The sequence below is a fragment of the Cnephaeus nilssonii genome (genome assembly GCF_951640355.1).
Source record: "Cnephaeus nilssonii genome assembly, chromosome: 4".
NCBI lineage: Eukaryota > Metazoa > Chordata > Mammalia > Chiroptera > Vespertilionidae > Cnephaeus > Cnephaeus nilssonii.
In genome coordinates this window covers 83,846,110-84,422,825 of record NC_137075.1, presented here as the reverse complement: position 1 = coordinate 84,422,825, position 576,716 = coordinate 83,846,110, and the positions used below count along the sequence as shown (strand labels likewise).

Sequence of the window (576,716 nt, the reverse complement as noted above, 5' to 3'; positions counted from 1 at the left end):
AGTGAGATGACCTCCCCCCATTTTTGCTTCCATTTGATCCTTGCCTGCTAGTCTTCCACAAGGGGATGGGGGGGTGGGGAGGGGAAGTACAGGGAATGGAACACCAGAGAGCCAGTGCCTTTCTCTTCTGCCTCTTGCCTGCACTGTCGAAGGAAGTGAATAAAGTGGTTTGTCTGTTACTTTCATGTTGGCTTATCCCAGTGGTCGGCAAACTCATTAGCCAACAGAGCCAAATATCAACAGTACAACGATTGCAATTTCTTTTGAGAGCCAAAAACCGACTTCTGCGCATGGGCCACGAAGTTTCAATTGCATTGTACGTGCGTGCCCGCATGTGGTATTTTGTGCAAGAGCCACGCTCAAGGGGCCAAAGAGCCGCATGTGGCTCATGAGCCGCAGTTTGCCGACCACTGGCTTATCCTAATTGACCACCTCCACACCTGGCAGCTCAGCACACATCTGCTTGGTTTCCTTGTCCTTGAAAAGGGTGTAAGACTATTCCATCCTAACCCCCTTCTATTAAGGGCCTTGGGCTCTTGAAACAAGAGCTTTTTTATGATATATGCCATACATAGATTCTACTTTTTCTTTTTACTCCAGCAAGATTCAAATATTTTGAGGAAAGGAGACTGGATAATCCAGATGCACATTAGACTACACTGGATAGAATATTAAAACCTCTAAAGCAAAACAAATAGTGTTGCTGGGCCTACAGAATAATGTGACTAATTTTGGCCAGATGGAGCCTGATTATGAATTAGCTACATGTAGACTAGATTTGAAACACTAGACAACAACCCACTGCATAGCTTTAAATTGTACAGATGAAGCTCTTTGCCCATGGTGGTTCAGTTATTTTCTTGGAAGACAATATACTTCTTCCTTCAGCAAGCCTAATGAATTTTATAATTACCCTTTCCTCTGAAGTCCACAGTGATGATTCCCCATCTGAATTGGTAAAGAAGAACCCACAGCGGGAAACATTACTGATGTGTGAAAAAACCGAGGACCACACTCCTTTGCTGGCATTACCGTTTGTGCACATATCCAATAGCCAATGAAGGCTGTGGGCCTGAGGGAGGAGGAGAGTAAATTTCTTTTATTCCTTCAAGGTCTATATTGCTATTCATTTGATAGCTCCTGCCTTAGTTTTGCATATCATCACCTCTCGTCAGGATTGCTAGGACCTATTGCTTAGTATGTATCTTAATTCACCCTCTACACTGACATCTGAGTTCCCATGATCAAATGTAAGCCTCTATTGATTAGCCAGTGCCTTTAGGATCAAGTCAACCTCCTAACCAAATAAGATCTGAAACAAGCAGGGCTCAGGTGTCACTTCCATCTCGTCCTCCAGCTTCATCACATTGTATGCTCAAGGCACAATATGCTTGCTGTCCTTTGAACAAAATTCCTCCGCTTCTGTGACTTTTCACCAGCTATTCCTCTAGTCAGAGCAAAGCGCCCATCTTCTGTCCCTCTCTTAGGAAAAAAAAATCATACTCGTTTTTTGGATACTAGTTCAGGTTTCATTTGTTGTGTTCCATATGTTAAAGGAAGAACAGCAAAATGGGAGAGTAAAGGTAATGGGGATGTGGGCTTCCCCATTGCTCAGTGTAAGTTTGAGTGCTTGTTTAACTTCCCTAAGCTTCTGTTCCCTCATGTGTACGTTAGCGACTTTTTCCTTCCAGCTTTATTGAAGTATGATCGACAAATAAAAATAATCTAATAATCTATTTTTAAAAATATTTATGTTGTAAACTGTGGTGATTTTATATGGGTATACATTATGAATGCACCAGAACAATTTAATTTACTCTCGTAACAAATTTCAAGAATATAAGTCAGTATCCTATCTAATAAAACAGTAATATGCAAATTGACCGCACCTTCGCTACACCTATAAGCCACGCCCACCAGCCACGCCCACCAGCCACGCCCACCAGCCAACCAGGAGCAAATATACACGTTAAACCAGCAAAGATGGCCGGGGAAAGGGCAGCACCCATGCCAGTGAGATCCAAGCCATGATGGTGGACTGGGGCAGGCGGTTAGCTCCGGCTGCCCAGGTCCGCCATCACCTATCGCGGACCCGGGCAGGCGGCTGCAGGGGTTAAGGCCCGCAGCCGGCTGCCCGGGTCGCCATCACCGATCGGGGACGAGGACCCGGGCAGGCGGCTGCAGGGCCTTAACCCCTGCAGCCGCCTGCCTGGGTCCGCCATCACCAATCGGGGACGCGGACCCGGGTTAAGGCCCTGCAGGGGTTAAGGCCCTGCAGCTGCCTGCCCGGGTCCGCCATCACCGGGGACGCGGACTCGGGCAGGCGGCTGCAGGGCCTTAACCCCTGCAGCCTCCTGCCCGGTCCGCCATCACCGATCGCGGACGCGGACCCGGGCAGGCGGCTGCATGGCCTTAACCCCTGCAGCCGCCTGCCCGGGTCCGCCATCACCGATCGCGGACGCGGACCCGGGTTAAGGCCCTGCAGGGGGTTAACCCCTGCAGCCGCCTGCCCGGGTCCGCCATCATCGATCGCGGACGCGGACCCGGGTTAAGGCCCTGCAGGGGTTAAGGCCCTGCAGCCGCCTGCCCGGGTCCGCCATCACTGATGGGGGACGCGGACCCGGGCAGGCGGCTGCAGGGCCTTAACCCCTGCAGCCGCCTGCCCGGGTCCGCCATCACCGATCGCGGACCTGGGCAGGCGCCATCACCGATCACGAACCTGGGCAGGCGGCGTGGGTTAAGGCCCGCTGCTGGCTGCCCAGGTCCACGATCATAGATCACGGAGCTGGGCAGGCGGCGTGGGTTAACGCCCGCAGCCGGCTGCCCAGGTCCACGATCTCAGATCACGGACCAAGACAGCTGCCTGCCCAGGTCCATCACTGATCTCAGAGCTGGGCAGGCGGCGTGGGTTAAGGCCTGCAGCCGCCTGCCCAGGTCCACGATCAGGGATCACGGACCAGGGCAGGCGGCGTGGGTTAACGCCCGCAGCCGGCTGCCCAGGTCCACAATCTCAGATCACGGACCAGGACAGCTGCCTGCCCAGGTCCATCACTGATCTCAGAGCTGGGCAGGCTGCGTGGGTTAAGGCCCACTGCCGGCTGCCCAGGTCCACGATCACCGATCATGGACCAGGGCAGGCGGTGTGGGTTAAGGCCTGCAGCCGCCTGCCCAGGTCCGCCATCACCGATCATGGACCAGGGCTGGCGGTGTGGGTTAAGGCCTGCAGCCACCTGCCCAGGTCCACGATCAGGGATCACGGACCAGGGCAGGCAGCGTGGGTTAACGCCCGCAGCCGGCTGCCCAGGTCCGCCATCACCGATCATGGACCAGGGCAGGCGGCGTGGGTTAAGGCCCGCAGCCGGCTGCCCAGGTCCACGATCACCAATTATGGACCAGGGCAGGCAGTGTGGGTTAAGGCCTGCAGCCGCCTGCCCAGGTCCACGATCAGGGATCACGGACCAGGGAAGGCGGCGTGGGTTAGCGCCCGTAGCTGCCTGCCCAGGTCCACCATCACCGATCTCGGACGAGGGCAGGCAGCGTGGGTTAGCGCCCACAGCCGCCTGACCAGGTCCTGGATAAGGGCTTCGAGTCAGCCATCGCCAGTGGCAGCTGACTCAAAGCCCCTATCAGGGATCATGGACCAGGTCAGGCAGCGTGGGTTAAAGCCCACAGCCGGCTGCCCAGGTCCGTGATCATCGATCTCAGAGCAGGGCAGGCGGCGTGGGTTAATGCCTGCAGCAGGCTGCCCAGGTCCACGATCATGGATCACGGACCATGGCAGGCGGCATGGGTTAGCACCCGCAGACGCCTGCCCAGGTCCCGGATCACGGATCCAGGTGGCGTGGGTTAGCACCCACAGCCGCCTGACCAAGTCCCCGATAGGGACTTGGAGTCTAGCATAAGGAAAAGAATAGTCAGCAAAAGCAGGAGACAAGGTTTCATAAGTTCTCCCCCAGGTCACCACTGTTCTCTTATACATTTTAATTATCCCAGACTTTGCCTGATGGGATTTGATTTGAATTATGCCTGATAGAGATTACATGACATGAATTGTAGGCTCATTCTTTCTTTTTGTGGTTGCCTGACTGAGAAAGGCCTTGGAATGAGAGAAGGCACTTTTATTTTCCTTTTTCATTCTTTAGAGGCTGAGGAATTACAGTTATATGAAGAACTTAGTGAGAGAATGAAAGTCTCATGCTGTATTATTCTGTAAGTTTTATCATGTGGACTATCAAAAACTTGGTGGGATCCTTTTCAAGAGGTGTTACAAAAATTATGTTGAAATTAACATTCAAGAGTAAAAGGAGAGAAGTGAGTGGTGGGTAAAGGAAAGAACTTTGTCCTAGAAACCAAATAGAAGCCACATAAACCTTCAGATTCTTACTCATTGTGCTTTGGAGGTATCCTATCTAATAAAAGAGTAATATACAGATTGATCATCACTGCAACACACAATATAGCTGTCCCCATGTGGTCAAAGATCCTGCCCCCATGTGGACACAGATGGCCACCACAAGATGGCCAGCAGGAGAGGGCAGTTGGGAGGCACCCAGCCTGCAAGGGAGGGCAGTTGAGAAGGACCAGGCCTGCAAGGGAGGGCAGTTGGAAGTGATCAACCCTGCAGGAGAGGGCAGTTAGGGGTGACCAGGCCGGCAGAGGAGGGAAGTTGGGGGCAAACAGGCTGGCAGCAGAGTGGTTAGGGGCAATCAGGAAGGCAGGCAGGCAAGCAGTTGGGAGCCAGCAGTCCTGGATTGTGAGAGGGATGTTCGACTGCCCGTTTAGGCCCGATCCCATCAGGCCTAAACGGGCAGTCGGACATCCCTTGAGGGGTCCCATATTGGAGAGGGTACAGGCTGGGCTGAGGGACAACCCCCCTCCGTGCACGAATTTCGTGCACCGGGCCTCTAGTTATTAACTATAATCACCACGCTGCACATTAGGTCCCCAGAACGTAGGCATCTTATAACTGAAAGTTTACACCCTTTGACCAACATCTCCCCATTTACCCCAGCTCCTGTCAACCCTGTTTTAGTTTCTGGTTCTGTGAGTTGGAAATTTAATAGTAACTAATGCTTGCAGAACAGTCACACGGATGTAAAAGTACAATATAGGGAATATAGTCAATGATATTGCAATAACTGTGTATGGAGCCAGGTGGGTACTGGAAATATCAGGGGAACACTTTGTAAAGTATATTATTGTCTAATCATTATGCTGTGCACCTAAAACCAATGCAAAATAATATTGAACATAAACTGTAATTGAAAAAATTTTTAAATGAAAAAATGAGGTTGTTGGTAGAATTAAATGCAGTAATCTTTTCAAAGTGTTTAGCACTGTGCCTGGCATAGCAGAAGTACTTAATGTGTAAAATGTTTATTTCTATTTTTGCTGACATTTTCTCCAACTCTGTTATATTTGAACTTTGTTCTGTTTTAGCTTTTATGCCTAGAATTATATTAGCTTGGGTGAGTTGAATGACCACGCTAACAGTCATTACCAACTCTAGTTTGCTTAGTCCTTAATATTTATCACAGCTCTAGCTCATGGAGTATGGTTGAATAAGTTATATTGAACTGCCATGTGACAGTGATACTTAGAAGTGCAATTCCATCAACAACTACTGAGCCAGGATTAAGCTTTTGTATTTTGGGGATTCTTAGAGTCCAGTCAGGTATTTTTAGAGGTTTGCTTTAATAATAAACAACATTAGCAAAAAATAATTTAAAGATTCACCTTTGTCAAATCTTTCTACCTATGTTCACTATGTCTGTATGGAGGAAAATGGTTTTGTTTAATTTATACACACAAGCATTATTTTGTTATTGTTGTTATTAACCCTCACCCGAGGATATTTTTTCATTGATTTTTAGAGAGAGTGGAAGGGAGGGGGAGAGACAGAGAGAAACATCCTTGTGAGAGAAACACATTAATTGGTTGCCTCCTGCACGCACCTTGGCCAGGGCCGAGGATTGAGCCTGCAATCGAGGTACATACCCTTGACCGGGATATCAAACCTAGAAACCCTTCAGTCCACAGGCTGACATGCTCTCCACTGAGCCAAACTGGCTAGGGCACAAATGTGAGTTTTTAATATAACTTTAAACTTATTTCAAATTTGATTAATTTCCATTTTAATTACACATCAAAGTCAAATTTATTTCCATTCTATATAAAAATGTCTCAGAAGTCATTTTTTTAGAAATCTAGCTTTAAAATATATATATGCATATATATATTTTATTTATTTGAGAGAGGAAAGGAGAGGGAGAGAGAGATAGAAACATCAATAATGAGAGAGAATCATTGATGGGCTGCATCCTGCACCCTCATACTGGGGATCAAGCCCACAACCCAGGCATGTGCCCTGACCGGGAATCGAACCATGACCTCCTGGTTCACAGGTCAATGCTCAACCACTAAGCCACAACAGCCGGGCTCTAATCTAGCTTTTGAGATCTGATACGCTTATATGTAAAAACAGTTTTCTGATAAGAGAGGTAATAGAATTTGCAATAAAAATTAATTATGTATTACTTGTTTCACCTTTGAGTGTATACATGTGTACAACTATGTCTTACTCATCTAAAAATACAAATTTAACCATGTTAAGAACAGAAGTCTTCCCCCATTATTCCATAGTTCCTCAAGAACTTTACAGTGACTTGTCTTCTATAAATCTTTAACATCTATTATATCACTTTTTACTTTGTATTACAATATTGGTTCACGTGACCATTCTGTACCCACCCACAATTGACAGCTGAGTAGACAAATACAAATGAATAGATGAGTGAATACTGAGGAGACAAATTATTTTTCTGAGTGATGTGTCCATGAAGCAGACAGATGTTCTCAGGTTTGTAGATGTATATTAAAAAACAGAGTCCTGGATGCTACCACAGATACAATATGGTCTTACATTTTACATGGGTGCACTGTATATCCAAGTAATATATGCAGTGATAGTCTTCATTTGCATATGACTTGGGAATAACGTATGGCATGGCCTGGTGACAGGAGAAAAGATGCTGTATTACAAAGTCTATCATTTCAAACCTTGTTTCTGTTTTTAATTTTACTAGTACTTGGCTGTTTTTAATCTTTTAATCTGGGTCTGTGAAATGACTTTGCATCTTACACTTCAATACCCACAAGAAAGTAAAGAATTAGCTCAGATTATATGTCAGGTTCACAGAAAGCCATATTCACAAGATCAGAGATCTGTGAAGAAAAGGGTCACTTTATCTAGCAGGAAATGAAACATAAACCCAGGAATTGTCTTCTTACCAACAAATATTTGGTGAATATTCTCATATATATTCTACACATGGCCCTAAGAAAATAAAATTATTTCCTTATGTTCACATATTTTATATTTAGAAATAAATAAAATGTAAACTGCGGGGAAACTCAGCAGAAGATAATTATTGGCGAATACAAAGAGCATAATTACTAGGAAGGCAAGCCTGGTATCAGAGTTACCAGGCAACCAATCCCAAGAGAACATAACATGAAAGTGGATTGAGAGATAGACTCATCCAATCATCCAAATGCCTGGGCAATCAGGTGTCTGAAAGAAGGGATGTGAACATGTTATGACTTCATGGAGGCGTAAGAAAATTTCTTAACGAGTCATCAGAGAGAAGATGAAGAAAGGGGAACGATTTGCTAACTCAGATGCTATTAACCATTTCCTAATCTACTTCCCTCCAACTAAAATCACATTAATTATTAATTGGCAGCATCTACACAACAATAAACTTTTTTTAAAAAAAAAGGTTTTTCCCCCCCATTCAAATCTTGCTTATACATGAGTAGATTTTTGTGTGTTTGTGTCAATGTGTGTGTTCGCATGTGTACACATACACATTTGCTCTCCTGTGTATTGTGCTGAGGATGTGAGTGAGGGAAGGGAGAGAAGGGCATTCAAAGTTTCTAGGTAGAACCAATTTCAAGGGTTCAAAGATATAAGCATTTTATGCAGTTCTGGAATCCGTGAGAAACTCAATGCTGTGGGGTTTCAGTTTGTGGGGTGGTGGTTTGGGGTTGGGAGGCAAAGCTGAAAAGCAAGTTGGGATATTTCATCCTGTGGGTAGAAAATAGGGAGTCCGTGGATATTGTAGAACAGGAAAGCACTTTTTATTTTTAATTATTGTTTTTAATATATTTTAAATTGATTTTAGAGAGGAAGGGAGAGGAAGAGAGAGAGAGAAACATCAGTGATGAGAGAATCATTGATCGATCATCTGCCTCCTGCTCATCCCATACTGGGGATCAAGCCTGCAACCCAGGCATGTACCCTGACTGGGAATCGAACCATGACCTCCTGGTTCATAGGTCGACCATTGAGCCACTCTGGCTGGGTGGGAAAGCACTTTTTGAAGAGAAGTTTCCCCTAGGGACAATAATCAGATAAGACAGAATAGTGGGGATTAAAAGAGCAGCAGCGGAGATGCAGAGAAGGAGGCTGATAAATAAGAGGGGCATGTGGAGAATGGACAAGATTTTGTGCTACATTGCATGTGGTCAGTAAGGAAGAGGAGATACCAGGTTTCTTAGCTAAGATCAAGAATCCAGGCAGGAGTGAAAAATAATCCAGCCTGGGACACAAAACAGCAGGTTAGAGCTGTCCAGTAAGCAATGACAAATATGTTCCTGGAGCTCAGGAGAGAGGTCTGGGTTGCAAACCATGGTGACATAGATGGAGAATGAAGCCACAGGGTGAGTTAGATAGTCTAGAAAGGAGAGTAAAATACAGGAAGATGGAAAAGATGAGGCATGGAACTAAGGATTAGAGAAGTTGTGGAATCCTAATTCTAATAAAAGAAAGAAAAAGCAATATAAGAGATAAATTAAAAGGAATGGTCTGAGAGGCAGCAGAAATACTAGAGGAGTGTACAGCCATTGAGACCAGGAAAAGACAGTTTTGAGAAGTTGCCCTTTTCGTATCCAACACTTAAAGGATGTATTTCCTTCTTAAGCATAGGATCATATAAGCCTAAAGCAAATCTAAACAAATATAAAAGAACTAGAGGCCCGGTGCATGAATTCGGGCACGGGTGGGGTCCGGCCAGCCAGTGGGAGGGGATGTGGGAGGTTGGCTGGCTGGCCCCACCCCCTGGTTCCCAGTCAAGGGGACAATTTGCATATTAGCCTTTTATTATATAGGATAGGTATTGCATAGAATATGTTCTCTGAGAACAGTACACTTAAGTTAGAAGTTATTAACAGAACGATTTTAAAATTTCATATATTTGGATGTTAAAAACCATATTTATAAGTAATCCAAATGTCAAAGAATAAATGGAATTAACCTTAATGAATACTCAGTAAATTATCATAAAAACACTACATCAAGCCGAAACCGGTTTGGCTCAGTGGATAGAGCGTCAGCCTGCGGACTGAAAGGTCCCAGGTTCGATTCCGGTCAAGGGCATGTACATTGGTTGCGGGCACATCCCCAGTAGGGGTTGTGCAAGAGGCAGCTGATCGATGTTTCTCTCTCATCGATGTTTCTAACTCTCTATCCCTCTCTCTTCCTCTCTGTAAAAAAATCAATAAAATATAAAAAACAAACAAACAAAAAAAAAACACTACATCAAATCTTGAGGTACAATGAAAATGTTTCTTCAAGGAAAATGTATAGCCTTGCATGCATATTTAAGAAATGAATAGAGGCTAAAAGCTAAATGTTCATCTCAATAAATTAGGTAAAGAACAACAGAATAGAGCCAACAAAAGTAGAAGGAAGAAAAGAATAAAAATAAAAGCATAAATATTAGTAAGTAGCAAAATTACCGTAGAGTTAATAAACTTAAAAGTTGTTCTTTATAAAAAATACAAATTAGATAAATCTATGATGACATTAATTATGAAAAGAGAAGAAAAGTGATGACTTAAAATGGGACATATGTGCATATATAGTCTATATTTAAAAGATAATATGAGAATATGTACCATGAATAGTTTTATTACTAATAAGTCTAAGAATTACTACTTTTTCCCTGTGATCTCATTTAGGAAACTACTTAACTCTCCATTTGAAGTCCATAAGAGTAAAGTAAGACTTACCAGCAGATTTCCAAAGTATTACCACAGTCACCCCTCTTCCCAAGGTTTGTTGGGATTATGACTTTAGAACAGTCTGAATTCAGGCCCTGAAATCATACAGGTATTCCTATAAGGACGGGCACACATTTCTGTGTGTAAAGAAGTGGGACAGTGCCTGGCTGGTGTGGCTCAGTGGTTGCGCATCAACCCATGAATCAGGAGGTCAGGGTTCAATTCCCAGTTAGGGCACATGCCTGGGTTGCAGGCTCCATCCCCAGTGTGGGGTAAGCAGGAGGCAGCTTATCAATGATTCTCTCTCATCATTGATGTTTCTATCTCTCCCTCTCCCTTCCTCTTTCTGAAATCAATAAAAAAAATGTTATATATACCTATATGAAGTGGGATGGCATGACATGTGTAAATTTAGATATGAGAGAGAATGTTGAGAAACTGAAACATAGTGATGAAGAGCAGTGTGTCAAGTACTTAAAAAAATGACGGCCTGACTGGTGTGGCTCAGGGGTTGAGCATTGACCGAGGAAACAAAAGGTCACTAGTTTGATTCCCGGTTAGAGCACATGCCCAGGTTGTGGGCTCATCCCCATTGGGGACCATGCAGTGAAGTATGGTAGCAATCATCTCAGTTAGAAACTGCAGTTTAACTTTAACCCTGCTGTTTTGGCTTCTGTACTTATTTGCTTGCTAAAACAATAGAAAGGTTACTTTGATTTTCTGAACTTATGCATGCTATCCCAATTGATTGAATACTCCATTGGTGGTGGTTTGAATATCCCATTGATTGTGATCTTACTTGTTATCGAAGCACATTCTTCTGTACCTGGAGACCAGGACAGCACAATTACCCTAAATTGCCTCACTGGCTCCATATAATGCGTTCCGGTTGACTCAGTGATCCGAAGACCAAAAACTATAATTAATCTTTATAGATAACTAACTTGCTCAATTTCGTTTCTGTAACTACTTTGTTCAAACCAGGTTCCTCATTCCAAACCCAAAGATGTAATCGATACCTTTGTGATATTCTGCCTGTATAAGCCTGATGTAGCCAGCATTTCGGGGTTGCAAGATTTGGAGTGCTATTGCCCCCTCATAACCGCCGGCTTTTGAATAAATGACTCCATAACTCGACTTCTTGACTGAGGCATCCTTTGTGAGATTTGGGGTTACACTACAACAGCAGGAGGCAGCCGATCGATGACTTCCTCTCCCATCGATGTTTCTATCTCCCTACCCCTCTCCCTTCCTCTCTCTAAAAATCAAATATATTTAAAAAAATTACTTGAAGCCGAAACCGGTTTGGCTCAGTGGATAGAGCATCGGTCTGCGGACTGAAGGGTCCCGGGTTTGATTCCGGTCAAGGGCATGTACATTGGTTGCGGGCACATCCCCAGTAGGGAGCGTGCAGGAGGCAGCTGGTCGATGTTTCTCTCTCATCGATGTTTCTAGCTCTTTATCCCTCTCCCTTCCTCTCTGTAAAAAAAAATCAATAAAATATATTTTTAAAAAATTACTTGAAGAAAAGCTGTTTATCTGGATAGTGACCACAGGGAGGAAGATGACTATAGTGCATTATCGACCATCCAGGAGCATCATTTCCTTTAACGAATCAGAAGTCATTCCCACCCTTTTATTGAAGAGCTTCTTATTTTTCTCTTTCACTTGGATTCTTCACACTTTTATATCAAATGATATAAGTCCCCAAATCACAAAGCACCCAATGTACATAGGGGAGGCAGGTACAAAATTTTAGCATATCTATGGAGAAGGCAGTAGATTAACCAGCATTACTGATTTTTATAGAAGAGATAGTACTTAGTAAACATTTTGTTCTGTGTGTTTGTGTGTATGGTTTAACACAATAAAACCTTTTTTCCTGCTTTTGTCAAGGGCCAATGTAGGGTGGCTCACCACCTGTGGCCATCCATTCAGAGACCCCAGCTAGTAAGATCTGGCTGGTGGTTGAAGAAAAGAGAAGAGAGAGAGAGAGAGAGAGAGAGAGAGAGAGAGAGAGAGAGAGACCAGTGTTTTTAACCACCTTGGCCTGGAGATGAAACTCCTCACTTCCATTCATATTTCATTGATGAGAACTAGCTATTTGGCTCCATCTAGATGTAAGGGGAATGGAAAATGTAGATTGTACTCAAGTAGATAAGTTTGAGAGCAGCTAGCTCATCTGCCACAATCTCATTTGCAAAATGACAGTAATAGCTTCTGCCCCATAAAATTGTGAGAGAATATTTAGATGATTCATCAAAGTGCTTACTTAGCACAGTGCCTCCTGAGGCATAGCAAATGGTTCAATAAACAGCAAATATTTTTGACATTTATAAACAATTTTTTTCTTAGAACTAATACCTTTGTGGCATTCTATTCCTTAAAATCTCTAATAGCTTCTCATTTTTTAAAAAATAAAAAATAAATTATTTATAAAGCCCTCTATCATCTGGCCCCTGCCTACATTCCCAGTCTCTTCTCTCCATTTCTCCTTTGCCGGAAGCTAATTCCAGCAGGTCATAAATGCAAGAAGTTTCATCAAAAGGTTGATGGAACTTGGGGCTTATTCAGCAGGGCTGAATACATGTTATTACCTACTGGAATGGCTGAAGGGCATTTCCCCACACCTAAAGATTTGCATATATTATTGCCTGTTACCAGACAGCTGAGGGCATTTTAATCTTCATGTTAATGCCTCCTGCTGGCCAAACACCTGAACAGCCCGAAGGCAGTTCCCCCAAAACTGACAATGCCTCTGTATACTAAACCTTTGCTATGTGTATCTGCCTTGCCTTAGGATAATTTGTGTTAATAAAGAGCAAGGGGTCCTGAGACAGACAGAACTTGGTTCCTACAGCTAAACTCCTCTGACTCCCCCCCATGGATTACAAATTTATATTATATTTCTAGTCTCTTTATTAATTATAGCAGCCCCTTCTCCAGATATTTTGAACCCTAACAGTAGCAGAGAAAGACCAAGACTGCGATACTCTTTTACTTACATGATCTAGTTTCTTTACATTGGCCTTTTTTCTGGTTCTCAGACCAACCTTTTTCCACCACAGTTCCCTCTGCTTGGAAAGCTTGTACCCCAGCTCTTTATGTGGCTGGTTCATTCTCATCTTTCAGGTCTCAGCTCAGATATATCACCTCCTCAGAGAGGTCTGTCCTGACCATCCTACCCAAAGTAGCTTCCTTTAGTTATTTCCTATCTCATCCTCCCCCCATTTTTGTCATCACAATCTGTCTTGCTCATCTTTGTTTACTTGTTTATTATCTGTCTGTCCCATCAGACCTGTCGGCTGCTTCAGGCCAGAGGCTTGGCTTGTTTATAACTTTATCCTCTGCAACTAGAGCTAAGCAAAACATCTAGTAGGTTTGAAATAATTGATGACCAACTGAATGAAGGAATGAACTAATTGAAGACAACTAGATCTTCTCAGCTGGGTCTTTCACCTTAGCCTATCAACATGTTCATGTTTCCCTATCATTATTTCTGTACAACGTCCAGGTAGTGGCTCTAACTCTGTCTAGCCTTCCCTCTCAGCCAAGCTTCCTGAAAGCACAGTCTGAGAAAATCCATCAGGAGCTGAAAACCAGGACTACAGGCTTTATTAGGGGAAAGAGACCTGCCGTGCTGTCTCGCAAGGGGAGAGCAGCAACATGTGCAGAGGTGAACACGCCTTTTGAGGGGAGGAATGGGAAGGAATGGGGGCATAGTGTACTCGGCACATGCTGATTAGTGGCTTAATGTATGGTCCATATAAGGTACATAGTTACTCAGGTACTTAGGGACAAGGGCTTAGGGTGTTTGGCAGGTGTTGATGGGTGGTTCAATGTATAGTCCATATAAGGTGCCTGGTTAGGTACTCTGGTATGTCCAGGCCAAAGGTTATGTCATACTCAGCCCACCAGTTGGGGGAAGGGAGGATCTATCACAGTCTATACTCAATGCCATTTCCCTTTACTCCTGAACATATACTCTCCTCTAGCTTCTGCCCAACCATTCCACAGAAACTGTTCTTGTTTGAGGCCTTCTACTTACCAAATCCAATGCCTGCATCCTAGCCCCTACTCCACTTGTCTATTTGACACTGTTGAGTACTCCTCTCTTCCTGACACTCTTCTGCTTTGATTGCATACTCCTGTAGATACCTGTGTACAGTAGTGGTTATGAAACTGAGGGTAGTTTTGCTCCCACTGCCCAGGGTAGGGGGTATTTAGCAATGTCTAGAGATAATTTCTGGTTGTCAGAACTGAGAGGAGGGCTGCTAATGGCATCTAGTGGATAGAAGCCAGGGATGCTGCTAAACATCCTATAATGCAAAGGACAGTTTCCCATACCTCCAGGAAAGAATTATCTGGTACAGCTCTAGCGGGTTTGGCATAGTGGATAGAGCATCCGCCTGTGGACTGAAAGGTCCAGGTTCCATTCCAGTGAAGGGCACATGCCTCGGTTGCAGGCTCAATCCCCAATAGGGGACATGCAGGAGGCAGCTGATCAATGATTCTCTCTCATCATTGATGCTTCTATCTCTCTCCCCCTCTCCCTTCCTCTCTGAAATCAATAAAAATATATTAAATAAAGAGAATTATCTGGCCCAAAATGTCAATAGTGCAAAGGCTGAGAAATCCTAGTGTACAGAGTGTCCTGTAGATACTTCATGCACAACATGGACATGTTTAAAGTAAATCATTACCAGCTGAATCCTAAGAAGATTTGGGAGCAGATCCAGCCTGATCTTTACACCAATGATGAGTGTGTGGCTACATACAAAGGAGCTCCCTTTGAGGTGAAAGGGAAGGGAGTATGTAGGGCTCAAACTATGACCAACAGTGGAATAAAATAAAATTACATCAAAATACTTCAGTTACTGAAATGCATTGGAAAAAACTTTGATGCCAATAAAAAGAAATACATTTGTCACTTATGCCTAAAATAAATAAATAAATAAAAAAATTTTTTAAAAAGTAAATCATTACCTTTTTTCCCCCTCACTTACGAGTTATTCCTAATCTGGTTAATAACAGTTTTATAAATCAGTATCTTGGGAATCATGTTTTATTTCCATTCTCTCCCTCCTTAGGCTCATCTATTAGTCACTAATTCCCTTTTGATGCTATCTGCTAAATGTCTGTAATCTTTTCTCTTCCCTCAGTTATCACTGCCTTTGCATGAGTATAGACATCATTTAGTTTGCAACAGTCTCCTAAACTGACTCCCTGCTCTGAGTTGTGTAAATGCCTCTAATTCATTCTCCTTGAATAATCTTTCTAAAATGGAGGGCCAATCACATTTCTCCCACTGCCTGTAAGTTAAAGGCTGCGCTTCCAAGTCTGGCTTCAATGTTTACCATGTATTTTATTATCTATAAATCCTTGTTCTATTGTTTTTCTTCCTAATCTCCTTTTCTCCTAATAAAAACACAAGAAAAGAAAAGAAAACAAAACCCAAAAAGCTTGATGTTTTACACTTCTGTTTATTGGACATGATGTTCCCCCTTTTTGGAATGTCCTCTGAACCTCCCCTCCCCCCCAAGGTCCTTGAAAATTTCCTCCATACTTTCTTGGGGCATTCATTATATACATCCCATACCATCTCAGCTATAAAATTCCAGTTCAAAAATTGTAGTGCAACAAAGCAACTTATTTTACCTAGATTTTAAAAATTTGGATTTCCAGTCTATGAGTTGGGAAATCCCAATAAATTCATGATGCTCTCCTCTTGCCCCTGGGTTGTGGTTAAATTCTGGAGAAGCCTTCATAGTACCTAAATTTTGGAGATGTAGGCACCCGCTTCTCATATCTTCAGATTTTGGGGTTCTCTTCTAAGTATTTGTTTTGCTTGTAGATATATCATTTTGCTTTTTATGGGGCCACGCTGGAGCTTGAGAATCTTTCTATGGCTTCCCCATACCACAGAATTATTCCCTCTCTGGCATCTTGAGACCTACCCCAGATTACCTGACATGTAGATACTAACTAGGTCTTTACATAGAGCCAGGGTTATTCCCTTTCTTTTACTTTTGTTAATATTTTACTTCTGAAACATTTCCTGTCTTGTGAAAGTTTTGCCTCAGAGGCATCTAATACATTTACTTAACGGGTTGAGACTTCTAATGGATTTAAGTGACAATAAAAGCTAAAGACTTTCAAATTCTTTCTGCTTAGTTCTTTCCCATCCCTACCCTTAGGGGAGGGTAGAGAATAAAATGGCCAGTAGCTCCTAATCTAACAGCTCATTGGATGCACCTGAGGGCGCTTTTTAACTTGAAGATGTTCCCACCCCTAACTCTGCATAATCAAAATGTTTTTTAAAACGATCATAGGAAAGCAAGCTCGAATATTTGAGTCTCTCAATCGTGGGCCTGGGCAGGACTCGCTCAGTTTCCAACATTTTTTTTCACTAAGTATGCCCGGCCTCCTTCCTCGCTTGCTGCGGCGCGGCATTCCCCTTCCCGCAGGGTTCCTCTTCTAGCTCTCCCTCTCCCCGCCGCGCTCCACCTCCCAGCCCCGCCCCTCTCTGCTGAGCTCCACTTCCCAGCCCCGCCCCTCTCTGCTGCGCTCCACCTCCCAGCCCCGCCCCTCTCTGCTGCGCTCACTTCCCAGCCCCGCCCCTCTGCTGCGCTCCACCTCCCAGCCCCGCCCCTTTCCCTGCTGTGCTCCACCTCCCAGCCCCGCCCCTTTCCCTGCTGTGCTCCACCTCACAGCCCCGCCCCTCTCTGCTGCGCTCCACTTCCCAGCCCCGCCCCACTCTGCTGCGCTCCACTTCCCAGCCCCGCCCCTCTGCTGCGCTCCACCTCCAAGCCCCGCCCCTCTCTGCTGCGCTCCACTTCCCAGCCCCGCCCCTCTCTGCTGCGCTCCACCTCCCAGCCCCGCCCCTCTCCCCGCTGAGCTCCACTTCCCAGCCCCGCCCCTCTCTGCTGCGCTCAACCTCCCAGCCCCGCCCCTCTCCCTGCTGAGCTCCACCTCCCAGCCCCGCCCCTCTCCCCGCTGAGCTCCACCTCCCAGCCCCGCCCCTCTCCCCGCTGAGCTCCACCTCCCAGCCCCGCCCCTCTCTGCTGCGCTCCACTTCCCAGCCCCGCCCCTCTCTGCTGCGCTCCACTTCCCAGCCCCGCCCCTCTGCTGCGCTCCACCTCCCAGCCCCGCCCCTCTCTGCTGCGCTCCACCTCCCAGCCCCGCCCCTCTCTGCTGCGCTCCACTTCCCAGCCCCGCCCCTCTGCTGCGCTCCACCTCCCAGCCCCGCCCCTTTCCCTGCTGTGCTCCACCTCCAAGCCCCGCCCCTGTCCATCTCCCAGCCCCGCCCCTTCCCTTCCCGCCCAGTCCAGCCACTCACCTCCCGCCCAGCTCCACCTCCAAGCCCCGCCCCTCCACTTCCCAACCCCACCCCCGTTCCCACCTCCTAGCCGCTTCCCTCTCCTCTCCGGCCCCTCCACCTCCCTGCAGCTCCCCTGTGCTCCTGGCCTCCTCTCCTTCCCTGCCCTCTTGTAGGTCCCGCTCTGTCCTCCCCTCTGCGTGTCTCCTCAGGGTCCGGAGGATCTGCTACCCGCTGCTTCCGTCGTCACAGCTGTTACGTTATCTCTGCGCCGGAAGGAGAACCCGCGCACATTTTTGGAATTATGGCGGCGGTGGATATCCGAGGTAACCTGTGCTGTCAGCCTTCGTTTCTTGCTGGTCTGGGGTCTGGTCTGGGGCTTTCTAGCTTGCGGGGCAGGGTTCAGGCTCCTTTGCGATGTCTCCAAGCGCGTTCTGTGGACGACTCAAAGCTGCAGTCTGGCGAAAAGGAGCCTAGTTTTTTCCGTTTCGCGGGGTCTCTTTACAAGTGTGAAACCAAGGAATTGGAAAGAGCTGTGTTTCGAGCCCTCAAACCTGCAGTGTTGTTTTACACACGTATTTCTACAGTAAATGTTGGGGCTGCCCGGGTGAAGGAATGGCAGAGTGGGAGGTGGGGTGATGAGCCGACGCGACTTGGTTCATGTCTTGGGACTTGGCGTCGTGGCTGCTTTATTTCTGACATCGCGTCCCTGAGCCTGAACCCCTAAGATTTTCTTGTTTTATTTTTGAGTCTACCGTACCTCCCGTCAAACACCCAACGATGACTGAGGGGTCGCTTCTTTTATTTTTTTAAAAATATATTTTATTGATTTTTTACAGAGAGGAAGGGAGAGGGATAGAGAGCTAGAAACATCGATGAGAGAGAAACATCTACCAGCTGCCTCCTGCACACCCCCTACTGGGGATGTGCCCGCAACCAAGGTACATGCCCTTGACCAGAATCGAACCTGGGACCCTTCAGTCCGCAGGCCGTCGCTCTATCCACTGAGCCAAACCGGTTTCGGTGAGGGGTCGTTTCTTTTTGACAGCTGAGCTGCTAAGGCACTAAAATATTTGTCGAGCCAGTGAATAACTATATGGAGGCGCATTACCTTCATCGCTGCTTGATCTCGGGAGGCGTTAAGCTATACACCCTCTTCTCAGCCCACCTACACACATCCGTTTCAGTGCATTTGAAAACCGAACCAAACCAACCAAACAAACAAAAAAGCCTAGAAGTTGTGCTCTGGTATTCCAAGGAGGGAACCAACCTGAAGGGCGATTAAAAAAATAGCTGAGGCGTGAGAACCTACTTCTCCACAGACCAGGTTCCTCCAGGTTGGGAGGAGGGATCATGGAAATTCCCAGGAAAAAACGCAGCGGAGAGAGCGCCCGCGATTATCTTTATCTCCCACAAAACTCCCTACACTTGCATGAAACTCTCAAGATGGGTTTATTTCCACTTGAAACTTCGCGGTACTTTCTCTTAAAGGAAGTGTGAATTTTTGTACCTTGGTGCAAGCTGAGATTCAAACCCCCCCCCCCCATCAGATTAAAGAAAAAGGGCTTTTCCTCAAATAATGTTTTAACTATAGCCCTGGCCGGTGTGGTTCAGTGGTTGGAGTATCCGCCGGTGCACGGAAGGGTCGCAGGTTCCATTCTGGTCAAGGGCACATACCTGGGTTGTAGATCCGATCCCCGGCTTGGGGATCGGGGACGGTGGGGGAAGCAGCCAAAATTGATGCCTCTCTCTCACATTGATGTTTCTCCCCACACCCCTTCCCCCTTCTACTCATCTCTGAAAATCAATGGGAAAAAGTATCCTCTGGTGAGGATGAACAAAAACAGAAACCACTCAAGATGCTTAACTATAATATGCTTCAAATCATTTCCATGTAGGTTGTTTTTATATATACTTGATTTTTATTGATTTAAGAGAGTTTGAGATTTGTTGTGCCACTTATTTATGCATTCATTGGTTGATTCTTGTATGTGCCCTGACCAGTGGTCTAATTTGCAACCTTAGTGTATGGGGACAACACTCGAATCAACTGAGCTACCTGGCCAGGGCTATATATACTTGATTTTTAATGGGAGATGCTTGAGATTCCTTTTTCTATATTAACCAAAGTGGATGGAGTCTAGCATGCTTATTGCAGATATATTCTCATTTTATAGTTATTCAAAATGTCCAGTGATCTTCAGCATTTCTGAAAAATACTTTTACGTATTTGACTTTCATATAAGTTAAGTTTCCAGTGCCTAATTTTAACACTTGCTGATTGTTAGAGAGCTGTTTGGGGGCCATGTCACCATGCACCCTTGCTACTAAATAAAAAGAGAAATAGTTTAGACTATTTGAAAATAGTTTAGACTATTTTCAAATATTTAGCTTTCATAATGTTTTACTTTTTATTTGGATTTGTTAGAGTCTTTGCAAAGGCTCTAACATGGGAGCATGCCTGGTGTGTTAGAGGACCAGCATAGAGGTAGGTATGGCTGAAAGGGAATCAGAAAGGAGGCGGGAAGGAGATGAGGCCAGAGAGATAATTGGAGGATTGCTCCTTATCTTCCTACTAGAGGCCCAGTGCATGAAATTCATACATGGAGGGGGAGGGTTCCCCTCAGCCCAGCCTGCACCCTCTCCAATCTGGGACATCCCTCTCACAATCTGGACCACTGGCTCCTAATTGCTCACTTCTAACTGCCCCCCATTTGCCAGCCTGATCGCCCCTCATTGCCTCTGCGTGCCAGCCTGATTGCCCCCAACTGCCCCCCCCCCCACCGGCCTAGTCGCCCCTCACAACACCCCCCCCCCCCCCGCCAGCCTGGTCACCTCTTACTGCCCCCCCTGCCAGCCTGGTTGTCCCCAACTGCCCCCCTCTGCCGGCCTGGTTGCCCCTAACTGTCCTCCCCCCCCACCGGCCTGATTGCCCCCAACTGCCACCCATGCTGGCCTGGTTGCCCCCAACTGCCCCCACCCTGCCGGCCTGGTCACCCCACGCAGCCTGCTTGTTCAGTCTTTTGGTTGTCCCTCACTAACCCCTCTGCCGGCTTGGTCGCCCCACGCTGCCTGCTTGTTCGGTCGTTTGGTTGTCCCTCACTAACCCCCCTGCTGGCCTGGTCGTAGGCAGCCATCTTGTGAAGGTGTGATGGTCAATTTGCATATTACCTCTTTATTATATAGGAGGATGCATTGCCATTGCCTTCCACTAGGTTCTCATCACCTTATGCCCATATGTATTGACTATCTGTAATTGTTGGTAGATAGGATCTTCATTAAACATTTATTTGTTTCTGCAGATTATTTTCTTTCTGGAAATGATCTGTAATACTTTAACAATTTATTGTCAATACTTATCATGGTACCAGATATACATAGTTTCCGCTATGTAAGTGATAAAGAAACCTACAATTTTCCTCTACAAATGCCCTTGACCGGAATCAAACCTGGGACCCTTCGTTCCACAGGCCAACACTCTACTTAGTTGCTTTTCATTAGGAAATCTTTTTATTTCCTGGCTTGTTATATATTTGGTTATGGCATGATCCATTTATGATGAACCATCTTAATAGTCTCTACTGATTATTTGATCATTAATATACTTCACCTGTTTATTTCCTTGGTTTTATAATGCACACAGCACATTTTACCTTTATACACTTACTTTTTTTTCTCTCGCTTGCTTCATTTTGCTTGGAACTGCTTGTCACCTTAGGTTAGGTCTGACTTCTTCAAAGATGCCAGAAGTATAGGAGAGGTTGAGATTTTAATACTTCCTTCTTCAACCAATATTATATAGGCATTTTGATGTTCATGACTCACACCTAGTGGAATTTAGTATAGTTAGTGGTGTGAAACATCATTGCAGCCAGTAGCTAATAAAAGCTCATTAATTAAAGGTGTCTAGCTCTATTTTACCATGTCTTTTTTTTCTTGGTGCATTTGGAAAATTTTCAAATTTAATTCTGTTCTAAAATATGAAATTGTATGACTTGTAATTAAGGGCATTGTACTTCTCATTTGCCCTTTAACTTTTGCATCATCTCATCTATAATAATAACTTCCTAATTTATTTCTTGGACCCTAATTGGGAGGTTGCAAACTGGTGGCTCTGGATGTGTTTTCTTTGGCATGCATGTTGTTTGAAAACTTTTGAATTAGTTGCCAACATATAAAAACTTAGGATTTCCAATTTTTTGAGAGATCTCTAAATTTCAAGTCTTATACTTCTCTATCTAACCAAATTATCCTTGAAACATAATATACTTTTATATTTTCTCACCTTTGTATATGCATTCTCTCTGCTTAGAATTGCTTTGCTCCTCTTTTTCCAGCTTGACCCTCTATTTATTCTTTAACATACTAGGGGCTCAGTGCACGAATTTGTGCACCTTGAAAGTAACTGTGGGCCTCGAAGCTGCAGTGGGCATAGGGGTGGGTCTCAGCCTATCCTCCGTGCACCCACTTGGCCCCTCCCGCGATGGACCCCAGTCCCCTGTCTGCTGGCAGCCCCGCTCCCACTGCCGTGGCTCCCACATGCTGATGCTGCCGGCCCCGCTCGCACCTGCTGACGGCGTGGAGTGATTGGGGCTGGCGCCAGCAGGGTGCAAGCAGGGCCGGTGCCGTCAGCGGGTGCAAGCTGCGGCTGCTGCCCCGATTGCCCCTTAGGAGCAAGGGAAGGTGGAGAAGCCCACAGGGGCGATCGGGGCCGGCAGCCGCCACTCACACCCACTGACGGCGTCGAGTGATCACGACTAGTGCCAGGTGCCGGTAGTGGGTGCGAGCGGTAGCACCAGCGCTGGCAGCAGGTACAAGTGGGGCCGGCACCGGCAGCAGACGTGAGCATTGGATGGGACCATGGGACTGCAGCGCACAGGAGCAAAGAATTTTCAGTAACCACCAGAGGCTCTCCCTGATGACAGCAACTGGCGCCCCTCCTTGATCTTGTGCACCCGCTCACCTGCTCTACCATCCTGCTGTGGCTGACGCCTACCATGTTCCGCTCTCTGCTTCTTGCTACTGATGCCCACCATGTTCCGCATGCACCACCTGGTGGTCAGCATATGCCATAGTGACCGGTTGTTCGGTTGTTCCACCATTCGGTCTATTTGCACATTAGCCTTTTATTATATAGGATAGGATAGTGCTAAAACCCTTACCCCATAAAAAATCATTCCAGTTTCCTCAGGTAAGGTATTTTGCTCCCTCTACTGTGCTCTCATAACACATTTATTCATACTTTTATTATAGCACTTGAGTTGTTATTGCTTTCTTGTGTACTTGTCTCTTCTGTTAGACTATGAGAGTATGTAAGTTAGGATCTATGTCTTCCTTCTATTTATAGTGCCTACAACATGAGATACATAATATTTGTAAGATTAGATTTTTTTCTCTTTTCTTATCTTTTATTGTTTTGTTTCTTTCTTGTAGATAATCTACTGGGAATCTCTTGGGTTGACAGTACATGGATCCCCATTTTGAACAGTGGAAGTGTCCTAGATTACTTTTCAGAAAGAAGTAATCCTTTTTATGACAGAACGTGTAATAATGAAGTGGTCAAAATGCAGAGACTAACATTAGAACACTTAAAGTAAGTTATTGTAAGAAAGTACCATCTTTGCCAACTAGAGATTCTGCAGTGAACAGTTCTTTCAAGCTGTGGATCATGAAGTACAGAGTAGAAGTTTTGAAAGAACTGGATTTTTGTTTGGGTTCATAACAAACTTTGATTGGCAAAGGAATTATTAGTAGTCATTTGCTGCTTAGGAAGTCTTTTCTGTAATAACTTTATATACGGTATTTCTGTCCAATTAAAATATAGCTATGAGGTTTAAATGTAAATCTGAGCAATGCAACTGTTATTCTCAACCTAGTAATTATACTTATTGTCTCCTCTACATGTCTTTAGTAGGTTTATAGCAGATTTATCTTTGTATGACAAAGAAAAAATTTTAGCCAAACTTAACAAGATTTTTGAGACTTAGGACGTTAAGAATTTATTACTGTTATAAAAGTTTCTGAAACAACTGTGTAATAAAGTTTTTTGTGTTTTTTTTTTTTTAATCTGTCAGCTAAATATTAGGGGGAATTCATGAAATTAAATTTCTGTGGTATTTTAAATAACTTTTGTTATGAGACAAATATTTATAACTATTAAGACAACTCATTGTTTTAAACATAATCTGCCAGATAAAAAAATGCAGTGGGGCAAGAATAAGGTTTTTGATATTTTCTAGTTGGGTAGAATATATAGTTGACATATACAGTCAAGACATGAATAGTCTTCATCATGTATACTTTTGTATTTTACATATATTTATAAATCTCCCAGGTCAAGAAGCATCATGTTATTTTGGTTGCTTTTAAAAAAAACACATTTTTAAAAAATTGATTTCAGAGAGGAAGGGAGAGGGAGAGGGAGCTAGAAACATCAATGATGAGAGAGAACCATTGATCATCTGCCTCCTGCACACTCCACACTGGGGATTGAGTTTGCAACCTGGGCATGTGCCCTGACCGGGAATCGAATCATGACCTCCTGGTTCATAGGTCGACGCTCAACCACTGAGTCATGCGGCTGGACTTGGTTGCCTTTTTTGAAACATGCTCTTCAGTATACTACATGATGAATATTTAAGTTCATCATGAAATTTTATAAATAAATTTTGTTGTTTAAAAAACCAAATCTTTATCTGTATTTGACTACCTCGGAAAATAGCCAGTTTTATTAAACAGCCAGGTTTTCATATCAAACACAGGCAGTTTTAATTCTACTTACAGTGTTGTTATACTTTTATATAATAATTTGAATGTTCTACAGAATTGTTTATAGGGCATTCATAGGTCTCTGGATGTCTGTGTTCTATTTTCATTCAGTCAGATGGTTGGAGTGGAATACATCCTTTTACATGCTCAAGAGCCCATTCTTTTTATCATTCGGAAGCAACAGCGGCAGTCCCCTACCCAAGGTAAAATGTGTAAACTTCAGGCATTTTTTTCTTAAAATACCATGATTTATTTACTTTCTGAGCTATCCATTTGGTTTCGTTTTTTGTTTGTTTGTTTGTTTTCTTGGGTTCTTTTTGGGCATCCCCAAGCCAACATATATGTTCAATGCTTTACTAGGGGGACTCAGCAGACTCAGCATATAGTTAGTCATGCGTAAGTTTTGTTAGGGCAACACAGTAAGACTACCCAGCCAGATCAATAAGGAAAAAAGCCATATAAGTGGGATCTGTAGGGATCTGTCCAGGTGTAAGCTTTCTATACTTCCCCTCTGTGAGGGGCCACACCAAGTATACCCTCCAGCAGTGAAATGCAGTTCCATGTGTGTATGTCTGCTCAGGAAACTCCATTTGAGACTCTGAGGTCAGATTTTTAGTGAGGGCTAATCATGTAGACCTCTTATGTCTGCTAAAACTCCAGAGCCTTAGAGGGAAATCATGTTTCCACTATAATCATATTGTTCGTACAAATTGTCTAGGCAGGCTGGTATAGCAGACGTAGCTTTATCACTTAGGAAACATTTCAGAAGGAGTTCCATTAGTCACATGCTTGGACACCAGGAGTCTCCCAGCATGCCCAGGGACAGCTCTGCAAGCACTAATAGAGCAACTCGCTATATTGAAACCACGTCTTCTTGTGAGCACAGTGTTGGGATTCCAACTGAACCTCGAGCATTCCAAGTAACTTCCTTTTCATCTCAGACCACTGAGTCTAATTCTGTTAGAAAATACATGGTAGGTGCAGTTTTACCAAATTCTTAGAAGATCAGTTGAAAATCCTCATTGACACATTCAACCACAAGTCTTACCTGGTTTATCTAACCAAACAAAAACTTGCCTTAGAAATCACACTGAAGAGTACAGAATGCAGATTTGATTTTGAATCACAGTATTAGTCACTTACTTCCAAAGGTGACCAGCTACATCTCTTAATTTTAAAATCCCTCATCAAGACATTTAGTAACAACTTTGGTATTAATTCCAGACAGTGACTTGTTAAAGAAGTTCTAGAATCAAGAACTTAAATTTAGTTAAAAAATCTAGAGTTTTTGTCCAGAGAAAAAGAGAACCTTAGCCCTGGCCAGTGTGACTCAGTGGGTTGGGACATCATTCTAAACACTGATAGGTTGTGGGTTCGATTTCTGGTCAGGGCACATACCTAGGTTGTGGGTTTGATCCTGGTTGGGATGTGTATAGGAGGCAACCAATTGCTGTTTCTCTTTCCTTTCCCCTTTCTAAAATCAATGAAAAGATCCTCAGGTGAGGATTTTTAAAAAAGAGAACCTTAGAACAAAGGCAAGACCATGGGTAAAAGTTCCTGGTGAGAGGGTTCAAGGTATAGAAGCTATACAAGGTGGCACCAGCCTTGCTAGCAGCTGTTTTATTCTTTCGGACTCAGGACGGGAGCACAGAGGCAAGCTCAGCACATCTGTTACCTTCACCCTAGGCGGTAAATCTCTTGCTGTAAGGTCTTATTCCCCAAAGTGTGGTTGACTGACAGCAGCATTGGATCACTTGGGAACTTGTTAGAAATGCACTATGCCTGCTGATTAAGAATCTGATTTTAACAGGATACTCAGGTGATTTACTGCTCTAGGGCAAGAATTGACAAAATTTTTTCTGCGAAGGTCCACAGAGTAAATATTTTAGACTTTGTGGGGCTCATGGTCTCTGTGACAACTACTCAGCTAGCAGCTGTAGATAATAATGTAAATGAATGGGTGTGGCTGTTTGATAATAAAACTTTATTTATGAAAACAGGACATTTTTTTAAAATATATTTTTTATTGATTTCAGAGAGGGAGAGGGAGAGATAGAAACATCAGTGATGAGAGAAAAATCACTGATCAGCTGCCTCTTGCATGCCAGGCCCTAACTTAAGTTTTAATATGAGAAAATGTCAAATTTTAGTTGTTCTTTTTATGGAAATCTATATAGTAGTTTGTGTACATAGCTCTATTCATAATATTTTTTTCTCCTTCTACTGCTTTAGTTATCCCACTAGCTGATTACTATATCATTGCTGGAGTGATCTACCAGGCACCAGACTTGGGATCAGTTATAAACTCTAGAGTGGTAAGTGTCTTCACATTATTTAAACACTAAAAACATTTACTTGAGCCACCTTGCTTTCAAGAATCAAACAGAGCTCTTTGTGTAAGTTAGTATGAAGTGTTGGGTATTAAAATGTCTTGAGCATTATTAATGAGAAATTGGGAATTCATTTTCTTTTTACAAGCTCACTGCGGTACATGGCATTCAGTCAGCTTTTGATGAAGCTATGTCATACTGTCGATATCATCCTTCCAAAGGGTATTGGTGGCACTTCAAAGATCATGAAGAGCAAGGTAGGTAGGACACCTGGACCTTCTGAAAACATTTTTTGGTATCTGAGAATGAATCTGTTTTCTTTAGGTAAACAGCTATTGATGATTTCTAGGTGTGTTTTATTTCCCCTTAGGAAGATTCTTCATAGGATTATGACATTGTCACAGCTACTATTTATATAAATAGATCCTGTCTGTTAAAAGAGTAATATGCAAATTGACCATACCTCTGCTACACCCACCAGCCATGCCCACCAGCCAATCAGGAGCGAGTGTGCAAATTAACCCAACCAAGATGGCTTCGGCCACAGAGAGAGCAGGAGGGAGGCTTTGGTTTCCCCAGCAATGGAGGAAGCCAAGCTTTCTGCACACCCTGGCCAGCCGAGGCCTCCACTCCAGCCTACAAAGTTTCAATTATAGAAGATAAATAAATGCCAACAAAAAAGGCAGCAGCCACGGAGCTGGAGAGAGCAGGAGGCTAGGGTTGCCCCCGGCGATGGAGGAAGCCAAGCTTTCAGCACACCCTGGCCTGCCTGGCTTGGCCTCTGCTTAAGGCTACAAAGTTTCAATTATAGAAGATCCCCAAAGGAACCCCCACCCTGATCCGGGACACCCTTCAGGGCAAACCAGCTGGTCCCCACCCATGCACCAGGCCTCTATCCTATCTAATAAAAGAGTAATATGCAAATTGACTCATTCCAAAACACAAGAAGGCTGCCCCCATATGGTCAAAGATCCTGCCCCCATGTGGACACAAGAGGGCCACAACAAGATGGCCAGCAGGGGAGGGCAGTTGTGGGCGATCAGGCCAGCAAGGGAGGGTAGCTGGGAGGGACCAGGCCTTCAAAGGAGGGCAGTTGGGGGCGATCAAGCCAGCAGAGGAGGGAAGTTGGGGGTGACTGGGCCTGCAGGGAAGGGCGGTTGGGGAGTACCCAGGCCTGCAGGGGAGAGCAGTTGGGGGGGACCAGGTCTGCAGGGGAGGGCAGTTAAGGGTGACCAGGCCTTCAGGGGAGGGCAGTTAGGGGCAAACAGGCTGGCAGGGGAGCAGTTAGGGATCAATCAGGCTGGCAGGGGACTGGTTAGGGGGTGATCAGGCTGGCAGGCAGAAGCGGTTAGGGGCAATGAGGAAGGCAGGCAGGCGAACTGTTGGGAGCCAGCAGTTCTGGATTGTGAGAGGGATGTTAGGTAAATGGTAATCTTTGATAATTGGATTCAAGTTTTTTAAATATTTGGAGCATGCAGAGAAAATCAGTGATGAGGACTGAGTAATGATGATATTTCTTGCTTACCTAACTGTAGAGTCATCTTGAAGTCAGGAACTGGAATCTCCCAGTCTTAAAACTAGGGGAGATGTTCTTAGAGCCTTATTCCCAGGTGACCAGTCTTTTTTTTTTTACTTTTCCATGTTATCACCTGTTGTAATGCCAGGTTCCCCAGTTTCCGTAGCTGTTCATCTGCTACTCTTGCTATACCATATTTTACCAATAAGTATTGGAAGTGTGCCTATAGCAGAAAACTTATAGTCTGTATTTCCTTCTCTGAGAAATAGCAATTCAGCATTAATTACTAACAGAAAAGTAGCCTTTAAATAGAATTCAGGCTTGTGGCATGAATGGTCTCTCAGATACAGTTATATTTATTCTTAATAGTAGTTGCAGGTTGCAATATCAGATGTAGGAAAGTTTACATTAGTTAAATAAACTTCTCCTAAGAGCTCTCTGCCCCTACCCTAATGAAATGTTTGGAATGAAACTTATCTGGAACCCTTCATTTAGAGACCGTCCTCAATATATATCTCGCCCCAGGGAAATTCTATGTCATTAATTTCAGAATTTCTCTTATAAGTTCTTCCTTGTCTTGAGGACCTTCTGTTTGGTTTGTCCTGTTTTTTTTTGTTTGTTTTGTTTTTTTAGTGATTTATAGTCTTCATAATTGAGAATGGTAACTTGGGGAATTTTTGAAAGTTGCATTTTTCATTTGTACTTATTAGGATTCATGGGAAAAGACCATTTAATACACTTAAAATATACACAAGGTAATTTCAAACAATCTGGATTGTAATTTTGGTAATTATGGAAAACTTTAGCTTTAAAATTCTTTTTTCTATCCCTGCTTATATACTAAATTTTTTTTCCATTATAATTTACATTCAATACTATTTTGTATTACTTTCAGGTGTATAGTAGTTAGACAATCATATACTTGACAAAGTTAAAATTAAGTATCTTTAAAAGACATCAGCTTTTTATTTTTTATTTATTTATTTTTAAAATACTTTTATTGATTTTTAGAGAGAGAGGAAAGGAGAGGGAGAGAGAGAGAGAGAGAAAGAGAGAGAGAGAGAGAGAGACATCATGTGAGAGGGAAATATCAATCAGCTGTCTCCTGCACGTCCCTGCCAAGGGATCAAACCCGCAACCTGAGCATGTGCCCTGACCGGGAATTGAACCAGTGCACTGGTCAATGTTCCATCCAACTGAGCCACACCAGCCAGGGTGACATCAGCTTTTTAAATGCTAGAATGTTAAGTTCATTTAAGAGGGAGAGTTAGAATACTTCTGTGTATATGCTCAATTTAACTTATTTGGGAGATTATGTTTTAACTAGCAGCCATAAAAAATAATGAAACTTGAGTATATTCATGGCGGATAAAAATTTGTAAAATATAAAACACCAAACTAGGCAGTATTTTGATTTGGACTTCATATTTTAACAGAAAAAGTTAAACCTAAAACCAAAAGGAAAGAAGAACCAAGCTCTATTTTCCAGAGGCAACGTGTGGATGCTTTACTCCTAGACCTCAGACAAAAATTTCCACCCAAATTTGTGCAGGTAATGAGAACATGTGTGGTAAATTTGATACTGTTTCCTGGCATTTTTATTTTTAAGTTATTTGTATTGATTTTTAGAGAGAGGGGGGGGGGCGGAGAGAGAAATATCAATTTGCTGTTCCACTTATTTATGCATTCATTGGCTGCTTCCTATATGTGCCCGGATCAGATATCGAACCCTAAACCTTGGCATGTCGGGATGACGCTCTATTCAACTGTGTCGCCTGGTATATTTGTTTTTAATTGAGAACTGTTTCAGATGTGACCTAAAAGTATTGATTTTCCTCATTAGTTAAAAAATGATCTCTGAATCAAAAGAGAGGTTTTCAAAGACTTAATGGAGAAAGTGGGTAAAGGAATAGAAATAACACTGTTCTGTGCTCTTAAGTTTTAATTTCTCATTGAATTTTAACAAACTATAAGGCCTACATATAGACAATATTTTCATTCAAAAGGTTGCCGAAAATGTCATCGATTATAACAAAACTATAATCTGAAACTCATGCTGTTTTACTCTTAAGTGCTCACTTCCAGCCTGATATGACAAAATGGTTAAAACTTAAATGACAGAATGGTTAAAACTTTAGTAACAAAAAAAACCCCACAGAACATTTGAGGCAAAAGGTTTGCCATGATAAATGGAGGAGGCAGGAGTAATAGTAAGAGTTACATCATGTTGGTGTTTAAGATACATGAATTCCATTAGTTCCAACAATATTAGCAAATCTACCTGCCATTCTACTAAATGAGCTTTTGAAGTGAAGTAGGCATGAGATGGAATATGTGAACATATTACTTTCCTGGTTAGTCTCAGTCCTTAATGGATCCTTTGCAGGGCTGTGCATACACAAGGTCATATATACTGTTTTTCCTGTGGGGAGCCTAATGAAGAGATTTTTAAAGGGTAATCTTAGGTTAAATGAGATCTTTGACACCATGAGATGACTTTAGAACAGCCTCCTGTTCCCCCTTTCCTGACTTCACTCTGAGAGAGATGTGTGCTGTTGGAATGGTGATGTGGAGGTGAAGGGAACAGAGGACACAGATAGAGCTCAGGACAGGAAAGCCAGTTTAGAGAAATGTCATGATTACACTTGAAGATGAAGTCTAATGAATAAATGAATTACAGCTGTTTGTAGGGTGATTCGTAACCACTGCAGAGTATAAGCGGGTAGGTATGGTTGACCATTTATTCAGTGAGTGCTGCATAGTATATAATGGGGTGGGGCGAAGAACACCTAGACTTGCACAGTACAGAAGCCATTAGGTACATGTGACTAATGAGCATTTGAAGCACAGCTAGTCCAAATTGAATTGTGACATATGAAACCCCCATATACCCATTATCCTGCTTCAACAATTATCAAACATACACCCACCCATTCTAATTTTATCTGTTCTTCCCCCACTTACTCCCAATTATTTTGAAGCAGGTTGATGACTGTATATCATTTCAGTGAGCTTTTTACATTTTTCTTTGAAAGGTTTAGCCGTAGTCACACATAAAGTTGTCATTTTTCAGAACCCCTCCTTTCTTTTAACTTTCCAAGGGCCAAAAACCAACTCCCAAAGAGAAAGCATGTCTGACTCTCTTTATGTAATAAAAGTAGGGAAAAGATGGCTCCTTCTAGAACTGTTAATAATCCTTTTGCTCCTCCTACCTAAAACCTTTCTCCTCAGATCTAGAGAAGAAAATAGATCCTTGGTGTATGTGAAGTCTCCTATGAACTCCTGTTTACCCATTGTATCTCCCAGAACCATTGGTAGCTCAGGACTTAGTCCTACTAATCCATTGTATTGCACAGTTAAACTTCTAGATCCTAGGAATGTTGCCCATTAGGGGGATGCTCAGGAGAATATTGAAGAAGTCCTAAAACTTATTTTTCCATATTTTAATTCTTGTTACCACCGAAGGTTACATGGATAATGATTTGATGGAAGTTGAGGCCCTCAGAGCTTTCTGTGATGAATGTCTTTTCAGTGCTGTTTTCAGAAGCTGCTAGAACACCATAGGCTAGGTTTATCCCAAGGTCACATGATTACATTTTATCAGAAAGGCACCCCCATTCTATTTTCTCATCTCAAGCCACATCCTACTAGTTTGTCTGACAATTTTCACTAGAAAAGATTAGACAATGTGGGTTAGATAGATAATGACATTATTCCAATAACCAGGTAATATAGCTCAATATAGTGTCCAGTATAGTTCATATAGTTTGATGCTAGTAGTATAAGAATATCCCTTCTCAGTTTCTCACTCCCTCAGTGTACGCCATATATTTCCTTTACTGTTTTAAATTGGAAAAGACGTGTTGACATGTTTAAATCCCAATATGTTCATAAGATATGTGATGATGTAGCTGTGTTGGGGGTTTCTGTGACCTCTCCCATGTTTGGTGATTTGTTTAAAGGACTCAACAGAATTTATTACAGTGACATAAGGATATACAACCATTTATAAGGTTAAAAACATAAGTGGAGTCTGAAGGAATCCATGTGCAGGCCTCCTTATACTCTCTCCCTCCCACGAGGGATCACACAGAGTGTACTCCTTTCAACAGTGGAAATCCAGCAACATGTATGTGTTATTTCTGTCCAAGAAAGTCCATTAGAGACTTGGTGCCTGTGGTTTTTAGGTGGCGGGAGGTGGGCTGGAGGGTTGTCATGTATGTGCTCTATCTAGCATGTACCAAATACTACATTCCCTGCAGGAAAGCAGGTATTCAGCATAAAGAACATTGTATGTACAAACAGTCTGGCTGCAGTAGCCACCATTATTAGGGAATGGTGAGAATCCTCCAGAAATCCAAGTTCCTAGTCCCCAGCCAAGGTCCAGCCTCACAAGCTGGCCTTTCTAAGGCTAGCAGCCTTAGGCCTTCTGTGTTAACCTTTCTGCACAATGGATAATCATATGAGCTCAGTTTTAGTCTTACTAATACTTGCAGTTGGCGTGGGCTGGTAGGCAGTTGGCTGCATGAACCTGGCACATGTGATATTGGAAAATGTAGTCTTTAGTCAAAGGAATAAGTTACAAAGCTTAGGGAGGGCATGTAAATTCAGAAAGAAATTCAGAAAACAAATGGAGGCAGTCACTTTGAAATGAAGAGAACACTTTTCTGAGATGATAGGGAAGTGTATGAGGTATTTTATATACAGGGTGGGGCAAAATTAGGTTTACAGTTGTTCAATAATAAATAATAATCCAAGAATAAACTCTTTTTTGGGTGCTCACTACTGTAGACCTACTTTTGCCCCACCCTGTATGTGTGTGTGTATTAAAGGTGTAATAAGTTTAAGGTCAATAGATGGAAGGGAACTTGGGGCATTGATTTTTTTCTTTTTTCAATCCTCACCTGAGAATATGCTTTCATTGATTTCTAGGAAGAGAGAGAGCAACATTGATGTGAGAGAGAAAGATTGATCGGTTGCCTCCTATATGTGCCCTCACTTGGAATCAAACCTGCAACTTAGGTGTGTGCCCTGACTGAAAATCGAACCTGCAAGCTTTTGATGCTCCCAATAAAGTGAGCCACCTGGTCAGGGCCACTTTTTTTGTTTAACATAAGAGGTAGAGTAATTGGCTGAGAGTGAGGGGTAGGTTGTGAGCTTTGTGGAGGAAGGAAGAGGAGGAAAGTATTTTAAAGCATTTAACTTGAGTAATAGGAAAAGGGACTCAATAGGACTCAACCAAGTAAAAGAACTGCTGTACAGCATGAAGGATCTGACCTTGTTTCTAACTTCTAGTGTCCCCAACATTTTTCCCCCCTGCAGTTTGCTTTTTATTTTTAACTTGGAAGTTTTTTGTTTTTTTAATATATATTTTTATTTATTTCAGAGAGGAAGGGAGAGGGAGAGAGAGAGAGAAACATCAGTGATGAGAGAGAATCATTGATTGGCTACCTCCTGCATGCCCCCACTGGGGACTGAGCCTGCAATCCAGGCATATGCCCTTGACCGGGATCAAACCTGGGACCCTTCAGTCCACAGGCCAACACTCCATCCACTGAGCCAAACCAGCTAGGGCTGCAGTTTGCTTTTTAATAGTAACTCATCATAAACCTTATGTTCATAGAAAAATACCTCTTTTCCCTCTGTACTTCCTATACCTGCCATCTTTAAAAGTCAGATGGTTCATCCAAACTTCATTCTACTTTTTTTATAGTTCATATCCCCTAAGCAAATTAGTCTCCAAAGTCTTAAAAGGCTTCATTTTCCCTTCCATTGGAGTCTGTTTAGCTGATATTTGTAAATCATGTAGCCTGGATGCAGAGACAGAGGGTTTTGTAGGTGTTCAGGGGTTATTTATGTTTGACTCTCTTGTTCTAGTTTTAGATTTGTCTTTTTTGAAACGGTGAATAAGAATTAGAAAATGATAAATTTATTTTTTATGATACATACAATGGTTCCTCTTCATGAAGTCATTTATAAACCTACTCATCAGGGCACATGCCCGAATGAAGGTGTAATTTTAATAAGAATTATGAAATTTAAAAAAAAACAACTTTGCTAACTTGCCCTGTTTTCTTCTACTTCTCCCCACTCTTTTGTTTTCTCTGTTTTTCATTATAGCAAAAGTCTGGAGAAAAGCCTGTCCCAGGTATGGTTCGTCTGATATTCTTGTTAAACTTCAAATAAGACAAAACAGCCTGTTTAACTCAGTAACAACTTAGCATATGAGATGAGCTACTATCATTTGTCCTATATCAGGAATGAGGAACCTTTTTTCTGCCAAGGGTCATTTGGATATTTATAACATCATCCGAGTGCTATACAAAATATCAGCTTAAAAATTAGCCTGCTATATTTGGTCAAACATTTAACTCACCCCTAATGCCTAATGACCAAATGATTTCTTGGGACTTACATGGCCAGGGGCTGTACATTCTCCACCCCTTTCCTAGATTCTCTCATTGTAGTTTGTTGCTCCTAACCTTGGGATTTGCTGAACTGCCAAAAGACAGTGCTTTTTGTTTTTGTTTTTGTTTTTGTTTTTTGTTTAATATATATGTTTATTGATTTCAGAGAGGAAGGGAGTGGGAGAGAGAGATAGAAACTTTAATGATGAGAGAGAATCATTGATCGGCTGCCTCCTGCACACCCTACGCTGGGGACCGAGCCTGAAACTCGGGCATGTGCCCTGACCGGGAATGGAGCCGTGACCTTCTGGTTTATAGGTGGATACTCAGCCACTGAGCCAGGCTGGCTGGGCAAGATGATGCTTTTGTGGTAGTGATGTTAGTATTTAAAAGGTGAATCAGAGTGGGAAGAATAGGAATTGAGGAGGTGTGGAAAAGCTGAGGTGATTTGAGGTTTGGGGTTCAAATTGTTCAAATTTCAGTGTGGAAAAAGGTCTTCTGGTTCATCATTGAAAAGAGATATTGACCTAACCATTGAACCGGGATGGAATAATCATGTATACTATCTTATTTAAATGCCATGTGTTTTTATCTAGTATCACAAATTTGCTTGGGTTATCAGGTTTTTAGACTTGTAAATGGATTCTTATACATCTGCCTAATGAAACAGCTAAATTTAGAACTTGAGATAAGCAGGTCTAAAATGAATTGGTAAGAGTTTGAACCATTCATATTAACTGTTATCTAATTTGATCTCATTCCTTTATCCTTCTCCTCCAAAAAATAACTCCTTTTGATGGGTAGTGGATCAGACAAAGAAAGAGGCAGAACCTACACCAGAAACTGTGAAGTCTGATGAGAAGGAGACCACAAAGAACATCCAACAGACAGTGAGCACTAAAGGTCCCCCTGAAAAACGAATGAGACTTCAGTGAGTATTGGACAAGAGAAGCTTGTAAGATTTCTTGTCCATTATTATACCTCATTACTGTGACAGGCTTTTGAACTTTAAAATTCTTTGTCACAACTCTGATTTGTATAGAATGTGCTTGCTCTTTATGCTCTTTAAAAAAGGATATAAGGGCCCTCATGCTTTTGAGATGGATATTTGTATGTATTTTTTGTAACCTTCCCCTACAGGACTTGAGCAGCCTCCTCACTCACATGTGTACTGCTTATGTATGTTTGAAACCAAATTAAAGTATTTGTCTAAATTACTTTATCATGACTTTTCCCCCTTATTTCTCTCTCTGAAGTATTTCCAGATGCATTTTGTAAACACAAAGGATTAAAGTAGTAAATATAAGTTTAGTTTCTTTTTTAGTGGCATATTTCTCAGGATTAAAATAATTCAATTACTTAACAATTTGAATGATAAAGAAATGGAAAAAAACTCACTTGCCTATACCATCACCCTACAAATCCTTTAACAGTTTTGTGAATTTTCTTTGTCTTTATTTTCTGTGCATATTTTAGAAACCAAAACTTGTAATTATTCTGTTCATATAATTTTACTTTATCACATTATTATGTCTGTTGTAAGCACTTTTTCATGTTTACTTAGTTTTTTATATTATTTATTTTAATGATTGAATAATTCCTGTGAGTGATTATACATTTTCTTAAACTCTTCTTGTGTTCTACTTAGGTTTTTCCCAATTTGCATTATTTTAAATGAAGCTGTTGTGATTACATTTGTCTACAATGACTTTCCAATATTTAGTATTTATTTCCTTAGGATAGAGTCCCAGTGGTAGAATCACCAGACTCTTTACTTTACTCCTAGTCCATATTGCCAAGTTATTTTTTTCTCAAAAGGTTTGAACCAGTTGTCAGTAAAATATAAAAATACCAACCCCTCCAGAATTTACTACAAAAAATATTTTTTTATTATTTTAGGTGGTTAAATAATTATTTGTTTGACTTTATTGTATAAGATTTTTCTTTTAGCTTTATATTTTGACATAATTTCAGGCTTATAGAAAAGTGTAAAAATAGTACAAAGGATTCCTACATATGTATACCTTTTACCAAAACTCATATATTAACATTTTTCCATATTTGTTTTTATTCTTCAATCTTTTTCTGTCCTCTCCCCCATCTCAAACTCTCGCTGACAATTGCTATTTTCCTCTGTGTGTGTGTGTGTGTGTGTGTGTGTGTGTGTGTGTGTTACACATATATACACACCTTTTACTTTTGGACTCATAATCATTTGTAGACATGATCATGCCCATTTCCCTTAAGTACTTTTGTGTGTATTTCCTAAAATCAAGGACATTCTCTTACAAAGCTATATTACAGTTATCAGAATTAAACTGGTATGATACCATTACCTAATCTGTAGATCTCATTCATATCTTATCAGAGTCCCAAGAATGTCATTTACAGCAAAAGAATATCCTGAATTATGCATTGGATTTAGTTGTACTGTCTCTTCTAGTCTGTTTTAATCTGGAATAGTTCTTTGTTTTTCATGGCTTGATATTTAGAGGTGTAGGCAAGTTATTTTGTTGAATGTCTCGCAGTTTGCTTTTCTTTGATATATTTTCACGATTAAATTAACCTCTTGTGCTTTTATCAGGAATAACATGGAAAAGATGCTTGTGGAGACACATGCTATTAATTTGCCTCATTTCTGGTGATGTCAACTTTACTTGGTTAAAGGTACTGTCTGTCAGGTTACTCTACTGTAAAGTTACTATTTTTTCTTTTGTAATTTAGAGCTATCTTGTGGGGGAAATAGAGGTTTTGTAAATAGCATGGTATTCCTCAAACTTTTTCCCACAAGTGAGCATCCATTGATAATTCTTGCCTAAATATGATGGTTGCCAAATGGTGAATTTCTAATTCCAGAATTCCTCTATGACTATTAGTTGGCTTTTTGCTATAAAGATGAGAGTTTTCCTTTCTCCCCTTCATACTTATTTATATCATTTTGAACTTCTATATTCCTATTTTATTTGATAAGTTTTATTTCTTTACTATTATTTATATTGATGCTCAAATTGTCCCAAATTGGGCCATGAGAGCTGCTTCACGCTGATTCCTGTGTCCTTTTGATATGACCCTCTCATTCATTGAGCATTTTCTTTACATTTTGGCACAGTAGAATATTCCACGTTCTTCCCAACCTTGGCCTGGAATCAGCCATGTTTCTAAGGTCCCTAGTTCCTTTTGGTGGAGAATGCATTTGGAAATCAAGATCTTTGCGCTAGGTGTGTTCATTTGCTCATGTGTCATTGCTTCTAGGCCCTTTCAGCTGACACAGTTAAGAACTAGATATATACTTACATATGAGTGAATATACATACGTATCCATACATACTATCTAATAAAAGAATAGTATGCAAATTGACTGTACCTCTGCTATACCACAAGCCACACGAGTCAATCAGGAGCGAGTATGCAAATTAACCCAGCCAAGATGGCTGCAGCCACAGAGCAGGAGGCTTGGGTTTCCCCGGCAATGGAGAAAGCCAAGCTTTCTGCCTGCCCTGGCCTGCCTTGGCCTCTGCTTAAGGCTACAAAGTTTCAATTATAGAAGATAAATAAATGCCAACAAAAATGGTGGCAGCCATGGAGCTAGAGAGAGAAGGAAGCTTAACCCTTTGCACTCGCTTGCTTTTTTCTCGATTCCTTTATTCTAATGCTAACCATGTCGAGTCACACTCGACATCCGAGTGAAAAAGGTTAAGTTGCCCCCAGTGATGGAGGAAGCCAAGTTTCCGCACACCCTGGCCTGCCTTGGCCTCTGCTTAAGGCTACAAAGTTTCAATTATAGAAGATAAATAAATGCCAACAAAAATGGTGGCAGCCATGGAGCTAGAGAGAGAAGGAAGCTTAACCCTTTGCACTCGCTTGCTTTTTTCTCGATTCCTTTATTCTAATGCTAACCATGTCGAGTCACACTCGACATCCGAGTGAAAAAGGTTAAGTTGCCCCCAGTGATGGAGGAAGCCAAGTTTCCGCACACCCTGGCCTGCCTTGGCCTCTGCTTAACCTTTTGCACTCGGATGTTGAGTGTGACTCGACACGGTTAGCATCGGTAGCAGCTCGTATGTCGAATTGTATTGAATGTATCAATAATTTGAAATATAAAAAAATCCAAATAAATAAGTTTGTATGAAAAGAAACTCCAGTTTTTTATTCTACTGCCGCACTTTGTAAAATCTGGGGTATTTAAAAAATTAAATCCCGAGTAGAATAAAGGAATCGAGAAAACAAGCAAGCAAGTGCAAAGAGTTAAGGCTACAAAGTTTCAATTATAGAAGATAAATAAATCCCAACAAAAATGGCTGTGGCACGGAGCGAGCTGGAGGCTTGGCTCTGCTCAAGGCTACAAAGTTTCAATTATAGAAGATAAATAAATCCCAAATACCAGGGCCTCCGCTTGGGTCGCAAACCACCACAGGCCCCTCACCCAGGCTGCCCCATGCTCCAAGGGAACCTCCATCCTGATCCGGGATACCCTTCAGGGAAAACCAGCTGGCCCCCACCAGTGCACCAGGCCTCTATCCTTCCTATCTAATAAAAGAGTAATATGTAAATTGACCATCACTCCAACACAAGATGGCTGCCACAGGATGGCCTGCAAGGGAGGAGAGTTGGGGGCGATCAGGCCAGCAGGGGATGGCGGTTGGGAAGGACCAGGCCTGCAAGGGAGGGCAGTTGTGGGTGATCAAGCCTGCAGGGCAGGACAGTTAGGGGTGACCAGGCCAACAGAGGAGGGAAGTTGGGGGAGACCTGGCCTGTAGCAAAGGGCAGTGGCGGGGGGACCCAGGCCTGCAGGGGAGAGCAGTTGGGGGGGCAATAGGCCTGCAGGGGAGGGCAGTTAGGGGCAAACAGGCTGGCAGGGGAGCAGTTAGGCATCAATCAGGCTGGCAGGGGAGTGGTTAGTGGGTGATCAGGCTGGCAGGCAGAAGCAGTTAGGGGCAATCATGAAGGCAGGCAGGCGAGCAGTTGGGAGCCAGCAGTCCTGGATTTTGAGAGTGATGTCCGACTGCCTGTTACGTTGGTGAGAATGCTGGTTCCTGTTAGCCACAGTATTTTTACTTGCTTAATCCTATAATAACAAAGTAGTTTTAGAATTGCTAACCTGTACCTCTGCCAAAAAGCGACCTCCTAATTAGAGTTCAGAGTTTGCTTATTTCTTTTAAGGTTTAGCTTGAAGCTATTTAGTTTAGATATTGTGTTTTAAAATTACTTTCGTTCAGACCAGCTGGTGTGGCTCGGTTCGTTGAGCGTTGACCCATGAACCTGGAGGTCTCAGTTCAATTCCGGTCAGGGCATATGTTAGGTTGTGGGCTTAAGCCCCAATAGGTGGCGTGCAGGAGGCAGCCGGTCAATTATTCTCTCTCATCATTGATGTTTCTATACCTCTCCCTCTCTCTTTCTCTCTCTGATTTAAAATATTTTAAAATGCTAATTACTTAGAAGTAATTCTTACCTTAAGTGTAAATTGCAACAAAAGAAGTAAAGCTGAGCCCTTGCTGGTGTGGTTCAGTTGGTTGGAGAGTCATTCTGTACACAGAAAGGTTGTGGATTTGATTCTTGGTCAAGGCACATAGCCAGATTTTAGGCTCAATCCCTAGTAGGGGGCTTTCAGGAGGCAGCCAATCGATTCTCTCTCATCGTTGATGTTCCTAGCTCTCTCTCCGTCTCCCTTCGTCTCTCTGAAATCAATAAAAACTATATTAGCCCTAGTGGGTTTGGCTCAGTGAATAGTCTTGGCCTGCGGACTGAAGGGTCCCGGGTTCGGTTCCACTCAAGGATACATGCCCAGGTTGCTAGATCCTCAGTGAGGGGCATGCAGGAGGCAGCCTATCAATATCAATGATTTTCTCTCATCATTGATGGTTCTTTCTCTCTCCTTCTCCCTGTCTGAAATCAATAAAATATATTAAAAAAAATAAAAACTATATTAAAAAATTACATTGACTCACTTTTTTTTCTTCTCTTCAGTGTGGTTACATTTTTTATTTATTAGGTTGTTTGGTTGATTTTATTCTGTTCTGAATTTAATATTAGTTCCCCCCCACCACCCCCCATATTAATTTCTGTTTTGTTGTATTGTTTGAGGCCTGTGAGATGTTAACTTGGTTATAAATGTCAGAACTGTCAAAAAAGATTCTAAGTGTTACGCCCTTTTCATCCTCTGGCCCACTCATTTCTTCTGTCTTCCACCTCATTCCCTACCCATCCCCTCAAAAGTAAGCAACTTAAATATTCTCTAGTTTACCTGTACTATATTTATTTTACTAAAATATATAGGTATATTCTTATTTTCCCTCTTACACAAAGGGCAACATATTATATAAACTTTTGCACTTTGCTTATTTTCCACTTATTTAAGCATGAACTTTTGACATAAAGGTATTAACTCTGTCATTCTTCCTTCAAGTATTTTTCCAGCAAAGCTCCTTTTTTTATAACTACATTATTGCAAAATATCACTTAGTAGAAAAGCACACAAAATATTAGAGTACAACTCATTGTACCTCTGTAACTCAATATGCAGGTAAATAAATTGAACATTGCCAGTACCTCAGAAACTACATTATGTTCCCTTCTATTTACACTGCTTGTCCTTCTGATCAGAGGGCATCCTTATCCCTAATTTTTTTTGGATAATATTTGTCTTCTTTACATTTTTACTATGTAACAATGTATCCATAAATAAATGTTTGATTTCCTATTTTTCTTGTCAACCTTTTATTTTAGTTGTACTCATAATAATTTCAAAATACACAAATATATAAACCAAAATGTGAGCGTAAAAGAGAATTATTATTTCTATTTCAACTAAGTCTAATGTGTTAAAAAGATTTGCTAAGGGCTAGATCTTTAGAAAAACTGCAGTAAATAAAGAGTGGGTAAGGCAATTGCAAAAGATTGAGGAAAAATATAAATCTAGATAGAGTGTGCACCTGGATTGCTTTGCGAATGTTTTTAAGTCCTCACTGCATTTTAAAGAAACTGAAACCAGAAATCTTAATATTTAAGGGTATGATTTACAAAGAAAGAACAGTTGGGCCCATAGTTAAAGAAAAGTCCTTGGTGCTATATCCAAAGATTGTATAATGAATGTACATATTTTTTAAACTAAAATGAAGTACTTTAACCCTTTGCACTTGCTTGCTTTTTTCTTGATTCCTTTATTCTAATGCTAACTGTGTCGAGTCACACTAGACATCCGAGTGCAAAAGGTTAAGTATCTTTCCTTATGCTTTAACCTTTTTCTCATTAACCAACCAATGGACCTGGTTGAGTCAGTTAACAGGCTTAGACTATATAATAATTTTTAATAAAAATGAGTTCATCTATATATATACAAAGACAGTGACCATAAGGACCGAAGGCTTGACCGAACACCAGAAGTCAGTCTTGCAGTCAGTGTTGGGTTGCCGTGGCGACCCAGCACTGACTGCCGCTGCTGCGGGCATGGCAACCCAGCACTGACTGCTGAGGGGGCTGCGGATCAGGCCCAGAGAGGCCTGGAGAGAGAAGCAGGGTCTGATCCGTAGCCTCCGTGGCAGCTGTTGATCAGCCCTTGCCTCTCTTTCTGGGCCTGGCCAGCAGTGCGCCTCTCTTTCTCTCTGGGCCTCTGCGGGGGCCGCTGATCAACCCCGCCTCTCTGATCAGGACCAGAGATAGGCCCGGAGACACTGACCGGCATAGAAACCAACTAATCAGAACCAAATCTGGGTGAACTGCAAGGAGCCAATGGCTGCCTAGGAGGCGGAGCTTTTGACGCTGACTGGCATAGAAACCAACCAATCAGGACCTAATCTGGGTGAACTGCGAAGGCAGAGCCTAAGTTGGGGGCTGAGGAGGGGTTTTAAGGCAGTTGGGGGCGAGATCACGGCAGCAGGGAAGGGCCATTGGGGGTGAGATCAGACTGACAGGGGAGGGCAGTTGGGGGCAGCCAGCCTGGCAGGGGAGGGTAATGGGGGGTGAGATCAGACCAGCAGGGGAGGACAGTTAGGGGTGATTAGGCAGGCAGAGGCAGTTGGGGGCAAGATCAGGCCAGCAGGAGAGGGCAGTTAGGGGCGATTAGGCAGGCATAGAGGTTAGGGGTGATTGGGCAAGCCAGCAGAGGGGTTAGGGGCAATCAGGCAGGCAGGCAGGCAGGCAGATGAGCGGTTAGGAGCCAGCGGTCCCAGATTGCAAGAGGGATGTCCGACTGCCGGTTTAGGCTTGATCCTATGGATCGGGCCTAAATCGGCAGTCGGACATCCCCTAAGGAGTTCCCGATTGGAGAGGGTGCAGGCTGGGCTGAGGGAACCCCCTGACCCCTCCCCACCCCACCCCCCATGCACAAATTTCACGCACCAGGCCACTAGTAATATATAAAATATCAGACTTTATATGTTAGTCTTTATGGTTCACCTTCATTCTTTTCCCCCCATTTTTCCCTTTAATTCTTTATTGTTTAAAGTATTACGTATATCTCCTTTTTCCCCCATTGACCTCTTCTAGCCACTCCCACCCCCAGCACATGCCCTCACCCCCCTAGTATCTGTGTCCATTGGTTATGCTTATATGCATGCATACAAGTCCTTTAGTTGATCTCTTGCTCCCCACCCCCACCCCCCGCCTCCCCTCTGAAGCTTGACGACTGTATTCGATGCTTCTCTGTGTCTGGATCTATTTTTGTTCATCAGTTTATGTTGTTCAAATTTGTATTCCATAAATGAGTGAGATCATGTGATACTTATCTTTTTCCAGTTGGCTTATTTCGCTTAGCATAAGCTCTCCAGGTCCATCCATACTGTTGTGAATGGTAAGAATTTCTTTTTTTCTTTTCTTTTTTTTTTTTTTTTTTTTTACAGCAGTGTAGTATTCCATTGTGTAGATGTTCCAGTTTTTTAATCCACTCATCCGCTGATGGGCACTTAGGCTGTTTCCAAATCTTAGCTATTGTAAATTGTGCTGCTGTGAACATAGGGGTGCATATATCCTTTCTGATTGGTGTTTCTGATTTCTTGGGCTATATACCTATAAGTGGGATTCCTGGGTCAAATGGGCATTCCATTTTTAATTTCTTTAGGAAACTCCATACTGTTTTTCACAGTGGCTGTGCCAGTCTGCATTCCCACCAGCAGTGCACGAGGGTTCCTTTTTCTCTACATCCTCGCCAGCACTTGTCGTTTATTGATTTGTTGATGATAGCCATTCTGACAGGTGTGAGATGGTACCTCATTGTTATGATTTGCATCTCTCGGATGAATTGTGACTTTGAGCATGTTTTCATATGTCTCTTGGCTTTCTGTATGTCCACTTTCAAAAAGTGTCTATTTAGGTCCTTTGCCCATTTTTTTTTGATTGGATTGTTTATCTTCTTTTGTTAAGATGTATGAGTTCCCTATAAATTTTGGAGATTAGACCCTTACTGGATATAACATTGGCAAATATGTTCTCCCATGCAGTGGGCTTTCTTGTTGTTTTTTATTTCCTATTTAAGTATAGTTGCCATACAATCTTATATTGGCTATATTAATTTCAGGTGTACAATATAGTTACTCAACTTTTTTATACCTTACAGTGTGATCACCCCACTAATTCTGGTAATCATCTGTCACCGAGTAAACTTAACACAGTGTTATTCGACTATTTTTCCCTTCCCCTTTTCACCTATTCTCCCACCCCCTCCCTCGTATAATCATCCCTTTGGTCTCTATTTCTATGAGTCTGTTTTTAGAGTCCACATATCAGTGAAACCATGCAGTATTTGTCTTCCTCTGTCTGACTTATTTAACTTAGCATAATACCCTTGAGATCCATCCATGTTGTCACATTCTTTTTTATTGCATAATAATCTATTATATGTGTGTATAATCTTTATTTTTTATTTTTAATATAAATGAATTCAGTGTGTGTATGTGTGTGTGTGTGTGTGTTTCATATATGCCTTCTTTTGTTCAATATAAAGTTTGTGAGGTTCATCAAAGTTGTTTCATGTTATTGCAGTTTATTTGTTTTCATTGCTGTGCAGTATTCCATTAAATAAATATATTATGACTTTTAAAAATCCATCCTAATGGTGGTGGACATTTGGATTGTTTGTAGTTTTTTGCTATTACAAAAACTTGCTTTTATGAATATTCTTGTACATGGTTTTTGGTGTATATTATAAGCTGAATTGTGCCCTCCCCGATCCTGCCCCCAACAAGATATGTTGAAGTCCTAACTCCCATACCTCAGAATGCGACCTTATTTGGAAATAGGGTCATTGCAGATGTAATTAAGATGAGGTCATGCTAGAGTCGGCTGGGCCTTTAGTATGACTGGTGTCCTTATGAAAAGAAGTCCAAGTAAAGAGACAAACGAAGACTGTTAAGTGAAGATGGAGGATTGGAGTGATGCATCTGCAAGCCAGGGAATGCCAAAGATTGCAGCAAATCACCAGAAGCGAGGAAGATGTAAGGAAAGATTCCCCTGCAGGTTTCAGGGCCGTGTGGCCCTGCTGACACCTTGATTTTGGACTTCTAGCTTTCAGAACTTCGAGGCAATAAATGTCTGTTGTTTTAAGCCTCCAGTTTGTGGTACTAGTTACGGCTGCCCTAGGAAACTAGCAGGAGTGTACATGTGCTCATGTTCCTGTTTTACTCAGATTGCTGGGTCATAAGTATGTCTTTATTCAACTTTAGTTGATAATGCTAAAACATTTTCCAAAGTGATTGTACTAGGTTATACTTTGGCCAGTAGGGTTTGAGTTCATGTTGTTCTATTCTTTTGTTAATCTTTGATATTGTCAAGTTAAAGAAAAAAATCAGTGATTCTGATGGTGTACAATGGAATCTTGTTGAAGCTGAAATTTGTGTTTCCTGTCAATTGATGATGTTAAGCATCCTTTTGCACATTAAAATTTTTTTTTCATCTGTCTTTGTCTTACAGCATTGGAAAAATTCTTCCTATGTTTTGGATAGGAGTCCCTTGTCAGTTACATGTATTGTGTTTAAATGTATCTTGACTCTGGCTTGCCTTTTTACTTTATTAATGGTGCCTAAAATTTTAATGTAGTTTACTTTATCAGTCTTTTCCTTTATTTTTAATGCTTTCCTGTGTCTTGTTTGAGGTATTTCTCCACATTGAGGTTATAAAGATGTTTATAAGCTTCATTATTTTACATTTGGGAGTATAGCCATTTGTTTGGGATTGACCTATAGGTCAATTTGGGGAGAACTGATGTTTTAGCACTATCTTCAGGGCCACAGACATGCTATATTTCTCTATTAAGTTTTCTTTAATTTCTGTCAACAAAGTTTTGCTTTCCCAGCATATATATATATATATTTTTATTTTATTTTATTTTTATTTATTTTTTTTTTTAATTTCTTTATTGATTAAGGTGTCACATATTTGTCCTCATCCCCCCATTCCCATCCCACACCCCTCCCCTTGGATGCCCCAACCCTCTGTTGAACTTAAGCATTGGTTAGGCTCATATGCATGCACACAAGACCTTTGGTTGATCTCTCCCCCGTCCCCCCACCCTCCCCTATCCTCCCTCTGAGGCCCGATAGTCCGATCGATGCCTCCTTGTTTCTGGTTCTGTTCTTGTTCATCAGTCTATGTTGTTCATCATTTCCCCTAGATGAGCGAAATCATGTGTCACTATAGATATACTTATAAGAATTGAATGTGCGACGAGCAATAATAGTTATGCTGACAGGCAAATGAATCAGTCTGTAGTGAGTTTCTTTCTGGACCAACAGTTCTTTTGAGACCCAATATCAATGTCCACCGGTTCCCTATGAGTACATGTCGGCACTGACCCCTCAGCTCTGGATGGTGGACAAATGGTGGTAATGCAGGTCCGACTCCCTCTGGTTTGGTCTCGGCTGGACCCAGGGGCACTGCTTCACCCGGATCCAGGGGCCCACGGCCTCACCTGGACCCAGGGGCACTGCTTCACCCGGATCCAGGGGCCCACGGCCTCGCCCGGACCCGGGGCCAGGCTCACCCGGATCCAGGGGCCCGCGGCCTCGCCCGGACCCGGGGCCCAGGGCTCACCCGGCTCCAGGGGCCCGCGGCCTCGCCCGGACCCGGGGCCCAGGGCTCACCCGGCTCCAGGGGCCCGCGGCCTCGCCCGGACCCGGGGCCCAGGGCTCACCCGGCTCCAGGGGCCCGCGGCCTCGCCCGGACCCGGGGCCCAGGGCTCACCCGGCTCCAGGGGCCCGCGGCCTCGCCCGGACCCGGGGCCCAGGGCTCACCCGGCTCCAGGGGCCCGCGGCCTCGCCCGGACCCGGGGCCCAGGGCTCACCCGGCTCCAGGGGCCCGCGGCCTCGCCCGGACCCGGGGCCCAGGGCTCACCCGGCTCCAGGGGCCCGCGGCCTCGCCCGGACCCGGGGCCCAGGGCTCACCCGGCTCCAGGGGCCCGCGGCCTCGCCCGGACCCGGGGCCCAGGGCACACCCGGCTCCAGGGGCCCGCGGCCTCGCCCGGACCCGGGGCCAGCATATATATTTTTTAAATAATGTAAATGGAGCCACTTTTATTATAATAGAGTCAGGGCTACCACCCCAGAGGAACTGTCTTAGCACATCTTATGTCTCAAACCTTTGGAATGTTAAAACAGGGCAGAATAACTTTGAACTGGCTCTGAACCAACAGTGTATTTCAAACAATTGTTTGCAGAGATAACAAGAAAACATATCATGACTACTGGATTAAAAATTAAAAATATTGTTTAGAATTAGCATCACTAAGTTAGCCTATCTGCACTTATAGAAATTGTAAAAAAATATTTTTTTAATTTATTAATTTTATAGAGACACGGGAAAGGGGGAGTTGTTCACCTGTTTAGCCATTCATTGGTTGATACTTGTATGTGCCCTGACTGGGGATCAAACCCACAACCTTGATGTATCAGGTCATCGCTCCAACCAACTGAACTACCCAGCCACAGCCCCAAATAGCTATTGTTTTATCTCAAATAAATGCTTGTTGCCTCTCACTTTGGCCTTTTATTTTTAGGTTAATAGTGTATACACATTCACATTCTTTTATTCATTCACAGTCAATGGACATTTGAGTTGTTTCCACCCTTTGGCTACTTTAATAATGCTGCTGTGATCATTGATGTACAAATATCTGTTCGAGTCCCCGCTTTCAATTCTTTTTGTGAAACTACCCAGAAATGGTAATTCTATTTTTAATATTTTTGAGAAACCAATGTATTGGATTCCATGGCAGCTGCATCATTTTATATTATAACCAGCAATGCACAAGGGTTTCAGTTTGTCCACAGCCTCACCAACACTTGTGATTTTCTGTGTGGTTGTGGTTGTGTGTGTGTGTGTGTGTGTGTGTGTGTGTGTGTTTTATAATAGCCATCATCATAATGGGTGTAAAGTGGTATCTCATTATTGATTTTGATTTGCATTTATCTAATGCAGTTCTGACACCAATTCTAATGTTTGTTTTTTCCATACCACCAAGCAATTCTCTAAGGCACCAGCTGGGTGTCCTGCAACTCAATTCTGATATTGTCTACCTGGTGATAGCACAGTCTCAGGGGCTCAGTCTCAGGGACTGCCCAACTAAAGATGCAAATTGCAAATCCAGGTTTGTCAACCTGGGCTTTGACTATTATAAATGAGGAGGTTGCCGTGATCTCTGGTGATTTGGGGGTTGACAGGATCTGTAAGTAGGAGATCTTCTGGGTATGGTGGTTTCCCATCCCTCCTGATAGTTATACGTTACCTGAGGCACTGATTACCTTCTAGTCACTAGTCACTCCCTAGAAACATTTTCTATTCTTGCCTTCTTCAGCATTATAATTTCTTTCAATCTTTTTCTCCTCCTTGCTTGCTCTCTGCTTACTTCATTTCTGTTGCCTTTGTGAGCTATCCTTTATCAGTGTGTCTTAATCTTGGGCCCTTTCCTTTTCTCTGCTCCCTCTACTCTCAAATCCTCAAGCCTGCTTATGACTTCACTGATCTACACCAGGGGTCCTCAAACTTTTTAAACAGGGGGCCAGTTCACTGTCCCTCAGACCGTTGCAGGGCCGGACTATAGTTTTTAAAAAAACTATGAACAAATTCCTATGCACACTGCACATATCTTACTTTGAAGTAAAAAAACAAAATGGCAAAAACACCCACATGTGGCCCGGGGGCCGTAGTTTGAGGACGCCTGCTCTAGATCTTTAGAAGCAATCAAGTCCAGCTGGAATTCTCCTTTGCAAATATCAAGGTGTTTTTTTTTCCCTTCTCAGTATCCTAACTTTCCCACTCAAATCTTGGCAAATCTATGTATTCAACTTACATTGTGGTTCTGAAACTCCACAGTTAAAATTTGATTTTCTATGAGGTAGGCCTGTGTCTAAAACAAATGAGACATTCGTTTAGGTCCACCATTCTCAGCTTTAGCTGAGAATTTAGAACCTTGAACCTCATTGTGCAGTTCTGCAGTAGAATTCAGTATGGCCAACCTGCCCCTCAGTCCTTGAGCTACTTACAATCATCATCACAGCTTGGTCCCCTGCACACTTGCTTCAATAGGGCATTTCATCACAATCCATATTTGGTGGTAATTTGTGATGCTACTACATGCCCATTACCCATTGGACAGGAGTTCAGTCATGTGTTGAAGCCATGGATATGCCCAAACCAATCCCAGAGTCCCATTTTGTCTCTCTCTTGGCAGCACTCTTGGTACCAAATTCTGTATCTATCAGGATCTAGTTCAGAAAAGAGAAAAATCCAAGCATAATTAATATAAGAAAAAATTTAAAAGGCACTAAAAACCTGACTAGATAAAAAGGAAACAACACTGGGGTGTACTGAGGTATGAGTTGCCAGTAGGAGATCCACCCTAAGAAAGGGGGAACAAAGGGAAGATGTTGAGGTTATCATAAGGTAGAAACTCTCATAAGGGCCTCATAGATCTAGACCTGGACTATAGAAGATTGGGCATTTCCCAGGTGATCCTGGTAATTTAGGAACTCAGAAAAGGAGCATCGTGGAGCCGATAGCTGTACCTCTTATAAGGTAATGCTGAGTTTGTGCCGGTTTCTTAGGGACGTGGAAGAAGTTCCACCAAAACTGGGACTCGGATCTCGGAGAGAGGTGCCATATACGTGGGGCTTGCATCAAGGCATTTTGGGCGTGGCCTGGAACATCAGAGAGGGACCCTGGCTGACTGGTGTGGGCTGCCTAGGGCACTGGAGCATGGCTCTGTAAATCCAGTCCGCACAAGGGCACCCTGTCCCGCCGCCGTACTCGTACCCTTGACAGGGCTTGATGGAACTGGTTCTGGGTCTCTGTGGTAACCAACCCTCACCAGTAGAGCAAGGCACCATTGCTGGGGATTCACAGAAAGTCACAGCAGGCAAATAGGTAGTAACAAGTCCCTTAGCCTCTGCTTTTGCCTTTTATTCCCCCTCTAGTGCCCTTCTTGGTAAAACTTCAGGAAGCCAAATAGCAATGGAGAAAGGCACCATGCAGAGCCTCAGCTCCAGCTTCATAGACAAGGTATAAGTTTTAGTTTTGGAGTTTAGAAAATAGTTGAAATAGCATAAGAAGGGACAGCAGAATGCTGCTCTAGCTTCTATGGTGACAGGTAATAATAGCAGGTGACATGATCATGATCTCTATGAAGCTGTCTGATATCTGTGTTGTTTTTTTTTGGGTTTCATTTAGCTGTGGCTCACTAAATCCAATTCATAACCCTGGATGGTTTCTGACCCAAGTTTGAGAAACACTGAATTAGGCCATGACTGAGAATGAGTGGAGACATGGTAAGGAAAGGGTTTTGAGGCGTTTGTTATAGCTGCTGGAAATATAGGGTGTCCCAAAGAATGTATACACATTTTGAATGATTGTAAAGTCAGTGTTTATTAACATACAATTCATTTTTAAAATTTAAAAGCATCTACATAAATGAATAATATTTTTTGTCAACACCTGTTTTCAAACTGATGACCTTTCTGGTCCCGGCACTGCTGATAACGCGAAGCAATGGAATCGCAAACATCAAGAATCATTTTGCCTGGCTGTTGTGGCTCAGAGGGTGATTGTCAACCCCTGAACCAAGAAATCACCAGTTTGATTCCCAGGTCAGATACTCAGTCACCAGTAGGGGGCGTGCAGGAGGAAGCATTTCAATGATGTTTCTTTCTCATTGATGTTTCTATCTCTATCCCTCTCCCTCCCTCTCGCTCTAAAAGTCATTAAAAGAGTATTTTTTAAAAAAGAATAATTTCATTTGGTATCTGTGTGCCCTCAATTTGTCAACTGTTGCAGGTTTCGCACCACAAACTTTATCTTTTATGTGTCCCCATAAAAAAGTCTAGTGGATAAATTTTCTTTGTTCAAAGCTTAGTCTGGCTTCACTCATTATTTCAAATCAGTTAAACCTGAAAAGGAGTGAAAATTAAGTGAGTTATCAGCTGTTAAAATAATTATACAAGCAGTGTTTGTACTTCAACTGCATTTTCAAACTCCCAGTAGCATTTTAGGATGAATTTTCTGTGTTCAAAACTTAGTCTGGCTGAAAAGAAAGAAATGTCAGTTGAGCTGTCAACTGTTAAAGTGTGTATACATGCTTTTGGGATATCCTGTAAGAGAAAGAATTCATAATCGATACAGAGGATGCACTACTTGAAATGCTGATAATGCTGGAAAGGGAGGGCTTTGGAGTGACACCAGTTCACATAATTAATGGTAAGGTGATATTCTTTCAGAGCTTATCTTTGGAGTCATGCAGCAATGACAAAGACTGGTATGTCTCAAAGATTCTCGGCAATAAACTTTCTTATTACCACATCATATTTCTGATAAAATTTGGTATGGGTTATTTTCTTTATAACATTTTATTGTTAACTAGAGGCCCGAAACACGAAATTCATGCAAGAGTAGGCCTTCTTTCCCCCAGCTGCCAGCACCAGCTTCCCTCTGGCACCTGGGACCCGGGCTTCCCTCCAGCCACCAGCAGGCACCCGGGACCCAGGCTTCCCTCGCAGCTCCAGTTTCATCCGGAAGGTCATCTGGAAGGACGTCCGGTCTAATTAGCATATCATGCTTTTATTATTATAGAAGATAATCCTCTTCTAACAATTCATACGCATCTTAATATCTCCAGATCTGTAGCAAATACCAAGGATATCATGGAGAGAGACCTGAAAGGACATCTGGTAATTAGGATTTTACCTCTATCAGAGATGCTTTCTTAAAGAGGTTTCATCTAATATTCTTGGTTTTTGGCCCTAGCCAGCTCAGTGGATAGAATGGCAGCCTGTGGACTGAAGGGTCCCGGGTTCCATTCTAGTCAGGGCACATGCCCAAGTTGCTGGCTCAATCCCCAGTAGGGGGCATTCAGGAAGCAGCCGATCAAGGATTCTCCCTCATCATTGATGCTTCTATCTCTCCCCCTCTCTCTCTTCCTCTCTAAAATCATTAAAAATATTTTTTAAAAAGTAATAATATTCTTGGTTTTCAGTAGCCATCCATTAGTTCTGAAAAATTACCCACGTGTATGCAGGTGTTCTTTAAAAAAAATGGTTTTATTGATTTTAAGGAGAGAGAAACATGGATGTGAGAGAGAATTATTAATCAGCTGCCTCCTACATGCCCCCTACTGGGGATAAAACTCACAGCCCATGCATCTGCCCTGACCAGCAATCGAACCATGACCTTCTGGTTTATAGGTCGATGCTCAACCACTGAGCCACTTCAGCCAGGCAAATTACCGATACTTTTAACTGAAAGTCAGTGAATGAGAAAAATTAGTTTTTGCCTGAGCTAAAATTTATATTTGTAACAGGAGTGATGTCAGTTCACTCAAATTGTGGTTTTTGAACAATTGAACAAACTAATTCTAGGTTTAAACTCCTCAGTCCAACTTTCTCTAGAGAATTCAGCTAACTCACCAGTCATGTAAAAACATAGAATAGAATCTGTATTTGTGCAACCAAGGTAAGTGTCTTATGATTGAGAACATAATGCCCTGGGCTGAGTAGAGAGAAGGCTGCTGCCTTCACGTTGTGAGAGAGGCAATTGGGCTGTTTGCCTTGCCCCCAACTAGCAGCCCCACCCCATATCACTCCATCAGCATGGCTGCCTCTTTGGACATTCGACTGGTCCTTTCTGCAGATAAGCATGCATTATAAAATTAAGAATTGTCTTCATTGGAGGAGGTCTCAAAACTAATGAGTCCCTTAAGTGGGGCTTACTTTGATAGCTAACTTCAAAAAGAATGGGGAATAGATAAGATGTCTGCATGAGAAAAGGGGAGATGAAACAAACTGTTTGAATAAAGGGACCCAAAATGGTGGATTTGGATGAGGGGGGTCCACATAGTTGTTGAAGATAGCAGGGTATCAGTTGATTTGGAGTAGAGGAAAAATGTGGGAGTTACAGGTCAGTGTTTTTAATATGGAAATGTTTGTGCCAATTTACATGTTTAGAAAATAGTATGTAATAAATCTTTATGTATCTACTATCCAGGTTCAACCATAATTCACCTATGATAAGTCTCATCTGTTTTTCTGGAAACCTACCCTTTTGCCCGCGCCCCCCCTCCCCCCGCTTTCCCCTTACATATAAATAAGAGCAATTTCAGGTAATTTATTGATTCAAATCTTGTCCCAATTGAAGAATCACTTTTACCTCACTTTCTTCTTTCTCCCTCTCTCTCCCACTCTCCCTCCCCTCCCCACCCTATTTTAGCTCTATTTTCAACTTTCAGCACTGCAGCTCTGAGGGTCCAACTTTTCCAAGACACACATCTCTAAAGGTCAGCCCTGCACCCTGAGCAGCTCAAGGGAGGAACTGTACCAGCAGTGCCTCATGCCTCAGCCTTTCTCTGTCCTGGACCGATGGCTCCATAATGGCAGTGGGTGAGGCCCTGGTGCACATCAAGGTCACTCTTCTGCTGCTTTGGTTTGGGGTGTCTCTGTCCATTTCTGGCCACTCTCAGGCCAGGCGCTCTCAGCGCTTCTCCAAAGAAGTTGTGATCCCCTTGAAGGTGACCAGCAGGGACCGAGATGCTAAGGCTCTGGGCTGGCTCTCCTACAGCCTGCGGTTCGGGGGCCAGAGACACATTGTCCACATGAGGGTCAAGAAGTTCCTGGTTTCCAGACACCTACCAGTGTTCACCTACACAGACCAGCATGCCCTCCAAGAGGATCAGCCTTTTGTTCCTGATGATTGCTACTACCATGGTTATGTGCAGGGGGTCCCAGGGTCCCTGGTTGCCCTCAGTACCTGTTCTGGAGGTTTTCGAGGAATACTACAGATAAATGACCTTGCTTATGAAATTGAGCCCATCAGGCACTCTACCACATTTGAACACCTGGTGTATAAGATAGATAGTGATGATGTACAGTTCCCCCCTATGAGATGTGGCTTGACAGAAGAGAAAATAGCACGCCAATTGGAGTTGCAAGAGTTGCCTAAGTCCACTCTGATGCAAAGTTCTTATGTGAACTGGTGGACTCACTTGCGATTTCTTGAGTTGGCAATAGTTGTGGACCACTTTCGATACGTTTTCTCTGGAAGTAATGTGTCATTAGTGCAGCGTGAACTACTTAATGTTGTCAGTGTGATAGATATCTTCTATACCCCTTTCAAGCTTAATGTAGTTTTGATCGGAGTTGAGATCTGGAATCAAGGAAACCTAGTTTCCACTGATGACATAGATCAGCTTCTGGAAGACTTTTCTCTCTGGAAGTTTACCCATCTTGATGGCCGACTGCAACATGATGATGTCCATCTTGTCATAAAAAAATCATTTGGTAGTAAGCTTGGTGTTGCCTACATTGGAGGACTATGCCGGAAGCCTTTTAATAGTGGAGTTGTTGTTTTCCAGGACCACAATGTGTACTCTTTTGCACTTACTGTGACCCATGAGCTTGGTCATACTCTGGGTATGCAGCATGACACTGTATGGTGTGTGTGTGGTTACAAGTGGTGCATAATGTCAGCCGTGAAACAGCTAACAATTAAATTCAGCAACTGCAGTTATGCCCAGTATTGGGACTATACAATCCGATCTGGTTCATGTATTTACCCTCCTCCATATGCAGGGAATATTTTTAGGTTACAGTATTGTGGGAACCAAGTTGTTGAAGGAGGAGAGGAGTGTGACTGTGGATCTCTAAAGCAGTGTGAAAAAGATCCCTGTTGTCTGTTGAACTGCACTCTGAGCCCTGGTTCTGCTTGTGCTTTTGGGCTGTGTTGCAAAGACTGCAAGTTCATGCCATCAGGGGCTTTGTGCAGACCACAGATCAGTGAATGTGACCTTCCAGAGTGGTGCAATGGGACATCCCACCAGTGCCCAGAAGATGGATATGTGCAGGATGGGATTCCCTGTGGTGACAATGCCTACTGCTATAAAAAGAGTTGTAATAGCCGTGACAAACAGTGCAGGGAGATTTTTGGTGAAGATGCAAAGAGTGCATCTCAGGAGTGCTACAAAGAAATCAACTCCCAGGGAAGCCGTTTTGGCCACTGTGGTCTAATTGACAAGGGATACTTAAAATGTAATACCACCGATATCTTCTGTGGGAGAGTTCAGTGTAAAGACGTGTCAGTTATTCCTAACCTGACAGAACATACTACAGTACATCAGTTTCAGATCAATCTCACCAGTTGCTGGGGCACTGATTACCATTTAGGGATAACCACACCTGATATTGGTCAAGTGAAAGATGGCTCAGTGTGTGGTCCAGGAAATATATGCATCCACCAGAAATGTGTCAGTATGCCTCTTGTATCACAAGACTGTCAGACTAATACCTGCCACACGAGGGGAGTCTGCAATAATAAACAGCATTGCCACTGCAGCCAAGGGTGGGCACCTCCCAACTGCACGCAAAAAGGCAATGGAGGTAGTATTGATAGCGGCCCACCTCCTTCTAAGAAAGAAGAACCACAGGCCAAGTTGTCTTACCTTTTTTTATTGTGGCTTATTCCTTTGATTGCTTTATTTTTATGTTTCTTCCTTCTGCTTTGTATGAAAAAGAAAAGAAAAAAGGGAGAAGAGATAGAGAAAGAAAAAGAAACAGAAAAAGGAAAGGAAGAAGAGGTAGAGAAAGAAAAAGGGAAAGAAAAGGAAGAGGTAGAGAAAGAAGAAGAAGAAGAAGAGGAACCTGAGAACGAAGAGGAGCAATAAGGCTCCTGCTTCATTTAAAAAATCTCTAGTTTTTTTAATAGTAGAGAAACATGTCTACTATTTAAAGAAAAAATTTAAGGATCTCTCATGTCTGGATCATATTATACTGAAGGATTCCTAGCACGTTCTTACTTCCTCTTCAGTGTTTCAAGCCATATTAAAAGTTCATTCCCCCCCTCCCCCCGCCCTGGAAGTCGTCTCTTATTTTTTTTAAACAGAATTTTATAAGAATTTATTTGAGCCCTGGCTGGTGTGACTCAGTTGGTTGGGTGTCATCCCGTACACTGAGAGGTCACCTTTTTGATTCCTGGTCAGGGCACATGTACGGGTTGGAGGCTCGATCCCCAGTAGGGGGCATGCAGGAGGCAGCCAGTCAATGTTTTTCTCTCACATAGATGTTTCTCTCTTTCTCTCCCTCTCCTCTCCTCTCTCTGTAATATCAATAAAAACATATTTTTTTAGAAAGAATGTATTTGAGCCAGATTGACAACATACTGGGGAGCAAGATCTCAAATGCTCCATGGAAGTCGTCTCTTTCTGTATCCTGAATGAAGGGACACAGGTCTAAACCTTCCCCCGCCTTTGCATTGTAAGATGTACTATCTGGGAAGGGCCACTATATACCCCATTTCTGTTTTGCCAGCTCTCTTCCAGGTAGCTATGCCAAAGGTGGGCAGTAGAAGTAGCCTGGAATGAAGGATGAGGGGAGAAGGAGTTGACTTTCCTGTGTGCCTAAAGTTACACTTAGTGTCATTTTGGCTGGAGCCATTCACTCTGGTTGTCCTGTTCGGTTTGGGATTCCAGTTTTGTTGGCTGTGTTACAACCACCCTCATCCTTGCTTAGAAGCACCGGCACCAGTTGGCCACAGACACCCTCAGAGTTGTGATTTCAGTGCTGGGGTTAGCAGGGTGATCCTCCTCTGAGTTCCTGAAGCGTGAGCGCTCGCTGGTCACTTGCCCTCCTTTTTTTTTTTTAAATATATTTTTATTGATTTTTACAGGGAGGAAGGGAGAGGGATAGAGAGCTAGAAACGTCGATGAGAGAGAAACATCGACCAGCTGCCTCCTGCACACCCCCTACTGGGGATGTGCCCGCAACCAAGGTACATGCCCTTGACGGAATCGAACCTGGGACCTTCCAGTCCACAGGCCGACGCTCTATCCACTGAGCCAAACCAGTTTCGGCTCACTTGCCCTCCTTAAAGGGTCTTGGTCCCTGCTCTGCAGAGGAGCTCCTTTAATCCGCTCAGCTTTTCTTTGTTCCCCTGGCCCCATTGCTTCATCGGTAATTACTTCCTTGTGAGAGTTGGAGTTCTCCAGAAGCAGACCCCGAATTGGAGTTCAGAATGCAAGATGTTTCTGAGGGCTGAACACCTGGAGAGGAAAGCGCGGTGGGATGAAACCAGTTTTGCAGACAGAGAAACCGAATTATTCTGTAGGCCTGAATAAGCCTTGGCCAACCTGGATGAGCACTAGGGACCAAATATTTCCTGTCAGATTTTTCTTGCTTTGGGCTGCATTGGCAGGGCCTTCATCCCCAGATATATGAAATGTAGATGCTGGGGGTTCTGGACCTCGTTTACACTGCCCATTCGCTATGATCGTTTCCTTGAAGGCATGAATAAGGTTTAATGAGGGTAAGACCTCTGATTCCTGACAATCCAGTACTTTTGTTTTCTCAAAAATATTTGAAAGAATTAACTGTTGAAATCCTTTGTGAATCTAGGATTTCAGATTCAATCCCTTTAACAGAGGTAGAACTATTTCGTTTTTTAAATCTTGTGTCAATTTTGGTGAATTATGTTTTTCATAATTTTCCCAAGTTTATTAGCATAAAGTGTTCATAATACTTTATCTTTTTCCTTTTTATATTTATATGAACTCTAATAATGTCTCCTTATTCCTTTTTTCCTGATACTGACAATTTTTCAATTTTGTTCTTGATCAATTTTCTATATGCCTGTGTTCCTATACAGTTAGGATTATTAGGTTTTCTTTCTTTTTTAAAAAAAATATTGTTTAAAGTGTTACATATGTCTCCTTTTTCCCCATTGACCTCTCCCCGGCCACTCTCACCCCCCGCACATGCCCTTACCCACCTAGTGTCTGTGTCCATTGGTTATGCTTATATGCATACATACAAGTCCTTTGGTTGAACACTTACCCCACCCCCTCTCTTGCCTTCCCTCTGAGGTTTGATGGTCTTAGATGCTTCTCTGTGTCTGGATCTATTTTTGTTCATCAGTTTATGTTGTTCATTATATTCCACACATAAGTGAGATCATGTGATATTTATCTTTCTCCGACTAGCTTATTTCACTTAGCATAATGCTCTCCAGGTCCATCCATGCTGTTGCAAATGGTAAGAATTCCTTCTTTTTTAAAGCAGCATAGTATTCCATTGTGTAGATGTACCAGTTTTTTAATCCCCTCATCTTCTGATGGGCACTTGGGCTGTTTCCAAATCTTAGCTATTGTAAATTGTGCTGCTATGAATATAGGGGTGCATATATCCTTTCTGATTGGTGTTTCTGATTTCTTGGCTGTATACCTAGAAGTGGGATTCCTGGGTCAAATAGGCATTCCATTTTTAATTTTTTTAGGAAACTCCATACTGTTTTTCACAGTTGTTGCACCAGTCTGCATTCCCATCAGCAGTGCACAAGGGTTCCTTTTTCTCCACATCCTCGCCATCACTTGTTTATTGATTTGTTGATGATAGCCATTCTGACAGGTGTGAGATGGTACCTCATTGTTGTTTTGATTTGCATCTCTTGGATGATTAGTGACTTTGAGCATGTTTTCATATGTCTCTTGGCTTTCTGTATGTCCACTTTCAAAAAGTGTCTATTTAGGTCCTTTGCCCATTTTTTTTAATTGGATTGTTTATCTTCTTTTGTTAAGATGTATGAGTTCCCTATAAATTTTGGAGATTAGACCCTTATTGGATATATTGGTAACATTGGCAAATATGTTCTCCCATGCAGTGGGCTTTCTTGTTGTTTTTCTGATGGTTTCTTTTGCTATGCAGAAGCTTTTTATTTTGATGTAGTCCCATTTGTTTATTTTCTCCTTAGTTTCCATTGCCCTAGGAGTTGTGTTGGTAAAGATATTGCTACGACATATGTCTGATATTTTGGGATTGTTAGGTTTTCTTGATGGTCTCTTCTAGTGAAGTTACTATATCTAGCAGAGTGCACATGACTGGAGTTTCTACTTATGTAAGTTGATGATAATTCACTATCACTCACAAAGACCCATTTGATTCTTTGTTGTAGAAATACTATTGAATTAAATGGGAATAGGATGTGGATCGCCACCTGCAACCATTAAGTGGTGGCATTAATCTCTGCTGCTTCATTCATGATATGTTAGTGTTTCTGTTTTACTAGAGAGATAGGTGGGTATGGAGGAAATATTTAGGGTTTCTCACTTGGTCTTTGCTATCATAACTTACTTCACAGATCAAAGAACCATGATGAGGGCCCTGTCATCTTCTGAATTTATTTACTTGGAAGCCAGGGAAGTTACCAAAGTGTGGGTACACAGACCTATTGGACCCATGTGAGATGCCCTGGGATCAGGATTTTCTTTATTAACATGGTCTCCTTCATGGGGCATTTTGTGGTGTCTCTGTCAGGTCAGACCTTGTATCCAATAGTCTTCAAAAGATCTGAGTATTCCCCCTTCTCCCATTGTGTGGTTACTCTCGTACATGTATATCCATTTGGGGAACAAGTACCTTTGGGGAACAAGAACCAGTTGGGGGAAACAAGGTAAGGGTTATTTATTGCATATATTTGTGGTGACATTTTATGGTGTTTCCTGAAAGGTACCTGGTTTTTCCTTCCATTGGAAATGGTTCATTCATTGATCTGACTCAGGATTTGAAAACTGGACAAGAGATGCCCACTGCAGAAGTTGGCATCAGTATGTTGATCACCAGCTCTTGATCTTTTTTTATTGTATAATGCAACAAATGCCCTCATTGTCTGCCCCTCCTATATCACCCCTAGGAGAACCAAAATCTATTATACATGGCCTCAGATATACTTAGGTCAGGGCCCAGAGTTCGTCATTATAGTCTTATTGCCCATTACAGTAATGATACCACTTTGTTTCTAATAGTTAAGGACTAACACTTTTTTTTTTTTTACTATTCTGTAATCTATGATCTTCACTGGCACTACAGAGCCCAGTGCTATAGCACCCAGTCCTGTTATCAACCCAGGCCTACAGAGACAGCCGCCATTGAGGTCCCAATGCTGACTGCTTTCCTCTGACTGGCATGTGCATTTCTTACTGCTTGAGTCAAGACGTTCCTCTGGGACCTCCAGAGAAATGGTGTCAGTGGTGGTTTCTCTAGCCTTTTGTAAGAAATTCATTCTAACACACCTTCTTCCCTAAATATTCTGACCCCCATATGCACTTCTCTGCCAAAGTAGTTCTAGCATCTCTACCTCAATTATTATAGTCCACCAACATTTCCAAGCCTCAAAGATACAATTCCAGCACGGCCGGCATGGCTCAGTTGTTGAACATCAATCTATGAACCAGAAGGTCATTGATGTTTCTTTCTCTCTCTCCCTCTCCCTTCCTCTCTGAAATCAATATATATATATATATATATATATATATATATATATATATATATATATATATTTAAAAAAAGAAAGAAAGAACAACTTCTACAGAGACTTCACTGTTTCTGACTCCGTGACACAGCCTTGAAACAGGTCTTCACAGAAAGTGAATTTGTTTTAAAAAATGAATAAAAATAAAATAAGGGGGTGCTCAGGATTTAACATTCTTGCAAAGATACCCAGAGCTGATTCTAACGTGCTGCTGGAATTATTGCATTTAAAAATATTATTTTATTTACTCCAGAGAGGAAGGGAGAGGGAAAGAGATATAGAAACATGATGAGAGAGAATCATTGATTGGCTGCCTGCTGCACACCCCCTGTGCCCTGACCAGGAATCGAACCTGGGACCTTCAGTCTGCAGGCCAACGCTCTATCCCCTGAGCCAAACCAGCTAGGGCTGAGGCCCACCCCCCCACCCCTATTTAAAAGCTTTCCCTTGTATAATCTTATATTCTATTTCTCCTGAAATAATATCCTCAGCATCTGTTCCTATATATTCCTGGTTCCCAAAGCTTTATTGACCGGTGATCTACTTCTTCTCATATTAAGAACTATACTGACCCTAGTTATTGGTCTGGGTGCAATGAGAAAAAGTTAAGAACAGAAATTTAGGAGGATAAGCATGATCTCTGGTGGAACATGGTCTCCAGGCATGAGATGCTGTGCTCTTGCAGCAAAGGGTAAGGAGTGAGTTCTGCTGGCCCAGGGTGTTCATGAGAATCTCAGGATTCAAATTTTCAGACGCATCCACTCAAATGTCACCCTAAACCTCAGGATGGAATTTCTTCCTTAATAGGATTTTTACAGAGGAAACATACCAGAGTTCTAAATTCAGTAAACCTTATAAGTCTGCATATTTATGACAAATCTTGGGTATCATTTTCAACACAGTCTATAGAAGGAGATTCTCTTCAAACATTGTCATAGAGGTCTTAGGACTTTCACACCATATCTGAGTTATTTGAACTAAGCCTGTCATTTTCGTTCCTCATGTTACTAACTTCACAATCTTCATATTTCTAGTTCAAACATGAGAGTTATTGTAGAAGTTAGGGCACCACTTCCATCTGTACCTCATCTTAACATACCACAAGTGAGAGTCTTGGTTCCTGGTGTTCCGGCACACCAGTTGCTACAAATCCACTGGCTGCAACTGTGAGTCCTAGTGGCCTTCTGACAAATAAGCAATCCAGTTCTAGAATCTCACATCCTATGGATCTGCCTTTTAAAGAACAACACTTCTGATACTAGCTATCCCTGACCCTGAGTCCACGAGATAAACATTTGAGTGTGAGTAGTTTATTTGAGATACAGTCCCAAGATGTGAGTGCATGGGGAAGGAGTGGAAAACAGAGACAGGAAAGGATTAAAAGCAATTCAAGCATACATGGGTGACCATGTGAGCAACCAGGACAGAATTCTACTGCGGCCTGTCTGAGAGACATCGTCAGACACCTCACAATTATCCCATGAGGTTTGGGAGGGCTGTGAGGTATATTTACAAAATATCTCTTATTGGTTAACAGTTACTTCCAGATGTATTAACTTCCTCTTGCTCCCAGCCTGCTCCTGAATGGGCCAAGCACACTCCTGTAAAGTAAAAAGGTATTAGTGTATATAGGAATTGTCGCCAGTACAACAGAAGATAGATTTGCATTTAATCCTTGACTTGGAATCTGTTTTCTAGGGAATCTGAATACAGTAGATGTTTATGGTCCACCCTACACTCCCTGGCAGCTACAGTAGACAATGTCCACCTCTGACAGTTTCCTACTTTAAGTGTTGTATCTCATTTCTTTTCCTGATAGCTTTCTCCTGCACCATGGAGGAGTATTCTGAGGTGTATTTCACATGGCTTCTTATTGAGTCCGCAGGAGGATAGCCCCAGTAGCTCACAGTGGGAACTTGCTCATTAATATGTTCTTTTTGTGCTTCCAAATAAACTAGCTCAACCTAAATCCTGGTCTTAGCATTTGCTTTTTGGGGAATCCAAATAAAATAAAAGCAGGTAAGACTCTGTGTTTGCAATAGGAGGTTAATTCTACAAAATTATAAAAATACTAGAGGCCCAGTGCATGAAATTCGTGCATGAGGTGGTGGTGGTGGGGGAGGGATCCCCTCAGCCTGGCCTGCCCGCTCTTGCAATCTGGGATCCCTTGGGGGATGTCTGACTGCGGTTTAGGTGCGATCCCAGCAGTCAGACATCCCTCTCGCAATTTGGGACCGCTGGTTCCTAACCGCTCACCCTCCTGCCTGATCGCCCCTAACCCCTCTGCCTGCCTGCCTGATCTCCCCTAACAACACTGCCTGTCTGTCTGATTGCTCCTAACCACTCTGCCTGCCTGCCTCGTTGCCCCTTACTGCTTGCCTGCCTGCTTGATTGCCCCTATCCGCCTCTGCCTCAGCTCCCGCCACTGTGGCTTCGTCTGGAAGGACGTCCGGAATGAGGTCCGGAAGGTTGTTCAGCTGTCAGGTCTAATTAGCATATTATGCTTTTATTATTATAGATTTTTAAAATATATAAATCCTAGTAAATTTAAAATAATTAATTGATAAATTTGACTATCATCAAATGTAACTTTTTTTTTTAATAAAAATAAAACAACTTCAAAAGAGAAGTAAACTGGAACAGCTGCCTTTTGTCTCCAGATGGCCATATATACTTAAAACATGAGGGTCTTCTCTAGGTTTAATCAGATTATATTATTGCTTCATGCTTCCCTATTTCTATGGCTCTACTACATGTCCCTTTCTTCTTTCTGTCCCTGGCTGGTAGGTTGCTAGACATTCTCCTTGTATATTCCTAGAGTGCATCAAAGGGATGACCACAAAGTGACAGAAGCACATAAGTAGAACACACAACATTTCACAAGGAAATGCCTTTCCAAAGGTATGATGTTTAACCTCTATTGAGAGAAAAAATGGAGTTTTCCAGGCCTGGGTAGGGATGGTGGGTGAGGGAGGGTGGTAAACAGCATTTTTGGAATGAGAATTGCATGTACAGATGTGCAGACACACAACACAGCCAAGTATATTCAGAACAGAAAATAGTCAGAGGGTGCAAAGTGTGGAAAGTGATATCAAAAAGATCATTTGACTCAATTTACAAAGACTATCATTTAGAAGTTATCTAGATCATATATAGGGGGTACCTGATTAGATATGTATTTTCAAGAGAATATTTCCAAAAGCATTGAAAATAGAATGGGGACAAGACAAATAGGGGACAAAGAGACTGGTGAAGGGTAAGAACTAAAGGCAGCATTATAAATACACACTATTTTAAATATTCAATGTCCAGTTTTGAGCAGAACCTTCAGTGGTTTTAAAAACAGGAGCAAGGCCCTAGCCAGTTTGGCTCAGTGGATAGATCGTCGGCCTGCAGACTGAAGGGTTCCAGGTTCGATTCAGGTCAAGGGCATGTACCTTGGTTGCAGGCACATCCCCAGTAGGAGGTATGCAGGAGGCAGCTGATTGATGCTTCTCTCTCATCGATGTTTCTAACTCTCTATCCCTCTCCCTTCCTCTCTGTAAAAAATCAATAAAATATATTTAAAAAAAATAAAAACAGGAGCAAGTTTTAATTTTCCTAATTAGTATAATTGATAATCCATTTATAATATTTCTTTCAAATATTTATTGTATATAAGGCACTGTTCTATATATTGGGATAAAACCGTGTGCAAAAACAGATATAAACAACCCTGCCCTCCCAGAGAGCATGTTCTGGTATTCAAAGAAAATACTCCAAGAAGATACCAAACCACCAAATGAAGGCAAAGAAAGCAGACAGACTTGGTTAGAAAACACAGAAGGTGCAGGGCCAGGAGTTTTATTAAACAGCAATTTGTTTATACTTTAACAGGAATTTCTTTTGGTTACCAAATAGACCCAAGAGTTTGGGTGGGACAAGCAATAGTATCCTCTTCCTTTTCAGATTTTGGAGCAGAATGTTAGAAATTTTAAGTAATTTTCCCAACTTCATTACATCTCTTTTTATAACAGGAGGCACTGTCACCACAGGGAATCCAGGCCTGGGCATTTCCATCTTCTGGGCATTGATGGGATGTTCCATCGCACCACTCTGGAAGGTCATATTCATTGACCTGGTTTCTACAGAATTCTGTTGATGGCATGAACTTGCAGTCTCAACTTGTTTTATGCTTATCATTGGGAAAACACTTCCAAGATTCCAAATTTCAATCCCAATCAAAATCACATAAGTACCCAATTGCTGATAAATGGCATTCACTATGCTGACAATAAGAAATGTATCCTCTTTACCCTTGAGAAATTACTTTGGGAATAAATGGAGAGGCAAGACTCACCCATGGGTCTTTAGATGTCTGTCTCCTGGCTTTCCCATGAGTCATATGTGCACTCTAAGAAACACGAAGAGTGCCAACTCAGAGGGAAACTGGAGCTTGATTTGCTCTTTACACAATGAATAGTAGTCAGATGTTGGGAATTACCTTTTCTTGATGGCAATGTTTCTGATATTGACCTATTATAAAGGAAGGTCTCTTCATTTTTTATTTTTTTGGTGAACTGTCAGAAATGTGCTTCAGGCACGTAACATTTCTACCTCCAAGAAACTAAAACTTTATAATGCATAAGATGTTAAATTAGAGGCATTTTCTTAATCTGAAGGGTGAGCCTTGGTCTTCTAGGGACCCAAACGTTTTTGGAGATATATAAATACAATAATCAACAGTAGGAGCAAAACAGACAAACTAAGAATCATAACCAGAAAGAATACTTTTCTGGCAGATGCTGGGCCACTGTCAACACTACCTCCATAGCCTCTGTGCAGGCAGTAGGGCGGAGACCACCCATAGCCACAGTGGCAGTGATGTTTATTATTGCAGATTCCCTTCATGTTGCAGGTCTCAGGCAGGCAGACTTGTGATAGGAGAGGGAGACTGACACACTTCTTCTGTATGCAGATCTTTCTTGAACCACACATGGTGCCATCTTTCACTTGACCAATATCAGGTGTGTTTATCCCTAAATGATGACCGACACCCCAGCAGGTGACACCATTGATAAGAGTGTGCTGCAAAGCCGAGTGATCTCTTAGATGGGGAATGTTTCTTACATTCTCACATTGAACTCTCCCACAGAAGATATCTGAGGTATTACATTTTAGGTATGTAGTACTATTTAGACCACAGTGGCCAAAACGGCTTCCCTGGGAGTTGATTTCTTTGTAGCACTCCTGAGATGCACTCTTTGCATCTTCACCAAAAATCTCCCTGCACTGTTTGTCACGGCTATTACAACTCTTTTTATAGCAGTAGGCATTGTCACCACAGGGAATCCCATCCTGCACATATCCATCTTCTGGGCACTGGTGGGATGTCCCATTGCACCACTCTGGAAGGTCACATTCACTGATCTGTGGTCTGCACGAAGCCCCTGATGGCATGAACTTGCAGTCTTTGCAACACAGCCCAAAAGCACAAGCAGAACCAGGGCTCAGAGTGCAGTTCAACAGACAACAGGGATCTTGTTCACACTGCTTTAGAGACCCACAGTCACACTCCTCTCCTTCTTCAATCACATCATTTCCACAGCGCTTCAGCATAAGCGTTTCCCCTGTACTTGGAAGATTGTGCAGACATGATCCCTGGGTTAAAGTGGTCTTTGTAAAAGCTGCATAACTACAGTTGGTGAATCTCTCTGCTGGCATTCTAATAGCACTCATGATGCAACCACTTTGCCCACACCAGCAGAATTCTTGATCATGCTGCATACCCAAAGTATGGCCTAACTCATGGGCCACGGTGAGGGCAAAAAGATACCAGGGGTCTTCTTGGAAATTATTAACTGCACAGTCAATAGGAGGACGACATATTCCTGCAACATAGGCTATACCAAGTGTACTTATAAGTGAATTTTTAATGAAAATATGAGCAGCATCATACTGTAGCCTCGAAAGACTGATTTGTTTCCACTGAGCAAAATCCTCCAGAACCTGTTCTATGCTTATCATTGAGAAAACATTTTCATGATTCCAAATCTCAATCGCAATTAAAATCACATAGGTATCCAACTGCTGATAAATGGAATCCACTATGTTGATAACAAGATATACATCCTCCTGCACCTTTGAGAAGTTACTTTGGGAGTAAATGAAGAAATTTCGATCTACCACCACAACCAGCTCCAGAAACCATGAGTGGGCCCACCAGTTATCAGTTGAATTTTGTTTCAGAATTGTTTTCTCAGCCTCTTCTAATCCCAGTTGTTGGTGTGCTACATCCTTCTTTGTCAAGCCACATCTCATAGGTGGGAACTGTACATCATCACTATCTATCTTATACACCAGGTGTTCAAATGTGGTAGAGTGCCTGATGGGCTCGATTTCATAAGCAAGGTCATTTATCTGTAGTATTCCTCGAAAACCTCCAGAACAGGTACTGAGGGCAACCAGGGACCCTGGGACCCCCTGCACATAACCATGGTAGTAGCAGTCATCAGGAACAAAAGGCTGATCCTCTTGGAGGGCATGCTGGTCTGTGTAGGTGAACACTGGTAGGTGTCTGGAAACCAGGAACTTCTTGACCCTCATGTGGACAATGTGTCTCTGGCCCCCGAACCGCAGGCTGTAGGAGAGCCAGCCCGGAACCTGTGAACCTCTGCCCTTGCTTGTCACCTTCAGGGGGACCACCACTTCTGGGGAGCTGAGGTGTTGAGAAAGCCTAGCCTGGGAGAGGCAAGAAGGGGATAGAAACACCCCAAGCCAGAGCAGCAGGATAACAATTCTCATGGACACCCTGGCCTCACCAGCCTTCATTATGGAGCTGCCATTACGGAGTCATCTATCCAGGCAAAAAGAGTTTGAGGCACTGTTGGTCTGGCTCATGCCTCTGAGCTGGTCGTTGTGTAGAGCTGCCCTTTAAGGATCTGATTCCTGGCAGAGCTTCAGTGCTGAAATTGAAAATAAAAGGAAGGAAAGTGGGAGAGAGAAAGAATTGAATGGTGAAAAGTGATTGATGAATCATGAAAATGCTTTAGATTTGCTTCCAATAAATGGGGGTGGGAAATTGAGGATTATAGATAACACAGAATTGGCCCTATGTTGATAGTTGTTGCAGTTGGATGATAGGTACTTGGGTTTTAATTTAATCTGACTAGTCTTGTGTTTGAGAAATGGAAATGAAGATGCCTGACCCACTACCAATAATCTGCTGGACTTGGAATTAATCCCTAGTCAATACTTCTTTTACTCTGATTCAAATCCTTCTATGTCATCTGTCCATACAGCTTCCCTTATGACTTCTGCTGTATTTTTTTGATGACAAAGAAAGAGGGGGAAAGAGAACCAAAATGAATCCTAAACCTCTTCACAGAGCTCCTCTCTCTATACTTATATATTAAACTTGAGCTTTCCCTAAAGCTAACTTTAGAGAAATCCAATTCTCAGAAGCCCTATATACCTCATGGTCCAGAGCCTGCGTTCCTATTCTCCCCATGAAGTCATTTCCAAACTATTCATCCTGCTACATTTGACTACATTAATTTTTAACTTTTCTTTCTCACTCTTCCATTAACCACTCCCTATCATTCTTATACAAACTTCAATACGGTCTTATGCTCCATAAAAAAATCATGAACAATGATAGCAAGTATATAGACAACTCATCTGAAAACCAGAAGGGTTTTTCAACATTTTTCAACCTCTCCAATTCAGCTTCAGTGTACTTCAGTTTACCCACCCATAGTCATAATCTATACCTCGTCATCACCAAATGAAGCAAAACCAAACCATTTCTTATACACCAAGCCATTTACCAATAATTTTAATCATTCCAGCTCTCCTTACTCCTGCTGTACCTATTCCTCAAACTCAGAGAGAACCCACATATTTTTGTCTTTCATTATCTCCCATTTCTCTCAACCTCATGCCTCTGTCTTCAGTTCCATTCCATTTGAGCCTAGTTGGTCAATTCTGTCACTTCAACAACTTTCTGACAAAACCCTTAATTCCCAACAGCTCTACAGTAATTCTAATTTGCAAAAGAAAGAAAACTGGTTTAATTCTGCCATATACTTTTTCCATTTCATACACCACGGCGGTGGGGGCGGGGGGCGGATCTCAAAACAATTTGTTTGTGAAAATCTTTTAAAAATATATATATTTTATTGATTTTTTTTACAGAGAGGAAGGGAGAGGGATAGAGAGCTAGAAACATCGATGAGAGAGAAACATCGACCAGCTGCCTCCTGCACACCCCCTACCGGGGATGTGCCCGCAACCAATGCACATGCCCTTGACCAGAATCCAACCTGGGACCCCCCAGTCTGCAGTCCGACGCTCTATCCACTGAGCCAAACCGGTTTCGGCTGTTTGTGAAAATCTTACAAGGGGAATGCATAATCAGAATGAGAAAAGTTTGTGCTAGCTCCCCACCCTAAGGGATGGAGATGATAACTCAGCTGATATTTCAAACCCTCCTATGCCATATTGCTCCTTTCTTCATTTATTCTCCTGGACATTACATTTACACATCCCGAATATTCTGAGTTCCTCATTTATGTATAGTGCCAGTGGTCAATACATTCTGATTACCTTTCAATCACAATTAAATAGGTAACCTACAGTATTTAAGATTATAATTTATCCTAGACTTGCTTTTATCTTGATGCTGGTAGGTAGGAAGGACTTGCTTCAGTCTGAACAATATCCTTAACATTAACCTGCCTAGAGAGCTTGGAGCCCTATGAGCACATTCCATTGCTAATGGATAGGCACTTTATTCCAAGTGCAAGTACTTCACAAGAGAAAAACAAAATTTATAGGTAAATTCAACTATATAAAAAATTCCAACGGCAAAGCTCTCTAAATTGGGTGGTACTCTCTTGATATGCTTGTTACTTATTATGGAGTGGAAGTTGTGGCTGGAAGTGCTAATAAAAATATAGTGTGGTGAAGAAGGCTGATAACCTATAACTATATAAACCATGTCATATTATTTTTCTTAGCGCTCATCTTGAGAGCAGGCAATAATAGGAAAATGCTTCAGAGAATCTTTGGGCCATACTCTTTGCCCTTATTATATTATTCCAGGACCCCAGAGACTCAAACTCCTAAAGGAACATCATCCTACCACCAATGTAAAGTGGTGCCATTAAAAATCCATATGCTCACTCAGCCTGTGTGACTGACTCGGTTGGTTGTGGATCATCCCGTGCACCAGGAGGTCACCCATTTGATTTCCAGTCAGGACACATGTTGGGATTGTGGGCTCAATCCCCAGTAGGGGGCGTGCAGGAGGCAGCCAATCCCTGCTTCTATCTCATTCATGTTTCTATTTCTCCCTCTCTCCTCCTCTCTCTCTGAAATCAATGAAAACATTTTTTAAAAATCATACGCTCTAACATTGTTGGAATCTCAAAGTAAAGAATAGTCTTCCTCCACATGTTTCCTTTCCCCACAGCTATTTCAAATTCCTCAAGACCTACCCATCTCTCCTCTTATTCTATCATGCTCAAATGCACTGTTTTCCCATCTGTCTGTCACTAATGTTGACTCATGAGTGAGTCGTGAAATCAGGTTCATTGGGCTCAAGCTGCAGTTTTTTCTTTAAGAAAATTGAATATTAGAACACATTCCTAGAAATTCCTTAGCAACTTTTAGGCCAAAATTTGGGGGGGGGGGGGTGTTTGTGGCCACTGGGGCACAATATGAAATGGATTTATTACTCTGGAACACAGTAAAAATGCATATTTATAATGATGCCAAATTCAAAGATAAAATGGCTTCTAAAATTTTCACCAGTACAAACTAATCTGAATTCATGCCCATTTCTACTTTTCCTTTACCCCACTCCATATCCCAGTCCAAGATCACATCTCCTATGTACTTGAGGACTGATCCTGTCCGTTTTTCCTACTTTCAACTCTATTTTGTGTTATTTTATCAGTTTTTTAAATGTGTTTTTATTGATTTCAGGGGGATAGGGAAAGGGAGAAGGGGAGATAGGAACATCAATGATGAGAGAGAATCATCAATTGGCTACCTAATATAATAAGGGCAATCATGCCCCCAACCTGGGATTAAGCCCACAACCCAGTCATGTGCCCTGACTGTGATCTCCTGGTTCATAGGTCAATGCTCAACCACTGAGCCACACTAGTCAGGTTATTTTACCAGTTTTTAACTGATAATTAGGGTAAGCAATTCATTCTGGGTTGCCGACTGTCTTGGTTCCTTGTTTTTAAACCACAAGTCCTGTATCCTAGCAACCCCTTCAGTCCTAGGTAAACTGGAATGGTTAGTCAACCTATCCACAATACCTTACCCCACCCATGCTCAAGTCTCTCTCATCTTTAAACAGGAAAACAAAACAAAAATTAAACTTCACATTATCCTATATAATAAGGAGCTAATATGCTAATTAGATCAAACAGCAGAATAACTGTCCAGATGACTTTCCTGATGAAGAGGGGGAAGCGAGGGCCAGCCGAGGCAGGCAGGGCTGAAAGGGCTGAGCCCCTTGCATGAATTTCATGTATCGGACTTCTAGTACAACATAATATTCTGGATATCAACTTGTACATAGAGCCAAATTTGATGAATGACTTACCAGCAGAAGAAACAGTAGTTTGCATGATCTTTTCTTCCTAGACTGTTAGTACTATACTCATCAATGAACAAAGATTGGTAGTTGAGACCTCACATAACAAAGGGAAACATTAGCCCACCCCCTTTTGTCTCTCAGGTGACTAAATTCTATATTTAGCTGCTTAGCAACAAGAATCTTTCACTTCCCCAGAAACAATTGACTCTAAAGAATATCTTGCTCTGGTTCCACAATTTCTATACACATTTATGTCTGACTTTAATATAAATGGAATTGGGTAGCCTCCTCAACTCCATTCTATATCCTCCTACAGTGCAGATGCATTTCTGCTCCATAATTTTGCTCATCCAATTGCACTGGCCTAGACTTGTCAATCACTTTTCACTATTGGACTAAATTATAATAACTTTCTAGGTTAAGATCAAATTCTACATCCAGCATCATATCTTCTGTAAATAATCAAGACAACATTGATATTCTATAATACCCTTTTAAATGACCATATTCAATGTATTTTAAATTAGACAATTTATAACCTTGCTATTTTGTTTTATAAAGAAGTTTTTAAAATTGCATCTCCTATTAAACTATAATGTTTTTAAGAAAAATATGCTCAAAATGGTTTGTGAGAGAATTTATGGTATAGTATTTGCCAAAATATATCATCTATAAGATTTTGACTGTGTAAATATTGCATAGGATAAAAACTAATTCAATAAAATATTAACTCTAACTCTGGGTAGATTCTTTTTTAAAGGGATATAAAATCATGATCTCAGTTCATTTCCTGGAACAAAGTCAATTTTCAGATCCAGAATCTGTTGATTAGAGAGACTGGTGGATTCCTAAGAGGAAGGACAAATCAACATTATGACAAACATCAGTGTCCCATGTTTTGTGCACATTGAAAGGAAATGAATTAGAAGAAATATTTTAATATCGCTATTCACCCTTTCTCTATAATAGAAGTGTCAACCAAATTCATGATCGACAATGACACACGCATGCAATTGGTGCCTGTGAGAGCTTTGTATGAATCACGCATCCCTGAGTCAACTTAGCCTTTTATATATGTACTAGGGCTCAGTACACGAATTTGTGCACCTTGAAAGGAACTGTGGGCCGAGAGGCTATGGTAAGTACAGGGGCGGGTCTCAGCCCATCCTCTGTGCCCCCGCCTGGCCCCTCCTGCCGCGTCCCCCAGACCCCCATCTGCTGGCAGCTCTGCTCCTGCCACTCCCACACACTGACGGTGCCAGCCCCGCTTGCACCCACTGATGGTGGGGAGCGATGGGGGCTGGCGCCAGCAGCGGGTGCGAGCGGCAGCTGCTGCCCTGATTGCCCCTCAGGAGCAGGGGGAGGTGGAGAAGCCCTCAGGGGCGATCAGGTTGGCAGCTGCCACTCACACCCGCTGCTGGCACCAAGTGATCGGGACTGGCGCTGGGCACTGGAAGTGAGTACGAGTGGCATCTCAGGCATCAGCTGCAGGTGAGAGCAGGGCTGGCGCTGGCAGTGGGTGTGAATGGCAGTTCTGGCATCATTAGCGGGTGTGAGTAGGGCCGGCACTGGGAGCAGGTGCGAGTGCGGGCTGGACTATGGCACACGGGAGCAAAGAATTTTCAGTAACCACCAGAGGCTCGCCCTGATGACAGCAACCATCTCCCTGCCTTAGTCTGGCGCCCCTGCTCACCTGCTCCACCATCCCATCTCAGCCAATGCCCACTAGGTTCCGCACACGCCCCCTGGTGGTCAGCGCATGTCATAGCGACCGGTTGTTCCATTGTCCAGTTGTTCTGCCATTCAGTCTATTTGCATATTAGCCTTTTATTACATAGGATAGATAAACTTGCTTAATTAGACCTGCTTTCTGATTTACCTAAACTTTTTCCAGCCCAGTGAAGCACCCCAACTTCTCTTTCAGGTAATTGTCAGCAACACAGCAGTAAATGTCAACACAGCAGATTATTATTCTAGATCACAGGGAGAAAAAAGGGTAAAATATTGAACTGTAGCAGTGTTTGACTATATTCTGCGCAGTGAGAAAACCTGAAGTCATTTTCAAGTTCCACCATTTCTTACTTCTTTTTAGTCAGGTCAAGTGTCTAAACTTTCTAAATCTCCATTGTCTTTCTACTGAGTCTCCTTTCTACTTACTCCAGGACTTCTGTGAGGATCAAATGAGATGAGGCATGGGAAAATGCTTCACAAACATTTGGTTGAACTGTAAAATGTTTTCACCTGGCTATAAAGCAAGTCAGGTTCCTGGACTGAAGAAACTCCAAGGAGACTAGTCGCTAGGAAGAAGAAGCTGAGCGTTGCTACGTGATATCATTACCCAGCACCCACAGCAACTGTTTCCAGGCTCGGCAGGGCTGTGGGCCACATTTTGTGCCATGGGGTCTTGGCAGCATTGGCTGTGATTTGGTGGGGTGTTGCTCTGGGGTGGTGGCGGGGCCTGTATTCCACTTGGGGGAAGCCGATGTTGATTTGTCAGTGCCACGTTTGTGGTGCTGTTTATTTTTAAATGGCCAGTGCGAGTCATGGCAACTCCTGCATTGAGCATCTGCCCCCTGGTGGTCAGTGAGCATCATAGCTACTGGTCAGAGCATCTGCCCCCTGGTGGTCAGTTCACAGAGGCCCAGTGCACGAATTCCTGCATGGGTAGGGTCTGGCTGGCCCAGACACAATCAGGGCGGATAGGGGCCGGGCCTGTTAGGCAGACGAGATGGCAGGAGGTTGTCTGGCCAGCCCCACCCCAGATTGGGAGGGTTATCTGGCCTCAGTAGGTGTCATAGTGACTGGTCGTTCAGTTGTTATGGCGTCACAGTCACTGGCTTTTTATATATATATAGATATGATGTAATGATTATCCCAGTTTTTTCCTCAAGAAACCTATAGCCATTTTCTTGGGAGTCTGTATGCCAACCATATAAATATTTAGAGTTGAGAGGATCATTGGATATAGTGTCTGCATTGATATGGATACCCAGAGCTACAAAACATCATCATGGACATTGTTATAGTGTCAGCTTTTGGACATCAGTCAACAAGTGGAGTCCTAGCTGGCGTAGAGATTACAGTGGGTTCAGTGGTCTTCAGGCCAAACCAGGTAGGTAATTGGGATTGACAGCTTCAGCAGTTAGAATAACATTCTCATAGGGTCCTTAGTGTCATCACACTGCAGGTAGAAGTTCTTAAATGTTCCTCTAACCCTGGCCAGCACAATAAATCAAAAACAATCTTGTGTTCTGGGTGGGAAGGGGGATATATGTGCCACCATTAAAGGCTAAAACATGGGAGCCTGGACTCCAGCACCTTCTGCCTCATCCAATTTGGAGCTGGCTCAGGGGTCATCGTCTCCATACCCACAGGCCTGTGCCTGCTGCCTATTTGGATGCAAGGTTTCCCTGCAATTATCATATGCTGCCACTAGGTGGTAGTAGATATAGCAGTATTTTGAGAGGTGCTCTTTTTTTTTTTTGCCCAGGTCCCAGGTCTCAAATAATTTGGATTCCAGATTTGTACCCTCTTATTTCTGAGCAGAGCGCCTGGCAGGATGTCCCTGCAATGTGTGGAGGAAAGAGCGGAGAGCTTTGATCCTAGAAACTGCATACAAGTTCTGGCCACCACATCCCAGCGTGTGCCCTGGAGGGACCTCTCAGTACTATTCACAACGGCCCAAAGGTGGGGGCCACACAGGTGTCCATGGACCTATGATGGATAAACAGTGGAGGTCTAGTTGTAGGAAGGAATATTACTCAGCTTTAAACATGAGGGAGATTCTGACACGTGCTACAACCTGGAGGAGCCTTGAGGATGTCCTGAGTGAGGGTAATACAGTACATAGCCACAGTGACAAATGCACAGAGGGCCCTGGAGCCTCCTGGGTTCGTGAAAATGGGGACCACACACATCAGCAGCAGAGACTGTCCTGATTCCCAATCCAGCTCTGCTCCATCCCAGCTGAGGGAGTGCCCAGGCCTGGCTGGTATCTGTGAAATGAGAATGATGTGCTGGGCTGGCTCCCAGTGGGCACTGGTTGGGCTGCAGAGATGACTCAATGTTCCTGTTTCTTTAGGCCAGTCTGTAGTCATCAGAGCAGCAGCCCCAGGAAATAGACCCCTCCTTTGGGGGCTTTGACCAGGTTCTGGGAACAGCTGAGCCCTGTGCCCCGGCACTCTCATCCTCTATACCTCTCACTGTAGGGGCTCCCAGGGAGATTCATCCCTGTGCCTGAGCCTCTTCCCTGTTTCTCGCCCCCTAGGGGGCTCCTCGGCAGTGACAGTGCAGTGGGCACACCAGGGCAGCTGCAGGAGGATGATTCAGGGCACTCCCCAGCCCCGCCCTTATCTACCAGGCCTTCCCCCTAATGAGTCCATCCTGGGCCTCCACTTCCTAGAGCATCTGGGCTGACAGGAGCCAGCAACTGGGTTGTCGTGCCCATATTCTAGATGCCAAAACTGAGGCTCAGAGATGGGGAGCAGAGGTCCCTACCCCAGCCCTCCTCCCCCTCAACTTAGCCCAGCTCACAGGCGGCTCCCCCAGCTGCCACCTGGTTGCCATGATGTCAGAGGAGGAGGAGGAGGAGGAGGAGGAGGAGGAGGAGGAGGAGGAGGAGGAGGAGGAGGAGGAGGAGATTTCTGAGAAGCAATCCAAAAATACACACCAGCTGGCCCCTCCTTCCTCACTCCCTCTGCCAGCTTCAAAACCTCCTTTTGTGCAGGTAGCCAGGGGCCTCTTCCTGGAGGCAAAGGAGGTCAAGGAGGCAGAGGGTCAGGTAGTGGGTTCTGGGACCCCAACCTCACCCAGCAGATTTCCTGGACCTGGGCTCCATCGTCCTCCCACAGTTCCCAGACCAGGCCTATTGTTTCCTGCCTCCCTGCCTCCACCTTGAATGTCCTTCCTTGTCCTTCAAATCCCAGCTCGGCTTTAACTCCACTGGAGAACCTTCCCTGAGTCACTTGGGGCTCCCCCTGCATCCTGCACCCACCCCAGTCACAGCTGCTTTCTTGATGTTCTCAGGGGGCTGTGAGGTCTTGGGGATGCTAGCTTTGCCTTTGAACCCCAGCCCCTGGCACAGACAGGTGCTCAGTAAATCTGGAAGGAAGGGAAAGAGGGAGGAAGGGAAGGGAGCAAAGAAACATCTCTCCTAGGATTGGAGAGAATCTGGATTGTGAGCACCTGGCACAGGGCTGAGCACTGAGCAAAGCCCACTCCCTTCCTGCCGCCTCCACTTGAGCCTGGGCTCCAGCACCTTCCACCTCATCTGATTTGGAGCCAGCTCAGGGGCCGTCTCCATACCCGCAGGCCTGTGTCTGTCGCCCATTTGGATGCAAGGTAATTACACCAGGATGCAGCCATGCAACCGTGCACTTGACTTCATAAGGAGCTAGTGTGTTTGGGAGAAAGGCCTCCATTCTCCGAAATCCCGGACTGTGCAAACTTGCAAGGGCCTGAGCAGGGGTTTTCACACTGAGTACTTTCTGCAAACAAAGCCTTACCTGAGGCCATTATATAAAACAGATGGAAACTAAGCTGCTTGGGGAGAAGTGGTGGGTGTTTAAGGCTACTGGGAGACGGGACCAGAGTCCCCTTTCCCCTGGAGCTCCGGGTCCCGGGGAGATGGGGGTTGGGTTGGCCCCGGCAGTGGAAAGGGGCAGCCAGGAGAGAGGGAGAGGCCTGGGGAGAGTCCAGTGGCTGACATTTACTAACAGGTACAGAAGGGCTCCAGCATCTTCAGAACTGCGTGTCCATGCCCGCGTGGCTGGGCCAACGAACTCATCTTTCACAGCAAGAAGTCAGTCTACACACACAAAAATGAAAATGCGTCCTTGGGAAAAATCATAATGACTTCAACCTTTAATGTTCTCACAGTTTCTTTTTTTTCGATCTTTAGGGGAAGTAACTCTTGTCTAGAGGAAATATATAAATTCAGCAATTCCATCAAATTATCTTTCTTTTTCTTTTGTGAAATTCAAGTAAAAGTAAATTTAAGATTGTATAAAACACACACACACACACACACACACACACACACACACACACAACAGACTAAAACATGCAGCAGTGGTTGTCTCTATTAGATCCCACTCAAATCACCAATCAGGCCCCTACAAAAAACTGTATTGATCCTGAAGAATGACTGTAAATTACATCAAACTCTACCCAGCAGAATCTCTTATTGTAGCTGCTGCATCATATGTGCTGTCATTGCTAGAGGAAACTAAGGTGGCCTCAAGTGCATGACATGCAGCCATTGATTTAGCCATAGTGCTAATTGCTGTTATGATCAGAAAAAGAGTATCATAAACAAGTAGGCTCCATGTGGCAAGGATAAATGTCCTTATTGATAGCTTTGCCAGCAAGGGCTATATTCACCCATCCCCCTTACTTTTGTCTTATATCTTTGCCCTTTCTTGATATACCAAAGCCGTAGTTATAGGATTTAAAAAATTTAAGGCTAACCCTGAGCATTTCTGCCCTTGCACTAACTGGGAAAAGTCCAGCTGTAATGAATCTGTCTCGGATATCTGGCCCCAATTAGAAACCACTTTTAAGGAATACACACGGTAGGCCTTAGCACGACACAGCCACCTTTTAGAAGTTATGGCCTACATCCCGAATTGCCAATGCTGTTTAGAGACAGTTTAGAGGGGCAGACTACACCCACCCTTGGGTTAAAATCTTATTTCACCTTTCTGGAGAGAGCATGATTACCAAAGACAAAACTGCACACACTCAAAGTTATTGTAGTAGAAATTAAACAGCCCCCGGGAAACAAAAGGTCCTTAACAAATGCAAAACAGATTAGTAAGGATATGAACCAATATTCAAAAAGTGGGGGCGGGATGCAGGGGGTTGGGAAAGAGGGAAAATCTTGCTGAGTGTGCTCAACAGGCTGCTGAAACTGAAACAGAATTGCTCCCCTCCTAGGAAGAGAGTCTGGTTTCAACACTTGCCCATGCATCTGCAAGAAATAACCCTGTAAATCAGTGGTCATCCAACCTCGATTTTAGGAGATCCGGTTGACAACTGCAAATGCAGCACCCCTGTTTGATAGGAGTATAGGAAGCAGGGACTCAGACCCATCATGGATGAAGGTCCAAATCACTCGACCACATACTACTAAGCCACCTGACATGTGCTGGCCATGAGAGCTCTATACAAGATGGACAAATTGCAGTGTGACAGACTGATTCTCTCCTGCTGCATCCCTCCTCTACCATCGGGTGGCTGCCCTCATCTGGACTCTGTATTTTCACAAAGAAACTTGATCTGAAGCCTGAGGCGTCTAAATGGCACAAATACAACACACTACTTATCAGACTGTGTCCTAGTGCACTATTTCTGAAGTGATTGCTTCCTGTTTCCTTTGACCTAAATTTGTGTCTTTTACACACATCAGACAATCAGTTCTATTCTGTAATTTATAGGCAGGCTGTGATTAGTCAGTTCCTTAGATTTTAATTCTGAGATACTATGACTTTAATAACCACATGCCTAAGTGATATAGGCTGCAAATAAAGAAAGCTTGATCAGGTGCATGTAACTGAGAAGGATCAAAACTCACAAGAAGGTTGTAAACATCTTGCCCACGCCCTTACTTTGCCTCGTGGCATCTGGTTATAAAATAAAGACATGGCTTGTAGTCCGTGGCTCTGTCACTAGCTCTCCATCAGAGAGGCTCTGCATTAAGGCGGACAGTGTCCCACCGAGCCCCAGTTCTCATTCTCTTGTCTGTCTTTTCTCAATCCTTCACCAGCCCCACTCAGGTTCACTCTTGGCCATGCTGGTGTGGCACAAGATACTATGACTTCAGTAACCAGAGGCCTTATGAAATGATGTATCAGGATCAATGGCTCCTCATGTGTAGTTTTGCAATAAAGATGCAAGGCTGAAACCATTATATTTGCAACTAGAGGCCTGGTGCACGAAATTCATGCATGGGGGGAGGGCGGGGGGGGGGGGGGCTGTGTGTCCCTTAGCCCAGCCTGCAATCTGGGACCACTTGAGGGATGTCTGACTGCCCTCTCACAATCCAGGACTGCTGGCTCCCAACCACTTGCCTGCTTGCCTAATTGCCCCAACCGCTTCTGCCTGTCAGCCTGATCACCCCCTAACCTCTCTCCTGCCAGCCTGATAAATGCCTAACTGCTCTTCTGCCAGCCCGATTGCCCCTAACTGCCCTCTCCTGCTGGCCTGGTCTCCTAATTGCCCTCTCCTGCCAGCCGGGTCATCTGTAACTGCTCTCCCCTTCCAGCCTGGTCTCCCTTAACTGCACCCCTGCTGTCCTGGTCACCCCCAACTGCCCTCCCCTGCAGGCCTGGTCCCACCCAACTATGCTCCCATGCTGGCCTGGTCACCCTCAACTGCCCTACTCTGCTGGCCCAGTTACCCCTAACTGCCCTCCCCTGCAGGCCTGATCGCCCACAACTGACCTCCCATGCAGGCCTGGGTCCCCCTCAACTGTCTTTCCTTGCAGGCCTGTGGCCCCCAAATGCCCTCCTCTGACGGCCCAGTCACCCCTAACTTCCCTGCCTTATCAGCCTGGCCACCCCTAACTGCCCTCCCCTGCTGGCCTTGTTTCCCCTAACTGTGCTCCCCTGCTGGCCTGTTCACCCCTGACTGCCCTACCTTGCCATCCTGGTAACCCCTAACTGCCCTCCCCTGCCAGGCCGGTTGCCCCAACTCCCCTCCCCACAGGCCTGCTCCCCTCCAACTGCCCTCCCCTGCGGGCCTGGTCTCCCTTAAGTGCTCTCCCCTTCTGAGCTGATTACCCACAACTGACCTCCCCTGCAGGCCTGGTTGCCACCAACTGCCGTCCTCTGGAGGCCTGATCCCACCAACAACCCTCCCATGCAGGCCTGGGTCCCCCCAAGTGTCCTCCCCATTTGGCTCGGTCACCCCTAACTGCCCTCCCTTGCCAGCCTGGTCACCCCTAACTGCCCTTCACTGCTTGCCTGGTCGCCCCCAAATGCCCTCCCCTGCAAGCGTGTTCCCCCCCCCCCTCAACTGCCCTCCCCTCTCAACCTTGTCTCCCCTAAGTGCTCTCCCCTGCTGGCCTGATCGCCCATAACTGATTTCCCCAGTAGGCGTGGGTCCCCCCACAACTGTCCTCCCCTATATGCCTTATCACCCGCAACTGCCCTCCCCTGCTGGCCATCTTGTGGCAGCCATCTTATGTCCACATGGGGGTGGCCATTTTTGACAACATGAGGGTGGCCATCTTGTGTGTTGGAGTGATGGTCAATTTGCATATTACCTCTTTATTATAGAGGATACCCCAGGTTTAGCACAACTGAAGAAGAATAATGACAATTAGGAAAATGACAGTTAGCATAGTAAGTGCTTAAAACCTACTAGCTCTTCTTAGATGCTTTCTTTGATCATAATATAACCTTAGAAATTATATATATATATATATATATATATATATATATATATATATATATATATATATATATATATAGTTTCTACATGTAATTGTGGATCATGAAAACATAAAATTCTAAGACTTCATGAAGGATCACAATCTGAGCAGGTGGCAGCAGTACTGTTGACACCACGGGCCTATGCCACAGTAGTTTTTGATCTTCCCAGTTTTTCTGACGAGGGATTCCTCTTATGCTTACTTTACACTCGCAATAAAGTCAACAAATAACAAAAATTTAGCACATAAGCAGTTACGGAAAACTTATAAAAATCGTGCACACTACTGTACACAAGGTTTTCTACAGGCACATCTATAAGACGTAAGGACCAACATCTTAAGTAAGTACAGGTCCTCTTGCTAGTGAATCTAAGAGTTCCTACTGTCATCTACAGGAATATTAACAATATGGCCACATAAGACGTGTTAAATGAGTTGAAACACACTGGGCTTTTTGAAATCTCCAAGTCATTTTATTTCAAGATGACAACCTTGGAATAGCTGTAGGATGATGTCATTATCAGAGTGAGTATTGACTATTTCTCCCAGTAAGTGCAATGTGATTTTACCCATTGTGTAGGTTCCAGTTAGCATTTAGTAAAGTTGTGGGGATTCTGTTTCTGTACGAGTTTAATTTTTAGTCCTCTTCATCCTCATCTGAACCTAAGTATGAAATGCAGCCAACAATGAATGCACACAGTAAAAGGGCTGAACGAACCATCAGTAGAACTAGAGCCTGGTTTACATTCACACCTATTTTGCCGCGGGTAGATGGTTCTCTGTCAGGTGGAGGGCCACTGTCTATACTGCCCCCTGGTCCTCGCGTGTCACACAGGGGTGGATTCCATCCCTGCTGACAGTGACAATTTTTCTTATTGTTGCACACCCCTCGGAAATTGCATTTCTTGACATCACAGTCAAAAGCCATGTCTTGATGAAAAGTACAATTCATATTCAAACAGTAGCTTCCTGGCGCACAGGTTGCACCATCTATTACATACCCAAGTGGTGGCAGGTCTATCCCAAAGTGTGAATCGAATCCAAAGCATTTTTCTTGGTTAGCTAAAAGCTGATGAAATGTAGTGTGCTCACCTCCACCAGGTACTTCTTTGACATCACGACAGTGCAAAATTCCACAAAGAACATCATCTACTTCACATGGTTTATGTCTTTCTCCCCCTTTGTAGTAGTTCCGCCCACAGTTTCCAAATCGGTCACCCCTTACATTCAAGATATCATAGCACACTTGTGGGGCATCTCTTACTCGGTAGCCAAATAGAGCTTGACACTGCATGTCACGGTCACTACAGTTTCCTCTCACACAAACGGATAATGCTGAACACGGGGTTCCATCCTGGATATAAAAGTCATTTGGACAAGTAGCCTTTTTCCCGTCACAGTATTCCGATAGGTCACAAATGCCACCCTTCTCTCTACAAATCCATCCAGGATTAGCATGTTTACAGTTAACACAGCACTCGCCTGTACTGCATTCACTACCGAGGGAGAGGGCACAAGTGGTCTCACAACATTTATTTTCAGCACAGTCTTTCAAGGAGCCACAGTCACATTCTTCCCAATTATCTACGATCTTGTCACCACAACGAGGCGCTACATAAGGAAAATTATTGTATGGTGCCTGTGTGTAAGCCAAACATTCATCATAGGCGTGCAATCGATAGTGGATACTCATATAAGAACAATTGCTGAACATATCGTTAAGACCTGGTTGAGGAGCCATGACACAGAAAGTTCTTCGAAAACATTTACAACCAGCTACATCATGTCTCATGGCAAAAATATGACCCAGTGAATGTGCGGCGACACCGGCACCTAAAAATAGATGAAAATATGGTACATATACAAACATTACGCCCCAGTTGGGGTTGCATATTCCATTTTGGAAGCCAAAATATGTTTTACCAGCGATTTTATGTCCTGTAAGAAGTACTGAACTATCATGAGGAATGTTTTTATACCATCCCCAATATTTCCACAAGCCATAACTCTCCATAGCACTACCTGCATTTTGAAAATTTGTTACTTCCGTTTGATCCCTATTCTCCCATATGAACAGGACACGTATGTGGACAATCAGACGATGATGATGATAAATGCTGTGTAATATGCTGTTTATCATCACCACTCTCTCTATTATATCTGTCTTATTAGGCCTGATCCTGTATAATGAGTTACTAATTGTGTAGTGAAGTTTTAAGTCTCTCCTATGGGGCCACCATAAATACACGGGCGCTGCTCTCGGGGTTTCAGCAAACGTTGCCTCTTCAAATGCTAGATCTGCATCTTCTTTTTCAATCGTACAGCTTTCGTCCTCTGTTGATTGTTCTTTCACAAGCAGAGAAATCACATGCTCAAACTTGGAAGAAGCCTCCATTGGCTTGATTTCATAAGTCGAGTCATCCACCTGCAGCATGCCACGCAGACCCCCGTAGCAAGTGTCCAGTGTGCCCATGGACCCAGGAACCTCCTCCAAGTAGCTAAAGTAGTAGCAGTCTCGAGGGATAAAGGGGTAGTCCTCCTGCATGGCACCTTGGTCGTTATCGGTGATAACCGGAAAATGTCTGGGCAGCAAGTCCTTCTTGACCTTCATGTGAACCACATGTCTTCGACCACTGAAGTGAATCCTGTAGGAGAGCTGGTCTTGTACCCCAGCTCCACCCAGCCTGTGGGACACCTTCCTGGGAATCACAATTTCAGAGGAAGTGAAACGCCATCCTGGTAGGGCATGGGAACAACTGACCAAGGACAGGAGTAGCCAGAGGAGAGGCAGCCAGAGAGGCCCTGTCAGGTGGGCCTTGGCCCAGGCAGGAGCCATGAGCGAGGGAACCTGTGACCATAGAAAGTGCAGGCAAGACTAAAGCTGCAGTAGCAACTTTTCCAGCAGGAGGAGAGCAGAGAGAGGCTGGATGTTTGGCACCCCCAGAGCCTGGGAGGGGGAAGGGGTAGCTATTACATAACAATGGTGCATTCTTTGTGGGGGGCTGTGCTCAGTGATGTAGGGAGCCTGGGCTGAAAGGCCCCCTGGTCTCTTAGAGAAGACTCAGGGGGAGGCTAAGTGGATTTGGTAGGAATTTTAAGACACTTGGTGGCTTTTTTCCTCAAGCTATAACATAATAGGTCAACATGACATTAAAATGGAGAATGGTGAGGAGAGTGGAAGCTTCTCTGTATAAAACTTTTGAGGAGAGAATTAGATTCTCTCACACTTTATAAAACTTAAATGTAGTTGGACTGAGTGATGGAAAGGAAGTGTAACTAGATGTCACGAATAGAAAAATCAGGGTGTATATTCATAGTTTCTTGTAGAGTGAAACACACACCTACTGATGTCCCCAAGATTGTAGTGCTAGGAAATTACCACTAAGACGTGCTCATGAATAATCATAGCGGCATTATTCCGGAATTTATCCCATCAAATGGAAACAAACAACCAGTACTCAATAGACCAATGGATAAACAAAAGGGTATATTTGTCCGATGGAATATTCTCAGTAAATCAGAAGAGACTCCTGATACGCGTAAGAACATGCATGTGTCTCACAGATATGATGATGATGACGATTATGATAATGATAGAAAAACAGGAGACCAAAGCAACTTAATATATGATTTAAATTTTATGAGGTTCTAGAACACTCCAAAGCCAGTTCTGGGAATAGAATTTAAATCAGTAGTTTCCTGACTTGGGAATGGAGGAGTGGATAGAACTTTCTAGTGATGGAAAACTTGTGTATATTGACTGGGGTGTGCTGTAGATTAAGTGTTTGTGTCCCTCCCAAATTCACATGTTGAAATTGTAAGTGTGTCTGGGTTTTGTGAAATTTGAGTAAAATTAAATATAAAATTGTATCAGAAAAGAAGAAAAGACTAAAACATGCAGCAGTGGTTGTCTCTATTAGATCCCACTCAAATCACCAATCAGGCCCCTACAAAAAACTGTATTGATCCTGAAGAATGACTGTAAATTACATCAAACTCTACCCAGCAGAATCTCTTATTGTAGCTGTTGCATCAGATGTGCTGTCATTGCTAGAGGAAACTAAGGTGGCCTCAAGTGCATGACATGCAGCCATTGATTTAGCCATAGTGCTAATTGCTGTTATGATCAGAAAAAGAGTATCATAAACAAGTAGGCTCCATGTGGCCAGGATAAATGTCCTTATTGATAGCTTTGCCAGCAAGGGCTATATTCACCCATCCCCCTTACTTTTGTCTTATAACTTTGCCCTTTCTTGATATACCAAAGCCGTAGTTATAGGATTTAAAAAATTTAAGGCTAACCCTGAGCATTTCTGCCCTTGCGCTAACTGGGAAAAGTCCAGCTGTAATGAATCTGTCTCGGATATCTGGCCCCAATTAGAAACCACTTTTAAGGAATACACACGGTAGGCCTTAGCACGACACAGCCACCTTTAAGAAGTTATCGCCTACATGCTGAATTGTCAATGCTGTTTAGAGACAGTTTAGAGGGGCAGACTATACCCACCCTTGGGTTAAAATCTTATTTCACCTTTCTGGAGAGAGCATGATTACCAAAGACAAAACCGCACACACTCAAAGTTATGGTAGTAGAAATTAAACAGCCCCAGGGAAACAAAAGGTCCTTAACAAATGCAAAACAGATTAGTAAGGATATGAACCAATATTCAAAAAGTGGGGGCTGGAGGCGGGAGGGGGGGAGGAAAGAGGGAAAATCTTGCTGGGTCCGCAATTAACATGCTCTGCTCAACAGGCTGCTGAAACTGAAACAGAATTGCTCCCCTCCTAGAAAGAGAGTCTGGTTTCAACAGTTGCCCATGCATCTGCAAGAAATAACCCTGTAAATCAGTGGTCATCCAACCTCGATTTTAGGAGATCCGGTTGACAACTGCAAATGCAGCACCCCTGTTTGATAGGAGTATAGGAAGCAGGGACTCAGACCCATCATGGATGAAGGTCCAAATCACTCGACCACATACTACTAAGCCACCTGACATGTGCTGGCCATGAGAGCTCTATACAAGATGGACAATTTGCAGTGTGACAGACTGATTCTCTCCTGCTGCATCCCTCCTCCACCATTGGGTGGCTGCCCTCATCTGGACTCTGTATTTTCACAAAGAAACTTGAGCTGAAGCCTGAGGCGTCTAAATGGCACAAATACAACACACTACTTATCAGACTGTGTCCTAGTGCACTATTTCTGAAGTGATTGCTTCCTGTTTTTGTGACCTAAATTTGTGTTTTTATACACACATCAGACAATCAGTTCTATTCTATAATTTATAGGCAGGCTGTGATTAGTTAAATTCTTAGATTTTAATTGTGAGATACTATGACTTTAATAACCACATGCCTAAGTGATATAGGCTGCAAATAAAGAAAGCTTGATCAGGTGCATGTAATTGAGTAGGATCAAAACTCACGAGAAGGTTGTAAACATGTTGAACATGCCCTTACTTTGCCTCGTGGCATCTGGTTATAAAATAAAGACATGGCTTGTAGTCCGTGGCTCTGTCACTAGCTCTCCATCAGAGAGGCTCTGCATTAAGGCGGACAGTGTCCCACCGAGCCCCAGTTCTCATTCTCTTGTCTGTCTTTTCTCAATCCTTCACCAGCCCCACTCAGGTTCACTCTTGGCCATGCTGGTGTGGCACAAGATACTATGACTTCAGTAACCAGAGGCCTTATGAAATGATGTATCAGGATCAATGGCTCCTCATGTGTAGTTTTGCAATAAAGATGCAAAGCTGAGTCATTATATTTGCAACTAGAGGCCCAGTGCATGAAATTTGTGCATGGGGGGGTGGGAGGCTGTGTATCCCTGTTGGAGACCAGGTATAAACTGACACCGTCCTTGCACCTGAAGGGGCTAGCAAGGCTGGGACCCTTATCCACACAGCTTTCCTAGACATGTTTGGATGGCGGTTATCAGTAGAATAAGAGAAAGCATTCATGGCTCGCCAAGAAGTCTGTAACTATTTTCTGAGATTTGCTGTACTAAGAATCTGCCTGATTTACTGTACCGAGAATTTGTCCTTCTACTCTATCCCTCCTTTAGAGATTAAGAGGAACAAAGAATACATTCCTCTACACAGACCTCCTATTCAGTATTTGTGTATAAAAGGCATCGCGTAGTTAATAAAGCTGCTGCAATCTCTCGAAGATTCGCTGCCCTCCCGATTCCCGCTGTCCTGTCTTTCTTTTCTCAGTCCCACCTCCCTACCTCAGCCTGGTTCAACCCGTCAGGCTGGGCCTGACAAATTGGCGCCCTAACAGGTAACTGAGGACTTGGGAAGCAGAAGGTGAGGACCTCCTCCAAATAAAGAGTGCACTCGATAAGGTAAGGGAGGAGCAAGTTATTGATAATCGGGAGTAAAGCATGGGACAAGTAGAGTTTAGAGAAAATGCCCTTTAGAGGCAAATGTTGAAGTCTATGTGATCACAGAATAATGTTGTTACTTGTTCAAATTAGAATCTTAGTGTGTCTATGGAATTTAAAATCTGTAATAAGTGAAACTCCACTGCTGAAGCCGCCTCTGGTGCGGAGAGATTCAGGAGTGGCAGAAGAGGGCAGGGCTATCTGCTCTCCCACAATAAGATTACTTGCAATAAGATTACTTAAGGTTACGTTTAAAAATTATAAGAGAACTCGGAGGGAAATGCTAATCTTGGCCAAATTAGATGTGAGTTATTACTTCAGAAAGCGAAAAAGAAAGAAAAAATTTGAGATCTATCTATCTTTTAAGCATGAAAAGAAATTCGGCCAGATCTGTTGCTGAAACTTCCCCTGAAGTAAGCAGGATGTGGGGGACGAGAGGGACACGTGATGATCCAATAGGGATGCCCACTCTCCCAGTATGCTAATTTAAAGTTTCCTTTCTCACCATGAAAAGTTTTTAAAAATTTAGAAATACATCTGGGATATCTGTACACGTGTAAAGAGAAAGCTGGTATAAGGCAAAATGCTCACACGGCCCAATTTCAGATATTAGATAAGTCTTAAACTAGACTTAACTCTTTACAAGGGCTACAGAAATGAAAAACCCAGAGCTGGTTCTTTTTCCTAAGAAAAATGGCGAAAAAGTCTTCTTGAAAGAAATTCAAGCTAATTCCAGCAACAAGACTCGAATTTCCATAATAAAGAGTTGTTTTTAAAATACTAATTAAGGGTGTTAACAAGTTAACTTTTAAAGCCTTCGAGAATATAAGTAAATTTGTCTCTGTGATAGAATTTATCCAAAGTAAATACTTTAAAATAATTATAATTGACTGTAGAATCTCAAATAAATTGTTAAAATATAGATAAATAGCCGAAACTGGTTTGGCTCAGTGGATAGAGTAAGGGTCCCAGGTTCAATTCCGGTCAAGGGCATGTACCTTGGTTGCGGGCACATCCCCAGTAGGGGGTGTGCAAGAGGCAGCTGATCAATGTTTCTCTCTCATCGATGTTTCTAACTCTCTATCCCTCTCTCTTCCTCTCTGTAAAAAATCAATAAAATATATTAAAAATAAATAAATAAATAAAATATAGATAAATAACATATTAATTATAAATATCTAAGTAGCCCAGATAACTGGCTACGTCCTTTGTTAATAGAGGAAGGGGTAGATACCCTTCCCCCAGCAGAGCTACTAACAAATAAAAAATAAAGTTTAAATTTGCCTCATGAGAAAAATCTAGAGGACAGAATTAAAGCTATTAATTGATTATATCTTGTATTTTTCTTAGAAATATAAAGTATTATTAATCTAAAAACTACTAAAAATATTTTTACTTACAAGCTCTGAAAGTTCAAAGTACAGATTAAATTAGGAGAAATTATATAAATATAGTAGTTATATTACCTAATATATAAAAAATATATTTTTTGAGAAAATAAAATGTTATATTTTCTCTAATAATTAAGTATTCAAAATATATTAGTTATTGGTCTGATTTTAAAAAAGAGGATTAATTCTATAATTCAGTTTAAATATAATTGATATTCTTTAAGATAATTTAGGTATATAATTTTTAAAGCATATATATATATATATATATATATTATATATATATATATATATATATATATAATATATATATATATATAAAGATAATATATATATATATATATATTATCTTTCCAAGTTATTTCAAGACTGAGAGTGATTTTTGAACATTTCAATGGGCCCCGAAATGTTCAAAAGTCTGTTCTCTCTTAAAAGAAATATATTTTTTTTAATTAAACCAATTGATACTTAAAATCACATGGAAAGCTTTATCAAATAAAAATTAATATATTTTAATGATACATATATATTAAATGTTATACATGTTTTCACCTGTAAGAAGGACAAAAACAATATATTTCTTAAATATAGCCATACTTTTAGATCAGACCAATAAAGTATCAAACCTATAGGTTTTACTAAATAAGTTTCTTTACTTTTTAAATAAAGATACCTACTTTAATTACTTAAATAAATTAGCTTATTAAATTATAATCAAGGTTTTCAGCTTAAAGAAAAGCCAATGTCTTTGTAAGCAATTTAATTAAGTATTCTAATAAAGTTACTAAGGCCTTGTCTATACAAAAAGAAATTAACAGCCAGTTTAAAATTAAATTACCATACCTAGAGCAAAAAATATCCTTACATAATATAATTCTACAATGTCATTGTAATTTTTGATATTTTACAACAGCATATTTTACATTTATCCCAAACAAACTTACAAACTAATTCTTTGAATATTTAGCAGCAATTTAAAAGGACATAAAATGATTTAATCCCTTCCACTATGTGGAAGGCCCCCTGAGAGGGCACTTGAGCTTTCTATATTGGCCTCTCTTGCCCTTTTTGCCAAGAGGGACCCTCTTCTCACAATCCAATTGCCCACAGCTGTTGCCTGAGTTTTCTGTTCATGCTGAGGTTGAAGCCTCATGGTGGCTGGTACCATGGGTCTGTCTCTTGCCCAATAGCATGAGCTGGGCTCTCCCTGGAGAAGAAACCTGGGTTCCCCAAGATATATGATCAATGCCAGGGCCCCGCCAGCAGGCGAGGGGATCCCAAGGCAGGTATTAGGCGTGGAGGCCACAGGGACATAGGCTACCAAGGAGACAGAACTGAACCTCGCATCGCCCTGCTTGGCCCCGGAGGATGGCTGGTTAGTCAAAGATGGGTAAGATTCCTTAAGGGAGGAACAACCTAAGACAGGCACAGTCACAGAGGGGCCATCAGGAGAGAGCTTGGGGCTCAAAAGAGGTGGGGCACAGAACCTCACCCCCACAACATTACAGGGGCCTGAACTCTAGCCCCTTCTGAGGGAGGTCTCCTGCCCCATGGCTGCTTCGTGCTTCCCACGCCCAGCCCGGATTGGTACCCAGGTAACAGACAGAGACTTAGCCCAGCTCCCAGCTCAGAGCAGGACCCAGATAACAGAGACGTGGCTAACAGCAGCTGCCCTATATCTAAATCCAGCCTAACACCAGGAATGCTCAGGGCTTTCTCAGGGATACAAATAATCCTTTCCATTAATATTTACAGGGTAAATTAAGATTGTTATTAAAATATTAAATTTAGTCCAGGTGAAGCCGCACGCCCCCGGGTCTGAATGAGGCCGCGCGCCCCTGGGTCCAGGTGAGGCCACGCGCCCCTGGGTCCGGGTGAGGCCACGCGCCCCTGGGTCCGGGTGAGGCTGGGTCCTGGGTCTGGGTGAGGCCGCGCCCCTGGGTCCGGGTGAGGCCGCACGCCCCTGGGTCCAGGTGAGGCCGCGTGCCCCTGGGTCCAGGTGAGGCTGGGTCCTGGGTCTGGGTGAGGCCGCGCCCCTGGGTCCGGGTGAGGCCACGTGCCCCTGGGTCTGGGTGTAGCTGGATCCCGGGTCCGGGTGAGGCTGTGTGTCCCTGGATCTGGGTGAGGCTGGGTCCCGGGTCCGGGTGAGGCCGCGCGCCCCCGGGTCCAGGCAAGGCCGCGCGCCCCTGGGTCCGGGTGAAGCTGGATCCTGGGTCCGGGTGAGGCCGTGCGCCCCTGGATCCAGGTGAGGCTGGGTCCCGGGTCTGGGTGAGGCCACCCCCCTGGGTCCGGGTGAGGTCACATGCCCCTGGGTCCGGGTGAGGCCACGCGCCCCTGAGTCCAGGTGAAGCCGTGCCCCTGGGTCCGGGCGAGACCAAACCAGAGGGAGTCGGACCTGCATTACCACCATTTGTGCACCATCCAGAGCTGAAAAGTCAGTGCCGACATGTACACATAAGGAACTGGTGGGCATTGAAATTAGGTCTCAAAAGAACTGTTGGTCCAGAAAGAAACTCACTACAGACTGATTCATTTGCCTGTCAGCATAACTATAATTGCTCGTCTCACATTCAGTTCTTATAAGTATATTTCTAGTAACACATGATCTCACTCATCTAGGGGAAATGATAAACAACATAGACTGATGAACAAGAACAGACCCAGAAACAAGGATGCCTCGATCGGACTGTCAGGCCTCAGAGGAAGGGTAGGGGAGGGTGGGGGTAGGGGGGAGAGATCAACCAAAGGACTTGTGTGCATGCATATAAGCCTAACCAATGGTTAAGGACAACAGGGGGGTGGGGGCATCCATGGGGAGGGGTGTGGGATGGGAATGGAGGGATGAGGACAAATATGTGACACCTTAATCAATAAAGAAATTTTAAAATAAATAAATAAATAAATAAATAAATAAATAAATAAAAATAAAATAAAATATTAAATTTAAAAGTAAATTAATAGTCAGCCTTACTATAAAAGTAGTTATAATATAGCTAGCTAGTAACCTATAGGTTTAACCTTCAAGTTACAGCCCTACAGGTTACATGTTATAAAAGGAAAGACAAAGTTTCTTAAATAAAAATAAAGAGGTTTCCTTCAAATATTATAAAAATTAAAATTAAAAGCCTATATATTTAGCCCTTTAAACTAAGGTAAATAATTTACATTTTTCCTCTCTAATAAGTTTTATATAAAATTAAAAATTAATAGCAGAAACTTAATATCATTTATTGTCCATAATTTAGGACAAATAAAGTTAATAAATAAATTAAGCTTTATTTCAGATTAATTTAAATTAGCTAATGAAAGTAAGTATAAAAACTTAATTATATAAAATAACATTTATACTAGACAAAAAACTGTTTCTAAAGTATTAACAAAACTTTATTAATAGTTCATCTCATAGTAAAATTACTTAACATACAATAAATCCAAAGCAATCATATTTCTATACAAAAATTAAAAATAAAAGGTTATCAAAACTACATTAAAAATTTTTATAAAAGCTTCATAATACAAAAAGAAGAGATTAATAGAATAATATCTTAAAAGAAATATCCTATAAGTAAATTATATCAAACCTTAATTACTTTAAAATTTTTACTCAAATATTAATTTTCATTCATAATACTAAAAATAGGACACCCATAAAATCTTATGGTGTCAAAATAAGCCAAAGGAAAATCATTTGGACAAAAATCTAAAGGATCCCAAGTCTAATTTATAGAAAAGAGTTCTTTATTAACCTTTGGTCGAGAATATGTTTATATTTCCAGAAAACTCCAAAGCCCATATAGATTCCTGCAACAACAGATCCCAGGGAAGACCTGATAGGACTGTTTCCAGCCACAGAATAAGTAGTGGCCCCCGAGAACAGAGGAGAAATAATCCAGAAATAAAAATAGTGAGGATGCCTTGCCATGCTAGCAGTCAGCACCTGTGCATTACTGCAGGTTTCCCAGGACCAAGAGCAAGGAAGGTCGGTGTGCATGCGCTTCCAGACCATGTGTGCACACCCTTCTGCATAGAAGTCAAAATGTTTGATTTTTGTGTCCTACTAGGACCCCTGACTTGAGGGTCTTACTTTATTTCTAACACAGGGAATAGTGTTAACTGCCACATTAAAAGAAATGTTATACCTCAGGCATTAACCATTTTAACAGATGGATCCAGTTCTGGAAAGGCTGGATCTACAGCAGCAGGAGAGCAAAGGTCCTTCAAACCCCTTATATTTCAGTAGAAATATAAGCTCCTATTTATGCCTTAATAGATCTTGCTATGGAGCCCATTCAACCTATAGTAATAGTGCTTATGTGGTAAGTATGGCAACAATTATTGATACAGCTACTATAGGGCACACAATTCAGAGGAACTTTTCATTTAATTTTCAGCCTTTAAAATGTTATTAAAGAAAGACAATATCCATGTTTTATTGGAAGCAATGTCCTCAGTCTGTTATCCACCTTTCTGTACAAACTTTAGGGGTAAATCCCCAAGGACTTAAACCTAATCAAATCTGACAAAATGGATGTCACTCAATAGTGGAAACAGCCAATCGTACTCTTAAAATCATTTATTAAAACAAAAGGGGGGAGACAGGTGTTATGTGTCACCTCAAAAGAGGCTCAGTCATGCTTTTTATACTTTAAAAATTTTGAATTATAATGCAAAGGATCGTACAACAGGTGAAAGGCATCAGGCCTCCTGTACAATAGCTTCCACTGAGTCAGCTAGGTGAAAGGAAGCATAAACCAGACAAGAGTTTTATCAGATTCAGTAATAATGTGGGAAAGAGGTTGTGTTTTATATCTTTCCAGAAGGAGCAATACAGCCAATTTGGGTACCAGAGCGTTACGTGTGTCACCACAATAGACTCCGACAAGCTCCTGTGTCCCTTCACTCAAAAGGACTAAGGACTGCCCTAATGTAACTTTTAGTTTTCTTCTTCCTCTGCTTAATGATAGCAAAGCGGGAAAAGAAGAAAACTAAAAACTACGCAAGGGACTAAGGTACCAACATAGAGTCATCTGAAGAAGTTAATGACTCAAGTGCAGCAGATTATGGAAAAGCAAGAAGTTGAAGCTACTTCTTCAACCATGTTCCTACTCATGCTAGCATGTGTTAGCTGCCAGTCTTCTGCAAAGTCTTACGCAGCCAAGTGCAAGGACACCAGCAGCACAAGAGACTTTCTTTCATTTAGTAGCTAAAAATGTTAATATGTCCATAGTTTTGATTTCTCTCTTATTGTTTTATTATTATTTAATAGCCATAGTTTTGCTCTTAACATTCAAGTTTTGAAAATGATAACATGTATATAATTTAATTTTACATTGGCATTGTTTTAATATTAGAGCTTTATTATTAATATTTAAATTTTACTTTTATTATTAGTATCTTAAAATTAAATAGAAAAGGGGGATCTGTTGGAGACCAGGTATAAACTGACGCCGTCCTTCCACCTGAAGGGGCTAGCAAGGCTGGGACCCTTACCCACACAGCTTTCCTAGACTTGTTTGGATGGCGGTTATCAGTAGAATAAGAGCAAGCATTCATGGCTTGCCAAGAAGTCTGTAACTATTTTCTGAGATTTGCTGTACTAAGAATCTGCCTGATTTACTGTACCAAGAATTTGTCCTTCTACTCTATCCCTCCTTTAGAGATTAAGAGGAACAAAGAATACATTCCTCTACACAGACCTCCTATTCAGTATTTGTGTATAAAAGGCATCGCGTAGTTAATAAAGCTGCTGCAATCTCTCGAAGATTCGCTGCCATCCCGATTCCTGCTGTCCTGTCTTTCTTTCTTTTCTCAGTCCCACCTCCCTACCTCAGCCTGGTTCAACCCGTCAGGCTGGACCTGACATGTCCCTTAGCCCAGCCTGCAATCTGGGACCCCTTGAGGGATGTCCAACTGCCCTCTCACAATCCAGGACTGCTGGCTCCCAAATGCTTGCCTGACTCCCTGCCTGATTGCCCCTAACCACTTCTGCCTGCCAGCCTGATCACCCCCTAACATCTCTCCTGCCAGCCTGATAAATGCCTAACTGCTCCCCTGCAGGCCCAATTGCCCCTAACTGCCTTCTCCTGCTGGCCTGGTCCCTCCTAATTGCCCTCCCCTGCCAGCTGGGTCACCCATATCTGCCCTCCCCTGCTGGCCTGGTCTCCCCTAACTGCTTTCCCCCTGACAGCCTGGTCTTGCCTAACTGCTCACCCCTGCTGTCCTGGTCCCCACCCCCAACTACCCTCCCCTGCAGGCCTGATTGCCCACAACTGACCTCCCCTGCAGGCCTGGGTCTCCCCCCAACTATCTTTCCCTGCAGGCCTGGTGACCCCAAATGCCCTCCTTTGATGGCCCACTCACCCCTAACTTCCCTCCCTTACCAGCCTGGCTGACCCTAACTGCTCTCCCCTGCTGGCCTGGTCAACCCTAACGTCCCTCCCCTGCCGGCCTGCTCACCCCTAACTGCCCTCCCTACAGGCCAGGTCCCCCAAACTGCCCTCCCCTGCAGGCCTGGTCCCCCCGAAATGCCCTACCCTGCAGGCCTGGTCCCCCGAACTGCCCTCCCCTGCCAGCCTCATCTCCCCTTAGTTCTCTCTCCTGCTGTCCTGATCGCCAACAACTGACTTCCCCAGGAGGCCTGGGTCCCCCTCTACTGTCCTCTCCTTTATGTCTGGTCACCCCCAACTACTCTCCTGCTGACCATCTTGTGGCAGCCATCTTGTGTTCACATGGGGGCTACCATCTTTGACGACATGAGGGTGACCTTCTTGTGTGTTGGAATGATGGTCAATTTGCATATTACCTCTTTATTATAGAGGATACCCCAGGTTTAGCACAACAAAACAAGAATAATAACAATTAGGAAAATGACAGTTAGCATAGTAAGTACTTAAAACCTGCGGGCTTTTCTGAGATGCTTTCTTTGATCATGATATAACCATAGAAATACATATATATAAATTTCTGTATGAAATTGTGGATCTTGAAAACATAAAATTCTAAGACTTCATGAAGGATCACAATCTGAGCAGGTGGTAGCAGTACTGTTGACATCACGGGCCTATGCCACAGAAGTTTTTGATCTTCCCAGTTTTTCTGACGAGGGATTCCTTTTATGCTTACTTTACACTTGCAATAAAGTCAACAAATAACAAAAATTTAGCACATAAGCAGTTACAGAAAACTGTTATAAAAATCATGCACACTATTGTACACAAGGCTTTCTACAGGCGCATCTATAAGACATAAGGACCAACATCTTAAGTAAGTACAGGTCCTCTTGCTAGTGAATCTAAGAGTTCCTACTGTCATCTACAGGAATATTAACAATATGGCCACATAAGACGTGTTAAATGAGTTGAAACACACTGGGCTTTTTGAAATCTCCAAGTCATTTTATTTCAAGATGACAACCTTGGAATAGCTGTAGGATGATGTCATTATCAGAGTGAGTATTATTTCTCCCAGTAAGTGCAATGTGATTTTACCCATTGCGTAGGTTCCAGTTAGCATTTAGTAAAGTTGTGGGGATTCTGTTTCTGCACCAGGTTAATTTTTAGTCTTCTTCATCCTCATCTGAACTTAAGTATGAACAGCAGCCAACAATGCATGAACACAGTAAAAGGGCTGAACGAACCATCAGTAGAACTACAGCCTGGTTTACATTCACACCTATTTTGCCGCGGGTAGATGGTTCTCTGTCAGGTGGAGGGCCACTGTCTATACTGCCCCCTGGTCCTCGCGTGTCACACAGGGGTGGATTCCATCCCTGCTGACAGTGACAATTTTTCTTATTGTTGCACACCCCTCTGAAATTGCATTTCTTGACATCACAGTCAAAATCCATGTCTTGATGAAAAGTACAATTCATATTAAAACAGTAACTTCCTGGCGCACAGGTTGCACCATCTATTACATACCCAAGTGGTGGCAGGTCTATCCCAAAGTGTGAATCGAATCCAAAGCATTTTTCTTGGTTAGCTAAAAGCTGATGAAATGTAGTGTGCTCACCTCCACCAGGTACTTCTTTGACATCACGACAGTGCAAAATTCCACAAAGAACATCATCTACTTCACATGGTTTATGTCTTTCTCCCCCTTTGTAGTAGTTCCGCCCACAGTTTCCAAATCGGTCACCCCTTACATTCAAGATATCATAGCACACTTGCGGGGCATCTCTTACTCGGTAGCCAAATAGAGCTTGACACTGCATGTCACGGTCACTACAGTTTCCTCTCACACAAACGGATAATGCTGAACACGGGGTTCCATCCTGGATATAAAAGTCATTTGGACAAGTAGCCTTTTTCCCGTCACAGTATTCCGATAGGTCACAAATGCCACCCTTCTCTCTACAAATCCATCCAGGATTAGCATGTTTACAGTTAACACAGCACTCGCCAGTACTGCATTCACTACCGAGGGAGAGGGCACAAGTGGTCTCACAACATTTATTTTCAGCACAGTCTTTCAAGGAGCCACAGTCACATTCTTCCCAATTATCTACGATCTTGTCACCACAACGAGGCGCTACATAAGGAAAATTATTGTATGGTGCCTGTGTGTAAGCCAAACATTCATCATAGGCGTGCAATCGATAGTGGATACTCATATAAGAACAATTGCTGAACATATCGTTAAGACCTGGTTGAGGAGCCATGACACAGAAAGTTCTTCGAAAACATTTACAACCAGCTACATCATGTCTCATGGCAAAAATATGACCCAGTGAATGTGCGGCAACACCGGCACCTAAAAATAGATGAAAATATGGTACATATACAAACATTACGCCCCAGTTGGGGTTGCATATTCCATTTTGGAAGCCAAAATATGTTTTACCAGCGATTTTATGTCCTGTAAGAAGTACTGAACTATCATGAGGAATGGCTTCAAACCATTTCCAATATTTCCACACACCATAATTTTCCATAGCTTTACCTTCATTATTATAATTTGATATGTCAATTCGATCCCATTTGTCCCATATGAACAGGACACGTATGTGGACAATCAGACGATGATGATGATAAATGCTGTGTAATATGCTGTTTATCATCACCACTCTCTCTATTATATCTGTCTTATTAGGCCTGATCTTGTATAATGAGTTACTAATTGTGTAGTGAAGTTTTAAGTCTCTCCTATGGGGCCACCATAAATACACGGGCGCTGCTCTCGGGGTTTCAGCAAACGTTGCCTCTTCAAATGCTAGATCTGCATCTTCTTTTTCAATCGTACAGCTTTCGTCCTCTGTTGATCGTTCTTTCACAAGCAGAGAAATCACATGCTCAAACTTGGAAGAAGCCTCCATTGGCTTGATTTCATAAGTCGAGTCATCCACCTGCAGCATGCCACGCAGACCCCCGTAGCAAGTGTCCAGTGTGCCCATGGACCCAGGAACCTCCTCCAAGTAGCTAAAGTAGTAGCAGTCTCGAGGGATAAAGGGGTAGTCCTCCTGCATGGCACCTTGGTCGTTATCGGTGATAACCGGAAAATGTCTGGGCAGCAAGTCCTTCTTGACCTTCATGTGAACCACATGTCTTCGACCACTGAAGTGAATCCTGTAGGAGAGCTGGTCTTGTACCCCAGCTCCACCCAGCCTGTGGGACACCTTCCTGGGAATCACAATTTCAGAGGAAGTGAAACGCCATCCTGGTAGGGCATGGGAACAACTGACCAAGGACAGGAGTAGCCAGAGGAGAGGCAGCCAGAGAGGCCCTGTCAGGTGGGCCTTGGCCCAGGCAGGAGCCATGAGCGAGGGAACCTGTGACCATAGAAAGTGCAGGCAAGACTAAAGCTGCAGTAGCAACTTTTCCAGCAGGAGGAGAGCAGAGAGAGGCTGGATGTTTGGCACCCCCAGAGCCTGGGAGGGGGAGGGGGTAGCTATTACATAACAATGGTGCATTCTTTGTGGGGGGCTGTGCTCAGTGATGTAGGGAGCCTGGGCTGAAAGGTCCCCTGGTCTCTTAGAGAAGACTCAGGGGGAGGCTAAGTGGATTTGGTGGCAATTTTAAGACACTTGGTGGCTTTTTTCCTCAAGCTATAACATAATAGGTCAACATGACATTAAAATGGAGAATGGTGAGGAGAGTGGAAGCTTCTCTGTATAAAACTTTTGAGGAGAGAATTAGATTCTCTCACACTTTATAAAAATTAAATGTAGTTGGACTGAGTGATGGAAAGGAAGTGTAACTAGATGTCACGAATAGAAAAATCAGGGTGTATATTCATAGTTTCTTGTAGAGTGAAACACACACCTACTGATGTCCCCAAGATTGTAGTGCTAGGAAATTACCACTAAGACGTGCTCATGAATAATCATAGCGGCATTATTCCGGAATTTATCCCATCAAATGGAAACAAACAACCAGTACTCAATAGACCAATGGATAAAAAAAAGGGTATTTTGTCCAATGGAATATTGTCAGTAAATCAGAAGAGATTCCTGATACGCGTAAGAACATGCATGTGTCTCACAGATATGATGATGATGACGATTATGATAATGATAGAAAAACAGGAGACCAAAGCAACTTAATATATGATTTAAATTTTATGAGGTTCTAGAACACTCCAAAGCCAGTTCTGGGAATAGAATTTAAATCAGTAGTTTCCTGACTTGGGAATGGAGGAGTGGATAGAACTTTCTAGTGATGGAAAACTTGTGTATATTGACTGGGGTGTGCTGTAGATTAAGTGTTTGTGTCCCTCCCAAATTCACATGTTGAAATTGTAAGTGTGTCTGGGTTTTGTGAAATTTGAGTAAAATTAAATATAAAATTGTATCAGAAAAGAAGAAAAGACTAAAACATGCAGCAGTGGTTGTCTCTATTAGATCCCACTCAAATCACCAATCAGGCCCCTACAAAAATCATATTGATCCTGAAGAATGACTGTAAATTACATCAAGCTCTACCCAGCAGAATCTCTTATTGTAGCTGTTGCATCAGATGTGCTGTCATTGCTAGAGGAAACTAAGGTGGCCTCAAGTGCATGACATGCAGCCATTGATTTAGCCATAGTGCTAATTGCTGTTATGATCAGAAAAAGAGTATCATAAACAAGTAGGCTCCATGTGGCCAGGATAAATGTCCTTATTGATAGCTTTGCCAGCAAGGGCTATATTCACCCATCCCCCTTACTTTTGTCTTATAACTTTGCCCTTTCTTGATATACCAAAGCCGTAGTTATAAGATTTAAAAAATTTAAGGCTAACCCTGAGCATTTCTGCCCTTGCACTAACTGGGAAAAGTCCAGCTGTAATGAATCTGTCTCGGATATCTGGCCCCAATTAGAAACCACTTTTAAGGAATACACACGGTAGGCCTTAGCACGACACAGCCACCTTTAAGAAGTTATCGCCTACATGCTGAATTGTCAATGCTGTTTAGAGACAGTTTAGAGGGGCAGACTATACCCACCCTTGGGTTAAAATCTTATTTCACCTTTCTGGAGAGAGCATGATTACCAAAGACAAAACCGCACACACTCAAAGTTATGGTAGTAGAAATTAAACAGCCCCAGGGAAACAAAAGGTCCTTAACAAATGCAAAACAGATTAGTAAGGATATGAACCAATATTCAAAAAGTGGGGGCTGGAGGCGGGAGGGGGGGAGGAAAGAGGGAAAATCTTGCTGGGTCCGCAATTAACATGCTCTGCTCAACAGGCTGCTGAAACTGAAACAGAATTGCTCCCCTCCTAGAAAGAGAGTCTGGTTTCAACAGTTGCCCATGCATCTGCAAGAAATAACCCTGTAAATCAGTGGTCATCCAACCTCGATTTTAGGAGATCCGGTTGACAACTGCAAATGCAGCACCCCTGTTTGATAGGAATATAGGAAGCAGGGACTCAGACCCATCATGGATGAAGGTCCAAATCACTCGACCACATACTACTAAGCCACCTGACATGTGCTGGCCATGAGAGCTCTATACAAGATGGACAATTTGCAGTGTGACAGACTGATTCTCTCCTGCTGCATCCCTCCTCCACCATTGGGTGGCTGCCCTCATCTGGACTCTGTATTTTCAGAAAGAAACTTGAGCTGAAGCCTGAGGCGTCTAAATGGCACAAATACAACACACTACTTATCAGACTGTGTCCTAGTGCACTATTTCTGAAGTGATTGCTTCCTGTTTTTGTGACCTAAATTTGTGTTTTTATACACACATCAGACAATCAGTTCTATTCTATAATTTATAGGCAGGCTGTGATTAGTTAAATTCTTAGATTTTAATTGTGAGATACTATGACTTTAATAACCACATGCCTAAGTGATATAGGCTGCAAATAAAGAAAGCTTGATCAGGTGCATGTAATTGAGTAGGATCAAAACTCACGAGAAGGTTGTAAACATGTTGAACATGCCCTTACTTTGCCTCGTGGCATCTGGTTATAAAATAAAGACATGGCTTGTAGTCCGTGGCTCTGTCACTAGCTCTCCATCAGAGAGGCTCTGCATTAAGGCGGACAGTGTCCCACCGAGCCCCAGTTCTCATTCTCTTGTCTGTCTTTTCTCAATCCTTCACCAGCCCCACTCAGGTTCACTCTTGGCCATGCTGGTGTGGCACAAGATACTATGACTTCAGTAACCAGAGGCCTTATGAAATGATGTATCAGGATCAATGGCTCCTCATGTGTAGTTTTGCAATAAAGATGCAAAGCTGAGTCATTATATTTGCAACTAGAGGCCCAGTGCATGAAATTTGTGCATGGGGGGGTGGGAGGCTGTGTATCCCTGTTGGAGACCAGGTATAAACTGACACCGTCCTTGCACCTGAAGGGGCTAGCAAGGCTGGGACCCTTATCCACACAGCTTTCCTAGACATGTTTGGATGGCGGTTATCAGTAGAATAAGAGAAAGCATTCATGGCTCGCCAAGAAGTCTGTAACTATTTTCTGAGATTTGCTGTACTAAGAATCTGCCTGATTTACTGTACCGAGAATTTGTCCTTCTACTCTATCCCTCCTTTAGAGATTAAGAGGAACAAAGAATACATTCCTCTACACAGACCTCCTATTCAGTATTTGTGTATAAAAGGCATCGCGTAGTTAATAAAGCTGCTGCAATCTCTCGAAGATTCGCTGCCCTCCCGATTCCCGCTGTCCTGTCTTTCTTTTCTCAGTCCCACCTCCCTACCTCAGCCTGGTTCAACCCGTCAGGCTGGGCCTGACAAATTGGCGCCCTAACAGGTAACTGAGGACTTGGGAAGCAGAAGGTGAGGACCTCCTCCAAATAAAGAGTGCACTCGATAAGGTAAGGGAGGAGCAAGTTATTGATAATCGGGAGTAAAGCATGGGACAAGTAGAGTTTAGAGAAAATGCCCTTTAGAGGCAAATGTTGAAGTCTATGTGATCACAGAATAATGTTGTTACTTGTTCAAATTAGAATCTTAGTGTGTCTATGGAATTTAAAATCTGTAATAAGTGAAACTCCACTGCTGAAGCCGCCTCTGGTGCGGAGAGATTCAGGAGTGGCAGAAGAGGGCAGGGCTATCTGCTCTCCCACAATAAGATTACTTGCAATAAGATTACTTAAGGTTACGTTTAAAAATTATAAGAGAACTCGGAGGGAAATGCTAATCTTGGCCAAATTAGATGTGAGTTATTACTTCAGAAAGCGAAAAAGAAAGAAAAAATTTGAGATCTATCTATCTTTTAAGCATGAAAAGAAATTCGGCCAGATCTGTTGCTGAAACTTCCCCTGAAGTAAGCAGGATGTGGGGGACGAGAGGGACACGTGATGATCCAATAGGGATGCCCACTCTCCCAGTATGCTAATTTAAAGTTTCCTTTCTCACCATGAAAAGTTTTTAAAAATTTAGAAATACATCTGGGATATCTGTACACGTGTAAAGAGAAAGCTGGTATAAGGCAAAATGCTCACACGGCCCAATTTCAGATATTAGATAAGTCTTAAACTAGACTTAACTCTTTACAAGGGCTACAGAAATGAAAAACCCAGAGCTGGTTCTTTTTCCTAAGAAAAATGGCGAAAAAGTCTTCTTGAAAGAAATTCAAGCTAATTCCAGCAACAAGACTCGAATTTCCATAATAAAGAGTTGTTTTTAAAATACTAATTAAGGGTGTTAACAAGTTAACTTTTAAAGCCTTCGAGAATATAAGTAAATTTGTCTCTGTGATAGAATTTATCCAAAGTAAATACTTTAAAATAATTATAATTGACTGTAGAATCTCAAATAAATTGTTAAAATATAGATAAATAGCCGAAACTGGTTTGGCTCAGTGGATAGAGTAAGGGTCCCAGGTTCAATTCCGGTCAAGGGCATGTACCTTGGTTGCGGGCACATCCCCAGTAGGGGGTGTGCAAGAGGCAGCTGATCAATGTTTCTCTCTCATCGATGTTTCTAACTCTCTATCCCTCTCTCTTCCTCTCTGTAAAAAATCAATAAAATATATTAAAAATAAATAAATAAATAAAATATAGATAAATAACATATTAATTATAAATATCTAAGTAGCCCAGATAACTGGCTACGTCCTTTGTTAATAGAGGAAGGGGTAGATACCCTTCCCCCAGCAGAGCTACTAACAAATAAAAAATAAAGTTTAAATTTGCCTCATGAGAAAAATCTAGAGGACAGAATTAAAGCTATTAATTGATTATATCTTGTATTTTTCTTAGAAATATAAAGTATTATTAATCTAAAAACTACTAAAAATATTTTTACTTACAAGCTCTGAAAGTTCAAAGTACAGATTAAATTAGGAGAAATTATATAAATATAGTAGTTATATTACCTAATATATAAAAAATATATTTTTTGAGAAAATAAAATGTTATATTTTCTCTAATAATTAAGTATTCAAAATATATTAGTTATTGGTCTGATTTTAAAAAAGAGGATTAATTCTATAATTCAGTTTAAATATAATTGATATTCTTTAAGATAATTTAGGTATATAATTTTTAAAGCATATATATATATATATATATATATATATATATATATATATATATTATCTTTCCAAGTTATTTCAAGACTGAGAGTGATTTTTGAACATTTCAATGGGCCCCGAAATGTTCAAAAGTCTGTTCTCTCTTAAAAGAAATATATTTTTTTAAATTAAACCAATTGATACTTAAAATCACATGGAAAGCTTTATCAAATAAAAATTAATATATTTTAATGATACATATATATTAAATGTTATACATGTTTTCACCTGTAAGAAGGACAAAAACAATATATTTCTTAAATATAGCCATACTTTTAGATCAGACCAATAAAGTATCAAACCTATAGGTTTTACTAAATAAGTTTCTTTACTTTTTAAATAAAGATACCTACTTTAATTACTTAAATAAATTAGCTTATTAAATTATAATCAAGGTTTTCAGCTTAAAGAAAAGCCAATGTCTTTGTAAGCAATTTAATTAAGTATTCTAATAAAGTTACTAAGGCCTTGTCTATACAAAAAGAAATTAACAGCCAGTTTAAAATTAAATTACCATACCTAGAGCAAAAAATATCCTTACATAATATAATTCTACAATGTCATTGTAATTTTTGATATTTTACAACAGCATATTTTACATTTATCCCAAACAAACTTACAAACTAATTCTTTGAATATTTAGCAGCAATTTAAAAGGACATAAAATGATTTAATCCCTTCCACTATGTGGAAGGCCCCCTGAGAGGGCACTTGAGCTTTCTATATTGGCCTCTCTTGCCCTTTTTGCCAAGAGGGACCCTCTTCTCACAATCCAATTGCCCACAGCTGTTGCCTGAGTTTTCTGTTCATGCTGAGGTTGAAGCCTCATGGTGGCTGGTACCATGGGTCTGTCTCTTGCCCAATAGCATGAGCTGGGCTCTCCCTGGAGAAGAAACCTGGGTTCCCCAAGATATATGATCAATGCCAGGGCCCCGCCAGCAGGCGAGGGGATCCCAAGGCAGGTATTAGGCGTGGAGGCCACAGGGACATAGGCTACCAAGGAGACAGAACTGAACCTCGCATCGCCCTGCTTGGCCCCGGAGGATGGCTGGTTAGTCAAAGACGGGTAAGATTCCTTAAGGGAGGAACAACCTAAGACAGGCACAGTCACAGAGGGGCCATCAGGAGAGAGCTTGGGGCTCAAAAGAGGTGGGGCACAGAACCTCACCCCCACAACATTACAGGGGCCTGAACTCTAGCCCCTTCTGAGGGAGGTCTCCTGCCCCATGGCTGCTTCGTGCTTCCCACGCCCAGCCCGGATTGGTACCCAGGTAACAGACAGAGACTTAGCCCAGCTCCCAGCTCAGAGCAGGACCCAGATAACAGAGACGTGGCTAACAGCAGCTGCCCTATATCTAAATCCAGCCTAACACCAGGAATGCTCAGGGCTTTCTCAGGGATACAAATAATCCTTTCCATTAATATTTACAGGGTAAATTAAGATTGTTATTAAAATATTAAATTTAGTCCAGGTGAAGCCGCACGCCCCCGGGTCTGAATGAGGCCGCGCGCCCCTGGGTCCAGGTGAGGCCACGCGCCCCTGGGTCCGGGTGAGGCCACGCGCCCCTGGGTCCGGGTGAGGCTGGGTCCTGGGTCTGGGTGAGGCCGCGCCCCTGGGTCCGGGTGAGGCCGCACGCCCCTGGGTCCAGGTGAGGCCGCGTGCCCCTGGGTCCAGGTGAGGCTGGGTCCTGGGTCTGGGTGAGGCCGCGCCCCTGGGTCCGGGTGAGGCCACGTGCCCCTGGGTCTGGGTGTAGCTGGATCCCGGGTCCGGGTGAGGCTGTGTGTCCCTGGATCTGGGTGAGGCTGGGTCCCGGGTCCGGGTGAGGCCGCGCGCCCCCGGGTCCAGGCAAGGCCGCGCGCCCCTGGGTCCGGGTGAAGCTGGATCCTGGGTCCGGGTGAGGCCGTGCGCCCCTGGATCCAGGTGAGGCTGGGTCCCGGGTCTGGGTGAGGCCACCCCCCTGGGTCCGGGTGAGGTCACATGCCCCTGGGTCCGGGTGAGGCCACGCGCCCCTGAGTCCAGGTGAAGCCGTGCCCCTGGGTCCGGGCGAGACCAAACCAGAGGGAGTCGGACCTGCATTACCACCATTTGTGCACCATCCAGAGCTGAAAAGTCAGTGCCGACATGTACACATAAGGAACTGGTGGGCATTGAAATTAGGTCTCAAAAGAACTGTTGGTCCAGAAAGAAACTCACTACAGACTGATTCATTTGCCTGTCAGCATAACTATAATTGCTCGTCTCACATTCAGTTCTTATAAGTATATTTCTAGTAACACATGATCTCACTCATCTAGGGGAAATGATAAACAACATAGACTGATGAACAAGAACAGACCCAGAAACAAGGATGCCTCGATCGGACTGTCAGGCCTCAGAGGAAGGGTAGGGGAGGGTGGGGGTAGGGGGGAGAGATCAACCAAAGGACTTGTGTGCATGCATATAAGCCTAACCAATGGTTAAGGACAACAGGGGGGTGGGGGCATCCATGGGGAGGGGTGTGGGATGGGAATGGAGGGATGAGGACAAATATGTGACACCTTAATCAATAAAGAAATTTTAAAATAAATAAATAAATAAATAAATAAATAAATAAATAAATAAATAAAAATAAAATAAAATATTAAATTTAAAAGTAAATTAATAGTCAGCCTTACTATAAAAGTAGTTATAATATAGCTAGCTAGTAACCTATAGGTTTAACCTTCAAGTTACAGCCCTACAGGTTACATGTTATAAAAGGAAAGACAAAGTTTCTTAAATAAAAATAAAGAGGTTTCCTTCAAATATTATAAAAATTAAAATTAAAAGCCTATATATTTAGCCCTTTAAACTAAGGTAAATAATTTACATTTTTCCTCTCTAATAAGTTTTATATAAAATTAAAAATTAATAGCAGAAACTTAATATCATTTATTGTCCATAATTTAGGACAAATAAAGTTAATAAATAAATTAAGCTTTATTTCAGATTAATTTAAATTAGCTAATGAAAGTAAGTATAAAAACTTAATTATATAAAATAACATTTATACTAGACAAAAAACTGTTTCTAAAGTATTAACAAAACTTTATTAATAGTTCATCTCATAGTAAAATTACTTAACATACAATAAATCCAAAGCAATCATATTTCTATACAAAAATTAAAAATAAAAGGTTATCAAAACTACATTAAAAATTTTTATAAAAGCTTCATAATACAAAAAGAAGAGATTAATAGAATAATATCTTAAAAGAAATATCCTATAAGTAAATTATATCAAACCTTAATTACTTTAAAATTTTTACTCAAATATTAATTTTCATTCATAATACTAAAAATAGGACACCCATAAAATCTTATGGTGTCAAAATAAGCCAAAGGAAAATCATTTGGACAAAAATCTAAAGGATCCCAAGTCTAATTTATAGAAAAGAGTTCTTTATTAACCTTTGGTCGAGAATATGTTTATATTTCCAGAAAACTCCAAAGCCCATATAGATTCCTGCAACAACAGATCCCAGGGAAGACCTGATAGGACTGTTTCCAGCCACAGAATAAGTAGTGGCCCCCGAGAACAGAGGAGAAATAATCCAGAAATAAAAATAGTGAGGATGCCTTGCCATGCTAGCAGTCAGCACCTGTGCATTACTGCAGGTTTCCCAGGACCAAGAGCAAGGAAGGTCGGTGTGCATGCGCTTCCAGACCATGTGTGCACACCCTTCTGCATAGAAGTCAAAATGTTTGATTTTTGTGTCCTACTAGGACCCCTGACTTGAGGGTCTTACTTTATTTCTAACACAGGGAATAGTGTTAACTGCCACATTAAAAGAAATGTTATACCTCAGGCATTAACCATTTTAACAGATGGATCCAGTTCTGGAAAGGCTGGATCTACAGCAGCAGGAGAGCAAAGGTCCTTCAAACCCCTTATATTTCAGTAGAAATATAAGCTCCTATTTATGCCTTAATAGATCTTGCTATGGAGCCCATTCAACCTATAGTAATAGTGCTTATGTGGTAAGTATGGCAACAATTATTGATACAGCTACTATAGGGCACACAATTCAGAGGAACTTTTCATTTAATTTTCAGCCTTTAAAATGTTATTAAAGAAAGACAATATCCATGTTTTATTGGAAGCAATGTCCTCAGTCTGTTATCCACCTTTCTGTACAAACTTTAGGGGTAAATCCCCAAGGACTTAAACCTAATCAAATCTGACAAAATGGATGTCACTCAATAGTGGAAACAGCCAATCGTACTCTTAAAATCATTTATTAAAACAAAAGGGGGGAGACAGGTGTTATGTGTCACCTCAAAAGAGGCTCAGTCATGCTTTTTATACTTTAAAAATTTTGAATTATAATGCAAAGGATCGTACAACAGGTGAAAGGCATCAGGCCTCCTGTACAATAGCTTCCACTGAGTCAGCTAGGTGAAAGGAAGCATAAACCAGACAAGAGTTTTATCAGATTCAGTAATAATGTGGGAAAGAGGTTGTGTTTTATATCTTTCCAGAAGGAGCAATACAGCCAATTTGGGTACCAGAGCGTTACGTGTGTCACCACAATAGACTCCGACAAGCTCCTGTGTCCCTTCACTCAAAAGGACTAAGGACTGCCCTAATGTAACTTTTAGTTTTCTTCTTCCTCTGCTTAATGATAGCAAAGCGGGAAAAGAAGAAAACTAAAAACTACGCAAGGGACTAAGGTACCAACATAGAGTCATCTGAAGAAGTTAATGACTCAAGTGCAGCAGATTATGGAAAAGCAAGAAGTTGAAGCTACTTCTTCAACCATGTTCCTACTCATGCTAGCATGTGTTAGCTGCCAGTCTTCTGCAAAGTCTTACGCAGCCAAGTGCAAGGACACCAGCAGCACAAGAGACTTTCTTTCATTTAGTAGCTAAAAATGTTAATATGTCCATAGTTTTGATTTCTCTCTTATTGTTTTATTATTATTTAATAGCCATAGTTTTGCTCTTAACATTCAAGTTTTGAAAATGATAACATGTATATAATTTAATTTTACATTGGCATTGTTTTAATATTAGAGCTTTATTATTAATATTTAAATTTTACTTTTATTATTAGTATCTTAAAATTAAATAGAAAAGGGGGATCTGTTGGAGACCAGGTATAAACTGACGCCGTCCTTCCACCTGAAGGGGCTAGCAAGGCTGGGACCCTTACCCACACAGCTTTCCTAGACTTGTTTGGATGGCGGTTATCAGTAGAATAAGAGCAAGCATTCATGGCTTGCCAAGAAGTCTGTAACTATTTTCTGAGATTTGCTGTACTAAGAATCTGCCTGATTTACTGTACCAAGAATTTGTCCTTCTACTCTATCCCTCCTTTAGAGATTAAGAGGAACAAAGAATACATTCCTCTACACAGACCTCCTATTCAGTATTTGTGTATAAAAGGCATCGCGTAGTTAATAAAGCTGCTGCAATCTCTCGAAGATTCGCTGCCATCCCGATTCCTGCTGTCCTGTCTTTCTTTCTTTTCTCAGTCCCACCTCCCTACCTCAGCCTGGTTCAACCCGTCAGGCTGGACCTGACATGTCCCTTAGCCCAGCCTGCAATCTGGGACCCCTTGAGGGATGTCCAACTGCCCTCTCACAATCCAGGACTGCTGGCTCCCAAATGCTTGCCTGACTCCCTGCCTGATTGCCCCTAACCACTTCTGCCTGCCAGCCTGATCACCCCCTAACATCTCTCCTGCCAGCCTGATAAATGCCTAACTGCTCCCCTGCAGGCCCAATTGCCCCTAACTGCCTTCTCCTGCTGGCCTGGTCCCTCCTAATTGCCCTCCCCTGCCAGCTGGGTCACCCATATCTGCCCTCCCCTGCTGGCCTGGTCTCCCCTAACTGCTTTCCCCCTGACAGCCTGGTCTTGCCTAACTGCTCACCCCTGCTGTCCTGGTCCCCACCCCCAACTACCCTCCCCTGCAGGCCTGATTGCCCACAACTGACCTCCCCTGCAGGCCTGGGTCTCCCCCCAACTGTCTTACCCTGCAGGCCTGGTGACCCCAAATGCCCTCCTTTGATGGCCCACTCACCCCTAACTTCCCTCCCTTACCAGCCTGGCTGACCCTAACTGCTCTCCCCTGCTGGCCTGGTCAACCCTAACGTCCCTCCCCTGCCGGCCTGCTCACCCCTAACTGCCCTCCCTACAGGCCAGGTCCCCCAAACTGCCCTCCCCTGCAGGCCTGGTCCCCCCGAAATGCCCTACCCTGCAGGCCTGGTCCCCCGAACTGCCCTCCCCTGCCAGCCTCATCTCCCCTTAGTTCTCTCTCCTGCTGTCCTGATCGCCAACAACTGACTTCCCCAGGAGGCCTGGGTCCCCCTCTACTGTCCTCTCCTTTATGTCTGGTCACCCCCAACTACTCTCCTGCTGACCATCTTGTGGCAGCCATCTTGTGTTCACATGGGGGCTACCATCTTTGACGACATGAGGGTGACCTTCTTGTGTGTTGGAATGATGGTCAATTTGCATATTACCTCTTTATTATAGAGGATACCCCAGGTTTAGCACAACAAAACAAGAATAATAACAATTAGGAAAATGACAGTTAGCATAGTAAGTACTTAAAACCTGCGGGCTTTTCTGAGATGCTTTCTTTGATCATGATATAACCATAGAAATACATATATATAAATTTCTGTATGAAATTGTGGATCTTGAAAACATAAAATTCTAAGACTTCATGAAGGATCACAATCTGAGCAGGTGGTAGCAGTACTGTTGACATCACGGGCCTATGCCACAGAAGTTTTTGATCTTCCCAGTTTTTCTGACGAGGGATTCCTTTTATGCTTACTTTACACTTGCAATAAAGTCAACAAATAACAAAAATTTAGCACATAAGCAGTTACGGAAAACTGTTATAAAAATCATGCACACTATTGTACACAAGGCTTTCTACAGGCGCATCTATAAGACATAAGGACCAACATCTTAAGTAAGTACAGGTCCTCTTGCTAGTGAATCTAAGAGTTCCTACTGTCATCGACAGGAATATTAACAATATGGCCACATAAGACGTGTTAAATGAGTTGAAACACACTGGGCTTTTTGAAATCTCCAAGTCATTTTATTTCAAGATGACAACCTTGGAATAGCTGTAGGATGATGTCATTATCAGAGTGAGTATTATTTCTCCCAGTAAGTGCAATGTGATTTTACCCATTGCGTAGGTTCCAGTTAGCATTTAGTAAAGTTGTGGGGATTCTGTTTCTGCACCAGGTTAATTTTTAGTCTTCTTCATCCTCATCTGAACTTAAGTATGAACAGCAGCCAACAATGCATGAACACAGTAAAAGGGCTGAACGAACCATCAGTAGAACTACAGCCTGGTTTACATTCACACCTATTTTGCCGCGGGTAGATGGTTCTCTGTCAGGTGGAGGGCCACTGTCTATACTGCCCCCTGGTCCTCGCGTGTCACACAGGGGTGGATTCCATCCCTGCTGACAGTGACAATTTTTCTTATTGTTGCACACCCCTCTGAAATTGCATTTCTTGACATCACAGTCAAAATCCATGTCTTGATGAAAAGTACAATTCATATTAAAACAGTAACTTCCTGGCGCACAGGTTGCACCATCTATTACATACCCAAGTGGTGGCAGGTCTATCCCAAAGTGTGAATCGAATCCAAAGCATTTTTCTTGGTTAGCTAAAAGCTGATGAAATGTAGTGTGCTCACCTCCACCAGGTACTTCTTTGACATCACGACAGTGCAAAATTCCACAAAGAACATCATCTACTTCACATGGTTTATGTCTTTCTCCCCCTTTGTAGTAGTTCCGCCCACAGTTTCCAAATCGGTCACCCCTTACATTCAAGATATCATAGCACACTTGCGGGGCATCTCTTACTCGGTAGCCAAATAGAGCTTGACACTGCATGTCACGGTCACTACAGTTTCCTCTCACACAAACGGATAATGCTGAACACGGGGTTCCATCCTGGATATAAAAGTCATTTGGACAAGTAGCCTTTTTCCCGTCACAGTATTCCGATAGGTCACAAATGCCACCCTTCTCTCTACAAATCCATCCAGGATTAGCATGTTTACAGTTAACACAGCACTCGCCTGTACTGCATTCACTACCGAGGGAGAGGGCACAAGTGGTCTCACAACATTTATTTTCAGCACAGTCTTTCAAGGAGCCACAGTCACATTCTTCCCAATTATCTACGATCTTGTCACCACAACGAGGCGCTACATAAGGAAAATTATTGTATGGTGCCTGTGTGTAAGCCAAACATTCATCATAGGCGTGCAATCGATAGTGGATACTCATATAAGAACAATTGCTGAACATATCGTTAAGACCTGGTTGAGGAGCCATGACACAGAAAGTTCTTCGAAAACATTTACAACCAGCTACATCATGTCTCATGGCAAAAATATGACCCAGTGAATGTGCGGCGACACCGGCACCTAAAAATAGATGAAAATATGGTACATATACAAACATTACGCCCCAGTTGGGGTTGCATATTCCATTTTGGAAGCCAAAATATGTTTTACCAGCGATTTTATGTCCTGTAAGAAGTACTGAACTATCATGAGGAATGGCTTCAAACCATTTCCAATATTTCCACACACCATAATTTTCCATAGCTTTACCTTCATTATTATAATTTGATATGTCAATTCGATCCCATTTGTCCCATATGAACAGGACACGTATGTGGACAATCAGACGATGATGATGATAAATGCTGTGTAATATGCTGTTTATCATCACCACTCTCTCTATTATATCTGTCTTATTAGGCCTGATCTTGTATAATGAGTTACTAATTGTGTAGTGAAGTTTTAAGTCTCTCCTATGGGGCCACCATAAATACACGGGCGCTGCTCTCGGGGTTTCAGCAAACGTTGCCTCTTCAAATGCTAGATCTGCATCTTCTTTTTCAATCGTACAGCTTTCGTCCTCTGTTGATCGTTCTTTCACAAGCAGAGAAATCACATGCTCAAACTTGGAAGAAGCCTCCATTGGCTTGATTTCATAAGTCGAGTCATCCACCTGCAGCATGCCACGCAGACCCCCGTAGCAAGTGTCCAGTGTGCCCATGGACCCAGGAACCTCCTCCAAGTAGCTAAAGTAGTAGCAGTCTCGAGGGATAAAGGGGTAGTCCTCCTGCATGGCACCTTGGTCGTTATCGGTGATAACCGGAAAATGTCTGGGCAGCAAGTCCTTCTTGACCTTCATGTGAACCACATGTCTTCGACCACTGAAGTGAATCCTGTAGGAGAGCTGGTCTTGTACCCCAGCTCCACCCAGCCTGTGGGACACCTTCCTGGGAATCACAATTTCAGAGGAAGTGAAACGCCATCCTGGTAGGGCATGGGAACAACTGACCAAGGACAGGAGTAGCCAGAGGAGAGGCAGCCAGAGAGGCCCTGTCAGGTGGGCCTTGGCCCAGGCAGGAGCCATGAGCGAGGGAACCTGTGACCATAGAAAGTGCAGGCAAGACTAAAGCTGCAGTAGCAACTTTTCCAGCAGGAGGAGAGCAGAGAGAGGCTGGATGTTTGGCACCCCCAGAGCCTGGGAGGGGGAAGGGGTAGCTATTACATAACAATGGTGCATTCTTTGTGGGGGGCTGTGCTCAGTGATGTAGGGAGCCTGGGCTGAAAGGCCCCCTGGTCTCTTAGAGAAGACTCAGGGGGAGGCTAAGTGGATTTGGTAGCAATTTTAAGACACTTGGTGGCTTTTTTCCTCAAGCTATAACATAATAGGTCAACATGACATTAAAATGGAGAATGGTGAGGAGAGTGGAAGCTTCTCTGTATAAGACTTTTGAGGAGAGAATTAGATTCTCTCACACTTTATAAAACTTAAATGTAGTTGGACTGAGTGATGGAAAGGAAGTGTAACTAGATGTCACGAATAGAAAAATCAGGGTGTATATTCATAGTTTCTTGTAGAGTGAAACTCACACCTACTGATGTCCCCGAGATTGTAGTGCTGGGAAATTACCACCAAGACGTGCTCATGAATAATCATAGCGGCATTATTCCGGAATTTATCCCATCAAATGGAAACAAACAACCAGTACTCAATAGACCAATGGATAAAAAAAAGGGTATTTTGTCCAATGGAATATTCTCAGTAAATCAGAAGAGACTCCTGATACGCGTAAGAACATGCATGTGTCTCACAGATATGATGATGATGTGATGATGATAGGAAGACATGAGACCAAAGCAACTTAATATATGATTTAAATTTTATGAGGTTCTAGAACACTCCAAAGCCAGTTCTGGGAATAGAATTTAAATCAGTAGTTTCCTGACTTGGGAATGGAGGAGTGGAGAGAACTTTCTAGTGATGGAAAACTTGTGTATATTGACTGGGGTGTGCTGTAGATTAAGTGTGTCCTTCCAAAATTCACATGTTGAAATTGTAAGTGTGTCTGGGTTTTGTGAAATTTGAGTAAAATTAAATATAAAATTGTATCAGAAAAGAAGAAAAGACTAAAATATGCAGCAGTGGTTGTCTCTATCTGATCCCCCTCAAACCGTATTGATCCTGAAGAATGACTGTAAATTACATCAAACTCTACCCAGCAGAATCTCTTATTGTAGCTGCTGCATCAGATGTGCTGTCATTGCTAGAGGAAACTAAGGTGGCCTCAAGTGCATGACATGCAGCCATTGATTTAGCCATAGTGCTAATTGCTGTTATGATCAGAAAAAGAGTATCATAAACAAGTAGGCTCCATGTGGCAAGGATAAATGTTCTTATTGATAGCTTTGCCAGCAAGGGCTATATTCACCCATCCCCCTTACTTTTGTCTTATAACTTTGCCCTTTCTTGATATACCAAAGCCGTAGTTATAGGATTTAAAAAATTTAAGGCTAACCCTGAGCATTTCTGCCCTTGCGCTAACTGGGAAAAGTCCAGCTGTAATGAATCTGTCTCGGATATCTGGCCCCAATTAGAAACCACTTTTAAGGAATACACACGGTAGACCTTAGCACGACACAGCCACCTTTTAGAAGTTATGGCCTACATCCTGAATTGCCAATGCTATTTAGAGACAGTTTAGAGGGGCAGACTACACCCACCCTTGGGTTAAAATCTTATTTCACCTTTCTGGAGAGAGCATGATTACCAAAGACAAAACTGCACACACTCAAAGTTATTGTAGTAGAAATTAAACAGCCCCCAGGAAACAAAAGGTCCTTAACAAATGCAAAACAGATTAGTAAGGATATGAACCAATATTCAAAAAGTGGGGGCTGGAGGCGGGGCGAGGAAAGACAAAAAATCTTGCTGGGTCCACAATTAACATGCTGTGCTCAACAGGCTGCTGAAACTGAAACAGAATTGCTCCCCTCCTAGAAAGCGAGTCTGGTTTCAACAGTTGCCCATGCATCTGCAAGAAATAACCTTGTAAGTCAGTGGTCATCCAACCTCGATTTTAGGAGATCCGGTTGACAACTGCAAATGCAGCACCCCTGTTTGATAGGAGTATAGGAATCAGGGACTCAGACCCATCATGGATGAAGGTCCAAATCACTCGACCACATACTACTAAGCCACCTGACATGTGCTGGCCATGAGAGCTCTATACAAGATGGACAAATTGCAGTGTGACAGACTAATTCTCTCCTGCTGCATCCCTCCTCCACCATCGGGTGGCTGCCCTCATCTGGACTCTGTATTTTCACAAAAAAACTTGATCTGAAGCCTGGGGTGTCTAAATGGCACAAATACAACACACTACTTATTAGACTCTGTCCTAGTGCACTCTTCTTGAAGTGATTGCTTCCTGTTTCCTTTGTCCTAAATGTGTATATTTGTACACACATCAGACAATCAGTTCTATTCTGTAATTTATCGGCAGGCTGTTATTAGTTAATTCCTTAGATTTTAATTGTGAGATACTATGACTTCAATAACCAGAGGCCTTATGAAATGATGTATTGGTGATCAATGGCTCCTTAAGTGTAGTTTTACAATAAAGATGCAAGGCTGAAGTCATTATATTTGCAATATCCCAGGTTTAGCACAACCGAAGAAGAATAATGACAATTAGGAAAATGACAGAGTTAGCATATTAAGTGCTTAAAACCTGTGGGCTCTCCTTAGATGCTTTCTTTGATCATGATATTATCTTAGAAACATACTAGAGGCCCGGTGCACGAAATTCGTGTACAAAGGGGGGTTGTCCCTCAGCCCAGCCTGTACCCTCTCCAATCTGGGACCCCTCGAGGGATGTCCGACTGCCCGTTTAGGCCCGATAGATCAGGCCTAAACGGGCAGTCGGACATCCCTCTCACAATCCAGGACTGCTGGCTCCCAACTGCTTGCCTGCCTGCCTTCCTGATTGCCCCTAACCGCTTCTGCCTGCCAGCCTGATCACCCCTAACCACTCTGCTGCCAGCCTGTTTGCCCCCAACTTCCCTCCTCTGCCGGCCTGGTTACCCCTAACTGCCCTCTCCTGCAGGGCTGATCACCTCCAACTGCCCTCCCTTGCAGGCCTGGTCCTTCTCAACTGCCCTCCCTTGCAGGCCGGGTGCCTCCCAACTGCCCTCTCCTGCTGGCCATCTTGTGGTGGCCATCTTGTGTCCACATGGGGACAGGATCTTTGACCACATGGGGGCAGCTATATTGTGTGTTGCAGGGATGATCAATCTGCATAGTACTCTTTTATTAGATAGGATAGAGGCCTGGTACAGGGGTGGGGGCCAGCTGGTTTGCCCTGAAGGGCGTCCCGGATCAGGTGGGGGTTCCCTTGGGGTGTGGGGCGGCCTGAGCGAGGGGCCTGTGGTGGTTTGCAGGCTGGCCACGCCCCCTGGCAACGCAAGCGGAGGCCCTGGTATCTGGAATTTATTTTCCTTCTACAATTGAAACTTTGTAGCCTGGAGCGGAGCCAAGCCTGGGGCTCCCTCTGAGGCCGGTAGCCATTTGTGTTGGGGTTATAATTGAAACTTTGTTGCCTTAAGCGGGTGGGCCCTGCCAGGGTGTGCAGAAAGCTTTGCTTCCCCTGTTGCCGGTGGCAACCCTGGCCTGCTCTCTCAAGCTCCATTCTGCCGCCATTTGTTTGAATTTGTTTACCTTCTATAATTGAAACTTTGTAGCTTGAGTGGAGGCTTAGGCCTGGCAATGGCAGGCGGAAAGCTTGGCTTCCTCCGTTACCTAGGAAACCTTGCTCTCTGTGGCTGTAGCCATCTTGGTTTGGGTTAATTTGCATACTCCCTCTGATTGGATGGTGGGCATGGCTTGTGGGCGTGGCTTGTGGGTGTGTCGGAGGTATGGTCAATTTGCATATTTGTCTATTATTAGATAGGATATATGCACTGAGTGGCCAGATTATTAATCTCTGAACACATAACAATCTGGCCACTCAGTGTAGACTGACCACAGAGTTGGGATTTTTAAATAAGGTTTTTCCATGTATAAGAACTGCATTGTGGGTAGTTAGAAAGAAGCAGAGGACTTACTAGCCAGAGGCTGGGGGCCACTCTCTCCTGGTCCCTTGATATATCAAGATTTGCAATATTTTTCTTATACATCAATACACTGAGTAGCCAGATTATTATGCATTCAGAGATCATAATAAGCTGGCCACTCAGTGTATATATATTCTATTTATATAAAAACCCTGGGTGTAACACATCACGACAGAAGTTGGACCAACCGGAAGGAAGTCAGTCTTGCAGGGGTCGCCTTGGCAATGGCTGGGCCCTCCCCGATCTGTTCCCGCGGAGGGCAAGGTTTGAGGCAGGAACTGGCCGTCGGAGCATGGAGGCACTGAGTCCTGGGTCACATTGGCAACAGCTGCGCCCTCCCGGAGCTGTTTCCCTCAAGGCCTGAGAGAAGAACCCACCTTCAGAGTGCCAGGAGCGCCCAGCGGCAGTCAGTCCTGGGTTGCCAAGGCAGAAGCCACTGAGTGGTAGAACTCTGGGTCTGGCCCAACAGGGGGCATGGGAAGCCTTCAAACCAGACCCTGACAGGAGGGAGGAGGGAGCCCCATTCTTCATGGATTCGACAGGTGGCCAGCTTGCTGTCAGGGGCCTGCTAGCTAGGAATCCTATTCACCTGCATATCTTTATGTGCCTCGCTGGCACGGCCAAGTGTGACCTGAGTGAGGGTGGTGAAAAGCTTAGAAAAGACAGACAAGAGCATGAAAGCTGGGTCTCGGTGGGATGCTGCTTCTCTGAGAGACAGTGACTGCGTCCACAAGCCGTGTCTTTATTTTATAGCAGATGCCATGAGGCAAAGTAAGGGCCTGATCAAGATGTTTACAACATTCTTGTGGGTTTCAATCCTACTCAACTACATGCATCTGAACTCTATATCCAGTAGTTTGCTTTCTTCCATTTCTTTAATCTGTTACATGTTTCTTTGTCTCCACATTTTGGCTGCTACCCTGTGTTTGTTTCTGTGTATTGGGTAGCTGCTAAGTCTCCTTGAGTTGATAGAGTGGCCTTGTGTACTAGGTGTCCTATAGGACCCAGTGGCTCAGCCTCCCCAATCACCTGAGGTGGACACTCTTGGTGCACCCCTTTGGAAGCTGTGTGCACAGTCTTGTGGTAGTTGAGCCTTGATTACTGTTGGTATCAGTGGGAGGAATTAATCTCCAGGCCAATTGGCTGTGAGGACCAGCTTTGTCTACAATGAAAGAGCTGCTGTGCAGGAGACACCCTTATGGGGCAGGACTTGCTTCAGTGAGGCTTTGGTGCTCACTGAGTCTGTTCCTTGAGTGTGTCACTTATGGATATGAAGAGTTGTAATCTGGTATGATCTCGCACTGACCACTGGGTACACTGGCTCTTGGATCTCCAAGGAGGTGCAAAGTCAGCCACTGCCTGGGCCATCCAACAGGAACTATAAAGAGATCTGCAGATTCTTCCTCTTTGTATGGGGTTTGGAAGTGCCCAGACAAGGCCCAGATTGTTTGACAGGATTTAGGCTGAGAAAGGACAGGCCATTCATATGCAAAAGCCACTGTGCACAGCTTGGGTGGGGTTGTAAATTGTGAAGGGCAAGGTCTCAGGTAATCTCCAGGGTAGAGCAAATAGCAATGGCTGCCAGTCAGCCCTGCACCAGGGAGGTCCTAGGACAGAACAATGATCATTGCAAGCACCCTTGTCTGGAAGAAAGCCATCCCTACATTCCTGCCCTGTTGTCAAACCGTCCATTTTCTCCCCGTATGTGTCTGGGTCTCCCAAAGTCTCGCCTGGCACTGGAGTTCAGAGCAAGCAGGAGCTTGTATCTCCCTCCAGATTAAAAAGTATCACGGGTGCCAGACTGTTCCATGCCTCCGCACCTCTTACCAGTCTCAATGCGCTTTCTTCTTTACCTCTCTAGTTGTAGTACTTCCACTCAGCCAGCTTTCCCACAGTTCTGGATGATAGTTGTTATATATTTTAGTTGTAATTTTGATGTGGTTGTGGGAGGCAGCAAGTACAGGTGTTTACTTATGCTGCCATCTTGGTTCTTTTCTTCGTTGTTGTTTTTTTAATGTATTTATTTTTTGTTTTTTACTAACACATACTAGTAATTAACATCACATTCTACAGTTTTAGATGTAGGATTAGTGTCCTTATAAGACACTCAAGCTCTCTATCTATCTATCTATCTATCTATCTATCTATCTATCTATCATCTATTTATCTCCCTTCTCCTTCCTCACCGTCCCCCCTCGCCTCCATTAACCCACTCCCCATGCACACTCAACCACTGAGGAAGGTCATATGAGGACACAATGAGAAGGCAGTAATCTGAAAGCCAGGAAGAGAGTGCTCACCATTAACTAAATCAGCAGCAACTTTGATCTTGGACTTCTCACCTCCAGAACTGTGAGAAAATTAATTTCTGTTGTTTAAACCACTAAGTCTCTGATACTTTGTTATAGCAGCCTGAGCAAACTAATAAATATTTTTGTACTGAGAAGTGAGGTGTTGCTATATTCAATACATAAAAATGTTCAAATAGATTTGGAACTGGGTGATGTGTAAAAGCCAGAAGTTTCCAGTCATGTGCTTTAAAAAAAGCCTAGTTTGCCTTGAAGGGACTGTTGGTAGAACTACAAAGTTAAAAGTGAGGATGTAGAGAAAAGGAAACCCTCATGCACTGTTGATGGGATTATAAATTGGTTCAGCCACTATGGAAAAGAGTATGAAGGTTCCTCAAAAAATTAAAAATAGAACATATGATCCAGCAATTTCACTTCTGGGTATTTATCCGAAGAAATAAAAAACACAAATTCAAAAATGTATATGTAGCCCTATGTTCATTGCAGTATTAGTTACAATTGCCAAGATATGGAAGCCACCTAAGTGTCCATCAATAGACAAATGTATAAAGAAGATGTGGTCTAGGCCTGGTTGGTGTGGCTCAGTGGTTTAGCATTTACCAGGCACTAGGAGGCTGCAGGTTCAATTCTTAGTCCTGGCACATGCCTGAGTTGAAGGATCAAGTCCCAGTAGGGGCATGCAGGAGGCAGCTGATCAATTTTGATGTTTCTCTTGCTCTCTCTCACTCCCTTCCTCTCTCTCTCTCAAGCCAATGAAAACATGTTTTTCTTAAAAAAGAAAATGTGATATATCTATATATAATGGAATATTACTCAACCATAAAAGAGAATGAAATCTTACCACTTGTGAAGTGAATGAGACTATAGGGTATTGTGCTAAGTGAAATAAGTCAGACAGAGAAATACCATATGATTTCACTCATATATCAAATCTAAAAAACAAAATAAACAAGCAAAGCAGAAACAAACTCATAGAGAACAAACTGATGGTGACCAGATGGGAGGGGGGAATGGGAGATGGGTGAAACAGGTGAAGGAATTAAAGAAGTACAAATTGTCAGTATGTAGAGTCAAAGGGATGTAAAGTACAACGTAGGGAATATAGTCAATAACATTATAATCACTATGTACGGTGTCAAGTGGGTACTACCTTATCTGGGTGATCACTTTGTAAGCTGTATAAATGTCTAATCACTAAGTTGTACACCTGAAACTAATATAATATTGTAGGTAAACTGTAATTGAAAAAGAAAAAAACATGTGACACTTGAAGGCTATTGATCAGCCATGCTCCATGCAGTGGGTTCACCCAAAGGGTAACCTGAGCAGTGCATCTCTGTGGCTCACAGAACAACCAACCGCTGTAATCAGGAAGGTTTATTTCAGGAGCCACACAAAGATCTTAAATGAGGACAAGATATGGATCACCATTCTTAAGTCCTTGAGGTAAACATTACTTCTGCAACTGCCTTCATTACATATTGCTTCTATGTTGGTGGAGGAGGAAGTTGAAGGAACTTTCTCTTGGACTTTGCTGCTATAATGACCCTTTCTCCATTTATCAGGAAACCCACGAGAGCATCTTGCAAGCTGCTAAGTGTGTCCATCGATTTTTCAGTGTAGGACTAGGAAAAGGAAATGCCTGTCAATCCTTTCCATAGATTATGAGAAGGACTTGTGCCAGCAATCTACCTCCATATGCTCCCACATTAATGGATAATTATGATTGCATTTTGTTTCCCTTGTTATCAATGTCAGCTCAGACCCTGCATCTGACAACACTAGTAAGTTCTGAAAATCTCCCTTTCTCTAAGATCTGAGTATCATTTGAGGAAGGTGTGGGGGAACAGGTTCTATAAGTACATTTATTATTCCTTTCAGAGTCTTCCCTTGAAGTGATTCCCTTGAGATGATCCTGCTTCTACTTCAATCATGGGTCTGGGTCTGAGAATCAGCTTAGGTCTGGCAATTGGGTGAGAAATCATGATTTTTCACTGTGGCTACTAACATCGTCCCTGAGAACTTTTTGCATGCATAAGTCATTCTATGCATTGACTCCCCATCTCTCTCTCTCATAGGAATATCATTTCTATTAGACATCATAGACCCCTGTGGGTCAAAGGCTAGTGGGTTGACATTCCAACCTTATTAATGTTACATTAATTATACAATTTTTGCCCTCAATGGTTAAATGTCATATCTAGCCTTTGCCATTCTGGAATCCTGTCATTTGTAGTGAGACTAGGAAGTCCAGTTCCATAGTGGCATCAAGCCAGCTCTACAGAATTCAGGCATCACTGAGCTACTTAGAAGTAACTGCTCCCCTTTCTAGCTCATTCCTTATAGATTTTAGTGAAGGGATGCCCTCAGAACCCTCTCATGCAACATATCCAGCTGGTGGATTTTCTAGTCTTATACTCTAAATTCATTCTAGCATGCCCACCTCTGAGTGTTAGGTCTGATTTCCATCACAATTTGCCTACTTTCAGCTACAGAAGAAGAGTGCCTCTTTCTTTAAAATTTTTTTTAAACCTTTATTGTTGAGAGTATTACAGATGTCCCTCTTCTTCCCCCCAGTACTCTCCTCAACCCACTTTCCACCCTGCCCCACACCTTCACCACCCTATTGTCTGTATCTATAGGTAATGCATATATTCATGTAAGTTGTTTGGTTAATTTCTTCCTGGCCCCTCCCCCCCTCCCCCGCTTCCCTCTGAGATTCATCAGTATATTCAATGTTTCCATGCCTCTGGTTCTATTTTATTAATCAGTTTATTTTGTTTATTAGATTCCTTGTTAGTTTATTTTGATTTTCAAATTCAATTGTTGATAGATATGTATTTATTGCCACTTCATTGTTCATATTTTTCTCCTTTTCCTTCTTCTGCTTCTTCTAGAATATCCTTCAACATTTCATGTAATATTGGTCTGGTGGTGATGAACTCCTTTAGTTTTTTCTTGTCTGTGAAGTTCTTTATCTGATCTTCAATTCTAAATTATAGCTTTGTTGGGTAGAGTAATCTTGGTTGTACGTCCTTTGAATATTTCTTGCCACTCCCTGCTGGCCTGCAAATTTTCTGTTGAGAAATCAGATGATAATCCTGTAGGTGCTCTCTTGTAGGTAACTAACTGCTTTTTTCTTGATGCTTTTAAGATTCTCTCTTTGTCTTTAACCTTTGACATTTTAATTATGATGTGTCTTGGTGTGGTCCTCTTTGGGTTTCTCTTGTTTGGGAATCTCTGTGCTTCCTGGACTTGTAAGTCTATTTCTTTCACCAGGTAGGGGAAGTTTTCTGTTATTATTTCTTCAAATGGTTTTCAATACCTTGCTCGCTCTCTCCTCCTTCTGGCATCCCCATAATATGAATGTTGGTACACTTGAAGTTGTCCCAGAGGCTCCTTACATTATCTTCATATTTTGGGGTTCTTTTTTCTTTTTGCTGTTCTGATTGGGTGTTTTTTGCTTCCTCATAATCCAAATCACTGATTTGATTCTCTGCATCCTCCACTCTACTGTTGAAACCCTGTAAATTATTTTTTTTTGTTCCCTGTAAATTATTCTTTATCTCATTTAATGTATGCTTAATTTCTGTCTTTTTCATGTCTTTGATATTCTTACTTATTTTAAGATCCTTAAAATTCTCACTAAGTCCCTTGAAGCTCCCATTAAGATCCTTGAGCATGCTTTTAAAATTGTTTTTAACTCTGTATCCAATAGTTTGTTTGCTTCTATTTCATTTTATTCTTTTTCTGGAGATTTCTTCTGTTCTTTCATTTGTGACATGTTTCTTTGTCTCTGCATTTTTGCTACTTTCCTGTGTTTGTTTCTATGCATAGGCAGTCCTTGGGTTACGTCAGACTTGATGTATGTCATTTCATGGTTACATCGCTATCTCCCATTTATTTATTAAAAAAAAAGTTCCATCATTTTGACATATGTACATATGTGCTGTATTTTTTTTTTATTTACTGTATTTACCACAAGTAAAGGTCAAGAATTGTTATCTTTCTTTAAAATATTTTTTTTTTACTGTTTCACTTCATTACTGCTGTGTATGTGCTCCATGTGAGTGACATAGGTGCTTATGTAGGTGGGTTCCGACTTTGGCGAAATTCACGTTATGTCACCCACATAATCCAAGGACCTAATGTATTAGGTAGAGCTGCTATGTCTCCTGGAATTGGTAAAGTGGCCTTGTGTAGTCAGTGTCCTATAGGGCCTAGTGGCTCAGCATCCCCAGTCACCTGAGCTGGGCACTCTAATTGCACCTCTGTGAGGGTGTGTACAGTCTTGTTGTAGTTGAGCCTTGATTGCTTTTGGTGTCACTGGGAGGAATTGACCTCCAGGCCGATTGGCTATGAGGACCTGCTGGGACTACAATGGAAGAGCTGTTGTGCAGGAGACACCCCTATGAAGCAGGACTTGCTTCAGTGGAGCTTTGGTGCTCACCAAGTCTGCCCCTTGAGTGTGTCACTCGTGGATGTGTAGAGTTATAATCTCATGTGGTCTGAAGCTGTCCACCAGGTACACTTGTTCTGAGCCCTCCCAGGAGGTGCAAAGTCAGCCACTGCCTGGGGCCACTTGGCAGGAGCTACAGATGGCTGCTACTTGTTGGGCTTGGAAGTGCCCAAGTGAGGCCAAGCTGTGAAGAAAGGCAGGCTGGTGCTAGTGCTGGGTCTTGGGCCTCTTATTGATAGATATAGGGCATGCTGATGCCAGCTGCTTTTGTCTGAGAGATTTTAGGAAAGTCTAAAGCCTGAGCCAGGATGGGCAATACATATGGAAAAGCTGCTGCAAACAGCTTGGGTGGGGCTGCAAATTAAATGGAGCGGGGTTTCAGGAAATCACCAGGGTGGCAGTGTGAGCCAGGCTGATGGAAACTCAGATATGGCTGCCAGTCAGCTCTGCGACAGGGTGTGGGGAGTCTCAGGATAGGAACAATGAATCTGGTGAGCACCCCTGTCTGGGAGAAAGCTGCCCCCGAGTTCTTGCCCTGATGCCATACAATCCAGTTCCTCTCGGTATATCCCTGTATCCCCACAAGCCACTACTCTAGTGAGTGAGTCCAAGTAAGTCCATGCCCTGGCCCTTTAAGAGGAACTGCCTGGGATTCCAGCAGTCTCCTTGTCACTCAGCCCCAATCCCCGCTGGTTTTTACCGCCTGAAGTTATGGGGACTTCTTTTACTGGCACTGGAATCCTGGGCTGAGGGGTCTGATGTGAGGCTGAGACCCCTTGCTTTTTATGGGAGGCCTCTGCAGCTGAGATATCCCTCACAATTAAAAAAATGCCACACATGGGTGTTGGACCAGCCTATTCCACACCTCCACCCCTCCTACCAGTCTCAATGTGCTTTCTTCTTTACTTCTGTAATTGTAGGACTTCCATTGAGCCAAATTTCAGGTGGTTCTGAATGATGGTTGTTCTGTATTTTAGTTGTAATTTTGATGTGGTTGTGGGAGGCAGTTAGTGCCAGCATTTACCTATGCCACCATCTTGATTCTTTGTCATGAGTTCCTCTTTAAATGGAGATTTTCTGGGTTTTATAAGATATTCCAACTTGATAACTGGCTGATCTGAGCCACCAAACAGAAATTCTATAGCAATTAAAATAGGCATAAAATTTCACAATTATTATAGTTACCATTGCTCCAGGACTTTTAATAACTAGAGATCTTACCTAAGCCATTGTATCTCCTTCCACCTGAATCTATCATAAGTGATCATCTTAGTTAATACAATGGCACAAGTATTATCATTACCCCCACTTTCTGCCATAAAAATGGTCCTGTTGTCAAAGACTATTGAGTGACCCAATTTCAAAATCCCATTCACTGCCTAGGATCACTTACAGTACCAACTATCTTAGTAGGTTTTCTCTTGATGCAAACTCAGAGAAAAAGACTTGATCGAGTTCAAGTACTTCATTTAAGAGGTGCCTCCAGGAAATACAAGTATAGGAGTGGAAATATAAAAAAAGGGAAGAGAAACAGCCATACAATGTCTGTTAATGAGAAGGCTATTGCTATGAGCATCTGGGTCTCATTCATGATGCGGATCTCTGAGAAACTGTAAAACATGCACCAGAATTGATTAATATTAGGAGTGAGAAACCTGGTTTATCCATAAACTCCTATCTTTTAGTGGTTGCAGACTGCTACTGGGAACACTTATTTCAAAGCACTTTCTAGCCTTTCATGTACACTGAGCAATTTTCAGCAGCTATAAACTAAATAAAAGTAAACAAACAAACAAAAACCTCTCAGCAATAGTCACAGTTAAGATGCCTGCATGTACTGGAAAAATAAGAGGCTAAGAATGTAGCATAGACCTGATTTCAGATACCACAATTATCATCTATCACATTTCCTTATGAAGTTGATTTCTGAATTTTGTATATTACTCCACTGATTATGTTTCTACTCACTTACTATGCTGTTCTAATTACAGATGCTTTATTTAGACTATGTGTTAATAACAGATAGGGCTACCCTGCCCCTAATTCTCTTCTTCTTCAGGAATTTTCTAGCTGGTTTATATTAAATTTTATATGGACTTTATAATCTAATTTAATTATTAAATTAGTTGTTAATTTTTCTGTTGAGATCATGTTGAATTAATATGTTATCTTTGGAAAAACTGGCATTTTTATGGACTCAGGAAATGCTGTCTAAGAACAACAGATGTTTGTCTAGAACAAGTCAAGTTTTTGTTTTTCAGGATTTAAATTTCAATGCATATATGTTGAAATTTCTTATTAAAAGTACTCCTAATCTTTCATATTTAGTGTTGCTATTCTAAGTGGAAATGTCTCTTCCATTAAATCCTATAAATATTAATAGCTCATATATATGAAAGCCAGGGTTTGGGGTTAATTTTTCTTATGTGAAATAATTGCACTCATTGCTATTTGTGTTTAATTTAATGTAATTATTTATTTATTTATTTTTAAATATATTTCTTTATTGATTTCAGAGAGGAAGGGAGAGGGAGAGAGAGATAGAAACATCAATGATGAGAGAGAATCATTGACCGGCTGCCTCCTGCACATCCCCTACTGGGGATTGAGCCTGCAACCCAGGCACGTGTCCTTGGCTGGAACTGAACCCGGGACCCTTCAGTCCGCAGGCTGATGCTCCAACCACTGAGCAAAACCAGCCAGGGCTATTTGTGTTTAATTTTAATCATTGATTCCCTTGGGGTTTCTATGTATACTTTGATATCAATTGTCAATAAGGATCTTTTCACGTCTCACTTCATAGTTCTTTTGCTTCTTACTATATTATCTTGCCTGATTACTTTAGAAAATGATTTTTTTAATGTTAAATTATTTTGGAGATAATGAGCATCTAAGACTTTTTCCTGTATTTAATGGGATGCTTCTACTCTTTCCAACGTTGCTAACATACTGGCTTTAGAGCCAAAAAAATATATTGACTGTATCCTATTAAGAAAGCATAAATCAATTGCAATTATGCTGAGGAATTTCACTTTTAAATTAGGAATGGGTATTGAATATTGTCAAAAACATTTCCAACGTCCCTGAAAGTAATTGTATATTCTTACTTTGAAATATTTTAATATATTTTAACTAATGTTTTTCATAATAACTAACCATCTTTACATATTCAGAATGAAATCTACTTGATCATTCTGTATTACATTTTAATAAGCAATTGGTTTCAGATTGCTCACTTGTGGTTTTTGCATCAGTATTCTGAATATCCTTTTGTGAAAATGTTGTGTCTACTTCAGTGTTTTGAAAAAAATGTAGCCTGGCCAGCATGGCTCGGTGGTTGAGATTCAACTTTGAACCAAGAGGTTACTGGTTCAATTCCTGGTCAGGGCACATGCCCAGGTTTCGGGCTTAGTCCCCAGTAGGGGGCATGCAGGAGGCAGCTGATCAATGATTCCCTCTCATCATTGATATTTCTCTCTCACTTTTCCTTTTCCTTCCTCTCTGAAATCAATAAAAATATATTTAAAACAAAACAAAACAGAAGACTGCCAAGTCTTTCCAAAGTGATTGTATCATAATACACAAAATTCGTGCATGGGGGTGTGTGTCCCTCAGCCCAGCCTGCACCCTCTCCAATCTGGGTCCCCTCGAGGGATGTCCGATTGCCCATTTAGGCCTGATTCTCCTGAAGGATTGGACATCCCTCTCACAATCCAGCAATGCTGGTTCCCAATTGCTCGCCTGCCTGCCTTCCTGATTGCCCCTAACTGCTTCTGCCTGCCAGCCTGATCACCCCTTACCCACTCTCCTGCCAGCCTGATGGATGCCTAACTGTTCCCCTGCCAGCCTGATTGCCCCTAACTGCCCTTCCCTGCAGGTCCAGTCACCCCCAACTTCCCTCCTCTGCCGGCCTGGTCCCTCCCAACTGCCCTCCCCTGCTGGCCATCTTGTGGCGGCCATCCTGTGTCCACATGAGGGCAGTCATCTTTGACACATGGGGGCAGCCATCTTGTGTGTTGGAGTGATGGTCAATTTGCATATTACTCTTTTATTAGGTAGGATAGTTCCACCAGAAATGTATGTGAGTTTCAGTTGCTCCACATCTTCACCCAAACCTAATTAATCTTAGGCATGCTAGGGGATGGCAAACAGTACCTTATTCTAGTTGTAATGTAATGTGCATTTCCCTGTAACTAATGACATTATGTGTCATAATTATATTTGTTGAATAGTTCCATATTTTTTTATGAAGTGACAGTTCAAGTTGTTGTTGTTTTTTGCCTATTTTCGTTTGGGCTATTTGTCTTAGTGTTAACTTATAAGCATTCTTTATACATTTTGGATACACAATTCTTTGTTCATACTTGTTTTACAAACGTTTCCTCCTAATTTCTGGATTGCCTATTCATTTTGTGAATGGCATTATTTTAATCCTCTCCCAAGGATATGTTTATTGATTTGAGAGAGAGAGAGAGAGAGAGAGAGAGAGAGAGAGAGAGAGAGAGGAACATTAATGTCAGAGATAAACATAGATCGGTTGCCTCCCAAATGTGCTCCAACTGGTGATTGAACCCACAACCTAGGTATGTGCCCTGACTGGGAATTGAACTCAGCTTTCAGTGGATGGGATGATGCTCCAGCCAACTGAGCCACCCACCCCAGAATGTGAATGGTATCTTCTTAAGAGATGACATTTTTCATTTTGTGGAATCCCAATTTATCATTTTTTGTTCTCATTAATGTCTGTTGTGTCCTATGAAATCTTTGTCTATTCCAAGTTAACAAGAATATTTCCTTATTATTTTTCTAAAAATGTAAATATTTTATGCTCTGGCTGGTGTGGCTCAATTTAGTTGGAGCGCCATCCCATGCACCGAAATGTCATGGGTTCCATTCCCAGTCAGGGCACATGCCTAGGTTGTGAGTTCCATCTCAGGTCAGAGTACATGCAGGAGGCAACTGATCAATGTTTCTCTCTCATACCCATGTTTCTCTCTCTCTCTCTCTCCCTCTCTCTTTTCCTCTCTCTCTAAAATAAAAACATATCCTTGGGTGATGATTAAAGAAAAAATTCAAATCAAAATGTAAGCATTTTAGCTTTTACTTTTAATTGTAAGATCCTCCCACATTAATTTTTGTATATAGTAGAAGTACAAGTCAAGGTTAATTTTTTTTCCCACATAAATATCCAGTTTTTTTCACCACCATTTGTTATGGAATATGCTTTTTCATTTGTATATAAATGGGAACATGAGCCTCTTCCCATGTCCAACCCCCCGCCTCCCACCTCTGGGATATAGTGAAGACCATCTGTAAGTAGACTGTGAGACCTTGAGAGCCTGGCCAGCTCTTCTGTCTAAGAAAGGCCAACAAAAACTGCCTCTCAACATGAACCTGGAGTGTAAACTGCTAGTGTTTAGATCTTATACAGCTTGTATGTGGGCACAAACCCTGCATGCCCTGTTTTGCTTTGTTTTCTATACTTTATAAAACCCTGTATTGGGAAAGTCTGGGTTTCAGTAAAACAATGGCACCAGCTGGCAGCCACTGGTATGGCCAGTCTGCAGGCCAGATAGGACTTGATGGAAAAACCTCACCAATGGTGGCCACTACTAATGCACATGTAAGTCCTAATAAACCTGTGTCTTTCATAGCCAGTCCTTTGGGTTATTTCTTTGAAGAGCACAAACAATATGCTGAGGTTTTCTCAGACCTCCCTCAGCACTTTGCATAACAATTATTAAATTATCTTGGTACCTGTTTTTATTTGCTACGAGAGGCCCGGTGCATGAATTTGTGCATGGGTGGGGTCTGGCTAGCCCGCACAATCAGGCCTGCTGGAGGGAGGGGCCGCGGGGGATTGGCCAGCCAGCCCTGTCCCCTGGCCCTGGTCGAACTCCAGATCGAACTCCCAGTCGAGGGGACAATTGGCATATTAGCCTTTTATTATATAGGATTGTAAAAAATTATCATGTAATTAATGGTTGGAACAATGGAAATGTATTATCTTAACAGTTTTATAGGCTGTGTTCATTTCTGGAAGCACGAGGTGGGATCTCTTTCCTTATCGTATCCAACTCCTGGAGATGACCCACTTTCCTCGACTTGTGGCCCCCTTCCTCCATCATCAAAGCCAGCAACACTGCATCTCTCTATTTCTTTGTAGTCAGCCTCTGACCAAGACCTCGAAAGGCTCTACTCTTTTAAGAACTCATATGTTTAGATTGTGTTCACCTGGATAATCACCCCTCTCAAAGGCTCTTAACCATATCTGTAAACTCCCTTTTGCCATGATAGGTTAGATATTCACAGGTTCCTGAAATTAGGACAATGATATCTTGCAGGAGAAGGGGGGATTATTGTCTATCTTTTCAAAAATCAATAAATGTTTCTGGTCTTTTTTTGGTCTATCTGTTTATTGCTGGGCACCATTTTTTCAATTGACCTATTCGGCCATTGTTTTGACAATGTACATTATCTTTTTTTTTTTAATTGGTTTCAGAGAGGAAGGGAGAAGTAGAGAGAACAATGTACATTATCTTGATTACTATGACTTCATAGTAAGTCTTGATATCAGCAATATGTACATAAGAGATTACTGTGAGCATCTTTACAAACAATCTACCACAGTGAGATATAAAAAATATTGTGTTTTTAACATTTTTTAGAGAGAGGAAGGAAGAACACGAGAGAGAGAGAGAGAGAGAGAGAGAGAGAGAGAGAGAGAGAGACATTGATTTGTTGTTCACTTATTTATGCATTCATTGGTTGCTTCTTTTATGTGCTCATAACCTTGGTGTGTTGAGACAATGCTCTAACCCAGTGGTCAGCAAACTGCAGCTCGCGAGCCACTTGCAGCTCTCGAGCCGCGGTTTGCCGCTCTGTTGACTAATGAGTTTGCTGACCACTGGACTAGACTAAATGTTACCGTGTAGTTGGAAGCTGTGAGGATTAGGCAATTGTGGCATATTGTGTGCAAAGAGGTAAAGGTTAGTATATGACAGTGGTTGGCAAACTCGTTAGTCAACAGAGCAGCAAACCGCAAGCAGTTTGCCGACCACTGCTCTAACCAACTGAACTACCTCGCCAGGGCTATAAAAGGTATTACTTGGCTCAGTGGATAGAGTGTCGGCCTGCAGACCAAAAGGTCCCAGGTTCAATTCTGGCCAAGGGCACGTACCTTGGTTGCAGGCTCCTCCCCAGCTCAGGCCCTGGTTGGGGCTCATGCAGGAGGCAACCAATTGATGTGTTTCTCTCACATAGATATTTCTTTCTGTTTTTCCCTCTTTCTTCCACTCTCTCTAAAAATCAATGGAGCCCTAGCCAATTTGGCTTAGCGGACAGAGCATTGGCCTGCAGACTGAAGAGCCTGGGTTTGATTCTGATCAAAGGCACCTGCCTGGGTTGCTGGCTCGATCCCCTGTAGGGGACATGCAGGAGGCAGCCAATTAATGATTTTCTCTCATCATTGATGTTTCTATCTCTCCCTCTCCCTTTCTCTCTGAAATCAATAAAAATATATATTTTTAAAATCAATAAAAAATATCCTTGGGTGAGGATTACAAAAAAAAAGGTATTGTTTCTTAAATTTAAATTTTCAAATGTTTATTATAAGAATGTGGAAATGTGTTAGACATTTATATTATATTCATAATCTGTGCAAAATTTACTTATCAGTTCAATAAATTTTGCATAGATTTCTTAGGGTTTCCTAACTAAACAATCATGTTGTCAGTGAACAATAATAGCAACAATAATTTTACGTCTTCTTTCCAATCTTCACATTATTTTTATTTATTTTTCTTGCCTATTTATACTGGTAATTTTCCCAGTAAAAGTTCAACAGATATAGTCAGAGATGACATCCTTTATTGTTCCAGTCTTAGAGAGGAAGCATTCAATATATTACCATTCAGTATGAATATCACTGTTCTTGATACTCTTCATCAAATTGAGAAAGCTCTCTTCTAGTCCTAGTTTGTCAAGTCCTCTTTAAATCATGACAAGTGCTGAAATTTATCATTTTTTAATGCCATGGTCAGAAGGACCACTTTTCCCCACCATATTTACTGAGGTATATTCTATCCTATCTAATAATAGAGTAATATGCAAATAACCATCACTCTGCTACACCCACGATTGGGCCAGCGGGAGGCTGGGGGGCGGGACTCGGGGTGGCCTCTCAACGGCCAGATCGGCCGCCACTGAGGGGAGACCCCTCAGCGTTCGCGGGTCGGAGCGGCGGCAGCGGCAGGGCCCAGACCCGCCTCCATGCACCTGCACTGGGGGAGGGCCTGGTCAGCAGCTGCCGAGGCTGCTTCAAGGGCCAAAGAAGGAGGCAGGGCCAGACCCCAGCGGCCGCAGCTGCTGCGGGGCCCAGGGAGCCAGGCAGGGCTGGACAGGCAACCTCAGGGTGGGCCTGGGGGTGGGTCCAGCGGTGCAGCTTGACAGCAGACAGCAGGGCCTGCTTGGCCGTAGCTGCCGGCGACCCACAACAGGCAAGTGGGCCTGCAGGCAGCACCCAGCAGGGCCTGCTTGGCTGTTGCCGTGGCAACCCGGGAGCAGTCAAGCGCAGCTGCAGGCAGCACCCAGCAGGGCTTGCTTGCCCATCTCCGTGGTGTGGAGCAGGCAAGCCCCTCAGAGAGCAGAGAACCACAGGGAGCGGGCCTAAGCCGTCAGCAGGACATGCCCTGAGGGCTCTCGGATTGGAGAGGGTACAGGTCGGGCTGAGGGACCCCCCGTGCATGAATTCCATGCACCGGGCCTCTAGTATATATATAAAAGCCCAGCGACCATTACGGCGGAACGAGCAAAACGACCCGTTGCTATGATGCACACTGACCACCCAGGGGAGATGCTCAATGCAGGAGCTGCCCCCTGTTGGTCAGTGCTCTCCCACAGCGGGAGTGCTGCTCAGCCAGAAGCCAAGCTCATGGCTGGCGAGTGCAGTGGCGGTGACGGGAGCCTCTCCTGCCTCCACGGCAGCACTAAGGAGCGGTGAGCCAAGCGGTAAGGAGCGAGCAGGCGGGCAGTTAGGAGCGAGGGGTCCTGGATTGCAAGAGGGTGCAGGCCAGGCTGAGGGACACCCTCTTGACTCCAATGCATGAATTTTGTGCATCGGGCCCCTAGTTTACAAATAAAATTGTATATGTATAAGCATATATATGAAGCATATAACGTGATGATCTGATATCTGTATATATTGTGATTTGATTACCACAATCAATTAATTGACATATCCATACCCTACACCAAGCATGTCAAACTCAAAGGCTAACATAGGCCAAATAAACAAGGTTTAAGGTTATGTGAGCCACAAAAAAACAAAAGCTTCAATTTTCTTAGAAACATAGGTTTATTTCAATAGAGTCATGCTGAATACAAAGGGCTGAAATAAATGAGTAATCCTATCTAATAATAGACAAATATGCAAATTGACCGCACCTTCGCTACGCCCAAGCCACGCCCACCAGCCAAGCCACGCCCACCAACCAATCAGTATGAATATGCAAATTACCCCAACAAAGATGGCGGCTAATTTGCATATCAAGACAGCGTAGAAAGAAGCCAAGAGCTGCAGAAGGGAGCAAAACTGCAGAGAAGCAAGCAAGCCGGGGGGGGGGGGGAGGAGAAGGGAGGAGCGGAGGCGGGGCTGGGGGAGAAGGAAGTTGAGCAGGCGGGGCCGGTGGAGAAGGGAGGAGCAGAGGCGGGGCCAGGGGAGAAGGGAAAAGCAGGCGGGCTGGCAGAGAAGGCGGGCCGGGGGAGAAGGGAGGAGCGGAGGCGGGGCCGGGGGAGAAGGGAGGAGAGTGGGCTGGCAGAGAAGTTAGAAAAGCAGGCGGGCTGGAGGAGAACGCGGGGCGGGGGACAAGGGAGGAGAGCAGGCAGGGTGGGGTAGAGTGCAGCAGGAAACCCTATTGCAGGATTTTTCCTGCAATGGGAACGCTAGTTGTTAACATAAAATAATAGAACATTTTGATAAAAATTAATATTTTTTTTGGATATTAACTTACCAGACACTGAATAACTGCACAAATTAATAGGCGTAATGCAAATAAACCTATTTTTCTTGTCCTCCAAAAGTGAAATATTTCCTGTTGTGCACACCAAACAAGTCAGTCCAAAACTAATGACATGGCAATTGGCTGCTAAAATATTCGCTGCTAGTATTAGTGGAGAGAAATGGCACGTAAGGGAAATGAATGCAACATGATTATAGTAATCAGTCATTAGCGAACATTGTAGTTCATTATTAATAAGTATGTATAACAGGATATTATAAAAATCAAGTTATGAAATTTTTATTAAAACGTTTCTTACATATTGTTATAATGGCTGGGCCACAAAAATATTCATCGTGGGCCACATGTGGCCCGTGGGCCATGAGTTTGACATGCTTGCCCTACACAGTTACTTTTGTGTGTGTGTGTGTGTGCGTGTGTGTGTGTGTGTGTGTCTGTGTGGTGGGGGTGAGAACACTTAAAATCTAGTCTGGTAGCAAATTTCAAGTATACAATATAGTATTGTTAACTATAGTCACCATCTTATGCATTAGACCCCCAGAACTTATTCATACTATATTCAAAGTATACCCTTTGACCAACATCTTTCTATTTACCCACCCCTCAGCTATGGCAACCACCATTCTATTCTGGGTTTTTGTGAGTTTGACTTAAAAATAAATAAATAAATACACACACACACACACACACACACACACACACACACACACTAGAGGCCTGGTGCACAAAATTCATGCACTGGGGGGGGGGTCCCTCAGCCTGGCCTGTGCCCTCTTGCAATCTGGGACCCCTCAGGGGATGTCTGACTGCTGGTTTAGGCTAGGTCTGCAGGGATCGGGCCTAAACCGGCAGTCGGACATCTCCTGAGGGATGTAGCAGTGCGCCAAGCAGCAGGTGGCCAGGGATGAGCCAGAACTTGAGCTGGGTGCCATGCCACTCACGCTCATCCTGGTCCACCGCACCTGCTGCCACTGCTCTGTAGTGTTGCCTCAGAGTTGGGAGAGGCTTCCGCTGCTGCAGCTGTGCTTGCTGGCCATGAGCCCGGCTTCTGGCTGAGCGGCGCTCCCCCTGTGGAAGTGCACTGACCACCAGGGGGCATCTCCTGCGTTGAGCATCTGCATCCTGGTGGTTAGTGTGCATCATAGCAACTGGTCAACCAGTTGTTCCGGTCGTTCAGCCGTTTTAGTCACTTAAGCTTTTATATATATAGACTAGAAGCCCGGTGCACGAAATTCGTGCATGGCAGGGGGTTGTCCCTCAGCCCAGCCTGTACCCTCTCCAATCTGGGACTCCTGGAGGGATTTCCGACTGCCCGTTTAGGCCCAATCCTAGTGGGATCGGGCCTAAACGGGCAGTCGGACATCCCTCTCACAATCCAGGACTGCTGGCTCCCAACTGCTTGCCTGCCTGCCTTCCTGATTGCCCCTAACCGCTTCTGCCTGCCAGCCTGATCACCCCCTAACCACTCTGCTGCCAGCCTGGTTGATGCTTAACTGCTCCCCTGCCAGCCTGTTTGTCCCCAACTTCCCTCCTCTGCCAGCCTGGTCACCCCTAACTGCCCTCTCCTGCAGGGTTGATCACCTCCAACTGCCCTCCCTTGCAAGCCTGGTCCATCTCAACTGCCCTCCCTTGCAGGCCTGGTCCCTCACAACTGCCCTCTCCTGCTGGCCATCTTGTAGTGGCCATCTTGTGTCCACATGGGGGCAGGATCTTTGACCACATGCGGGCAGCTATATTGTGTGTTGCAGTGATGATCAATCTGTATATTACTCTTTTATTAGATAGGATAGAGGCCTGGTGCACGGGTGGGGGCCAGCTGGTTTGCCCTGAAGGGTGTCCCGGATCAGGGTGGGGGTTTCCTTGGGGTGTGGAGCGGCCTGAGCGAGGGGCCTGTGGTGGTTTGCAGGCCGGCCACGCCCCCTGGCAACCCAAGGGGAGGCCCTGGTATCTGGAATTTATTTTCCTTCTACAATTGAAACTTTGTAGCCTGGAGCGGAGCCAAGCCTGGGGCTCTGGCAGCCATTTCTGTGGCAGTTAATTCACCTTCTACAATTGAAACTTTGTAGCCTTAAGCGGGTGAGCCTGGCCAGGGTGTGCAGAAAGCTTTGCTTCCCCTGTTGTCACCAGCAACCCTGGCCTGCTCTCTCAAGCTCCATTCTGCCGCCATTTGTTTGAATTTGTTTACCTTCTATAATTGAAACTTTGTAGCTTGAGTGGAGGCTTAGGCCTGCAACGGCTATGGAAAGCTTGGCTTCCTCTGTTACCTGGGAAACCTTGCTCTCTGTGGCTGTAGCCATCTTGGATTGGGGTTAATTTGCATACTCGCCCTGATTGGCTGGTGGGTGTGGCTTGGCTGGTGGGCGTGGCTTATGTAGCGGAGTGATGGTTAATTTGCATATTACCATTTTATTAGAGAGGATTTTTATTGATTCATAAAGGAAGAGAGAGGGAGAGAGAGATAGAAACATCAATAATGAGAGAGAATCATTGATTAGCTGCCTCCTGCAGTGCCTGCCACACACACACACACACACACACACACACACACACATTGGGGATCAAGCCCACAACCTGGGCATGTGCCCTGACTGTGAATCAAACCATGACTTCCTGGTTCATAGGTTGATGCTCAACCACTGAGACACACTGGCCGGGCTTTTTTTTTTTTTTTTTTTTTAAGATTCCAATTATGAGTGAGAGAATGAGATAATTCAGTTTTTGTCATTTTCTATCTGGCTTATTTTACTTAGCATAATGTTCTCCAGGCTCATCCATGGTGTCATAAATTGCAGAAAACAGCATACTTAAGAAGCAAGAGATAGTACACCTGCATCTAATATTGGAATAATAAGGTTTCATCCCCCAACAGCAGTGTCTGATAAATCCAATTACCATTCTATATAATAAAAAGCTAATATGCAAATTATCACCTAGACCAGAAGTTTGCCCAGGAGTTCGAACAGGGGGCGGGGCTGGCTGGCCAACCACACATGGCCCCGTCCCGCAGCTGGCCAATTGGCTCTGATCGGGATGGTCCAGCTGGACCCCACTCATGCACGAATTCATGAACCAGGCCTCTAGTGAAAGCATAAAATGGTATCAGTAGAGCCCAGAAGCAGCAAATTCTAATTTTTATTTCTTTGGTTAATCCTCATATGAGGATATTTTTTTCCATTGATTTTGTTTAAATGACAGTAACTGGATCTTTTTTAAAAGAAAGAGAGAGAGAGGGGGGGAGAGGGAGAGAGGGATCCAAACATCAATGAGAGAGAAACATCTACATTGATTGTTTGGCTGCCTCCAGCACACTGCCCCCCTTCTGTGCACTGAGCCTGCAACCTGGGCATGTGCCCTGACAGGGAATTGATCTGGTGACCTCTCCACACTGAACCACTGAACCACACCAGCTGAATTTTTTAGAGAGAATGGAAGGGAGAGAGGGACACTGTGCGGGGGGAGGGGGTAAGAAGTGGTGTGTTCAGGTGAGAAGGGTAATATTCCCAGGTACAAGCTAGTGATTTCCCCTTCAATAGTCCACAAGAAACTTTTCTTTTTCTTCTCCAAATGTCTTCATTGATAACTTTCTTGATTTTATCTTCCTATTTTCACTTGATCTTTTTTCTCTTGGTATTCCAATATCTCTTACTTATTCCTTAGTTTTTTCACTTTTCATACTCTGCTTTTTATTATGATCATTTTATTCATCCAACCTACATATGTTGATGAGGGTTGGAAGTGAGGGTGGTAGGAATCTGAGTTTGAAGTTGAGAAGTAATCTTTAAAATTTAATCTCACTTAATCCTTTCGACAACCTTTTAAAGACCTATGATTATGCCCTTTTTCAGATGGGGGAAACATGGGAGATGATTATGTTACCTGCTCAAAGCTAGACAACTGGAAGAAGATAAAATCAAAACTTGAGGTCAAGCCTTCTAACATTATCTCCTGTGTTCTTTCCACTATTCCATATTCACTTCTCTCTGGATTGGCTAATAAAAGGCCTTCCTGAGGAATACACCTCTTTCTTGTTTTGCTTGGTAAGTACTGTAGCTTCTGTTTTAATGATTTAATCTGAATTTGAATGCCTTAATGGGAACTGCACTGTTCAGTCTTCCAGAGTCCCCACCAATTCGGGTGGTCTAACTCCAGGTAGTTTCCTACATTTAAATCACCTTCTTGATCCTTCAGGCTTGTGAGTTTTTGACCCCTGAAGCCCTGTTTTGGAATTCCACCTCCAGAGTCAGGAAGGTTGGGTTGAAGTCACAGCTAGTTCACCCACTAGTCTTACTGTAAGAATTTTTTTTAAAGGATTGAACTTTCCCTTTTACTAAAACAAAGAGAACTTTACCCTTTTTCCTTTTCTTAAAGGATTTTCTTGAGTGAACTTGTAACCATAAATCCTTCCACTGTCCCTTTTATAAGTCTATAGTTGCCTTGCTCAAAGCTGTAAGGACCTGCTTGTCATAGAGATAGAAAAGTTTCAATTTTTACTCTTGATTATGGCAATTAACTAACACAGATGGCCACCAAAAAGGTGACTTACCAAAGGGTGTATAGCAAACGGTGCTGTTAAGTCCTCTTCCGTGAAAACGTGCAGGTTGTGCACTGTATCTGCCTGGCTACATAAAAGAGTGAAGTTTCTGTCTGTCTTTGCAATCATATGGGGGAATTGTGTGAGACGCCCAGCCCAGTCTGGTTTGGTGATCACAGAATAATAGAGCTCTTTTTTATTTTTATTTTTTTCTTTGCTCCATTGGTGGAGATTTCTTAGAAGTTGCAGGATATCTTCCTTCTAATTTTTCCTTAACACTGACTTATGTCTCTCACCTTTGTTTTCCCTCAATCCCCCACCCGCAGCAGTAACTTGCTCCAGGCTCACTTTGCTCCAGTGCTTAGGGGCTTACTCACAAGGAACAACAACAGCCTATAATTATTGGAATCGAGAGTCCTAAGATTTCGCAACCCCTCCGCCACCAGAACTACGATTCCCAGCATTCCTGGTGCTCCCCGCGCTCAGCTTCCGCTTCCGGTCCAGGGGCCGCAGAAACTGAAAGTACCGTGTTTTTAGGCGCCCCGCTGAGATTGATTCACCTTCACCTGTGCGAGACCTAGTTGACCAGGTGGGAAACCAGACAGGCAGTAAAATATGAACGGAAGAGTGGATTATTTGGTCACTGAGGAAGAGATCAATCTTACCCGAGGACCCTCAGGTACGTCCGGAATTGGGCATCTTTGGGAGTAGGGTCCTTGAAGTGTGATTGCAAAGCAGACACCTCTTCTTCTGAGCCAGATATTTTTGGACTCAGAGCTGGCAGGCCCCAACCTAGAGGTTTCCTGCCACGCTTTTGAGCATGTGGAACAATATTTTGGCATCCATCGTTAGCCAGACAAGGACCTGAGGAATCCGTCTCATTTTTTTTTTAGTTGGATTACCATCTTTATTATAGTCAGGACAGGTTTCTTTCTGCTAACGGTACCAGAAAATCCTGGGAGAAAGCCTGCTTTTTAACCAGCACACAATGAACAACACACCCCTCCTCCCATTGCCTGGTCTATACCTGTTTCTATGAGAGACTTTAATAAACATGGAATTATAAACGGTGTAGATTGTAAATGCACAGCCGTTTTCTTGGTGCTAGTATTCCTCCCTTCCTCCTTCTGGGAAAGTCATTTCGTGTCAACTTGAATTTTAAAGCAGAAAGAAAACTTAGCGATCTATTACAGAAGTTCCCAAACCTGGTTTTGCCTCAAAATTAACCAGGGTTTTGCTAAAAAAAAAAAAAAAAAAAAAAAAAAAGAAGTTAATTATTAGGTCCCGTCTCTAGGAATTTGGATTCAAAGCAGGTATTTTATCATTTGGGTTCGTGTGTGTGTGTGTGTGTGTGTGTGTGTGTGTGTGTGTGTGTTTAAACAAGCACATCATGCTTCTGGAGTGCCAACAATTTTCTGTTTCTTGACGTGGATAATGGTTCCCTGATTCTGATACCGCCTAAATCTTCATTCACCCACAGTCCACTTCCCCCTGATGCTCTTCACTCACGGGGCTGCTACCATTACTGCATGCTGCCTGTCTCGAATTTTGTTGCCTTTCCCTTGCACCTGTCTAGTGTATGGATTCAGTAGCTTTAGCTGTGGGATTATGTAGGTCTCAATCTGGCATCTGATTTCCTCCTAGTTCTTTGATATTTATTCTCTGACCCATTTGACTGATGTAAGCCTTAGTTTCTCCTCTGTAAAATGTGCATAATAGAATACACTTCATAGGGTTATGAGAATGAAATGAATTAAACTATGTAATACCTTTAGAACATTTCCTACCACATGGTTAGCACTAGGTAAGTATCTGCTATCACTGTTGTTATTGTTAATAGATGAATGGCGAGATTAACACAGTAAATCCCACTAAATACTGTTATTCCAAGAGTCTCCAATAAGTCATTAAATATCATAAGCCCCATCTCCGAAATGTTTCTGTGAGCCTTTCACTCTTTTCTGTTTTACCTAGAACAGTCCATTATCTTTTCTCACATGAAATTTTGTAATAGCCTGACCACCATTTATAAATTATTCCCCATAACATATGGCTTTCAGAACCATTCATATTTTGCCTTCTTTCTTGTTATAAAAAAATGGGAAGGTGACTTTACTTATCAGAATATAACTCATGGCTTATCTGCATGGTTTAGTGTCATGTACCATATGAGCTCCTAAACCTTTATCAAAGGCTCTTATGCCCAAGTTTCTTAGGTTCCCTTTTCCTATTTTACGTAAATATCTCCTTTCACCTTCAAGGAGTTAACTTTGAAGCTAACATAGAAAATTATTAAACCAAAATTTATTAAACCAAAATTTGTCTTTCTTTTTTGTTGTTGTTTGTTTTTAAAAAATAGGTTTCTATTGACTTTAGAGAGAGGAAGGAAGAGGGAGAGAGAGAAATATCTATGGCCTGCCTCCTGCATGCCCCCTACTGGGGCCCGAACCTGAAACCTGGGCATGTTCCCTGACTGGGAATCAAACCAGCAACCTCCTGTTGCATGGGACGCTCAACCAAGTGAGCCACAGTGGCAGGGCTGTTTTTATGTTTTTCATCCACTGGTACTTGTTCTTCCCATAGGGCCCATTAAAACAATGGTAGTTCCTTTTCTGATTGCCCTGCAAATATTTAAAGGCATCCTGCTTCTGTTTTGTCTCTTCCTGCTATAGCCTACTTTTGATCTCTTGTGATGTCGTTTGAGATTTTATTCTTGTCTCTTAGGAATTCAATGTACTTTGACATAGTCCTTTGGCTGTGGCATCCAACAATATTTTCAGGATCTCCTTATTAGAGGAGAGCAGAACTCTGATATTATCTTGCATGTTCTAGTCACTAAATATTTTTAAAGTTCAGTATAGTATCACTTTACCTTTTTTGGTATTTTCCTAACAGTGTTGCTTGATGTTTAGCTCACATTCACTAAAATTCCGTGTTGATCTTACAGATGTTAGCATTCTTTTTTCTGAATCATTGCAGTTAGGACAAACTTCAAGGGACTAATTAAGAAGAATAATTATATCTAGCTAATATATTTCCCCCAAAAGGGGTTTAATTTCTGTACTATATGTGTATTTATTCACCTGGTGGCTTCTTTAAGTAGGTTCATGTCATACTCATGTAAGTTGATAAACAAGAGAGCAGAGCCACAAATTTTGTATTGAACTTAGATTAAAATAATCATTTGAAGTTTGGGTGGTTCAGTTAATAAGAAAAGGTATCAAACTTCTGTTATTACCTCCCAGAGTTCCTTACCTTGTATGTGGTATTCCTAAGAAGTCTCACAGTCTAATTCACCTTTTTTTCACTGTATCATCATGCAGATACACAAGGAAGAAGTCAGTTATCACCACTGAAAACTTCCAGTGATTTTGGTAGTCCCCATAGGGACCTTTCTTTCTATAGAAGAACTATGAAAAGCCTCTAGTTCTCAGTATGCATTTCTGTTTGTGGACACGATTGTCACTCTTTGTGTACAACTTCCTATGCAGGAACTTGATAATTTAATCTGGTAACTGCAAGAATGTACACTGACTGGCCAGATTATTATGATCTCTGAATGTATAATAATCTGGCCACTTAGTGTATATCCTATATAATAAAAGGCTAATATGCAAATTGTCCCCTCAACCAGGAGTTCTACCAGCAGGCAGGCCAGCCGGCCAACCGCCCATGTCCCCTCCCCCTGGCCAGGCTGGCAGGACCACCCCCCCCCCATGCACGAATTCATACACCAGGCCTCTAATTATGTATATATATACTGAGTGGCCAGATTATTATGCATTCAGAGAGCATAATAATCTGGCCACTCAGTGTATATATCTTTGCTTTTTTTTGTCGCCAATGTTCTGTCAGGGGCAAAAGTATTGGATATTTCCAGTGTTTGGGTCCATTTTGCAAGGCAGATAAACTTTTCTGTCTGATCTTGGTTACTTTAAAGGAAATAATGAAATCTTAGGAAAATTAAAACAATGAGGTATCTGGGGAGACAAAAAGAAGCTTGGCATGCAGTTTGGCTTCTCTCCTATACCAACTTCCTCAACTATGTAAGAAGAGGCTTAGGCCAGATGACTTTGCACATTTTTTCCACTTCCAATAGTTCAGGATTCTTTGGTCATTTCACATATTATTTTATGATTCCTGCCATTTTGGACTAATAGTGGGTGCTTGAAGAATTGTCAAAGACAGTGGTCACAGCCTCAAATGTCTTCAAGGGTTTGAAGAGTTCACCTTTTATGCTTTATGGAACACTATCAGTTTTTTTTCTATGGTAGTCCAGCTTGATTAAGTCTTTAAGCCTCCTACTTGTTCCTTCATCAAATTGAGAGTTCTTAATGTTGGAAAGACTCTGTTACTCTAAGAATTATGACCAGAATCTAATCTTGCTTTCCCCCCCTCCCAATCCCCTACTGAAACAGGTAGAGATTGGTCATAAAGACAACCCTATTGCACATTGGGTATTAGGATTAGGATTCCTTGCTCAGGGCTGAGTCTCAATGGGTTTCAGCAAGTTGCTCCTGATATATCTTTAAAGAGTGGGGAAAGATCTCTCTTTCTCTACTCTCTTAAAAGGAGTTGCAGGGATAAATGGGTTGGTGTAATGTTTTAATACTGAATAATTAAGCAAATATCTTTTTGGTATTGTGCTAGTTACTTTATATATGTATTAACTCATTTAATTTTCACAGCAACCTTGAGTGGTAAGTGATTAATCCACATTAAGTATTTGCCCAAGTTCTAAAGCCAGTGAGTTTCAAGAGTTAGGAATTTAACCCAGATCTCTTGATTCTACTGTTTCATATGCTACATCCCAGTAGAGTAGCCACGTTTAGGGAGTTGACTCCAAAAATTCTCCTGACCTTTATTTTATAATATCATGTCTTATTCCCAAAGGATTTGAGGCATCTTAAATGACTTACACAATCCACAGTGGAAAGTTTTTATAGTTTGCTGTTGACAGAGCCAGGGCATGTCAAGGTGAGAACCTAAAAACAAGAAAACTCATTAAGTCCAAGCATTTAAGCCTCTACAAACCTCTCATGTGCTTTCTGTTTAACCTGAGACAGTTGCTAACAGTTTTCTGACCTATTCCTTCATGTACCAAATAGATCTGAGACTGAAGTGCTATATCCTTGCTGTGTTTTCTATTGATTACATGAAGTCTAGCCCTCATGGAAATTACATAATTGGCATTCTCATGTAAAAAGTTAAATCTCTGTGCAAAAGGTGCAGATGGTTACGGATTATGACCTGCATATATGTAATGGGAGGGCAAAGGAAGTATCTAGGGGAATGTGTTCATCTGATCCTGTGATGGAAAAGTTCAAAGAATGGAGTTGTTGATAAGGGCCAGATTGACCAATTACAAGAAGATAGAGCTTACGTTTATTTTGTAGATTGACTTTAGGCTAGTGTGAGGAACAGGGATGGGTATGGCCTAAGCAGTAATAGAGAAAATAAAATAAATTAAGCATATTCTGAACTCAGTGAGTAAACCAGCCTAGATAGAAGGTGAGTTAAGGGAGAAGAGGTTGTTAAAATTGGTAGAGATTGGATGATGAAAAGTTCTCCCTGTTACTGTGGAAACTTAACCTTTCTTTTTTGTTGTTGTTAATCCTCACTGGAGGATATTTTTTCCATTGATTTTTAGAGAGAGTGGGAGGGAGGGGGGCGGGGGGAGAGAGAGAGAGACAGAGATGTGCTGCCTCCTACACGCTACCCCAACTTGTGGGGCCCGGAATCAAACCTGCAATCCTTTGTTGCGCAGGCCAACACTAACCACTGAGCACACTGGCCAGAGTGAAACTTAACCTATCTTTAAGGTTCCGTCTTGATTCCTTCCCCTTTGTATTTAGTGGTTAAAACTGAATTCAAGAGTCACCACCTCCAGGAAGCTTTTCTGACCCAGGCTAGATATCTCTCTGATTAAGATTATCAGCCTGGCCAGTGTGGCTCCGTGGCTGAGCATCAACCCAATCAGCAGGAGGAAGCTGATCAGTGTTTCTCTCTCATCATTGATGTTTCTATTTCTCCCTCTCCGTTCTTCTCTGAAATCATGTGGCTAGGCAGCAAAGTAGCCAATTATTATATTTGAGTAAGATCAAAATTATGTATTGAAGAAAAAAATTATATTTAGATTATGAATCAGAATAAACTATTGGTCTCAGGAGACTCAGCAATGAAGGGAAGCTATTTTTAAAAATACTCATTTAGTGTTTACTACATTATGATTAGAAATCATGGATGCTAGAATAAAAAATTTAAAAATGATCCCTATTTTTAAGAATGTTGCAATTCAGGCTGGCCAGTGTGGCTCAGTGGTTGAGTGTCGACCTATGAAGCAGGAGGTCATGGTTTGATTCCCAGTCAGGGCACATGCCCAGGTTGTGAGCTCTATCCCCAGTGTGGGGTGTACAGGAGGCAGCCAATCATTGAGTCTCTCTCATCATTGATGTTTCTGCCTCTCTCTCCCCTCTCCCTTCCTCTCTGAGATCAATAAAAATATATTAAAAAGAATGTTGCGCCCTAATTGGTTTGGCTTAGTGGATAGAGCGTCGGCCTGCGGACTGAAGGGTCCCAGATTCGATTACGGTCAAGGGCATGTACCTTGGTTGCAGGCACATCCCCAGTAGGGAGTATGCAGGAGTCAGCTGATCGATATTTCTCTTATCGGTATTTCTAACTCTCTATTCTTCTCCCTTCCTCTCTGTAAAAAAAATCAATAAAATGTACTTTTAAAAAAAGAATGTTGCAGTTCAATAGGATAGTTATGATAGGCATGTGTCAAGTACCTTCATGAGGCCGAATAATGAAAGTGCTATGGATCCTCATCAGCTATGTTGTGTTCCTTGAAGAGCCAGAGGCAATGAATCATTTCAGGCAAAACAACAACAACAAAAACCCCAAGAAAATATTAAACGCCTTTAAGAAGCATTTTGGAAACAAATTAGATAATGTTATTTTTCCCCTTGTACAAAACTAAAGTATTTTCAGGCAATGGCAATGATTATACATTGTGCCATTTACCGTATGTTGGGCAAGAAGAGTTGGAGTAAGAGAAAGTTGAAAAGAGGGTAGTGGAGAGGGTACAGATTGTATTTTGAGGCAAAAATGAAGAGATTGAAACATTTCAAAAGCAATGAAGCAAACCGAGACATGATGTAGTAGAGGCCAGGCATTTACATTCAGTGCTTGAACAAGGGCTCGTTCTGGAATGAGAGAATAAGAATGCCTACCTCGATATTTGAAAGCAAAGTTTAGGAGCAATAAAAAGAGGCCTCAGTATCTCACCCTAACCTATTTGAAGAAATAATGACAGAAAACTTCCTCCACCTGGTGAAAGAAATAGACTTACAAGTTCAGGAAGTGCACAGAACCCCAAACAAGAGGAGTCCAAAGAGGACCACTCCAAGACACATCATAATTAAAATGCCAAGGGCAAAAGACAAAGAGAGAATCTTACAAGCAGCAAGAGAAAAACAGTTAGTTACCTACAAGGGAGCACCCATACGACTGTCAACTGATTTCTCAACAGAAACTATGCAGGCCAGACGGGAGTGGCAAGAAATATTCAAAGTGATGAATAGCAAAACCTACAACCAAGACTACTCTACCCAGCAAAGTTATCATTCAGAATTGAAGGGCAGATAAAGAGCTTCAGAGATAAGAAAAAGCTAAAGGAGTTCATCACCACCAAACCAGTATTATATGAAATGCTGAAAGGTATTCTTTAAAAAGAGGAAAAAGAAGAAAAAAGTAAAGATAAAAATTATGAACAACAAATACATATCTATCAACAAGTGATCCTAAAAATCAAGTGAATTAAAAATCTGAGGAACAGAATAAACTGGTGAACATAATAGAATCAGAGGCATAGAATGGGAGTGGATTGATAATTCTCAGGGGGAAAGGGGTGTCTGTGTGGAGGGTAGGGGAAGAGACTGGACAAAAATCATACACCTATGGATAAGGACAACGGGGGGGAGGTAAGGTCAGAGGGGGTGTGTGGGAACCGGGTGGTGGGGAGATATGGGGGGAAAAAAGGAGAAACAATTGTAATAATCTGAACAATAAAGATTTATTAAAAAAAAAAAAAAAGAGGCCTCAGTATAGATCCTGGCAGGCACTGCCTGACATATCTTTGGTAGGTCGTATTCTCTGTTGCCCCTGTCAGATGAAGCACTGGGATGAGGAGGGCATAATACATGCTTTTATTGTTGGACCATCTTTCTGTTCCTTTGAGGTGAAAGATTTTCCCTCTTTCTGTCATTATTTGTCAATGCATATTTGTTACTGTCTTTTGGGAGAGGTAACAAAATGACAAGTGACATATTTCATCTTTGTATCAGAGGGTTTCTCCAGGGAATATATAATAATTTTGGGTCAAAAAATGCCTAGTAATTTAACCTCTGGACTTGAAGATCTCCCTGACTTACGTGAGCTATGATAATTTTTCACCATACAACTCCCTAGTTTTTGTGTGTCCAACCTTGTGGAGTTTCATTCAACTGAACAAAACTGCATGACCTAGTACTTGGTAAAGACACATGCAGGTGCCCTGAACTCCTTTTTTCTGTCTAACTACCTCCTTTTCAGAATTTTACCCTATAATTTCTAGCAACCTCTTCCTTCACAAACTTTGATTCCCCATCTTATCAACTCAGTGAAGCTGCTAGATTGTACTTTGGCCCTTCTTCCTGTGGTCATGATCCAGAAATTACTGCTATACAATAAATCAGGCTGATCAGAGAGCTACATTGTGTTCATTCAGCAGCATATTAAGAGGATTATATACCATGACAAAGTGGGATTTATTCCAAGAATGCAAAGAAATTTAAAATCAATCAATGCAATACATAATTTTAATAGAATGAAGGAAAACCCCTCATGATTATCTCAACAGAAAAAGTATTTGAGGAAATTCAACACCTTTTTATGTTAAAAACTATCAACAAATTATGAATAGAAGGAAACTTCCTCAACATGACCAAGGTCATATATGAAGAATCCACAGCTAACATACTCAATAATGTATGAATAAAAGTTTTTTCTTCCTAAGATCAGGAACAAACAAGAATGCCTGTTTTCACCACTTCCATTTAACATGGTATTAGAAATTCTAGTCAGAATAGTTAGGGAAGAAAAATAAATAAAAGGCATTTACAGAAGATACAATCTTCTTATATGTACAAAATTCTAAAGATTCTACACCAAAAAAACCTATTAGAATTAATAACAAATTTTGCAAAGTTACAGGTTACAAAACACAAAATTAGATAAGTTTCTATACATTTAACAATGAATAATATGAAAGAAAATTAAGCAAGAAATTCCATTAACAATAGCATCAAAAAGAATAAAATACTTATACTGTTAGTAAATTCAACCAAGAAGGTAGTAATTTATACTTTGAAAACTATATAATTTGGCTGAAAGAAATTAAAGACAAAATAAGTAGAAATATATCCCACATTCATGGATTGGAAGATTAATAATGTTAAGGAAGTAATACTATCCAACGCAATCTTCAGACTCAGTGTAATCTCCATCAAAATTTCATCAGCGTTTTTTCAGAAATAGAAAACCCCATTCTAAAATTCATGTGAAATCTCAAAGGACCTCCTGACAACTAGAGAATCTTTAAAAGATAGAACAAAGTTTGAGGACTCACACAACTTCCTGGACTGGAGCAGATACTTGTACACCAGTGTTAACAGCAGCATTATTCACAACAGCCAAAGTATGGAGACGATCAAGTGTACATTGACAGATGACTAGATAAACAAAATGTGGTATGTACATGCAATGGACTATTATTCAGTCTTTAAAAGGAATGAAATAATTCTGATACATGTTACAGCAAGGATGAACTTGAAAGACATTGTGCAAAGGGAAGTAAGCAAGACAAAAGAACAAATATTGGATTATTCCACTTATCTGAGGTATGTAGAATAGGCAAACTCAGAGAAACAGAAAGTATCATAGAGGTTCTCAGGGGTTGGAGGAAGAAGGAGTGAGAAGTTATTCTTTAATGGGTACAGAATTTTTGTTTGGTATGATAAAAAAGTTCTAGATATGTATAGTGATGGTTGCACAACAACATTAATCATGCACTTAATGCCATTGAATTAATGTAACACATTTAAAAATGGTTAGAATGTTAAATTTCATGTTACATATATTTTACTACTAAACAAACAGTGAGTTGTGTGTCTCATACAGTTTTATTTTATGTTATGTTTATCTTATCATAAATAAGTAGTGGGTTGTGTACTTAGTAGAGTTGAATTGATGTCTAAGGGAAATTATAAAATTAACTTGTGTAGAAAAAGCCTATAGGTAAATAGGGAGAAAATAGGGTGTTTGTCAGTCTGGAGTTCATAACTCAGCAAGCAGCATTTATCATTGATGTTAGTGGACTGTTTTTTTTCTTTCTTCATTTTAATTATGCTCAGACATTATTTCTAGAATAACAGATTGTTAAACACTGGTCTTTTATTTTATAACTTTTAGATTTAATAGACAAGAATCTGAATAAATTAAAGGTTTTTTCCTTTTCTGGCCTGAAAGTTTGGTAATAGGGACCCTAACAAAGGTGACAAAACTCCAGAATGACCAATTTTTTCTCTGGAATATATTACCCTTGGGGACTGTTCTACAACAATTATCCCAACACTTGTTATTCAGAGGAAAGACTTTTTTTTCTAAAGCCATTTTTTATATTTTCTGCAAAGATACAGTGTAGTAATAAAATGGTTTATAACTCACACTTTGGAATTAAACATCCTGGCTTAGTGTCTTGGCTTTATGAAAAGCTAACTGACCTTTTGTAAAGTTACCTAATGTCTTTATGTCTCACCTTTTAAATTCACCTGTAACATTTTTTTTGAGAAGATTAAATGAGATAATATGTGTGCAGTACATAGTGAATACCTGGTACATATTTAATGCTCAATAAATATTAGGTGTTGCTGCTGCTACTACTGATCTTATTCATAAACAAGCTCAAGGTCCAGACCTGGAAATAGGAGCAGTCCACAAGAAGACGTTTCTTGTTTAAATTTCCAAGGCTCTTAAACTAGGCACACTTTCTCCCAGTCCTATGGAGGAGGTATTATTCTTATGCCATACTTACTTTTGTTGTGTTTAAGACTTCTCTTCTAAAGTTGAGACTAAGCCACCCATTTTAATCTTGCCACTGCAAACCAAAATTAATTTCAGACTGTAGTAAAGAGTAAAAAGCATTAATATGAGCAAAAGAAGCTGCAGCCCAGGATACACAGACTCAGGTAGCAACCTAAATTGTGTCCCGGGAAGAACAAAGAAAGGGTTCTTAAAGGGAAAAATCACAAAATGTAATTCTTTCATGCAAATGAAGAATTACTGGCTAGGTTAACAAGGTTTGGTTAGTTCCAATATGCAAACAAGGGAGGCAAAAACTACAAGAAGGAGGTAAACTCCATGAGTCCATGGAGCAGTTGTTCCAGGATATTGATGACTCAGCCTTGAGCTGTGTTTAGCAACAGATTTAGCAACTTAATAGCAGCTCTGAGAATTGAGGCTCAAATGTGCACAGGCTGTTAGGCCTCACTTTCTTAATAGCCTCCTGACTCCATTTTAGGTCCCCCCTGATATTAGTGACTACAGTTTAGATATTGTGGTTCACATCACATTTTAAAATTTATTTTTTTAATCTCTAGTGAATCTACTAATAGTTGTTTTCTTTGCCCTCTCACCTTAACCCCTTTTGGATCGTATATGCTGAGAACTGAATTGATTATATCCTTTAGATCCATAACACATTGTCATCATCAGTACATGCAAGATCTTTTATTTTGTTTTATTTTTACCCTTCATTTCTAACCTCATCCTGTGTCTTTCCCTAATAGTTACCCACTCTAATATGTCTCCACATGTCCTTAAATATGCATGCATTTTTGTAAGTAGATAATACTGTTTTGTGCGAATGGGTTTTTAATTTATAAGAAGATATTGTGCTATTAATATCAACATTAAAATTTAAACCTCCATTACTTTATATATGACTAGAGGCCCGGTGCACGACTTTCCTGCACTGGGGGGTTGAGGGGGTCCCTCAGCCCGGCCTGCACCCTTTCCTCAGTCCAGGAGCCCTTGAGGAATGTCCTTAGGCCCGTCAGTCAGACAGCTGCCGCATAGGCGAGGCGGGAGAGGCTCCCACCACCGCTGCGCTTGCCAGCCTTCAGCCTGGCTTGTGGCTGAGCAGCACTCCCCCTGTGGAAGTGCACTGACCACCAGGGGACAGCTCCTGTATTGAGCGTCTGCCCCCTGGTGGTCATTGCACGTCATAGCGACTGGTCTTTCTGCCATTCAGTCGATTTGCATATTACCCTTTTATTATATAGGACTAGAGGCCCAGTGCACGAAATTCATGCACGGGAGTGTGTGTCCCTCAGCCCGTCCTGCATCCTCTCCAATCTGGGACCCCTCGAGGGATGTCCGACTGCCCGTTTAGGCTCGATCCTGGCTCCAAACTGCTCGCCTGCCTGCCTTCCTGATTGTCCCTAACCGCTTCTGCCTGCCAGCCTCATCACCCCCTAACCACTCCCCTGCCAGCCTGATTGATGCCTAACTCTCCCCTGCCAGCCTGATTGCCCCTAACTGCCCTCCCCTGCAGGCCTGCTCACCCCTAACAGCCCTCCCCTGCAGACCTGGTCACCCCTAACTGCCCTTCCCTGAAGGCCTTGTTATCCCTAACTGCCCTCCCCTGCAGGCCTGGTCACCCCTAACTGCCCTCCCCTGCAGGCCCGGTCCCCCTCCAACTTCCCTCCTCTGCCAGCCTGGTCACCCCTAACTGCCCTTCCCTGCAGGCTTGATTGCCCCCACCTGCCCTCCCTTGCAGGCCTGGTCCCTCCCAACTGCCCTCCCCTGCTGGCCATCTTGTGGCAGCCATCTTGTGTCCACATGGGGGCAGCCATCTTGTGTGTTGGAGTGATGGTCAATTTGCATATTACTCTTTTATTAGATATGATAGAGGCCTGCTGCATGGGTGGGGGCCAGCTGGTTTGCCCTGAAGGGTGTCCTGGATCAGGGTGGGGGTTCCCTTGGGGAATGGGGCCGCCTGGGCTAGAGGCCTGTGGTGATTTGCAGGCTGGCCACGCCCCTTGGCGACCCAAGTGGAGGCCCTGGTATCTGGGATTTATTTATCTTCTATAATTGAAACTTTGTAGCCTTGAGCAGAGGCCTGGGCCAGCCAGAGTGTGCAGGAAGCTTGGCTTTCTCCATTGCCGGGGAAACCCAAACCTCCTGCTCGCTCTGTGCCCGCAGCCATCTTGGTTGGGTTAATTTGCATACTTGCTCCTGATTGGCTGGTGGGCGTGGCTTGTTGGTGTAGTGTGGTTATGGTCAATTTGCATATTGCTCTTTTATTAGATAGGATTATTTAGTGCTTCTAACTTTTAACTATGTTTTAGTTACCGATTCCCCAAAGGATAGACACCTAAATTACTATCAGTCCACACTGTCACAAAACATGCTGCAATTAACATATTCTTACATCAGCCTTATAGATAGGATGATCACATTGGTCCAAACTGAGATGCCTTTGAAATTGAAGGGAGTATTTTTATTACAGGAGTATTTCAAGACTCCCAGACCAATAGGAAATGTGGTCCACCCTGTTTATGGCAGATTGTTCTAAGACACAGCTGATAATCAACAGATATGTACTGGGATGGTCCTTCCCTTTTTATTTCCAGCTGATGTTGCAGTTGGTTGGTGCATGTGCTGGAGTGATTATTGCTTATTTTAAATGCCACTCTTTGTAGATACTGCTCATGAGGAGAAATGTCTGGGTTACAGGTTATAGACATACTTAAAGTTTGAGTTAGTACAGTCTTGTCCTATTAATGGATGGATGGACTTTTTAAAAATATATTTTTTATTGATTTCAGAGAGGAAGGGAGAAGGAGAAATTGAAACATCAATGATGAGAGAGAATTGTTGATTGGCTGCCTCCTGCATGCCTCCTACTGGGGATTAAGCCCATAACCCGGGCATGTGCCCTGACTGGGAATTGAACCAGTGACCTCCTGGTTCATAGGTCGACACTCAACCACCAAGCCACACCAGCGGGCTGGATGGACTTTTTAATCTCTCTGTTTTCCTATATTTCAGGTTTATTCACATTTGTACTGTATAGTTATTCATCTTTTCTCCATCAAACTATCTGGTTTGGGACTGTAAGCAGGTACTACTAGTTCATTAACAACTACTTTAGTGCAATTCTAGTTTATAAGGGTTTTTTTTTAGATTTATTAAGATAATTGTATCCTAACAATTACCTTTTGAGGTAGAGAGGGTAACATTATAATCCTTAAGTTACAGAAAAGAAAGCTGTGGATCAGAGGTGCAATAACTATTTTTAGTCCACAAATCTGTTAAGTTATGGAGTTGAATTTGTGACCTGGTCTTCTGATTTTTATTTGCTTTTGCAAAATCTAAAAGGGACAGGAAAAGGGGTAAATTTCTGTTTATGATTAAAGCAGGAACTGTCTACTTTAGCTTTATGTCTTTCTCAGAACATAACACAGTGCCTGATACATGGTCAATCAGTAATATTTTATTATTGATTTATTATTATGTGTGGGTTTTTTTTTAGAGAGAGGGAGAGAAAAAAAACATTGATATGTTGTTCCACTTAGGCATTCATTGGTTGATTCTTGTATGTGCTCATCTTGACTGGAGATCGAACCCACAACCTTGGCATATTGGGATGATGCTCTAACCCAGTGGTCGGCAAACTGCGGCTCGCGAGCCACATGCGGCTCTTTGGCACCTTGGGTGTGGCTCTTCCACAAAATACCCCGTGTGGGCGTGCTCGTACAGTGTGATTGAAACTTCGTGGCCCATGTGCAGAAGTCGGTTTTCGGCTCTCAAAAGAAATTTCAATCGTTGTACTGTTGATATTTGGCTCTGTTGACTAATGAGTTTGCCGACCACTGCTCTAACCAATTGAGCTACCCAGCCAGGGCCAATCACCAGTAATTTTTAATGAACACATGAACTGGGGATTATGTAGATATCCACAGGTATCAGGTTTGAATTGGTAATGTTGCTGCTACTCAGTACTTTGGTGACTTCTGTTTATTGCAGCAGTGCTTTGAATTATCAGTGAGTTCAATTCTGTAAATGTTCTGGCTGAAGAAAGGGATTTCACATCAGTCCAGGAGTTTTCATATTCAGTGATGTGGTTCATTTACAACTGAAGCAGCAGTAGGTTATAAACATGCCTGTATGATGGGATTTCTGGAGGGAATAGACTGCACTTGTTTATTTTTAGAAAATTTCAGTAAGATTTCTTCCACTGTTCTTTTTTAGACACTGTTTATAGGTTTAAATAACCAGTAGCAAAGTTCCTCCTCTTTCTTTTCTTGTTTTTAATTCTCATCCGAAGATATTTTTCCATTGCTTTTAGATGGAGTGGAAAGGAGATGGGGCGGAGAGAGAGAAACATCAATGTGAGAGAGAACATTGATTAGTTGCCTCCCGAATGTACCCTTTCCCAGCCAGGGATTGAGCCTGCAACCAAGCTTATGTGCCCTTGACTGGGAATTGAACCCTCAACTCTTTGGTGTGTGGGTTAATGCTCTAACCACTGAGAAAACCAGCCAGGGGCCCTTCTCTTTCTTACTACTATATTGCATTCATCTGCTTAAAACGTGCTTTCTATCCAAGATTTCTAGTGGCAGCTGTAGTAGTGTTTGATTAGGATGTTGGATTTCATTGAAAAATTTTCTCCAAATAATTTGTTCCAGTATTGAGAGAGGCTAGTTGGCCTGAGCCACCTTGCTCAAACCTGTCACAGTTGTTTTTTTTAAAATATATTTTTATTGATTTCAGAGAGGAAGGGAGAGGAAGAGAGATGGAAACATCAATGATGAGAATCATTGATTGGCTGCTTCCTTCACGCCCCCTACTGGGGATTTAGGTTGCAATCTGGGCATGTACCCTTGACCAGAATCTAACCCTGGACCCTCCAGTGCACAGGCCAAGGCTCTATCCACTGAGCCAGCTAGGGTAAACCTGTCACAGTTTTTAAGTCATTTCAAAGCCTTCCATAAGGTAGGCTCCACCTACCTTTCCATCTTATCTCAAATAACTCCACCAGCCCCTTTCCAATACCTGCCACCCACTATAATACAAATTAAGAGTGTTCTAAGAGAAATCATTTAGTAACTTTAAATTTTTTATATCCTACCCTTCAAGGAAGTTGAAATAGTCATTTTCCAGAATTAGTTCTTCTATCATGTATCTTAAATCCTTCTTTCCATTCTCTAGCTGCAGATATTCTGTGCACAACTTATGCTATTTAAGTGACATATTTCTTGCTGCTTCTCTCTTCAGCCATGCATTTTCTTAAATCACAGATTAATTTTCGAGTGCGTATATTAATATTATGAGCTTTACATGTAAGTTCTCATCCCACCAGTGAGGAGAACTTTTAGAAAGCCCACAATGTCTTTTTAAGTATCTGCTTTCTATTGAAACCAGTAAGTAGGCTAGTGATTATGGCTATTCCTGCCAATTGTACTACCAGATTTTTGTTGTTTGTTTCTAAACTATCTCCTTTCTCTTTGCACTGTGTTTTCACTTCTACAGTACTTGACATGAAGAAAACACTAGGGAAGTTCTTTTTCTTTTCTTCTTATTGCATAATAAAATCCGTTTTATATAACAATGGTTTTCATAAACTGAAATCCCACAATTTAATGGTTTGGTACATGAAAATAATACTTTGGTAGTCAGGTTTATTTTGTTTTATTTGCATTAAAACATTTAAATGATATCTACTCTCTTAACAGATTTTTTAAAAATAAATTATGATTGAGTTATGTAATCAACACTACAGTTTTTATTTATTTATTTATTTATTTATTTATCCTCACCCGAGGATATTTTTCCATTGATTTTTTAGAGAGAGTGGAAGAGAGAGGGAAAGACAGAGAGAAATATCAATATGAGAGAAACACATAGATTGGTTGCCTCCTGCACACGCCCTGACCAGGGCCCAGGCCAGGGAGGAGCCTGCGACCGAGGTATGTGCCCTTGACTGGAATTGAACCTGGAATCCAACCTGGAATCCTTTGGTCTTCAGATCAACACTTTATCCACTGAGCCAAACCGGCTAGGGCTCTTAACAGATTTCTAAGTGTACAATACACTATTGTTATCTGTACAATGTTGTACATCAAATTTCTAGAGCTTAATCTTGTATAACTGAAATTTTATGCCCATTTAAAATAGTCACTCCTAGAAGGGAAGAATAGAAAGAATGGTGGTTACCTGGGGCTGGGGAGAAGCTGAAATGGGGAATTGCTAATCATTGAATCAGTTTTTTACTACAAATAAAACTTAGCAATCACTGTACCCAAGTACATGGTTGTTTGCACTTGAGGTAGAAAAGGAAAGAAGAGTGAATTTGATGATTTCGTTCTATCATGAAGCATCAGTTTCCTTTCTATTTCCCAGGTTTCCTGCCAACACTTACACTACTGCCCCCTCAACTCAAAATAGAAAAAATAAATAAGACTACCAAGATCATTTCTTCCAAAATACCACCATACACAAATTCTCCCAAAGGTTGGAGAAGTATGGAAAGTAAAGTTTGGTTAGTAATCTCTCTTCTACTAAATTAAGAATGGTTTATTTGCTAATTAGTTAAAAGCATAGCTTCTTCTCATGGACACAGCTAACCCTGTTACATGAATAAAAGGAAAGTCAAGAATTGGGTCCACTGAGTACCATCAACAGAATCAGAATCAAATGTGAACAGAAGCACATCTTATAAGAATCACCATTATTCTTTCACTGAGTTAACATAGATCTTTCTTTTTATATTCAACAAACCATGTTGACCACGGTGTTTGTATTTTTAGTTCTATCTGATCTGAGTGGGCAATTCTAGATACACTTGACCACTCTTGGTGATATTATTCACTGACCTTGCCCATGAATATTCACCAGCTACATCAGTCTGACTCACCAGCCTCCCCTCTCTATAGGCCTTTCCTCTCTCTTTATCTTCTTCTTCTCTAATCCCTTTCTTTTTCTTCACCCCTATCTCCTTCACAACTCCTCCACGATTTTCTCAGGGCTGGGCTTCAACATCGTCGGTGGGACAGATCAGCAGTATGTCTCCAACGACAGTGGCATCTACGTCAGCCGCATCAAAGAGAATGGGGCTGCGGCCCTGGATGGGCGGCTCCAGGAGGGTGATAAGATCCTCTCGGTGAGAACTGGCTTCGGCCTCCTTCACTGTCCCTTGTTCCCTAGACCCTACTTCCTACTCCTAACCCCTTCCTTGGGAAGATTCCTGCCTGCCTTTTTGGATCAGAAAATATCCAATTTGTAGCGTTCAATAGGAGGGACCTTGATCAGTCATCTTTTTCAGAACTATCATAGAATATGGAGTATATTAACTTGCTTTGATAGACAAAGCAAAAGTAAGTCTAGAAAGTAAAGTTACTTACCCAAGTTTTAAAAACATGAAACGGAGAGTTGAGGGACTGGTTGGTAGAGGGAGGTACTTAAAATCCACAATTTTGGTTTTTCTTCCATTATACTTTGTCACTTCCTCTTTGTAGTTTAAAAAGTTAATATGTCTCCCTTTACACCAGAAGTGGCAAAAAAGTGAAGGTAGGAATTAAGTGTTCTTTTTAGACTCAGAGCCCTTTTTCACCCATTATTATGATAAAAAATTGGAATGCAATCTGATTTGGATATCTGTCCACTGTGCTTGCTCCCATTTCAACTCTGTTAATGTCTCTAGTAAAGACCCTTACTGCATGGTAACCATTAATTTTATTGTTTTCTAGAGGTTCCTCAAGTCAGGGACCAGATCTTTTTTTTAACCTTTTACATTAAATATGTATTTAACAAATAAAACAAGTTAGTAAATTCAGGCAAACCCAGCAAGGTTAGCTGATCAGAATATTAATAAACTATCATGAGTGGTAATTTCCCATTTTAGTCCTTCTCACTGACCATTTTGCCTCTTTTAAGTCCATTAAACTTCTAGACCCTATTAATTAATCTGTTGAGATAGAGACAAAGATAATCTACCTTTTATCTCAAAGGATATTGAGAAGTTAAGAAGCAGATTATTTCCTTTTACTCCAAGAAAGACATTCTGAAAATATGAAATCAACTTGAGTGGTACATAAAGGAACACTTGAAAGTGGGTTAAAAATAAAAGGTGTAGCATGTAGTTAGAAACTATGCAGTCCAATAGTTTGACATAAGAGGGACTTGAAAAGTATAGGGGTTAAGAAGAAAGCCTTTTTATTTAAAAATCTTTGGTTAAAGGCCTATTGAAAAATTAGAATGGTTAGCAGTTTTTGAGCACTATATGCTAAGCAATATGCTGAGAACTTTAAACTTATTTAATATTGTAGTAACCCTATGAGGTGGGTACAATTATTATGCCTATTTTGCAGCTAGGAAAGCTGAGGCTTGGTGAAGTCAAGCAGCTCGCCCAGGGTCACACAAGTAATAAGTGGCAGAGGATTAAAATTAGGTCTGTGAATTTGGAGCCTGTACTCTTAACCAGTATACTATACTGCCTCCTAACAGGTAAACAAGGAGCTAGGACTAGTTATCCTAAACAGGAAGTTACATGGTGAGTTAATAGTAGATTTTAGGTATGGTTTTATATAGAAACTGAAATTAGCCTTTTTATAAAGGGTAGAATTAGATAAGGGGGGGAAAAAGGACATAAACCTCAATGTGAGAGAATTTGTTAGACATAAGCTGAGACGATGAGCCTTTTTTATATGGGCCATTGCCTCATAGAGAAAGAAATTGGAAGGCCACACAAGTTTTTAAAAAGGGTAGGAGATAAATGTCCTGAGAAAAGTAGATGTCTAAATAACTTAGCTCACTTGACTTTAAAATTTATAGCAAAGAGGATTTCACTTTATCAAAATATAAGAAATATTACAAAAATCTATACAAGATAGTAAATATTACAAATCCTATATAATAAAAGCATAATATGCTGTGTCCGATTGATCGGTCAATGGTTTGGTCGACTGCTCGACCAGTCCCTATGACACACACTGACCACCAGGGAGCAGATGCTCTGATTGGTAAGTTAGCTTGCTCCTGGGGTCCAGCGGATTGGGACTGAGTGAGAGGGCTGGACAAGCCCCCTCCCCAGCTGCCCCTCCTCTGCTGCCCCTCCCCCAGCTGCCCCAATTGGGGCCAACCGGCCAACGTTCCATGGTCCCTCCCAGGCTGGCCCACCCCCATCAGCCCCAATTGGGACCGGGTGAATTTGTGCACCGGGCCTCTAGTGTGTGTATATATATATATATATATATATATATATATATATATATATATATATAAATAAAACACAGTACAAAGAGTGATTCAAGTTTATGTTCTGTCCAGTTAAGGAAAAGACATGTGAAAGAAGAGAAAGGAAAATGCAAGTCAGAGATGGAGAGAGATACAGAAGACAGAAAGAGGAAACAGTGGAGCATATATAGGTGGAAAAGGCCAGCTATCCTCTCCATTCTATCTAGGTCTATAGTCACTGACTCCAGTTTCCCTTCCAAGAGTTTGCTCCAAAATTCTTCTAGATCTCATTCCCTAAGAATTAGTGACTTTCTTATCTCACCATCCTGTTCCCTCTATATCCTAAAGTGAACTAGTTACCCATTAATCCTTAAACAGTTACATCTATGCTTTAGCTCACTTTATCCCTTTGATGTACTTAAGTACTTATTTATTATTGGCTTTGGAGTCTCTATAAAATGATGCTAAATTATTTATTAGTCTATATTCCCATTTATTCTGTATGAGCTTTTCTATTCTCACATGGATCCATGTTGTAAAATATGCCCCAACTCTCTCTTGTAACTTTTGCCAGATAATCAAACTAAGAATATGCCCTTTCATGAGCACATATCCATTTTGGATAACTACTAGCAGTATCATTAAGTGATCTAGATTTCTTGTGAGTATTATTGACTATTAATTTAATTTAATCTTTGCATTTCTCCCTAAATACCCATGTTTTGTCTTACTTTCAAGTTCTAAAATTAAATAAATAACTGCATAATTCATTTTGCAGTTTCCCTTTCTCATTAAACGTGAAATTTAATTTTTATTTTGATCACTGTGGATGATTTAAACTGAAAAGAAAGAAAGAAAAGCTTTTCTTTAATGGATGTAAATGATATTTAAGATTGAAGGCCCTGTTACATCCGATAACCATGAAACAAAAACAGATATTACCAATAGAACAGACCTGAAGCTGAGCTGAGGACTGGAGATTCATCACTCAAAGTTCATTTTGTGTGTGTGATGGTAAAGATGGTTTAATATCTGTATAGGTTACCAGAGAATCTGGGGAAATTTTATTTTTGTGGGAGGTGGGGAAGGAATCTGTTTAGGTTTCTCATTTCTCCCATGTGTTAGGTGGGTAGTCAAAAATAGTAAATCCTCAGTGAACTATACATTTTTATAAAGCTCAGGGTGATATAGCTGGTTATTATAATGCACAGATGAATGTTTCATTTTGACCAAACCTCTTAGATAACAAAAATGGCACAGATTGGGCCATTAGTCAGCTGCATTTCATATTCTCTTCAAGAACACTTATTAATTTGGTGAATGAAAGAGTTGAGTAGTCATTAACATTTATCAACTATTGTACTTGATGGCCTGCAGAGCACTGTGCCAGGTGCTATGGAAAATTAAAAGAAATAATGAAAGTCTTGTTTCTGCCCTTATCTAGAAATCAGTAGGAAAGACCCACTAGAAACCCTCATCCAGTCAGCTGCAGAGACATTGAAATATACAGAATCCTTTAGACAAAGTACCTCTCCAGAAGGTACTTTGTCTTCCCATTTCTGTGTCGCCAGCAAGTAGGTCTGTAGCTGACACAGAGTAAGCATCTAGTAAGTTAGTTGCTCTGTGAATGAATTATAGCATGATTGACATTTTTGGTTGGTCCTGATTAATTAGAACTGGATAATTTTCTCCCCTTCAACTTTGATTTAAAAAAAAGAGACACCTTCTCCCCCCAATTGCAGTTCCTTTCAAGATTTTGGTTAAAAATTTAAATACCCAGAGTATAACCTGAGGCCAGTGCTTATTAAATTGAACCCATTTTTTTCTACATCTTATACATATACATTTATATTATCCTATAGTTATAGAGTTCCTGTAACTAACATCCTGAGATAATGTTAGATTATCCTGAGGCAATTCAAAATTATTACTCATCAAAGAAAACAAATTTTAACTCATTTTATTCATTTCCTAAGTTTCCAGGAAATAGGAAACTCATTTTTAAAGACTGCTAACATCATAGTTAAAGCAGAAATTTTTATGTTTTCCCATCAGAACACCTAGAACACCACTATCCCAATTCTCTGAACATTTAGTAAAATTTTTAGCGTATTGTAAATCTGCCATATCTCAGGTTCAATAAAACTTACTTTGCCATGAATTATGGAAGCTGAAGTAGCAAGATTAGTAGTATTCTAAGATTTCTCATTTGAATAGCTCTTGGTACTGGAAGTGAGGTCCAAGACTATCTGGCCATCACATGAAAACCTGTGAGAAATAAATGCAGAGCCTCAGGAACCTCCCCTGACCAGCATTATAACGAGATCTCTGGATGAGTGTGAATAAGTATGAGAAGCACTGCTCTAGGCAGATGTCTTTCAAACCTTTTAAATTATCGACGGTAATAGGAAATATACGTGTGTGTGTGTGTGCGTACAAACACACACATACACAATTGAAGCAAAGTTTAACAAAATAATAATTCTATATGTGATTATTTCTGATACATTGTGTTTTCTTCTAATTTTACTTTTGAAAAATTCAATACTGGTCTTGACCTACTGGATTGCCTTCATTATCTTCTGTAATAGGTCAACAGACCAATATTTTTTAAAAAAAATCACTACTCCAGTAAATGGAAAATCACTGATGAAATCTGTGGATGCATAGAATATATATTAAATAGGGTCAGTAGACTGGGTATGGAAACCAGTTAGAAGACAATTTCAGGCAGTTTAGGTTAGAGCTAACTTAAACTTCAGGATCAACTAAAGTGCTTGGTTAAAGCATAGAATACTAGGATAGGGCCTGATTTCCACATTAATCAAGTTCCCAGAGTAATGCTAATGCTGCTGATTCTGGGACCACACTGAGATTCTCTGGTCTATATTAGTAAAGATGATTTTTTTTTTTAAAAAAAAAGGATGTCACATATATTTAGGGGTAAAGCTTATAGAACTTGGTGGTTAATCAACGATGAGCTGGAATCTGTAAAAACACTTAGAGGAGCTCAATATTAGAAAGCAAATTTGTCTTTGGAGTAGAGGTGACATTGTCAAGAGAGAAAGAATCATAATTTGTTTTATGGGGCTGGTTTACCTTGGGCAAAGGATGAAAAATGGTTCTTTAAAAAAGAAATTCCCTTTGCATTTCTAAAAGGCCTCTTGTTTGGCGTTTCATTTGTTTATTTTTTTAAGCAGTTAGAGTAAAAGTCCTCTTATATTAGAATACCTTTAGGCTTAAATAGGAAGGTCAAAAGGCATAACTAGCATAATATGCCTGTACCCTGTATAGCACCTTCTTTTGCCTGATGTCACCAATATCTTTCTTCCCCATTAGCAGAAGGAGGCTCAGCAGAGGACCAAGATTACATACACATTGAGTCATCGGTGGGTAAAGCTGCTAGTAGAACACAGGCTTCTCAGCTTTGTGTCATATTGAGACTATGTCCGTCAGACTTTGTGTAGTTACTTATGGCTGTTTGCAGGGTGTACTCTGCAACCAACCTTCAGAAAATCTTGTGACATTTCTTATACTCAAGGGTTATTCAACACACTAATACCCTAGGTATTATAGGGATTATAATGATAAGTTGCGATACAAGCTCTCCAAGATATTTACAGTAGTGTATAAAGTGATTATGATATAAGGCATAATTTAGTTTGACTTTAAGATGGTTATGTATTATGGAGATTCAAAGTAGCAAATCAGTCACATCTAGAAAGGCCTTGTCAGTGACATAGCAGTTAACTAAATTGCTTTTTAAATTTTAACGCTACTTCAATACATACAAATGAATAAAAATATCCTATCTAATAATAGAGTAACATGTAAATTACCATCACTCCGCTACGCCCACGATTGGGCGGTGGGAGGCTGGGGGGCAGGACTCGGGGTGGCCTATCCGGCCATTGAGAGGCACGGATCCGCTGCCACTGAGAGGGGCTACCCTGCTGTTGAGAGGTGCAGGGGGCGGGACTCCCGCCCCCTGTGCCTCTCAACGGCCAGATCCGCGGCCACTGAGGGGGCCTGCCGCGGACACCCAGCTGCGCCTCTCAACGGCAGGGTAGGCAGGTGTCCGCGGCAGCCCCCCTCAGCGGCCGCGGACCATCAAAAGTGGGGGGGCTGGGTGTCTGTCTGCTCCGGCACCAGCGGACAGGCACCCAGCTCCACCGCAAAAAGCGAAAGCGTGTAGGGGACCCTACACGTGCATGATTCAATCATGCACTGGGCCTCTAGTTAGTATATAAACACCTTATGTTTTTATACAACTCTAAATTTTTTCAGTGTGTTACATACAGGGTCTCTCCCCAAAAATGTATATACACTTTAACAGCTGATAGCTCAATTTTGAAAATGAAATGTATTTTAATAAACACTGCCTTCATAATTATTCAACATGTGTGCATACATTTTTGGGGGACAACCTATATTAGATACAAATGAAACTGCAAAATCAATAAAAATTCAATTTACAGCATTAATGTGATGGATGGTGATATGTTACTGAAATAAAATTCTTGCTTACAGTGTAAATTTCTATAGTTTAGTGTTTTAAAGTGAAAGTTTTGGGGCCAGGCAGCTTGAGTTTGAATCCTGGCTTTGCTGCTCCCATTATATATGCCATGCACAAGCTGTATAGCCTCTTAGTTTTATCAATAACATAGGGGTTCCTAACTTACGGGACTATTGTGAAACTGAGTAAGTTTTACATGTAAAATGACTGGACAGCTCCAGAGATTATGATAAATATGCAGTGGTTCCTGGCAATTATTACTGACTAGCATGGCAAAGATTATTTTGAACTTACTGTTTTGTTTTGTTTTATCCTCATCTGAGGATATGTTTTTATTGATTTTTTTAGAGAGAGAGAAAAACATCGATGTTGGAGAGAAACATCTATCGATTGCCTCTCATATGTGCCTCAACTGGGTATTGAACCCGTAACCAAGGTATGTGCCCTGATCAGGAATTGAACCTGCAACCTTTTGGTGTTCAAGGCAACGCTCTAACCAACTGAGCCACCCAGCCAGGGATAAACTCTGTATTCTTGCCGTTGAATGTCATATAGTTCTCTCATTTGCATTCATATTACTATGTAACTTGGCTCTGATATTGAACTATGACATCTGGCATTTGTTAACATGACTACATCATTAACTTATTTGTCTCTGAGAGGAAATAAGTACCTATTTCTTTAAATGAGAAATATAGTTATCACAGGCTAAATTAGTTAAGTGAGTATTCTCACTACAATCAACAGTCTTTCCCCAGGAATTAACTAAAATAATTGAGTCATTGAGACATCTGGAAGTTTTTCCCTGTAGCATATCTTTAAAAAACACACAAAAAAGATATGATCAGAATATGGTTTAGTAGCATAAGATCAAAGTCCATCAATTAGAAAACCTTGTATTCATTTCTACACTATGGGTACCAGGACTGATCCTATTTAAGATCAATCATAGAAGATAAGTAGAATTTTTTAAAAGGAAAGGGTATTCAGATAATGGATATAGCTTAAGCATAGGTATGAAAATAAGAATATATGTGTGTTTTTTGTCTCAGGGTAATGAGTTATGTGATTTAGCTAGAGCATAGGATACATGAAAGGGAGTAATGAGAGATTAAATTGGGAAGGTAGGTTCCAAGGGGAGGACTTTGCATATCAGAATGAGAAATCAGGTACGCACTCTTTCCTCCCCTGCTTCAACTTCTGTTTTTGTTTTTGAGCCACAAAGAGGTATAAACAGAATTGTACTTTAGAAAGATTTGTCTGGGGATATAGTGTTTGAATAGAGTAGTATGGGGAAGGACCTAGAGGAAAGTAAATCAGAGAGAAGGTGATTATGGTAGTTCAACTAAAAGTATCCACAGTCTAAAGAGAGAGGTACTAGATAAAATAATAGCATATGAGGAATGTCACTATGTTAGACTATAGGATTTGCCAATATATTGTATGTGAAGATTGACAGAGTGGAGAGAGTTTAAAACTATTATCAAAAATTTAGTCTGAAAGGATGGTAGTGGCAATAAAAGAAAGTTGGGATAGTCCAGTTTTATGGGAAATAATAAAGAGAATTTGGAAATGTTGGGTGGGGTCTAGCAGAATATCCAAGTGCAGGTACCCAGCAGGAAAAAGGTAAATCCAGAAGTAGAAGTAGGGATACAATTTTTTAAATATATTTTTTTATTGATTTCAGAGAGGAAGGGAGAAGGAGAGGGAGAGAGAGAGAGAAACACCAATGATGAGAGATAATCATTGATTGGCTGCCTCCTGCACGCCCCCTACTGGGGATTGAGCTCACAACCTGGGCATGTGCCCTTGACTGGAATTGATCCTGGTACCCTTCAGTCTGCAGGCTGATGCTCTATCCACTGAGCCAAACCACCTAGGGCGGGATATAAATTTTGGAGTTGTCTTGCAGATTACAGTTGAAATTGTGAATAATCACATGGGAGAAAAAATAAAAAAAACAAAAGACAACTGACATTGAGGAATATTTACTTGCCTTAAGAAGGAAAGAAGGAAAAGGGAATTAGGAAAGGTATAGTTTAAGAACTAAGAGAGCTAAGTGTTCATAACTAAGACAGGAGAAAACTGCAAAACAGAGGAGGCCATCTGAAGGCTGAAAAGGGGCTGTAAGATTTGGTGATTGGAATTCACTGCCCAATGTTGAAGTCCAAGGCTTATGCTACTTGGTGACTAATATGTAATAGAGCTAGAAACTATTAATTTGGGAAGGCCAAACTGTTGGTAGATGAATTCACCAAGGATATTGGCAGGAAATAGAGTGGAAGGACTATTCTGAACCTCTGGAGAAGGAACACTGTGACAAGGAAGGTGAGAGGTTTGAATATGTCAATGACCTGAGCTTCAGCTGAGCAGAGAATAGTTGGTGAGTCAGAGCAGAGGACTAATGCAGAAGGAGCAGTAAAATGCAGGGTACTTTGATCTTCCTTCTGGTATTTAAACACAGTAGCCCTGGTTTCTACACTTACTATGCCTTTGGGTACATTCCCTAACCTTGCTAGGCTTCAGTTTCTTCATCTGTGAAAATAAGATACCCATATTTTCCGGCGTATAAGACGACTTTTTAACCCAGGAAAATCTATACGCCCAGTCGTCTTATACCCCGGAAAATATGGTAAAAACAGTGTCTACCTCATAGGATTATTGTGAGAATTAAATTAGATAATTCATAATGTAAAGCGTATAGCACAGAGCCTATCAAGTAAATATATTAGTTGTTTTTGCTGCTGTTGCTGTTGATGACCCTAACATGCATCAAAGATATGTAGATCTTGCATAAGGAAGGCCATGCTGTGTCACTGACAGCAGCTTGGATAGAGATCACTGTGGCCAGTGTCACTCCTGACACTAAAAAGTAGTAATACCAGTGGTTCTTCACATCTCTCACCCCTAAGTGGTAGGACTGACCTACCGTGAAACATTTCTTACGAGTTTGGATCATCACAGAAACTTGAGGAGGATAGGAGTATCAATGGAATCAAGGGAAATTGTTCACAGTAGAACAAGACCAATGGAATGGGCCAGGAGATTTTGTACCACATCACAATAAATTGTGGGAGAGTTTCATGTAATTATATTCCTAGAGATGAAGCTGGCAATGCCAGGGATTAGAAATAAACCTTGAAGACCATGCGAGCTATAGGAAGCCAGACTGATGCTCATGGGAGACATACAAATACAGTAAAGAATTCCAGGTGTCCAAATGAGACAGGCCATAGGAGCTAAGAAGAAAGAGACTACTTTTTAAAAAATACTTATTTTTTTAACATTTTTATTTATTGATTTCAGAGTAGAAGGGAGAGGAAGAGAGAGAGAAAAAAAAAACATCAATGATGAGAGAGAATCATTGATCCGCTGCCTCCTGCACACCCCACACTGGGGGTTGAGTCCTCAACCTGGGTGTATGGCCTGGCCAGGAATTGAATTGTGACCGCCTGATTCACAGGTTGACGCTCAAGCACAGAGCCATGATGGCCAGGCCAAGACTACCATTTTTATTTTTGTTTTTTTAATTTAAACTTAAGTGCTCTTCAATTGGTCCATGGGACTCAGTTTTAGGAAAACATAGCTTTGAAAATGAAAAACATTACACTGAGTTGACTTTATCCATTCTCCTAAACCTTGGAATTTGCTCTGTAAGAGTTGTTTTTTAAATGTTTGATCACATGAAAGTAAATATTTGACTTTAGAGAGTTTACATTCTAACTCTTACTCCTTTTTCTTGCTGTTTTCGACAGGTAAATGGCCAAGACCTAAAGAACCTTCTGCACCAGGATGCTGTAAACCTCTTCCGTAACGCAGGCTATGCTGTATCCCTGAGAGTACAGCACAGGGTAGGTGTCGTGTCCTTTGCAGCCAGCATCTGGCCCCAGGCGTTTGTGCCATTGTGAATAAACCCTGTGGGGTCATCTTCAATGGTGTGTTTGGGTATTTTTCCTTTCACTCCCACTCTTGTGAAGAGCGTGTCTGGCAGGGGTCTTCTGGAACTCATCAAAGGACATTCATAACAGTATTTTTGCAACCCAGGTCCTAGTTTTAAAGATAAAGCTTGATAACCAAATTGAAATAAATGGGGTGTTGGGGAGTATACAACCACAGTCAATTTCTTTAGTGGGGAAGGAAAACATGTGTCTGCCATTGGACATTGTTGTTTATAAAACTCTAAGTACAAAGATGGTAGGTTTTCTCAGACCTACCCACTATGTGCTTTTCTCTATCACCTCCATGAGCACTTTACTTATCAGCTTGGTCTCTCCTGACCAAAGCTCTGGTGCTCAAAGTTGAGCTACAGGAAAACGGAATTGGAATCCAGAATTCAGTCAAGACAGCACCTATCCCTGTATCCACTTCTTAGTTCCTAGTGTCTTATAATGTGAATGATGGGAAGAGAAGCCTGTAGACATAATTCCTCCCATAGCAAAGATTTTGGGGGCATTTGCAACACGGGTTCAATGTGTCTTTAAAGTTATTCTCTCTTAAACTGATGCGTGGATGTGATTTCTTTTCACTTCTTTACCTCTGATTCTGTTTGCCTCCATTCCATACAGGTTTCACCTTTATCTGTGTCCAGTGTCACAAAATAGGGGAGGAAGGACACAACCTCATCTTAGGAGGGAGTGGGGTGCCTTTTGAGTTGGAAATAATGGAATTACCCCTTGTGCAATTTATGCTTAGATAACAGATAATTTAAATAACATTGCTCAGATCTGTTCTTATTGAACTCTACTGACTGATTCTTTCTAAGTAAATATTCTAGGAAGATGGACATCCCCCCTGTCCCACCCAATAATTTTCAGGTTTCCTATAGGATCAATAGACTTCATCTCATATTTTCATTTCCTGAGATGATACACATATAGCTTGGTGGAGGCAGTACAAAAGCAGAAAGAGGTTATCTGGCTTATTCCCGGGGGTCCCTTTATGGTCAGTAGCACAGAAAAGGCAAATGTCTCCCCATCAGACTTACTTTGTTTCCAAAGAATCAGTGACATTGACATATATAGTGAGGACAAACCCAGAGGACACTCTCTGACTCTCTGCTAGATAGTGCTTGGATTTGCAACTTTGGGTAGTCTAGAGTTTATAGACCCAGGAAATGTGTCAACTCGGACATTTCAGTTGTGGTAAACTCACATTGGTCACTAGAGTTAACATTTTTCTTTCCCTTCCAGTTACAGGTGCAAAATGGGCCTCTAGGACATCGAGGCGAAGGGGAGCCGAGCGGTATTCCCATGCCTGTGGTGCTGGTGCCACTGTTTGCCCTCACCATGCTGGCAGCCTGGGCCTTCATGAGATACCGGCACCAACTTTGAAAAGCTCGCTTTCTTCCAGTGCTCCTGATGAAGATAACATTTCTTCCTTTCTCTCCTCCTCCTCCCCTGCCATTCTCCCGTCTCTTGCCCTCTCTCTGCATAGCTCACACTTGATTTAAAGAGACTGCTCCCCAACCAGAACCTGGCTCTTCAAAATCTCCAAGTCCTCGTATTCTGATGGGAGAGTAAAGGCATTGTTTGAAGGAAAGCTGAAGAAAGACTTGCTTAGGACAAATAAGGAGTTACATGTTTTACTAGGACCGCCAATAGAATCAGCTACAACCAAAGAGGGAAAAGTCCAGTCTTCCCGTCACCATGGTGATACCCGTTTTCTTAGCTGGCTTGCCTCAAAGGCCAGCTGTGCGATATAAGAGGAAGAGAGGATTTTTCTTTCTAATGATCTTCCTTGGGAAATTTTTGTGGCCTTTATTTACTTTCTAATGACATACTTGGGTGCCTATATCAAACAAAATACAATGAGGAGACCATTTTTACTTTGTAAAAAACAAATATATATATATTTACACATGTATGCATAAATGATAGTATAATAGTGAAGCCTTATGGAGAGTTGAAGAGGTAGAAACCTGCTCTGGTTTCTAGATTTCTGGGGGAAGGGATGATCTTAATTGAGGGCGTAAGAGAGTGAGCCTGACAGGATGCCCAGTTTGAGTCATAAGAAAAAGGAAGGAAACTGAAGCAACTAGTTTAAAATCTTAGAATTCTTATTTCCCATAACAGTTAAGGTGAAGTTGAGGCAAAATGCCATAATCCAGCTTTGCGCAAGTCAATCTGTCGGAAAACCTTCGAGGTTTAGAGATAAATCTTACCCATCTCTGGCCTACCTTAGTGACTTTTTTGATACCTCACAGCCTGTGAAAGGATCAGCTGGAATGATTGTGGTCAGAGCTGTAGTGATGGGGCCAAAACAACCCAGTGAAAAAACTCCAAAAAGGAAAAAGATAGTGCCTCCGAGGTGGTGCCTGAACCCCCAGGCTGCCAGCCCCTCTCGGGGGGCTAATAACAGGCAAACTCTGAGCGAGGGAACTGCTCTCGGCAGGGTGGGCATGAAACCAGCCTTGCTTCTGATTCAGTTCAGTGTAGAGAGTTTGGATTGCTAGTTTGTTATTTTTTTTTAAAAAAACACACGAAACACTGGTTATGGTTTTAATGAATGAACCATTTTGCAGGGAAGGGGAAGAAAAGAGTTTTGTTTGTTTTAGGGGGGAGGGAAGTTTCATAGGGAAACCTTGAGAGAAAGATGCAGATGAATGGATGCCGAGGAATACTAAGGTTAATAATGAGGTGGGAACCGTCCTGTGTAAGTGGTATTGAAGGGTGGCTTTAAAGCATTAAGGAGAGCTGAACCAAGCCTAATTTTCTGGCTTTAAGAAAACCATTTCCATCTTCCAAACATACTAGCTAGACTATAGGCCTTATACATACAATCTTGACAACAAGAGTGTGAGGACTTCCCCTCAGGAAAGCAGTTGTGTCTATTTTTTAGCATAGATGATCTAACAAGTATTTTACAAGTGTTGATTGGACATCAGCTTTGTTAAGACACTTTTACAAAGAAAGAAAATACTTATTGCCTCCATCCTAAAGGTGTTTTTTTGGTTCCAGTTGGGAACCAAACCTATATCCATAAAAATGGAATCTGCATAAGGCAATGTGAGTTTGGTGTCAAATGTACACTGCAGACAGCAAAAGGGAACAGTTACTGAGAACTGAGCGACCATCACTGAGAATGTTCCGTGGAGGAAGGGGACAAGTTAAGGACCCTTGAGGAGCTCACAGTCTAGTTAGGAAAAGTCACATGTTACCAGGTTAAATAACAGTTGAACACAATAATAAAAAGCAATGGTACTATGCACAGCACAATGCAGCCATCACATTTTTTAAAGGTATGCAGAAAAAAGAAAGCTATCGCATGATACGAGGCCAGAGTGGAAAGGGAAGGCTTTTAAAAATAAAAATCCCACTAAGACCTTACCTCTGGGTCAACTATTCCTATAGGGAGAAACTTGCTTTAAACAATCCTGATGTGACTTATGCCTTTAAACCTGAACTGTGCACCTAGAGACAATTGGGTTTGTACATTCCTCAGAGAAACACTGACAATATTCCAGTTCTCACCCCAACCCGCCCACTGTGGAGGCTCAGCCTCGGGGTCCTCCCTGTACCTGAAGTGTGTGTAGCCATTTCACTTTTGTAGGGGCCTGCTGGCCTCCCAGGGTTCACCGCAGGGTGTGCACATTAACTCTTGAGAGGACCTGAGACATACATACCGAACGAAGCAAAGGGCAAGCAGGAAGGAAAGCTCTTTCTAGTTCCTTATTTGTTGGTATATGTAAGTAGAACACCTATCCCATCGCTGGTAGAAATGTTGCTTTGGTCGATAATAGGGATTCTGATGCATTTTAATTTTGGTTTTCCCTGGATTTAAATAGCATCTGAAGATCAATATAGTAACATTTTAGGCAGGTGTGCTATATTTTTATTTCTCATTCTCTAGAAGACTACATTTTAGATAAGATGTCAGAATCCATTGTAGGTCTTTAAAAAAAAATCCATGCTCTTTATGAATTGAATCGAATATTCCTGCCATTTTATAGATTGTATTATTTCTACTACCTAAATTATTGTGTTCAAAGTTTTTAAAAAGTATTTTTAAGACCATGTACTTAGAACACTTCTCTATATCATCCTATATTATACATATGATCCTAATAAGACATTGTTTGCTTCAATTGTCTATTTCCATTTCCTGCCAAGTTTTAATCTGCTTTTTAATTAATCACACCCTCTAGTCATGTGTAATGAAAAAGGGAGATTAATGTTTGTTACTGCATTTGTGCCAGGTACTGTACTAAACCCTGTTGGTAACACTATTTGTTCATGCCTCACAACTCTGAAATCTAAGTATTGTTATAAAGACACTAAAGAAAATAAAATTACTTTCCTAAGATTGTATAGGTGGTAATAACAGAATCAAGATTTAAACTCAGGTCTTCAGGTGCCACCATCAGTGATATTTCCTCACTGGCAGTGGTTCTCAAAGTGAGGTCTCTGGTTAAAAGCATCAGCATCAACATCACCTGAGAACTTGCTAGAAAAGCAAGTTCTTAGGCTTTATCCCAGACCTATTGATTCAGAAACCGAGTAGGGCACCCAGCAATCTGTAATAATCCCTCCAGGTGATGGATTCAGCTAAAGTTTAAGAATCACTTCTGAATGCCAATGATTGTCCCCATTTTCTCAGGTAGAATTACCTGGAGAGCTTATAAGAATTCTGATGCCTGGGCTATATCTAGGCCAATTCAACAGACTCTCTGGGTGTGGAAGTCGGGCATCATAAAATAAAGTTTACCAGGTGATTCTAGTATGCAGTGTCAGTAAAAAACACAAAGAAAACCACAAAACAAAAAATACTCTGGCATTTAAACCTAGACACCATTTAAGTTACAGACATGGCTCCAGCCAAAAATGAGGATTTCACTTGAGCCTTTTTATTTTATTTTCTTAAAATGGAAGCTTACATTGCAATTTTCCCTCTACTTCTTTTATTTAAAAATGTGTTTTATTGATTTTTAAAGAGAGAAATATCAGTGATGAGAGGGAATCATTTATTGACTGCCTCTCCTAGGGACCGAGGCTACGACCTGGGCATGTGCCCTGACTAGAAATCGAACTGGTGACCTCTTGATTCCTGGGTCGACGCTGGCCAGGCCACTTGGGCTTTTTTAGAGCCCAGCTGTCCATGAGCTTCTGCCCAAAGTATAGATGTGGGATAAGAAGTGGAACATTCGTTGGCTTCTGATTTGCTAATGACTGATCAACCTCCAGCCAAGTGTAGTAGCGTTTCAGGTTGTGCATCTGTTCAATCAGAAGCAAACGAGAACACTGGAGCAGAAGGAACCAGGAAGATGCTAGGATGTATTTGTCTCAGATGAGAAATCAAGGCTCAGGGAGGTGAGCTCACTTAACCCTGATCACACACTTGCTTTGTTGCATAAGTGCTCTTTCTATTTCATCTTTATGTCTTGAATATATCCACTACATGAACATATACAAAACTCCCTTTTTTTTTTTAATCTCAATCCACTTCCATCTTCTCTCTTTGGGTCTTAAATAAAGACCAAAGGAACTGATTGACTACACAAGTGTGTTGCAAGCTTCATGCATAATTGGGAGTTGCCACAGAATAATCTGAGAAAGATCTAACATCAAATTCAATTAAATGAGCTCTTCTGAGACTAATTTCAATAGTTCTAGAGAAGTATGTTTTTTTGACATTGGACATTGTTTTTATTGTGTAAATAAGCAAGTTAAGATATAATTTCATGTGGAGCCAATAAAGATTTTATTGTAGTCAAATCTAGCCAAACTTATCTTTGTACAGATGAGGGTGTTTTTTTTTTTCCTTCAGCAAATGAGTGCATGCTAGGTGCTGAAGATACAAAGATAACGTATAGTCACTCTTAAGCTAAAATTTTATTATTGAAAAGTGGTGGAGTATTTATTGGTGATCTTGATGTTAAATTATTTTTCTAACATCACCAAGAAGCAGAATATTGAGTTATGAAACTCTTTACCTCTCAGCTATAGTAAGTTGGAAGGTGATTATGATCTTGGGTAAGCCCCTTTTGCTGTTTCTCTTTTATCTGCAAATCTTAGAGGCGAACATTTACATTTAAAAGGGTAATTGTGATAAAAAGGGAGCCAGTATTTTAAGGAATTCTGTTCTGATTGGAACCAGGTTCTTAACTGCCATAAACTCTTGCCTGATGTTGATATTTATATTTGGGCTACAAAGCACCTAATCTCTTACCTGATGCACTTGATGATAATGTGATAACTTATAAGAATGCATTGCTGTGTCTAAGGAATCAAGTTATACCAAACACCAGGACTTGTTTCTCTAAATGTTGTCCTTACTGTTCATGTTCTTTTTGCTGAGTGAAAAGGGAGAGGACTGGGCAATGTTTTCAGATGCAAATCGATCATTAACAGAGTCGTGTACAAAAGAACTTTGTAGTTACTGTAATTATTAAATGTATTGACCAATCAGGAAAGTTGAATAATCCTTCATTTGCAGATTGGCTAATGGAATCACACAATTCCATTTTATTCTGTATCTGCAATGCTGATTTGAATATGAAATTCTTATTGCTGGATATTTGTGCATTTTATCCCTGGGCCATATTAGTTCTTATAAGATTGTTTTCCTTATGAACCTTATTTTATTTTGCTTCCTTTCTACTTTGATCCTAGTGTCACATTGCATTCCTGGATCTAAGTAGCAAGTAGAAGCCCTATAGCATCTTGGAAGATACATGGGCATAAAACTATCTTCTAGGAAACATAACTACAGATTAAATATGTTAGTGAGGCCATCAAATAGATGATAATTTCCTAAGCTTTGCTTTTTTAATCCAGATAGAACAAATGAGATCCTAGTGTATCTAACTGTGCCTCGCTCAGTATTGGCATTTAATAAAAACTTGTTGCATTTGTCAGTGATCTTTATAATTTTTCCACCTTATTTTGGAGATTACTGATTTTTTTTTTCTTTTTGCCAACTTCTTAAGAGTAGTGCCTCTGACAAAACAATGGAAAGAGGAAAGAAAAATCTAAATGGTCAATTAGAGGCTTAGCTTTGACTAAGGAGATAAGGAAGGGCACTATCATGTACTACTATTAACGGGCTAACAATTATTGAGCTCTTTTCAACATTTCAGCTGCTGTCCTAAGCATGTGTTCATTTAAGCCTCACAACAACTGTTGTCATTATTCCCATTTTACAGTGAGATGAGCGAGGCAGTGAGAGATTAATCCACCCAAGTTATACAGCTAGAACCTGCATACATAACCATGGCACTGTACTGTCCCTAGTCTCCATGGTGTCAGGCACTACCCTGGGGTGCTCTTTTGCATAACTAAGGTAAAAAAAATTCTCCCAATTATACAACATAGTATCAGTAATCCCATTTTTACAGATAAGGTAACTCATGGTTTAAAGAGGTAAACTTGCTCACGATACATAGCTAGTTAGTTCCAGATCTGGGAATTTACTTAAAGCCAATGAGGAGTTCACTTCTCAGCAATCCAGAAAATGAAAATTTAGTTTACTGAATTTGATTCAACCATGCTAGCTCAGCCTTCCATTGCATATAATAGGAAATTAGCTACACTAGGTACAAAATAGCAATAGCTGTACTCTTCTGATTTACATACAATGTTTGAGGGCAATTGCCAACTTTTAGTATCTTACTTCTGGCCCCTTCATCCCCCAAAGCCTTAAAAGATACATAGAGGCAGAAATGGGTTTGTGCCATAGAATGAAAAAGGAATTGTCAGAACTGAATATTGACTCTGCTTATAACTGACTTTGATGTGAACAGGAAAGGCAGTTTACACTGGTCATTATGGCTCTGTCACAGAGCTTAAGCCAAGTGCAGGCCTGGAATCCAAGTGCGAATCTGTATCTGCTGTGTGTACAGAATGGCCACCTTCTCCCTGATGGGCGAAGAACAGATGTCAGTTACCAACTATATGACAAGCCACTGCAAAATTAAGTGACTTAAAACAATATTTTAATAAACTTTTAAAAGATTCTATGGGCTGCCTGAGTGTTTCTCCTCCTGATATCACCTGGGGTCACGTGCAGCTGCATTTATCTGATGGCAGAGCAGAGCATAGGTAGTCCTGGACATTAGTGCTGGCTACTAGCTAGGTGCCTTGGTTCTTCTCCACATTGACTTTCATCTTACAGTCCACTAGATTGGGCTCCTCACAGACTGGGGCAGGGGAGGAGGGTCTTAGGGAAGTGTTTCCAGAAGGCCAGCCCCAATGTGGAAAGCACTAATCAAGCTTTGCATCCTTCACATTGCAGATGTCCTATTCGCCAGACCAAGCCCTGGCCAAGCCCAGTCACCATGAAAGGGGCCCTAAACTCCACCCCTTGTTGGGAGGTAGTGCAAAGAATTGGTGATCCTTTTCAATCCATCACAGAAACTAGAATTTGAACAGCAAAAAACAGGGCTCAGCAAACTTTTTCGTAAAGGACCAGATATGTAAGGCTTATGGGCCTTGGTTCTTTGCAGTTTTAGTGTGATAGCAACCATAGACGACTATATCTAAGCAAAAGTGTGGCTGTGTTCCAGGAAAACTTTACTTACAAAACCAGCAGACCCTGCCAGACTAGAGTTTGAGGACCGCTAACAAAGACTATTGCAGGTTACGATGGACTTTCAGGAGTAAATTTGAGAGGAGAAAGCGCCCAAATGTTGGTCTCTTTTGAGTTCCAGACTGAAGAACATTGACACATTTTCTAGGTGTGTGTGTGTGTGTGTGTGTGTGTGTGTGTGTGTGTGTGTGTGTTTAAATCTTTTATCCTCCAAGAAAGCCAGAGAAAGTTCAACAAAAATTTCCCCTCATGTCATTCTGGAAATGAGTTGAAGAATGACCATTGTCAGACCTGACTGAGCCCCTGGCATGGCCAGGACACCACTCAAAATTCAATGACTCACATAAAAATACTAGTGATATTATATACTCACCAAGTACTTTGTAGTGGAAGTCACTTAGTGTTTTAAAAAACCTTATTAGATTGAAATCATTCCCCTATTTTAAAGATGGAAAAAGAGAATGTTACAGATGTGAAATTCCTGTCCCTTCTTAGTGTCATTGGGTTTTAACACTCAAGATTTGAAGCCAAAAGCAGAACTTTTTCTGTGTTCCTTATACTCTACCATATTGCCCTTGTCTCTTGAGTTTAAGAAGAAAGTAATGTATGTAGAAAACTTACTCATGGAACAATTCCATACTACTAGTTACAAAAAATAGTGTCTCTCTGGGTGCAGATAGAAGAAGGAATAAGAAAGGATTGGTAGCTTTCTCCTCTTGTTTACAAAAATATTTTTTATTGATTTCAGAGAGGGAGGGAAGGAGGGGAGAGAGAGAGAGAGAGACGATGAGAGAGAATCATTGATCAGCTGCCTCACTGGGGATTGAGCCTGCAATCAGGCATGTGCCCTGACCGAGAATCAAACCATGACCTCCTCGTTTATAGGTTGACAACCAACCACTGAGTCATGCTGACTGGGCTCTCCTACCTCTTTTAAATAGTGTTTATTAGTAGAATACTTGAGTTATAGTAAGACCAAAAGATCAGGAGACAACCAACTTTGCAGTTTAATTTTATAATAAATCTTTATTGTTCAGATTATTACAGGTGTTCCTCTTCCCCTCTCCCATAGCTCCCCTCCACCTGATTCCCCACCCCACCCCATGCCCTTACCCCCCACCACTGTCTTCATCCATAGGTGTAAGATTTTTGTCCAATCTCTTCCCGCACCCCTCAGACCCCCTTCCCCCTAAGAATTGTCAGTCCACTCCCTTTCTATGTCCCTGATTCTATTATATTCACCAGTCCATTCTGTTCTTCAGATTTTTTATTCACTTGATTTTTAAATTCACTTGTTGGTACGTAGGTATTTGATGTATTTTTGTTGTTCATAATTTTTACCTTTACTTTTTCTTCTTCTTCCTCTTCTTAAAGAATACCCTTCAGCATTTCATGTAATCCTGGTTTGGTGGTGATGAACTCCTTTAGCTTTTGTTTGTCTGTGAAGCTCTTTATCTGACCTTCAATTCTGAATGATAGCTTTGCTGGGTAGAGTAATCTTGGTTGTAGGTTCTTGCTGTTCATCACTTTGAATATTTCTTGCCACTCCTTTCTGGCCTGCATAGTTTCTGTTGAGAAATCAGCTGACAGTTGTATGGGTACTCCCTTGTAGGTAACTAACTGTTTTTCTCTTGCTGCTTTCAAGATTCTCTCTTTGTCTTTTGCCCTTGGCATTTTAATTATGATGTGTCTTGGTGTGGTCCTCTTTGGATTCCTCTTGTTTGGGGTTCTGTGCACTTCCTGAACTTGTAAGTCTATTTCTTTCACCAGGTAGGGTAAGTTTTCTGTCATTATTTCTTCCAATAGGCCTTCAATATCCTGCTCTCTCTCTTCTTCTGGCACCCCAAATATCTGGATGTTGGTACGCTTAAAGCCGTCCCAGAGGCTCCTTACACAATCCTCACACTTTTGGATTCTTCTTTCTTTCCGCCTCTCTGGTTGGGTGTTTTTTGCTTCCTCATATTCCAGATCTTTGGTTTGACTCTTGGGGTACGTTGATCTACAGTTGAGTTTCTGTATATTCTTTATTTCAGACAGTGTATGCTTAATTTCTGACTGGTCCTTTTCCATTATTTTGGCATTCTCATGAAGGTCTCTTCAAGTTTCTCAGCAGTTTTTAGAAGATTCTTGAGTAACCTTATAAATGTGGTTCTGAACTCTGTGTCATCCAGTAGTTTACTTTCCTCCATCTCTCCCATTGGTGACATGCTTCTGTGTCTCCGCATTTTGGCTGCCTCCCTGTGTTGATGGAATGGCTTTGTGTGGTAGGTGACCTATAGGGGCCAGTAGCTCAGCTTCCCCAATCACCCGAGGTGGACGCTCTTGGTACACCCCTTTGTGGGCTGAGTGCAAAGTCTTGGTGTAGTTAAGCCTTTTTTTAAAAATATATTTTATTGATTTTTTTTACAGAGAGGAAGGGAGAGAGATAGAAAGTTAGAAACATCGATGAGAGAGAAACATCGATCAGCTGCCTCCTGCACACTCCCTACTGGGTATGTGCCCGCAACCAAGATACATGCCCTTGACCGGAATCGAACCTGGGACCCTTGAGTCCGTAGGCTGACACTCTATCCACTGAGCCAAAGCAGCTAGGGCTGTAGTTAAGCCTTGATTGCTGTTGGTACACTGGGAGGAATTGACCTCCAGGCCAATTTGCTGTGAGGACCCGCTGTGTCTATAATGGAAGAACTGCTGCGCTGGAATCACACTTATGGTGCAGGCCTTGTTTCAGTGGGGCTTTGGTGCTCACTGAGTCCGCCTCCCGAATGTGTCACTTATGGATGTGAGGAGTTGAAATCTGGTGTTTCACACTGACCACTAGGTACACTGGCTTCTGGATCTCCAATGGGGTGCAGTTCAGCTACTGTCTGAGGCCACTCTGCAGGAGCTACAGCGAGAACCACAGTCCTCTCCTCCCTGCTTGGAGCTTGGAGGCTTTGAAGCTGTCTGCACTGGGTTGCAAGTTTGCTAGGTTAATCTGCAATAGAGAAGGCCATTCATATGCAAAAGCCACTGCTTGGAGCTTGGGTGGGCTTGTAGGTTGTGTGGGGCAGAGTCTCAGGGCGTCACTAGGCTAGGGCGTGGCAAACAGCGATGGCTGGCAGTGAGCCGTCTCTGCCTCTCCGACAGCAAACAATTATTCTTGCACGCAGCTCTGCAAGCAAGCCACCCTCACTTTCCAACCCGATGGCAGACAGTCCAGCTTCTCCCCAGAAACTGGATTTCAGAGAGATCAGGAGCTTGTCTCTCTTCGGGTTGAAGAAAGCAACACCCGCCACCAGCCGAGATCTGCCGCCAGCCTGGATTGCGTGCCTCCGTTACCTCAGTTTTTCAGTGCTTGTGCCCTGAATACTCTTTTCTCTTTCCGTCTAGTTGTAGAACTTCCACTCAGCCAGCTTTCCTGTGGTTCTGGGTGATAGACGTTTTGTCTTTTAGTTGTAGTTTTGAAATTGTTGTGCACGGCAGCAGTTTAGATGTTTACCTATGCCGCCATCTTGGATCTCCTAGAGACAACCAACTTTGAAAAGACAGTTTGTTACAATTCCCAAGGGGACACACCATGCTGTGGGGCCACACAGGGAAGCACTGGCATTGGTCACAAGGCAGAGGGAGAGGGAGGACATGCAGGCAAGAGCCTTCATTGTGGTTTTCATGGGAAGGAACAGGCCAGGCCAGGTAAGAAGACATCAGATTGGCTAATTTGAGTGATGTCAGTGGTCTCTGTGGCACAGGGGCTGTCCCCAGTTGTCTGGTACCTGGCCTTGGGGTGATTAGAGCCTGTGAATAATGACCCTGAGTGTGAGAGCTCAATACAGAAGGTGGTTAGAATGTGGGCTCTGGATTAGTCGGTTTGTATTTGAAAAGGGCACTCATGTTTGATTCCCCGTCAGGGCACATATCTAGCTTGTGGGTTCAATGCCCAGTTGGGGTGAGTAAGGAAGACAACCGATCGATGTTTCTTTCTCACATCAATGTTTCTCTCTCCCTTCCTCTCTCTCTCAAATCAATCTTAAAAACACATATCCTCAGATGAGGTTTAAAAGAAGAAGAAAAAAAGTGCGCTCATGATAAAATTATTTACTATCTCTAAAAATTAGCTGACCCCAAGAGGGTCATATGTCAGAGCATGAAAATACAGATAATACAAGACATAGTGAATGCACTACCATGACTACTATAGTGGGTTCTCTGTCTCTCTAATTTCTGCCTTTACTCCCAAACCTAAGATGGGCTTTAGCTGCCAGGGCAATTGAAGGTTAGAGTTTTCCTGATGTGCTCTCCCTGATGAAATGTGTTACAATCTAGGTAATAGAGCACTTCGAAACAATACAATTAACTGTGATTTTTTTGTTTTGTTTCATTAATCTGTACAGAAGAGACCTCTAGCACTTTTGTACAGAAGAGTTAGCTTTGATTTTCTCCCAAGTGTTACACAGCAGTTTTTTCTTTGACATAGCATTGTCACCTTTCCCGTTGCCACTTAATTTGTTTTTCCAGAATTTATTGATTATGGTTTAGGACTACAAAGGAAATCATGGAGGACAGACATGTATTAGACATAACCCCATTCATGACATAGCTTATATTCCATAAAAGAGTAATAAGACAATACATGAATAATTCTGAAATTAGAATGTTAATGATCACTATCACAAGAGAAATGTGTGCATTAAAAGAGAAACAGTTGATTCCCTAGCTAATTAATGTCAAGGACTTAATTTTAACTGGTTTCAAATTGGACTGAACTTGAAACTGAGTAGCCAATTCTTAACCACTCTAGTTCTAGCCATAGAAATTAGGACAGCCCAGCCAGCACGGCTCAGTGGTTGAGCATTGACCTATGAACCAGGAGGTCATGGTTCGATTCCCGGTGAGGGCCTATGCCCAGGTTGTGGACTCAGTCCCCAGTGTGGGGCATGCAAGAGGCAGCCGATCAATGATTCTCTCTCATCATTAATGTTTCTATCTCTCTTTCCCTTCCTCTTTGAAATTATATAATTAAAAAGTAGAATGGGAGGCAGAGAGTGAAGGAGAAAGAATAAAAGGAATACATCATGGCACGCTGAGTTTGAGTTGTACGAAAACCATTGAGACTACTGGATATGTACCAGAAATCATCCATACTGTGATAACATTTGAAGCCAAGGTAAGAGTTGAGTTTACCTAGGGAAAGAAAATAGAGCAGTGGTTCTCACACTGTAATCTTCAGACCACCAGCAGCAAAGTCTGTTAGAAAAGTCAATTTTCAGGTGTACTGAATTAGAAACTTTGGGGACGGGGTTGGGGCTGAGAAATCCGTGTTTTAATAAACTCCAGGGGATTTTGTGCACACTACAGTTTGAGAGTCACTGGGGCAGAACAAAAACAAAAAAGGGCTAAGGACTCCAGTTTCCAGTCTACAAAGCTGAAGAAGAGAAAAGGAAGTCTCAAAGTTGGAGAAGATCCATGAGAGCCAAACATCCATGGAGGAGGGAATTTCAGGAAGGAGATAGTCAATGCTATTGCCAAATGCAACAGGAAGTTTAGTAGCAGTTGGGGCATTTGTACTACTTTACAAAGTGTGACCTTGTGCAAGCCTCTTGCTCTTCCTGATCCTCAATTTGCTCACCTGTAAAAATGAGTCTGCAATCATGCTCTTTTAAAATTTATAAGGTTTTTCACCCTAGCCGGTTTGGCTCAGTGGATAAAGAATCAGCCTGAGGACTGAAGGTTCCAGGGTTCAATTCTGATCGAGGGCACTGCCCGGGTTGCCGGCTGGATTCCCAGTGTGGGGCATGCAGGAGGCAGCCAATCGATGATTCTCTCTCATCATTGATGCTTCTCTCTCTCTCACCCTCTCCCTTCCTCTCTGAAATCAATACAAATATATTTTAAAAAATTTAAAAAATTATAAGGTTTTTGAGTGAATCAAGTTAGATATTATATGTCAATTATGGAGCCATAAAAAAAACTCATGAAGAAGCTAATTTTTCCATACCATAGCCATTACATCTGGCCATAGTTCTAAAACCTGACCCCAGTGCTAAAGCTCTCAAGATTGGTGATTTTGATACCTCTCGTATACCTGCATGAGTTAAGTGATGGTAGAGCAGATATTGGAGGGTAACTTGCCTAGATATCAAGAACATACCAGTCCTGAGGGACTGGCATGGGTGGTAGAGATGCCTTGTTTCCTGCATGTAAATTTTATATCCTCCCACTTGGAAGTGTGACCGTTATAATGGAGTTGGATTGTTTGTTAACACTGGAAACACACAGATGAGATTTGAGTCATATTTCTGAGAAGGCAATAGAGCCCATACTGATGAGCTATTTTGTGCATTTTTTATGAGAATTGTAAAAGTGATGACCAATGTCATTTGATTTAACAGATAAAGAAACTGAGATACACCATAGTAATGCCTAAGGTGAGTACTAAGCATAGACAATAGAATTTCTATGTGATAATATCCAATATGTGCTTAAATTCCTCTCTGCCCCAAAATTTGTCCCCTGACAATCTTCCAGCATACTTATAATTCTTACAATTTAATTGCATCTTCAAGACCATCTCAAAGTTGTCAATAAATGCTTATTTGAATGATTGAACAAATGAGAGGCTGAAGACTTGTATTCACTTAAGTAGAATATAGGCTTCATCTGAAAAGGGTAACAGATTATTAGCTATAACATTACCTAGAGCATATGTATATTATTTAATCCATTATTAGTTACTAGCTGAGTATAGGGCTTTATTGGAGTTGGATCCAGTATGGTGATGTTTTTATATAGTTAAAAGGTAGAAAAAGGTCTAGACTTTATTTTTTGTTAATTCTCACCTGAGGATATGTTTCCATTGATTTTCAGAGAGTAGAAAGGAGAGGAAGAGACAAAGAGAAACATTGATGTGAGAGAGACATATTGATTGGTTGCCTCCCACATGTGCCCAGATCAGGGCTGGGGATCAAGCTGCAACCGGTACATGCCCTTGACCAGAATTGAAACCAGGACCATTCAGTCCATGGGATGATGGTCTATCCACTGAGCAAAACTGGCTAAGGCAAGGTCTGGACTTTTAGAATAGCATGCTTGTCATCCAGGATCTGAGGGAAAGGGGACAAATAATGTACTTAACTAACCTGGATGCTTTATGAGTTCTGAAATGTCAAAAGGAAATGAATGAAGAGAGAAGCAATGCCTAATTCAAATTTAGCATACATCACAATATATCTTATAATAAACACTATGGCCCTATGTGGTTTTTTTCTTTCCTGCACATAGATTAATTAAACAAACACCCAACAAAAGGCATAAGTCAAACAATCCAATATAAAGTACAAATGAATCACAACGTTAAAGGAGACCCTGTTTTATAAACCATAGCAATCCTGTTTATAACCCATCCCTTCAATCTGAAATTCCCCTGCATTCTACAAATGCTCCAGACTCTCCTATAATTCTACATAATTTTCTCTCAGCACTCTCAAACTTCTCAGGTTAAGTCCTCTCACCTTTTTTACTGCTCCAGTCCCCAGGTTTGCAATGTGTCTCTTCCTTTGAGAGATTGGAGTGAGGGAAGATTGGAGAAATAGGGATAAGAAAAGGAATTAACAGTCTTACTTTTATAAGCCTTGTCCTGATCATTTCAAAATCTCCCTTGGCTCAGTATAGGTCAGTTGTCGGCAGACTCATTAGTAAACAGAGCCAAATATCAACAGTACAAGGATTGAAATTTCTTTTGAGAGCCAAATTTTTTAAACTTAAACTTCTTCTAACACCACTTCTTCAAAATAGACTCACCCAGGCCATGGTATTTTGTGGAAGAGCCACACTCAAGGGGCCAAAGAGCCACATGTGGCTCGTGAGCCGCAGTTTGCCAACCACTGGTATAGGTGATGCTTTTGAAGTGGCAGGTTTGACTCATTTCCTTAGCAGCTAAGTTAGCCCAGAACCCAAAAGAAAACCCCAAGTTTCACATTAAAACTGAAATATTCTTCCCACTGTGTTATTTTCATTTACTTATGTTATTCGGAGCAACAATGACTTTATACACTAAAACTATAGAGTATAGTGCTCTGTGATATATGTTAGTTAAAAGTTACTGGACCTTGCCGAGGCCGGTTTGGCTCAGTGGATAGAGCGTCGGCCTGCGGACTCAAGGGTCCCAGGTTCGATTCCGGTCAAGGGCATGTACCTTGGTTGCAGGCACATCCCCAGTGGGGGGTGTGCAAGAGGCAGCTGATCGATGTTTCTCTCTCATCAATGTTTCTAACTCTCTATCCCTCTCTCTTCCTCTCTGTAAAAAATCAATAAAATATATTTAAAAAAAAAAGATTTCTGGTGTAGATAAGTGGTAGACGATCCTTGGGAAAAAAAAAAAAAAAAAGGAAAAGTTACTGGACCTCCTAGCAGGAAATAATTTACATTGCCTGTGGAGTAAGGGAGGATTCAAGAACCTGGTGTTCCTGAAGCTGCGTTTTTAAAATATATATTTTATTGATTTTTTACAGAGAGGAAGGGAGAGGGATAGAGAGTTAGAAACATCAATGAGAGAGAAACATCCATCAGCTGCCTCCTGCACACCCCCTACTTGGGATGTGCCCGCAACTAAGGTACATGCCCTTGACGGGAATCGAACCTGGGACCCTTCAGTCCGCAGCCTGACACTCTATCCACTGAGCCAAACCGGTTAGGGCTGAAGCTGCATTTTGAAGATGTGGAAGTTCATGGAATACTCAGGGAATAATATCTCCTCCAGGCTGGAGTATGGAGTGAAAGAGGAAAAGTGGCAGAAAAGACAGGCCAAAGTTAGTCATATTACAAAGGGCCTTAGATTCCTTGCTAAGAAAATTGGAGTGACTATGTAGTACTTGGTAGGTGAGGCTTTTTCTGACTCACCCCGGCAAATGGCACCTGGGGGCTGTTTCCTAAACTATCACAGTCGTTAGACACATGTTCATTTGAGTGCCCATTAGATCACCAGCTTCTTTAAGGCAGGGATCATATATTTTCATCTTTATGTTCCTGGAGCCTTCTAATGACCTGCAAAAAGGTGTGCTCGTTTGAATGACTGTAGAATTGACATTCATGATTGAAGATTACAGGCCGTTTCACAGTAAAAGCATTAAAGGTTCAGTGATAGCATGACACTGTATTGATTACCTTTCAGCCTAACCGTTTGTGGCGATTTATGTATTTCTAAAAACCGATATTAAGCCGCTAAACTCCTCATCCCATAAATAGCCAGAGAAACGATCTCCAACTTCACTTTTTTCTTAGCTGATGTCATCGAGCGGCGATGTCCCAGGGAGTGTTCTGAGAAGACGTTGGTCAAGACCCAGAACGTGGGAGGTACCGGTTACCGTATCACTTGCTCACGAGTACAAACCACATTTAAATCCTTAAGTCCCTATACCCAGCCAGCGTGCGGAACCAAAGCTCTGACACTCGAGTTTCCGGGCGGACGCGCGAGTATGTTACGATGAGTCGATTGCTTTTGCCTGGCGGAAGTCCGGCGGGGGCGGACCCTGCCCCGGAGGGCGAGGGAAGGTGGCGAGTCTGGGACGTCCTGGTCTGGAAGGGAGGTTGAGGCCCTGGGATTCGCGAGGCCGCGGGGCCGCGCCGGGCCTGCTTGGCCGGGTGTCCGCGCGGGTCGGAGAGTCCCGTCATGTTTACACACGCGGTCACGCGCGCCTTGCGCAAGAACAAGACCCTTCGCTACGGGGTCCCCATGCTGGTGAGTCCGGAAGGAAAAAGTGGGGCGGGATTGTAGAAGGGGTGGGACCTCCAGTTTGTCTGGGTGGAGGTGGCGGGAAGGCTGTCCGGGGAGAGCCCGGGGACTGTAACCTGGGCTAGCAGAGGGCCGGCGGTAGGTTGGAGCTTTTAGGCAGCCCCGTTCTCGTCTCCTCCGGCTGGTCATGGCATCTCGAGTCCGCCCTCCTTCCTTCCCTGCTGCTTCAGAGAGCGACGTGAGAACCGGATTTTTATCCAACCCCTCGTCTATACAGCTTGACGAGACACGGGGTCACTGAAAGTAGTCGGATGTACTTCATTTAACGGTGCGGTTTCGGGCAGCTCCATTTTTCAGCGCCCCAGTTTGTGAACTGGCTTACTTCTCCCAGCCTTGTGAATTGGGGGTTCAGCCCGGCGCCTACACATCGCAGCAGCCCTCACAAGGTCGCTGTTTATATTTTTAAAGAACTCAGGAAATTCCAAGTTCCCTTCCAGGAACCCGGGACAAAGACCAGACCGTAACCTGGGTCCTGCGATTCCAGCGGGCCTGGACTACAGTATTAGAGAAGGACAAAGTCAGAAATTGTCAGACTCAAGAAATATTTTGAAAAGTAGAGGTGACACCTCAGGGATGGACTGATTTGAGAAAGGAATGAGAGGAGCTAAAGATGACTCCAAAGAAGTTGGCTTGAGTAGTTGGATGAAAGGAATTGACATTTTCCGGGACATGAAAGATTGGCGAGGGGCAGGTTGGGGCAGAAAGAGTGTTGGGGTAAAAATCAAGAGGCTTAAAAAAAAAAAGTTAATTTGTAAATACCTGTTAGACTTTTAAGTGGAGATGTCCAATAGGAAGGCAGGTGTTCAGTTCAGGGGGATATTTCCCATTGAAAATGTACGTTTGGAGGTTGTTAGGTCATAAAGGCTGTATCTAAATCCATGGAACTGGGAGACATCATGTAGGGTCTTAGTGTTGGTCGTGAACAGGTAGAAGGTGTGAAGATTGTAAAGGTGAGGAATGAATAGAAGGGAACTGAGAAGGAGTTAGGAAAACCAGGGGTGTGTCTTTACATTGCAACAAAGAGATAAAAAGTATTTCACTTTACAAAAAATTCTTACATATTGACATTGCAAATATTAACTGATTATATATAACAGGTATACAGCTGATTTGTGGTCTTTTGACATGTTGTTTTATTTTTGTTAATCCTCACCCGAGGATATATTTCCATTGATTTTTAGAGTGGGAGGGGGAAAAATAGATAGATAGATAGATAGATAGAGAGAGAGAGAGAGAGAGAGAGAGGCATCCTTGCGAGAGAGACACATCTATTGGTTGCCTCCCGCATATGCCCTGACCAGGGCTGGGGATTGAGCCTGCAACCGAGGTACGTGCCCTTGACCAGAACTGAACCCAAACCAAACCCGGGACCCTTCAGTCCTCAGGACCCTTCAGTCCTCGGGCTGATGCTCTATCCACTGAGCCAAACTGGCTGGGGCTGTGTTGTTTTAATTTCATGTATTTGTTGGGATAGATGTTTTAAATTTTTATGTGGTCAGATTTATTGGGTTTTGAAATTCATGGTCTCAAGGTTTTGTTGGTATTCCAGTTTCAAAATTATAACTTTTTATATGTCATGATGTTTCATATCTTTTTGTATTTTTTAAAAAATATATTTTTATTGATTTCAGAGAGGAAGGAAGAGGGAGAGAGAGATAGAAACATCCATGATGAGAGAGAATCATGGATCAGCTGCCTCCTGCAAGTTCCCCACTGGGGGTTGAGCCCACAACCCAGGCATGTGCCCTTGACTGCAATCGAACCTGGGACCTTTCAGTTTGCAGGCCAATGCTCTGTCCACTGAGCCAAACCAGCTAGGGCTGTATTTCTTTAGTTGGTAATATTATCTATATACAAAAGGCTAAGTGTCCATCCTTCCCTCTGACCGGTAGCTATGATGTGCACTGACCACCAGGGGCCAGATGCTCAACACAGGAGCTACCATGATGCCCACTGGCCATTTAAAAATAAATGGCACCCGGGATCTGGCTCTGACAAATCAACACTGAGCTTCCCCCAAGTGGGGCATAGGCCCCGCCACCACCCCAGAGCAACACCCCACCAAATTGCAGCCAATGCTGCCAAGACCCCATGGCACAAAATGCAGCCCACAACCCAGTCCAGTCCAGAAAGGGTTGCTGTGGGTGCCGGGTAATGATGTCACATAGCAACGCCCAGCTTCCTCTCCATAGCAACTAGCCTCAGAGTTTCTTCAGCCCAGGAACATGACTTGCTTTATAGCCAGGTGCAAACATTTTACACTTTAACCAAATGTTTGTGAAGCTTTTTCACATGCCTCATCTCATTTGATCCTCACAGAAGTCCTGGAGTAGGTAGATAGGAGACTTGGTAGAATCCTATTTTCTTTTCATTAGCTGGAAAACGGAGATTTAGAAAGCTTAGGAACTTGGCCCGACTGAAAAGAAGTAAGAAATTGTGGACCTTGAAAATGACTTCAGGTTTTCTCACTGCCCAGAATATAGTCAAACATTGCTACAGTTAAATATTTTACCCTTTGTTCTCCCTGCATGATCTACAATAATAATGTGCTTCATGTTGATATTTACTGCTGTGTTGCTGACAATTACCTGAAAGAGAAGCTGGGGTGCTTCCCTGGGCTGGAAAAAGTTTAGCTAAATCAAGAAAGCAGATCTAATTAAGTTTATTTTATGTATATAAAAGGCTAAGTTGACTCATGCCTGCGCCATACATATAAAGCTCTCACTGATGCCGATTGTGTGTGTTTCAATCTGTCATTGTTGATCGTGAATTTGGTTGACACTTCTATTATAGAGAAAGGGCGAATAGTGATATTAAAATATTTCTTTTAATTAATCTCCTTTAATGTGCACGAATCCGTGTACTGGGACACTGGTGTTGATATAAAAAGAAAGGTAGAGATTAAACAATGTTTTCCAAATTGTTATACTTTTGCAGCTTTAGGATGAGGAATTAAAGCTCATTAGGTTATTGGAGGAGGTGATAAAGCAGCAAGGACAATTTGAGGGCTCTTTTGAGATTGACCATATACTGAGAAGTATGGCGTATTTCATGAGACTCTTTTCACTTGGTAGGGTAATGGAGAAAAAATGCTCTCCCATTGGTCCTGAAGAAATGAGGCCAGAATTTTATTTCTGGCGTTATCCATTATGATAATGAAGAAGTCATTTATTAAATGGATTTTTTTTCTTTATTTCATGGGTCTTTTGTAAGGATCAACTAATATAATGCTTGTGATGATATTATTTAAACCGTAAGGTTAAGTACAGGTATGGGGTACTGGTTTTGGTATTTGGTAATGTGCTAAAATGTTTCCCAGTACAGTACATAAAACATCTACTCTGAAAGATGAATGGAAGAATAATCTATAGGATTTGTATAATCTGTCACTATTGGCATTTAGATAAGTGATCTACAGGTAGACTGAATTCTGCCCTTCTATTTTGTTTAATTGTTTCCTTCCTTTGTTTCAGTTGTTGGTTGTTGGAGGTTCTTTTGGTCTTCGTGAGTTTTCGCAAATCCGTTATGAAGCTGTGAAGATTAAAGTAAGAACTGTATTTGGGATCGACATGTGTCTGTGTATATGTATGTACTGGTTTAGGAGATCTGTATACTCAGTATACTAAGCAGCTTGAGTTTTATCTAGCTTTTCAAGACTGATAGAATGATTGGGCTCTTGCTTATTCTTTAAAATAACATTAATGATCACTTGGAAATGAATCATGAAATGTGAAGAATTTACTAATCTTTCTCGTCATTCACTAGAAAATTTGCAATGTTGTTAGCTTTCTGCCACACGTGCTCTGATATAGTTGTTTTTAGGATTTAGAAGGGACTAAAGAACATGGGACAACAATTTCACTCCGTTATATTACTTTAGTTATAAATTAGCTATTTCATATTAATACCAGTGATTTTATACATTATATTGCTATGCATCATTAGTAACTAACACTAAAAAATTATTTTTCATAATAAATAGTTATATCTATCTTTATAGGTATGCCTTTGTGGAAGGACTATACTGGTTCATATATATTGGTTGTTTTTATTTTACAGGTGAGGACACTGAAGCTCAGAGAGCTTAAGTAACTTGCCTAAGGTCACGTGGCTGTTGAGGGGTAGAGCTAGTATTCTCGTGCTGTGTGATTACACAATTACTGTCAAATTTAAGCCAAGTTTTACATAAGAACTCTGGTTGATTGATAAGTAGGTAGTTTTTGTTTGTGACACACATTTGATATTGGAGGTTTTTTCCTAAGTAATATATATATATATTTCATTAGCAGACCTCAGTAATATAGGTGCAAAAATAAAGAGTATTCAATGTTCTCAGTTAATTTTATGGTTTAAGAGAAACACCAACTCTAGCTAATCTGAAAGACAATAGATTTTGAATAAATATTACATTCATTTTAAAATAATGTGGTACAGTGGTTTCTGTAAGGGAATAGAGCAATATCATAAACTAAATTAAAAGGTGTCTATTAGCATTCTCCATTATTTTATAGAGGAATTTTTCCCCCTTTTGCTTTAAGATGAAAGTTAAAATAATCTGACTTTTGGAAGTAGAATGACATGTACATTTTTTGTTATTGTTGTTAATCCTCACCCGAGGATATTTTTTTCCCCATTGATTTTTTAGAGAGAGAGGGACGGAGGAAGAGAGAGAGGTAGAGAGAGAGAGAGAGAGAGAGAGAGAGAGAGAGAGAGAGAGAGAGAGAAACATCAATATGAGAGAGACATATCCAGTGGTTGCCTCCTGAATGCTCCCTGACCAGGGCTGGGGATTGAATCCACAACCCTTCAGTGCTTGGGCCGATGCTATAAACACTGAGCAACATTGGCCAGGGCAGACATGTACATATTTGAAAAATAATTGAATATTTATCATATTTATTATGTGTTAGGTCCAATAGATAAAGATTTAAGAAATTGGTTCTTACAAAGCTTATAGCATAATCAAGATTAGAAGACATCTAAATATAAATATGTACCCAAATATATAACAAGTAGAGGTCTGGTGAGCGGATTTGTGCACCAGTGGGGTCCCTCTGCCTGGCCTGCAGGGATCAGGCTGAAACTGGCTCTCCAACTTCCCCTGAGGGGTCCCGGATTGTGAGAGGGCATAGGCCAGGCTGAGGGACCCCACTGGTGCATGATTGGGGCTGGAGAGGGACTGTGGGAGGGCTCCAGGGTGTGTCCGGCCCGTCTCGCCCAGTCTTGATTGCCCGACCCCAGCAGCAAGCTAATCTACTTGTTGGAGCATCTGCCCCCTGGTGGTCAGTGTGCGTTATAGCGACTGGTCGAATGGTTGGAGGGGCTTTTATATATATAGATGCTCAGAAAAAAATGCTATATTAGAATTTTGCATAAAACATCACTAGAACTTCAGTTTAGACTTGGGAAGGATATTCAAGAAGGTTTCCTAGAGGTATCAACCTTTGAATTAAAGTTTTAAGAATGAGTAAGAGCTAAATGGTAGAAATGATTATTATTCTACTAGAGGCCTGGTGCACAAAATTCGTGCACGGGGGTCCCTCAGCCCAACCTGCACCTTCTACAATTCAGGAGCTCTCAGAGGATATCCTACTGATGGCTTAGGCCCACTCCCCGTGGTTCTCTGCACTCTGCGGGGCCTGGAGGTTTCCCTGCAGCCATGGAGATGAAGCCCCCATGCCCTGCTGTCGCTCTCTGCCTGCTGCCGCCATGTGCCATGTGAAGGAAGCCCCAATGCCCTGCAGTGTGCTCTGTCTGCCCGGCCTAGGGGCTTCCCAGACACGGACACACTAAGGAAGCCCCCATGCCCTGTTGTCCAGGCTCTGTCTGCGGGACCTGGGGGTGTTCCCACCGCCACTGTGCTAAGGAAGCCCCCAAGCCCTGCTGTCTGGGCTCTGTCTGCCATGTCTGGGGACTTCCCTGCCACTGCCCCACTAAGGAAGCCGCTATGCCCGGCTTTGCAGGGCCTGGCGGCTTCCCAGCTGCCGAGATCAGGAAGCCGCCATGCCCTGCTCTGCTGGCACTGGAGTCTTCCCAATCGCCTCAGCGACCATCAGGAAGACTCCATGCCCTGCTCCTCAGCCGGCTCCTGGCAGCTTCCCGATCGCCACGGCGACGGCCCTGCTCCTCCGCTGGCTTTTGGCGGCTTCCCCATCGTCGGGGCGATGGCCCTGCTCCTCTGCAGGCTCCTGGCGGCTTCCAGATCGCCATGGACGGGCCCTGGTCCTCCGCTGGCTCCTGGGCTTCCCGATAGCCACGGCGACGGGCCCTGGTCCTCCACCAGCAACTGGCGGCTTCCGGATCGCCACGGCGACGGGCCCTGGTCCTCCGCCGGCTCCTGGCGGCTTCCCGATCTTCACGGCGACGGGCCCTGGTCCTCCGCTGGCTCCTGGTGGCTTCCAGATCGCCGCTGCAATGGCCCTGCTCCTCCGCCGGCTCCTGGCGGCTTCCAGATCGCCGCGCAACAGGCCCAGCTTCTCTGCAGGCTCCTGGGCTTCCCGATCGCCGCGCGACGGGCCCTGCTCCTCCGCCGACTCCTGGCGGCTTCCCCATCTTCCTGGCGATAGCCCTGGTCCTCCGCCGGCTCCTGGCGGCTTCCCGATCGCCACGGCGACGGGCCCTGCTCCTCCGCCGGCTCCTGGCGGCTTCCCCATCTTCCCGGCGATAGCCCTGGTCCTCCGCCGGCTCCTGGCGGCTTCCCGATCGCCACGGCGACGGGCCCTGGTCCTCTGCTGGCTCCTGGAGGCTTCCCCATCTTCCCGGCGACAGCCCTGCTCCTCTGCCGGCTCCTGGGCTTCCCGATCGCCACGCGACGGGCCCTGGTCCTCCACCGGCTCCTGGCGGCTTCCCGATCGCCACGGTGACGGGCCCTGGTCCTCCGCTGGCTCCTGGCGGCTTCCAGATCGCCGCTGCAATGGCCCTCCTCCTCCGCCGGCTCCTGGGCTTCCCCATCGCCGCGCGACAGGCCCTGCTCCTCCGCCGGCTTCTGGCAGCTTCCCCATCCTCCCGGCAAGGGCCCTGCTCCTTTGCCGGCTCCTGGGCTTCCCGATCACCTCGACAGGCCCTGCTCCTCCGCTGGCTCCATGTGTGCAGGGCCTGGCCGCTTCCCGATGCCGCAGCACTAAGGAAGCAACCATGCCCTGCTCTCAGTGCTCTGTTTGCTGGTGGGACAGGCCAGACACTCCAGCAGCGGGGCTGAGGGGACTGGGCGCCGCCATCTTGTGGGTATGGGGGCCGCCATTTTTGTCGCGGAGTGACACCTAATTTGCATATTACTCTATTATTAGATAGGATAGCACAGAGGGGAGGGAGTATTAGGCATATGGTCGAATTTTCATCTTAGAAATATCTCCCCTGTAACAAGAGGACGGGATGGATGATGGTGTTTGGGGGAGCAAGATGGAGGGAAGAGATTATTTCAACTGGAGGTGAAGAGACCTGTTATGTTGCTTTGGCAGTAGACTAGATGAACAATAATGGAACCTGAAATAAAACATGTACAATGTAGAGAGAAATAAACGGGTTTCAGAAAAAAGTTTAGCAGCAAATTGATAGTATTTGGTTACTGATGTGATTGATGTACATAATATAAAAATATGAATAAATCTCAGATGATTAGAGATTTTGGTTATGAGGATTTGCATACTCTCTCTGATTGGCTGGTGGGTGTAGCGGAGTGATGGTTATTTTGCATATTACTCTTTTATTAGGTAGGACACACAGACACACACACACATATATTTTATATATATATATATATATATATATATATATATATATATATATATATATATATATAAATGTTATTTTAATGACAGATGGAAGGACACTTACAACTGGATTAGGGAGTTAACCAAAACAGATCATACTACAAAACATAGAAAAAAGAATTTGAGATTGGGAGGAAAAGAGGAAGTTGGGAGAGCTATTATAAACAGAGTTCTTCCTGTTGGGATTCATGATCAGTGTAGATCCTAAAACGAGAGTTACCCCTTCTGGCTTTCCAACTTGATTTTAAATGAGGTTTCTTTTTATTAATTTTTACAATAGATTTGGTCCATGGACTATACTTGCTGACCCCATGATTCTTTCATTGCTAGATGGTATTCCACTAAGTATTAAAATTTTTTAATTATTTTACCTCTGATAGACATTTGGGTTGATTGGCATTTTTTTTGTCTAGTGAAAACAGTGCTGCTCTGAACATTCTTATTTGTTTCTTATGTTGCACGTGTACAAAAAAAGAATTGCTAGGGTATAGGGTATGTATATCATTTCTAAACTATTTTTCAGAGTGATTGAATCAATTGTAGGGGAGGAAAAATAATTTTCCCTTTACCTTTCCAGGTTCTTGGCTGAGATTCTCCCTGAAAGACAGATTAACAAGAGAAAAACAGAAGTTTAATAATATGTATACCTCCTGTATACATGGGAGATATCCAGAAAAACTTAGTAAGACTTTTCCCAAAATGGTCCAAGCCATCACCTTAAGTACCATCTTCAGCTAAAGAAGGATGTTTGGGGAGTGGGAACAGTTATGTGAAATTAGTGCATATATTTGAGGGGATGGTAGCAATCTAAATTTGTTGGGCTCAAAATTCTGTATAGACCTATTAGAAAAAGAACATAATTATTTTACTCACCTTTAAAAATAATATTTATTTATCATTTGCTTGATCTATTACTTTCTGGGAAATATATGTTAAGTTCCTATAGTATGTTTTTTGTATTTCTTATTGTGTAAATTTCAAAGCAATTGTAGTCACATAATATTTTATAATTCTAACATCTTGAAAAATTGTTGTGTTTATCAATATAAAATGTTCCTTTTTGATGCTGTTTGCCTTGAAACTTTTGTCCATTAAAAATATTGCTATGTTTGAACGCCCACCCCCACTAGTATTTTTTTGTGTTGTATCATTTTTGTATTCTTCTGCCTTAAACTTTGTGTTTTCATTATTTTTTAAGTACATTTCTTATAAGTAGTATGGAATATAGCTGGATTTCTAAAAATTTCAGTCAGAAAAATCCCTATTTAATAGACGAATTCAATATTTATTGGGATTATTGGTATGTTTGTGTGCATTTCTATCACTCAAAACAGTGATAGAGCAAACCTCAATCAAGTAGAAGGCAAGAAAGAAGAAATGAGAATATAATAATAGTAAAATTGAGGTTCAAAGTAATCTCTCGATAATCAACATTGAAGAAGAGTTTCATTTTATTTTAGCATTTTAAATTGCTGACAACAGTCTTTTTTTCTAATTCTCATCCCTTTGTAAGTAAGTTGTCTTTTCACTCTTATTTTTCTTTTCAGACTTTTTAATCCTTAATATTCTAAAGCTTTGCTTGACTAAGAATGGGCTTTTGTTTATTTTCTTATGGTTATTTTTTATTGCGGTATTTCAGTCTAAGGATTTATTTTTTCTATATGTTATTCATTTAATTACTGATTAATTATTTAATTACTAGAGACCTGGTGCACGCAATTCGTGCACGGGGGTGTGTGTCCCTCAGTCCAGCCTGCATCCTCTCCAATCTGGGACCCTCGAGGGATGTCTGACTTCCCATTTAGGCCTGATCCTCCTGGAGGATCGGACATCCCTCTCACAATCCAGGACTGCTGTTTCCCAACTGCTCGCCTGCCTGCCTTCCTGATTGCCCCTAATCGCTTCTTCCTGCCAGCCTGATCACCCCCTACCCACTCCCCTGCCAGCCTGATTGCCCCTAACTGCCCTCCCCTGCAGGCCTGGTTCCCCCAACTGCCCTTCCCTGCAGGCCTGGTTGCCCCCAACTTCCCTCCTCTGTTGGCCTGGTCACCCCTAACTCCCCTCCCCTGCAGGTTTGATCGCCCCAACTGCCCTCCCTTGCAGGCCATCTTGTGGTGGCCATCTTGTGTCCACATGGGGGCAGCCATCTTTGACCACATGGGGGCAGCCATCTTGTGTGTTGAAGTGATGGTCAATTTGCATATTACTCTCTTATTAGATAGGATTGCCCTTATTCCATTCTCTTTACTCTCTAATTCTGAAACCTCTAATAGACATATGTTGGAACTTTTGCATCTAGCTTTCATAATATATCTTTTCTTTCATTTATCCCATCTCTTTGTGCATCATTCTAGTGTAATCCTCAGGTTGTATTTCTAGTACTAATTTGATCTTAAGTTGTGTTCAGTCACATTCAGCTATCCCAAAGATTTTGCCATACACAGGTAATATGGCATCAACTCCTATTTACTACTGTGGAATCCTGTTTAATTTTTTCATAGATACTTCTTTGTTTACAGCATATGGAAGGTGTTCTCTTTTGTTTTTAAGAGCAACATTCTATTTATTAGTATTTTTATAACATTTCTAAGTAATAATTTAGGGTGGTAGTTAATAGCATGGACCTCTGGAAGCAGAGGGCCAAGGTTCAGAGTCAAGTTCTGCCTCTTTGAAAATTATTCCAACTCCCTGTGTCCTATTCTTACTTGTGATCATAATAATAATACTTACCTCAGGTTTTTGTGAGGATTAAAAGAGATAATATTGTATGTGCCAAAACGCTTGGCACATAAAACAAGTACTCAGTAAGTATTAGCTGCTCTTAGTAGTGGTAGTGGTACTACTACATCAGTTACCGTTATGCGATTGGATGGATGGATGGTGGGGATTTTGCCATGTGTTTATTATCTGCCATGCCATCCTAGCCATCCCTTATATAACTTTAAATTGAAAATTAATTCTACAGACTTAACATATGGCTCTTCTTTCTTTTTTTTACAGATTGATCCTGAATTAGAAAAAAAACTGAAAATGAATAAAGTGTCATTGGAATCAGAGTATGAGGTACAGTGTTAATAAAGTCTCTCTTTAACAGTCTTCTTTGTTAGTGAATGGTTCTGTCTGCCTTAAGGTAAACTTAAATTATTAACAGTGCAGAAAAAATAGTTTATCTTTTTTAAAAAATATATTTTTGTTGATTTCAGAGAGGAAAGGAGAGGGAGAGATAGAAACATTAGTGATGAGACAGAATCATTGGTACGGTGGTCCTGCCTGCCCCCCACTGGGGATCAAGCTCACAAGCTAGGCATCAAACTGTGACCTCCTGGTTCATATGCTGATGCTCAACCACTGAGCAACACCAGCCGGGCAAAAAGTATTTATCTTAAGTATATGGTATTGGGACAACTGTGTAGTCATTTGAAAAGAAAACAAAGATGGATCTATATTTCATATACCATTTTTTCCGGCGTATAAGACGACTTTTTAACCCAGGAAAATCTTCTATATGCCCAAGTTGTCTTATACGCCGGAAAATACGGTACTATAAATGAATAAATTCTAGATGGATCAAGTATTTAAAAATAAGCCCTGGGTTACTCAGTGGTTAGAGTTTTGGCCAAGCACTGAAGGGTCATGGGTTTGATTGCAGTCAGGCCGTGTACCTGGGTTGCAGGTTCGATCCCCTGCAACTGTCAGGGTGCATGTGGAAGGCAACCAATTTTTTTTTTTTAATATATTTTATTGATTTTTTACAGAGAGGAAGGGAGAGGGATAGAGAGCTAGAAACATCGATGAGAGAGAAACATCGACCAGCTGCCTCCTGCACACCCCCTACGGGGGATGTGCCCGCAACCAATGTACATGCCCTTGACCGGAATCGAACCTGGGACCTTTCAGTCCGCAGACCGACGCTCTATCCACTGAGCCAAACTGGTTTCGGCAAGGAAGGCAACCAATTGATGTCTCTCTCTCACATCCATGTTTCTCTCTCTCTTTCCTTTCCTTCCTCCCTTCCATTCTCTCTAAAAATCAATGGAAAAAATATCTCTAGGTGATGATTAACAGAAAAATAATAAAAGAACAAAATGCTAAAAGTACTAGAAGGAAAAAAATGAACATTCTTTTTTGTGCTCTTGAATCAGAAAAGCCTGTTTAAAATAATGTGATACCAAACCCAGAAGCTTTAAAAGTAAAGTTGATGAGTTAGTTCATACTTAAAAGTTTAAAACTTCAGCCTAAAAAACAAATAATGTATATAAAGTCACTAGTTAAGTGAGAAATCCTAAAAATATTATTTATCCTATGATGAATTAACTTATCCTATCTAATAAAGAAGGAATATGCTAATTGACCCTCACAGCATTTCAAAGATGGTGGCCGGTGCCCACAGCCAATAGGAGGGAATATGCTAATTTACTGCCCCGCCCTCAAAGATGGTAGTGCCCACAGCCACAAGATGGCAGCGCCCAGTCCCCTCAGCCTTGCCGGGGTGGCAGACACGTGGCCGGCCTGGCCGCTCCGCGCGCCTGCCTCCGGAGTTCCCCAGTCCCCTCAGCCCCCCAGCCGCCCAGGGCTGGCTTGAGGTGCAGGCAAGCCTCGGATGCCAGCTGCCCAGCTGCCCAGGGCTGGCCCGAGGTGCAGGCAAGCCTTGGATGGCAGCTCAGGGCTGCCCAAGGCTCAGGTAACCAGGGCTGGCCGAGGCTTGCGCTGCTGGCAGTGGCAGCAGCAGAGGTGTGATGGGGCGTCACCTTCCCCTGATTGCCAGGTTGCCTCCCAACCCCAGACTGTGAGAGGGGGCAGGCCAGGCTGAGGGACCGCCCCCCCCCTCCAGTGCATGAATTTTCATGCACCGGGCCTCTAGTTGAAATATGAAGAACGCATGCAAATCAATGTGGAAAAGTTCAGCCATTCAGTTGGTCAGTGGGAACATGGGCAAAGCAAGTAAAGAGTTCAGAGAAGTCTGGCTGGTGTTGCTCAGTGTTTGAGTGTCAGCCTATGAACCAGGAGGTCAACGGTTCTGTTCCGGTCAGGACATGTTCCTGGCTTGTGGGCTCCATCCTCAGTAGGGGTCGTGCAGGAGGCAGCCGATCAATGATTCTCTCTAATTTCTATCTAAGATATTTCTATCTTTCCCTCTCCTGTCCTCTCTGAAATCAATAAAAATATGTTTTAAAAAAGATTCAGGGGAAGGGAAATAAATATATTTCTTAAACATATGAAGAGATGCTCAATTTATAATAGGAATGTTAGTTAAAATTATAATGAGACATCACTTTCTACCCATTTTATTAGCAAAAATCAAAGAGTTTAATAAGTAATAGAGAATGTGAGGGAGAATGTTCTCTATCTCCTTTAGTTTGTTCATTTTTTTAGCTGGATTATACAAGGGTAGGCAAAAGTAGGTTTGCAGTTGCAACTATGTGAAACACAGTTTATTCTTCTAATATTATTTATTTACTAGAGGCCCAGTGCACGAATTCGCGCACGGGCAGGGAGGGAGTGTGGGAGATTGGCCGCTGGCCCCAAGGAGGGAGCCGGCCTCAGCCCCCCTGGGAAAGGGGCTGCATCCACTGCCACCCACCACCCGGTTCCCTGTCCCAGCCTGGGCCCGAAGGCCCCGGCAGGGTCGGAAGAGGAGGCGACAGTCGCTGGGCCAGGTGCGGAAGGAATGGACGCCAGTGCCGCCGTCGGCTCCCTGCCACTGCGTAGTTCCCCACCTCCCCTCCGCCTCCTCCCTCGCCGCCACCGCAGCGGGTGGGTGGCCCCCGGGGAAGAGAGAGGATGGGAGTGAGACAAACCCTTGTGTTGAGGGCTGACTTTCAGTAGATCGCAGCGAGGGAGCTGCTCTCTACATACAAAACCCCGACCCAGAAGCAGGTTTCTACAAATGGTTTAGCACCAGGGGCCGATGGGGCCGGCTGGCCAGGGGGAGGGACTGTGGGAAGTTGGCTGTGGGAGCGCACTGACCACCAGGGGGCAGCTCCTGTGTTGAGTGTCTGCCCCCTGGTGGTCAGTGCTCATCATAGCGACTGGTCATTCCAGTCGTTTGGTCATAACGGGTGCTTAGGCTTTTATATATATAAATCAGTGTATTATTTATCTGTACTATGTAAACCTACTTTTGTCCACCCCTGTAATTTTCCATTTCTTTGTGTGTTTGGACATTTTTATTGAAAGGTGGACATTGTGAATAATACATTGAAGAAATTTGAACTTTTAGCAGGCAGTTTAATTATTGGCTGATCATTTTAAACTTAGTTTATGCTTTATAAGGGAGAAACTGTGGAAAGGCTTTGGTGTTTCCTAAACCCCTCTTTGTAGGTCTCATTCTACAAACTGTCTCCCCAAAGGATCTTGTCAGAGCTTACTTAGTTTTAAGCTTTGTTGGGTGAGTCTAAAGTAGGTCTTTCTCTTGGCATAATTCTTACTCCTAAAGAGCAGCCTTTTTTGGGGTCTCAACTGGATGTCAAGGTGGCAACTAGGTATTAAGTCCACTCTGACAGGGCTGAAAATCCAGTATTGACACAGCTTTTCCTCAGCACTTCTTGACTCTGTTCCCCAGTCAGTTCTATAGCAGTTGGCTGTTAACGAGTGAGCCTTAGGTGATCTTGCTCAGACATGTACAGCCTAAACTTCAGTGATTACGTGTTTTGCAGAATCAGTAATGCTGTGTGTATTGCAGAATCCTATAGGGAATCTTTTATTCTCTAAAGATCTCTGAAGACTGGAGCACTTTAAATGAAGTTGTTCTGTCAACTTTGCATCCCATCTAAGAATTATTCTTAAATTATCATGAGCATGTGTGTCTATGTTATCTGGATGAAGACCATTATCCTTTCTTAAAACCTTTTTATAAATTGATCATTTCATAACTATACTTGAAAATTTACTTTTTCTTGCACATTAAATTAATAAAATTTTGCTTATCTATCTATCTATCTATCTATCTATCTATCTATCTATCATCTATCTACTTAATATAAACTGATAAAACTATAAGTGAAATTTAGAGAATGATTTCACTCACTTCCCTCTTATTTTGTTAAAACCTATAACTTGCTACTTCTCAATATATAAGCACTAGGTCAGTAGTGATGCTGTGGAGGGTTTGTCTCAGAGTAGATTTTAGTTCTTTTAGAAACCATAGAAATTGATAACTGAAGAAACCATGTGGATCATTTGGGCCAACCGTTTTATTATTACTTATGAGGGAATTAGGGTCCAGAAACCATGTGGATCATTTGGGCCAACTGTTTTATTATTACTTATGAGGGAATTAGGGTCCAGATAGCCCAAGGTTTACAGCTCATTAGTAAAAGAATAAAGCTTAGAATTCAAGTGTCAATGTAAACGTATTTCTTGTCTCTGGACATAAGGTGGCCTGTGTTCTCTGAGCCTCTTTTTCTATTTAATTCACTAAATTATTCCAGAACAATGAAAGCAGATGAATGAAAGTTACTGCAAGAAGGTGAAGAAACACTCATGTTCTTTGCTTTTATCCTACTTTTATTCCTGGGAGACACTTCACAGTAACTGAAGGTACAGGGATCCAATTGTAGTTGACTAGTTGAAAGAGCTTTGCTCATGGCAGCTATAAGGAATGTCTTTTCATTCTTAAACCCATGCTCATTTCTCAGGTGCAGGACAAATCATCTTGATCTTTTTTTTTTTTTTTTTTCCCTTCCAGGAGACTTCAGGGTCTCCACCTTTGTTCTTTTCCTCTCATTTACTACTATCACTCATGCTAACCCATGCTAGTCATTATTATGCTGGACCAGCCTTCACAGTCAGAGTTTTGTTTTCCTAGCTTCTTCCCTTTCTCTGTGCTTTCAAAAATAAAGCATGTGCACTCTTTTTTTCAATTTAATAGAATAATTTATTCTGATGGAGGAAAAAGTAGGCATTTACATAAATAGCAAGTAAGAAAAATTCCAAATCCTAAGAAATATGTTACTTCTTGTTATGCTTGATATGCAGTGATTTTTTGTTGTTGTTGCTAACATAATTGAGGGCCTACTGGATTCTTTCCATTCACTTATTAATTCATTCATTCAGTGATGTCCTAATCAAAGCCATAGGACTCTTATATACTTTAATTTTTGTGGCTCTATAGAAAATAAAGGATTCTGCTTTTGATGACTGGAAGAATATTCGAGGACCCAGGCCTTGGGAAGATCCTGACCTCCTCCAAGGACGAAATCCAGAAATCCTGAAGACTAAGACAACTTGACTATGCTGGTTCTTTTTTTTTTTTAATGTTGTCAACTGATTTTGCACTACATACTCCTATCTGGTGGAAAGAAAATTCCAGATCTGCAGAAACCTGGTTGTGAGTAATTTAATGACAGATAATTATGATTAAAAAATCAGGTTCAAGTTTTTGCTTCCCAACTCTGCCATTTGCAAACGTATATTTTATAGCACTCAATAAAAGTGTGAACATTGCTAAAAAACTGTCATTTGTTTTTCCACTACCAAATACATACCCATATTTCTTTTCTACCAGTCACTGGGGCAATATTTTGATACTTCAATTTTATTCCCAATGAGAACTATAGGTCTGGATCTAAATTCTCATAGTAATACCGTATGTTAAACCTACGTAGGAAAGTAATATTGATAAGAATCTTGTTTTTAATTTTAGTATCTTACATGGTGTGCTTAATCAGTCTCCAAAGCATCACTTAATGATTGTATTGATACCATCAATATGTGTTAAGATAATTATATTGTTTCTGGTTAAAACAGAAGTGATGAAGTATTGCATATTATATGCAGTTACGAAAAATTTGTTCAGATAATCCACAGATGACTATAGTTTGAGAAACATTTATTTAAGGTATGCTTTATGCCTTAACATGATTACATGCAAATTATTATAGTTTTTTTTTAACTTAGTGTTTGCTATGATCTATTTTATTTTATTTTTTATTGATTTGAGGGGGGGGCAGGGGAGAGGGAGAAAGACAGAAAAACATCGATTTGTTGTACGACTTATTTATGCATTCATTAGTTGCTTCTGGTATGTGCCCTGAATGGGGATTGTACCCACAACCTTGGCATGTTGGGACAACGCTCTAACTAACTGAGCTATCTTGCCGGGCCAGCATTTGCTATGATCTAAATGCTAGGCAAAAGGGTAGAATTGAGAAAAGTTAGTCTTTTTTGTACTCAGTTTTCTTTCTGTTAGCCTTCTTTCCCTACATAATTGCCAACTGCTTGCAGGCCTCCCCCCTTCCCCCCATGGGCCAGCCCCACTCTTGATCGGCCCCCCTCACCCTGATTGGGGGCAGGGCCAGCTGGCCAACCTCCCACGTTCCCTCCCCCTAGCCGGCCCCGCCCCATCGGCCCCCATCGGGGCAGACCAGCCGGCCCCCAACCGTGCATGAATTTGTGCACTGGGCCTCTAGTATAATAAAAGTGTAATATGTTAAGTGTCTGACTGAACTGTCGACTGCTAGACCAAGCACTATGACATGCACTGACCACCAGGGGGCAGATGCTTCGACTGATAGGTTAGCTTGCTGCTGGGGTCTGGCCGATAGGGACTGGGCAAGAGGGTCAGATGTGCCCTGGAGCCCTCCCACGGTCCCTCCCTGGCCAGCTGGCCCCAATCAGCCCTGATCGCCGGCCAGGTTGAGGGACCCCACCTGTGCACGAATTTGTGCACCAGGCCTCTAGATTACACATAAAACTTTTAGGAAAAAATTAAGTTATTAGGACCTAGTGTATAGTTCTTAACAAAAAGTTCATAAAGAAAAACTTGTAAAATTGGACACGTCATCAAATTAAAAACCTTTGCTTTCCAAAAACCCTGTTGGAAGGATAAAAAGGCAATCTTCAGAATGAGGAAATATTGTAAGTCACATATCTGGCAAAAGACGCATATTTAGGATAGATTAAAAAAAACTCTGAAAATGAAACATTTAAAAAAAGCAAACAATCCAATTAGAAAATGGGCAAAAGACAGAGACATTTTACTGAAGAAGATATATGGATGGCAAATAAACTCATGAAAAGAATGTTTGACATTGCTAGCCATTGGGGAAATACAAATTTAGCTTCCATCGATAAATAGCTACACATCTGTTAGAACAGCTAAAATTTAAAAAACCAACAATACCAAATGCTGACAAGGATGTGGGGAAACTAGATCTCACACATTGCTGATATGATAAATGGTGTGACCAGTCTGTAAAATGTTTTGGCAGTTTCTTAAAAAACAAAATAGGAGATTTCTGGTTTCCAGTTCAACATTATAGGAACCTTGGAAATCATAACTCCAATCCTAACAGAGAAAAAAGCTGAAAAACAAAATCCATGACTATTCTTTAGTCCATGAAATAACAGGTCACAAGACAGAAAACCCCAGCACTCTGACACTTGAGACAAATACAGAAAATCACACTTTACTGGAAGGGAAACCACCACTGGGAATAATTTAAAGGGTAATTTACTCATTGCCAGGGACCAGGCTGGGGGTACACGTTTGTGAGTTTTACTTCCTGGAGTCCACCAGATCCTCACAGCGACTATCAGAGAAAAATGTGTTTTCAGCAGGGAAGGGGAAAGTAGTCATTCAGAAATATGCCCACTCCCTGAATTCTGTTCTCTTGAAGAAAAGCCTGGCCTCAAAGGAAATTGTTTCGCTAGAGCCAAATCACATTGGGTTTTACCAGAACCTAACCAAATGGGGTAAGGGAAATACCCAACTCCAGCCCCCTCTAGCTTTCCTGTCTCACCTAAATGGGAGTGGGGACTGAGAAGCAGTTGTGAAGGTCCATCTCAGGGGCCCATGATCACTAAAAGACTGGGACCTAATCATAAGACCATAGAATGTCCCCTCTCCCTCCGCATTAGTGCTATGTCATTCAAGTCCAGCGGGTATCATGTCCAACTCAACAACAAAAACTACAAGGCATGCTACTAGTAAAAGAAGCACTGTTTGAAACAAAGCAAGCATTAGAATCATTCATATATGGCAGGGATGTTGGAATTATCAGACTGAGAATTTAAAATCACTGGTGAATAGAGCTTAGAGCTCTAATGGAAAGAGTACACAATATGTAAGAACAGTTGGGAAATGTAAGCAGAGAGATGGAAGTTTTGAGAATAAAAAGGAAATTCTAGAAATTAAAAACATCAGAAATGAAGAATGCCTTTGATGGGGTCATCAATAGGGCAGACATGACTGAAGAAAGAAAACGAAGGAGGGAAGGAAGGAAGTAAAAAAGAAAGGAAGGAAGGAAGAAAAACGTGAGGGGAAGGGAGCAATAAACATTTAATTTCAGGCAAAGCAGTCTTCGGAGCAAGGAGAACTTCAGGGATGAAGAAGGATAAAGAAGTAAATTCTCCAAGGAGAACAATATTTAATGTACTTGCATCTAGTGACACAGCAGCAAAATACTTGAAGCACTAAAACCCAAAGTTGTTTTTTTTAAAAAAAAAAAAAACCTGAAAAAATTGGCAAGCCTTTAGTTTTACCAAAATAAAAACAACAACTCCTTATTAAAATCAGGAATGAAAGAGGGACATTACTAGGAGCCTTAGGGAAATAAAGAACTATGAGGGAATGCTCTGAACAATTATATGCCAATAAATTAGATAATTTTGATTATATAAATTACTGGAAAGACAAAAACTACCAAAACTGACTTAAGAAGGAATATAAGCCCTGCCGGCATGGCTTAGTGATTGAGATCGACCTATGAACCAGGAGGTCACCATTTGATTCCCAGTCACGGGTGAGGGTACATGCCCGGGTTTCTGGCTCAATCCCCAGTGGGGGGCATGCAGGAGGCAGTTGATCAGTGATTCTCATTGATGTTTCTCTCTCTCCCTTTCCCTTTCCTCTCTGAAATAAAAATATATATATATTTTTTAAAAGGAATATAAATCTGAATAGACCTATAACAAATAGAGAATTGAATTAGTATTTAAAAAATACCCACAAGAGCCAGCCAACACGGCTCAGGGTTTGAGCATCGACCTATGAACCAGGAGGTCATGGTTTGATTCCCAGCCCAGGTTACAGGCTCCCCAGTAGGGGGCGTGCAGGAGGCAGCCAGTCAATGCTTCTCTCTGATCATCGATGTTTCTCTCTCTCTCCCTCTCCCTTCCTCTCTGAAATAAATAAAATATTTTAGAAAAAAAAAATACCCACAAGAAAAGCCCAGACCCAGATGGCTTTGTTGGTGAATTCTACCAAATATTCAAAAGAAGAATTAGTACTAATTTTTTCAAAATTAGTACTGAACTTTCCCCCAAAAATAGAAGAGAATGGAACACTTCCCAGTTCATTCTATGAGGCTAGTATTATTATAATATAAAAACATCACAAGGTAAAGACATCACAGAGTTACTGAGCAATATCTCTTTTTTAAATCTTTTTTCAGTTTAATTAATTATTTTTTATTGATTTCAGAGAGGAAGGGAGAGGGAGAGAGAGATAGAAACATAAATTATGAGAGAGAATCATTGATTGGCTGCTTCCTGCACATCCACACTGGGGATTGAGCCTGTAATCCAGGCATGTGCCCATGGCCAGAATCAAACTTGGGATCCTTCAATCACAGGCCGACACTCTGTCCACTGAGAAAAACTGGCTAGGGCGACCAATATCTTTTAAGACTGTAAATACAAAAATGCTCAACAAAATACTTGCAAATCAAATGCAGTAACATATAGAAAGGATTATATAGCATGATCAAGTGAGAATTATTTCAGGAATGCAAGATTGATTTAATATTCAAAAATTATGTAATACACTATGTCAATAGACTTAAGGACCAAACAACAACAAAATCCACATGATCATATCCAGATGCAGAAAAACATCACAAATTTTGACATCTCTTCATGATAAAAACAATAAACCAGTAGAAAGAAACATCTTCAACCTGATTAAAGGCATTGACAACAACAATAACAAAAAAATCTATCTCACAGCTAAGATACTTCATAGGCAAAAAAATGACTACTCTCCTCTAAGAACACAGAGAAGACAAGAATGTCTGCTCTCATCACTGCTACTCAACGTTGAACTGGAGGTTGTAGCTAGGTCGATTAAGGAGGGGTAAAATGAAATAAGCATCTAGACTGGAAGCAAGTAAAATGACCTCTATTTGTAGATGCCCTGATCCTGTATGTGCAGAACATTCTAAGGAATCCACTAAAAACTATTATAACTAATAAATGAGTTCAGCACTTATAGGTGTATTCACTTACAAGGGTGGCAATAGGATTTGGTAAGACTCAACCTCAAGGGCAGAGAATGTTCTTTTAATTACCCTGCCCAATCTTTCCTCTCCTTTCTCACAACCATGCTTTCTGAGCTGACCTGCTATGGAAGGTCTTTCCAAGCTCCTGGTAAGGAATTAATATGTTGATTTAAGGCATTGGTACCTTTTGCCTTTGAGAATCCATGAGAGCATTTCAGTTTATAATGCAGTTGATTGGTAATGTTATCATTGTTTTTTACTTCCCCAACCTAAAGAAAATTCAGCTTCCTGATACAAGGTATTAATAATCAATGTAAATTTTACTGAAGGCTTCATAGAGAAGAGACAGTTTACACTGCACACCATATAATGAATAACTTAGGAAATCCTCTTACTAAATGTTTCCCACAAAGTTCATCATGAGCACATCCTCTTCTCACTTGGCCATTTTCCTATGTAGGGCCCAGCCTCGATGGATCCTGATTTTTCTGTTTCTGCATCTTCTCTTGCTCTTAACCAATACACTCCCAATGCATGCTTTTCTCCCCCTAACTCATTACTCTCATATGCACAGCAAGTCAGCTTTCCCCAGCTCCTGCAAAGCTCGGCGCCTCTCTCCAGATCCTCTGCACATAAGCTCCTTTCCATCTCAGCAACCATAGTGAGGAACATTATATTGTGTGAATTAAATATACATATATTTAGTGTATATGTGTGCATTATCTTGGGGAAGTTATTTAGCTGCTTCCTGCCTCAGTTTCCTCAGGTGGAAAATGAAAATGATAATAATAGTAGAGTTAATGTGATTTAGTTATGTAAGGCTCCTAGAACAATAATTGGCATAGAGAAAGCACTCAGTAACTGGCATAGCTATCATTATTAAATAGAAAAGGATTATTAGTGACAACAAAAGCTCTTATCAAAACGTCACATCTAAAATAGTACTTTAGCCCTAACTGGTTTGGCTCAGTGGATAGAGTGTTGGCCTGCAGACTGAAGGGTCCCAGGTTCGATTCTGGTCCAGGGCATGTACCTTGGCTGCGGACACATCCCCAGTGGGGGGTGTGCAGGAGGCAGCTGATCGATGTTTCTTACTCTCTATTCCTCTCCCTTCCTCTCTGTAAGAAATCAATAAATATATTAAAAATAAAATAGTACTTTAATAATACTGCCCAGCCATTTATTAAATTGATAGCAATTAATCCTGTGTGGAAAGATGTCTCTAAGTGATCTCATATATACCTCCTGCAAACAGCTAAGTGCAGTGGGAAACAATGCAAACTAGCAGACCTGAATTGGAATCTTGGCTCTGTCCGTTTGTCAGATTGCAAACTGTGTGATTTTACACAAATTACATAACCCATTTGAGTTTCAGTCACCTCATCTGTGAATAGGAATTTTGTAGTTGTCTGTGTCAATTAGGCAAAGAAAAGATAGGTGATAAAATGGTAGCTATTATTATTGACTAGTAGATGGAAAATAATCTGTTTACAGATGGTAAATATTGTCAAGTCATTGCTTCAAATAATTCAGTGATACAATTTTCTCTGGTTGTTTAGAAAAACAACCTTTTGACCCTTAAATGTTTAACCTGCTGGAAGTATTACAAAATGATAGAATGAAAGTGGACAAAAGTTTCTGAGATGGGATTTCTGATTTCCTCTAAATGGTGAATGGACACTAAACTTTGAGTACTGAAAGGTTAAGAGGCCTAACTTTGGTCTGTGGTGCTCCCATCAGAAATCACCTTGGTGTGAGAAAGCCTTGGAGTCACTGCTTGACACCACCAGAGGGCGAGCTAAGGCCATACAACACTGAGTTTGGGACCTAGAGGAGATCTTAGGGACTGTCCCAGATTTATGTCAGACCACAGGTCCCAAGGAGGGAATGGATTTCATAGGAAGGCTATCTTGTCTTATGACACTGTGCTGTGTGTGTGTGTGTGTGTGTGTGTGTGTGTGTGCGCGCGCGCTCTTCCTAGAACATGTAATAGGTAGAAAATCAGCATTCCCACCTTTTACCTTCCAACACATCTGGCTCCACTCCCAAATCCCAAGCCCCATTTCTTCCTCTCCTCTGTTCATGAGGAATGAGAACTTGGGAAAGAGAGGGTTCAGTTTTGAACTGCTTGTGGCTGATGAAATAATCTTGAAATAACTCATTAAAATTTTTAGTACCCAGATGGACCTATATTTCATTTCATATCCCAATCTATATCCAGAGAGATCAAAGTCCTGAAACCATTTATTCTTTTCTTATCTGTTATGACAAATGTTCCCCCCAAACCCTCAAAAGAGTTGGTTTAATTTCACATTGCCATCCCCAGATCACCTACCACCTCAATGTGTAGGTCTCTCCCAAAGCCCAGAGCTGCTGCAGCAGGTAGATAATGAGGCAGGGGGAGGGGACAGGAAGAGGAGCACCAGCATAGAAGGCCTCTTCTATTTGGGAGACTAGATTCCTGGCACTTTTGCAACTAGAGTCTTGGAGTTAGTTTTTTCCTCAAAGTGACACACTACCCGAGTTATGCTCAGTTTTTTGGCGAAGTTTGACACACAAAGCTCAAAAGGTTGCCATCACTGCCCTAGATCACCTTTTTGGATTTTTATTACCCAAGTTATAAGAATATTACCAGTGGCATACAGGAAGCTTAGCCAATGTGCAGTCAGAAAAGGTGTTTCCTCTATAGTTCACACCAATCGAGGGCTGGGCCCTGCCCAGGCCTAAAGCCTCTGGCCAAAGCTTTAGGCCTGGGCAGGCCCCTCCAGCTCCCTCTGATCACCGGCTCAGCCCCTGCCTAGGCCTGCCCAGGCCGAAAGCCTCTTGGGCAGTAGCGGACCCCCAGCTCCCTGCGATCGATTGCAGGGGGTCCACTCCTGCACCAGGCCGAAGCAACCCCCAGCTCCCTGTGATCCGTCGAAGGGGGTCCGCACAGGGTGCCTATGTATGCAAATTAACTGCCATCTTGGTTGGGTTAATTTGCATACTCGCCCTGATTGGCTGGTGGGCGTGGCTTGGGCGTAGCAAAGGTGCGGTCAATTTGCATATTACTCTTTTATTAGGTAGGATTGTGTTTTTCTGGGAATGGGAATTAACCCAAGCTTAACTCCTATTTCTGTAAAATGAAAAAGATAAAGGGTTAGATACCCTGATTCACCATGATTTGCACTGAATTTTGTGCTGGAAATGGGCTCACTTAAGCTCTCTTGGATTTCATCAAATAATGAATATTAGATTTAAATTCAGGTTTCAGCCTCTTTGCTCAAATCAGTTTTATGGTATGCTACAACACACAAAAACACACCCAGACGCTGGGGATTAGGTTCCAGATAGGCACTTATTTACAGTAGGAAAATAAATCCTTTGAAGAAAAAATACTGGAAACATGTATACTCTGAGGCTAGTCAGAACACTCAGGGAATGGTGTCTCCTCCAGGATGGCGTTTGTAGTGAGTGAAAAGGGCATAGTAGCAGGAATCAGGTCTATTATATTACAAAAGGCCTGAAATTCCTTGCTAAGAAAATCAGAATGAACATTGTATGCAAAAGCAGGAGGTTCCCATCCTCATTTATATCTTTTAGGTAACTTTCAACCGTGTCTAAAATAAGACTTGAAAATTACAATGGTTTCTTTTTTTTCTTTCCATATTTCACCCCATAGTCCTGAAGCCATGAGTTATTGGAGATTAGGAATTTCTCCTGTGGAGACCACTTAAGGACTACTTTAATAGATGGAAAGATGGTAAGAAAACAAACTAGATATGTTTCAGTGGCAAAAGAGGCGAAGACAAATGGAAAGATTTGAGGGCTACCGCGGGAAATGTTACTCTGCATCACCCGCACTATACTATTGTGATCTCAATAATACTTGGTAGGTGAGGCTTTCTCTGACTCACCCTGGACAGCCGCCCCTGTGGGGGTCTGTTTTCTAAGCTACCGATGTGCTTTAGGCACACATTCATTCATGTGCCCATCAGATTGCTGGCTTCTTTGGGGCAGGGATCATATATCTTTTCATCACTGTCTTCCCGAGCCTTCTGATGACCTGCAAGAAGGTGAGTTGGATGGTTGTTGAATGAGTGGGAAATACATATTCATAAATGACTAAAGATTAAAGACTAATTGGCAGCAAAAGCACTAGCATTAACGATACAATGATATCAAGACAGTAGGCTGTTTGCTACCAATCAACCGAACCTTTCCTAGCACTTAAAAATAAAAATAAAAATTAAGCTTGTAAACTCCCCATCATACAAATAGCCAGAGGCTAGAGTGCTAGCTTTACAATAACTTTTTTTCCTTGGCTGGTTTTATTAAGTGGCTAACGGAGTGTTTTCAGAAGACGTTAGTCAAGAACCGGAACACGGGAAGTACTAGTTTCTCTATCAGTTTGATGGTAGAGGCGATTAGGAATTCAAATCTCGAAATTCCAATTACACGCCGGCGTGCCGGAACCAAACAGTTCGTGCTGCCATTTCCGGGTGGATGCCTGAGTATGTTACAATGGATCGGTAGCTCGCGTCCGGCGGAGGTCCCTCCAGAGAGGACCGCGAGCTGAGAGGCTGAGTCCTTGTCCTCGAAGGAGCTTGAGCCGCAGAAATCGGGGCACCCGCGCTGGGCCTGTTGGGCAGGTTGTCCTACCTAGTGGATCGGAGAGTGCGCCCGGCCTAAGAACAAGACTCTTGGCTACGGTGTCCCGGTGTCGGGACGGTGTCGGGAGAGGTGAGAGCCAGCGGGCTGGAGGAAGCAGCGTGCGTGCGGGACTCCGGAAGGGGCGGGGCTCCGCTGGTGGGAGCGGATGGCGCGGAATCTAACGCGGGTGGCGGAACCCTGGGAACCTGGCACCCCCGGTGGTGGATGGACCGGGAGTTTTTAGACGGCCCTCCCTAAGGCCGAGAGACTCGCAGAAGGTAACGCAACAACAGCAGAGCCAAATTTTAACCCAAGTCTGGCGATTACAGAGTCTGCATTTTCCAATTCTTACAGCGTGCAGCTTCTCAGGATGGCTGGGGCCAAACGCAGTTACTTAATAATTGTACAATTTGGGGCATCTCCGTGCACCAGTTTCCTAGTTTATGAAATGGGCTTAATTCGTATTTCACATAGTTGTGAGGATATTTATAGGGTTTAGCGCAATGTCTGCTAAGCGGTAGAGACTCCCAAAGTGATAGCTGTGTTCTCCTTTTTGCTTCTGTAACTCTTTGTACTGACCCTTAGTACGTTACCGCTCCCAGGAGAGTCCATATGTTCTTCCTGTGTTCCTGTCCGATCTTCACTAAGCGCCCTGAGAATGGGGACTGTTCCCATTGCTCAAGGGAACACATGTTAACACTGGTGTAACTGGAAGGATTAGGCCTTGAAATCAGTTAGACCGAGTTGGAATCCAGACAGCTCCCTTTATTTGCTGTGCGATTTGGGGCAAGTTGTTTGCTTTTGCAGTCCTTATAACAGCATAATTAGGATAAAGGTTTGAAACAGGAGGTAGGCCTTTCAGTCAAAATTAAGTTCAGTTATACTAGTGGGGCCAAGGACATGGTCACTTCATTTTCAACATAAAATAGTCTGTTTGGGGAAAGGGTTATAAGCCTTATCTTTGATGTCCTGTCAAATATACTAACTGGCTTATGAGCACAGTTGGAGTCAGGCAGACAAAAGTATTGAATTCAATGATCTTACCCCAACAAAAGTACTAGAATAGAACATCGTATTATTTATATATGTTTCATAATTACTGTAACATCTTCAAGGTAGATTATTTCTTCTGATAAATATTAGTACTTTTTATGGAATAACACACAGAAGAGTGTTTTTACAGTACCAGGTATACACTAATAGTTTTCTCATTTTCCTTTCTATTAACATTCTCCCCTCACCCCCAATAATGAATTTCTGCTTGAGCTTCTTCTCTACCCATTCATTCCCTAAGTTTCCCTGAATGGTATCATCAGTGACCTATCACTTTCTAAATTCAGTACTTTCTCATTTTTATTCACTCTGACTGTATATGCTACCAATGCTGATTTCCTGCTTTTTAAAAACTCTGTTGTCTTACATAAATCCGCTGTGCTTCTATTTTTTTGCTAACTTGCCTCTCTTTCTCATTTTCCTTCATGTTTTTTTTTTTTTTTTTTGGGGGGGGTCCTGTCCATTAATATGTATTTTTTAGATGGAAAGTCAAAGGACCAAGATTTGCCCAAGACAGTAATTAAGGTATCTAGTGTTGAGATAAAGAAAATATTCACATGGAAAAAAATAAAATCTTGACTTCTATCCCACACCACATAAGATCAATATTCCATTAGTTATATATCACATGTAAAAGGTTAAAAAAAATCTCTATATATAAAATCCTAATATGCAAATAGACCGAACGGCAGAACAACCAAACAAGCAGTCGCTATGATGTGCGCTGACCACCAGGGGGTGTGCGGGGAACATGATGGGTGTCCCAGCAGATGGCAGAGCGCATAACATGGTGGGCATCGGCCGTGGTGGGATGGTGGCGCAGGTGAGCGGGGGTGCCAGACCAGGGTGGGGCCCCCATCACTGTCATTGGGGTGAGCCTCTAGTGGTAACTGAAAATTCTTTGCTCCAGCGCACTGCGGTCCCGCCAGGCCCTCCACCCGCTGCTGGTGCCAACCCCGCTTGCACACGCTGCCAGCACCCCGCGCCAGCCCCCATCACTCAGCTTGGTCAGCGGGTGTGAGCAGCGGCTGCCGGCCCCGATCACCCCTCAGGGCTTCTTTACCTCCCCCTGCTCCTGAGGGGTGATCGGGGCCGGCAGCTGCTGCTTGCACCCACTGCTGGCGCCGGTCCTCCTCGTACCCACTGCTGGCACCAGCTCCAATCACCCTGCGCAATCAGTGAGTGCGAGCGGGGCCAGTGACCTCAGCACATGGGAGCAGTGGTGGCGGGACCTGGGCTGCTGGCAGACAGAGTAGTGGGGGCTGCAGTGGGAAGGACTGGGCAGGGTTGAGAAGGATGGGGCAAAACCTGCACCTGTGCCCATTGCAGCCTCGAGGCCCACAGTTCCTTTCAAGGTGCATGAATTCATGCACTGGGCCCGTAGTTTTTAGATAATAGTAGATAATCTATTCAATGCAGAAACATAATTCTTAGGTGTAACAAAATCATCGTACAAGAAAATATTGATAAGTGTACAGTTAAAATGAAGAACTGATGCTTACCAAAAGGTAACATAAAGAGAAAAGACAAACTTTATATTGGGAGAAGATATTTGCCACATATACAATCAATAAAGGGCTTGTGTCCAGAAAGTAAAATGAACTTATAAATCAATAAGTAAAAGGACAAAGTTTCACAAAGGAGGATATTCAAATGGCCAAAACAAATGTGGAAAGAGTTCAGCCTCATTAATCAGAGAAAGAAATGCAAATTAACACCACATTGAGATACCGCTACACAGCTGACAGAATGGCTAAAATTTAAAAAGGAGAAAAAGCAGAAATCAGCAAGGATGTGGAACAACTACAACTTTCACACACGGCTAATGGAATATAAATTGGTACCATTAATTTGGAAACTGAAATATGAGCCTGTGTATCAAGATACATAATAAGATTGTTCATAGCTCATAATAGTAATTCATAGCAATAAAAAACCAAAATCACCCAAATATCCATTATCAGCAGAATGAAGAAATATTTATATAATGGAATACTTCACAACAATGAAAATAAAAGAATTATAGCTATATGCAATAACATAGATGAATTTCACAAGTGTAATAGGGAGTGAGAAAGTCAAATATGAAAGAATATATAACTCATTTATAGAAATATCAAAAATAAACTACTGTGTTTAGGGATTCATGGTAAAATTATGAAGAAAAATAGCAATTACTATATATGTCACAATCATGTTTATCTTTTGGGAGAGGTAGGAGATAGGCATTCATGAAGGGTTATATGGGAATTGAACTAGGTCAGGCCAAATCTGGCCTTGCTTCAGTTTTTGTCAATAAAATCCCTTATTGAAACACATCCATATCCTTTTGTTTACTATTGTTTGTCACTGCTTTTGCTACAACAATTAAGCAGTAGTGACAGTTCATATATCTGCAAAGCCTAAAACATGTACATCTGGCCCTTTACAGAAAAAGTGTGCCAACTTTTGCTCTGGGTGATGGTTACATGAGTTTGCTTTGTGATCATTCATTGAGACTTACAGTTTTGACATACACTTTTTTGTTTGTATTTTATATATCATAATATTTTAAGAATTAAAAAGCAGTGGAATGCAGTAAGTGTTCTAATGCAAATATTTTCAAATCACTAATGAAGCACAACCAAGGCTCAGCAGGCTTAAAGTGTAAAAGAATGAGGAGGTCTGGCCGGGGTTGCTCAACCTATGAACCAGGAAGTCATGGTTTGATTCTCTATCAGGGCTTGATCCTCAGTAGGGGGCATGCAGGATGATTAATGATTCTCTCTCATAATTGATGTTTCTATCTCTCTTCCTTCTTCTCAATTAAAAAAAGAAACTGTGTTTCTTAAAAAAAAAAAAAAAAAAAAAAGCATGAGGAGTCCCAGAGGAAGTGATTGTGAAGCTGAGTCTGGAAGCATGAATTGGATTGTCCCAGCTGCCTGAAATAGGGAAGGACATTAGCAGCACAGGTATCAACATGTATGCCAGCGAGAGGTGTGAGAGAAGAGAGCATGTTTTGGAGAACAGATACAGTTCAGTACGGTGGTACAGAAAGAATGCTAGGAAATGAGGCTGAAGAGGCAGCTGGGACCTTGACAACAAGTGATAGGATATGCCATATTTACAGGTTTAGAGCTGACTTTGGGGAGGTTGGGAGGATTAAAAGGCATCAAGCAGAGATGTGAAAAACTCAAGCTTGCATTTTATTAAGATGATTTTGACAACAGTATAGAGGATGGGTAGGAAGAGGATAGCACTGGAAGGGGGGAGAAGCAACTAGAAGACTGTTGTGTTTCCTAGAAAGAAGGAGTTTTAATAGGCCCTTATTCTTGCAGCACATGCCAAGGCCATTTAAAAGCCACGTTTGCATTCTGCTATGACTGTGATCACTGCTGCTGTACTGAACTGTTTATCTCAATATGTCCCTCACTTCTTGCTCAGTTTGGATTTTAACTTATTCAGCAGCTAATCTTGACCTTGCTTGATCTTGATCTTGCATGATCTGATGCATGATCTTGACTTCTCAAATATGACTTTGACCCTTCTCAACACTTAAATACATTAGTGTATGTAAAAAGCTTAGAACACCATTTGGTACATAATACGTTTTTTTACAGTATTATAATTTTGCTGACCTGATATTAAACATCAAATCAGATGTTGAGCTCAGACTTTTTATTTTTTCCAGACCTACTCAAAAGGGTATGTGTAAGACTACTAAAGATTGGGGGGGGGGGGGCGCGGATAAAGGAATTTGCATTTCATTTGTGCCAACAGCTTAGAATTTCAGGGTATACACTTCTCTTTCTAAAAGTTCCTCAAATATTTCCAGTTTGAACTTACTCTCTCTTCTCATTCTTTACTCATCTCACGATTCCAATCTTCATGAATGCAGAATATTTTAGCAATCTGTTCCTTCAACTTTAGTTCTACTGTAGGTGGCTCAAAAATTGATGTACACTTGTCATTCGTTGTCTGTCTCTTTTCAGTAAGAATGAATTACTTTCTTCTGGGAAAACTTCAGGCCTGGTGTTCATTTGTAGTGAGTGGGTGTAAAGTTAGAGAACTTCTTCACTCCCATGATGGTAAAGAATGTACTACCAGAGACCCACATGATATTTATTCTACTGCATAATCCCAGGGTAAATAATTTCATTCATGAGTAATTCTTACTCTTTTCACTCCACAGGACTTGGTAGGTGACTTATTATGCTATAGTCATAATCCCTCTTGATATTCAGTTTCTTCTGTGGAATAGTAAATAATTTAAATTTCTGCCAAGTTAACAGTTTGACCATAGTTATTCTAGTGGAGTATTCCTGGGGAGAAGAATGGGAGAAGTGATTTCTAAGAGGGAGAGGTGACATTCTTTTCTCTGCAGACATGTTATTTCTAAAATGGCAGATAGCCCAGGGAGAGTGGCTCAGTGGTTGAGCGTTGAACTATGAACCAGGAGGTCACGGTTTGATTCCTGATCAGGGCACATGTCAGGGCTTCGGACTCACTCCCCAGTAGGAGGCATGCAGGAGGCAGCCAATCAATGATTCTCATCATTGGTGTTTCTGTCTCTCCCTCTCTCTTCCTTTCTGAAATAAAAAAATATATATATTTTAAATGGCAGATATTCTTTTGTTCCCTATACATTTTTGTCTAAAATATTTTTGTAATAAAGAGTGTGACTCCATTTTTTGATGTTTGACTGGCATCTTTTAAGCCTCACCTTTCCCTTTCCCCGCTTTGTCCCACATGTGGGCACACCGATAAAGAAAGCCCGCGTGATCTTTCTTTGTGCCTCTGGAAGTTTAAACCATGCACGGAAACCTTTGTTCGAGTCACCCTCCCTGGTCACCAAAAAACCCCAAGCCAACCTTCTTTTCCTGCTCTCTCAAGCCATTTTTGGGCTTGTTTGGAGCCACCCTGCTCTCATTATATGAGTAATACATCTTTTCATACCTTCTTGGTGTGTGTATATATACATTGAAACCAGATTTTGAGATCTTTGGATTGAATAGGGTCCATCCCTACACTGTATCTGCAATGATTTTTATTAAATATTTAATGTATACAAAAGAATATTTTATGATTCAAGTATAAAAGTAGCAATTTTGAAAAATACTAGACCTATCACCAAACCTAAGAAATAGAACATTACCTATATATTTGAAGTGCTTTTCCCTGATTTCATGCCTCACCCTCCATAAATAATCCCCCAGTTAATCAGGGTATTAATTACCCTGGATATTTGGTTATTTGATTATCACTCCCCTTATTTTATTTTTACATTTTAATCACGGATGTAAGTATTCCTAAATTATATATTGTTTTGTTTTGCATGTTTATTAACTAATATAGATGAAATCATACTGTGCATACTATTTGGGTACTTTTTCTTTTCAATACTACTTTTAAAAGTTTTATTCATGTTCATTTATGTAGGTGAATGCATTCATTTTCTCTACTATGTTGTATGTCCATTGTATTAATATATTACAAGTAACTTATGGATTCTTCTTTCAGTAGAGATTTGAATTTTTTCCCTATCTTTTGGTCTTACATGTAATATTGCTATGAACAAGAGCACATAAGGTCTGATGAAAACGTGCAAGAGTTTCTCCAGCATGTTTGGCCAAGAGTGGAATTTCTGGATTATACAATATCCTCAGTTTTAATTTTATTTAATGGTGGCAAATTGATTTCCAAAGTGGCTGTAAAAATTGACATTCCAATTTCTTAGTTGTTGTTAATCCTCACCCAAGTATATTTTTTCCATTGATTTTTAGAGAGAGTGGAGGGGAGGGAGGAAGAGGAGAGAGAAACATTGATGTGAGAGAGACGCATTGATTGGTTGCCTCCCATAGGTGCCCCAACTCCTGGAGGTGGGGGTTATAGAGGGGCAGGGGTGCGGGGATCGAGCCTGCAACTGAGGTATATGCCCTTGACTGGGAATCAAACTGAGACCCTTCGATCCACAGGCCAATGCTCTAACCACTGAGTAAAACTGGCCAGGTTGGCATTCCAATTTTATATTTGACTGTTTGGATAAATAATTTTTCTAGCACCATTTATTTAAAGGTTCTTAACTCACTGATCCATATTATCGCCTCTCTCATAAGTCAAATTTGCATATTCAGACGTTCCTTGATTTACCATAGGATTATGTCCTAATAAACCCAATGTAAGTTGAAATTGTCACAAGTCGAAAATGCATTAATACACCTAACCCACTGAACATCATAGTTTAGGCTCAGCTAGTTTTTACTTTCACACCATTGAAAAGTCAAAAATTTGTAAGTTATGCTGTCTGTACATGTGGTCTGTTTTCAGAGTTCTCTATTCTGACTGATTTATTCGTCTGTTTTTGTCTCTTTCTGTACAAGTACAATTTGGGCTTGTGAATGTGGCTTAGTTATAAGCCTTGATATCTATTAGAAAAATACTTGCACTTGATTATTTTTCTTCAGTAGTTTCCTAACTATTCTTGGTCCTTTGCTCTTCCATAGAAATTTTAGAAACAGCTTATTGAGCCACTAACCAAAAAAAAAACAAACCAAAGCAAACAACAACCAAAAACTTGTTACATTTTTAATGGGATTGAATTGAATCTATAAGTCAATTCAGGAGGAGCATTTGAGGATTATTGACATATTTTTGCAGTCTTCAATCTACCTATATATAAATATGGCATAACTCCCCATTTGTCAAAGTCATCTTTATTGTCCTTAAAGAAAGTCTTCTTGTTTTCCCCAGAAAGGGCTTGCATGTTTTTGGTTAGATTTATTTCTAGCTACTTCATTTTTATATGCTATTGTAAATGTAATCTTTTCCTAAATTAGGTTTTACATTTAAAAAGTTGTGTTTTGAGGGTTATATAAAATAAACTGACTTGTATATCTTGGTTTTGTTTCCAAATTCAGTTTACAAAACTTCAGAGAGTTTGCAAACTCATTCCAATAATTTATCTATAAATTACTTTGATTTTTCTCTGTGTCTCTAAATAATATTTTTTTAAAGCTTAAAAAAAATTGATTTTAGGGAGAGAGAGGAAGGGAGAGGGAGAATGAGAAACATGGATTGGCTGCCTCCTGCATGTCCCCTATTGGGGTCGAGCTGCAACCCAGGCATATGCCCTGACTGGGAATCGAACTGGCAGCCTTTTGCTGCACAGGATGATGCTCAACCAACTGAGCCACATTGGTCAGGGCTCTAAATAATAACAGTTTTGATTCTTCCTTTCCAGGCCTTGCATCTTTTAACTCTTTTTCTTGCCTTTAACTGGCCAGAACCTTCAGTACAATGCTGTATAGAAATGTCTTGTTCCTGATTGTGAAAAAGAAGGTTTTACCATAAAATAAGTATATAGACTTTTTGTAGATACTCTACATTGACTGATGGTGATCCTGAGGTGCCCTTTGGTTGCCTGACACTGAAACAGTTGGGACTGGGGACACTTCCTCTTCCCAGTTCAGCTGGAGGATTAAGCCTGAGCCTAACTTTTCCAGGACTGGATACTCTTCTTCTTCCTCAAGGTGCCTGAATCGAATTTCCCTAAGATCATCAGTAGACATGAAAACATATGACCATACAAAGACTTGAACACAAATTATCATGGTGGCATTTTTCACAATACACAAAAAGTGGAAACAACCTAAATGTCTATCACCTGGTAAATAGATAAGTAAAATATGGTATAGTCATACAAGGGAATACCATTTGTCAGTAAAAAAGAATGAATTACTGACACATGCTACAACATGGATGACTACAAAACCATTATTCTACTCAGTGAAAAAAAGCCAGCCACAAAAGAACACATTGTATTATTCTATTTATGTTAAATGTCCAAAAAAGGCAAATAGGTTAGTGTTATCTAGAGTTGGGGATGGGAATGGAAAATGGCTGTTAATGAGCATGAGGTTTCTTTTTAAGTGATGGAAATGTTCTAAAATTAGGTTGTGGATGGGTGTTTGTACAACTATAAGTTATAGTAAAGTTCATTTATACACTGATGGTGTATAATAGATTAATGTTATGGTATGTAAATTATATCTTAATGAGGCTGTTTAAAAAATGATCAATAAAAGCAGCTGAAGTTTCATGATAATTATCTGACTGACTGGTTTCTAAACCTAGCTGTCTTGGTGTCTAGGTCCTGACTGATTATTCCCTGCATACAGGCTGCTCTGATGCTTGCATGGATGTTAGGATAGCAAAAGGGAGGAGATCATGGCAAACAAATTACTGAACTGCTGCCATCTATTTAATTGTTTGCTAACTATACTTTCTACACTAAAGGCCATTCCTATTCTTCTATAATAATAAAAATGTAATATGCTAATTAGACTGGACAGCCGAATGACCTTCTGGACGCCCTTCTGGATGAAGCCACGGTGGCGGGGGGAGAGGCAGAGGTGGTTAGGGGTAATCAGGCAGGCAGGTGAGTGGTTAGGGGTGATCAGGCAGGCAGGCAGGCGAGCGGTTAGGAGCCAGCGGTTCCAGATTGTGAGAGGGATGTCCAACTGCCAGTTAGGCTCGATCCCCCAAGCATCCCTGTGGGATCAGGCCTAAAATGGCAGTCGGACATCCCCCGAGGGGTCCTGGATTGTGAGAGGATGCAGGCCGGGCTGAGGGACCCCCCACCATGCATGAATTTCATGCACCAGGCCTCTAGTAAATAATTATAAGCCTTATAGCAAGCCTATAGAGTACACATCTCCCTGTCCCCCATTGTAGAACCACACCTCCATCCAACAGTGCTCTGGCCCCTGCTTATCTCTGCATTGGATTATGAGAAAAAGGAGGAATTGGACCTTGTCTTGCTGAAATGTTCCAAGTTTCCCCCAAAACAAGACAAAACAAAAACCCCTGTTATGTATATGCATATCAGATATCACTATAGCGTTTGCCTTCACCTACTCTTTAAAATTTTTTAAATGAATTTTTTTAAGAGGAGAGGGGAGGGAGAGAGAGAAAAACATCGATGTGAGCGCAAAACATGGATCAGCTGCCTTCTGCACATTCCCTACCTAGGATTGAGCCCACAACCTTTTGGTGCATGGGATGACAACCAACTGAGCCACACTGTCCAGGGCTCACCTACTTCTAATCCTAGTTTGCTAATAACATTGTTATTATGGTGGACATGGAATGATTGAAATTTCCCCCATCTATTGAGGTGATTATCTTATATTTCTCCTTTAAGATGTTAATGTGATGAGTTACTCAGATTAATTTTAGATTAGCTTTCTAATCCAATCCTCTATTCATGAGACAAACCCAGCTTGTCAGTGTAGCAGACACTATTGGTGCCCCACCCAGATCTCCTGGGGTCCTTTTTACCAGTTTGGTATACCCACCCCCCAGCTGCTGCCAGTGATGCTGCTAACAGGTCATACTCTCACGGTTCTCAGGAGACTTGCCCCTCTTCAATTGAAATTGCTTCACTAGAAGATACTTACTTAGATGATCCTGTGGTGATCCTAGAAATATCGGTGGTTAAGACATGTTGTGGGATCTCTGGAAAGCATCAGAAGGAGAGTTGCAGTGGAGATGTCAACCAGCCACACTCACTGGTTACCACAGTGTTGATTAATGGGCTCATGAATTGAGGAGCCATGATGGCAGAGAGAAAGGCTATACATGGGCAAAAAAGCATGACATCCTCACCAAAGCTGACCTTGCTACCACTGCCACCATACCTGCCAACAACAGTCTGATACTAAGCCTTTGATCATGCATGAATCCTTGAGATCAACCAGCCACTTAGTGGCACTTGATAATATAAGACCACTTGCACCCTGGAAAGGATAGCAGTTCATTTTGAATAAGATTGACATGTTTTCTAAGTGTGAATTTACTTTTCATATCTGCTTTGAAAGTGGTCAGCACCTCTACTCAGGGGCTCACAGAGCATCTGATTCACTAACGTGGGATCTTCCACATACTGTCACTTCAGATCAAGGGACTGAATTTATGAAAAAAGATTCAGTAGTGGGCACATGCCTGTGTGATTCACTGGTGCTGCTACATTCCACATCATTCATACGCTGCTAGCCTGATAGAGCAATGGAATGGCCTCTACAAAACACAGCTGAAGCAACAGCTTGGAGATGATATCCTACAAACATGGAGCACTGTCCTTCCAGATACAGTATGAAGGTTAAAGCAGAGGTTAGCAAACTATGGTTGAGAGGCCAAACGTGGCTTGCTGCTATTTTACAAACTTTTTGTTGGAACATAACCACACTCATCATCTACATATTGTCTTTGTCTTCTTTCAAATTGTGATCAACCAGAATCCTGGAGAAGTTGTAAAAGAATGGAGTGAACCTAATGTGCAAAGCAAGTGGACCTGAGTGGTTACAAGGGGTGGAGCAGAGCAGACAAAGTTGGTGCTCTGTCTAGATCTTCTGGGTCTCATATCGGTTCTGTGTGCCCACTCTTCTCCAGGTGCCTCACGCGATGCTGCTAATGGCTCACACCTGCAACATTTTCTGGAGGCTTGCCCTTAGTAGATTGGAGCAACATCACCAGGAGGTGTCTGGAAGTTATGCACCACTCATCCCTGTAACAGTCAGTAAACAGTGACTGCCTAATGCCCGATACGGAGTTATAAAAGCTCACATCCTTGTCGCAATGTGCAAAGACTGTGGTGAGTATATGCATTAGAGCTCCTGGAGATTTCAGGCTCAGGCTACACCAAGCATGTCAAACTTGCGGCCCGTGGGCTGCATGTGGCCCACAACGAATATTTTTGCGCCCCCCCCCCCCCCCCGCAATATAACGGTATGTAAGAAACATTTTAATAAAAATTTCATAATTTAATTTTTACAATATTCTGTTATACATACTTATTAATAATGAACTACAACGTTCGCTAATGACTGATTACTATAATCGTGTTGCATTCATTTCCCTTATGCGCCTTACACGCAGGTGCACCATTTCTCTCCACTAATACTAGCAGCGAATATTTTAGCAGCCGATTGCCGAGTCATTAGTCTTTAAATGACTTGTTTGTGCGCAACAGGAAATATTTTGCTTTCGGAGAACAAGAAAAATAGGTTTATTTGTGTTATGCTTATTAATTTGGCAAGTTAATGTTCAAGAAAAAATATTAATTTTTATTAAAATGTTCTATTATTTTATGTTAACGATTACTCATTTATTTCAGCCCTTTGTATTCAGCATGTTTCTATCAAAATAAACCGACGTTTCTATGAAAATTGAAGCTTTTGTTTCTTTGTGGCCCACATAAACTTAAACCTTGTTTATTTGGCCTGTGTTAGCCTTTGAGTTTGACATGCTTGGGCTACACCGAGCTGAAACCACTCTTGCCTTGCTTCTTCCCTTGGCTTCTGTGGTTTCCCCTCATTCCCTTACAATTTCTTTCTTTCTTTTTTTGGTAAGTATAGTTATGAGAATGGACTATAAAAGATGCTGTTGATATGCTGATTGGTCTAAAACATGCAGCCCATGATTGTGTTTGGCCCAAGATATCTCATGTAATTATGTTATTTCTCCCTTTAAAAACTTGATTACATCTTTTCTGCTTTTGTAAAGTTTATTCTATTTTCCCCCTAATGTCTAAAGATGGAATGCTTACCTCATTAATGTTGAGCCTCTTTTGTGCTTTACTTAGGAATATATAATTTTCCTCAAAATAAGACTTTAGCAGTATCTCACAAGTACTGAATATGACTTTATCATTCAGCTCTAAGAAGTTTCTGATTTTCATTATGACATTTTTTAACCCACAAATAAAATTTCCAAATACATGGCAATATTTCTACTTGTCTGTTGTTATTGATTATTAACTTAATTTTATGATTGTCAAGTAAGTGTTCTATATGATATGAATTGCTTGAAATTTATTGTGATTTGTTTTATGAACTAAAAAAAATATGAACATAAATATTTTGTGCTTGAAAAGAATGTATATTCTGCTGCTGTTGAGTGTGGTGTTCTATACTTATCTTTTTCATTAAGCTTGTTAGTTGTGTTGTATAGATTTTTTTATATCCTTATTTTTTGGTCCTTTTAATTTACTGTGAGGAAATTAAGTTAAAAAATCTTCCTTTAAGTTGGTGAATTTGTTCATATATTATGAGACTATGTTATTAAGAGCATAAGTTTGGAACTGCTATATTTTCCTGATGAATTGAAGTTTCATCTTTATCACTAGAAATACTCTTTTGCTTTAAAATCTCATATTTTGTATGATATTAGTATAGCTACGCAGGATTTCCTTGTTTAGTATTTTCCTCATGCCTTGACTTTTAGACTTTCTCTGTTCAAATGTTTTGGGTGAGGCACTTACAAAGAGCATAGAGTTGGATTATTTTTAATCCAGTCTGACAATCTTTGACTTCTAATTAGATAGTTTATACAAATTCCACTTATTAGGATCAGTTTTACATTTGATATGGTAGATTATTTTATTATAAAAATATTCACTGACCTTTCCTAATAGCTCCTCCTTATAAGGCCCCTCTCTTCTAGGCCTGCTCCTGTTAAAGTATTATACTTCTAACCCGATTAATACCTAACTACATTAATAGGCTTGGCCATGTGATTGATTGATTTCTTTTTTAGCAATTAAAAGTTAGTATAATAAATGTGCTACTTCTGAGTCACATTGTTGTTCTGAGTTGCTCTCTGCTACAGTAATGTGGTGTTTCAGCCTGAAGCAATTCCTTGGGTCTTGGTCCAAGATTGAATATCTAAAGCCAACTGAAGACTGGCATGCAATGTGGGTGAGAAGTAAATCTTAGATTCTGTAAGGCTATCTTGCATTTGCTCCATAGCAATTTTGAAATTTTGGTGGGCAAATATTGCTAAAGCCCTCCATATTTGAGGTGAGGAATGTTCCTTGATTCAGTTACTCTACAGAGAGTTGAGGGATTTCTTGTTTCATTGTTCTTTGTGGCCCTGACTCTACCTTCTGGAAAAAATTTCCTTTTCCTTTGTCCTTCTTGACCACATCTGAAATAGAGGGCAACAGAACCTCCTTTTGGATCGTGGTTTTCTTAGTGCTTTTCTTGCCCTACTTCCTCTGGCAATAAAACTACCCAAAACTCAACAGACTTCCTATCTATTTTATTCCAATCAGCTGTATGTGCCAGATCCATATCCATAGTTTTTTATAAGATGTACTTCCTTAGGGTGTTATATTTCTCTTTTCTCACATACATATATTCTAGTCTTGCTGGATATAGTATTCTTGGATTCAGTCCTTTGCTTTGCAACACTTTGAATACCTCCTTCCATTCACTTCTAGCTTGTTGTATTTCTGTTGAGTAATCATTTGACAATCTGATGGGTGTTCCTTTGTAGGTAACTCTCTGTCTCTCTCTTGCCGCCTTTAGGATTCTCTCTTTATCATTTATATTTGCCATTGAAATTATGACATGTCTTGGTGTGGGTCTTTTGGGGTTGATCCTGCTTGGGACTCTCTGTACTTGCGTAACTTTTATCTTTCCCATATCCGGGAAGTTTTCTGTCATTATTTCTTCAAATAGATTTTCTAATCCCTGCTGCTCTTCTTGTCCTTCTGGCAGCCCTATTATACGCATGTTACTTCATTTCATGTTGTCCCGAAGCTCCCTTAGGCTTTCCTCCTGCTTTTTAATTTTTTTCTCCAGTTGCTGTTCAGATTGAGCTTGTTTCTGTACCTGATCTTCTAACTCACTAATTCGGTCCTCTGCTTCTTGTAGTCTACTGTTGAAACTTTCCATGGTGTTTTTTATTGTAGCTATATCACTTTTCATTTCTTCCTGATTCTTGCATAAGTTGTTGATTTTCTCATCCATCCGATGTATAAATTCCATGACCATTACTCTGAACTCCTTTTCGGTCATGTTGCAAGCTTCAGTTTCACTAATTTCCTTTCTTGGCGACTCCACATTTTCTTTCCTCTGTGAGTTATTTCGTTTCCCCATTCTGGCTATTACCAGAAAGCTCAAGCTTCCATTTGCGTGGACCTGGGCCGTGTGCTGTGGGGACTTCGCTCCACCCTAGTTTCACTGAAGTGATCTGACACTAGGACGTGTGGCTGCCTTTGGTTGGCGGGAACCAGACTTGCCCAGGATCAGTGTCCCCAGTGTTCCGTGTGGTCTCGTGTGCACACTTAGAATCAGGGGCCCTGTCTGCACCACACTGTTGGTATGTGCCGAAAATGAGATCCTTAGCATGTGCCAGGAGTCAAGAGTTTCCCTGTGTCTGCACCAAGACTCGAGTTTCAAAGACTCTGTTGCCTTGTGCGGTTTCTCGTTGAGAATCAGGGTCCTTGTGTGTGCATGCACCAACAATTGGGGTCGCTGGCTCTTAGTGTGAATGCGCTGTGAGTCAGAGATCCCAGGCAGCTGTGTCCGGCGTGCCAAATTCCCTGAAGTGGAGCTGCGTCCTGTGTGTGCTCTCTCTACTGAGCCAAACTGGCTAGAGCGCACATTCTTAAAATCCTGAAGGTGAGCTGGCTCCGTGAATTCTCCCAGAGTCCCGGAAGGGGGGCGGAGTCCGTCCTGCGCGCCAAATTCCCCAAAGGGAAGCCCCTCTGTGCATGCTCTAAGAATCCCCGAAGGGGGAGCTGTGACCCGCGAGCCAAATTCCCCCAAATTCCCCGAAGGGGAGCCCTCCGTGCGCACTGACAGACTTCCCTGACACGAAGCTGCTTCTGTCCCGGGCGCACGCGCGCACGTGCGCGCCAAATTCCCTACGGGGGAGCGCGTCCCTGCGCAAAGCTCGGCAGCTTCCATACATATATTATAACTAGCAGCCCGTTTGCACGAAGATTCGTGCAATAGACCTTCATTCACCTGTCTGCCTGCACCAGTTTTCTGCCGGCACCGGGGACCCAGGCCTTGGCTGTGGCCACCGCCTTCTGCCTTCTTTCAGGGTCGGGGCTTGGCCCCAGGTGGCGGCCTTGGCTCTGCTGCACCCCAGCCTCCCTGCTATGGATCGTAGGAGCCAATCCCCGTGGTTGCCTGAGATCCATGCAGGCTCCCCGCTGGTGCCCAAGGCCGGGAAAGCCTCTGCCCCAGGCTTTCCCGGCCTTGGGCTCGGCCGCACCCAGCGTCCCTGCTACGGATCGTAGGAGCCGACCCCCTGGTTGTTGCCTGCGATCCATGCAGGCTCCCCGCTGGTGCCCAAGGCCGGGAAAGCCTCCGCCCATGGCTTTCCCGGCCTTGGGCTCCGCCACACCCCAAAGTCCCTGCAATGGTTTCCTGGTGGGCGTGGCTGGTGGGCGTGGCTTGTGGTTGTAGCGAAGGTACGGTCAATTTGCATATTACTCTATTATTAGGTAGGATTCCCAACCCCTTTAATACCAAGTAACTTGGGTCTATTAGAGATCACTGGGGAAGATACATAAGTTGTTTTACCTGAATAAGCAATTTTTGGGGTACCACACCCTAATTGGCTTTTTGCCCCGAAGTCCTTAATCCATCTAATGGTTTTCACAAAGTTATAATGGGCACACCTTTAATTTGACCTCTGCTTCAAAATTGTGTTATAATTAGCTTTTGTTACTGAAAGATTTTATTACACTTAATTTTTACATTTTGGGGTGGTAAGGTAGTGGTGGGTTTTTGTTTTTTTTTCATCTCTGAAAGTCCATGGATTTTTATATTTTCTATTGTCTTTATTCCTGTTTGCAAACATACGAATTATTTTCTGAATTCAGGAAATGGTCAAAGGCTATCAATAGTTACCAACATTCACTAGTAAAGTTTTATTTTCCAACTTCTTCCCCTAGATACTTCTGGCTCTGCAACCTTGGACAAGTTACTTAACCTCTCGTGTATAGGTTTCTTTAGTTTACTAGTATAATATTGAGTTAGTAATAATACTATCTTCTTCAGAGGGGTTTTTGAGGATTTAAAGTAATAATCCAAGTAATCCCTTAGAAAACTCTTTGGCATGTATAAGTGATTCCTACTATAATTATTACTACAGTGTAAGCACTTCAGTTTGCGTTCCTTGCTGTAGACAGAACTCCATCCCTCCACCATTAGATAGATTAAGCCAGACAATCAGATCAGATCATAACAAGAGAGCAGCTGTGCTTTCTGGGTTATTCTGCCCTAAGCAATTCTGCACAGGGACATCAATCATCCAGCCCATGTTGAGCTAAAGTGTGGTCAGTTCAATTACTTTTTATAGTCTCTATTCTAAAGGGAAGATCCTGCCTCACATCCTTTCTGCAGTTTTCAGTTTCCTGACTCCAGATACCCTGCACATAATTAACCAAAAAGGAACAAGCAACACTTGCAAGGTAGTCCTCTCTAAATTCACACAAGCAAGCAACATTTTCCCACCTTCACCATGTACCTCACTCCAAAGAAGTTACAGCATCTCAGACATATTTCTGATTCAAACACACTTGAGAAGCCCCATCTCTCCCCTCCCCCCCCACCCCCCCCCCCAAAAAAAAAAGGTAAAATCAACTCTAAGTCAGGACTGGAAAAAAGTTGGCAATTTATAAAAGGTTCCCAAAGAATCCTAAAGCCTGGCTTTAAATAATCATATCTAGATATAAATTTAGATCATAAATATAACTAGAGGCCCGGTGCATGAAATTCATGCACGGGGGTGTGTGTACCTTAGCCCAGCCTGCACCGTCTCTAATCTGGGACCCCTCAAGGGATGACCGACTGCCCATTTAGGCCTGATCCCATAAACGGGCAGTCACACATCTCTCTCACAATCCAGGACTGCTGGCTCCCAATTGCTCGCCTGCCTGCCTGCCTGATTGCCCCTAACTGCCCTCCCCTGCCGGCCTGGTCACCCCCAATGGCCCTCCCCTGCAGGCATGGTTGCCCCCAACTGCCCTCCCCTGCTGGCCTGGTCCCCCCCCCAACTGCCCTCCCCTGCAGGCCTGGTCCCCCCCAACTGCCCTCCCCTGCAGGCCTGGTCCCCCTCAACTACCTTCCCCTGCTGGCCTGCCCCCCCCCCAACTGCCTTCCCCTGCTGGCCTGGTCCCCCCCAACTGCCCTCCCCTTCAGGCCTGGTCCCCCCAACTTCCCTCCCCTATAGGCCTGGTTCCCCCCAACTGTTCTCCCTTGCAGGCCTGGTCCCTCCCAACTGCCCTCCCCTACTGGCCATCTTGTGGCGGCCATCTTGTGTCCACATGGGGGCAGCAATCTTTGACCACATGGGGGAGGCTATCTTGTGTGTTGGAGTGATGGTCAATTTGCATATTACCCTTTTATTAGATAGGATGTACAAATATAATTTTAGCAGAAGAGAGTCTACTCATAATATCTTAAAATCGGCTCTTTTCACTGTATTACTAATATATTTGATGTCAATACATTTACTTTTACAATATTGTTTTTCTGGTTTATTGTATTCTTCTGTATGAATGTAACAGTTGCCTATACTTGACATCTGGATTGTTTTCTGAGACTCCCTAAGACAACAGTGATGTTATAAACACTCTTATAAATTAAATTCGGAGATCAGGTTTATTTGTTTACCTTGGGATTTTTTTTATTTATTTTTTTAGTTGTAGTTTTAAGTCTTGCCCACCTTTGGAAATAATACATTTATAAGAAAGAAAATCTTAAAATATCCTAATTTGAATGTTCCATTTATTTCCAGTTAGAACTTAATTGACACAAAGACTATTACTTATAATATCTATAATATGTCTTATACTTTACATTCTTTACTTAAATCACCCAACAGCCATTTGTGCTGTATTATTATCCTCATTTATGAAACGAGGCTCAAAGAAATAAAGTAGTATATGTTCAAGGTCACAGATGGTTAAGAGCAGAAAATTTGAATTCTTTCTGGTCAGACTTCAAAGTTCAGGAATTTTCTAACACCATATTCCTGAAGAAATAACATAATTCAATTTTTTATAGATCCAAAAGTATGTTAGGTGCAGTAAGGAAGATGACCATTTAAAACTGTCAGTGAATGAATTTGTAAAATGAGTCATCATTCACTAAAAATAGATGGAAATTAAAATGTTTAGTTATAAAGTAGATGAAATCAAGAGATACTTCTTTAATTTCCTTTGATCCTGAAAATGCACAATTTGTACCATCTACTTTGAGATGGATGCATGCTCAGGCTAAACTCCATGCTCTTCCTCAGTGCCTGTCCCAAGTTCTTTGAGAAGTCTCTAATCATGAATGTAACTCTCTGTTCTTATACTGTACTAGAGGCCTGGTTCACGAAATTCGTGCACTCAGAGGGGGTGGGGGTCCCTCAGCCTGGACTGCATCCTCTCACAGTCCAGGAGCCCTCAGGGGATGTCCAACAGTTGGACATCCTTAGTTCTGCCGCATCTTTAAGCCATCAGTCGGACATCCTTAGTGCTGCCGCAGAGGCAGGAGAGGCTCCCACCAACGCTGCTGTGCTAGCCAGCCATGAGCCCGGCTTCTGGCCGAGCAGCGCTCCCCCTGTGGGAGCACACTGACCACCAGGGGACAGCTCCTGTATTGAGTGTCTGCCCTCTGGTGGTCAGTGCGTGTCATAGCGACCAGTGGTTCTGCTCTTCAGTCGATTTGCATATTGGCCTTTTATTATATAGGATAGGTTAACCTTTCCCCACTAGGCATTGACGGAAACATAAATACTAATGCCAACATGTTTTAGATTTAACAGAGAAAATGTTTGAAGAGTGTGCCACATTCTCTGTATGTAAGGTATCGTAGGATATAGATTCTGGTTGGTTCCTTTTTGCCTACTCTTTGATCTAACTCCACCTTTTGGAGAGATCAGCTTCTACCAGTTGAAAGATAAATTCAATGTGTCTTGCTCACCCAGTTTGTCAACTCCTGAAATGGAATTTGTCAGTTTGTAGTTTTGCATTACTACAGTATTGCGGCTGCCCTTCAGAAAAGTTGAAACTCACTCACTGGCCACCCTGGGCAGGTATCGATTAGGATAGGTTTACTTGCAAAAAAGGGTGCCTTAAACCATAAGAAATGTTCTTGTTTCTTTTTTTAATATATGTTTTCATTGATTTTAGAGAGAGAGGAAGGGAGAGGGTTAGAGATAGAAACATTGATTGGCACGCCCCCTACTGGGGATTGAGCCCGCAATCTGGCATGTTCCCTTACCAGGAATCGAACCAGTGACCTCTTGCTTCATGGGTCAACACTCAAGTACTGAGCCACAATGGCCAGGCAAAATGTCCTTGTTTCTTAAGAAATATATTCAAAGTGGGCAGTTCCAGAAATGATTGGCAACTCAAAAATGTCATCAACAGCCCTAGCCGGCTTGGTTCAGTGGATAGAGCATCAGCCTGCGGACTAAAGGATCCCAGGTTCGATTCCTGCCAAGGGCACATGCCCGGGTTGCAGGCTCGATCCCCCCAGCAGGGGACGTGCAGGAGGCAGCCAGTCAATGATTCTCTCTCATCATTGATGTTTCTATTTCTTTCTCTCTCTCCCTTCCTCTCTGAAATCAATAAAAAAATAAAAAAAAAAGAATATTAAAAAATGTCATCAACCATCCAGTCACTAGATGGCTAACACAGCTCTAGGCATTAGCTCTTCACATTACTTTTAAAGGTGAGAAAAGCGGGGCAAAGGAAAAACACCTTTTCCATTTATTTGGAAGGAAATATTTTACAGATTTTCTCCTAGCCCATATAGGAACTGGATCACATGGCCATCCCTAACTGCAAGACAGCTGAAAAGTATCTGGCAAGGGGGTTTAAAATCCACCATGATTGGTTTAGGCCAGTCACAATTTATGTGTATTCAGCCTTTTTATTCCTACTTTTTAAGTGCTTTAAAAAATTTTTTTATCTTCCACTCTTATAGTGGCCATGGCCCAAAAAAGGAGAAATGTCTGTGGGACAAGCAGCTCATGTGATATGGAAGGTCATATGATAGATACTGTGCTCTGGTGAGTAAGAAAGAACAACAATAAAGTTACCTATATGCTATGATTAGGGCTGAAGTAGTGGCCTTGGTCTATGATTGGCTTCTTTAGACTTGGCTATGATAAGAATGAAAGAAATAACAAAGACACCAAAATTGTAGGAATACAAAAGCCAATTAAAACCCTCCATAGGCTAAACTCATTACAAGTACCATCAAGAGGATGAGCTGGGCCAAATACTAGCATAAGGAGGCAACTGAAGTTGTAGTTCTAAGTCAGGCAGAGAACAATCTGATAGTATCTGCTGAAGACAGCTCCCCTTATCTCTTAAGTGTAGGAATCAGCCAATTTCCCTAGTTAGAAAGGCCCACTTGTTAGGGCAAAAGTCAGGATGTGTGTGCAATGATATGGGCAGTCAAAAAAATTTTAAATACCATTTGTGTGGGAGTGTATGTGTGTGTTCCTCAGCAATGTGTTATGCATTGAAACAAGTCTGATCAACTGCTCCACACCAAATAAAATAATCTGCTCTTTTTAGATCTCTGAGTCTCCCCTACCCTCTTTGTATGATACCCTCTTATAAACTGGAGAGGAGAGCCAAGAAGCTGCCAAGGTTGTAGCATGGTGGAGTTTACCTCAGAAAGCAACCACCTGGGAGGTAAGCTTGGCCTTCGCGAACCATACCCTCTCTGCACTATTTCCCTTGGTGTCAATAGAGCCTACAGCCCAGCTTGTGGAATTAAAAGGTAGTGTCACCGAAACCGGTTTGGCTCAGTGGATAGAGCATCGGCCTGCGGTCTCAAGGGTCCCAGGTTCGATTCCGGTCAAGGGCATGTACCTTGGTTGCGGGCGCATCCCCAGTAGGGGGTGTGCAAGAGGCAGCTGATCGATGTTTCTCTCTCATCAATGTTTCTAACTCTCTATCCCTCTCTCTTCCTCTCTGTAAAAAATCAATAAAATATATTTTAAAAAAATATTTAAAAAAAAGGTAGTGTCAATGGGAAAGTGATTACTAAATAATGCTAATTTAAAATTAGGATACAAAATGACCCCAGTTATACCCGAATATAGTATATTAAGCATGTAATTATTTAAAATTAGAACCTTAATAATAGTTACTTCCAGGTGATGATATTTGGATAATTTTTCTTTATACTTTTCTGAATGTCTAATTTCCCAACAATATTTCTTTCATAATTATATAAATGTCCTTTTTCCCCCTCTTTTTTAAAAATCAGTGACACAGAAGAAGATGCAGTTACAACAGCTGGTACATACTGTTCACCATCTTGAGAGGAGCAAACCTTTCAAGTGCTGTCTTCTTTTCATCAAGAAGTGCCTTTTTTACTGGTGAAGCAGAGAATAATCAATATGAGAAGATCAAGATCATAAGTTTTGTGATAACTTCTCAGGGTGTTTGGAGCTGTTCTGTTTGGCTTCCTGCTGCTCCTGGCTCGATGTAGAACTTTGCAGGTTAATCTTGGTGCTCCACTGAGATTTTGTTATTTTTATTTTTTCATTCTCACCCAGGCTATGTTTTTATTGACTTTTCAGAAAGAGGGGGCGAGGGAGAGAGAGAGAGAAAAAAACATCGACATGAGAAAGATTGATTGGTTGCTCCTGTGTGTGCCCCTACAAGGCATCGAACCCACAACCTAGGTATGTGCTCTGATGGGGAATCGAACCCACAACCTTTTGGTGTATGGGAGGATGCTCCAACTGAGCCAGCTGACCAGGGTCAGACTTTGTTATTTATAGCTCTGTTTACTTCTAAACTATAGGCAAACGAATATGCAGTATACAAAGTACCTTGCTGGTGGGCAACAGAGTCCACCCCCCACCCACCTACCCAAGGAAACAGCCCTTCATTAGGAAGAGGACTACTTACACCAAGAGGAAGAATGATACAGTATCTGAGATAGAAGGTATTTAAAGAAGATGAAATCCAGCTAAAAGCCTCAGGGACTCCAGGCTGCCTGGCTTCTCCTCGGCAGGTTTTCCTTGGTCTCCTTCTGCTCTCCCCTATCTTCTCTAGGCTCTTCTCATTCCTCCAACCCGGCCACTGCTCCTCCGCCCCCACATCTGCACATGGCTCACTCCTTCACTCCACTGATGTCGCTGCTCATCCTCTTCTGAGAGACCTTCTCAGAGAATTCAGTCTAGATTGCTAAAACATGCCCACCACAGCCTTCCATCTGGCTTGAGTTTTCTTTGTGTCACTTATTCTCATCTTAAGTTTTATAGAAACACACCTAAGTTTACTTGTTGATTATCTCCCTTGGACACAGAAGCACAACGAGAGCAGGAACTTTGTCTTGTTCACTGCTGATTATCCACATCTGGACACTGGCATGTATGTGTAGTTGCCTTTCAGTGAATAATTGTGTCATCAATGAATGAAGGAACAAATCGTCCCCCTCAACTCACTTGAGAAGGCGATTTCGTGGCCGCTTTACCTCCCATCACTAAGTTGCAGTAACTCGGAATCTGATGTTGAATACGTTTGTCTCTTTTGTGTCCCTCCCTCATCGTGTTCACTGGCAGACTTTTAATTGTTTTTGTGTCCACTTCGTTTCCTTCAACCTTTCCCCTGGGGAATCCCCTTAGAGCCTCAGCCTTTCCCGGGTGTCTCCCTGTGTTCTTTTTTTTTTGCCAGCTTTGCTGAGGTATGATTGACAAATAAAATTTGCATATATTTAGGTTGTACGACATTATTCTTTTAAGGTGTGCAATGTGATGACTTAATATACATATATATTTTTGTGGTGAGAACACTTAATATCTACTCTCTTAGCAAATTTTAAGTATACAATATTGTTAACTGTGGTCATCATTCTGTGCATTAGACTTCCAGAACTTATAATCTTACAACTGAAAGTACCTCTTGACCAACATCTCCCCATTTCCCCCATCTCACACCCCCTGGCAACCACTATTCTATTCTCTGGTCCTATGAGTTTGACTTTTTTAGTTTTGCTATATAAGATACAGTATTTGTCTTTCTCTGTGTGGCTTATTTCATTTAGCCTGGCCTCCAGGTTTATCCATGTTGTTGCAAATGGCAGGAGTTTCTTCCTTTGTGCACTTCATCATAATTGAAACCTGTTCTTCCCCATTTGGACCTCACCTCTGATCCTCAGAGACTATAACTAGTGTCCAAGGTCAGTGATGCCCAGAGAAGCCCACAATGGCAGAAACTTCTGTGGGGCCTAATTCACCCATGATACTTAATTCAGGTCTGTGATAAGTTTTTCTTCCTCAACAAAATGGAAGAGATAGTCAGTCCTGCATTAAAACCTCTTACCAACTCTGGAGCTTACAAGCATGAGGGGAAAAGTCAACATGCCAGGGACAGTTGAATAGAAATGTCTTACATCTGGATGACATTACTGAACTGCTGAATTACCCTGAGATCACTGACAGGGTTGTGGGCTGGAGTAAGGATTTCTTTAAGGATGGAAGATACTTGCACAAATGGAATGTACTTGCACATTAAGTCCTTTTATATTTTATAAACAAAGATGCCTATTATTTTTTCTGTTATTCAATATTGTTTTATAAGTTTTAGCCAATATAAGGAAATAAAATGAAAAATTATAAATATTGGTAAATAGTAAAATTTTTATTTTCAGATTAGATGATTGTTTTCCTAGAAAAACAATCTAAGAAATTCTACTTTGTTTCACTTTTCTCATCTATAGAACTGATATATCTACCTTAGATATAACTGGTCTACCTTATAGGGATATTATGAGAATTAAATGAGCTAATCCTATATATTAAAGAGGTAATATGCAAATTGACCATCACTCCAACACACAAGATGGCCCCCCGTGTGGTCAAAGATAGCCGCCCCCATGTGGACACAAGATGGCCACCACAAGATGGCCAGCAGGAGAGGGCAGTTGTGGGTGATCAGGCCAGCAGGGGAGGGCAGTTGGAAGGGACCAGGCCTGCAAGGGAGGGGAGTTGGGGGCGACCAGGCCAGCAGGGGAGAGCAGTTGGGAGTGATCAGGCCAACTGCCTTCACCAGGTCTGCAGGTGAGAGCAGTTGGGAGGAACCAGGCCAGCAGGGGAGAGCAGTTAGGGGCGACCAGACCGGCAGGGGAGGGCAGTTAGGGGCGACCAGGCTGGTAAGGGAGGGAAGTTAGGGGTGATTGGGCCAGCAGGGGAGGGCAGTTGGGGGTAACCAGGCCTGCAGGAGAGGGCAGTTAGGGGCAATCGGGCTGGCAGGGGAGCAGTTAGGTGTTGATCAGGCTGGCAGGGGAGTGGTTAGGGGATGATCAGGCTGGCAGGCAGAAGTGGTTAGGGGCAATTAGGCAGACAGGCAGGCGAGCAGTTGGGAGCCAGCAGTCCTGGATTGTGAGAGGGATGTCCAACTGCCCGTTTAGGCCCAGGCTGGGCTGAGAGACACAGCCTCCCCCGTGCACAAATTTCATGCACTGGGCCTCTAGTACACATAAAATACTTAGAACAATGTCTAGCCCTTTGTTAGTTCTCCATAAATGTTAGGCTATTATTTAAATAGTTAAATAAGGTAACTGGATACAAAAGTAAAATACTTTTTAAAAAAATTCATTTTAACCCTTTGCACTCGCTTGCTTTTTTCTCGATTCCTTTATTCTAATGCTAACCATGTCGAGTCACACTCGACATCTGAGTGCAAAAGGTTAATAAATAGAATTTTTAAAATACATATATTTTTTGCATTTAATTTTTTCTTTATTGTTGAAAGTATTACAGATGTCCCCTTTGTTTCTAAACCCCACCCCCCCCCCATTGATCCCTTCTACCCCACACCTGCCCCTCTCAGGCCTCTATTGTCTGTGTGCATACTAGAGGTCTGGTGCATGAATTCATGCACAAGTGGGGTCCGGCTGGCCCACCCTGACGGGGGCCCACCGGGGGTGGGGCTGTCCAGGGGGAAGGACTTTGGGAGGGTTTTAGGGCATGTCCAGCCCATCTCAGTTCCAATCGGCTGGACCCCAGCAGCAAGCTAACATACCGGTTGGAGCGTCTGCCCCCTGGTGGTCAGTGCACGTCATAGAGATCAGTCGAATTGATGACTGTCTGCCCCCTGGTGGTCAGTGCACAGTCACAGCGAGTGGTTGAGTGGCCTTAGCATATCATTAGCATATTATGCTTTGATTGGTTGAACAGATGACTGGATGACTGGATACTTAGCATATTAGGCTTTTATTATATAGGATAAGTTTTCCTGTTAATCACTCCAACCCACTGCCCCACCCCCACCTCCTCTCTGAAATTTGTCAGTCTGTTCCATGCTTCTATGTCTCTGGGTCTATTTTGTTCATTATATTTCACATATGAGTGAGATCATGTGATACTTTCTCTGACTGGCTTATTTTGCTTTGCATAATACTTTCCAGGTCCGTCCATGCTGTTGCAAATGGTAAGAGCTCTAGAATTTTAAAAAGATTTAAAAATATAGGTTCCATGAGGGCAGGGATTTTTATCTTCATTATTCAGTTTTATCCCCACACTAGAATAGTATTTGGCACATAGAAGGTGTTCCACAAGTATGTATTTGTTGAGTGAAATAACACATGTAAAAACAGATAGTACAGCCCTAGCTGATTTGGCTCAGTGGGTAGAGAGCTGGCCTGCGGACTGAAGGGTCCCGGATTCTATTCCCGTCAAGGCCACATGCCTGATTGCGGGCTGGATTCCCAGTAGGAGGCGTGCAGGAGGCAGCTGATCAATGATTCTCTCTCATCATTGATGTTTCTTTCTTTCTCTCCCTTCTCTGAAATCAATAAAAATATATTAAAAACAACAACACATAGTACAGGGTCATAGCAGGCATTCAATAAAAGCTGGTTTCCTTGCTTCCTTTTTGTTAAATTATAAAATCCAGCATGTTTCAAGGTTCCAAATAACCCTAGGTAACTACTTAAAGTTGGAATCTAATAAGGACTCATAGAATCAGCCAGAATACTTGGATTCTGTATTAGCCCGCTAGGGCTGCCATAACAAATTACCACTGACTGGGTGGCTTAAAAACAGAAACTTATTTTCTCACACTCTGGAGGTTAGAAGTCCAAGATCAAGGAACCAGCAGGCTTGATTTCTTCTGAAGCCGCTCTTCTCAGCTTGCAGATGGCTGACTTCCTGCTTTATCTTCACATGGCCGTCCCTCTGTCTGCGTGGACACCAGTCATTCAGTGAGGGCGCACCATAACAACCCCACTTTAACTTAATTACCTCTTTGCAGTCACTTTCTGAGGTACTGGAGGTTACCACTCCAACATACACATTTGGGGGGGGGGGGGCGGGGAACAGCACAGTTCAGCCCATAACAGATTCTACCCTTGTAGGGTTCTGTGATTGGATCGAATCCCCTCCCTTCTTTGGGCGTCAGTGTCCTCCCAGCTTACACTGAAGTTTGTGGCTCTTGCTCCGAATGCTGACCATCAGTGGTTTGCTTGCTGGCTTTCCTGTGACAATCCTCTTGAGTTCTAGCACAACCAGAAATAAAGGAATAAATAATGGCAGAAATCGAAGGCCAACTGTCATCAAATTTACTGTTTTCCAACCCTGCATGCATGTAGTAGAGAGGAGGAAATAGATGAGAAACTCCATGTAGTGTTCACAGGAGAAAGTTGGATGTAGAACTTCCAGTGTGAGAGAAGCAGGGTTGGGAGGAGAAAGAGAATTCACATTATGTGGGAATTACTCTATACGGGACTGTAATCTCACTGAATCTTCACAACTCCTTGAGGTGGATGTTATTATTACTTGCATTTTACTGGTGAGGACACAGAGGCTCAGAATGCTGAGTTGGGTTTTGTTATTTCAGTCTACCTAGAACTCAGACAGCACGCACAAGTCACTCTGCCTTTCGCGATAGTTGACTAAATTCAGTAGCAAAGCACCTGGCCCTAGAGAGGCGCTGATAATTGGGAAGTATTATTTGTTGGCCCCGCACACTTGGCTTTAGGTAGCAGAGGCCTGAGAGAAACAACGTCCCCCTCTTATATTCTGTCCCAGAATCTGCATTGGTGTCTCTACAAAAGGCCAGCCACCATGATCATTTTACATCTGTGTTACGCCATCGATGTACTAGGGAGGTGAGACCCCATTCTTAGGAGAGGCCTGCCCGCCTCTCATGCCTCCAGGAGCAAGCCTGACAAATATAGCAGAAATTACAGGCATCTGATTTAAGGCTACATGTGTACACTTCGCCCGAGCCAAGCCCCAAACCCTAGTTCTGCTGCTGCATCAAAGGACCATCTCTCTTCCAGGCTCCAGGCTCAGAGTAAGCAGCAATTTGGGAGACAGCCCCCTCTTATTTTTAGCCTTAAAAACCCCAAACCAAAACATACCAGCGCTCACCCAAGCGTCTCTCACAAGCTGTTGTTTGATTTGGGTTGAGAAAATGACAGACTGAGTTCTGCACCAAGAACAGCAGAAAAAAAAAGGGGGGGGGGGAGAAGAAGGAGTTTTATTTTCCCTCCACTGCCAACCTCCATCCCCCTCAACTCCTCCCCTAGGCCTGGGTGGACCCTGCCTGGGTAACCGTCCCCCTGCTATATTTAAAAACCACAGATGTTTGGTGGAAACTCAATTTCGGAATTGCAGACGGCGTCTCCTAAGGACAAGGGGAAAGCCGGCGCCGCGCGCCCGTTGCCCGCCCTCCCTGCCTGCTGCCCGGAGCTCCGGACTCGGCGGAATCCAGGTCAGGACGCGCCGCCGGCTGGGAAGTACCGCTGGCCCGGAGGAGCGGGGCGCCAGGCTCCGACGGGTGGGTGGGCGGGCGGCCGCGGGCGAGGGGTTGTGTCTGCATTCGTCCTCGGGTCTCTCCGGACTCAACGAGGTGCAGGCTCGACTGCCAGCCTGCCGGCCGGGAAGCGATCTGAAAATTCCCCCCACGGGCGGGCGAGGATGCGGACGCGCGGCTTGTCATTCCGCGCAGCGCGCTCTCTCCCCGCTGATAGGGTGACGTTCGGTGTGGAGGCTCAGAGATTGGCTTTTGGATTTGGCTTCTTGCTGCAGCTCCGTGGGCAAAGCTCTCGGCTCTCCCAGAAACCAGCCCCTCCGCGCGTCCCCTCCGTGCGCGGCGAGGCCGAGACGTCGCTCGCGGTGACGGCGTGCGAGGAGGAGAGCCGGCGCTCTCCCAGCCCCGGGAAACCCCGGCGACGCGACTGCAAGCCGGGGTCCCTCGGAGCCACCGGTACGCGCCGGCTGCCCGCCTTCCTGCCCCTCCCGGCAGGGATCCCCTGCAGCCGGCGGCCGGGACTCCGGGCCTCTCCCGGGCTTGGTCCGGAGCCCGGGGTCGGGGGTTTCCGGGGGTCTTGGGCGGGTTTCCCCTGCTCCTGAAATCCGCGCCGGGGGACCCCTCCCCGCGTGCCCCGCCCCGGCCCCAGCCCTCGCGCTCCAGATGCGCTGCCCCGCAGCCCCCTGAAAGCGGCGAGCCCACGAGCCGCGGCCAGCCGGCGGCGGACGGACATGCCCCGGACGCGCCTGCGGCCGGCGGGCAGCCCGCGGGGGCGATGAGCGGCGGCGGCCGGTGAGGAGCCCGGGCGGAGGGGGCTTCGCACGCCTTCCTCACCCCTTTCATTTGTCCACTCCGCTCGGGAGACCGGCAAGAAACGGTGAGTAATGGGTGAGCCTCTCGCCCTTCCCCCTCAGCGGGTGGCCGAGGCAGAGGGTGGGGGGCTTGAGCGTGTCCCCAAGAGGGCTCCAGCTGGTGAAGAATGGTGTTAATTAAGTTATTTCCCAAGAGCATTCATAGGAACTGCCTTCCCGAAGGCTTAGTGCCTGAAGAGGTGGGGGGAGGGTGCCCGGAAAGTGTACGTTTTGTATGCGGTGTTGGGGGGGGGGGGGTGCAGGGAGGGGGGGCTTCTGGCAGAGTGTCTAGCAGGGGTGAGGGGGTGAGGGGGCGGCGGATCCGGAGATGCCTGGCTGTGCGTGTGCAGTCGGGTTGGTGGCGGGTGCGCATTGGGAGGCAGACTGCTGTGCTGCGTGCTGGGTGCGTGTGTGCAGGCTGTGCCAGGCGTGCGGTGCTCCTGAGGCTCCGAGTGCCCGCGGGGCGTGGGGGCTTGGGGGCTTGGAGGGGAGCGCGTTCATCCAGCCGGCGCGCGCCCGCGTGCACCCCGGCACGCGCGCACCCCAACGTCCGGACTCCACGGCAGCGGGTCGGGAACTGCAACCCCAGCGCACCCGCCCGGGGCGGCCTAGGGGCGGAGAGGAGGAGGGTCTCCCGTTCTGTGCCCTCCAGACAGCGGTGGTCTGGGCGGTCCCGGGCCAGGTGGAGAGAAGCGAAGTATGTAACTACCCCTCCAACACCCCCTCCCTGCATTACACACACACACACACACACACACACACACACACACACACACACACACACAGCCACAGGCCCTCATTCAGAAGCTAGAGCTGCTCCTGCGGACCCTGCCTGACCTGCCTTGAGCACCGGAGCCAATGGAGGACATAAAGAAAGCCATTTAATCCAGGGGGAAAAAGAAGCTTTTCGTCTTTATCCACCGTGTTTTATTTTTAACCGTGGAGGGTTTGAGTGTGGTTAAATAGAACACACGCCTTTAATGCAGTGCCATAAATTTACCCGATCTCTGCCCGCCTGGTCCCCCCTCTCCCCCTGGTTCCCTCCCCTCTGGCGATTGGAAAGCAAACCCAGAAGGTTTGGTGGTCGGTCTCCTGGGCAAGAAGGATTGAAATTAGTGACCGTTTTTCAGAAACGCAGGCCGCAGCTGGGAGCAAGGCGTAGAGCTCCTGGGTGGTCCAGAAACACCCAAGAGGAGGGAGTTGGGGGTGGGTGAGAGGAGCACAGCTGGCCCGCTGCTGGGGCACCGAGAGGGAAGCCCGGGGCCTCTGGCGACCTGGTGACTTACAGCCGCATGTGATTAATCTTCCACAGCTGTTGTGCCCCATCCACTTGAGCCGCGCTCTTGTTTACCTCGATTTTCAAATATAGCTGCTGCGCCATGCTCTTCCTGAAATAGGGGGCCAGTTCACTCGGTCTGGGCACTTGGCCTCTCCCGGGCTCCTCTTTCGCTGCCGCACTGGGTCCCAGTTGGAGAGGCACTTGTCCCTTCATGCCTTGCAGTTCTTCAGATGAGGATGGTGAGTGATCAGAGCTTGGGTGACTAGGCGTGGGGCGGTCTCCCAGCCTCTCGCTGCAATCCGCATTTCCTAGGGGCAGTCCCCACACAAAAGTTCACACGACAGCCTCATTTTTCTTTAACTAGAGTATAGATGTGGGTTGAAGAGCAGCGCATGGAACCTACGGAACTGAGCTTGGTTGAAGTGGTTCTTGAACTGAGTGAAGACGGGAAGGCTGTTTCTTCTCCTGAACTTCAACCCCCCTGGGTGTCTAATGTCCTCCTGTTCAGCCCTTAGCTCTTAGTCCCTTGGTTACCTCCTCCAGGAAGCCTCCCAGGCCTTCTTTGGGCCAGATCCCCTTATTTTATATACCTACTAGAGGCCTGGAGCTCGAAATCCGTGCCCTTGGGGGGTCTCGCAGCACGGCCTGCACCCTCTCGCAGACCGGGAGCCCTTGGGGGATGTCTGACTGACGGCTTAGGGAGAAGGCCTAAGCTGGCAGTTGGACATCCTTAGTGCTGCCATGGAGGTGGGAGAGGCTCCCGCCACCGCCACTGCACTTGCCAGGTGTGAGCCCGGCTTCTGGCTGAGTGGCGCTCCCCCTGTGGGATCGCACTGACCACCAGGGGGCAGCTCCTGTGTTGAGCATCTGCCCTCTGGTGGTCATTGTGCATCATAGCGACCAGTCATTCTGCCGTTTGGTTGATTTGCATATTAGCCTTTGATTATATAGGATAACCCGAACCAGTTATTTTGAAGTAATTTAAAGATGTACATTAAATCTATGAATGTGATTGAATAATGCCAGTTACACCTTTAGACTGTAAGCTGCAGGAAGGGAGGAAAGACAGCTGGTGAATTTACTCACATTGTATCCCCAGGGCCTAGCACTGTGCCCACCGTAGAGTATTTACTCAGTATTGTTATATTAAACAAACAGACTTGGAGGGAGGCGATACATCTCTTCTCTGCTCATGCTCCTCTGAGCTCCACATTGGCATCTCTTGCTCCGCCCTCCACAGCCTTCTGCTCAGAGAAGGGAGAAGAGAGTTGTCAAACTGACCCTGTAAAAATATTCCCTTCCCCCAGGCTGCTCCCTGGGCCGAGGCCCTAAGGCCCAGGCAGTGTCCTCTTACCCTCGTCCTGCCCTGCCTTTGTGCAAGGCGGTTCCTTATACAGGCTCTGGGCACAGTTGCTGGTAATGTCCATGGAGGGTCATTGTAGGCATTGTTCCATGGTCTGAATTGCCCACAATCTGGACTTGGGGGAATGTGTCACTCATGTTGGTCTTTCTTCAAGCTACCAAGGTCAGATAAGAAGGGAAGATAACTCCCTTTTCACTCAAGTCTGGTTGCTTTGTCTAGAGGTTCAAATATTGGGTGCAGTTCAGAAATACATTGGACTCCAAAAGGAAAAGCATTCATTTACTTATTCAATCTGTTATCCTATATAATAAAAGGCTAATATGCAAATTGACCGAACGGCAGAACGACTGGTCGCTATGACACGCACTGACCACCAGGGGGCAGACACACAATGCAGGAGCCGCCCCCTGGTGGTCAGTGCACTCCCACAGGGGGAGCGCCACTCAACCAGAAGCCGGGCTCACCAGAAGCCTCTCCTGCCTCCGGGGCAGTGCTAAGGATGTCCGACTGTCCGACTGACAGCTTAGACCCGCTCCCCACACTAAGCTGTCAGTCAGACATCTTCTGAGGGCTCCCGGACTGTGAGAGGGTGCAGGCCAGGCTGAGGAACTCCCCCACCCCTGCAATGCATCAATTTCGTGCACTGGGCCTCTAGTTTATTCAATAAATATTCAACAACAACCTACTCTGCCAGGCATTTGCTGGGTACAGAGGCAAAGAAAAGAGAATGGTTCCTTTCCTCATAAACACACATTCATTTCAGCAGTGAACAGGCAATGACCATCTATATAAAATGACTCCTTTTAGTGGAGGGTAAATCCTGGGCACAGTGGAAGCATATAGGAAGATCACCTCTCTATGTGGCTTAAGGAGGGCTTCCTAGGGACAACTAAATCTCAGAAAGAAAGGATGGGTGGGAGTTGGCTTTGGTGAAAGTATGGAGGGAGTGGGGTGGGGGAGAAAGTGTTATGAGGGAAGGGATCAGTATTGGATGAGAGCTCTTTCAAATGCCTGAAACCAGAGGCTAAAATTCGGGGAGATGAGTTTTGAGAAGCTCTAGGGGCCAAACTTCGAAGGGCTGGTACTCCATGTTAAGGATTTCCACTGAATTTTCTTTGGGAACTTAGGGAGGTTTTCAGTACCGAAGTGCAGGGCCAGATTTGCATTTTAGATAGTATGCGGAGACTGGGATGTAGGGAGAGAGAGGGAGGCAGGGCGTTAGGAGGCTGCGGTAGAAGCTGTAGTGTATCATTGTCCTGGTGGCCTGTGAAGGAGGGTAGGGGATTCCTCTTTCTGTTTTGGCATACAAAGCAGAGTTGCCCTTCTAGAAAGAAGTTCTATTATTTTATTATTTAAAAAAATCTTTATTGTTGAAAATATTACATATGTCCAGACCCCCCCCCCCCCATTGACCTCTTCTAGCCTGCTTCCACCCCTTTCCCCGCCCCAGACCTTCATCATCTTATTGTCTGTGTCCATGGGTTATGCATATATGCATATGCAAGTGCCCATCAGCAGATGAATGTTTTTAAAAAGCTGTGGTGCATTTACACAATGGAATAGTACGCAGCTATAAAAAAGAAAGAACTCTTACCATTTGCAACAGCATGGATGGACCTGGAGAGAAGTTACACTATTTTTAATGAGATTGGTTGTCTGTTTTTTGAATGGGCATTCTAAACCCAACACTGGGCAGGTCACACCTGGGGAAAGAAAAAGTGGCTCCAGCAGGTGTAAAACATACTTCCTGGCCTACTGGGCTGCAAGGAGAACCCCCAAAGATAAGAGATCTCTGGGGGGTTGGGGAAGGCCCCAAGAAGGAGTCTGGAAGGGTAAGAAGTATGTATATACATAGAGACAACTGAGCAAAGATATCTAGATAGGAAGACTCACAAAGGTATGTGTATGCCTATGTTTTGGTAATATGGAGAGTGAATAAAGGCTAATTCCAGTATCAAGAGTTTTCAGATATGGTACACAGAGTCAGTTCTAAGAAAACAGCTCTATTTTGTCCTGGATGTAATTTGGAATGAGCCAAGTAGCATGGATGACACCGATATTTGGGATGATAAACAGTGCTTTTCTGGTTGTATGCAAGAACAGTAGGCCATGTGGGGGACTGGATCCGGAAGTGGGCCGGGAAACCAGAATCCTGCCCTGGCTTTCATGTTAGTGTCCAAGTCCCTTGAGAGGTGGAGGGCCGCAAAGCCACGCACTGCTATGTCCGTCCTGCGGAAGGAAGCCAAACAGTGTGAGCTCGGTTGATGTTCTTCCTTTGCGCCCTGTTCTCCCCACTTTGTTCCTCATCCTCCCCTGTCACTAGTCTCCCTCCCCCTTCTGCCTAGTGCCCAGGATCCACCCTGGCCCTGCCATCAAACCCCGTCCTAAAATGAACATCACTTGTCTAATTCCATCCCCCCGTCATGCTCTTTTCCCATCTTACTTACAAAAAACTCCTGCAGTTTTAGAGTCATCACCTGTCTTTATTTCCTCATCACTCATTCATTCATTTAGGCCCTTGCTTCCCCACTTTTCTCTACCTCTGGCCAACTCTCATCCACCAAGGACTTCTTATTCTCCAAAACATAGCAACTTCCTCCTGATGACCCATCTATCTAGTTATCCATCAATCATCTATTTATCTAATCTACCCCCTCCCCATCCCCATCAGATAAGATTGACCAGTAGCTCTTAAAACTTTCCCCTTTTGGCTTCTCTCGCACTGAACACTCTGGGTCCCACTAATTCTCTAGGTGGTCCCTCTTCCACTTCTCCAATATGCTCTCCTTCCCCCCCCCCCCCCGGGTTTCCCCTTTTCCGTTAGCCCTCGGCCTCTCCTGCAATGGTTTGTGCTGTTACTCCAGTGCCGATAGTTCCGGGTCTGTGACTCCAGCTCTCCAATCCCAGCGAGTCTTGTTTCCAGCCACTTGCACAGTGCCTCCAGAAGGCCATCCTGTCAGCTCCTCAAGCTGAATTCTTGCTGAACGGACACCATCTTTGTTGTAAGGCGCTGCTCCTCCTGACTTCCCCCTTTCCACTGATGGCACCAGCCAACCCGCCCCTGCTGACACCTGGGCTGCTATGAAGTCAGAACTGATTAACATGTCCAGCCTTATTGGGGAAGCATGTTCCCAGGGCGTGACTTGGCCTACTCCCTGAGTTCAGCTGATAATTCAGGAAATGCCCAGGTGCCTCCCAGGCGGCCCTCTACAAACTTCCAGTCACACTGGCTCAAAACCCCCAGGTGTATCGTTGACTCCTCTCCCTTGCCCCCCAAGTATTGCTAATGTCTGTTAAGTCCACCCCCACCCCATTCTGTCCATCTTACTACAATGTGAGTACAGATTTGATGACTTCCTACATGATAATGACGATAATAGCAATTATTATCATCAAAGCAGCCAGCATCTGTGTGTGTGTGTGTACCACCTGTATTAAGTAGTTGCTATGATACTATAAAAATAGCTTTCTGACATCTTCCCCACTTCAACCTCCCCCTCCAATTCATTTTCACGCCTGTTACAGGATTCCTCTCCTAAAACGCCCTTCTAGGCTTGTCATTTTCCAGAAACAAACAAACAAAAAACCCTTGAAGGGCCTCCCAATATTTGCAGCAGTCCCAACTGCTCGTATTCAAGGCCCTCCGTGGCATGGTTCACCACGCCATGTCTGGTCTCATGCTTTACATTTTCCATGTGGGCACCTCGGTAAACTTGGCCTTTTTCCTTCTGTGCTTTGTTCACGGTGTCCCTTTCACTGAGAACCTACCTGTTCGTTACTGCCCAATTCAAACGGTTCTTCCTGATGGGGAAGCTTCATGCAAAAGCCGTTCCTGCCTCTGAATTTTGATAACACAGCATCTGTTTTTCACGTGGTCCTTACACCTATTGAAATGTGGGGGGGAGGTTATTTGTTGTTGTTTTTTTGCTTGGGCTCACCCCACCTCCTGGACCAAGTGCTTTTTCTTTCTCCTACTCCCCGTTGCAATGATACCTGAAACACAGTGGGTAGTCCCTGGAAAATAAAGGAGTAAATGAATGCCTCACTTTTTAAAAAAAATCTTTATTGCTGAGATTATTACAAATGTCCTTCCTTTTTCCCCCCATAGCTCCCCTCCACCCGGTTCCCACCCCACCCCAGGCCTTTGCCACCCTATTGTCTGTGTCCATAGGTAATGCATACATGCATATAAGATCTTTGTTTAATTTCTTCTTGCTCTCCCATCCCCCTTCCCTCTGAGAATCTTCAGTCTGTTTCATTTCCATGCCTCTGATTCTATTTTATTCACCTGTTTATTCTGTTCATTAGAGTTCTTATTCATTTGGTTTTAGATTCAATTGTTGATAGATATGTATTTGTTGCCATTTTGTTGTTCATATTTCTTATCTTTTTTCTTCTTCTTCCTCTTCTTAAAGAATACCCTTCAGCATTTCATATAATACTGGTTTGGTGGTGATGAACTCCTTTAGCTTTTTCTTGTCTGTGAAGCTCTTTATCTGACTTTCAATTCTAAATGATAGCTTTGCTGGGTAGCGTAATCTTGGTTATAGGTCCTTGCTATTCATCACTGAATATTTCTTGCCACTCCCTTCTGGCCTACATAGTTTTTATTTTTAACATTTAATTTTTTAAATATATTTTTATTGATTTCAGAGAGGAAGGGAGAGGGATAAAGAGATAGAAACATCAATGATGAGAGAGAATCATTGATTGGCTGCCTCCTGCATGTCCCCTACTGGGGGGATCGAGCCCACAACCCCAGCATATGCCCTTGGCCGGAATCAAACCTGGGACCCTTTAATCCACAGGCCGATGCTCTATCCACTGAGCCAAACCAGGTAGGGCAGGCCTGCATAATTTTTGTTGAGAAATAAGCTGACAGTCATATAGGCACTCCCTTGTAGGTAACTAACTGTTTTTCTCTTGCTGCTTTTGAGATTCTCTCTTTGTCTTTAGCCCTTGGCATTTTAATTATGATGTGTCTTGGTGTGGTCCTCTTTGGATCCCTCTTGTTTGGGGTTCTCTGTGCTTCCTGGACTTGTATATCTATTTCTTTCACCAGGTAGGGGAAATTTTCTGTCATTATTGCTTCAAATAGGTTTTCAATATCTTGCTTGCTCTCTTCTTCTGGCACCCCCATAATTCAGATATTGGTACGCTTGAAGTTGTCCCAGAGGCTCCTTACACTCTCTTCGTATTTTTGGATACTTATTTCTTTTTGCTCTTCTGGTTGGGTGTTTTTTGCTTCCTCATATTTCAAATCATTGATTTGATTCTTGGGATCCTCTAGTCCAGCGGTCGCCAACCTTTCAGACTTCATGGACCACCAGTGGTTCGAGGACCACTGGTTGGCGACTGCTGCTCCAAAGGCTTCCTTTAACCAGTGGTCGCCAACCTTTAGGACCTCATGGACCAGCAGTAGTCTGCGGACCACTGGTTGGCAACCTCTGCTTGAATCCCTGAAAGATTATTCTTTATTTCAGTCAGTACACTGTATGCTTAATTTCTGACTGGTCCTTTTCCATTTTTTTTTGGCATTCTTACTAAGATCCTTGAAAGTCTTAATAAGTCCCTTGGAGGTTTCTAGAAGATTCTTGAGTAACCTTATAACTGTGGTTTGAACTCTGTATCTAGTAGTTCGCTTTCTTCCATTTCTTTCATTTGTGACATGTTTCTTTGTCTCCGCATTTTGGCTGCTTCCCTGTGTTGGTTTCTATGTATTGGGTAGAGCTGCTATGTCTCCTTGAGTTGATAGAGTGGCCTTGTGTACTAGGTGTCCTGTAGGGCCCAGTGGCTCAGCCTCCCCAATCACCTGAGGTGGACACTCTAGGTGCACCCCTTTGTGGGCTGTGTGCACAGTCTTGTTGTAGTTAAGCTTTGATTGTTGTTGGTATCACTGGGAGGAATTGATCTCCAGGCCAATTGGCTGTGGGGACCAGCTGCGACTACAGTGGGAGAGCTGCTGTGCAGGAGACACCCCTATGGAGCAGGTCTTGCTTCAGGAGGGCTTTGGTGCTCACTGAGTCTGCCCCTTGAGTGTGTCGCTTATGGATGTGTAGAGTTGTAATCTGGTATGATCTGACACTGACCACTGGGTACACTGGCTCTTGGGTCACCAGGGAGGTGTAAAGTCAGCCACTGCCTGGGGCCACCCAGCAAAGCTACAGAGAGATCTGTAGATTCCTCCTCTTTGTATGGGGTTTTGGAAGTGCCCAGACGAGGCCCATCTGTGAAGCAAGGCAGGCTGGTGCTGGTGCTGGGTCTTGGGCCTTTTATTGATAGGTTTGGGACTCTCTGTCCCAGCTGCAGCTTGTTTAAAAGGTTTTAGCCTGAGCAGCTGCTGCAAGCGCTTGAGTGGGGTTATAAATTGGATGGGGTGAGGTCTCAGGGAATCACCAGGGTGGAGCAAACAGAAATGGCTGCCTTTCAGCCCTGTGACCAGGAAGGTCCCAGCATAGGACCAATGACCGCTGCGAGCACCTCTGGGAGAAAGTCAGCCCTGAGCTCCTGCCCCCATGCCGGACAGTCCAGTTTCTCCTCGTATGTGTCTGGGTCCCCCATTGCCTCACCTGGCACTGGAGCTCAGAGGAAGCAGGACCTTGTAAGTTCAATTTGTGGTGCCGGCCTTTTAAGAGGAGTAGCTGGGTCTCCAGCAGCCTCTATGTCACTGAGCCTCAATCCACACTGGTTTTTACAGCCCATAGTTCTCACTGCCCATAGTTCTCTTCCCAGCTCTGGGACCCTGGGCTGGGGGTTTGGTGTGGGGCTGGGACCCCTTGCTCCTCTGGGCAACCTCTGCAGATGATCTCCTTTCTGATTAAAAAAGCGGCCCCTGTGGGTGCCCAGACCAGCCCGTTCCACACCTCCGAGCCTCCTGCCAGTCTCAGTGTGCTTTCTTCTTTACTTCTCTAGTAGGACTTCCATTCAGTCAGATTTCCAGTGGTCCTGGATGATGGTTGTTCTGTATTTTAGTTGTAATTTTGATGTGGTTGTGGGAGGCAGCGAGTACAGGTGTTTACCTACACTGCCAGCTTGGTTCTCTCTCTCCTGCCTCACTTTTGATGCAGGTGAAACAAGGTCAAGAAAGGAGGGGGTGTCTATGCCATTTATCAAAAAAGAGGCCAGTGGTGGAGTAAAAAAATCAAGCGAGGAACAGGCAACGAGGTGTCATGGAAACAGCGCTGAACTGGTGGTGAGAAGGTTGTGTTTTAGTCCTTATCTCTCCTGACAATCATAGGCAAGACCCACTTATGCTCTCTGGGCCTTGCATTCCTTATCCATCAAAGAGGTTATGTTGGATGTGTTGACTTTCAAGCAACCTCCCTGGCCTGACAGTTCTGTATTGTGAGTCTTGTTCCACACCCAGTGGATTGCCTCCTGCTAAGAATACTTTTAGCGCCAATAGTACCTTCTACCTGCAGTTGAAGCCCCCAGCTTATCTGTTGTCACATCGGATCTGTAGTGGTCAACATGGCCAGCCACCTTGACTGTCTGGATATCTGACCCGTGAGGGACCCTGAGCTGGCTAAGTGCCCTGATGCCCCTAGGTTGGCACTTCCATGTGGAGTCACCCCCCACTGCAACACTCCAGGGCATTCCCAGAATGCCTAGTGGTGCTCTAGGCCCCCAAAGGCTCCAGCCAGTCCTGCCTCTACTCCTGAGCTTCTGTCATTCCTTTTCCATGCAGGAAGGATGCATTTAGAGCCATGCAGACCCTGTCGAGAGTCAGTGTGGAACCATTCTGCTCAGTAGCTTCCCAGGGGCCCAGCCCACCGGCTGGAAGAGTCATCCTGAGCCGGTGCTTCCAGCCTCTCAGAAGGAATTAATCAGGGCATCAACTTCAAGGAGAATCATTAGAAGAGTGGGGAGCGAGCACAGCAGCAAAGTCAGTGGTAGATCTGCTGAGAACCCTAGGCATCTGCTCCTACCCCCTCTTGTGAAAGGGGGGCCCAGAGAACCCTCATAGTTGATTGTACCAGAAAATACCCTAGCCATGTCTCAGAGAGATGACTTTGACTGCTTGCCAGCATCCATTTGTTCTTCATTCAGGCAATGATATCAGTTAATTCTGTTATTTCAACACCTAAAAATTAAGAGAAATTAAATGGCATTAAAATAAAGCAAGCTCCTGGAGAATGAGCTGAGGAAAAGGTATATAAAGGCAGCTAATCGCCAGCTGCCCCCTGATGGGTGCGTAACAGGGCAGAAGGATGTTGGCACTCTCTCTGTGGGTGACCACAAGAGCTAGGGCCCAGGTGCTTCCCTCTGGGGAACAGGCAGGGGCAGGAACAGTGCCCCCTCAGGTTGCCCTGGGTTTCTCACTCCCCTGACCCAGCCTGATTTCCTTGTAGTGGCAGGGGATGATTGCTCCTGGTCCTTGCTGACATGACACTGCTTTAGGCCTGGTGGAAGGAGGACCTCTAGCAGCCAGGGGACCAAAGCTTGGTTCTGGCTCCATTATTTGTTGGCATGGAGACTCTTGGCAATTAACTGAGCTACAGTTTCTTCATCTGTACGAAGATCCTTACAAGAGGATTAAACGAGACCATGTGAGTGAGAAGGCCTTTGTAAACGGTTGGCACATAGAATTGCTTAATATTTATTGAATTAGCGGTGCACTATAAATATGGGTTATCATTATGCCACACACTGTGGAGAAAAGGTGCCAATGAGAGGGCTACAGTGGAGGAAGGAATTGTGTTTCGAATCAACCTCACAATTGCCGCCCACAGACTAAGTGGTCCTGTTGGTTTGCTGAATGAACAAAACTGCCTGCTGTCCGAGGTCTGGCTTTCACCATTGACCTCTCCCAGCAAGTCTGAAGTCTCCCCTCACAGGTGCATCTGTCCACACTTAATCCTGCAGACTTAACATTGATCCGTTCGACAAGTACCGGCATTCACTCTGCCGGGCTCCACTCACACTGTGGTCAGCAAAAGGGACACGTTTCCTGCTATCATAGAGTTTATATTCTGTGACAAACCAGCGGACAAGGAGAAACAGTGACGATCTCAGCAAGTGATATGTGCTCTAAAGCAAATGAAAAGTGGTGACAGTGCTGGGGAGCAGACACAGGATCTCCTTTAGATACGAGGAGTGGGGGAAGCATCTGAGACAGGGGCGTCTGAGACCTGAATGCAACTGAAAAGGCGACCTACGGCGATCTTTCTGTAAGGGGGTTCCAAGCAGAGGGAACAGTAAATGCCAAGGTCCTAGGGCAGGTGCTTGCTTGGCGTGTTCTGGAAACTTAGAGGACTCCACCTCCATTGGAGTGGCAGGAGTTAAGGGCCGTGGGTTAGGAGTCAGTAAGGGTGTGGGAGTTTCTGCAGGAGGAGGAGTTGCAAAGAATGGCGTGGTCTATTAGATTTACATTTAAAAAAGACATTTTTGGCTGTTTAGTGGCAAGTAGACCGTAAGAGATGGGGCAAGACGGGCAGCTATTGTTGTAGTCCAGATGCGAGATATAATGTGAATCTCCAGCAGCTTGATCAGAGTGGGTCACAGGTTTGGCACTCATAAACCTGGGAGCACATCTAGGCAGAAATGATCCTCACGGAACCTCCAATTGTGGTGGGCACATAGCAAGTGCCCAACGAACAAATCCGTAGGCAGAATCAGGCTTTCTTGTGGTCACTCTAGGACTTGAGTTCATCTCAATATTTTGGAGCTTTTAAAAATACTTTTTAGTTCTGTCCAGGTGGCTCGGTTGGTTGGAGCATCGTCCTGTACACCAAAAGGGTGTGGGTTTGATTCCCCGTCAGGGCACATACCTAGGTTGCGGGTTCCATTCTCGGTTGGGGCGCCTGCAGGAGGCAACTGATCGATGTTTCTCTCTTACAACAATGTTTCTCTCTCCCTTCCTCTCTCTCTAAAATCAATAAAAACATGTCCTCAGGTGAGGATTAAAAAATACTTGTTCTTTTTTTAGGTAGCAGTATTTCATAGGGGCAGTACCTCCCGTGAGTTCATTTTCTTCTCTGCGAAACTGTGTTCTTTTTTGAAATAGACATGAGAAATCCACCTCCATGATGCTTTCAGCCAGTGTTGATGACTCCCAGAACCCACATTTAGATACTGATCTTGTGTACTTTTCTTTGCACTTCTCTACGCCAGAGACCAGACCTGCTTCATCACTGCATCTCCAGAGCTTATCATCGTCTGGACTATTGAATCAACAAATAGTTACGGCGACGAGACTGCACTCTGGTGCCTTGCTTGAAGTCCAGGGCCTTCCTGCTGTCTCCCTGGAGCGCCCAGAATGCTCACTGGCCTCATTGATCTCACAGTCACAGGACATTCCTGAAGCTAAGCATGTATCTAAGTTCAGTGGTTTTATGCTGATTCCTTCAGCTTCCATTTCTTTGGGCCTGGAGATCCATGAATCAGGAGGAACGTTGCAGGCCCATTGGGATGATGAAAGTGCCGGATACAGTTTGGTCCTTGCTATGCCTCTTCATTCCTCTTTCACCATCATCTTCTGTTTTCAATTGGTCTCCAGCATGTATTGATTCTACTTTTGAAAGAGCTCTTAAATCCACTCCTTCCTCAGCAGGCCTGCACTCCTTGCCTCTGCTTAGGTTCTGATCACGTCTCTCTCAAAGGCCGTGAGAGACTCTGGACTAGTCTTTTTGCCTCCAAATCTTGCCCTGCTTTCTTCACCTACCCAATGTCCATGCTGTCATCACTCTACGTCTGCTATTCAAAGGAAAAACATTGATATTGTCCCTCCTCTGATTAAAAAACTTTCAGTGGTTCCTGATTGCCTCCAAGATGATACCCCAATTCCTTGGCTGGGCGTATAAGGCCTTTTTCTGACCTAGTCCTCACTTACCTTTGCAGCTTTTTTCAAATGCCTTGTCCTTCAGCCACCCTGCTCATCCAGGCTGTCATTCTCTTTAGCATGGGCTTTGTTACCGTTGTGTGAGATGCACTGGCTTTTCCCCAGTTCACTCCTATTCATTCTCCAGATCCTAGGTCTAAAGTTACCTGGTTCATGGTCTGGCCCTGCCAATCTCAGGCAGCCTCGGAGCTTTCTTCCTCTGAGCTTGTTGGCGCATTGCAAATGCTTCCAAACCTAATCCTTGTTTTGTTGTAATTGGTTTTCTGTCACTGTTCTCCGGTGAAGTGTGTTCCTAACCAGGAATTATATTTTGTTCATCTTACTGAAATTTGAAAAACCTTGCTCATAGCATCCCTGACAGATGGGATGCTCCATTTGAACACTGCCAAGAGTGGGAAAAATTACTGGATGTTATGCCTTCTATTTTTGCATACTTTAATCAATGTATCTATTCATTCAGTAAATAAATACTGAACACCTACTACATGCCAGGCACTGTTATAGGCACTGGGGATACAGAAATACCAAACAGATAAAAATTTCTACCCTCTAGGAATTTTTATTGTAGTTTTTTTTTTTTTTGAGTGTGCAAAAAAATGAGTTGGGTGCATTTTTTCAGTATAATTTAGTGAAAACCAACATGTGACATATAGACTGGGTTTCATGCAAATGCATGCATGCATGCATGCATGAATAAATAAATGAACAAAATGAATGAACAAACACAGAAGCACCGAGGAAAAGTGTGGCCAAGTTAACCTAAGCCATTATCCTTAAAGAAAAAAAACAACTAGAAACATGTCTTGCTGAACATGGATGAGTAGCATCATATTCCTGTGAAGATTAGGGAACACTGGGTCTTCTACATTTCTTTAGTAAAAGTGTAAACCAAGCAGACAGCAGGTTTAGGGAGAGACAAAGGGAAAATCCACTTAAGTGAGTAGGGAGTTGATGCTATCTTTGGCAAGGTATGAAAGTGAGAGTGCAGGAGGATGGGATGTTTGTTCATTGCCTAGAAAGGCTTTGTGGGACCCATTTGTGAGTCAGCTCATGATACACCGAGAGCCCTTTTCCTGGTCCAAAGAAAGTCCCTAATGGTTGGACTCTCTGAGATGCAAATGTTGTATCATAGTCAGGCTATGTTCCTTGTCTTCTCTCCCAGGATTCTCCACTTTGGGAGTACTCAAAATCAACTAAGGAGCTTTAAAAAAAACAAAACACCTAAATATCTAGGCTCCCCTCCCAGAGAGTCTGAAACTTAGGTCTGGAGTAGGATCCAGCTGTCTGTCTTTTTTAGAGCTCCAAAGTTATTCTAATGCACAACCTCTCTAGCATGTGGCCCTACTGCTGGTAGTGCCTCCGCCTTGGGGGATGACTTGAATGCAGATGTAGATCCAGCAATGGGAGAAGTGGAACTTAAGTGGGCAAAGCCCTTCCTTTTCCCATTTCTCTGGCCCACCCAGTCACTGTCTGTGACTCCCCAGATCTGTTAAGGACTTGCATAGAGCAAAATGCTCTGGCTTCCGCAGAGCCTGGTAAAAGTAAACCTAAGAATCATAGAATCAACAAGGCTTTGAATCCTAGACTTTTAGGGGAGGCATAGGGGATTAACAGAATTCAGATCCAACCTCTGAGCCTATCAGCAGATTTCCACTGAGTGTGAGCACTTTTTGTCCTCCACCTCCAAAATAAATGCACAAATAAACAAAGCTTCCCTATGTCGAGTTGAAATCCCCCCTGGGAATTTACATGAGTGTAGAAGATGTACATGTAAACAGGTAAGCTCAGGTCAGTGTGCCAAGTGCTTCAGTGACGAACAAAGTGCTGGAGGAACGGGGTGTAAATGACTCATTTGGAAAGTGGAGGAAGAGGGTGTTGTCAGGGAAGGCTTCCCAGGGCAGGTAGAAGGTTCTAGGACTCTAGGTTCTTGACCTCAGGGCTCCAGATTCATATCTTTCTCTTTCACCATACCCTTTACCACCTGGGGTTGAAAAGCAGACTTTGGTAATAGATATACCAAGTTTCACAGCCCAGTGGTGTCCCTCGCTCAGCTAGTGGACCTTTGGTGAATTATTTGTCTTTGAGCCCAAGATTCCTCATTTCTAAAACATACAACAATCCCTGTCTTATTGTGGGGTCCTTAGGGATTAAAGAACAGCTATAAAAGTGCCTAACGTAGTGCCAGCCATAGAGTAGATACCCAATGAGTAGATGTGATTTTTGCTGTTATTTTTAAAGTCGTTGGTTCATGTAGAACACAAGGAGAAGGAGGCCTGCTGGTGCCTGGACCATTCAGGGGGCTTCCACTGGGGTGTTAGTGCCTGGGAAAATGTCAGCAGGGTTCCATGAAGTTATCATGTGGTTTGGATGCCACAAGGGTTTGAGGGGCTTCAGGGAAGGCAAAATAGGACAGTTGCATGAGATCGGAGAAGCAAGAACAGTCAAATACTGTATCATGTACTACGGCAAGATTCTCTGTGATCTAAAGCCATGCTGCATTGCAGCCACTGACCACATGGTTGAAGGAGCTGTGTAGCAACCAACCTGAGAGCTCAGAGCAGCACGAGAAAAAGATATCACTTCCCATGACATCATTGTAATCCATTACTCCCGTAATTACTTGCTTGTCTCTGTCCCTCAGAAGATAAACTCTCTAAGGTTGGGGATATAGTATAGCTCATCCATGGCTGTACTCCTAATCAGCATAGTGCTTGGCCCCAAATGGGCATTCAAAGAGTAGCTGTTCAAAAAATGGACTCGATCCAAGGAGCTTTTGGTAAATCCAGAATGTAGGCCCTCCTTGACTTTTTTGGGGGGCTCCCTTTTTCTACCACCCAAACTTAACTTACTCTCTTATCCACTGAGGTCTCTTGGGGAGTCTCAAGTCTGTACCTGGCTCTCACATTACTCAGGTCCAACTCAACTGTGTCCCGTCCCTTCCTTGCCTTTTGAGAGACAGGCTGCCTGCACTCACAGCATCTTCGTCTTAATGGAACTGTGGAGATCATCCAACCGGATATGAATTTTCTGGATGGGGAAGCTAATGCCCAGAGAGGTTCACAGACTCTTCAAAGTCTCACAGCTTGCTGAGGCATGGCTGGGAAGAAAATTCTTTCCCCCTGCTTTCAAATTTGGGGCTCTACCACTGCTCTAGGCTGCCCTGGGGTATGTAGAGCCTCCACGCTTGTGGTGAGGCCTCCACATCCAGAAAGACTCCCCCTGCCCACTCCAGGGCCTTGCTCAAAGGGGGGTCCCCAAACCCTAAGTACATACCCAGCACGGTTAAAACCACGTGTTCTGGAGTCAGGCTTCCAGAATAAAATGCTTATTTTTCTACTTAATAACTGTGATCTTGGGCAAACTAATCTTTACGAGCTCATATTTGCTTGTCTGTAAAAAGGCATGATGATGATAGTACTTCCTTTACTATAAAGATTCGAAGAGATAATACACAAAAAACAGCATTGTTATGTTTTCCTCCTTGGATGCAAGTTCCAGTGGTGACAACCAAACCGCCTAAGCAGCTGAGGTCACGTATTTTCTACTCTTGGAAGTGCAGGGGACTTAGTTCCTGTGTTTCTGGTGGGGGTGGGGGAAGCATGGCCAGAGGGGGAGGGCTCTGCGCTGACCCGCATGCCCTGTAGGCAGAGGAAGTGCCGAAGATGCAGTGCTCTTGGACTTGAGTGACACGTTGGATCCAGTGCAGCCTGGCTGCACCTGAAGTTTTAGTGTAAATTGGCTGTGATGCCTGTGTAGGAGCCCAGATTTAGAAGCAGAGCAGGACGACTCGACACAGGCTGGTGACAGGCCCGGAGCAGTGTTCCCATTGGAGAAAGTGGAGGGCGTAGCAGAGGGAGACTTTGCTCAGTCTGGCCTGGTGGCACTGTTTTATTAATGATCTGGAAGAGCAGAGGAACAGTGACTTTAATTAAATTTGCCAGTGATATTAAAAGATGTCAAGAGCCACTGCTGAGGACACAGACACCTTGCAGATGGCCCCGGGGGGGGGGGGGGTGTGTTAGGAAAATAATCCAGGAAAGAGATGAGAGGCCGTGGGCTGAGCCGGGGCATCCATTCAGCTGAGGAAGAGGAATGTGACATGGGGACAGAGGGTCATCATCTGCAGACTGTGTATACATTAGGCCCGCCCTCTTCATCTGTATCTGTTCTATTTCCAAAGGATTTCTAACTGATCTTCCTGCTCTGGTCTTGTCCCTCTTACAGCCATGCCTAAACCCGTTAGCTGAATTGGTTTTTTTCTGAACTACAAATCAGACCATGTCATTCTCCTGTTTAAAATCCTATCATTGGCTTTTCCCTGCCCTTAGGATACAACCCCATCTTCTCAGCCTGGCATATACAATGCCATAAATTGAGCCCTCCCTGCGTGTCCAGTTTTCTGAACACTCATCTGCCCCTCCCGCTTCCCACAGGACTCCTTGTAATCCCACACACACAGCAGGCTTCCCCACGTCTTCGTGTCTTTGCTTAGGCGTTCTCTTTGACTCGAATACCCTTCCCACTTTTTTTTTTTTGACTGAAGCTCACTCATGCTTAAAGACTCATTTCAGGGATCACCTCCTTCAGCATGCCTCCCTGACTCCTCAGGCTGGCTCCGTGCCTTCCTCATGTTCTCACTTACTATAGTAAGAGTGACGGTTTGTGCAGCTCTCCATCCCTGCTGGATAGTACCCTTGAGGGCAAACCCGGGATCTTATTTTTCATTTTCCCCCACCAGCCTCTAGTATCAGGCCTGGCAAATCACCTGCTTTTGTTAATTTTTGTCAACATGAACTGATGGAAGAATATGTGGGTGGGAGACTGCATTGGGCAACTTGGACAGCCCCAGGAAGCCTGGGGACTAGGCCAGTGTACCAAATGGCTAGTCTCTTCTGTTAGGGTGTGTGGGGCTGTCATATTGCTCCTAAGTCCACAGGGGACTAGAAGCTGATTGAGGATCATGGACATTTTCTAACAAAGTGAGACATCTTAGTAAAATGGAGTGTTGAAAACCAGACCATTTTATGCCATCTCTGTGTGAGTTCTGACTCTCCTACTTCCTTGCTTTATACTTGGAGGAAATGACTTAACTAAACCTCAGTTTCCTGAAACTAAGGTGGGATAAAAATAGTACAAATATCACAGGATTGTTATGAAGATTAACTGAGGAAGTACTTAGCATTATCCCACAGTAGTCAGTTTTAAGTGTTATTTGCTGTTATTAATATCTTCATCATTTGGGGTGGTTCTCAGGGATCGCTAGCTGAGTCATATTCCTGAGTACGCCTTAGGGCTGATGAAGAGCCTTCTAGAAACATTTGGGTTTCTAAGGGCTGGGGTGGACCCCCAGGACGTTGGGATCTGTTTCCATTGGTGTCGGAAGCACACCAAAAATGACCATTGGCTTGGTCATGGGAGGTGCCCCTCTCCCTCCAAAACCTCAGGCGGAAACCATTTCCTGGCAGGGCTGGAAAGAACAACTGGGAATTCACAGGTCATTTTCTACCTTCAGTTCCAAAAACTTGGTGCAGGCATTTACTAGCCTCCTTCTTGCCTTGTATTCTTTCATCCTTTCCTTCAGTTCATCTGTTTTCTTAGGGAAAAGTCTTTCTAAACTGGCCTCTGATTCTGACCACATGACAGCTTATTTTCCAAAGAAACCTGTTGCCACAGGTGTCCGTAAGACTGAGCAGAACAAAGACCATGATCCTCCTTGATTCTCCTGGTGGGTAAGAGAAGTAGGAGTCCTTATCCCTGTTAATCAGGATAACTCCACTACCTCAATGCTCCGTGTCCTTTGACTGCAGAAGGCCAGCTTTCTTCCCTAACCTGTGGATAGCCTGCCTTCTTGGGGCTGGCTGGTCTACCCAGCTGCCACCTCCTGTCACCTCGTTGGCTCTTGATCAAAGAGCTGCTCCAGCTGTGCCCACCTTCTGTCTCCTCCTGCATGGGGCTTATCAGAATCTACAAGGTGTGGGGTTTCCAGAGGTCAAGGCAGGGTGCCAAGATCTGTCTCTATCCATATCTCTCCAGGGTGAGTGATTGTTAAACCTGTGAATGGGGTCTCTGTGTACATCACAGATTATGAGAGCTTTTTCAGTCTTTTGAATATGGATGCTGAACACCTTCAACCACTCTGCTCTTCCACAGTCATTCTTGTAACCTTTTCTCTTCAGGGTGAGGTCAAAGCCCCAAACACCTGCTGTCATGACCCCCAGCACCTGGACTAATGGGGAATGTGGGCCTCAGCACTTGGCTGCCATTCTGGGGAATAAGAAACCAAGTTAATCCACCAAGCCCTTTGGGAGGAAGGCATGTACCAAGGCGTACTGTGTCCGAAGAGAACTTCTCTTTGAGTACAAGCCTTGGGAGTTTAAAGAGGTCCTATATAACCTCTAAAATTGAGTGAGAAATTTGTCTATGGTATTTGTATATTCTGTTCTAAAACAAATGGCTAATTTCAGATCATAAAATGGTTTTAAAGAAGGCCAATGTTGGAGTGGTGTTAGTCTGCTCAGGCTGCCATAACAAAATACCATAGACTGGGTAGCTTAAACAACAGAAATTAATTTTCTCACAGTTCTGGAGGCTGGGAGTCCAATATCAAGGTGTTGGCCAATTCCGTTTCTGGCAAGAGTTGTCTTCCTGGCTTGCAGATGGCCACTTGCTATGTCTGCAAGCCAGGAAGACAACTCTCACATGGTAGATTTCTCCCTCTTCCCTTCTCCCCCGCCCCTCTCCCCTCTCTCCCCTCTCTCCCCTCTCTTCTGACCTCTCCCTCTTTTTATAAGGTCACCAATCTTATCAGGGTAGGGCCCCACCCTGTGACCTCATTATACCTTCATTCCATCTTAAAAGCCTTATCTCACTATACAGTCACATTGGGGCTTAAGGCTTCAACACATGGATGTTTGGGGGGTGGAGGGGATAGACACAATTCAGTTAGAGCACTGAATAAGCTTCCTTAGTGACTACATATATTTATTCCAAAAACATACATTTACTGAACACCTAACTATTTCCCTATTAGGATACCATGATAAACAGAATAGACATAGTCTTTGCCTTTGTGTCATTCATAGTTTATTAGATGAGTTAGACATTAATCATATAATCTCACACAAAATACAAGTAACTTCAAAGCTTTATAAATGCTGTGAAAGAAAAGTAAAGAGTGTGATGAGAGAACATAACAGAGGGAGTTGGACCATTTGGGGGTGGGGTCGAGGGAAAGATTTCTTGAGAAGGCAACTTAAGCTATGATCTGGATTGTTAAGAATGGGGATGCAAAGAAGAAACAGTCATTTCAGGAATGCATGGATGATGTCATTTGCAAAGGTCCTGAGGTGGAAAACAACCTGATATGAAGTTCATTGTTGCTGAAGTGCAGTAAGAGGAAGAGTGGCAGGAGATAAAGGGGGAAAAGAAGGAAGTGATAGTGTAAGTCTTTGTTCTGTTTTTGCTTTTCAAAAAAAATATATTTCTTTATTGATTTCAGAGAGGAAGAGAGAAGGAGAGAGAGATAGAAACATCAATGATGAGAATCATTGATCTTTTGCCTCCTGCGCACCCCCCGCTGGGCAACGAGCCGCAACCCAGGCATGTGCCCTTGGCCAGAATTGAACCTGGGACTCTTCAGTCCACAGGCTGACGCTCTATCCACTGAGCCAAGCCAGCTAGGGCTGTTTTTGCTTTTTAAAAACAGATTACTGTGGCTATATGAGGACATGGACTAGAGAATGGCAAGAGTTGGAGTGGTGAGTTCAGTTTGGGAGTTGCTGCATAGATTCATCAGGTGAGGAGGAATGGTGTCTTGGACTGCGATGGTGGTGATAGAGACCGAGGAAGAGTTGATAGGATTTAGTGCTGGATTGGATAAGGGACAGGTCGGAGAGGAAGGCTTGCAGACTAGCAGGAGTAACTGGGTGGATGGAGGTGTTATTTTCTAAGATGGGAAGCAGCAGAGGAGGAGGAGCAGGTCTGGATGCAAATGAGCATTTCTCTATTACTAGAAGTTCCCCACATGGTTGTAGCAGTAGTGGAAAAATTGGCAAGTAGCTTTTTTTTTTTTTAATTGCATGGTTATTTGCATTCCCATTCTACCTGAATTAGGCAATGAGTGGAAGGATGAGTCTTAGTTTCAGTTGAGTTTCTTTCCATTCTTCTGAGTTCACCTTTTAATGGCTCGAGGCCACCAGACGAGGCTGCACTTCACCCTGAAATCTTGTCTCCAGTTAAAAACATTTATTTGAGAGCCACTTGCATGTTTTATTAATAGTGATTTCTACCACTTGGCTCTTTCAGGATTTGGTTTGGAATTTGAGTGGCTGACTGATCTCCATCTTCCTGTAACTGGAAACCAAAACTGTTTCATAAGCATGTTTTGCTGGAGGGCTAAGGGCTGCTGTGGACTGGGTCTTAGGCACAACTTACAGGACTTTGTTTTAGCTACACTGCAGGTAGCACTCACTACAGAATCAACCCTCTCGGTTTTCCAAGCAATCTCAGCATTACAGATTGCCTGCAGAAGTTTTGCATTGAGGGCTCAATTACACATAGACAAGGTGTTCTATTTTGGAGTTTAGCTCATGATAAGTTCAAGTCTTGCAAACCTATGTTATGCAAGATTCTTGAGTATGATAACATTGAGGGTAAAGAAGACTGAAAACCCTAGAAATAGTAGAAGTGGGGATGAAAATTCAGGTCATCTTTGGCCTATTTTAAGTTGATTCTTTTTAAAAATATATTTTTATTGACTTAAGAGAGGAAGGGAGAGGGAGAGAGAGATAGCAGCTTCAATGATGAGAGAGCATCATTAATTGGCTGCCTCCTGCATGCCTCCTACTGAGGATCAAGTCCAAAATTTGGGCATGTGCTCTGACTGGGAATCGAACTGTGAACTCCTGGTTCATAAGTCGACTCTCAACCACTGAGCAACACCAGCTGGGCTTAAGGTGATTCTTGAGAACTCTCACAGATAACAGTAGGGTTGGGAGATAGGACAAGATGGCATCACTTATGTTTCCATTACCAATATTCCCAGCTATTTTAAGCCATTCTACAACTGAGTCTTCACCAGATGGTCCTGAGGACAAAGCAGCTATTTGTGTCTCCCACTGATATGTATTTTTCCAAGTGAGAGACTGCCCCATATGTTAGTGCAATATGTTATTCAAGATGAAATACCAGTTTGTATTGGTGGGAATCTGCCATTGCTGTCTCCCTTTTCCTCATGCCTTTTCCTACCTCTCTGGTCTTTTCTAGGTCTCTGGCCTGTCAGGAGGACCATTGGTGCTGCAGTGGAAGCCAGTGGCTAAGTCTCATGTATGGCGTGGTTAAGGTTGCAGCCTCTCACCTCTGCCTTCCTCCATTTTGGGCTGATAACTTTTGTGCTCTTCCTGAATGGTCTTCGGGCAGAGACTGGTGGCTCAGAGGATGTGCCCAGCACAGGGCAGAACAATGAGTCCTGTTGGGGGTCATTGGACTGCAAGGAGGGTGTCATCTTACCAATCTGGTACCCGGAGAACCCTTCCCTTGGGGATAAGATTGCCAGGGTCATTGTCTATTTTGTGGCCCTGATATACATGTTCCTTGGGGTATCCATCATTGCTGACCGCTTCATGGCATCTATTGAAGTCATTACTTCTCAAGAGAGAGAGGTGACTATCAAAAAGCCCAATGGAGAGACCAGCACAACAATGATTCGGGTATGGAATGAAACTGTCTCCAACCTGACCCTTATGGCTCTGGGTTCCTCTGCTCCTGAGATCCTCCTCTCTTTAATTGAGGTGTGTGGTCACGGGTTCATTGCTGGTGATCTGGGACCTTCTACCATCGTAGGCAGTGCATCCTTCAACATGTTCATCATCATTGCCATCTGTGTGTACGTGATCCCCGATGGAGAGACTCGTAAGATCAAGCACCTACGAGTGTTCTTTGTCACTGCTGCTTGGAGCATCTTTGCCTATATCTGGCTCTATATGATCCTGGCAGTCTTCTCTCCTGGTGTGGTCCAGGTTTGGGAAGGCCTCCTCACTCTCTTTTTTTTCCCAGTGTGTGTCCTTCTGGCCTGGATAGCAGATAGGAGACTGCTCTTCTACAAATACATGCACAAAAAGTACCGTACAGATAAACACCGAGGAATTATCATAGAGACAGCGGGTGGCCACTCCAAGAGCATTGAGATGGATGGGAAAATGATGAATTCCCACTTTCTAGATGGGAATCTGGTGCCATCAGAAGGGAAAGAAGTGGGTGAGTCCCGCAGGGAGATGATCCGGATTCTCAAGGATCTGAAGCAAAAACATCCAGAGAAGGACTTAGATCAGCTGGTAGAGATGGCCAATTACTATGCTCTTTCCCATCAACAGAAGAGCCGCGCCTTCTACCGGATTCAAGCCATACGTATGATGATTGGTGCAGGCAATATCCTGAGGAAACATGCTGCAGAACAAGCCAAGAAGTCCGCTGCTATGAGTGAGGTGCACGCCGATCAGCCTGAGGACTTTGTCTCCAAGGTCTTCTTTGACCCATGCTCTTACCGGTGCCTGGAGAACTGTGGGGCTGTACTCCTGACAGTGGTGAGGAAAGGGGGGGACACATCCAAGACCATGTATGTGGACTACAAAACAGAGGATGGTTCTGCCAATGCAGGGGCTGACTATGAGTTCACAGAGGGCACCCTGGTTCTGAAGCCAGGAGAGACCCAGAAGGAGTTCTCTGTGGGCATCATTGATGATGACATTTTTGAGGAGGACGAATACTTCTTTGTGAGGTTGACCAATGTCCGCATAGAGGATGAGCAGCCAGAGGAAGGGATGGCTCCCCCAATACTGAATAATCTTCCCTTGCCTTCCAGGGCTGTCCTGGTGTCCCCTTGTGTGGCCAGAGTCACTATCTTGGATGATGACCATGCAGGCATCTTCACTTTTGAATGTGACACTATTCGTATCAGTGAGAGTATTGGTGTCATGGAGGTCAAGGTTCTGCGGACATCAGGTGCCAAGGGCACAGTCATCGTCCCCTTTAGGACAGTGGAAGGGACAGCCAGGGGTGGTGGTGAGGATTTTGAAGACATATATGGGGAGTTGGAGTTCAAGAATAATGAAACTGTGTAAGTAACTTTCAGTATTCTATCCCCTGCTATCCCTTGCCATATCCTTCTATCCTTCTGCACCACTTTTTAAAATTTTCCTTGGATTTGTGTTAATATAAAACTTTGGTTTCATCACAGGTATGCAGGATCAGCAGACACTACTGGCAGTTTCTGCTTCCAAACTCTCCTTCAGTTTTCTCACTTTAAAATGTTTCTAGTCAAGGAATCCTGAGGCAGGATCTCAGGACACAGATTTTTGTCTATTGCAACGCAGCCTGATGGCTGGTGGAGGTGTGGGGTGACAGAAGTTTTGATATCAGATTTTGGAGAATTCTTGTGATTAAGCGAGAGCTAGGAGATTACTTGGGTGTCTCCTTCCTCCTCTCCTTGTGCCAAGAGCTTCTATGAGCTTTGAAGCCAATCCTTTCCACTCTGAGACAGCAATAGCCCAACCAGGACATCCTCAAGAAAGCAAGTGGCACTGGCTTTTTTTTTTTTTTAAATAATTTTTTAAAAAATATTTTATTGATTTTTTACAGAGAGGAAGGGAGAGGGATAGAGAGTTAGAAACACCGATGAGAGAGAAACATCGATCAGTTGCCTCTTGCACACTCCCTACTGGGGATGTGCCCGCAACCGAGGTACATGCCCTTGACCAGAATCGAACCTGGGACCCTTGAGTCCACAGGCTGACGCTCTATCCACTGAGCCAAACCAGTTAGGGCTGGCTTTTTTTTTTTCCAGTGCCATATTGTTGTATTGTACAACCAGATTTCAGGTACCTCTCCTTCAATTTGGAAATTGCAAAATTGATTGAAACTTGATCATCTGTTTAAATGCTTGTAGGCTCTTCTATAAGGCTTGCCTAGTCTAGGTGAGATGAGTCAGTATGGCTTGGGTACTGGATGTATGTTGGAGGAGCAGAGCTCCCAGGGCAGCAGCCACTGTCTTTAGTCACAGGTCTAAGCTCCAAATTCTGTCTAAACAGTGAAGGAGATGCCTTTTAAGAATTGTGGGAGAAAACACATCTTCTGTGTGGTCATCTCTCTTCACAGTCTGAAATTCTCCTGAAATAGTTTTCAGGTTAAGGCCCCATTTAGTCCTGGGTATTACACTTCTATTGCCTCTGTAACTCTCCCTATTGAACCTTCTTATGCTGGGTCCTCTGTCCTCTTTCAGATAGATAGCTGTGAAGAAGAACACAGAATGACATTACCCAGGATTTGCAGCTTATGGGAGGGGAGACTTTCCAGGGTGGCCAAGAAGGATGGGGATGAGAAGGGGGAACCTTGTCTCTAAGTTCCCGTGGTGTCCACAAACAATAAGCAGTGGCAGGAGAAGGTGTGAAGAACAAAGGGGGTATATAGAAATGGGTGTGTGTGTGTCAAACTGCTCCAACAAACATTTTCAGTTAGAGATGAAAATGTAAACTTCCAGTAGAGCAGAGGAACTCATGGGAAAGGGGATCCATAGATCCGAAAAAGAGATGCTATAGACGAGCTTCTCCCCAGGTCCAGCTTTGGGACAGAGCTTAAAAGAGGTTGGATTCTGCTGACAACAGAGCTGAGTGAGTCATTTAGGAGACTCTGCTCTTGTTCTTTCAGATTCTTCCTAATTGACTTTGGGCAAGTCGTTTAGTCTTAGCTCTAGAACTAAATAGTCTCATCTGTAAAGTGGGAATAACAATACTTTTCTTGCATGCAGGCAGGGTCAGATCTTTTTGCAGTGCCTCCCAGCTCTAGGATTTTCTGTACCATTGACATAGGCCACTCAGTGTAGGTCATATTTGCACCAGCCAAAAATGGGACAGGGGATATTGTTTCCTGAAGTGAAATAGCCACTGACAAATTGATTTATTAGAGCTCTATTTAGTCATTTTGCTGGGAAGGATAGTCATTTGTTAGCGTAAGTAAAAACATGTGCCATCTAGAGAATATGATCCATTTATATGTGCTCTCGGGAGAGTGTTTATACATACAAATGAAGGACAGGCCTTCGCTGGGAAGACAACTCCGTGAGATTTCATATACGTTTATGGCAATGTCAGTATCTAACAGGTTACTGCCAGGTTTTAAGTGACATCAAGACCACAGCATTGGCCATAATTTGACAGACGTGTGGTTCCTTTAGTTCGGTACCTATTCACCAATGGCACTGAAGGGTAGTTTTTGAGAGAGCAGAAGCTTGGCTCCAAATTTCTTTGTCCCATGAATAATCAATTGTGCACCTAGGATCTCTCAATATACCAAACTTTCCTATCTGTGTTTTCAGCTGGAATGTAACTATGCTTCATGGATGATCACTCCTGGGTGATACTGGTGCTAAATGTATCTCAGCCTCCACACATTTGAGATTCTGGTCCAGGTATTCTAGGATTTGATGAGCACGTCTATGTTCCCATCTATTCCTGTGCATTGTTCTTTAGACCTTAGTAGATTTAGACTACCCCTTTGGTCTTCTTCATTGCAGACGATGGAGTCCAAAACCTGCTAGTCTCTCCTCACATTGCGTCCCTATGCTTGATACTCTAAATTTTACTGGAGGCAGTATAATGTAGCAGAAAAACCACGGACTCTAAATACTCTGGGTTAGGGTTTTGTCTCTACTATAGATTTAACCATGTCGTTTTGGGGAATTTTATTAATTTATGAGACTATTTTTGTCATTGGTAAAAAGGGGATAGTAGTGTTTCTTGCAGAACTGTTATGATGATTTAAGATATTGTATGCACTGTTCCTTGTACATGGCATGTGCTCAGGGAATGAGGCCATTGATAGTAATATCGATGAATTAACAATATTCTTCAGAAGACACTGTGGAGGTGATCAGGTTGCTTGGATCTCTGTGTGACCCACATTAATAAGCATGCTAGTTTTTGGCTATCATGAAGATTCCTAGTCTCAACTCCTAAAATATTAAAGTATTAGAGCCAGAAAGGACTGTAGAATATCTTGAGGGTGGTGTTTCTCGGATTTTAATGTGCTGATGAACCACGTACAGATCTTGCTAAAATGCAGATTATGTTTCAAAATGTCTAGAGTAGGGCTTGAGATTCTGCGTTTCTAACAACCTCCTGATGCCATTGGTCCCAACTTAGAGTTGAAACCCTCAGGGTACTTAGACAGAAGCTGTGTGATGCCTGCAACACTGGCACTTTCTCATCCTTCCCTCGTTATGTAGCTCTATTTGCCCACCAAGCCTGGTAGCATTGTCAGTTTTGCCCCCACCACACTCCTCTAAATCTATCCAGGTGAAGCCGGGCTTATGCTCTATCAATAATGTTGGATCTGTGAATTCACTTAGTTGGCTTTATGCTTTCCTTCTTCAAAGATGGTGAGATGGAAAAACATGAACTTTGGAGCTAGACAGACAGGTGTGAATCCATCAATCACCAGATAGTTTGTTGGGATGATAGGAATCATTGTATCTAACCTGCAGGTTTGTGATAAGTACTGCATTCAAATATGAATAAAATGCACAACGCTTGCTCGTAGAAGGTGCTTAGACATTCAGTAGATGTTCATTAAATATCTGCTGCGTGCCAGGTACATTGCAAGGGACTCTGGAGATAATAAAGACAAGCTGGCATCCCCGCTCTCAAGGATCTTCCTCTCAGGTGGAGAGGATACAGGTAGTCAGACAGGTTGGGAGAGGCATATGGTTGAGATAAGTTCAATAAAAGAGGAATAACATATCCTTGTTGTATGCATGACACCACTGAAGTTTTCAGAGTAACCATCGGGATAGTAGTGAAATAGATGACGTGGGGGTGGGTACATGATTACTTTAAACCCACATTACAATAAACTCTTGACATTTGAGAGGGATACTATTGAGAAGAATCCCTACCTTTTTGACTACCACTGTTGTATACAATGAGAATCAGGCCTTTGAGCTGACAATAGCAAAACCTCACAGAGTTGTGGGTTCTGCCAGCACGTTAATCTCACTCACTGAACATGTGACTGGCTCCTGTAGCCCAGGCTCACAGCACGCTGCTGCAACATAACAGATTACTGAAGCTCATGGACCTTTGGGGTCTCTGGGAGTAGTCAAAACCACAGATGTCAAATATGCAAATGCCAAGATCTGCTGTAATTAAACAGCTTAGGCCTCTTTTGAAGAAGAATGGTGTATTAGCTGTGCCACATATTTTCCAACAAAATTAGACTGTTAAAGCTGGAAGTTGCCTGGCCGGCGTGGCTCAGTGGAGCATCAACCTATGACCCAGGGGGTCATAGTTTAATTCCCAGTCAGGGCACATTGCAGTGTGGGGCGTGCAGGAGGCAGTCAGACAATGATTCTCTCTCATCATTGATGTTTCTATCTCTCCCTCTCCCTTCCTCTCTGAAATCAATACCAATATATTAAAAAATAAATAAAATAAAACATCTTGTGAAAAAGAAAAAGCTGGAAGGTGTCTGACCTCCCATTTTCACGAATGATGAAGCTGGATTCAGAGAGGGAAAGTAACTTGTCCAATAGCTGTCTAGGAAAGAAAGTTAGAGTTGGAAAGGAGTTTTTAAAGGGCACAGATTTAATATCTTTGGACTTTTCCATTTTATTTTAACCCATCAGAAAAACATTAGCTTTGGAAAGGATATGGAAATTCTTGTGTGGAAGATGCTCTGGAAGTACAAATCCAAGAATATCATGTGACTAATATCTTAACCAACACTAAGAATATATTATGCATTATTTTAAATCTCTCGGTTCACCTTGAGACTGTTCAGAAGGAAAATATTGAACCCATAGAAATTAAACACATACACACACACAGACACACACAACTTAACTTAGCAACCTCTTACTGAGAAAAGGTGACATTTTTCAGGCCCTGCTGGTAAACTGCAGACAAGACCTTGTTCCATGAAACAATGAAATGTTTTCACAATGATGCAGGCCATTCTCCACCAGGGGTGGTTGCTCCCTGCCGTTTCAACCCTTAGTGACCTTTCCATCAAAACTTAGGAAAGTCTGGAGTGCTCTGGACACAACGTAAACATTCTCCAACTTGTCTGAAACAAAGGAGGTTCCCGCGCGCCCCCCCCCCCCCCCCGCCTTTTTTTCTTTGATTCAGCAGAGTGTTAGGATCCTCTCTTTCCTGCCACCCAGGGAGGTCATTTGCCTTCAGAATGCCCTTTCTGTGCTTGAGAAAAGCCATGAGCTGCAAGCGGTGTGAGGGTGGGAGTCAGATGGAGGTGGTGATCATTCTCTAAGGGCCAGTATCTTCCCTTTCCCCTGGCCTCTGCCTCAGTGCCCGACTTCCAGTGACAAGCTCTCTCCCCAGCTTTTGGTAGCCAGTCGGTCACCAGGACTCATGGCTCCATGGAACTTGTGGTGGAACTATGTACTTGGCTTTGAGTTGTCCTGAAGAAGGGAATCCATGTCTATGCCAGTTGCTGAATGGGGGAACTTAGCACAGTGGGACATTTCTAGTGGGTTGTTCAACGGCAGTTCTTCTGGGCCTAAAGGAGTGATCACAGGCTATTGTGGCCTTTTTAGCAGAGCTTTGGGTATTATACCTAGAAAGGTCCCGCACCCTGATAATTTTTTCTTACTGAAATTGTCAAAAATTATAGCAAAGAAGGACATATTCCAACTCCAGGATCCATAAAGCACCCCAAATCTACTTAAATGTTATATGTTTGCAGAAATCACTACAAGTCCAGAGCCTTCCTAGTTCATTTGTTTTAGGCCTAAGGGTGCAGGGTCCTCAGGCAACACTGGATCAGACAGTACCTCTCTCCCTGCCTTGGTCAGGAACCATATGCATGCCCGCCCCAGTCTTCTCACATTAACTCATCTTCCGGAAACCTCAGTGTTGCAGGGTTGGAGATCCCATGAGGGAGAATGTCAGGTTGGTTTCAGGAGAAGACACATTGTGATTGACCACATGACTGGCCAGTGAAAAAATGAAACAGGCTGATGCCCAGTGCAGGCCCTCCTGTGCACTGCTTGGAGAGGTGCTAGTTGGGACTTCAGGCAGTAACAATAAAGGGGTACCGATGGCAATCCTGCCATGGCCTTGCTTATTTTGTCTCAACTCCTGGCTCCTAAGGTCAAAGTTTCCTCATTCACTCACAGGAGTGATGGAAAGGGACACTTGGGCAAAGTGATGTGGGTAAGTGGGGAGGGCTCTTCCATGTCGTCCAACCTTTCAACAACTTCCCAGATGTATTTGGATGGTGTATGAGCACTCGTTCCTTCTCCACCTTTTGGCTCTGCCCGAGACAACTCCGCAAGGAAGGTAGTAGAAATTCAGCTTATTCAAGGTGTTGTTTTCTTGTTGTTTTGAAAAGGAGAGACCAAATTGTGCTTCCAGAATCCAATAGGAAACCCTGGCCTAGAGCCAGTAGGATATAATTGATAGTTGGGGAGAGAACGCTTTGATGTACAAATAGAGCAAACTCCCCATATTTAAATTCTTCACAGTCCAGAAGCATTTTGGAGGAATCAAATGCTTTGAGAGTTTTGCTACGTGACCATGAAGGAAAACATAGGATAAACATTCTCAGGTGGCATGATAGTTATCATGCATAGAAATTATATTCTCACCCCTACCACCTACCAGGTACCCAAATAGGAAATTACCTGAAGAAGTAGAGTAGAAGATCAAGTTGAAAGTGAAACTTATTCATTATGGAGGAATTTGCTTTTATGAAAACTATGTGTGTGTGTTATATTTAAGTTTGGTTATTGATGTGGCACCATCCTGACCCATTCCAGCAATGGCTCAGCATGCCTGGACACAGCCTGGTTATCCTGTCCCTGCCTGAGCCCAGTTCATTTACCACTTGGTTGTTAGGTTTCACAAAACCAGTTATTTGTGATACAGACAACACTCTGTTGTACGTTTGTTGGTTCTTTCAAAAGGAGTGACATCGTGATAGTAACTTAATACTCAGAATATGGCAGTAGAACAAATTACAGATTATGGGTGACTAATACTGCCCTTTCTCCCTTGTAGTCCATCTTTCGCCAGAGCTCGTGGTCTTGATTTGTCTCCCTGTTGGTTTTCTCCTTGTGTAACACACGTGAATTCTCCCTGTGAACTCTCCTACCACCAGACCCTCTCTTTCTGAACTGTGGTGATGTGGGGTGTACTGTGCCATCATCACTAGGCTAACCATGGCCCTGGCTGCAAGTCTTCATGTCTGCAAATCTGTATTTCCCTGCTCATACCTTACTTTCTGTTTGTATACTCTTCTCTTCCACTTTCTCTCTTCTAAACAACTCCTGTTGCATCTTTTCTTTTTCTACTGTATATGCTTCAGGCATTGGTGCTGTGGTGTCCAGTCCTGCTCACACTCAGTGCCTTCCTCCCCATTTCTGCTAGTCCTGTCTCCTCTTTTATTCTTATTCTAGTCCCTACAGCCCCTTTCTTCACACTGTTGGCGTCTGTCGTTGGGCTGCCTTCTGTCCACTGTCTGATCTACGATTTCCTTGAGTGATCAAGAGTGAGCTGTGTATCCCTTAAGAAAGCCTGTCATTTCAATGGAAAGAACTATCATCACGATAATGCCAAGAAGACTGATATCTCCCAGGAAACAAACCACTCCCGTGGTGCTCTTTTCTCCTTCACCACAGTGTGAGTGTTTGCCGACTGGATGTTAAGACAAGAAGGTTGAGTTGTGAGGATCCAGCATAGACTGGAACTAGTACCAGAAAACCATCAGAGGCTGAGGGTGCCCTGGGACCACCTTCTCTTTCTGATGTGCTCCCCACTAGGCCACGTGGTCTCTGTCTCCTGGCATCTTTGCTTCTCTCTGTGGCCTTCTCCCTCATGGCTTCCACCTTGCAATTCCTCTATGACCAGCAGTCCTATCTCACTGCTTCTCCTCCATAACGCTTTCAACTCCTACCTGGAAAGATCTTTCTATTTTTCTAGCTCAGATTCATAAGAGAGAGAATCTGATTCTCCTCCATGCTCCCCACTCCCGCCCCCCCGCCACCATTTCCCCAACTTGGCCATGTGAAGACCACAAATGTGTTGGTTGCCCTGTGTCAAGCCAAGCTCCTCCCTGCCCCACCTAACCCGACAGTAATCAGCCTCAACAATCCTCTCCAAGATACTGAGTGGTAGGATGGAAAAATGAAGTTGTCATGGGGATTCCATGGTAAGCTACCTAAGCGGTGGCATCTGTAAGTGGTGCGCAACGTCACTTAGAAGGAAGTCCCTTCTAAGTAAGGTGGGACAGTCATCTATCACCTCGAAACAGACACATTATATAAGGTTTGCAGGTAGAGAGAGCATTGATTTTACAAGGGTCTATGCTGAGGCAATTAGCTAGAGAATGAGAAGAATAGCCACCTCTTGAGCTTCCAGCCCCATCAGATCCATCAAGCTGACCTCTGATTCAACAGCCAAGATTAAGCTGGCCTCTGCCTAGATCAACAGAATACATGCACAGGGCCTGATGCTCAGTGACACAAATCTCAAGGCTTCCAGGGTCATTTCTCTCCCTCTTCTGCTCTGTCCTTTCCAGGACGTTAGCGTCAGAAGATAATCTGCTGTCATTCTCAGGTACAATATTTGGGGACTGAGTCACTTTCAATGCCTCTTCCAGGGTTTGGGTTTCCAGAGCAGCCTGTGTTCCAGACAGAAACAGAAAGTTTCCCTGTCACTCATGCTCGCCAAGGGCAGATGACAGCCTTCTCTGCCTCGCCCCTCCCCTACTGGACAGCTGGTCAGCTGGACTTAGCTGGAGCCAGCAGGCGCCCCATCTTTATCATTGGTGCTGTAACTTGATGCTTTTCCAGGAACTCCCCGGAAGCCAGAGCATTCTCACCTCCAGGTGGCACAGTGTGTGACGTCAGGTGCCCATGTCCCAGGGCACAGGCTGGGGTGTACAATAGAACGCCTTTTATGTCTGCTAAGTCAGATAGTAGTGGCTGTCCAGGGGCATCTTGGAAAGGATTGTTGAGGCTGTGTCTGGGCTCAACTGTGCATGCAAAAAGAAAAGGCCAAATACCTGTCAAAGCCAGTCTAGGGATGAGAGATGGAGAGAACTTCATGGGATAAAGAATCTAGGAGTCTCCATTATTAGCATGAAGTCACCACAATCCTGACAATACTGGGCTAATCCTAACGGGGAAAATGCATTGACTCACACTCTTCCTCATCCTACACAACACAGGGTGAATCCACAAGGACATACATTCCTATTGGACACATGAAGCAGATAAGTTCCTAATAAATCAGAATATTCCAGAACCCCTACTGATCTAGTGGATTTCATAAAGTTGACCAGTGGTTCCCAACCAGATTCATACCACAGACCATTTTATCTGCTCTCCTCATGGAACCCATGTTTTAGAAGATTATGAGCTGAAAAGTAATTAGATTTCCATTGTCTTCATAACATATAGCAACAGATAACTAGTGTTACTCTAGTGAGTTAATATAGTTCTAGCCAAAGCAGAGAGAAATGACATTTTAAATTTTTATTTTAAATATATATTTTTTGAGAAATGACATTTTAATTAACCCGTGTAGACTGCTGGAAGAACATATACTTCCTCTTTTGGGGGGTTGGGGAGAGAGTAGAATGAACATAGCCAAAGGCCAACTTTCAAAGGAACTAACTGATATATGTACAATGCTTTGAAAATTCTGGAGTCTAGTAGTTTAAAGTGGTTTTGATGAGAGTGGCCCCAGGGGGAGAGCATAATATTCTAGAGAAATATCAGAATCCAGGGCACAGTGTTGGTTACCTGGGCTTTACCACTATTCAGATGGGGGGGGGGTGCGGAGGGTAGATTACTATTGTGGTTATTTTTCTTACATAATAAAACTTCTAATATTTATATGAAAATATAAAAAAAGTATAAGGATATTGTTATACCTTTAGGGTTAATATTACCATTTTCTTCAGATTAGGTAATTGAGTCTATGAAAGATTAAATAATTTACCCTAGAACAAGGAACTTTTAAGGGTATCAAAACCTAGATCTTTGAAATCACGTGATCTTTCTATTGTGTTACATATTTTAGCATCAGAATAAGGTATGGAGGCTGAAAGCATCAGGCTTCCTCCCCTCATACAGAAGAAGCTAAGAGCGCACCTCGTATCTCTTCCTTAACAGCCAGACTGGTCTTTCTTCTTAACCCAGGGGTAACTAAGCCCAGGGAACTTGGCAAGGGCCAGTGGACTCCTTGATACCGGCTCAGAAATCTGGGTTCATCACCCTGGACGGCTGACAAGAGACCCACCCTTGCCCCAGCCAGTGTACAGAGGGTCCTTGTTGGTGTCACGTCACCACCAGAAACTGCCAGCAGGCAATGCTTTGACCTGCTGCCTGGGAAACAGGGCGAGGCTGGCTCAGGACCATGGGTTGAGATTCAGGGGGTCTCCTTTGATGTGTCCATGATATCTGAAGGCATCCAGGATCAAGGGTTCGAGTGGGTGATGATAGAAGACAGCAGGGGAGGGGAGTTCTCACTGGCAGCAGCCCCTGGACAGCCCGTGAGTGCCCTCCAAATCAATGAGGCAGGAAGCAATGGGAGAGCGGGGGCCGGGAGGCAGGTGTCAGTTGCTGAGGATCCAATTAGCAGACTTTTGTTGAGCTCATACTGTGGGCTGAGCACAGTGAGAAAAGGCACAGCCCCTGTCCTGAGGGAGTTCCCAGTCTGGTGGAGAAGAGGAGTGTGTGAGAGTTGTAGAAGAGGCGAACTCCGAGGGCTGTGGCCACACAGAGGCACTGCCCCTGCCTTTGGTTGGGATTCCGTTTGGTGTCATTCAACTGAAGTTAAAGTGGAATAATTGCACACGCCCTCCAGTCAACCAGAAGGACTTGAGAGAATAAGCAGTTGGCTCTGGCTTGTGCAGCACACACAGCTGTAGGTAGAAGTTGGCCTCAGGAGTAAATGGTCCCCAGGAAGACCATGTCCTCAGACCACAGCCATGCCTGGTTCTTCCCCGGGTCCCTCTGAGCGCCTCATTCTGTGTCCCATTATAGCAGGGCGAGGAACCTTTTTCCTGCCAAGGGCCATTTTTATATTTATAACATCATTCAAAGGCCATAAAAAATTATCAACTTGAAAATTAGCCTGCTATATTTAGTCAAACATTTAATTCACCCCTAATGCCTTGGCAGGGCCAGATCTAATGATTTCTTGGGCCTTACATGTTCCTAGGGCTGGATGTTCCCCACCCCTGTATTGTAGGGACACACACAAAAAATGTTTTCTGAATGAATAAATGAGTGAATGAATGAATGAATGAATGGAGTGAATTTCTGGCATGCCCTCTGGCTCTGTACCTCCTCCAGGTTGCAGCAAGCCCAGGGGACATGGGACTAGAGAATACCCACCCCCGCCCTCCCGTGAGCTGTGGGCTTGGGCGTCCCTGAGCAACTCCATAGCCTGAGTCCTGCCCCACACCAGCTCCTCAGAGGGCCTGTTCCTGGGCTGCTGGGCCACCTCTGAGCCCGGCTGCCTTTGATGCTCAGGGGACACCCTGTAATTCAATTAGGAGCTCCTTCCAGGGAGCATGTAATTATGTCCTATCTGGGCCTTGTAATGACAGCCCCCTGCCACTGCGCCCTGCTCAGCAGCCCAGAACCTTTTGCTGGGAGGGAACTAATCTGCTTAGCCCAGATTGGATGCAGTTCTGCACAGCCCTTCTCCGAAGGGCCTCAGAAACGGGTCCCCACTAGCAGAAAGGGTCGCCTTAGGGGACCATGAGGCTTTTTGCCCTGGGCCCTCCTGCCTGGGATTGTCTGGGAGTGCCTAAGTGGGAGGCCTCATGGCCTGAGCTCCTGGGTGTCCCCATCTCTCCTAGGGTTAAAAGGGAGATGAAAGGAGAGATTGAAGGCATTTACCTATTTTTCATAGGTAGCTTGGAGGCGAGGGGGTGGGGGTGGGGCGGGATGCAGAGTGAGATGATTTGAATTACCTGGCATTTTACCTGGATAATTCAAACGGTGCACTTTGGAAGAAAGGCTGGCTGCTGTGGTTTGAGCTATGGGGGAAGTTGCCTTTGTTCTCTGCGTGACTTCCTTGGCTCCTTTGGGCTTGATTTCTGTGAAATGTTTTAGATGCAGGGGCAGTGCCTCAGTCCGCCATGGATACTGACTGCTCAGGGTGGTCTCCCCTCACCTCCCCACCTGCATGGTCCCCTCCTCTTGAGAAGCTCAAATCCTTTCCCTGCTGTTGTGTGGGATCTGCCAAAACTGCCATTGACGAGCTGTCCTGGGTTGAATAGAGCCCCCCCCCCCCCTCCAAAATTCACATCCACCCAGAATCTCAGAACTTGTCCTTATTTGGAAGTAGCCTTGCAGATGAGCTTAGTTGTGGTGAGGTTATACTCAGCAGCGGGGGTGGCCCTCGATCCCATGTCTGGCATCCTTAGGAGAAGGCCATGTGACCACAGAGACAGAGATGCAGAGTGATGCAGCTATAAGCCAAGGGACACCGGGATTTCGGGCAAATGCCCAAAGCCAGGAGAGAAGCATAGAGTAGACTCTCCCAGAACCTCCGAGGGAGCCATCAACCCTGCTGACATCTTGATTTCAGACTTCAGCTTCCAGAATAAATTTCTGTTGTTTTAAGCCACCAAGTTTATGGTAATTTGTTAGAGGAGCTGTTGGAAATGAATACCCAAGCTCTGCATGAAGCCTTGTGTAGACTTCAGAGCGTGGGGGGACCTCTCACCAATGGCCAGAGGAGCGAGGGGGAGGGGGGCGGCGGCGAGGAGGGAAGGGAGATAGGAGGAGGGAGGGTGAGACGAGTGCTCCCTCTGGGGTTAGCTGTCCCTAGGCTTCGAGACAGCAGGAGGCCAGAGCTCATTTAACAGCTTTGTTACAGGTGGACCGGGTTTGTAAGCCTTTCAATTCCTGTTGGCAAGTTAGATGAGGGCCCAAAAATAAAAAATAAAATGGCCACTTTCTCTAAGCCACATGCTCAATCAGTTTAGTTATGTTATTACAGGTATTCTAATGGCCTCCTATCTCCCAGCCTCCTTAGTCCTGGTCGATTGAGCGTTCTTAACTTCCCAGGGGTTGTGGCTGATGCTCCAGGAACTACAGGCCCATTTCTCGTCTTCTACCCTTCCAAAGGCTGAACTCTGGGCTGCTGGCAACGATGGCCAGTGTGTAGTTAAGAGTTTTCATGTTGTGACTGGGGAGGCAACTGAGGGTCCCATTCTCCAGATCCTCTCTCCCTTTGGAGTTTACTGATGCTTTGCAGCTGGTCCAGAGACGCAGGTTTGCTTGTCCCGAAATGTGGGTATGTTGCCTGCTTCCCTCTGCAAAGCAAGGCAGGCTTGTCTGGACACAACTGAAAATGCCGTGGGCACCTTAAGGGCAAGCAAGCCATGGCTGGCGGCACTGACAGCTGAGTAGGGGACGCTGAGTGAATACTGGGGAGCTGGAAATTTTGCTTTATCGTTTGCACAATGCAATTGCCAATAGCCAATAACCAAAGCGTGAGAGCAGCAATGTGGGTCGCAGCCCACCTACACATAGGGTGACAGAGCAGGGTGATTAAATGCTCCGACCAGGTGTCACACAGACCATGTTGGCTATTGATTGGTGATGTGATCTGGGGAAAGTTACCTAACTTTTCCTTTTACTCATCTACATAATGTGGATAATAGCATAGGGTTGTTGCAAGGACTGAACACGACTACAAAGCATTCAACATGGTGTCGAGCCTAAATTACTCATCAGGTGTGTCAGGTGCTAGCAATTCGTTAAGTAGTTAATAGAATCTTGGCCACGTCACAGCCGGTCTGACCTACGTGGGCCAGCGTTTTGCTCAGCTTCCTTCAGCAATAATCCTCGTCCCTTCCTGAGCCCAAGGTGAGCTTTTAGGAAGAGACAGTTGATCTAAAGATAGAAAGTCAAAGCGTCTTGTCTGAAGGAAGGTGGAGGGGAATGCCATCCGAGCTCTCTTTGACGGTGTCAGGGAACATGCCAGGCTGCTCTCCAAGGAGAGAGCAGCCCCAGGCCAGGGTAGAAGGTGACCTTGAGGTTGATTCCTCTGCATCCTGATGTGGACGTTACTGGATTTGTCTGGGAGTTGAAGGGGAAGAAAGAAGGAACGTAGAGAGAGGAGGAAGAAGGGCAGGGAGGAGGATGGGAAAAATCTTCCTTGTTGTAAGGATAATTACATGTGAAATTACTTGCCAGTGGGACACTGGGGCTGGGACGACTATAATAATTACAGTACAGGTTCCTGAGGGCTCTTGGGCAGGTCTCTGAGCGCATGTAGGCAGTGTTGAGGCCTGTCTCACTCAAGCTGCCTTCCAGGCCCCAGGGTACACCGTCTACCCCAGAGCCTGTTGCTGATCAGGAAGCTTAAATAGAATAACTACCATTTCAGAGTGGAGTCCCATCTGTGGGCTCCCGTGATGCACACCACAAGCCTGCAGGGCCTGGGCGCCTGCAGAGGGAGCACCCTGCTCTGGGTGGCTGTGATCTGGAGCAAGACAAGCAATACTCCCCCTAGTGCTGCCCAAGGTGCTGCGCCTTCCCCGACGCCACCCGGAATAGGCAGTTCATTGACCAAAGAATGGCATCTTTTCCAGCCTCATTCTGGATTTCCCAGTCAGGGCCTCATACCTTTCTTTTTCATCCTTGTATTCGGAGATGACTCACCCTTGCCTTCATCTTATGTAAGCAAGACAGTCACCTACTGGGAACATGGCAATGGTCATATGCTGTGATTATGTTACAAGGCAAAGGCGAAGGGATTTTGCAGATGTAATTAGGGTTCCTAACTGGTTGACTTTTAAGCCTTGACTTGAAGGGAAATCATTTTAGAGGGACCTGACCTAATTGGATGAGAGTCTTTAAAAGAGATGAGAGTCTCTCTCCTGCTGGCCTCGAAGAAGCAAGGAGCAAGTTCTGCAATGGCAAGGAAGTTAATTCTGCCAACAACCACTAGAATCTGGATAAGGACCCCGAGCCTCGGGCAAGACAGCAGCCCCAACTGACATCTTGACTATGGCTAAGTTGTGCCTACACTCTTGATCCATGGAAACCGAGAGGTAATGGTCAGTGTTGTTTGTGGTAATTAGTTACACAGCAAGAAAAAACTCATACAGCGAAGGAGTGGCAGAGTCAGGATTCAAATACAGGTCCCCCTGCCCCCAAAGCTGAAGCTCTTCGCCTTCATGCCGTGTAATACGACCGTTTGCTACCTACCCTTCCTTTTGTTGCTCATTTATCCTGCAGTCTCTGTGATTTGAAATACCGTAGACAGCCATTCTAAGTTGTCAAAATTATGCCAAAAAGTTGAGTCGGTTCTTGTGATTTGCAATGGTTATGTTCCATAAAGTTGTTGAAAACACCGCATTAGTGAATACTGAAGCACTGCTCATGAGGAAATACAGAGGTAGGTTTCTGTGAGTCTCTGGTTGCAACATTTTCACTAACTGATGAAACCTTGTTTTAAATGTGTTTCTGTTTAGAGGCACTTTATTTAATATATACCGTTGGCTAGTTAACAGTAAACTCACAGCCACAGCACTATAGATCATGCCCGAACACAGCTCATCTAACACCCATATTTTCTCCGTAGGCACATCAAACACGAGACAGCACTTCCAACACTATGCTTGGGGGCCACTTTAAACAGCAGAATCACCACCATCAACAAAAGACCCATCAACATGTGAAAAACCTGGCCCTAAATAGACTGCAAAAGGCACTGCTTTCCAGTGTGAGATGGAACAAGAAGGCAGAGCATCACAGTGGTCGAGCTCCCCTGGGAGCAGGGAGTCAGGTGACCCAAATTTCACAAACAGTATATATAAAACAGATAGTATATATATAAATCTATTTATATTTTTATATATTTAAAATATATATATAAAATCTATTATATCAGTATATATATAAAATCTATTTCCTTCATTAAGAAGTTAAGTAGCACACCTGGGTTTAAAACAGATAGGTTACTTGTTCCCTCAAATCTTTTTCTAATATATTTTTTAATAACCATATTGAGGAGCTAGACAAGGGTCGGAAGTAAGGGCCCTTCTCCCTTCTCTGTTGCTGGGCCTCTTTGGAGAGCATTTATCCCCTCAATAATATTTCACAACTCTTCTAAGGCACCGTTAAAAGAGGGAAACAGAGTCACTACTGACTAAAAAAAATAAAACACCTGTCTGCCCATCACTCTTTACTAAGAAAAAGAATAGTTGGGGGAGCCCGGAGCCTTTTGAATACAGGGATTCAGTCCCCCTGCCCTCCAGCCTTGTTGCAGACCCAGATTCCCGCCAAAGGTAGTTCAGCTTCCACTCCTTGGCCATGGCATCATGGACGTTACAGACCTTCCGAGCTGCCTGTAGTGGTGAGACATCCACAGCAGCTGTTATAGTTCAAAGATTGCCAAAGGGGTGATGCCCATGTGGCTGGAGCTGGGTGTGGGTTGGCCAAACAAGATGCCCTCTCTTATGCCTGTGGTGAAGGATGGCAACCGGGTCCAGCTGGTGGTGGCGTTGAGACACACTTGTGGTGTTCCAGAGGCCACCTTAGCCTCCGATTCCGACATCGGGCACACTGTCGTCTGGCTCTGCCCTTCTTCCTTCTACTCATCTGCTCTGAGTCCAGCTTTGCCGAGCGCCTGTCTTCGTGCCCCCTCATCAGTGACACCGGAGCCCTTCCCTTCTTCCTACCCTGCTAACTGCAGCTCATTAGAAGTCGGTGGCAACAGCTGTGTGTGCCAGGCAGCAGCAGCTGTGAGGCAGAAAACAGGGCCTGGGATTTGGTGTTGGGCGACAGGGTGGTGCGACGATTTTCTGGGGCAGGTGAACTCATTTGTTTCTTTTGTCCCCCTTTCCCCACCCCACTTTCACTGCACCAAAGGAAAACAGAAAACAGTGATCTGTTTGGCAATGTGGCTGCCTTTGGGTACCAGGCCTGCCATCTGTGGGGGACCCTACTGAATCATCAGTCAGCAAAACGGGGCAGAAACCTGTGTTTCATAGCTGGCACAGCTGAGCAGCATCTCTACCGAGGGGGCTGGGAATCTATTTCCTTCATTAAGAAGTTAAGTAGCACTCCTGATTCCATATTTAGAAGTCCTACCTAGGAGCGAGTGTGCGTGTGCAGCCACCAACCAGCCCAGCTGGCTCCACGGTCTTTTCCCCGCAGTGACTTGTAGAATTTAATCACGGAGATGTATGCATCCAGAGATTTGAACTGAAGGTTTAGAGGCTTTGTGTCAAATTGATATGGAAGGAATTTGGGAGTGGATGAGGGATTCTTCCCTGATACTTCTATTTCAGACCAATCAGCATTTACAAAAAGCTAAAAAAGAAAAGGAAATAAGGCTTAATCCGAGAATTTCTGTGTGTCACAGGAACCACATCTTAGAATAAGAACTCTGCTTTTTCATTTCACAACCTGTCAGTATATATGAATAGTGGGTGCCTAGGAAGTTCAGGGCACTGGGCTAGGAGGGGTTACCAAGTGTCTTCATTTAGCACAGCCCCGCTGAGCTCCTGACCTGCGCCAGCCTGGGGCTGCCTCTGAAGGGTCATGTCAGAGAGTGTCAGGCCTCACAGAGCTTACAGTTTGTCAGGAGATATCAAGCAAGCGAGCCAACAAAATGATCTACCACCTTAGAGACAGTCCCTAAATTCATGGAGTTCACCGTCTGGTTAGGAAGGTAAGATGCCCACCTATGAGCATTGAAGAAAAACAACTATTGATGACAGTAACAGAAGAAGGCGATTGACAACTGAATTACACAGATGGTGATGACTATAAAAATTCACCAGAAGAGATCATTACAAGCTGGGGGCAATCCAAGAGACATCTTTTTTTGGAGATAGGTTTCGAGCCAAACCTTGAAGGGTGGGAATTACTTTTGTTTTTTGCTTCCTGTAAAAAGTCTTTGTGTCAAATGGAGGTGAAGGGAAGGAGAGGTTGTGGCAACAGAAGGAGAAAGATTTCTCTAAAGATTTTTCTGGTATCAGAACCTAGCTCTTTATGTCTGAAGGTATTTTTTCAACCAGACGTCTGTCCTCTGTGCTTAATGCTTTTGTTACACAGTGGGGGTACAGGGACTATTCAGACACAGCCCCAGTTCCTGTGTAGCTCACAGTCTAGGGGTTGGGCAGAGACACATTATAAACAGTGAGATAAGTACAATGAGATAAGTACTCTACGGGATGGATGATCATAATTTTGTGGAACTTACAAGAAGGAGTGACTGACTCTGGAGGAGGGACATTGAGAGGGGCATGGGTGCAGGGGGAGAATTCACAGAGGATAAGCAATTGGGTGCTGTGAGTTGTGTCCGCAGCTAACAGCCATGTTACGTTTAGAATCCAGATGAAAGGGGATAGAGCTACTGGTTCTCAGCGGGGAGAGAGGGGCAGAGTAGTTGAGGGTTTTAGAACACTCAGGTTTTGCAGGGGCAAAACCAGCAAGTTATTGTTGCTGTTAGAACTCACATCAGCTCTGGGATCTCACATTCGAACACTCAGGTAGGCATGAGTTCAGCTCTTTCCTGTGGGCGAGTGGTTCTCAGCCTGGCTCCTCTTTACAATCTCTACCTCTAGAGATTCTGACTTCACTGGGCTGAGTTGGGCCCAGGCATCAGTATATTTTAAAAGCAACCCAAGTGATCCTAATACATGGCTGGGGTTGAGAACTGCTGCTCTAGAGTATCTATCTGCACTCCAGAGGTGCTCCCAGGCCCTGGTCCCCGCACACCAGGGTTTAAATCTTCAGGCCACCATGTAGTAACCTTGGCCAAGTTACTTAAACTTCCTAAACTTGATAAATCCTTAATTTGTAAAATGGGGACAATGGTAGGACCTCCTCATGGGATCATTGTGAAGTTAACATGGAGTAATTCCAAGCTCATGAATACGTGCTCACTCAGGTGCTGTGGGCTGGGCCCTCAACACTTAATGTTTGAAACCAAGGGGAGCAGTGAAATTTTAGGAATTTTATGTCACCAAGTACATAATCTGAGACCACTGTTTAGAAGTAAAAACCAATCTCCAACAGTTCTCATTTGGGGACCGTGGGTACTGCGGATGGACGAGTGTGCCCCAGGGAGTTAGTTACCTGGAGGTAGGTGGGAACAGAATGAAGCTCAGGAAGACACTTCAATGCCATTCATTTTTTTTCAATGCCATTCATATTTGTGCTTAATGATTAGATAATTCAATGAGTGCAGCCCCCAGACCAAAACTTCGTTGGTGAGGCAAAGACAATGAGTTACTTTTGCATTCATTGGGGAAAACTTCTAGAACTGTGCCTTTTTTTTTTTTTAAGGGAGCAGAAGAATCTAGATTATGTTTAATCTAAGTCAATGTATAGGACAGAATCTTGCCCTCTAGACTTGATGGAAAAAAAGTCACATAAGAGAAAGAACAAGAGGACCCTCCATAAAAAAACCTAACATCCAGAGAACTGCTTTTGAGTTAGGTCTTCTGGGGAATAGATTTCACTCATAAACAAATATATTTCTATCCAGGACAATGGTCAGAAGGCAATACGGGATTTCAATGTGATTCCCAAGAGAAAATCCAATGTCATTCCTGTGTTGGTCTTTGGGAGAAATCAGCCAGCCTATGCAAGGTTGGTTTGGGTCCAAGAATGCAGCCTCAAACTAACTCTAGCAAAGAATTACCTGAATGCCTTATACATAAACTCACAAATACTTGTGTAGAAGTTAAGCCATATTTCAGGGAGCCTTAGGGTCAAATGAAGAATCTTTCAGAGATAAAGCAATGTTCATCCGCTCCGCCACCCCCATCAACCCCACCCTACTTCCACATGAATCTGAGTTGTTGACGGATTCTAGCTTCTTTTCTGGTCTATGTGAGAGTGGGGTATAGCATCTCCCAATAAAGCCCAGGGCTGATTGTCGGGGAGATAGTGGAAGCCTGTCTGTCCATAGCAGTTATGTGAATCAGTCAAAAAGTTATCCTCCATACCAGACCTGCTTCTTTCATGGGGTCTCTGGAGTCAGCCCTACCCAGGAAGGGGCAGCAGCTGATTTCTCTCTTTGGCTGCACATGGGTCTGCGTTGGCCATTAGGTGCTGGGCTGGACTCTGTGGAGCTGGGCTCTATGGCTGGGCTCTTGTCATTGGTGGTAGGGAAGCCATTGGGAAGGATCTACAAATCCCAGGAGTAGTGGCCAAGTGGGCACCCTTTTCAGAGAAAACAGGTTACAAGATGAAAGAAAAGCCCACTATGAGGTCAGCCAGGTAGAGGAGAGAGCAGATATAAGAAAGGTACTGAGTTCCTGGGGGGTGTAAGAGGAGGGTATCAGGGATGGCTCTGTAGGATGGTACTATTCCTTAAATCACAGCATTTAACTTCTCGTGGTGAACATTGATTTATGATCAATTGAAACTAGGGCATATGCCCCTGGTGTCATATCTGAAGCCTCACCAATCTTCCCACTTAAGTCTGAGAAGAGGTTGTCCTGTTGACAAGTGGTCAGGAGGGGCCTCACGAACTCTTTGATCCTGTGAAGAGCTCCACAGACTGAAACAAACAAGTGATGTATTTATGAACTTCTGCTTTGGAGTCTTGTTTCTACCGAAAGACAGTGGACCTTACTGAACTCAAGAGCCAGGGAGCACAAATCTCCAAACTGTCCTTTATTAGCTACACATGTTTTGGCACGTCGCCTAACCCCTAGCACTAGAACACAGGAGTTAAGGCTGTGCTTTGGAGACAAATGTCAAGGCTCTGAATCTTGGAGCTTTCATTTCCTAAGTACATCACTTTGAGCAATCTATTTAACCTGTACACTTCTCTACTTTCCTACCTATAAAATGGGCACACTAGTATCTATCATATAGATTTGCAGTACGGTCTAAATAGCATAATACACATTGAGTACACTTTGAACAGTGTCTGTACATATGGTAAGCTCTTGACAAATGTTAGTTAAGGCCAGTCAGCTATCCCACCAGCAAACAAAACCTGTTAGCCAGGGTTGATGGAAGGAGTCCATGAGAGAATGCATTTAAAGTAATGAGTACCATGCCTGATACAGAGTATTTGCTCAATAAATTAGTTGTTGTTACGATCAGCATTATTATCATCATCCTCTTTCTCCTCCATAGGCCTCAGTTTTCCCAGCTGTTTCTCAGACAAACATCTCAGCTGAGGCGTTGCGTTGGGCTAGACTCTAGTCTAGCCGCTAGAACAGTGGTTGGCAAACTCATTAGTCAACAGAGCCAAATATCAACAGTACAACGACTGAAATTTCTTTTGAGAGCCAAATTTTTTAAACTTCTTCTAATGCCACTTCTTCAAAACAGACTCGCCCAGGCCGTGGTATTTTGTGCAAGAGCCACACTCAAGGGGTCAAAGAGCTGCATGTGGCTTGTGAGCCGCAGTTTGCCGGCCACGGCGCTAGAGCATAGAGAGAAGTGGGAATATGGTTCCACCCTTAAGTAGCTTATGGTCCAATTAGGAGCATATGATGTAATCAGATGGTAAGGAAACCAAACATATGCAGAGCAGTTTGTGGGAATTGCCCAGTGCTACAGATAAAGGTTTCAGTTTGAAGATCCTATCTCCACAGGAGATAAAGGAGGAGGGTGCACCTTAAGTGAGGCTTTCAAGAAAAGGGCTGAAAGAATTAGTATTAATGTATTCCTGCATTACCTACCAGGCCTATGCAAAAGTGTTATCAAATCCTCACAATGCCTTGATGGTAGGTACTATGCCCATTTTATACAGGAGAAAAAGGAGGAGGCTTAGACTCATTCAGTCACTGGCCCACAATCCCAAGGTGAGATGTGGTACCAGAACAAATCCACTGCTACCTTGCCCCTAATTCATGCTCTGAATCCTCCATAGTGTCTGCCTTTGAACACATCTGGAGCTCAGTCCACAGGAAGGAATGGGATCAATGTTCTGCACAAGTTGAGAGCGCTGGTACCTGTTCCTGTGTGGCTTTCGGCAAATTATTTTACCTCCATAGACCTTGGTTTCTTTGTTTGGTGAGGATTGTATATCACACTTTACATGGCTGCTATAAGTACACAGTGATATAACCTATGTGTAGGTAGATCATTGCGCAGTCTGAACTCAGGACGTATACAGCACAGTTTTATCTTCATTCACTGTCTCCAAAAGCCTTACGTTGAATTGCCCTCCCTCTCTGGGGCATGTACTTTAATGACCTCTTGGACAGAATCCATGATTTCCTGGCAACTTCTGTTGTTAAAATTATCCTGTCCATCTAGTGTAAAGTGCCAATCTCAAATCTCATTTGAGGATCCCCACCCCCCCCAGCGTAGTCAGGTTCATGACTCAAGGGGGCACTTCAAGGGTGAACCACTGCTTGTCCCTCTGGTCCTCGGAGTAGCAATGGGGATGTGTGGTCGGCCCTGGGACACTGACACCCTGGCCACCTTCTAGGCTCCAACTCCTCTGATGCTTTGGGTCAAGGTTGGGGACAGGAAAAATGTCTTGGGTTGTCACTCCCTCTGGCTTCCAGTGTTGTGGATACAGCTCTACAGTCACTGCAGACCTGCTAGGAGAGGGGCAATCACACTTCCCTTAGGCCAGGCCCCTTCCCCCAACCTCTAGGGGGGATGCTGCCAGGGCAGCTTCACGGCTCCTCCCCACCCTCTACAGCAGCCTTAGGAGCCTCTGGGTTCCTCTTTCATACCCTCTGACACCCAGAGGTAAGGAAGAAGGGGAGGGACTTTAGGACCTTACACAGCTATTCCTCCTCACCTGGCTAGCTCCCTGGGGCCACCCGCTGGGCAAGAAGCAGCAGGCATGCATCCAGTGTCCCCTGTATGGCCCCACCCCCAACTCTTAGGTCCCACCTTAGCTCTTTTAAGAACTCTCTTAAATCTTTGCTCTGCTCAGCGTAGTGGCAGTACCAAACCGACATGCAAAATATCCACTGGGAGTGAAACACCAGGGTCCTCTTCTTGGAGGTACCCCTAATATTTCTGAATAATTTTCTTGGTGCCCCTTCACTTGTCTTGGCGGGGGTGAGAGAAAGCACTTCTTTCCTTATGAAAGGAGAGGGAGAAGCCAAATATCTCCCCCCTGGTCCACAGCTCAGCGCCCCTCCTGTCCTGTTTTATAGACCTGAAAGGGGGCTTCCTGGAGTGGTGGCTGGGAGAGGGCGTGGCCAGAGCCAGCTCAACTGCCTTTTGCAAAGTCCTGAGGGAGGTTTCCGGCCTGGACTGCTTTCTTTAAGTCTGGGGAGACTTAAGGCCTCTTTGCCTCAGCCCTGTACTCCAGCTGCCAATGTTGGGACAGCAGGAGAAGTTCCATCTAACATCCTGGTAAATACGTTATGCATATTAGCATAGGGCCTGGCACTGGGCAGGTGTTTTCCACGTGGTAGCCAACAGGAGGCCTACTGTATGATTTTCCTCTTTGCTTAACCTTCGAGGTGGCTAGGACCCTTTGTGTGTCCCCACACAGCAAGACAAACAGAGCACTGAGACCTTGGCGCGCTCTGCCCTGTGTCCTTATCCCACCTGCGAGTCTGGAAGACACAGCCTAGACTCTCTCATTCTGCAAGTGTTTCCTGGGGCCTGCTCTATGCAGAGCACTGGGCTAGGCCACCTTTTCTGAACTCCAAGTCAGGACTCGTGGTTGGATTGCTTCAAGTATGGGGACCAAGGAAAGAGTTGTTGTAAGCAGAGCTCCAAGTCCCTACCTTCCAGGAGTTTGTAGTTGGTGCAGTTACGGGAGAGGCGGAACCAGGATTCAGTCTGCTTGATCTAGGTAGGTGGCACAGTGGATGAAGATATGAATTCAGAGCAGGAAGAAACCACTGGTTCAAAGAAGGGTCTGTCACATCTAAGCTATTGCATATGGCTGGTGGGAATTCATTCATTCTTTCCTTTAGTCAACAATGATGTCTGAGTCCCTACCATTCTAGGTACTGAAGATGCAGTAGTGAGCAGAGCAGGTAAGACTCCTGCCCCGAGGAGCTTATATTCTAGGGATTGAGAGCCCAGTGCTCAGCAGCCACTCTCTTTATTGGAGAAGCCACAGGCTGTTCTCCTCTCCTCCTGGGACCCATTGCTCTGAGAGAGTCACATAGGCCGTCAGGAAGCTCTTCCAGCACCTGCACCCTCCGCTCCCTCCAGGGCAGGGCTTCAGCCGCTGGCGGTGTGAGCAGGGCCACCCCCTACCCTGTTGCCTCCCTTGTCCTGAAAGCAAGATCCCAGGGAACACCTGCCATGCATTTCCCCTCCCCGCAGAGCACCAGGAGAGGTGTGTGAGGGGATTGAGAGGCATGATGGATTGGGGTACTGTGGAAATGAATCATGGCCCAGCACAGGGAGGAGAGCGAGGAGACTGGCTTAGAGGACAGGCTGTACTAAGTCATCATCGTTCTCCCGCACAGAGGTGAATTGAAGATCCCATTTCCCCCAGAGAGTCAAATTAACAAGGTGCTGGGAAATTTCCAAATTGGCAAAAAATAAAAGATTGTCACCACCAGTTCTCAAATCAGACAGACTGGTGGGTGTTGTTGTTTTAACAGATCATTGCATTTGGCATCCAACCCTGAAAAAGGGGGTGACAGCAAGGAGTCTGTATTGAAAATGTATCCACCTCTGAGCAAGTGGTACAAATACGTATCATTGTGTTTTCAGAAGCAGGAATCACGGTTGGCCTGGAGACCAACTACCTCAATAGTCACCAGGGTGAATTTTCACAAATTATGAGTTAGGAAATGGTTGCTCATTTTATAAATTGGTTTACCTCTGGATTCCTTTTAAGTGGCCAGCCCCCTCAGTGGTTCTAAAATATGACTTGATTTATAAAAACTTGATATATAAACAGATTTTCGTGATATTCTTAACATACGCTGATAGAAAAAGCATGAGGTTCAAGTCTTAGTGGCCTGGTTCCTAATTCTATTTCTGATTCCAACAAAAATATTCTATCACCTACATTGATTGGCCCTCTGTGCTTCATAGTGGGTGCTCCTTCCTTCAATACAGGGAGATATAACAGGAGGAGCCTTCAGTGTAGTATCCATCCACCCACCCATTCACTCATTAAAAGCATCGTCATTGAGTAGTTTGACTGTGCCAAGCACTGTGTGAAAAGCCAAGAATGTATAGGTGAACAAACGCCTTCATGACAGTGACCGTGAGCTTGGCTTAGAATAGCAAGCCTACTTTAATGGCCCATGCCCTTATGCAGCTAATATTCTAGTGGAAGAGTAAGGTAAACAAATAGCTTTAAAAAAAAAATTGAACACCTTTAGGTCAAGATTGGTGCTGTGAAGGAATAAGGCAAGATGGCCTGGAGGGGCCTCTCTGCAGTAGACACTTGAAGCAAAACCAGAGAAGAAAATGCCAATTACATGAACATCTGGGAGAGTAACGTTCTGTGGGACAGGACTAACACATGCAAAGGCCTTAAAGGAGAGATGGGCCCTACTGTGTTCTAGAACTTGAAGAAAGATCCAGTGTGGCCAGAGAAAGGGTGAGATGGCATGAAGGGGGTTCACTGGAGTAGGCAGGAACTTCATCACACACGTTCCTAGAAGCCATGGGTGTGCGTTTCCCAGGGCTGCTGTAAACCAGGTACCACAAACAAGGCTTCAAACAACCAGGAATTATTGTCTCACTTTTGTGGAGGCCAGCAGGCTGAAAGTAAGGTGTCACAGAGCCACGCTCCCACCACAGAGGACCCTTCTTTGCCTCTTCCCCCAGCTTCTGATGGGTCACCGGCAGGCTTCGGCGTCCCTGGACTTGCAGCTGCGTCACTCCAACTTGCCTTTGTCACCCCATGGCATGCTCCTCTGTTTTATAAGGACACCAGGCATACTGGATTAGGGGACCATCCTACTTCACTAGGACCTCAGCTCTTCTATATCCCAGAATTTTCCTTCTACCAGAGCTGCGTTTTCATCAGAACATCCCTTAAGCTTGTGTCTCCATTGCCCTTTTGTGTTTGAATTCCTGTCAGATCAGCTGAATGGGGCATTTGGGGTGATCTCCATCAAGAGGGGCCTCCTGGCTTTGGTACCCAGCATAGTATGACCTCATTGGTCCCGCCATTAGATGTGCTGTTGCCCCATCCTGGGTTCTCCTTCCCATGCATGGACTTGACCAAGACATGCTGAGTATCAGCTCCTCGTAAGCCTCAATGAACCTTACTCTGAATAAGATATTACCACCTAAGAAAATATTAAGGCATTTTCCTGCACCAGAAAGGGCCCCCAGCCCTCTTGTGGCTTTATCTGGGTGACAGTGAAGGAAGGAGTGGCTGCAGGGCCCACCATCTTCGGGCAGACCACCTCAGAGCTGTCATCTGGACCACTTGTCCAGCCTGTTGAGTGGAGGTTATTCTGCCTGAGGTGGGATCACCAAAGAGTTTTAAGCATCATTTACATCCCATTGTTTATTTTTCTCTTTTCCGTCATGGCTTCATTATTTTTAGCTTGAACAAATGGCAAAGGCCATTCCATTAAAGGTGCTAAGCGAATGGTAGGTGCTATTGGTTGGTGGAGAAGGATTTCGTAACTCATGTTTTCTTGGCTTTTATTGAGTGTCGATCCTGGCAGTAAGTTAGACTCCAAAGACAGCAGTCAGTGATAAGCAGGGAGGCCAAAGGTGTTGTGAGGGGCAGGCAGCAGAGACAGGCGAATTGTTGGCTGGCCCCAAGAAAGGGATTCGAAGGTCTCATTCTGTCCTGTGGTGAATCCCCAGATGCCCGAGGATGGGCTGAGGTTACCTGTGCTCCTGCAAACACTGTCTCGTCTCTCCTCACTAGAGACTGACAAACAACACACACTTGCTCACAGGGCCAGGTATTCAGCAGCAAAGCAAAGAGCTGCATTTATCTGGTCAATCTAGACACCCCTCTCTGAACACCCATTGCCAAGATCCTCACCTCATAAGGCTGCCCTGAGATGCAATTGGAGATTGGGACAAAGGGCTTCCTGTCTCCTCCACATGTGCCTTCTGAGCTGCTCAGAGCAGCCAGTTGAAGCCGCCAGAGCTCCGCTTGCTTGCCCACACCTCACACACACAATGGCACTCCTGTGGCTGGGAGTCTGAACACCTCAATTCTAGTCTCAGCTTGGCCCTGGATTCCCTGTGTGCTTGGCAAACTGCTTTCTTCATCTGTAAAATGAGTTGCCTCTTCCCAAACTGTTCTTTTTTTTTTTTTCAGCACTAACATACTACTAGGATCCCCACTAATAGACTAAAGTAGTATATAGTGCAAGGAGATGGGCCTCTAAATATTACAGTGAAGCCTGCAGCATTTCCTGAATTTATATAGATGGAGGGCTTTCATTCTTGTCTGGTTTCCTTTTTCCCATTCCAACCCAGCAAGGAGGGATCACCAGGAGGGGAATTCATCAAGACAAAACAAGCCAACATTTTGTTTTTAATTCATTTCAACCAAACAGATGCCACGGAAAAAGGCAAAGGATTCAAGTTCTTGCTTTAGTGCGACATCAACTATGCATGTAGCGTCTGGAAATCAGCTTTCTGGAGTCTGTCTCTTCCTTTACGTGATGACAGGCAACCTGGAAGATCGCTAACCACTCTTATCCCTCCCTCCCCTCCCCCAGATGAGAATCTGCTCACTTGGGAATTTTCCCATGAAGGTTGTGCAGGGGGATGTCCCTCTTCCTGTTCAAAGACGGCCCTTGACCCTACCCGCTCCCTCCTTCCCCATGACCTTGTTTCATTTTTCATCTCGTTTCTACTTCGTCAGTTGTTCCCTCACTATCCTTGTCACTTCTAAACGATCACTAAGATCTTGACTTTCTATTATCCCTAAACTTCACCCCAATTTTCACACAGACACAGTGCCTTCCTAAACAATTACAGACTCTGTCACATTCTGTGACCAACACATCTCGGTTCAAGTGCAGTGAGCTGGGAAACCCACAATTTCTCTCACTTTCAGCAAGAGAAATGAGTAGCATTTAAACTGCACAACTTGACGTCACTGGGGCCAGTCCCTGAATTTGTCCTACCAGTCCCTATCCCTTCTGTCTTTTAGAAAACTCCTCTTATGAACGCGTGTCCTCCTCTAGCTCCATTTACAGAGCACCTACTGTATATCCTGTAGTCTAGCTTTTATTATGTTAATCTTACTGATGAAGAAACAAGCTTGGATCCCTGGCCGGTTTGGTTCAGTGGATAGAGTGTTGTCCTGCGGACTGAAGGGTTCCAGATTCGACTCTGGTCAAAGGATCGGTTGCAGGCTCGATCCCTGGCCCAGTTGGGGTGCGTTTGGGAGGCAAACAGTAGATGTGTCTCTCTCACATCGCTGTTTCACTCTCTGTGTCTCTTCCCTTCCTTTCAACTCTCTCTAAAAATCAATGGAAGAAATATCCTTGGGTGAGGATTAGCAACAATAACAAAAAAAGAGAAACAGCTTGGAGGCAAAAAAAAAAAAAATAATCTACTACAAGCACACAGTTGTATGGAAGCTGAGAGTCTAAGTTATATTTGACTCCAGAGCATTGCAGAAGCTCTACCCTCTGCCACCTCTCCTACATCACTTCAGCTCCTTCCCTCTCCAACCTCCAACTCCCATCCAAGCTTCTCAAACGTCTTAGTGTCGCTATGCCCCCATCTCTCCTCAATCCTTGGCCCTCTGCCATCTCTGAGATCATCTGAGACTTCTCTGCTGGGTTTGACACTGTGGATCACTGGCCTTCCTGGTGCTCCTTACTCCCATGTGCTCCAGAACAGAGCATTCTCCTGGCTCTTCTCATTCTGCCTCTGCCTCTTGTGCTGGTTCTCCATCATGCCTCATTCATACTGATGCTCCTCAGGGTCTCATCTTTGCTTCCTTGCTATACAGTGTCCTTGATCTATTTTATCCACTCAGGTTTTGCCCACAATTTCTGAATTGATAAGACCCAAATTTATCTCTTTAGCCATATATTTTGTTACTTGCTAGACATCTTTACCTGAATGTCTCACAGGCATTCCTCACAGTTATGTTCTTCATGGAACTGCCTCTTCCTCAGTTGGTAGCATCACCTTACACCTTGTCACCCGGGCTAGTAACCTGGGATTCTTTCAAGCCGCCCTTGCTTTGCTTCGCATCCAATCAAATCCCATGTCTGTTTCCCTAACAACTTTTCTCATAGACGTGTCTCAAAATGGCCTCCAATAATTCACCCCCTTCCTTCCATCTGCCCATCACCGTCCCTATGTCAGGCATTCATCATCTCCATTTTCTTTTACTACAGTAGCTTCCTAAATGGTCTTGGGTCTTTAGCCTTCCCCCCTCCACATCCATTCCTCACATGGTCACCAAAGTAAACTATGCTCCTAGTACGTGGCAGAGCCAGACTAGAATGCAGTGCCATGTCTCCAGTGTCCAGGAGCCAGACAAAATAAACCTGGAGAGGGAGCAGGGAAATGTTGGAAGGGGGTGGATGTGAGGATGGGGGATTCCAGTTGCCCTCATTCCACAGCTCAGTCCAGACTCCACAGCAGAGAACAATCCTTTTTTTAAAAAAATATTTTTTTATTACGGCATAGTGCCTCTTTCAAAATAATTTACAGCACATAACCAAGCCTGCTGTGCGGCATTACAATTTGTCATTAAAACTCCATTCCTCTTGCCAGAGTAAATGAGCCATTTACAGCCAGGGCGCCAAGATGGACTGTTGTTATTTTTTTCTGCCTTTGTTATTATGACTGTTCATAGCTCTTCTCAGACAAGTCCCTGGGGATTCCCAGAGGGCTTGCCTTGCCATTCAGACCAATTAGTCAGGCGTTCGGTGGTTTCCTGGACATGGATGTCACCCTTACAGGGCAGCAGGAAACCAGACCTGGTTCCTCCAATGTGGATGGTGAGCCTGAGAAGTGTCACTTGGACCTACACGAGCTATTACACATACACATGTACACATACACACGAGCTCACATGTGCACACACATGCATTCCCAGTGTAAAAGCAAATCTGGGAAAGCTAGTGTCTTGTCCTTCCTAGACATCAGCATTGTTGCGCCTCCATTAAGGGTGGGAACACGTGGATTAGCAGGTGAATTTCAAGCCAGTTGAGTATCATTAAGGAAGGTTATTAAATCTCCTCTGAAACATGGGCAGGGATAGGCTCAGTAAATGACTTCTAAATATTTCAGGGTATGAAGCTCTTTTTCCTAGTCTTTTAGGTTTCAGAATTACAGCCCCAGATGCTGTTCTGGATATCTGACCCAGACCAGGCAGACGACAGTCAAATGAACAAGTAGGCCAAGTGTTCATGGAGGGAAGGAGGAGGAGGAGACTCCTTGGGTGGCTAGAGAAAGAAATATGCTACTGACTAAGGAAGAAGTTTGCCCAGAGGGCTGAGGGCAAGGACTTGATCTTATTTATATTCCACCCCCTCTTCATTCACATACTGCCCTGCAGGTACATAGAAGATGCTTGATTTTTAAAAAATATGTTGAATTGAACTATGCATAAAAGATGTGATTCTGCCCTCAAGGAGTTCACAGTTTAGTTTCCCAGAAAGCACATGCCCTCCTATATCTGCCTTTTGAAGTCTGCCTATCTTGCCAAGCTGCTGGGCCAAATTCTCTTTTCTAGGTGAGACTTCTGAGTCAGTGCCAACCTGTCCATCTCCCTAACAAAATCTGGTTTACTTAAATATTTAACTGTCTTCTCGACTGGCCTGTGAACTTCTCGGGTCAGGGAGCATATCTGATTCATCCTTGTATCTCCCACAATGTGTAGCACAGTAGTAAAATACTCAATACTCAATAAATACATTAAAACATGATGAAGCTTACTAAATGCTCTGTTTTAGGAATTACAAAATGCAAACTTCTATAAACATTTTCTTCTCTGTAAAACAAGGATGATAACATTAATACCCGCATAAGATTGCTGAAAGGATTAAGTGAGACGATGTATGTAAAGCTCTTAGCACAGGCACCTGACTCACGGTGATAGTAGTTACTACGTAATGGTAGCCTCGGGGGGAGGTTTCCTCAGTGTGATTTCCCCCTCCTTTACATCCAGGAGTCCAGATCAGAATGGTCATATTCTGAGACACATGTTTTCTGTAGGTACTTCCCTAGGAGGATAAGCAAGGTTCCTTGGGTTTCCCCATACTCTGTTGAACTCTGTCCTCTATTCATAGGCATTGAGTGTGGCTTTCCAAGCTTCAGAAGGGTGTGATCCTGAGATTGGGTTGAGTGTAGAGGGGAATTATATTTAGGTCTACCCTATATAGGAAAATGCATCTCCTGAGGCCTATCTGGCCTACTGTAGAGGAGTTATACATGGGTATTTAGGCCCTGACTCCAAGCCAGTAATGGGTCACACATCATATATGCAGCCACCCCTTACTGTTCCCACCACAACCACTGTGCCCATAACTACAACAGAGGCTAATAACCTGGTGATACCATTGACAAATGTCAAGGCACCCTAATGATCAGACTTTTCAGTTCTCTCTGCATGAATCTTTAAGCTGCTAGGGAAGGAAAACTGTTATACCGACACCTATCATGAAAGACAGATGGCAAGAGCTAAAATAGAAATACAAAGAAAAAATTACAAGGTGGTAGGATTTTAACAGCCTGAGGCTGGGCCCATTGATTGGGAGAAAGAAAATGTGTTAAAGGAGGCCACCCTATGACCAACTTCTCCAGGTTTTTTATGGTTTTGCTTTTTTGCACTGCTTCTTCTAGCATTTTTTTTTTATCATAGTCTTAATAACCAGCATGTCATCAATCTAACTAAAATGTTAAAGGCATCTGTCTGGGAGAATATGTGGGATGAGAGATGACTTCATTAAAGAAGTGAGTCTTAAAGAAGAAGTAGGGTTTTATCAAGGTGATATGGAAGGAAGGACATTTCTGGTCAAGAGGAGGAATTGTGGAGCCCATTGAGGAAGGAGTGAGTGGTGTAGTGAGGCTGGAGCAGGGTATAGAGTGAGAGAACTTCAGAGTATGACCGAATTGTAGGTCCCTGGACAACAGGCTGAAGGACTTGGTCATTATAGGCCATAAGTCACAACAAAAGTTCATTTTGATTCTTGAAGGGTTAGTCTGCCAGCGATATGGAGGATGGATAAGGGGCAGAAAGAGGATTAAGGAATCAATTAAGGAACTATCAAAGTAATGAAGGTGAAGGATGATGGGGGCCTGGGTATGTTTATTGAAATAGATAGTAATAGATGGGTCGTAAGGCATTCTATGATGAGAACCAATAGATTTAGAGATTAGGTAGCACTATGGAGGGAAAATAAGAGTGTAGAGTAAAAAAATGATTGCCCAATTTTAATCCAACATGACCGAATGGATAGAATTGCCCTTAAATAAGATGGAAAATATAAAAGTAGAGAGCAAGTTTGTGAGGTATTTGGGGATTAATGATGAGTTCCCTTTGGGGCATATTGTTTTTGAGACAGTAATGGGACATCCATGGGAAAATGTAGACAAATGGAAATATGGACCTGGCATTCAGGATGGGTTCAGAGCTAGGGTTATAAGAGGTGAGACTGAAGACACGGGAGTAGAGGAAATCACAAAGGGTTTAATTTAGAATTTAAAGAAGAGGCCAAAGGCTAACTCTGTGGTGTCCCTTCTCCTCCTGGTACCTTTCAGACCTGAGCACACACCATCAGAGTGCCATGATGCTACTCCCCCCCCCCCCCCCCCCCCTAATGGATAAACACAGGCAAGTCCCTTCTCTAGAAGGGCCTGATTTCCTCAGCTGTAAAATCGGGTGGACTGCATTGTCCACATTCTGGGAAGCCATGTTTGGCGAGCATGTAACAAAGTGGCTGCCATCAGAGAAGGTCATTGAGGCGGAACTGAGCAAAAAATGTCTAGCACAGGGAAGAGCCTTCTGGTGCTGGTCCTAGGCAGGACTCCGCTTAACCCAGTTGCCATCACTATCAGCAGCCTTCAGCAACCACTGATCACGCTCACAAAAAGAGAAACAGTTAGAGCTGAGAGTTAACCCCGGGGAGATGGCTAAAGAACACTGGTTTGCAAGGCCTGTCAATAAAGCACTGTGCTCCCTGGGAGGTTCAGAAAGTCTGCCTGCTCAGCACACCATGCCCAGATGTCTGACCTTTACCAAGTCCACATTCACCATGTCCTCTACAGACCCAGTCTCAGCACCACCCAGACTCTGTTTTCAAAGAACAGAACATTTGGTACTCAACTGTAGGTGTCTTGGATTCTATTTACTCCCCGACCCCCCTCCCCTTCCTCCACGCCAATCTTTTCTGTCTTCTTCTAGTCTAATTTGCATGTAAATTACTTGGGAATGAATTTGGGAGCCATTACTAGGGGAATAGAAGGCAGAGATGATGGGAAGGGTGGAAGATGTTTCTTGCTACTTCCTGTTGTGCTCAGCAACTGGAAGACATCCTGGGAGTCCCTTGCTATGGGCAGGAATTGGTCGTGGTGTGGCCTAACTTGATAGTAGGTTTGAGATGATACCAGCACTCTTTTAAAAAATATATTTTTATTGATTTCAGAGAGGAAGGGAGAGGGAGAGAGAAACATCAATGATGAGAGAGAATCATTGATGGGCTGCCTCCCACACATCCCCTACTGTGGATCGAGCCCACACCCAGGCATGTGCCTTGACCTAGAATCGAATGGTGAGCTCCTGGTTCAACCACTAAGCCACACAGGCTGGGTGATACCAGCACTCTTAAGGGCAAAGAGACCTAGCTGGGAATGGCAGGAGGAACATGGATCTTTCCCTTCCCTGGGTGCCACCTGAAAACTGTTACTGTCAAGACCTTGCATTTAGTTCTAAATTGTGTGTGTTGATTGTCTTTCCTCAGTTATGGTCTAAGTTCCTCAGGACAAAACTTTGCGTTTCTTTGTGCAATAGTCTACCCTTAACCACGTTCTATGGTTTCAATTACCTGTGGTCAACCCTGGCCCAAAAACATTAAATAGTAAGTCAGAAAGAATCCATAAGTTTTAAATTGTGCTCCATTCTGAGTAGCATGATGACTCCCCTCCCTCGAGGAACCGCTCCATCCTGCCCGGGACATGAATCATCCCCCTGTCCAGCGTATGCACCCTGTAAACGCTCCCTGCCCATTAGTCACTTAGTGGGCACCTGGGTTATCAGATTGGTTCTCAGAGAGACACAGACAGGGACACCACATTCATGGTAACTTTTATTGTAATACTTAGTTATAATTGTTCTATTTCATTATTAGTCATTGTTGTTATGTATGTATAGGAAAATACACAGTATATGTAGGGTTTGGTACAACCCACAGTTTCAGGCATCCACTGGGGCACTTGGAACGTATTCTCCGTGCACAAGGGGGCGGGGAGGAACTGTATTCTCTACACAACCCCTTGAATAATTCTAAACAATAATAGGGATTCATTAAGTCCCTGATTTTAGGCAGCTCCAAATTTCCTACATAGAGGTGCCTTTACGTCAACAAGTTACGAGAAAAGTGTAGGAACTTTTCTTAAAGCACATTTCACAAATATGAGAAAATGTCCATTGTGCATATTTAAGAATGGGTGGAGCTTAATAACCCCAGGTTACCCGTACCCTCATTGATTGATTGATTGATTGATTGATTTGAGAAGTAATGTTTCCATTGGGGGTAGGGAAAAGAATATACTTTAGGTTTTCCATTTCTTCTAATTCTGGGAGCCTTTGATGAAGGTTTTTAGATTTCCAATGTAATAGCTGGACTCTGCTGGTGGAGAAACTCTTTCTAAAATGGAAGGAAAAACTGTTAGAACTTGAATGCACCTTAAATACAATGCGGTAAAACCACCTTATTTTCTAACCGGTGAAATGGAGACCCGCTGACGTGCAGTGATTTGTTCATGATGACACAGCTATTCAGTAAAACCAGGACTTCAGAATCCCACTTCCCTTTTCTTCAACCAATGGTTCTCAACCTTGGGGGAGCTCTAAAAACTACGAGTGCTGAATCCTGCCCACACTAATTAAGTCGGAACCTACGGGAATGAGACCCAGACATCAGTGTTTTTTTTTAAAAAGCTCCCCAGGGTTGAGAGCCACTGCTCTATCTTATGGGGCCTCTGCCTTATTGTAGCTCAAAATGAGTTTAGAAAAATTTATGGATCAACTTTAAAATATTTACTGGCTTTCTACTATATGCAAGGCACTGTGTTAAGTGGCTGCAGGGGAATTAGAGGAGGGAACAAAGGCAAGGTCATGGCCTCGATGAGCTTCGTACTAATAGGAAAAATAAGCCATAAGAATGGAATGCCACCTTCTTCTCCCCCTTCTCCCCATTGTTTTGACAAGGGCAGATACTGCAGATTGATTTAGCACCTTTTCCCCTGACCCAAATATGGTCTCATAAGCCTTTTCAACCCAGGGCTCCAGGCAGACATCACCTTTTGATCTCTTGGCACTTGGGAATAAACCCACTTACTGTTCTCAGACAGGTCATAGGTGTATGGATAGAGTTGAATACTAAGTAGGGAAATAAGAATTAAAGCAAGGATTATAGGTTTAGGCGATAGAGAAGGGTCTTGTCTGTCAGACAGTGATTTTAAACTTTATTTTGTTGGCAATCAAGAGTGACTGAAGTTTTCTGGATAAGAGACTATAAATAAGATTAACCCGGTTACTATGAAGGACAAAGAGACTGCAGTTAGTGAGACCAATTGGGAGGCGATTGCAGAGTTGAGTCATCAGGATGTATAGGGCCTGAGCATCAGGAGTCACAGTGGAAATTGAGAAAAGGGACAATTTGAGAGACATTGAAAGAGAAGAGTTGATAGGGCCTCATGATTAATAGAGTGAAACGCTAGAGAAGAGTGAGTGAGAGAACTCAGATGGCTACCAGGTTTGGGGACTGAGTGAGTGAGGAAATGGTAATGCTGTTGGTGAGAAGAGAGACGCCGGAGAAATCACTAGATTTAGTGGAGAGATCATTAACTTGGGATGTCCAGACATTATACCGGTGGGAAAACCTGTTGTGTACTTTCAACAATAAAGATTTATTAAAAAAACAACAACAACAACAACAACCTGTTGTGAAGTGGCATCGGCATGCCTGGGTTGAAATTCCTGGTTCCATTCTTTATCTCTGAATGAAATAGAAATGGAGTAGGTAAGCCTTTTAATTTGTCCCAGTTGTAAAATGGGGGTGATGATACTAATAGTCGTATCACAGGGTTATTTTGAGCGTTAAAAACACAAGTGTAGCAGGGCTTTGTAAACAGTAAGAAACCACAAGCAATTGATTAATTATGGATTCTTCTGGCTCATCCACATGGACGTATGCTGGCCCCGAGTCTGGGAGGGAAGTCAGGGCCGGAGATGGAGACTTGAAATTATTCTCTGTGGAAGAGATAATTAACGTTAGGCAATGTTTAAGATCTCTTAAGTAGATGTCCAAAAGAGAGCAGAGATCACATGGAATGTTGAATAATACACTTTTTTAAAGCAGTTTATTTCTAGCATAAAAGAAAATCAGCTGTTCCACATAGTGTCCGGCCACCAAACACACTGTTCACATTTTATTGTATTTCTTTCTTGCATGTTCTTTGTTTTTAGCATAAACAATTATTTATAAAGGAGAATAAGAAAAGGAGAGTGAATAAGACATTTAAAAAGTAGTTGAAATAACCTTAACTATGGAAGAGAGTCATAATACATTTTCTTTCCAGGAAGTGGGGATAGAAATCACAGATTCCTCCAATCGGGAAAACTGTCGAGGTCGTTTAGTCTAAACTATTTTTGTTGTTGTTGCCAAGTCTACATTCATTAAGTTGGCATTATGCTCCAGGTCTTTGGCTAAATGATATCCATGCAATATATCATAGAATACCCCTAGGAGTCTTATGAAGTAGATAGTATTACTGTCCATCTTACAGCTGAGGAAACTGAGGCTCAGAGGCTTAGTTTCCTGACTCAGGTCACAGGGCCAGGCCTGTCTGATAGCAGAGCTCAGGCTTTTAACTGCTGTGCCCTCAGAGTCCTCCCCATCATCCTTGACCCAGTCAGGCTGGAGCTCTTCATAGGACTGGGTGTGGGACTGTGGCCCCAGGGGTGTGTCTGAGTCAGAAGCAGCTGGGAGTGGGCTGAGAAATGAGTCTTCTGTGAAACAGAGCGAAAAGAAAAACGGGTCAGGAGACAATAATCGTTGCCAATCTTGGTGTGAATGTGTGGTGTGGGAGTGGGACTATAAAGGACTCCAAAGTCACACAGAGGAGACTTGTGGCTGCTCCCTGTCCCCATTCACACACCTGCCTCCCCCCACCCCTGCCCCAAATCTTCTCTGATGGTTAGCTTTGCTTCTTGAGACAAGGGGTGCCCAGTCCTCCTGTCCTGGGGGGAGAGGTACAGCTGTACCAGTAGAGATGAGGAAACCACTCCTCCTGAGTGAGTTTGTCTTTAAACAGAGAACCTGACTCCATATCATTTGGAGTGAGCCTTGGGCCATTGCCCTTCTCTTGCCAGCTGGGCAATGCTGTGAGAAAAAAAGATGCCCTAGGCCCAGAGGCCGGGGAACCACTCCCAGCCCCTGCAAGAATCAGGAGGGCTGACAGGATTCCTTTTTCAGAAGCAGCCTTCCTCCTCCTCTGGAAAGAAAGCCCTCTCTCCAGCTCTGCTCCAAGGCAGCCTCCTGCAGAGCATCCAGAGCGCTGCTGAGCTGTTCCCATGACAACGGAGGAAGGGGCTTTTTGTTTTCCTCGGAGGGTTGAGTCCTTTCAACCAGAAGGTGGCTGTTGGCTCTTCTCCATATTCCACACTCCACCCCCTACCCTTGTTTGCGTGACTAGTTTTACATTTATGGAGTTTTCAACATTGTTAGTATGGGTATGGGCGTTGCAAATGCACACCTTTTCACCTTCAAACCCAGAACTTGTAGCCAAGAGTCACACTGGTTAAACATCCTACTTTTCCCTTTTATTTTCTCAAAATATATCATGCTTTCATAATAATAGCAATAGCATATTAGTCAGGGTACTTCATACTAGCTGCTGTAACAACCTTACATATTACATTTGTGTCTTACTCATGCACAGGTTCATAGCTTGGTTCTTCTCCCAGCCATTTCTCAGGGACACAGGCTACTTCCATTTGCTCCACCATGTTGGGCTGCAGAATTGCTCTGGCACAATCCAGCCGGTAGAGGAGGGCGGTCTTTGTACCTGTCACTTAACCCTCTGGCCCAGCAGTGTCACACATCACTTCTACCTCCACTCCTCTGGTGGTCACTCAGTCTGTGCCCTGCCCAGTGCAAGAGAAGCTGACAAAAGTGGTCTCTGGCTGGTCAGCTACATCCCAGCAGCAACTCCATACTGTGGAAGAGGAGTTGAATCTTTGTTGGTCTTCACCACAAAGCTAGCATTCATACAACATGTATTATTTGTCAGGCAATGTACTAAGTATTATTTCATTGCACCAACCCTGTAAGGTTATCATCCTCAATGTACAGATGAAAAAGCTGACTGTAGAGATGTAACATAACTCTGTGTTATAACTCACAATATAAGATTACGTAAGTAATTGGTGGTAAATCCAAAAGTTAAGCCTTAACTCCAGAGCAGTGGTCACCAACCTTTCGGACCTCACGGACCACCAGTGGTCCGCGGATCACCGATTGGCGACCGCTGCTCCAGAGCACAGGCTCCTATCTGGTACGTTCCACTGCTTTTAGCTTCTGGCCTGAGGAACTATATTGGCCACTAAGCAGCCTAGGCGGTCTTTTACTCTCTGCATCTTGGTTTCATCTTCTGTGAAGTGAGAATGTTAAACAGGATGAGGTCTGAGGTTGCTGGTAGCTGGGACATCATATGATTCTTGGGATGAACATATTAGTTGTGTGAGTGTCTTAGTCAGCTTGGGCTGCTATAACAAAAATATCATAGAATGGGTGCTTAAACAACAGGCATTATTTCTGGAGGCTGGGAAGTCCAAGATCAAGGGGCCAGCAGATTTAGTGTCTGGAGAGGGCCCACTCTCTGAGATGAAGGTGGCAGCCTTCTCGCTATATATCCTCACATAGTGGACAGAGAAAGCTCTGGTGTCTCTTCCTCTTCTTATAAGGGCACTCATAAGTGCCATCATGGATGCTCCACCCTCATGGCCTCATTTAAATCTAATTGCCTCCCCTTTACTTTTGTTAATATTATCACTTTAGAGGTTAGGATATCACTGTGAAGTCTCATATTAACCCTGCCTAGCCTCCTAGGAGGTGGCTGAGATTAGGAAGTTCCACCTCTCCACTCTTGAGAGCATTCCCTCACCCTTCTTCCCTCCCTCCCTCCCTCCCTCTCTCTTTTTCCTCCCTCCCTCAGGTGAGGAATCTGCACATCCCATCAGGGATTCAGCTTCCCTCTCAGATTTTGCTTGCTATGGTAATGGCTTCAGTTGAGGGCTTGTATAATTGCAGAGTAGATAATGATCTCCAGGCCAACTTCAAGTCAAAGCTATTTTTAATGGAATTGCCAAAGGTGGTAGGGATGGGGATAGGGAGAAGAGATGTTTAGAGAATGCTTTTTTAAGCCCATACATCTCCCAGAATTTTAGCTCTTGTATTTCTGAACCTAAATTTTGAAGAGGGGGTTGGAGGATGCCAAGTAAATCACCACAGACATATGTAAGACCTGGGTTCACTCTCCTGCACATACCTGTCTCTTTCAGATGCAGTTGCATAGAGTGGAACAGTCAAGTGACTGTTGCATATAGGCCAACAGTCAAGTGACCTGAGTCTATTCCCAGCTCTGCTAAAAGCCCTTCATGTGTCCTTGAACTGGTTGCTTCCCCTATCAGTTTCCTCATCTGCAAAATGAGAAGGTTGAACTAAATGATCCTCATGTCCCTTTCAACTCTAAAATCCTAGATGATCCTCAGATGTCAACAGTGCTAAAGCCCTGAACTGAAATGTCATGTGCTCCACAAATGGCTAGATTCTTCCTGTTTAAATCCGTTCCTTCAAGACTTCTAGGTTACCTTTGTTGATACAACCTGACCTGTCCTAAGTGTGCAAGTCACAATATAATATTGAATATCAACTCTAATTGAAAAATTAAAATAAGCCAACAAAAAAGAACCTAGGGCTTTATTTTATAAATTTTCTTGGGGAAGAAGGCAAAAGTTTTTCTGGGTTATGAATGCCATCTAGAAGGGCATAGTTCATGAGACTTATTATCAAATCTTCACAGAAGAAAATTTTACCAACACCCAGCAATGTAAAACAAACAAACAAACAAACAAGCAAACAATGCCCCCTCTGCCATAGTCAGGTTAGACTGCTGAATTTGGATTTGACCTTGAACTTGTTATAAGTGAATGAGATAGACCAGAGGTGGATTCTGAACTGATTTGGGCAATACTGGTTCTATCTGTGAATGTTGACTTGGCCTGTGGTTATAGTGCTAACAGTTTAGTAATTTGCCTCATTTTTAATCTTCCTTTCTCTTTAGCAGGATCATTTTCTCTGTGTTAAGGGATTAACATTGAGGTAAGAATGGCTACATAAAAGCTCTTTCTGGAATACAAATGACTTTATAAATAAAGGAACACAAAAGGAAGGAGTAGGAAGAGTACTTAGCTCTATCAAAGTTGGCAAATTCCATATGCTTTCTCCCCTGATCATAGCATTATACATTCAGGTCTAGACACTGTATTTCAAGACCCATGCTAGAGTCTCCACTGGGCACAAAGACCAGTGTGCTTAGATGAATAGTGTTCCCCAAAAGTTTATGTCCACCTCACAGTGTAACCTTATTTAGAAATAAGGTCTTTGCAGATATAATATTTAAAATTATACCAGAGTAGGTTGGGCCCTAAGTCCAATATGACTGATGTTCTTGTAAGAAGAGGGTAAGAGACAGAGACACACAAACTGACAGGAGAGGTCATGTGATGACAGAGGCAGAGATTGGAGTGATGAATCTATAGGATGAGGCAAACACATAGTTTATTCTTATATTACTATTTACTAATTATTGTGTTATTTGCCATATGAATGACTGTAAACCCAGTTTTGTCCCACCCTGTGTAAGCCAGGGAACAGCAAGGATGGCTAGCAATCACCAGAAGTTGGTGAGAGACACAGAAGGAGCTGCCTCCCTAGAGCCTTCAGAGGGAACATGGCCCTGCTGACACCTTGATTTCAAACTTTTAGCCTCTAGAACTGTGAGACCATAAATTTCTGTTGTTTTAGGCAACCCAGTGTATGATCCTTTGTTACAGCAGCCCTGGGGAACTCATACAACCAGGATGGAGAGGCATCTGGGAGCCACATGAGAACAAATGGGAAGAGCCAGAAACCCCCAGTCTTGGGTTAATCACTGCCCATTTTCTTCATTCCCACTTCCAGCTGTTGAGACGTTGTTAAACCTGATGATGGTCTCACTGCAAATCCTGCTCCCTAGTCCCACCCTAACCATCATGGCTATGTAGCAGCCTTGTATTCCTCTCTTGTTGGCTGCTGTCCCATCCCCTCAAAGACTGTTTCAAACCTTTCTCAAGTCTCCAAACCCATCCACCTGCCTCACCCTCAATTGATGATTTACTCGTAGATACTGATGAGAGCACTCTTACCTTCTCTCTTCACCTGGAATCCCTCTATGCATCCCGTGTCTGAGGGAAGGTGTGCACCTCTTGCTTATCAAAGGGACTCTTCATCTGTGCTCTTGATCCCAGCCCTTTGGGCAACCTCAGGCACCTTACTCCTTGAGCTCTTCTCTCCCCGGCTGCTGTCTCAATCTCTCCCTTCCTGTGCTTCCTTCCCTCCCCATTCTCAGTGTCTTTTTTATAAGCAGGCTTAGGTTTCTTTCAATAAAACTAAACCAAGCCAACAAACAAACACATTCCTCAGACACTATTGATCTTTCCCTAGACCTTCAGATTTCTTTACGGAATTGTTAATAGTCACTCCTTCCACCTCAGCATACTCTTGGAGGCTATTGCCCTCACCCCCTAATGTGAAACCACTCGGGACTTTCACCATCAACAAATCCCATTGTCTTCTCTCTACTGACATTAAAGACATCTCAAAAACTAATCTTAGCGAGTTCAATTCCCGGTCAGGGCACATGCCCAGGTTGTGGGCTTGATCCCCAGTAGGGGGCGTGCAGGAGGCAGTGATAGATGATTCTCTCTCATCATTGATGTGTCTATCTTTCTCTCCCTCTCCCTTCCTCTCTAAAATTAATAAAAAATGTATTTAAAAATAATTTTAAAACACCACACATAGTCTCATACTTAAATTTAACTTTTTGCATCTTGACACACACACACACGCACACACACACACACACACACACACACACACACACACGCACAGTTAACATGGTCACATGCTCTCTACAGCACTTATCACTGCTGACCACTCACTCTCTTCTTAAAACTTTCAACCTGCTTGGACCCAAGTTTTCTTCCTACCTCTCCAACTGTTCCTTCTAAACATCTTTGGCTGGCTCCCCTTCCTTTTACCACTTTTGTTGGCCACTTTCTCTCCTCATTCTACATGCTACAATTTCATTGAACACCCACATGCTGATGGCTCACAAATTCTTATCCTCAGCCCAGACCTCTCCACTGATCTTCAGTCTCTCTTCTCCAACTACCTGCAAGGCAGCTCTGTCTTGATGTCCAACAGACACCTCATTTTCAACATACCTAAAGTTGAACTTGATCTTTCTCAAATACTCTTCCTTTTCGGTGCTCTTTATCTCTGCACCAGATGTCTGCATCCACCTGCCACCCTCCTGTGTGACCTGGGAGCCACCTTAGGGCTCTCCCTTCTATATCTTCTACTTCACCTCTACTCCTTGTATGCCTTGTCTGCTGTCCCTGGCAGCACTATTTTCTTGGTCACTCAGAAGTCATTTTTGAGCCTATCATCTCATCTCAGTGGTCAAATACTCTGGCTTCCAGCCCCATACTATTCCTCAAAACTTTTGTTTTTCATTCCTAATACCACCAATGAGGCTTTAATTATATTTCTTTCATTTGGACCACTGCAATAGATTACTACCTAGCCCTGCAACAGGTTCTTTTCTGAGCCAATACCAACTTAAATAGTGACAGGAAAAAAATCCAAAGTACTGCTCAAGGTCTGAGTTTACGGGAGCATGACTCCATCCTAATTAAAAACAAAAGAGTTCTTTGGTGGCAGAAGACTCAGACTGGCCTCCATCTGGCCTCCCTGCATGTCCCACTGCTCCCTGTACTTGCTCAGGATAGCAACACTCCTGGTTCTTTCAGCCTCTGTGTGTTGGCTCGAAGTGCTACGCCCTTCAGCATAATGGCCCCACCCACCCCACTCCTGCATCATCTAGCACTGCCCACTAAAATTCAGGACATACTTTAAAATTTATCCCAAGTCGTCATGGCCATCATCACCACTGTTACCTTATGTTTGAACAGTATTTCACAGTTTCCAAAAGGTTTTCACATGCATTTTCTCAAGCCTCACAGAAACCCAGTACTGAGAAGGGTAAATATTTATTATTCCTTGACAAATTTTGGAAACATCACAACAGGCAAATTGTTGGCCGATACCCCACTGTCTTTGGGCCCTTCTTTATTTTTCTCTTGTCTCCCATCATATTCTGTCTCCTACTATGATTATTTGTACACTGGTCATATCTTTCATTCTATATTGTGAATTATACCAGATCCTCGAATAATGTCGTTTCATCCAACATCATCTCATTATAATGTTTATGAGATGCGGTAGGAACTTCGTTCTCATTTATATCAATTAGAATATGGTAAAATTGGTTTGGTAATACATCATTTTGCTTAAAGTAACAGAATCTATCGCAGACATTAGTGATGAGCATAAGATATAGGATGAACGCAGTATTTTGGATTGTCACGGTGGCTTGAAAGATTCTGGTATTTGAAAAATTGACCCATGGAAGAGTAAGAGGTGACTTCATTTATGTGTCCCATTATTGCAAAGCTAAAGCTCGTCAGTGGGCTTTAGAGGAAGGGCATTGTGGACCTGAAGCAACTCGATTACACTCAGAGCAGCAGGACACCGAAACTGTCAGAGACGGCCTGTGTCAGGGATATTGCAGAAGCTACTTCTGCACTGAGAAGAAGGAGGGAAGATGGCCAGGGAGGGTAGATTCTTTATTTATCCCTTAATTAAATAATATTTAACAAGAATCATTTATACACCAGGAACTGTGCCAGGTGATGGGAATGCAATGGCAATAAAAACAAAGTCCCTCCTCTTGAAGAATTTTCAGGCCACTGGGAAAGATGGGTGTAAGTGATAAAAAAAACATATAAATTACAATCTGTGAAAGGTGCTAGTGTTCTACAGAAAATAAAGGGTGCTGCCTTGAAAATCATGGGTGCACTTCATAATGAACTTAACTGGCAGACAGAGAAGAAAGCAATCCAGGCAGAGAGACATCAAATGCAAAGACCTTGAGGTGGTGAAGAGCTTGGAGGAGAGACGAAAATGAAAGACGGCCAGTATGACAGCACAAGAGTTCAGGTGCAGAGCTAGACGGGCCCCATAGTCCACAGTAAGGAGTTTAGATTTTCTTCTCAATGCACTGGGCAACCATGGGAAATTCTAAGGTACTTTTATGTTCTAAAAGTAATGTAATTGCTGTTTAAAAGCTAATTTATCTAAGGATGGCAGCTTCTTAAACTCTGGTATACTTGGACTACATCACTGTGAGTGGCAGCTGTTCTAATTCAGAGTGGGCGCTACTGCCAAACCCAGGGAGACAGATCTCTGATTCATAAAGAGGGCATTTTGCTTTGGGAGGAGCCCAGAGATCTGTCTGGTCTCAGAGGAAACGAGACAGCAAGGGAAAACAAGCTGTTGCGATAGGGATATTGTAGGGATAAAAAGAGGGAAGGAGGCAGCGAGCCCTTTTTCCTAATCCACAACCTTCAGCTGAGACAAACACAGGAGAGAAAATCTCAGAAATAACTTGGGCTGCTTATCCAGTGGTTCCGTGAATTTTTACTGAGCCTCACTATGTACCAGCTGTACCAGGCCTTGGGAATCTGACCATGAATCAGACAGAAAAAGCTCTTGCTATCAGAGAGCCTACCAATGGACGTGAGGGGGGCGGAAAGCTACCCTTTAGGAAGTCATTGTAAGCATGTCCCAGAGAAGCAGAGCTAAGGGCAAACACATTCATTGATGCCAAGCATGAAAGAGAGAGAGAGAGAGAGAGAGAGAGAGAGAGAGAGAGAGAGAGAGAGAGAGAGAGAGAGATACCGAGATTGTAAGACCTGCCCTGAATGATGAAAGGAGGTTTTTGGAAAGGAAAATAGAGAAGGACAAGGGAAATTATCTGGATGGCAAAATTTGTTTCCTGTGGTACCTCAATCTCTTTTTAATCCTTTTCTATCCCAACCCCAAATTTAAAAGGATTGCAGGAAGCTTTCGCTGGAATCATTTCTGGGATAAAAAGATGTGCAGAAATGAAGACTTCTGGCCTGAGTTTGCAGACGCACCCATCTTTCACCCCTATTGTGTAAATCAGCTTGTATCAAAAGATAAGCTGTGGCCCTTTGAGCTGCTGTGATAATGTTAGGACCCCATCGAATGGGATTGGCATGAATTAACCTACTGCAGTATGTCTACAAATCAAGAGGTTGGCTTTTACTGGAAATGTCCCAAGGCTTTGTGCACAGGGCAAGCCAAATGTCTCCCCACACCGAGACTGAAAATGCCCGAGTGCCCTTGCTGATAAGATCTGATGTGTAGATGCTTGTCTACAAGCACTCAGCGGCTGCTGGCAACATTTATTACAACCCAAGTGTGAAACGTGCTAGTCTATTTCCGAGAAAATGTATCAGCCACAGTAGATGTATAAGAAATCTGGCTTTGCTGTGACTGATTTCCCATTTCTGTACCACCTTTAGCCTGGGGACAATGTAAGAAGTTGCTTACCAAATGAAGAGATACAGAACCCCCAGATTACATCCGGTGCTGTTGAGGTCAGAACAACTACGCCTAACCTACCTTTCCAGCCTCAGCTTTTATCTATCCTCTGTTACTCTGTTACCCCTCCAAACTAGATTACTTGTGGGATCCTGACTGGTCATCTTTGTTCCGCCTGGTACTTTAGCCAGGAACGGTCTTGGTCACCAGAGGAGTTTTCTCTCTTCCTTTGTGACCCAGCTAAAATCTGAAGGTCTCTGAAGATTCTCCCTGCCCTGCCGGAGAGCTTTTCTCCTTTGGGTTTCCATAGGTAAGGTCCTGTGCTTGGCATTGGGGATACAAAGTCAAGTAACATAGCGTCTGCATCCTCAAATCTTCACAATCTGGCAGTGGGCCAGGCACCAGTCAATATAATCGAACGTGGGCCCCAACCTTGAGCTCTTCCATCATCAGGAAATTCCCAGGTGACCAGTGATATCACTGTCCCATCCTGGCTCTCTGGACAGCACATTAGCCTCCTTCCTAGAAAGGTAATTACCATTCTCATTACAATCAGCAGCAACCTGACCACCATCATAATTTTAAAATTACTAGGACAGAGTTAATGATATGCGAACTTTCTAAGTCAACAATGTATGGGATGATTATTTGTATTCTGAAGATTCTTCAACTTCTAAAGGCCTCTGCAAATGCTAAGATTCCTGCTACCATGAAACTTGAGTTCCACTTACAGATATTGAATATAGTTCATTTGTTAGGAATGCTTCTCTATTTCATGAAACAAAATTAAAAATGCATGTGAGACTATTAGCACAACGAAGTGGGAAAATAAATTTCATCTAGTCAGATATGAACTAAGATGCACATGCACTAACAAGGGGAATAGTGATGGTCACTGTCATATCCACAACATGATATATCTTTTTCGATGCATCTGCTCTTTGTAATATGGAGCTGCAGCTATTGCACAGAGTACCAACTGTTCACATGCATTAGAAGTTTGCTTCTTATACTTCGGGTAACTTGTTTTTCTTAGAAAAGTTTTAGTTATACTCTCCTATCTGTCACTTTATCCTTAGTAGAAACTGGAAATTCACTTCTCTGTTACACTGAACTGTCTGTCCTTTTGGCAGTACCACACTGGCTTAATTATTGTGGCATTTTAGTAAGCAGTGGGAGTTCCTCAACTTTGTGCTTCTTGTTCAAAGATTATTCTAGGTCCTTTGCATCTCCATATGCATGTCAGAATCAGCTTATTTATCAATTTTTACTTAGAAAACTGGTTGTGATTATAATTGGAAACATGGTGTTGAGTGTATAAGTCAATTTGGAGGAAACTGAAATCTTAACAATGTTGAGGCTTTTTAGCCCATGAACATAATGCATCTCTTCATTTGTGTAGATTGTTAATTTCCCTCAGGAATGTTTTAGGGTTTTCAGTATAGATGTATTACATATAATGTATTACATATATTTTCTTATTTCAAAGGATGTTTACATTTTTGATGCTATGTTAAACATTTAAAATATTTTTAAATTTTTTTATATTCCAATTGTTTGCTGCTAGTGTATAGAAATACAGTTGAGTTTTGTACATTGGCCTCATGTCCTACAACCTTGCTAAATTTACTTATTAGCAACTAATAGTTGTTTTATATTTATTTTAGACTTTTTATATAAACAATCATGTTGTCTATGAGTAGTTTTACTTCTTTTCTACTTGTATGCCTTTTATCTCTTTTTTCTTGTTTTATTACACTGGTCTCCCGTTCTTCTGGGTTTCTTCTAACCTTATAGGGGAAAATGTGCACAAAGTAGAGTCACCTTTTTGAAGCAGGTTCTTCGTTTTTCACATTGGAATCATGTTGGCGCTCTGGGCCCTTAGAGAGAGCAGCGAGCGCAGAGGAAACGGTGTAGGCTCACAATCATTTGCCCTTATCAGCTCCCACATGGAGCACATTCCCATTTCCATTCTTGGCCTGCCATCCTGTTACAATTTAAAGTTGCTGGCTTTTTTTGTTGTTGTTGCAAAAAATATATCTCAAAATTTTCTAATGCCTCTTTTTTATTTTAAGCCAATAAAGACTGTGCCAAAACCCAGCCGTCAATCTAGGAAGAACTGTGGTTATTTGTGTGCTGTTTTCCCTAGATAGAAGGTGCTGAGTCCACATCCTCCATCCAGCTACTTTCTGTGACCAGCATGGACCTTCACATGACAACTTGCTGGGAACACCATCTGAGTTTTTGACCACACCAAGCCAAAAGGCTGATCCGGCCTTAACCTTGACCTTATCAGCACTGTCTTCTCAGCACCACTTTGGCTCAGTAGCTGAGTGGTTTATTCCAAGTGATGAATGAATGCAGTGTTAGTATCTCTTTGGGGCTTTTGAACTCATTTATCTATCAATCTTTTGTGAAAGGTAAAGACGAGGAAAAGATAGGCTAGTTTTTGCACTATTAGAGGTTGTCTGATTTCTCGCTGCACGTTCTTGGCCACTTTTCTGCTGTCTCACAGTTCTGAAAGCCGTAGGAAAGTCAGCACAGGGCTCTCAACACGATGGCATTGGCTTTAGTAGGTCTTGTGCATAACAGGGTCAGACTTGGAGCACAAGCTGTAAGGGAGTGATTTGGGTGAATTATAAATTCTGGTTTTAGGTGTTCATCATCAGAGCTGTTGTCAGACTCATGGCCCAGAATGCCGGCACCCATGGAACACCTCAGAAATCTCAGGACCCTAATTCCCGAACCAGTCTTATAGTCCAAACAGAGGGGAAGAGTACTTGCAATTGGGGTGATCCCGGAGAAGAATCTAGATCATTTTTCTGCCATACTTTCTCACTTTCCCAATGTAGTTCTGATTACCATTTATAGAGCATTTATGCAGCCAACACTGTACTAAACTGGTATCGTCATTCTCTGTGAGACAGGTACTATGAGCCTAACTTTACAACGGGGAAAACTGAGACACGAAAAGATAAATTCCACAAATTAATTGAGCCTGTCTGTGGAGGAGCTGAGATTTGGACCTAAATCTGTCTGTCTCATTCCATAGCCTTCACTCTTAATCAGGGCTTGGCAAAGGATTTCTGTAAAGAGAAGATAGTATCTTGGTCTTTGGAGGCAATATGTGGTCTCTGTCTCATATTCTTTCTTCCTGCCTTTACAACCCTTTAACAAAGTAAAAGCCATTCTGAAACCACAAGCCACACAAAGAGGTCATGGGCCAAATTTGGTTTGGATTTGGCTTGTGGGCCGTAGTTTGCTGACCCCTGCTTTTAGTCAGCACGCACACACACACACACACACTGTTTCTCAGGATGTGAAAACTCAGTATTTCCAGTGGGAATTGGCCAGAAAAACAGAAAGGGCCTGGGAGAGGTAGCCAATTACAATAGGTGCTATCCTTGCTCTGGTGAGATGAATCCGGGGTGTCACTTAACCCCTTGGCAGCTGTGCCATGGAAGGATGGGTTCACCTTTCCCTTTGGGATCCCCTTAGGAACCTCAGGCCTCCAGCAGCCCAGAGAACCGCCGGCTGGTGGGAGATGCCTTCTCACGGAGAAGGAAAGGGCAGGGAAGACATTGTCTTCACGTCTACCTGACCCTTCTCAACCTGCCTCCTCTTCACCCTCTTGGTTATAATCACTGCGCTATCAGGAACCCTGGAGTCAGCAGCTTTTCATGTTCATGTTATCACTTATTTTTTAGCTGCCAAGTGTTTGACTGTCTGAGGGACTCCACGGTAGATGTTTATCCCCGGCCTGGGAGAAGCTGGAGGTCCCTTTGCTGAGCTCACAGTGTGGCTCTGAGAACGCTCCTGACCAGGACGGCTGACTGTCTCTGGCGGGCGCAGTCCCCAGCTGTGGGCGGAGTCCCTTCCAGAAAGGCTGCAGGGCCAGCCAGCATCCGTGACTCCCCACTGCCCGCATCTAACCAGCATCTCCAGCTCCTCGCCTCGCGCTCGCTCCCCTGCCCGCCCCCTTTCCCTGGCGCAGACACATTCTTCTGCCTGGAAAAGGAGCCTGGTTTCCATGGAAGCCTCATTAAATCTGCATCTTGCTCAGTTCGGGTCTGATCACGGCTGCCAGAAGTATTTTTAGCCCGTGCAGTTGTGTAATGAGATAGGGGTTGGGAGAGGGGACAGTATGGACAGAGAGAAGATTTAAAAAAGAGAGAGGTAGGAAGGGAAGGCAAACCTCAGCAAGGGAGGGTTTCACCCCTTGGGCTGCTGGGGCCACTGCTCCTGGCTGGCTGCATCCTACTGGACGCCCATGGACACTCGCCATGCCAACTGTCCTGGCCACATGTCAGGGAGCCTCTAATCTCCCTTTCCATGAGCTCAGTCGGCCCAGCCAGGCTATCACTTAACCCAGGGAGTGTGGCTGAGGGATGCTGCTGCCCAGGGATTTCCCCTCCCAGGGGCAGAAGGGCAGGGAAGGGAGGGCAGCTGGTGCTCCGGGGTCTGCAGTGTGTGATGGCCGCAGAGTGACAGCAGGGGGGCGAGGGTGTCTTAACACATTGGAGGTTTACACCCAAAGTCAGGACTGGGGGTCAGACAGGGCATATGGTGCTGGAACCTTATACCAAGTTCATCCCTGGGCTGCTGGGCTCCTCAGAAGTTTTGTGTCTATTCTTCAGCCAGACTGTGCCCTCATCTGCCCCTGCACTCGTGAGAGCGCTTGGTAATGGGTTGGTTGTTTGCATTGGAGTTGTGGAAATGTGTGTGTGTGTGCACGCGCGCGTGTACACATCCATGCATAACACCACATAAAGAAATAAAAACCACAGGCAGAGAGAATGCCTAATGCTCATTGAACCCTTACTGTGGTCACACAGTATTCTAGGCATTGTTAACTCATTTTTCTTTTCCCTAATTCTATGGGCTAGACTCTCACTATCTCCATTTTACAGACAGGGAAACTGAGGCACAGAGAAGTTGAGAAATTGCTCAAGGTCACAGAATGCATGAGCGGCAGGGCCAGGTTTTGTAGTCAAGCCGCCCGCTTTGAGAATCTGCGGTTCTAAATCAGTAACGTCTCATTGGCCTGTCATACATTTTCAACCTCTTTCTGTGCACAGACCCATTTATAGTAACTTTGTATTGATGAGCTGAAAGCAGTCTGCAGATGTGCCGCAGGGATTTCATTCATCCTCAAAGACGTGGGCTTTTTTTTTTTTCTTTAAAGATTTTCTGAGGGCGGTATCCAAATTCATAAAAATCTTTACAGTCAAGGTTTGCACTAGCTTCATTCTGACTCTCCTGCTTTGCCATTCTTCTCACATTCCCAGCTGGTTTTGATTGCCTCATCTCTCTTGAGTGCCCCGTGGCCCCCAGCATGGCTAGTAGGTCTGTGCCCCCCTTCACGTTCTTGGGCAGCGGGGGTTCCTCTCCTGTCCAGCCCCACAGTCCGGCTTCGCCTCTGGGGACAGCGTTTCATTTCCCACTGTTTTCTCCAGTCTCTCCCCTGAGGGGTGGCTCTGTGGGCCTTCCTTGAGCTCAGCAAGCTGCTTCCTTCTTTACCTGCCAGTCTCTTGGATGATCTATTTTTCAATCTGCCCCTCTTCAAAACCTGGTGTTCCCTGAAGCGACCCATTTCCCTCCGTATTCCTCCCAAAACCTATGTGGAGACGAAATCACACTCCACTCACAGCCCTGCCTGCCATAGTCTCTGTTCTAAATGCTTTCCCTGTTGTGTTTAGGACATGAAAATCATAGACGTGTGTTGAGGATTTATTTATTATACCATGTGCCTCAACCTTTACAGCATCCCTGTGAGATAAGTACCATAAATAGCCTCATTTTACAGATGAGTAAACGGAGGCACAGAGAGGTAGGTAGAATAAGTTGCTCAAGGTCACACAGCCAGGAAGTGGTTGGAACTGTGATGCGAAACTGGACAGTCTGGCTCCAGAACCTGTGCTCTTAGTCACCACTCTGTATTGCCTCCCCCTTGGGAACGTCCAAGGAAAAGATTGAGAAGGGTCAGCTGCAGTCTTCTTGTACCACAAAGCGGAGGCCATCGCCCTGGTCTACACTGGCCTGAGTGTTCGTTGTCAATGGCTCACCTTCAGAGATGACCTCTAGGGCCCAGGGTGTTGCTCGGGTGCGGTGACAACTGGACAGCACCAGGCACAGCCGATGACTGATTTCATCAGTAAGGCGGCCATCTGAGGGCCAGGCAGGAAGAGTGCCTTGTCCTTGTCACTCTCTTTTACTGACCAGAAGCAGGAACCCACCGAATCTAGCTCTAAAAAAAGCAGGGTGCATAAGATACAGAGGTATCTTGCAGAACCCAAGTTAGGCAAACGGGCCTCCTGAGGCCCAATAGGAACTGGGATGTTGCCATCTTTTCCTCTGGAATCCAGTGGCTTCCTCCTGCTTTTCTCACACCGCTGCCTCATTTCTCTCCATCTCTTTGGCCTATCTTTCACTGATTCTTCCTGTCCATGGAGAAACCTGCACCGACACTCCCAAGTTACCTCTGGCTTCAGGCAGCTATGGTGTCCTTCCAACTCCACATTCCCGGGAGAACACATGGGTCAGGGGCCCAGCTGATGGGCAGGAAAATGGAGAAAAAGACACAGCTGCCAAGACCATGTGCAGCAGGGAGCCTGGGCAGGAAGCTGTTGTCATGGTCCAACATGAAAACTTCCAAGGTCAGGGCAGAAATGAGTCACGTCCTTTTCACAGATGGAGAAACTGAGGCACAGCATGAGCCGGGCTGGGGATGCAGATCTCTGGCCTTTGTGTCAGTTGGAGGAACGGCAGATACAGTATCCAATCCCAAAGGAAGTGTGTGTTTTCTCTACTTTCTTCCGCAGCCATCCACACAGCACTGGCTGGCCAGGGGGGCCTGGGGAGTCCTCTTAGGATCAACTCAGTTCAGGAGCCCAGGAGAAAAGCACCCCAGGTGAAGTTTGGAAGAGCTCAGGCTCTGGATAAGGACGCCTGGGCCCGGGACCAGCTCTCTGCAGATCTGCCGTGAGGTGCCCTTTGGGAACTAACACCTCCGGCTCTTGGCTTTAAATACAGGTCTGCAGGGCCTCCCTTCTTCCCACCATGTGACGAACTCATAAACCTCCCAACAATCCCACGAGAGGCGAGTGCTTTCGGGCCCATATCACAGACAAGCAAATTGGGGCCAGAGGGTCAGCCGCGAGTTCAAGGTCACACAGCTGAGCCAGGATGTGAACACAGCTCCGTCTGATTCCCAACAGCCACTCGCGACACTGCTCTCTGCTTCATTTCCTCGTCTGTCAGATGGGAACGATAATGCCCGTGTCACATGGCTATTGTAGTGGGGGAAGCAGATGAAAGAAGATAAAGTGCTCTGAAAACGTAAGCAGCCTCTGCAGACGGGAATTATGTTTGTGGCTGTCACACACCGCCAGCGCCCGCCCGGGGCTTTGCTGAGCTGTACCCAGCATGGAGCTCCTTCCCGCCAACAGCAGGGGGGCCAGTCTGTCTTCATCCCGAGCCAGGCTGCCAGAGTGAGCCCTGCTCCCCCCGACCCTCGCTTCCCACTCCCAGGAAGGACCTGAGCTCATGCTGCATCCTCCGTTGTTGGGGGGAGGGAGGATGCAGACTCTAGAATTTGGGTTTCAGCAGGTCATGGAGATAAGGAGATAGATTCCCCCCACCCCCAAATTTATATTGTTGAAAATAACTTCATTTGTGGATTTGGGTCTGCATGCGCTTTTCTGCCAGAGATGTATGATATCCCAGGGATGGGGGGCTGCTGGTTTTATAACTGGGGGATGGGAAAGGAAACGGCGGTTACTGAGCACCTGCTGAGCGCTGGGTTTTATGATCCCCATTTTACAGGGTAGAAATGTGACACAGCAAGGTCGTGTCCCTTGTGCTAGTTCTCCTGGTGGCGGCCGGGCTGTTTTTCTACCACTGCCGCCCCTGGGAGCGGGGGCCGTGCAGTGGGTGTCAGAGACGTCCCCTTTCAGACAAGCAGATTGGGACGCTGCTGGAAGCTATTTTTGCAAAGGTCAGCAAGGAAAGAAGCAGAGTGGGAGCTGGACAGCGCCCCCAGGCACTTTGCCCATGCTGGCCCACACCGTCTGGCCAGTTGTCATCGCTGGGTCTGAGACAGGGCTGGCCGTAGGACAGAAACATCCTGGATATTGCACAAGCTGTGGGCACCTGTGAGGTTCCGCCCAACTCGTTAGCTAGGGCAGGTACCTGGGGGCGTGTTCCAAGAGATGGACTAGGACAGTGGTCGGCAAACTGCGGCTCGCGAGCCACATGCGCTCTTTGGCCCCTTGAGTGTGGCTCTTCCACAAAATACCACAGCCTGGGCGAGTCAATTTTGAAGAAGTGGCGTTAGAAGAAGTTTAAGTTTAAAAAATTTGGCTCTCAAAAGAAATTTCAATCGTTGTACTGTTGATATTTGGCTCTGTTGACTGATGAGTTTGCCGACCAGTGGACAGAGACTGTTTTCCTGGCCAAAGGCTGAGCTGATAGGATTTCTGAGCAGTGGCAGGCAGAGAAGTGTCCAGAAGCTTGGTTTGGCACTGGAGCCAGGAGGAGAAGAAAGCAAGCGGAAAGGCGCACCTGAGTTCCTGGACAAAGGCGCACTGGGCCAGCTCCTGAAGCAGTTGTCCGCCTTAGACCATATGTTTAGCAAAGCAGCCCTGCCAGCCCTGCAGGGGCCTCTGTGTTTAGAGAAGGGCCCGACAGGATTCTCCTAGGAAGGATTTGACAACAACAGCAAGGTGCCACCATATGTGCTTTCTCATTGCATCCTTTCAGTGGTCCCGTGAGTGCCGCGAGGCAAGTCTCTCCACTTGGCAAACGGGGAAAGCACAGCCCAGAGCAGTTATGTTGCTTCTCCAGAGCCACACAGCTGCTAAACCACGTCCATCTCAGCTGTCTTCTCTCCCACGTCCAATCGTCTGTACACCATGCAAATAGGAAGCCAGCTGGGCAGCCATCGAGCCTGTCACTGAGTGCACATGTTACACTCTCCCTCATTTGGTCTTTCAGGGCTGTGTCCTGGAAGAGCTAATTATTCTTGGTTAGATAAGAACAATTAGCCAACATTTCTGCAGGATGGTTGATCTAATGCCAAGAGAACAAGCTTAGACCCAAATAGATGCTCAGAATGTGTGTTGAGTCACTTTACTATACACTCTAAGGTGGGATTCTCATACTGCTAACCCAGTATGACGTGTTCACTGTCATATTGCAGACTTGGTCACTGTCACCTCTGTTACTGAGTCCACATTACAACAAACACGGTTTCAGGCTTTGAACTAACAACGGCTAGGTGTATGGAGCCCCCTTTTCAATTCCAGGCCCTGAGTCAGCACCTAGAGGTAGAGACATGAAGAAGGTGGCCAATATTACTTTGCCCCTATCTTTTGCAAAGTTGGCTTCCCAACTTGCATTTGCTCTGGAGAAAGGGATTCACTGGCTCAGATAAGCAAAGCATGGGCAAAGCAGTCCCAGGGATGACCACAGCCAGGAGTGTCTCCAGGATGCTTCCTGACTTCTCCTTTGATGTTAGCTTTCTTCTGCCAGACTGGTCCCCTCCACTGGGCTGGGGTAAGGTTGCAGGCAGTTGTCAGGCTCACATCTTTAGCTTAAAGATAGTCTGTCCCTCTGGTGTCAGAGTCCACATAGACCAGTCACTCTTCCAGGGAGGGAGGATGTGTAAGAAGATGGCAGCTCACTTGGTTAGAATGAGAAGAATGAATATACTCCAAAGCAGAGGGTTGGAGGAAGGAGGTGCATGTGCTAGGTGACAGATAATATGCAGTCCCTGATCTGAAGGATTGAAGGAGCTCCCAGTCTAGTGAGTGAGTGTGTGTATGTATGTGTGTGTGTAGGGGGGTGAGGTGGGGGCACAGACAAGTCAGTTACATGATAACACTGTGCCATGAGCTCTATGACGCAGGAGCCTTGAGAGCCAGAGGAGGGGCATCCATGTGGGTCCGGATTAGGGTGAGGAGGGGCATCATTACAGGGGAGGAAGAGCTCTCCAGACAGAAACAACCACCTTAGCAAATACGCAGAAGACTGTGAGAACCTGGGAAAGGCAAGTAGCTGAGTACTGCTGAAGGCCCAGGCTCAAAAGACAGGGCAGGAAGGCCCTGATGTTAAGGACAGAACAATAAAGGTTCTTCAGAAACATTTGTGGAGTCAGGATCTCAATTACCCTGAAAGGATTTTTTTAGGAGCAGAATCAAAGAACAGCCTGAACAAAGTATATGGGTTAGGAAGTATTGAATAACAAGTAACACGGTGAGAAATGTTGGCTTGAAAACTGTATCTGTGGCATGATGGTGTTTTAGAGGATTTTCCTTTGGAAAGAGACAAAACTCTCAAATTGTCTCAGTAACTAAAGAGCTTTCCTGTTTCCTGTACTCATAAAATCTTAGTGAATGCCTTTAGGAGGAGGCTGGTGAGATGAGCACAGTTGATCACAGCATAGTTTGTAATTAGTGGTTGCTTAAGTTGGCATATTTTTTTAGGTCACACTTTCAAATATGATTATGAGAAATTAAAGGTCAGTGAAGTTTGAAAAAAAATATTGATGGTGGGAGATTATGTTGCCTCAAGTTAAAAGGGATGGTCGGACATAGGAGATGCTGACTCAGATGATCCAGAGCACCAAGCTGCCCTTTAGGATTCTCCAGAATGGTGCGGGACCCAGACATCAGACATGTGCAAAGCAATGTGGAATGAGAGAAATACCAGATGTTTGAAAGGTTGGAACTGATAGAGGATTTTCAGGTGCCAGCTTCAATAAAATGAAATGAGGTCTGATAAAGGTGAGTGGAGATCAAGGGACAGGAAGATATTAGAGAAGCCGAGGAGCCAGGGTTTGGTGGGAAAGAAGCAGGAAGAGGCAGGAAGAGCAGGGGGCCTCCTCCTCGCCGCCCCTCCCTCTTGCTAAAAAGGGGGTTTGTTTTGGCTGAAATGACCCTAAGGCAAATTTTTTGTTTGGAAAAAGCTATTTTGTGCTGACTTCCGTCATAAAGCCAGAGCTGTGCTGACATAAAATAAAATCTCATAACAGAATGGGTAGGAAAGTTGGTACCCTGCAGAAGGAAAGAGGGCAGCCCGCTCAGTGCCATGCTGGGCGAGATTGCACACAGCCAGGCACCCCCTTCCGGGAGCTGTAGCTGCTGCCCAGCAGTTCACATTTTCGTTGCAGCTGTTTTCTGCACATTCTGAGGTTCCTGAAGTCCCTCCCCCATCCACAATGGATCATTATCCTGGAGCCTAAGGACCCTTAGGGGATCAATGGCTGGGTTTTCAGAGGGTCTGTGAACCCTCTGAAGTTACAAACAAAATATTGTTTGTGAGCATGCACGATTTTCTGGGAAAAGGTACCTGAATTATCAAAGCAGTTCATGACCCCTCAAAAGGCTTTACCCCTAGAACGGAGTTTTTGCTCCACTTCCAGATTTCACCAGGGCAGCTCACACAACAGGGAGGCACTTTTACACTCGACACCGGTCTACACCCAGCGGTACACGGTCACCAAGGACATTTGTAGTCATTCTGTAGGGTTCATAAATGCGGCATGTTGCATTTATTTAGAATAAGGAGCACTGTGCACACTTCTTCCAAAAGATGGAAGATTCTTCCCTTGCCAAGAAAGAACATTATCGGGTTCGTGCAGCTCCCTTGTATTTTATATTTCAACCCTGAAAAACAATTGCTACTTTGCTAAATGAAACCTTTATACTTACAAATTGGAAAATGTTGGCTGATTCTGGCTTCCAGCGGTAAAATGTAGCCCTTGTGAGGTGCCAGTGCGCTGTACTCTCACCCACTGATAGGACCGAGCTTTTGAGATTGACAAGTAGGCGTAATAAGGATGTGCCCTTGTGATGTGATATGTTTAAGGGCTCACAAATATTCACTTGAAATGGAGGAGATGAAAATTCAGAATGTAGCATTTCTTATGAAAAATCAACTTAGAGGAGGCAGGAGGGGGAGTGCGCAAGAATATTTTTTTATAAAACATGGGTGAATCAATAGCCAGCCAATGTTGATTAAAGAAATTATCTTTTAAGGGAAAATAGTAAATGTCAATTGAAAAATAGTCACCACTCTGCATAAAAACAAGCAACAGCCTGGCCTGTGTGGCTCAGTGGTTGAGCGTTGACCTATGAACCAGGAGGTCTCGGTCCTATTCCCGGTCAGGGCACATGCCCAGGTTGCGGGTTTAATCCCTAGTAGGGGGTGTGCAGGAGGCAGCTGATCAATGATTCTCTCTCATTATTCTGTCTCTCCCTCTTCCTCTCCCTCCTTCTCTAAAATCAATAAAAATATAATTTTAAAAAACACACACAAAAACAGCCATCAGAAGTCATGATGGCCTGACTGAGTGATGAGGTTATTAACAGCTGGAGTTAGCAAAATATGCTCAAAAAAAGAGAAAGAGTTGTTAGGAGGAAACACACACAGTGCAGATCTTAAAATTTTTTTAAAATGGAGATAATTATTCAGAAAAGAAAAAGACCTGAATCATCTGGGTAACTGGTAAAACTTCCTTCATGAAGAAGCCGCTGTCCAATACTCTTTTCTCTATGAATTCTATAGTGAAGACATCTTCTATGTGGATTACTCAAAGATATCTTCTTTGTGTATAAATCCCACGTCTGTGTCTCCTAAGCTCTGTTCCCTTATGTTTACCCACAACCTCCCAGTCAGCATGTCCAAATTGAAAGCATCATTTTCATTCACCAAAACCAGTTTCTCTTCTTCTAGATGTCCCTCTCTCTGTCCATCGCTCTATCACCCCCACCTTCCCCACCCAGTATGAAACCTTAAATTTACCTTTGACTTTGTCTTACCTCCAATTTCTGCATTCAAAATGTTTTCCTCATTCATTCATTCATTTCACAAACATTTATGAACTCCTGCTACATTCTGGAAAGTGTGTTTGGTGTTGAAGACGGCCTTACAAACAAGCACTTGCAATTAAGTGTGATAAGTGTCATCACAGAGGCAAGCACAGACTACTGGGGGAGGACACGAGAGACTCACCAAACCGGTCCAGGGAAACGGGGAAAAGATTCTCAGAGAAGGGGATGTCAGAGATCCTGAGGATGTACAGGGATTGGGCAAGAAGGAGGGCAAGTAACGGCATTCCAGAAAAGGGCCTTTTCAGCATGCTTAAGAAGTTTGGAGGACAGTGAAGAACCATTAAAAGGGGGAGGAGGGCCCTAATGAGATTTTCAACTTGAACAGATGGCTACAGCTGTGTTGGGAGAATGCAACTGAGTGATTGGGCATGAATTAGATCAGGGTGATGAGTTAGAAGACTGTTATTGGAATCCGGGCCAAAGGTGATGGCATGAGTTTTACAAGGGAATGGAAAGGAGAAATTGTGTTCATAGGCTGTAAGTAGTAGAAACAGCAGGATCTGGTGCCTGATTGGAAGTGGGGGCAGGCAGGAGAGGGATCCAGGATGCAGGAGTGAGTGGACAGTGATGATCCACTGATATAGGGATCAAAGGAGGAGAAACAGTCTTGGTAAAGCACTTGAGTCCAGCTTTGGTCTGTGTGAATGTTTATTACAGAGGTGGAGCCATTCTAGGTGATGACAGAGCTCACGGTGTAAACTTGAGAGTGATGGCTGAAGCAGTGGCGAAGTCATTAAAGACGAGAAGGTCAAGGGACTGAGGGCCAAGGATTTTGGATTAGTCATCTTGGGGCCACTAACATCACCAGGGATGCTGGTGGGAAGACTGTGAGCCAAGTACCAAAGTCTTCAATGTTACATCTGAGGCAACTGACTCAGATGTCAGCAGACAGTAGCAGGAAGCAGCAGGGAAGGGTTTTATCGCCTGCGGGGGAAGGGACCATTACCTGAGGATAACAGGGAGGACAGACTCATTCCTGGCTGATGCAGCTTTGAGGATTGTGCTGGTCAGCCAACCCTTAGGAAAGAAACAGCAGTGTCCATAGGAGATGGTGGCATCAACTTCTCCAGAAAATCTGCTGAGATGGATTCTATTCCCAAGGCCCTCCTATCTAGTTAAGAGGTTTTATTATTTCTCAGAACATCACCAACCAGATACACACACACACACACACACACACACACACACACACACACACGTGTATGTGTGTGTGTGTGTGTGTGTGTGTGTGTGTGTGTGTATATCACTTCTTACGTGCTCCCACCATCCTCCTGCTCTGGCCATATGATCTACTCATGGTCTGCTGAAAGTACTTTGTATTTTCTTCTTTCAGAGCTGTACTGTTTGTAACCGTCTCTCCTCTTCTTCACCTCACATCCTGAACCTTATGTATTCTCTTTTAAAATATATTTTTAAATTGATTTCAGAGAGGAAGGGAGAGGGGGAGAGAGATAGAAACATCAATGATGAGAGAGAATCATTGATCTGCTGCCTCCTGCACTCCCCCTACCGGGGATCGAGCCTGCAACCCCGGGCATGTGCCTTGACCAGGAATCAAACCATGACCTCCTGGTTCATAGGTCGACGCTCAACCACCGAGCCACACCAGCTTAGCTGTAATCTTAATAAATACTTACGAAGTGATCATTCTCTCCACTGACTGCACACTTCCCGTAGCTCCTGTTCTATAGCTATCAAATACTGCGTATTAGGCACATATAGTGCATTCTTGGCAGACAGACAATCAGACCTATAATTTGTCAGTTTCTAGCACATTTCCATGCATACATAGATGCACCATAAATATCCAGAAGACCTGTTAGCTAATTTCCTACTTGGCAATTAGAGGGACTGCAAAGTTCTGGCTTGTGTGTTTCTTTTATAAAATAGAAATGACTAACAGTACACAGAGCTCAAATTCCATGAAGCAAATACATATAAGTGATGGTGCTGAGTTTTTTGGGTTTTTTTTCTTCCCCTTTTTGGCTCTTGTAGCAACTGCTTTGAATTTGTTTGATTTACCTAAGAGCTAAAATTGTGAATGGGAACTCAAGGGATTTTTCTGTACATCGAGAAAATGGAATTGAGTATTTGATAGAGAGTAATTGCTTAAGACAGGAAAAAGAGGAGATTGTAGCGCTCAAGATTTTTTTTTATAGCAGAGCAATAAAAAATGTGAAGATAAATGAGGCCGAGTGGCAAGTGTCTGAACCTGTTGGACATAAGCCCCTGTGGCCATTGATAGACAGTGTTTATATGACTGCTGGGCTGTTGATAGATAGATAATGTGCGCGTGTGGCCAATGTTCCAGGAAGTTTAAGGAGATGAATGGAAGTTGTACGGCAACCCAAGAGCCTTCCTAGGAAGGCAGTTACTCTTACAGAGTGCCATCTGCCTGTCTGCCTGTTCTCTGTTCTTCACTGCAAACTGTCTTCCTTCTCTCATCTTTATGATGGCTATCTGAATAATATGCTAGTGTGAACTTTGGCCAGGACATCTAGAGAGAGGACAATCCTGAATTATTTCCCCTTTTGGGTCATGATTTTAAAAATTGGGTAGATGGCTAGAGATCCTTGAAGAGTTTTCTTGGATCATCATCCAACACAGTGAGACCTGTGCTTTGGATAGTGATACCTGTGGAATCTGACATCAACAGCAGCCCCAGGCTTCAGTGATTCAGGGCCTTTGGAGCTACAAGGGGATCATTGGCTGATACTCCCATCGTCTTCCCTCCAAGTGCTGCTAACTCGGAACTGGCTCCATGGAGTCGCGGGTATGGTTTATGGAATCTGATTCAGAATAGGTGGGCACAGACTCATTCCCAGAGCAGAAGGCTTGTCATGGCTGGTCTTAGGCTGAGGGAACTGGAAAAACTTGTCCTGTTGTTCTTGAAACTCCAGAATTTCGGAGGCACACAACCATTCAGTCCATGACAAGTACACTGCTAGGACCCATCTCATCTAGCTGTAATGAAGGTTACAAGATGTGTTGAAAGCACTTAACACAGTGCCTGGTATATGAGGAACACTTGATAAATGCTGGGTGTAAGGAAGCCAGAGAAAACCAAAGGAGACAGTGGGTGACAGAGGCCAACATCTCCTTCTGCTTCACTTAAAAGCAGTTTTAATGATCTCATTTGAAAGGCAGTATAACATGGTGGTTAAGGCCATGGACTATGGAGCTAGACCATCTCAGTACACGTTCTCTATAGTTTTTTAGCTATGTGACCTTGGGCAGGTGCCTCAGTTTTATCATCCCTGAAAGAAGATAAAAAATAATAGTTCCTACCCTGTTGGCTTGTGGGGATTTGATGAGTTAATACATGTAAAGCTCTTAAAAACAGTGCCTGGAACATATTAAATGAGATGTAAGTATTAGCTGTCATTATTATTTTAAAACGATAAGTGGTTTAGGACATACAGGAACTTCAAAGGATCGAGGTCCTTCCCAGTTTCAGAAGTCACCCTGAGTTTTCAGTATAAACATCTGCTTACATGTTAGCCTTCCCCATTGGGCTGTGAATCCTTGAAGAGGAGGAAAACTCTTTTATTTATCTCTGTGTAGCATAGCATCTTATTATGCTCTGGCATCTATGCCATTTAAATGCCTGACATGTACTAGGTGCCAAACACAGTGCTGGGCATATTGTAGAGGTTCAGTCAGTGTGGGTCAATGCAGGTGGGGAGGTGAGCAGGTTAAAGGTGAGAGAAGGGCCCTAGAGGCATCACACGAAATAATCCCCAATACAGACTATCTAGGAGGTGTCAGGTCAGCATTTCACCTTCATGTCAACAGCACACAGGCCCAGGGAGGACGTGTGGAAGGAAAGGGAAAAAGATGATGTGCTTGCATGTGTCTCAATATTATTAGTAGTAGTATTACTGTATTTGTGTGTGTGTGTGTGTGTGTGTGTGTGTGTGTGTTGTGTGTTCATTTTGATGTACATGGAAAATGGGGCGTCAGTCTGCTCCCCTTCCCAAGACTAGAGCTCAAGAGAAATCACCACAGACAAAGACCTGTAAGCTATGAGTTTGGCGACGAGGGCTTCTAGGTCACTCTTCCCCAACATCTGTCATGTGTGTCATGCCAGGCTCTTTGGGGTAAAAAAAAACAAAGTCTTATTCATGTTAGTGACTCCTTCAGCCCCTAACACCTATCACATGCTTTGTCCATAGAGGCTCAATAATGATTTATAAATGTAATTGAACTGAAGTCCAGGAAGCACTCATTACCCATCTCTCCCCTGCTACACGGTTTGTCCAGCCAGGTCTTCCCTTCCACCATCCACTTTTCAAACAACATGTAAACATTTCCCAGGCATCTTCTTCCTCCACTGCTTTTTGTCTCTCAAAACCTTCAAGTGCCACCTGGGAAACAGAATTATGGAAATCCGGAGACCTAGGACTCTTCAGACCTGCAATCCAGTTGTTGTTTTTTGTTTTTTGTGGGTTTTTTTTTACCTCAGGCAGGTCCCTAATTTTTCTCTCAAATTCTATTTCTCCTCTTCCTCTGTGACTATTTTCTGAGTCCCCATCAGGCAATTCTGGAAAATGTTCCATGTTCCCTTCTCTTAAATGCCATCCTCCCAGACACCACATTCCCTCTAGAGACTGAACACTGGAGAGAGGTGGAAAAGTACTTTGAAAGTGCGTGTGTGTGAGGAAAATGCTAAGTGTTCTGTCTGATGGCTTTTGTGACAAGTTCCCTTCTTTAGAAACTTGACTAGACAGAGTGTGAGGAAAAATTGAAAAGGCAGAAATGTGTGAAGCTTGGCTGAATAATGACCAGCAGGGTAAAAAGATAAGATAATCACTCACCCCCGGGATTTCTATCCTCAAGCCCCAGAAGGTGGACAGCAACAAGCATTGAAGCTGCTCTAAGTAGAGGTTATGCTGCAAAAGCCACGTTCCAGCCCCTGTTAGGCCACAGGACAGGGAAGTGTGTGAAACAGAGAAGATGCCCAAGCATGTGGGACACCACGTCTGCCTTGGGAAATGGCCAAGATGATATGGTCTTATTCAGAATCATTTAATTAAAACAGATTCGGTGATTAATGACCGTGTTGTTGTCAACAATCAAAACAGCAGTGAGTGCCCTGGCCAGTGTCGCCCAGTTGCTTGGGCTTGGTCACACTTCTCTATAGGCTGCCTTCTTCACACACATTTTCTGTGGCTCTAAAAGTTGGTTTTGATAGCCATCGGGATACTGCAAAGAGCATTGGATCTGGAATCCAGGTAGCCTGGGTTCAAACCTCTGCTCTGCTCTTTACCAGCTGTGTTGTGTGACCTTGGGCAAGTCCCCAGCCTCTCTTGGGCCATTTCCTCAAGTAAAGATAATTCTACTTCACCACGACGTTTTGAGAATCCAGTGAAATGATGTCTGAGTAACACTTTAGGAACACTGGGCTTTACAGCGCAAGTTTTTATCATCAGCTCTGAGTCTGCCATGCCCACATTAAAATCCAGTCAGTGTATGAGCGTTGCACGTGAATTGAGGGGCCTTCTCTTCCTGTCTGTCCTTATGCAACTTTGGTTCCCCCATGGACCTAATCCCTGATGACCCTGGGCCGTGATGTGGCTCCGCTGGACCTTGTTGTTTTGCCCCCCAAGCACTCAGAGCTGAATGCGACAGTGTTTCCCCACTTTCTTCCTGGGAACACGTCTAGTTTGAGCCTCTTCCAAACTCCAGCATTGCGATGTCATTCCCCCACCCAGCCCCATTTGCTGTCTCCTGACTCTTGATAGAGAAACCACCTGCCAAAGGCTCCCAGAGCCAAGGATGTGGCTGGGCCAGAGGCGCGAGCAGCTTTCAGCAGTCAGGCCTCTTTAGCTCCTTTTTTCTTGAGAGCTTTTACTAGGCAGCGCCTGCTCCTTTCTCTTGGCGGCTTCTCCTGATGGAACGCACAGACAAGGGTCCTCAGAGAGCACCAGCTCACCAGGAACAGTCCCCGGCCAGACCCACTGATCTTCATGGCTGAGCTCCATTCTTCCTTTCAGGCTGTCCTCCCCCCGTTCCCTCCCCCATCACCATAGCGACACAGTGGTATAAAAAATAAAAGAGCGAAGGCATCTAAATATAGTCTGAGTCTCAACACTTTCAGCATGTAGTCTAAAACGTAGGGGGTGACAGCTAGAAGCATCCAAAGGATGAGTGGCAGCCAAGGGGAGGGTGAGTCAAGGAAGGGTCAAGGGTAGAGAGGTAGGATGGGGAACAGTCAGTTACTGAGCCTGCTGCCCCTATCTTCTCATTTAGCCCACACCACCCAATGGATTCTACCTTCTCCATGTTACTGCTGAAGACATCGAAGCTCAGAGAGGCTAGGAACTTGGTCAAGGTCATATGGCTTGTATGTAAGCAACAGGCTCAGACTTTTAACCCACATCTCTGGGACCCCAGAGTTTGTGTTTTTCTACCACATACACAGGTGCAGGCAAGAGGGTTTGCTGGGGGGGGATGCTGGGTTTTTGAGAAGGTCAAATGAATAAGCTGAGGCCAGACCTCATTAAATTATTGGAAGAGACGAGGCCTAATGGGATGCAGATGGGGAGGGGAAGGCAAATATATGACTTCTACTTAAGAAACCTCTGTGTGCTCCCCCCAGGGCTGGGAGAATGAAGGGGGCGTCTGGTGAGACCACGTGATGATGTGCAGTGGGAGTGGAGGCCCTTATGATGCCCTCAAATGGGACTTAAGCCAGTGCAAAAAGGGCATGATTAGAAACTCTAAACCAGAGAATGCTCACTGTGATTCATACTGTCCCTCATCCCCTCATTTACTCATTCAACACATATTTTTATTAAGCATTGGACATGTGCTTCAGTCTGGAGATATGGGGACAACGAGAGCAAATACAGCTCCAGTCCTTGTAGAGTCTAGGGCAGTGGGGAAGACAAATAAGGAAATAATTACACACTTGATTGATTCTTTACAACTGTGAGATGTACTGTAAGTACAAAACAGAAGAACATCAGCTCCCTGACGGTGTCAGCAGAAGGGAAATACAGAAGCTCTTACACATGAAAAAACCCCACTTGATCAGGTTTAAGGGTAATGTGCACTTTCAAGGTGAATGGAGAGATTGTGTTATACGCTCAGTGTGGGCCATGGGCCTGTGTGATCAGCGCACCCTGCAAACCCAAAGCCTGCCTTGTGTCTTCATAATAATCAGGAAGTCCATCTGAGAGCCACAGAGATGGAGCTTTCACAACCCAACCAACTAAACCCAAGTGCAGTCTGACAGGAAATGTATATGGCTTTTCCCTGTAGCCCTTGGTGTCACTGGCATAAAACCGAATGTGTGCTATGTAGACGAGGTGAGTCGTGCTCTGGTCTTGGCTCCTTAAGGTCAGCAGGGGCAGCACTGGGAAGTGCCTGTGGATTAAGCAGGAGTGGGCGGAGAGGAGTAGGCATTGCAGCTGTGAGCTTGTGTGGATCCAAGGCTTTTCCAAACTACCTGCAAGGCAGCAAATATGGGGGATGCTGTATGAATGAGCTAGAATTAGATAATATAATGTGTGTGGAGCCCTTTAGCTCTTTAGAGAAATGCTGTCTAAATACATAGTGTTCGCATCAAAGATAATGATATAGTGCTCTATTTGTAGTGCGCTGCTACCTCCCTCCCTGCCAGCTCTTTCCCAGGGATGTGGTGCAGATGAATGGGCAAGATCTGGGGGATGTGCTTTGAAATCCTTGATTAAAGGCCCTCCAGGCAGATGTAGAATTTTAAAGGTATTATATTACTGTCACTGTCGTTATGTTTTCTGTTATCACCCTGGGATGCCACCGCCTTCCATTTCAGGTGGAATGCTACGCCTAACCACTGCATGCCTTCAATGCCATTGGAAAGGCAGCAGCCCACAGATGTGCAGGGTAAGCAAACATGTTTCTACCTGAGGGTCCAGAGGCATTGGGGCAGGCTCCTGTCAGCCGGCCATTGCCTCTCTATGAACCCAGGCTTTCCGAAGCTCATTTTATTTCCACCGTGAGAACAAGAATATGCCGAAGTCTCTCTTGCAATGAATATTGACTGCAAACATTTTGACCCTGAACGGGGGTTGAGAGGTGGCAATTGGAGGAAGGGCAGATGTGTTCTGTAAGGGAAACGTTCCTTTCACCACCTCATCTAGTAAGGGAGCATAGCTCAGGAGAAGTGGTGAGGTGAGGGCCGGGTGGGGAAGGAGCTTGAGAAATTGCCACTGATTGGGCCTGCAGAACTAGATTCTTACATCTCTGGGGGCGCTTATCTGTCAACAGGAACAGCCAGGATCAGGCTAGAAGGAAGTGAATTCAAATGCTGCGCCCACTCACTTGACCTCTAGTGAGAACTCCTCCTCCAAGGTTGAGGAGCCTTTTGTAGGACAAATCCATACTGTTGGTTCTTCCACACATACTCCCCGGGAGATCAGACAGGACCCTAGAAGGCCCTTCTCTAACCAATGGGATGAAAATATGCAAATAAGCTGCCTCTGCACCCACCCCCTGGGCTCCCACCCCAGGAGAGAACAAAGAGCAGTCTAGGATGGTAGGGAAGGTTACCTTCTGAAAGGCATGCAGCTAACATTGGGGCAGCAGGTGCAGGAGAAAGATAATCCTCATTTCCAAACAGACTTCCTAAAGACAAGCCAAGGTCCATATGCGGGGATAGGAATGTGAGGAATGACGCTGAGGAAATGCACACCTTCCTCTCCAGGCCCATCCCTTTGTCTGTAATTCTCCCTCAGTCCAGACCACAGAGTTCAGGAATTTCCCTGCCTGGTTCCAAACTAGCACTTGTCAAACCCCCAACTATCTCACCCTCTTTTGACCCTATTCTGGAAACCAGGGAGAGAATAACCCTTTTATTGGTTGCTTCAGTTATAACTTAAACAACAGACTATTGCCAAGTTAAGTAACATTTATGACTGCTTATTTTTATTTTCACTTGTACCAGCAATTATTTTTATTTTATTTAAAAAAATCTTTATTGTTGGAAGTATTGCCTATGTCTTCCCCCTCCCCCATGGACCTCTTCTAGCCCGTCCCCACCCCACTACCCCAGGCCTTCACCACCCTATTGTCTGTGTCCATGGGTTATGTATATATGAATTTAAGTTCTTTGGTTGATCTCCTCCCATCCACACACCCTCCCCCATCTTCCCTCTGAGGTTCGACAGTATGACTGCTTGTATTTTTAATGTTTACATATTTTATTGAGATATAGTTGACTTGTAACATTATTATAGTTTTAGGTATACAACAATGATTTGTGTATATATTGTGAAGTGATAAGCACAATAAGTCTAGTTAAGGTTCATCACTACATGTAACTGCAATTTTTTTCTTGTGATGAGAACTTTTAAGATTTACTCTCTTAGCAAACTTCCAAATATGCAATATAGCATTATTAACCGTAGTCACCATGCTGTACATTACATGCCGGGACTTACTTGGAAGTTTGTACCTTTTGACCTCCTTCAGTCATTTTGCCGCTTGCCTTTGACAACCATCCATCTGTTCTCTGTATCTATGATGGGTTGTTTTCCACATATAAATGAGATCATATGGTATTTGTCTTTCTGTGTATGACTGCTCATTATATTCTGGTTTCTATGCTATGAGTTTTACTTGCATTGTCTCATTTAGTCCACTCAAAACCCTATGAGATAGGTTTAATTTTTGCAGGAAACTGAGGCTCAAAGATGTGAGAAAATGCTCATCTGTCCAAATACACAGAGGCAGAATACACTCTTTGAGAGCGGGTGTACGTCCCATTGTACAGGTACACCTGGAGCAGGGAACATAGCCTATTTATTTAGTCCTTCCTCTGGTTCCTCATTGGCTGAGTACTATGGGTCACCTGGTTCCTCATACGTTGCATAGGTCTTGCTGTCTCCCATTGGGCCATTTAAAAAAATTGGGCTGAGGCCTTTCCAGCTGCCTCCACTTCCCCTGTCTAGCTGAGGTAGACGGGGTTTCCACCATGATGCTGGTCCATGTGTACAGTTCTTTGTTCCTCTTCCCTCCTCCCTACATTCTGTTTGCCCTGGGAGAATTCAGCAAATTCCATCAAAAGCCAACCATGCTGTGTGTGTCTGTGTGTATGTATGTGTGCATACAGGGCTAAAGAAATGGACGCAGGAGCCAGATGGGGTGGCTATTGCACATATACATACACACAGACACACACAGACACAGGCACACACATATACACATACACTCAGACACACACACAGCTGAGTAAAATCTGTGGTTTCTAAAAACAAGGGTTGTGGTTTTTTGCTTATATTGTTTCTCACAAAAAAGAAAGAAAGAAGGCCTCTTGTCCCTGTCTGGGCTCAGAGAGGGGAAGGGCCTGGAGAAGGCAGCAGGGTAGAAGCAGCAGCAGAACTCAAGCTCTGGGCCTTTGCCTTTTAGTCCCATGTCCTCTCCTTATACCACAGGCACGGTGACACGAGAGTGGGTGGGGATTAGGGTGAGATGAGTCATGTGAGTGCAGGCTCGGGTCCTGTCTTTATGTAAAATTTTGACATCTTGTTCATCCTGGATTTCTTGCAGTTTTAAAAAAATAGTTACATTTTAAAATATTGCAAAAAATATTGCATTGTATGTGTCTTGATCACATGTATACTCATCCATTCAGGAACATAAAGCACTCCCCACCATAGGGCAGCAAAGAGGAAGAGTGATCTTTATTGTGGCTTAAAGTGATGAGAGGACTCATACTAGCAAAAAAAAAAAGTGTATTTAGACAACAGATGAGCACATTAACTTTCCCATGTGTGAGCGCACACACATACACACACACACACACACATCTTTGCATGGTGGCCATAAGCAATAGTCAAGCTTAGGAGCCTCCTTGAGGTTTGTGGTATTCTCAAAACGAGACCAATTTGAGCTGCCTGGGCAGTGCTAGTAAGTTGATTTCCTCCATGGAGGTACTAACTTTCCCAGAGTTTAGTATTACTCACTATCCCATGGAAATTCCACATAAGCAAACTAAGGGGAGGTGCAAAAGGGATGCTTTCTATACATGTTCACACAACTAGATTATACATTTCATGATAGTAGGAACATGATTCAGATAAATAAATGGGTGTGTGGGTAGATGGATGGATGGATGGATGGACATTACAGAGAACTTCCCATTCCTGGGATGAAGAGTTTAGTCTTTATTCTCTATGAAAGGGTGGAGAGGATAAAAATTTGTGAGTTAAAATCTTTTTGCCCTGTAGAGCTGCCCTTCAAGGCAGCCTTCAAAAAGGAAGGTGCCTACTTGAGAAGACTGCCTTTTAAAAAAATTGAAAGTCCCCTCACTTTGGCCCGACCTTTGAGAAACAGAGTGGCCCCTTTCGGGATTTTTGACACCACTTTGCCTTGACTGGCATCAGATGCCCTTTCCCTTTAGCCAAAGGTAAGGTGCTCTTCAGGCATTGGGAAAGGGGATCTTTAGGAAAGCCACGGGTTGATCACCAGCTATGCTGCTCGGTGATGAGCCCAGACATTCCAGGATGGATAGCATCAGCGTCAAGTCTTCCAACACCTGGGTGTACGCGTTCATGGACACGCCCAGGAGTCAGATCTTAATTGTCAGTGGAGACAAGATGTTCTTACATTTTGCCTAGGGGAAACCACAGCATTGTGAGGTTTCTTTGACCAGCCCAACTAGTCATAGGTATGGAGAAGTTGCAAGCAGCATGGTCCATACACATTCATACACCCTTCCCTCCTACTTTGTACCTCTCTGCCTGCTCATCCTCCCACCCACCTGTTGCAGGAAGTTCTTCAATGAAATCCATCTCTCTCCTTAGCCTGTCCCATATTCCTGTGGGTTCAGGCATGTAGGTGAACAGTGCGTCAGGCGAGTCTGCCAAGAAGGTCTGCTGCCTGCAGTTGTGCCAGCTGTGCACGGCATAAAGGCCCCTGAGTGGAGGCTGACATCGAGCCAGCGCTCTCTGTGCCAAGCCCTGCACCCTACCATGCTGCTATGCAAGCCAGAGCAAGGCACCTGGGATGTATATGAGTGGTATATATCCAGGCTGTATCTTTTCTCAACCTTGCGTGAAGGTGCTGTATAGCCTAGCAGTGGCCCTGCCATCAGGGCAAAGTATTCTGATTACCAAATAGATACTGCAAGACAGTTCCAAAAGATCATCTGGCCCCGTTCATAAAGTACACAAGCCTCCCATGTTAGTTGGCTATTGCTGCGTAACAAATTGTCATAAACTTAGAGGCAGAGCACAATACCCACTTATTATCTCACGGTTCTGTAGCTCACAAGTCCAGGTATGGTGTGTCTGGGTTTCTGCTCAAGGCTGGAATCAAGATGTTGGCTGGCCAGGCTCTTATCTGGAAGCTCTGAGGAAGTGTCTGCTTCTGAGCTCATTAAGGTTATTGGCAGAATCCTATCTCTTGTGGCATGAGGTCTGAAGGGGCCTGTTCCTTGCTGTCTGTCATCCAAGGACCACTCTTTCCTAGAGGCTGCCTACACGCCTGGCCACGTGACACCCTCCATCTTCAAATCAGAAATAGCGTATTGAGTCCTTCTCATGCTTGGAAGAGATTGATGCAGGAATCCCTCTGGCTTCCCCTTCCTCTGCAGCCTGAGAAAGATCTCTGCTTTCAAGGGTCCATGTGACTAGATCAGGCCCACCTGGATGATCTCCCTATTTGAAGGTTGGCTGTGGCATGTAACAACTGTATCAGATAACATGATGGGAGTGACATCTCACCATAATCACAGGTTCCAGGGATTCGGGCAGAGCATCTTTAGTGAGACATTTTAGAAAGTCAACCTAGCACAGCTTCCTCACCCACCCACGTTCCTTTTAAAAGCCAAACCTTTGAACCTTTTTCTTCCCAAAGGCTTGCTTGAATAAGCACATTAATACCTTACTTTTTCAGATTGTGACCCATTTTGAGCAAATACTAGCACGTGGTCAAATAATGTGTAAGTCAGTCAGAACTACCTTTTCCCTTCCTAACCTCTCTCACACATTTTGGTAGAATCTGACTTTGTCAGTCGTATGTTGCAAGTGGCTCCCACCAGTTCACAAGAGCTGACTGTTACATGTTTAGGAATTTTGCAAGCTGGTAATTAAAACTATTAGTAGCTTAAAATTGACTATAGTGGGAGTAATTTATACCGTGGAAGGCACACACCCCAAATCAGGGTTCCTCCTCCCACCCCCTGGACGGCTGGTTTACCAGTAGACCACTGGGTGCAGATCTTTATAGGTCATCTACTTGATCTCAGGTAGCATGCAGGATCCTTTCTATGGCCCTTGGATGCATGGTCACTGTTTTACTTTTTAATGCCACCAGGAATGGGGCAATCACTCCCTTCTAAGCAGGCTCGCCTCACTGATGTGATGCTGTGTGGTAGAGGTGATGCCTGCCTTCCTGCCAGTGGCCCCAGTCCTTCGGGAGCAGCACTGGTGACAGCCCAGAACCACTTGGAGGGGCTGTCATCTCCCCCTGGAGAATCTCTCCTCTGGATCCACATATCAGGTCCCAGTTAGAAGTACAATCTTTAGAGCCACACTGTCTGAATTTCGAATCCCAGCTCTGCCACTTATTTAGCTAAGGTCTTGGGCAAGTCTCTTAACTTTTCTGGGCCTCTGGTTCCTCATCTATAAGATGGAGATTTAAAAAAAAATAGTACCTACCTCACCGTGATAGTGAAGATTAAATGTGATAATGTGTATGGAGAGAATAGCATCTTGCCTGGCATGTTCCTATCTCACAGGTTTGTTGTGAGGATTAAATTAATATAAATGAATAGAACAGTGCCTGGCACAAAGCAAGCACTATATACATTTTAATAAATTATTTTAAAAATGTGATTTTTAGGCCCTTCATCATCTTAGTCACCCTATTCTGGGTATATTTCAATGTCCCCCTCAAGACGTAGTATCAGAATGGACCTAATGACTCCAGCCTTTGGTTGATGTGCTACATGTTGACTCTAGCCCCCCCACCTCTTCCCAACCAGCAACAGCATTTGAGCAGCTGCCTCCTTTCACCTACGTTTTTAAGAGTTAGCCTTCTCCAAGGAGCTTGTGAGAAATGCAGAATCTCAGGCCCCACCCAGACCTTCTGAACCAGAATCTTCATTTAACAAGATTCCCCAGGGGATACATAAGCACACCAGAGGTTGAGAAGCACTGTTTTGGGGGACCCTATCTACAAGAGAGAGTAAGTGGAAGCATCCTAAACCTCCTCATGGGACAAGGAGCCTTTCCCCCAGACCTTGGTAGGGTGAGGAGGGTGGCCGTGTTGGGCTGACAGAAGGTGGTTGGAAGTAGGAGGGGCTTTTTGTCCTGGTTCAGAGCCAAAAACCTGCCAGGGAAGAGATGGGAGCTGCTGATGCCCAACCGGGAAGATAAAGACTAAAAAAAGAACCCAACACACAAATGCGAGGCTTGTGAAGGCTCCCGTGGAAAGGCTAAAAGCTCTGCCATCAGCTCTCTTCTATAGCCCCGGGTCAAGGAGCAGCCAGTGTAAATTTAGAAATGATGAAAAGGAGCCCTTCTTGATCTGGTGAAGAGTCACTTCAGAGGAACCAGGAGGGACGAGGTCACCGAGTCAGAGATTATTTCGAGATTATTTCTAGCAAGGGAGGGCCAAAGGGTTAGGAAGCCACCTACTCACACCACAGAGCAGAGGCACACTCACTTATTATCTGCCTGTGCTGCCTGAATTTAAATGGGAGAATGCTGTGGTCCCTCACTGCGGCCACAGCTTGGGGATGGTACCCAGAGTTTAACCATTTGCTTGTAGGGAGTTAGCTATAGGAGTACTAGGAGACATATGCTAAAATCCCAGCTCTGTTGCTTACTAGCTCTGTGACTCTGGGCAAGTTACTTAACTTCCCTGAGCATCATTGTCTTGTCTTTTGATTTTTTAAAAATACATTTTTATAGATTTCAGAGAGGAAGGGAGAGGGAGAGAGAACCATCAATGATGAGAGAATCATTGATCAGCTGTCCCCTGCATGCCCCACACTGGGGATTGAGCTCGAAACTCGGGCTGGGAATCAAACCATGACCTCCTGGTTCATAGGTCGGCACTCAACCACTGAGCCATGCCGGCCAGGCTGTCTTATCTTTTTAAAGGGGAAGTAATAATGGATATATTTCACAGTTTAAATAAGCATGAAATAAGAAAGTTCTCATGGTGCTGAATATAATGTAAATGCATGTATTAGCTTACATCCCTGTAGTAGTCATTTGACAAGTAAATACGACTCCCTCCCCCTTTCACCCGAGAGGAACTCAGTGGTTGTAGTACCCTGAGCACCAGAGAGGCCTGATTTGGAATTGGGTGTCTTCAGTGCAAAGGAATCTTCTGAGGGGCCAGCCAGGAAGCTCAGCAATGTGTTTTCTAATCCCTCCTGGACTGTTGGGGGGAGATCTCCTAGGAGCGTCTCCCTAGCAGCACAGCCAGGTCTTAGCTGGGAATGCTGTGTGCTTTCACACCTCCTGCAGCAGAAGGCTCAGAGCAGAGGCAGGGGCAGTCCTTGGAGCCTCAGAAAGCATTCCTGCCTCAAGGAACAGCTGCTCTGGATAAGCTGACCCCATGATCATTTAGTAAGTGCCACTGGGACGGAAAGAGCAATTGGGAATAGGAGAGACTTAGGGTCCAAAACCCCTAGCCTAAACCCATGAGTTAGATCCTGGCTTGCTGTTGGAGAGCTCTCCCATAGACTGAACCGATTAGCAGGCTAATAAACTAAGAGTATAGTTCAATGGCATTGGGATTCTGGCCTCTTTGTTTCACGGAGAATCCTTAGACAGTCCATCAACATAGCTTTCAATTTTTTTTTTTTGTCCCTAATGAGTTATATGTTTACTACAAAAAGGCAAAGTAGATTGATTTCATGAAGCCTCAAGTGTGTTAGAAATTCACGATTAGTCACTCAGCAAGTCATTGTTGAGGGAGGGCCTCCTCTATGCCAGGTACTAGGAATACAGAGGCAAATTTGAGACAAGTTTCCCGTCCTCATGGCACTCACAGTCTAATGTGGACAGAGAGACTATAAACAAGTAAGTTTATAAACTAACCAGCTAACTTCAGGCTGTGATTAGTGCACTGGAGGGAATGAGCAGAGGGACCATGGTGGAAAGTGACCCATGGTGGAGAGGTGGAGATGGTGGGGAGGAAAAAAATCCAAGGAGATAATGTGGCCATGGAAGGCCTCTCCAAGGAGATGATGTATATGTGGAGACTCAAAGGTTGAAGATAAGCATAGACCCAGACACGGAGAACAGCAAAGGTGATGCCCTAAGTGGGAAAGGTCTTGATTTAAGGAACAGAAAGACCAAGGGGAGAATGTTATGAATGAAGTCAGAGAGGTCAACGGCACCTGTATCATACAAGATCCTATAGGTCACGAGGGATTTTGTATTTATCCAATTGTGGGCCTGGATTGCATTTTTAATAGCTAATCTTGGTTGTTATGCAGGAAAGATTTACAAGTAGAAGGCAAAGGCAGGAGCAGAAAAATCTCTTAGGAGGCTAATGCAAAGTCCAAGGGAGAAGTAATGGCGTTTTGATTCAGGTCTTGATAGTGGAGGGAATGATGGTGGCAAATTAATAAATTAGGGTTAGAGGAAGGAGCAGGGAGGGGAAGAGGGAAAGGAAGGAATTAAGGGTGATTCCAGGTTTGGGGCTTCAGCAATTTGATAGATGATGGTGCCAATGACGGAAATGGGGAAGAATAAGTTTGGAAAGAGAACTCAAGACCTGGCTGGTGACTCCGATGGAATTTAAATATTCTTGGGCCTCGTTTGTGGCTTGAGCAGAACTGAGAACTTTCTCAGTTTTCAAGAGCTGCAAGGGATTTCTCTGGGCTTCAGGCAAGGTGACACCTTATGTTCAAACAGATGTGGTGCCTTCCCCAAGAATGATCTCATGAGGGTATCTCACACCTGCCTCCTCCACGCATGACACCCTCCAACAAGTGGTTCCAGCTAGCTAACCCAAATTCCTCTTGCCACTACCTGATGTCTATCTTCAACATTTCCCTGTCTTCAACAAAGTTGTTTGTGGCTTCTTGTATTCTGTTTATCTGCTCACTGAAAGTCACAAGAAGCACAAGTCAGGCTATGTTTTATGACATGTGATCTATCTAGCCCAGAGCTTGTTGAGGACAAGGGCATAGGACCAGATTTTGGGAGATTATGAGAATTGCTCTCCATCCTACCACCCTTCACGTTCCAAGCCCCTCAACCCATTTGGGATCTAGCATCCTGCTTTAGCCACTTCTTTCTTGACCTGATTTCTATTTCCAGCCTGTACCATATCTTGGGTCACCAGTTCTATTTATTGATTTTCCCTTATTTTTTGACTTAATGGCTGGAAATGATAAGATTCCCTTATATATTACTCTCAAACCACCAACCAGGTCATGCTGCTCTTAGTAACCAGGGTTGCTATTTATTAAACACTTACTAGGGAAACGTGCACCCTGTCAAGCACTTCCCATGCATGATCTCATTTAAGAGCACTATGAGGTAGGTTCTAGTATTCCACTTGACAAATGAGACTTGGAGAGGTTTGGCGAATTGCCCGATGTCACCAGCTAATGAGAGGTGGGGCCTGGATGAGACCCCAGGCGTTAGTCTCCACTCCCAATGCCAGGCTCTGGGGGAATGAAGGGCAAAGTGTTGAAGCCTTTTGGAGGTTGAACATTCACCTTCCGATGGTGGCTAGTCAGGTGTGTCTGTGACTGGGGTGGGTGCTTGTTAGCAAGTAAGGAGGGGATGAAGTCTTTGTTTTTGAAGCATTGGGCACTGGGGGGCCAGGGTGAATTAGTAACTACTGTTACATCCACTTCAGGAGCAATGAACTCACATCTGCTTCTGTGGGATTGACAGTGTGGACAAAGGAAGCTCTGTAGACACCCAGCTCTCAGGGTGATTTGAAAAAGCTCGGTAGAGCAGAGCGGTCGTCCCAAGTCAGAATGTAAAGATATTCCTACTTTATAACAAAAAATAACAGGAGGATCTGAAGGCCTTAGTCTCCTCAACAAAGGCCAGGTCTCTGAGTCTGAAAGGGGGCACGCCCACAGGCAGCTGACAGGGTTTCGGTGTGACCCCATCCTTCCTATGGCTGAGGGAGACTCAGCTCCACACCTGCCCCATCCAGCAGTGTCTCACACCCCCTGGGCCAGGCCTAAACATCTTGACTCAGGTCCAGTCCTGAAATATCCCCATCATTAAGCAAAGGTTGGAAGAAGCCTGGCCCAGGTCCGTCTTCATTTTTTAAAGCTCCTAGTAATATAGGAAAAAAAAGAAAGAAAAGAAAAGAAATACAAAACAGGGTTACTAAAATTGGTTTATATTTTTCAATGTTTAAATTAGCAAAATAACACCTTTTAATATAAAAACCAATATGATTGTGCTAGTCACAATATCACCGTAGGGTTTATAAGCTCATCACAATTCAGAGTACGCTGGAGTTAATGTGACCTGGTCCATGTTTCCCTGGGGCTGCAAAGCTCATTTGGAGAGAGAGAGAGCCTCGGTAGCTTCTCATAGGATTCTGAGGCCCATTGTGGATTCCCAGAATGTGCAACTCAAGCCGAATGGAGCCTCATGGGCTCCCTGTGACAGTCACTGCCCAGAGAAAGGGAGAAGTCCTGCTATTTTCAGGCAAGACTCCCACCGGCCAACTCCCCCCACCCCCTTTACTATAAAATAAAGCTTTCAGATCAACATCAGCTGGATAAGGCAGCAAGCATTGTGGGAGGACCTAAATGCCTGAGCCATCATATGTGTAGTATTTCATGGCTCTTGAACTGCCCTGGGATGTATAAGCATTATTCAACCTGCTTGTGTACCGGTTAAAGTATTTGTCCAAGGTCACATAGCAAATCTAGGACCAGAACCCAGAACCTTTGACTGTAAAGCCTGTCTTCACATCTGGTCATATCATGAAGCTACATGAAGCCCAGGAGGAGCCTAGTGAGGCATGGAGGGGCCTGGGGTAGCCCCTGTCCTTCGTGCCCCTGTGGTATTGGGGCAAACTTTGACCTTTCTGGACTTTTTCACTGTTTCCTTCTCTTCCTGTTTCTTCTCCTGGCTGGCTTGCCCCCCTCCCCACTCTACTCCTTGCTTATGATACTTATTTTTCCATCCACAGCAAAACATTTCCCATCAAGGTAATTGATGGTGAGGCGTATGAGAAAAACAAGAATTACTTCATTGAGATGATGGGCCCCCGCATGGTGGATATGAGTTTTCAGAAAGGTGTAGTACCCTGTCCTCCACACTAACATTAACATTCTTCTCTCCTCTTCTGTTTCTTTCTTTCTTTCTCCAATCTGTTGTCTCCTCTGCCCCTTTCTTCTACCTCTCTGGTTCCCTTTCCCTTGTTTCCTTTCTTGTTCTCTCTTTTCCTCTCTCCCTCTTCTCTCTTTGCTCCCAGCTGTGTCCTAACATCTGCCAGCCTGTCACATGGTATCTATAAGAGGGATGCTCAAGAGCCAGTGGTAATTTTTGTAAGATGGGTAAATGGATATTGGGAAAAACTGAGAGAGAGAGAGAGACAGAGACAGAGCGAATATGTGTATGAAGCTCCCCAATTCTCCTAAATGGCTTAATATACAGGAAAGAAAAAGACCAGAGAGCACAGCGCCAGGCAGGACAGCAGCCCTTAGAAATTCGCCCAGGCTCTCAGCACAGATTTCCGTGGGGCAGCTATTCCCAGGGCTGAGCTTATAGTCCCTGGGCCTCGAGAATCACTGTATTTAGATTTAGATTCTGTTTGTGGTTCTTCCCATTCCCCCATGCAGGCCTTGGGAGCCATCTTATCTGTTATATTCCCTGCTATCAAGGTGTGTTTCTCTCCCTGACCTTGATAGAGCTGAAAGCACAGGTTTGAGTTCCAGGTCTAGGTCAAAGACCTATGGGTAGTTCTCTGCTCTCCCTATGAGGAGCATCTAGATAAGGAGGCAGAGAGTTTCAAGAGTGGGACAGAGGATTCTGACCTGAGTGGAAGCTTCACCAAGAAGTCAAAGGACTTCTCAGAGTGGATGGAGCTTTTGCCTCCAACTTAAATGACCCATACACTCCAGGCCTCTAAGGGGGAAGCCGGGAAATCCTCTTCTGGAAAGATAACACTGTGGTGGGGGAGCTGCTAGTATTTGCAGCAATACACCTTCCCTGGCAGAACTGTCAATCATATCCCTTCAGATCACGTCCATGGTCATACAGCAGCCCACTCCCATCACACAGCCGAGTCCCTGCAGTGGGACAACAGGCTGGGCTCACATCTCGTAGACAGCCCAGGGTCTGGGGCCTAGGGAGAAGTTCCCAGAAAATGCTTCTTGACGATCAGTGAGTTTTGTCTTTTCCACTAAGCAAGGTGTCCAAAAAAGTGCTAGAAATGTGACCAAAAAGTGTACTCACAACACACACACACACACACACACACACACACACACACACACACACACACAGCAAGTCCTGTGCCTAACAAACCAACTCAGATCAGCCTACCTTTTCATACAAAGCAAAGATGAGCCTGCCTTTAAAATGGAGGAGGAGCCTCAGAGGCTCTGATTAGACATTTTAGGCTATTGTTTATTAGCACTTCTTTGCCCTTTAGAAAGCATTTAAGTCGAGAGAGAGAGAGAGAGAGAGAGAGAGAGAGAGAGAGAGAGAGAGAGAGAGGAAATCATGGCTCACTGTTGAGACCCACCAACCCCACTTGGTTCCATGGAGGAGCCACACAGGGAGATACAAGCCCACACAGCAACTCCATGAAGATGGGCCTGTGCCAGTCTCATGCCATCTTCAGGGGGGAGCTATTTTCAAGAAAACTTTTGATTCTCTGATGATTTGTTTTTAAAAGACACAGTATATTGTTGAGATGCCCAGAAATGAACAGAAACCCCCACCACCTTGCCCCTTGGATCCTTGGGATATAAAATGTGATGATTTACATCATTTTCTTCACGCTTTCCCAGGAGTGCATCAGGTATAAATAGTAAAAGGAGTCCTATATCAGATAGTATTAAAACATGTTAGTTTCTACCATGGAAGCCCTGTGAGATAAAGAATGAGATCATAGGATTCCACTCTCCTTGCTTTCTCTCTCTCTCTCATTTCCCTTCCTTATACTTTCCTTATGAAATTTTCTTTATGAGGCTCACATAAGAAATGGGTATATACACAAGGAATGGAAAATAAGTCCCTAGCTAGGTACTGTTGACATATTTCCTGTAGTAGAAGGGGCCTGGGTCATATTTAATGGACCAGTAGTTTACCTGTTGCCCAAAGAAATGCCACTGTTACCATGTGACACCCATTGGAATGTGCTGCCCAACTCACTTGCTACTAACCATCAGCAGGATCTAAAATGACTCCTCCCCACCATCAACCCCTTCTCCCTTACCACTCCCTTGCTGTCCTTCTGGATCCCTTTCATCTTTTTGCCCTCTTTTCTTTGCCTCCTGGCTCTCTTTCCTTCTCATCCATAAGGACAGCTATGACCAAGAAGACAAAAAAAGCTAAGACCATTTTTGAAAATATCAGAACAATACAATCCACCTTAGTCTTGTCAAAGCCATGGCGGGACTGGGCTGCATGTGCCAAGAGTGATGGGAGATGATTTTAAAGGCTGTGCTCCAAGTGACCAACCAATTTGCCGACCCATTCGACACACACTCTCTCTCTTGTTGTCCCTACAGGAAAACCATAAGGGTTAAAATAGTAGATGAGGAGGAATACGAAAGGCAAGAGAATTTCTTCATTGCCCTTGGTGAACCGAAAAGGATGGAACGTGGAATATCAGGTGTGAGATTCTTTAAAAAAAATAAATAAATAAGACAACAAAAAGAAAAAAATTTTAAAACAAACTGAAAAGCAACAACAAAAAAAGCAACTATATTTTTTCTCCCTGTTTTTTGTCCCTTTTCCTCCTTCCTCCTTTTGACCAACATACTTTTTTTATTCTCTTCCCTCCTGTATTCTCGCTCTCACCCTGTTTCGGTATCATCTCTGCCTTCTCAGCCTTAGCTTATTTCCAAGTCCTCCTTTCCCACCTTTTGGGCAGCACTGCAGCCTCGGCTCCTCATTGCCCTCATGAGTTACTTCCGCCTTGTGCTCCAATGATCTGATTACCACTGTCCTCTGCACTCTCCCCTGCAGTCCCCACCCCACCCGCGCACACACACACACACATACACAATAACCTGTAAATGTGGGGATTCCTTGGTGGGTGGGGAGGAGAAGAAAAAGAAAGGAATGTGATGCAATGCATGCTGGTGCCCCTTCCCTGCCTTCTTCCCCTCCCACCCCTCACTCTCTAGCCTGGATTGAATGGGGGAGGGTCTGATGGGGGGCTGGGGCCCATGTTGCAATGATGCTTTGACCGTTTTCTGCTGCGTTCCCCAACCTCCGTTGAATGCTTGGCAGGTTATTCACTTGCAGAGTGTCCCATAGGCCCCTCTGCCCTTCATGGAGGTAAGTGTTTTATCTGGCTATTTCACAGTTGGGTAGACAGTGGCATGAAAAGGTATGCCATTTGTCAGAGGCCACAGCTTCTGAGAACTCTTTGAGAGAGAGCTGGCTTCTGAGGTTGTAATCTGCAATCCTGAGCTATTCTTCCTCCCCTTGGCATCCCACCCCATCCCATTCTACCTCTGTTCCTAGTCCAAGGTAGGGTACTTGATTCAGGCTACTTTAGGATAAGACAATCTTTAAAGCAGAAAATTGAGAGTCTGCAAAGGGAAGGAAGTCTCCTTAGCCCTGGAGAAGGACTGATAATGGGCAGGCCCAGAGTATTGACTTTTCCGATTGGAGAAGGGACTCTAAGTGGTGAAGCTGGTGCTGATCCTTGAGAAACAGGTGTTGAATGGTTCACAGAAGGTCTCCTTTGCTTCATATCTGCAAATGAGCATATCACTCAGCTCCCAAGATAACCCGGATCCCACACCAGAGAAGTGGCCTCATCTTCTTTCTTCTGGACCTGCCACGGTTCCATTCTTAAGGGATTGGCTATGTTGCAGCCACAGTAGAGGTAAGGAAAGATTTCTTCCCTTGAAGAAAATGATTGGAAGCCACTACTTTGAAAGTGTTGGAGGAATATGTATGGGAATGGGTAAGAGTGCCCTTGGGAAGTACCAAGAGGAGGACATTCTCACTCCCCTCCAAGAGACATATGCTGCTGGGAGTTTTGTGGAAGATTAAACAGACCCACCTGTTTGTCAGAAGGTGTGATGATTCTGCAGTTACTTCATATTTGCATCATAAAGCCTTTCTTCCAAGGACAGATCTAAGTGATTTGGCAACTGTAATTCCAAAGAACTATATTTCACTGACAGGTCTTCTTCTCAGACCCATAGGCTTGATCAGTTCTCATTATCTCCTGTGGACTCCCTCTGCAGACTGGACCACTTCTATGCCCACACTGGTTTGGACACACCTGGTATTCTAGAAGCAGAAGCCCGTTCCATCTCCTATTACTCATTCCCTCCTTGGCCACTCAATAAGATGCTGCTATGAACATGACTGCCAAAGAGTGCTGGAAGAAAGAAAGAAAAACAACAACTTTGCTTCCCAGATTGTATTCCTGCCAATCCTCCAAATTCTGCCACTGAGAATATTCTCAGAAATTGCCTCAACACCTGCCCTACCTCATTCCCACCTCCCCTGTGCATTTACTCTACATCCTTATGACTGGCTGGATGCAGCAGTCACTAGCTTCATCAGTTTTCAAGTCCCAAGAACTGAGGTGTAAATGAAAGCAGCAAAAGGACCATACCTTTCCAGGGTAGCTGGAAAGAAGGCAGTGGCTCTGGACAAGACGAATAGGTTGGAAGTCTGTCCATGACTTTATTCCATCAGTAAAGAGGCTCTTCTTTTCTGCCTCCCCAACAAATTCCTACCAGCAGCAAGACAGACAGTGACCTAAGATAAACCTTGGTCAAACACAAACACCTGTGGATTCTCCACATTTGAGGACCCCTTTGTGCCGTACTAGATTCTCTGTCCAAGGAGATGTCAGTAAATCCCTGGTGGAGCCTAGACCTGGTGGTGGTGGTGGGGGGGTGGGCATAGGTAAGAAGACAAAGATTTCATCAAGTCATCGGTGTGATATGCCCCAGTTCTTCCCAATGACCAAGATGCCAAGATGAAAGGTGCCAATAGGAAAGATGTCCCTTTCCTAGCCTCCTGTTCTATTGTCTATGGGGTTAATTTTTGGTTTCTTCAGTTCTTTCCATATTTTGGCATCAGGCCATAAGGTGAAAGGTCATAAAGCTTGAGTATCTAGACTCGAAATCAAATGAAAATCCATCCTGATTTCTAGAATTCCCTGCTGTTCTTGGAGTGAGAAATAGTACAGTGGAGATTGCTTTTCATTATCACTGCTGCATGGGAGAGTCTTAGGCATTCAGAATAGCATAGTCTCTGCATGGTCAAAATGACAATTGCATTCTCAAAAAAGAAAAGTAAAGGACTGGATTTGAAATAGGAGATTGTATTCTTGGCAAACAAACCAGATTTCAGAGGCGAGGTTAAAAGTTTTGGACAACCTGGGGGACGAGAAAAGGGAGGATGACTAGGAAACACCGTTGTCCTGGTGTAGAGTAAGTATTGGGGTCTAGAGTGGACTTCTGAGAGCAATGCTGAGTAGCACAGTCAAGGCTGTTGGGCCTGGGCCTGGACGTGAAAAGTCTGAGTTGGGAAGGGAAAGCGCTTTCTCCCCCCCAAATGGGGCCTGTGTGTGCCTCCTCTTTCTACACTTGTGGGTTCCCCCTGACAAGCTGCCCAGAGGCTTGCAGTTACTCACAGAGCTCTGTTGTTTCCTGCTTGCCCCTGGGGTATCTGAGCAGGGGGACAGAGGACTCTCACCTGACCCCAGGAATCAATATAGGTAAAAGTTTAGCTTCAGCATCTCAGCAGCAGCAGCAGGAGAAACACCCGGAGGGTATTGTGTCACTCAACGCTGGATGAGATGGAACTCACTGACCCATCTTTAACTGCGAGGTGGAAGGTCTCAGATTCATGTAGAGAATGAGCAGAGAATGATGGAATTGCAGCTGACTGCAAGCCATCTGGCTGTGCTAGGGATGATCTTGGTGTTGGGGGGCATGTCAGACTGAAAAAGAGGGCAGCAGGGACCTTTAATAAGAGTTGTCCCTTGTCTGACCTACCGGGGTGTTTGGGTCTCTGGTCTCCACTAGAAATGGGGCCCAGGAGGGGCTCTTTCATGCAGATTCATAAAAAGAGCAGAATGAACTATCTATCTATCTATCTATCTATCTATCTATCTATCTATCTATCATCTATCATCTCATTGTGGTAAGGAGATCCATTGATCCATTACCCCTTGGAATTCCATATGGGAGAAACCAGAAAAAGTCATTTGCTGTTCTCCCTGAATTTATACCATAAATATCTTGGATCCACATGTGTCTTCAGGAACTGTGACTATGGGATGACGGGTCACAGGTCTGAGTTGTATTTCTAGAGAATTTTGGAACACAAAGGCCACCATCCAGAGATGTAGCACCACAGGATTTATGAAAAATATAATTGCCAACGCATTTAGCAAATAGCAAACCTTTATTGAACAACTACTAGTTGCAGTGACCACCAGGCACAGGCGACCCAAAATGGGAGGAGTGCACGGCCCCAACTTCCAGGCTACATCTATTTTTAAAAAAACACACACTCAAGGAAAACGTTCTGCAGGTCTTTCTCTCAGGGGAACTCAAAGTTCTGGCAAACACAGTAGCTATGAAGCCATCTGTGGCCGTGAAAAATGTTATGAGCACTGGGAGGCTGAGCATGATCTAATTATGAGGTTAGGGATAGAAGACAAAATGGGGCCTGGTTCCACTCTAGTACAACATTACTCAATGCCCTGAGCTCCTATTCAAGCCCCAGAGTCATATTCTCCACAGATGAGCCAGCTACTCTGGCATTCTGGATTCTCACTCCTTTCCAGAATGGATGTGATAACCTGATTCCTTAGGAGATCACGAAGGGCCAACCATGTCTCTACTTCACCCACTTGGTCCCCCATCCTCACTCCTCTATCCCTTGACCCTCAGAGCTGCAGGGAAGGTGTGGGGAAACCTCTCATAACTGCAGGGCCCTGGTGCTCAGCAGTCTCTCCAGCGGCTCCTGCCTCTTGCTGCTGCTGCTGCTGCTGCTGCTGCTGCTGCGCATGCTCCAAGTGCTGCCTTTAGCATGTGGCTGCAGAGCTGTCACCTACTAAGCTCACTGCTTTTTCTGCTGCTGCAACCACAAAGCCTGGGGATACTTTCAAGATGGGACCTTAATGCTCTTTCCTTTTCTTTCTCCCCCTTGTCTGGTATCCATTTGCAAACAGCGCTCCTGTTGTCTCCAGGTAAGAGGTGCCTTGCCTCCCTCTCCTTTCTACTTCTTGCCAATGCCGTTATTCAGGTTAAGACTAATGTCCTGTGATTTATTTAATAGGAACTGTAAGCTCAAGTTAACCTGACAAGTTCTCCTAAAGGCCACGAGATTTATTTCCTCACTTGAAGTAATTGAAAGGAAATAGACAATGTCTTGAGCACCGTTTCTGTTGGTGTTCGTGGGCAAAGGTGCAGGCTGGTCCTTTCTGGGACTAGGAAGGGATGGTGGATCATAGGCTTCTCCTGAGTCTTCATTTATCTGCCATCTCAGACTGTGAGGCAAGAGAGGAGATGAGAAGTTTAGAGCTGAATCTCCCCATAGGATCATGATGGCATTTGAAAGAAAATACTTTGATCTTGAGTGATCCAGGGAAAAAGAATCAGGAGCTGCAGTGAGACGGTGAAAAGCAATTTTTTAAGAATTTGGAATTTTACTGATCCTGGAGATCTTCCTTGTTAGCACAGCTGAAGTTCAAGTTGCTAGAACTTTGATTTATTTGCCACCGATACTTGAAGTCGCATGTGCTGTGAACAGCAAGAAGAATTAAGATATAATGGAGGGTGGGGATAATTGTCCGGCTGGAAATAGAAATTTCGGATATTCTCTTTTAGAGGGATTCTCATGCAGAATCTCGAGCCTGTCAGAGGACATACACCTACTTGGACAGAACCGCATGCTTGGATCAGTGGGGCCCAATGGTAAAGAGCTAGCTGTGAGCAGATAGGAAAGCGTGTCCATCTCATCCAGCGACACCATACCTTGTGGTGCAGGCAAAGTGAGCACTACGAGATGTCTCAATATATTTTGAAAGAACATTTTACATTTTCTAAGTTCTTTGAACATATGAAAAATTCAGGTCCTTTAAGAGGCAAAGCATCTTATAGAATTCATTGGTGTTCAAAGCCACCGATTCGCTACTCCCTGGGTTTGAGAACGGGGAAGTGTACATAGTAAGGACATTTGCCCCTTTGGAACCTTAAACAAAAAATGTAGGCAAACCCCTGCATTTTCACTTCCTGAAAAAACAATGACTCCAGCATCCTTGGCCTCTTGTTCCTTCTTCATACCAATAGGATAAGGACTATTTCCAACCCCGTATTTCCCACTAGTCTCCCAGGGTATTGATGTCTAGCACTGGGTGTTTCTTCTCCACCTCACTCAGCCTCTTGCCTGAGAAGGTATTTGGGCTTCTTTGTTCTAACTTTTGCCTCCACCTCCCACCAGCCATACACAAAGAAGACTGTGATTTAACTTAAGCTTCTTTATACTTTTAGCATATTTGCACAAACACGAATAGAAGCTTAAAAAGGAAAAGAAGGTGTTACAGTATTTCCTAGATCTTTCAATCCAAACCTGCTAAACCTTTAATTTAGGAGCCTTTGGTTAGACATTATATTCACTGGAAATTTTAAATCTTTGTTTGAATTTTCCTGGAAGGACAGGCGAGCATGACGAACAATGCCTGGTAGTAAAAGATGGAGAGTAAATACGTTCATTCTGAGCTACCGCACCAAGGGCAGGGGCCTGGGAGTGAGAGCATGGGTGGCATCACCCCACTTCTTCCCGAGGATGTCTGTAGAGCATCCCTGGCAATTTATTCCTGTCAGGCCTGGAAAGCTCTTTGTTCTTCCAATATTTGCTCAATTTTTCATCCTATTTTCTCTCTTTCTACCTCCCTCCCTCTTCCTGTCTGCCTCTCTCTTCCCCCTCCTCCTTTTTCTAGATTTGAGAGTTTATTTAGTCAGTCTGAATATCAACATCACTTGCCATTTATTCTCTGTACTTGAAATTTCTGAAGAGTCACATAAACAAGTGATCAGAATCACTATGGTCTTTTAGGTTTGAGATTTATTACTCCAGAAATTAATTTGAACACAAGGAATGATTATTACAAAAATATAAAAAAGGGAGGAATTATTATAAAACCAAGACACTAAGTGAGAGTTGATTTAAATGGAATATATATATATATATATATATATATATATATATATATATATATATATATCTGTGGCTGAGGGAGATACAAAGATAGAGGATTGGTTATTTGTCAAAGACATTTCTGCAGAAAAGCTAGATGGAAAAACTGACTGTCACCACAGGTTGGACAGGTCAGTAGGTTGATCAATATCCTGCCAGGTGGATATAATGCTAGATTGATTGCTAGACATGGGGTTAGACAGGTACATTTATATGTCACTGGGGAGCTCATTATGTTGGTATATAGTTCTTGTGGTACATGTAAAGTCTGACATGGGGGAATTGGGGAGGGGTGGTGGGATAATACTGTCACTGCTAGAATAGTCATTGTTATGTGGTGCCAAAACCCACAGGTAGAGGAAAAGAGTGCCCATGCTTTTAAGGAATCTATGTCTTTTTCCGAAGGCTTTTTTCTCAGAATGGCTTGCAGCCTGGCTTCTAGGATTGCTAATTTTATAACCAGAACCCTGGATGTACCCAGATTTACCTTCAGAACTAACTAAGGAGAGACTCATAATTAAAGAATTAAAAGAAGCCAGGCTGCTAGAAGGTGTCTGCTGACTTAGAAGTATTCAGAGGAACACAGAACCTGGAGAAACAATTATTGCTGAAAGCCATCACCAGCACTAACATTAGGACAGCACCACGGACAGCTCCCAAGCATTTTGGAATTGCCTTCTGTGTTTGGTGCCAGAGCCTTGAGTAAAACAGCCAGCTCAGGAATCCTCTGTGCACTCTCTTACCATCTTCATTCAGGCTGACTGAGAAAATCCATACATAAAATGGGCTCTCTGCTTGGTAACTTAGACCCTTGGCTTAGAGTCCACTCAGTGAATGCCTTTCCTTGCAACCTCAAGAGCTTGAGTCTGACCCCTCCCCACGTCTCACCAATTCCCAAGACAGAGAAGAAGATCTTCTTGGCCTCTGACCCATTTTGTCCTTGAAATTATCCAAAGACCAGAGGATTTCCCTAGGATACTCACTGTGTGGGGCGAAAGCAGTTAAGGAATGGAACAAAAGAAGTAATTGCACGCAAGAATGTGGACTTGGATGGGAAAATGTTTAAACAAGCTCTGAAAGAAACAGGCTGCCAAGACCAATTATCTAATTAAAGGGGAATAAAAAGATTCCATCTCTATTTCACTGTAATCCAGAACACAGGTCTTCACGGTGAAGGGGTCTTAAAATGGACTTTCCAGCTGAAGTGGAAAAAATTTCTAACTGTTCCACGTGAGAAGGGACCACTGGTAAATGAGTCAAGATGCTGAGGGACAAAGGAATGCCTTCAGAGAAAGTAAAGGAAGATCTCTCTTTTGTTGTGTTTTTGAACAAATATTTGTGTTCCAAAAGAAGCGTGCCTGCTTTCTGTTGGAAAACCATGAAGTTTTTTGGGGAAATCTTTCAAGTTTCTCATTGTGAGGATAATATCCATTTGTATGAAATGTAGATATTCCTGGAAACAGCCCTGATTTCTCCTTTATAAAGGGGACAGTGCCAAGAGTGCCGGAAGCCAATGTTACTATGAACCAGTGGACATGACCCTTGGATTAAATGTGCCTCTGACCTCCAAGAATTCTTACATGGAGTAGCTGAACAGTCAGGCACAACAGTTCAAAATTGTTAAAGGTCCAGAGATAAGCTCCTATCTCTCCCTTATCTCACCAAACAACTTAGGGACTGACTTTCCTTGGAGGAATTTCTCAGAAGGTCAGGTTGCTCGCTGAGGTATAAAATGGAAAGAAGGGTGCTTATGCCAGACCTGCAAGGAAGCCTTTGAAGGTCTGATGGTCATAAAGTGTCCAGTGCTTTAAAGAGGCACCCAAAGTACACAGAATCCCCATTCCCAAGAGCTACATGCTTTTTGCCCATTGCCCAGGCCTACTACTCTTTAGCGTTAGATGTTTAAGAGAATGGAGAGCGTGCTGAAGCTGGTCTGGTTTTGTTTTGTTGCAGAGGTGACAGACAGGAAGCTGACTGTGGAGGAAGAGGAAGCCAAGAGGATAGCAGAAATGGGAAAGCCAGTATTGGGTAAACACCCCAAACTAGAGGTCATCATTGAAGAGTCCTATGAGTTCAAGGTCAGGCCATAAGTGAAGTCAAATTGAGTAATAGACCGGTGGGAGGGAGACGACCCAGGGTTTTGATCCCGTTTTACCACTGAATTTGTGAACTTGTAGTGCTGACCATTTTGTATCCGAGGAATATTATGAGGACACACAATATATATCTATCTTACCTAATAATAGACAAACATGTAAATTGACCATACCTCCACTATGCCCACAGCCAATCATCAGTGAGTATTCAAATTAACCCAACAAAGATGGCAGATTAATTTGCATATGCAGGCCCAGAGCAGGTGGGGCAGGACGCATGCTATGAGGGGAGGGGTGGGGGCAGAGGGAGCTACAGGAGTGGTGCTCTGGCCGGAAGCGGGGACTTGGCGGCTCCCGGGCGGCCAGGAGCAAAGCCAGGAGAAGGAAGGCCTATTCTTGCATGAATCTTCATGCAACGGGCCTCTAGTATGGAATAAATGGGCTCTAAAGCCTCTAGATGTGTCATTGCTATGGCATAACTGTATTTTTAAAACAAAGATACTAAAATTTACTACTCCAGAGCAAGGTTTATTGATATCATCACTGTTGTTCTCTATTGTATTGCTCTAAATATTCAATGTCAGCAGTCACAGCCAAAGAAAAGGGAAACGGAAGGACTGCTCCAGTAGCTACCTGCCAAGGCCATTCCATGCCTAACTTGCAGAATGCATGTGGAGCGCCCTGGGATGGAGGGCGTCTTTCATTCCCTTGAAACACCAGACTCCTCCATGGTTCTGAGCATTCTAACCTCATGGTTCCAAGTTTGTATCTCCCTGACAGAAAACAGTGGACAAACTGATCAAGAAGACAAATATGGCCTTGGTCGTGGGGACCCATTCCTGGAGGGACCAATTCATGGAGGCCATCACCGTCAGTGCAGGTAAGAGGGTCTCAGGATGGGCACAGGCCTTGCTTGGAGAAGCAGGTAACACCGGAGGAATAAAACAGCCACATCAACAGCCTGCCAATTTCTGGGAAGACCTCTGTGTCTGGTCTTCCCAGCTCTAGCCCAGATGTTTGTCTGTTTCACTAGGTCAGATTGACCAATGGGACCCCCCAGCTCGTTTCCATTGGGGAGGGATCACGGAACAACTAAAAGCGCAGGGCTATCTCTGGCTCAAGACCTGGTTCTGCCATCCGAACTGGGACAAGTTATCCTATCTGGGCCTCAATTTCCTTATCCAAAAAGGGAACTTTTGCTGCCTTTCTCAGGAAAGTCAGTAGAAAGGTATCTCACTATGAGGATAATATCCACTTGTATGAAATGTAGGTATTTAGTCTGGTACTAACCACAAGCTCCATCAATTCTGGTTCCGTCATTCCTTCCTCTCATTAATTTGGTCCTCATTTTTGTAAAATGGACCCAGAGTTTTGTTCCAGTTTTACCACTGAATTGTGAACTTGAGCCGTGGGATTGGGAGTTTTTGAAACCTTTGCTTTCCCACTCTGACACATCTCCACCCTGGATGATCCCTTTCCTGCGGCATTTACTGACGGGTCCCCTCAGGGGGACCACAGTGCAGCCAGCGTCCCAAAGGCCCACCGGCCTGTTGGAATGGGATGCCAAGGCTCTCATCACCACCACCAATATAGCCTCTCAGCACCACTGAGGCCTCCTTATAACTGCCTTTTCTCTTTTCATGAGACTTTGTTGTCATAGCAACCCATGGGGTCCTATCCCAAGGCCCCAGAGCCACCGCAAAGCACCGCCAGGAAGGGAGGGCTGCTGCGGCGGCCGCTGGCCCACTTTCACCTGGCCTGCTTCTGAAGCTCCCAGTTCCCCCGCGGGTGACCTTACTTTGCCCCTAAAGAGACAGTACATGGAATCTAGGGCACACAATCTAACGCCCTCCCTTTTCAAAGGGAAAGGAAGTTCAGAAATAAGAGGTGACTTACTCCAGGTTACAGATTCTCTCCGTGGCAAAGTTGCAATTGGGATGCAAGTGTCCTGACTCCTGCTCTTTGGAAACCCGGCTTCCATGGGTTGTGCCGAAGCCTTACAGAGGTTGCCCTTGACGAGGCGCCAGCGTGCCTCAGCATATCCTCTGCTCCCCGGCTGCTGAATGGGCAAGTCTGCCCACGTTTCCTGGCAAGGACACGCGGAGCCCAGGCCCGCTCTGTCCTGTGGGATGTTCGGAGGATGGCGCTGGCTCTCTGGTGCGCCCACATGATCTGGAATGACAGCCGTCCCTCTGGGGATGGTTAGCGACAAGAACCACGAGGTTATTGCAGTAGCCGCGTCAGGAAAATCCGAGAGGAGACCCACTGGTGTCCAGTGAAGAGGGCACACGGCTGATGTCACTTTTCCTCACCTAGGCAACCAGTGTAGCCCGCTCCACCCGCCTCTCTCCTCCACTGCCTTGCCCGCCTCGTGTCCTCCCCTGCTAGCTCTTAATCTCTTTCCTCTCTTGCTTATTCCTCTGTGCACTGCATTCAGATTGACCAATGGAACACCCCAGCTCGTTTCCCATTTCTCAGCTGTTTTCTGGTGCCCATGCCCTGGCCCGCGCAGGCTGCCCAGGAGAGCGCTGGAGCCTCCCCTCAGCTGACGGTGCTCGTGATGGGGGTTAGACTCGACTTTCTCAAGAATGGGACCTGACCTCGCTGCCCTCTCCTGGGCCTGTTTGTCTTGCCTCCAGCAGGGGACGAGGAGGAGGATGAATCAGGCGAGGAGAAGCTGCCGTCCTGCTTTGACTACGTCATGCACTTCCTGACGGTCTTCTGGAAGGTGCTGTTTGCCTGCGTGCCCCCCACAGAGTACTGCAGTGGCTGGGCCTGCTTCTTCGTCTCCATCCTCATCATCGGTGTGCTCACGGCCATCATCGGGGACCTGGCCTCCCACTTTGGCTGCACCATCGGCCTCAAGGACTCGGTCACAGCTGTTGTTTTCGTGGCGTTTGGCACCTCTGTGCCAGGTGAGAGTGCAGGGTGCTTGGGTCTGCAAAGAGGATATCACTGGGCTCACATGACCCTTTGCCTCATTATCTTCTTTACCATCTCAGATCTGAGCTTAACAGACCCTCTGCTGCTAAGGTGCACAGGAGTCAACCAGAGATTAATGATGACATTACTAATGACAGCTAACATCTCTTGAGCACCTTGATGTGTCGGCAGGCACTACCCAGTTTACATGTTTTGTCCCTGTAATGCTCACCACAATCTTATTCAACAGGGGCAGCTATTATGCCCATTTGACAGATGAGGAAACCGAGTCCCACTGGGGTTAAGTTACCTGTATAAGTGACCCAATTTAGTAACCTCCACATTATATGAATAGACCGCAAACAATGTAATCCAAAGCATATGGAGATTGTTCTCCTTCCATTTCCCTCTGGCAGTCCCTGAGAGGCTAAAGGCTTGAAGGTGTCACAATAGAAATTCCCACAAGCATTCCTGGCCTCCTCTGCTTAGAAGGACACCTGTGAGTACAAAGTGTCTCCCACCGGATTAGGCGAAGGAAGCTTAGGGACCTCTTGGCTTTCTCACAAACACCTAAAGGCAGACAGGAACGGGCATGCATTTATTCATTCATTAGACAGATATTTGCTGAGCCTGATAGAATCGTGTGCTAGTTGCTGGGGCTATAGTGGGAGGCAAGACACACACGCTTCTCCTCTCCACATGGACTTTGTAAGCTAGTGACGGAGAGGACACTCAACTCCTGTAATTAAAGTCATCTCGATAAGGTCTGTGAAGTAGTACATGTGCCTTGCAAGCATAAAACATGGGGACCCGGGTGAGGCTGGGTCGGAGATGGCTTCCAAGAGGGCATATATGTAAGCTGGGCTGGGGTGACACGTGGCATGAGCAGGGAGACGGGCTGCATTCGTTCAGGCTCCTTACTTGAACCCTGAACTCCTGATGGCCTCCCGGTTGCTACAGGAAGAGAGAGCATCCTCCTAGAAGAGGGTTAGGCTGAGTCTCAGTAGACAGGACTCTGCTGGCGGGACCAGGGAAACCCGTCAGGACCAGGAGAACCAATCCTCTGAGAGTAAGTGAATCTGCATCACACTCCGGCAGAACCTCGTCCCCAAACCACAGCACAGACCAACGGGATTAATTACACATCGGTGATGCCAGAGGTCTGGCTATGATGGAAATGCGTCCGGTGGTAGACAGCTAGATGGATGATCCAGGGAAGGCTTTGTGGAGGACACGCCTGGTGATCTCTGTTCGCCAGGTCTCAAGGGACCAGAACCATCAGAGAGGAAGGAGCAAAAATGGGGAAAGGGAACAGATGTGGGAAGAAATTGCCGAGGACCAGAGGCAAAAAAGCAAGGTCACGGGCAAGCAAAGGCAAGAAGTTTTCTCTGGGAGCTCTGAGAAAAGTGGCAACAAGGAGGCCAGCCAGGACAGCGGCAGGGGAGTTGGGGGCACTTCCAAGCTCTTGCGGTTGGTCCAGGGAACAGCTGGCAGCTTTAGGGCCTTGAAGAAGGTTGTGCCATGGTCTCCCCAGCTAATTCTGTGGCTTTGGCTGAAACGCTTTTGATGGAAGGTGATGGTATGCAAAGGGCCTTTTGGGAGGCTTTTAGGATCAAATCTCTTGCTGATTTCCCATTTGACCTTGGGTAGATTCCTTGACCCTTATTTTCCTTACTTGTAAAATAAAAGGGTGGCTAGATAGTCCCTGACAGACCCTCCAGCGCCTGCACTCCATGACCACACCTACATCAAACAGCCTGTGGGCCCTGTGCTAGACACTAGCTGCGAGGGCTCACCTGCACGTCCCCATCGCGGTTCCCCAGCGTGTCCTCTGTCCCCGTGATCCCCACACCTGCAGGGCACTGAGCAACCAGCTGTCTGTGTCACGTGAGTAAAAAGCCCCAGGTGACAGTCACAGTCAGGCCTCTACTCTGAGCAGCTTCCCAGGGTGTCAAGGTTCCCCGGGGAGGTATTATGGGATAACAAACTTCCCTTACTGAAAAAAAAAGTAGTCAAAAGGGAACAGCAAACCCATTTGGTAAACATCAGGACCTTAGAAATCTCTCAGACTCCGACAGGTGAGGAACGGGAAGCTCAGAGAAATGACGTGACTTGGCCAAGGCCACACAGCTTGCTAGTCGCAGAGCTGCCTCTGCTTCCCAGGCTCAGCCCACCGGCCCGAGCTGCCCTTTGGACACACACAAAGGCAGGCCCGCCTCGTCTCAGCCTTCCTCCAGCTCCCATCTGTCTCTGCCCTTTTCCAGATACCTTTGCCAGCAAAGCCGCCGCCATGCACGACGTGTACGCAGACGCCTCCATCGGCAACGTCACCGGCAGCAACGCCGTCAACGTCTTCTTGGGCCTTGGCCTGGCCTGGTCCGTGGCCGCCATCTACTGGGCCATGCAGGGAGAGGAGTTCCGCGTGTCTGCGGGCACGCTGGCCTTCTTCGTCACCCTCTTCACCATCCTCGCGTTCGTCTGCATCAGCGTGCTCCTGTACCGCAGGCGGCCCCACCTGGGCGGGGAGCTGGGCGGCCCCCGGGGCTGCAAGCTGGCCACGACGGGGCTCTTTGTGAGCCTGTGGCTCCTCTACATACTCTTTGCCACGCTGGAGGCCTACTGTTACATCAAGGGGTTCTGAGCAAAGGACACTGCCTCAGGCAGGGCAGGCCTAGGACTTCTCCTGAGAGAAGGGCACTTCCCCCCCCCCAGGGACCTCCCCGGGATGAGCAGCCCTGGAGAGGCGGCTTCGGGACCCGAGCCCCAGGGACTTCACCCGACCTCCACCCCGGCGGTGATCCGAAAGGGCAGAGTCTTCATCAATCAGACAGAATGGGGGAAACACCTACACTACCAAGTATTTAATTCAGTACAAACCAACAACAGCAACAAATCCACCTCCACCCATTCGACCCCCCCCACCCCCCACCCCCCACCCCCATGTCTCTGACCTGTAGCCAAGGTCAGATCCTTTCACCATCTTCTATTTCACCTTCTGATTCCTCCTGTGCTTCTACTGTCATCAGGGCAGGGCTCCTCCTGTCTGTGCAATTCGATGCACCGTTGTCCTCACTCACCTGGCGGGCGTGGAAATCAGTCTCTGCCGTGTGGCTGGTTTGGGGCTCTCTCTTCATTGGAATCATTATCGTGGTTGCTTTCGTTTTTCCATCAGGTTTTGCTCGTCGTTCGTTCCTTTTGTCTTTTCTCTCTGACGTTCGTGACAAAGGCGCTGTGGAGGAACCCAAGGTTTGAGCCGATGGGCAGAGGCGTGAATTGTCAGACACACACTCTCCCACTCTCAGCAGGTGACAGCTGCCTCTCAGCCCCATCGAGGCCCTGTCCCCCATCTCCTTTTCGTCTCTGGGTGGAAGTGATCTTGCACACCCACGCAGGGCACCAAAGACCCGGGTGGTGGCAGGAGCAGGAGTTTCCCCTGCTGATGTCAAAGTTTAAAAGAAGCAGTCATTGTTCTCTTGCTTGCCCAGGCCTTTCAAATTCTGTCTCGTGCTGTCCGTGTCTATATGTTCTTTCTTCTGCAGGAAGGCCGCCCCAATGGGAGATAAGGGACAAAAATAGGAGTGGTGTGGGATGGCAGAGGGCAGCTGGGGACACAAAATGGGTTTTCACCTTCTTGAGTATCTTTGGCCTTGTATCTGAGCCAGGAGAGACAGGACGTCCCACTAGGGAGATACTTAAGGGCAAAGATACTTAAAATGCCAGTGCTTCTGAGAAAGGTCAGCTTCGCCCCCACCCCTCACTGTCCGGTGCACCGTGCTAAGAAGTCTGACTGTATTTCTTGAGGTTATGCAAACATGTAGAGGTTTATAAGAAGACAAGGGCCCCTTTCACCTCTCCTGGACCCCTAGGCCACATTTGAAAGTGTTTCCACAAGATAGGAACTGGAATTCCTCGCTGTCTCCCACATTCCTGCTTGGTTTAAAACCTCCCGAAGCTTTTTTTTTTTAGCCTGTGGGCTATTTCTCGCCCCAGTAGGAGGAATCTTAGTTGCCATAATCCCATGGAGCCCGAGTTTATAGAAAAAGGGATCGTCCCGCCTTCTAGAGCTTCTCCCAGCAAACTTTGAAAGGACCTGGCTTCACACACACACACACACACACACACACACACACGTTCACAAAACTGCCCACAGATCTTCAGGCTTTCTGCATTGACATAAATACATTTTTAAGGGGAAAAAATTAAATAAAAAACCTGTTTAATTTTAAACACATTTTTTAAGAAAAAAAAAATAACCAAAAAGAAACAGCGCTCATGTCATAAGCTATGTTGACAGTTGCCAGTGGAAATGTTGGGTTGGTTTAAAAAAAAAAATAAAAGCTATACTTATATCTCTCTACATACAGCTTGCTTCTCCCTGCGTTTCTTCTGGAGCAGGTGTGGCTGAGATGAAGGTGCCGTCTCCTATTGGTATCTCCCATGTGTCTCTGTCATCTCCTCAGATGCCAATGTACCAGACCTGGTGTTTTTAAAGCGAAAAGAACCTCGGGGATATTGCACTTGTCAGAGTCCGGACTCCAGGTGCTGGAGGACATAAGCAGTGGAGTTATGATGATGAAAGGGGAAGGAGCTTTTTGTATTAGAAAGGTGTGGAGGGGCAGGATTCCAGCGAGGCAAGCAGTGCCCTGTGTTCATTACCAGTAGGCCTACTCATTCATTTGATTGCTCAGCATTCATTCAACAAATGTATTTCTATGCATTGAACTCCATTCTGTTGATGCAGAAAGAGTAAGATAAAGTTCCTGACCTCAAGAATCTCACAGTCCCCAGAGGGAGGTAAAACTTCTTTTAACCAAGGCTGTTTTGGTTACAAGGAACTGAAACCCATTAAACTAGTTCAGGAAATGGAGGGAGGCAATATTGAGAAGGCCTAGGGGGGTGGGGCTCTGCTACCCAAGGCAGGAGACAGGCCACAGGAGCCTGAAATCCTGTAGGGCCACTCGCTCCCTCCCCCAAAGCACATCGTCTCCCCATCATTGCTTCCTTCTCCCTGTGGGCCTGGCCCCTCCCCTCCCAAGCTGCTTCTCTGCTTTGCTTGTCTTGCCCAAGGTCCAGCACAACCACCAGCCCCAGTGCTCTATCATGACCTCACAGCCCCACGACCAACTGGAACATCCATCCCAGTGAAGAGAATGTGGCCAATACCCCACCAGCAAGGCCATCCCCAGGAAGCAGAATCCTTTGTAGAAGGCTGTGTCACAGTGCTTGGGGTGCATGTGCACTGGTCCCTTTGGGTCAGGCGGCTGCTCCTGGTCTGAACAACTCAGGTAAGGGAGGGTGGCAAGTGCACTGTATGTTCTGGTGCCCCTTCCCAAAGCTAAGTGATGGGAAGGAGCGATGGAGCACATGAGCCACTAAGGTGCAGAGGAGAGTTAGAGTTCTGTGTCTGGCGTGCTCTGAGGGGACACCACGGAAGGAAACACTCCCTCAGCCTGGAACTGGGAAAGACTCCTCGGAGAAAGTGGCATTTATGTAGGATCTTGAAGGAAGAATAAATAGTGATTTGCCTTGGTGAGGGGGCTTGGTGTTGAAAGACAGACAAGGAAATAGCACAAAGGCGTGGCGGGGGGCGGGGGAGGTGAAATGGGATCAAGAGTTAGCACGGCTAGGGTATGAAGTTCAACAGGAGACAACCCAGCAAGGCAGGCAGGGAGGAGGGTTTGGGTAAAGGCTTGTTTGGCTTTTTGACTCTCATTAAATTTAAAATGAAAAGTGCCCTTTAGCCGATTAAATGGTAGACGTAAAATCGTGAAATCCATTTGTACCCATATGTCCCCGTTTTGAGTCATTTTTGCAAGGAGGGAAGGAAGAGGGAGGGCTGGAGGGAGACAGAGAGAGAATAAGAAATTGAGTCACAATCATGGAGACTGCCATCATTTCTGGGTTATTCAGATGTTAGATTTCGTCAAAAGAGAAGCTGGGGTGAACCATAGAGAATGGGAAACGGGGTTCAGAAGAGGAAGCAGATACTAATCTAGATGCCACCACTAACTAGTTCTCAGAGCCCTCCCTGCCCTGCTAGACCACAAGGCTTTGCTCCTGACATTGTTGTTCCTTCAATGACATCCTTAGCTTCTCCTCACGGAGTTATCTCTCCGTAATACAGCCCCTCATGACACCTTTGTTTGCGATGGAATGTACATCTCATGGTGCTATTTCCACCTCATTTCACTGCCTCAGCAAGTAGATTTTATTATACTTATTTCTAAACTTCTCAGATTTTAGATACTGACATGACACAGTACTTACCATCACAGAACACACCCTCCTTCCACATTTAGTGGATTTGTTTGTTCATATATATCATGCCCCTCTTTAGTCTTATATACCAAATTAAGTGCCATTATTAGAATACTAGGTCAAAGGTCTGGCTGTGCCACAAGCTAGGTGTCAGATCTGGAGAAGGTCACAACTTACCGAGGTCCTGGACTGTTCATGCATGAGGATTAGAGCAGGTGATTTTCCAGGCTCCTCAGCACCAAAGTTCACTGATAATGCAGAGGAAGAGGAGGTGGAGTATGACTCACAGAGATTGAGCCCCAACTTTGTACCAGGCACGGTGCCATGTACTTTACCCTTGTTGTCTCACTGAATCACCTTGGCCACCCTGTGAGAAAGGATCATTAGCCCCGTTTTACAGATGAAGAAACTGAGACTCGGGGTAGACAGGTAATCCATCCACCATTCGAAACCAAACTCTAAACAAATGGTTCTCCAAGTATAGGCCCCAGATAAGCAGCATCAACATCACCTGGGAACTTATTATAAAAATGCAAATTCTCAGGCCCCACCCCAGACTCTCCAAACTACTAGGGATAGGTCCCAGCAAACAGTGTTTAACAAGCCTTCCAGGTGAGTCTGATGTATGCTCATGTGTGAAACCCCCTGTTTCAAACCATTATGCTCTACCACCTTTCTCTCTCTCTCTCTTTCCCTCCTTCCTTCCCTCCCTATCTCTCTCTCTCATCATATTCATCTTACTACATGCTCAAATATACAGATATCAATACTGCTCTTTAACCCTACCAGACCGCTGTACCGATTTTTCGGTAATTTCCGAATCTCTGGTGACTCCTAATTTTCGGTACTTTGCCTAGACCTATTTTCTACAATGTCTCCAAGTTCCATCTTATTCTAACCACTTGTTTGCATGTAACTAACATTTTTCTATATCATGTTGATTTTTTCTCTTTAATGCTCAGGAGCCCAGGTATAGGGGACAGTTAGGTTCAGGGCCTCAGGTCTGGTAGGTTTAAGCCTCAGTATCTATTGTATATCCAATTTTATCTTTAAACTAGTGGCCCGGTGCATGAAATTTGTGAACATTAAGTGGGGATTAATTAGAAGAAATATTTTAATATTGCTATTTGCCCTTTCTCTATACTAGAAGTGTCAGAAATGAAAGAAAATTAGTAAAATGTATATGAAAATCTTTCTCCTATTAGAGTCTGGGGCACACCATGGGACCCAGAGTCAAGTCCCCACCCACCCATGTGAGCGTCAAAATTGTGCAAGACCCAGACCCGGCCAGCACCCCCCCCAATGGGCTAGATCCAGACCCGGCCGGTCCCACCCTTATCAAACCCCACCAGGCGGGGGGCACAGCCTCAGGTCCCCTGGCCCAGTGCCTGGGCGGGGGTGTGCAGCCTGAGGTCTCCCGTCAAGCCCCACTGGGTTGGGGATGCGACCTGAGATCCCCTGTCAAGCCCTGCTGGTCGGGGGCGTGGCCTGAGGTTCCCCATCAAGCCCCACCGGGAGGGAGGCGCAGCCTCAGGTCTCCTGTCAAGCCCCGCTGGGTGGGGGGGGCGCGGCCTGAGGTCCCCCGGCTCAGGGCAAGGGGAGCAGCCTGAGGAACCCTGGCCCAGCACTGGGGCGGGGGGTTGCACCTTGAGGTCCTCTGTCAAGCCCTGCCAGGGCAGGGGGTGCAGCCTCAGGTCCCCTGGCCCAGTGCTAGGATGAGGGGCACAGCCTGAGGTCCCCAGTCAAGCCCTGCTGGGTGGGGGGAGCAGCCTGAGGTCCCCTGGCCCAGTACCAGTGCGGGGGCTCACCTTGAGGTCCCCCGTCAAGCCCTGCCAGGTGGGGGGCATGGCCTGAGGTCTCCTGTCAAGCCCTGCTGGGCGGGGGGCGTGACCTGAGGTCCCTGGCCTGGTGCCAAGGTGGGGGGTGCGGCCTGAGGTCCCCTGTCAAGCCCCACGGGGGCGGGGGGCGTCCAGCCTCAGGTCCGTGCTGATAGCTTATTAAGGCTTGTTATGGGAACTCAGCCTCCGCTATGGGTGCAGCCATCTTGTGTTACGGAAACCTCCCCCCCCCCGCCCCCGCCTCCGCTGTGGGCGCCGTCATCTTTGTGGTGGAGTGATGGTCAATTTGCATATTCCCTCTTTATTATATAGGATGTGCTAATTGTATACTTCTTCCCATATAAATATCTCAGGATATCTCAGGCATTCTTTAAATGTTTTATGATAACTGCCCTCATTCAGGTTTGCAAGGTGTTCTAAGCCTTAAGGTGGTCACTCCAGTCTAGTAGAAGGAACAGACTTGAGAATTAATTATTACAACGTGGGTAGAAATATGTGCTAGGATGGATGATGTACGAGCAGGCTGTTCGGAGCCTGAAGCAGCACCATAGATTCTAAAGCAACATATAATGAACAAAGAAGTTGAGGATTCTTTCTAAAAGGAAGTGACACTTGGGTAGAGTTTCAATCATGAGCTACATGAATAATCATTGCTATTGTGGTCTGTTTGTTTTCATCTTAGTTCTTTATTTAAGCATCAAAAAGAAAATCTTTTTGACAACTCAAAGACTTTAGTTGACTGTTCCCCAATGACAAATTAAGAACAAGCCCTAACTCAAATTGTCACCATATTTCCTCCTGAGAGCTCAGGGCTATCGCTGAGGTGAGGACAGGGGGGCTTGAGAGCATTTGGTTGGAAGCACTGAGATGCAGACTGGGTGAGCCATATGCTGAAGGACCAGGCCTCACTAGCTGGAGGCGGGAGACAGAGGCGGTGCACACCCTGGGCTGGTTAGCAATGCTGCCTGGAGAAGTGGCTGAGAGCAGAGAGTGGCTCAGTTGTGAAGACCTCGGTTCCTGTCCTGCTCCCCTTGTCCTGGCAGGGCAACCTTTATATGTCACCTGAGGTGCTGAAGCCTTGTGTTTTTCACTCATTTACATAATTAAGATACTATTATCTACTTTAGAGTTTGGGTGGATTAAATACTTGATACATCACATTGCCTGGCTTTGTGATCATGTGTTATCATGGATGCTGCTGTTCCGGGAGGAAGCGTGAAATGTGAAGGCACTGAGTAGCGTGTGACACAGGAGGATGTAATATGTGCAACTGGAAGAGGACACTCAATGTGCAGGCAGCGGGTTTAGCTGGACGTGCACCAGTGAAGCGTGTAATACCACAGCAATGAAATATGTACATGTTGCAGGAAAGTGTGTCTGGAAGGAGTGGTTGAGGATCAGATCAAGTTTAGTTTTGTGGGCTAAACTAAGCAATTGTGTTCATCCTGAAAGCCATGGTATTAGTCTGCTCAGGCTACCATAACAGAGTAAGACAGACTGGGGTGGCTTAGACAACAAGAAGTTTTATTTTCACAGTGTGGAAGCTAGAAGTTCACCATCAAGCTGCCGTCAGGGTTGGTTTTTGGTTTGGCCTCTCTTCCTGGCTTGCAGATGGCCACTGTCTCACTGTGCCTTGGCTCTGGTGTCTCCTCCTCTTTCTATAAGGACACCAGTCCTGTTGGTTCAGGGCCCCACCCTCATGACCTCATCCTACCTAATAAAAGAGTAATATGCAAATTGACCGTACCTTCGCTACACCCACAAGCCACACCCACCAGCCACGCCCACCAGGAAAGCATCCACCGGAGGCTTTTCTGGCCTTGGGCACGAGTGGGGAGCCTGCGATGGATCGCAGGGAACCTGGGGTCCGCTCCTGCGATCCATTGCAGGGAGCTTGGGGTCCAGCTGAGCCCAAGGCTGGGGAAGCCTCCGCAGGAGGCTTTCCCGGCCTTGGGGACGAGCGGGGAGCCTGTGATGGATCACAGGGAACTGGGGGTCCGCTCCTGCGAGGGAGTCTGCTCCTGTGGTGGATTGCAGGGAGCTGGGGTCCCCTGCCCAATGGGCAGTGTCTGCAATCACAGGGAGCTGGAGGTCCCTTGCCCAGGCCTAAAGCTTTGGCCAGAGGCTTTAGGCCTGGGCAGGGCACAGCCTGTGATTGGTGTGAACTATAGAGGAAACACCTTTTCTGACTGCACATTAGCTAAGCTTCCTGTATGCCACTGGTAATATTCTTAGTAACTTAGGTAATAAGAAACCAAAAAGGTGATCTAGGGTTTTTCCACCACACTTCTGGAAAAAAAAATGAAGGTCCGCTGCTGGAGGGCTAAGAAATGTCATATCCTGCCCTAGCTGGTTTGGTTCAGTGGATAGAGCCTCGGCCTGCTGACAGCAGGGTCTGGGTTGATTCTGATCAAGGGCATGTACCTAGGTTGCAGGCTCCTCCCTGGCCGGGGCCCAGATCAGGGCTCATGCAGGAGGCAACCAATCAAAGTGTTCCTCTCACTTTGATGTTTCTCTCTGTCTTTCCCTTTCTCTTCCACATTCTCTAAAAGTCAATGGAAACATATCCTTAGGCAAGGATAAAAAAAAAAGAAAGAAATGCATATCCTATGAAAGACACATCTTGAAAATTTCTAAAGAAAGTTGTCATTTTTTCTTGGTGAAGGGACTGGAGTCGTGTTGATGAAAACACCTTGGTGGCTGTGGTGACTGGCAGTGGCTGCAGCAGCGGGGTGATGGGGCTGGTGCCTTCCCCTGATCAGCCTGGTTGCCTCCCACAAAGGGCGGCCAGACTGCGGCTTAGGCCTGCTTCCCGTGGGGATCGGGCCTAAGCCATCAGTAGGACATCCCCTGAGGGCTCCCAGTATGTGAGAGGGGGCAGGTTGGGCTGAGGGGACCCCCCCACCCCCAGTGCACGAATTTCGTGCACCGGGCCCCTAGTCTATATTATAAAAAGCCAGTGGCCATAACGCCGTAACGACCTAACGACTGGTCACCAGGAGGTGCATTGATGGGTCCCGCGGCGGCGGCAGGAGGGACTCTGGGTCTCACGTGATTTCATGCACTGGGCCTTTAATTTAACCATAGTTATCTCCTTAAAGGGCCTGTCTCCAAATATGGTCACATTGGAATTTAGGGCTTCAACCTATGAATTTGGGGGGACACAATTCAATCTGAGCTGTCTGTATTGGAGAGGGTGGTTGAGGTGGGGAATGAATGGAGTGGAGATCACAGGCAATTTTCAACTATTGAGTGTTTTAGGGAGCAGATGATAGGAGGCTCTGGGGTGGGGAGGAGGGCACAGGGGAAAGAATTGGGAGGGGAATTTACAGGACATGGTGATGAACTGAATGGACGAGGAGGGAAGGACATAGGTGGGAGGAAGCAGGGAGGGCTCTGGGCTCCAGGCCCAGGGGGTGGCTGGCTGGTGCACCAGCACGGAGGAGAGGTGGGTGGAGAGTGTGTGTCAGACTTGAGGCATATTGAGTTTCAGGGCTTGTGGGACACCAAGTGGAAGTGTCCGGGAGCCCGGACTCAGCGGAGCCAGGACTGGAGGCTGAGACTGTGACAATCTCAGTAGCAGATTTCAAGTGCCGTTGAGATTCTCCTGATGGCTATGCTACAGGAGTGAAGAACCCTTTGTGATGGAAGCTATGAGGTTGGGGAGTGTATTACTGCAGCTTCTCCTGGTCTCTCCTGACTGGTTCTCACGAGGCCTTTAGCAATGTGCCCGTTGTCTTATTGGAGGACCTTGGACCATTAGCCATAGTCAAAGCTTTGGCGAGGAAGACTCCAGGCAAAGTGACCTTCACCTTATTAAAGAGTGCACCTTGTTAAAGGAAAAACTGGTGGTGCAGATGGGAGGTCTGTGGCTGCATTAATGAGGTGTTGGCGAGAGTCAGGGAGTTCGCCTAGCGTTGACAAGGAATGACAAGAGATACCTGGGTCACACAGGCTTTTATAGGCAGGCATATAACCAAGGTAAGGACCCTTCTCCCTATCAATTCATGAAAGGCACATGAAGGGGTGCAGTGACCCCAGCCCTAGAATTGAGGGCTTCATTGGACGGCATTGTGTGAAAGAGTTAAGTTCTACCTGTCCTCACCTCTGTGACGGGGGAAGGCCCGATGCCACAGAGCAGAAGAGCAGGGTGCCTGAGAAAAGCAGCCTCCTTGGTGGGCATTTGTAGGTCATTTGGAGACTTGGGAGTAAATGACCAGATGATCAGCCTGGCTTTCTCTGGGGTTTTTCTACAAGGGACTGGTGCTGCCAGTCTCCCATCTCACCCAGGAAACCAGGGTGGGTACCGCCTGGAGGCCCCTCCTCTGATAGCATCATTGGGGCCCCCGCAGCAGTCATTGTGTGACATCCGACTGAAAATGCCCAGTGTTCCCCTCCCCACGGAGCTAAGCCTGGCTCAGAGCCTCTTGGTGCAGGAAGAAACCAGGTGGCTGGATCTTTCACTTTTTCTTGACTCTTGGTCCTGCTGCCAGTTTATTGTTGTTTTGGTATTTATTTACTTATTTATTTGTTTTTAGAAAGCAGTGGAAAGCTAAATGGGGCCTCCAGCCAAGTGTGAGCTCAGACCCGCCCCCTTCCCACACCAGGCTGGTCTCTCTGCTGGAGGCTAGGTCAACCCCAAGTCTCTCAATGAGGACCTGAATGAGCAAATACCCCCTCATTTCTCTTCCCCAAATCCCTACAGCTTAGGATAGTCCTCTGCAAATTAGCGGCTTTTAATGAGCCTCTAAACTGCTCAGAGGAAAAAAAATGCTCTCACAGCTGAAAGCAAGCACCCGGGGCCAGACCTGGACAGGAGGGAGCAGGTTGCTGTTCTAGCCCCTCAAGGATGGCAGCTGGGGAGTGGGCGGAGCTCTGGGCTGGGACTCAGAATCTGAAGGTGACTCCTGGCTCCGCCTTTCCCAGCTGGAGGCATCCAGCAACTCACCGAACCCGGGAGTCTGAACCACACGTGTGAATGGGGAGCCCGTCCCCCTGGGCGGTGGTGGGTGTTAAATGTGACAGGGCCTGCGACACAGCACAGTGTCAGCACTGGAGGAGGAGGGACCCCTGTGACAGCATTCAAAGGGGTAGACCCTTTCCCGGAGGAAGCTTAGCTGAAGAGAGGATTGGGAGACTTTTTCAAGGGGAAATACCTCCTGTTCACCTGCACAGGACAAGGCCGCAGAGTGTGGCAAAGGACGTGGAGGCGGTTCTCAGGAGGTGAGGAGGCCCTTTCCCGGGACAGCTGTGTGTAGAGACGGGACAAGGGGAAAAGACGCCGGGAGCCCTGGAGAGAATGTAGAGCCTCGTCTTCGCCGCCAGTCCTCACCTGAGGTCCTCCAGCTCTGGGAACCACCCCAGCTGCCTTGATCTAAATGTGTCCCCTACAAAACCAGGACACAGCTGGCAGAACCCCACTGGGGACCTGTTCCCCGTCTAAAGCTGCTTCCCAGCCTGGGGTCTTGCAATCTGGATTGCGGCCAATGTGCCCACTCCCACCCACCAGCCTGGAGCCATGGGATGGGCTATCCCCCCGCCCCCATGTCCAGCCCCACCCCCAAAGCACAGCCAGATGTTCTGTACTCTCCAGGATGGTTTGGAGGGGGCAGCTGAATGGGTGGCGGCAAGAAGGAGACTTACAAAGAGGACACAGACATTGTAGGCAAGGGCAAGGGGATCAGTCAGTGTCCTCACAACCAAGTATGGTGCCACCTCGTGGCCATCTGGGTTCCCTCCAGCCGCTGGGGCTTCCTAGGATCAGCGTGGAGGGCACCCGAGCTGAGGACAACTCAACCTTTAGGAAATGATGCCCACCCAGAAGCCACCCAAAGAAAGAGGCAATGGCCACCAAGGCTTACCCATTTTTATTTGTCATAAAACAAGCTACAAATAGTGTCCCTCCCTCCTCACAAAGGAAAACCACACAGCACAGCTACACAGGTGAGGAGGAGGAAGCCGGGGGAGAGCTGGGTTTCTCCAGGAGGCGCCTTCTCCGTGTTGAATGCTTCCCGCAGGCCCCAAAGGGGACTGGGTCTCCCGGCAGGGCCGTCCAGTGCCGGCACGCCCAGTTCTCGGGGTGGAAATGGGCGAGGGCTGCCTTTCCACATGCCCACGTTGGGATAGGGCCTCCAGTCTTCTGGAGATGAACTCTAGGGCTTTGGCCAGGACAGCCAGAACCTTCAGATCATGTCAAAAAGGCCATGCTCCTCCCTGCGGGCCCTCCCCCCAGCCAGGCCTTGAGGGGCCGGCTCTCCAGACCCAGGTGGGATACACCGTCTGCAAGGTGGGTGCACCTATGGGAACACTGGGACACGATGCCAGGTGAGGCCAGATTCGCAAGAGCAAGTCCATACGGGCACCAGCCCCGGGGGGCCCGCCCTCCCTCCCTGCTGCCACGGCTGCTCCTGGGATGAGGCACTAAGCGTCACTTGCTCTCTGTCTGAGTGGGCATGGTCACCTGGGCAGAGGAAGCTGCTCTGCCCGAAGGCGGGGCAGCCCCCACGGGAACCCTGGGATCAGGTCTGACGAAAGCCAGGCCTGTATTCCCCCAGGTGGTTATTATTCCTGCACTTCCAGGAGGGGCAGAAGTAGGAGGCCCAAAGTCAGGGTCCTGCTGGAATTGGCCTCAAGCCTGGAAGCCCTTAAAAGCATTTGAGGAAACAGGAAGAACCTCGGGGTTAAAAAATAAAACCATTCGGTTACCTATGAGGTGCTGGACCCAACTCCTCCCTCAGGCTGCGCTGATCACGGAGATGGCGGGGCGGGGAGAGTGGAGGGAACACCCAGTGTGGCCTGCCAGCCTTGGAGGGCCAGGTCTCAGAAGCCTCCCCTGCGGGCCTGCGGGGAGGAGCCCTTCTGTGGCCCTGCACTCTCCAACGATGCTTTCTGTCCTCCTTCCATTGCTGAAATACTGACCTCTAAATAAAAGCCCCACTGTGTGCCTTTTTCCTCTTTGCCCTCCCTCTCCTGTTTTACACAGAGTAGGTACTAAATGTGGGGGGAAATGTTGCAACTGATCCCATGCAAATCCTCTGAGGACATCTGCACAGGGGGTCACCAGGATCCTGGTCTGCCTATGGGCCCGGGGCCACCTGGGGGTCTGGGTAACACGGAGAACTGGTGTCTCAGCTGCCTATTTCCCTCGCTCCAGGGGCAACTCCCGCCTCTCCCCCAACCCAAGCTCCCTTGAGAAGGCCAACGGCGATGTGGCTTGCCAACCTTGACAGCTACGGCGTGGGGCGACTCCCTCCTCCCACCAAAAAGGACTGGGGGTGTCTGCAATATAATCACAGGGCCCCCATCCAGGTGCACACGGGGTCAGTTTCCAAACAGAATGCAGGTGGGCTGGGGACTCAGCCCTGGGTCCTAGGAAGCCGGGCCGTGTGGCCAGAGCTTCCACACCCAGAGCAGGGAGAGGGAGGGAATAAACAAACAGCAATGCCAATGCCTGTACAAAAGAACTATACAATTTACATATATATTTATATACAGTATATAAATCTCTTTCTTCTCAGTCCCGCAACACCTCCCTCCTCCCCCCCCCCAAAAAAACCCCTAAAAGTTGTCAGTAGCAGATCCAAAAACTTACAATAAGAGAGAGAATAAACAATCATTCCTCCCTTTCCTTTTCCCACTGTGGTATTAGATATTGGTGTTTACAAATGAAACCAAAAAGAACACACGCAAATAAGAGTTATTAAAAGTGCAAACAGGGTGGGCACCACTCATGTTACATGGGATGTGGCTGGGCCGTGGCAAGGTCGAAGGTCAGGCGTCTGGTGATCCATCCTGTCTCCCTGGTCTCGCCACCTGCCCTTTGGTTTTCTGCTTCTTAGACGAGGCGTCCTACTGAGAAGGGGGGGGGGATATAAACAAGAAGAGGGTAGAGCTAGGTTTATGAGAAATCCAACTGCACGGATCCATTTCCCCAAAAGAGCAGCCTTTTCCACCTGCTGCTAGATAATGGGCCGGGGCAGCGCACAGGTAGCCTACACTTGCAGATAAGCCCACGTTTTACCAGCCCATCTCTGCCACCAGGAGGCATCGTCACACGGCAACTGGAACAAGTTTGGCTTGCTCTCTGCACAAACCACACTTCTCCCAGATGCCAGCCTTTCAACCGGGGCTGGCAGAAGCGGCGGGTGCTCGTCTACAGGTGGGGACGGTGGGATCCTCACAGCACTAACCAACCTTTCTCCTGTATCCTCAGCAAAAAGAGAACCAAAGTAAATGGTTGGCTAGGTTCCTTGGCCAATCCCTCCACTCCCGCTGCAGTGCCAGAGCTGCACGAGGGGGCCCATAGAGCAGACCCCAGAAAGAAGGCAACTTACTGAATGGGTTTGTGCCTGCTCGTTTTCCCTGGGGGGAGCTGCCAAGACTACCACCTGCAACAAATAGGAACATATGACGCTCGAGTGGCCTTGACCCAGAGAACTGGCAGAGCTTCTTCTCCATCCCCTCTCACCCCAGAAGGGAGTGGACGTGGGACAGAGCCAGGGGTTGCGTTGTGCTTCCGGTTCTGTGGGTGCCGGCAGCCCTGCTCTGCCTGAGTGAGCTCACTGCTAGCCAACACCTTCAAACAAAGTCCCTTTTCCATCAGGCCAGGCCCCACCGGGGGCCTCTCTGGGATCCCCTCAGCTGTTAGCTCAGAAGAGCTCTGGTGCCGATGGACACGTGCATAACCTTCTTGGTCCTGGTTCCCCAAGTCACAGAGTGTCATCTTTGCGACCAGCTGGTCCCTCCCTTTTACTTGACGTATCTGGAAACCGAGGCTCAGAGCGGTTGAGTGACTTAACCAGGGTCCAAGGTGTGTTCTGTAACACCCATCCCGCCCCACAGGGAGGCTCCTGTGGGGCCCAGGTCTTCTAAAGGAAGAGTGGGCAGCTGGGAGGCAGCATACCAGGAGTCATGTGACTGGAGTCATGTGACTACGCATGTCCATCACCCTCTGGGTAAATCTGAAGAATGGGAGTTAGGACCAAGGCCCTGCTGCTCCTGCTCTGCCTCCCCTGAGGATGGAGAATCTGTGGAGGCTGAGAGAGGGCTGTGAGGAGTATGAAGCGTGGTGGGATCCACGCCACCCACTGGTCATGTGAGCCCACCGTTCCATGTACCTCCAGTTATGCTAACCTTCCTGAAGACTTGAGAGGGAGAGGGCACGGGGCAGATGTTGGTATAGCCAATGCTACATGGACAGACAGGCAGGTGGGAAGTGGCAGCGCCATCTTTCCTGGGCTCCAGCCAGCAGGCTTCTCCCAGTCCTGAGCTGAGACCTCCGCACCCAGTCTTCCGCAGCCCCGCGCACCCGCTGAGATGAGAAGGACTCACAGCAGCAGCAACCAGCTCTCCCTGTGAGGCTCAACGTGCTAGCCCCTCGCCTAAGTCCAGCAATGCACTCCTCATGGCAATTGTATGCGACAGCTGGAAAATGGTCAAATTATCCCCACAGGAGGCTTGGAGAGGACACAGCTTTTTTGCGGCGAAGCAAACTCAGACCTGGCTCTCTGCTTCCGAACCACCAAGGAGGCAGCGGGCAACAGGGGCTTGACCCAGAGCAGGCGGCAGCCAGCGCAATTCAAGGGGATGTTGCCATTTTTCAAAAATGGAGGAACTAGTCTCCACCCTGCCTGTCTCACAGGAGGGTGACAATATTCCTGATAAAGGTGCTTTATAAACTGGGAAGGGCCAGTTAAGAAAGAGGCCTAGCCTTTTTCTGCTACAGAGAATTCTACTCCTGTGAGGAGTCTGGTTGCTAAAAATACCCGTCCGTGTTCAGGCGTCATTTCCAAAAAATTTGGTCCCGCAGACCCAAAGCTACATTCACCCCCAAATGCTGCGTCCTTCCCCAAACCCTTCCGTGCCCCCATCTGGCATGCAATCCCCTCTCAGCCCACCAGAGGGCAGCACATGACACCAGATGACCAAGGCAGGGGCTCTGTTCCCTACAACCATCTACCCAAGTGGCCTCCGAGGCTCCTGGAGCAGAGGGACCAGGGAAGCTGCTTTCAGTCCGTGGGTGTGTTCCCCTATTACTACTAGTTTGCTTTTGTACATTCACCACGAACCAGGTCTGGGCTAAGCTCTTCACATGCACCATCTTGTTAAATCTTCACACCAAATCTTTGAAGTAAATAACATCATCTCCATTTTGCACGTGAGGAAGCTGAGGCTCAGAGAGTTTAAGTAACTTGCTCAAGATTGCAGAGCTAGTAAGAGGCAGAGCTGGGGGCTGCCTTCAGGGCCTGTGCAGCAGCCGGGATTGTCAGCCACCTGGTGCCCAGCAAGGATGGAGTGGCCCTGAGGTCACCACACTCTGTCTCCTCTTGGCCTGGGTGCTGTGTGGACCATAACTACCCTCATGGGCAGGGGACCAAGGGCAGAGTCGCTACAGGCCTCTGCGTGTCCATCCCTGCTCTGCTCAGAAGTGCTCCTGGCTAGGCCTGGGGTCTACACTAACACTGGGTGGTCTCTTTCCAATACTGGCCTCTGCATGTGCTCTGTGAAAAAGCACAGATCCCATGTGTGTCGAAGCAGGATGTCACCACCAGGGACAACCCCCTCATCCATTCATTCACTCAGTTGACAAGGTTCTAATGGACCTTGTACCATGCACGGTGCTAGAGGTAAGGAACTGAAAAGGCACAGTCCATGGCTTTAAGGGGAAACAGACAGCAAAGTGCAACACAGTGTGGTAAGTTCTACTGACAGAGGCAGGAATCTCATGAAGAAGAACAGTAATATTGACATTCTATTGAGCTTTCTCAATGTCTCGGACATTATGATAAATGCTCTCATTCACTGAGTCGGCACAACAGCCCTACGAGGTAGATGCTCTAGTTATGCCCATTTTACAGATGGCGAAACTGGAGCCCAGAGGGGCTGAGTAGTTTGTGGGTGGCGAAAGAGCTAGTCCGTGGCAGGGGCAGGGTTTGAAACCATGACACTGGTGACTCCGAGAACTCTGGGGACACCAAGTGGCATCCTCACCGGATGGAAGTGCCCAGAGTGATGAGGTCACTCACCCCAGAATCGGGGCCAAAACCCAGAGATGGAGGGGGAAGGTCCTGAGACTGGATACCTGTGGTGACTCAGCCACTGCCCATGCAGTCCCTGGGTTTACACCATCCACTGAGGGTTAGAACAAGGACAAGGCCTTGGGTCCCCTCCTAGGTGGCCTCACCTTTTCCAAAGCTGGCATTTCAAATAAGTCAGCATCACCCAAGTCAGTACCATCAGCCCAGACCCTTCACCTGCTCTACAGATCGTCTCATCTTCGGGCGCATCCCACTTGACACGCCCTAACATGCTCGGTGCCTTCCCTGGCCCCTATGCGCGCTCTGCTCTCCTTTCCATGCTGCCCACCTCAGTGACTGGATGCCCGTCAAGCTGTCCATCATCCTCATCTCCACTCAGCCACCACGTCCTGCCTCTCTCAAACCCACCCACTCTCTTCATCCCCACTGGGTTTCTCATAACTTGGGCCTCCCTCACCACCTGCCTGGATGACGCCACAGCCTCTTGTTGGGTACTAGACCTTGTTCATCTCCATTCTGTTTCCCACGCTGCAGCCAGAATAATTTTTTAAAGCAAAACTGATCTATAGTTTCTCACACTGAGCCCCTTCAACAGCTTCCCACTAACCTTATAAAGTTGAAACTCACCTTGCTTGCTGCCCCGCCCCTCTCCTCCATCCTCAGACATGCACTGCAGCCACACTCACGCCTCTGAGTTCCTCTCACACTCAGTGTCCTCCCCTCTGCACTTGCCCTCTTCTTTCCCTCACCTGGCCTGTCTGCTTCGCCAGCTCCTACTCATTCCTCGGGCACTGGTTTAGACGAGAGTTGGCAAACTTCCCTGTGAAGGACTCGATAGCAAATATTTTAGGCTTTGTGGGCCATGTACTGTCTCTGTCATTCCTTCATCTTTTAAAAAAAAATCACATCCCTTTAAAAATACAAAAACCATTCTTGCTCATAGACCATATGAAAACAGGCCACAGACTAGACTGGGCTCGCAGCCAGGGTGTGCTGATCCCTGGTTTAGACATCAGTTCCTTCAAGAAGTTTTCCAAGGCCGCCTGGCCCCACGCTGATTTAGGTGCCCCTACCTATGTCCCTACGATATTCTGTACTTGTCTGCCTGCGACAGAGATAATTAGATGTTGGCCAGACTCCATCCTCTCCTCCTCCTGCTGGGCTCCCAGCCTTCCTTACTGCTGGGTGTGGTCCAGTGACTGAGTTCCGGCCAGTGAAATACGGGAGGTAACGTGTGTCACTTCCAGGCTGGCCCATAAAACTCCCTGCGTGCACTGCTCCATGCTTTACCCCTGACTGGGGATGCAGATGACCCCACGGTGACCTTGGAAGCCACCTGATAAAGATGGCACAGCCATTCTTAGCCGGGATTTCAGAGTATGCAGCAATCCCTGCTCCTTCCTTCCCCTACTCACCACACACACACACACACACACACACACACACACACACACACAATGACTTGGAATCATGCTGAACTGTTACGTGGAAGAGACAAACCAATTTCCACTGTGCTGAGCCATTGCATGTGTGGGTCTGCACCTGGCCTATCCTAACACACGCTCACAGCACTTATCACAACATCTGTAAACATTTTCATGTCTGAGGAAGGATGGGGACCTTGTTCATCGCTTCCTCCAATGTGCAGGCATCTAGCATGAAGCATAGCATCCTCCCAGGTCACAGCTGGGATCCCACTGATTGGCGAGCCCTTGGTCCCTGGGCCTGGTGGGGCACGTATTGCAAGGCCAGGAGCCCAGGGGCGAGCACTCACCTTCTTTGCTCACACCCAGGCAGCCCTTCAGCTCGGGCAGCGAGATGACCTTGTCCTTGTTCAGGTCACAGTAGTCGGTGAAACGCCGGGCGCATTTCTTGGGCTTGGCTTTCTTCTTCACGTAGCGCTTGAAGGGCTTCATCTCCCGCTTGTTGATGTCGTTGCTGCTGTTGCTGTCCAGCTGGCTGAAGTACCAGTGCACCACTCGCTCCTCCAGGGTGTGGCTGGGGTCCGGCTCTGAGAACCTGGGCCGCGGGCAGACACCCCCACCCCAGAGAGCACGGCTCAGATGCCGTAGGAACCATCAGCCCCACCAGATTCTCTCCCGTAGCTCAGGTGGTGGGCTGCGGGCAGCCAGGAAGACATGGCTCCTCTAGCCAGAGACCTCCCAGACCCGCTCAGCCTGTACAGAATCAAGGCATCCTCTCCAGCCTGAGTCTCCAGCCTGGATGTCTCAAGTCCAGTGGGCGACTTTATCACATGAATCTGCTTCACTTTCTACCATCGCCGTTCTTGTACAAGATGGGTGCTCAGACATATTGGCTGGACTTAACTCACCTGAGAAAACCACAGCTGGGACCTGAACTGTCCTTCTCCTGGCCTAGTGTTCCCTGCCAGACAAGCTGCTCTTCACATATGAACATGTATGAATGTGGCTCAAATGCATGTTACTATGGGGAAGGGTGCTCTGAGTGGGTACCACACCCCCAGGTCCTGGGAGGGCTTCCAGAGTGGGAGGCGCAGCCCCTGGCCCCAAGCTGCTCACTGTCTCGGCGACACAGAGCCCCGGACAGGAAAGCAGGCAGGGCGAACTCGGTGTGGAGTGTGACGTTCCTGTGGCCCATCACTGTCAGGTCCCGTAGGCATTGAGAGAAGGCCGTTAGGAGGGACACAAGCAGAGGTTCTAAACTGGCCATCCCAGGCCTGCTAGAGGCGAGTCCACAGAGAAAATTGAGCCAGGAGGTCCCGGCGGGCCTGGCGCGCCACATGCTAACAAGAAGGCCAGCGGCTCTGCTGAGAAGCGCCGGACCAGAGGAACCACGACAGCCTGCTGGTGTGTGCGGCACAGCAGCGGGCATGGCTCACAGCCACAAACATGTGGTGACCACACAGTGACACTGCCTGTACTGTAACCGCACACGCAGCTTACCCCTCATTTTGGTCACTGATGCCTCATCTTCTCCCCAGAAGGGCTCCGGGTGCTAGCTGATATTTAAAACTTTGAAAGCCAGTGATGGGTCTATTCCAGGGGGAGACCGAGGTCTCTGACCAGAAGGCCAAAGCCACGGGAGTGAGGATGGATACAAACAGAGTTTCTAAAACTGGCCAGTCCCAGACTCGCTAGAGGTGAGTCCACAGAGAAGTTTAATGGCAGGAGGTCAGGGGTGGGCCCAGGCCCTCGTGTTCAGACGCCTGGGCAACCTTCCCTTGGCAGGGGGCGTAAGACTGAACCCGGGAGTTCCACACATCCGAATACTTTGTCTGCAGGGCGCTGGGGCAGACAGGTAACCACCATGCGTCAGAAGCAAGACCGAGGGGCTCCCTGCTCCAAAGGGGTCCGAGCTCAGGGGCTCGGGGCCCGCCAGAACATTCTGCAGCTGAGCCTGGCAAGAAAAATATTCAGGGCACTTGCCAATGCCTTGGGGTTCCTCGCTGGGGTTTGCTGAGTTTTCCAGATGGGAGGGGACCACCCTTAACCCCTCCCCTATGGACAAGCCAGCAAACTCCCTCCGCTTTCTACCCCCAAGTGACCTCAAGGTTTAGGGAAAAAGAAGTTTCATTACTGCTAAATGCCCAGTCCTCATTAAGTGGATTGCAGTCTTGGGCAGGCCCCCTGGGCACCCTGGACTGATTCCAAGAGAACGCAATTAGTGGATCTGCCAGCGGGACCTCATCCTGACAGGTTTAAGGCGGGAGGACCTGGGAAGGTGGAGGCACGGGCTGCCTCGGGCTCACTGGGAATCCGCTCGTCTGTCCTGGAAGCCAGGCTGGGGAGGCCTTTGGATCAGGCCTGCAGTTATTCAACGCGGAGATCAGATTTCTGTCTCTGCCAGTACAGACACCTGGGTGTCTATTTTACCTGCAACATTCATTTTCAAGCCTGCCCCTGCAGGGTGTACCAGGTGGGCAGCAGAAAATTCTTTGTCAGGATGCTCATAGTGCAGGGGAGGGTGGCCAGCTCCCTGTAGGAGCGCCCTGCCTGCCTGTGCAGCCCCTAAACTCCAGGGAGGACCCACGGTGGAGGAGCCCCAGGAGAGGTGTTCCAGTTACTCCCAGCAGGGGTTCTCTAGGGCAGCTGGGGCTGGGTAGGGCCCTCTGGCCAGGGGACCATGAGCATCCCAGGCAAAGGCAGCTAACCTTTAGGCTCAGCATAGCGTAATGTCTACCTAGAGGCTGGAATAATAAAGTCTCAGTCGCCGAGACGGGAAGGAATGAGGTCATCCCGCCTGGACGCCCTGCCAGGAGCGGCTCGCTGCCTCCAGCATGTGTTCCTGGGGCTCCCGCCGGCCCAGTTCTCAGCACCTCCACTGACGGAGCGCCCTGCACCTACCTTTGGGTTCGTTTGCAGCAAGAAGCCTCTCTTCTCACTTTACAACTCCTGAGCATTCCCTCCCATGCTGAGAGTTAGTCATTTTGCTCCTGCTCCCTGTCCCTCCCTTTCTTTTTTAAAAAATTGATTTCAGAGAGAGAGAGAAACATCAATGATGAGAGAGAACCATTGACCAGCTGCCTCCTACACGCCCCCTACTGGGGATGCAGCCTACAATACGGGCATGTGCCCTGACCAGGAGTCAAACTGTGACCTCCTGGTTCATAAGTCACTGAGCCACACCAGCAGAGCTCTCCCTCCCTTTCCTCTGACTCTCCTTCCTGCCCTGTCTCCCTTGTCCAGAGAGCCATGTTCCTGCCCTCCTTGCTCCCCAGAACCTCAAGCCCGGAGCAGCCATGCCTTCCGACTGCTGGCCTCCCCTGGTCCGCCTCCTGACCTGGCCCCTGGAGGCTCCGAGGACGCTTGCAGAGGAGAGGCCTCTGTGGTCCCGTGAAGCAATGCCCCCTTCTCTCTGTCACACTGACACAGCCCCAGCCTGCCTGTGGAGCCTGAGGGTCCCCCTCTTTCCTCCCTCCTCCCAGCTGGTGTAGGACTCTCGGCTCTGAACTTCTTTGACCTCCAGACGCTCACACTCTCCCTCAAATACAGAGCTCGGCTCTCCACAGGAAGCAGCAGCGCTAAGGTCCTGCCTTGGAACCCAACGCCTTGTCCAGGCCAAGCTCCCAATGCATTTAAAGCAAGCATTTCTTAGCTTTGGGAGATGGTGGACCCTTCTGAGAACCTAGGTAAGCTAGAGTCCCTCTCCCTAGGAAAACGCACACACACACAGGACTCAGTAGATTTTAGGGGTTTAATGGACCCCCTAAACCTCGTCCAAGGTCACAGACTCAGGTAAAGAACCCTTGATTTACAGGGAAGGAGATTCTCACCACACCCCGAAGAATGTTTAAGCATGAACCTTCCAGAAGAAGATGGGGTGAGACAAAACATAGTAACACAGAAGGATTTCGGGGTAGTTTCCATATTTCCAACAAAACATAGTAGAAAAAAGAAAACTCTGGAGGCATCTGGTTTAAAACAATGTAAATCAGGTTTCTGGCTTCTTAACAGCGTTAAGTCCCAGGCCTACCAAGCGTCACAAGATTTAGTTCAAACTGAGATCGGCTGAGCATCCTGGGCCAGCCAAACCAGCCGTGGGCACAAGTGGAAGACAGGAGGCCTCTGTTAACTAAGGGGAGCTAAGGTTTTCCCAACAGAGCGAGGAGGGGGTCAGGAGGGCCCCTCCCAGAGTTTCCAAGGATCTCTCAAGTGGTCTTGACTGGAGCCCTTTCCATCATAGTTAGGCAAATTTACCCCAGCCTCCAGGCTATACCCTACTGAGACACCCCCCCACACACCCCCCGCTCTTTTAGCTTTCCATAGTATCCTTTCAATACTTTGACAACTTATACTCCCAGCTCTAGGCTTATACTGGCATCAAACTTTGAACCCCTCTCTCAGAGGTGCACACATGATACCCACTGGAGACCAGGACTACTGGAATTCAAAGCTGGTTAGACAGGGTCCGGGGATCCTACATTCAAGGGTGCAATGGTCGCTTCAGATCACTTAGCATCAATTTGCTGGTCCATGCCACAGCCTCCCTACAGGTAAAGTCCCACTTATACTAAAAGGGACCATTGGGTATGTAGGGCATTCAGGTATCCTTGGATATGGTGGGAGAGACACAGTAAAATGCCCTGTCTCTGGGCTGTTTAGGTGGTTGTCCTGCTGACTCCTGCCTCCAGGGATAAGGAAACCCGCTAGAGCCAGAGGCCCCTTGACTGGCCTCGAGTCTTCTCCCAAGTGGAGAGGTGGCAGGTGCCACCCTTCTGCAGCACTTTCAGTTTTGCTTCTGGGGCCTGAGCCCTGCCAGGCCTTGGCTGCAATGCACAGCTGGAGAGCCAGCCCCATTTACTAGTACCACAAGGAAACTTGCTTCGGCCAAGATCGTGGGCCCAGTTCTGCTGTCCCAAGCAGTTTTATAGAAGGTGAGGTGGGACGGCCCGGAGGCACTGGCCAAACCAAACAGACCAACTGAGCTGCATCTGGCATTGGGGCCAGCCTGGCCAGCTGTGCGGGAGGGCGGGGCTGGGAAATGCCAAGTCAGCCACATTCCAGCCTCTTCCTGCAAGGCCATCAACGAGTAACCACACTGGGCAGGAAGGAGGAAACCACAATAAAGACAGTCTCTCCTTGAGGGACCACAGAAGGCCCAGGAGGTTCACATGCCCCATCCCACCTCCCCACACAGTTGCCTTTCTCCAGGGTGAGTGAAGAAAGGACTCACGCACAGTCCTCCAGCTGGGATCTCAGAACTCTGCCTTTGGGACTGATAAAGGCTAATTGGGTGCCACGGGAGGACTGATCTAAGGGAGAACTCTGCTTCGTGAAGCCCTGGTGGGAAGGACCAAGATGATAATTCAATCATCCAAGATGCCTTCATTGAGAACGGCTGCCATGAAAAGACACTAGGCCAGCCCCTCCCATGCACCAGCCACAGACGGTTCCAGGGACACCCATTCTACTTTGTCTATTTTTTAGATTTGGGTGGCACTGCTTTCCCTCTAGGTCAGGCTAGCAGACCAGAAAAGGAAGTAGACATCTCTCTCTCTTCCATTTCCTACATCTGAGAAGTCTTCAGATCCTATCTATCTCATTCCTAAAGCTTCAGTACATCATCCCTTCCCCATAGCTGTAGTCCATCCTTCCTCACTGTTCACACTGACCATCGTGTAGCCTTCCTGCCCCGACTGGCTGCTGCCCTCTTTGCCTTGAATCACAAGACCCAGCATGATCTGGACGCCGCCCAACTCTGCCGCCTCATCTCCTGCCTGGCCACAGCCTGACTCCCAATGTAAGCCATGCTTCTTGCAATTCCTTCCACAAGGACCTACCTTGTTCGTAACTCACTACCCCTGTGGCCCCTCTGCTAGGATGCCCTTACCCCTGGTCCATTTAAGTCAGAGCATTTTCCCATTCGTAAGAGAAGAGGTGGCTCCAATGTCGCCTCCTGTGTAAAGCTTTCTCTCACATGCCCTCCCTCCCCGGAGTCCCTGCAGCACCTTATCTGCCTCTATTATTATACTGACTTTAAAGTGCAACCACGTGATTAGCTATCTCGTCTTCCAGGAGCTCCTCCAGACCAAGAGCTGTGCCCTTGTCCCCGAATGTCCTCAGAACCCAGCGCAGAGCTTATATGAGGGGAGGGCAGAGATGTAAGAGTGTGTGCAAAACTAAAATCTCCATGCCTGACAGGTGGGCTGGGAGGGAAGACACCCTGTGTTCAGCACTGTCCAGCATCGCTCCTGTCCCTTCTTCCACTGTCCTGAGTAGGACTGTTTCCCACTGGCCTCAGCTGATGTCCAGCTTTAACTGCCAGACCCTGAGCGGATGCAGGAGAACCCGGATGTGGTTTCCTTTATGCTCATGTGTGCCTCAGAGAGAACTCAAGTGCTCTGTACTCCCTCCTTGTTTCCATCATATGCCATCCTCCTTCCTGCTATTGAGGACTATCACTCCATGTATCCACTTCTGAGACCAAGAAAAAAGGCCTTATTTCTCTGTATCAGACAGTGTTCCCTCTACCTATCCACCCATCCTTCTAGGTGTTTAATCATTTAGCAAACATTTATTGAGCACCTGCTATGGGCCAGGCACTATTCTGAATTCTGGGAATAAACACAGCAGGGAAGAAGGCAGAGAATGCTCCTCTCACAGAACTTACATTTTCATCGAGTGGAGCGACACAGATAATAAATAAACAAAATAGCAAAATATCAGATAGTGGTAAGCATTAGGCTGAGAATTAAAAAGAGGTGTTTTGATGGAGGGTGCCTGGCAGCTCCTGCAGCCTGGGTGGTGTCTGAGAAGGGATATTAAAATGCACCAGCAGGGGCAAATCCCGGGAAGACGGAAATCACGGTGCTGGGTTTTCCCCAGGGCCCTACAGCTCCAGGCTGAAGGAGCAACTGACATGGAGGCCCCGGGCAGGCAAGAGCTTGGCCTAGAGGAACTGAGCAGGGCCAGTGGCTGGAACATAATGATGGGAGGGAGAGGAATGTAAGAGGAGGACCGAGGCCACAAAACCACCCTGCAGAGCCCGCTCAGGTCAGCTAGGGCTCACTCTGAACACCATGGGAGGATCTGGGAGGGCTTCCACCCAGGAAACTGACACCCCTGGCCAGCTACCTCCCTGTATAACTGCGTCTTTTCTTTCTCTCACCCCCGCCACCTTCCTTGATTTCTAAACGATTTCTTGGTCCCTCTTGTTTGTCTTTTGATTGCAAGTTCAGCCTCTGGGTTACACACTACCAAATGCAGCTCAAACCTTTCACTTCCATCAAAACCAAACACGGACAAGCTATATGAGCTTCAAATGTAAAAACATGCCAGGAAAGCATATTTTTACAAACTTCTCCCAACTCTATATGGCACCTAAAGGAGAAGTAGTTTTTGAAAGTATCCCTTCCCTATTAAAAGCATTTATACACTTCTTAGTATTTATATTTTATAAAAATCTCTTGGCCCACGATGTGAGAGTAAGATATCAGTCCTAACCACTCCTGGCAGCAGGGTCCACCTGCTCTCTGGGCCCCGAGCGGCCCCTTCCTTATCTGCTCACAGGTCCGGTCCTTTCCCAGCCCTCAGCCTGCCTGGAGCAAGACCACGGGATCTCAAGGTCTGGGCCCCCAAGGAAGCTAATGGGGCGAAGCTTGAGGTCTCATCTCCTTCACACTGAAGCTCAAGTGCCAGGCAGCTCCCTGAGCGGTTGCGGCTTCACATCGGGACTGCCTCAAGCAGCAAGCACATCAGCTCCTGAACTAAGGTGGTTTTGGCTCCAGGAGCATCCAATCCCACTGCACAGAACCCCGTGGAATTATCAGGGACCAAAAAGGCACCTGGCTCTTTCCTTCTGAGAAGACAACGCAAATGCTCTGTCCTCCCGCCCTGCCCTCCCTGGTTTCATCATATGCCATCTCCCTTCCTGCCATTGAGGATTATCACTCCACATATCCACCTCTGAGACCAAAGTGCTGGAAGTCTCCAGACATCCCTGGACTTGCCTGTAATCTGGTAAGTACAAGCTACAGATAAGCAACAAAGAATAGGGAGGGGCTTTTTGATGGAAGGTGGGACAAAGCAGTCTCAGAAGGACTGACCCTACTCAATACCTCCCCACCCCTTGACCCCACTCCCCAGCCCCAGTCTCCACAGCATCTGGATTGTCAGGGGCCCCAGGTTCCCCACTGGGCCCAAGTCCTGCTCACATCCTCACCTCCCACCTCCAGTGGGCGCTGCTGAGTTAATGGCCTGCACCATGTCCGTGGTGAGGGCATCCAGTAGGCTGGTGATAAATTCCATTTTCTTTCCTTCCGGACAGCCTGAAAAACAAGGTGAGGTTTGAAGGCTGACGCCAGGTAAATAATCAAGTAAACAGTTTCCTCGGCGACCACCATTTCCCAAACCTCTCCCAGTCCTTCTTGTCCAGCCAAATGCATTTTGGGAATGGTTTACCGCTCAGATGACTCTCACAAACCTCCGCAGTTCCTCCACCTGCAGCCCACAGAGGACCGTCAGACTACACGGATAGTAAGGCTTTCCATTGCTTTCATCCCACAAACTTTTGCTGTGTGTCAACTTGGGCACAAACTTTTGCTGTGTGCTAACTCTTAGGGATCTAACACAGGGCTATAGTGTCCTCATCCTTGTGAAGTTCACAGTCTACTGGGGAACTCAAGCTAGTTCTGATACAGTGTGGCCAGCGGTCTCTGCAGGCCAGAAGCAGGTGCTAAAGGCACACAAGGTCAAAGTTGACTCAAACAGACCTACCAGTTTACCTATCCAAGAACCTCCTCCTTTTTTTCGCTTCTCTTCTCATCCAACTTAGGTGATAATGATCAAATCTCCTTTCTAAATGCTCTCAAATCCTTTGCTTTTCCTCTCCTCCTTTGCTTTGTTCCAGCAAGACCCAAAGCATGGGTGAACCTTCTCACGGATTTGCTCTTTCCAAGTTGACAGCCATGTAGCTCAGGATTGCTAGTGTGCACACCACCACACAAATGGGTGTCCCTATCAATTCAATGGGCCCTTGACACTCCCTACACAGTCTTCCTTGGTGACTATTTCATTTTCTTTTCTTTGCAAATACTTCAGGTGTCAGTATACCTTCTTTGCAAATACCTTTTCAGAGAAGCCGAAAACTCTGAAGTAGGCTCTCCCTGCCCTTCTCACAGCACGTGCTCTTTCCCTTCAGAGTTCCTGTCACTGCTATTTGTATGTTTGTATTCATTTATTTGCACACTCTCTGTCACCTCCACTATGTAAACCTCATGTCAATTTTTGTTGTTGTTAATCCTCACCTGAGGAAATTTTTCCATTGAGAGTGGAAGGGAGGGGGGGAGAGAGGCAGAGAGAGAGAGAGAGAGAGAGAGAGAGAGAGAGAGAGAGAGAGAGAAACATCAATATGAAAGAAACACATGCTTTGGTTGCCTCCTGCACATGCCCCAACTGGGGCCGGGGGTCAACCCTTCAACCCAGCTATGTCCCCTTGACCGGAAATTGAACCCAAGACCCTTCGGTGTGTGGACTGATGCTCCAACCACTGAGAAACACTGGCCAGGGCCCACGTGTCACTTTTGATCATGCAATGATACCCAGTGCCAGGCACACAGGAGAATCCCAATTCATGTTTCCTGAGGAGATGGCTAGAAGGAACTACCCCGGCCTCCACAACTCCATTCTTGTAACAGGGTGACTGCTACACACCTCACTGGGAAACCCCAGACCTTCAGGAGCCTCTATTGCCAGTTCGCACACTGGGGTCCTGATGGGGAATGGGGAACAGGGACAGGGAATTGGAAGGGGGGCCCAGCTCTCACAATCACGGGTCCCAGTTTATGCTGATTAAAACTAGTGTTTCAAGCCACCAATCTGTAGTAATCTTCTCGTAACTCATTAGCAGAGTACTCTATGAATAAGGGGAAAACTAGCACAGAAGCCATTTAGAGGTCCTGGGCCCCCCACCTGTGTGTCTTGTGTCATAGCCCAGTGACAGTCCTGGGCCACCAGGGATCATCGCAAACACACTTGGCAGGGCAGGCGACAGGCACTGCCCACATCCCCCAGGACAGCCCCTCCCTGAAAGCTGTCTGCTCTTCGCAGCCCTGGGGAAAAGGGTTCACAGCACCCAGAACGTGGTCCCAGTCACCACAGGATAGAGAAAGGGCTATAGAATTGCAGGGTCAGGATCGTAACCCAGTGATGACATGTTACAGATAAAAAGGTAAGGGCCAGGAGGAGAAACAATGTGCTCAGGGGCACAGGACTAATTAGGGACAAGTCCCGGACTGGATGCAGATCCCACAGCTCCTGGCTCCGTGCTCCCAGATGCCCCTGTCCAGCACGCCTGCTCCATCTCACAGACAGGAAACAGACCTCAGGAGGGAGCCCTTTGCATGCTGAGGAGGGGATACAGAAAAAGGTGAGGTGCCAGCAAGGGGCAGCGCCATCTCCCACCTGGCAGCTCCCTGTCCTTGAAGGGGTCATCCACCTCCGTGCTCTTGGCCCTGGCATCGCTCTCACAGCTGGGCATCACGTAGCTGGAAAGAGAGAGATGATGCGTGAGGAGGGGACTTCAGCCACGACTGCAGCAATGATCTGTGCTGTCGGGAAGCCTGGAGCGCCCAGGGCTGGCAGGGAAGTACCCCCTGCCCTGTCCAGCAGCCTCACTGAGCAACCCCAGCGTAATGTTCCCACTGAGACGTGTCCTTTCAATCGTTTAAGCATAGAGATGGCACCGTATGTCTGCACACGGGATCTTTTTTGATCCATAGAACCTAGTGACTCAGGCAGGGCAATAGCCTTCTCATCGGAGAACTGGGGTTCAGAGAGGCTACCTACTTTTCCAAGGTCGCCCAGCATCCAGGACCCAGATCTCTCTATCGGAACCTCATCTGCCCTTGAAGGAAGGTGCTGGTCCCCCAGTGCCTTGATTCCTCCCACCCAGGGCAGTGAAGCTGGGAGGGGCCGGGGGCCAGCCCAACAGGAAGCTGGTTCTCTTGCCCCAGGATCCCCCCGGGGGGACTTACCGTGTGGAGGTCCCAGGCAGCGGGCGCCCCGTGTCCACCAGCACACACCAGCAGTAGCCCGTGGACTGGTGGCACTGCACCGGCTTATAGAGCCCCCCCGGGGCGCACTCTGGGATGACAATGCCCTCCCGGGGGTTCTGCCGGGCCTCCTCCAGGGCACTCTGCCTCTCCTGGTCACATGAGTGGACTTTCTCTGCAAAACAAGACACGGCCTGTGGCTACTGTCTCTCCCGTGACTCATCATTGCTGCCCTCCATGCAAAGACCCAGCCTGGTCCCAAGGAACTGACAGCTTGGCTGGCGAATCCGCAGGAAGAGCAGAGCGGTGCCTCCAGCCTCCAGCCTCCAGGGCTCATCAGCATCCACACCCAGGAGGCTCCAGCCAGGGACTGCAGCACTCCTTACCTGGGCGGTGGTTTGCCTGGGGCTGGGGTCAGAGTGGCTCCTGCTGTGCACTGTCTGCTGGCTCGGGGAGCTGACGAGCAGAAGCAGGAATGCCTGTGTGTGTGTGGACTCTCCCAAGCCCAGACACAGCGGGACAGAGCCACGGGCCGCCGGCCTCGGCGGGAGCCATGCTCAGTGCCCAAGAGGGGCAGACACGAGGCCCCACCCGCTGCTTCCCAGCTCCAACAAGGCTGGACAAAGGAAGCTGACGGGACTTGCTCCTATTACACAACTCTGCTTCCAGCCAGTGGGAGGGAGCAACGGGCCCACGGGAAGGTGTCTGGACTCCGTGGCCTGGGGAACCGTGAACGTGTCTGGACACTCACACTTGGCTTCCCTGGAGCCAGGCCCGGGCTGAGGCGTGTGCACCGCCCAGTGCCAGGAAGGCCGGGTCAGAGGGCCTCAGACCCACACGGCCACGACCTGCAAATCCCACCCCGTCAACCAGCCAACCCACCTCCCTTCCCTTTCCTGGTTTTCTTTTGTTGTTATTATTGTCGGGCTATGCTTCGTCTTGCAATTATTAAAAATAAATAGCATTGGGTTTCTTTTCGTGTTATAAAGAAATATTTAAAAACCCATAATCCCACCAATTCAATGCTACCTCCCCTAGATCTTTTCTTATGCACATACACATGCAAATGCATATGCACACGCCGACTTATATTTTTACAATCAGAGGGATCACACCATAAACCTGTACTGTTACATTTTATCTACTTATTTATTTCCCTTATTACTTTTTTTTCCCCAAGAACATTATTCCAGAACTTTCCTCTTGAAGATGACAAGGAATACAGGCTTGAGCGTGCCGTGGAATTTTCAGTGTGTTACAAAAATACCATTCCTAGGGCCAGGAATTCGGTTTCAGCAGCCTGGAGACTCATGCTACTCACTGAGCAACCGAACAAATGATCAAAATAACAGAAACTCAACTCAGTGGCTCTGTTAATGGTCCGCATATGAAAGTACAGATGTTGACACTGCAGTCATGCCCAGAGATGCAACGCAGCTCCACTCTGCCTCCCAGAGACGCCGGGTGATGGGGAACCTAAGGCCTCACAGAGCTGAGGAGTGGCTCACACTGCAGGGAGCGGGGAACGTTTCCTTAGGGGCCTAAGAACATCTGAGGGTCAGGAGGCAGGTGTGGATAGCACAGTCACTATGACAACATAATTTGGAAACTGCAAAGTGAAAAACGTACTATTGTTTTCATCATGCAAACACAGTGAAGCTACACAGAATCGCATTGGCTGGGGAACAGTTCCCCACAGCAGACCGGCGTTAGACTGGGGGTTCTGAACCCGACTGCAGCTGCCACCTGCACAGCCTCTGGAGGCGGCTTAGGAAAGGGACGTAAGCCGATGGGTGAAACCTGGTTGGAGCCCAGAGGTTGCACTTGAGCCCCTGGCCGGGATGAAACCCTGGCACCTTGCAGGGGATTACGCAAGGGCTTTTCAGCCACTGCACAGCCCCCGTGTGGTAGCCTGATTTTCCTACCTCGTATTTCATGCCACGGAAAAGGCGACAGAGGAGCAAAACCAAAGGAAAACGGCGTTTGACCGGCACCACGTTGGTGAACAACCTCTGACAGAGGCTTTAAATTAAGATCCTGTGGTCCAACATTCTAAAGCCATAAATCAGCCTGAAAGCCAGACGCAGAGAGGTGGGAGGAAGCTTCCCCAGGGGCAGAGCGCATGATGAACCTGACCTCACACCGCTGGGGATCCCGCAGCTGCGGAAATGTGGAGGGGGGCCATCTCGGGAGGGGTGGGGACTGCGGTTTGGGGGCCGTCTGTCTGGGAGTCCCCCGGAGGCTGTTCTGAAATGCTTACAGCAGCTTCCATAGAGGCTGCACCAAGTTCAGTGGCGAACAAAAACCATACAAACGAGGAAGCTCACTAATTTGGAAAAAATGGGGGCTGGCGTGGAACTAGAGAGGATAAATGCAGGGGTTACTCCCCTTTTGTATTGTTTGCTTATTACTTTACGACAGGCCCTACAAGTCTGGGTGCCCCTCTAGGAGAGAGACAGGAAAGGTTTGTAATAATAGCACTAGCAGTTTGTCTTCCAACGGAGAGAAAATCTCCTTTAAAACCATCCTTAAACTAATAATAGTCAAAGCAAACATTCCGTGAGCAGCATGTGCCCGTTGACAAACCGGGGGCTTTCCTTGCCTCGTCTCTTCATCTGTGTGAGGGGGACATTATCCTTATGGCCGTTTTGTAGACAAAGAAGATGAGCTTCGGAGAGACCCATGAACTTTCCCAAGTTCACTCAGGCTGGGAAGAGGAGGGCTGGGGTTCTAGTCGAGGGCTTCCGAGAATCAAGCCTGTCTTGTTAACCTCTGGACGGTCCTGCCTCTAATCATTGGCTCTTGGAGAAAAATATGTTTATTTTTATAGTGTGGAGTTTTTCCAGGTCAATCTCTTTGCAAGCGACCCCAAATTGCTGCATCCAAACACATACTTGCTCATTCTACACAGCACAGCTTCTTCCGGAATAATTTTCTCAGCTTTGGCACACTAGGAATCTTACACCCGAGTGTTTTTCCCTCTTTGCCTCGGAGCTGGAAAACTTAAAGCCAAATTTGCACCTCGCCTGCCATTACAGAGGAGTGAGCACCAAGAGCTGACATCCATTTGAGTGTTTTCCGTGCGCCGCGCTTGGTACTGGCACTTGCACTAACTCACTTGAAGCGCATCACCAGCCTCTAAGACAGGTGTTCTCATTATCCCCGCTGAGCGGAGGAGAGCCCAGGAACACAGACTGGCTGGGTGGTTTTCTCAAGCTCATACCAGCAGGAGGTGGCAGAGCTGGGGTTCGCCCAGGCAGTCTGACCCTAGGCTCTGCTCCTTACCTCTGCAATATTGTCTCTCACCGGCATAGACAGGCCAGTCTGATTTTATTGTAACCTGTGTTCTTCTTTTATTTGGTGTGGCAGGTTGTTACAAAATGGTCCCTAAATCCTCCGCTAATCCCCAATCTTGATTGTGCCCAGAGTTGATCCTTTTGTTCTGGGAACCTTTTCTCCTTTATCATCTTTTGCTTTTCTTTTTTTTTTTTTTTCTCTCCTTTACTTTTTAAATTAGGTAATTAGGTCACACAATGAATTGCACCTCCCCGTATCTGGCCCTGTGTAACCCCTCCCTGTTTGTTGACTCTGATTTGCTCTGATCAATGGAAAGGGCAGAGGTGACAGTGTGTGGCCTTCATTCCAGGCCTTTAGAGGCCTTGGAGCTTCCACTCTCACTTTCTTGGAAGCCACCTTGAGACCATCACCTAAGGAAGCCAGTCTAACCCCTGGAGGATGAAAGGTCACAGAGGAGAGCCAACGGGGCTCAGCCTCGGCCAGTTCCGACTGCCACGCATGGGAATGAGGTCATCTTGGCCATTCCAGCCCAGCTGACCCTCCAGCTGGATGGGTCCCAGAGTGAGTTCAGGTAGAACCAGCCAGGGAACCACCCAGCCAACCCACAGAAGCATTAGAAAGAACACATTTTTATTTAAGGCATTAACTTTTGTAGCTGCTTGTTAAACAGCAACAGATAACGGAAACACTAGACTTGCTCAACTCTTTATCAATTTACCTCATATTTTTGTAGGCCTCTCAGACCCTTCAGCCAATCGATCAATCGACCAACTATTCCTATAGTGTTTCTCGAGTGGTCATCCAAATACTAATCACTATGTAGCAAGGATGAATGGAAGAAATTGGAAATATCATCAAGAGAAAAGACGTGTCATCAGAGACCAAGGCTAAGATCATCCACACCCGCGTATTCCCAATTACCATGCACAGATGAGAAAGTCGGACAGAGAAGAAGACCAATAGGAAAAAATTTTATTCATAAGAAATATGCTTAACTTTATGAACACCCTGGACCACCAGAAAGATGAACAAGTGGGTCCTAGAGCAACTTAAGCCTGAAACATCTCTGGAAACAAAAATGACAAAACTGAAGCTGTCCTACTTTAGACACATCACGAGAAGGCAGGGTCCTTAAACTAATAAATTGTTCTTTGGAAAAGACAATGATGCTGGGAAAATAGAAGACCGAGCATGAGAAATTGACTCCATAAAGGAAGCCATAGGCTTGAATCGATAGCAGCTGAGCAGGGCTGGCGAGGACAGGACATTATAGACATCGCTCAGTCATAGGGTCGCCAGGAGTCAGAGCTGACTCACTTTCACACACACACACACACACACACACACACACACACACACACACTCCAAGGAACGTGAGCTCATTCTGTCTCTGAGGACCCAGAAGCCAGTCCCAGCCTTGGAGCCATTTTCACCCCTTACCCTCTGAGTCCCCACCCAAATGAATCTTACAATTTTCAACTGTCAGTTTCCCTAGATACCAAGAGGTCACCTTAGAGAATGCAAGGCAAGGAATCTATGTCAGGGGTCTCTTCGTGGCCTGGGTCAAAGAGGGCGCTCCCCAGAAGAGAACACTACTGTCCTAAACTATTCCATTTCCACTTAGGAGGCTTCGAGGAAGTATGACAAGGTTAGAAGGTCTGGCCTGATAACTGAGAATGCACCAGGACTCTCTGTAAACACTTGAAAGACATAAACAGCAGGAGAGAGGGAACAGTCAGGGCTGCCCAGGGAGCCTGGGCTACCGGCCACACATTCTTGCACACTCATGCGCACCCACCCCTAGAATCCAATCCCAGGTGATGGAGAGAAGAAGGGAGAGCCAGGTTTCACTCACAAACTCTGATGGCCTAAAAGAAGAAATACAACGGAAAAGCGTCCTGTGGGAAACATGAGAACATGGTCCAGCCATTGCCACAGAAAACACACCAAGCTCTGTACCAGCGATTTCACCGAGCACCCGAGCACAGCAGGACTGAAATGGGTGGGAGAGGGCAGGGAGGGGATGGGAGAGAGAGACTGGGCTGAACCACACGAACACAAACCCTGTCTGCAGGCCCAGGGCACAGGGCACAGGTTCTTACGTGTCCGGCCAAGACGGGATACGCATGGAGAACAGCTCTGTCTGCTCTGGCCAGCCCAGGCCTCTGTGCCTCTCAATTATTCATGGTAATTAGCAGCAAAGGGGAGTGTGGACGACCTAAATCCTCCGCTAATCCCCAATCTTGATTGTGCCCAGAGCTGATCCTTTTGTTCTGGGAATCTTTTCTCCTTTATCACCTTTTGCTTTTTTTCTCCTTTACTTTTTTAAAAGAAAAATGGCCAACAAACCTAAACATCACAAAATCCTAGTTTCAGGTCCTTGGGCTGGTCTTTCTTTCCGATTGCTGCCTTCCGGAGGAGGAGCTGCTGAAGGAGTGAGCAGACGGAAAAGCCGAGGCGCTGGGTAACCCAGCATCCACGTAGCAGGTACAGGTGAGTCAGTCATGTAGAGAACGCTTTGGAGAAAGAGCAGGGGAACCGCATGGTGATGGAGGTGGCACAGTGATGAGTGGAGACAGAAGAAAGCAGTCAGAGATCAATAGCAGTTAGGCTCTCTAGAGAAACAGAACTAATAGAAGACTACTATATGGAGAGATAGAGAGAGAGAGAGAGAGAGAGAGAGAGAGAGAGAGAGAGAGAGATTTTAAGGAATTGGCTCAAGTCTGAAATCTGTAGGGCAGGTTAGAAATTCAAGCAAGAGTGATGGTACAGTCTTGAGTCCAAAATCAATAGGTCAGTCCAGCAGGCTGGAAACTCAGACAGAGTCTGCAGACAGAAGTCCTCCTCCTTTAGGAAATCTCGCTTTGTTCTCTTCAACTGATTGCACAAGGCCCAGCCATATTATAGAGCAGTGGTTCTCAACCTTTCTAATGCCGCGACCCTTTAATACAGTTCCTCATGGTGTGGTGACCCCCAACCATAAAATTATTTTCGTTGCTACTTCATAACTGTAATTTTGCTACTGTTAATGAATCGTAATGTAAATATCTGTGTTTTCCGATGGTCTTAGGCTCTACAGCAGCGGTTCTCAACCTGTTGGTTGCCTAAGACCATCGGAAAACACAGATATTTACATTACGATTCATAACAGTAGCAAAATTACAGTTATGAAGTAGCAACGAAAATAATTTTATGGTTGGGGGTCACCACACCATGAGGAACTGTATTAAAGGGTCGCGGCATTAGAAAGGTTGAGAACCACTGTTATAGAGGGTCAACTGCTTCACTTAAAGTCAACTGATTTTAAGTGTTAATCGCATCTAAAAAAATACCTTCACAGCCACATCGGGACCAGTGTTTGAGCAAACTGGGCGCTGCACCCTAGCCGAGTTGACACATACAGTTGACCATCACAAGGTCCATATGAAAACTGAGACAAAGCCCAATCTTACAGAAAGCCAGACACAGAAGGACCAAGAAGGAGAGTGGCCGTAGAAACATGCACTGGGAAGGTGCCTCGATGAGTGACACGATCTTTCCAGAGAAAGGACCGAAGCTCTCTTCCTGGTGAGGCTCAGCTGGTGATGAAGGGCAGCTGTCAGACCACTCTGACCGAGAGCTGCTTACACCTGAGTGGGGAGCTGAGGGCATGGGGGACAAGGTCCTGAGAGAGGAGGGTGCTCAGAGGGAGGATGCAGAGAAGGTCGGGGACCTTCGTGGACTGGTTCTCACACAGGCTGGTACTGGGCGGGTGCTGGCACCATGTCAGGCTTGTAACACGTAGCAAGGAAAAAGAACTGGCCACATGATCTTAACCTACCCTCCTTCCAGCCGCCCTCCATGCCTGCAGGCCCCAACCCAGAGGGCAGTCTCCTGCGCTGAGTCTAAGACTATCTGCTCCCCTCATGGCTACCTTACCCCTGGTACTGTGACCTGCCAGACCGTAAGCTCCTGAGAGCAGGGGCTCGGTCACATCCTTCCTGATCCTTCACCACCCCCATCCTGGGCCCCCGGCTCCCTTTTCATAGCTGAACCATGGAACCTCAGGTTTAAGGGACCCACAAAGAGTATTTAGTCCTAAAACCTCTCCATTGCTTGGATCCTGCGGTGCCATCCCCAGCCACAGAATTCTGTTCCAGCCTGACCTTCAGGGATGGGACCACCCGCTGCTGAGTGATTGCCCATCAGTGGGGACGAGGCCACAGAGGCTGAAAGAAGAATATCTGTCCCTTTGACTCATCTTGGGAAATGATACACTCCACCCTCAGACTATCAAGTTCTGGATTTTCTTAGGTGGAAAAATCAATAAAAAGTTACCCGCTTGAAAAATGAGAGGAGCTTATTTATGTTTCATTGCAAAAGGAATCCGTCCCACCAGCCAAGAATATTCAGAAAAACACTAGCACTGTGTCGCCTACAATTACCCTGAAACCCCTTCAAATACCTCACAGCCACTTAGCTTCTTATCAAAAATGAATGAAATGCCGAACAATAACCCAAAATAACAAATTGTGTGTTAAAAAAAACCACCTTCCCTAAATCACAACATGAAATTCCAGAGGCGTAAGAAATCGCGTGGCTCCTGGTCAGAATTCCCTGGGCCGGTGCGAGGGATGGTGCAGGGGATCTGGCTGAGGAGGGGACAGCAGAGACAAAGGGAGGGTGGGACTAGGTCTGAAGGCACTGACTCCTATTGTTTTTTTAAAAAATATATTTTTATTGATTTCAGAGAGGAAGGGAGAAGGAGAGAGATATAGAAACATCAACGATCAGAGAGAATCACTAATCGGCTGCCTCCTGCAAGCCCCACACTGGGGATCGAGCCTGCAACCCGGGCATGTGCCCCAACCGGGAATCAAACTGTGACCTCCTGGTTCATAGGTAGATGCTCAACCACTGAGCCATGCCGGCTGGGCCTGACTGCTGCTCCCGGGGAGGAGATGCTACTGGAGGCCGAGTCTTCGGGAGGGGTTTAGGAACATCACTGAGCAGGCCCTTTTGGGGTTTTTTGCCACACAGAGTTCTAGTATTTAAGGTTTCAAGCCAACTATGCGAAGAAGTTATTTTTCTTACTTGTGGACTTTGCACTTTTCACAGGAGGTCTAAGTGGCCCCAGAGGACCATTTTTCTGAGCACCATTTGCTGGGCTGGTTCTGCTCTCTTACTGTGGGCTCTCCGTCACATCCAGCACTGAGCTGCCACTCGGCCGTCACCAGTTCCTGAGCCTCACGGTCATCCAGGGACTCCAAGAACCCCACAAAGAGAAGGGAAACCCAGAGAGAATCACTCAGGGCTCCCTTTGGAGCAGAGGGCAGATGATAGGCCTGGAGACACCCAGAGGAGAGTCTGGCCAGGGCAGGGAAGGAGCAGACGCGCTGACACAGAACTAAGTCAACCCCTGAAATCGTGCTCAGATGAGTATCAAGTAGGGGTGGGGCGGGGAGAATAGAAACAGAATATGCACACATTCAAAACGGTCACCTCTTCCATGGGAATACGTTTCCCCATCTCATTTCATCTAAAGTCCTATTCCCCATAGAGTAGACAACCAAATGAAGTGAAAACGATAACGTCATCTCCCAATCTTGACCTACAATGGGACCTTGGACCACTTCCCTGAAGGAGGGCCACCCTTCTGATGGACTAACCGGCTGAGAGAAGAGATGTTCTGTAGCTCCGGTCCAGAAGAGTGGGGGTGTTGTGAAACCTCAGCAGGATGGCTACTTCCAAAGGCCAGAGGGAACTCATGGCAGTCAGAGGAAAGGGGTTCCAGGAACGAAGCGGGTAGGTGGGGCTATCTGACTTCCTTGGCAAGGCTGAAAGCAAGAGTAAGTGCTTACTACCTTGCTCCTGTACATGCCTCCCCAGGGCCTGCACGTGGAAGGTTCTGTCACTGTTTCATGGAAGTCAACCATAGTTAGAATAGAGACAGTATAGCATGGAGGTCAAGACATGGGCTTTGGGAGATGAATGGATTAAAACGTTGTGGTACATCTACACCATGAAATACTATGCAGCTGTGAAAAAGAAGGATCTCTTACTCTTTGAGACAGCATGGAGGGACCTGGAGAGTATTATGCTAAGTGAAATAAGCCAATCAGAGAAAGTCAAGTATCACATGATCTCACTTATATGTGGAATCTGATGAATAAAATAAACTGATGAACAAAAAAGATCCAGAGACATAGAAGCATGCAACAGACTGATGTATTTCAGAGGGGCGTGGGGTGGGGGGTGGGGGTGGGAAGAGATTAACGAATAAACTTATATGCATATATACATAGCTCATGGACAGACAATAGTGCGGAGAAGGCCTGGGGAGGGGACAGGAGCTGGGTGGAGGAGGTCAATGGGGGAATATTGGGGGAAAACTGTAACACTTTCAACAATAAAGGTAAGCTTTAAAAAAAAGACATAGTCTTTGAGGTCAGAAGGATCAGCCTCTACCACTTTTAGCCCTGTGACTGTGGGCAGTTAACTTAGCTCTTTAAGTCCCTAATTTCTTACCTGTATAACAGAGTAACAACAGCACACGCCTCAAAGGGTCATTGTGAGGACTAAATGTAATCATGTAAGTCAAGTGTTTAACCTGGCACCAGAGTTGATAAATGGTAAATTGTTAGCTGGTCTGTAGTGTCCACAGCAAATATGGAGTAAACCCAGACTTCCTGACCCATCCCAGTGATGGCCGGTCCCCTCCCTGGACTGCAGGGGCTGACCACACGCAGGCTATGGGAACAGCCTGCTCCGGGTGCAGGCAGCAAAGGGCCACTGTAGGCAAATTAAAAAAGTAATTCAACTGAGAATCAGTCTGCTTTTTATGTCACCATGCAGCAACTCAGAACAATGTCTGTGATAGAATAATCCCCCGACTGAGGTGGACTGCCCCTCCTTAAGGCACACCGCTGTCCAACGGTCAGCTCCTTCCCGAGATGGGCCTTATAGTTCTTCCATGGGCCCCTCAGCACCAAGCAGAGGACGTGACACATAGATGTTGATGGGCCTCTGACCCTGGGAAAGGCCCTTAACTAGCGTGGGTTCCTTCTTCTCATTTAAGACGAAGCAGTGGTGCCAGATGGGACCCCCTCTCATGGCTCAGCGTCAGGTACGATCCCCACAGTTCAGGGGCCCGCAAGCACCGAGAAGGGCCTGATGTTGGGCTAGGCTGCTAGGGGCCTTCAGGTTCTCCCTCGTACCTCGTACTGCCCTCCACGCTCATGTGTGTGGCCCAACCTGCTGTGGCTCAGAGGCCCCACCTGCAGAACAAATGAGCAGAGCCCACCCCACACCCAGCGCTGGCTGAGAGCACTGCTCACAGCGTGTGTGCAGCGGGCTCTGGAAATCAGGCTTGTGGCTGGGATGAAGGTGAGGAGGTGTGAGGGAAAATTACACACCATCACCCTAAGCAATTTCTCTCTGTGGAACCTAAAATGGCCATGCATGGTGCACCATTGGAGTGAAAGCAAACAAGCTATAAATTCTACCGAAGATATTTCTTCTGGGGTGAACTGTCCCAATATAGCAAAAAAACAACACTTTTCCCCCAAAGCACCGCTGAATCACATCCACCCGGATTTTAGAAAAGGCTCCATCTCCGTTGACTCATGCCATTAAGTGGGCTCATGTGACCCTCCCACCAAAAGAAAATAAGTGTGGTTTTTGCAACGAGAAGTGGCAAGTTGTCTTCTTTCGAGTTCTTCTCAGTAACTCGTTGACCTTGACCTGAGAAGCTCTGTCCCTTAAGGACAAGAGTTAGTCAATAAAAATGCAGGCGAGAAGGAAGCAGGGGCACAAGCCAAAAGGGGAGACGGGAGAGAGGTTTTTTAATTTGTCCAAATAAAGTATCATAACTTCACTCTTCATGCCCTAAACCACTAATGCCGCCTGGGAATGTGTTTATAAAATCTGTACCCTGCCTACTTCCAAAGCCGCTTGACAAACACTGAATGAGGACCCTCAGACCAAAGCAGAGACCATCGCTGACTTCTAGCAAACTGGAAGGAGTCAATTACACTCCCCGGCAGGACCTTTGCTTTCTGTTTTTTTAGCAACAGAGGCCAAAGAAAAACACAGGGACACGTGGTTTTGCTATCGACACCAAAAAGCATACAAACTCACCTACAGAAAAAACAGCACCTTTGCTGGTCGAGCAAGTTCCAGAGGCCGGATCATACCCCCACATCCCACCCACTATACCTCTGTGTTCCAAGCAAACAACGTGGGGTGAAGGCCCAAGGCAGCCAGAAAATCTAGTTTTAAAACAAGTAAGGATGGACCATGGGGTAGGCTCTCTGGGGCCTCCAACCGTGTTTATGGCTCCTCTCTGCAAATGGAAAAAGGCCTTTGTTGCCACAGAGAAAGCCGTAGGGATGCTCGCCCGTCCCAACTCTGTTCCATTGGCCGTGACTGACCGAGGCACCTGCATAGATAGACGGGCCGACGCCCAGAAGGCCAGTCAGAGAAGTAAACATCAAGGGTTTGTTTTTATATAGATATTTTAAATGCACACAAGCCCAGACCCGTCCTCAGCTGCTAACGTTAGTGGATTACTCATTCTTCCTTCCAATCACGTCATGTGCAAGGTTCCAGGTGGCTGCGGGGTATTTGCTTACAACGGCTACCGCTGGTTTCCCTGAGAGCTGTTTATTTTTCCAGGCCTCAGGTCATTACATCACCCGCGGTTTCTGGGCAGGCCAAGAGTGCTGGTTTGGGGGTGGGGGAATCAGTCAGGAGGTGCAGTTGCCTCAGTGACCCCAAGTCCCAATCATAGCGGCAGCTCTCCGGGCAGGAACTTCCAGGTGAGGAGGAACAATCCCAAAGGTGGCCAAAGGGCCCTCAGCAGGCCCAGAGGAGCAAGGCTCCAACACGGGCAAGTAAGCGCAGGATGCTGCGGATGGCTTGTCTGGTGACATGGGTGAGGAGGTAGGCACACTCACTCATGTATGAAGAGACAGGGGGCCATTTTCCAGGCAGAACATATAAGAAATGCATTTCCACCTGCATCCCCGCTGATGGCTGTCTCTGGAGACAGTTCCCACGAGCTGCTGTCCAGGTCTGCCAGGCAAAGAGGCCAGGAAGGAAAGACGTGGTCTTTTTAGATTTCACGCAGGGGGCCAGGTTCTAGGGCCTTCTTGAAGCCCCAGATCAGATCATGAAAGAAGTTAATGAGAAAAGATGGAGATAAAGGAAAGAAAGAGATGGAGAAGGAGAAAGGGCAGGTAAGTGACCCCACCAGAGGCTACAGAGGCAGCCACTGGGACCTGGGACCGAGGGAAGGGGCCAATGTGCTGCACAAAGAGAAGGGTTAAGGCTCAAAGACCATATTTCCTGAGAGAGAGCATTTTTTCAGAGAAGAAAGCATAGACGTTTCCCATACCAAGAAAATAAAAAGGAAAGAAAAGACTTTTATAAATCACAGTTGTAGCCAAATGTCCACAAACAGTAAAATTAGAAGCAGTGGGGTATGGGATGAAGAATGAGATGAAGCCTAGTTTTTGTCATTTCTTTAATCTCTCTACGCTCTTCTATAAAATGTAGATGACTTTTAAAAATTGTTTTAATTCTAGTTATATTAAGAAATTCCTTGGTAGCTAGCTCCCAAAACAAAAAACCCAGCAAGCGTTCCTATTTTCTTATAAAAGTAGAACAGAGTCTCTGGCCAACACTCATGCATGAGACGATGCCCACTCTTGAGTTCTAGGTGTCAGCCGGCCAGGTACGTGGTCTTGCTAAACGCAAGCACCCCTGGTGTGAGAATCAGAGAGAAGTCCAACGAGGCAAACCTGTCAACGCTGGACCTGCCAAGTCCTCAGAAGGCGACACTGACCATGGTGAATACACGACAAAGCCTTAAAAACAAGGACCAACACCCCCGGGAGGAGTGAAGGAGACAGGCTAATTCTGCAGGCATACGTGTCATGTTATTGCAAAACTGCGGCTGCCCAGTGGAACCTCTCCAACATCAACAGTCCCCAGGCCAGAAAACAAACCTGGCGTCACAGGGTCTGAGTGTGAAAGACGGACGTTTGGGGTGTAAAAGAAACTGGGATGGCCTCTTCGCCTCTGAGACCGAGAGCTGAGAAAAGCGCTCGCTCAGTTGGTTCTGAGTCCCATTCCAATCTCCCCAGAGTTGTGGGCCAAAGAGCCCTGGAAGCCAGAATCTTTCAGCAAACTCTACCGGGAAACTGTCTCAGGGGCTGGACCCAGAGGTTCCAGTCCATAGCAGAGCCAGCTGCCCAGACACGAGGTGCCATTAAGGTATATCTGACTTCTCATCAAACCAAGTGAGAGAATCTGAAAAGTGGCAAGCACAGCCCTGCCAGTGTGGCTCCGTGGTTGAACATCGACCTATGAACCAGGAGGTCACGGTTTGATTCCCGATCAGGATACATATCCAGATTGCAGACTTGATCCCCAGTAGGGGGAGCAGAAGGCAGTTGATCAATGATTCTCTCTCATCATTGATGTGTGTGTGTTTTTTTTTTAAAAAAATATGTTTTTATTAATTTCAGAGAGGAAGGGAGAAGGAGAGAGAGATAGAAACATTAATGATGAGAGAGAATCATTGATTGGCTGCCTCCTGCACACCCCACACTGGGGATCGAGCCTACAACCCGGGCATGTGCCCTGACTGGGTATCAAATTGTGACCTCCTGGTTCATAGGGTCGATGCTCAACCACTGAGCCATGCCAGCTGGGCTCATCATTGATGTTTTTATCTCTCTCTCCCTCTCCCTTCCTTTCTGAAATTAATTAAAAAATACTTTTTAAAAGTGGCTAGCACAATACATAAAGATATTCCATCAAGAGTAGCTACTGCTTTTCTCTCTCCCCCAACATCCTACCCTATACCCTAACCTTACAGACATAACCTTGCAGATAAAACTGGGCCAACCAGGGAAAAATCAAAGTGGTTGGGTCACCCTAACAAAAGGAAGGTGATTATACCTGCCTGGCAATCATTTCTCCATACTCATGGCCCCATACTCATCCAACTGGAAACCATATAGAAGTAGGAATGGAAAGCAGAACTTATGGAAGCAGACAGCATCCGCTGACTTGGCATTGCCACTTGACTGCATGCAGAGAACACAACTCAAGAAGACAGGCCCTCTGTTCCCAAGGGCATGTGCTTTCCGCCAGCCCCACCACTTGCTAGCTGTGACTCAGGACAAGTTACTGTCTCTCTCTCTCTACCTCTGACCTGTAAGATGGGGACAATAACAGCATTTATCTCATCGAGTTGTGGTAAAGCTCAAATGGGATAACACATGTGACGTCCTACAGGACCAGACACGGATGAGCTCCGATGACAGCGATGACTCCAGTTTTACTGAGGATGATGATCTTGCCTCCTCCATCCTTCCCCAAAGCAATCGAACACCTTGAGCTAGCTTCTTTAATAGATATATTAGATAGCCAATAAAAGCCCTGGTCCTCACAGAGTTTAATCTAGGTAGAAAGATTAACCACTTGCAGATGAAAATGAAGCAATTCATGGAAGCCGTTGCTAAATGTCAAATAAGTGTTCCAGGCAAAAGGTGCTATATAATTTCAGAGACAGCACACTCTCATATAAACCGCCTGGTCACAGAATTAAGCCTCGTACTGGGGCTTTGCAGAGCTGCTGGGGGCTTAGGGACTGGGAGACCATTTGCAGATGTCACTTCCAGGTGCCTCAAGCACCAAAACCACTTCTCTTTGACTTATGCTATTTGCCTAACAGTGAGGGGGAGTGGAGAAGGTCCTAAGTAGAGGCTTCCTAATAGATGCTTTTGCTTCAGGTGACAATCACAAATTCCTGACTGAAGAATTCTCACTACAAGCAGCATCATTAATATTCCTATTTTTTCCTACCAGTAATGATGATAATAACAAATACATGTACTTGCAATATATCACACACTTACTATTGATCACTTAGCCAGGTATCAGTCAAGTATCACACAAATGTTACCTCAGTTTAACCACAGTTCTTTGAGGGAAATATCCAGATGAGAACTGAGGCTCAAGGGCATGATTGGACTTGGCTGAGTCACACACTAAGTATTGGAGCTGAAAAGTGAACTCTCCTGGTTGGTGTGGCTCAGTGGATTCAGTGTCGACCCGTGCACCAAGAAGTCTTGTTTGATTCCCAATCAGGACACATGCCTGGGTTGCAGCTCAATCCCCAATAGGGGATGTGCAGGAGGTAGCCTATCAATGTTTCTCTCTCATCAATGTTTTTCTCTCTTTCCCTCTCTCTTTAAAAATTCAATAAAAAACCTATTTTAAAAAGTGAACCCCAGATTTCACTGATTCCCCAAAGCCTGTGCTTTAACTAGAGCCCTGTTTTATCAAAGAATCTGGCCCAGAGGCGTTCACATGGTCTCCTTTCCACCCACCATCCCACAGCAACTCCAGCTTTTACCAAACGGAACCAGACACATGCTGAGGTACTGGCCTGCCCAAGTCACAGAGGAATCAACCAATGCTGCACTGATTCACCTCATAGTCTAACTCACTCCACGCATGCTAGGGCCACATTACCACCTTTAGGACAGAGCTAAAGGGGGCCAAAGACAGCACACTCATGAATTACTGGCCATATAAAACTCTGTCCGCCAGTTGAAAGGGATGCAACTTTTGTTTATATTCCTTGCTATCCACAAGAAAAAAGATGATATGGCTAAATTCAACAGGCAGGCATAAATTATGCCAAATGGCATTTCTCACAATAAAGCCTTAGGCTAAAAGAAGGATGATTCCCCCTGATAAGAGATATGGACTGGGTCTGATAATACATTTCCTGTTGATGGACATCTGATCTTTACTAATGGTAAATAAACCTTATTGACTTTGGCCTTCAGTGATGGTAAATGAACTCTACAAATTTGATTATCACCTTTCTACGAGGGGTTCAGCCAATACCAAAACCTGACTACTCACAAGTTTCTCAAAAGAGCAGACTAGAAAAGATACAACCAGAAGCATTTATTCAGAGCCTAAAAAACCACACAGAATCAAGGCTCTTGAGACTTGAAGTACCACTGCTCTATGTCCAACCATTCTTCTTTCAAATACAGAAAGTCAATTAAAATATTAAAGCATAGAGCCAAAAGGTTGGGGTTTTTGGGTTTTTTTTAGCTTAAAGTGTCAACTGCTCATGAAAGAGGATCCCTGAGATAATAATTGAAGACAATTAAAGATGGAAGGGATTATCTCATCTAGTCTCATTCTACAGCTGTAGAAACTGAAGACCAGAAAGGGTAAATAACATGCACAAGCCCACCCAGTAGGTAGTCATGGGGTAACCATGGGGCAACCATGGGCTATCAGGTAAGCATATAATCCAAGGCAGATTATTTACCTGAATTTCTTACATTGGTGTTGTTCAGTTTGGAGTCCTTGATTACCAAGTGCTTAATCCATAGAGTGGGAGCTGTGATTTCTGAAAGAAAAAAAAGGAGAGAGAAAATGAAGTCTAGGCAAAGAGAGCATGTACATTGGACTGTAAACTCCCAGGCTTCTTAATAGCTTTTTTAAACCCTGAGGCATTGAGACTTGACTACCTGCCTCATCTGCCCTTTGTCCCAAAACCGCTCCCTTCCTTGCTGTGGAAGCTCCTCTCCCTATCAGTTCGTAGGAGCCAAGCAAGGGCTCCTGTTCCGGGAGGCACAGTGGTCAGCGTCCAGAAGCACTGAGCCACTCCATCCAGGAATAAAAATATTATCCCAGGAGGTGAGGAATCTGGGCCAAGCCAAGTCTCTTTCAGCTGCTTCCCTGGAAGAACTTAAAGGGGATAAGTCAACAAACGAACACCAAACAAACCACAAAGGCCATTTTGGAGGAAACGGCTGAGCCACAACGGATTTTAGGTGCTGAGCCTCTGCTGCATGTGGGAAAGAGAGCAAAGGGTTGGTGTGTGCTTCTTGCTCTATCCAATGGTTCCTCATTGAACAGAGGCTGACCCCCATCCAGAGAGCGCGGGGGTGCTTCTAGGCCCTCCAGGGCTTGGGTCACCCAGTGGACAGATGACCATGAACACACTGTAGAGTGACAAGTGGGGGCACTGGGGAGGTCTCCCAAGCTGGCATGGTCTCCATTCTCCACCCAATCCCCAAGGGTCCCAGGCTTGCCGCTGATAAAGGACCTTTGAGGATCACAGAAGCATTGGAACTTCTGGGCATGAACACAAATATGTCCCATGAAATGATCAGTTGCAAAGGACAGTTCATGCTAGGGACATCCTTAGCCATAGTACCAAACAGTGACATGATTTCTCTTATTCCTCTGTCTCACTGTCCAGGCTCATGATCCAGCCTGCATACACTCACTGAAAGCTGCTAAAAGGTTGCTGTACATTGCACCAAGAGCCGAACCTAGCTGTCAGACTCGGCACTGTGCTGAGTATCCTGCTCCTCCTCGTGGGAACCTGGAGTACTTAGCAAAGCACTCTGAAGAATATAGGCCCTGAGCACCTCAAACTCAAATCGAGGCCAGCCTTCTGCACCCCAAGCTCTTCCTAAACACCCCTTATACCTCCAGGGACATCTATTTTGCCACCAGCCACAACTATTTCTCTTGACCTAGAATTTCTCCTCTCTCAACTGTCTTGACTCAACTCTCATGATCCCTACAACTTAACCAAACCAGCTCCACTAACCTGTCCCTTTCCTTACTATACCCCATCCCCACAATACTCCCTCCCTTGTCCATGCTGGTTCCCTGCCTGGAATGCCCTAATTCTTCCTCCCCACCTTCAAGGTCCAGCTCAAGTCCCTCCCATCTCCTTGCAGAATCTCTCCTTTGTGACCTCTTCCTTCCATACATTTCTACTACAATTATAACTGAGACCACGTAATTTAACACACAAAGCCCTCCAGGGGTTGCCACTGTCTTTAGAGTGGGGCTTCATCTGCTCTATTTCTCCTTCGTCCCCCAGAGGCTGAGCACGAAGCTGGGCCCAGGGCAGGAGCTTCTCGGTGCTGGTTCATTTACTGAGGGGACGGTGCCGGCCTGACTGTCTTTCTCCACTGTGGCTCCTCAGTCTTGGCAGCTCCCAGGGTCCGCGCAGGCTGTGTTATTGCTGGCCATCAGCAGCCAGGCAGGAAGCCTGGCGAGCACAGAGGGCCTTTCCAGAAGTGGCGAGTGTACCAGTTTCTGGGAGGGTTTGCATTTGTGTAAAAGGTCAAAACAACCCAGCGTACACTAGTAAAAATTACAATTTGAAAAGGAAGTAATAATGATAATGCTTAAACAAACATCCGAAGGAAAGTCCTACCTTCCCCAAATCTGAAACCGGGGCAGGGAAAGGGAGTCGGAAGTAATACCAGAGCTTACCGTCCCCATCGAACACCGGCTGCGTCTCCATCGTGGGTGTCGGCTTAGACCCGTCATCTGAATTGAGGGTTAAAAAGAATCGAAAAGAGACTACCATTATTGAGGTAAATACTATCTACTCTCCAGCACTGTTGAATGGTTTGGGTTTGCACATGGCCCGGCCAAGTCCCAATGAAGAGACCAGAGAGAAAGAAAAGAACAAGAAGGAAAAGAGAACCACAGAGAGACACCAACAGGAAGGCAAATCCAGGTGTGCTCGCTCTTCCAAGGGAGGGTCAAAAGGGAGCTGGGCTGCCATGGCTTTGGAGGACCCTTCCTCGTCGGTCTGAGTTCCTCGGTCCTCCCCATGCGAAAGCTCCCTCCTTCCCCAGCAGCCCCAAATTGTGGCCAGGCATGATCATACAGCATGGCCTCAAATTCCCCAAGTTTCTTCCCGCCCTCGTGTGAAAGGTGGCAGCCCAGTACCTTTCAAGTGGCCTTCATTAAAGAGCTTAAGGAAAACAAGATACTGTGGTGCTATTACTCCCCCCACACCCCACCAAACTCCTAACTATTTCTTATCCTCATTTAGAGTAAAGTACAGCATAGGGAAAAGAGTCAATCATCTATATATATAAAAAGGTAATATGCAAATTGTCCAGGATGCCATAACGTCACAACCACTAAGGAGGAGGCTGCGCATGCAGGTGGGCGGGAGGGGACTGCGTGTGTGGTGAAGCAAGCCACAGATGGCGCAGGCCTGCAGAGAACAGGGCCTGCCAGACATGGCACGCCAGCAGTCCTGCCTCTGCGTGTGAGCTGCAGAGGAAACACCCTTTCTGACCACTCATTGGCTAAGCTCCCTGTACGCCACTCGCAGTGTTCTTGGTATCTTGGGTAATAAGAATCCAAGAAGGTGATCTAGGGTTTTTCCACCTCTCTCCTGGAGGAAAAAATGAAGGTCCGCTGCTGGAGGGGCTAAAAAATGTCATATCCTGCCCTAGCCGGTTTGGCTCAGTGGATAGAGCCTTGGCCTGCCAACCGTAGGGTCTGGATTTGATTCTAGTCAAGGGCATGTACCTAGGTTGCAGGCTCCTCCCTGGCAGGGGCTCAGGTCAGGGCTCATGCGGGAGGCAACCAATTGAAGTATCCCTCTTACATTGATGTTTCTCTCTGTCTTTCCCTCTCTCTTTTACACTCTCTAAAAATCAATGGAAAAATATCCTCAGGTGAGGATAAAAAAAGAAAGAAAGAAGTGTCACATCCTATGAAAGAGACATCTTGAAAATGCCTAAAGAAAGTTGTCATTTTTTTGTGTTGAAGGGACTGGCAATTTTTCCGTATTGATGAAAACACCTTGGTGGCTGTGGCGGCCGGCAGTGGCAGCAGCAGAGGGGTAATGGGGGCAGTGCCTTCCTGTGATCAGCCCGGTCACCTCCTGCAGAGGGAGGCCAAACTGCGGCTTAGGCCCGCTCCCCAGAGTGAGTGGGCCTAAGCCATCAGTAGGACATCCCCTGAGGGCTCCTGGATTGGAGAGGGTGCAGGTCAGGCTGAGGGAGCCCTCCCTCCCCCACCGTGCATGAATTTCATGTACCGGGCCTCTAGTATTGTAATAACTATGTAGGATGTCCGATGGGAACTAGACTTACCAGGGTGATCACTTTACAAGTTATATAAATGTCAAATCACTATGCTGTGCACCTGAAACTAGTATAATATTGTATGTCAACTATAATTGAAGAATTTAAAATTAAATAAAATTTAAGAATTAATAAGAAGAGAAGGCAGGAAGGGCCATTCTCTCTCCAGCATGCTGAACTGAAGAGAATTGGGAACCCCTGTGAAATAGCATGTACCACAATCCCCTGTGAGAGGTGAGGGCAAACAACATGAGAGGGGACATGGGAGACTGCACCCTGGATTTGCTTTCCAATGTCTAACCCAGATGATGGGAGCAGGGAGTTCCCGGCAGCCAAGTCCTGACACCCTTCGTCCTGGCAGGGTTGGCCGCTCTCTCTCTCTCACCTTTCAGGACTCGGTTATTTTCATCAAAATAAACCTTAGTTTGCAGCAGTGGTTTTCAACCCCCTTTTTTTTCTTCATTATTACTCACCTAAGGAGCATTTTTAGACACTTTTCTCCTAATCACTTCCCTAATAAAAGATACACTCCATGTACTGTATGTATATCTGTGCTTTACATATAAACAGAGCATACCCGCCTCCCCAAAACCAATGCCCCAGAACCAATGTTTGCCTCCTTGGCAACAGCTGGGAGCAGGTATCTTCGCCCCCACTGAGAATGCATAGTTTAGAGAATTCTGTTTCCTCCCTCAGTGCGGGGAGGAAGGAGGGCACTGTGGTGGCAGACATTTTTACGGTTACACCATCTCTCTCTTCCAAGACCCCCAGAGGTCTTTCAGAACTGAACACTTTATTCTCCGAGCATTAACTATTTGTGGAGAATGCGAGCTCTCAATCTCTGCAAAGCCAGCCAGGTCATCAGTAATAACAATCCCGCACCATTCGGAGCTCCAGAACCTTTGGCTGACTTCCCTGCATCACGTCCCGAGAGCCAAAAAGAACACAGTCCTGATCCCCTTCTTGCACCAACACCTGACCCTTGGGATCTTAAGATGGGAGAGCTATACAGACCCTAACCCTTGCTGGAAGCTGAGGCCGGCGACCCGACAGTTGTGTGACACCTGACCCTCCTATTATTCTCATGTGCTGACACCAAGACTGACCTCCCACAGGGGCTAAGGTGACCCTGAGTCACCTGACCATCATCCCCAGGGATAAGATGCAGCAGGAAGAGAAGGGTAACTAACCGAGCTCGAGTTCTTATTTGCCTCACCCTGGAGTCTGGAGCAGGCATCTCTGATGCCAAGCTGGGTGAGTTTGTCTGGAAGTCATTGAGGGAGGATAAACACGGAGCACAGCCACACAATGTCATTTTTAATAGCATCACTTCCCCTGACCCTATTAACACCTCTTTCCATTGACTTCAACGAGCCACCGAATGAAGCCTTTTGGCAGCTGCAATACACATTTGGTTGCGGCCGCTGGATGCAGAGTTCATAGCCTGAATGGCCCAGCGCAGTGTGCGCAGCCCCTTCGCATAGGGCGGAGGGGCATCGAGGGTAACAAAGGGAAAGTGAGAAGTCACGCACGGCCGGAGGGACAATGCCCGGTGAGAACCTAAGTGGAAAATAGCTTATGTAACATTGTGATATTCAATTAAAATCCTCTCATATTCCTAGAACTGTATCTCTCTCTGGAGCAGAACAACAGAAACATTCTGTTTACATTTCCCATCATCCAGATAAGAGCCTGGGACTGCCCATCTGGCCCAGTGGCCAGACCATAATGCCTGCTGCTCAGGGAGAGGAGGAAGGGCTTCCGGTCTCCCGGGAAAGCATGCAGGTTGAGGACCTCCAAGGTTGCCCAGATGCAGGCCCAGAGGCCCACACAGCAGGAAGCCACGTGCAGGGAGTGGATCTGTCTGTAGGACAGGGTCACCGAGGGTGAGGAGACGCAGCTGCACTGCCCCGGGGAGGCCCGAGGTGGAAATCTTTATGAAGTGCGAAAAGCAAGGTGCCCTGCTGCCAGGAGAGCCACCTGTGAGATCCAGCATGCCCAAAGGATGGGAGGCCAGGCCAACGCCAACAGGACCCTCTGACCATCATCTCCGGGCACCTGGGCACCTGGCTCCCGACCCAGCAAACAAGCGCTCCCTGCCACCAAACGGGTCCAAGGCCTGGGTCCAAGGTCCACATCGGTCCTGCCTCCTGGCAAGCCTTCGGGCAACACCGGGCCCCACACAGGGCCCTGGGGAGACAGAAACGCTTCCACATGTGCCCCTGGCCTCCCAGTCTCCAGTGGGGTCACACTCCAGATCCAGGTGTTATAGGCAATAAGTTGGTAACCCGAACCCCTCACTTTTCTTCTCTGGGCAGTGATTTCCTCTTCTAACAGTGAAGGTTGCCTGCCTCCCCAGACTCAGGATGCTGTGTAGGAGGAAAAACTTTAAAGTCCTCTTAAAGGAGGTATAGTAGTACTAAAACGTCTCATCCCACAGCCTACTTTTAAAATTGGATTTGAAAAATTGAAATCCTACCAAAGTTTTTTTAAGTTAAGAAATAAAGTAAACCTTACAACTCAATAAGAAGACAAACAATCTGACTTTAAAATGAGCAAAATATTTTAAAAGACGTTTCACCAAAGAACATGCACGGATGGCTACTAAACACATGAAAAGATGCTCGATGTCATTAGTTATTAGGAAAACACAAATTAAAACCACAATGAGATACCACTGCATACCTACTAGAATGGCTAAAATTTTTTCAATAGATAATACCGTGTGTTGGCATGGAAGTGGAGAAACTGAAACCCTTGCTCATTGCTGACAGGAATGTAAAATTGGGTAACCACTTTGGAAAAGAGTTTGGCAATTTCTTTCAAAACTTAAACATAAATTTACTGTTCAACCCAGAAATCCAATCCTGAGACTACCCAAGAAAAATAAAAACATATCCACCAAAGACATGTATACAAATATTCACAGCAGCGTTATTTCCAGCCCCAAACTGGAAGCAAATGTTTGTCAACTGGTTAACAGATAAACACATTGTGATATCTCCATATAAAGAAATATTGTTCAGCAGTGAAAAGGAATGAATTACTAACACATGTGCAATATAGATAAACCTCGAAAACATTACACCAAATGAGAGAAGCCATGTGCAAATACTACATATTGCATGAGTCCATTTACATTTAATGCCTAGTGAAGGTAAACCTACAGAGACAAAGCAGACCCCTGGTTGCCTAGGGCTAGGGGTGGGAGTGGGGTATAACTATAGGTGGGCACAGGGTTTCTTTTTGGGGAGATGGAATTGATCTCTGGTAGTGGCTGCACAACTCCAGAAATGTACTAAATTCATCGAATTGTGCATTGACAGTGAATAAATTTTATGGTATGTAATTATACTTCAATAAAGCTGTTGAAACAAAAGGGGGGGGCAGTGTCAACGCCATCACAGATGAATCATCAGGCGGCAGCAACAGCTATGTTATTTGAGCAATCCTTGATTTGGGGGGAGACTTTTCCATATACAGGGTGAAGCAAAAGTAGGTTTACAGTTGTGAGTACGCAAAACACAGTTTATTCTTGTATTATTATCTATTAATTATTGTATTATTTTCCATATGAAGAACTGTAAATCTACTTTTGCTCTACCTTGTATTTTAAAGAAAAAGATAGCTGAATCTCAGTTTATATATATGCACATGATAATTTGATCCCTGACACTCTTGGTGATTCTTTTGGACCTCAAATAGCAAGACTTTATTTCTCTTTCATATACCATAACATACTTCTAGACCATGGTGAAGCAGACAGAACACTGGGAAAAAAGCCAATTCAAAAATTTTTACTTTTCATACTGGGAGAAAAAAGTAAATTTGGAAATATTTAAAAAAAAATAAACAAGGAAAACTTGAAAGAATTTCTCAAGGATGATGTCAAGATCAACAACAATAATAATATTGCCACATTTTACCACACTCAACGTTTCTGGCAGGTGGCTTTCCTCATCTATTCTCACCACCGGCCAGGGGCGGGGAAGTCACAAAGAGGCTGAGTCTCAGTAAGAAAGCCTTCAGGCAGTGAGCAGCCTTGGAAACGGCCCAGCCCAGAGCCACGGAGTTTGGCCTCCCAAGATTCCCCACCCCCAGGCTCGCCTCCTTGCAGGTGCAGCCCCAGATCGCGCAGCCCCCGCACGGCTCTGGGAGCCCATACACACAGCGGGTTTGTGTGACAGCACAATTCCTTGCCCTGCGAGAAGGCCTGGCCCACGCACAGACAGCTGGAAGTCACTTCGACCCCCGATGACACCGTTCAAAGCCTCCTCTGTTTGGCTTTTTGATTCCTGATTGACATTCGCTGGCGAGTGGAGATAAATGCTGAGCTGAGGACAATGTTGATCTGCTCTGACTATTCTCAGGAAAAGACTTTTCAGAATAACAAACAAAAAACAAAACAAAACCCCAAAACATTGGTGTGCATAAGGGGCTGAATAGAGCCCAAGAGGTCCAGGGAAGCAGGGCTGGGCCTTTCAAGGGTCTGGCAAGTCCATTGAGGAGTTAATTGTTTGGGTGTACAATGAGTTTATTCTGACCACATACAAAGAGCTTTCTCTTCCAGGTCCTTCAAAAGCAAATGTGTCAAAGGGGCCAGAGGAGGAATCTTTATTAATGGCATCTTTTGGGGTCTCCAAGACTGAGAAGCCTTGGAGAATGAGGAAAAAAGAAACCACCACCCCCTCCTGAGATTCAGAAGGTCTCTCAATGATCCCAGCTCCCCTCAATTCTTGGGCTCCGTCCAGTCTGTGTCCATCACTGGTCACTCTTCCACTTATATTCTTTTAGGCTTCTGTTGGCCATCTTGTTCAAAGACATGGAGATAAACTTCAGGCTGGTAGAAGTGTGATAGGTTCTTGCTTTTGAAGGGGCCACATTTATGCCAGACTCGGGGACGCAGTGTGGAAGTTGAGATTACTTATTTTGAGCATCATAAAGAGACAACTAGGCCTGTTTGCAAAATCCCTTAAAACCTGGCTGGAATCACACCAGGCGGACGATGGAATGTTACTCAGCTTCGGCATTTCCTGCGATGCATGTCCCATGACCACCGAAGCTCAGAAACGCACTGGGAGCTGTCCCGACTCAGAACTTTGAGAGCAGAAGCTATCTGAGCAGATTGGGTCCTTTCCAGAGCAAAGATCAATGTTTAACATTCCATCTTCCCACCTGCACACTCCCTCCCTAAAGAAGTGAAAACAAGCTTAATGCTGTCTTTTTTGCAAGCAGTTGCCCACATCCTCAAGTTCCACATTCCCCTGAATAAGAGCAAAAGCATGAGGCTGGTGCAAAGGGTAGATCAGGGGTGAAAGAGGAAGAGGAGGGATTCTGAGAGAAAGGAGGAGGAGGAGGAGGAAGAGGAGGAGGAGGAGGAAAGGAGGGGGAGGAAAGGTTGAGGAGTCGGTTCAGGGCTGGGTTCACACAAAAGACTGCTATTTTTTTTAACTTTTTATTTTGAAATGAATATAGATTCATAGGAAGTTGCAAAATAATACAGAGTAGTCCCATGTATCCTTCCCCCAGTTTCCCCCAGTGATGGCTTCTTTATAGTTAAGATAATTATATAGGTAACATAATTATATAGGTAATATCATTATAGTACAATAGCAAAATCAGGACACTGATGTTGGTATGATTCACAGACCTTATTCACATTCCACCAGTTTTACATGCACTCATTTGTGTGTGTAGGTAGCTCTATGTAACTTCTATGCAATTGTATTCATGTGTAGATTCATGTAACCACCACCACAATGAAGATACAGAACTATCTCATCACAAGGATCTCCCTCGTGCTACACCGTTATAGTCATACTTCGCTTCCTCTACCTCATCCCTCACCCCTGCCAACCACTAACTCCATCTCTATCATTTTGTCATTTATAGAATGTTACATCAATGGAATCATGAAGTATGTGACCTTTTGAGATTGACCCTTTTCGTTTTGCATAATGCCCTTGAGTGCCATCCGAGTTGTTACACATATCAACAGACTGCCCCTTTTTATTACTGAGTAGTATTCCATGGTGTGGCTGTAACACAGTTTACCCACTGAAGGGCATGTGAGTGTGTCCATCTTTGGCTCTTACAGATAAAGCTGCTGTGATCATCCATGCACAGGAAGGAGACATGGTACACACATAACACTCATGCACATCTCTTCTGCAACGAATCTCTGCAAAGCTGGTGTACGGATATGCCAGGCCTGGTCAGGGTGGCTCAGAGCACCAGAAAGCAGCAGCAACATGCATGCAGAGAGCAAAGAGCCGCCTCTCCTGGGCTTGGAGCTGCTCAGGCACAGTTCTGTTCAGCAGGCCCAGCATGGGAATGAGAATGCTTCTCATTCCACGGGGAAATTCAATGTGCACAGAAGCCAACCCGTACAGGTTATCCGCTGCCTGCCTCCATTCAAAGCCAGCGCAGGCTGGTAGGTCATCACACTTTTGCCATCTGGTGGCCATGCTGACAGATCAACTACTGATCCAGCTTCTCCCTCAGTGCTGGGGAAAGAGGAATCAGAGAGATAGCTGGGAAGAGGGTATAGCAGAAGTGACGCCCCACATGTAGAATGTCCCAAGACAAGAGCCTGCACACCTCAGCCAGGCGAACCTCCTTCAGGTGTGCTAACCACCCCCTTCCTCTTGGATGCCTGCCATCCATCACCCCTGCCCTAAGCACATCCCTCAGCCCCGAATGAGGAGGATGCTTAATCCATCACTTGAATGACAAGATCTCTAAGCTGGTACCAATCTGTAGACCCAGGCTCCATGAGAAATTCTAAAGATAGAGACAAAAGAGAGGGACCTTTGTCTCTATCTTTACCTGGATAAGAGAGTGTGACCTACTCTTTACCTGGAGCACATACTATAGAGCAGCCAGTGAAGGGTTAAAAAAAAATCTCTGCAAATTAAAGGTGGGTTGGGTTTTGGAAGTTCAGTCTCTCTCCAAGACTGGCTTGGCAAATACAGAAGCCCATGGAGAAATGTATGCAGAGGCTGCTCATGTTTTTATTTCTTTCCTCACTTTCTTTTTTTTATTTTTTATTTTTTTAAATATATATTTTATTGATTTTTTACAGAGAGGGAGGGAGAGGGATAGAGAGCCAGAAACATCGATCAGCCGCCTCCTGCACACTCCCTACTGGGTATGTGCCCGCAACCAAGGTACATGCCCCTGACCGGAATCGAACCTGGGACCCTTGAGTCTGCAGGCCAACACTCTATCCACTGAGCCAAACCAGCCAGGGCATCTTTCCTCACTTTTTTTAAACAGCTAACTCCCGACCTGGTACAAGGAGAAAAAGGCAAACTACAGAAAACCCCTGATGACCCTAAACTTGCCCCTTGCCATGTATAGAAGCATCACCCTGGGCTGTCTAAGGTCCTAGGTGCTCAGAAGGAAAAACCTCCCGGAGAACTGCCAGAACTCTGTACAGGGGCTCTCCTCTATTTCATGCAGTCACTCCTCGCCACGCCCCTCCCCCACTGCACCCTGGCTGTGCACTTCCCTCTGCCACCTCACAAGCAATGGCTCCCAGGACCAGTCCCTGGCTGTATTCAGTTATCCTGAGGGCTCCCCAAATCATCCACATTCATTATCACCAACACCCCAAAAAGAGGCACCATAGGAAGCCCCACAAGCCTTGGTCGGCCAGGAAAAGCCACTCGGTAAATTCATGATCTCTAAACACATTTGCTTCCCAGCCATTCTTCAGACGACTTCAGTTAAAACCAAAAATTCATCTCTACCACAACTGCTGCAGCCTTGGGCTGTTTTAGCAGCAGATCGTCAGGGGTTAAGGGCTGCTGGGGGCTCTTTCCCCTGTTCTGACATTCCTCTGTAGCCTCAATAAAATACATGTGGATGCACGTGTGTCCCCCACCCTCCAATACACACAGACCCCTTCCATCACTCTTCAAGGGCGAGGACCAAAGGAGAAGAAGGGGAGGGGTGGCCGGGATGGGAGTGCCCCAGATCAATGGATATTTGAAACTCAAACACATGGCCGGGACCTACACTGCACGTGTTAATTACCACACATGTGCCTGTAAAGGAGTCCGTGAAACACAAGGGGCCCAAAGATCAGAGCCAGGCAAGGACATTCCAAGGGATTAAATAAATAGTCTGAAGTTCTGACCCTCTCCCTTCTAGGAGCACGTGCATCTGGGTAAGATAACAGCGCCTCCCTCCCTCCTTACCCACCCCCCTTCTCCCCTCGGGCTCCACACCTGTGGACCCAGGAGCCTCAGCAACCCAGGCCTCCTTGTCCAGGCCAACCGGCTGTGACCTGCTACTGCCTGGCCTCTCTCCCTCCTCCTTTGCTCCTGCTATCTCTCTGGGCCGCCTCCCCCAGCCTCCTCTCACTCTGCCTTTCTCCTCTACTTTGGAGGACTCATTCCTGGCTGGCAACCAGACTCTCCGTGGCTGCACAATACGTCTTTTCATTCCTTCCAGGCAGAGAGAACCGATCCCTCCAGCCCTGTCAGTGGAGCATGTTCCAGAGGGTGGGGAAAGAATAGGCTGGGTCTGCTCCTCCCCCTCAGCCCCCCACCGCTCACACACCCAGCCCTCCAGCCTCACCTCCTTCCCACCCATTACCCCTTACCCTGCACAAGGGCCAGGCCCAGCATCTGTCTGTGGCAGGCCTCAGGGCTGCGAGCTCGGGCTCTCTGGAGATGCCTGCTAGGAGACCCCACGTGTGGGCACGAGCTCAGACAAGGGGCCTTTGTGTCTTCCCACCTGCTGCCCTCGGAGCACATTCCATTCTTAAGTGGCAGCTGAAAGAGGGACCTCAGTGGGCCAACACAGGATATTACGAATGCCCTCTCGCACCCTGTCCCCATTCAAACCTCAGCTTCCTGGGCAGGTGTGGCTTCAGGTGGCCCTTCCTACAGGTGGCCCCAAACTGCATTTCACTGCACTGCCCATGGCAGACAGAGAACAGGACCAGCACCTACACTGATCCTCCAAAGTTTGAAGGAAGAGAGCCCACTGACATGTCAATTCCCAGGGCAAATAAGCCCCAGCATCCCTCCCTCCCCACCCCCAGGCCTTCTCACTAAAGAGGGGGCCTTGGCAGAACCGTCACGGAGGGAGGAACTCATCTGGTGTAGGACAGCAAAGAACTAAAAATTGATGGCAGCTTAGCTCTGAGATGAGGCTTCAGACTCTACACCCCTGTTCCCTGCACCACCCCCGGGGGAATCAGGTTCCCCTGCCCTCTTCCTGATAAATCCGTGAGATCCCACCATGACCATGTGTCTGATTCTTACGTTATTCGTGGGGTGCAAAGTCACATCAACCTGGAAAGTACTTCTCTGTGCAGTTTCAGAACCCAAACCCATGGGCCTTTCTTGGTGTGGGTGCTTATCTCAGCATCATGAAATCTGGGTGGTCAGTTCTGAGTGGATTGCCTTTTTTTTTTCTACTACCAGGACCTCCTGCCCAGAAATAAAGGGCATGTTCTGAAGACTCCCGTTGCAACAAGCAACACTGAAGGCAGCTTTCTTTCCCAGCCCCAATACATTGTAGATACACGCCATTCACAGAATTGATGATTCCAGGTCTTTGCAGAAAGAAACGGCCATGCCCCTCTCCCACGGGAAGGAACCACCCACTTCTCCTCTGTTCTGGGGAAGGCCTGGGAAGGAACCACCCACTTCTCCTCTGTTCTGGGGAAGACCTGGGAAGGCACTTGCTCTCTTTTTTTCCCCCACTTACTCATTCCTGCTCACAGGAAGGGGAGCAGCCCATCTAGTCCATTGGTCCATGTTTTCTGGTGGGTGGTGGTGTCTCCATGCCCTACTTCCACATCTTCTTGGAGCACCCGCAATTGGCAGCAGGTTCTCCGGACACTCATCTCCTACATTCAGGAAGGGTGACCTTGCCTCCTCCTCCCATCTCTATTCAGTAAGTGCCTGGAGCAGGGTCCAGGGAACTCACCTTGGTCTCCCTGTGACAGCGTGTGCCAACTAGCACATGGGTCTTATGAGCATGAAGTTCCCAAGGCCCAGATTCAGGTGGGAAGCCTCAATCTCATCCAAGATCCCTTGTCTGGGTTTTACCTGAAAATGGGGGTTCTGGATTTCTCACTCATGCAATGGAATTGACAGTTATTCTCTATGCAACCACAACTCTCCGTGTGCTTGTATGTCATCTTGGAGGTGAGCAGCTGTGATCTTAGTGTCTGCCACACCAGAAATTATGGTCCCCATACCCCAAGGACCTGCTCCTCATGGCAGCTGGACCCCTAAAGAGCACTCAGACAAATGCCTCAATCAGGGTATATATAATTTGTAAGGCCCAGTACACAATGAAAATGACAGGCCTTCTGTTCAAAAAGCAGAGACTAAAGTGTGTCCTCTCTTCCATAGTCTCTCTCTTGACTTGCCATGGTGTTTTTAATTTGCTATTTGATGTTGCTCTAGGTAAAGAAAAATTAAATTGTTGAGCGTACTATAAAAGCATGCATCACAAAAGCTACGTGCACATGGGGCCAAGGATCAGCAGCAGACATGCAACTGCATGTACCGCTGCTCACACGCACGTGTCATTGTCCCATAGACTTTCCGCACTTAAAAGCACAAGTTCAAAGACAAAAGAGTTGAGAATTTTATGACAACCAATGCACAGGTCGCAAGCCCATGAAGCCAGCCTAGTCTTAGCAAAGAGAAACTGGAGGAGCTGGAAGAGTTATTGAGAAGCAGTGAGGGAAATAATGCTCAGATGGGTTTCCAAAATAAGAGAGTGGGGCAGACTTGAGCACGCCTACTTTCATTATCCTTCTTGTTTAATGCTGGGGACACTGGTGAGTTGATTGACTGAACTTCCTAGGAACCAAGATTCTCAGGGTCTCTGCCAGCTCTGTGGCCTGCACTCGCTCGCCTCCCCCAGAAATTCTGGGAGCTTGGTCCCCACCACCGATGAGCCTTACTCACCTCAGTGCTTCTGGGGGGAAGCACAGAATAAGAATGGGTATTTTCTGCAGGGCACCTTTAGCTTTCACCCCAGCTCCATCCATCTTGTCCAAGAATTCTTGCTTGGACTGGCTTTAGGAGCAAACATTGAGATAAAGCGTAAAACTCTACTCACCTTTCCTTCCTGAGTTACCCTGGCTCAAGGGCTTGTCGGTGACTGAACCTTGGGTGAGAGGGGAAACAGAAACACAGACATTCAGAATGCATCGCGGTTGGTTCCTTTCGTAGAGTTGGCAAAGCCTGATGTTATGAGCATATGGTTATGTGTATATATATCGTATACACATCTAGGGACATTATATACACAGTTAGTACATACATACATGTTGAGTGGGGTTTGTTTAATGTCAATGTCACTGATATCACAGCACTGTTGAGATGAACCATGATTTCCAGGTTCCCTGGCAAGAGTCGTAACCAGACTTTTCCCTTATTGAACATTCCAATGACTCCCCATCTCCCCCACTCTCTCCGGCTCCATGTTCTGAGCCATATCTATTCAGTAGGGCCAACCGAAAAGCAACCCCCTCTTACTGCAAATGCAATGATTGACATCCCTTGCTGGTTAGGGCAGGAAATCGGCGATTTTCCATCTGCATTAAGTAGAAAATTGTTGGCCCAATTGTCCTGAATGGGCCAAAATAGTCTGAGGCATGGAAACAATTTTCTAGATGCAACAGGCTGTTCCTTAAGGAGAGGGTAGTGCGTGAGTTTGGCCAAACACTTTGCCCTGCAGATGCTAGGATGCCATATGCACCCGTCCTTTGGTCCTGACCTTGTGGCACCTGTCTTCTCCACAAAACCCACACAGGCAGGGCACAGCCAGCTCATCCACAGAAAGGCATCTGTGGAGGCCCCGGCCCCACGCCAAAAGAAAAGAAAGAAGCCATATTTCCCTAGTCTATATCGTACCCTTTTTCCAGGTACCGATTTTGTGAGAATTCAGTTATCTTACCCTGCATGACTTGTTTCTAGTGCATTTGTTTGCTTTCAATGGAACTTTCCAGGTCATCTGCAAGGAGGGCTCATTCCTGCCCCTTCCCACAACAAGCCCAATTAAGGTTTCCAGTTTCCATGTAGACCAAAAATAAACTTTCCTTTTTGGCCTGCAAGTCTTGGTTTCCTAATGTAGATACTTACTGCCCTTCCCACTTACTTCTCCCTTTATATAGCAGGGCCAGAAGAAAAATGAATAAATTTTGTGAAAAAAAGGAAAATGTTAGGATAGCAGAACTGCTCGCCTTGGGGATCTCCCATAGGTTTTAGAATAATATTTCGTCCTTTGCTTGCACTTCAAAATTAAGGTAAGTAAATATATAAAACCTCACACACATAGCTATTGAGAAATATGAAGCAGCAGATGGTGGGACGGGTTTTGTTTTTTTGTGTTGTTGTGTGTGTGTTTTTTAATGAAGGCTGAGCTGCATAGTGAATTAAGGGAGAAACTCTCATCTTAATGGACCGTGAAAGTGTGGGGCTTGTGTAAATCCATAGTCCACAGTCCCCTGAAGCTGATCTAAGAGCAAAATTTCCCTATGCTTATCAAGTTGGAAATAGAAAGGACTTAATTTTTGCCATGGGCTCACCTAGAGGGTCACTATAAAGCCGTGGTGCCCTAAATGGTCTACTCATCAGAACCACCTGAGAAGCTTCATACACACGTGGACTCCAGGTCTCACTGCAGACCTGCTGGGTGAGAATATACAGGAGGGGCCTCAACACCTGGGTTCTTTTTCATCCCCCGGCGCCGCCGAGGGCAGCCAGATGTGAGGGCCACTCTGATGAGAGCTCTCCATCGCTCTACATTACATTGTTCAGGGTGGCACACCTATGGTGCATAGGCCACTGCCAGGAACCAATTCCAACATGTCATAATTACAAGAGTTTCATCAAAAGGTTGGGGGGTGTCCTCAACAAGGGCTGAGCCACATATGTAGTTTACTTGTTGGAATGGCTAAAAGCATCTCCCCCAAACCTGAATAGGATTGTTAACTGCCAGATAGCTCAGGGCATCTTAATCTGCATGTTACTGCCTCCTGTTGGCCAAAGACCTGAACAGCTGTAGGCTATTCCCCAATCTGACAATGCTTCTGTAAACCCTACCCTTTGAAACCCTACCCTTTGAAATGTATTATCTCCACCTTGCTTTAGGACAATTTGTGTTAATAAAAAGCACTGGGTCCTGAGTCAAGGGGTAGTCTTTAGCTCCTTTAGCTGAAGCTCCTCTGACCCCCAATGCCTTTCAAAACTATCTTTTGTCTTTGGACTCCTTATTGAATCTACGCATCAGCCTTTCTCCAGATTGCTGCACCACTTCGTAATGCTGGGACGAGAATCCCGGCAGGCCACCACTCTCCTCCTGTGCTCAAGACAAATATCACTAATTGATCATCACGATCTTTGATGTTGCATTCCCATGCAGCTTTGAAATCCACCTCAATCAAGTGCTCCCAGGGCCACTAGCAACCAGAATATTCGAGCTAAAAACATATATGCTGTGCTCTAGGAGTTGAACTAGAAACCTACACTTACAATAATAAATATATGCATACAGGCATATACTGACTATGTCCCCCAGCTGACTAAGAGCAAGCGCATGTTCGAGTGGGACACTCCCTCACCTGGGGATGGCTAATAACCACCACCAATCTTTCAAATATTCCCCTACAAGATGCAGGGGACAGCCAAGAGGTCTCTCTCCAACCCTTTTCTTTCCTCCCGCCCCTCCCTACGGTACCTGAACATACAGGAGTTTTATTCTGCACAGAAGAACCACTGATGGGTTTCCCATCTGGGGTGACACACCAGCAGTACCCCGTGTAAGTGTGGCACTGCACCTGTACGGAAAAGTCAAAGGGAAGAACTGTAAGTCTTGGGGCACAATATCAACAGTCATCTCTCACCCCTTCAAAAGCATCCCCAGTATGGTGAGCGAGCTCCTTCCACCTCTCACCCCAGCATCTGTCCCCAGAGTCTCTTGCAGGTGGGCTCATCAGCCAACAACATTATGTTTTCCGCATGACTCCCATGAACAGCCACGGAAAGTTATCTACTTCTTTCTTATGACTTCTAACACTATCTTAGATAGATCCAATATGTGTTTCCTGTGATGGTTATCACTAATACCCACACATTTCTCCCCCCCCCCCACAAGTACAGGTTAAACGTCCCCATTGTAAGTTGATGTGACCCTCATTTAACAAGCAGAGGCGGTGGTAAGCTTTTCTTGTCTTTCCAGCTTTTCCCAGCATCCCTTCATATAGTCAGCTGCCTGCTGATCAGGTGGCTCTCCCAAGACAAGGGCACACGTGATGGGGTTAAGGAAAGAACAAAGTCACTTGTGCCTGCAGGTTCTTGCTGCCCCTCTACACCAGCGCTCAAGCCTCCACCCTGCCTGAAAATAGTACATGAAAATGAGGCTTTCTTCATTCGGGGTAACTCTTCCTTCTCTGCCGATAGCTGTCACTCTATCCCCCTCCTCCCACCCACCATCCTCTTCCCGTCTGCTTTCTACACAACTTCCTAAACACAAATCAGGGCATCACTCCCCTGCTTAAAACCCCCGGGGGGGCTTGCTAGACTCAGGATGGAGATTAAGCTCATGATCGTGCAGGACCTCAAGCAAATTTGCGTGGCACTCGAGGTCCTCCGTGATCTGCCTCCTTCCTATTCCCACAGCCTCATTTTAAACCCACGTCTCCACACACACTCTCCATTCCAGCCGCAACAAACCCACTGAAGCTTGCAAGCACGTCCAAGTTTCTCACGATTTTGAACTTTGCCTGCTCCAACAATTCAATCTTTCCCGAAAACCATTCCATAACCCATGCCCAGCCCACTTCTTTTTTTTCTTCTTTTTTTATTAAGGTATTATATGTGTACATATCTTACCATTGCCCCCCCACCCCACTCCCAAACATGCCCTCACCCCCCAGAGTTTTGTGTCCATTGGTTATGCTTATATGTATGCATACAAGTCCAGCCCACTTCTAATCCCTTCAGATTCCCACCTACTTCGTGACACACCTTCTCTGCAAAGTGGTCCAGCCTCCCCCACCTCTCCTCCCTCCGTCCTCTGATCCTCCACACACCTTGGTTTCCCAAATTCTGAGCCCTTATCACAATGAACTCTAACTATTGCTCTATCTAGTCCATTTCCTCCCTTTACTGTTACCTCCCAAAGGCAAGGGACGACAAAAGGTTATTTCTATATTCTAAGCATCTAGCATAATGCCTGGCATTTACTGTAGGCATTTGATGAGTTGAACAAATGCATGAATTATCGTATTTACTCAGTCTTGGTCTCCATCAATTCTAAAAATGTAACATCAATTTAAACAGCCCCACCACATCAACTGTAGACCTCATTCACAAGATGTGCCAATTTGCACAGATATTAAAGTATGAAAAAGTGTGCCTCCTGGGATCAAGGACATGCTGAAATTGAGGGTAGACAGTAATAGCACACAACCTGAGTGCTGAGGTCTACGAAGGGCGCAGAGGTAAAGGTGATCCGACGGCCGGCATCGGTAAGGCAGGAAAGCCACAGGAAGGCCTCTGCTTTTGTGTGGATCCCAAACACCGTAGTTTTCCCCAAGGCTAGTCGTTTCCCTATGGACCTATCCCCAGAAATCAGGACAAGAACAAGATGGAGGGCATCCTGTTCCTACCAGCATGATTCTGTGTTTCAATGAGGCGTTTACCTCTCCTGTCCATGCAAGGAAACAATACGAGCTAAGGCCTTCACCCAGTGCCATACTCCACTCCCACCTCATCTCCTGGAGCCAATCCCATGCCCAGGGCTGCTGCCCAGATGCTCTATCAGGATCCACCTCTTGGGTTGGGTCAGTGCTACCTTCTGAGGAGGCGTAATGGTGGAATGGAAAGAAACCCAGACAGACCCAAGTTGGAAGCCTGGTCCAGCCAGTTACAAACATAGCTCTTCAGTCCCATCTATAAAATGGGGGTGACAACGCCAAACCTGGAAGGCTCTGAAGAGCAGAGCAAACAGTGTGAGCCCAGTGCCTGGCGTGGGTGATGGCCGAGGCAGGGTGGCTGTGGCAATGATTGCTCTCAGCTGCGTCAGGAACACCTGGCAAGCCGGCCTCCTCCTACGCCAGAGCTCCCAAAGTTTGGGTGGGAAACGCAGTGGAAACTTGGATTTTACCCCTTCAGATTCTGTCAGCCCTGCAGGGGATAGTTCCTAGAGACGATTCCTCACCACTAACAATTTTAATAGGGCCTGGCTGGCTGCGTTCTCCTCCTCGGCCAATAATCACCTCAAGGGAAACCTGTCTCTGGGGCTGGGCAGCCACACTGACTCACTCCCGGGCCCCTTGGCTCCCATGATCAAGGCTGCCTCCCTCTCCTTGAGGACAGTACTGCCCAAGGCCAGCACCCGAAGCTGTGCCTTTGGCCCAGTGCTGCCTGCTATACCGAGCACTGTGGTCCAGCCGCAGAGAACTGCTGGGTGGAAGCCCCCTCCTCCCGGACATGCAGCGTCCCACCCAAGGCTAGTGGGCTCAAAACTAAATGGGTAAGAGCTTAAGACCAAAGCTTTGTTTCAAGGGATATAATCTGAGCTCTGGGCTCAGCGGGTCCCAAGGGCCACATGCTCACTGACTATGCCCATTGTCTCTCCAAGGACACATGGACACTGCCTCCCAGCCCCCAGCCAGGCCCATAGGCCCAAACACAGCCCCTTCCTTCCCAGGGCCCTCAGCATTTCCCTTGGACCAGGCTCCAAGGAATAGACTCCAAATCACGAAATCCTCAGGCTGGGAACTACTTCCAAGTCCTAGAAAACTGGAACCAAGTGAGGAATTGTTGCCTCTGAGGCCTGGAGCACACAGAAATGGGCTCACCTGCCCCAGGTATGCTGCAGGGCAGGGGCAGTGGACAAGGTCACTTCCCTTTGCTGAAAGAGCCCCAAGTGAATTAACCCATGATTGTAAATCAAGAGGGTAAGTTGTCTTGGGGAGTTTGCAAGACGTCATCTTGAAGAAAAGACGTTACATGAAGACAGGAAGCAATGGTCATAAAGTCAGACTGCAGCCCACCTTCCTTAACACACCAGCTCCCACTTAACCACTGAACCTTCCAACCCTCTGCGGCCTCGAAAAGGTTCTTAGTGAAAGCCAGCCTCAGACTGTCGGAGGCTATTTTAAAAGGGGAGCTAATAATGCCTACCTCACGCCATTGCTGATAGAATTAAATTAGATAATGAAAATAAAGCACTTAGATCACAGGGTTAAGTACCCAGTCAGGCTACACTATTTATTATCACTGTGTTCTTTTTCAGCAAACTATCTTTTTTTTTTTTTTAAGAGGGGGAGAGAGAGAGACATCAATAATGAGAGAGAATCATTGATTGGCTGCCTCTTGCACACCCCCTACTGGGAACTGAGCCCACAACCCAGGCATGTGCCCTGACAGGGAATCAAACTGCAACCTCCTGGTTCATAGGTCGGCACTCAATCACTGAGCCATGCCAGCCAGGCATCAGCAAACTATACACTCAAAAAGGGCACAATTGGATTCTCTGGTGGGAACCAAAAAACACCCTATTCTGACCAGGCACACGGAGGGGGCAGTCTGGAATCAGCAAAAAGTTTGAAGAAGTTTCGATGGAGTAAGGGGAAGTTTGTTTTCATATAGCATCAGTTTTATTACACTCAGAGGAGAGAAGTGAGGCTTCTTGCAGAAAAATTCAGGGTATCAAGTCTATAGAATTGATGGTTTATACATACATCAAGATGTAAGTTCTACCTAATTTAGCCTTTTTCTTTGTAAACTTATTTATCCTTTTGAATTAATAAATTATTTATTCTTCATTCTACCTCCCCTACTCCCTCAAATTAATCAACTCACAGATCAATCTGTGGCAAAAGCATGGCCCAAGAGGAATCGACAAGGTAATTAATTGGCCATTTCTAGTATCCTACTGTGCAGTTCTCAAAACTCAGGATTGTTCTGGCCCCAAAGGTGCAGGTACAAACCATGGAATTTGCTCCCATCCCATTCTAGAGCATCCCAGGAAGGCTGAAATGTCAATTGATGGGTCCTTCCATACGAGACTAAAGTGTGCATCAGCTTATGTGAGGTTACTGTCTGCTTAACTATGTTGTTGAATGTAACTGGTATTCCTAAAAGTACTTTAAAAGTGTGTTCTGCCCAGCTGGTGTGGTTCAGTGAACCAAAAGGTCACAGATTTGATTCCTGGTCAGAGCACATGCCCAGGTGGTGGGCTCCATCCCCAGTATGGGGTGTGCAGGAGGCAGCCAATCCATGATTCTCTCATTGTTGAAGTTTCTATCTCTCTCTCCCTCTCTCTTCTTCTCTCTCTAAATTCAATAAAAATATTAAAACACACACAAAACAAAAAACAGTGTGTTCTTAGGTAAGTAAATTTCATCTCTGACTCATATACTTAAAGATTTTTGGTTTGGCCCTGACCGGGTGCTCAGTTGGTTAGAGTGTCATTCCAATACACCAAGGCTGCGGGTTCAATTAACCAGTAAATGCATAAGTAAGTGAAAAGGCATCTCTCTCTTTCTCTCTCTCTCTAATAAAAAAAAAAAAAGACTTTGGCTTGAAGTCCTTTATATAAGCAGCCCAGTGGTATATTGCAAGTCAACCTCTATCTAAATTATGACAAAATTTGAAATTATTTTAAGCCTGTTAATCTTCAACATTAGCCCAACTCCTGGACACTGGCAGAATGTGAGAGGCTGGCACTCCCAACAAATGCGGTTGAGTGAGTGATGAGTAGAGAAGAGCGGGCAAACACCTGCTCACAGGATCGAGCAGATTGGGGGTGAATGGAGGAAAGCGCCGAGGAGGACAGGGGAGACAGCGATAACCACAGGTGCCAGGCCCCACGTGGAGATCGCCACCTTCTACTTTACCGCGGTTTTCCATCACCACCCATGATCTGTGCACTATCTCATTCGGGCCTCGGTCACCCTGTGTGCACGTCTTTCATAGGAGAGGCACAGGGAGTGGAGGATGCTTGTTCAAACGTCACAGCTAGTTCATAGCAGCATAGAAATTTGAATCCCGGTCTCCAGCCTCTCATAAAATATGAGAATGGCCAGAGCTGGAGAAAACGTTAGCATCCACCTGTCTAACCCAAACATTCTCCAAACAAGGAAACCAGAGACAGAGAGGTAGCCTGCTGGCCGGCACCTAAGTGTGGCAAGTGTGCTGGTGTCAGAGGGAACTGTGTCTCAATTCTCCAGCAAATGGAGCTCTTTTGGAGGGAGGAGGAAGAAATGGGATAAATGGTCAGGAGGCAGCTGAAAGAGAGTCTTTTGCTCCAGTTTGAGTGAGAAGAATTTCCTGGAGTAATTTGGGGAACTGCATGGGGGCCTCCGCTGTGCGCAATGGCCGGCCTGCTTTCCTTGGTTATTCCTGGGGTGGTTCTCTGACAGGGGTCGGACCTCACATCCCACAGTTCCTCTCTGTCGCTGGACTTTTGCTTCCCCTCGTGTGAAAGGTCCCCTGCTTCCTTAACCAGTCTCTCCTGCATGTGCCCACTTTTCTCCTCTGCTCCCGACACCTGCACATGGCCACTTGGGTAAGTGATGAATGCAGTTGGTGTCCTGTGGGGTGTGGCCAGGAATTGTTGAGGATGTGGAGCTTCTCTAGCCAAATAACTTTGGAAATACTGGGTCAACTGAAATGAAAAGAGGTCTCGACTGCAGAACGTCTCAGAGCCTTACATCGATCCATGACTTAGCTCTCGGAGGACGAGATCGTTTGCAGCAGTGCCTAACCTTATTCCACTGTGGGGCACATTTCATGGTACTAGTGTTCTCTGAAATTTGCTTTATAATTTTATTTTTAAAAGGCAATATAATGAAGTGCAGGGCCTTGCCGTATTTCTTTGCTTCTCCCAGCCCTACTTTTTTACAGTCCGGGTAGCAGGCTCTCTTGAGATAATTTCCCTCCCTCAAGCCCCACCCCCGTTTTCGTAAGGCTTTCTCAATCTATCTGTGAAGAAATCCAGCTTGAACTGCCCCAGACCTTCACTGACTACCGGGGTCCCCTCTGAGGCACAGCGCCTCCCCGCCTGGTGCGTTTGTTCCCCCGCTCTGTTTCTTTGTGCCTCTTTTGTAAAACAGAACATGTGAACCATCTGCAAAGAGACAGGCTCGGTTCCACATCCTTAGTAGCAACTACCGAACTTGTGATGGAATGTCGACCATCATGTACCTGAACATTTCCCAGTGGGAACGACTTAAACGAAAAGCAGAAGGCGTGCGGATATTTGTCTCTTTGGTGGTCAGAGTATGAGGCTGCCTTTTTATTTTTAATCTGCCAGTCGCTCCAAATCAGTCAGCAGATTCTTTGATTACGCGAATGCACGGTGAACGTTAAGGATCTTGCTGGGTTGGTCCCACTGACCGCTTTGTTTCTGGGCAGCCCCATTTATTTGTCGGCATTGCCTACGGGACCTCTGAGAAACTGTGTTCCAGGGGTGTCCTGGCCCTGGCTGGAAGACCGAGTCTCCAGGCCGGCCGAGGTGGCTACTTGTACCCCCAAAACACCTTTCTCCACCAGAGGCTTGCAGGGGAGCATTGCTTATTGCCTGGAGAGCTTATGAAAACGGATGGCTGGGCCCCACCCACAGAGTTTCTGGGTTCATTAGGTCTGGGGTCAGCCAGGGAATCTCCATTCTAACAAGTTCCCAGGTGATGCCATGGCTGCTGGTCTGGGGACCATCCTTCAAGCATCACTGTTTTAAAGGAAACTTCTCGTGCCACCCTTTCTGGCAATGATCATGAAATACTCAAGAAGCAAGTACAAAGTTTTCTAGGTGGGAATGTGCGAACAAGGAGCCTGTGGCCATCCTTCTTTCCCAAGTTCCTCTATTCCGGTTGTTTTGATGGCATATGGTCTTGTCATTCGCGGACCTGGTGATTGCAGCATTGCGTTGTCTAGTGATTTCACACGCGGAGGAGAGTCTGGAGCGGTGAGAAGGAGCGGGGCAGAGGAAGGGATGGGGGATCCTTTTGGTCTGCCGAGCACGAGCATGTTTTTTTTCTTCAGTTTGGAAAAGGTTATCCAGCAATGACCTCCTCATCTTCAGTCAGGTTTGGCTCAGAAGCAACAAGATGCAGAAAGAAAAACATAGCTTTGGAGCCCAAAGAACTGATCTTGCCTACAAGCTGTGTGACTTTGATAAAGACATATAACCTCTCTGAGCCTATCTATGAAGTAAGGCTAATGGCGCCCACCTTGAAGGTCATTGAGAAGACAAAATGAGACAAGATATACAGGGTGGGGCAAAAGCAGGTTTAGAGTTGTTCCTATGGAATATAATAATTAATACATAACACAAGAATAAACCATGTTGCTACTCACAACTGTAAACCTGCATAGAGCATCTAAAGTAGTGGCAGGTCTAGAGTCTGCTCTCAGCATACCGAGTCCATCCTTTTCCCCTTCCTTTGTGCAGGGAGGGTTGGAGGCTGAAGCTTCAAAGCACAGCTGTTCCTGTGAGCTGCAGACACTGTCCCCTGCTCTCTGCCAGGTCTAGAGAGGGCAGTCTGCGAAGGAATGAGGGATTTTCCTTTTACAGTATTTACCTCATCCTCCAGAATTTAATGGAGGAGATGCAGGAACGAAGATAACCCTTCAATTTCAAATCCTCCTAAATAAGGGATTCTTTGTCAATTGTGTTTTTTATGAGATGATGGTGTAATGTGGCTGCCAACACCATATTAGTTAGAAGTGGTGTGTTTAGAATGAGGCAGTCTATTCTTCCCCAGGCTGATTATGACCACATCCAAAATCGTGTGTCCTGTTTGGGGAAGGACACTCTATATTGAATTCAGAAAAAAAGAGGCCAGAAGAAAAGAAAGACATAAATAAGTCCCTATGACATGGGAATGAGTGATAGAACTAAGGATTTTTCGCCAGGACAAAAAGAAATATTTGTTGGCTAAAAGATAGAATTTCATAGGACATAATGGTGTCTGTCTTCAAATCTTTCTGTGGAAAGTAGGATTTCTGTGGATTCTATAAGTCCCACAGCTAGAACTGAGATCATTTATTGGAAATTACAGGAAGACAGCTCTCAAGTCATTGTAGAGAAGGACTTTCCAACTAAATGGTCCCAAAATACATTATGTATGTTGTCATTGGTGGTGATGAGCTTCCTGTCTCTGGTGGCAATCAAGCAAAAGTTAGATGACTGCTTCTTGAGAAATTGTCAGTGGAACCTGAGCCCTGGGTTGGGGCAGGACAGGGAGAGGAAGGAGAAGATGAACCAGAAACCTCTGAAGTCCCCTTTAACCCAAAAGTTATATGACTCTACAACCCTCTCTAAATTGAACTTTTGCTGCTTAGGAGTAAGGTACAATTAAAAATTAGTACTCAATTTGTCAGTGTTAATACCACACTTTCAAGTATATGATGAAGACCTTTTTTTCCCAAAAAAAAGTATGAATGAACACTGTCCCCCCAACATCTAAAATATATTTAAAACCTGGGTGTTAGGGCTTCAGGGACTCAAAAGCTTTATTTTCTTGACTCATGACCTTCTGTTTGGTGCTTAGAATAGACAAGGTTTTGTAAACAGCAAATATGGTATCTGGTTCATTCACTTTTATTTCCATTTGGGGGGGAGGTCAAATATGTTTTTATGTTTTGAAATGCCCATTAAGAGTCCCTCCTGTGTAGGAGCTTTGCTTAGATCTGAACTGTGAGGGTCTGGCCAGTCCTGGGCCTGCAGGAGTAGGAGCTCTTCCTCATCCCATGTCTGACTTCACTTTTAATTTAACTTTTCTGCCTTCATAACTCCCTCCTGTGTTCCTATTACCTTTCTCTACTTTGACTTGGCAAAAAAAATCTGACCCCTTTAATTTTGCAAAATAGTTTAGTTGACTGACCTGCAGGGACTCCTCCTGGTGTGTTATATGCACACAGAGTGGTGTGGCAATGGCCCTAAGTGTGGGTATTAATGGTTCTGCCTGGAAGGTCCCTGAGTAAGTGCATGCTGTGGGCCTACTGTGTACCTACCCACCTGGTTGAACATTAGCTATTGTCTCATAAAATCCTAAAAAGCGTGTGAGTTACTTCCCAGGAGTCTTTAATTTAAGCTCCTTCCCAATGCACTGGCACTCCCTCCCCACCCCCACGGCACCCCTGCTCAACAGCCTTCAGTCCCTGGTTGCCCATTTCCCAGTTAAGTTCTCTTTGGTTCAGAACTTCCACCTGTGAATTGCTCTACTTGTAAAAAGTTCTTCCCTATTTTGAGTCAGAATCTGAGTCATATATATACTACAGGTCCGGTGCACGAAATTCGTGCAAGGGGCTCGGCCCTCGCAGCCCCAGCTGCCTTGGCTCTCACAGCCCCGGCTTCATCCGAAAGGTAGTCCGGACAGTCATTCTGCTGTTCGGTCTAACTGGCATATTAACTCTTTATTATATAGGATTTTACTCAGTAATCCTGAGTCAGCTCTGAGAGACTATTCAGTAAAAAGCTATTGTCATCCACAGACAAATGTCTGAAGAAAGTGCTCATTTATCCCTTTGGTCTCCAAACAAACCATCTCTGGCTCTTTTGAATATTCCTCATGGGACATAATTTTCCAACCTACTCACCTGAGTCACCCCCTAGCTATGCTATCGCCAATATCACTTTAAAAGATGCAATGCCCACCCGGCTGGTGGGGCTCAGTGGTTGAGCATCGACCCATGAACCAGGAAGTCACTCTTTGACTCCAGGTCAGGGCACATGCCTGGGTTGCAGGCTAGATCCCCAGTAGGGGGCATGCAGGAGGCAGCTGATTGATGATTCTCTCATCATTGATGTTTCTCTCTCTCCCTTCCTGTCTCTGAAATCAATAAAAGAAAAACATACAAAAAATTTTTAAGATGCAATGTCCTTTAGAGAGGCATAGAGAGTAGTGATTAGAACTAAGAACTCTGCAGCCAGGCCCTTGGGTTTGAATCCTGACTTTACTACTTGCAAGCTGGGTGACCCTGGGCATGCTGGGGTCCCATTTTCTCATCTATAAAATGGGGATATAATAGTGTCATAGCTCAAAGAGAGGATTAAATACTGCCTAGGTCATAGTGAGGACTGAAGAAGTTAATATGCGTCAAGCACTTCTAAAACAGCCTGGCGTGTGGTAAGTGCTATATAAATAAGTGTTGTTGTTGTCTAAAAAAAAAATGAACCGCAGAGACGGTGATTGAAGCCCCCCATCACTGAGCCTCCCCGTTCCCATAGGCAGAAGGAAGGCCAGAGAAGCAGGCCTCCATCCTTCCCTCCCTCCCAAGGACACCCCCTCGCAGAGGAGCAGCTGCCATACCATCTAGAGCTTGCTTCTTTCATTTCCCCAACAGACAAGCTATGGGGACAGACTCACCCAGGAATGTGCCCCGCTGGGAGCACCCAGCCTCTGCATGCTTCCTCCAAAGCAAAGGAGGCAGCCAACCTGGGAAAGGATGCGCGGTGGCCATTCAGCTGGAGAAGAGCCATTGAAGAGAGTAGGACTGAGCCGTGGTAGGCAACTCCCGACAGAACACAGTGGAGACAATGTCCTGAGCACACAGCATGCTGTACCCACCCTCATCTTACTGCACATGTCTGCACCTGCTGGGTGACCCACGGGTACCAGCTTTCTCATGGAAAAGAAGATATATGCAGGAGATTAGATAACTCACTTGCTAGACAAGTCCTTTCTGCACTGGATGAATCAGGCCCTGTCCCTGTCACCATTGACAACATTTAAAGTTTGTTTTCACAGCAACATAACTTAGATTGTATATTCACTGCAAATTACGCGTCACCTAGACCACCCACAGGACGGCAAGAAGTAGAGCCCCCTCGAGAAGCCAGCTGCTGGCTGTTGCTCACCAAGGCACAAGCTTCTCCATCTTTTCATACCTTGATGTGCTAAGAACCTTAATGGCCACAGAACTATGTCAGTGGAGGGAGAGGAGTAAGCAGGAGCCCAATGCCTGACGCACTCAGGCACCAATGCATCTCCTCAGGCATCAAAGCTCGCTGTAACCCATGGTTTCTAATTTGAAAAAGAAATCCCTTCCCTACTATATGTTCCAAGAAGAAATATTAGCTTGCCAAAGATAGAGCTCTCTAGTGATTCTAGAGAGTTTCTAACCCCCTCATTTGCACTTTTCTCCCCCCCCCCCTTTTCCTTCCTTGCAAATACCAAACCAAGGACATGGATACTTGTCACAATGCCTAAAACCACAGCACTGGCTTCAGGCTCCTGGGCCCCCATCTCCTCACTCTCCTGGTGATGGCAGCTGGCATTAACCCCACACATGGGTGCAGAACAACACTCACCCCACTGTTCATTTAAAAGAAAATGGCCCTACCTGGTTTGGCTCAGTGGATAGAGCATCAGCCCGTGGACTCAACAGTCCCGGGTTTGATTCTGGTCAAGGGCACATGTCCTGGATGCAGTAGAGGGTGTATAGGAGGCAACCGATCAACAATTCTCTCTAATTATTGATGTTCCTATCTCTCTCTCCCTCTCTGAAATCAATAAAAAAAATTAAGTGTTTAAAAAGGAAGTGGAACTTACTACAAAGCTGTAGTAATAAAGAGAGGGTGGCACTGACATAAGGAGAGACATGTTGATGAATGGGATGGAATTGAAAGTTCAGAAAGAAACTCTCACATGTACAGTCAATGGATTTTCAACAAGGAAGCCATGACAATTTAAGGGGGGAAGGAACATTCTTTTCAACAAGTAGTGCTGGGATTGCTGGATATATACATGCGAAACCTCACACTGTGTACAAATGTGAACTCAAATGGATGATCAACCTAACTATACAAGTGAAAACCATAAAACTCACCTTGGATTAGGGAATGTTTTTTTAGATATGACACCAAGAGCACAAGCAATGTTTTTTAAAAGTAGATAAATTGGGCTTAATTAAAATTAAAACTTTTATGCATTAAAAGACATTATCAAGAAAATGAAAAATTAACTCAATGATGGGGGACAATATTTGTAAACCATATGTCTGATAGGATTCTTGCATCTAGAATATAAAAAGAACTCTTACAACTCAATAAAGATAAATAACTGAATTTTTTAATTGAGCAAAAGATCTAAATAGAAACTTCTCCAAAGAACATATACAAATGACCAAAAAGCACATGAAAAGATGCTCAATATCAATAGTCATTAGGGAAATGCAAAGTAAAAACTCAATGTGATACCATTTCAGCCCGGCCAGTGTGGCTCAGTGGTTGATCATTGGCCTATGAACCAGAAGGTCATGGTTCAATTCCTGGTCAGGGCACATGCCCAGGTTGCAGGCTCAATTCCCAGTAGGGAGTGTGCAGGAAGCAGCCGATCAATGATTCTCTCTCATCATTAATGTTCCTGTATCTCTCTCCCTTTCCCTTCCTCTCGGAAATCAATAAAAACGTATTTTTTAAAAAGAGATACCATTTTACAGCTAACAGGATGGCTATAATAAAGAAGACAGACAATTACAAGTGTTTGCAAAGATGTAAAGTACTTGGAACCCTTATACATTGCATGGGTCAGAGTTTGCCAGCCTCTGTATGGCTCAACTAGCTCTCCCATTTTACAGTTGAGCAGCCTGAAACCTGAAGAGGAAGAAAATTAACGTTTGTCAAACAGCAATTATGTGCTAAATAGAGGGCATTTTTGTGTAAGTTATCACATGCAATATCTAGTTGTTTGGAACAAGAGCAATTCAATGAAAAAAAAAAACACATGAAAAGCAAATAGTAAGATGCCGGATGTTCACATTGTAAACAAAAAAACACCTAATATTTTTATTGAACACTTAACCAAAAAGGAAAAAGAAAAGCAACCACTCGCCCACCAACAGTGGGTCTATTGAACATGATGTCATTGATACATGAAGGATGGGCTTGGATTTTTAACAGTGTGACTGCTTTTTTTAAAATAAAAGTTGGCATTGTACATGCCACAGAAGGCTGAGGGAGCCTAGTGCAGGGTACTGCCCAGTAAAAACATACAGGACTGGCTTTGTTTGGGGGCAGCCATGGGCTGGGGAAGCTCAGAAGACTCCAGCTTATGGATGCAACCAGGGTCTTAGTATTGGAGTGTTCTGAGCCTCTGGACTCTTTTGGGACCTCCAGGCTCATCAAAAATAGGACAAATCCTTTTCACCCTGGGAAGATGCCCAGCAGTCCCGCCTGTCTATGTTTAATCAGCTGAGGCCAACAGAAGCTCACAGTCTAGGCCCGTGGTTGGCAAACTGCGGCTCGCGAGCCACATGCGGCTCTTGGGCCCCTTGAGTGTGGCTCTTCCACAAAATATCACGGCCTGGGCGAGTCTATTTTGAAGAAGTGGCGTTAGAAGAAGTTTAAGTTTAAAAAATTTGGCTCTCAAAAGAAATTTCAATCATTGTACTGTTGATATTTGGCTCTGTTGACTAATGAGTTTGCCGACCACTGGTCTAGGCAAATCACCGATACCTCCCGTACTTGCTGGGGATCTGGAAGAGGGAGGCCCAGATGGTAAACCCAGGTGTTTCCAGGGCAAGCTAGTCACACAACTCAGGCTTGTAGGGGTGACTTCAGGAAGCGCAGTTCTATTCTGTGGGGTTGGGGTGGGGGGTGGGGGGAGGAGCATCAAGGCCTGCTCATAGCTCAAGCCCAGGCACTTAGGAAATAGGCTGTAATTCCCTAGGTTTTGGCAAAGACAACAGTAAGAGCTATAGAATGCTGACAAGGGGGAGCCCACCGTCTTTGCCAAAAAGCCACAACACATTTTCTTTGGGCTTCCAACTTCAGAAGACAGCATTGTGAAGAAGAAAGTACAGCTTCCCAGACCCCTATATGCAAAAAAAAGAAAAGACTTCAGAAAATAAAAGAGTACGTATATGTGTGCATTGGTGGAGGAACAGTGACTAGAACAAGTGAAAATGGGGAGAGCGTTAGTGCCAGAGAGATCTGTATCAAGAAAGACTGTTCCTGGGGCATGGAGCTCAGAGACGGGAAATCTAACACATTTTTTTCATATAAAAGCAACATTATGAATGGAGTTCTATATTCTATAGTATTATTAGAGCTACAATCTATCTACACAAAAACTTAAAATGGCTTGGGAATGTATTTGATAACAACCACTGCTCAACACCATGGAAGGCAGTTTGGTAGCATGCATCAAATGCCTCAAAAAGTGAATGCCCTTTTGACCCAATATTCACCTTCCAAAAATTTAATCCCCAAATTTCCAGGATTTATGGTACATTCGTACAATGAAATACAAGGCAGCCATTTTAAACACGAGGTAGCGTTACATGTAATTAACCTGGAAATAAGTCTACAATATAATTAGTTTAAGAAAGTGTTATATATGATATATGATATTATACCATTTCTTCCCTAAATAATAAATACAAAGAAAATAAGTCTAGAGGGTTATAGACTTCATTGTCCCTATTTCAGGAAGATGAAATCACTGGCTTTACCTTCCTGCCTTATGTGTTTCTGTATTGTCAGAATTTTTTTTTTACAAAGTATATGTAACTTTTCTATTTAGAAAAAAATGTTCTCTCTTTAATTAATTGAGTCCCTAACATACTTACAGATACACATATATAAAATGAAACTTTGCAACACACCATTTTACTAGCCGCATAGTGTGTGGCTATGTCATAATTTGTTTTGTTTAAGCAATTCTCTTTTATTGGATATTTAGTATTTTTGTTTTTTCAATTCTCACCTGAGGATATTTTTCCATTGATTTTTAGAGAGAGTGAAAGAAAGAGGAAAAAATAGAAGAAATATCAATGTGAGAGAAACACATCGATTGGTTGCCGCCTGCACGAGCCCTGACCAGGGCCCGGGCCGAGGAGGAGCCTGCAACCAAGGTACGTGCCCTTGACCTTTCAGTCCGCAGGCTGACACTCTATCCACTGAGCCAAACTGGCTAGGGCTATTATTGGATATTTAGGTTGTTTCTAAATTTTTGCTACTATAAGCAAAACTTAGATGGAAATCCTTGTGGCTAAATATTTGCACTTATTTTTAATTATTTTCTTAGAATAAATTCCTAGAAGTATAATTCCAGGTTCAAGATGTGGGCACAATTAAAAACTTTTGACCCATAATGCAAAGTTATGCCATAAAAAGTCAGTGCCAATTTACTCCCCCAACTGCAATGTGGGGGTCACCTTCTCCCTTCACTCAAGCCTGTTCCAATTTTTACCAAACTGGCAAGCAAAGCGACACATCATTATTTTTATTTGTATTTCTTTCATTACTAAGGAAAATGACATCATTCACTTTCCCTTATTGGCTATCTGTTATGTGTAACCTGTTTGTTAATATCTCTTGCCCACTTTTCTACTAGAATTTTTTTCTTTCTGGTTTGTGAGAGTTCTTTATATAATATTAGTCCTTTGTCACTAAGGCTAATAATATATATCATTTGCTTTTTAGTTTTGCTTCAGATGTGATTTTTTTATGTTCAAAAATTTTTAATTTGTATATATTTTCTTAACAATAAAGTATGTACATTCAGGATTCTAGTTACTGACTTGTAAATTACTGAGCATTTGAAATATAACCAGTTGTACATGTATGATCTCATACACTGGCTACTTTATCATATGTTTTCATCTCTTTTCTGCATGTGAGATCTGTGAAGGCACAGGTCACGACATTTCTTGAATCCCCCACAGCAACCAGCACATAGCTCAGAACATAGCAAAGCTCAAATTGTCTGAAATGAAAAAATATTGTCTGGGATTTGCTTTGAAGCAATCTAATTTGGGGTGGAAGGCAAAAATGGGATAAGATGAAACAGAACTAGCCACATGTCAATCATTGTTGAAGCTGGGTGACGGATACATGGAATTCATTATACTATTATTTCTATTTTTTTATATATTTGAAAATTTCCATAATCAAAAAGATTTTTTTTTTAATGTCTGCTTGACCAGTCGGTCAACAGCATCAGAGAGGGGACTTCTAGAACAACAATGGGAAATAAGTTACATTTATATCAAGGACCTTTCTGTAGCATAAAAAAGTTAAGATCACAGGCCTTGAAACTAGGCAGGCTGGGTGCAAGTCCTTTCTAGGTTAGTGACTTTGAACCAGTTATTCAACCCCTCTGATGCTCATGTTTCCGTTATAAATAAGGGTATTAATAACTACCTCAAAAGGTCCTAATAAAGAATTATGGGTATAAAACTCAGTGCCTAGCACCAAGTAGCACTCAATGAAGAGTTGTCAACATTATTATCCAGTGATGCACAAGCTTGACACGCTCCAGCCACACTTCCTGGTGGTGGTGATCCGATACCTTTCTACTACAGCTCTGGTTTCTGTGAATCAGCTCGGGCATTGGGCAACTGCTTGGCAGAGAACTTGGTAGAACAGATGTCAGGAGCCACGTTCCTGATACCCAGAAGAGAAAATAGATAAGGCCACCACAGAGGACAAAGACCACAGACCCCCGACCTTACTCAGCAGGTCACCAAAGAGCAGTAACTCTATGTTCCAATGATGCAATCAAGAACAAGGGTGATGTTGCCTGGCCAGTGTTGCTCAGTGGTTGATCGTTGACCCATGCACCAAGAGGTCACCAGTTGGATTCCTGCTCAGGGCACATATCCTGGTTGCAGACTTGATCCCCATCACCCAGCTTCAACAGGAGGCAGCTGATTGATGTTTCTCGCTCATCAATGTTTCTATCTCTCTCTCCCTCTCCTTCCCTCTCTCTCTAAAAATCAATAAAAACATTTTTTTTTTGAAATTTTCAACAATAAAACTTAAAAAAAAAAAAGAACAAGGGTGACGAAGCCCTGACAGCAGTGAGCCATTCATAATTTTGACCCAACACTGGCATCACCTGGGGTCCCACTCCCAGAATTTAATTTCATGGTCTGGGATGTGGACTCGGTAGGTATCAAGACTTTAAAAAATCTAATGTGCACCAACCACTCTGCTGTGTGAGCTGGGGTGAAGGGAAGAGGACAAGGGAAAACAAAGAAGAGAACAGAGATCATTGCATCCCACATGAACCCCATTAAAGCCAAGCCAGTCATGTGGTCCCAAGCTGTGTCCCATGCTAGACAAACCTAGTCCCTTTCAAGCCCCTTCCCTCCCCCTCTAAACTTCAAGAGTATGTTACTGTCATAATTCATAGGGCTTACATGTTTTATTAATGCCAAGATACATGCATATCAATGTTATAAAGCAGCATAGCCATAGCTGATCTCTGGGTTTCAGTCTTAAAAAACAAAAAAGTCCAGCTCGGTGCCGGTGGAGGTGGGGGAGGGAGAAAGCAATTTGTCCCTCGCCTTTTGGCAGCCCGTCAGTGCGACTGAAGCTCACTCCAAGAGGCAGCCTTGTTTTGTGAAGTTATTGCAGTGTCTTTGATCAAGGGGAAAAGCACATCCATTTCAATCACTGTAACGGGCCCGGCCGGCTGTCTGGCTGCCTGGCTGCCCACCGGGGTGACCAGCCTTGAGCCTGCAGACACATGGCAGCGCTTACCGTGTCAGACAAATGAGGGGTTCCTGACTGCCTCCCCAACCTCTGCTGAACTTCAGGGGCCTCTCACTTAGCAATTCCGCCCTGACTAATCGGGAAGTTCCTCTCCCCGAAAACACCACCTGGTCCGGCCTGGCCTCGCCCAAACAAAAGCTGGCCAGCAGCTGTCTGTCATGCGGCAGCAAACACTTCAGAACCAGGAGGGCAGGGGTCAACCGCTCTCATAAGCAACACACTGAGAATTACACAAGCCTAGAGAAAAGGGGGGAGGGGGGAAGAGATTTTGCCTCCTTCCTATGACCTTTACCCCATCTCAGCCCCAAACTCAGCGGAGAGAGGTCTGTTTTTCTCCCCGGTATGTGAATCCTCAAATCCATATACAAAGATCGCCTGCATTCTTTCCACTAGAATAAATACTGTAATAAAAAATTGAGGAGAGGGCTAATCAATTTTCAAACTTGGGGAGGTTCAACATAAGGTTTTATTTTCCTTAAGTGACATCATTCATAAAATCTTGGGGAGACATGCGTGCAGAGCCAGAGTAGAGATGGGGATGATGATGATAGCAATGACAGATATTTATACAGCAGTTTATGTGCTTCAAGTGTTTTACACGCATTAACTCATGTAATCTTCAATACGACCTTATGAGGTAAGCTATAGTAATACTTACTGATAGTAATAATAATAGCATAATAATAGATATAATAATTATCACTATGTATAACAATAGAGGTAATCTCCATTTTTCCCCATAAGGATAGTATGACCCAGAAAAGTTCAGTGGCTTGCCTGAGGGGTGGGGGCTGGGAGTCATGCTCAGGCAGTCTGGTACCCTAACCACAGCACTGGGACCGGTGCGCTAACCACAGCACTAGACTGCCTTCTGCCGGTCCACACCTCAGAGTCCCCTTTAAAGCTGCCCGTTCAGAGAACAGCAGAGTGAGAAGGCCTCTGGAGCTAGAGAGAGCTGAGCTTGCATCCCAGTTCCGCCGCTCTGTGCCCGGCTGTGGCTGCATCTTCTGTGAATGGGGATAACAGCACCTACCTCACAGGCCCGGGCTGAGGCGTCAGTGAGAAAATGAGCCAAGGTCCGTTTTAATGCAGTGGCCCCCAGTCCTGGACGAACATTTGAATCCGCTGGGAATTTCTAAAAATACGAGGCCCAACCGCTTCCCCACCACCCCGCCACATTTCCTCCTAAGCGGGTGGTCAGCCTGAAAGCAGCCTTCCCCTGGGCGCAGCCCCGAAAGGAGACCTGAACCCCGTGGGCCCGAAGGCCAGCCCACACCCTTCGCCCCACCGATGCAGAACTGCAGGGGCGGTTGAAACCTCTGACGGCTTCGCTTCCATCCAACTCCGCTCTCTTCCACAGGGAAAGTCGAGGCACCAGGACCATCCCCAACCCCCCGGCTGGCTCACCCCTGCCCAGTGGCCTTCCCCACCGTCATGGACAGTGCCTTCATCCAGCCGCCTCCCGCCCCACCTCCAGCCTAACGGCTTATGAAGGAGTTACCTGCTGTCCTATTGTCCCCTGCTGCCTGTTTTAGAAATAGTCTGAGCCAACATCAACACGGCCAGCGTTACTTTTACACAAAGCTCTGGCCAGAGCAGGATGAGAGGCGGGCCTGCCTGAAAAGAAACTTTAAAATCTGTGTGCACACAGACACATGAGTGTATGCACGCGTGTACGCATGCAGGCACCACACACTCACATACACACACACACCACGTACTCCAAGCACCACAGTACACCTTGTACTCCAAGGGGTCCCTGCCTCATTGGGGGACTTGGGGGCAGGCAGCGGGGGAGCAGAGAGCGGTAGCAATAAATAGTGAAGGGAATACCAGGGTTGCCCATGGATACTGGCAAGGATAAGAAAAAATAATCAGCCTCCATTTGACAGAAGAGAAAAATGGAGAGGGCCAGCAGGGAGGACGGGAACCAAGCAATGCCAGTTTCCTGGCTCGGAGTGGCACACGCCTTCTCAGCGCCCACTGCCAGCTGGCAAGGGGCAGCGTGGAGGGTCCAGGAGGGGGAACGTAGGCACCAGAAGGTAGCACAGAGGGTGTCAAAGAGCCCTCAGCTGTTTCCCAGAGAGCCAAGGCTCGGGGCGGCCCTCCCGTGCCTGGCACCTCCTCTCGGCCCCCGGCCAGAGAGACTGGGCCAAGGCCTCACCTGGGTGAAGGAGCCATCCTCGCTGCATTCCGGGACAAACACCGCCTCCTGGGGCTTCTTGGCTTGCTCCAGGGCCTGAGCCCGCTCCAGGCGACACTTGCTCTGGCCAGCGTCTAGAAGAGGAGAGGAGTGAGCAGATGTCACACTTCCCTTGGATTCCGCGCAGGCGCCACGCAAGCTCATGGCTGCCCGGCCTGGGAGCCTGAGGACCCCGAGGGATCTCTCGCATCCATCCTCACCACAGTCCGGCGGGAGCCCCCACGGGACCGGCTCCGCTAATGGCAGGCAGGGCCAGTGAGTGCACGGGCTCATCCTCGTCAGTGTTCTTCTTAGAAAAGTGGGGGTTGTATTTATACCACATTCTACTTATTTTTTTCTTCCAAGTACCCCCCAAAACTTGTTCCACTCCTCTTATTTTTCACTGGGTTTATTAAAAAACATGCAAGCCCACGGGGCCTCCAAGATGTTTTCTAGTTCAAGAATGGCAAGCACTTTCTTCGGGAAATCAGAGGCCCGAGAGGCCCGCTTCGCCTCCCGCAATTCCTATAATGGCTCCAAGCAGCCCAGAATCACAAATCCAAATATCTGCAGGGGGTAGGAAAGTGACATCAACTAGAGAAGCGTTCCGCTTGGAGACACCATAGGGGGTGCTGAGGACTGTGACAAATCGGAGAGCAGGTTCCCCTTTACAGGAGGTAGCTGCTACTCAGCTCTAGCTGCGTGTTGCCTGGTGGGAGGGAACACAAACATAATATTCCCAGAGCTTCCAATTTTTTATGAGAAGTCCAAAAATCCAGATTTTGATGTTGAATCTCCTAATTTTTAAATGTTGTCTCAAATGTTTTTAATATTTTTAAACAGGTGAGCAGACCAAAAAAAACACCAGATCTCTTGGCCAACAATTTGGAACCCCTGTTCAGAAGCCAGCAATAATGTCTTGCTATTTTAAGCATCTCCATTTATAAAATAAAAATAAATAGCCCTAGCCACACAGCATTACATCCCTCTAAGCCCGAGCCTGGCGACAGTATTTCAAAGACAGAAAAGTGCTCGTTTCTTCAGGTAGAGCCGTTCACTTCATATTCCCTGGTAGAAAGGGTAGGGGGATAGGATAGCAGACCAAATAAATAGACTCGTTCTGAGATCCCCAACTCCCCCCCCCCCCCCCGCCTCCACCCCCTGCTAAGGAGTGTACCATGCAGGAAGCTATGGTGCCCAAGCACCTCTCCTCAACTGGGCAGAGATGTACACAACTCACCTTTGCATCTGCCTCGATGTACCACACCCAGGGCTGGGTCTCTGCACTTGGCTCGCTGGTACTCACACATGGACTCATAGGACCGGCCGTCGGAGGCACAGATGGGTTTGGGCTGAGTCCTAGAGCAGTGGAGGTTGCACTGAGGGTCACGGTCACTTATGAGAAACTAGATTGGAAAAAGTGAAAGGGTATAGAGGTTACTCTTGCAAGAAAATTGGGGGCGAGCCCATGACTTACAATACTGATTTACTTAGCAAGTCCAGAATAAACCCAAAGTTATTACTAGTAAACCCTGGATGTGGAAGGGAACTGAGCAGCCACAAAGTCTCACCAAGGAAGGCACCTGTGCTGGGTAATTCCCCGGCAGGATCTATCTCATCAATCCTCACAACAACCCTATGAAATAGAAAACGTCTATTTTGTAGATAAGGAAACGGAAGCTAAGAGAGAGGTAACTTGCCCAGAGTTACAGAGCTGTAAGTGGTGCATTTGTTTGGCCAGAAGTCAAATCAAAGCTTTTCGCACTGGGACATTCAGCCTTCCCATCCATGCTGGTCACAAGTCCTCTCTTTTGGTACTTCCCCAAATTAGGAACTCCCTAGCAATCTCTAAACTCCATCTTTGGATAGTTTTGTTTATTAGAAAGTAATATTGAGCCCCAAATCGATTACTCTTTCATTTTGGCCCACTGCTCTCTGGCAGAATACAAGCTAAATGATTTTCTATGAGTAAGGGAGTTCCTGATTTTAAACCTAACAATAATAATCAGCTTGGAAAATGCCGAGTCAAACAGGTTTCTTTCGGACTCCTCAGACACCTTGGATACATTCTCATGCATTGTGAATCTCCAAGAGATAACAGTAAATTAAAGATTGCTGCAAATTATTTGCTGCTCTTCCCATTGAGCTGTGGAGTCTAATTCCCTCCCCGTGAATCTGGACTGGCCTCACTAACTTACCTACCCAATAAAATGCTGTGGCAGTGATGTTTGGGGATTTCCAAGCAAGTTCATACAAAGTCTTACCGCTTCCTCCCAGGCCTCTTACAACACTCACTCTGGAGGAAACCAGCTGCCATGTAAGAAGCCTAACAACCCTGAGACAGCCATGCTATGAGGAAGCCCAAGCTACCATGTGGTGAAACCATGTGCAGGGAGAAATCCCCAGACAACCCAGGCCTGGAGACATGTGAGTGAAGCAACTTCTGATGAGTCTACCCCCAGTTACTGTCTGATTGCACCTAAAAGAGATGAAAGGAAGTAACTGCGTGAGAGACCCCAAGTGAGAACTGCCCAGCTGATCCCCATCAACCCACAGTACTGTGAGAGATAATAATAATAAATTGTTGTTTTAGCCATTAAGTTTAGTGGTAGTTTGTTCCATAGCAATAGATAACCAGGAAGGGGCATTTATGATGATGCATCTCCCAAACTTATTCAACCGTGAACACCTTTATCAGTGAACCCCTGTTAACAGGAGGCCATACAATCCACGAGCTTCTTTTGAACAGCCCATAATTCTACAGCATGGGCCTTGAGAGCTGGGTCTCCTCTCATCCACCTTCATACAGCAGAGCTCTGGGCACACTGAAGGCTCTTCATCAGTGTGGAGCGAGAGAATGGGTATCCCACAATGCATAGCAATGTCATGAGCACACAACTGGCTGCAGTGGTGCTAGGGTTGACTGAATGATCACACCAAGATCACAGGGTACAGGGAAGGTGTGAACACAACCCCTGTTTCAGGTATATCTGCAGGCCCTCTGAGTGAAGCAAAAAGATGAGAACTCGCTGACCCTTTTTCAGAACAGCAGAGGGAGGTCCGGAGGCAGTGCCATTTCTTCGAGGGAGCACTGGAAACAGACGCCCCCTACTGGAAAGATTCCAAGAGAGCCCAAGCCCGTCCATGAAGGCACCAACTGCATCCCAGCTGCAAAACCAGTCCCTCCCACCCCAACCCACACCCCGACCTCCTGCCTGGTGCTGGCTGCTCAGCACAGGGAGGAAGAGCTGAGGGCTGACAGCACCGCACAGGCTTCGTCAGGTGGACGTGCATCGTGGCTCTCCCTTCGGAGACCCTGAGCTCCACACTCACAGGTTCAACCTAAGTCTTGCCCAGAGCCCTAAAGGAAATGTCCTGAGAGTGTTTCATGATAGAGCCTAGTGCTCCAGGATAAAGACCAATAATATATCGAGTCACATCCAGAGGAAGCCTGCCGCCTCCCAGGCAGGCACACAGAGGAGGGATGAGCTGATAGGACAGCAGGAGGGGGCTCACGGCCCCCAGCCTCAATTCCCCTCTTAAAACCTGAGGTGTCCCACTGCCCGTGGGGACCTTCACATGCTTTTCTGCCCTGTAGAAATCTAACCTCGAGGCCCCGCTCTGGCCTCAGCACTTCCCGTTCTGTCCCCTCCTTGCTGGCTGCTGGTCAGGCATCGGCCTGCGTTTTCCCCAGAGGAGCCACACCGGTTCCACCTCCAGGCCATCGGACACACTGCTCCTGCTCCCCTCTCCCCCACCCCTGCTTCAGACCTCAGCTCACGTCACCTCCTCTGGGAGGCCTTCCCTAGCTCTCACAGGTGAGGATGGTCCCCCTGTAATAACCTCTCACACCCCACTTTTCCTTCATGGCTCTTAACACGGTTTGTGTGAAGCATTGATTGTGTGCTTTGACGAACAGTGGAAACACCAACTCAGAGCCCCACATGACAAGGATACTGTCTATTCTGCCTGTGAACGCATCCCCATCATCGGAGCCTTCTGGGCACGCCATTCTTGTGCGAAGAAGCATCCCTGCCATGGCATTTCCCACGCAGCATTAGCTCAGAACCAGCTGGTGCAGGTGACAGGCCTGGCCTCCCAGGCTCCTGCCCCCCGGGGATCCCTGGGCCTCTTCTCCACCCTCACGCTCTGAGCTTTCCCCTCCCTCCCGAGTTACACGGTGGGCAGCAGTGGGCATAGCTTCCTGCCTTGGCTCCACCCCAGAACTTAAGTTATCTTGAGGCTGAGAGGTGTGTCTCTCCCACCCCGACCCCAGCCCCTCTGCCACTATAGCCCCCAGCTTCCAACCAACTGTGTACCAGGGAAAGCGTGGGACCCAAAGGTCCAGCTGAACACGGCACAGGACACAGGAGGCTGCAAACAGCAAAGCTGGCCTCCCATCCTCCCTCAGGATGGCTCCCTGAGTCCCATTCCTAATCTGTCTGCCACCTAGAATGCAGCCAGACCTGGCTCCGTCATTCTCCCTGGTGAGCAGCAGACGCCGGGCCAGACGGCAGGATCCATGTCCTCACGCGCAAGGCTGGCCAAGAGCAGGTTAGGGCACTGCTGTCGTCACACCACTCGCTCCTTGTCCATGGAAGTCAGGACTACTTACGTGAAATAACGCACTGATTCTTAAGACCTATTTGTTAGGTTATTTTGCCATGTGAATCAGCAGGAGCCGAGGAACAACATGCCCTCTGTTTTCATGATCACACGAGGACGGAAATATATGTACCTTCCAACGCCTGGGAAAACCAAGGGACCCATCCTTAGTCACAGGGATCTGGTAGCCAGACCTGAAGTCTGAAGAGTAATTCTAATAAAAGCTGATAATTATATATTACTTATAATACGCTAACAATTTAATCTTCATAATCACCCTCTGAGGCAGGGTATGTTATGATCTTCATTTTACAGATAAAAAACTAAAGCCCAGAGGAATTAGGCAACTTCTCCAAGATTACACAGTATGTCCATGTCCATGCTGGGGTTGATACCCAAGGCCTGGCTCCAGAACCAGTCTTCTAACCACTAACCCACACTGCCTTTCATTATGACAAAGTAACACTGCTAAAAACAACTCTGGCCCAATTGCAAAACTGATTCACAAAATCAAAAACTGTTCGTCAAGAACCTACTTTGTGCCAGACCCTAACCTGAAGATCCAGATAGGACAGCCCTGCCCACTTTAAGCCTAGTGTGAGAAGCTCCTCATAGGGGTCTTGTTCACCTTAAAAACAAACAAATAGGAATAAAAAAAGACAGTTTCTCTTCATACTCCAGGAGGTTACCCTGTTGTCTCCTCCTCAGTTCACAGGGGATGACAGCTACAGGCGTCACCATGGCATTGAACTACAGGCCATAAATTTGGTTTGGAAACGGCCTTCTCTGGGCCAAAATAGGCGCCACATAGACGCCAGAAACCAGCTTAATAACTAGGGGAACTCTCTGTCTACAGCAGACAGGTCAAAGAGCTTCAGAAGAAGCCCCACCTGCCTCACACATGGACATCCTTCCGGCTTCAGAAGTGCTCCCAAAAGGTCCCAGCTGGAAATTACTGATCCCTGAGGCCAAGTGAAAAAGTTCCGGGACAGCACAGGGCCCTTGCTAAAGACCATCTTCAATCAACTGTGGTGTCTTGTTTTCGTCTGTTTTAGGAACTGTGTGTGTTTGTGATTGTTTAAAAAAAAAAGCAATGAGTTCTATAAAATCGAGTTTGGGTAGGATGACGATGCCCTCATAGTTATCCTATCAAAACCTCCAGGGCCCCAGGGGGATTATGTGGGTCCACAAACACTACTTATTTAGCCACCCATTCATCTACTTTTGTACTCAACAAGAGAGTACTGTGAAGAGCCCAGCACTGCAGGAGGCGTGGGGAGCAGACCAAAACCAACATAGTCCTGCCCTCAATAAGCTTGCACTCTAGGGCAGACACACAAGCAAGACGACATGGCAAGGGAACAGGACACTGAAGGACAAGAGAGGATTTAGTCCTAGGGTCTCTGCAATGCTACAAAGCCACACAGTCCTCAGAACTTCCTGCGGGGATGGCCATGTCCTACATCTGGGCTGTCCATATGGTAGCCACAAACCACACATGGCCATTAAGAACTAAACTGTGGCTACTGCAACCCAGGGACTAAATTCTTAGTTGCATTTAATTTTAGTTAACTTAAATTTGCATAGCCATATGTGGCTAGTGGCTACCATATTCAAGAGCACAGTTCGAGAGGGGAGGGGAGATAGATCCATCCTCACTGGAATTTCAGATTGGATTGAGGGGTCAGAGCGGGAGGAGGAAGAAGCAGATCCTGATGATAATTTCCACATTCTGAAACTGGACATGAAATCAGTTCATTGCTATGGGTCAACAGCAGGACAGCCCAGGAGTTCATCACAGTCCACCTGAAGCCACAAGGTAGATGTTTCCCTCTCTTCTGCAGGACCCAGGAGGTACGGGCTAGAAGTCTCCAGCACCAGCCTGTGGCGTGGGTCAGTCCTCTCAGCACACAGACAAAACTCAGTCTGAGTCACCCTGCCGAGACCTGAGCCTCCGAGCCACAGAAGTCTGCTGTGGGCTCAAAAGCAACTGCAGTTGGTGGAAATTTTTGGTGTTGGGCAGAGGTGAGCTGTCTCCCCAGTGAGGCAAACGCTGAGCCATCTCCCTCTGGGGGAAAATGGTATTTTCATTAAAATCCTCACATACATTCCCTTCCCTCTTCCTAACCAAAAGACAACAAAAACAAAATAATTATGTTAAACATGATTGCGTAATAAGGAAACCAAACAAAAGGGGCTGGGACTACTGTGCATTTGCAAGCTTCTCCCGCCCTCTCTCCTGGGGGAGTGAATGATTCCAAAGCAAACACACATTTTGTGGTCTGCTCACATTTGTAAAGTAGGACAAGCACTTGAAATACATATAAATAATCCATCCTTCCTACTGGAGTAGCAAGCTACCGATGGGGGCATCCTTCACCATAGAAAAGATGGGGATAAAGGAAATCAATGTTAGGCCAACAATCCCTTCTGTCTGAAAGGCACACACGCCAGTCTGGGCCCTGCAGCCTCCAGCAGAGCAGAATGCAAACCCTGCCACAGCTTTTGCTCAGAGAGACCACTCCAGTACCACACGCTGTGTTAGGTTTGACTGACTGCCAAGTTTCCATGACAATGTAGGGAACAACAAAGGCAGCCTAAGGTTCCATCTGGGAGATGTTTGATTCTTTGCAGGATGGAGTTGGTTTCACGGTCTTCACTTCCACCTGTACCATGCTGACTTAACCTGTATCTAAAATTCTACACAGGCATTTTTCTGGTAAGATGCGCTATCTCTGCATGTTTCCCAGGTGTAGAAACCATAATAAGCAACTGGGGCCATGGCCCATCACTGTGAGACAGCCACCATTTGGAGTAGCAAGTAGTCTTCCTCTTTATGATATCAGACTCAAAAACCACAGGCCAAACTCAACTAATTTGAGGGGTTTTTGTTAGTAAACTCATATATAACACAGCTTCAGGGACTCACTTAGCTATTGCTGCAAAACAAACCAACCCTAAACGTAGTGGTGTCAAACAACGATTTATGATTTCTCTCAATTCTACAGGTTGGCTGGGCTCAGCTGGGAGCTTCTTCGGCTCCGCGTGGTGTCTGCTGAGGTTACACTTGGCTGCATTCAGTTGGGAGCTTGGCTGGGGCTGAAACATCCACGAAGACTTCACCCTCTGGCTCAGTTGGGGTGGTGGAAATGGCTGGGGGTCTGGCAGGGCCTCTCTCTCCAGCTGGCTTCCCTCTTAGCCATGATGACTTTATTCAGTCCTTTATCTCTTGCCGAGATGTTTGACTCTTTGCCCCCAACCTTTCTTCCTCAGTCAAGTTCAGATTCCATACAACCACCGAGGTTACCATCCTAAAAAGCAAATGCTTTCATGTTTTAAACACCACCACTAGCTTCCTTGAACTTGCAGCTGCATTGTGCTCATACTTCTATCAAAGCCTCAATGTACATTATCATTCATATGTTTACATGTCTAGGAAAGACTCTCTTATTCCTCTTTCTATACACAGGGCCTCACCCTGCCTGATCAACAGCAGTAGTTCAATACCTATTTGAAGAATGAATGGGTGACTATCAAACCTTACCTAACATATATCCTAGATAAGAAACTCCTTCTTTTTTTAATCACTTACTATGAAAAGAGATATTCTTTGTCCAAATACCACCAAAAGCTTAAAGCTCTCAAACGCAGTAAGGAAATCAGGTTGTTCCTTTTTTCCTTTCAAGAAACATCTATTAGATAAGGAAAACCATAAACACCATATTTTTCCCTTGAAGTAGAGCCATTGAAGAGAATGTACCAAAGTGGCTGAGACAGTATCCATATACCATGCACGTCGTCACTAAGTCACCATGGAATTCCCTCCCGAGAAGGCTGGCTTAGCCTGAGAGCTGCCTCCCACATCCCTGCAGGGAGCCCTCCCACCACCCTGCAGACAAGTCTTGTCACCCATCGGTCAGGCAGTAATCTGAGAGGCCCGGGGTGGCTGAACTGAACTGAGTATAATTTAACAGCCAATGGGATTAGCACTCTGGTTTTTCTGACAGCTACCATATGCATGCACTCCAGTAAGAACAACAGCCAGATAATAAAATGGATTCATTTATAAGTCAGATTTTTCACACGCTGAATTCATTTTTCCCCACAGAATTAAGGTTGTAAATAACGGTGGGCTTCCCAGCTCCATCCACAAATGCCCGTTTGGAAGGAATGGGGAGGGGAACGTGTACCTGTTGAGTAGGGAGCAGACACAGTAAAGGATCCTGGTGCCTGGGACCCCAGTGGGGCAGAATTCCTCAGCCCCACTGCCCTGTCCTGCCTGCCTCCGGACCTGGCACATGCTGGTCCATCGCCCTGGATTGTGCGTCCATCTCATACTCCCTTCTGATCTCAGAGCACATGCAGCTTCCCTGGGGCGTTTACTTCCCAAGGAGGCCGGGACTCCTGCGAGGAGCCTCCACACACCCTCTGCTTCCCCTGTGGCCTTTGTCACACTTGTAATTAAATGACTAATTGTTCCATTGTGTTTCTTGCTCATCCTCCCCACTAACATAAACTCCCTGCGGCAGGAACCAAGATCTGCTGGTGCCACACTGCTGGGTCCCCAGTGCCCAGCAGGGCCTTGCCCAAAGGGGTGCTCGATTGACTGAAAGAAGGAGGAGGAAACTGAGGCTCAGCCAGGATGAGCTAGCAAGTGGCTATAAAGGCCCAGATTATTCCTGCTGCAGCACACGCTTCCGCGCAGGGCGTCCAGCCCTGAGCCCTGGAGCTCAGGAGGGCACTGCTGTCCAGGAGCGGAGGGGGCTCTGCTCTTAGCTCTTTCGGTGGCCCCTCCAGTGGACAGGAGAGAAGAAGGGCTCTGCGAGCAGAGAGAGCTTCCTAAGGGAGGGATACTTTTCCCATCTTGATTGTAAATCAACGTGCAGCTCAAGTTTTGTTTTGTTTAATATATTTTCATTGATTTCAGAGAGGAAGGGAGAGGGAGAGAGAAGCATCAATGATAACAGAGAATCATTGATCGGCTGCCTCTTGCATGCCCCCCACTGGGGATCGAGCCCACAACCCAGGCATGTGCCCTTGATCGGAATTGAACCCGGGCCCCTTCAGTCCATAGGCTGAAGCTCTATCTACTGAGCCAAACCAGCTAGGGCCCAGCTCAAGTTTTTAAACTCAGGCACTACAAAGCATTTCTGGGAGGTAACTCCACTATTGAAAGGTGTGGGGGGGGGGGGGGGGGTGGGGGGGGAACACTCCTGGAGCCTGCACCTGGAACAAAAAGGAGGGAGCACATTCCAGACATCGAGCTGCAGCTCGGCCTCTTACTCTCCCACCTCTGGGCACTTGCTTCCTCGTCTGCAAAACTCTGCCACTTGCTTCCTCGTCTGCAAAACTCTGCCACTTGCTTCCTCGTCTGCAAAAGCGAACTGTGGCCTTTTCCTCCGGGGCTGCTCCTTTGGGAACGGAGAGCAGTTTCCCATTAAACCATCACTCACCCAGCCACTATCTAATCCATCATCCCCACTGAGAACCCACATCCCTGGTCCTGCCAGCTCGCTCTCACCCTCCCCTGACCCCGCAGCCACTGCATTTACACAGGTGCAAAGGGGCGGCCAGCAGGGCTGGAGTGGGGCTCCTGAAGATGGAGGAGGGCAGATAAGGGAGGTCAGAGGGAAGGCGCGGCCCGTACCACACAGCTCTGCTCTTCTTCCACACACCTCCACGGCCGGCCTGACAACAGCATGCCGATTAAAGGGCTTTTCACGCCGCTGAGGGAAAGCAGACGGCCCCCTCCAGCTGTTCGGCAGCTAGAACCACTTCTGTTGTTTTAGCCAGGAGAGGCCTGACCTTCGTCACCCCTTCTATCCCCTCCCCAAGGGAGGAATTTAGTGGTCACCTACCCCATCCACCCAACTTTCCTCCTCCACTGTGCCCCCCACAACCACAGGGATGACAGGTCAGGACCCGGGGGAGACGGCTGTCTTACTCCAGGTGCCATTATGGGGAAGGGGGGAAGGTGCCATTATGGAGTGGGTTAGACAAAGCAGCTGGGACCCTGGACTGAAACTCACACAGACCCCCATCCATGCCCGTGCTAGTCTATTAGAAAGGTGGGTGCAGATAAAGTGTGGGCTAGGGCTCAGATCACCAAACTTCCAAAATATGAAGCATTATCCTGAGTGAAAGGAGCCAGGCTCAAAAGGCTACATACGGATGATTCCATTTGTAAGTGACAGTCTGGAAAAGCCAACACTATATGGAGAGAAATCAGATCAGTTCCTGCCAGGAACTGGAGGTAGGGGGAGAAGCATGATAGTATGGGGGGGGGGGGGTTCCTTCTTGATTATGACAGTGGTTATAAAACTATATAAAGTTGTTAAAATTCATAAAAGTGTACACCTAAAAAAGGGTGAATTATACGGCATGTAAATCATATATCAATAAACAAAAAAAAGAGAAACGCGTAACACTCACGAAAAATAATTCCAACGCATGTTTGTTTTGAACAGCAGACCTCCCATAGGTCCTCAAAGAGGTTTCTGGAGATTTCTCTGCCCACCCCCGTCAATTACCAGGCATCGTGCTAGGTGCAGTGGGGGTTACAAAAATAAACAACAGAGGCTCTGCCCCCCAGAGGCTGAGCTTGAGGCAAAGACGGACATGTGTTAACTCCACAGGGACCACATTTTCAAAACCAGCAAAGAGGAAGCAACGCCTAAGTCACAAACAGACAAAAGGGTAGAACATTTGAAAATGGGATGCCAGGAAGTCTGTGATGGGAGGGCTAACTCTTTAAAAAATGGAGGGGAGGGGAGGGGAGGGGAGGGGAGGGGAGGGGAGGGGAGGGGAGGGGAGGGGAGGGGAGGGGAGGGGAGGGGAAGGGAGGGGAGGAGAGTGGAGGGGAGGGGAGAGGAGGAGAGGGGAGGGGAGGGGAGGGGAGGGAAGAGGAGGGGAGGGTCTCGGGTTCCCCAGGGCTGTGCTGAGTGCTGGGACAGAGCAGCTGGCCCTGTGTCCTGTGGGGTCAGAGTGAGAGGTTAATGCAGACTGGACGGGCCAGGACTTCTCCGAGAACCATAAACTGGCCCGTAAAGGATCTCCACGGGCAGGAAGGGACGACTGAAGGGCATCCTAAGCCAGTGGTCAGCAAACTGCGGCTCACGAGCCACATGCTGCTCTTTGGCCCCTTGAGTTTTTAGCAAAGGCCAGCTTAGGAGTACCCTAATTAAGTTAATAACAATGTACCTACCTATATAGTTTAAGTTTAAAAAATTTGGCTCTCAAAAGAAATTTCAATCGTTGTACTGTTGATATTTGGCTCTGTTGACTAATGAGTTTGCCGACCACTGTCCTAAGCAACAGCAGCAGGTACACGGAAGTAAAGAAGCAAACTCATTTCAAAAGATAGTTTAGATATGACCATTTAAGGGAAAAATAAGGCTCTAGGGCCAGACTGGGGGTGAGATCACGGAGGATCTTGAACATTCCCAGTTGTCTTTTTTTTATTAAAAGACCTGGAAGCCAGTGGAGGAAGTAGAAGACAAGATCAGACCTGAGCTTTAGAAATCTCTGGCAGGGGCATGAAAGTCAACAGAGCGGCCGCTTGGAGACCATGCAGCTGAATGCAGCGCAGGAGGAGCGGAGAAGGGGGACGTGGGCCAGGGCAGTGGCTGGGCGAGATGGTTGGGTGAGATAAAAGCACCAAGAACTGAACAGCCATCTGCAGGGAGTGGGGCAGCTGCCGTGGGCGGTGGCCTGTGTTCTCAGCACAGCCTGCAGGACGTTCACGAGGCTGGGGAGGGACGGGCGGGATGCCACACGCATGTTGGCAAGGAAGAAGAAATGGAGGACACGTGGAAATGAAAATATTTCTTTGAAACAAAACAAACAAAACTGAAACAGACTCATAGACACAGAGAGCGAACTGGTGGTTGCCAGAGGGGAGGGGGATTAGGGGACTGGGTGAAAGAGGTGAAGGGATTAAGATGTAAGATTGGGAGTTACACAATAATCACGGGAAGTAAGTAAAGCATAAGAAATATAGTCAATGATACTGTAATAACTACTAGTATGTATGGTGCCAGTTGGGAACTGGAACTATCGAGGGGAACACTATGTAAAGTAGATGATTGTCTGACCACTAAGCTGTGCACCTGAAACCAATGCAAAATAAAATTGAAAGAAAAAATGTTTAACTTTAAAATATATATTTCTTTGACTAAGTGGAGTCCTTCGGCTTAAAAACTATTGAGGTTTCAGTCTTCCTTGCTCACCAGCAGGGCGTCAGGCGAAAGCACTTGTTTTGTTTCCTGCGTGCAGTCCCGTCACTAACTACGAGGCAACAGAACTCTCCATCGAGGGCGTGGAGAAAGCCACTTGCCCGTCCCCAACTCCCATCCCTCAAACTCTGCCACCACGGTAAATAAAAACTCCTCCCACTCCACCTCAAATACACAGTGTGCTCTCCAGGACCCAGATTTCTTCAATTCTCTCAGCCCACTAGCGCTGGGAAAAAAGGTCAAGTTGATGGTATTAACAAGGAACAGCACAGTGGCCTTGTATTTGGGGTGCACCCAAGAGATGTGGGATTACAAGGGGGAACTCAGATGGGGTGCAAAGCAAAGAGAACAGGGAAGGTGTTCTTAAGTACCTGTTTGGATGTGCCCTTCAGCCCAATGACACCCCGGTAGTAAGGGTTTGCTGAATTAGCACTCTCTCTCCACCAGGGCTAGTGGCTCCTTCCAAGGTTACCCTGAACTCTCCCACAGGCTCCGCCCAGGGACATGCTCCAAATTCTCACGGGGTATTGCTAAGTTCGGAATTCTTTAGCATGTCCCTGAGTATCCTGGCTAGTGGCGATGGGGCCAGAGATGATTGCTGCACACCCTGGCCCTGCCACCGCCATACTCTGTCCAACCATCACGAATAGCAGTTCAGATCAGTTCATGCCCAGCGACATGTGACATGTGTTTTCTAACTGGGGGAACGAGTGAGGAGATTGGTCAGGATTGGGACTAATGACTTGTAGGAGGGATGACTGGGGTTGGTCCTGACTCAGCTGGGTGCTGGCGGTGACTTACCCCCTGTGGCTAGAAGGGCAAGGTCCCAACCCAGAATTGTTTTCACAGGAGACTTGGTGAGATTCCGGGCAAAGGAGGAGGTACAGAATCTGAAGGTTGGAAACCACTTTGAGAGATTCTAGGCACACGGAGAACTATCTCGGGGCGTAGGTGACAGAGACACAGAAACGAGGCAGGTCCTTTTCCCCACCTCTGCATGACACCTAGCCCTGCCCTGGCCGCTGCAGCGACAGCTTTGGCGGCAGCTGGAGACAGTTCCATTGGCCCAGGCTCGGTGTCCTCATGACGAGCACTGCCAGCAACGAGGTTCCTCTGGACACAGGGAAAACTATGACTAGCCTGTGGAAATATTTAAAACACCCCAAAGTAGGGGCTCAGGGGGACTGCTGTTTGAGCAGATGAGTCATTGTAATTTGTGAGTAAAGGTAAACGTGGTACCATTTTGTAATCATGGACAGAAGAGGCTCGGAAATACCGGTTCTAAGAACAGATGCTAATGGGTGTGCAGGCCCACACAGCAGGCTGTGGAAGGCAAAACAAGCAGCCCCCAGATCAGGAAGAGTTTGCAAAGGCCAACCAAAGATCTGGAGATCAACTTTCCAATATAGGGGTATCAGACATGGTTGTCAGGCTCCAGGGCTGGTCAACAAAATGCCAGAGGAACTCACAATGTGGCTGAAATAAAACTAATCACACTTGGCCCAGAGTAGGGTGGAGAGTCTGAGGGGGCAGGAGTTGGACAGCTCCTCCCCCCATCCCCATAGAAAGGGCCACTCATGAATCTGTTCATGAACTGAGGCATGAGTGTGTTCACCATATGGACACCCACACATCTGTGTGCACTCACACACTCACAAGTATTGTTTGGGAGGCGCAATCACTAGCCCTTGTTCAAGAATATAAGGTCAGCCCTGTCCAGTATTGCTCAGTGGTTACAGCATCAGCCCACAAACTGAATGGTCTCGGGCTCTATTCTAGGTCAAGGGCACATACCTGGGTTGTGGTTTGCTCCCTGCCCCCAGCCAGGGTGTGTGCGGGAGGTAACCAGTCGATGTGTCTCTCTCACATCGATGTTTCTCTCTCCCTCCCTCCCTATCTGCCTACCACTCTTTTTAAAAAGCAATGGGGAAAATATCCTCAGGTGAGGATTAAAAAAATAATAATAATACAGGGTCAAGCACTTTGAAGGAGAAAGCTGGTAGCTAAGTTACTCGCAAAAATAAAATAAATAGCACTGGAAGTCTTTGTCTTCCCCTCTGCCCTGACAGATGCAAGTCCTTGGGCACCGAAGTATGTTTCCAAACGAGGTGAATGGAGACTCCATTTGGTAAACTTCACAACACCCAGAGACACCATGACCATACACTGCTAGTGCCTCCCACAGCAGGCCAGCTGTGCCAGGAGAGCCCTCACCCTCAGCCTGCTCCCGGCCCCCACCCTCGCACCAACAGCCACAGCATCCTGGGTGATGACAAGTTCCCAAAGCCCCTTCAGGATTGAGCCCCTTAACTGAAAGACAGACTCGCATCTTGGCCAAGACTTCCTTCTTATCTTGCTAGGAGGGCCGCCTTTAGCCTCACCAGTCCACCCCTCGGGATTCTCAGTGCTGCTGCAGTTGCTTATCTGACCTTAGAAGATACTTGTCCGCTCACATATTTTGCAGTGAGTCCTCCAGCTGCTACCAGTTACTGCTCCCCTTATCAACACAAAGCGGCCCAAAACAGCCTTACCATAGCCCGACCACGATAAAAAATAAATAAATAAATAAAAATTTCCAAAGTTTAAACACAATAGGAAGAAGAGACAGGAGAAATTCACCCTCCCAGACTCTAGGAATGAACTCATGGATCCATCATTACTAGAGAAATTGGTATACTTTCAATGCCATTGGATTATCACGAAGGAAGATGTCATTTTAATGCCCGTTTCATTTGGGCAAGACACTGTGGCGTGTATATACATAGAGGCTCATCTTCATATCCACTTACATAGAGGGGCAATTTACATCGACAAGGGTATAACAGAGGAAGAGACGCTTTATCCGTAGCACTTGAGGAAACCCTCTCCCTTACAGCACTACGCCCCGGGGATGGACATCGAGCAAGTACAGACTAAAACAAACAGAAGAGGAAATCCAGTCTTGCTATGTCTGAATTATGTTGGGGCTGTGTGTGCTTATACTGTTTCCTTTGATTGCCATTTCCACTGTCATCTTGAGATCCTGCTGTGCTGGAGGTGGGCTTCAGATCATGAAACAGAGCATAAGCATTCATGCCCCTGAGTGTGTGTGCATGCATACACACACACACACACACACACACCTACTGACAAAAGAGAAGAAGAAATAGTTTGGCCCAGGTGGGACTGCCGTGTGCCATAAAACCTGGTGCTGTCAGCCCATCTCAGGCTGAAAATCCCCACTGCGTCGCGCAGACAAGGATTAATTACTGCTGTCCAGAGCCCAGGCTCATGTCTTACTTCACACAGTGTGAGGCTGTTCTGGGCAGGAGGGAAATCCTGTAGACCCAAACTGGGTCAAGGAAAAGTAAATAGAAAGAACCATGTCAAATTCTACAGGCAGGAATGGGAGGTTAGTGGAAAACCAAAGCTAGCCCACTCCCAAGGCAGAGACAAAATGGTCCTTCCATTTCCCAACTTTTTTAGTTCCTGGGCGCAGACAAAGTCTTTTTTTTTAAGATAAAAACCTGTGTTTGACTTTTGAGGATCTTTTTCTTCTATGCCAGGCATTTATGACCCTTCAGGCCATATTCCCCTGGGACACTAGAGCTGATGGAGAGGACACTTACCTTTGCAGCAGCTCCCATCTGGGGAGCAAACGAGACAGCGAGCATGGCTGAGTCTGGGGGAGAGCCTTCAGAGCACACCAAGCAAGCCTGCGACTCCAAGGCCTGGGCTCTAAGACTTGGCACTAAACACCTTTATTCCAGGCTCCAAAGGCGTTCTCAAGACTTTTTATTGGCCAATGAAATGCTCACAATACGAAGTTAAATAAAACCAAAGCAGACTATCAAATATATATGCATGTATGTATAGACAGACAAGATACTAGTATATATACATACATATATGCAGACACATAACACATAAATTTACATATATACATATGTATATCTTCCTCCCGCTCCAGAGAAAGAAAGCAAATATAGAAGGAAATACACCAAAATGTTAACAGTGGTATCTCTACAAGGTAGGAATACAGATGGGTTGGCTTGTTTTTCCTTTGCATTTTTCTTTATTTTCCAAGTTTCCTACACTATGCATGTTTTAAAGGGGTTGAGAGTGAAGCACATACCAAACTCCAAACAGATTGACCCAGACCTGCCTCTTAAGCAAAGTTGCCCCCAAGCTCTACCCTGGACTCTGGTGTCACCTGAGGAACATGGAAGACCGAGAGCCAGTGGCCCATCCAAGGCCAGGACTGGAAGTGGGAGGGGAAGGGTGTCTTCCTCTTAGCTTCTTTATCTCCTGAGACTGATCAAGTGTCTTGTTCTTCTGCATCACACACACAACTCTGGTAAAGTGGGCACAGAATAACCCAGTAACTTTCCACGAGGTGCCACGTGGGGCCTTGTGATAACGCGGCAGCCTCTATCCCGGCAACTGCCTTGTCACCATGTCGTCTCCCTTTCAATTCGGACAGCACAGCCAGGGAGTCTCCAGCCCTCTCTGGGACCTTTCCCAAAGCCACAGTTTGGTTCAGGCCATTTAAACTAATGTTCCACCCGGTGACAGGGCTCACCAGCAGCATTCGGCAGCCTTTCTTTCATCAGCCATCAGACTACAGGGGAGGAGGATGGCGACTATGTGTCTTCTGGACGAATGGGAAGGAGTGGAAATCACATGGCTAAAAAGAAGGCTTTGGAGGACAAGCTGCTCTAGCTTCAGGTGTGGGAGGGAAGCAGAGCGTCACTCCCATCATCCCTGAAGATGCCTTTAGAACAAAAATGTCCTTGCATTTAGTTCCTTGCAAAATAAATCAAAATCTGCACATTTTTGTGTCTTGGCTCTACAACTTGCCACATTCATTCACGGGATAAATATGTATGAGCCCCTCTGTGGGCATGGTCCCTGCCTTTGTGGGCTGTGCTGAGTTTACAATCCTGTTGTTCCTATGCCACATACAGATGACGTCCTTCTAGATCTAGACAGAGTTGGGTCCCGGGCACAGACCTCAGAGTAGGAATGAGCCAAAGCGGGATGTGCCACCACATGTAGCAAATTCCTTGGGGAAGGTCCTTCTTGGCCTGAGTCACACACAGGCGCCCCCCACAGAAGAAAATGCCATTGCGGAGCTGATCCAGGAAAACAGATCAACTCTAAAGAGAACCCAGAAAACTCACTGGAAGAGGGACTCCTGAGGGCCCCCAACCACCTCCCGATGCTGCTCAAGCTAATCAGAGGCATCAGGCTGAGTCCAGATCCAGGGTGACCACTCACAACCAGGCCCCCTAGAGGACAGGGCTAAGGGTGACGTGCTGGAGCACTTGGTCTTGCATAAGAAACTTCCAGGGAAGGCAGAAAAAGACAACTTCCACGTTGCCCTTTTATACCTCAATAGAGTATATCCTCCCAAGTGCTGGTGTATTTTAAAGCATTTCCAAAGAAGATGCTTAAAGCAGAAGCCTCTTTGCTTGGAATAGATTCTCCATGCCAGATCAAAATCTGCTAGGGTATCGGTAATCACCAGAAAACTGCCTCAAAGCACTGTATTTTAGTGCAGAAGTTCCAAGAAAGAAGTCTATATTGACCTAACCTTGACTATCAAGCACCTAAATGCACAGCTAAAATTTAAAAGCACTCTAAGAGAGAGTTGAGGGGACAAGGCCATAGCAAAAATAAATTTGGAGGGGTTCTCATTTATTGCCAGGCACAGTACAAGGCATCTATAATAATAAAAGGGTAATATGCTAATTAGACCAGACATCATTTCAGACATCCTTCCTGACGAAGCTGGGCCGGAGGGAAGCCAGCCCAGTCCCGGGTGCCTGTGGGCGGCCGGAGGAGGGAAGCCTGGGTCCCGGGTGCCAGAGGGAAGCCAATGCTGGCAGCCCCGTTTTGGGTGCCAGAGGGAGGCCGGTGCTGGCAGCCAGGAGAAGGAAGGCCTACTCTTGCATAAATTTTCATGCATCGGGCCTCTAGTTTTACATAAAATATGTTAATTGATCCTGACAACAATCCAAGAGGTAATACTTTGCATCCCACTTTGCAGATGAGAAAACAGAGGCTCAGAGAAGTTAAGCAATTGCTCAAGGCCACACAGTCAGAACCCCAACCCAGACCTGTGATTCTATACTATCCCAACCAACAAGGAACAAAGAATCATGTGCAGACCCATAAGAGTCACCCACTCTAGCCTAGGACTATGTAAAGGTTTGGCAATTTTAAAAATTCAGTCTCAGAAGGAGACTTGACTTTGCATGGTGAACTCACAATACAATATACAGATGCTATATTATAGAATTATAAATTATACACTTGAAACATATAATTTTATTAACCAATGTGACCCCAATAAATTCAATTTAAAAAATTTAATAAAAAATAAAAATTTCATCTGATATGGTTATGTTCTCGCACTATTGAGTAAAGAAAATGTAGACTTCCAACACCCAACCATCACATTCTCACCTCCTCCAGCCCTTCCCCTTAAAAAAAAAATACAGGACAGGAGGGCAGTGAGGAAGAGCAGGATTAAGCAAAGATTCTGGACCCTGGCACCTGGTCACCAGCAGCAATTTTCCCAGAACCCAACACTTCCACCTCAGTGGTCCAGCTCCACCCATCTTCCCAGCTCCCATGGCTGGATTGGGGGTCACTCTGTCTCTAGGGGGGGCGCTTCTTTCTAACATGAAGTGAAAATATCAGGGACAAAGTTCAGAGTCAACGCCATTGTATTTCTGATGTAGGGGAAAGAGGTTGCCCTTATTTATGGGTTGCGGGGGAAGATGGATACCAACCTAACTCAATACCCCGATGGTCAGCCAGCGGGGACATTGTTAACAGAGACCAGATCTGAGCCTTTCACAGGACACAACCAAGAAGTGCTGTTTGGGAAGGTCTTATGCACCATGCCAGGCAGAAAACATAGGTGTCAAAGCATAGACTGCCCCAGTCCCTGGACTGTGGATCTCAGTCAAGATATTTCCCTCTGAGTCTCAGTTTCCTCATCTGTTAGACAAGGAAATATAGCAGTTCTACTATCATAGGTTGACCCGAGGACAAAAGAGTAGGTTGGCATTTTAAAGGTTCTTCTATTATCAACTAAATCAAGGTTTTTCAAACTGCATTCGTAGTTTCACCTATTCTCACTGAAGATCCTGGGGACTGGTTTGCAGAGTTAAACTTTGGCTATTTTGAGAAGTAGCCACATTTTCTTTGTATTTTACATTTGCTTGAGTGCCTTTCTTTCTAATTTCATATTATTTTTCATATTTTCAACCACAGCAGGATCAGCAAGAATGATGACAAAAAGAAGTGGAAAATATTTAAGTTCTAAAAAGTCATAAAATTTTTCAAATGGTACAACTGTTACTAACTATAGTCAAAAAAGTATCTTTGATTTGTTTTATGGAAATAGCAACAATGAATATCTTAAATGGGAGAATAATGTTATTACGACCCTACAATTGACATCTGACCCCATTCTTTCCAATAAGAGTCTCTGGAAGTAAAACAGTAAGATAAAACTGTATCTTGAAGAGTTATTTTGCAGCAAAACTATGGTTTTCAGCTGGTTATTCTGGCCAGAAAGAGAAATAAATGCAAATAGACAGTGAAGAGGCGCTGGCAGAAATCTAGGCCTGAGGTGTTGACAGGGGCCTGGGCTACCCAGTGGCAGTGCAGATGGAAAGAAATAATCAACCCGGGAGATGGTGGAGAGAAGATTCTGGAACCAGCTGTCACTATCTTCTGGCTCCAGCCTAGTTCAGTAAATGTGATGTAATTAGGTCACCGCCTGCATTCCCTGTTCCGGGCCAAGAGCTGCTTCGGGCGCTGGGGCGAGTGTCCTTGTCACGGAGCAAGCTTCAGGAGGCTCTCTCGCCAACCAGGCTCCTCGGGGACTGTCTCTCCAGGTCCTCCCTGGAGAGGGAGCTTTTCCAACGCCCAGCCCGGAGACCAGCCGATCTGGCTCCCTGACCCATTCCTTAGTGTCCCTAGGGCCCCTCTTCCCAACTCTGACCTTCCAAACTTCAGCCCAGGGACCTTGGGGCTGGCTCCTGCCCAGGAGAAGTATTTGGAAGTGACTGGGTGGTGTTACTCTGCACCCTGTCGGCTGCCAACGGGAAAAAGACAGCTTTCCCAAAGCCACAGTTTGGTTCAGGCCATTTAAACTAATGTTCCACAAACGAGGACTCGGTATACCCTGACCCTCCTCCCAGGCACACATCTATCCGTCCTCAGGCATGTTTTTGGCACAAGGCAAGTGCCGCGTGGACCTCTCGAGTGGGTGGCCCAGCAGCCAACTCGTGGGACCCACTGTGCGGTCACTCTAACCCGGCTGCAGATGTGCAGAGACGGTCAGGGGCCCATCCGGAGTGCCAGTCCCTAGGAGGCAAGGGGAGGTGGGAGGCAGAGGATGGAATGGAGCCAGGAACGATCCAGAAGCAAGGCAGCAGAAGCACATGTGGGTGCTGCAGCCCAGTCTCCAAGATGGACTTGAGGGTGGGGCTACTCTCTCAGGGGCTATGACAGCTGCTGGCCAGCCCCCCACCTCCTTCGGGGAGGAGCTGAGTGGCCCTCATTGAGTTCTGCATCGGACCTTACTTGAACCTCCAGAAGCAAGACTATCCCCTGCCCGGGACAGACCCCTGGAAGAGCTTTCCTTGTAAGATAGCTCTCTCCTCCTTCGCCAGCCCAACGGCCCTGGCCTGCCTCCTTCCATGTCCACTCGGAGAAACCAGCCCCATGGCTTCTGGCCACACTCCCAATTACTACTAGGAAGTTCCACCTGTGCTTAATCCAGACCCAAGACGCTCTTTATTGATTTGTACGTTTCCCCTGGAGAGCATCCCACTCTTCTGGGGACTCAGATTTTTAAAGGAGCCTCCAAGATTCAATACCCTGTATCCAGGCTTAACTCTCAAATGGCTTCTAGAACATCTCTTTAAAACATGCACCCCAGTGTCTGAGAAAGCGTTCAGTATCGCGGACATTTCTGTGGCCAGTGTAGAGCCATGTTTAAGAATGTGGCCTTTAGAATCAGACAGACCAGGTTTTCAAATCCCATCACCACCACTTACTCGCTGTGTGACCTTGGACAGGTCACTTAAACTCTCTGAGCCTCAGCCTCCTCATCTGTAAAATAAGAATAATGTCCATTCCATGGACTTGTTGTGAGTTCTAGTGAGACAATGCATGTAAAGCACCTTCCCACAATGCCTGGTGCTCAATAAATGCTAGCTATGTTTATTAGGACCATTCCACAGCCCTCAGACCCAAATTGAATCTATGATAAAGGAAAATAAACATAAGCATAGGAAGCATAGATATGCATGATTTAACTAGTTGGGCTCTGAAGATATGTAATATTAGTAACTATATGCCCAGACAAACACATTAATTGGGCAAAATGGATTAATCTAGATTTCCCCCCAAATTGTTATGTGAGGTGGGGTCTTCTTTCGCTTGCACTCTGAAATAAAGATCCCAGGCAGCAGAAACAGGGCCCATGGAAAAGAACCCCCAAAGCGGGGCACATAGGAAACCCAAGGCCGCACACACACTACATGCACCAAGGATCAGAAGACCCCGAGCTGGAGCCACATTGGTGTTAGCAAATCCAGCTACAAAGCTGTCTGTGCTGGGCGGGACCCTCGCCCTGGCTGGCTGTGGCCGGTCCTCCAACACACTGCATAAACAAACAGGGGATCACGCTGACCCAGGCTATGAAGAGATTGCATTTTTGCTTTCCGGAAAAGTTGCGATTTGCCAAGAAAAACCATCTCTGATACAGACGAGGCAAATCTCAAACTAAATCAGAGCTGCACACGAGGAAGCCCACCTGCTTCCTGGAGGAGGAGGCTAACCAGAGGCCTATCCAACCTCCTGCTCCCCAACCTGGGTGTCAGCGGCAAACATCCACAGGGATACACGGCCTCCTCCAGGCCTTGAGCAAGTCCCTCCTCCAATCTGGGTCTCAGTCTGAAGCTTCCTGGATTTATTGGAGGCATCTCTTCTCTTCAGCAGGAATCCCACCGCATCAAGCCCAGCAATCCTCCTTGCCTTCCTTGCCCAGTTCCCTGTCACCCTATCTTCTTCTCCACACTGACCCCCCCACCTGCTTATTCCCCTCCTGGTTTCCTCAAGGGCTCCCTCTTCGCTCACATTACAGGACAGGAGGGAACTCTGCTCCATTATCCCTGGCCGAGGTGGCTTGAAAATCCTGCCAAGTACTTGGATCCAGTGTGAGCAGGGAAGGAGGACGGGGTCCTTCCAGCCTCCCTCCAGAAAACCAGAGAACCGCTGCAGAGTTCCCAAGCAGCCTGCACCTCTTCTGAGGTTTTCTGGCCAGAATGGGAGGTGTCCTCTTACCATTTCACGAGCCCAGCTCCCTATGCTGCCAGCCCCTCACGCTCTCAAGCAGTCGCGAAGGCCTTCCTATTTGGTGATTATGGGCCCCAGCACACACACAGCAAGTGCTCAGATGTCAGTGACTTCCCAACCCGAACCCCAGGCCTGGACCTCCAGAGACGCCTCCGATGTGAGACACTGCAACAGCTGGTGGCTGGCCCGCGCTTTACAAAGCACGCTCTGCATCTATGATCTCAACTGGTCACAGGAACGAAATGCTTGGGTTCAATCCCTCACTTCAGTCTGTGGCCTGGACATGTTGTTGAGCTTATCTGTGCCTCAGTTCCCATAGCTATAAAATGGGCATGATAATAGAACCATCGGCTATGGATGAGGTAAGCAAAGTGAAGGACCTGTGAAGATTGTAGCATCGTGCCTGGCACAGGTTGAGTTCTTGAGCAATGTTAGCCATTATCATCATTGTAACCATGTTCATGTTCTTTGAGCAACCTGTGAGCCATCCTGGGCAGAGCTTAACCGAGGTCCCGAGAGGTGAAGGTCACTACGTAAAGAAGTGCTAGAACATGGCTTTCAATGAGGTCTTCTTACTGCAACGTACTTTCTACCCTTCAGCATCCAAGAATGGTTATCTGGTGCCAATGTATCATTCTGTTCCAGGAGCGACAATGGCGAGCAGGGCAAGCATGGTCCCCAACTGTGCCCTGAGAGGGGCAGTAAGTGTGAAGGGAGGGAGCTGGCTTGGGGCAGGTGGACAGGGTTGGTCAGCAGTGTTGGATCCTGAAGATCCTCTCAGAGCCTCTAGGACTAGAGGCCACGAGAGGAGGATACAGTAAGAGAAGGAACTCAAATGTCTTCTGCACCCACTGCCCGGCCATCGAGTCCTGTTTCTACCACTTTCCCTCCCCCGTGCTCTTATGTACCAGCCCAGCAGTCTGCCCGGCCCCATGGCCTGACCTGCAGCTTGAAGTGGGGAGGATGGGTCAGTCTCCCCTGGCCCCAGGCACAGAACACTAAGATCCAACTTCGCTGTCTGTACGGGGGTGATGGGCCCCAGCACTGAGCCTTCTCCTTCCAAAACTTCACTTCAGAACACCATTCAGAGGCCCGACTGGTTTAATGTCATGATTGTCCTAAGACTCTCCCTTTAGGAAAATCCTGCCTCTTGTTCTTCTAAGCTGTCATCCAGGAGAACATAGTTCATTTGTGTTTGTTCCTGGACACGCAACTTCCAGACTTCATCAGGATTTGGGTAACACCAAGTCAGGAGATGGAAAAAATCTTTAAAGGCTGTGATATTAGCCAGGTCCACAGGCCCCAGTGCCAGGGGTTCCCGAGAGGAGCCCCTCACGGGGCATTGAGCAAGCCCCCGGGGAGGTGTGTCTTCAGGAGGGAAGAACCAGGACACTACTTCAGTGCTCAGATTTTTCCAGATTCGTCTTTTTTTCTCTGGTGTTCTGAGGTAGAAGCAGGAAGCTGGGCTTCATTTCCTGCTCTGCTTATTTTGATAAGAAGAAAGTTGGAAAAAGAACAACTTCTAACCTACAATGAACTTTCCAGATAGAGCTGCCTGACCTTAAGTGGGCCCGTGAAGATTCCAGAAAGCAGGCAGCCCTCACGTCTCTTTGCTCACTTCTCCCAGTGTTCATTGGTCAACAAATATTTGATCCTACTGTGTGCCCAGCACTTTCTTAGCGCTGGGGATGCAGCCCTGAGCGTGATACACGTGGCCCTGCTCTCACAGGCAGAGCTTCTTCGTGGGCTGAGCCAGACAAGTACACAAATAAATGTACAGATGATTTCACAGTAATTTTTGTTCTGAAGAAAATAAAACAGCGGGATGGCACAGCAAGTGACTGGATCTTGTGGTCAAGGAGAAATGGGGGGCGGCGGGGAGTGAGCATAGACTAGAACAGTGGTCGGCAAACTGCGGCTCGCGAGCCACATGCGGCTCTTTGGCCCCTTGATTGTGGCTCTTCTACAGTGTGATTGAAGAAGTACCCTAATTAAGTTAATAACAATGTTCCTACCTATATAGTTTAAGTTTAAAAAATTTGGCTCTCAAAAGAAATGTCAATCGTTGTACTGTTGATATTTGGCTCTATTGACTAATGAGTTTGCCAACCACTGGACTAGAATGTCAGGAATGTGCTGCCAACACAAAATCAAGGGGAAATCATGGCTCATCCCCTCAAGAGCCTCCCAATCTAGTGGAGGAGAAAGATGCACAAATATCTGAGCCACATCCTACCTGATGCCCAAGGTGGGAGAGGATGCGGGAGGGGCAGAAGTCAGGTTATGGAGAATTCTACATGGGCCAGGGTGAGAGTTTAAATTTCATCCTCAGTGCCATGAGAATATGCTGAAATGTTTTCACAAGGAAATGGTGTGATTTGATATACTTCTTTTTTAAAGATTCACCCTAATGAGAAAACAAATAACCCATTAAAAAGTGAGCCAAAAACCTTAACAGACATCTCACCAAAGAAGATACGCAAATGTAAAATAAGCACATGAAAAGACGTTCCACAGCCTATGTCATCAGAAAAATGACAACAACGAGATACCACCACACACCTATTAGAATGGCCAAAACTCACAACACAGACACCACCAAATGCTGACGAGGATATGGAGCAACAGGAACTCTCATTCATTGCTGGTGGGAATGCAAAATGGTACAGCCACTTTGAAAGACAGTTTGGCAATTTCTTACAAAACTAGTCATACTGTTACCATGTGATCTGGCATAGCACTCCTTGGTATTTACCCAAAGGAGATGAAAACCTATGTGTATACAAAAACCTGATGTTTATATCAGCTTTATTCATAATTGCCAAATTTTGGAAGCAACCAAGATGGCCTTCAGTTGGTGAATGTATAAATGAATTGTGGTGCCTTGGCCCATATGGTTCAGTTAGTTGGACATCATCCCCTTTCACTGAAAGGTTGCAGGTTCAATTCCCATTCAGAGCACATGCCCAGGTTGAGGGTTCAATCCCCAGTAGGGGGTGTGCAGGAGACAGCCAATTGATGTTTCACTCTTTCATCCATGTTTCTCTTTCCCTCTCCCTTCCTCTCTCTCTCTAAAAAAATAATTAATAAATAAATAAACAAACAAGCACACTGTGGTACATCCAGAAAATGGGACATTATCCAGCACTAAAAAGAAATGAGCTATCAAGTCATGAAAAGACATAGAAGTACCTTAAATACATGTTACTAAGTGAAAGAACCCAATCTGAAAAAGCTGTATGTGGTATGATTCCAACTATATAAAATCCTGGAAAAGGCAAAAATATAGAGATAGTAAAAAGATAGTGGGGTAAGGGTAGGGAATCATACTCCATATGATTCCATAATGATAGGTAAATATTATTATACATTTGTCCAAACCCAGAGAGTGCACAACACCAAGAGTGAACCCCAAGGTAAACTATGTGGTTTCATCAACGGTAACAAATGTAGCACTCTGGTGGGGGATGTACATAATGGGGAGGCTATGCATGTGTATGGGAGGTATATGGGAATCTCCATACTAAAAAGCAGGAAGACCAATATTGAGGTTATTGAGGTTATCCAGGCAGTTTAGAATAGGATTATTTAAATGGAGAGAGAGAAGTCAATGCAGAATTGATATAGTTTCGAGAGAGACTCAACAAGATTTGCTGATGGACCAGATGTGGGTAGTTGAGAGGAGGGAAAAAAGAACCCCAAGAGTGATCTCTAGATCTTTGGCTTGAGAAATGGGTGAGTGATAGTGCCTTCTACTGAGATAGGAAAGTTTGGGGTGGGGGTGGGGGAGGGGAGAAGTTTGCAAGGGAAGAGCAATTTGAGGTTTGTTAATTTACAGAGCTTATTGGACATCGCAAGTAGCTGCTGTTGGCACCCCACCCAGATCCTCTGTTCAAGCTGGTGTGCCCATCCACCAATTACTGAAGGCACCGAAGATTCTCTCTGCAGAACTGCCTTGATGAAGGCACCCACCTCACCAGGGGACACAAGGGAGGTTATATGGCCACCCTTCCCGCTCCACCCAGTAGATCAGGCCAATGTTAGACATTACCTGGAACCACATCCTTCCCCCACCCCCACCCCAGCTTCATTGAAGTACGAGTGACAAGTAAAAGATGTATATATCTAAGGTGTACAACATGATATTTTGACACATGTATACATTGTGAAATGATCACTACAATAAAATTAATATCATATCCATCACCTCACACAGTTACCTTCGGTGTGTGGTAAGAACACAAGATCTACTCTCTTAGCAACTTTCAAGTACACATTAACTATACACTGAGTGGCCAGATTATTTTGATCTCTGAATGCATAATAATCTGGCCATTCAATGTGCGTTTGTGTGTGTATATATATGGGGTCCGGCCAGCCTGGCCAGGGGGAGGGGACATGGGCGGTTGGCCAGCCTGCCTGCTGGTCGAACTCCTGGTCAAGGGCACAATTTGCATATTAGCCTTTTATTATATAGGATATACACTGAGTGGCCAGATTATTATGCGTTCAGAGATCATAATAATCTGGCCACTCAGTGTAGTCCCTGTGCTCTATGTCAGATTCTCAAAACTCATTCCTCTTATAACCAGAAGTTTATACCCTTTGACCAACATCTCCCCATTTCCCCATCCCAGCGCCTGGTAACCACCGTTCTACTCTCTGGTTCTACGATTTTGCCTCGATTAGATTCCACATGTAAGGGAGTAGCACCACATTCTTGTTTAGCCTCTTTTCCTACCCTGTCCTGCTTCCCTCAGCCCCTTTCCCCAGAGAGCATGCCCTCGATAAAGCCATGCACCAGAAACCCTGTCTCAGTCTCTGTCTGCAGCCAAGACGACACCTAGATGAAGATGTCCAACCGGCAGCTATCATAGGAGGTTGGGCTGGAAATGTAACTGTGAAGCCACGGGACTCAACATCCTCTGGGGGGATGAGTACCGTGGAGACAGAAGTCAAGGACCAAGGCACGGGGTAATAGCACACTGAGAGCAGGCAAATGAAGGGAGGCAGCCAGGAGACTGCGAAGGAAACCCAGTGAGATCGAAGGAGAGCTGGCAAGTCTCGCCCTCCTTCTAGTCTACACCACGTCACCACACACACTCCTACCACCCCAGCCCTATCTGTGCCTGGGCTTCAGAACCAGTGAGAGGAAACTCACTCACATTTACATGGAAACTGTTTGCTGTATTTGTTCAAAGATTTGTTGAGTACTCCTCTGAGCCAGATGGTGAGCTGGTGTGGAGGGTGTATGGTAAAGACAGAGGCAGCAGGTGAACAACGTTCAGTGTGACAACCAATGGGAGGCAGAAAGTCAGAGGTCAAGTCCGTTGGTTTTCAGTGATCTCCCCTGCCTACTCCCCTCCCCTCCTCTGCGCATATGTACCCTCTTCCCCACCACACCAAAAACAGAGCGAAGGCTCTGTCCTCATGAGCTGATCCTACGTCAAGCAGGCTTCTTGGACTTCAAGGTGCATACGAACCACCTTTGGATTACATTAACATACAGATTCTCCTTCAGTCGGTCTGGAGGGGCCTGGGATGCTGCATTTCCAACAAGCTTCCAGGTCAGTGATGGGCAACCTTTTGAGCTTGGTGTGTCAAACTTTGCCAAAAAACTGAGCATAACTCGGGTAGTGTGTCACTTTGAGGGAAAAACATTATTTCGCAAATGTTTCATCCTCAGGAGCAGCAAATGTTTCATCCTCGGCATGCGGCCGCCTCAGCGGCCGCGTGTCATCAGAAATGGCTACGCGTGTCAGTGCTGACACGCGTGTCATAGGTTCGCCATCACTGCTCTAGGTGAAGCCAGTGGACCACCCTTTGAGCATCAATGTGTAGAGAACTCATTACACCCAACAGCAATGGCCAAGGACAACAGCAGGGGGTCAGCCTGAGCCAAGACTTGCCCCAAGTAAGCCAGCTCCTGTGGCAGGAAGGGTTCAGCTAACCCTGGACCATATTCCTGAATTTCCAGCAGCAGCACTTACAGATGTAGTAATGCACACAACACCCTGAAGCATGATGGGAAGAGTAAAAGAAGCAGGTAACTATATCCATCGCCGTCTATTGAGCTGGCTGACTTTATGCCAGGCACTGTGCGAAGGACAGTAAGTGTGTTTTTCAGTCTATCCGCCCCGCTTACACTCATGTTACCAACGAGAAAGCTCCAGCGATCACATTACTAGCCCCGGACAACCCAGCCCTTACCCAGGCAGTCCCACCCTAAAGCCTGGTCTCTGCTTCATGACAACGGGGCTGCCTCTTCCATGAGCGGAGGAACATGAAGCCCGCCGCTTTGAGCTGGGGCACTGCCCGCTTCTGCAGCAGGTCTCTGGATCAGAGAGGAAGGAGGTCGGGACGATGGAAGCAGTGTGCCAGGAGGGGCATCCCGGGACCACAGCGAGCCTAATTCCCCCGGAGCACCTGGCGGGGAGAAGCGAAGGCCTCCTTCCCGTGGACCCTCCCCCAGGCTGATGCTTAGCCTGCTGTTTCTGGTTGCTACCACAAAGCACTGGAGGCTTCAAGACCCTCTGAGCCACTTTACAAAAGAAAAGAAACACGTGAGAAACATCCATTTGTTCCTTCCCCAGCTGGATGCAGTGAGACCACCCACGTGAGGGCCCAGCCCAGCCCCCGGGAATGCTCTGGGGTTGGAAACAGAAAACTAATAAGATTCTCCTGGGGTTTATGTCAGCCGTCTCCCTCCCCAGAAGACAAAGCCCTGCACAGAGATGGGGTTTCATTCACCCCTCTCACAGACCAGTCCAGAAAGGAAGCAGGGGGGGCCTTGTCACCAGGCTGGGAGCCCCACGAGTACAGGACAGAGCCTGTTACCTCTGAGAACTCAGGACGCAGAGCCCAGGGACTCAGAACATGATGCACGTGGGGTGTGCGATAAATATGTTAAATGAATTGATGTCTCCTCTGCTCTGCTGGGAAACTTGGCCCGAAAAGAGAAGAAATCATCACTCCGAATCGCACAGTGAGTAAGTGGAAATGAAAAACAGTGTGTCCTGAACAGTCCAGGTCTACTGTGAGAGCTGGGAGGGGCTGCTCGGGCCAGCCGCTCCTCTCCACCAGCTTGCAAGGTCCTGCCCTGATGTAGCGACCCAGGCCGAGCTGCGGCTGCAGAGTCCAGCTCGCTCCCCCCCTGCCCCGGGCCTCCCCAGGCTGTGACTCAGGAAGCAGAGCTCAGGTGGCATCCAGCATCTGGTCAGCCCTGTGGCACGAAGGTGGTGTGAGAGAGGGCAGTTCGTGGCCCACTCCAGCCACTCATTCCAGCCTCCTCCCCAAGGAGACAAGAGTCCGGTAGGAGTCAGGGTGTGTCATACACCTAAGAAATCCAGTGCTAAGGAGCAGGGGGCAGGGCTCCCCAGCTGAGCAGTGATTGGGAACTGGCTTAAAGAACGGGTAGAATTTCAACAGGCCACCTCCACCTGCTAACCTTTCCCTAAGCTGTGCCCTCTGCCTCGGGCACCTCCCTTCCCTCTCACTGAGGGCGTCCTCTCCTCCTCCGGCCTCACCTCGAACAGCTCACCCTCCCGCCTCTCTGACCCTCCCACTGGAGTCAAAGCCCAGGGCCAAGCAGCCCTCCTCTGCAGCTCCCGCTGCATGGCAGCCGTGGTTTAGTTGTGTGGTTACTTTATTGCTTCCCCATTAGATGTCTACTCCGTGGTGGCAGTGGCTGTCTGTCTTGCTCTCATCATTGCATCCTCACCTGGGCTCAATACAAATGTGCTGGAGGGATGTTGGAACAGTGCTGGGAGGACAGAGTAGTGGCATTTCGGGTGGAGCAAATAGTTTGCATGTGGCAGGAAGCTATGGCGATGGATGAGCTTATGAATTATGACTCTAAGTCCCACGTCTGTGTCAACAATTACATAGGGGCTGCCTGCTCCAGTGAGCCCCCCCCCCCCCGCCCCAGGCTCAGTTGCACCTGCCTACTTTGCATATCCATAAAGCCCATGGCCAGGTGGGTGGCAAGAACAGAGCCAGCAGGGGCACTCACCATACCTAGGATGAGCACATTAGGGTTCATTCATTCGCAGAGTCCATCAGAGCAAAACCCCAAAGAAAACAAGCACGGAAAGAGTTTCCCACCACAGAATACAAGGACCCGGCAGTCAAGCTTTGCTGGCACTGTCCCCGCTGCAGGGGCAGACGCTGTCCTTCTGCCTGCGGATCCAGGCCCCACTAGAGGCTCTGAGCCTCATTCCGATGAGATCCCTTAACCTGAATCCATTCCACTGCGACACCTTGACAGCACGAGGGAGAGAGCCCACCCACACTCCCAGGGGACCATGGACAAGGCGGCACCCACCTTGGTGTTAAGGTATGATGTGTGCATTTCATCCCTACTCCAGGAGAGATCGGGGTGGGGGGGGGGAGAAAGAGAGAGAGAGGAAGGAGAAGCAGGAGGAGGAAGGGGGGAGAGAGAGAGAGAGAGAAAGATTGAGATTTATCTTAATAGGATGATTTAGTCCAGATGGTTATGTTAATTCTATGTTGGATAATCCTCCAAGTGTATATTGAATGATTGTATAATAAAAGCACATTTAAAAGATGTCTACCTCTGGCAGGTTTCCACTGATTTCGTCAAAGCCAGGAGAGTGAAAAAAGTAGGATTCCCTACAGGTCTTGGGCCCTCATGGAGGCTCTGACAGCTGTGAGTTAAGAGCATGAGATTTGACGTCATGGTCAGAGCTTGGTGCTCAGCTTTACACTCACAAGCCAAGTGATCTTGGGCTTAGGTCAAGTTTAATACGCCAGTTTCCTCTGCATGTCCATAAAATGTAAACAATCGGGTGAAATGGGATGATATTACATGTGCCTGGCACCTGCTCGGTCTCTGTAAATATCAGTAGTAATAACTGCCATGGCTAAAATAGTAATCGTTATCATTTTTTAAAATAGAGAAGGAAAAACGGTTTAGGGTACGTGCGGGAGGTAACGTCCCCCTTGGCTGGAACACAAGCTGGGTGAGGGAGACACAAGGCTGGGGAGGTAGAGTCCAAATTGGGGGAAGGGCCTGGAGGGCTGCCCCAGGAGTCTGGGCATTATTCTTCACCCCCAGAGGGAACACCTGGGTTTCTGACCATCTTCTCTGGCCCAGAATAGGAGAGGGTTGCTTCACCCAGCTCTTTCCATCAGCCTGACCCACCTGTACAGGCAGCAGCAGAGTTTCCCAATAGGAATCCAGCCCCATGAGAAAGAAGATTCCACCTCCTTCTACAAAAAATAACCCTAAGTCAGCACTTCTCCATCCTACCTCGAGTGGGTGGGCCCCAGAGGCAGCAGCAAACAAACAAACAAACAAATGGCTTAAACTCTAGAGGGGTGGGAATCAGAGATGCCCCAGGGCATGCCCCTTGGTCATCCTCATTAACAGAAAGAAGATGTGTCCTTATTCCTCTGTCATTTTTCTGGTGTGTTTGATGTCCTGAGAATTACCCAAAGCCCCTCAAAATGCTGCACTTCAGAAGGGACATGGGAGCTTTGTTCTCGGCTCAGTAGCCTGTGGTCTTCACCAGCTGCACTGCTCGGAAAAATGTCACCTCTCAGAATAATAACGGCAAGCTTTTTTGTTGCTGGGCACTGTCCTAACTATTTAACATGCTCATTCATTTAACCCTCAATAATGTTCAGTCAGATAGGTACTTTTTACAGATTTTAAAGTTGAAGACACCAGGGCACAGGGAAGTTCTGTTACTTGGTCAAGGTCACCAGCTGGTGAGTGATAGAGCTGCCCATGGAATCCAGGCAGTCTGACTCTACGGTTCATGGTCAAAACCACATCATATAGCCTGGCCAGGTGGCTCAGTTGGTTGGATCAGAGCATCGTCCCATACACCAATAGGTTGCGGGTTTGATTCCCGGTCAGGGCATATACCTAGGTCGTGGGTTCCATCCCTAGTCAGAGTACGTACAGGAGTCAACCAATTGATGTTTCTCTCACATCAATGTTTCTCTCTCTCTTTTTCCCTCTCTCTGTCTCTTCCTCTCTCTAAACATATCCTCGGGTAAGGATTAGAAAAACAACAACACAAAAACCACATCATAAAAGTAAAAAGGAAAGGGAAGCAAGGTTTTGTTTTTTAAAGAGGACACTGCATGTTGCCTCCGTTCTGACTTCTGCTGTGTTCAACATCTAACATTCATTAACTGAGTGTCTACTATGTGCTTAGAAGCTATCTTTGGAAAAAACACCCAAGTTCACTAGCCTGATGCCCACTGCTCAGTAGATTCACACAGAACCCAAAAAACAATGTTTGCCATTTTTAAAAAGAGGGTTAAGACAAAGAATAAGTCAGAACATTTTAAGTGTTCTTAAAAGCATTTAGCCTGGCTGGTGTTGCCCAGTGGTTGAGCATTGACCCATGAACCAGGAGGTCACGGTTTGATTCCTGGTCAGGACACAGGTCCAGCTTGCGGGCTCAATCCCCAGTAGGGGGCGTGCAGAAGGCAGCCTATTGATGATTGTCTCTCATCATTGACGTCTCTATCTCTCCCTCTCTCTTCCTCTCTCTGAAAGCAATAAAAACATTTAAAAAAGAAAAGCATTTTAAATGAACAACTGATGTGTTATTGTCCAAATTTTAACACACTGAACAATGCCAACATGTTGTCTTGTGGTCCCAAGGTTTTTGCACAACACTCGGTAATAAAACTTCTCCCAGGACATATCTTTGTGTGTATTTAAATGTTTTCTAAATATGTCACTTGTTGATTAAGAAGCTCTATGTGTTTCGCTTTGTTGTTTGTCTTTTTTAATTGACATTGCACATGTCTGTCCATGTGAAATTCTGCAAGCAAGTAAAGTTCAGGAGAACAGCACATGTACACTACAATAAAATGCTCAGGCACATCCACTCAGCAAGGGTTCTCATCAAAGTGTTTTGGTCAATTAAAAACCCATGAATGGATAACTTATCACATCATAATAACAGCCCATTATTGACAGTCTGGGGGCTTATAATAAACCTGGATATTTCTTTCCAGACTGGTGTGTGTGTGTGTGTGTGTGTGAGAGAGAGAGAGAGAGAGAGAGAGAGAGAGAGAGAGAGAGAAAACAGTTGTTAAATACTGTAAGTAATTCAACTATCCTTCTTTCAAACTTCTGGGTTTAACTCAAGCACGTTCTGCTATCACAAAGTAAATCAGGACTTTCTCAACACTTTACAAAAGGACAACAACAAAAAAGGTAAAATTAGATTAATTTAAATTGGTCAAATATCATTGCTTTCCATCCTACAAATGTGAGAGAAAGGTCAAGAATGACTCCAAAGGTTTTGTTACAATTGTGAAGATGGTGTTGTGATGGATTAAGTTGGGATAAACTATAGGTTAATGGTTTTGGTAGGTTGGTGGGAAAAATCTGGACTTTAGTTTTGGTCATTTTTGGTTCCAGATACCTATTGGACATCCACGTAGAGATGTTAAATAGGAAATTGGATGTTTGACATGGATATATCCAAGCTAGAGATATAGATGTGAGATAACTCTGCATATAGTACTATTTAAACCATAAAGTTAGGTAAGATCAGCAAAGGAATAGATAGAGAAGAGTTCCAAGGGCTAAGCCCTGAAGAATTCTAACATTTAGAGGTGGGAGAGAGGAGGAACCAGGAGATGAGGAGGAACCAGCAGATGAGGCAACGGGGAGCATCTGGGAAGGCAGGACAAGAACTGAGTGATGTCCCGGAAATTAAAGGAGACAGGGGACAAGTGTGCCAAGTGCTACTGAAAGCCTAGTAAGACGAGGACTGAAGGTTGACCATGGAATTAACCAGCTTGGAGGTCAATGTGACATCGTCAAGTTGCTTCAGGGAAAGGATAGAGACAAAAAGTGAGTTCAAGAGAAGATGGAAGGAATTGAGAAAAAGCCTGTATAGACAACCCTTTCAGGGAGTTGGCTATCAAGGGCAGCAGAGTAATGGGGTGGTAGCAAGAAGATGACATTGGAGAAATTATAACAGGTTTGACACTGAGGAAATGATGCAGATTTGGGGGGAGGGGATAGTGATAGAGAAGACAAAGAGGGAATTGCTAAAGTAATGTCCTTGAGTAGCTACAAGGAGATGAGATCTAGTGCAAGGTGGAGGTTTGTCTTGGATAGATGCAATGGCAGTTCATCCACAGTGACAGGAGGACAGATGGAGTATTTGGGGACAGAAATGGGTAGATGTGGAGAGGCAGTCATGGCAGCTTGCGGACGTTCTCTCCTCTTGGCTGTATTTTCTCAATGGAAAAGAAAGCAAGGCCACCAGCTGAGTGAGGAGGGAGGCTGTGTTAGACGTTGAGGAGCGAATGTGAGACCCAGTCTTCTAGAACACAGGGAGACTGAATGCACTACAGAAACCAAACAGAACTGCCAGTTAAAACGAAATAAACAAGAACAAACTCTCAGTAAGGACAGTTCGAACGGACTCATTAATGAGCATTCCAGTTGGAAACAAGGGAGGACTTACAGATGGACAAACACACTGTAGTCACTGGGCTCCGTGAGAGGGGGCCCTCTCTGATGACACCGGCTACTACATCTGAACCGAACGGCTGTTTTGTTTTTTTCTTCCTTGTGGCATCACCTACTTCTGATTATTTGGCTTTGAGGGAGCATTTCCCATCTGTCAATCACTAGAAGAGGCAAGTGACAAGCAAGTCTGACTACCCTGAAGGAATGTCCATTTTCGCGGTGGTCACAAACGGTTCAGAAGGGACAATTCCGGCCCAGCTCCCCATTTTTGTGAATATAAAGCCTTACTTACATTGTATCAGTAACCCAGCCACACCCATTCTCTTACATATTGTTTGTGGCTGCTCTTGCACTACAATGCCAGAGTTGAGTCCCAGAGACCCTCTGACCCCTAAATCTAAAATATATACTCTGTTTCTTTAAAAAAAAAAAAAAGGTTGCCTATCCTTAACTCAGAGCAGTGATTCTCAAACTTCAATATGTATCAGAATCACCTCTAGGATTGTTAAAAACAGATGACTAGGCCCACCCCTAAGAGTTCCTGATTCAGTGGGTCTGGGATGGGGCTCAAATTCACATTTCTAACAAATTCCTAGGCAATACTGATGCTGCTGGTCCAGGGACCACACTTTGAGAGCCACTGGCTTAAAGAAAGCCCTGAATGTCACCTTTGGCCTACTGTGCTCACATCAAAAGGATTTTATTCGTGACTCTGTAGTGAACTTGAATTTTTCTGTTCTAACTCTAGGTTCAAATGCATAAATAGATATTAAAGGAACACAACTCTTTTTTTTTTTTTTTTAATTCTCTAAACAGGCAAGGGATGAGCCAAGGAGATAAGGGAACATAAACCTTACATCACCCCTCAGTCTCATGCAACCCTAGCCAGGGTTTCTCTAAGGACTGTATTGACTGATCTCATTAGCAGCTCTGAAAAGGGAAACTTATTTTCTCTTGCTTCAGAAGAACATCAGAAGTCCCACACTCAGAGCAAAACTAGATCAACAAATTTTGCATCCTTGTGCCAAGGCTGAGTGTGTTTCATTAAATTGATCCTATCCCACCAGCTGCATCAGGCTGAAAGGGAACCAGAGTGGGGTTGCCAGATTTAACAAATAAAAACACAGAATGCCTAGTTAATCAGGAATTTCAGATAAGCAGGGAATAGATTTTTAGTATAAGTGTATTCCAAGCACTATTTGGGACATCCATGTACTTAAAACAAAAACAAAAAATTATTGTTGCCCAGCCAGCGTTGGCTCAATGGTTGAGCATCAACCAATGAACCAGGAGGTCCAAAGTTCGATTCCTGGTCAGGGCACATGCCCAGGTTGCAGGCTTGATCCCTGTGGCGGGCATGCAGGAGACAGCCAATCAATGATTCTCTCTCTCATCACTGATGTTTCTATCTCTCTCTACCTCTCCCTTTCTCTCTCTGAAAGCAATAAAAATATTTTTTCAAAGATCATTGTTTATCTGAAATTCAAAATAAAGAGGTATCCTGATTTTATCTGGCTGGCCTAACTCTAAGGGTCCCCAAAGAATCCATTCACATTTCACTTTATTTAGTCTTCCTAAAAAGCTGACAAAGAGTACATAATTCACATGTATATGTACATAGAACATTGGATGTAGGTGGACAATCCACCATGTTTCTCCCCTCAGGAGAATACATCTAGTAGAAAGGAAAAAAGGTACAGAAAGTATTTTGTTACCAGCAAACCAACCCTGCAAATGGAATCACATCATCAAGATGCCAGAGGCATGGAAGCCCCTACGCTCAATGGCCTTGGGCTGTCATCCGGGTTTTCTTTCTGCAAAGAAATTTCACTGTCCCACTGTCAGTTGTTAGTGTCTCCATATGTTAGCCTTTAGCTATCCCTCCTCCAACTTGCTAATTTGATGCTTTCAATTTTCAAGTGAAGTTAAAGTAACAGACTTGTTCAAATCGTGCTCAAATGGAAAATAAACGGGCCCTACGTGAAAGCCTGGATATCTCCCCTCTGCAGGAAACAGTCACACACACACTGAAAGATAAAGACTAACGGGAGCCTGAACGGGCATGCAACCAGGAGGCAAAGAAATGTGCGTGTCCAACCTGAGAAGGAGCTGCAAGAGCCTCTACCCATTCCCTCTCCTGCATTTCCGGAAGGGAATGTTGAAGCTAGAGCTCCAGAACCATCTTGTGACCTTGAGAAAGGAAGCCACGATCTAAGGTCGATGGCACAGGAAGAGAGGAGAACCTGGGTCCCTGATGGCCTTGTGGAACCACCATACCAGTTCCAAACAGTCTACATCTGGAATTCCCTGATGTGAGAGAATAAACCCAGATATAATTAAACCTAAACTACAGCTGAGTATCTGCTCATTGTAGCCGACACCATTCCTAAATGCTACAGGCTCAGGGTTTATCAAAATATAAAGAAACACTAAAACAAGGTGACCAAAATTCTGTTAAATTTTCAAGGCAATTGACCCTTGAATAGCATGGGGGTTAGGGACGCCGATACCCATGCAGTAGAAAATCTGTGTATAACTTGTGACTCCCCAAAAACTTACCCACTAATAGCCTACTGTTGACCAAAAGCCTAACCGGTAGCATTAACAGTCAATTAATATATATTTGTATGTTATATGTATTATATATTGTATTCTTACAATAAAGGAAAAGGAAATGTTATTATGAAATTTGTAAAAAAAAAAAAATGAGAGAGAAAATACATTTACAGTATTCATTGAAAAAAATCCACACATAAGTGGACCCACACAGTTCAAACCCGTGTTATTCAAGGGCCAACTGTATAAATACTTGACAGATGAATGGGGGATTTTTTCCACATACAAAAATAATTGTGCTATTTACTTCTTTCAGTCCTGTAAATTGTGACTGTACATGTAACTTCATTTGGAAACAATGTCCAAAAAATTTCAGAAATGCAATTTAAAACCACAATGAGATGCCATATACCTGTCTAAAAATAAATATAAATAAATAAAAAATAATGACAATACCAAGTGCTGGCGAGGATGCAGAGCAACTAGAACTCTCATGCATTAATGATGGGAATACCAAATGGTACAGCCACTCTGGGCAAAAGTTGGGCAGCTTCTCATAAAGCTAGTCATACACTTACCTTATGACCCAGTAATCCCACTCCTAGAAATGAAAATTTATGTTCATATAAAAACCTGCACATGAATGTTTCTAGCAGCTTTATTCACAAGCACCAAAAACTGGAAACAACTCAAAAATCCTTCAACTGGTGAGTGGATAAACAAACTGTGATATATACTCAGTAATAAAACTATTGATACACGCCATAACATGGATGCATCTCAAATACACTATCATTCGTGAAAGAAGCCAGACTCAAGAGACTACATAATTACATTTATATGACAATCTGGAAAAGGCAAAACTATAGGGATAAAAAACAGGTCAGCAGTTGTCAGGGATCAAGGTAGGATGGGTAGATTAAAAAGAGCAACATGAAAGAATCTGGGGGGTGACCGAACTGCTCTGTATCTTTATTGTGATGGTTACATAACTCCACGCATTTGCCAAAACTCATAGAACTGTGCACCCAAAACAGTATTTCATTTACTTTATGTTAATTGAAAAATGAACTTTTTAAAAAAGTTGAAATAAGTGGCCTTCTAGAAAATAGTTATGGGATCCATGGCTCTCCTGGGGTGTCCACCTTGGGCCCAGTCTCGGTGTCTGTCCCAAGGATCCATTCCATCCCCACCCCCTACCCGCAGGCACTGTCTGGACATTCTTCCAGAATCTAATACAGTGGTAGTCAGAGAGGGTTCTCCATGCAAATCCTGGACACATTTTCACACCAGCCACTAACTGGCACCCCTGAAATGCAGAACAATAGCCTTATTGTATGCAGCTCCATACAGGCCACTGCATCAACATTAGCAACAAGTTCCATGGTGACTCCCTGCCACTGGCCTTTGCAGCTGCCCAACTCCCAGGACTTGAGGATCTGCCCAGGGTAACATGGAGTCTGGATACAGTTCAATGTGTCAGTCTTAAATCTATAGTTCGTAACAGCCACAGTCCTTGGGAACTCCCTGGTAATAATACAGGCAACAGGCCCACTGCCACCGAAAACCCCAGTTGCAGGCTACCAAAGAGTTATCCCTGATGATCCCCCGGAGGACACGGCACCCTAAAGCTCTGAATGTCCAGGGTTAATCCCTGAGAGTCAGGCCATGGAAATTCCATCTGCTCAAGAGGGACTCCGACCAGGGCTCATTTGCCTCGACACCTCTTCAGCATAAGCACAGTCTGTCTCTCTTGACCTTATGAGCTACTAAGCCTGGTTTATTAAATATTGAGTATCCAAGGCTTATTGCAATAGGGGTATTTTTGTCAACCAAAAAAAAAAAAATCCTTCAAACATAAATCATTTAAGGCACCCTCCACATTAGCTGGCATGAAATAAACAGAGCCTGTCTTGTGGGAAGAAGGTGCCAGAATAGTGTTGCCAGCTCCAAACCTCCTGCCTCGCCATCATAAACTCCACCCTAGATGCTTGAAATATAGTAAAAACCTTCACAGAAAGGTTTCTTCCCAACCATTTTTTCCACCCACCTGTGCTGGGTAACCTGAACCCTGCTCTAATGCGCTGTTAATGCAGCCTGGTGTATTGGAAAACACAAGCACTTTGTAACTAGACAGACTTGGATTCAAATCCAATCTCTTCCTAGGAGTCCTGAGCACTTTCCTTAAATTCTCTGCCCCTCGGTTTGCTCATTTATCAACAGGGATAATAACCCATCCCCTTTGCAGGACGATTAACGGAAATAAAAGAGACTGTATGCAAAACACTGAACGTGGGACCGAACTCATAAAACATGCTCATCACATTGGAGTCTTTCTTCCTCCCTCCCCCTGGCCAGGTAATTTCCTCTATCTGGAGTTACCCTCCTTAAAAACAAAGAAAGCAGAGGCAAATGACCAGAGGGCAGTGGGAAGAAGCCATCTGCTCCAAGTTAGGGAACCTGGTTCAAAGGAGTGACTGATAGGTGAGTGAAGAATCGTGGTCTCTGATTGTGTCACCCTGACTAGTCCTCGGGAGTGTTAGACCAATAAACCTCTGCTCTCTCACTCCCCCAATCCTCATTCACACCCGGTTGGAATTCTTTCTTTGGCCCAAGAATCAATGAAAAACAAGTTAAATGGCCAATGTCCATCAGAATATAGATTTTTTGTTTAAAGTGTTTTAACTGCTCCCACCTCCTAGGGTGCTCTTGGAAAATGCCCTGACGTTTTCTGGAAACTTTTTACACAGCATAACTTGAAAACCAAGATTATTTTCCAATGGAAAACAGCTCTTCACAAACATAAGAGACTGAACATTCATTAAAGATACAGTCACAATTTTGAAAAGCTTTTAAACAAATCCTCGCCAGAAGTCCTGTGTCCCCAAAGCTACCCTCGGAACTGAAAGCTGTCTCCTTCCACCGCCTAGACACTGCAGGGGCAGCTTCGTAAGTCAGCCTTCGATGGATCTGTCTATAAAACCCAAGTAAAGGCCATCAGAGGCACGGATTTGATTCCAGAGGTTTACCGCAAACAGGGAAGATCATTAGCCAGTCTCTGCTTTCAGATTATAATAATACATGTTCCGATCATAAGAAAATATTTTATACACTAGGTATAGTGAAATTACATTGCACATAGAGTAAATATGGAAAATGGTTCAGAGACACGGGAAACTCACATATTTATGATGAAATGCTGGTAGGTGATCATTCAGCACTTGGTACATGTTGGGCCCTGGGAATTACCCTCTTGGTAAGATAGAGATTGAAGACAGGTCTCTGCCTTCTGACTTCTTTTGATGTAGTTGGAAATATGGGATTCCTATCCTCAAGGAGGCCACAGTCCAATGGGGCAAAAAGACACAAATAAAGTGAACAAACCAAATCATTACTCAGCAGTTGTGAGCGGACATAGAGCAAGAGGAGAGGGTCATTTTGAATAAACAATCTGGAGAGTAGACGTCTCCCAAATAAAAATCTCCCAAAAAATAAATAAATACACAGACATATCACACACACATACACACACACACACACACACACACACACACACACACACACACCAATACTTAGCATTACCAGGAAAAGAGGAAGGAAAGAGAAAGAAGACAGAAAAACAACTCCCCTGCACTGTTTCAAGCAAAGCCCATCCCAAGACCTCATCGTACCTTGGGAGGTTACCACAATAGACCAGAATGGTCTCTCCTTCCAGCCTCCAACACTAACAGGAAGAACGTCGGAGGGCACCGGAAGGCCAGCACAGCACCCACAGAACCCAAAGCACCGTCAGAATTAGAGAAGCGTCCAAGATATACATATTTGTCACAGAAACGGGACAGAGGCCAGATGAGAAGGAAGGCAGAAAGGATGCTGAGGCACAGGCCCTCCCGTCCTGGCTACCAGATTCCCAGGGGTCCGGCTGTGTTCTTTCCTTGTCTGCGTTTAAACACAGCCTGCCCTGTGCCCAGTCTGCCTTATTCCCACCACCCTCTGAGCAGCAGTCATCATGAAGGTGCAACATGGCTTCATTCAAGGGGGCGAAACATCAGGAAAGGTGACAGCCAGGATGTACCTTCTTGCATACAGAACACCATGCAGTATTAGTCCACTTAGACATTTGAAATGAGCGGATAAGCAGATTCAGTGGTTACTTCGCTTTTACTAGTTGTGTTTATACACACAAAAATGCATGCTCCTTTAAACAAGAAAAATGAAAATCTCCAAAGTCCCACCGCCCGGAGGAAACTCTTCCCGTTTTAATGTCTACTCTTTGCTCTGTGCATATTTATCATTGACAAAATGGGACTCTACGATGCACAATACATTAGGTTTGAAACTCCCCTTTGTCCCACAGTAAATCCATTGTGAACTTACCCATGTCAAAAACAACCAAGCATTTTCATAGATTGTGCCATAGATCTGTGCCATAACTTACTTCCTACTTAGGTTCATTCTTCATTCTTCTCTTCTGTTTCTGTCTTATTCCCCCTCATTTGTACTGCGTGTCACTGAATTAGAGAAACTCTGCCTTCACAGCCCAAAACAGCAGAATCACCTTAAGTCCTGGGTCCTTACTCTTGTTCTCTCTACTGGTGATTAATTACAAGATAAAATGGGATCTGAATGTCTCTTGTGTAGCTCTGGAGAACTGGGTGGGACCAGTGGATAGAAATTTCAGAAAGGTGGAATTCCATTTAAAGGAAAAAGCAATCATTATGTACTTAAACAAGGAAACAGATCACCAGTAGGGATGTTTTAGAAAGAATTGAGTCATATATCTGAGATTCCTTGTGGTAGATTTCACCTTTTATAAATGGAAAGTGAAGTTAACTATGTTTTGCTATCAAAACAATAATACAATTACTCAATGATGAGACATTACATGGAATAGCACTGCTTCCTGTGGTTGTCAGTCCCTGAATTCTAAGGCGATGTCTGCTCCACAAAGAACGTCATGGCGGCCACCAGAAGAAAAAGCGGTTGAGGTTCCCAGCCTCAGAAACTCTCTCTACCACCATCCATTCAACCTCCTGCCCTCCTCACTAGCAGTTGCTCAAGACCATTTCTTCATTAGTGTGGTTGTTTTCATCAAACTCCTACTATTTCCTTCAGGATCTTCTTCCAATAATAATTATTTCTTTCTGCATCTCCAACCACTTTCTCCTCTCAAATATTTTTCAAGAAATATCATCTTTTAAAGAGAATTCTTTGACCCTGCATTTCTAATTCTCACCCTTCCTGTCCCATGTTGCAGGGCCTTTTCCTCTTTCTTCCTTCATAGCAATCTGATGCCCTGAAAGTGCTCCTGCTGAAGTTGCTAATGGTTTCCTAGTTGCCAAATCCATTGGACACCTCATCGGTGTTAACTGTCTGGACCTCTTCTAGACTTCCCTCTTGCTCGGTTAGCTTCCCACTTCTCTTGACTCTTCCTTGGTGCCCTTGTTCTGTTTATCTATTACTGCATAGCAAATCAGCCCAAGTCATTGTCAGTTCCGGCTGCTATAACAAAAATATCATAGACTCGGTGGCTTAAACAATAAACATCTATTTCTCATAGTTCAGGAGGCTGGCAACTCCAAGATCAAGGTGCTGGCAGATTTGATGTCTGCTGAGGACCCACTCCCTGGTATCTTCTCACTATGTCCTCACATGGCAGAGGGGGCAAAAGAGCTTACTTCGGCTTCTTTTATAAGGGCACTAATCCCACACATGAGGGCTCCACCCCTTCATGACCTAAACACCTCTTAAAGGCCCCCACTCCTAATACTATCACATTGGAGGTTGGGATTTCAAGACATAAATGGGAGGAATACAAACATTCAGTCCATAACAGCCTAAAACTCAGTAACTTAAAGCAACAATTTGTCATGCTCACAGATTCTATGGGCCAGGAATTTGGAAAGAGCACAGTGATGTGACTTTTCTCTGCTTCAGGAAGGACTCAAAGGCTATAGGTTGAATTTACAGCAGGGGGCAGAGATCAACTGATGGTGTCTTCAGTCACACTTCTGGCAGTGGATACTGGTTGTCAGCTGTGACCTCAGCTAGAGCTACAGTTGGCTTCTCCCTGTGACCTAAGTCTTCAAATCATGGCAACCTCAGATTCTTACATGGTGGCTCAGGGCTCCAAAGGAACCAGTGAAAACTGCATTTTCTTTTATTAACTAGCCTGGACGTCACAGAACATCACCTACACTCGAGTCACAAGCCTGCTAGATCATGGGAAAGAGACAGACATCCTCCCCCACTTCCACTTCTAGACGAAATGTCACTGTCACACAGTAAAAAGAGCATGGGGATGGAGGATATTGTTGCGGTCGTCTTTGGAGAATGCAATCTGCTACAATCCTCTTCCATGACTTTTCTTCCTATTTCCAGTTTAATTATAGCATTCTCCAGAGTTTGGTCACACATTTACCCAGGACAACTTTATTTATTTTTTTTAGAAGCCCAGTGCACAAAATCCATGCACTCTCAGTCTGGGAGCCCTTGGGGGATGTCCAACTGCCGCAGGAGTGAGCCCAGCTTCTGGCTGAGGGGCACTCCCCCTGTGGGAGCGCACTGACCACCAAGGGGCAGCTCCTGCATTGAGCATCTGCCACCTGGTGGTCAGTGTGTGCCATAGCGGCTGGTCGTTCCACCCTTTGGTCAATTTGCATATTAGTCTTTTATTATATTTATTTATTATTTTTTTAATTCCTCACCCGAGGATATTTTTCCATTGATTATTTTTAGAAAGAGTGGGAGGGAGAGGGAGAGACAGAGAGAGAGAAACTGATGTGGGAGAGACACATCGGTTGGTTGTCCTCCCACACACATCCCGACCTGAGCCAGGTGCCTGCAACCGAGGTACATGCCCTTGACCAGAATCAAACCTAGAATGCTTCAGTACGCAGGCCAATGCTCTATCCACTGAGCCAAACCAACCAGGGCTACCCAAGACAACTTTAGCCATACTTAAGGCTTTAACTCTCATCTGCACATTGGTGGTCCCTCAGTCAACATTTGATCTAGACCAGCGGTCGCCAACCGGTGGTGGTCTGTGAGGTCCAAAAGGTTGGTGATCGCTGATCTAGACTATGACCTGAAAACTTCACCTGGAATTGAGATGCTTCAAATTCAACACGTCCAAACCAGTCCTTCCTTGCCCCTTATCGAATCTGCTTTGTTTTCTGCACTCTCCAATATCATTTGTAGCACCACCTAAATTCTGAAGTTATCTAAGTGATGATGATTTCAGAAATTAGGCCCTCAGCTAGCAGGTGGCAGAGCCAGCCTCTGAACACATGTATATCCAACTCCAAGGCCTGTGGTATTTCCCTGCCTCTACTACCTTCATTAGTCTCAAATAACTGATACCTCATATCTCCTAGGCATTTTAAGAACAGACCAGGAACCCCAGAAGTCAAATGTATGAGAGCCTATTAAAGGCAACAACCAACTTCAAGAAGTCATCTTGGATAGAACTTCTCCCAATGAGGTAGAGGAATGTCAAGTGTCCAATCACCTAAGTGATCAGCAGAGAAGAATTGTTGAAGGTCTCCCCTTAGGTGCATGTGCTGGAGAAGCCCACCCTTTTGGGGGATAGCAACACTATCATGCACATAAGCCACACAAACATGAACAAGAAATGGTATCCACCAACAAGTGGATTCACATGTGCATACCTAACAGTCAGGACTGTTGGAAATCAGTTTCTGTTGCAAATGACAGAAACTAAAATTAAACTGACTTAAGCCTAAAAAGAAATGTATCAGAGATTTACTGATATATAGCAAACCACTCCAAAATTTAGTGGCTTAAAATAACAATTTATGATTCTGTAGGTTGATTGAGTGGCCTCTCCGCTGGTTTCACCTGGGCTCACTCATGCAGCTGCATTAGGCTGAAGTCCCCAAGATGGCCTCACTGACAAGCTGGCCAAATGGTGCTAGCAGCTGGCTGGGGCACTTCAGTTCTCCTGCACATGACCTCCCATCCTTCAGCAGACTGATTTTCTTACACGGTGGCCTCAGGGCAGAGGTCTACGAGGGTGAAAGCAAAAAGCTGCAAGGTCACTTCAGGCCCAGTCTCCAGAATTCATACAATGTTGCTCCCACCACATTCTATGAGTCAAAGCAAGTAACTGGCCAGCCCAGATTCAAGAGATGGGGAAATAGACTCTACCACTTAAAAGAAGGAGCCACACACACACAAAAAAAAAAAAAAACAACTATATTTATGTACCACAGAAGGTCACTGCACATATAAATGGGAGATACAAGGGAGGTTTAAGCATAGCTGCATCCAAATGCTCACAATGAATTACCAGAAACCTATCTCGAATGTCCTCTTTCAGCTTGTTTTGTTCTATGTTGGCTTTATTCTCAGGCAAGCTTTTCATTCATAGTGACCACCAACCACTATAGATCTACATCCTCACAATGTCCCAACACCAGAGCTTGTCTTCTCCAATAGTTTCAACAAATTTCCCAGAATTGAATTCATTGGCCCAGTGTGAGTCACATGACCATCCCTGACCAGAAGAGAGCACACACTGATTGAGCAAGCCCCAGTCACACATTTACTCTGCAATGGCGAGGTAGAATCGGTCTACTTAAGTTATTGGGGCTAAGAGGGAGGGAAGGATTTTCCCCCAAAATAAAGTAGAGATTCTATTACCGGAAAAGAGAGAATAGGTTCTAGGCAGATCAAAGCCCAGCTGTTTACTATAAGCTTCTCAAGATGATGACGGGGCAAACAGCCACCACACAATGCACTGAATTTCTCTCTCCCAATGCATCATACAACTTCCCCAGCTGGCAAGTCCCAGTTTCCCAGTGGGGTGGAACGTGCACCATTGAATAGCGTGTTGTGAATGTGAAAAACAAAGACATAAGACAAAGCCTTTTGCAACAAGCACTTGCACAATTCTTCCATCTGGCAAAGATGTCCTTTCTTGAACATTTGTCACATTGCTCCCGAAGATGCCCCTCCCTAATAGGAATCAGAATGTTCTTTGTCTTTTAACTTAGTGCTTTCTTCTGGATCAGATGCAAACACAATTTCCTCATTGCCTCCCACAGCCCTATTAAAGGCCAACTCATAAGTGAATAAATGAATAAGGAATGAATAAAAATGTACCTCCCAGGTGTAGAAGGCAAAGATGGTCAGTGGAGCAATCCAACTAGTCCATCTCTTTGCAACCTCTTGGACTCCAATGTTCTAACTTATTTTATAACCCTTCTTTCCATCTTCCCAGTCATCTACAGAGTATGGGACAAGGGGTTGGGAAAATAAATCTTCATTTTTAATTTCATCTCAGGGTATAGCGGTTGCACGTGGCCCTTAGGACGTGGTCTTCTATGGAATTAGACATCAGTCTTTTAGAGCTTCAGTTGCCCAGCTAAGATTCTCAATTTCATGTCAGTGCAGGAATGGCTCCAACCCAAAAACAAGATGCTCCCCCACCCTCAAATATGAACATAACATCTGGCAGAGCAGAAGTCAGAGACATCAAGAGGCTCCTCGTTCCTTCCAAGGGAGCTTGTCTTGACATATGTAAGTAGCTACTGGCAAAAGCAAATGGAATTGGCATTCACTTATGATCTTTTAAGTCATAGGTGCACAGGCCATGGATTCCAGGCCCTGCCTAAGATTTTATTCCCTTCTACAATTTTAGCCTCAAAAAATCTCAAACTAGAGCATGCATGAGAATCACCTACAGTTCTTTTCAGAAATTCAGATTCCTGGGCACTGTAGCATCTCAGGTGAGCTACAGACTAGACTTTAGGAAATAAACTCTTTGAGAAATACAAGTCCACAGGATATAACAAGATTCTTAACTGCTGGTTCTCAGCATCTCAGAGAAGGGGCCAATTTGGGTGTTTAACGAACTGTAGTTAAGAGACCAATAATGATGTCCAGTTACAGGCTGGCATGACTAAAGGCTCCATGCCCTGGACCAGGCCATTGTGGTATGTGGTCATGAGCCCAATCAGCCATGGTGAGTGCAGGAATGGACAAGCAGTGTACACTGTGATGCATAACTCACTTGCTTTAGCACTGGGAACACCTGGTTAGCGGGTTTTTCATAATTAATACAATACCTCTGGGTATTGGAGATAGGCAAGAATATGTATCAGGGTCTCATAGTGAATATCAGAGGAAACCTCCCCCGCCCCCACCCCGCCGCCATGCTCCCAGCAGGGGACAGGGAAAGTAGCCACTTTGAAATAGCCAGAGTGTTCTGTTCTTCTTAACAAGGCCTGCCCTTTTTTACCAAAGCCTAGCTTATTAGGGTTTTATCAGAGCCTAACCCACCTGGAGGAAAATCTCCAACTCCAGCTCCCTCTGGCCATCCTGTCCCACATAAGAGAAAGAAAACACTGACAAGCATTTGTGAAGTTCATTGTACAGAGGTTCAGGTTCACTGAAAGACTGAGACCTGGAGATCCAGAAGATGGTAGCATAGGTAAACACCTGTATTCGCCGCCTCCCACAACCACATCAAAAATACAACTAAAGTACAGAACAAACATCATCCAGAACCGCCAGAAAGCTGGCTGAATGGAAGTCCTATAACTAGAGAAGTAAAGAAGAAAGCACACTGAGACTGGTAGGAGGTGTGGAGGCACAAAACGGGCTGACCAGGCACCCACATGTGCCACTTCTTTTATCCGGAGGGAGATCGTCTCTGCAGAGGCCACAGGGAGAAGCAAGGGGCTCCAGCCCCATACCAGACACCCAGCCCAGGGTCCCAGAGCTGGTAAAAGAAGTCCCTATAGGCAGTAAGAACTACGGACTATAAAAACCAGTGCAGATTGGGGCTCAGTGATACAGAGGCTGCTGGAGACCCAGCTGTTCTTCTTAAAAAGCCGGCACCACAAACTGAAATTACAATATCCTGCTTCCTCTGAGCTCCAGCACCAGGGCAAAACTCTGGGGAACACAGACACATAGAAGGAGGAACTGGATTGTCTGGCATCGGCACAGGAACTTGGGGGCAGCTATCTCCCAGATGGAGGTGCTTACAGGGATCTCCCCGGTTGCAGGGCTGACTAACAGCCACTTCTGTTAGCTCCACCCTGGTCGTTCCCTAAGACCCCGCCTCATCTTATTTACAACTCCAACCAAACTATGTGCAGCAGCTTTAGCAAATGAATGGCCTGTCCTTGCTCAGGCTAAAATCTCTCAAACAAGCTGCAGCTGGTCAAGGAGCCTCAAACCTATCAGTAAAAGGCCCAAGACCTGGCACCAGCACCAACCTGCCTTGCTTCACACCTGGGCCTCATCTGTGCCTCTCCAACCCTGATACAAAGCAGAGGAATCTGCAGATCTCTCTGTAGCTCCTGCTAGGTGGCCCCAGGTAATGGCTGACTTTGCACTTCCCTGACCCAAGAGCCAGTGTACCCAGTGGTCAGTGTCAGACCATACCAGATTACAACTCTACACACCCATAACTGACACACTCAAGGGGCAGACTCAGTGAGCACCAAAGCCCCACTGAAGCAAATTCTGCTCCATAGAGTTGTCTCCTGCATAGAGCTCTCTCACTGTAATCACAGCTGGTCCTCACAGCCAATTGGCCTGGAGGTCAATTCCTCCCAGTGACACCAATAGCAATCAAATCTCAACTACAACAAGACTATGCTCACAGCCCAGAGTGAAAGACAAAAGTAGGAACAAAGAACATGAACAATAAATAGGAAACAGTAGCAAATGCAATAGATATTAATCTGACTATATCAATAATCATCTTAAACATCAATGGTCTTAATACACCAATTGAAAGTATTTAGAGGGGGGGAGTGGATGTGGTGGGCACACCTTATCTGGAAATATCCCTCCAGAAAGTCATGCTAACAGCGAGGGGTTTTGTTTCTGAACTGCTCTAAAAGCAGGTTAAATCTTCTGTGGGCCCACCCTCAGGCCCTGCTGTGACTGACTTTGCAACCCAGACAAGAGAAGGCTTAGCATGGGTGAGGGGAGAAGGAGCATTAGAAAAACAAGGCACTGCTCCTCCAGCTCCATGGAATTGCCTGGGACCAGATCTGGAAACATTCTGGGCAATCAGCACCTAACCGCCAAACCCAGGAGCTATGAGGAGGACATGTCAGCAGGGCCCTCAGCTACCTCCTAATGGCAAAACTGCTTCTCACAGTCTTAAGAGGAAAAGGGAAGGTGATCAGGCTTGCTAGAGCCTCCTTCAGATGCTCAACTTAGGAAAACCACTTACCATCCCGGGAAAAGAAAAAATGAAAGAAGACTTTAGGAAGGAGAGAGTATACAGTGCCTGGAAAAGACGCAGCCACATGACGGGTGGAGAAATCATATCAAAGCACATCTTTCCTGTACTCATTCCATTTAAGGGAATCCCTCTGACCTATAGCAGGTTGGGAAATGGGAGGGATCTAATTTATTGCACAAAAACTAGTTTCATTTTAAATCAAAGGGAATAGACCACAGATTAGCAATATTCCATATATTGCAGGGGGGTAGGGGGAAATAAGCAAAACAAAACAATTTTGGGTTCTCATCTGAATCGCTCATATTTTCTTATTTCATCTGCTATTGTTATGAAGACTGAACATTTACTGGGCATCCTGCCATTATTTCATTTAAGCTATACAATGACCCAATGAGGTAAATGATACCTTCAATTTACAGATGAGGGAATGGAAGCTTAGAACTCAGTCAATTTGCCCAAGAAAGCACAGCTAGAAAGTGGCAGAGCTAAGACTCAATCCTAGGTCTCTTCGGCCCCAAATCACTAAGTACACTGCCTTCTGGTTGGCACAATATATTCTTGGGAGGCCTTTAGAAAAAGGCCAGATCATTTGCCATGTGACTCTGGACATCTGCACTGATTGCATTGCTATTGATGAGCCTTAAGAATCTTAATGTCAAGATCCACCTCTACTTCAAACTATATCTCTGGCTGCTTGCTTTGGTTCCAACCACTGTAAATTGGTGGATTAGCCAAAGGCAACTCAGAAATATAATCCTTTACTAGAGTTCAAGGTATCTCCTCCCCTTGGCTAAACTTCTGCAACTTTCCCAAGTTCTCCAGGGCATCTGTGAGTGGAAAAGTCATGGACAGAGCAATTGAAGTGCAGATCTGCATTCTAACTCTGGCTCTCAACTGTGGCTTGTTGTTATGTGGACTTTGGACAGTCCTTACCTCATTCATTCAGTGAAGGCATCCTGAGATTTCTTTCAATTGTGGGTCTATATAACATGCTCTCCTCATTTGGGGGATCTTCTGGAATCATCTTCATAGGCCTATTTATCCTACTCTGAAAGTGTCAAAATTCTTCCTACGTTCCCTTTTCCAATCAGCTTCTAATCTTGAAACTCCAAGTCCGTGCTGGTAGTCACATTGGAGTCAGTTAGTCTACCTTTAATAGATAGAAGAACTGATCACACAATAACATATCTCCCTTTCTGGGTTCTGGCCATCAATGTCCAGCAAATACACTTCTCACCACACATCCCACCCACCATTCTGCTGGTCTACCCATGCTACAGATCCCACATCCCAAAATGGACACTGGGCTTGTTGCCCCAGCCTGCCTTCCATTCTCACACCTTTTACAGCCATGTGGTCAGGAGAAGGAGGAGGAACAACCTGACCCCCAGCTCCAGAACTGGGCACCCTATCTCCTTGCCTGCCACAGTGAATGGTCTACAGAATCTAGGCCTAGGTCACACAGCATGGCACTCTCCTGGCCAAAGGGATTGATTAAAAGAATAGGCATTTGACCCAATGTATATAAATAAGCTAAGAGTCAAAGTTTTCTAAGAGCATGTAGGAAAAGGCTATTGAAAGCTAATTCTCTCGTCCCTCTTCCAAGCATCATCACATGATGCTTGGAACCATTGCAGTGATTCTGCCACCTTGAAAACCTAGTCTTCTGATAGACACATACCACAAAGGGCAAAGGGGAGAGATAGCCATTCACTGAATGTTTTGAAGGCACCATTAAGCTGCTGAATCAAACCAATCCTGAAACCCACCAGGTATCTGTACCTTCTATTATTACTTGAGCCAATGGGTAAGCCAGTTCAAAACTTGGTAACTGTTTCTTAGAATATACATTCCCAAGTGTTGTACACATGCCAAAGATCACACACAAAGCTGATCTACAGTTACACTTTAAAGGCCTACTGATTCGCACCAGAGTAAAACCAGCTCCCTCATGCTTTTACTGCTGGCACCCAAAACCAAGGAGACTCCCCTTCCTTGGCCACCAACCAAGAACTCCAGCAGAGCTTCCACTCACAGCTCTGCAGTCACACTCAGCTTCCCCACCCAAAGGCCACTGCTAAGAGGGCAATGATGGCCCCTAAGCCCCTCCCCCTCCATGGTAACACCAGAGACCAGAAATACTAAATGCCACACAAAAGTTGGAAGCCTTTTTCAGTCTACTTTTTGAAAAACCTAAACTCCTACAAATTAATAGGTCCCAAAGTGATCATCACAGGGTGCTAATATCGCCAATGTTATGTGCCTCCTGATGGAAGTACCTACCAACTCCCATGAAATACAATTGCCAAAAATATATCAAATCCATATCTGATCAAGCTTCCAGATATATCATTTTATAGGAAATATAAAGAACACAGGAACATGTCACACAACACCATGGAAAGGCAATCAGCGAAATCTAGTGTGGAAAACCCTAGAACAACCTGTTTTTTCAACAAATAAATTACAAAGTAAAAAGGAGGTAGAGGGAAACTCATAGATTAAAAGAGACTTAAGATACAGATAAGTGGGAGAAACCAAGATGGCAGCATAGGTAAACACCTGAACTTGCTGCCTCGCACAACCACTTCAAAACTACAACTAAAAGACAAAATGAATATCATTCAGAACCACAGGAAGGCTGGCTGAGTGGAAATTCTACAACTAGAAGGGAAGAGAAAAGCACACTGAGACTCAGAGGAGCTGCGGAAGTAAAGTGCAGAGATACGGAGGCGCGCACACAGAGAGGGCTGGCAACTGAGTATGCAGCTGGCTTTTTCAATCTGCAGAGAGACACAAGCTCCTGATTGCTCTGAAATCCAGTTCCAGGTGAGACTCTGGAGACACAGACTCAAACGGGGAGAAACTGGACTGTCTGGTTTTGGGCGGAACTCGAGGACAGCTTTCTCCCAGAGGTGCTTGCAGCCATTACCAAGGGACACTGAGACCCAGGGACCTCTTAGGGCAGGGCTGATGGGAAGCCATTGCTGTTTGCTCCACCCTGAGACCCCACCCCTTCCCAGCTGTGCGTAGAGGCTTTTGCATATGAATGGACTGGTCCTTTGAAATCTAAACTTACCTAACAAACTGCAGCTGAGTCAGAGAGACCCAGAACATCCAAAAGAAGGCTCAAGGCCCCACAGCAGCTTGCATTGCTTCACAGCTGGGCCTCATCTGGGCACCTCCAAGCCCAAACAAAGAAGAGGAATCTGCAGATCTCTCCGCAGTTCCTGCTGGGTGGCCTCAGGCAGAGGCTAAATTAGCACCTCCTTGGAGATCCAAGAGCCAGTGTACCCAGAGGTCAGAATAGGACCATCCAGATTACAATTCCTCAGATCCATAAGGGACACACTCAGGGGGCAGACTCAGTGAGCACCAAAGCCCCACTGAAGCAAGTCTTGCCTCATAAGGGTGTCTTCAGCACAGAAGTTCTCCCATCATAGACACAGCTGATCATCACAGCCAATTGGCCTGGAGGTCAATTCTGCCCAGTGATACCAACAACAATCAAGACTTAACTACAACAAGACTGTGCACACAGCCCACAAAGGGGTACACCAAGAGTGTCCACCTCAGGTAACTGGGGAGGCTGAGACACTGGGCCCTAAAGGACACCTAGCACACAAAGCCACTCTATCAACTCAGGGAAACAGCCAAAATACGGAGACAAAGAAACAGGTCACAAATGAAAGAAATGGAGGAAAGCAAACTACCGAATATAAAGTTCAAAACCACGGTTATAAGGTTTTTCAAGAATTTTCTAGAAAAGACCAATAAATTTAGTGAGACCCTCAAGGATATGAAAAAGGACGAACTAGAAATTAAGCATACACTGACTGAAATAAAAAATAATATACAGAGATCCAACAGCAGACTAGAGGATTGCAAGAATCAATTCAAAGATTTGAAATACAAAGAAGCAAAAAACACCCAACCGGAAAAGCAAAAAGAAAAAAGAATCCAAAAATATGGAGATAATATAAGGAGCCTCTGGGACAACTTCAGGAGTACCAACATCCGAATTATGGGGGTCCCAGAAGAAGAGAGAGAGCAAGATACTGAAAACCTGTTTGAAGAAATAATGACAGTTCCCCCACCTGGTGAAAGAAATAGACTTACAAGTCCAGGAAGCGCACAGAACCCCAAACAAAAGGAATCCAAAGAGGACCACACCAAGACACATGATAATTAAAATGCCAAGAGCAAAAGACAAAGAGAGAATATTAAAAGCAGCAAGAGAAAAACAGTTAGTTACCTACAAGGGAGCACCCATATGATTGTCAGCTGATTTCTCAACAGAAACTATGCAGGCCAGACGGGAGTGGCAAGAAATATTCAAAGTGATGAATAGCAAGAACCTACAACCAAGATTACTCTACCCAGCAAAGCTATCATTCAGAATTGAAGGTCAGATAAAGAGCTTCACAGACAAGAAAAAGCTAAAGGAGTTCATCAACACCAAACCAGTATTATATGAAATGCTGAAAGGTATTCTTTAAGAAGAGGAAGAAGAAGAAAAAGGTAAAGATAAAAATTATGAACAACAAATACATATCTATCAACAAGTGAATCTAAAAATCAAGTGAATAAAAAATCTGATGAACAGAATAATCTGGTGAATATAATAGAATCAGGGGCATAGAAAGGGAGTGGACTGACAATCATCAGGGGGAAAGGGATATGGGGGGTGCGGGAAGAGACTGGACAAAAATCATACACCTATGGATGAGGACAGTGGGGGGGTGGTAAGGGCATGGGGTGGGTTGGGAACCGGGTAGAGGGGAGGTATGGGGGGGAAAAGAGGAACAACTATAATAATCTGAACAATAAAGATTTAATAAAAAAATAGTAAAGATTTTTTAAAAAGTGGCTAGGGCTGAAAACACACACACACACAAAAAAGATACAGATAAGTGAGTGTGGACCTTATTTGGATCTTGATTCAAATGAACAGAAAAGCATATTTGAGAGATAATCAGGGTGATGTGAATGTTGATTGAAGTATATTATATGAAGGAATGAATTATTGTTAATATTCTTTGGTTATGATACAGTATTATAGTTAGAGTTTTTGTGAGTCATCATCTTTTAGAGATATGTATGGAAATATTTACAGATGATAAAATACAATGTCTGGGAAGGAAGTGGAGGAGGGTATAGGGAGAATAAAGGTTGATGGATGCAGACTTGACTTGCTGTGTATAGATGGTGTGCTGTAGAGCTGTGCACCTGAAGCCTGTATAATTTTGTTAACCAGCGTGACCCCGATGAATTCAATAAAAAGGGAAAAAAATACAATGTCTGGATTTGCTTCAAAGTACTCTAAGTGGAGGACGAGGGGCATGGGTGGAAGAAATGAGATTGGCCTGGAGTCTTTCATTGTTGACAATGGGTGAAGGTTCATGGGATTCATCACACTATTCCCTCCTTTTTGTGTATATTTGAAAGTTTTCATAATAAAGAAAAGGCTTTTTTTAAATGAAAAGACCCAAAGATTAAGAGGAGTCCAAATTATTATAATTTCTATAATCTTAGAATAGAAAGACCTTTTTCATCCTGACACCAAAGATAGAAACCACAACAATAGATTAGCTACATAAAGGTATAAATTTTAGCAGATTAAAACCATTGTCTTTTCATAATGAAAGGCATTTGACAAACATGACAGAAAAACAGATAAATATCCTTAATATTTTTAAAAAACACGCACTCTTCCATGTCAGACAGTAAGGTAAGGGGGGAAAAGCTACCAACCTTATTTTAAAAATTAGCAAAGTATCTGTCCAGATGATTCCCAAGAGAACAAGAACTAATGACTAATGTAGGATGGGCAGGTACGATACAGGATACCCAGTTAAGTTTACACTTCACATAAATAACAAATAATTTCAGATAATAACTAATAATTTCTTACTTGGACCATACTTACACTGAAACATTATTTGTTGCTTATCTAAATTCAAATTTATGCAAATTACATTATTTTACATTAGATTATTCAAAATTTACATTATGAAATGACATTCCAATTTACCCAATTTATAATCTAGGCAAGCCTACATCAGTATTTTTATTTGCCAACCCTAACCAATGGCCAATAAATTTGAGAGAATAATCGACCTCATCCCTTGTCATCCAGAAAGAGCAAGGACAGTGTGAAGAGCAGAAGAAGCCAGGGCAGCGGAGAGGAACACAAGCACCATAAGGCAGAGGTGGGAAAGGGACCCTCACGTGCACCTGGCCCTGAGCTGGTGCGGAAGCCTGGCCTCAGGGCTTCGGGAGGGCAGGAGGGAGGTGGCCAGCACTTGCAGTGAAGGTCAAAGTGTGGCTAAAGGTCCCTGTTCATGTTCTGCAGGGAAAGGAAAATCGTAATGAGCAGCACAGAGCAGAGGACCCCTTCCAGAAGCATCACTTTTATTATTTACTCTTAAAACTTTGTTGTCATCTATACATTTTTATTTTTTATGGAAAACTTTGTGATATATTATGGATACATACAAAAAGGAATTTTAAAATCCATGTACACACCTCCCACTTTAGAGACATAAAACATTGCCAACCAATGTGTTTCTCTCCCTCCTGCCCTCACAACTCTTAATTTTCTCACAAATTTTACATATGTATGCACCCCTCAACAATAGTTTATGCATGCTTTCAACCTTTATATAAATGGCAGCATAATGTATATTTTCTTCTACAATTTATCTTTTTGCATTCCAGTTTTTATTATGAAATTTATTCATAATGAGTATAGCTTTAGATTAGTCATTTAGAGTGCTGAGTAATATTCCATTATGTGAATATACCATAACATATATTTCTAGTTTCCTGTTGATTAGCATTTAGCCAGTTTCTAATTTTTTTTTTACTACTATCAAAAATGCTGCTGTGAAGGTCCTTAAACATGTCTCTTGGTACATATTTATGTTTTAACATGTTTTTATTGATTGTATTGAGAAAGAGAGAGAGAGAAAGAACAAAACATCAATGTGAGAGAGAAACATTGATCAGTTGCCTCCCACATGCACCCCAACTGGGGATTGAACCCACAACCTTGAGTATGTGCCCTGACCAGGAATTGAACTAGTGATCTTTCGGCACACTAGACAACACTCGACTAACTGGGCCACACCAGCCAGGGCTCTTGGTATATATTTAAGTGCATTTCCCTAAGGTGTATATATGGGACCGGAATTACAAAGTCAAAGAATGTGTGCAGCTTCAACTGTAGTTCTACCAAGTGATTATACTAATTTATATTCCCACGAGCAGCAATAAATACATTTTTTTACAATTATGTCCTGCTGAGGTAAATTGAAAACTCTCCTTTAAAGCCGACTGAGTTCAAAGTATCCTGAAAATGAGTAGGAGGCCTGGTACTAACCGTTACTAACCCTAAAAATCAGCCCAATGTGAACACAGGCCAACTATGTCGACTCGATCCCAGGGCGACCTGCGGGTCAGGCTGGACTGAGACAGGTGTAGAGCTTTTTTAAAAAACCATGCATGTCTTAGTCTTTATTACTTTCCTCTAAGATTAAACAATGCTCATTGTAAACAAATTTATTTGAATAATTACTAAGACACATCTCAGGAATGGAACATCCGATTTTTCTATACAACAACCAACTTTTCTTTCTTTCTTTCTTTTTTCACAACGGGAATTATATATTGTGGCTTGCATTTTACTTCTTTTACTGTTCAATATTTTTTTACAAGGAAAGAAACAATCTGCATTTATTGAAAATTCTATTATTCAATAAACATTTACTAAGCACCTGTTCTTGGGCAGGACGGAGTCTATAAAGAAAATTAAACAACTCCACCATTAAGAGACTCCCACTCTAAAAGGAAAGAAACTAATAGACACAGGTCATAATAATGCCCCCCCCCCCATTTATCAAGCACCTCTATGAGCCAGGTACTGTACTAGACCCTTAATGAGTGGGGGGTGGGGGCAGAATAATGACCCCCCAGGTCCTAATCCTAATACTGCTGTGTTACTTGGAGGAATTAAGGTTGCCAATCTTAAGGTAGCTAACCTTCAGATAGGAAACCAGTCTGGACTCTCTCATTGGGCCCAATGTAATGGATCACAACATCCTGAAATAAGGAAAGGAGAGTCAAAACCGCTGAGATGCAGCATGAGAAAGAAGGGGCTGGCTCTGGGGCTTTGAAGGTGAAAGGGGCTGTGAGCTCAGGAATGCAGGCAGTTTCTAGAAACTGGGAAAGGCAAGAAAACAGATTTTCCCCTAAAGCTTCCAGAAAGGAGCTCAGCTCTGCTGATTACTTAACCTGTTGAACGCTGTTCATTGAAAACCCTCCTTTAACGTGTGTTGTTTGTGGTATTTATTACAACGGGAATAGGAATGGGAAGCTAAGACATCCCACTTTGTCCTTCCCACCACTCTGGAACGTAAATGCTATGACCTCCAGTGGACAAATTGGAGAACCAAGGACCCAAAAGGTTAAATTACTCGCCCAGGCTCGCCGTGGCAGAGCCAGACACACTTTGGGTCTGTGTGCCTCCAAGGCTGTGCCCGGAGGCTGCCCCACTACCCTCCTACCTTTGATGGGCTGGATTACAGGGCAGACCAGACGGGGACTCCCAGCGCTCTAGGAGTAAGCGAGCACAGGGTGAATCTGCCTGCAGCGAGGCTGGGAGGGCTGTGTGGAGCCAGTTGAGCCTTTCACATGAAGGGCAGAATTTTGACAGAGATGGGGAAGGAAGAAAGATCAGGAAGTGCAGCAAGGTTCGGTTTAGCCGAAGTCTGGGGCACGTGGGGATTGGATGTTCGTTGAGAAGTAAGCCTGGGCACGCTGGTCAGAGACCAACCCTGTCCAATGAGATAGCAACTAGCCACAGGGAGCTATTAACATTTAAATTGAAACTACTTAAAATCCAATTAAATTAGAATTCCAGTTCTTCCGTCGTACTAACCATATTTAAACCTTCAATAGCCACACGTGCAGATATAGAGCATTTCCATCCTGGCAAAAAAGGTCTCGTGGCAGTCGTCTCAGCAGGTGAGTGACACTGTGTACCTGACGGGAGTGATCATGTCCCTTCATAACACTCTCCACCTCACCCTCTTGCTATCTACTTTTGTGTACTCTCCCCAGAGGCTTTGCAGAACTTTTCAAGAACAGATGCACGACAAATAGATACACACACACACACACACACACACACACACACACACACACACACACACAAATATTTAAAACTCCCAGCAGTTTCTAGAGATGCTTATCTATTCCTAAAAAGAAATCACTCTGGGAAGTGGGTATAGTTTTTCTCCTCTGTCAATACTGGGGGGGTGGGGGGGAGCCCTTATAGATAAGTAGTTATAGTTATCAGATCGACAATGGAGTGTAAGATGGTTTTTAAGGGGGATGGCCTACCACTCACATTTGTAGACTATCTGTCAGGTTTCAAAGCCCCTGGCACATTGCCTCCTGGAACCTGGTTCACTCCTGGTCCTCCCTGGTGGTGGGAGGGGATGAGTGGCCTTTTCTGCTCTGTAGAGGTTGTCCCATGCGGGCTCCAATAAAAGGAGGCTGAAATCCACCCAGGAAACATCCGGGAAGTGCACAGAGCGCCTCACCTATCAAGCTTAGCGGTCTGCCAAAGGTAAGATTAATTGTGACCTAGGCATTCATTTGAGAATGATGTCAGTTGCAAAGGGAAATCCAATTAATTGCGATAATGACCAATGTTGCTTTGGGGTCTTCACGGGGCTGTTGGAAGTGTTCATGGAGATCCAATCCTCTTACCTCCTGGGTAACTCAGGATTTGTGCAGTATGTACAATGCTAACTCTGTTTGGCAGGCCTCACAAGCAGGTCCGATCGATTTCCCATCCGCAACTCAACCCTTGTCCTCTCCCAAACAGCTCCGCAGTGACAAACGCTGAAGGAGGGGGCCCTCCGCATGGACATCCCCCTCCACCACCAGCGATGCCAGGAACTTGGCTGCTTAAACAATAGATCTCTATGTGGTTGGGAGAGAAAGGGTGCCCTGTACCTGCTAAGCAGGGCCGTGCCTCCTCCCCCAGCCTCTGCAAAGGGGGGTGAGGAGGAGGTCGGAATGAAGACAGGGCATCAAACCAGAAATCGCCTCCCCCACCCCCACTGGCAAATAAGGCTTCTGACCCAGGCCTCAGCGAGTGAACTTTTCTACTCTGCAGGGCTGGGCGCTCAGATGTCCAGGCTGATTCCCCTGAGCAAGGGAGAGGGAAGACTGCCCGCAGCCAGCTCAGCTTTACATGAGCCCTTTGGCCAGCTGGTGTAGACATTTATGCCAGGGCCTGGGCCTGCTCTGGATCTAACTGGCCAAGAATTAAAACAAAGCCAATAATCACTCCCCAAGGTGGTGTTTTAGGTGGGGCCACAAGCACATCTGGAAAGCGGGTGGAAGGAGCAAGAGGCAAGAAAGAGGTTCCTATTTAGGGAATTTTTGTTTGACCTGAAGTGCAAAGAATTTAATTATAATTTCTGGTTCGTGACACACTCAACATTGGTACATGGAGGGCCCACTTTTGTTTTTTATTTAATCAGCTATTAGACCTTTACTAATGAACAAATACCTTCAAACTCACCACCACCACAACCCCCACCATGAAAAGAAATAAAGTACTTACACCAACCAACTGGTCATGTCCCCCCAATCTATTCCCTGTCTCACCCTTACTTCCCTCTGAATCCTGAGCTCACTATTACCTTGCCTTTTTTATGTAGTTTTATTGCAGCTATATATATTCCTAAAGATGTTATCCTTTCATTTCAGCTATTTATAAGTTTATAAAAGCTGCTGTGCTGCATCTTTCGGTGCATTTCTTTTACTTAATATCATATTACCAAGATTCGTCTGTATTCGTCTGCATGCCACGGAGCTTAATTCTCCATTGTGTGAATACATCACAGTTTATTCATCTGCCAACTGATGACCATTTGGATTCTGTCCAGGCTCGTGGTATTGTGGGCATGAGTTTCTCTTGGGCATTCATACCTAGGAGTGGAATCGCTGGGCCATAGAAATGTGCATGTTCAATTTTCAGAGGTAATGAGATAATATCAAAGTGTTTTCCATTTGATTGCATTTCCTAGAGTTTCTGAGATGATTGTTTCCTCCTCCTGTCCTCCTCAATTTTGTTTCTTTAAATTACACATGTCAGATCTATCAAAATGTTTAAACCTAGTTCTTGACCTAACTCCTGAGAAGCATCTCAGATAAATCCCCCGTGTGGAAAAGAAGGCTTCGTGTCAGGCACACAGGTCATCAGAGAGACATCTGTGCAGACACAAGGACCCAACCCTGATCCTGACATGAGGCAGGCGAGCCAAAAGGAAGGGAACTGTCTAGAAGCTGCTTCACATTTGGCAAATGCAAGGTAAAAAGAAAATAAAGGTTTAGGGTGGAGCTAATGCCTGTTTCCCATCCAAGTTTGCTTGCTCCCCTCCCCTAAACCTTCCATAACCAACACACACTCTTATTTTTAAACAAAGAACAAAGGCCTGAAAATGAGAAAAGCAATCACTTGTACGTAACCAATTTCAGGTTCAAATGAGAGCAGGGGGTCCAGCTTGGAAATCACTGCACAGTCCAATTCATTGCAGTAAATATTTACAGAATGCTTTGCAGTGTGACCAATACGATCTCTATTCTGCCCTCAAGGGTTTTCGAGCTTGTTCGTTTAACAAGACAGGATCATGCATGAAGTGCCGAAGGGGCCGGTTAGTGCTAAAAAGATGCAGATGCTGGCCCGATTTCAAGATGCTCACTGTAGAAGGATTAGCAAAGGTCAGAACACACGAGCACCAGGTATAGGAGTTGTTAGGAGGTGAGTGTGATGATTCTAACCAGTAGGGAAGCTCCTAGAGAGTGACGTTGGAGCTGGGTTTTGCAGGATGAACCAAGTAAGCAACAAGAGGCAGGACAAATAAAGAATAGACCTAAAACTATTTTTTTTTAAATGTCTTACTCAGACTTCTGGACCTTCCCATTCTTTCATATTTCTCAAACTTCTTAAATCTATTTCCTGCCTCCACCACCAAAAACGTGGTACCCACAGGTCACGATGAAACATGCATTTATTTGTTCATTCCACAAACACCTACAAAGTCAACCCCTTGTGCTGAGCTCTGGGGATACACCGACAGACACGATGGGCACAGTTCCTGCCCTCACTCAGCTCCCGGCTTTCAAGGGCAGACAGGGGATTAGAAAAGACAGGCAGTTGGCTTGGCCTGACCATCAGCCAGACTCCATTGGCCTCGGAGAGGCCTGCCACCACCCACCCGCCCCCAGTCCCATCCTCCCTGTAAAACATTTTCAGTAGATTGTACAGGATTAAAGAAATGGCTGCCTCCTTGGTGATTAAAAGGATCCTAACCATGTCCCAGGTATCCATGCTGCTCAGAGCTGAGAGACCAAAAACTCAGGTGCTTCCTACATAATAGCCTCCAATCTGATACCTGATCGCTGCTGGTTTCCAGTGTCAAACAAATGTCAGGAATTTTATGAAGGCAGGAAGCAAATGAGGGGGCAAGGATTGGGGTCTAGGCCTCAGGGGAGCTCAATTAGTGAGCCAGATAAAGTTAAACCAAAAGGGCATGCTCTCGGTTTCCTAGAAAGCCAGCTGGAAAAGATGCCAATCCTTAAGCTTCTGTCACTCAAAAGATTAACAGAAGAGTCCGAGGGGTGCCCGAGGGAACACTGCAACACGCCAGATGTTTCTGCTCCTCCTATGACACTGCCACTCGCCATCGGAGCCACACTTCAGAGGCCACCAAGGAGCCACATGAGAGAAGTGTGGTCTTTGCAATAGGTCGAAACTCAAAGACAGCACCCTTAATATCCAAAAATAGTATTACTAACCCTCTCTTACAGACTCGCCTGATGCATCTGGGTCCAGTCTTTTCTCCTTGAGCTACCTCTTCCTTTAACAGTGACGGCAGCCCTGGTGTGGGGAACACTCCCTGCAGCTGCTTGGTGGTGTGGCAAGCACACAGCCTGTAAATCCGCATAAACTGTGCTTCGGCTCCCAGAGCTGCAAATGCACCATGAGTGTTTCAAGCAAGCCGTGTCGCCTCCCTGGGTTTCACGTGCAAAATGTTCTTATGAGCATAAGCGATCCTGGAAATACCTAGCCCAAGCATTCATAAATGGTAGCCTTGTCGTTGCCTATAAATGCACTCAGGTAACCACATGCTCAAGACAGCAGCTTCCCCTGGGTACTTTCTAAACACACATGTCGGGGGGGGGGGCGGCGGCGCATGAGGGGAGATGCAGGTGGGACACACACAAACCTATTCACCGTTCCTATTTATGTTCTACCACTTCTATGGAACTAAAAACTAAAGAAGTTGGAGGGAAACCTAACCAATACCCTGCCTTTCCCCTAAAAGTTGCTTCCTCCAATTTCAGGAGTCAGGGAAGGAGAGCCATATGGCTTAAGACGCTAGACATGCCCAGCAGCAAATAAGCCCCCCGCCATTTGTCTCCAGGCCCCTCGTGTGGGCGGGCATCCAGATTTCAGTCGGGGTGCTCTGGTCTGCATCTCTTTCTTGACTGTTCCTAATTATTGGAGGGAACGCCATGGCTCTCCTGACCTCAGAGTTTAAGAGCTGCGGGTCCTAATATCAAACCAAGCAGCTTCATTTAAAAGGCATCCTCAACTGCATCCATAAAAGTCACTCCCGGAGCCCTTACTTGCCCCAGCTTTGGAAATGCCTGCTGTCGAGGATTTATGACACGCCCTGGATCTAATCTGCGGCACTTTAACTGCTGCTGTTGCACATCTGGTCATAAAAGCAAGGGCCGGCCCAACACGGGGACAAACACTTTTCTTTCCTAAGTGGCTGCAAATCTGATCTCACAGTGATAGCTGGGCTCGGATGTAATCAGCCAGCATCTGGGCAGTCGTCAAAGCTCGTCAAACTTTGCAAGGCTTTTTGCTCTCCACACGACAGCTATAAAGGCGATTCTCATATAGCAAGAGCTACGAATAAAGAACCTGCCATCTGAACAGGTGGTAACGAGCTAGGCCCAAGGATATCCAGGAAAGCACACATTGATTAAGGAGCCAACCTTGTTTTTACAAAGGTCCTAGCTACTTCGTGGACTCCCAAGATGTCAATGGAGGCCAGCAGCTACCCGGAGAGGCCCACTGGCCTGCCATAAGCTAATTCTTGGCCAGAGATTGTCTAAATACAATTTGGCCAATTGTTTGGTCAAATGAACAACGAGGTGGTTTAAAAGTACTTTTTAAGGCAGTGGAATTCTTCATTAGGCCAATTTGGGGGGTGGAGGTGGAGGACAATAATCCAGACCAAAAATGAACACAATGCTGTCGGTTCCAGGAGAGTTTACAATGCCCTGCACAGCCTGTCCTGTGCACAGAATTGGCACGTTTTACATCGTTCAGAATCTCCAATCAGACCAAGGTTCACCAAGGAGTCCAAGCTCCCAGCCCCAAGCCGGGGGAAGAGACCCTTGCACGCTGCGCACCTCCTTTCTACCACCTCGCCACAGCCCCCCCACCTCTAGCCTCCTCCAGGGCTGTAGCCAGCAGGAGGGAGCATTAAAATTATCTGCTGTGGGTTTTACGAGCAGCGATCGCTTTTTAAAACAACACAAGGTCCTTGTGTGGCTCTCGGGTAACCTAAAACTCTGGAGGCAGAGCTGCCCCCCGCCGCCTGCCAAGAAGGCCAGCGCTCCGGGAGCGGGAGCGGGCGCAGCGTGAGACCACAGGCAGCCCTACGGGAGCGGGGAGCGAGAGCAGAACGCCCTGGGAGGAGAGATCTGTGAAGAAAACCCGTCAGTGACAGTTCGGGTTTCGGGGCTAGGCAGAGTCGCTGCTGCAAGAAAGGATTGGGGGTGGGGGGCAGACAATGGGAGAAATTTTTATTTCAGCAACTTCGCCAAGAAGCCCTCAGCAGACTGGGGCGGTTGGGGGGGGAACAAGGTCTGACACCTCCCTTCCTCTTTCCCCCTCCCCCCTACTCCCGCCCCCCCCCCCCCCGAGGATGAGAGCGAGCGACCTTGGTCTCCCTCGGCAGGTAGGCGCGCGACTGGGGGCGCACTTACCCGGGGGCCGGTGGTGCGGTGGCCGCGAGCCGGGGACAACTGCACCAACACGAGCAGCAAGTGGGGCGTGAGCAGGCGGGCGCAGCGCGCGGGCAGCATGGTGCCAGCGGGCTGCGGGCCGGGGTCGCGGGCTCCGCCGGGCGCACTGCCGCGCCTGCCTTGCTGCCTTCCTTCCCTCGGGGGGCCCTGGCGGTGGCGGAGGGCGGCCGGCAGCGGAGGTGCAGCGCGGACTGGCGGAGGCTGCGGGCGGAGCGCGCGGTCATGAACCGCGAAGGAGGGAGCTGGGGCGCGAGCGTGTGCTCTGCGCGCGGCAGTCGCTCGGCTGGGCCGGTCCCGGCGGCAGCAGGTTGGTTGCCAGAGCCCGGGCCATGGGAATTCCCGTTATAAACCCCCGAGGGGGGCGGGGCGGAGCCCGGTGGCCCTGATTGACGGGCCGAGAGGCCCGTAGCAGCCGCCCCTCTGGCAGGTGAAAACCAATGGGAGAGAAGATAGAGGGGCGGCTCGCGGTCAACCCCCCCCAGAGGAGAGACACACAGTTGGTCCCCTTCGGTGGGCTCTGGCAGAGACTGGGATCCAGAGGAACTTTCTGCCCGCCCTGCTGCCCGAGGAAGCCTAAAGCGGCAGCAGCCTTACCCTGCCAGATCGCCCACCCAGCTAACAGCAATGCCTTAGGCACGTAGGGATTTCAGCACCAGGGCTTGAGTTGCCACAACAGCCCCGTGAAATAGACAGGGGAAGTCTCCCAGCCCCAATTTTCTGATAAGGGTACTGGGGCGCAGAGGCGCCAAGAAATCTGCTTACCCGCTGTGTCAACACCAGGAAGAACTGGGAAGTCACTGGATGGCCCCTACAGGGTAGGCTGTTACTGGCGTGGGGAGTGGGGAGTGGGCACATTAACTTCTTTCAAAGAAGCTTCCAGAAGGTGACACCCAAGTCCTACAGCGGTTGTCCCAGGACCGGAGAAGTGTCAAAGAGACCAGGTGAAGCCCTGCTCGGCATCTGCCTCCTGGGAGGGCCCTGTGGGTGTGGAATAATGGCCCACCAGTGGCCTGTGGTGGATCTGGGATTGGAACCCCAGGCATTCCGGCTCCCGGCCTTGAACTGGAGGGCCAAGGGGTAGCCTCTCTGTGGCCTGGGAGCCCTGGGAGAGGGGGTCAAAGGGGCCGGGTCTCCTGGTCGGGGAGAGGGAGTCTGTGGATGCACAGACCCCAGAGATGGGTCAGAGGAGGGAGGGGAGACCTCTCCTGGGTGCCTGACCCACTTGGATAGGACAGCGCAGCAAAGGGTCCAGTTGGATGTTGGAAGGTTCTGCCCAGGGTGGTCCCCGGAGAGCCATCTTGGAAATAGCCAAGCATCACACCAGCTCCAAACCAGTACATTCACCCAGGGGAGCCAGGTTTCTCTTTTTGTGTGGGGCACAACCCTTAGAGTTTGCTCCCGTTGGTATGGACCACCCACTTCACAAGAAAAAAATTCTTTTCCCGGCCAGACTAGAAGCAGCACCAACGCTTAACTCCTCCTCCTTGTCTGGGCCTGCGAGGCCCTGACAAAGGTTAGCTCTGCCCCCTACGACTTCCCTCCTGGGTTGTATGAACAAGCTTCCCACCCTGTAGTCAGTTATTCTTCCAGAGAGCAAGCCTGACTGCACCACGCCCCGCTTAAAAGGCTTCAACTCCCCCCAGCACCCTCAGACCAAAAGGCCTGGACTTGATGCCGGGACACTAACAGCGTACTTGTAGTTCTCCAAACAAAACAAAAAAATGAAGAACACCTCTAGACAACTGCCTAGCTTCCTCTGCTGGGACACAGTGCGGTGGTCAGACCTGCTCTCTGGAGCTAGACAGGATGGGTTCAAATCCTGGGTCTGCCACCTAGTGGTATAACCTTGCATGAGTCACTTTACTTGTCTGGGATCCAATTTTCCCGCTGTAAAAAGATAAAAATACCATCCACCTCAGGATTTGTTTTCAGGGTTTTTAAAAAAGATGGAGTATATAAAGCCCTTAGAATTATTACATTGGAAGTATTACCATCTGGCAAGTAGTAGATAGATTCAACTTCACTGGAAGTAAACGGATACTCTATGAGATTGTGACTCACCTGCCCTCATTTGGCTGGTGAAAGACATTCGAGATTCAAGCCCAAGTTTTCAGTCTAATTCTGCCTCTCCCATACGATGACTGCAATGGCCCATCTTTTAAAATAAATAAATAAATAGCCCTAACCGGTTTGGCTCAGTGGATAGAGCGTCAGCCTGTGGACTGAAAGGTCCCAGGTTCGATTCCAATCAAGAGTATGTACCTTGGTTGCGGGCACATCCCCAGTAGGAGGTGTGCAGGAGGCAGCTGATCGATGTTTCTCTCTCATCGATGTTTCTAACTCTCTATCCCTCTCCCTTCCTCTCTGTAAAAAATCAACAAAATATATTTTTTAAAAAATAATTTTATATATATATATATATATATATATATATATATATATATATATATATATAAAGAGAGAGGGAGAGAGAGTTAGAAACATCAATGATGAGAGAGAATCATTGATTGGCTGCCTCCTGCATGCCCACACTGGGGATCGAGCCCGCAACCCGGACATGTGCCCTGACTGGGAATTGAACCATGACCTCCTGGTTCATAGATCACACTCAACCACTGAGCCACGCCGCCTGGACTGCAATGTCCCATACTAAAAGCCATAGGATTAGACATTCCCTGTGTGCTCCTTGGGGATTTCTCCAGTGCCCTGCGAGGGAACTGAGACTGCTGAGCTCCACTGAGCTCCAGGGAAAGAGCGTGGAAACAGCAAGGGTCAGCCCTTCCTGGAAACAGCCCTTGCAACCTGGCATCCTGGGAACCCGCCCAGCTGGCCTCATGACACTTGTCCAGTACTACTGCGCCTCATGCAGCACTTACATCAATTCCCGTGTGCCCACCTAAGTGTTTACCCAGCCAGGGCTCGGCGGGATGGAAATGTTACCGCTGGGCTCAGAAGCCTGACGGTTTGTCCTGACTCTACCACCTGGCTATATGCACCCCCATCAGGCTGGTCAACTTCTTTCTGTTGCTGGAATTATTGAGAAATCTGTTGGAGTAAGTAAATATGCTTGAGATGGCCCCCAGTCTCTGGCAGCACCAACTGCCCAGGGAAAAGGCATTGCAATAGTCCTTTCCATCCATAACACCACATGCTGCCTTCCAGCCAGACTACTTACTTCCAAGTAGTCTCTGGTCCAAAAGTCTACATTAGTCTGGATTACAACCATGTAGCTCAGTTTAAAATATGAGCGACTGCTTTCCAGTTACTTTGCTCAGCAAGTATTTTCTTTCCCTCTGGTTGGCATGCGGGGCCTGTCGAAACCATGGCCATCATTCAATTGATGCATTTTCTTCTCCCAAGTCCAGAAAAGGTTAGAAATTCCAGAGGACTATTAGTCCCAAACAGCGTCTCTTTGCCAGGCTCGATCTTTAGATCCAAGCAAAGAGTGAAATTGACAAGTTTCTTCTTTCCTGGAGTCCAGGCTTATAAATAAATCTAGCTATCCCAGCATCTGGTCTGTCCAGTTTCAGCCATACCTCTGGTCCTGTGGGACTTCTATTTGCAAGGGGATATTTCAGTAGAAGAAAAAGAATACTTTATATCCCATATTGAGGCCTAAGGGCCTCGAATATTTAGTACGAGCTAGGAATGCCCATTTCAAATAAGTCTGTTTCTGTATAATCCAGAGGAAGCTTGCCTTGTCTTGTCCACAGGAATAAAACCTCCCCATTCATTTTTTTAAAAATATATTTTATTGATTTTTTACAGAGAGGAAGGAAGAGGGATAGAGAGTTAGAAACATGGATGAGAGAAACATCGATCAGCTGCCTCCTGTACACCCCCTACTGGGGATGTGCCCACAACCAAGGTACATGCCCTTGACCAGAATCGAACCTGGGACCTTTCAGTCCGCAGGCCGACTCTCTATCCACTGAGCCAAACTGGTTAGGGCTCCCCATTCATTTTAACAAGCACTTTGATGCATCTCCTGTGCCCAGCACATGCTCATCATTATGAGGGACTTTTGGATGCACACCCTGCCCTCTGAGAGGTTACTGTCTAATTAAAAACACACAGCAAACAGATACTTGGGGACCATATTTGAGAGCGAAGCCTGAGATGTGTTATAGGCACTCAGAGAGCGGGGACCCACTATAGACCTAATGGATAGGGAAGGTCTCATGAAGAAGGTAGATCTGGAATGGGGCTTTGGAGAAAGGGGCTTCTATAATGTAAATATACCTTGATTTATGTTTGCTTCACTTGTGACAACAGCTACCAACAGAAAAAGGTGAGTTGTATCTAAGGTCTGACTCTTTTCAAATAAACTACTGAGCTCAGAAGCCTGGGACACCAAAATCCCTGGGTTCTGTTTCTAAGTGCAATAAGTCAGAAAAAGACAGATACAGTATAATCTCACTTGCAGTAACACTTGGTATTGGCGGGAGGAGGTATTATTAGTCCCATTATGCAGAGGTTCACCCACTGAAGTTACCCTTACCAGGTCAGTCCTTAAATTTTAGATATGCATGACATCACACACACACACACACACACACAAAAGGTAAATGTGTGAGGTGATGGATGTGTTAATTAACTCAATGGGGGAGTCAATTCACACTGTACACATATATCAAACACTTTAAATATCTTACAGTTTTGTCAGTTACATCTCAATAAGGATGTAAATATGCATGACAAAGATAATTATAGTGACAAACAATTTAGAAGCTTATTTCTCTCTTTTGTCCCCAAACTCCCTTCCCAGTATAGTGTAGTTCCTTCTAACCTAGGGGCCTCTAGTGTCGCTCTGTCATTCTTAATGAGCAGCTTCTGCCTCGTGGTCCGAGATGGCTGCTCAAGTCTAGCCATCAGAATAGGGTAAAAGAAGAGCATGCCTCTATTTTTTGCTGTTGTTGTTTTTGTTAATCCTCACCTGAAGGTATTTTTTCATTGATTTTTAGAGAGAGTGGAAGGGAAAGGGAGAGACAAAGAGAAACATCGTGTGAGAGAGACCCATCGATTGGTTGCCTCCTGCACTCACCCAAACCAGGGCCAGGGAACCTGCAACCAGGTACATGCCCTTGACCGGAATCGAATCCGGGACCTTCAGTCCACACAGGCCAATGCTCTATCCACTGAGCAAAACCGGCTATGGTGAGCATGCCTCTGTTTTTAAGAACACTTCCCAGAAGTCACATTTAATTTTATCTATTGGCTAGAACGTAGTCATATGACCACATCTACCTACAAAGAAGGCTGGGGGCGGGGAGGGGGATAGTCTTAGCTCAAGTAGGCCAAAGGTATTCAGCTAAACATCAGGGTTTATGTTGCTAAGGAAGAATAAAATACTGGGACAACTAGAGTAGGGGCTCTCATTATTATGACAGCCTGAGTTGCCAAATGAAAGAACCATGGACAACGGAGTCCAGAGGGTTCAGAGTAGCTTCCCTCTAGCTCTGCATGTCCAGCTCAAAAATACTAATGGCCTTAGAGCCAGACACCCAGACTCTTTTTTTTTTCCAGATGTAATTGACATATAACATTGTATTTGCCCAAGGTGTACACCATAATGATTTGATATCTTACCTTATAATAGAGAAACATGCAAATTGACCGCACCTCCGCTATGCCCACGATTGGGCCGGCAGGAGGCTGGGGGCGGGACTCTGGGTGGCATATCCGCCGTTGAGAACTTCAAGATGGCGATGCCAAGTGGCCGGGCCCATGCCGCCACTCCCGGGGGTGCCTGGGGCGATCGGCACCCCGGGGGGGTGTGGCCGGGCCCATGCCGCCGCTCCCGGGGGTGCCTGGGGCGATAGGCACCCCGGGGGGCGTGTCCGGGCCCCTCCCGCCCCTCCCGCCCCTCCCGGGGGTCCCGGGGTCGATTGGCCACCTGGGGGGGCATGGCCCGGCCCCTCCCGCCGCTCCCGGGGGTCCCAGGGGCCGAGGCTTTCCGGGCCTTGGGCACCAGCGGGGAGCCTGCACCAATTGCAGGAAACCACTGGGGGTCGGCTCCTGTGATCGGTAGCAGGGACGCTGGGTGAGGCGAGCCCAAGGCCACCGCCCGGGGCCAAGCCCCGACCCTGAAAAAGGCAGAAGGCGGTGGCCACAGCCAAGGCCTGGGTCCCTGGTGCCGGCAGAAAACTGGTGCAGGCAGCCAGGTGAATGAAGGTCTATTGCACGAATCTTCGTGCAAACGGGCTACTAGTTTGTATATATTGTGAAATGTTTCCCACAATAAGTCTAGTTAACATCTGTCACCTCATAGTTACAATATTTTTTCTTATGATGAGAACTTTTAAGATCTACTCTCTTAGCAACTTTCAAATATACAATACAGTATTGTTAACTATATAGTCACCATGCTGTACATTCCATCCACAGAGTTTATTCATCTTATAAACGGGAAGTTTGTGCCTTTCGACTCTCTTCACCCATTTTGCCACCTCCATTCACCACCTCTGGCAACCACCTATCTGTTCTCTGTATGAGCTCAGTTTGTTGTTGTTGTTTTGTTTTGTTTTTAAATGTCACATATCAGTGAGATTATATTGTATCTGTCTTTTTCTGATTTATTTCACTTAGCATAATGCTCTCAAGGCCCATCCATGTTGTTACAAAGGGCATGACCTCCTTATTTTTTATGGCTGAATAATATTTTATTGTACATGTATGCCACATTTTTTATCCATTCATTCATCAGTGGACAGTTAGATAGTTTCCACATCTTGGCTATTGTAAATAATGCCGCAAAGAACATGAGTGCAGACACCTTTTCAAGTTAGAGTTTTGGTTTTCTTCAGATAAATACCAGAAGCGGAGTTGCTGGATCACATGGTAGTTCTGTTTTTACCCAGACTATTGATGCCACACAAAAAATTTACGTCTGGTATTTCCCTCTTTTAGACACCTTCCAGTGGGAGGAACCAAGAACAAACTTCAACAAAGCTCAAGCCACATGGTGCCAGGATGGCAAGAAAGGAGCCTCTTAAAGAGACCAGTGGTCAATTATGATCACCAAGAATAATGCACATCTTTGTGAAAATATTCTTGGCGATCTTCTGTATTCATGGTTCTATTTCTTTCCCCTCTTCCACCTACCAGGGAATCTCTCTTCACTCGGTTACTTTTCTGTGACCTGGTTTCAAAATTAGTAATAGTAGTAGTAGTAGGAGGAAGAGGAGGAGGAGGAGGAGGAGCAAGAGGAGGAGGAGGAAGAGGGCTTAGTATATGCCAAATACACAGATCTTAAACACACACTCTGGCATTTACTCTATGAGGTAGATGCCATTATTGTCCCCTACTCTATGAGGTAGATACCGCTCGCTAAGAAAGAAACTGAGATTTTGGGGAGGCTACATAACTCACATAGCCAGAAACAACTATCAGACCAGAACTTGAACCCAATCTACCTTGTGCTACTAACAGCTGAACTTTTTGCTAAGCACTTTTTCTATGTGTTCTCATGTCCTCAGGCCCAGCCTATGGAGTCGGTATTATCAGTCCCATTATGCAGATGAAGAACTGAGGCTTAACCACAAAGATTAACCTTATCAAGGGTGATCCTTAAATTTTACACACACATCACAAGTTTTGGCATCCTCTGAAATCTATTGGTTTTAGGAGTCAGCAGCATATGCTATATTTGCACACTCTAGTTTGTGTATTACTGAAAGTTGACTCCTGTTTCCATGTGTATGAATTTTCCACACTCAACTGCTTTGATTTTCATTTGTGGGCTTCATTGGTTTGTATTGGTTACACTGAAGCCTAGGCTATTGCAAGGAGCCTTTTCCATGTCTTCACCGTTGGGTACTGTGAAGGCCCAATTATGTAATCACCACAGTTGGGTACTCCACAGAAAGCATTGCTAAAAGGACCTCTTTCATATAAATCATCACCACTTGGTCCTAATCCATTGACACTGAGACAAACTAGTCAATCAAACAAATTTCATTGCATCCCAACAGTGTACCTAGTATTGCACTAGCCACTGGGAACACAATAAGAACAAAGGGAGCAGGTGACTAACCTCAAAGAGCTTATAGTTTAGTGGGAAGACAGACATTATGCAACTAATCCTACATAATAAAGAGGTAATATGCAAATTGGCCATCATGCCCTCGCACAAGATGGCCACCCCCATGTGGTCACAAGATGGCCGGCAGGGGAGGGCAGTTGGGGGTGACCAAGTTGGCAGGGGAGTGTAGTTGGGGGCAACCAGGCCTACAGGGGAGGAAGGGCAGTTGGGGGGGACCAGGCCTGCAGGGGAGTGCAGTTAAGGGCAACCAGGCCGGCAGGGGAGGGCAGTTAGGGGCAACCAGGCCTGTAGAGGAGGGCAGTTGGGGGGGACCAGGCCTGCAGGGGAAGGCAGTTGGGGGCAATCGGGCCAGCAGGGAAGCAGTTAGGCATTGATCAGGCTGGCAGGGAAGTGGTTAGGGGGTGATCAGGCTGGCAGACAGAAGCTGTTAAGGGCAATCAGGCAGGCAGGCAGGCAAGAGGTTGGGAGCCAGCAGTCCTGGATTGTGAGAGGGATGTCCAACTGCCTGCAGGATTGGGCCTAAACCAGCAGTCGGACATCCCCCGAGGGGTCCCAGATTGGAGATGGTGCAGGATTGGCTGAGGGACAACTCCCCCCTAGTGCATGAATTTCATGCACCAGGCCTCTAGTCCTATATAATAAAAGCCTAATATGCTAAGTGTCCGGTCAGCCAGTCAGCCAGTCAACCAATCAGAGCGTAATTTGCTAATGATACACTAAAACCACTCAACCACTCTCTATGACGTGCACTGACCACCCAGGGGAAGACGCTCCGACAGGTAGGTTAGCATACTGCTGGGGTCCAGCTGATCAGGACTGAGCAAGACAGGCTGGACACAACCTGGAGCCCTCCCGTGGTCCCTCCCTGGCTGGCCAGCCTCCTGCATTCCTCCCTGGCCCCTGCACCCTCTTGCAATTCAGGACCCCTCGGGGGATGTTAGAGAGCCTGTTTTGGCCCAATCCCGCAGGCCAGGCCTCTAGTTATTAATAATTCACTAATTACAGTGTCCACAGAACTGCAAAGATATACAGGGTGTTTTGGGAGTTATTAAAAAAGATGCCTAACTCAGTCTGGAGGGTTAACTTTCCTGAGAATGTGATGTTTAAGCTGAACAAAGAGAAGAGGAGAAGCATTCTGGGCATGGCAAACAGCATGTGCAAAAGCACTGAGGCAGGAAAGAACATGTAACTAAATTTGCAACTAACAAGATCACTGTTATCCCTTTAACTCTCAGTAGTCCAGAAAGAATAGTTATCACTATTTACCATCTGGGTCTGATGGACTCATTTCATGTTTTAATACATTAGTGCAGAGACAAACCAGTCAAACAAATTTTATGTTCTATTTTTTTAATAGTTTATTGATTTTTCAAGGGAGAGGAAGAAAGAGGGAGAGAGAAACACCAATGTGACAGTGCAACATGGATAGGGGCTCGAGCCCTCAACCCCGGCATGTGCCTTTGACCAGGAATCGAGCCTGCAACCTCCCAGTGCACGGGATGATGTCCAACCAGCTGAGCCACACCACCCAGGGCTATGTTTTTATAGTTTTAAGTCATTTTACAAATAATTTACAGAAGTAGGAATAAAGGGATACTATATTCATTATCTATTGCTACATATCAAATTACTCCAAAAACTTAAAACAACAAACATTATCTCACCGTTTCTATGGATCAGGAATCTAGGAATGGCTTAGCTGCGTGGTTCTGGCTCAGGGTCTCTCATGAGGCTGCAGTCAGGGCCAGCTTCATAGGTGTGCAACCTATTGTAGTCACAAAAAGTCTCACTTTTGGCTTACTCCTCTGCTGTTGATGTCTTGAAATTTTTAATAATTTTTTAACAAGGACCCCCCCCCCATTTTTGTTTTCCTCTGGACCCCATAATTTTTTAAATACATTTTTATTGATTTCAAAGAGGAAGGGAAAGGCAGAGAAAGATAGAAACATCAATGATGAGAGAGAATCATTGATCAGCTGCCTCCTGCATGCCCCCAACTGGGGATTGAGCCTGCAACCTGGGCAGGTACCCTTGATTGGAATCAAACCCAGGACCCTTCAGTCTGCAGGCAGACACTCTATCCACTGAGCCAAACCAGCTAGGGTGACCCCATAGTTTATGTACCCAGTTCTAGTTGCAGTCAGCCTATCAGCAAAGGGTTACCATTATCTATGGCTAGAAGACCCACTTCCAATCTCAGCCATGTAGTTGTTAGCAGGCCTCGATTCCTCACTGGCTATTGGCTGGACGCTTTCATTCTTCTCCACACGGGTCCTCGAAATAGGATAGCTGGCTTCCACCCAGAGCAAGTGATCAATGAGAGAGCCCAAGATGGAAGCCAGTCTTTTATACCTTAATCTCAAGAGTGACATACCATCACTTCTGCCATATTCTGTTGATCACACAGACCAACCCTGGAACAATGTTGAAGGGGAATACATATGGGTGTGAATACCAGAAGGCAGGGATCAGTGGGAGCCACCTTGGAGGCCAACCAGCACACACAGTGAAAAACAACTTTTGTTAGAAATGTTAATAAGAATTTAAATATAGCCCAGCCAGTGTGGCTCAGTGGTTGAGCATCAACCCATGAACCAAGAGATCACCAGTTCAATTCCCAGTCAGGGCACATGCCCGGGTTGCAGGCTGGATCTCCAGTATGAGGCGTGTAGGAGGCAGTCAGTCAGTGATGTTTCTCTCTCATCGATGTTGCTCTCTATCCCTCTCCCTTCCTCTCTCTCTAAGAATCAATAAAAATATTTTTTAAAAAGAATTTAAATATAATAAACTCAAAATTTTATTCTATATTTTCCTAGTTTTGTATGGCCATCACCTTTGCTCCATAATTACAAAACATTTTCATTTTCAGATTGATAAAAATAATTTCATATCTTCAGTCCATTTCATGTTTCTATTTCCACATCATCTATTTCCTCTTTGTATACACACCTGCCTTCGACATTTGACTATCACAAACCACTTCAGGTAAATGTTGGTGCACAAAAATCTAAACGATCACTTTTGTTTTTGTCCGACATTTTATCAAGGCAGCAGTGGGAGCAGCTGTTCTTCAAGTTTCACCCTGCAGTCCAGGGACGACAAGACGAAAGATGCTGACATGTGTGAGTGAAGTAGGGAGCAGACAAAGCGGGTACTTGTGGAAAGAGTAGTCCTTGGAGAAGCCACAATGCCATCGGACAGGGAACAGAGGAGGAAACACGTCAGGCAGAGACTGATGTTGAAGAGCAGTTTGGCTAAAGAAATACTCTCCGAGTTCTTGGGCACGTGTATAATGATCGTTCTCGGATGTGGCTCTGTTGCCCAATCTGTCCTCAGCCGAGGAGTTTCTGGAGGAGCCCTCGCTGTGAATGTTGGCTTTTCAATAGCAGTCGCTATGGCCGTTTATGTGGCTGGGGGTGTGTCTGGTGGCCACATCAACCCTGCTGTGTCTTTTGCAATGTGTCTCTTTGGGCGGATGAAATGGACCAAATTTCCTTTTTATGTGGGAGCCCAGCTCGTGGGAGCCTTCGTAGGGTCTGCAATCCTCTTTGGTGTTTACCATGATGCATTTATGTCCTTTTCTGATGGAAAACTGTACATCGTGGGAGAAAATGCAACAGCACAGATTTTTGCGACATACCCAGCTCCGTATCTGTCTCTGGCAAATGCGTTTGCAGACCAAGTAGTGTCCACCATGTTCCTCCTCATTGTTGTCTTTGCCATCTTTGACTCCAGAAACTTGAGCGTCCCCAAAGGCCTAGAGCCTGTTGTCATCGCCCTCCTGATTTTGGTCCTCACTTCCTCTTTGGAACTGAACTGTGGCTGTGCCATGAATCCAGCTCGAGACCTGGGTCCCAGGCTTTTCACTGCTTTGGCAGGATGGGGGTTTGATGTCTTCCGAGCTGGAAATAACTTCTGGTGGATTCCTGTCGTGGGCCCTATGGTTGGTGCTGCCACTGGAGGCCTCATCTATATTCTTTTCATTGAAATCCACCACACAAACCCAGACTTTGAGGCAGAACGACCAAGGACAAACTAGAAAAACATGAGTTTAGTGTAGTAATGTAGCGGCATGTTTAGTTCTAAGTTTACAATTGGCTGAGCTGATGTTCTCTTCAGGAAAGATGGCATCCAGGTGTCTATGTATTCATAGACTGGGGTAGATCTGCCCAATTTTCTCTGCTAGCCATTTGGGACACTTGACTAGAAAAGCATCTGAATAAAGTTTTGAAAACATTGACCTCTTCTCTACCAGTTCCCCCTGCCTTCAAAGTAGCATGGACTGTCTCATGCAACAGCCTTCTCTCCGCCCTGTTTATTTCATTCTTTCATGTGAATTTTTTTTTCTTTTTTTTTTTCTGAGTGAGCACTGATAACTTGAAACTTTGACCTTGGACTTATTTGGATAGTCTCAACTGCATTATCTGTATGAAATAACATCACCAAAGCCTTATTTTCAAACCCATAAGGGTTACATTCTGAATATTATTAAGAAGAAGGGAAGAAGAAGGAGAAAGAGGAGGAGGAGGAGGAGGAGGAGGAGGAGGAGGAGGAGGAGAAGGAGAAGGAGAAGGAGAAGGAGAAGGAGAAGGAGAAGGAGAAGGAGAAGGAGAAGGAGAAGGAGAAGGAGAAGGAGAAGGAGAAGGAGAAGGAGAAGGAGAAGGAGAAGGAGAAGGAGAAGGAGAAGGAGAAGGAGAAGGAGAAGGAGGATAAGGATGCTGGAAAGTCAGCCAAGAAAGACAAAGACCCAGTGAACAAATTTGGGGCCAAGGCCAAAAAAGAGACATGGTGGTGGATTCCTGTCATGGGCCCTATGGTTGGTGCTGCCACTGGAGGCCTCGTCTATATTCTTTTCATTGAAATCCACTACCCAAACCCAGACTTTGAGGCAGAACGACCAAGGACAAACTAGAAAAACATGAGTTTAGTGTAGTAATGTAGCAGCATGTTTAGTTCTAAGTTTACAATTGGCTGAGCTGGGACAAGCTCCATAACCTAGTTTTGTTTGATAAAGCCACATAGGACAAACTCTGTAAGGAAGCTATCACTATAGGCTTATTCTAATCCCAGCTGTTGTCTCTGAGAGACTGAAGACCCCAGTTCCTTGGCCAGGGGAGCCCCTACAAGAGCTCTTTGGGAAAGGACTTATTAAACTAGTTTCAAAGCACAGAGCTCCAGTAATTTACACCAGAAACACCAAAAGTAGGGATGCCCCAGCTGCTGATGAAGATGCAGGAACAACAGCTATACATTTTGAGAAATAAAACTTTATTAAATTTTAAAAAGTCTAAAAGATTAAAGAATATTGTCATATGTCTTCTTAGGAAAACAGGAAGGCTTAGGCTCTTGTCATAAAATATTGTATAATTAAGTCCATCTGGTTGAGTAACCATGAAAATACCATATTTCCTCTTTTTCCTTAACATATTCTTAATTTACTGAAAATCATCTAGGATATCATTATCTAAAGATTCATATGCTAAGATTTCTTTTACACAATTTCACCACCATCATTTGCTTATATTCTAGAGTGCTACATTAATCTTCTGACTTATGTAATACTGTAATTATGAAAACTCATCCTCTACATCTCTTTGCCAGTATAGGGAGAAAAGGAAAAATTCGGCCTTTTCAGTTGTATCAAATGAAACTAAAAGCAGACCACAAAGATGATGTTTCCAGTTTTCTTTTATATCTTCTTGAAAAATGATATAATACTTTAGGCAGTGAATTAAGAAAACTGGAGGATGATAAAATACTGATGATTTACTATACTATTGCCTCATCCTTCTTGGTAATTCCATCTTCAGTATTCTTACTACTTTAGTCTTTTTCACCACAGTTGGAAATAATTGATGAGTAATGATAAAATCATTCCTAGGAAGACAAAAATAACTGTTTCAAGACACAAGAAAAAATAAGATTATTAAGATCTCATAATATATCTTACATTTATAAGAGAGTTCCAATGCACTCATATCATAACTACAAGATAGAATGAGTTTTATTCTATCTTTAGAAAAACAAGTAAATATTGGTTTTGTGCTTTGGAAGATATCTTAAAAGTCAAGAAGTAGTAACGCTTTACAAAAATTCCAAGTGCTTTAGTCTGGCCCCTTAGACCACTTGGCCATCCTGACACGTTTCAAGTGCTTTAAAAAAATTAACTAAAATTGGGCTCAGTGGACCCTGGATGGAATAACACAACCAATCCACTGGATTTGGGAGAAGTGGCACCACTAACATGACAACACTATTCCAGCCTCACCCACATCCCCTCAGCCCACAAGCATCCTTGCAGCTTCCTAAACTCCCAACACCTCATCTTTTTGCCCGCGTGCTTCCTTTGGCTACTGGTGCCTGCCTGCTCATCCTATATGGAGGATTCAAAGTGCCTGGAAGGTCATACCCCCATGAGCAACCCTCACACAATGAGGAATCAAAATTAGGGGTAAATTCTCCAACTTCTTCACCTCACCCCCAACAAGACAATGCTGAGGTGTGTTCTACAGTCTTTTGATGAGTCCTCAACAGGATTAGGCCCTCATTTCCCACAGCAGTAGCCATCTCATCAATAAATCATTAGCTATATGGACGAAAAGGGGGGCCACACACAAAATCTGACAAGTTCAGGGGAGGCCTGCATGGCAGGACTTACAAACTCAAAGAAACCACATGGGATGGTTTGAACATAAAAATCCCTAACTAAAAGTGTGTCATGGCAGATAGTCACATTCTAGGCCTGTAGCTTCTTTGACAAAGGTGGATCTTTACCTTAAGTGAGCCTGTCTACTGTCTTTTGAATCTAAGATAACATACCTTTGAAATATCAGAGTAGTAATCTCCTTTTTCAGACCCCTCAGGGCAGAATCGAGATACTAGAGCATGAAACCACAGAACCACTCATTGTGATCTTGCTCCCCACATACCATCTCTATGTGCTGCACATCTTAATTATTAACTATCCTGGACCCACCAATGTAAAAGAAACGTGTCTCTCCATTTTACTTTTTATCCAATGCCAGAGATCCCCACCCCATGCTTTCTCCCGCCCCTGAAAGCTATCCCCAGTGTATTTCACGTAACCCTCCTAATGTCTCTTCTTCTGATTCTAATCTACACTAATAAAAGAGAAAGATGCAAATTGACCATACCTTCGCGGCGCCCACCAGCCAATCAGGAGTGAGTATGTAAATTAACCCAACAAAGATGGTGGGTTCATTTGCATACACAGGTGCCAAGGGGCTGGAGGCGGATGCTTGCGTCATCGCCATGGTGGCAATGCAGGCAGTCTGCACTGCCCCAGCTACTCTGGGCCTCTGGGCAGCGTGGGAAGGTGGTAAGGTGGCTCCAGGCCAGAGCGAAGGCGGTGCCGGCAGCCAGGGGAAGGAAGGCCCATTCTTGCATGAATCTTCATGCATCGGGCCTCTAGTGTATAAACTAAGCTGCAAAGCTGCCAATCTCTAGAACACTTGTTCACTCCATTGAGATTTTCCTTTCCAGCAATTGTTATCAGTGTGGCTCCAATCAACTCATAAAAATTCTCTACAGGTTTGGACTTTTCCTACTTGGACAGTGGCCTTGTCTTCTTTCCCTGATGCACTTCCCCACTGCCTTGCTGTTTCCTTGAATCACCTCCAAATACACTACAAAATTCCCTATTTTAGAATCTGCCATTTAAAAATAGAGCCTACACCAAGACACAAGGTGAAACCACATAATAAAGCAGCTGCAGCTTCCAGAGGCATTGGTAGGGCTATTCTTGTTCTACCTGGAGGCCTCGCCAGGATTACCATCAACACAGAACAGAGAAAAGTGGGCTGATGCAAGCAGGCGAAGCAGTGAGGAGACTAGTTAGTGGTGGTGGAGAGCAGTTTAGGAGAAATAATGCTTGTAGAGGTCATTAGAACCAATTCAAAAACCATCAGAAGTGCTTTCTCCAATTGACAAAAAGCTGGAATGGGCTCCTGGTGGGTGGCAGATGGACAGTCTGGTCTCATTTAAGAAACAGCCTGGGCAGTGGAATAACCCTGGGCGTGGAGATGGGGGACTTGGATTCCAGCCCAGGCCTCTCTGCCTTCAATTGATGCCTCTACCAAATAGGGATAATAAAGTCTTCACAAAGTTGCCTGGAGTAATAACGGAAATCATGGGTTGTAGCAGAATGCTAGGTGTTTTTCCATCTTCTTTAGCAAGATAATTTGCCAGCGACCTTGGGGTGTAGGCAGGGGCAGAAACTCATCTCAAAGCCTTGTTTTAGAAGAGGCACTAGAGTCCCCTTTAATCAAGTAAATGAAGGCTCCGTAGGCGTCAGGGTCCTGGGAAAGAGTATAGCAAGCCCCGTTTCGTGCTGGAAGCAGCTTTGCTCCTTTAAAGGAATGTGGCTCACAGCTTTCCTGGAGCTCATTGCGACCAGGGAATGGCTGTGTGAGTGAACTGGGACATGTGGACAGCGGGGACCCTTGGGCTCAGGTCTCGGGGAGAGGGATTGTGTGCAGCTGGGGTGCGGAGAAGGCACCTTTCGTGAGGCATTTCAATACCTACAACAGCAACAAGATCAGAAGATTCAGCGTCCACGCCCCCCCCCACCCCCGCACCCCAAGCTCTGCCTCCCACCTTAGAGGATTCCTTCACCAGCTCAGCTAGTGCATCCTCTCCTCTGGTTGCCACCGAAGAGACTCCATCACTGTTTTGTTCGTGTCCACATCGCTGCAGGTCACGGACAGCAGCACCTGACCTCTGGCGTCCCAGGGCAGCATTCTGGGAACATGACTGATGAGGGCACCTAGAGTGTACACCCCTCACAAGGGTGGTGCTGGCCACCCTGGCAGCTTGGTCACTGTCAGCCATGGAGGCCTATGAGGCAGGTAGGAATCCTCTCCCAGTGAAAGTCACAAGCACCAAGGCATGGCTGGTGCAGAGTAGGGAAGGGCCAGAGCCCTGCCCTGGAGTTTTGCATCTATTTCCAGCAGGTGAGGGCTTGTGTGGCTCAGCCTCAAGCTTGCTATCCATACCCAGAACTCCACTAGCACACCTAGCAACCTAGCAAAACTCTCCCGCACATGCCCAGTCAATGTTTAGGATGTTAGCTCCCTCCCGGCGTCAGTTTCCTACTGCTGCTGTAACAAATTACCACAAACAATGGCATGTAACAACCCAAATTTACTATCATGCAAGTATGGAGGTCAGAAGTCCAAAAGGGGTGTTCATGGGCCAAAATCAAGATGTCTGCAGAGCTGCCTGACTTCAGTGGGCTCTGGGGAAATCTGTTTTCTTGCATTTTTCCTGGAGGCTGCCTGCGTTCATTGGCTTGCAGCCCCATCCTCCATCTTGAAAGCCAGCAGCTTCCTCCAATCTCTGACTCTGACCCTCCTCCCTCCCTCTTATAAAGCTGCTTATGATTACATTGAGCCCAGCCAGACAATCTAAAAATAATCTATCTCAAAATATTGAACTTAATCACATTTTCCCATATAAAGTAGCATATTCTGAGGACTCAGGAATTAAGATGTGGACAACTTTGCAAGGAGGGAATTGTTAAACCTACTACATTCCCCTACACCTCATTTCCCCTCCCTCCCACCTTTTCTTTAACCAACTCCAGGCCTTCAGTTCACCTCCCCCTGCATTCCATCCCTTCATTGGGGTTTGTTGCTATCACGGCCTCAGTGCCAACTTGTGTCTGGGTGATTCTCAAACTAATGCCTCAGCCCATGTGCCTCATCATAAGCAGAGTGCGTGATCTCCTTGCCACCCCCAAAGTCTCACCTTGTTTCCACGTCCAGGCCACCACCCATCACACCTCCAGACACCTGGTCCTCCAGCCTCAAAACCCCTCCCACCCCACTTCCAAAGCCTACTACCTTCCCTCAACCTTGCAGTCACATTCGTGGTGCTCCACTCTTCCATGTGGTTTTCCCAGCTTCCAATGCATTTCCTGAAGACAAGTCATCATACCCTATCGGATAGGGTCGGCAAACTCATTAGTCAACAGAGCCAAATATCAACAGTACAACGATTGAAATTTCTTTTGAGAGCCAAATTTTTTAAACTTAAACTTCTTCTAACGCCACTTCTTCAAAATAAACTCGCCCAGGCCGTGGTATTTTGTGGAAGAGCCACGCACAAGGGGCCAAAGAGCCGTATGTGGCTCGCGAGCCGCAGTTTGCCAACCACGGCCCTATCCCATTGCTCCATTCTCCTTTTCAAGGACCTCTAGTTATCTGTATTTTTGTGATGATGAAAGTGTTATTTAAAATATAAAAAGGAAAGATCAAATCCAGTCTGCTCTGCCTTCTCCACACAACAAACGCATAAACTTCCCTCTATCTCAAGACCCCTCATCAGGAATCCCCATCCCAACTGAGAGATTATTCACCAAAGAGTTAGTGAGCACCCGCTCTGCATGAGGTACACACACTGCAGAATTCAGCCTCCACCCTTACCTAGACCATCTTCTCTCCTCTTCAACAAATCAACTGGCTCCATCCTCCATGAAGCAGACCATGATGATGTAGCCAAAGTGGCAAAACCGTCCAACAAAGAGAAATAAATATAAATCTAGTGGGGTTCCCACAAGCTTTACATTAGATGCATTATAATAGCTACTGTTTATTGAACATTTACAATAAACCAAGAACTTTACAAACATCTCATTTCATCCTCATGACAATCTTATTATCCCTGATATTTCCATATTTCAGATACAGAAACTGAAACCAGAGAGGCTACAGTGGTCGGCAAACTCATTAGTCAACAGAACCAAATATCAACAGTACAATGACTGAAATTTCTTTTGAGAGCCAAATTTTTTAAACTTAAACTTCTTTTAACGCCACTTCTTCAAAATAGACTCGCCCAGGTCGTGGTATTTTGTGGAAGAGCCACACTCAAGGGGCCAAAGAGCCGCATGTGGCTCGTGAGCCGCAGTTTGCCGACCACTGGGCTAAGACACTTTCCTATGGCTACACTGGCCTCAGTGGCAGCGTGGTTTTCAGCATGAACTTGTCTGACCCCAAAGTCCATGTTCTTCACCACTGGCCTACATTGGAAGAACTGGACAGCCAGATGGACAAGACAGTCTAAAGGCTGGGCTGGCACTAGAGGCAGGAGCCTGGCAGTCTCCATGGAACCTATGTTCAAAGTCAATGGTGTAACCAAGGTCTATAGCCTCTGGACAAAGCAGCACTCGGGAAGAGTCCCGAGGCTGAGAGGCAGGGCAACCCCAACCGCAGCCTCCTTCTCTAGGGTGCACTGCGTGGACTCACACCAGGCTTTGCGCCCAGCCGAGGAGGCAGCTTGCCCTCGGCCAGGACTCACTGCAGTCAGCCTCGGGCCTCCCAGCAGCCCACTGCCTCCGGCGGTTCGGTACCAGTGCTCCTGGAGAAGGCCTCTCAGGTGGCCACATGTCTCTGGCCAGTTAGACCACAAACATCTTGAGGTTGGAATCCCTGTCTTCTATTTTCTGGCTTCTCTACCTTCCCCCATAAGGACAAAATCCATGCTCATCATACTTGTTAGTTAAGCCACTTAAATGGCCAGATGACATTGAGGTAAAGGACTACAGAGTGGCCAAATTAAATAAATTACTTTAAAATTAACTAGGATAAAATGAAGATTAAGGAGAAATTATTTGTTATTGCTGTTTTCCTGTGTGAGAGGTGTATTTTTAGGAAGAACACATAAAAACTCCTTGAATATACACTGAGTGGCCAGATTATTATGATCTCTGAACGCATAATAATCTGGCCACTCAGTATATATATATATCACAGGCCCGGTGCATGAATTCGTGCATGGGTGGGTTCCGGCCAGCCTGGCCAGGGGAAGGGACATGGGCAGTTGGCCAGCCTGCCTGCTGGTCGAACTCCTGGTCTAGGGGACAATTTGCATATTAGCCTTTTATTATATAGGACATACACTGAGTGGCCAGATTATTATGCATTCAGAAATCATAATAATCTGGCCACTCAGTGTATTTCATTCCTACATTTGTGCCTTTACTAGATTTCTTGCACAATTAGTCATCTGTGCACAGACAGAAATACTTGATTTGGATACATGCAAATGCAAGAGGCAGGAAATATAACATAATGGTTATATCCTGATTTGGAGAATTAGACCTTGATTTGAGTTCTATCTCTGTGACTTGCTGTTTGACATGGACAAATCATCCCACCTCTCTGAGCCTCAGTTCTCTCATTTGTGAAACAGTAATTAAAAGTGCCTCCCTTGTTCATACCCATTAGAATAGCCATTATTTTAAAAAGAAAAGAAAAAAAAAACAGAGAAAATAACAAGTGTTGGCAAGAATATGGAGAAATTGGAATCTTTGTTGGTGGGAATGTAAAATGATACAGCTGCTAACAGTACTTCTAAAAAAGTTAAACAGAAATATTATATGATCCAACAATGCCACTTCTGAGAATAGACCAAAAGAACAGAAAATGGGGACTTGAACAAATATTTGTACACCCACATTCAGAGCAGCCTTAATCACCATAGCCATCAGATGGAAGCAACCCAAAAGTCCACCAACCGATAAATGAATAAACCAATGTGGTCTATCCATACAATAAACTATTATTTGGCAAAAAAAAAAAAAAAAGAGAGAGAATGCTACATGCTACGTGCTACAATATGGATTAACCTTGAAGGCGTTATGCTAAGTGAAATAAAGCAGATACCAAAAGGACAAATATGGTATAATTCCACTTATATGAGGCACCTAGAGTGGTCAAATGTAGTGGTATTTCTCTCTTTTCCGTGTCCATCTCCATCACGGAAAAGGTACTGGTCCAGTTGCTGAGTGGAGGAGCTGGGGATTAAGAAATTAAAGAAAGAAAGAGACCAAGACACAGAAATAGATTCATGAAGCTGGGGCTGGGTGGGACGCCATCTTTCCTCTCTGATGGAGAGGCTGCATGACGACGACGATGACCCTGAGCCACGCAGCGCGTTTATTTTAAAGGCCTAGATTTACATATCTAGTCCCGCCCCTGCCTACACTTGGGCTGCTATGAAGTCAGAAATGATTAACATGTCCAGCCTCATTGGGGAAGCATGTTCCAAGGGCGTGACTCGGCCTACGCCCTGAGTTCAGCTGACGACAATTAAGGAAAATGCCCATGTGTCTTCCCAGGTGGCCCTCTACAGTCAAATTCATAGACACAGAAAATAGAATGGTGGTTGCCAAGGGTTGGAGGGAGAGAGTAATGGGGAGTTATTGTTTAACTAGAGGCCCGGTGCATGAAAATTCATACACTGAAGGAGGGGGGTCCCTCAGCCCGGCCTGCCCCCTCTCACAGTCCAGGAGCCCTCAGGGGTGGGAGGCAACCCAGCGATCAGGGGAAGGCAATGCCCCCATCACACCTCTGCTGCTGCACTGCCAGCAGTGCAAGCCTTGGCCGGCCCTGGTTACCTGAGCCTCGGGCCGCCCTGGGCGGCTGGGCAGCCACCATCCTAAGCTTGCCTGCACCTCAGTCATAGGCTGTCAGCTGCCATCCAAGGCTTGCCTGCACCTCAGATGTTGGCTGAGCAGCCGCCATGTGAGGCTTGCCTGCACCTCAGGCCAGCCCTGGGCAGCTGGGAAGCTGACATCCGAGGCTTGCCTGTGCCTCAGGCCGGCCCTGGGGGGCTGAGGGGACTGGGGGACTCTGGAGGCAAGCGTGCGGCATGGCCAGACCCACCTGGGGGCAGGCCCGGCCATGCCACACACCTGCCACCCCGGCTGGGCTGAGGGGTCTGGGCGCTGCCATCTTGTGGCTGTGGGCGCCACCATCTTTGAGGGCATGACAGTCAATTAGCATATTCCCTCTTTATTAGATAGGATGGGTATGGAGCTTCAGTTTAAGAAGATGAAAAACTTTTAGAAATAAATGATGGTGACGACTGTACAATAATGGGAATATGCTTAATGCCACTTAACTGTACACCTAAAAATCGCTAAAATGGTAAATTTATATACAATGGAATATTAGTTGGCCATAAAAAATGAAATCTTGCCATTTGTGACAACATGAGTGGACCGTGAGGGCATTATGCTAAGGGAAATAAGTCATAGAGAGAAAGACAAAAACTGTGGATTTTTAGATGCAGAGAACAGATATGTGGATTTTTAGATGCAGAGAACAGATTGGTGGGTGCCAGAGGCAGGAGGTGGGGGGAATGGGTGAAATGGGTGAAGAGGGTAAAGATACAAACTTCCAGTCACAAAATAACTAAGTCCTAGGGATGTAATGTACAGATTGGAGACTATAATTAACAATACTGTATTGCATATTGAAAGTTTCTAAGAGAATAGATCTTAAAAGTTCTCATCACAAATAAAAAAGAAATTCTGTTGCTATGTGTGGTGACAGATGTTAACTAGACTTGTTGCAGTAATCATTTCACAGTATATACAAATATCTAATCATTCTATTGTACAGCTGAAACTAATGTAATATGAGTTGATTATTCCTCATTCTTTAAAAAAGTATATTTTATGTTACATATATTTTACCACAATAAAAAAAAAAGTCCCTTCATTTCGTTTTGTTTACTAATGGTTGAACATTAGTAAAGCAGCTGACAGGGCCCAGCACATAGTAGGGGGTTACTAAAGTGTAGATATCACCATCATTGGCTTTACTGCTCAGAACCTGGCTGGATCTCGACCAGCCCAGGGTCTACCAGTAGGACTGAACAAGAGCGAGCAGATGAGTAGAGAACCCCAGACTGAGACATGAGGGGATTATAATGAGACAGAAAGAGAGAAAGACAACAGGGCCCTGGGGAGATCTAAGCCCCAAAAGCACCCCAGGATGAAAAGAGGAGGCCCTAGAAAGACCCAGAGAGGAAAATCTGCAGGGTCTCACAGGAAAGGAGGCCAGAGCAGGGCTGCCAGAAAAAATGCAGGACACCCTCGTAAACTTGAACATCAGATAAACGACGAGCAACATTTGTAATAAGTAGGTCCCAAATATGGCATAACCTGTTTTATCACATGGGGCATACTTATGCTAAGAATTTATTGTTTATCTGACATTCAAATTCAGCTTCGCGTCCTGTGTTTGTATTTGCTAAATCTAGCAATTCTAGGCCAGAGGCCTGGCTCATCCTCCAGCACTTTGCCCTAAGTCGTTTCAGATGCGTATAGATCCTACAATACCTGGAATCTGAATGGACAGGGCCAAAGATGGATTAGGATTCTTTGCTTTACAAACTTATCCCTTCACAGTTGAGGTCCTAGAAATAGCAAGCTCCCTTAACCATCTTAACATAGAAATTAATGTTTTGAATTTAAATTTGCAGCCCCACTGTTGAAGGAGCCCACGTGTCCAAGTTTAAGGCCACGCAAGCCACAGTCCCAAAAGCTGTGGTTCTGCTGGCTTCCGAGAGCAGGAGAGGGGGAGTAGCCCATACCAAGGTCCCCGGCAGACAGAACCGTCTGGTTGATAAAGGCCAAAGCACTACCCCGAGTCTCTCCCCCGCAGACCTCAGCTTCAGAACAGCCCCAACACCTTCTGCCCAGGCTGCCCTGGCCATTTGCACAAAGGACTGCGGGTTTCTCTGAAAGCAGAGACCTAAAAAAAGGGCTTTGTCTATGTAAAACCAAACACAATTCTCTCGCCTCAGCCCTAAACTGATTAAAAGCTGGAGTCATTTGTTTTGTTTTGAGAAGTGCCAGGGTTTATGCTCGAGGTCCCCCCTTCCCTCCTCACTACTTCCAGCTGCTGAGGCACATCAGTGTGAAAGACCACACACCAGCAGGCCCAGCGGTGCAGAGGCCTGGTGGAGATTAAACCCCAGGCTCTGGGGAGGGTCTTCCCCGCCCCCCCCCTCCACTCCCATGCAGAAGGGGAGCTGAGTACAGAGAGCAGAGTTCAAGGACAGAGCCCACCCTGGATTCCCATTCACCGCAGCCAAGCCTTGTCCATCCTACAATCAGACAAGGAATGGCCAAAGGCAAGTCCCAGGGACAAACGAGAACACTGTAGTGAAGGTGGCCAAAACGCCTTCCCCTCAACTTTTTTTTTTTTAATTTAACCAAATTTATTTACCACTTAACAAACTTCATTTGAGGGGAAACCTGGGGGCAGAGGGTGTGGGTTTTCATCCCAGCACCACCGGCTAACTGGGCGACCTGGGACCATTTTGCCTCACCGTGGCAGTCTGCCTGGCTTTCCAACCAGGGAGGGCACAGATCAAGACTGAAACCAGACCAATGTGCGGCTGGGCTATTTTCATGGTCCCGCTTAGGACCACCTGAAAGAGTGTGCTTGTTTGCTCATTCTGTTTATTGTTGACCTCACCGATCAGAATGCCGGAAGCTCGGTGCTGGAGACCTGGTGGCCAGCACAGGGCCAGCCATCTATCAAGTCAGGGCTCCTAACGTTTGTTTTAGTGGAATGAATAGCGTGGAAGGTGTACTGACGAAGGAAGGGAGCTGGGCAGGAGAGCTGCCCTCCCCACCTGAGCCTACCTCTTCTCTGCCCTGTGATCTGTTTTCTCGGGATCACAGGGGCCCTTTGGAATGCCTGGGGTTCCTGGCTATTTTCTCACTCCAAGTTCGGAAGCAAATGGGGGTTAAATGTATGGTACCAGGCATTGGAACCTTCCTCCTCTGCCTTTGGAACCAATGTCCTCCCCAGCAATGCTGAGGGGGTCTTGAGGACATGGCAGGGGTGTCCCTTCTGAGGCCACAACACAGAGCCTTTAATGAACCCCTCTTTCTGACCCTACCTGCCAAGTGTCCTACCAACAGAATGGGGTTGTCTGGGATTCAGGAAATAAAAATGGGCAGAAGGTACTTGGGGGCGGAGGCCAGAGTTTCTGTGGCCCCAGGACAGAAACAGGCCTAGGCCAGTGATCCTGAGAGAAGTGGGCGGCCTTCTTCCCCCACATACACTGTGCTTATTCTCTCCCTTCCTCCCCGCTCCCCACCTCCACTCCCACCCAAATGCCATAATGAAAAATTCATGTTAAAAGCTTCCCATACGATCTGATTTTCAACACTTCAATGGGATTAATTGAAGCAGGGAGTATAGTGAGCCCACGGCCCTTCCTCCCTAGGGTCCCCCCACCTACAACTGCCACTCCCCCCAACTTGCCCCTTTCCCATGCTTCTCTTTCTTTCTAGACTCTTCCTAGACTCACTGCTTTTCCTGTCTCTTTCTCCCCCATCCACAGCACCCCTTCTCACTTCTTTCCAGCTCCTGCCCAGATCCTCTTCTTCTCTGTGCCCAGCACTTTTTAAACTCCAGTACAATTTTCTCTCTTTCCCAACGGAGGAGAGAACAGTTTGATCACTTAAAACCCTGATGAATGCAATGTCTAAAACTCGGTGAATTGGATGTATCTAAGGAAATTTGACTTTCTTCGGGTCTAAAACATACACTACCCACTAAGAGAGTTACAGGATAATAGCACTCAAAGTTTTTAACAGGTAGGAATTAAATAATTAGTATAACAGTTAATGGTGTGCAAGTGTTATGGGTAAAGGCCCTCAATCTTGAGGTGACTAACATTTCAGACACAATCTGGGCCACCCCATATTTTTATAGCTATAGCTAAGCTGCAGAGGGAAAAGAAAAAAAAATTCCCTAGGTTGTTTCGATGATGCATACAAGTGGCTGGGAGGTATTCTATCCTGATCAACAATAACAAAATCCTGTATAGCTGAGAAGTTCTGGACAGGCAGTTACTTGAGTTTCAGAGCCAACAAGGTGCCCCAAGACTAACTCACAGTGAGATCTTGTACATGAGGCTTTATTCCTCTCCCTCAGTTATTTCAACTCTACAACCAGAGGGGCATCCTGGATGGGTGGATCCAATTTTTTTTTATTGTATGCCTCTATCAATAAAAACACTTTGAGCACTCATCCCCATATATAATATATATTGTAATATATATTATAACACATATTATAATATATGTATAATTATATTATACATATTACATATATAGTACATCCTATCTAATAATAGACAAATATGCAAATTGACCATACCTCCGACACGCCCACAAGCCACGCCCACCATCCAATCAGAGCGAGTATGCAAATTAACCCAAACCAAGATGGCTACAGCCACAGAGAGCAAGGTTTCCTAGGTAACAGAGGAAGCCAAGCTTTCCGCCTGCCCTGGCCAGGCCTAAGCCTCCACTCCAGCTACAAAGTTTCAATTGTAGAAGGTAAACAAATTCAAACAAATGGCGGCAGAATGGAGCTTGAGAGAGCAGGCCAGGGTTGCCGCCAGCAACAGGGGAAGCAAAGCTTTCCGCACACCCTGGCCGGGCCCACCCCCTTAAGGCAACAAAGTTTCAATTATAACCCCAACACAAATGGCTGCTGGCCTCCTCGGAGGGAGCCCCAGGCTTGGCTCCACTCCAGGCTACAAAGTTTCAACTGTAGAAGGAAAATAAATCCCAGATACCAGGGCCTCACTTGGGTTGCCAGGGGGCGTGGCCGGCCTGCAAACCACCACAGGCCCCTCGCTCAGGCCGCCCCACACCCCAAGGGAACCCGCACCTGATCCGGGACGCCCTTCAGGGCAAACCAGATGGCCCCCACCCCTGTACCAGGCCTCTATCCTATCTAATAAAAGAGTAATATGCAGATTGATCGTCACTGCAACACACAATATAGCTGCCCCCATGTGGTCAAAGATCCTGCCCCCATGTGGACACAAGATGGCCAGCAGGAGAGGGCAGTTGGGAGGCACCCGGCCTGCAAGGGAGGGCAGTTGAGAGGGACCAAGCCTGCAAGGGAGGGCAGTTGGAGGTGATCAACCCTGCAGGAGAGGGCAGTTAGGGGTGACCAGGCCGTCAGAGGAGGGAAGTTGGGGGCAAACAGGCTGGCAGCAGATTGGTTAGGGGGTGATAGGCTGGCAGGCAGAAGCGGTTAGGGGCAATCAGGAAGGCAGGCAGGCAAGCAGTTGGGAGCCAGCAGTCCTGGATTGTGAGAGGGATGTCCGACTGCCCATTTAAACGGGCAGTCGGACATCCCTCAAGGGGTCCCATATTGGAGAGGATACAGGCTGGGCTGAGGGACAACCCCCCTCCGTGCACGAATTTCGTGCACCGGGCCTCTAGTTATACATAATGTACTATAATATATACATATAATGTACTATTTGTACCATATATTATGTATACATATATAATGTATTATTATATATAATGTACTATAATATATACTATTTGTACCAATATATTATGTATATGATATATAGATAATTTTAAAGGATAAGAGAAACATGAAATAAATTCTATTTTTATGTTTTACTAACCGTAATGGGTTTAATTTATCATTGGCTAATATTTCAAGGCAACATATTTACTTAGGACAAGACTCTCCACTGAGAGTTGCTGTAAATCCATATTTTAAGAAGCAAGATAATTTCCATCTGTTTTTGCTGCTGATTTCTTGATCATTGTTCTTATTTCCTAATGTGGCAGAAAAGGAGAACTCCTAAGAGAAATTAGAGAAGTGTCAGCTCATCCATTATCATTGTTTTTGCTTACAACACAATATTATCCTATATATTTAAAAGGCTAATATGCAAATCAACCGAACAGGGGAAGGACCTGTTGCTATGATGTGTACTGACCACCAGGGGGCAGACACTCAACGCAGGAGTTGCCTTCTTGTGGTCAGTGCGCTCCCACAGGGGGAGTGCCACTCAGCCAAAAGCCAGGCTCACGGCTGGCGAGCGCAGTGGCAGTGGCAGGAGCCTCTCCCGCCTCCGTGGCAGTGCTAAGGATGTCTGACTGCCAGCTTAGGCCCGCTCCCCGTGGGCCTAGGCCATCAGTCAGACATCCCCTGAGGGCTCCTGGATTGCAAGAGGGCACAGATCGGGCTGAGGGACCCTCCCCCAAGTGCACAAATTTTGTGCACTGGGCCTCTAGTGTTATATAATATTATATTATTCATATTATCTTTAAAACTCAGTTTTTTGCAAGAATCATTTTTAGGTTTGTGAGGGTAGGTATTAGTTATGCCTAGACAATATACTTTGTAAATTGTTATTAATAGTCAAGCACAGGGAAGGATGAGGGGTTTCCTCCTGACTCAGGGATCTCAGCTCACCCTTCCAGGCTGGTGCACACCACTCGATGTATGCACTGAGTGAGGGAATAAGAACCACTCTATGACTAAACATTACTAAGCACTTTTATGTATGTTTTTAGACAGACTGCAAATAGAAAAAGAAGTTCTACTATTCTCTTCCCACCATCCAGAGGACTGTCTCGGAGCTGCCCTTTGGTGACCACAACAATTCCCTTATCAATAAAGCTCTTTGACTCCCCACTGTCTCAGTAGGTGGAATCTCTCAGCTCCCCAGTCTACCTGCTGCTGGTCAACACTTTCTACGTGTGAGTTGAGCCAAGGTAATGGCTGACCCTGGGGTCTACACACTGCAAAGAGGTGTGCTGTCTGGGGCAAGCAGCATGTGGTGCCCTTGGTCAGAGCTGGGCCAGACTGTGTGGGGATCTGGCTCCAGGAATGATTCTCCACTGCTCTTTCCCCTGTACAGCCACTGTGCACAGCGAAGAATCTCTCCCTTCTCCCAGTATGCGAGGAACCCAGTTTTTGCTTAGCCAACCCCACTCCTGCTGGGAGAAATGAGGAGACCTCCTCTTGATGTGACATAGGTGTGCACACAGATGGAACTAGACTGGATTTTCCACCTAGGACCTTCTACCCAGTTATACTTCTAGAGAGAATAGGTGACTTGACCTGGGTCACAAAGCTACTACATGGCAAAACTAGAATGTGAAGTTGATTGAGGTCTTAACCCCACACTGTTTCCAACTCTCCCAGAGCACAAAGTGACGAGGGTTTGTATATGTATCATGTGTTTCCATATGTGCACATAAATATCCATGTCTATATAGTCAGACAATACAGTTGCTCACACGGTGGATGGTTGGATAAACAACTACAGTGGAAATGCTCACATGTCCCAGGAAAGTCACAGGTCCCAACAGGGACTGACAGGTGGAGAGCCTCTGGAGCAGGCAGTCTCCTTAGCTCACCCTAAGACCAGCTCCTGGTGACTGATAAGAGCACAAGGGTGTGCCCACTCACAACCTCCTAAGAAAACCGAAAAGTAAGGCTCAGATTTGTCTGCTCAGGACTCCTCTGTCTGGCCTCTTTGAAGGGGTAACATTTACTCTGGCCTTGGACAGAAACTGTTCTGGTTTGGAGATGAATCAGATTCCTTGTCAAGGTGATTATGACCCAAATACCACTTGGGGCCCTTCTGCACCTACGTGACTATGTGTTTGGCAGTCAAGTGCAAGTTTTAAAAATAAGAGAGCAGAGGAATAGAAGCAGCAAAACAGGGCTCCTCCTCGAGTGCGATTAATTGGGGGAGAGTATTTCAAAATAAAAGTCTACACTTCACCCCCACAGTATTACCAGTCCTTAGATTAGCCCCCACTTTCAGTTATGGGGGAGGGTCTCGGCATCAAGTTAATGAAGGTGACCATGACCATGATGACAACGGTACATCATTTGTTGTACACATACTTTGTGCCAAGAATTGTCATAAATATTTTTCAAACATTACCTTAATTCACCCCATAATCCTTTGAGGTAGCAACTATTATTATCCTCAGATGAGAATACTAAGGCTCTGAGGTGCTGGCTGGGGAATTATCCCAAATTCACATTGCTATTGAGGGGTGGATCTAAGATTTGAATCCAGATCTATATGGCTCCAAAGGGCACAATCTTAACCACTTGCTCTAGGACCCCCAGGTTGGAAACCAAAGAGAGAAGGACCACCCTCTTATAACGCATGTATCATGAAGTAATGTGACCCAACAAATATTTAAGGCCAGGTACCTGTAGGTGAGCATCCATTTATTCACTATCAACTGAACATCTACTAAGTGTCAGGCATTGTTCTCAGTGCTATGGATAAAGCATTGAATAAAACAAGTTCCTATTCCCACAAAACTCGGAATATAATAGGAGAAGATAGACAAATCCACTAATACGTAAAATGCCGGGGGATGATAAGCGCCATAAGGGAGACAGAGAGTGATGGGGGCTGCTCTTTTGAGAGCTTGTTTGGAGGTTCTAGCAGGGGAGCGCAGCTACTCGTATACCCTTGACCGAAGACCGGTCCTCTCCTCTGGGGGGAAGGTCGTCCTCTTCGACCGAGCGCGCAGCTTCGGGAGGGACGCACATGGATCGGTGAGGGAGGAGGGGGACACCCGCCTAGCCAGCCAGATCAGCCGAATCAACCCTGGTGATCAATGGGGTGACAGATGTCGCAGCCAGATCGCCCTCACATCCCGGGGCGGGGGGGGGGGGGGCTGCTCTTTGGGATGGGTGCTTGAGGAAGACCACTCTGCATGGGGGCCATTTGAGCAGAGACCTGAAGGAGTGAGGGGTGGAGCCCTGCAGAGATCTGGGAGAAGTGCCTTCCAGGCAGAGGGAACAGCAAACAGAAAGAACGCACAGTGAACGCATGCTGGAGACCAGGATTGCCCTGCCTTTTAGATCGCCTTCCCTTTAGTTAGTTTGCAGGACCACATCCTTGTTATTTCGCTGTGAGGACATCAGAGGCCTAGATTCAGAGAGGTCTCCTCCGTGGTTTCACAGCCGAGGAAAAGCAGGTAGCTTTTATTGTATTTACTCACATGAGCTTATTTATCCTTACTATGGCTCTGAGAAGTCGGTGTATTAAAGCTATGGTCTGCCGGCTTCAAAGCCTATGCCCTTTCCACCGTACCTTGTGAAGTGAACCACATGCCTTCAGACGGATGTAATTCCTTCCTTCTTAAGAGCTCAGAGCACCTGGAAATCGGAACTTCAGGTCTTCATCCAGCTGACACGAGCTGAGAGCCTGTTGGGTGCCAGGCCCGTGCTGGGCACTGTGAGGACACAGCGATGAGCATGACAGACATGGCCCCTCCTCCAAAGGATAGCTCTCAACACTCAGCAGGACCACTTCCAAAACACACATCATCGGTGTGTCTGTGCTCTCGTACCCGCCCTCCGGCTGTTCCCTCTGCCTGGAGGCACTTCTCCCATTCCCCCGTCTTAGCTCTGCAGAGGGAAAATGAGTCCTGAACCCTAGGCCTCAGCCACTTGGAGCTCCCCCGGGGCACAGTCTCTGCCACCCGCCCCACTCGCCCTCCACTCTTCCCTGGGAAGTCTTCCCAGCCAACAGAGCTGGTTTTCAAGCTGAACTCTCCAGTTCTTGCCCACTGACAGAGGTAGAGTGGATGAGGTAACTAAGATCCTGTCACTTCCCAGCGAATGGAATTCGAGGGGCTCCACAGCGTGGGCCAAGCCATTAGAAGAATCCAAGATGGGTTTGGGGATTCAGACAAAGGTCGGGCCAGTTCTCGTTTGATCCAAACAATATGCCTGACAATAAGTCCACCACACCCCCTGCCTCCAAAGGGAATTAAACTCCATCAAAGGTTGCCAGGAGCCCATCTCTCAAGTTCTCCCATCGAGGGATGTAACTTCTAAACCCAGTGGATCTACGAAAGGATCCAAAAACAGCCAACAGATGAGACATGAGTCTGACTGGGGGCTGTCAAATCTTATTCAGAAATGGACCTGTCAGCCCACCACTTCCCTCCATCCAGAAAAACTAAACAGGGTGGTTGGAAATAAGACTTGGAGGGATGGCAGAGGGGAAGAGTATTAAATTGCAGCTGAAATCCACCTCCCCCAACCTCAAGGGCTTCTCCTCCAGTGTCAACAAATATGCAACCAATTAATGTAATTGCAGAGTTATTTATGGTGCCCAGCAAAGTGCAGCTGGATCCTAAAAGACAAGGGTGGAAGCAGAGAAAAAAACTCACTCGGTTTTTGGTGTGCAGTTTTCTGGGTTGGATTTTTTTTCTTTCCTTTTCTTTCAGATGTTTCAGTCAACTTGTGGTATCCATGTGTCTGGTGGTCATGGCCCCTTCCAGTCAGTTTGCAGGTGTTCCTGCCTGCGGGGGGTGGAAGAGAAAGGGAGGGGGAAACTGGAGGGAAAAAGCTAAAGGTCTTCAGATTTCAAACTGTGACCTGTCATAGAAGACTTTTTCAAGGTTCCCCACTCTGACTGCACCCCTGCCTTAATCCTCTCCATTGACCCTTTCCATAATAACCACCACCCAAAATGGCATATAGAGACTTTTTTTCCATGGCTCTGTTATGCGATTGTTTGGAATGACAGCTGTGTTGCCATTCAGCACCCCACACACAAGACCGGTTTTAATTAGAGTTATTGAGGGGTTTGAATTGGCACAATTAGGGCCAGCATTAATGGGGTCTCCATGTGTTCTTTTGAACAGTTTGGCCCTACAGGGGAGGAGGGAGTTGCAACTAATGAAGTTGGAGAGTGCAAATTATCTAAGCAAGTGTGAACCACCCAGGGGAGGGGCATGCAAAGAAAAGAAAGGGGTTACATGTGGTGGAGGCACACACATGTTTGTACATACTGATTTTTGTGTCTTCCTTTTTTAACATGGTCCTTTTAGAAGGAAATCCTGGCCACCAAATATGTATCATTGGCTAAGAGAGGAAAGAGAAAAGGTGTGTATCTTAAGTCAAACTAAAGCTAACGAAGTATGTGTATGTGTGTGCATTACCCTTGCCCCAATTATGAGCATATTAGAGGAAGAGCAAGATACAAAGACAAACTTCAATTATCAAATGTCCTAACCCTTCATTATCTGAAATGTTGATTGCTCTGTACTATCCCAGTTTCCCAAGTCCTTTCTTTCCAGATGTCTGTTCTTCTCTTTAACTTCTTAAGCCCTTGTCCTCTATGCTCTCTTGGCAGGGCTCAATCGAAAAAAATATAAGCCCCACCCCAGCTGGCATGGCTCAGTGGGTGAGCATCAACCTATGAACCAGGACGTCATGGTTCCATTCCTGGTCAGGGCGCATGCCTGGTTTGTGGGCTCGATCCCCAGTAAGGGGCGTGCAGGAGGCAGCCAATCAATGATTCTCTCTCCTAATTGATGTTTCTATCTCTCTCCCTCTCCGTTTCTCTCTGAAACCAATAAAAAAATATTTTTTAAAAACATAAGCCCAAGTCTCTGAGCCCCCCACCCAGGAACTGTATGTAGCCAGGGAGGGCACTGAGGACGCTGAGCTAAAAAGCCTGGTAGACTCTGATGTCTCTGGCTTCTCTAAGAACCTGACACTCTTCCCAGAGGGGTTTTTTGTCAAGGCGTTTCCAGTGGAAAGTCGGTACAGTCACTTGGATAGTAGGAAGGTCAGAACTGGAAAAACAAATATCTTGGAACCAGTTATCACGTGAGAAAAAGGGAGTTGAACTGAAACGGGCCTCGAGGCCTAGGGTTCAGTGTGGCCCGAGGGCCTAGGGTTGGCTTTTGAGTGACTGGGGAGTGGAACCACTCAGTAAGCTAAGGCAGCCCCAGGCCACAGCAGGACAAGGAGGTGGGAGGAAGGGTCACGTACAAGTTGCAGCTAAAAATGTTGTGAGCACTTAGGAAAATCGGGCGAAAGCCCCTGCCATCGCTGGGCCATCGGTGGGGCTGGCTTATTGCACAAGGAGGCTCCATTCTGCATGGGCGGCATCACCTTCCTTCTTGCTGCCGTCACTGGCTATGTGTCTGGTGTTTTAGCTCTCCCAGTGGCCAAGGCTACTCTCACTCATGGGCAGAGTGAATGGAGGAGGGAGACTGGCTCACCCTCCACAGGGCAGTCTTGGCAGAGAGAAATGGGGAGAGCACTCGAAAGGACTGAAGGCCACTCCAGACAGACAGACAGACAGATACCCAATTCAACATGCCCCCAGCATTCAGTGCAGCTTTGGGTTCTGGTGTCCAGATAGTTGGCCTTGTCTGATGCAGAGCCAGCTCTTCTGACACACCCTCTACAAACCACAGCGTCGACCTTTGTAAAAAGAACCCCACGGCCCTGGGCGGTTTGTTCAGTGGATAGTGTCAGCCCACAGACTCAAGGGCATGTACCTAGGTTGCAGGCTCCATCCTGGGCCCCAGGATCAGACACGTGAAGGAGGCAACAAACCGATGTGTCTTTCTCACATCTATGTTTCTCTCTTTCTGCCTCTCCCCCGGCCTCCCACTCTTTCCAAAAATCAATGCAAAAATATCCTTGGGTGAGGGTTAACAAAACAAAACAAAACACAAAAGAATCCCATGTTGCTGGTCAAATTGGTTTCCCCAGAAGATGAAATACTGGGCCCAGCGAAAACCGGCCTGCAGCGTGTGTGCGTGCAGCATGCCAGGGTTGCTCCAAAACAGCAGTTCTCACCAGGGGCCTACTTTGCCCCAGGGAGCATTTGCCAATGTCTGGAGATGGGTTCGGCCGCCACACCTGGGACAGGGGTGCTCCTGGCAGCTAGAAGGTGAGGACCAGGGATGCTCCTTCCATCCTGCAATGCACAGGACAGCCCCACAACAGAGTTATCCAGGCCAAAACGTCAACAAAGCCCAGGCTGAGACGGCCTGCTTTCAAGCCAAACAGACCTGCTACCTCTCCGGCTCTGCCTTTCCTAGCTGGGCAATGCTAGCAGCCAATAACCGCCCGAAGCTTTGCACCTGTGACACAGGCGTATTGACACCACCCTCCTAGGTGACGCTTTTTTTTTTTTTTTAAGTTTCTTTCATGCAGAAAGAATGTTCTGGACTATTGTGATTGGGATCACTGGAAGAATGTGGCCGTTGGCAATCCCTGCTGAAGCCTTCCAGCCCTGAAATTGTCTCCCACACTTGCGGCTGCACCGGCCTCATTCCCGGGGTGGTCTTCGGCCACGGCAGCTGAGAGGCTGGGTGCCCACGCCCTTGGGGAGACACCTTCGGAGCCCCGAGTCAGCAACACAGGAAAGGCTTCTGCCGGGCGCGTGCCCGCGCCGCCTGGGGCCAGCTGCGCTGTGGCCCCGCCTGCGCCCCGGGACCGGCCCTCGGGGGAGGGGCGGCCTCATTTCCGGTGGAAGTGGACTTGAGTGCGGCCTCTTCTTTTGAACCGCGGGGCGGCCAAACGTCAATTAGCCGAGCCCTGAAAAATGAGTGTGCTCTGCGCGCTCCCGGGGGAGGGCAGGGCGCCCCGGCCCCGCCTGGGGTGGCGGCCCCGTTCCCCCTATTGTACCGCCAACAAGAGCGTTTCATTGAAAAGAGCCAGTGCGGCTAATGCAGTTATCCGTGTCCGCCCCATCGGGCCTGGGCTGCGGGCGAGGGCGCAGCTGCCGCCCTCACACGCTCCAACAAAGGAGCCGCCTGCAGAATGTGCTCCCTTTTGAACAGCTCATCTGGTTTCCATTTTTGAAAGGTCCCCAATCTTTGCTTCCACCCAGCCCCCACCCACCTGCACCCCTCCCTGCTCCCCTCCTCTGTGCCCTAGATGTGCCCCTGGGCGGGAGGGGTGGCGCCCCCGCACCCCCTACTCTCCCCCCCCCCCCCCCGCACCCTCCGCTGCTGCCCTATGCGTTGGAGGCACGGACTTCCCCCCACTCTGTCCATGGCCACCCGTGGGGGCCCAGGGCTGGGGTGTGAGGGGCTGGGGGGGGGGGGCTCATGCCTGACTTCCCTGCCAGCCTCAGTTTCCCCACCTTTAAGATGCCAGCTTGTGCCTTTCCACCCCAGTGGTCTGGATCCACGAAGGGATGTGTAAAACATGTGGCACATACATAATAGTGTAATTCATAAATTCTAAATTGTCATAAAATTTCACAGCCTGGAGATAACCACTGTTAACATTCCAGAGCATTTTCTTGTAGCCTTTTTATGTGTGCAGTAAGTCATATACAAAATTATCATTGCTTAATCGGGCTCATGTTGTATAAACAGGATCCTGCTTTTACTTTATCTGGGGCGTTTTGTTCTGTTAATAGTACTTTAAACTATCTTTAAACAGCTGCAAAATTACAGCTTGTACCCTAATTGATTTAACTGGTTCCCCCATTGTCGGACATTTAAGTCATTTAGCTGTTTGCTTGGAGTTTGTTTTGTTTTTCCTCACTATTATAAATTCAAGGCGATCTTTTTTAAACAGAATCCTCAAGTGGCTTCCCAAGTTGACAGCGGGGACTAACCCCTGCCCCGTTATAAATCAGAGGCATATGGCAGGCACTTCCACCTCCTCCTCGGGCTGGCCTGGAGGGGAAAGGTCACCCCGGGCAGCCTCCTCCCCTCCCTGACACCTCCAGGCACCTGCAAGTTGAAAATTCTGGTGTGAATCATGGCCCCTGTAAATTATGGCCCTGAGCAAGCTGTATCAACTTCAGAGTCCTCAGTTACATAATGAAGATACAATCATAACAGCCTCAGAGGGCTCTTGTGAGAACTAAATGAAACAAGGTACTCAACATGCTTAACTGACGCCTGGCACCTACAAGTCCCTCCTCCTTCACGGAGGCCGAATTCCCGGATGAATTTCAGGTTCCACGGGCCGTGGGGACTGGAGGGAGAAGATGAGACGTGGTCCCAGAGCTCTCACACGCTTCCCACAGAGCAGGGTGTGTAGCAAGGACACAGATGCTTGGCTGCCCCATTGACTGTGTGACCTTGGGCAAGGTTCCTAATCCTTCTGTGACTAAGTTTCTCCACCTGTAAAAGGGAGTGTTGTGAGGACTAGATAAAGTAATACATAAAAGGTACAGGAAGCAGTGCCTGACACATACTAAGTGCTCGATGCATTTAGCTGTCATTATTGTGTACCTACCTGCCTGCCCTGCACATGGAAAGTAAGGTGGGCCTCCCCCAGGACCTAGTTTTCTCTTTCGTCTCCAGTACTAGCCCCTTCCATGACCTTATCCATGCAGGCTCCAGCCTTCAACCTCAGGCCCGGCTCAAAGCCGAACCCCAATGAAATGCTGAGCTCCGGCAAAGAGCCCAGTCCCCGGGGAGAGCCTCAGAGCACTCACACCTCAGCCACACCCCCAGCCTCTGCTTCTGGGACTTGGCATTCCCATTGGTCCAGAGAGAGAAACAGGTTGGGAATGAGGAGGCCGCCTTGCTATGACCTTGAATTTCCTCTCTTGCCTTCTCAAGACTTTCTGTTCACTTGTCCAGTTAAGAATTAGCCGAAACCGGTTTGGCTCAGTGGATAGAGCGTCGGCCTGCGGACTCAGGGGTCCCGGGTTCGATTCCGGTCAAGGGCATGTACCTTGGTTGCGGGCACATCCCCAGTGGGAGGTGTGCAAGAGGCAGCTGATCGATGTTTCTAACTCTCTATCCCTCTCTCTTCCTCTCTGTAAAAAACCAATAAAATATATTTAAAAAATTTAAAAAAAGAATTACATCAATGGCAGCCACCGTTGACTGAGTGTCCACTAGATCAGCGGTTGCCAACCGGTGGTCTGCGGACCACTGGTGGTCCGTGAGGTCCGAAAGGTTGGCGACCGCTGCACTAGATGTCAGACCCGTAGCTCATTTAATCCACTGAAACCCTGGCAAATTTTATAACAGCATCCATTTGCCCAGTGAAATATGGAAACTGAGCTCCAATTTCCCAAAATGGTAGAGCAGAGATTTGAACTCATGAGGATCTGACCACAAAGCCCTGCTCTTCCCAGAATGCTACATGGCTCAGGTCCCTTTATTGGTGAAGTCATAGTCACCTTCCCGGACGAACATGCCCTGAAATGGGAGGGCCCTTGGGGGAGGGCTGCCAGATTTAGCAAATGAAAATACAGGACACTTTGAACTTCAGATAAACTTTTTTGGTATAAGTATACTAAGAAATCTTCGTTACATATTTGAATTCAAAGGTAACTGGGTGGCCTGTATTTTACCTTGCAACCCTTGTACGGGAGCTTCATTCACAATCTCCAGCAGCCAGTTCAGCAGATGAGATGCAGTCTTGGTCTCCAGACCACAGGACAATGATGTGGTGCCACTTCATCCCCTCTCGTCCCTGTGCCACACACAGCCCCCGTCTCCTGTCCTGAGTCTCCTGCCATCATTAGAGTGCTTAGCAAAGTGGGTTGCCACAGCTCAAGGGAGGATCTGTGCCTTCCAGTGTAAAATTGCCATTCAGCTGCATTAACATAAGAAAAATATTGTGAAGATTTTAACAAGTAATACAACCTGAAGACTCTCTCTTAAGATTTATTACGAATCTTTTGGTGGCAAGTGACAGAAACCCTAATCTAAATGACTTAGACTAAAAAGGGATTGGTAGCTCATGTCACTGAAAAGTCCAGGTGACCACAGGGATAGAAGCCAACTGGCATCGCCCAATGCTCCAAACCAGAACAACTGAGCAACAAAATAAGCAGATAGTATTGGATCAGATCGCAAAGTACAAAATAAAGACACGGAAGTCCACGCTTACATAAATAAATGAGTGAATACCAGGTGTACCGGTTAATAATGGCAGATTTCGTAATCAAAGAAACACAATAATTTCAAGAGAAACATCAAAAGTGCTTTATTCAAAGGAATGTCCAGCGCTAGCTACACATTTCCCCCATCTTTCAGGTAATTTGTGGATACCGTCCCAAAAGAACTTTTCTTGTTTTGAGGCAAACCATTCAGAGAACCAATTTTCCATTTCTTCATACGTTTTGAAGTGCTGCTCAGGAAGTGCGTGTGCCATTGATCGGAACAAGTGGTAATCTGAAGGAGCAAGGTCTGGTGAATACGGCGGGTGGGTTAATAATTCCCAGGCAAGATCTTTTAACATGTCTTTAACTGGTTTTGAAGTGTGTGATGGTGCGTCACCATGAAGCAAAATTACTTTGCCGTGTCTTCTGGCACATTCTGGTTGTTTCACGATCAAAGCATGGTTCAAATTGTTTATTTGTTGTTGGTAGTGATCAGTATTAATGGTTTCACCTGGTTTTAGAAGCTCATAATACACCACACCTTCCTGATCCCACCAAGCACAGAGCATTGTCTTCTTTGCGAAGCGATTTGGCCTTGCAGTTGATATTGATGGTTGACCTGGATCAACCCATGATTTTGTGCGTTTGGGATTCTCAAAATAAATCCACTTTTCATTGCCAGTACAATTCGATGCAAAAAAGACTTTCTTTCGTGCCATTGAAGCAACATTTTACTGATGACTTCGGTTTTCCATTTATCTTTCATTCAGTTGATGTGGCACCCATTTTCCTTCCTTCAAAATCTTTCCCATTGCTTGTAAATGATCAGAAATTGTTTGCTGAGCAACGCTTAATCTTTCTGCAAGTTGTTTTTTAATTTGACATGCATCTTCATCCAATAATGCTTGTAATTGTTGGTCTTCAAACTTTTTCGGTTGACCTGGACGTTCTTTGTCTTTCACATCGAAATCATCACTTTTAAAGCGTTTAAACCTGCGTTCACAAGTATCTTGAGATGGAGCATGTTCACCATAAGCTTCCCAAAGTATACAGTAACTTTTTCTTCAAAATAAAGTAATGAATTAAAACTTCTTGCAAATGCTCTTTTTTTTTGGCATGAAATTCAACGTTTTTAAGCATTAAAATATCTATGATATGAACACCTTCATCAAATTTGACATATGAAGTTTTGAAGCTTGATGTCAATACAACAAAATAGCATACATATCAAATCACATATATATCAATATATGTATAACTCCATCTATTGAAAAAAATCCTCATTATTAACTAGTACACCTGTTAATACAAATTTTGCGGTTCTGTGCTCAATTTGCCTAAATAAAAGGAGGTAAGACAAATACCTTATGCAAGAGAACTCCAAGTAATTTATGTCAATACTCCAAAGGGAAGGAACATAAATCCCCATGGGCTGCACATACTGACTGCCTTCCAAAAAATGACAGTTTGGAAAAGGTTGAGCAATCACTTCCCATGGACAAACATGACAAACCCAACCTCAGCCAGGTGAGCAGGGTCAGAATGGTTAAGCAAGTCATGTTGACAGCATGTACCCTTGACAGGATGTGATGAGAGTGTGGTCTTCCTCCAAAACATATGACTCCACGCTAATTACGAGAAAAACATTAGACAGATCCCAATTGAGGGTGCTTTACAAAATACCTGACCAGTATTCCTCAAATGTGTCAAAGTCACCAACAACAAGGACAATCTGAGGAACTGTCACAGCCAAGAGGAGCCTGAATGTAATGTGGTATCCTAATGGGCTCCAGGGTAAGGGGGATTCGGGGAAAACTAAGGAAACCTGAATGAAATGTGCCGATATCAGTTCATTCAGAGAGATAAATGTGCCATATCGATACAAGATGTTGATAATAGATGAAACTGGGGAGGCGGTCTATGGGAACACTGTACTATCTTCACACATTTTCTGTAAATCTAGAACTATTCTAAAATAAAAAGTTTCTATTCAAGAAAAAGCCAGAGGCTTTGGGCATGCTGGGCTTGGAGCCCTAAGAAGGCCCTCTGACGGCTTCTGTGTAGGCTTCGGGCTCCACATGGTAGCGGTATGGTGGCCCAGTGGATCCAGCACGGTGTCCTCATGGGTTAGACCCACACACAAGGGAGCAGCTGCTTCTTCCCCAGAATCCTGTGAGGCTCTTGGTGCCTCACTGCGTCTGGCTGACCCACAGGCTCAGTCACTGGGGCTGGAGGAAATACAAGCCCTCATTGGTTTGTTCCTGGCCCATGCTTTAGCTCTGAACCAGGGGCTGGTTATGGGAGAGAGATGGACGCACGAAAAAAAAAAAATTGGGGGCTATTACTTAAAGCAAGTGAATGGATGTTCGGTGGTTAAAACTCATCAATGTGAAGAAAAAACAACAACAACAACAAAAACTCATCGATGTGCACTTTTGGTGCCAGTATGTCCCTATATGAAATGATGGTGATTATTCTTTCTTTAATATCCCTACTTGTCAAAATAGTTAACTACCCTAGCTGGTGAGGCTCAGTGGATTGAGCATTGTCCCATGGACCAAGAGGTCACAAGTTTGATTCCCAGTCAGGGCACATGCCCAAGTTGTGGGCTAAATCCTCGATAGCAGGTGTACAGGAGGCGGTCAATCGATGTGTCTCTCTCAGAGATGTTTCTATCTCTCTCCTTCCCTTCCTCTCTATCTAAAAATCAATAAAAACATATTTTTAAAAGATCTTCTTTTAAAAAGTTAAATACTCTGTATTTGTCCATTGATTTTTGTTCATCTGATTCAAGAAATCCCAGCATGAAGGAAGCACTGTTCAAGTCTGACTCACAGAGCTAAAGGATCTCAGAGGAAAGAGTAGGAGCAATGAATTGCCAGACTGTCCTGACCTAACACTGTTTCCTAAAGCAAGTGCTTGGGTGTTTGTTGGTTAAAACTCATCAATGTGCAATGCCCCCGTTAGCACTTTTGGTGCTAATATGTCCCTATGTGAGATGATGGTGATTACTCTTTCTTTAATATCCCTACTTCATCTTGAGGGCCCAAGAAACTGATGGGACCACCTGCACAAGGACCAAGGGAGCGGCAAAGCCAGAGGGCTCCCCAAGATGAGCCCTTCTTGGGCTGAAGCAGGAAAGGTTGGGCAAGCCCCAGTGGTCGTAATAATACTTAGTGATGCTTACAATGAGCCAGACACACGCCTAAGCAGTACATGCATGAATGTCTGTGACCCTCACAGTCGTGCTATGCAGTAATTCTTATTATCCCCATTCTATAGGTGGGAAAACTGAGGCAGGGAGCTTCAGTCAATTTGTCCAAGTCACACAGCTGGCAAATAATAGAGCTGGGGTCTGATCCCAGGCCCTGCCCAGAACCATTCTTTAAAAACTGAAATAGGAAATGACCCAACAATACAGATAGTATTCAATCTCCAGCTTCTCACCCCCCAGTTCTTAGGCATGGGTTACCATTGACCTTCCTTTGGTTGGGAAGTCACTTCAGTTTTTCACCCTCATGGGCCTGGACTTTGCAGAGGAAAAAAGTAATTTCTCACTCACTATCTGAAAGGGAAATAAAACTAAGCTGGCAGGGAGGGACTGAACAGGTTATCCGTATCTGTAGAAAATACAAATTTTGCGGTCCTGTGCTCAATTTGCCTCTGTGTGTTATTTTTCCTTGCCTAATGCACGAGATATTTTAGAGAAAACTTAATTTTTTCCCCTCCTGTGAGTGTCGCCAGTTAGCACAACAAATTCACCCTGCCTGTTCCCAGCTGTGGCCCGGCGCCCGGCAGGTGCTCAGAATGAGCTTGGCATTCTCGGGCAGGAGCACTCCCTGCAGGGACTCAGCGAGGCCAGGCTGTTGGCTAAAAGCAGACGTGGGGACGCAGCATGCTGACCCTCTTTCAGGAAATTCCCGTGGGACTGTTTTGGCTCTCTGATCCTCACTATTACCAACCTCGAGTCCACAGTAACCAGAAAGAACGTCTTTCCAAACCCAGTCACCGCCTCCCTCTATGAACCTGCCCCTCCATCTGCATTCCCTGCTAGGTGCTGCTGCCCCCATCTAGCTAGCCATTCAAACCAGAGTCCTGGCCTTCACACCCCAAAGCCAACCAGTCCCGACGTCCAGGGAATTCACCTCCTCCCTGTCTCTGAGCTCACCTGTCCTCACCTGTCCTTACCCCTCCCCTGGTTTGTGACAACTCCTTCAAACCCTTCTACCTCCAAGTCATCCCTCCACTGTCACACTGTGGCCAGCATTATCTGGAACCCAATGACAACCAACCACCTCAGAAAGCCCCTGGACCCCACTGCCTACAAGACAAAGGCTGAACAGGGGCTCCTGCAGGCCCAGCTCAGTTCTAGAAATTGTGGGAGAGACATGAGAAGTGGGGGACATTGCCTTTGTCCCCAGAGAGTCACAACAGAATCGAGAAGGCGAGAGAAACATACAAAGCTGCACACGAAGCAGACCTAGAGGTTGACCTAAGTGTGGTGTTCAGCAGAGTGCCTGCACACAGTAGGGGCACAGTAAGTAACAGTAGTAATAAGTAGCGTTAGCATTATTGTGGGCTAATATGTGCCAGGAATCAGCTGGGATTAGGCGGAGGACCCACTGGACCTCCCTTTTTTACATTTGCCAGGTGGATCCAGCTTTGGGAAGAAGCATTGGGGCCCTGGGATGAAAGGTGTTCAAATATCCTGGACTTGTCTCTCAACACCTCTCCAATTCCTCACCACCACCACCACCTCCCTCCCAGATCAGGCTGGCGTCTCCGTGCTAGTTCAGAGGGCCCAGCCGCTCCGGGGCCTCCGTGCTGCCTGGCCTTCCCCAAGAACATGCCCAGCTCTGCGGCGGGAGAGGAGAAGCCCTCGGGAGCACTCTGGCTCTCCAGCTTCCCCACAGCTGGCTTTCTTTGCCAAGATGGACAGCAGATGCAGGGCCTGTCCCTGGGCTACGCAGGCCCTAACACCTTAGCTGTTAATAAAATTCCAGCCTTGCTTTCCAGACAGCCAGTGCCTTGGCCAGGGGGCTAGACCAGACTCAGGCAGTGCATGAGCATGCACACACACCACCATGAGTCTCCCAGGCCTCAGCCCTTCCCCCACGTCCCCTCTGCTCTCAGCCACTTGCTCTGTGCCAAACTCCAACACCCTCAAAGGTTTCCCAACTGCTGCCGCTAATCCGGTTCTGGGGAGCAGGTCAGCAATGAGGGAGCCAAGCTGCAGCTCGTGTGAAAACAGCCCGGGCTGGCCCCAGCCGCTCACACCTGCACACTCCATTCATCCCCACTGTTTACACATTGTCATCTGCAGTTCGTGCTTTCCCAGCAACTGCAGCAGGCTGATTGCCCCACCGGCACATAGGGACCCCATTCTGAGCCCTTGTGTCTGTTTAATTGAGCATGGGGCCCCGTGATTAAATTAAGGTTTGTGGCTCTGCCACTGTGGCCCCCACTCCACCCCACTCCGCTGCAGCCTCCCCTTCTTCCTCCTCCTCCTCCTTTTCCTCATCCCCCTCCCGCCCCTTCTGCTTTCCCTTTCCATTCATCACAGGGCCTCTTTGCAGTTGATGAGGGGAGGTGGGAAGGGGGAGTGGCCTGGCCCCTGGACAGGGAGGCAGAGTAGATTTCTTCCATTGAAAACAGGATCAAAGGGGATGCATGACCTCGTGGTGAGAGGAGCTCTGGGGAGAGGACACAGGGCTGGAACTAGAAAGAAGGGGGTCAGGGAGCCTTTGCTGAATTAAATAATCACCTCCTAGGACCAGTATGGCAGAGTGGCTAAGAACACAGTCTCCAAGGTAGATGGGCTGAGTTTGGGTTTGATTCCTGGCTCTGTCACTTTCTACCTCTGGGATCTTATTCAAGGTTAGTTAAGTCTTGGTTTGTCTGAGCTGGGCAGTGAGATCAAAATAAGCAAAGAAATAGAGAATGATATGGAAGAGAATGGTACTTGACTTCTCTGGTTTTCCTCCCAAAACCCCATAAACCCAGTCAAACCATGAGAAAAACATCAGACAAATCCCAATTGAGGGACATTTTACAAAATCCCTGGCTAGTACTCCTCAAAAACAAGGAAACTCGGAGCAACTGTTATAGCCAAGAGAAGCCTCAAGACATGACGACTTAAGGCAATGTAGCATTCTTGATGGGATTCTGGGACAGAAAAAAAAATCAGGCAAAAACTGAGGAAATCTGAATAGAAGATGGACTTTAATTAATAATAATATATTGGTTCACTAATTATAATGAATGTACCATAATATTGTAAGATGTTAATAACAGAGAAACCCTTTTAATAATAAAGAAATCTTTGTAGGATTATTCTAGTTAATCAATAAAGATTGATAGAATTAGAATATTATCATTTTTACAATCCTGAATGAATGAATGAATGAATGAATGAATCTATTAAACAATGAACATCTGTGGTTGATAAAGTCATTATTTTGTTGATAAAACTACAAAAAAGAATTAATCAGATATTACATACCTCTTAATGGTATATCCCACCATCTATGAGATACTCTTGCAAAACAAAGAACAAAAAATCCCTAAAATGGACCTAACTTCAAATCTAACTTCCAAGATCCAATTTTTAAAAACACAGAGGACAAAGAAACATGTTAAACAATACCACACTTACGAAATCAGCCAAAAATAGGAAATTTACAGCACAAAAAGTTTGTTTCTTCAACAACAAAAACAACTAAGTTATGAAAAAAATCAAGATAGAGAAGAAAACTACAGATTAGTGGAGTCATAAGAGCCATACCAATCAGTCACAATGTACGAACCTTTCAAATATCAGTCAAACAAACTCAAAAATTGTAAGACAATCAGAAAAATGTGTACACTGCTCATTGATGATAATTAAGGGATATGATAATTTAGGTATGAAAATAATATCCAGGTTATATTTTTAAGAGTCTAACTTTTAGAAATACATAATAAAATATTTATAGATAAAATGATATAATGACTTGGATTTGCTTGAAAATAAAGGGTGTGGGGAGTAGATTAAGTATAGATGAAACCAAATTGGTCATTAGTGACAGTTGAAGGTGAGTGATGAGTACATAAGTTTAATAAACTATTTTTTACAGTTTTGAGTATGTTTTAAATTTTTTAGTTAAAAAAAAAAAGACAACTTGGAGGGAGGGAAAGGGACAGAACATTCATCTGCCAAGATCTCTGACAACCACACTTCTATAATATGAGGTAATTATTAATCTATTCCAGTTAAAATCATGATCAACAATGTTCCCAGAGTATTTTCTGTTGCCGTGTGTGTTGGTGGAGCTCTAGCCATAACCTCTGAAGATGAGTTAACATGTAGAACTAAGATCTCATGAGCTGGGTCCTGGGTTCCAAGCCTCACCTTTGGGGGTCATTTTGCCTACATGTTGATTCCACTTTAAGCCTTGTTTTACTCTACTTTCTATGACCAAGAGCATTGCTGTTGATATTTATTTCCACAACACAAAAAGATCTTTGGAAAACTGTTGAATGCTTAATCTAATTAATACTTAAATCTTTCAAAGTTTTTCATTTAAATTATCAATAAATAAAATACACAATTGAAAAAGACAGCAATTGAGGAGTGGGAGAAGTAAAGTAGGAACTAGGAGACCAACAGGCTATAGGGGCCATCAGCGTGGACTCCAAGGTTGCTCAGGGAAAAGCATGAAAAACAAAACTGAACCAGCCAGTCCAGGCATAATCCAGAACATCGTCTAGGCTCAGTCTCCTGCTCCACCCAGAAGGGTTCCCGAACAACTACAGCCTGGGTGCAAGTCCATGGTACCCTGAAACACCAGCAGATTAGATACTGTCTTAGTTGCTCAGCGACTATAACAGAAATGCTATCGAGTGGGTGGCTTATAAACAACAGAAGTTTATTTCTCACAGTTCTGGAAGCTGGAAGTCTGAGATGATGGTCAAGTTCTGGGGAGAGTTCTCTTCCGGCTTGGAGGCTGCTGTCTCTTGTTGTATTCTCACTGGTGGAGAGAGAGAGAGTAGGAGCAGTCTCTCCCATGACTCTTATATGGAAACTAATCTCATTCCTTATGACCTTGTTTAATCCTAATCACCTGCCAAAGGCCCCACCTCCTAATGGCATCACATTGGAAAGAAGGGCTTCAACATATGAATTTGGGGGGCACAAACGTTCAGTCTATAACAGATACCAAAGCCCAAGGCAAGGGCTCAGCCACATGGTCACTAGGAGTCACAGCTTCCCGGCCCCACTGTGACCTGCTGGGAGTTGACTCCTCATTGGCGAGCTGACTTCACCACACACCTGTCTCTGCCAGATGCAACTAATCCAGTTTCACAAGAGGTGGAGGGCCAAGGGGATTGGCTCTCTAATCCTTCCAAGTGGGGGTTCCTTGAGGGCATTATCTTAATGTCTTTAGCACCCAGCACAGGTCCTGGCACCAAGATCAATACACAACACACACACACACACACACACACACACACACACACAGCACCCCTCAGCCCAGTGATAGACATGGAAAATGTACTAGAAAATAGATTTACAAAAAGAGTGAAATACTGGCAAGGTTTTCATGTATTACTTCTGTCACTAAATCTGTGATTTTTTTTAAATGTGGTAACACCAAAAATGCCAAAGCCCCTGGACCTCCTTTCTTTCATCCTGGAGTAAGTGTGTCTTTCTTCTGGACCTCATCAAGCCCCAACAGCTCTCTAGAAGCAAAGATATCTCCAAAGGAGAAGAGACCCAAATCCACATGAAAAGGAAAATGAACCAAAAAATCATCTGCTTTCTACCCTCCCTCTGTTTCTTTCTTCCTTCCTCACTCCCTTTCTTCCTTCCTTCCTCCCTCCCTTCCTTCTTTTCTATATTTTTCAAGATAATATTTTATTACATACTCATTGCAGAGAATCAGAAAAAGAAAGATTTAGATTTATCTGTACACTAGAGGCGCAGTGCACGAAATTCGTGTACTGGTAGGGTCCCTAGTGGCTGCTGGCTGCCAGCCAGGGCCTCCCTCCCTTCCCTCAGCCGGCCCCACCCCCTGGTCGAACTCCCAGTCGAGGGGACAATTTACATATTATGCTTTTATTATATAGGATTATATAGGATGGTAATAATATGCAGCCATTGAAAGGCATGCATTTTTTAAGCATAAGGTTTATCTATATGTATTGACATGGAACGATGTCCATGACATATTGTTTAGTGATAAAAAGAAAATTACAGCATAGTGTATATAGTGTGATTGCAGTTGTATTAAATATAAATACATATGTTTATATGTGCATATAAATGTCTGGGAAAACATATACCAACCTGTCCACAGCGGTTCTCTCTGGGGAATGGAGTGGTGAGAGGGTAAGAATCTATTACTTCTGTCTGGTTTGAATTTCTTGCAAGCCTGTATGACTCTTGTAATTTTTTAAAAATCTAAGAAAGGAAAATAAAAATAAATGCAACAGAAGAACTAGTATGGATATTTCAACATTGAAATGAAAAAATATATATCAATAAGCCAAAAAAAGGGTCACATATTATCTTTATTCCTCCTTTCCTGCTTTGAGGCAATCACTGTGACTATTTTGTTGTATAGCCCAATCTATTTTTTAAACATGTAATGTATAAATTATTGTTATTTTCATAAAAATTATATTGCCCTGGCTGAGTAGCTCAGTTGGTTGTGGGTTCGATTCCCGGTAAGGGCACATACCTAGGTTGTGGGTTTCAATCCTTGGCACGGGGTGTGCAAGGAGGGAGCTGATTGATGTTTCACTCTCACCTCTCTCTCTCTCTCCCCCGCTTTCTCTCTCTAAAATCAATAAGCATATCCTCGGGTGAGGATTTTTTAAAAAGGGATTGTAGCCAGCCAGTGTTGCTCGGTGGTTGAGGGTCAAGCAATGAACCAGGAGGGCACGGTTGGATTCCAGGTCAGTGCACATGCCAGGGCTGAGAGCTCAATCCCCAGCAGGGGGCGTGCCGATCAATGATTCTCTGTCATCATTGATGTTTCTATCTCTCTCCCTCTCCCTTCCTCTCTCTGGAATCATTAAAAACATAGTTTTTAAAAAGGGATTGTATTATACATACTATTTCCATTACTCACCTAATAATACAACATGAACATCTTTCCAAGTCAATGAAAAGACATCTCTCAGTGTTTTATATGGTCATGTGCTTATTTAGGTTGTTTCCTTTTCTTTTCTTTTTTTTTCTTTTGTTGGTTAATCCCCATCCAAGGATACTTTTCCATCAATTTCCAGAGAGAGTGGAAGGTAGAGAAAGAGAGGGAGAGGGGAAACATTGATGTGAGAGGGACACATCGATTGGTTGCCTCCACCAGGGCTGGGGATTGAGCCTGCAACCAAGGTACACACTCTTGAGCGGAATCGAACCCGGGACCCTTCAGTCCTCAGGCCGACACTCTATCCACTGAGCCAAACCAGCCATGGCAATGCACAGAAGTTTTTAAACGTTGAATTAAATGAATTAGTCTTTTCCTTTATGGTGTCTCTGTTTGGTGTCATATTTAGAATATCCTCCCACTCCAAGACTACATAAATATTTACCAATATTTTCTTCTATTGTGACATTAAACTCTTCAGTCAAAAACAAACAAGAATGTGGGAAATTTCCTTGTGGGACATTTGGTCATGTCTAAAGCATCCACAGAGACGTTTAGTCGGTGTAGTTAATGTAAATCCTACTTTCCCACAAGATAGGAACCCTGACCCACCACTAGCCCTCTGTGCCATCACTAGCCAGGCCACCAAGGCAAGAGGGGTCATTATTGACAATACAGCCGCAAGACAATTATTGAACCTATAAAACATGATAGCATGTCTATGTATTAATCCTGTAAAACAAAAATAAAATAAACATGATGGGCTATTTAAACCCAGGGATGTCTTTTAGGCATGGACACTGTGGACAGGACCAAATTTCAGGGGCCTTTAGTGTGGATCAACTGTCACTGCAGGGGTTTTGGACCAAATGTCTGTTAATCACTGATCAGGAAATTTACTTGTGAATTAATTTCAGGTCCTGGCTGCTCAGTGGTTAGAGCGACGGCCTTCACACTGGAGGGTCTTGGGTTTAATTCTGGTCAAGGACACATACCGGGATTGCAGGTTCGATCCCCACCCCCAGTCAGGGCAGGTATGGGAGGCAACCAATTGATGGGTCTCTGTCACATCGATGTTTCTCTCTCTCTTTCTCTCTCTCCTCCTCTTCCTCTTCCTTTCTCTCTCCTCTCCCTCCCTCCTCCCTTCCATTCTCTCTAGAATCAATGAGGGGGAAAATCCTCACTCCTCGGGTGAGGATCTAAAAAATAATAATAATGAAATACTTAATTTCAGGCCATGATCGGTGTGGCTCGGTTGGTTGGGCATTGTCCTGTGCATGGAAAGGTTGCTGGTTCGATTCCCTATCAGGGCACAGGCCCAAGTTGCTAGCTTGATCCCCAATAGGGGGCAAGCAGGAGGCAGCTAATTCATGTTTCACTCTCACATCGATGTTTCTCTTCCTCTCCATTCCTCAGTCTGTAAAAATCAATTTTAAAATCTGTTTTTTAAAGGATTAATTTCGTTTATATATGAAAATATTATGCAAATACCCCCTGAGTACCGAAAAGCACAAGCCAAGGCTGGGAAGTGTTTGCCCTCCCCTCTCCCCTCCACCTTCCCCAAGCCTGGGGCTCCTTGGGCAGCCCTGGCAGCACTAGCTGGGCTGCAGCCATGCAAAAGCACCAATTATCCTTGGCAGCAAGACCCAGGCTTGTGACCGGCCAAAGGAGGTCTGAGGGTCATTTCAGTGTGAATATATTGAACTATTTGTTTTTTTCAGGCAGACCGAGAAGGGGAGTAGAGATGTGTCTAAGGTGTGGAGAAAGCTTAGACCCATTTCATGCCCCTACCTGGATCACGCCAAAACACACCCAGGGCTTTCCATGCAAACTCCCCCTAGTGGTGGGCCAGGGTTCCTATTTTGTGGGAAAGTGGTATTTACATTAACTAGGAAAACTGAGGAGTTGTTTCTAGCAGGAGAAGAAGCGAGGGGTCCAGGCAGCAAGTCAGCAAGGCCCCAGCTTTATCTTGGAAGTGGGGAGTGCTAGCTGCAAGGAAGGAAGGCTGGGAAAGCCCACAGCTGTGGGATTTCCCATGATTCAGTCTGATTCGTCGAATCACATCCCAAGCACCTCCACCTGGTGGCAATGCCACATGGCCTGGTGATATCCATGGGTTTCACAGCCCCGGTTTCTAAGAATCAATTCAAGAAAATGAGGTGATTCATGGGGAATAACAGCTTAATGACATGGGGTTTTACTTCAAGGTGGTTAAATGTTTGGGAGCTGGGCAGAGGAGGTGGTTGCCCAACATTGTGAATGTACTAAGTGTCACTGAATTTGTTTACTTTAAAGTGGTTAATTTTATGTTATATAAACTTTACCTTAATTTTTTTTTAATTTTACCTCAATTATAAAAAATAAGGTGATTTGATTCAGTGGATAAATAAAAAATTAATATTCAAGAACCAGTAACCTTGACATAGAACAGAAATACCCAATAAAAAAATGGAAACTGGAGGGAAAGTCCATTATAAATGGCAACCAAAACCGTGAAATACTTAGGAGCAAAGTTAACAGGAAAGGTGTAAGATCTGTGCATTTAGAATTATCACATTTAACTTAAGGGCAGCACAGAAATCATTTGAGCATCTAAGGAAAGATTTGCCACAATCCTAGAAAGGAATCCTAAATATTGTGTAAGTGGTGAGTCTACCCATGGAGTTTTATAAATTAAATGCAATTCTTAATCAAAATCCAACATTTTTTCTGGAACTTGACAGTTTCACTCTAGAATTCATTTAAAAGATAAGAAATAGAAAGTGCAATCTCTGGGATTTGCCCAAAACGCTTACCAGCACACGTCACTTCCTTCAACAATCTTGCTGTACAATTTGTGTACACATTTTTGGAAAAGCTCTAAGACACAGTGGTGGAGATCTCAGGCTCTGTAGTCTGTTGATGCCAACTCCTCAGGTTAAGGTTGTGTATATGACCTTAGCCGGATTCTTAACCTCCCTAAACCTCAATGATCTCTTTTGCCAAATGAGGCAGATATTAATTCCTACCTCATAGATAGAGGATTAAATGAAATTTTCATGTCTGAGTACTTAGCCTAGTATTTGAGGCATAATGGATCTCAGCCTCTACACACACCCCTATGTACTCCCACCCCACTCCCAACCCCCCAGCGGTCCCCAGATGCAAGGCAACCCCATAAGAGGTGCCTTGTTGCCATCTGGTGGCAGAATCGGTAAAGGCAGCTAAGATTTTTGTCCTTGGGTTTGATCTGATAAACATAGAATGTGATCGACCAGGCACAAAGCAATCATTTTTTTCTCTTTTATTTGGGATATAATTGACATGTAACATTGTGTGTGAGTTGAGGGTGTACAGCATGTTGATTTTATCCATTTAACTATCGCGATATGACTGCCATTGTAGCAATCCTTCATTTAACTGCGCTCCCGGAGCTACAGGGAATGTAAAGATAGACCAGCCTGCACTCCTCCCCAGACTCAGATGAAGACATTTGGGTTCCCGGGAAGCTCATGATAACTTGGGGTCCCTTCAAACCTGTTTTAACGTATGTTTAGTTGGAGTAGGGATTCTCTACTTAGTAAAAACAGAAATTATATATTTCCTTATGCTCAAATAAGGAATTTCCTACATGTACTCATATAAAGCTTGAACCATTCATGTGTAACCAAGGAAAGAGATTGTTTACAAGCATATTGATATAAAACAATGTCCAAACATACTTTTAATTATCTTGCTGACCTTGTCAGCAAAATTTTCTTATATTTCTTCTCACTTAGTTTCTTCTGCAATTTTCCTAAGTGGGCAACTTTTTGAGAGGCAAATTTAAGGACTTTTAATGGAGATGACACATCACTTCTTATTGATAACTAGTGGCCCAGTGCACGAAATTTGTGCATTGGGGGGGGGGGTGTCCCTCAGCCCGGGCTTCACCCTCTCCAATCTGGGACCCCTCGGGGGATGTGATCGGGCCTAAACCGGCAGTCGGACATTCCTCTCACAATCTGGGACCTCTGGCTCCTAACTGCTCACCTGCCTGCCTGCCTGCCTGCCTGATTGCCCCTAACTGCTTCTACCTGCCAGCCTGATCACCCCCTAACCGCTCCCCTGCTGGCCTGATTGATGCCTAACAGCTCCCCTGCTGGCCTGATTGCCCCCAACTGCCCTTCCCTGTCACAACCCGCCTCCTCCACCGGGACCAGCCTCCTCCATGCTGCACAGAGCCATGGGACCCCCAGGCCTCCGCTGTGCATGTGGCCATCTTGTGGCAGCCATCTTGTGATGACATCACGCACGAGGGCCACCTAGGCTTTTGTTAGTATAGATGCTGAGCCATGATTACTTGATTTTGGAATTCTGAGCGGCTGTCACAGCTGATAATGTGCCCCAGCATTTCCATAGCACAAAAACACTTACTAGATCCAGTGTGATGCTGTCAGGATTGTTTTTTAGTCCTGATCCAGAACCATATCAATGAAAGTAGGACCAGTTTAGTTCTCCCCACATGAACAGAGTTGCATTTAGAAATCTGAGTTCACTGACACTAGATTTCCAGTTCATTCCAGTGACCTTTTTTAGTGTGTATATGTATTATGTATATGTACATCTAAATAATGCATGCATATGTTATAAAGAATAATACAATGCCGGTGTAAGTACCCATTCCCCATCAACTTCTACAGACTGTATCTCTCTCCCACCAAGGGGAATTCAATCCAATCATGCTTTTGTACCTTGTGTTGGTCAGAGTGCCTGGCTGAAAAGCATAGAAATCAACTTTCACGGTCTTTAATCAAAAAAGGGGGTTGTTGAAAGAAGAGAGGGGTTCTCACAGAATTTATAGGAACCTGAAAGGTCAGATCAGACTTAAATAGGCAGGAACCAGCAGGTTGGGTTTGGCCTGCCGCCCTCAACGCTGGGTAACTACTGCTCCCCTGACAGGAACCCATCTGAGCTTTGCCTGGAAGGCATCCTTCCCTCACAATAAAACAGTTTTCCAAACGTGAATGCTGAAGGTTGATAACAAAAATAAGAATTCTTTTCCACATTTAGCTGAGTTCTGTGCCCGGAGCAAGCAAGATGGTGGCCTCTGGGAGTGCCAACCCTGACGATGGTCCACTGCAGTTGAGCGCCCAGAGCGGCCGGGCGGTGCACCCACACCTGCCTCTGCCGGTCCTCCGGGGGATTTCTCTCTGGGAGGGAAGCCACCGGACAGAGAGCTGAAGAGGACGTGAACCATGTCCTGTGAGGTTGCCAGATGCGTATTGAGCGCCTCCACTGAGTACACACAAATGTGGCAAACCTTCGGGGAGGGAGGGAGGAAATGCTTCCCTCCAAGGACAGGTGAGCCCCTAACAGGGTGGGGTGGACTCTGAAACCGTCAGGTGGTGGAAGACCTTGGACGTCTTCCTAAAGAGTTTGGAGTTGGCCCTAGCCCGTGTGGCTCGGTGGATAGCGTGTCGGCCCGCGGACTGAAGGGTCCCAGGTTGGATTTCAGTCAAGGGCATGCACCTTGGTTGCCCTGGTCAGGGCACGGACAGGAGGCAACCAATCAATGTGTCCCTCACATCCATGTTTCTCTCTGACTGTCCCCCTCACACTCTGTCTAAAAATCAATGGGAAAAATATCCTCAGGTGAGGATTAAGAACAACAACAAAGAATTTGGATTTGAATCCTGTGGGACGTGGAGGGCTGCTAACTGGGGTGTGTGTGTGTGTGTGTGTGTGTGTGTGTGTGTGTGTGTGTGTGTTGAGCAGAGCTGTGCTTTGGGAAGGTTATGCTGATGATGTGACTTCTGGGATTGAACTGACCGAGTTTGACCCCCGCTTGTTTCTCAGAAGAGGAAGGTAAAGGGAGGTACAGGGGCATCTCCGTCCCCTTGGCTTTGGTGTAATTGTCCCAGCCCAGCTCCCTACCCTCCCCCCCATTCCCTCTCCCCTGAGGATGGACCGTGAAGGACCTGAAGGGTGAGCTTGGGGTAAGGAGCCCAAGGTCAGCTTTCCTGCTTCCTCCTCTCGGGAGCCCAGCTCCCAGCAGGCAGTCCACTCAAAGCAGGACCTCTAGTCAGCGAAGTTCTTACGAAGTCTTGGCACAGCCTCTCCTGGGTTTCTGCTGCCTCGCTGGGCATTCTTTCTCCGTCTTCTTTGCTAGGTCTTCCTCCTTTTCCCCAACTCTACTTGCTGGGAAGCCTCGGAGCTCTGACCTCAGACCTCTTGTCCATATCCATGTTCATCTCCTACCTTCCCAGCACGTAACTGCCACCCAGACACTGATGCCTTCCACATGGGTATCCTGACTTTTCCTCTAAATCCCAACTCCACATTAACTCTCTGGATGAGAACGAGACCTCTCCCTTAGCCTTTCCCACATGTACTCATGAAATTCCCCTCCCCTAACCGTCCCCTCCAGTGACCCTCATCTCTGTAAATGGCACCACCGACAAACCACCTGCTCAGCCCTCACCTCTCACCTCTCAGGCTCTCGTCAGCTCTACTTTCAGAATCAATGTGGAGTCCACAGCATGCGACCATTCCTTGCCACCCCCACCACCCCCTGTTCACACTTTAATTCAGTGCGTCCAGTAGAAATCTAATGCAAGCCACATGCAATTTTAGATTTTTCTAGAAACCAGCCCAGCTGGCATGACTCAGTGGTTGAGCATCGACCTATGAATCAGGAAGTCATGGTTTGATTCCCTGTCAGGGCACATGCCCAGGTTGCAGGCTCAGTCCCCAGTGTGGGGCATGCAGGAGACAGCCGATGGATGATTCTCTCTCATCATTGATGTTTCTATCTCTCCCTCTCCCTTCCTCTCTGAAATCAATAATATATATATATATATATATATATATATATATATATATATATATGTTAGATTTTCTAGAAGCCAGATTTTAAAAGTAAAATGAGTCAGGTTAGATTAAATTTTATTTTATTTTAGTGTTTAAGGTATTACAAATAGTAGTACATATGTCTCCTTCCATCCCCACCCCCACCCCCGCCAATGACCTCCTCCCGGCCTCCCCTACCCTCCCCGCCCCGGCACTTGCCCTCACCACCCTCCCCCCAGTGTCTTGTGTCCATTGGTTGTGCTTATATGCATGCATACAAGTCCTTTGGTTGATCTCTTACCCCCACCCCCAACCCTCCCCTGCCTTCTCACTGTAGTTTGACAGTCTCTTCAGTGCTTCCTTGCCTCTATCTATTCAGGTCAGATTAATTTTAATAATATGTTTTATTAACCCAACATAGTCAAAATCTTACCATTTCAACATATAATCAATATTTTTAAGTTATCAATGTGAAATTTAAATAAAACTTAAATGAAAAAAGTTATCAGTGTGATTTTTGATTTTCTTATTTTTGTTCTCAATCTTCAGAATTCATTGTGTATTTACACTTGCAGCGTATCTCAATTCGGACTAGCCGCAATTTCCGGTGCTCACGCCAGCACGTGGCCGTGGCCTCCACGTTGGACATGTCGCCCAGAGACAGGCTAAGAAACCCCATCTCTAGCCTGGACCATTGCAATAGTCTCCTGTTTCCACACACACTCCGCTGAAGGCATTCTACAAAGCAGCCAGATCGCACAAGTCTGATCGCATCGCTTCCTTTTTTAAAACCTTCAGTGCTTTCCTACTGCTCCAAGAACAAGCTAAGGGATCTTTCCCGTGTCTGACAAACCAGCATGGGCTAGCTGTGGCTCCCTCTCTTCCTCATCACCTACTCCTGGCTCCCTTCCTCGGCTGCTTCTCTCCCTGAACTTCCTGGTCACCCTCCAACCTGCCAAACAAGCCCCTAGCCCAGACCCCCTCCACGTGCTGCTCCCTCAGCCCAGGACACTCCTTCCTCAGTCATGTTCTGTCCGTGCACCCTACCTCCCTCTATCCCAGCCATGAAGTCCCTTTAAACCCAGCCCTTGAGGCCACAGGAGGCAGAGAGGAGGAGTTCGCCAGCCTGGGCCCTCCCTACCCAGATATGCCATCCGCCATCTGCATGAGATTGCTGCTGGCCACAGCAGGAGGCTCTAGGATCTCAGTCAATCCCCCTACACCCAACTGGGAAGGAGCACAGATCCTCTGCCCTAACCCCAAATCTATCCAGGTGACTGTGCTCAACCTGAGCTCGGCAGAGGGAACAGAGTATGAGCCCTTTCCAAGGGCTTCATTTCTCTCTGGCTTCCTCTCTGACTCTCTTCCTCCCCACTCCAGACCTTCTGAAACTTGTCTAGACCTTGGCCTTGAAAGCCATCGAGACTCTGCTCTCTGTTTTGAGTTTCAAATAAAAAGCCGAGTATCCACATGCTTCTCTCTGCGTTTCTGAAATCCTCCTCTGAAGACCTGAGAAGGTCCCAGCCAGGCAGGGGCGGGCCGCGGAATGCAGGGCCATGTGAGCTTAGGGACGGGAAGGTTAATATTCAGCATTATCATCCTGCCACTTATTCAAAGGTATTTCCATTTAAAGATATTTCTATTGTGAGATATCTCAATAATAAAAACAAGACTGGTGCTAAAAATGACCCATGATATGATGTAATGACACCATGATGTGTTACAAATTCACACCACGATTGCCCCAGGTAGGGTGACCGTTTGTGGCAGAAGGGAAGGCCCTGAGCTATCTTGGCCTGTAATCCAGAACCATACTGTGTGCCGCCTTAGAGTGTGCTCCAATGTCATTTCCCACAGTAGGCCTGCAGGTCTACAGGGCCCCAGCCTGCTCACCAAGCCACATTGATGACAAGTGCAAGTTAGCACCAGAGATGGCAGGAGAGGCCGGGTTCGAGGCCGGCAGAGAGAGAGGACCACACATTCCTAGGCTGGCGGTCTCCGTGCAGTTCTTGCTCATCTGCGCTCGCCTGCACGTTTGCTCGTTGCAGCTGTTATATGGTCCAAAGCTCTTCTGTTTCTTTGATTAGATCCTAACTAGTGTTTACGGAGTCTTAGAACCACCTCCAGAGAGTCCTGGGTCCTCTAGGAACCCCGTTGGAAACCGGCAGGCTAAAATATTAACCATGGCCCTGGCCAGTTTGGCTCAGGGGATGGAGCGTCGGCCTGGGGACTGAAGGGTCCCAGGTTCAATTCCGGTCAAGGGCACATGCCCGGGTGGCGGGCTCATTCCCCAGTGGGGGGCATGCAGAAGGCAGCCGATCAACGATTCTCTCTCATCATTGATGTTTCTATCTCTCTCTTCCTTCCTCTCTGAAATCAATAAAAATATATTTAAAATATATATATATTAACCATGCTTCTCCCTGGGTGGTGAGAGTCTTGTTTTCTTCTTTGTGCTTATCTTTATTTTCTGCCTGCTCCAAAACAGACCCATGTGACTTGTGTAATTTTGTGTAAGCCTTAAAGTAATCAATGTTACAAAGAAACCCTGACCCTGCGAATCCCACACTGTCCTCCTGGGACCTTTAGTCTCCCATGCACTTTGCCCGCTCCTGGCCATGGAATATTTGCTCACATCTACAAGCTGGTGATAAGTGTCTCGGGGGTGAAGCTGACCTTCACGCCACCAGCCTCCCCATTTTCCAGGCCAAGTGGTGTAGGCACCATAAGGAGAGTGCCAGTACCCCCAGCCTGAGTGGTTGTAGGAGGATCCTGAAGAACTCCAGTAAACCTTGTAAGACACAGGGAGTTGTCTTCCCCATCCCCCAGTTCTAGCTCATAATCATAGAGTCAGCAGATCATGGTCCTTTAAAGACCTCATGGCCTCTGCCCACCCCGCCTCCTCTCCCCCGCCTCCACCTGACCTATCTGCTCTCAGAGACGGGCCAGGTTCTCTAGTAGCAGTGTCACTGCGGCCGCCTGAAAACCTGCTGAGACCCCCAGCTATGCACCATCAAGTTCAGACATTTGCAGGTGTGTTTTGTGGAACAGGAAGAGTTCAATAGTCCCCCAGGGGGGCGGGAGGGTGTTGTCGCTGTCTCCAGCTGTAGGAGGAGGGAGGACAAGCGAGCTGTTCTTTCAACACCCCACTTTTAGCACATTTCATGTTTATTTTGGAATGGTATCAATCCTGAGAGTGAACTAAAGAGTGTGCTTTCTGACTCTGCTGATGTAGCAGCTAGCATGCACGTTTCCCAACCACGCGTTGGAATGCTGAACTGGTACCATTTTGGCCTCGATCTCAACAGACATATAACGAACAGATGATGCTTAGGGTTGTGTTAACCCCTCCTATTCATCCCCCCTTCACAAACATATCCCATCCCCCAGCTGGTCTAACCCTAGAATCTCAACTATTGTCCTTGTCCAGGTCCCCACTTGGTACTTGAATCCCCTGAAAAAATGGTCATCTCTGCTGGAACCGATCCCACTCACCCAAGCCCTACTGACAGGCATTTTTATTTTTTTTTTAGACAGTGAGAAGTTCAAAGTTTTCCCTATGTGAAATCAAATACAGTTTCACCTTCCCAACTCTGCAATTCCCCAATCCAAAATGCTGAAATCTAAATGTTTGTTTGTGATTACTTTGACAACAAACCCTATTCTTCTTTTTTAATATATTTTTATTGGTTTCAGAGAGGAAGGGAAATAGAAACATCAATGATGATAGAGAATCATTGATTGGCTGCCTCCTGCATGCCCCCTACTGGGGATCAAGCCCACAACCTGGGCATGTGCCCTTGACTGGAATCAAACCTGGGACCTTTCAATCCACAGACTGACGCTCTATCCACTGAGCCAAACCAGCTAGGGCACAAACCCTGTTCTTTACTGGTGTGGGGCTATCTGTTGTCTTGATTTATTTACTTATCGTGTGATTCACTGCAGAAATGTTGAAGCGTTTGACCACAGCACAGCCCCAGGCCTCAACTGGAATGTTAGTTAATATACAGGGCATGTATTATATCACCTTTCCAAACTTTGAAAAGTTATGGAAAGTTCTGAGTAAGAAATTGTAAACGTGTATCTGCTTCTCTGATATTTTTGGTCTTCTGTTCCCATTTTATTTTTTCCAGATGACCTATAGCTGAGTTCAAGTTTCCTCCTATTGATTTGCTAGTCTGTTTGCCCCCTGAATCTCCTGTAATTTTAGCTTTATGAATATTGTGCTTTCTTATTTGGTACATAGGCTTTCTTTCTCATTGTGACTTGCATCTTTGAGCCTTATAAAGTGCCTTTCTTCATTTTCACTGTGTGTGATAGTAAGGCTATGACCTGGGCTGCTTTCTATTTTTTGGGTTTGTTTCATATACCTTTGTACATACTTCTATTTTCAGTCTTTCAGAAAATACTTTGTCTTAGATGGATCATTTGCTTGATACAATATAAAGGTGGGTTTTGCCTGGGAAGAGCCTGACTATCTTTTTTATTTTAATAGATGTATTAGCTCTCATTCTTCTCTCTCTCTCTCTCTCTCTCTCTCTCTCTCTCTCCCTCTCTCCCTCTCTCTCTCGCCCCTGCAGACTCCAACAACAACAACAAAAAGAAGAAGAAAATAATAATAGATGAGTTAAATCTATTTCAACATTTATTGAAATGTCACATGTTAGCCTTAGTTCTATCATATTCACATTATTTTACTTTCTGCTTTAATCATTTTCTAAAAGCTTTCACTATGCAGTCTGTTGTCTTGGTTGTTGTAATTCTCAAATTTCAAAAGATTTCTATTTTTGCTCTTTTATAATGAAAGCTTTAACTAATACCTCAAGCTTTCTATTTTTTAAAAAATATATTTGTATTGATTTTTTACAGAAAGGAAGGCAGAGGGATAGAGAGCTAGAAACATCGATGAGAGAGAAACATCAACCAGCTGCCTCCTGCACACCCCCTACAAGGGATGTGCCCGCAACCAATGTACATGTCATTGACCGGAATCGAACTTGGGACCCTTCAGTCCGCAGGCCGATGCTCTGTCCACCGAGCCAAACCGGTTTCGGCTCAAGTTTTCTATTATTTAACAAATAGACATTAGTTCCTTACTGTGCACAATAAAAAAGGAAACGTATTTCCTCTTCTTTCCTTCCTCTCCTCTTCTACCATACTTTAGTCAATAATGTCTTTCTCATAGTTAATCTTTGTATTTTAAAAAATGCTTATTACATTATTTGGCTGGTTGAGGAATGTTTTTAAAATACTGAACTGGTACCAGTTATTACAGATGGGGCAATAAGTAAATTTTACCTCTCACCTACTTTCCTAATTCCTCTACCAATATTTATTAAGTACATTGTTTACAAATTGTCAGGTAACATCATTTCACATCCTTCTCAATAACTCTCATTTTAGAGTTAGTCCACAGTAAATGTATTCAAACTTTGCTGTTGATATTTTTTCCAATTACTTCTTAGTTGGCTGACATTCACCCACTGGTAGTTTCCTCAAGAAAAGAACATTCTCAGGCCTAACTGGTTTGGCTCATTGGATAGAACGTCGGCCTGTGGAGTGAAGGGTCCCAGGTTCGATTCCAGTCAAGGGCATGTACCTTGGTTGAGGGCACTTCCCCAGTAGGGGGCGTGCAGGAGGCAGCTGATGGTTGTTTCTCTCTCATTGATGTTTCTAACTTTCTATCCCTCTCCCTTCCTCTCTGTAAAAAAAATCAATAAAATATATTTTTTTAATTACAATTAAAATACAGAACAACTATTATCCAGAACTGCAGGAAAGCTGGCTGAGCGGAAGTACTATGACTAGAGAGGTAAAGAAGAAAGCGCATTGAGACTGGTAGGAGGTTCAGAGGTGCAGAACGGGCTGGCACCTGGGTGTGCAGCTTTTTTAATCAGGAGGGAGATATAAGTTCCCGTTTGCTCTGAGCTCCAGTGCCAGGCAAGACTCTGGGGGACCCAGACACATATGGGGAGAAACTGGACTGTTTGGCATCGGGGCAGGAATGCAGGGGTAGCTTTCTTCCAGACGAAGGTGCTTGCAACCGTCATTGTTCCTGTGCTGGGACCTCCCTGGTGCGGGGCTGACTGTCAGCCATTGCTGTTTGCTCCACCCTGGAGATTCCCTGAGACCCTGCCCCACCCAATTTACAATCCCACCCAAGCTGTGTGCAGCAGCTTTTGCATATGAATGGCCTGCCCTTTCTCAGCCTAAAACGTGTCAAACAAGCTGCAGCTGGGTCAGGGAGCCCCAAAGCTATCAAAAGAAGGCCTAAGGCCAGCACCACCAGCAGCCTGCCTTGCTTCACAGCTGGGCCTCATCTGGGCACTTCCAAACCCCATACAAAGAAGAGGAATCTGCAGATCTCTCTGTAGCTCCTGCTGGATGGCCCCAGGCAGTAGCTAACTTTGCATCTCCTTGGAGATCCAAGTGCCAGTGTACCCAGTGGTCAGTGTGAGACCATACCAGATTACAACTCTACACATCTATAAGTAACACACTCAAGGGGCAGACTCAGTGAGCACCAAAACCCCACTGAAGCAAGTCCTGCCCCATAAGGGTGTCTCGTGCACAGCAGCTCTTCCATTGTAGACACAGCTGGTCCTCACAGCCAACTGGCCTGGAGGTCAGTTCCTCCCAGTGATAACAACAGCAATGAAGGCCCAACTACAACACTGTGCACACAGCCCACAAAGGGGTGCACCAAGAGTGTCTACCTCAGGTGATTGGGGAGGCTGAGCTGGGTCCTACAGGACACCTACTACACAAGGACACTCTATCCACTCAAGGAGACTTAGCAGCTACCCAATACATAGAAACAAACACAAGGAAGCAGCCAAAATGTGGAGACAAGGAAACAGGTCACAAATGAAAGAAATGGAAGAAAGCAAACTACTGGATATAGAGTTCAAAACCACAGTTATAAGGTTACTCAAGAAACTTCTAGAAACTTTCGAGAAACTTAGTGAGACCTTCAAGGATCTTAGTGAGAATGCCAAAAAATAAATAAAAATGGAAAAGGACCAGTCAGAAATTAAACATACACTGACTGAAATAAAGAATAATATACAGAGATTCAACAGTAGACTAGAGGATCGCAAGAATCAAGTCAAAGATTTGAAATATGAGGAAGCAAAAAACACCCAACCAGAAGAGCAAGAAGAAAAAAGAATCCAAAAATATGGGGGGAAAAAGAAAATGAAGATAGTGTAAGGAGCCTCTGGGACAACTTCAAGCATACCAACATCCAAATTATGGGAGTGCCAGAAGAAGAAAGAGAGCAAGATATTGAAAACCTATTTGATGAAATAATGACAGAAAACTTCCCCTACCTGGTGAAAGAAATAGACTTACAAGTTCCAGGAAGCACAGAGAACCCCAAACAAGAGGGATCCAAAGAGGACCACACCAAGACACATCATAATTAAAATGCCAAGGGCAAAAGACAAAGAGAGAATATTAAAAGCAGCAAGAGAAAAACAGTTAGTTACCTACAAGGGAGTACCCATATGACTGTCAGCTGATTTCTCAACAGAAACTATGCAGGCAAGAAGGGAGTGGCAAGAAATATTCAAAGTGATGAATAGTAAGAACCTACAACCAAGATTACTCTACCCAGCAAAGCTATCATTTAGAACTGAAGAGCAGATAAAGAGCTTCACAGATAAGGAAAAGCTAAAGGAGTTCATCACCACCAAACCAGTATTATATGAAATGCTGAAAGGTATTCTTTAAGAAGAGGAAGAAGAAGAAAAAGGTAAAGATAAAAAAATATGAACAACAAAGTGACAACAAATACATATCTATCAACAAGTGAATCTAAAAATCAAATGAATAAAAAATCTGATGAATAGAATAAACTGGTGAATGTAATAGAATCAGGGGCATGGAAATGGAGTGGACTGACAATTCTCGGGGGTAAGGGGGGATAGGGGTTGGGGAAGAGATTAGACAAAGATCTTATATGCATGTATAGAGTACCTATGGACAGTGGGGTGGCGAGGGCCTGGGGTGTGGTGGGAACTGGATGTGAGAGACACTGGCTAGGGCTGATATGCCAGTTATTTTGTAAAATGTCCCATGTTCTAGATCTGGTTAGTTCTTTATACTTTATTAGAGGCCTGGTGCACAAAATTCATGCACAGGAGGTGGGGGTTCCTCAGCCCAGCCTGCACCCTCTCCAATCCGGGACCCCTACATCTTTTTCTTATCTAGCTAACCTCTTCACATTTAAAAAGAAGGACATCTGTAATAATCTCAACAATAAGAATTTTTTAAAAAGAAAAAGAAAAGAACATTCTCTAAATTCTTTCATGTTCAAGACTATCTGTGATCTTTATAGTTGAACAGTAATTTAGCTAGATATAAAATCCTTGGATAACACTTTTTTTCCTGTCATACCATTTAAGTATTGCACCACCAGTTTCTGGCATTGAATGCTGTAAAGACCTGGTTTTTGTCCCTTATAATTGACTTGATCATTTTACTTGATTGATCATCTTCAATGATAAACTCTCCTGGATTAATTTTTTCTAATACATGGTATAAATTAAAGTCTTCTTTATTTCAGAAAATCATATTCGTATTTGATCTGTTTCATCATTTTGGTTTTCTTCTAGGGAGGCTCCAATTATATATCTATTGAATCTGCATTCCTTGATTCTAAATCTTTTTCTCTCTCATCTTTTTTTTAACTCTTTATTGCCATTCCATTTTGCTTGCCTTCCTCATGTCTCGCTTCCATGTCCCTTGCTATGATGTTCTTAATTGTCTTTTATTTGTATTCATTCCATTTCATCTTTAACACTCTGATATGGTGTTTTTCCTGAGTTCTTCTAGCCATGCTACATCTCCTCCTGTTATCTCACCATCTCTTTCCTGTGTCCTTTTCCATTTCAACTTTTTATTTTGAAAAATTGCAAACTGACCAACATATTGGAAGAATAATGCAATGAATATCCATATATCTTGCACACAGTTTCAACAATTATTATCATTTTGCCATATCTGCTTTTCCTCTCTCTACACACACACACAATACACAAACACATTTTTCCAAACCATTTTCAAAAAAATTGCAGACATCATGACACTTCACCCATTAAGACATCAGCCTTCATTCCTAAAATGATAACATTACCCTAAATATCCACAATGCTAATTTAATAATTTCAGAGTATCATCTACAATATCAATATACAGTCCATATTCAAATTTCTCCAATTACTCCTCAACATGTTTTTAAATATCTTTTTAACCCAGTATCCAACCATACATTGCATTTGGTTGTGTCTCTTTATTTTTTTTTATATATTTTATTGATTTTTTTACAGGGAGGAAGAGAGAGGGATAGAGAGTTAGAAACATCGATGAGAGAGAAACATCGATCAGCTGCCTCCTGCACACCCCCTACTGGGGATGTGCCCGCAACCAAGGTACATGCCCTTGACCGGAATCGAACCTGGGACCCTTGAGTCCGCAGGCCAATGCTCTATCCACTGAGCCAAACCGGTTTCGGCGGTTGTGTCTCTTTATTCTTAAAATGTAAAATAATTTTACATTTAAATGTAAAGTAAATGTTACAACAATTACTTGTTTAAGAGGACATGCCAGTTACTATTATTTATTTGTTCTTGTTATTAATCTTTACCCGAGGATATTTTTCCATTGATTTTTTTAAGGAGAGTGGAAGGGAGGGGGAGAGACAGAGAAAGAGAAACATCGATGTGAGAGACACTGGCTAGGGCTGATATGCCAGTTATTTTGTAAAATGTCCCATGTTCTAGATCTGGTTAGTTCTTTATATTTTATTAGAGGCCTGGTGCACAAAATTCGTGCACAGGAGGTGGGGGTCCCTCAGCCCGGCCTGCACCCTCTCCAATCCAGGACCCCTACATTTTTTTCTTATCTAGCTAACCTCCTCACATTTAAAAAAAATTAACTGAAATACCACCTAGCCGAAACCAGTTTGGCTCAGTGGATAGAGCGTCAGCCTGCGGACTGAAAGGTCCCAGGTTTGATTCCGGTCAAGGGCATGTACCTTGGTTGCGGGCACATCCCAGTGGGGGAGGGTGGTGCAGGAGGCAGCTGATCGATGTTTCTAACTCTCTATCTCTCTCTCTTCCTCTCTGTAAAAAATCAATAAAATATATATTATTTAAAAATACCACCTACTCTAGGAAATCCTCTTTGAACAAATCTCTTTACAATCTGTATTAAGTATTTTCATAGTATACCGTTCTTTTTCTTTAGCAGCTCTTGTAATAGTGAAGCTTATCCAATTTACATTTGCCCTTCAAGGGCTTATATTTGGTTCAGTTTCTAGTTGGCTCCCTGCTTTTTTTTTTTTTTTTAAGCAATAAATTTGGGTTGTGATAGTAAACCTCACTTGTAATCCAGCCTGTAGGTCTCCCTATCTGAATCCTACCTAATAATAGACAAATATGCAAATTGACCGTACCTTCGCTATGCCCATGATTGGCCAGGAGGCGGGGGGGCGGGACTCGGGGTGGCCGGGGTAGCTGATTGGGCCAGCGGGACACTGAGCTGTGTCGCCAGCAGCAGCACGAGCTCAGCGTCTGCGCCATGGCTGTGCTGCAGCACAGAAGGGGCCTCTGGGGCAGCGAGCTGACATCCCGCCGAGCGGACCATCAAAAGTGGGGGAGCTGAGTGCCTGAGCAGACAGGCACTCAGCTCCCCCGCAATCGCAATCGAAAACAAAAGTGTGGGAGCTGGGTGCCTGTCCGCTCAGGCAGCAGGCCTTTCAGAAGCCTCCGCCAAGCCAAAGGCTTCTGAAAGGCCTGGTGCACCAGCGATCGAAAGGAAAGCATGGGAGCTGGGTGCCTGTCCGCTCGGGCACCAGGTCTTTCAGAAGCCTCCGGCGCCTGGTGCACCAGCGGACAGGCACCCAGCTCCCCGAAAGTGTGTAGAGGACCCTACACGTGCATGATTCAATCATGCACTGGGCCTCTACTATTTCTATAATACCTATCACTTTAGCATGCCAGAGGTGGTGTTCATTTATAGAAAATAACAATACATGTCACCTGATCATTTGATCTTCTAGTAATACTTTATTGCAAGGTGCATTAGTCTAGTAATTTAACTATTACAAAACTGAGGCGTACAGAAATAAATCACATTGAACAATAAAGAATGTCTCAAATATCAAAGCATTGTACACTTAGGGACTCCCTTGTTCTGTGCCTCAAATATCATAGCGTAGTACACAGTTCACATGGAACTCAGCTTCCTTTAAAATAGAAAGGGATGCCATACCCATGAAGCAGCTACTTCCACACATTTTTTTAAATTTAATTCATAGCACATACTCTTTGTACTAATTGTTGGAAAATCACCCTAGCAATTGCCTCTGTTCCTCTGTATTGTTGCCTTACATTCTGATGTCATTACTGCACTTTTATCATCCACTCGCTCTAATAAGACTGGATTATTTAAGAGCAGAGATCATGACTTGAGCTTGTGTTTCTCTGTCATGGTGCCTAGATAAATACTCAAATGCCATTCAGTCCAAATGTCTGTGATGAGAGAGGCCCACCGTTGCTGGAGACCTCTGATTTTTATTGAGGGAGCCTCATTTGTTCTGTGCCTTTACAGAGGGATGAGTAGGGGCCGAGGGAATTTGGGGAAACCCAGACAGAATTCTCCTCCTGCAAGATTTTGCTAAGCTGGCGCCTGGGACTGGGGGCGCTTCTCCCGTGCCGGGCCGCAGCCACAGGCACCAGGGCCCTGGCTTTGTCAGGAAGGACATCTGGACGGTTGTCCAGAAGACATCTGCTCTAATTAGCATATTACCCTTTTATTAGTATAGATTTGTTTTCCTAACACTTGTACTTCCAATAAATTGCCAGTTCAGTCTAAAGACTTGATGAGATTCAGAGTAAGCATTTTTTATTATATTTATATTGTGCATTTCATATTGCATCCCATCAAGAGGCACGTGATTTTAAGTGGTCATGCTATTGAGAATGCCAACTTTAATCACTTGGTTAGGGGGGAAACTGCCAGGTTTTGCCAATGTAAGAGTACATATCTTCCCTCTATAATTATTAATTAATCTATAAGGTGACTAGTGATACTTTATCACCAGAGGAATATTCCGGTCCTCAATTACTTTTTACCCAAAGATGGTCCTTACCTCAATCAACTATTACCTTTAGGGGTTCAAAAATGGTAATTTTTTTAATTGTGTTCTTGCATTGCTTTATTGCCTTCTTCCTTCAAGGAAGTAATTACTGCATTCAAGTTCTTGTTTTTTTAATTAAATGGCATAATGTTTGGACAGTTTTTATTTGCTCTGTGGCAATGTTTTCCTGGTGAATAGTCTTCAGTTCTTACAATTTTTTTTTAATATATTTTTTACAGAGAGAAAGGGAGAAGGATAGAGAGTTAGAAACATCGATGAGAGAGAAACATCGATCAGCCACCTCCTGCACACTACTGGGTATGTGCCCGCAACCAAGGTACATGCCCTTGACCGGAATCGAACCCGGGACCCTTGAGTCCGCAGGCCAACGCTCCATCCACTGAGCCAAACCAGTTAGGGCAGTTGTTGGAAACTTTTGCTACTCTTTTCCTCTTTTACTTTATAGTGGATTTAATTTCATGCTGTGTATTACTCATTATCAAATGGGCGGCTAGTTACCTGCACAAGACTCCTGCAGAGTGGGCCAGGGTAGCTTTCCATCAGCCAGCTCATCCACCTGATTCTTCTTGTAGGCCCAGGTGGAGGATCCTGCCACCCTTTATGCAGGATTCCCAACGCCCCTGGGGCCTTGTTGGAGTGTACTCATTTTTAGGCACTTCCTCATACCAAAGTCAAAATCCGTCCTCACCTCTGTCCCGCAGTGGCTCACATCCTGGTCGCTACCCTGCCCTCTGGAGTCCCACACAGAAAGCCTGATCTCCCGCTTCAGCAAATACGGAACTATGAGACCCCACCCAGGCCTGGTAGGTTCCAACCCAGCCTAGAGGCAAGTGTGTTTCTGAAGACTGGCCTCTTGTCCCCTCTGAAGGTCCTACCCAAGGCTGGGACGAGAGGAGGGAGGCTCAGAGGGCCACACATTGTGAGCCTGCCCCAAGCATTCCTGTCTCCGCCTCTCTCTCTCTTTCTCTCTCTCTCTCTCTCTCTCTCTCTCTCTCCCCAGGGCTGCTGTTTGCCCAGAGCCCGGCTCCCAGCCAGAGACACACAGGCACAGAACAAAAGTAGAGCTGTCAAGAAGTTGGAAGGAAAAGCCGGTGCATTCCTGCTTCCTGCTCAGAAAGTTTCCCAGCTATGGGGCTCCCCGGGCTGCTGGCCAGGGAGTCTGGACACAAACCTCCACAGCCAAGGTGCCTTCAGAGCTGCCCTTCCTGAGAGCCCCTCAGCCATCCCTGCAGGCTCTTCCCACTGGAGGTGAGCGTGTTCTTCCCCTGGGACCCTACCACCCAGGTTTGGGGATAGGACAAGGGTTTCCCCAGCACAGGCGAGAAGGACACAGGCACCTCATCTCCTGGGAAAAGAGTCGTGGACACATCGCTCCCTAGAGACCAATGACACACCCACCCCTAGCCTGTCCCACAACCCCTTGGGATGTGCCACCGATGTCCAGGAAGGAAAGGTTCCACTGGATTCATTTCACCCCCAAGGGTTTAGGAGCAGAGGTGACTCGCTGGGCCTGGGGAAGGCACCCTCCTAAGGCATTCAAGACTGAGCAGGGGGTGAGAAGGGCTGGACTTGGACTGGTGCAGGCCCTGGACTGGGCCCCAAGGAACAGAATATCT

At 45.2% G+C, this 576,716-nt stretch overlaps 11 protein-coding genes and 1 long non-coding RNA gene across 20 annotated transcripts; 7 read left to right on the top strand and 5 right to left on the bottom strand.

The window, feature by feature from the left end:
• The first annotated feature begins 17,493 nt into the window (after positions 1-17,493).
• Positions 17,494-42,523, top strand: MED6 (mediator complex subunit 6). 3 transcript variants are annotated; one of them, XM_079768830.1, is made up of 8 exons: positions 17,494-17,709; positions 22,817-22,976; positions 24,263-24,354; positions 26,384-26,466; positions 26,630-26,738; positions 29,434-29,549; positions 34,118-34,145; positions 35,209-39,187. In XM_079768830.1, the coding sequence occupies exons 1-8, from the start codon at positions 17,688-17,690 to the stop codon at positions 35,337-35,339; spliced, it is 741 nt and encodes a 246-aa protein (XP_079624956.1). In that variant the 5' UTR covers positions 17,494-17,687; the 3' UTR covers positions 35,340-39,187. The 3 variants fall into 3 exon arrangements, with proteins under 3 accessions (XP_079624956.1, XP_079624958.1, XP_079624957.1); XM_079768832.1 differs by lacking the exon at positions 29,434-29,549 and having other exon boundaries at positions 35,209-42,523; XM_079768831.1 differs by lacking the exon at positions 34,118-34,145 and having other exon boundaries at positions 35,209-42,523.
• Positions 42,524-53,227: 10,704 nt separating this feature from the next.
• Positions 53,228-56,221, top strand: LOC307098307 (disintegrin and metalloproteinase domain-containing protein 20-like; the record flags this gene model as incomplete). Its single annotated transcript, XM_079768998.1, has 2 exons — positions 53,228-55,438; positions 56,180-56,221. The coding sequence occupies exons 1-2, from the start codon at positions 53,240-53,242 to the stop codon at positions 56,219-56,221; spliced, it is 2,241 nt and encodes a 746-aa protein (XP_079625124.1). The 5' UTR covers positions 53,228-53,239.
• An 8,615-nt stretch (positions 56,222-64,836) lies between these two features.
• On the bottom strand, positions 64,837-66,969 carry ADAM21 (ADAM metallopeptidase domain 21; the record flags this gene model as incomplete). The annotated part of the gene is made up of 1 exon (XM_079769499.1): positions 64,837-66,969. The coding sequence occupies one exon, from the start codon at positions 66,967-66,969 to the stop codon at positions 64,837-64,839; it is 2,133 nt and encodes a 710-aa protein (XP_079625625.1).
• Positions 66,970-80,826: 13,857 nt separating this feature from the next.
• LOC307098306 (disintegrin and metalloproteinase domain-containing protein 20-like) lies at positions 80,827-83,595 on the bottom strand (the record flags this gene model as incomplete). Its single annotated transcript, XM_079768997.1, is given in 5 exon segments — positions 80,827-83,053; positions 83,055-83,086; positions 83,091-83,155; positions 83,158-83,191; positions 83,569-83,595. Coding segments are annotated over 5 exon segments (2,385 nt in total).
• An 11,922-nt stretch (positions 83,596-95,517) lies between these two features.
• On the bottom strand, positions 95,518-98,286 carry LOC307098305 (disintegrin and metalloproteinase domain-containing protein 20-like; the record flags this gene model as incomplete). The annotated part of the gene is given in 5 exon segments (XM_079768996.1): positions 95,518-97,744; positions 97,746-97,777; positions 97,782-97,840; positions 97,843-97,882; positions 98,260-98,286. Coding segments are annotated over 5 exon segments (2,385 nt in total).
• An 11,877-nt stretch (positions 98,287-110,163) lies between these two features.
• Positions 110,164-112,932, bottom strand: LOC307098304 (disintegrin and metalloproteinase domain-containing protein 20-like; the record flags this gene model as incomplete). Its single annotated transcript, XM_079768995.1, is given in 5 exon segments — positions 110,164-112,390; positions 112,392-112,423; positions 112,428-112,492; positions 112,495-112,528; positions 112,906-112,932. Coding segments are annotated over 5 exon segments (2,385 nt in total).
• Positions 112,933-138,218: 25,286 nt separating this feature from the next.
• SYNJ2BP (synaptojanin 2 binding protein) lies at positions 138,219-174,744 on the top strand. Its single transcript, XM_079767862.1, has 4 exons — positions 138,219-138,384; positions 155,837-155,973; positions 166,317-166,412; positions 167,751-174,744. Exons 1-4 carry the CDS (start codon positions 138,321-138,323, stop codon positions 167,889-167,891), a joined length of 438 nt encoding a protein of 145 aa, XP_079623988.1. The 5' UTR covers positions 138,219-138,320; the 3' UTR covers positions 167,892-174,744.
• A 9,841-nt stretch (positions 174,745-184,585) lies between these two features.
• On the top strand, positions 184,586-201,075 carry COX16 (cytochrome c oxidase assembly factor COX16). Its single transcript, XM_079767863.1, has 4 exons — positions 184,586-184,798; positions 188,326-188,397; positions 195,622-195,684; positions 200,735-201,075. The coding sequence occupies exons 1-4, from the start codon at positions 184,730-184,732 to the stop codon at positions 200,849-200,851; spliced, it is 321 nt and encodes a 106-aa protein (XP_079623989.1). The 5' UTR covers positions 184,586-184,729; the 3' UTR covers positions 200,852-201,075.
• A 9,317-nt stretch (positions 201,076-210,392) lies between these two features.
• LOC307098145 lies at positions 210,393-234,867 on the top strand. Of its 3 annotated transcripts, none has more exons than XR_013813407.1 (5): positions 210,393-210,563; positions 221,955-222,156; positions 231,287-231,371; positions 231,886-232,005; positions 232,586-234,867. It is a non-coding gene; the product is annotated as an uncharacterized lncRNA (long non-coding RNA). The 3 variants fall into 3 exon arrangements; XR_013813409.1 differs by lacking the exon at positions 210,393-210,563 and adding an exon at positions 210,639-210,751; XR_013813408.1 differs by lacking the exons at positions 210,393-210,563; positions 231,287-231,371 and adding an exon at positions 210,639-210,751.
• Positions 234,868-239,871: 5,004 nt separating this feature from the next.
• SLC8A3 (solute carrier family 8 member A3) lies at positions 239,872-360,751 on the top strand. Of its 2 annotated transcripts, XM_079768692.1 has the most exons (8): positions 239,872-239,962; positions 262,683-264,531; positions 342,317-342,423; positions 349,520-349,537; positions 353,500-353,624; positions 354,423-354,522; positions 356,282-356,557; positions 358,829-360,751. In XM_079768692.1, the coding sequence occupies exons 2-8, from the start codon at positions 262,745-262,747 to the stop codon at positions 359,203-359,205; spliced, it is 2,790 nt and encodes a 929-aa protein (XP_079624818.1). In that variant the 5' UTR covers positions 239,872-239,962; positions 262,683-262,744; the 3' UTR covers positions 359,206-360,751. The 2 variants fall into 2 exon arrangements, with proteins under 2 accessions (XP_079624818.1, XP_079624817.1); XM_079768691.1 differs by lacking the exons at positions 342,317-342,423; positions 349,520-349,537 and adding an exon at positions 344,868-344,971.
• Positions 360,752-370,594: 9,843 nt separating this feature from the next.
• On the bottom strand, positions 370,595-507,980 carry SMOC1 (SPARC related modular calcium binding 1). 4 transcript variants are annotated; one of them, XM_079768697.1, is made up of 13 exons: positions 507,645-507,980; positions 443,328-443,493; positions 442,070-442,182; positions 422,125-422,224; positions 419,503-419,550; positions 406,787-406,843; positions 404,814-404,894; positions 388,151-388,343; positions 387,579-387,661; positions 385,339-385,444; positions 377,471-377,715; positions 372,994-373,047; positions 370,595-372,511 (listed from the first exon to the last, which is right to left on the bottom strand). In XM_079768697.1, the coding sequence occupies exons 1-13, from the start codon at positions 507,741-507,743 to the stop codon at positions 372,495-372,497; spliced, it is 1,362 nt and encodes a 453-aa protein (XP_079624823.1). In that variant the 5' UTR covers positions 507,744-507,980; the 3' UTR covers positions 370,595-372,494. The 4 variants fall into 4 exon arrangements, with proteins under 4 accessions (XP_079624823.1, XP_079624820.1, XP_079624821.1 ...); XM_079768694.1 differs by having other exon boundaries at positions 370,595-372,508; positions 507,645-507,879; XM_079768695.1 differs by lacking the exon at positions 372,994-373,047 and having other exon boundaries at positions 507,645-507,879.
• A 10,982-nt stretch (positions 507,981-518,962) lies between these two features.
• LOC307098460 (aquaporin-9-like) lies at positions 518,963-519,766 on the top strand (the record flags this gene model as incomplete). The annotated part of the gene is made up of 1 exon (XM_079769295.1): positions 518,963-519,766. The coding sequence occupies one exon, from the start codon at positions 518,963-518,965 to the stop codon at positions 519,764-519,766; it is 804 nt and encodes a 267-aa protein (XP_079625421.1).
• Between the last annotated feature and the right edge of the window lie 56,950 nt (positions 519,767-576,716).

Bases quoted from the DNA above. Each gene is read 5' to 3' on its own strand.
- MED6 (XM_079768830.1), top strand. From the start codon at position 17,688: ATGGCGGCGGTGGATATCCGAG. The intron at 24,355-26,383 runs GTAAAATGTGTA...CTACTGCTTTAG, and splicing joins GCGGCAGTCCCCTACCCAAG to TTATCCCACTAGCTGATTAC. The intron at 34,146-35,208 runs GTATGGTTCGTC...TTTGATGGGTAG, and splicing joins TGGAGAAAAGCCTGTCCCAG to TGGATCAGACAAAGAAAGAG.
- SYNJ2BP (XM_079767862.1), top strand. From the start codon at position 138,321: ATGAACGGAAGAGTGGATTATTTGGTCACTGAGGAAGAGATCAATCTT. The intron at 138,385-155,836 runs GTACGTCCGGAA...CGATTTTCTCAG, and splicing joins TCTTACCCGAGGACCCTCAG to GGCTGGGCTTCAACATCGTC. The intron at 166,413-167,750 runs GTAGGTGTCGTG...TTTCCCTTCCAG, and splicing joins CCCTGAGAGTACAGCACAGG to TTACAGGTGCAAAATGGGCC.
- COX16 (XM_079767863.1), top strand. From the start codon at position 184,730: ATGTTTACACACGCGGTCACGCGCGCCTTGCGCAAGAACAAGACCCTT. The intron at 184,799-188,325 runs GTGAGTCCGGAA...CCTTTGTTTCAG, and splicing joins GCTACGGGGTCCCCATGCTG to TTGTTGGTTGTTGGAGGTTC. The intron at 195,685-200,734 runs GTACAGTGTTAA...GTGGCTCTATAG, and splicing joins CATTGGAATCAGAGTATGAG to AAAATAAAGGATTCTGCTTT.
- SLC8A3 (XM_079768692.1), top strand. From the start codon at position 262,745: ATGGCGTGGTTAAGGTTGCAGCCTCTCACCTCTGCCTTCCTCCATTTT. The intron at 353,625-354,422 runs GTCAGGCCATAA...TCTCCCTGACAG, and splicing joins AAGAGTCCTATGAGTTCAAG to AAAACAGTGGACAAACTGAT. The intron at 356,558-358,828 runs GTGAGAGTGCAG...GCCCTTTTCCAG, and splicing joins GTTTGGCACCTCTGTGCCAG to ATACCTTTGCCAGCAAAGCC.
- SMOC1 (XM_079768697.1), bottom strand. From the start codon at position 507,743: ATGCTGCCCGCGCGCTGCGCCCGCCTGCTCACGCCCCACTTGCTGCTC. The intron at 419,551-422,124 runs GTACCGTAGGGA...CTCTCACCCAAG, and splicing joins TAAAACTCCTGTATGTTCAG to GTTCAGTCACCGACAAGCCC. The intron at 377,716-385,338 runs GTGAGGATGTGA...CCCGCGGCCCAG, and splicing joins GCGCCCACTGGAGGTGGGAG to GTTCTCAGAGCCGGACCCCA.